General features: G+C 48.8%; 2 protein-coding genes across 2 annotated transcripts; both read right to left on the bottom strand.

Annotated features, from left to right (window-relative positions):
- Positions 1-111,571: 111,571 nt before the first annotated feature.
- Positions 111,572-371,057, bottom strand: MYO18B (myosin XVIIIB). The gene is given in 45 exon segments (XM_030336763.1): positions 111,572-111,813; positions 114,270-115,518; positions 138,798-138,935; positions 140,310-140,354; positions 149,718-149,848; positions 184,072-184,257; positions 187,017-187,154; positions 188,236-188,319; positions 191,095-191,211; positions 192,496-192,609; positions 212,433-212,585; positions 219,654-219,758; positions 224,421-224,531; positions 228,990-229,190; positions 229,995-230,118; positions 234,283-234,437; positions 239,354-239,478; positions 243,770-243,878; positions 244,195-244,314; positions 258,964-259,053; positions 260,019-260,162; positions 262,147-262,275; positions 267,187-267,252; positions 277,776-277,885; positions 282,247-282,469; positions 283,304-283,487; positions 286,434-286,593; positions 293,778-293,925; positions 295,922-296,002; positions 299,397-299,589; positions 300,732-300,822; positions 303,789-303,962; positions 326,965-327,109; positions 337,195-337,258; positions 337,589-337,689; positions 338,486-338,577; positions 338,580-338,627; positions 340,636-340,834; positions 345,141-345,317; positions 346,628-346,740; positions 347,027-347,093; positions 347,600-348,850; positions 354,338-354,496; positions 355,909-356,054; positions 370,890-371,057. Coding segments are annotated over 43 exon segments (7,641 nt in total). The 5' UTR covers positions 355,948-356,054; positions 370,890-371,057; the 3' UTR covers positions 111,572-111,813; positions 114,270-114,281.
- A 14,166-nt stretch (positions 371,058-385,223) lies between these two features.
- On the bottom strand, positions 385,224-513,185 carry GRK3 (G protein-coupled receptor kinase 3). The gene is made up of 21 exons (XM_030335772.1): positions 513,073-513,185; positions 486,847-486,923; positions 451,059-451,132; positions 440,251-440,352; positions 437,992-438,066; positions 436,824-436,885; positions 432,329-432,380; positions 430,222-430,313; positions 425,838-425,937; positions 418,293-418,371; positions 416,565-416,695; positions 414,295-414,389; positions 409,706-409,813; positions 401,539-401,605; positions 400,623-400,723; positions 395,744-395,810; positions 394,618-394,713; positions 392,788-392,950; positions 389,950-390,086; positions 387,418-387,531; positions 385,224-386,199 (listed from the first exon to the last, which is right to left on the bottom strand). Exons 1-21 carry the CDS (start codon positions 513,183-513,185, stop codon positions 386,038-386,040), a joined length of 2,067 nt encoding a protein of 688 aa, XP_030191632.1. The 3' UTR covers positions 385,224-386,037.
- Between the last annotated feature and the right edge of the window lie 50,454 nt (positions 513,186-563,639).

Below are 563,639 nucleotides of genomic sequence, written 5' to 3'. Positions count from 1 at the left end.
ATGCTTGATCTGTCTATACAACCTGCCCTGGCTCTTGAGGAATGCTTGTGCACAGCAGAGATCCGACAGGGAGACAATGCCTTTATTTCAGACTGAAAGTTTACAGAATACAAAGCGAGCCTGCAAACTGGATTTGCATTCTCTAGCGGCTTGTCTGGCCAGATGAGAAGGAAAGCCAGTGTACTTTGGAGACGTGAAGGAGGCTAACAGGGAAGGACAAACATAGAGGATCTGATAAGACCCCACAGTCAAGTTCCCTCGAACCTAGCCTGAAGACTTCCCTGGGTTTATGCTTTTGGGCTTCAAAAGCGAGGGGAAAAATCAATTAAAGATACTGCGCTATATTTATACACTCTGCTGGCATTATAAACTGTTAATGCGTACATTTTTCAGACCATGAAGAGCAACCTCCCTCTGCAAAGAGGCACACACCTATGGACCATCCTAAGACTTTTGTGTTCGGTGACCCCAAGAGCACCTGTGTCCTGTGGAATCAGCAGGTTTAATTGGGGTCCGACATGCCTGAATTTCCTCCTCCAAGTGTGACCTTCAAACCTCAGTTTTCCTGTCCGTATGAAGTGAGAGATAGCAGTGATGACTTCCTAGGGTTTTTGCAAAGGTAAGAGAGAGGATACAGGTTCAGTGCGGAACTAAGCTGCTCATCCTGAAAAGGGAGTAGTTTTACTGTATCACATAGACTTTAGGAAGCAACATGGGGCCAATGCCACAGAAAGTTCTTCTCCAGCAGGGTTTAGTACGTCTATTTATTATGAGCAGAAGAAAGCCAGCTGGGGTTAAGGGCACAGAAGAAATAAAACTCCTGAGCCCATCAGGGATTCAGCTTCTTCCGGCTTCTTGGCCAAAGCCCAGCCTTTGTCCCCAGGAAGACAGAGGAGGGTGCGGGGAGAAGAGGAGAGCCTCACAGGGTCTGAGTTTTCCATCACCCCACACTGTTCTCCAGAAGAAATCAACCCCCAGCATTGGCAGGAATGGAGGCCAAGAAGTTTTCCATTGGAGATCACGGATGGACTTGAGTTCAGGAGCCCAAGGAACAGTGGGTGTGAAGTGTAGCGCCTGGAGGCCTCCCTGCTGCCTCCTGTGTGAGGTCTGTAAGTCTCTTTTCTTCTCTGATCCTTACTTCACCCATATGCAAAAGGAAAATAATTAGGAAAAGTGATCTCTCAAACTTTCCCAGTTCAGAAATTCATCCATCCTGTGGTGTTAAAACAAGGTTTAACTGAGTACCTTTGAAGATTTAACTGGCTCCAGTAAGCATTTTCTGAATCAGACAGCATCCCATCATCCAAGTAGAAAAGAGCTCGGAGGAGGAGTTGTACAGAATAGGTTTCTATAGGAAGGAGGGTGGGGGTGGGGAAGTTATTGGCAAAAGAAGCGAAAGGATTGTTGCAGCCAAGGTCACTGTCTCTTAGGGGGAATCTGCAGGGACTCGTCCTGCAGATGACCTCACCTTCCTTTGGGTGATGGAGGCTCAGGGGCAGATTACCTTGAGGTACTGCCTAGAAAGTTCCTGACTACATTCTAGGGGAGTGGCCAACTGAAATTAGCCTATTAAGCCCATGGACAAGGCCTGAGTGACTCCCATTTCTTTTTTAACAATGGTGTCAGCTTCCACACTCAAGAGATGATGGGTTCTACGGCAGCCCTCCCTGCGAGAGTAAAAGCTGATGTTTTACAGCTGCTGCTGGGGCGCCTGCGTGGCTCAGCTGCTTGAGCGCCTGACTCTGGCTCGGGTCACAATCTCATGGTCCATGGGTCCGAGCCCCGCGTCGGGCCCTGTGCTGACAGCTCGGCGCCTGGAGCCTGCTTCAGAATCTGTGTCTCCCTCTCTCTGCCCCTCCCCTGCTCACGCTCTGTCTGTCTGTTTGTGTCTCTCTCTCAAAATAAATAAATGTTTAAAGCAGCTGCTTCGAGTTGACCATTTGATATCTCATTTAATCCCTAAAGCCACCTGTAGGAGGCGATCTTATTATAAGTCAAACTCCTACCCTAGCCTATAGGGCCCCCCAGATCTGGCCCCTCCTCCCCTCTCTGGCCTGGTGGTTGCTGTAGGAAGCTGCATCTCTAAACATTCCTAACCCAGATGTGCCTCTCAGGCTTTTGCCCTGGCTGTCCACCTGCCCGGAAGGCTTTTCCTCCTGATAGATACACAGCTGGCTCTTTGTCATTTTTCTGTGGTCAGCTAGAATGGCACCTCTTCAGAAAGCACTTCCTCGGTTTTAAATTCTCCTTAACAAGTATCACTATCTAAAACCATCTTTCTGATTTACTGATGTGCTTACAGGTGTGTTCTCCCACCAGATTCTAACTCCATGAACGCAAGAACCTTTTTCAACACAAGTAGGGAGATTTTCGATGAAATCTTAATATTGAACGAGTGAATGAATGAATCTCCACTTTGCAGCTGAGTGAAGAGAGGCTCAGAGGGGTGCTGAAATTTGCCCATCAGCCACCAGGCAGGAAGCGCGGGCTCGAACTTAGGACGGCCCTGACCTCCAGTTCAAGTTTATAACCGTGAGCCACACTGCCTTTCGGATCCGGGAACAGGTGATGCTTCCCAGCAGCGAGACTCTAAACCAGCGGGAGTTCCCAGCCGGAGACATGATCTAAGTGCCAATGTCTGAATGTCTGTGAGCATTTCGAGTCGTTTGGAGAAAGGCAGCGTTAACGGCACCATACAGCCTGCTGTCTCCATCCCATCACTGCCATCCCCGCCTATTAAAATAATGGTATGAAAAATAAACAGCCTTATGGACAATTTTATACAATGCATGCATTGTTTGTTTCTCTTACTGTTACCATGGCAGTGATGTTCTCTTGATAACTTCTGAGTTCCTACATGATGGAAGGGAATGAAATAAAGTTGCTTGGGAGAGAATTGCCAAACAAAGGCTTTTCCTTCTCTGGATGTCGCACCGCCCCCCCCCCCCCAAACCCCCACCAGCGCTCAATCGCAGCTGTACCCTGAATGCTTATGCACAGAATAAAGGCTGCCTTGTAACCTACAGCCTCCCATGGCTCCCCAGTGCCTGTAATGTGAAGGATTCTGCTATCTGGCTTACCTCTGTCATATAGACCTGGCTGGGGGTAATCTCCCTCCTTGTATTGTACCCCCCCAACACACTCCTTGATTTTTCACACCTCCACATGTTTTCGTTCATGCTGCTCCGGTTTACCTGGGCTACATTTTCTTCCTCCCAATCTCTACCAGGCCATTGCTACTCATTTTTTCAAGGTGAAGTTTGTTGTGACACGGCAACCCCCTCCCTTCCACCCATTCCCCCAATCTGGGTAAGATTCCGTTCCTCCCTGCTTTCAGAGTCGCCTTCAAGCCCGGCATTTCTCCATGGTACCGTCATCCAGACACCAAGCTACCTGAGGGCAGGCACGGTACTTTACTCAATGTCTAACACTGTGCCAGGAACATGGTTGATGCTCTACAAATTCTTGACCCCAATTAGAAAAATAAAAATCAGATGATCTGAGAAGCTGCCTAAGGGCCTGGTGTCTAAGTATATCCCATACTTTGGGAATAAGTGTAGGGGGCTTACATCAAAGCCCTGGGCCAAAGCAGTGCTTCTCAACCTTGGCTACACCTTGGAATTACCTGGAAGCTTATAGAAATTCCTACACCCAGGATACGATCCAAGTTAATTGTATCACACTCTCTGGGAGTGAGCCCGGGCATATGTTTTCTTTAAAGTTCCCCAGGTGACCCTAATGTGGAGCTGGGGCCAAGAGCCCTTGGGCTCAACGTCTCCATGCAGAGCCCTAACCACACAGTGGGTGGGACCAGGGTGTCCTATAGAGGCTGAGTCCAAGGATTTGGAGCCAGGAGTGAATCAAGATCCATTCACAACATGTTTGGCACACGGCTAGGTGATTTCTGTGTATCACATCTAACCCTAACCTTGACCTAGGAAGTTGACATTATGAAACTGAGGTTCATAGGGTGGGGAGATTGCCTGTACTCATATGGTCCAGGCAGGATTTGAAGCCAGATCCACCTCTATCCAGAGCCCATGCCCTGGAGCATTTGTCAGATGTAGGGAAGTGGGGCAGCAGGGAGGAATGGGAGATGTTAGAAGCACCTTGCCCATGGGGACAAAAGCCATCTGCCTCAGGCTGGGCTTGTGCATTTATTTTCCCCCCTCTCTGTGCCCTGTTTCCTCCCTGCACCCCCAAGCTCTTCCAGAGCAGTGACTGACAGGTGCAGCAGGACCAGCCAGCAGCTGAGGGATGGGGGTCCGGTGGTTGCAAACATCCTAAGGAGCCAAAGCTTCAGTAGTTTCAGGGCCTGAAGGAGGAGGGGCTTTGTCAGCAGCCCCAGGGTGATGGTCCAGGTTGGGATGCTCAAGGTGATGGTTCAGGATGGGAGGGTGAGTGTCGGTGCTCCCCACACCCTCAGAGCTGACCTGGCATCCAAATGCTTCTTTGTACTTGTTTCCAGCTGGCATTTATATCTACTTTTTAAGTGGTCAGGTCCTGTCCCCACAACAGCCCTATAAACCAAGTCACCTGCAAAATGGAATTTGGGAACAAGAACAAGAGCACACGCAATTCTATTTTCCAGGATTTGCACAAACCTCAGTGAAGTCTTCCCTGACTAATGGGTTTAGAATTGCAACCCCTCTTTATCCTGCCTCCCCCCACCTACCACCATGCACTCCCGCCCGCCTGTCCTGTTTTCATTTCTCTCCACAGCACCTCTGAGCATCCGAGTACTTTGTGTTTTCATTTATGTGTTATTTTCCTCTGATTCCTCCAACTGAAATGTCAGAGGGTGGGGATTTGGGTCTGTTTTGTTCACTCCTGTATCCCTAGCACCTAGATATGTGTTTGCCCATAATCAACACAGTACCTTTGTTGAATGAATAAGTCCACATTTTGCTTACTGTCTGGGTTATGTTTTCTTAATAGGTCAAACATAAAATGAGTCCCAAACTTTGAATGACAGGGCAATAGGGTCCAGTATGATACCCAACACATGACAGGGTCTTTGTCAATATTGGGTGGAATTCATTACTATGTATTACTCAGGACTCTTTGGTGAAAAGGGGCTGATGCTGGCTACCTTCAGCAGGAAAAGGTGGGAAGGCTTTGTTAGAAGGACAGGAATATCTCACAGGCAACAAAGAGCTGGACCGTTGGAGCGCTGAGGATCTAGGAAGCAGGGACCATCCCCAGTCCCTTCAAGGGGCTGCACCTGGTATGAGTCACTAGGTAGGCTGGGTCATGTGCTTACCACTCGGGTAGAGGAGGGAAAAGCCTTTTGGTTGACAAGCTCACCAGGCTGCATCCAGTGAATGGTTCTCAAATCAAAACTGGAGTTCTGATACCAAAATAAAGATGGATGTGGATTCTGATGGGGGGGAAAACGATAGATGCCGTGATAGTTGACATATCAATTCCATGGGGCACCCCAGTATGTACAGGGGGCTACGTGGCTGTGAGCGAGCCATGCGAGGGCCCTCATGTTTTGGGTTTTCTGTGTTTTTCCTCCAGCCACCTACACCATCTGAACAGTGAGGGACCGGATGCACATCGCATAGAGGGGCATGAGCACCTTGGCAAATCTTTGAACTCAGAAGTTCCGATTCCCCTCCAGTCTACACCCAAATGTGCTCTGGAAGAAAGTTCATCAGTTTGGGAATGGCCGACAGCCAACAGGCCATTCGTGTATTTGGAGCAAGAGGCACACACCAAAAAGAGACTTGATTGTAGAGACCAATTACCGTACTAATTGGCACAGGTTACACTACACCTGCTGTAACAAAAAACCTTCAAAACCTCGGCGGCTTTGTGCAACAGCTGTTTATTCTTCGCTTATACAAGCCCTGTGCAGATGCAGTTGCTCTCCAGGACCACATATCCTCCCTGTAGTGGCTTGACGATCTAGGCCACTTCCGTCTTCAGGCTTTGCTATCTCTGTGTGGTTTCCTGGCAAGTGGAAGTGACGTATTTCCACTCACAGTCTATTGGCCAGAAGAAGTCATGTGCATTAACTGCAAAGGAGGCTTGGAAATGCAGGTAAACACATTGGATAGTTGATAAGCTCTACGGTGTCTTCCATACATATAGATGGCAGAAACACTTCCCAGCAGCTAAGGTCATGACAGTGGAACATGGCCTTTTTAAGGAGGCAGCACAAAATATCCTCTAAGTGAAGGCTGAAGGCTGGTGACTAGAAACATGGAGATCCTTCATTTTATGTTCTCTACATGCCTGAGATATACTATCCCCAAAGCAGTCTGTCCAAGAGACAGGACTGGATATTAGAGATGGAGAATTAACATTGCTCAATGACTAGCTCTGTGCCCTTATCCCATCCCCACTATCCCCTTGGGAATTGTATTCATTTTACAAATAAGGAAACAAACTGAGAAGGATATAATGGCTTGTCTGAGGTTGTATATCTTATGAGTGGCATGGTTGGAGGGCTACCAGAATCCAAAGTTGTGGTGTTTCCACTATACCAGAAAGCTTGCCGGGGCCATAGAATGCATTACAAGTCTTGGATGCTAACGATGACTATGGTGTTAATGTCAATAAAGACAATGGTGATGATGATGGTGATGGTGATGATGGTGATGGTGGTGGTGGTGATGATGGTGGTGATGATGATGATGATGCTGATGGTGGTGATGATGGTGATTGATGATGGTGGTGGTGGTGATGCTGATGTGGTGATGATGGTGATGGTGATGGGGATGGTGGTGATGATGATGAAGATGATGGGTGATGATGGTGGTGGTGGTGGTGATGATGATGGTGGTGATGATGATGATGGTGATGATGATGAAGATAATGGCGGTGGTGATGACGGTGATGATGGGTGATGATGGTGGTGGTGATGTTGATGATGATCACAAACTCACACTTATTGAAAATTACTTCATGTTGGAAAATGTGTAATCTCTTTAATCCTCCCACTCACCCTATGAGATAGGCCTCTACCATTATCACCATTTCACAGATGAGGAAACTGAGGTTCAGAGAGGCAAAACAAAATTTGTTCGAGATCACACAGATAGTAATCAGCAGAATTAAGATGTGAGCTCAAGGTTGCCTAATTTCAAAATCACTCCACCATACAGAAAAGATGGTGATTCAATTCAATTGGTGGTTTTAGCTGTATGCCTCACACCACCAAGTTTGACTAGTTTTTCATTAAACCAACCACTTCTTGTTAGGCATTTCATAGATGTCTTCACTATTTGCACTTTTTTTTTTTCTGAAACAGTCCTTAAGAAGGAATGAGAATTATGTGGCTGCCCCCACCTAGGATCCAGAAAAGAAACATGAGTGCCCTGATTACGTTTCCCATAAAAATATACATCTCCACCTCACTGTCCTTAACAAAAGACAGATGCTAATTAGAATTTTCACTAGCACTCACAGGCTCAGTTTAATTATACCAGATCTATCTGAATTTACTGTAGCTCTCTGATTAACAGGGGAGGAAAATCAATAAGCATACCGAAAAATTTGGATGTGTAATACGGCTAATTCCAATTTTATGTTATAATCATGTTTTAATGTGGGTTCTAATTACCATAATTAAGCTGCCTGTGACAGTGCTGGCTGGGACAGAAGCTGTTACTATTCTAAGATGGCTTGTCCAAGGCTTTCCTCAGATTTTGGGTACATTTTACCATTTGGTTAGTGTGGGGTGCTACGGGGGTGGGAACAGTGTGTGTGTGTGGGGGTGATAGTTCCTGGAACCCTGACTGCCCAGAGAAACGTTAGTTCTAAGGTTTGAGTTGGGCCAGGTGCCATGCCTGTGTCATTCAGCCTGTATTTATTGAGCACTTACTATGTGCCAGGGCCTGTGATGGACCCTGGGCATATGGACGAGAAGGATCCGTTCTGCTGAGATGCGTTAGCCATCCAGTAATTAATGACATAAGGGGGAAATGATGCCAAGTGACATGACAGCTATATAGTTATATATACATGTAATGTGATGGAAATGTCTGTGAGGCTTCCCCGAGGAAGCAAATTCTTAGCTGAGATGTAAGAGTCTCAGGAGTTCAGTAGGCAGGGTCATTAATAAGAGATCCTTCCCAGCTAAGAAAACAGCTTTTGCAGAGAGTGGAGCTGAAAGGTGGCTGATGTGGAGGTGTGATGCAAAAGGGAGTGACTGGTAGAGGGTGTCACTGCAACCCCAACAGGCACCAGAGCACATGGGGTCTCATAGGCCCCTTCACAATGTTCACTTCTGGCTCTAAGCCTCTGAAACTCCTCCCTCCCTCCTTCCTTTCTATTCTTCCTTCCTTCCTCTTTCTCTTTCCTGTCTTCCTTTTCCCTCCCACCCACGTGAAAAGGATTTATTCAACAATATGTACCAAGACATAGACCTCTAACTCTTGATTCCATTCGATGATCATTCATGCATCATCCCTTCACCCTTACAAGATGCATTCTTCTTATTTACTTATTTACTTTTATTCATTTTGAGAAAGAGAGAGTTCAAAAGCAAGCACAAGCGGGGGAGGGGCAGAGAGCGAGCGTGAGAGAGAGATCCCACGCAGGCTCCACATGGTCAGCACAGAGCCTGATGTGGGGCTCGAACTCATGAACCATGAAATCATGACCAGAGCCGAAATCAAGAGTAGGATGCTAACCAACTGAGCCACCCAGGCACCCCTCAAGATGCACTTATCTACCAGAAATTTGAGTGCAAAATTGTAAGGGTCTACCTCGAACACTATCATTTATCGAATGCTATTCATTCAGCAACCTCCTGCAAAGACTTACTATGCTTTAAGTGTATAGAATCCATCCCTCTGGTTTGATCTATTAGATATTTAATCATTCATCCATTCAACAACAATCCTGACCATGGTGTCTCTCAGAAGCTGATCCTGAAGTGGAGATTTGAGTGCAAGTGGTTGATTTTGGAATGATCTGCAGAACATCAGTAGTGGAGTGGAGAAAAGATAGAGGCAAGGGGAAGGAGCCCCACACACACTCAAAAGCAAATGTATGTTATCAAGCAAATGACCACCATGGGCAATTGGGGCTCTATCTCACTGGGGACCTCCAGAAGATCCACATCTCGGGCTAGCCTACTGAAAGGGTGAGGGAGCTGGGGTATTTATACACTCATGTCAATCAGTTACTGTTTCCAGGACTGCTGGAGGTCATGAGCTAACTCTGTAGGATTTCTGGCCTCTTCTGCTTACAGGCAGAGGGGGAAGCACAGGGATATAGATTCTAACACTTGGGGGCTGGCACAATGAAAGGTGAAGGGCTGAAGGGAAATGGGGAAGGGGATGCTACCAAGCGCATCTGTCATAACAGCATTTAAAATGCCATACTATGTGCCAGGTATCTGATTTCATTTAAGGACACACTTTTGCCCCACAAGTATATAATGTCCTCAACCATCTGCCTTGTGCATAAGATCCCACCTCATACTCCTTACATTACCCTCTCCTTCATGACTCTATTCATTTACCAGACTTGTACTGGGCTCCTGGCACAGGCTGGGTGCTTAGAATTTCAGCCTTAATATCAGGCTCTAGGAAGCAAGATGGGTTCCTCATAGGGACTTCAAGAGGAGCCTGGACAGACAGCAGTCTACTTTATGCAGATTGGAGACCCAGCTAGGGTGAGAGTGGCTTCCTGTGGTCTGAGCTGTTACTGGGCAGGCCAGCCATGACCACTCTGGCTTCAAGAGCTAAGCAGGTAGACAGGTGTCAGTGAGCTCCATCCCTAGAGCCTGGCGTAGCTCCTGCAGGAGCAGGTGAGGACCACACTGGCTAGCCGGGATTAACTCCTTGCTGCCCAAGAAAGAGCAAAGGGGAATTTGTAGGTCAGCTGCAGGGCACGTCTAACCACAGACCTGAGGTTCCTAAGCTTTAATGTTCCATGAGATATACCTGGGAGACCTGTTGAAGATGCAGATTCCTGGGCCTCACTCCACTTGTGGTTCAATAGGCCGCTGCACTCTAACTGTTGTGCAGGTGATTCTGAAGCAGGTGGCCCACACGACGTACTAGGAGAGATGCTGCTTTGGCTTTATACAGATGGGACATCCAAAGTCCAGAGACAGCTCAGTTTCAGTAAGCTGTAGGATCAGGACCCACACTCTCCACCCCACAGGCCAGAGCTGCCCTCCACTAGAAGAGATGAGTCTTCCCAAGCTCACAGGTACTTGTACATTTCAGGCACACTCTCCCTTATTGACAGGCGCTAATGGTGGTAATGAACTAAGGAGACCTGAGCTCACCCAATAATTGCAGGTGAGGCTAAAAGAGTAAATATGATCCTCATTAATGTAAGCAACCTTCTTCACTATGGAGATCTGATGTGAAGCTGTAAGCGTAGGCATAGCCTAACTGCATCCTTTCAAGTTTTGTTTTATTACTCACTTAGCTTTCAGAAAAAAACAAACAAAACATTTCACAATGCTGTAAGACACATAGAGTAAGACAAACCAAAGATTTATCAAGCTTCAAAAATTCGATGCATAAAACTATATATTAAATAAGATGGTTTGGGGGTGCCTGGGTGGCTCAGTCGGTTAAGTGTGCGACTTGGGCTCAGGTCATGATCTCATGGTTTGTGAGTTTCAGCCCCGCATCGGGCTTCGCTGTGGTCTGCACAGAGCCTGCTTGGCATTCTCTGTACCCCCGTCTCTCTCTGCCTCTGCCCTACGCGTGCTCTCTCTCTTTCTCTCTCTCTCAAAAATAATAATAAACATTTTTTAAAAAATAAGATGGTCCGGGTGTGGACACAGGCACATACCTATCTAGCCACATTAGATGGTTCCCTAGACAGAGAAACAAGGGGTTGAGGAAGAGCAGGTGTGAGAAAAACAATGCAGCAAGATGACATAACACATGGAGTACCATGTTAATTGGATGCAGGCTGCAAATTCTGCATATTTATTACTGCAGAGGTGTAAGAATTAAAAAATGCATCTACACAAGTCCTGACGAGGACAAAATGAAAAAAATCCCAGGTAATTAAGGTTTTGGGTTTCCTTTAAAGCATTATTCTCCTTCCCTCCACACACACAAAAAGTAAAGCAATTGAGAAGAAAGAAGTGTAAGTATATAATATATAGAAATATAAGTATATAATAGCAAGACATGGGGGGAAAGAGTTTATACTCTGATATGCGTGCCATAGGCAAGGATTCTAAAACTTTCTTGCAAATGACAGTTGTCTGAAGGGCTTGTTAAAATGCATTTTCTTAGGCCCACCTTTTAGAGACGCTGATTTTAACGAACTTCGCATGTAGTTCTGACGTCTGTTGTGATTGGGACGTAATTTGGCCCTGGACAACCTTGCCCTGGCCCCTCTTTTCCCCAGCCCCATTTGATCATGCCTGAAATCCCAGTTAGAATCTACATCCTATAACAAGACCGTGTTAAAATACAATCTTCCATCTGGGAGATCATCTATTGAAACTGGTTGGTATAAGGCAGTGTGATAAGGTGAATCTGACCTTTTGACTCTAGAAGCAGCAAATATTTATTGCCCACTTAACGTGAGCCCAATGTTAAGAGCATTGCATGTCTCAGTAGGTCAAGGAAGTTGTACCATGGTTATTGACGTTTCCCAAGAGAGAAAACTGAGGCGCTGAGAGACTAAGTAACCTACCTAAGGTCACACAGCTAGTAAGCAGAAGGGCCAGGTTTAACCTCCATTATCTTACAGTATACTAATATGCTACCTGCCTCCAGTAGAGACAGAAAGAGGAGGTAACACCATGACTCTGGAAATCCAAAAGGAGGGAAAAGAAGACACCAAGAGAAAGAAGGTAAGGTAGGAATCCAAACCAAGCCTGAGAACCACGTTTCCCAAGCCAAAATTCTAATGTGTGCTTAGACAACGAACACTGTTTTTTCTTTTCCGTTTGCAAATGTCTGAAGATGTAATCATGCTTACGTTTTTAAGGAGTAGGACGTACTGAAACAGATCAAACCACATGATTGTATGGACATGGGCCTGGATCCCTCAATCAGAATGGAGATATGGGCTCTGGGTGTGGACGGTACAAAGGCCTGGGATGAGTGTGTAAAGATAGCTGGATACACTCTCAGAGCAGCTTATTTTACCACTGGTATTTTAGGGGCACCTGGGTGGCTCAATTAATTAAGTGTCTGACCCTTGATTTCAGCGCAGGTCATTATCTCACGGTTTGTAAGTTTGAGCCTTGCGTCGGGCTCTCCTCTGACAGTGTAGATCCTATTTGGGATTGTCTTTCTCTCTCTCTCCCCCACCTCTCCCCCACTCTAAAAATAAATAAATAAACTTTAAACCAATGATATTTTAAAACTGTGAAATCAGGCAGACTTCCCCTAGAATCTGATCCTGTATAGGCAAATGCTCAAATATACTAGATGGATCAGAAATATCAAGACCCCAGTGGCGATCCACTGTATGGATATATCTCATTTTGTCTTCCCACTCACCTACTGATGGACATTCAGGTTATTTACTTTTTGGCTCTTACAAATAAAGCTGCTGGAAGGTCTTGGCAAGGGCATATGTTTCATTTCTCTTAGGTAAATACCTAGGAGTGGAATGGCTATATCATATTACGTTTAACTCTTTAAGGAACTACCAAATGGCTTTCCAAAGTGGTTGTACCATTTCACATCTTGCCTGGTACTGTGTAAGAGTCTCAGTCACTAAACATTCCTGTCAACACTTGGTATAATCCAATTTTCTAATTTAAGCCATTCTCGTGGATGTGTAGTGACATCTCTTTTACGGTTCTGATTTTCACTTCCTTAATGACTGATAATGGTGAGCATCTTTTTATATGTTTACTGGCCATCCAAATGTCTTCTTTGGTGAAGTTCATGTTAGATTCTCTCACCCATTTAAAATTTCTTAAAATTTCTTTTTGTATTTTTAAATTCTTGAGTTGTAAGGGTTCTTTAGATATTCTAGAGACAAAACTTGTTGGATACGCGTTCCATAAGTATTTTCTCCCAGTTTGTGGTTTGTCTTTTTATTTCCCCAAATGTATCTTTTTTTTTTAATGTTCTTTTTTAATTTATTTTTGAGACAGAGAGAGACAGAGCATGAGCAGGGGAGGGGAAGAGAGAGAGGGAGACACAGAATCCGAAGCAGGCTCCAGGCTCTGAGCTGTTAGCACAGAGCCCAACGCAGGGCTCGAACTCACAGACCGCGAGATCATGACCTGAGCCGAAGTCGGATGCTCAACCGACTGAGCCACCCAGGCGCCCCTCCCCAAATGTATCTTACAGGGCAAAATGTTGAAACTTTGATCTCATCCAACGAATGGATATTATTCTTTATAGTTGGTTCTTTTGTGTTGTATTTTAAAAATCATTCCTCAATGAGTTTCTTGTTTGTTTTCTCCTGGAAGTCTTGTAATTTCAGCTCTTATACTGAGGTCTATGATCTGTTTTGAGTAACTTTTGTATGTGGCTTGAGGTAAGAGTCAAGATTATTATTTTTTTTGCATATGGCTGATTTTTTACAACGTTTATTTATTTTTGGGACAGAGAGAGACAGAGCATGAACGGGGAGGGGCAGAGAGAGAGGGAGACACAGAATCGGAAACAGGCTCCAGGCTCTGAGCCATGAGCCCAGAGCCTGACGCGGGGCTCGAACTCACGGACCGCGAGATCGCGACCTGGCTGAAGTCGGACGCTTAACCGACTGCGCCACCCAGGCGCCCCATGATTTTTTTAAACACATTTAATGAAAAGGTTGTCCTTTCCTTCATTGAATTGCCTTCGCAACTTTATTAAAAACCTATTGGCTGTATGTGTGTGGGTCTATTTCTCAACTCTGTTCTCTTCCACTATCTATCTAAATTCTGCCAACACCACAGTGATCTTGTCTCAGTTACTGTAGCCTGACAATACATCCTAAAAGCAAACAATTCAGGTCCTCCAACCTTGTTTTACTTGTTCAAAATTATTTTTGCTCTTCCATATTCTTTGTCTTTACATACCAATTTTATAATCTTCTTGTAAATTTCTGCACAGAGTCTTCCTGAGGTTTTGATTGCATTGTCCCTGTGGATCAATGTGTACAGCATTGACATCTTAATAATATTAAATGTTCTGGCCCATAAACACAGTCTATTTCCTATTTATTTATGCCTTCTTTAATTTCTCTCAGCAACATTTTATAGTTCTCAGGACAGGTCTTGAATATCTTTTGTCAAGTTTATCACTATGTACTTCGTATTTTTCATGATAGAGTGGCAGTATTATTTAACTTGAACTTCCAGAGGGCTGTTACTAGTTTATAGAAATACAATTCATTTTGTGTATATTGACCTTGCGAAACTCACGATTTCTAGCAACTTCTTTGTACATTCCTTAGGATTCCTTCCTTGCAAATTCCTTAGGATTTTCTACGGAAATGATCATGGCTTCTGCAAGTGATGTTAGTTTTATTTCCTCCTTCCCAATCTATATGACTTTAATCTTCTTTTTTTTTCTCTCTTCATTGCCTGGACTAAAGCTTCAAATAAAATGTTGAATGGAAAGGAGGAACGTGGACATTTTTGTTTTATTCTCCATCTAGGAGGGAAAGCATTCAGTCTGTCACCATTAAGGATGATGTTAGCTGTAGGTTTTTTTGTAGATGTCCTTTATCAGGTTAAAGACATTCCTTTCTGTTCCCAGTCTGCTGAGAGTTTTTATCAGAAACGCATGTTGAATTTTGTCAAATGTTTTTTCTGCATCTATTGAGAAGATCACTTAATTTTCCTAAAAAGTCTCCTAAAAATCATGAATTCCATTTATTGAGTTGCAAATTTTAAATCAGTCTTGCATTTCTGTGTACACCACACTTAGGATGGTTTTTTTTTTTTAAAGAATCTCGTAAAACTTGAACTTTGTTAAAAACGTGTCTATATTCATCTGAAGTTTTCTTATCTTTCAATCCCTTTGCCTGATTTTGGCATCAGGGTAATGCTGGCTTCATTGACTGAATTGACAAGTTCCCTTTTCTCACGTTTTCTGAAATATTTGTATTTAATTGTTTTCATTTTCCTTAAATGTTGGTAGATTTCACCAGTGAAGTCATCTGGGCCCGGAGCTTCCTTTTGTGGGAAGGTTTTTAACTCCAAGTTCAAGTTCTTTAATATACACAGAGCTATTCAGGTAATCTAAGGTTCTTTTGAGCGAGCCTTGGTACTTTGCATTTTCCAAGGAATTTGTCCATTTTACCCAAGTTGTGGATTTATTGGCACAACGTTGTGCATAAAAATTCTGAATTAGTTTTTTTTTTTATTTTTTTTTTCAACGTTTTTTATTTATTTTTGGGACAGAGAGAGACAGAGCATGAACGGGGGAGGGGCAGAGAGAGAGGGAGACACAGAATTGGAAACAGGATCCAGGCTCTGAGCCATCAGCCCAGAGCCCGACGCGGGGCTCGAACCCACGGACCGCGAGATCGTGACCTGGCTGAAGTCGGACGCTTAACCGACTGCGCCACCCAGGCGCCCCCTGAATTAGTTTTTCAATGCCTATAGCATCAATAGCCATGATACCTCTCCCATTCCTGATATTAGTAGTTTGTGTCTTTTTTCCTGATCATTGTTTCAAGAGGTTCATTACTTTTATTGATTTTTTTTTTTTTTTTTTTTTTACAAAGAACCAGCATGACTTTCTGTGTTTCTTTTTTGTTCTATTTTATCGATTTCTGCTCTGATCTTTATTACTTTCTTCTGCTTCCTTTGGGTTTAATTTGGTCTTCTTTGTCTAGTTTTTGAAGGTGGAAACTTGGGTCACTCATTTCTCCTTTTCTCGATTAAGTATCTGAGACTATGTATTTCCCTCACAGTACCGCTCCAGCTGCATCCAAGTTTTGATAAGTTGCACTTTGCAAAAATTTAATTCAAATGCATGTTAATTTCTCTTTTGATTTCTTTTTTTAAAGTGCTTTTTCAATTTATATTTGAGACAGAGAGAGACAGAATTTTGAGCAGGGGACGGCCAGAGAGAGATGGAGACAGAATCCAAAGCAGGCTCCAGGCTCTGAGCTGTCAGCCCAGAGCCCGACACGGGGCTCGAACCCACGAACAGTGAGATCATGACCTGAGCCAAAGTCAGACGCTCAACTGACTGAGCCACCCGGGCGCCCAAATTTCTCTTTTGGTTTCTGTGTTGCCCCATCAGTGAGTTACAAGTGCGCTTTTAGCTTCCAAATATTTGGGAATTTTCTAGATAACTGTCATGGATATCTAATTAATCCCATTGTGGTAGGAGAACACACTTACATGATTTGAATAATTTTACATTTATTGAGATTTGTTTTATGGCTATAGTATGGTCCATACTGGTAAACATTCCACATGCACTTGAAAAGATCATGTATGTATGTAGCCTGCTGTTGTTAGGCCGAATGTTCCAAAAATGCCAATTAGATCAAGTTGGTCGATTGTGTTCTTCAGGTATCTACATTTCTTTTAGATTTTATGTCTTCTGGTCCATCCATAGTTGAGACAGGGATGTTAAAATCTCTGACTGTAATGGTGGATTTGTCTATTTTTTGCTTTCAGTTCTGTCAGTTTTTGGTTCATATATTTCGAAGCCAATATTTGGCTTTTAAAAGCGGCTTTATTGAGGTATAATTTACATGCCATCAAATTCATCCATTTTAAGTGTACAACTCAATGATTTTTTAGTAAATTTATAAACGTGGGCAACCATCACCACCATCCAGTTTTAGAACATTTTTTAGCTCCTCTGCAAAGAAACTACCCTCGGCTCAGGGCAATGCAAATCTGCTTTCTGACTATGGATCGACTTTTCACATAAACAGAATCATAAGCCATGCATTTTTTTGCATTCTTTCACTTAGCACAATGCTTTTTGAGCTTCACCCACGTTGCAGGTGGATCAGTATGTCTTTCCTTTTTATGGCTATGTGGCATTCCCATTGATGGATAGACCTCGTTTTGTTTATCCGTTTGCCAGTTGATGGACATTTACATTGTTCTCACTTTTTGCCAATTACAAGCAATGTTGCTAGTAAGATGGGCGTACCAGTCTTTGCGGTGTACCTATGCTTCTGCTTTTCTTGGATAGATTTCCTAGGAGTAGAACTGTTAGGTCAGATGGTACACTTGTGTTTAAATTTGTAAGGAGCTGCCAAACTGATTTCTGAAGTGGTATTCCCACCAGCAGTGTAGGAGGGTTCCAATTTCTTTACATACTCACCAACCCTTGGTGTTGTCCTTTTGATTATGGACTGCTTTTTGACTTGTTAAAATGGGTCTTTTTTTTAAATGTTTTGTTTTATTTTATTTTATTTTAATTTATTTTATCCCCGCAAGGCTTTGACTTTTTTTTTTTTAATTTAGGGATGTATTTTTATTTTTGTTTTTATAATTTATTGTCAAATTGGCTAACATACAGTGTGTGACGTGCGCTCTTGGTTTTTGGCACATATACGCCAATGTTTCTAGCAGCACTTTCAACAAAAATGGGTCATCTTAACAGCACCACCCATTTTACAGATGTGAACACTGAGACCCAGGATTCAAATTCTCATTGGTCGGTCGTGCAGACCCAAGCTTTGTGAGCCGTGTGTGGCTGCCTGCCCTTCTCATCAGAAGCTCAGGCCCTGGCTTTTCTTCACAGCTGCCAGAGAGCCAGGCTCCAATCTCAGGCCCCTCTAGTCTGCTCTCTCGATTCCCCTAGAAGCTGGCCTGGCCTGTGGGTTTGCTGCCCTGCGCCTCCACAGGACTGATGCAGAAGGAAGTCAGTGTTGCTTAGGTGTGCCTAAGTCCTGTGGGCTTATTCCCAGATTGGTATTCATACCAGGAGTTTCTCAGCTTCTACTTAATGCATCCCCTATAAATTGTGAAATAAGCTTGTCTGAGTCTGTTCCTACATTATTGCTACAAGAAATACTCTTTTAGGTTTGCTGAATTTGTGCTGTTACCTGAGGAAGAAAAGTGTGTGTGTGGTGTGTGTTGTGTGTGTAATCAGCCGATGATTTATTTTATCAGCTGACACTTTTCTGAAAACACACTATTTTAGAAAACCCCCAAGCCTCTGTGCAACGCCCCCGCAAAGGCTTGGTGGGGAGCAGGGCAGTCAGAGCATTCAGAATACTGGTCCGGAGCCCTGGACTGGGCTCTGACAAGGTTCCCACTGCTCTGTGGGGAAATAAAGAGAATAACGTTGAGAGAGCTCAGAGAGCCACATTTATTTAATTTAAAGGGCTCTCCTCTGTCCTGAATTTTTTTTTGCCTACCTTTTACGTGCTAAAACGTCCTTGCTTTATGAAATAATGGTGGTGGAAGAGGGTAGTCATTTTTATAAAATGTCTTATTTGGTGCAGTAGATGTTGAAAGAACACTCTGTCAATCCATATATATTTATTTTAGTTCTTATTAGTATTCCGTTCAACTTTTTTTGACTGACAAGTGATGTCCAAATGTCCGGGAGCTACTGACCAGGGAGCAAGGAAGGACACAGGGACCACAGAAGAAATACACAGACCTGGCTTTACACATAACTTTGTAGCAATATGATCTTGGGTAAGAACAAGATAATATTGGCAACAGAAACAAGAATAATAATGGCAGAAATAAATGTTCACAAGAGGTCTTCTTTTCTGCCAAGCACTGTTTTAAGTACTTGATATTCATAAATTCATTTGTCTTTACTGACACTCTTGGGAAGAAAGTAGATGAAAATTGTGGGGGCCGAAGGGGGTAAATTAACACGACAAGGGTCTATGGTATCCTTAAGAGGTATTTGGTCTTTGTGTCCAGTTTCTGGTGCAGAGTTTCTAAAACCCTTGGAATTTCCTGAGTGATAAGGATTACAGGAGCCTCTTTTGTTCCAGTGAGGTGACACTTCCATGGGTCCCTTCAGGATGGGGGTTGGGTCCAGTGGGGGAGTTCAGTCCCACCCCACCCCCACCTCCTGGGAGGGTGATGGGGCTGGAGAATCCCAAGTGTCCAGTGATGCAATCAGTCACGCCCATGTACTGAAACCTCCCTAAACCCCCCACGTGACGGGTTCTGGGCTGGTGAACACTTTGGGGGTGCTGGGAGGGCCTGGAGGCTCTGTACGCACCCCCCCCATACCTTGCCATACACGTCTCTTCCATTTGGCTGTTCCTGAGTTATATCCTTTCTAGTAAACCAGTAATGGTAAGTAAAACACTTTCCTGAGTTCTGTGAATTGTCCTAACGATTCTCCAACATCGGTGGTGGGAGGGGGGAGGTGTGGGAACTCCCAAATTTGTAGCTAAGTCTGGGAGGTGAAGTGTGGGTAGCACGGGGACCTAAGGGAGTATAGTCTTGTGACGCTGAGCCCTTAATGTGTGTGGTCTGTGCTAACTCCAGGTACTTAGAGTCAGAATTGAATTGAACTGTAGGACCCCCCAGTTGGTTTTGGGGAATCAGAGAATTGGCTGGTGTCAGGAGGGGAGAAAAAAAAATCCACAACCTTTCAGGGGCCAATACATTGCCTGATCCACAGTATGTGCCCAATTAATATTAAATTTCTCTCCCTTCTTTTCCTCTGGGCAAACCCTCTAAATTTCTCACAGAGGGCAGGCTAGCTGGCTAACAGCTTGGGTTTGGCCACCTAATAGACCTGGATTTGAGGCCGGGCTCCTCCCTCTCTTGGCTGGGAGACCCTGGACAGGTAGCTCCCCCCGCTCTGTGCCTCTGTAGCTGAGGGCTGGACAACAGCTGAGCTCAGTTCTCGCTTTGTGTTATATTCATCCTCTGACGGTGGAGACCAGACACGAGAGACCGGGAAGCAGCATCTGGGTTCTGCTTCTCTGGGTTTCTCCTCCTGGACTCGATCCACCGCCGACTGCAGTGATGTGTGGCTGAGTCTCCCGCCTGCCCTCTGCCTGGCAGAGCCAGCTTCCCTCCAGGCCAGGGGCCCTGCCAAGCTCAGCCGTGTCGCCGGCACTGACTCCAGCGGAGGGAGGCCTGGCCAGCTGCAGCAGAGGAGCGTTAACCAAAGCCTGAGTCAAACTTCAAACTTCATTTCCTCTTGCCCAGGGAGCTTGGCCCGCCACGGGCTCGGTGCCAGGCCAGAGAGCTGTTGGCAAATGAGCCGCTGCTGAGTGAAAGGACAGCGCACAGTGCCTATAGAGCGGGTGCTCACCCACCCACCCTCTCCCCTGCCACCACAGAGCCCCCAGGAGGGGCTGTCCCTATGCCCATTGCCCATGGCGCAAACAAGAAAGACCAAAGCTTGGACAGGCCGGGTCACCTGCAGAACATCTCAGCCCTTCCTTTCTTGCCCCTCTTTTTGCTCTTGGTGCAAATGCCTCATTAACAAAGCTCAAAATATGAATGACAGCAGCTGGAGGGGAGGATTTTGTGGCACAAGCATTGTCCTGCAGGGGCTCCAGTGGTACCAACTACCACTATGTGAGCACCTGGGGTTGGGCTTTCCCCGAATCTCTCGTTTAACCCTCACAGCAACCCAACGAGCTAAAGAATAACAATGCCCATTGTACAGATGCAGAAACTGAGGCTTAGTGAAGAAAAGTAGCAGGCCCCAAATCACACAGCCTGGATATGCAGGGGCTAGGATTTGCACTCTGGGCTGTGGCTTTGGAGCCAGCTTCCTGTTGTCCCCGAACGTCAAGCTGCGTGGCAGCTACCTGTCCCTCCTGTGGCTGGCCCAGGTGGGCGAATCTTTGACATCCCCTCTCCTGCATACACAGGGCATGATGCCTTGTCACAAAGGAGCTGTACGTACAGCAAAACAGAACCCTGTGGGTCCAGTGGAAGGTGCTCAGTTTGGAAGCAGGAGTCCCTGATGCTGTTCTTGGAACTGTCACTCGCTTTGAGTGTGAATTCAGATTCACTCCAGGAGGGCAATTTATTTGAAACTGCATGTCAATTCCCATCAGGGGATAGCTGCTGTCTGGAGTGCTCTGCTGGAAAGAATGTGAGGCTCGGCAAACGACTTGTGATGTCTGTCACTACAGCGAACGTGTGGGGGGCTGGTGGGTTCAGGGGTTGCTTCCCTACTATGCATGTGCAAATCCCAAAACAGAGGCTAGTTAAGATTCCTAAAAAGAACCCCAACCCCCATTTCAAAAAGCAGGTTGTTTCCACTTGAGCACTAGGCAAAGAGGGCCAAGAATTTTGGATTGCCAGATAAAATATGGGCCTCCTGTATTTTTATTTGCTAAATCTGTCTACACCACAGAAACTGCAAATTCAAGACACTTCAAGAGTATCTTTCAAGCAGCTTGATTTAATCTCAGAGTGAGCCCGGTTGATATACAGCCACGACTGGCCACAGTCTTCTGTGCACTCTCTTCTTCTCTATAATAAATTCAGCGTTGTTCATGAACCTCTTTGCAGGTGGAGGTATTAACTTTGCTAAGTCAAGGCAACTGAGTCACTTTTTTTGGGTGTGTGTGTGTCGGGGGGGGAGATTTAAACTCAGTCTGTTTTGGGGTAATTATGGGATCAATTCAAGATTCTCTTTCTTCCCCACCCCTTTCCTTATCCTTGGGTGCTGAGTCCAGAGAAGTGTTCTGTCTTTGCTGGCCTCTGCTGGCTTCTGGCTGGTTCTCAGAGGCCAGCCTTCACCCTGCTAATGCCCAAAGTGCACCATGGCCTGGAGCGGTCATTCTTCCTGTTCCAACTGGGAGGCTTCATCAGGAAGTGATTTTCCTGCACCAGGAGAGCTCTGAGTGGCTGCCTCAGGTCTGGACCACTGTCTTAGTTACTGTATCTTGCTGGTCCCAGCGCCATATTGAACTTGAGGCTTATGTGGGAAACCAACAGCTCCAGGATGCATTTCAACTTATGGGAATTTCCGTGGCCCCTGTGTCTTCTGTCTCAAGATCAAGACCCCAAGGCTCTTCTCAGGGACCCCTGCTGATTCTCTTTCCACCCCACTGCTGTGGAAAAATGGGTATTATACCTTCACACATTCTTGGGCACTCTGGTTTATGGGGTTCTTGATATTTGAAGCCAGCTTCTAGACTTTAGAAAAAAAGAGGGCATTTTTTTTCCTGTTCAAACATTTGACATTTCCGGTTGAAATCCATGACTTTCGATACCATGGTTTCTGTTACAGATTCACGAATGTCTACCTAAGAACTCCAAGCCAATACTTTGATTCTTCTGTCTTTTTCTGCCTCCATCCCCTGAGGGTGATCTGATAGGATTCCTCCCAGCTGCTAGAAAAGTGGGCAGAAGAAAGGGGTACAAGGACTTGAATATGAATATAGTTTTTAATATTAATCTATTACATCACTATGGATACATTCAGAATAAGTTATAAAATCCTCATACCAAAAGGATTCTATCTCCCATACCAAAAAAATTATAATGTAAACACAAGCTGTGCATCTCATCTGACTTATTTCCAGGGATGTTCACATATCTGTGGCTCTGATCCTACTATCCAACGGTATTTCCATCTATCCATCATCCATTATTACTGCCGTGTGAAAAGACTCCCCCAGACTTTATTTCTAGATTCCTGCTGCCAACTTTTCATTCATTGTCTCATCGTTGATTTATCTGTTCATTGGTAGTATTTCCCATACCTTCATTCTGAGTTAGGGACCCAAAGATGAATAAGCCAGAGAAGGCCTCTGCCCCCATGGAGCGCATACTCAAGTACCTAGCAAAGTCTTGGGAAATGCGTGGTAAGTCACTGTGCAAATTCTGATTGAATACTCCTTGATTATTGTATCAGTTTGCTAGGGCTGTCGTGAAGAGGGAGCATAGGTGGGGAGGCTTAAATAAGAGAAATTTATTGCTCCACAATTTTGGAGGCTGGAAGTCCAAGGTCAAGGTCTCAACAGGTGTGGATCCTTCTGAGATATGTGAAGGAGAACATGTTCCATGCATCTCACCCAACCCCTGGTGGTTTGCTGGTAATCTTCGGCATCTTTTGGCTTGTACAAGCATCATCCTGATCCCTGCCTTCATCTCCACATGGTGTTCTTTTTGTGTGTCTGTGTCCAAATTTCCCCTTTTTATAAGGACACTGGTCATATTGTATCAGGATCCACCCTAAAGACGTATCATAAGTAATAACATCTCCAACAGCCCTATTTCCAAAGAAGGTCACATTCTGAAGTACTGGGAGTTAAGACTTTATTTTTTTTAATGTTTATTTATTTTTGAGAGAGAGACAGAGCATGAGCAGGGGAGGGACAGAGAGAGAGAGAAAGAGAGAGAGAAAGAGAGAGAGAGAGAATGAGAATCTGAAGCAGGCTCCAGGCTCTGAACTTCAGCATAGAGCCTGATGTGGGGCTCTAACTCACAAACCGTGAGGTCATGACCTGAGCCAAAGTCGGATGCTTAACTGATTGAGCCACCTCAATCAGTTGATTGAACCCCCCTTGGGGGTTAAGACTTAAGCATATGGATTTTGGGGGACTCAACCCATGACAGTTCTACAGGTGAGTATGCAGTTCTCACGTCAGGCTCGAGGTCTCTGAAGCCAGGCTGTACCTCATGCTTGGATAATTCTAGGAACTAGCAGAGACATGGGCCATAAAAAATGCTCCATAAATATTCTTTGAACCTGGGAATAAGCCAGAAATTCATAGAAGGAAAAATGGATACCGTGAAGTTAGCGACTTGTCCATGGTCAAGACTGCAGCTAGTATGAGTATATGAGAGTATATGAGTGTGTGAGGATGAGTGTGTGAGTGTGTGTTGGAGTAGGCATGAATCTGTGAGTGTGACACGGTGTGAGTATGGAGGGTATATGAGTGAGCATATAATTGTGCATATGTATGTGCGTCAGCTTGTGAGTATGTGTGAGTTTGTGAGCAAATGTGAGGGTGTGAGGGTGTGGGTATAAGTAAACACACACACACACACACACACACACACACACACACACACACATACAGTTGACCCTTGGACAACATAGCTTTGAACGGCACGGGACCACTTATACATGCGTTGTTTTTGGTAAATACGGTATAGTACTGTAAATGCATTTTCTCTTATGATTTTCTTAGTAACGTTTTCTTTTCTCTAGCTAACTTTATTGTAAGAATATAGTATATGGTATACATGTAAATCAGGTGTTTTATATAATCAAATATTTATGTTATCAATAAGGCTTGCAGTCAGTACTAGGCTATTGATCATGTTTTGGGGGGAGTCAAAAATTACATGCTAATTTCCAACCAAGTGGTCAATGTCCTTAACCCCTGTGTTGTTAAGGGCCAACTGTATATATTTATAGAGATATACACGTATACAGCTAGACAGGCAGAGACAGAGAGGGACAGAGAGAGAGGGAGTGGGAGTTAGGGAGAGATTCAGAACGACTAGTTAATCCTTTCTGAAATGGGTGTGGTTGATCTCAAAGACGTATGGGTTAGTGGTCGAACAAAAGTAATTATTGAATGTTTTTTAACCTCAATATTTTGCACTAGCAATTGTTTTATGGCCTTTAATACCCAAGTTAGGAAGTTAAAAAAGTAACAAACATGCATTTCTATGGCGAAGGTCCACTTCCGGCTGGTGCCAGAATCAATTCATCATTAACAAACATTCATGGAGCACCTGTTCTTTGCCAGGCCCTGGGGTAGGTACTGGAGAAACCAGTAGTGAACATGAAGGGAGACATTCATTCATTCATTCATTCACTCGTTTGTTCATTTATCAAATTTCTGACTACCTTCCTCTGGTTCTCTACTAGATATGGAGGTCACCATAAGGAATTCATGTCCATTCATTCAACAAATGCTCATTGACCTCCCACTCTGTGTCCCCTCAGAGTGACTCATTCATTTGTTCACACATTCATTCATCAGATTTGTCACTCCTACCCTTGGTTCTATGCCAGACACCAAGCTCACCATAACACATCACACAGGGGTATGTCCATTCATCTGATGTATGCTCATTGAACATCTACTATGTGCCAGATAGAGTGACTCATTCATTCATTCATTCATCCATTCATTCATTCATTCAACAATTATTTATTGGGAGCCTATTCCCTGCTGGGCCTCCAGTGGTGAATGAGACAAACATGGTCCTTTCCCCTGGGGCGTCTTGCACAGTCACTCCCATATTAGGGGTTTTAGGGGACTGGGGGTCTAAGGGAGACAGACCATTCCACGTGACAAGGCAGACAGACTCCAGGGGTCACGCGAGGAGCTGCTGGGGGGCGGGGGTGGACAAGGGTGGGACTGCATCCTCTAGAAACTTGTCTTCAACTCTATTCCTCACATGCAGCATCCACAGAAACCCTCTGCTCACTCACCAAGGACGGGGCCACACCAGGTAGCACCTCCCACCCCCAGCAGGTCTGCCTTCCGTCTAATGAATGGTTATTCTCACTTAAAAGCAGTGTCATGACATATCTGACTCATTCCTCCCTTCCTGGCCTTGTGGGGATGGCCCTCCGAGGCTGGCCAAGGGGGCCGCACATCTCATGACAAGGCTTGTCATTGCAGTTGAGATTCATGCCGAGCCCCCATTCCCAGCATGCAAATCAAACACCATGCTGGTTTCCCTGCCCAGCCAGCCACTTCCGGGTCCTGGCTCTCCTGCTGAAACTCTGGCTCCCGGCAACTTCCCAGGGATTCCATGGTTTATTTTTGCCTGCCCAACCTGATTCTGTTCTCTCTAATTCTTCCAGGGTTTTGTTCCTGGCACAGTTGGTGGAGATGCTCCGGCTTTGCAGCGAACAGAAATGTTATTCACTGCAGGGGAACAAAAAAACCCCAGCAAAGGAGAGGCCACAGATTCCCATAAAATAGGATTTTAGTCATCGGGAAAAAGCTGCGAAGAGGAATGAAAGTCACCACTTGTCACTCTTCAGGCAACTTCCTTTCCACTTGCTTCCAGGGGGCTACTTGGGTTCTAGGCGCCAGGAGTCTCGTGAAAGACAGAGGCCAAGAAGGACGCGAGATGGAGAGGCAGCCCGGCAGAGGGGTCTCCAAACAGTAGCTGATTGAATCATCCATTCAGAAAATGTTGATCGAGCATCTTTTCTGTCGCAGGCACCGTGCTAGGTGTTTGCAATATACTGATGAGCAGAGAGGACGTGCTCCCTGCCCTTATGAATCTGACGGTCATGGGTACACACACATCAATGGTTACCCGGCAGCTTATGGAATCGGAGAACAATATTTGCCAATTATGTATCTGAGAAGCAATTACTATCCAGACTGTAGAAGGAGCTCCCAAGACTCCACTACAAGAAAACAAACAGCCCCATTCAAAAATGGGCAGGGGACGGGCGCCTGGGTGGCTCAGTCAGTCAGTTAAGCGTCCAACTCTTGATTTCGGCTCAGGTCATGATCTCACGGTTCGTGAGTCTGAGCCCTGCTGACGACATGGAACCTGTTGGGGATTCTCTGTCTCCCTCTCTGTCTACCCCTTCTCTCTCTCTCAAAACAAATAAATAAACTTAAAAAAAATGTTTTTAAATGAGCAGAGGACTTGAACAAACATTTCTACAAAGAAGAAATGCACACTGCCAATTGGCATACAATGTCATCACAATTTTTAAAAATTCCCCAAAGGCATGGTTTTAAAGTTTAGCAAGTGCTATGTGGGGGAAGCACGGGGAGCTGTGACCAGGTCCAACAGGGGTTCCAGACGATGTTTGAGGAGTGGTCAGGGAAGGCTTCCCCGAAGAGGCGATGTTTAAGCCGAGACCCGGGGTGGGGTGAAAGCAAAGAGGGAGCAAGGGCAGTGAAGGCACAAGGAACTGCATGGAGAAGCCCGTCTGGGAGGCAGGATGTGCCTTGGGCTGGGCAGATTGAAGAAAGACAGGATAGGGGCGCCTGGGTGGCTCGCTTGGCTGAGCGTCCAACTTCTGCTTGAGTCATGATCTCGCACTTCATGAGTTCAGGCCCCGCAGCAGGCTTTGGGCTGAGCCTGCTTTGGATTCTCTGTCTCCCTCTGTCTCTGCCCCTCCCCTGCTAGCTTGCTCTCTCTCTCTCTCTCTCTCTCTCAAAAATAAATAAATGAACATTAAAAAGAGAGAGAGAGAGAAGACAGGATATTATAGCAGGAAACAAGGTGGAAGAGGCAGAAAGACCAGAGTACGGGTCTGTATCCCAAGTCCGATGGGAAATTACTGGAAGGTTATAACCAGATTTGTCACGACTAGATTTTTATTTGCAGGCGCTGACTACAACCTTGTTAAAAAGAGAACTCTCCTGCACAGCGGAGGAAGGCACCAGCTGGGGCGTTATCACCCTAGTGCAGGCGAGAGGTGATGGTAGGTTGGTGTGCCGGGGCGGCAGTGAGGACAGAAAGACTGTGGATTCAAGCCATGAGTATGAGAGGAGACAGGCCAGCGGCTGGTGACCAGTTAGTGTCCCTCGTGAGCAAGGAACGGGGAGCCAGGTCTCCGACGGGGCGCTGGTGCCAGGCTGTGATCTGAGGTGGGTAAGACTGTCAACTGGGAACAAGTCATGAGAATTGGAAGCAAAGTAGGGACCAGGGGTCGGGGCAAGGGCTCCGGAAGTGAGCCCACCTACAGCCCCGCAATGCTGGAGGTCTGCTTGCGTAAACTCCACGTACCAAGGTGAGCCTGATGTCCCGGAGAGCAGTGACCGCAGGCAAGTATGCAAGGGAATAATAGAACGTTCTAGTGGGCCAGCCGGCATGCGGCTATTGTGGAGAAATTCTAAAGACTGGCTCTGTTTAGGTGGGTGCCCTAAGTGTTCTATTTTTGTCTCCCAGGGCTGAGCTCAGGAGAGCTAATGATCACCTTCAGTTTTCTGTGCTGCTATAGTAACCTTCGCAGGGAGACCCCGTGCCATCGGCACAGACTGAAATGTCAGTACGTATCTGAAAGAAAGATGGATGGCATGACCTTGAGGGAGAAATCTCTATTTGGGTTCATTAAAAACACGCACTGCTGTTGGACGACGAACGTGTTGTACTCATGTGAAAAAACAAAATAAAGGGGAAAAATACACTGTCGCGCTCGTTCATTGCCAGAGGCCACTTGTATCGATGAGAACTCCTGCAGAAGGCAGTGGGAGCCATCGGATACTGAGAGTCTTTAAATCGTTTATGACTTTTGTTGTAGTGACTGTACTTCTGAGATTCTTTCTTCATGCAATAATCCTAAATAGGAAACAAAAGCTTTATAGACAGAAGCATGTTAACTGCAATGGAACTTGTAACAGGTGAAAAAGGAAAATAGCCCAGCTGTCCAAAACAAGGGATCGTAAGTTCGGGGCGATTGACTCCCTGGAATATTATTTAGCCACTAAAGACGATGATTACAAAGTATCTAATGCCAAGCTGGGTAACACTGGAGTGCCTGCGTGTTTGATCTCCACCACAGAAAAATAAATCTGAAACAGCAGAGATAAAGTTCTGAGCAAAGCCAGAAGCACATGTATCAAATATTAACCACCCTGTGTTGCTTATGTCTTGGTGGTGGAGCTGTTGATACTTTTTTTTTTTTTTTTTCATTCTGCTTTAATTTGTGCAACAATCGTTTGCATCATGTGTGTGTGTGTGTGTGTGTGTGTGTGTGTTTAATAATGGGAAAAGTTACCTTCAGTGAGAAAAAGTTTGACCTGGCTAACTTAACTACTGGAGAAATGACCTGAGCCCTTCAAAAGCCAGGTCTTCAAATGTCAATGCTGAGTTCAAGGGGAGGAAAGAGATGAAAAATGGTACAGGGAGGCATGGTTCATGGTGATCATGAACTTGACCTTGGGCTTGCTGTTAGACGGGGTTTGAGTCTTGGCGAGGCAATTTACTGACTGCATGACCTTGTATAAATGACTCAGCCTCTCTGTGAGAGGTCCCTCCCTCTCATCTGCAACATGGACATAATAATATGACCTGCTTCGTAGGGCTTATCAAGATTATTTGAAATGATATGGGTAACCGCTTAACAATACATTTGGCGTGTGGACTGTCCCTCGTAAACATTAGCTATCATTGATACTATTATTGCCAGAGGACTAGCCGATGGAGATATTTGTAGAAACTGTTGACAGCCACAGAATCCAGATTTCGTTGGTCTGTGAGAAGTAGGCTGCATAGACACTTTGTTCTGAAAGAAGACTGATGTCACGAAGTCTCCACGGAGCTCTGTAAAGGGAGTTAATGGTCCATGGGTGAGGCAGCGACCCAGGTGAAGGGCCACCTGCTTCTCCCAGGAGCTGCCAAGGGTACCTATAAGAGCATTTGGATCATACGGGCTCATGCAGTTACTCTCATGCTGTGGACAAGTGCCTGATGGGGACCACCTTCGTGTCACCCTGGCTGAAAAGCACAGCTCCTGGAGGTGCATTGCCCCCAGGTGACCGAAGTGCAGGCCAAGCTCGTCGGCGTAAACTCCTCAACGTAAGGACTTGCTTGCCTCAGTTGCTGATTCTGGGATCATGGCCTGTGCTCGGGAATCTTCAACGCCTTGTAATTCCTGGGAGAAAGTGGGCTCCCGAAGTTCACTTTGGGGGTCCAGATTCTCCCCCTCCTTTTGGGGGGCATGATTTTGCACTTTTGCAGCACTGCTCAAGCTGTTTCCTTCCCTTTGAACGTTCTTCCCTTTGCTTCCACCCACTGTGAACTCCTACTTTGCCTTCAAGACTCAGCTCAAATGTCACCTCCTCTGGAAAGCCCTCCCTGAGTACATCACCCTAGAATTAATCACCTCTTAAACAGACAATGACTTTGGACACTGTTCACCCCTAGAGGTACACATACTTCTCTTACGAGCCACGCCTCGCTTCTCCTTTGTAGCTCTTCTCCTAACATACAACTATATGTACCTTTGTCAGAATGATTTATTACGGCACTGTGTAATGTCTCGCTGATGGCAGGAATGTGCCTCTCCTGTCGCATGGCTATTAGCATGCCGGGCACATAGCAGTTGTTTGATCAATATTGAAGAGATGAATGAACGAATGAACGAACCAATGAATGAATGAATGAATGCCTTTCGCCTCCATGTTTGCACAATCTTACCAGTTCCACAGAATGGATTTTCTCAGGCAGAGGGATAGCTCTGTCAGGACTGGGTTCATGTTTTTCTAGCTGATCGCTCCCTCTTCTATGATAGACATGGGGAGGGCACTGTCCAGATCCTTCTCCCAGTGCAGTTGGCAGGCAGCCCTCCGTGCTCAGCCCCTTCAGGGATACCTCAGCTGCAGAAAGCCGCCTTGCCCAGGGACATGTCTTTCTCTGTGGCCCACACCCAGTGATTGACTGATATGGAGAATAAAGGCATGGTCATCTGGCCCCAAATTGGGCCAAGGCTGGAAGGCTCCCTCTGGCTCCAGGGTCCCTCATGGGGTCGGCCAAAGCTGGTGTTGGTCTGCACTTGGCTTCTCTTTTCTCTGCATCCTTCTCCATCCACCCCTTCCATAGGTGGTCCTCTCATGGGCTCTCCGTCTCAGGGTCTGCTTCCGGAACTTGACCTGCAGCATCTTCCGTCCCAGCATTTGGGACTGAAGCGACTTTGGGGAGCTTGGAGGAGTTACTCCCTGAATATTTTCTGAGTGAATAAATGGATGAATGAATCCCCCTCTGAATGAACGGTTGCTCTGTCTCGCTCTCTACCTTCTGCTCTAGCCGTGGGAGCGACTGTGTCTTTTTCATCTTCATAACCTAGGCATCTAGTGCCCTGCCAGGTATACAGCAGGTGCTCCGTAAGTGTCGGAGGAATGATGGACACATGAGCCCAGATTTGGATGAGACAGCGTGGCTGAGTCAGCATAAACCTGTCTCCATTTTCAGACCTTAAATTAACTAATTAATTAATTAATTTTTAAAGTTTATTTCACTGTCAGCCCAGGGTCCCATGTGGGGCTTGAACTCATAAACCTTGAGATCATGACCTGAGCTGAAGCCGGATGCTTAACCAGGTGCACCCAGACCTTAAGTGTAAAGAAATTCTCCCCACCCTCACCCCTCCCTCCCGGCCTTCTCCCCCCTTTTTCTCCCCTCCCTCCTCCTCCTCCACCTTCTCTCTCTCTCTCTCTCTCTCTCTCTCTCTCAGCAGGTGCCTTGCAAAGGTGGGTCAGGAGCACCATTTCCAGAGTGATCAGATGGAACTGTGGGTTCTCGCCTCCGCTTGCCTTCTCAAAGCCCCTTTCAACACTTATTTGAGGAGTTGATGCTGGCTCGGGAATACAGCCAAAGGTTGGCAACAATAAAGGCCTCTTTAAAAACGACTCCCATTACCTGTGGTCAGTTTGAGGCTTACAGGCCACAGAAACAGGTCTCAGCAGGCTCCTGGTTGTGGGGGATCCACACAAATTGATTCTGGCAATTAACACGGCAGTTCTCCAAAGCACAGACTGATGAGAGGGTACGCCTCCCACCGCAGCCTGGGCCCGGCTGGTCCAGCGGCATCCAGGGCTATAGAGGGCACCGGGCTTCGGGGACAAACCATGGGCCGCCTCCTACTTGGGTGAACTCGGGCAAAGGACTATACCCCGCAAAGCCTCAGCTGTCTTCCCTGTGAAATGGGGCCTCTCCAAGCCAGAGAAGAACAGTAGCCACCATGAGCTAATTCGGAATTAGACACCTGGGGTCTGAATTTCAACTTTGCCACCTGTGGCTTTCAGCAAGACCCTTGCCCTCTCTGAGCATGAGCTATTTCATCTGTAAAATGGGAGTAATAACGCCTTTTCTTAGATGTCGTGGAGAGAATTAAGACGCTGCAAGTAGCACATTTAGTGCCCTGCCTGGCTCTGAGCTGCAAGTTTAATACACATTCGCTACTGTAATAATTTAGGTTACGGATGCGGTTCTATCACCGAGGTAATTATCGTGGAGCCTCCGTGGAGTCCACAAAGTGGCTGACAGAGGCTATGCTGTGTCCCCATTGCTGGCTGGCCCACTTATTTCTTACCAACCTGCATCATTTCAATCTTTTTTTTATATTATACTTCAATTTTTTTTTCTGATTACATAAGTAACACATGTTCATTGTAGTATATTTGGAAACCACAGAAAAGCACAAAGAGGCAAACAAATATAACCCAGAGACAAACATTGCTAATACTTTGGCTAATTTTCTTACTGTCTATATTCTCTGCCACATTCAACCTATGCATATGTACGTAAATATTGGTGTCTCCTGCCTTTGGCTGGGTCACATGAGATCACAAATCAGGTTGTGACCTGCCGTTTTCACTGAATAGATTATGGACATTTTCCTGTGCAATAAAATATGCTTCAAAAACATAAGTTTGAGTCATTTCACATATTCTATTTTATGGAGGTCTCCTACTTATAACCATTTTCCCTATGAAGGTTTTTCCTCCCTCCAAATGTCACTGTTGTAAACAATCCGGTGACGAACATCTTTGGGTCTAAATCTTAGCCCCTTTACATTATTTCCTTAGTATAAATTCTTCAAGGGAATTCCAAGGTGGGAAGACACACATATGTTTGGGCAGAATTTATGCATCTAGGGTTCCTGCATAATACTATCAAATTGTACAGAAAATATCAACAAGACGGGCATCTGGCTGGCTTAGTTGGAAGAGTGGGGAATGTTTAATCTTGGGGTCATGAGTTCTAACCCCACGCTGGGTGTAGAGATCACGAAAATAAATAAATAAATAAATAAATAAATAAATAAATAATAAATATCAACAAAATCTCTATTCTGTTGCCCAAATGGCCCTCTCCCAGAAAGGTTTACTAATTTGTATACTTTCTGGTTAGTGTATGAGCATACTATTTCCCCACACCTTGCCAACATCAGCTACTGGCATTTTAAAAAGTTTTGTGCAATATGTGCTGTTAAAACGGAAAAATCCATCCATGCTGAATTCCAGCCCAAGCTTGCTGAGTGACCGTGGGCAAACCATGACCTTCTTCTGGCTTCAAACCCTTATCTATCAAGTGAGGAGGTAAACTTTGGTAGGATTCTCTTGGCTGCAAGTGGAAGAGAGGCCAAACTCCACTGGCTTAAGGCAATAACAATCATTCATTGGTTCATGTAACTGTAAAGTGTGGGAAGCAGGACTTCAGGCACAGCTGCATACTCAAATGCTATCATCCAGAGTGGGTTTCCTCTGTTGTCCAGAAGTTCCGCGTTGGTTTGCTTCCTGGGCGGATTCTCCCCGGGGTAGTCGCCTCCGAGAGCCCGGCCAAACTGACATCTTCCCAGCTTACCAGCGCCTCTTTTGTGATCGAGTATCAAGGTTCTTTCTGATTGGGTCAGCTTGAGTCATGTGCCCATTAGAGGCCAATCACTGGGGAAGCGGGCGGGACTATGCTGATTGACCAGATCTGGAGCTGGGACTTCCCAGCAGGTGGGGAGGGATGGCTCTTCAGGGACAGTCGGAGGTGGGGACCACGGGGTGTAACCAGAGCAGGTGGAATTGATGCTGGGCGAGCAAATCAGCCTCTGAGGACCCTCTCTGACACTGTGGGAGTTTGGGAGACTCTGGTTTCCCCCTGCATGTTTCCTGCAGAGGTTTTGCCCACCTGGTTTCTCCATGGCCAATGTATCCCGCCCATTAAACTCATGGGCGCCTTGTTTCAGTTACCTTTGCTTCTAGGGGCACCGGAACAGAGAGGAGGATAATTACCGTATAGATTTATGGACCTCTGCTCAACAAACAGGCCCTTTCCCTGCAACGGCACAAAGCCAGCCTCATAAATATTAATCAGAAGGAAACTGCAATCAACCCGAGTGGGAGAGGAAATGGCAAATTGCTTTTTCCTCTGTAGGACATAAAGGCAACGTTCACTGCTGCACAACAAGAGGCTATCTGGTGGGTTGCCGGTGTCTCCCAGCTTTCAATAATACAATAACAGTAACAATAATAATGATGATAGCAACTGCTACACATGAGGTCCCTACTACATGCTACACTTCACGTACATACATTTTAAGTCTTATTTTACAGATGATGAAACTGGAAGTCAAGTCACTTGCCCAGGAAGACAGCCAGCATGAAGTTGAATCAGGATTCAAACCCAGTCTGCCTGACCGGAATGCCTGAGTCCTCTCCATTGGATGGATTGTCAAGGGCTTCTCCAGGAGGAGGAACTGGATTGGCCTTTGAGTTTGGGGGACACCATCAATTAAATTTCTCTGTCAGGGACACCTGGGTGGCTCTGTTGGCCAACTGTTGGACTCTTGATTTTGGCTTGGGTCATGATCTCATAGTTGGTGAGTTTGAGCTCTGCATGGGGCTCTGTGCTGACAGTGCGGAGCCTACTTGGGATTCTCTCACTCCCCCTCTCTCTCTCTGCTTCTCCCCTGCTCGCTCCCTATGGCATGCTCTCTGTCTTTCAAAATAAATAAACACTTTAAAAAAAATCAGATTTCTCTGTTATGTCTTTGGAGCACCAGGGAGAGATCCTGGTTGCTTTTGTACAAAGTTGTCAACACACAGACACGCAGCCTGCAGGTTCTGGAAAGATCTGCTGCAGCTCCGGTGTTGGGCAGGAGACAGGTGCCGGGTTTCTACACTTTGTCCTCATTTCTTGAGTAGCACGTGGTCGTCACTTAACTAGCCTCAGGCCCATTTTACAGGCAAGAACATGGAGGCCAGTGACTTAGACTAGGTCCTGACTTTCATTCATTCACTCACTCACTCATTCATTCATTCAATGAATATTGAACTAAATGTCTAAGTAAATACTTAATGGAATGTCTGCCAACTTCCTCTTAACCAACATGCCTTGTTTATAAACTCCCATTCATTCTGTAGAAGATGATGGCAAATGCCGGTCACCCCCTGATGGCTAGTAGAACTCCCCCCACTGCCGCTCGCTTGAGCACTTAGCACCCCCAGGGGGGCTGCACATTTACTCCAAGTCTAATAGTGTCTGTTCCCCAACCTGCTCATGCTCGTAGTGCTTGTTTTACAATCATACAATTTAATTAAGCAAACTGATTACATGAAATGTAGTGTGAAAAGAAAGGGGGAATGTTTCTATGAACAGGAAACTGAATGCTATACAAAGACTCACTGAAAGAAAAGTTCCTGAAAGAAAAAAAAAAGGCACCCTCCCCCGGAACCTGCGATTAAGTTTGGTGTGGGAGGTGAACTGTGAAGGTTCAGAGTCAGTGCACCTCACACCAGCAGCGGCTTTGCAAAAAAAATAAATAAAAACCATGTGAAACTCCAGGAGCAAAAACACACCGAGGGAAAAAGCCTCCCCTTCCATCGTGAGCGTGGTGAATCTGTAGCTGAACTCAACGGGTTCGCTGTTGGGCGTGCGTGAAATTGAACACAACCCGAGGAAGTGCTGAAAGCAAAGGCGTTCTTATTAGTTGTTACAAGTAAGGAGACAGGGAGCTGGCTCCCAAATCACGACTCCCCGCGGGGTTAGTGCAGGAAGCTTTCATCCAGTGCGCTCGGGGCGGGGGTGGGAGCTTGCACGCACATTAAGGAACTTACACACATTCCATTACTTAAGCACGGTGATGGTTCAATTGCTCGTGCCTCGCTTGTCAACATGCTGGTGCACACATCACGTGTTCAAAAACACGGCAGAAAACCCCATCTGTAGGAGGGGATCTCGTGCTATAATGAGCCAAAGGTAACTTCCAGACAACTCAGGGAGGCTTCTGCAAGGGTCCTGAGCTCCAAACCCGGTGAAACTGGGGCACATGAGGGGCTATCAGGGGAACGACCCAACTGGGTGTCTCTGTGGCCGGAACTGTTGGTTCTTTAGAACAAAACACATTTCTCTCCTGCTTTTTTCCCTTCCCCCTCCTCCCTTCTGCTGAGAGTTTCCAGCCCTCTTATTTGACTAACTTCCCCTTGCATCCTAGCTAACAATCTGTGCACGCATCCTTGACTTAAAAAAAAAAAAGTGTTAAGGGATCGATCATTTTCATTTTCAGTTTTAAAACATCTTCCTTTTGCTTGGCGGGCTAGTCACTAGTCCTGTGTGGACTCCTCTGTATCCCTAAGATAACCGGTGACAGAAAGACACAGGGAGGCAGAGAGGTGAAAGAAATCAATACGTTGGAAACGAACTTTTACTTGTCCTCTTTCCCGGGTCACAAACACCTTCCTTCCTCCGGAGGGACAGCCGGCACCTGCATCTGCCAGGATGCCTAACCCCAAATCCGCTGTCATCATAGACCCCTCCTCTTCCCACCACCCACAGCCAAAGTCCTGTTGCTGTCACCTCCTTGGCATCCCACAAACCCATCCCTCCTTCCCACCAATCCCCTGTTTTCCTTCCTCTCTCCTTTCCGTCTTCTCACCCTTCTTCCTTTCCCTGCGCTTGAAAATATTCAGGGAGTCTCTACTATGTACCAGCTACTCAGTTGACTCTGGGGGAGTGCTAGTAAGCAGGGCTAATGTGGTCCCTGCCCTTAAGAGAGGTATGGTATAGCAGAGCAGACTAAAGAAATAAATAAGTAAACCAGGAAACACATTAATCATTATAAATTTCTTTAGGTGCTATGAAAAAAAGCAAAGGGGATGGTGAGCAAGAACTGTGGGGAGGGTTGCTTTGGGGGAAATCAAGGAAGCCTTCCATGAGGAGGTGGCGTTTAAGTTAAAACCCAAATGATGAAAAGGAGCTGGCTGAGAGAAAAATGGGGTGGGGGGGGAATTCCGTGGAGGGAAACACCATAAAGGGAGGCTTGAAATCAGATGAGAAATAAAATGAAAGCTGCCCGGGTGGCTAGAGTCTGGATAGTGGGGCGTCATGGGATAACTTGGGAGGTCAGCAGGGCCTGTAGGTCAAGATGAGAGTCTGGGGGGCACCTGGGTGGCTCAGTTGGTTAAGCATCTGACTCTGATTTCAGCTCAGGTCATGATCTCACGGTTCGTGAATTTGAATTCACTGTGCTGTTAGTGAAGAAATTGCTTGGGATTCTCTCGCTCTCTCTCTCTCTCTGTTCCTCCCCCACGCATGCTCTCTTTCGAAGTAAATAAATAAACTTAAAAAAAAAGATGTGAGTTTGGATTTTGTTACAAAGTCAATGGGAAGCTTTAGATGGTGTTAAATAAGGGACCAGTGTTCTTTTCTAAAAAAAAATTATTATTATTATTATTATTACTGTTATTATTATTACTTTGGAGAACTGTATGTTCACATGCAGGTATAAGAAATAAAACAGAGAGGGGCGCCTGGGTGGCGCAGTCGGTTAAGCGTCCGACTTCAGCCAGGTCACGATCTCGCGGTCCGTGAGTTCGAGCCCCGCGTCGGGCTCTGGGCTGATGGCTCATAGCCTGGAGCCTGTTTCCAATTCTGTGTCTCCCTCTCTCTCTGCCCCTCCCCCGTTCATGCTCTGTCTCTCTCTGTCCCCCAAAAAATAAATAAACGTTGAAAAAAAAATTAAAAAAAAAAGAAATAAAACAGAGAGATCCCTTGGACCCTTTGTCCAATTTCCCCCAATAGTAACATGTTGCAAAATTGTTGTGCAATATAACAACCCAGATAATGACATTGACACAATCAAGATACAGAACATTTCTAACTTCACAAAGACCCCTCTTATTGCCCTTTTTAGGCTACATCTACCTCCCTCCTGCCCTCACTCCCTCCTTAATCCGTGGCAACCCACTCATCTGTGCTCTGTTTCTCTAATTTTGTCATTTCAAGGATGTTACGTACATGGGATCAGATGGTAACCTCTTGGTATTAGCTCTCCTCCCCACCCCCGCTGAGCGTAATTTCCTGTAGACTCATCCAGGTGGTCGGGACCACTGATAAGTTCTTCCTTTTTATTACTGAGAACTATTCCATAGGTGGATGGGCTGCAGTTCGTTCAACCCTTCACCCACTGAGGGACATCTGGATTGTTTCCAGTTTGGGGTTCTTACAAATAAAACTGCTATAAACACCTACAGGTTTTCAGGTGGGCATAAGTTTTTATTTCTCTGGGACAAAGCCCCAAGGGTGCAATTGCGGGGTCTTATGGCGTTTGCATATTTAGTTTTAGAAGGAACTGCAAAACTCTTATCCAGAGCAGCTGTCCCATTTTTCATTCCCACCAGCAATGTATGAGGGATCTAATTTCTCCGCATCTTTGCCAGCGTTTGGGGGTGTCGCCATTTTTTATCTCAGCCATTCTGATGGGTGTATAGTGATATCTCACTGTGGTCTTAACTTGCATTTCCCTGAAGGCGAATGATGTAGAAGATCTTTTCATGTGCTGATTTGCCATCTGTATATCCTCTTTGATGAACCAACGTGCTTTTACAAATTTATCGCTCCGTCTACTGACAAGCCCCTTTCCCCTAATAAGACCCAAGAGCAGGGCTTGATCCATGGATGATGTGAATAAATGCTCCTTGGATGAACAAATTCAGGACGAGGGGCATCACTGAAGCCTGGACATGGCCCATCCTGGGTCAGTGCCCCTCCTGCAGCACCGACCCTGCCACTCACAGCACAGAGCTCACCTGCTCACCAGCACGCAACTAACCATGTCAGTAAATTCCATCTAGAAAGGATTCGATGCCCAGAGACTTGTACTTGCTGTATAATTAGGTCTAGCAAAGCTTATGAATGTAGTCCCAGATTATAATCACTTTTTAATTATATTTACCTTTGTCTGCAGAGAGGTGAGATGTATTATTGGCTCTGGGAGGTAACAATTCAAATCTTCATCCAAAGAAGCAGGTGCCCTGAGGAGGATGTACAGGCAGAACCAAAATTAAAATAGATCCGCAGACACAAAGCTCTGGTGTCCCTACTGAGTCTAGGATTCTGAGGCCAGACAGTCTAGGGGCTTCACGTGTACCAGTAGGGTGGGGAGCTAATAACAGAGTTCAGCTCTTGAGTGCTGACTATGTGCTGGGTACTATGCTAAGTACTTTCTGTAAGAATCCGCAAAATTACCCGGGGAGGTAGATACGGTTGGTATCATTCTTTTTTTTTTTTTTTTTTTTTCTCAACGTTTATTTATTTTTGGGACAGAGAGAGACAGAGCATGAACAGGGGAGGGGCAGAGAGAGAGGGAGACACAGAATCGGAAGCAGGCTCCAGGCTCTGGGCCATCATCAGCCCAGAGCCCGACGCGGGGCTCGAACCCACGGACCGCGAGATCGTGACCTGGCTGAAGTCGGACGCTCAACCGACTGCGCCACCCAGGCGCCCCTCGGTTGGTATCATTCTTATTTTGTAGAGGAAACTAAGGAACAGAGAGGCAGTGGCTTACCCAGGGTCCCACAGCCAGGAAGAAGCAGGGCCAGGATTCAAACTCAGCTCCGCCAGATGCCAGAGCCCTTGCTGGGAGCTCTGATGCTATAAACGACCGTGACCCTGCTTTTCTACAGCTGGATCCTCTGATTAACAGCCTTGGAGGTCCCAGCCCTATCTGCTCAGCCTCATTGGCTCAGGAGGTGTCACTCGGGACAGGTTTTCTGGCACCCTCTTCCTTCCTGCCCTACGCAGGGACCACAACAGGGAACATAGCAGGAGACAGAAAGTCATACACTCCCACAATGGCCTTCTGGGTTCTCACCACCTTGGCTGCCAGAAAGTTCCAGGCCCTTGCCAGAAAAATTCTCAGGTGACAGGATCATGCAATGGTGATGGTGATGATGGTGATGCTATGATAAAGCTGACAGTAACAGTCAGGCACTTCTCTGGCACTTGCTATGTGCAGGGGGCTACACCAACTGCTTCCTAGGAATGAACTTAGTGGTTCTGGAATGCAGTCCCTGGACCAGCGGCACCATCACTGGGAGCTTATTAGAGATGCACACTCTTGGGCTCCACACCAGCCCCACAGACTCAGAAACTTGAGGGGAGGGGCCCCGGGGGGTGCCCAGCCACCTGTGTTGTAACCATCCCTCCAGAAGGTTATGATGCACTCAAATTTGAGAACTGATACATGAACTCATACAAGCCTCACTACCATCCGTGAGGTAGGTATTTTCTTTCCCATTTTATAGATGAGGAAACTGACGCTCAGAGAGGTGAAGCTACATGCCTAGGGTCACACAGCTGATAGGAAGTGGAGCTTCTCTCTCCTTTGTCAGGCCCAGAACATTACCTATGGCTCCCACCCATCCATCTGTCTGTCCATATCTCCATCCATCCAGTTATCCATCTATCTTTTCATTCACCTGTCTATCCTCCTAGTCATCCATCCATTCAACTACCCATCCCTACATCTAAATATCTATCCACCCTTCCACCCACCCATCCATCCACCCATCCATCCGTTTACTCACTTGCTTGTCTATGAATTTTTAAATGTATTCACTCAATCATTCATTCATAAAGGATTTATTTGTTTTTATTCTATGTGATGGTTAATTTTATGTGTCAACTTGACTAAGCCACAGTACCCAGATATTGGTCAAACACCAGTCTAAATGTCACCATGAAGGTATATATTTTTTTAGAAGAGATTAACATTCAATCGGTAGATTTTGGAAACCTTCAGCATGTGACTGAAGGTTGAAGCCACTGGCTTGGGTGGGACCTTTTAAAGAGTTTTGGGTAGTGATGAAAGGGCCAGACACAGAGAATCCCTGTAAAGCATTGATATTTGATGGTAAAATAGCAGAAAAGACACTTCGGTAGGAAGATACGTATGAAGAAAGAACCAAAGAGGTACGAGGGAAAACAGAATGGCTTTAGAGGCTGATGGAAAAGAAGTTTCATGGAAAGGTGTTATCAAGGGTATAAAGTAGCACAAAGAGGTCAACTCATAGCTTCGAAATCCCAGTTCAGCTGACCGACCTCACTTAGAGCCCTTCTTTTGTGTGCTTTGGTTTAAATCTCCAGAAATGACAATACAATACTACCTTAGGGCTACCACAAAAATTCAGACAATGCGAATGGTCTAGAAGTGCCTGACACAGAGTGGGTGCTGAATAAGTGATATTGCCTGTTCGTGTCCCCATGATAGTCTCATTTATAAATGCTTTCAAGCAACAGAGAACCAGAGAATCCTCTTACATGAACATCTTGTTTTTTTATTCTCCAGTCGGTGTTGTGGGAGAGGTGGTGTGCATGGTCCGGGCTGTTGAGGACTGACTCCTGCCGGTTCCAGCTCTGTGGGACTGCCATCTGATACCACTGAAAGCCAGCTCAGAGTGAACTCCCAGAGCAACGAGAGTGGTACCGTGCCCTTGGGGTGCACCCCTGTCTGCAGCTGACCCTAGGGCTGGGATTGTCAGAGGTGTCAGCCCCACTTACTCAAGCAATGGGTTCCCAACAAACGGGCCATGTGTATATAATTATCAGAGAGGTCGATCCTGACATTAAAACAGACTGTCTTGAACCCCCATCATTTCTAAGGATGGCATGCAGGAGGAAGGTGGGGGGAGGGCTGACATGTCAGCAATGATTAGGGAAGGCATCCAACTTGCCACGCGGGGAAACACGTGGTGGCAGAAAAATAGAGAAGGAATTTAATAGCCCAGATTATGTTTTTAATTACTTTAGCAAATGAACTGTTCTCCTGCTTGGGTGGAAGTTGTTGGAGACGCCTCCCCCGGTGTTCCCAGGCTGCCTCTGAGTCACCACCAGGACCGGGCTGGTCTTGGGGAGCCAGAGAGCTTTCAAAGCAGCACAAAAGAACTTTCAGGTGATGGCTTTCTTCCCAGGGAATTTTTTGCCGCACCCATCTATGGGACCTGTGGATGGGATATTCTTATCAGCGGCACAGATGTCAGAGTAGGTCTAACTGGACTTGAAGCCTGGCTCCGCTATTAGCCGTGTGATCTTGGATAAGACAGCTGTTAAGGGTTGAACTGTGTCCCCTGCCAAGTTCATATGTGGTAGTCCTGACCCTCAGTATCTCGGAATGTGACTTGATTTGGAAATAGGGTCATTGCATTTGTAATGAATTAAGATGAGGTCATGCTGGAGTGGGATGGGCTCCTAATTCAATGTGACTTGTGTCTATATCGAAAGAGGGAATTTGGACACACACACGCATGCAGGCAGAGCCCCCTATGAAGGTGAAGGGTAATCAGAGTGATGCTTCTACAAGCAAAGGGTTGCCAGAGATCGCCAGCAACCCCTTCCCCACCCCCCACCCAAAAACTAGGGAAGAAGTGCGAACACATCCTTTACAGCCTTCCGAAGGAACTAGGCTTATTGGCACCATGGTCTCAGAGTTTCAGCCCCCAGAACCGTCAGACAATATTTCTGCTGACCTGCACTATTGTCGTACTTGGTTACGACAGCCCTAGGGCATTAACACAAAAATTTTCCTCTCTGTGCCTCTGTTTTCTCATCTGTGAAGATAATGATGGTATCCAGACCTCGTGGTGGTGTTGTGCCATTTATGTGACATACTTTAAACTATGCCTGTGGCATGACAAGCTTTCACTCACTCTAAACTCTCAGGGCTTGAAAACTCTTTTGGAATGAGGTGCTTTGAAGAGGAATTAGGAGAAGAGGCCCACCCTGGATGGGGTACCTACTGTTTAATGTGACAGCCTTTCTGGGCGCCTAATATACCTTGCTTCATTTGCTATTTACAGCAAGAGGGCATTTTGATCCCATTTTACTGACAAGAAAGTTGAGGCTCAAAGAGGTGAGGTGACATCTTACCCCAATCGCACAGGTTGTTAAGTAGTGGATGAAAAGATTTGAACCATGGGCATATAACTTGGAGGGCAATAGACACACCATCTATCAGCGTAGTAGAGGGTATTAGCCATGGACATTTACACTGAAAACATTACTTGTGTTCTTGAGACGGGAGAAAACGGGTTCTGGACTCAGGGCCATCACCTCCTGCCTATCTGATGACAGAAAAATCACTTATCTTTTCCTTAAGCCTTAATTTTATTATCTGTGAAATGGGAACAATAACAAAGGAGGCTTTCACCATGTAGATGAAGCCCCCAAAACATGATAGATACCTGATAAATCCTTACATTATATGTATCATATGCTAGATGTTTTACCTACTTAGATGTGGGTCTCTGCTTGATCATTTCATGGGCAGTCTCTCTGGGACTCAGTGTCCTCATCTAGAAGATGGGGTGACTGATTAACCATCGTAATCCTCAGAGGTGGTCACTTTTGATATTCCCACGTAGCTGAGGAGTTCTGACTTTGAAGCCCTTGCTTATAAAGAAATTGGAGGTCGGTGGTCCATGACCAAGTCCTGCAATCTCTTTGAGCCTCTGTGTATTTTTGTGCTTCAGTCTTGTTCCCGTTGTTGTCGCTGCAGGGCACATTCTCCCAGAGCTCAGCGACGTAAAACGACCACACGTGTGTGCACGGATTCTGGAGGGGGAGCTGGGCTGGGGATCTGGACCAGGGCACAGCAGGGCCGGCTTGTTTCTGCTTCACGGTGCCTGGGGGCTCCCTGGGGGCTCCCTGGGGGCTGGAACCATCCCCAGTCTCATCTACCCGCTACTCAGCAATTGGTTGGTGCAGACTATTGGTTGCAGCCTCTGTTCTTGCCCGCAATGCTTCTCTCTATGTGGTCTCTCTCTGCATTGGCTGGTCTGGGCTTCCTCAGAGCATGATGGCTGGATTCCATGGTGGAGAGAGAAGAGAGGAAGAGAGAAAGAAGAAAAAGAAAAGAGGGGAGGAGAGGAGTAGGGCGATCCCGGAAGAAACGATATCCTTTTCATGATTTCACCTTGGGGGTCCTGTAGCATTGCTTCCACTATCCTCTGCTGGTTGAGGAAGCCACCTGCCCCTGCTGAGGTTCAAGGGAGGGGAAATTGACTCCTCCCCATGATGTGCAAGGAGTGCCATGTCAGTCACATTATAAGAAGAGTACATGGGAATATATATATATATATATATATATATATATATATATCCATCTTTGGAAAAACACAAGTTGCCCATCTCTTTCATGACTCTTGGGTTTAAAAAAAAAATTTATCATCAAAGGTCCCTACAAAAGGCAATGTTTGGATGACAATGGGTAGAAACGATGTATGTTTGTACAACAGAACATTATCCTCTTAGGACCCAAACCCCCATGGTCTATGACTGCAGGTGCCCCAAAGGAGTTTATAAGAGACAAACCATAGTAGGACGGCCTTCCAGTGGCCCTAGCAGAGAGAATACTGTGGGTCCTGTTTTCCTGGGTACACCCAGCCCAGGGGAGGAAAGAACCCAGAAATCCCTTTCATGTTTAGAGGAAAACACTTCTACACCTGGAAAGGGAAGGGTAATAGCTCATGGGTCCCCTTTGGACCTGCACCCTGTCCCTGCCCAAGCCCATCAAGGATCCACCCATGGAGTCAGCAGGCAGCTCTGGGCCATGTGAGCTGTGGCTAAGCATGCAAGGGCTAAGATTAGCAACTGAGCAGGGGCTCAGCATGTAACTGGATTCTCAAGACACATCCTCCATCACTGAGGTGGGGATCTGCACACCATGAGCCAGGAAACTCCGAGCTGGACAGCAGCCTAGTGTGGCTGCCTCCGGGACAGGTGATGGATTGGGAAGGCTTTCTGGAAAATCACCCAGGATCATGCAGTCATATTTCACTGGGGGAAGAGAGCATTCTTTTTGCCATTCCTTTAAACAGCAACAACACACTTTGAGGGGGGCTCCTATGTGCAAGGTCATGGAAATAAGGGGGTGAACAAGCACAGCTTCATGAAGTCACCATCAGGCAGTTATGATTTGGATTGAGTGCTCTAACGGAAGAAACAGAGTCCAGAGGAGATACCTAATTCAGTCTGGGGATCAGAGAAGGCTTCCTGGAGGTGGTGATGTCGAGGAAGGGTCTTGAAGTTGGAGGAGGAGTTAGAAAAGCAAAAAGGAGGCGGAGGGGTGACAGCTCGAAGCAAAGGCCCCCACACGCGCAAGGTGCAGAACCCCAGGGGAGGGGAGCCTTCAGCCCTCAGCAGGGGACAGAGTGAAGCTTCTGCCGTCACCCCCGCTGACAACATCATGCCAGTGGGAGATGGTGGGGCTACCGGGTGACAGTTCTCTCCGCCTGGCTGGAGGCGGCAACATCTCCCCTCAATTACAGAAGACTGGGGCCTCCAAAAGTCCCTGGCACTGGGCTGGGGACGGTGGGTGGCTCAGAAATGGATGGGAAGGCAACCGTCAGCGGGAAATGTGGCGGTGGGTGTGGAAAGGATGCGAGATCTTCTCGAGGCAACTGGCATGAGTTGGAACAGAGCTGCGAGGCAGAGAGGATAGAGGAGAGGCGCAGCTGTGAAGGTGAAGAACCGAATGCACCCAGGCAGTGTGCGCGCGTGTGCGCACGCGTGCACGCTGAGTGTGTGCACGCGGCAAACAGGTGTTCGCCAGATGGCGTTCAGGTGCGCATGCGCGCGCATGGGTCTCCTCGGTCATTTCAAACGCCCTGGGGGACCCTTCGCCTCAGCAAGCTGTCCTTTTTGTAGTTAGGGAGATGCCCCCCCAGGTCTCAACCCAACAAGACCATGGGGAGATGCCTCAAGCAGGAGACAAAGAACAGGGATGTCCTGTTCCCGTGATTAAAAACAGGTACCATTTGTAAAGCACTTATTCTGTCCCAGGTGCTGTGTCAGTGAGGCTCACAGGTGTCTTGCGACCCCTCGGCAGACTCCCCAGTGGGGCATGTATTGGCTGGAGAAGATCCCAGCCCAGCCCCTAATCTGTGTCTAATCTGTGAGATTAGACCTCCCAGGTCCCTGAGGAGCTTGTGTCTGTGGCCCTTCGACCCTGTTTCCTTGGGGCTTGTGTTTCCTTTCAGATAAAACCTGTACCCTCTGTGCCTTTGCCAGAAAATTCTTTTTTTTTTAATTTTTTTTACATTTATTTATTTTTGAGACAGAGAGAGACAGAGCATGAACGGGGGAGGGTCAGAGAGAGGGAGACACAGAATCTGAAACAGGCTCCAGGTTCTGAGCTGTCAGCACAGGGCCCGACGCGGGGCTCGAACTCACGGACCGCGAGATCATGACTTGAGCCGAAGTCGGCCGCTTAACTGACTGAGCCACCGGGGCGCCCCGCCAGAAAATTCTTACAGACACCGGGGCTCCTTCTAGCTCTCAAGCAAATGCAGCAGTGGCCTTAGATCTGTGGCCGCACCTGGGGGGAGAAGGGGAGCCGTGTGGGTCGAGGCACCCTCTCTCCTCTCCTCTCTAGTAACCCAGAAAGCCCATCTCCGTGCACCCCTGGGATAGCCCTGTGAGAGCAGGGAGCCCTGTCATCAGAGCCACTCCGCAAGTGGGGAGGCCAAAGCTCAAAAGGGCGAATCCCCTGCGTGTGGTCGCTCACCGCCAGTAGTCGTGGAGGCTGGATGTTGACTCAGAGGTTCTGAGTCCTCTGTCCCTGCTCCTCTCCAGTGCGCTCAACAACACAACGTGACAAGGTTAAATCCAAGTAGGGATAGCGTACCTGGACAGTGCCCAGGGGAGGGAGCAAAAAAACCCCACCCGTGGCTTCAGGATGGACAGGACTGGGGGACGGGGTCTTCAAGGCTGCTTTAGCAATGCGACTGGAGAGGAAGGCGTGGCGGTCAGGGGAGGAACATCGCTGCGATGAGGTGTACCGGGGAGTTTGGTGTGGCTGGCGTGTGGGGTGCATGGGGAGGCAGAGTCCAGGTGATGAGTCGGGAACCGATTTTGAAGGATTTGGAAGCCACGTTGAAATGTTTGTGACACTTGTAGGTAGGAGTCCAGGGAGGGCAGCAGCTGATCAGGCTGGCTTTCTGATGGGACGCAGGTTGCTCAATGGTTCAGAAGCTAGGGAATCAGCCTGTTGCATTCAAACCCCGTATCTGTGTCTCTGAGATGTGGTTTCTTGGGCATATTATGCAGCTCCTCTAAGCTTCACTGTCTTCGTCTGTAAAATGGGGAAGATGGTAATAAAAATATACAACCCAGAGTTATGGAGAAGAGCGAAGGATGTAATCCAGGCCTGGCATTCAGGGGGTGTCTGGCACACGGTAAGTGCTCAGTTAACATTAACTGCCATTATTATTCATGAAGGTGATCTCTGGAGGCTGTGTTCAGGTGGCGTGGACAGGTGGGTAGACAGGGGAAAGGGGTTTGAGGGACTGCGGCAAAAGTGTAGACCAGCGGTGATGAAGCCTGGTTCAGGGATGCAGCTGCGGGGGCAAGACGTGGAGGACAGAGGGAGGATTGGTGAGCACCATTTTAATAGAGGATTAAATAAGCTAACATATATGGATGGGCTTTGTAAACTGTACCTATTTGAGTGTGATTACAATTAGGGCTATTTTCATCAACTTTATTTCTGGGCTCATCAGCTTCAGTTCTCTAGAGAGAAGATGCCATTTAATTCCCCCAAATCAAATATTTAACAAGCACAACACTGAATAAACCCAGCCTTGCCTAGTTAGCACGCACTCAGTATTTTTAGTTGCTAAGCGCAACTCCAGAGGTTTACCACCTTGGCTGACGTGATTCCCTGCCTCAGACTATCTGTACCAGGGACCGTACAGATGTCGTCATGGCCAAGAACACAGTATCTAGAGCTCAACTGCCTGGGGTTGAACCCAGGCTCTGCCCTCGGGTGAGCTCAACTTCTCGGCGTCCCCAGTGGCAACATGAAGAGAACAGTAGAATGACCTCACAGAGCTATTGTGAAACTTCGATGTGATGGTAAGACAGGTCTGGATTGTGAAAGTGTCTGTCACCATCATCATCATCATCATCAATGGCAATCCTCTCAGAATTTCTTTTTGTTGTGCAAAAATCAGTTATTTTTCAGTAGAATATGTTACATGTATTCACTTGTAATGGGTTTATTACTGTTATTTGTAAATTAATAACCGTTTAAAAACATTTCTTTTTAATTCCTAATATAATTTTTATTGCTATAACCCAGATAGACAAAGATTTGGGGTGGGGCGGGGCTTTCAATAATTGTTAAGAGCGTAAACAGTCCTGAGACCAGTTTGAGAAGCAAGAACCAGTTACAGCCCAACAGGCATGGAAACCCTTGGGATTCCTCTTGGGTACCTGGGGTCAGACTGCCGTGAGGTTTCCAGACCCGGACTTCCAATCCTGGCCAGACGAGGCTCCTGCGATCACAGCTGAGTGGGCTGGATATTGGGGGACAGGCCTGACCCCGCCCCCCCCCCATCAGTGACTCCAAAACCGTGGGTTGACTGCCCTCCAGAAGCCACAGGCGAAGCCTAATAGTTGCTGCACCACTTTATGGGCCATCCATCTCCCCGGTGTCAGGACAAGGTGCCTGGCTTGAGTCCATGTGCTTGTCTGCTCTGGGAGTTGCTTTACTGTTTCTTTACTTTGGCCCCATAGAGCACCATTCTACTAATTAAAGTAGCCTTTGTTCTAGACGCCTCTGGAGAGGGCACACAGAGTTATGCCACAGACGGGGGCTGATCCCTCTTCCTCATGGCGTCCTTTCTGGGACAAGAGTGGGAACAAAAACTTTCTGAGCACGTCCTAGGGCCAGGGCTCCATCGTGACGTTTTCACGCATGGTTAAGAACACAGGCATCAGAATCGGTTCTGGATGCTGCATGTGAATGGGGTGACCTTGGGCAAGTCACTGCATCTCTCTGGTCCTCAGTGTCTGAAGCTGTACAACAGAATAATTGTCACCACCGCTGTTATAGGACCGTAGTGACGGTGGAAAGAGAATCCCCTCTGACGGTGCTTAGCATGCACTGGCTGGGGCATAGGAAGCCCCAGTGCCTGGCACTGTTACTGGTAATGGACAATGATCACTGGCTTCATAACCCTTCCCAACAACCCCAAGGGTATAGGAAGAGGAACCCAAGGCTTAGAGAGAGGCAGTTGGGGTCCCAGCTCACCCAGCTACTAAGTGGCAGTACTGGGATTTGAACCCAGACTGTTTGAGTCCTAAGGAGAGCCCCATTGGTGGCTCTGGCCAGGATGGGGTGCACTGAATCCGGGAGCTAATATAACAATCTGCTTGGTGACCTCCTGCTGTTTCCAGCTAAGATCTCATTTTCCTTCTCTTTCACCTTGAGGCGAGTTGCTAATATTTGATGGGAAACCTGAGGAACAAAGCCGTGAAATGCAGGATTTGTGTAATAATTCCATCTCCATTTCTTATTTCTCTGTCCCCCCAAACGGTGAGGAGGGGGTTTGCAGACAGTCTTTTTTGAGTAGAGCAGCAGTCCTGTTGCAAACAGCTTTAGGAAGACTAAAGTTATTTCAAACCATTAAAAATTTTTTCCTGAAGGATATCAATTGTCAGGATAGGGGTTTTAAAAAAAAAATCCCTATTTTGATTTGCACTGAAGGAAGGGATGATATTACAGGAACCAGGTGCAGCATGAATGAAGGGGGAGAAGTGAGGGAAATGAGGCCTGGGAGGGACAATGCAATGAACATTTCTAAAATCGAGCTGCTGAATTAAGGAATCAGGAAAATGCCCCAATTATGGTATCAAACGGAGGGAAGACAGACATGAAACTTATACCTTGACAATGAACAAGGTGGTGGAAAATTTAACACCTTCCAGATCAAGGGCTTCCACCTGTTTGGAGAGAAAGAGCTGCCTTTATCTCCCCGATATCACTCGGGGAAGAGGAGAAAAACTGTCAGGTAAGGTGTGTGTGTGTGTGTGTGTGTGTGCGTGCGTGGGTGCGTGTGCGAGCGAGCGAGAGAGCAACATACAAAGACAGAAATGCAGAAACAGGGAGAGGACCATGGACAGAGACAGAGCAACAGAGAGAAAGAGCAAGAGTGAGTGACCTCGTGAGTGAACTGGGTCCAGTCTGGACAGGTGTCAGTGGGTCTCTAAGCTCTGCCTGTCTGTCCTTCTTTCCCTGCCCAGCCAAGCCCTCCAGGTAACAGAGCCTAGTGGCCATCATCAATGTGGAGGCCCATAATCCTCATTTGCTGGTCGGGACACTCCATCTGGGGGTCCAGTCTGTATCTATGGGCTGGACTCCCACCTAAGAAATAAGCAGACTCCCACCTGCCACCCGAATGAGGGATCAGCTGGTCCAAGTCCAGACCGAGCTCTGCTGGCATTGCTGTGTGATCTTGGGCAAATTTACTCAACCACTCTGGGCCTTGGTCTTCCCATCTGTAAAATGGGAAGGGTCATTCCTGTCCTTCCTCCACCCAAGGGCTGGTGTGGGATTTCAGTGAGATCACGGTTCTGAGCAGGCTGTGCAAAGTTTAAGAAGAAAAGGATCCCAAAGTGAGAAACCCTTGAATTTAATTTCGGGGGTGAAGGCCCACTTTGTTATTACTTCCTGGACGATTGTCCAAATCTCTTCACTGTGAGGAGTCAATCTGGCCAGAAAGGGGATCATTGGGTTTGCCAGGCTGCGGGAGGAAAATGTTCAGAGAATCTATGTCTTGGTCCGTTCCGGAGGAAAACCCCTTATAACACACATGAGACTCAATAGGGAGAAGAATGGCAATCGTCATATAACAATAATGATCACAAAAAAGGCACACAAAGCCATTCAGATCAAGTAGGAGAAGGTACCGGTGAGGGAAGGGCTGTGTGGTTGATTTTCTCCCCCACAAACTCCCTGGTTTCATCCCCAACATCTTCTTCTGAGTGGGCCCACGGCTGCAAGGTAGTTCCTTTTGAGAGTGGTTCATAGATGCAACCTTCCATTTCTATCACGCCCGGGGCCCTCCTTCCTCTTTGTCTTGCGATGGATTCTGCAGCTCATCAGGACCCCCATTATCTTGCTTCAATCCCCGGGCTGTTCAGAAACGAGCCCAGGGAACCGACCGCTTGGAAGGAAACATCACCACCAACAGTCACTGCAGCCAGGAACCAGTCACCCCTCCCTGTCAGGCGTGTGGGCAGCCCGTGGGCAGCAGCTCGGTAAAAGATTACAAAATCAAGGGGGTTGGCAGGAAGAAGATTCCTCTGGCCACCTCCTCCTCACTACCTGGGATTCCCCAGAAGCAGGAAATGGAATTGCTTCAGGAGCAGGAACCTTCTAGATTAAACAGCTAAGTTGTGATCAGCCGGGATCCAGGACACCCTGTGACCCTGCGGGGGCACCGAGCAGTGGTTTCTCGACCAGGCGGTCCCTCTCAAGTGATCCTCACATCTGCCATGGCAGGTGTGCCTCAACACCCCAGCTTGACAGGTGCAGCCTGGAAGCATCACGGCGACACGGAAGGTGTGTGGGCTCTGGACGTAGAGCGATGAGGCTGGAACCCTGCCCCGGGCTCCCTGTGTGACTTCGTATAATCCATGGGTCTACTGAGCCTCAGTTTTCCCATCTACAAAATGGTGAAAGCAATTTCTCCCTGGTTTTGTAGAGAGAAAGCCTGCGCAGAAAGGTCTTGCCTTGTATAAGGAAGTAAAAAAACAAAAAACAAAAACCACAAAGAATGACGAACATTGACCCTTTTATGAGGGGCCCGTGAGAGGCTTAGTAACTCGTCCAGGTTGACAGGGTTGGAATTTGATTTGAAGCCTGGTGTTTCAACAAGAACCCAGGGTTCTCTCAGTTACGTGCACATCCGGCGTCAAAGCAAGGGCACTAACATTTCATTGGAGAAGTGACGCTGCCTGTCCCCTCAATACCTTATGTTTGTTACTACTCCCCACGTCCCCCAGAAAACACTTCATGAAAACAGATGCCCTGTCTTCTCCTTTGTCAACACTGACCTGACCAGAGCCCCGCCCTCTTCCAGTCTGCTCTCATTACATCAAAATCCAGGGCACTCTTTATAATTCAGTATTAACATCAAATAACTACAGAGGCCGGGCAGGTGTAACAAAAGTGAGAGGCGGGTAGATACAAGACATCATAGAACACTGGGGCCTGGGGCAAATCCTAGCTATGTAAATTAATTATCCCAATTAAAAGTCAAAAATTCCATTACCCCCAAATCAAGAATTATTTTAAAATTCAAACTGATTATTTAAAGAAGCGATGGCATTTCAGTAATATTAAACATTTATGTAAATTAATGGTTGGATTTATTGTTATTTTAAAATTGTTAAAAGTAAATTATCCCAATTAAAAGTTAAAGAAGATATTTAATGGCGATAAAATATGTCTTGGGGCTCCAAGGGGGTTCACTTACAACTCCTCTGGTTCAGCTTCTACATCGGGCAGAGAAAGATATAATTTGCCTACGGCTACAGAGTTGGGAAAGTGGCCGAAACCACAGTGGTTTCAAAGCTTTCCATTTCTCTATTCCCCTTCCATTACTTTTTTTTTCTGCTCGAGGACTAATTCATACTATTGTGTTAACGACTGACTGAGACTTTCTGTTACTCTTAGAATGGTAACAGTGATGGTAGAAGTCTATACACTGGGACGCTATGTTGAGGGACACTTGAGAGAAGAGGAGTTACGAGGCCCACGCCATGTCAAGTGTCATGTCCACAGCGTGGATGCAATTATCTCCAGGGAGGAAGGAGCGTTCTTGCTGCTTACAGGAAGTAGCAGCGCCCATCACTTCCTGTTTGTATTCAGGCAAGAGAGGATTCTTGAAACCTATGACTCAGTCCCGGGGTAACAGCTCAGCAATTCCCTGCCACCCACCCTTCTCCAGGTCATGGGCTTTCCCCCAGCATGGGACGTGGCTCGATAATGGACGCAAAACGATGCTTTCTGCGGGAGAGAAGGAAGCCCTGTGCGTTTTATTCCAATTCCGCGACCTTTGCAAACCCATGCCTGCTTATTTGGTCCTGTTGCAGAGGAAAATGTGAAGACCCGTGTGATGCCGGAGGAAAATTGAGAGATGCCCAAAAGCTTCCCTGGGTTCTGTCTCAGTGGGGTGTGTGCAAGGAGGCCATACGGTGTCTTCAGACAGGGTGCCCGTTTGTGCAATCCGCAGGTGTTTAGGAACATCTGCCTTTCCGTCTCAAACAAGGGGAGAATAAGATGATTCCCAAGAACCGACGCAAAGATGAAACCAGGAAATGCAGCCCAAGTGCCCAGCACCGACCCTCCACATAACAAGCTCCCTATAATGAAGGGTAATGCTGTGAACATGAAGTGTCATTGGAATACAGCCATGCCTGTTCATTTAGCTTCTAGAAGAGGCTGCTTCTGTGCAACGGTGATAGAGTTAACGAGTCGCTGAAAAAATGTATTATCTGGCCCTTTGCAGAAAGAGCTTAATGACCTCGACCTAGTGGAATCACACAGAGCTGGGCTCATCGTTAGGGAACAGGTTGCTTTGCTTCTCTGGGCCTCAGTTTTCCCATCTCTAAGATGGGGGTGGTGACTGAACCTTCTCATAAGGACGTCGTGAGGAGTGCGGTAGACAGTTCAGGGCCTTAACTGGTGTTTCCCTCGCTCCTCACCGTCCATAGCCTTGTGGCCTCAGAACGAGGCTCTCTTGAGACCTCGGTCTCTCTGCAGGGTTCTGGAGCAGAGGCCAGGCTGAGACCAGTTGTCCCGATAACAGTACAAGATCCGCCATTTGCAGGGTGGGGGCTATGAGCCTGGTCCTCTGCTAAACCTTGACCTGCATGAGCACCGCCCTTCTGCGTGGGAGGCACGGTCAAGCCAGCACGTGAACCTGGGCCGCTCTGACCCCAGAGGCGACACTCCGAAAGGCGTTTGCCGTGTGGGTGGGAAATGGGGTGAAGGCTGTTCTGAAGCCAGAATGGGAAATTCACTAGAGAATGTCCGAGCAGGATGGGAGCTTGCAGATTCCAGAGGGTCCCAGCCACCCATTGACAGATGTGGAGACTGAGGTCTTAAGGGGCAAAGGCACCTGTCTGAGGAGAGGTAGACAGATGGCAGCAACTACCACCAGCCGGGACTACGGGCTGCTCCCTGGAGAGCGCGGTGGTGAGCCGACAAGAGCTCATGAAATGAGGACGGTGGCCTGGTTGCTACCCTACCCTGTCTACCGTCCCCCTCCACGCCTCCCTCCTCCCTCCGTGGAAGGGAAGGTCAGGGGACCTGCCTCCACGTGTTGGTCCTGCCGCTGACCTTCACAGAAGCTCGCCGGGGCCCATGCTCTCCTGGGGTCAGGTGTCCTCACTGATGAACCCCAGTGAAGGTCAGCCTCCGATTTGCTGAGGCCCCCTTAGCAGGGGGACTTGAGAATCAGTCACACGCTTCATCCCTGGATTTCATCCTTCAGAAAACCACCGAGTTCTGGCCCCTCCTCTCTTGCTCTCCAACCAGGGCCCTGAGGAACCAGAGCAATGGCCCAGAGGCGGTTTCCCAGGATTCCCTGCAACACGATGGGAGGTAAACATACCTCCCGGCTTACGATCAGCACCGTGCTACACGCTTAGCCAAAACACTGGCACCAGGGAGGAGTGACGGCTCAGCCAGCTCATCGGCCCTGATGTCCTCACACTGAAGGCTGAGGCCTGTGGCCTGGACGGGCTGAGCTGGGGAAAAGGTTCCATGGGGAATGTTTGCCACTTACTTACTGCGTGACCTCAGGCAAGTTCCGTGCCTTCTCCGTGACCCAGGTCCCTTCTCTGTAAAACAGGCATGAGCATTCGGTGGATTACTCTCTGGAAAATTCTCAGAGCACTGCCTGAAATACAACAAGCACATCCCCCCCCCCCAAGAGATTTTTCAGTGAATTAGATCAGTTTTCCAATGTGGGTATGAATAGTTTGCTTCTGTGTGAGAACTAGAACATAAAGACCAAGGGAGTAGGGGCTCTGTCTGTTTGTTCACTCTGCTTGGGTCAGTGTTTGCACTTGGTCGTAGTGCTGCTTCGTGGTAGTGCTTAGTACCGGCTGTGCTTAGTGGCAGCAGTAGTGCTGCTTCATGGTAGTGCTTAGTACCGGCCGTGCTTAGTGGCAGCAGTGGTGGTGCTTCGTGGTAGTGCTTAGTACCAGTCGTGCTTAGTGGCAGCAGTAGTGCTGCTTAGTGATAGTGCTTAGTACCAGTCGTGCTTAGTGGCAGCAGTAGTGCTGCTTCATGGTAGTGCTTAGTACCGGCCGTGCTTAGTGGCAGCAGTGGTGCTGCTTCGTGGTAGTGCTTAGTACTGGCCGTGCTTAGTGGCGGCAGTAGTGCTTAGTAGTAGCAACAGTACTATTTAATAGTAGTGCTTAGTAGGAGTAGTGCTTGGTAGCAGTCATGCTTAGTGGCAGCAGTAGTGCTTATACCAGTGCTTAGTACTAGTAGAATGTAGTACTGCTTGCACTTAGTAGGGCTATGAATATGTGTTGGATTAAATGAATGATTGTAACCAATGTTGGTAAAGGACTCCATATAAGCTCTAAAAAATTCAAGGAGGTTTTCCAAGCCAACATGTTGGGCAATATAATTCTTTTTTTTCCTAAATAAAAAAAAATTTGTTTCGAAAGAGAGATGGCATGTGTGCAGGGGGAGAGGGGGAGAGAGAGAGAGAGAGAGAGAGAGAGAGAGAGAGAGAATCTCAAGTGGGACTCCATCTCACGACTATGAGATCATGACCCGAGCTGAAATCAAGAGTCAGACGCTTAACCAACTGGGCCATCCAGGCACCCCAGAGCAAAGTGAGTCTCAAAGGCGGATGTACGAGGAGGAATGATGGTCTTTGTGGGCCAGGTAGCCAGCACATTCATATCGCTTACTAGATTCTCAGCATTTACACAAATCGACCTATTTAATCTGCACAATAATCTATGGTTGCTCATTTTACAGATGCAGAGACTACGTCACAGAGAGGTTGAGTAACTTGTCCTGGGCCACACAGCGGGGAAGTTGGTGGCGCCAGGATTTGGACTCAAGTCATCAGCCCACAGAGGCTGTGTTTTTAACCACTGCCCTAAATACTGCCTCTTTCAAGGCATGGCTGAGGAAATTGTGGCTACAAACAAAACAACAAAGAACCACCAAATAAAAAGAAACCATCTCCCACAAAAACATCTAAAGGGAGATGCTGAAAAAGAAATACAGTCCCTCTGGTCTCGGGGCACATAGTTGGAGAATGCTGGGAAGGTCTCCTGCCTTCTCTGCTCCTCAGTTCCCCCTTTTGGACCATGGGGAGGAGACGTCCTCCACCGTCCCTTTCCTTCTGGGGTCCTGGGTTTCTGCGCAGACCCTCAGGTGCCTGCTATGAAGCCAGAAGCCTGGAGCTCCCATGAAATTTAGGTCACATGGGCTGAAACGCGCGGCTTGCTTTTCAGCAGGACCTGCCTCCCCACAGGCTTCCAACGTGCCCAGCAAAACGGAAACCAGAGAGACTGAACCCTTTTATCAAAGGAGCAACTCTGGAGAAGCTGGGAGGCTGTGAAGCCTTGGGAAGGCAAAATCAAAGCCGAACTTTGAGGAAACACTTTGTGAAGCAAAAGAAAATTCCATCATGCTTGCAAGAGTGCTATCGACTCCACGGAAGGTAATTGACTTGGAACAGAGCGCGGCTGCGTCTCTTCATGTCTCTATGCCGAAAACGCAGACCCAGAAGGGAAGTCAGACAAATACCCAATCTGTTTGTTGGATAATTGGCATAAAGATGTTGCATTTCCCTCACCTCCTGAATTATTTGGGTGCATCAAAAAAAATCCTCCACCCTAAGATTTTATGTGGAAATGCAATTGTAAAGAAAGGTTCTCTCTCTCTTTCTCTCTCTTTCCTTCCTTCCTTCCTTCCTTCCTTCCTTCCTTCCTTCCTTCCTTCCTTCCTTCCTTCCTTCCCTCCTTTCCATCCATCATCTATTTTCTATCATCTATCTTTCTATCCATCCATCCATCTTGCTATCTAGCTATGTATCTGAATATATATTAGATCTACTTATTGATCTATCCATCCACCTACCCATCTACCTAGCAGTCTATCTTGCTATCTAGCTGTCTATCTGAATGCATGTTAGATATATATATTCAATCCTTCCTTCCTTCCTTCCTTCCTTCCTTCCTTCCTTCCTTCTTCTCTTCCTCCCTATCATTCTGAATATATATATTCCTATCTTTTTTCTTTTCATCCATTATCTACCTATAGCATCTAATATGTATATACAATATAACAAAAGGGAATCTAACATACATCAGGGAGAGGGAATGAGAGACAGTACAAGAGGGAATCTATGTATCTGACCCTGTGGCAGGCTCTGGGGATGTAGTGAGGTATAAGACAGACATGATGAGGGGCGCGCCTGGGTGGCTTAGTCGGTTAAGCGTCCAACTTTAGTCCAGGTAGTGATCTCACGGTTCATATGTTCGAGCCCCGCATGGGGCTCTGTGCTGACAGCTCAGAGCCTGGAGCCTGCTTCAGATTCTGTGTCTCCCTCTCTCTCTGCCCCTCCCCCGCTCATGCTCTGCCTCTCTTGAAAAAAATAAACATTAAAATCTTAAAAAAAAAAAAGACCCCACAGATCCTCACAGAGCCCATCATGTAGGGGATTACCACCCGGCTGATATACGCTCAGTTGGAGGATACATGGAGGAAGAGAAGGTGTGGGAGCAGAAAGGAGGACCTAAATCAGCCTGAAGGGTCAGGAGAAAAGGCAGTGGTCAGGGAAGGACCATTGGAGAACATGGGACTAAAATTCAGGATCTACATCTATACTTTCTGTCACTATGTGCTAATGAACATGTCACTCTCCCTAGTGACTTGAGCGTCCTCATGCATAAAATCAACTCAACATCCTTCAAAGGATGTACCACAGAGCCCTTGTTTTGTGTGTGTGTGTGTGTGTGTGTGTGTGTGTGTGTGTGACATTCTGTGAAAGAATGGATCCCTGGTCAGCCAGGTATGAGATACTTGCATGGGATCTTCATCCGTTGAGAATGAAAACTGCAGTTTACGGCATGATAAAGGCTCTGAGAAGTCCTGCAGTAAAAAAAAAAATTGAATTTAACTCTATTCCCAAAATTTCTTTGATAAGACATGTTTTTAAAGTAGAATACCAGTACTCTATGATTCAACAGTACGGTTTTTGCAAAATGCAGAAACACAAGCATGCCATTAAAAACATCTTACGTGCACATGTTACCTTAAATTTTACAAGCATTTTCTTCACAATGCCCTGCTTGACTCTCACAACAAAGTCTGGCAAGGTGATACAGCAGCTCCTCCCTCTCACCTTTTCTCCCTCCCTTCCTTCTTTCCTTCCTCTCTTCTCACCTCTTTCCCTCAAAAATTTTTTTTTCCAATGCCTACCTGTACCAGAACTCGACAGTTATAAAACACAAGGAAATTGTGTTTTATAACAGGACAAGTGATCACCAAAGCGAGAGCTGGAATTAGAGCCCTGGCCATGTAGCCCGGGGGAAAATCTGAGAAGCAGCAAGTCAAGGCCAGTGGCCCCAGAGCAGCCATGTTCCCAGGCACCCCTACATCCTGAAGCCACTCCTGACCCTCTTCCATGTACAAGTAGCTACTGACTTCTTTGTACGTTCATCTTACCTTCCTATGAAGGGTCACAAGTCGAAATCCTTCCAAGGCCAGGGAGGCAGTATACATGAGCCTGACAGGTGTTCACCGGGCACAGGGCGGTAGGGAGGGGTGGGAACGAGGGCCAAGCGGAAAGCCGAGTCCTTCCAGGCGGGGGTGGTCCTGACTCAGCTCCAGCTGATGGTTTTTGTATGGAAATCCAAGCCTGGTATTGCCAGGTCTTTCGATGTTTCACAGGGAGCTCCAAATCTAGATTTTTATGTAAAACCTTCTGATAACTGGCCACCAAAATGGGCTGGATGTGACTCAGAATCCGCCTGCTAGAAATCCCTCCCCCCAACGAATATGCTTCCTTCATAGCTTTTGACACCTCTTATTATGCTTATTTCTGTATCCATTTCCTCCCCCTCCCAACTGGGTTGTGCTCTCCTTGAGGGGAGGGATTATGGCTTAATCATCTTTCATGTTTCAGTGCCCATCACGGGGCTGGCACGCAGAAGGGGCATCAAATGTTTATTGAATGAATGCTTACATCCGCTCCCTCTACAGCAGCTGAAAAATAAATATATAATCGTTTTTAATTAAAAAGAAATAGGACGAAATATGCATGAGAATCCTATTCTTTGGCAAGAGCCAGCTTGTTAAGGGGAAAGATTTGCAAACTATGTTTGCCAGTGATGATCCCGAAAGACTAAAAAAGTTTTCTGGGCATGCGGTCTCGGCTGGCAAAATCTTGTTCTCGAGTTCGGCACTGCGACTAAGGCTCCCTGTGTTTGCATAGTTCCCGGCGCGCAAGAAGGTTGCTAGTTAAACCAGCTTACCACCGTGTGGGCCCTAGAGGTTCCCCTGGGGAAGAATCAAAACACCCCTCGGCTCACCCCTCACCCTCGGACGTCGCTGCCTGGGAGTGCCTTTCCTCAGAATAGAGACAAAATAATACTATCTACAAAGTGCCTCCCATAAGAAATGGGGTGCAGCGGCCTGAAGTTTTCACCACGGCTTCAAATTCAGAGCCGCACTGGAATCTCGGATTTGGCACAACTACTGAGGTGATCTTGAGCCAGAGACTGGCCCTCCCTGAACCCCCGTTTCCTTTTTTGAAGAACGTGGCTATTAATGCTTACCTTGTCGTGTTGTAGCTGAGGGGTGGAAATGCCACGTGTGAAAGTCTGGGTGTGTGATTGATCCTGAATAAATGACAGCCACCATCATCTAAAAAGATGGGTTTCAAACTTCCTTGAAGTAGCTGGACTCCTTTTCACAGGAAATCCTACCTGGAACCCTGATATGGAAAATAGGGCCAATGAGAGATGCTCAGGTTTGGGAGGGTGGAGGAAGCCACATCTCCCCAGCTCCCGGGGCTGGCTTCCTTCATCCTTTGGGGGGAAACTCTGCAGGTCTCTGGGGCTCCAGGGAACACAGTCTACCAGCCACAGGGGTGTTCTAACTACCGCTTTCCAAGACGTGAAGAATTGAGTTTCGGGAGGGCGTGTGACTTCCTTAGCACACAAGTGGGTCTTCAAAGGAACTGGGACGTGGACCCAGGAAGCCGGTAGTATGAAAAGATCAACAGAGTGGGGATGAAAAGCAAGGGTTTTGAGGTCTCTCCAGCCCGGTTCCTGGCCTGGATCCATCCCGTCTGTCTTGGCGATAATGGATATGTCACGTCCCCTCTGTGAAACTGCCTTTCCCCTCCATAAAGTGGAGACGATGATGAGTGCCCAATCTGCAGAGCCATTGCCAGAAATAAATAAGATAACAGGGGCTCCTGGGTGGCTCTGTAAGTTAAGCGTCAGACTCGATTTTGGCTCAGGTCACAATCTCACTCACGGTTTGTGACATCGATCCCCACATTGGGCTCCCTGCTGTCAGTGTGGAGCCATTAACGATGGCTTGACCCTATATAGAAATCCACAGCTCACAAAGGACCTTCTTAGTCCCTTCATCCTTAAAACCACCAACGAGGGAGTGGTTATTCCTCTCATTGGACACACACCGCCCTCCTCCCCCCAAGAAAAGAAGAACCTGTAAGCATGTTATTTGCTCAAGGTCACCTGGTACGGGCGAATGGTGGAGCTGGATTTAGATTAATCTTCTGGCAAAGGGTCTAGTGACCTGACACTCTGCCCCATTGCCTTAGAGCCACACCCTCATCTAGCTGGAAGGATATGCTTCCCACAAAAGCATCCTGGACCACAGATGTGGCTGGTACACGCCATCTGTACCCCACTTCCGTGCTCATGGCAGACATTACTAATCCACCCCTACAATCTTTCCCGCTGAGCCTCGAAATCCTTCCTGGCACAGGGCTGTTGTAAACAGGCAGCCATTTCCAACACATCGGTGTTGGGCTCAGAAACAGCAACTCTTTGGCCACCCCGGGGCCCCTGCCCTGGGCAGTCGTGAGCCTGGAACCCGGCCGCCATGCCCCGCAGAACACACAGGGCCCTGGGATGGTTGGGTCACTGGAACATCCTTCTTTGTCCTCTGGCTCTCTGCCCAGGGACACCTGAGAAAAAGAACAGCTATTACAGGAAGAGCTATTTGTGCTTAAAAAATCCTTTATCTCGGTGTTGGATCACATAATTAGGAGCCCTTCCCAATAACACGTAACACCCCCACCTGGATCGGTGGCCATTGTCCAACACTCTCCCCGCTTCCCAGCTGAATTCAGCTCCCTGCCCACCGCCTGTCCCCAGCAATTTCCTGTACTTGAATTAGACGCTGATGGGAGTCTGTGTGTCCCAAATGGGTCCCCTCGAGATGGATGCTTCTTCGGGGCAGGAGGAGAAAGCGAATCATGCGTGACCCCTCAAGGACCAGGAGTTTTGTGCCAAAGACAGTATGGGGTTAGGGGAATGAAGAGAAGCATCTCAGACACACACTTCTGGGTCGGTGGTTGTTGTTCCCGCTTCCTCCCTCCCCGATGCCGACAGTCTTTCTTCGTGTTTATTGTCTGGTTTGATGGGAGAAAATATGATGCAGAGCAAACAAAAGCGACTGCCACTTTAGGATCAAAATGCTCGCAGCTCACTTTCCAGTTACGGAGCTGTCACGCAGCTGACGGTTCTATCATGTTTCTGGGAGTTACCGGCAGCTTCCCCCCAGCCCCCGCAAGGTGCCTAGGTGTGTAAATGTGTGTGTGTGGGCGCGTGCATGTCAGAGAAAGACAGAGAGGGAGAGGGAGTGCCCACTGTTATGATCGCCCCTTTGCATGCAACGTGACCATTCTCCACCTTCTACCTGTGTCACGCTCCCCAGGCAAAACCTCAGCCCAGGTTAAATCCAAGCGCCGGCCTTTTCCGCATCTGTGGCTACCTAGGTCTGCATGGCTGGAGAGCAAGTCCAGCCATCTTTCCCCTTCATTCATGCTCACTAACCTCGCAATCCTATTGCCTTTCCATGATCCCAGATGCTCGAGGACATTCCCAGCACCTCTTCATCCCCTCCAACACTTACTCCTCTGTCCTGGTTAACAGCCTTGCTTCCTTTCCCCTGAGAAAACAGGAAGGGATTTTCCCCTCACAGTTCGCCTGCCATCACTGCACCTGCCAACTTTCCCCAGGTGAACCTGCGTGCCTACCCCTCCGCTCCCCGTGGATGCCTCCTCCTGGACCCTGGTTCCCCCCCTCGCACCCTCGCACCTAGTGAAGCACATCACCCCAGCCGTCCATCCCTGTGTCTCTTGAATCTTCAGTTTTTCTCCTTCCACTGGGTCATTCGCATCAGCAAGCAAACTTGCTACAATGGCTCGTAAAACAGAACAAAACAAACAAAAAATAACAACCACAGAAAAACTTCCCTTGAGCCCACATCCCACTTCAGCCACCATCTGTTTCTTTAAGGGGGAAAAAAAAAACTACTCAAAAGAGTTGCCCAGATTCCTCTAATTCTCTCTCTCCCATTCTGCCTTGAGCCCACCCCGGTCAAGCAGCCCCCGGAAACTCCTTCTGGCAAGGGCACGATGATCTCCATTTTGCTACATCCAGTGGCTAGCTCCCGGGTTCCTCCTGGTTGAACTGTCTGAGGTCTTTGCTGCAATCAGTCGTTGCAATCAGTTTTTGTCGTAAGAAGTTGCAATCGTTTTAACAAGCCCTCTTCTGCTTGGCTTCCGGAACAAACCCACAGCTGGTTTTCTGCCTCCCTACCTGGCTGTGCCATCCACATCTCTCCCCCGGTTCCTCCTCATTGTCTGCATCTCAGGACTCGGAGCTCTTCCCTCCTGTGCTCTCTTCACCTACAAGCTCCGCTCTGACAATTCCCCCATGTGCAGGTCTCCAGCCCCAGTCTCTCCAAACCTGTAGAGTCCTGCTCAGCATCTTTACTTGGATGCCCAGTAGGCGCCCAGCCTAAGGTGTCCACCTTTCCCGCAGCTGCACCTCCCACGTCTTGTCAATGGCAACCCCATCCTTCTAGCTGCTCTGAGTCAATCTCATTGTTTGTTTTTCTCACTGTTCACAAGCCTGTCAGGAAATCCTGACCTTCCAAAGAATCCAGAAAATGATGACTTCTTAAAACGTCCACTGCGATTATTCTAGATAATTTTTCCCAGTTTTATTGACATATAACATTGTATAAGTTTAAGGTATACAGCATAATTATTTTACATCTATATTAAAATCAATTCTTTCAGCAACTTGCAAATATATATGTATTTTTATATGCTGTAATTATATACATAAATGACATATAACATTGTACAGGTTGAAGGCGGACAGCATAATGATTATAAATATAAAAGTAGATACATATACACATTTAAGATCTACTCTCTTCGCAGCATTTAAATATGCAATACAGTTAATGCTAACATCTCTGATTGATTGATTAGGCTCCACACCCAACATGGTCTGGAACTCGTGATCCTGCGATCAAGAGTTACACACTCTATCGGTTAAGCCAACCAGGCACCCCACAGTTAGTGCTAACTATAGTCGTAACGTTGTACATTATATCCCCAGAATTTATTTATCTTATAACTAAAAGAACTAATTATTACTATTTTTTTGCCTAGTGACAACTTTCACCTGATCCCTCTACCATGCCCCTGGCAACAACAAATCTGATCTTTGTTTCTGTGTGTTTGGTTTTTATAGATTCCACATATAAATGAGATCAGACAGTATTTGTCTTTGTATATCTGACTTATCTCACTTAGAAGAATGCCCTCAAGGTCCATCCATGTTGTTGCCAATGGCAGGGTTTCATTCTTTTTATGGCCCAATAGTATTCATATATATATATACACACACACATACACACACACATATACATACACACATATAGGTGTGTGTGTGTGTGTGTATATATATACATATACATATATAATTTCATTATATATGCAATATTATATATATATATATATATATGTATAAAATCGCAGTTTCTTTATCCATTCAACTATCACTTAGGGATAGTGATTTCATTTCTTTTGGATAAATACCCACAAATGGAATCATTGGATCATACAGCAGTTCTATTTTTTCATTTTTTTGAACAACCTCCACGCTGTTCTCCATAATGGCTGCACCAGCCTGTATTCCCACCAACAATGTATTCTGTACATCCTCACCAACATTTGTTATCTCTTGTCTGTGGCCTTTCCAACAGGTGTGAGGTGACATCTCATTAGGGCTTTGAGTTCCGTTTCCCTAATGATGAGTGATGTTGGGCATCTTTTCGTGTGTCTGTTGGCCATTTGAATATTTTTTGTCTATTCAGGTTCTTTGCCTATTTTTTAGTTAGATTATTTGGGCTTTCACTCGTTTGTTTTCTGTTGAGTTGTATGAGTTCCTTACATATTTTGGATATTAACCCCTTATCAGATATGTGGTTTTCGAGTACTTTCTCCCTTAACCTGGATTACTGTAGTAACCTCCCTATGGTCCTCCTTGCCTCTGTCCCTGTCCCCACATCTGTGCACCCAGCAACCAGAAGGATCCTTTTAAAATAAGGTTCGAATCATGCCATCTCTTGGCTCAATATTCTCCAGTGGTTTCCTATCTCCTATGGCTGTCGAGGTGCTGTATCTGTTACAAGATTTCTTGTATACGTGGTTTCCTCTTCCATTCCATTACCTCTACCTTTTAGCCAAGTCCCTACTGCACACATTTTTTTGCAGGGACGCCTGTGTCTTTTCTCACTTCCCTAGATGCAAATTCTGCAGGCTCACCACCCTTTCTGACTCAGTTCCACACCTTCCACACCTTTTTCCTCCCCATTGTGGCTCTGATGCCATCCCCCTTCTGGTCTGGGGGCTTCAAGGTATTTCTGCCCAAACCCTAAATTCCAGGTAGTAATTTTTCCCCACGGATTCTTCTGAATGGAGCATAGACTGTCATGCCTGCTCACAGGAAATTCGTCTTTCCATCTTTGTAGGTAACGGGAAAAGGAAGGCAGGGTGAAGAATGGCCGAGCCCTTCCGTTCAGGAGTCAGATGGGGCTCAGAGTGAGTCCTGACACTTCCTAGTTGCATCACCTTGGGCTGGCAACTTCATCTCTCTGGGACTCGGTTTACTCACCTGTCAAACGGGGATGGGGACACTCTTCCTCTCCCAGAATTGTGGAGGAATCAAGTGAGATTATGAGCATAAAAGAGACAGGTTTTTATTCAAATCCTGGCTCTGCCCTCCCCACCCCTCATTCACTGTGTGACCTTGGGCAAGTGTCTTTACATTTCTGACCCTCCGTTTAGTTATAAGTTGGGGGTAAGCATGAAGCAGTTGTTGAGGAGTACAGGAAATCATGTATATAGAATGCTAGGCTAAGAGTCTGGTGCATAGCAAGCACTTAATCACGTATTACCATTATTATTTAAAAAAAATTTTTTTTTCAATGTTTTTATTTATTTTTGGGACAGAGAGAGACAGAGCACGAACGGGGGAGGTGCAGAGAGAGAGGGAGACACAGAATCGGAAACAGGCTCCAGGCTCCGAGCCATCAGTCCCGAGCCCGACGCGGGGCTCGAACTCACGGACCGCGAGATCGTGACCTGGCTGAAGTCGGACGCTTAACCGACTGCGCCACCCAGGCGCCCCTTATTACCATTATTATTTTTTATAAAGCTTTTGGGCTCAAAAATCATGATGGAATAGCAGTCACCAAGAATACGGGGCCAATTCCTGGAACGTCAGAGTGCTCAAATGAAATACAATGGTATCGGTGATAAAATCTTCACCTGGAGATGTTGCATTTCTGGGGCTTAGAATCTTCTATTTTTCTTTGGACATTTTGCTTCTTGAATAGCACTTCAGAAGCAAGCCAAACTTCTTCAGTTCTGAGGAAGGCACCTGCCAGAGAGCCCAGGGTAAAATATGAAACCCTTCTTCTTCATGCTTACCCTGCCAGCGGTCTTAAAGGGGGCAACGCACCGCCCTTTTATCTTCATCTGCAGATGAATGTAAAACACACTGCTTGGGGCATGATGGATGGGGCAGGCTGCTGAACACATCAGCTCCTCTCCAGAAGGTTGAGGCCCCCTTTGTGAAGGCCCATACATCACCGACAGGCTTGCAGAAAAGGCTAGATTTCATCCTGGAGGGGGAGGAGAGAGAGGCTGAGTCTTTTCAATAATTAATTCCATTTAATCTTTTAAAAATTTTATTGTTCAACATATCGTACATACAAAGCAGTGAAAATCTATACAGACAGTTAAAGAATAGTAATAGCATGAATATTGGTGCACTTGCGACTTGGCTCGTGGAATAGAACATTATCAATAATTTAGAAGCTCCTTAAAGAAACCCCTGCTCTAAATTTTGTTTTAATCATTTCTTTGCTTTGCTTTATAGTTTTGGCATCACGTGCACGTTCCTAAATAATGACAATAATGGCGGTGGTTATAACAACAACAAAGGCAAAAATAACAGTAAGAGCTAACATTTACAGAGTGTTTGCTCCGTGCCAGAAACTCTTTTCAGCGTTTAGATATATTCATATTCATTTCTGTAATCTTTATAAGAACTCTTTGAGTGAGGAGCTGTCGCCATCTTCAACATTCTGCAGATGAAGAAACAGGCACAGAGAGATTAGGTAACTCACAGAGGTCACACAGCGAGGCGAAAGAGGTGCCCACTGCTGAACCCACTGTTGGCCCCAGAGGCCACGACTATGCCATTCGGTCTCTCAACAGAACATTTAGTTTTGCTTGTTTTTGAACTTTATATACATAGTCTCATAGACTATGGATTTGTAAGGGATTTATTTTTTTTTGGTGTAATATTAACTTTCTGAAATTCGTTGACATGAACTCATGTAACTCGATGTGTTCATTTTTTAAATGTTTAATGTTTATTTATGTTTATTTAATATTTATTTATTTAGAGGGGGAGAGAGAGAGAGAGAGAGAGAGAGAGAGAGAGAGAATCCCAAGCAGGCTCCATGCTGTAGAATCCCATGGTGGGCTCCATCCCACCAACCGTGAGATCATGACCTGAGCCAAAATCAAGAGTCAGACATTTAACCAACTGAGCTGCCCAGGTGCCCCTACATGTAATCATTTTTACAGCTGTGTAGTATTGAGTTACATCCGTTCTGTTGATGGAAACTTGTGTGGTTTCCAGTTTCTCATTTGATCTCTATATAAATCCAACCATGTAGAATATGATCCATTTGGTTTTGTAGATGAGGTAACTGAGGCTTAAAAAAGAAAAGAGGCTTTCCCTGGGTAGAGCTGGCAAGTACAGAGAAAGGCTTCAAACTTGGAACCTCCTGCCTTCCAGCCTCTAGCCCTTCCTGTCCTGAGCTTAGACTTCCATTGCTGAGCACAGATTGTTAAATTTGAATCTGTGGTGTTATTTTAACCACCCCCTGACCCCAGTTGAATTAGATCTGAAGTCTCCATTGTCTTCCTTCTGGGAGCAGCCATATTCGTCGTTTATGCACAGTGTGTGTAAATGTGTGTAATGGAAGTCCTGAGGTGAGTTTTGTGGATAGAAAGATGAATAAGGCACACAGTTAGCTTCGGGATTGCTCTGATTTCAGGGAGAGAAGACAGACATTCTTAACAATAGTTAACATGTACGCTAGGCCTTATAGGAGAGGGAAATACAAAGGGATCTGGAAGCACAAAGGTGAAAGTGAAATCAGGGAGGACTTCCTGAGAAGGAAACATTTCAGATGGGGCCTTGAGGACTGAATAGGAGTTTTCTGTTAGGTGAAGCAGGGCACTTCTAATGGGGGAGTAGCACCAGTCAAGACTTTGACAAGGTAGGAAAGTCATGGAATATTCAGAGAGCAGAGAGAAGTTTGGGGTGGCCTGAGGGTCAGCTCTGGGAGAGAAGGGGACATGAAAGCTACATGGTGAGTGGTCTTGGATGCCAAGCTGAGGTGTTTAGACATAGTCCTAAAAGCAATGGGGGTGGTTGTCACTGAGATTTCAAAGCACAAGCATAGCACAATAGGACTTCTGTTTCAGAACCATCTCCTTGGGCCCAGTGTGGAAGTCGCTCTTGGGAGATAGTCACAAGGCTTCCCTTTTGAGAGAATTCAAGTCACGGCCCCCATTCTGACAAGTGTGAAGGGCCTAGAAGGGAATTCATAATTCAGATTCATACCTTATTCTCTCCTTCCCAGTAATACTTACCTTCCATGTGTTTAGTTCCTACTCCATTATCTGTATGAGTTGGGAAAAGTGATATCAACTCTCTGTGTTGTGGGCTACCTCACCTATAAAATGAGCATAATAAAACCTGCTAATAACATAAGGGGGGGGGGTTAGGACAATTAAAGGAATTCATACATGTAAAACAGAACAATGCCAGGTACACAGTCTTCAGTTTTATTGAAAGTTTAATGTGATTATCCCTTTCCTCCTCCTTGTCCTCCTCCTCCTGCTCACATTTTCAGGGGACAAAACTAGACTTTGAAGTACATTTAATGATACCGAATCTTTTAAATAGCTCTGTGGAGTAGGTAGTGTATTTTTCTCCACATATTAGAGATCTAACAGGTTGGGAGAGTTGACCCCTACCACCAGAATCAATAATGGGCTTACAATTGCAGGCTGTGCCTTTTTATGGATTTCCAGCTATGACCTCTCACACCCACTCTCAGACTAGGACATTGCCCCATGCCCTACCTAAAACGTGGAAATCCTTGGAAATGGCCAACTATTTGTACTCAACAACTCACTCAGCACCTTGGACAGTGACATAAATTCTTAAAGAATTGAGCCCTTCAGCCACAGAGGAGCATCCCCCTCCTCTGTGCCCCCCCACCCCCACCCCACCGCCCGGCCCTCGTGTTCATTCCAGCATGACCACCATCAGCCTTGCAATGAATTAAATAGCGCCTTCGAGGGAGCCTGGATGCTTCCTTACTCACTTTATAATTCCATAAGTCACTCCCACCCCCTACACTCTCACTTATCTTCCGGGCTAATTCTTTGCTCTGATCACAGTGGGGAGCCCATGCCCAGTTCCTGAACAGTTAATTAAGGTCAAAACTCATTTCTACAAAAATAGCAGTGAGACTGAGGCTTCAGAGTGTACTGTATATCCTCCATTATTCACAAAACGAGTATGTGTGGGAGGGGAACCATGGGAAGATAAGAGGGAGGGCAATGGAAATGATAAAACATGTTAGCAAGCCCACAGGTTAGACCATCAGGATTATAACTGCAAAAATTCTTTGTTGGGATTTCTGGGCCAAGAAATGAGGACCAAGGAAAAGCTTAATTGGTGAGGAGATCAGAGGACCAAGTAAGGTCTGCCAGCAACTTCACAACTGCCTCTACTGAATCTGGACACTTTTCCTTAGATGCCTTTCTCTGTGGGACTAAGGAAGGGTTCATAACTGAATAGTATCAATGGAGTGATTTCTCTCTGCTTCAGCTTTTACTAATCTTCAGGATTTGGACTGATTATGGCCACCACATTCTTGTTTGGATGGTCCTGGGTGTCTTGTAGAAAAAGAATCTGATATGGAGGCTGGAGACGTGGGCATGACATCAATGTGGCCTGTTGCTTGACTAGTTCTTCCTCCTTTCTGGGCTTCAGCATCCACATCTATGGAAGGCAGATAACACCTGTGTTGGCTTCTTTGGTGGACTGTGTGGGTCCAAGTGCAATCACAGATGGAACGATACAAGCACTTTGCAAGGGTGAATCAACACAAGGGGCCCCAGCTCCCATGCTTGGTTCTGATCACTAATAATTTAGCAATGATCTGGGTGTGTCTTTCTTTCCTAAATGAAGGTGAGATCCTTGAGGACAGGAGCTGTATCTCATTCATTCTGGACTCTTTAGCACCCAACATGGTGCGTTGTATAGACTGGTCCTCAACTTAATGTTTGTGGAACAAGAGGCAGGATAGACTAATAGGTAAGTGCATGAGCTCCACGGTCAGACACACAGGGTCATGTCCTGGCTCTGCCACATACTAGCGGTGGAAGTTTGGGCAAGTCTCTTAGTCTGTCATTTCCAGTTTGCCCATCTGTAAAAAGATGATGGCTCCTCATTGGGAATGGTGGATAAGGCCATGAATATGAAACATTTGGGAAAATTTCTGGTATCTGCTCAGAGCTTAACAAACCTCAGCTAACATATTTATCTTCTGTGTTCCAATTCTTTTGCTGTGGACCTCCAACGGGTTTTATGAGGAAGCCTACAATTGCTAAGAGGGAACTCTGCTGGTTTTGTGTGGCTATTCCAAATCTATTGCAGTATGACTGTTTCATCAGCCAGTGGATATCCAGAAATAGCAAGTGAGAGTCTCCAGACATGGCAGAAAGGTAGACAGATCTCCATTGGCTCAGCCACTCACCTGCTTTGTGGCCGCATGCCAATTGCTTCTCATTTCTGGGCTTGGTTTCCCAACGGGTAAAGAGGTGGCCAGGATTGACTTCTAAGACCACTCTGCTGTTCTAAGCACCACGGATCATCTCTGTGCTGAAAGGAGGTTATCCTTTCAGAGACCCAAGCAGCTGTTTCCGGGGAGTGGAATCTAGTAGAACAAGGGACACTTGCTTTGGACAGAGCCAAGATGATCTTATGTGCATCGGTGCTGATGAGCCGCCAGAAAGACACAATTCAAAACAGAAACCAGAGAGGAGTGCCCCACATCTCATTTGGGGAAATCTGAGCCAGAGAGCTCTCTTAGATCCTGCCCCCATTCCCCCAAGGATTCATTTCACTCAGGTAACACATTTCCCAAGCTGATCACTCGCTTTCAAAGAAGTCATCAGTGACTGGATTTCACAAGGAGACCATTGCTGCTATACTGAAAAGCACATGGAACACATTTTCATTCAGGAAATGGAATCCTTGCTTAGGGAATTGATAAAAAAAAAAGTGGCTTATCCCCTTTGAAAATTAGAGAAGGTAGGCCAATCTTGGGGTTTCAGCTGTAGAGGGAACTGGGCTGCCTTTGTGGGACCTCAGTATGAAAGGAGAATACCCCAGACAGGACTCAAGAGACTTGGGTCAATTGTGCCTTTATCGTTGACAAGTGATGTGACTTTGGGCCATGGCTTTCCCCTCCCTGAGCCTGGTACTCCATGCCTGCTTTGACACTGGCTCTCTCTGTCTGAACACAAAAATAATAGAAGTGGTCCGGGATGGGTCAAACGTACCTACCCCGAGTCCAGCGCTGCTCTGGGTGCTGGATATGCAGCAAGATAGAGTTCCTTTTTGCCCAGAGCTGATGAATGACGAAAGCAGAGGCATAGAGAAGTAGTAGATAGTTGCTTTACCATGAGATAATGCTGGGAGCACAGTTGGAGAATGTACAGGTGCTGGGGTAGGTCTGGGAAGGTGTGTGTGTGTGTGTGTGTGTGTGTGTGTGTGTGTTGGAGAGAGTCAGAAAAGCAATCCCAGAAGATGAGCATCAACACTGAAACTTTAAGAAGAATCATCACCAGCCTTTTTGAGCACTTCCTATTCATTCGAGGCCGGTAGTATTATCATGGTCCTCATCTTAGGGACAAGGATACTGAGACTCAGAGGTTAAGTCATTTACCCAAAGCTGCACAGCTGAGAAGTGACAAGGTTGGGTTTGAGCCCAGGCCCACAGGGTTCTGAGCCCATGCATGAAGCAGCCACCACCCCACCCCTCGTAATGTCAGCTGGCCAAGGCCCCGGAGCTCTTGGTGGGGCAAGACAGTGCATGAAAAGGTCTGCAGGTGAGCGGCAGAGCGGTGGGTTGAGAACGCTGCCTACAGTAGCTGGAATGTAATGTGGCAGTGGGGAGGGTTAGGAGGCAATTGGTGGCACCCGATGCGGCCAATGAGAAAGGTAAAATATGGCAAGAAGTGGAGACTTTGTCCTGAGGCACAGAGGAGCCACTGAGGGGCTTCCAGCATTCCAGCTGTTGTCAAATTTGCTGTTTTAGTGAAACCCATTTTGGCTATCCTGCTGAGAACGGAGCTCCCAGTGCCGCCTGGGGCCGATGGCCGGGAGACTTTGCCCGAGAGACAGCGAGCTGAGGCCACGGAGGACAGCGGTGCTCACCCACCTTCTCGGTCCCCTCACTCGCTGTCATCTTCTCTGCATGCCTGACCCAGCGGGCTTCTGCTTCATCAACACCTCATCAGACCCGTCAGTTAGAAGGCCAGTGCTCCGTGGCAGCCACAGCCAGAGGCCGTGGGTGTGCAGTGGGAAGGATCCCCTGCTACTTCCTGTCCAGTCCCAGTCGTGATTTGTGGGAGGTGCCCACCGCAAAAGAATTGGTGACAATGCAAAGAGCAGAAGGCAGCAAACAGGCACTCGATGGATGCAAGTTCCACCGTTGTTTCCCTGATAGATTGCTTGCTGTTAGTGGCTCTGGAGCCTCAGTTTTCCCATCTGTAAAATGAACCGATCACTGTTTTCCAAAGTATATTCCAAAAAAAAAAAATAAAAAGAAAAGAAAAGGGATTTAGAAGATGCTCCCTGGGAAAAGGATCTCATGACCAAATACTTTTGGGAGAGGCCGCCTGCCATCACCTTATTTAGCAGACGCACATCACACATCAGCACACTAAAGCTCTGACAAGTCCTGTAGGAAAGGCATTTTCTTTCTTCCTTTTTTTTTTTTGACAGTCTACAACTATTTATTTTTTAAATTTTAATTCCAATATAGTGAACATGTAGTGTTAGACTACTTTCAGGTGTACAATATAATGATTCAACAAGCAAAGCATTTCTTAATTCATAGGCCTTACATCGGCAATGGACTTTTCTCCTCTCCTATAACACCTCTGAGTGTTGTATCGAACTGGTGTTCCTGTGGCACTTACAACAAGGATATTTCTTGTTCCTGGGGTCTCTAGTTCAAGATTAAGAGCTCCTAGAGATCAGAGGTGATGCCTCCCATAATTGATGCTGGCCGATAAGGTATTGGATGAGAGGAAGAAGTTCATATTTTTTTCGCCCCTATGCAGAACCTAAGGGTAGTCCCTAACTTTTATCTATATTTTACCAGGTACTGTGTGATGTACCCGCTAATTCTTAAAACCACTGATTGATCCGCTACTGCGTGTCAGATTTGGGGGCTGCAGCTATGACTGTTCCCAGTCTCTGAGGGACCAGGAGTTAGACAGTGGGTGCTCTAATAGAGGTCTACACAGAGGATGGGGGAGAATGGGCACCTTTCGCCTGCCTTTCTACCCTTCTCCACCTGCTCTGGCCTCCAGATATGGACTGCATCAGCAGACGCCCTTGGATTTTTACTCCCAGCGTGCCTGCCACTGAAAAGCACCAACAAGATCCTGAGAGTAAAAAGTAAGTGAGTTTGGGGTTTATTTTCCTGGCTCCCTCCCTGACAGGTTCCTGTGAGGTGAGGCTGTCAGGGAACCCTCTCTCTGGTCCTATCCTTTTTTTAAATGTTTATTTATTTTTAAGAGAGAGACAGAGAGAGAGGGAGACAGAGGATCCAAAGTGGGCTCCAGGCTGTCAGCACAGAGCCCGATGTGGGGCTCAAACTCACAAACCAAGAGATCATGACCTGAGCCGAAGTCTGATGCTTAGCCAGCTGAGCCACCAGGCGGCCCTACAGTTCTATCCTTCTTGAGTTTTACTGTTTCACTGCTCCTCCCTTTGCTGCTTTAGGCCTCGGGGTAACTAGCCCCAGGGTCACTAGCCCCAGATGCTGCATGATATCCAGTCGGTTTCCTGAAACCCCTCCCTTAAGCCCTATACATTATAATTTATCCCCGCATTGTAAATAACCCCTCATTATTAAAGTCTCCTGATATTGTTCAGTTTGAGGGGGTACTTGTTCTCAGCTGAGACCCTGACTCATACACAACGTGAGCCCAGACAATGGAGCGAGGGGGACACGGCTGGGGCAGGGAATTCACCCTCGGGAGAGGAGAGCGAAGGTCAGCAGAGACTCTATGGAGGCGGGAACATTTGAGCTGGGTTTTGAAGGCTGCATAGGAGCTGTCCAGGTAGCGGTTCTCGTGAGGAGGGACTTGCCCAAACAAAAGCAAAAGGGTAGGAAGAGCCACAGTATCTGGGGGACCGGCTAAAACTTAAATGATACTCTCTTCTTTAAGATCACCCTCCCGCGCCTCTGAAACTGACATCTTAGAAGCTGCGGAGGCCAGCTGCGGTCAGAAATGCTTCAGGATTTCCGCTCAGAGATTTTGCAAACAGTCTGTGCATCAGATCAGCCACTTGACGATCCATCATACCCACAAGGGTCTTTAGGAGAACTCGAGCCCAACACTTAAAGATTGAGATGCTTTACTTCAAAATTCTGGGTTTTTTTTTTTTTAATTAAAAAACAAAACAAAACAAAAAGGAGACAATCTGGCAGCCGGGGCAGGAATGTTTTACTTCTGTCCATCCAGCTCTGTGAGAATCAGCCCCAGAATTTAGTCTGACAACCCGGGCTACAGAGAGTCCAACGCCACCTATAAATAAATCCTCTGACCTCCCTTCTCCCTCTGCCCACGCCATAGTTCTACAAGGACTTTCAACACTCTGACCCGCCTTTCTCCAGGTTCAGTGTCTGGGAGATGTTGGAGCACGTTTTTGTCTCGTCGTCTTTGTGCAACACGCACACAGCCTTATTTGTAAGTGGGTAGAGGGTGGGTTTGGCCTGCCTCTTATGATCAGAGCTGGCGGGATTTTAAGAGACGGCTCCAGAGAAAAGCGCCTTCTTTGATAAATGATGCCATCCCCGGAAGTACTCAGACCTTCAAAGGGGCCCCCTCATTTTGCCGATGGCGAACCAGACCCAGAGTGTGGTAGGAGTCACATGGGGGCGTGTACAGAGTAAGAGGGGGGCTGGGGAAGAGAAAGGACCAGAATTTGGTGGCTCCCTACTAGGTGCTTTGGAGGGGATGTTTGTGTTCTTTTCATAGTTAGGTAGTTGATTGTTAATTCCCTTTTACAAATGGAGTGATACATAATTGCAGCCATGGGTTGAGATGTCAGAGGCCACATGGCTAAAATATCATGATGGTTCTGAACTTGGGGGCCCCAGAGTCGAAAAGGCACAGGTGCAAATATTAGCTCCACTGTTTACAAAAGGAACAGAGTTACCCACTGACTCGAGTGACCCATGGACTCGAATAATCCCCCTTTCTCAGCTCACAGAATGAAGCAGTCCCAGATGCTAGAGGCTTATCTTGATGGGGACAGCTTCCCCTCCCTATAAGAGAGGCTGCTCTCACGTGACAGATACTATCAGACAAATATAACCATCCTTCTATCTCTGAGCCTGGCATCCTTGGTTAAGCCACCTCTCTGAGACTTCCCGTCCTCATCTCTGAAACGAAAACATTGTTTCCTGCACAGAATTAGTGCAATGATATCGTAAAGTGCCTCACAAATTGTAGACCCTCCCTGAAAGTTTCCGTCTGGTTTTGAGGGTTTCCCAAGACCCTCCACACCTTCCACGATTCACTAGGAGCATTTATGGGGCTCAGCACGTCGTCATGGTCACGGCTAAAGTGGATCACAGAGACACAGTCAGGATGCATAGGCAGCTCAGGAAGGGAAGGAGCTTGGTCTGGAGGAATCCACACATAGGATCCTATACTCCCTTCCTCCAGGAGTAAAAAGGCAGCAATGCAGACATAATATTTGTAGTGCCCAGGGTAGCCTGTTTGAGACTCAGAGTTTGGGTAGTTTCCTGGGGGCTGGTTGCATAGATGTCTCTATGCAGCAGCTACAAAATTCCAGACTTCCAGAAAAAAAAGCATGTGTTCACCATACATTACATTGTACACATGGTCCAGGCCCAGAGAATCTACTTTATCAGCTAGGGAACAGAGGAAGCACTGCGAAAGCCAAGTCCCCAGGTACCAGCTAAGGACCAATCTCGCAAGCAGGTCTTTCTAAAGATCACATCCCCAGACTGGCGATGTTAAGTCTTTTCCACAAAGGCCCCCTTTCAGAACACTGACACGCATTCTCTGAGTCTTTATGGAGCTCTCACTAAGTTTCTGAGATGAGAGGCTGTGTTTGTGTTGGGGCAACGAGAGATCCCGATCTCGAGGAATTGGCAGTCTAGGTAGTGAGAGAGAGACGAGGGGAAAATACCCAACAATGACAAGAGAAGCCTGCCCAGGACACCTGTTGGTTTGGAGACCTGAGCCCCTTCACTGTCTCCCTCTTTGTGGCGAGCTTCCTCCCCAACTCCCCCCACCCCGGCACTTCTCTGGTAAGGTTGCCAATCACAGATGCCCACGGGGACTTGCCCACATTGAGCCGATCACGTTCGGTCCGCCATGAATTTAAATTTTGACCAGAGATGCTCAGAGGCAGAAAGTGGGACTGTGTCCCTCATGGCAACATCTTAGAGAGACCTCCAACTCCTGCTTTTATAATCTCTGAGGCCTGCCTGGTGCATAGCCCTCTGGAAGCCTGGGCGTGTCTTCCAGTAATGCCTTGCCCTGGTTCCAATGAGCCAGGGTGGGTTTCTGACACTTAGGCCCTCAAGGGAACATGCAAAAGTGTGTCTGGACTGGGAAAGAAGAGCGATGTGGGACACGTAGCAGAGAGCTACCCCTGACAGAGTGTGGGGTAAAGAGAGGCGGCATTCAAGCGGGGACCACGGGGAGGGGCAGGCAGCATGTTCTGGGCCCGGGGTTATATTGGGTTCAAAGGCTCAGGGGTGCGAGGGGGCAGGCTGTGTTTGAAGAACTGGGAAGGTCAGTGTCTGGGGCACCGAGTAGAAGGTAGGAGGGAAGATGGGTCAGCCAAACCACCGAGCCTGGCATGCCGCAGGATGGAATGTGGATTTCATCTTGCAGGCGTCCCCGGCAGGATGTATGTTTCAGAAAGATCATTCTCCCTGAGGGCGGAGGGCTCACGGTCCAGCGAAGGCCATGACCAGGGCCACTTCAGGGTGTTTTCATGCTCACGCTTTCTGCCCATCTTTATCACATTCCAGAGTGAGGTAGGGCGGGACCTACCTCCATTTTACAGATGGGAAAAGAAAGGCCCAGGGAGAGGGAGAATGGCATGCCCCGCGGTCAAGCTGCCCCTGTAACCAGTGACTGCAGGTTCTTGATCTGGAGGGTTTGGCACGGCGGGGAGTGAACCGGAGTCTGTCCCTGTGTCCCCTTAGGCAAGCCAGTGGGTCTCAAACTCAACCAATGGAAGGGCCAGGCAAACGACAATGAAAGAGCAAGTTAGGCCCAGGTGGGCAAGTAGGGGTGACGGTTATGGTGAACTGGTGGCAAAGGGGGTGAGTGACCAGATCTCCGACTTCTCAAGAGAAGGTGGAAGTCTGGATTGCATGTGAAATTTTCTTATTTTTGAAGCATTTGCTGGCCAAGCCAAAACATTCTAGCCTACAGGCCACAAGTCTTCGGCCCCTATATTAAATATCTACCAGCCCCGCCCCTCCCAAACCAGAGTTGCCAGGATTCACGAATAAAATATAAGACGCTTGGTCAATTTGAATTTCAGAGAAACAATAAATAATGTTTCATGTAAGTATATCCCAAGTATTGCATGGGACAGACTTATGCTAAAAGTCATTATCGTTATTGTTTGGTAATATTCATTTTTGGGAGAGTGCAGCGGGGGAGGGGCAGAGAGAGGAGAACAGAGGATCCAAAGCGGGCTCTGCGCTGACAGGCTGGCAGTAACGAGCCCCATGTGGGGCTCGAACTCATGAACAGCCAGATCATGACCTGACCCGAAGTCAAATGCTCAACCGACTGAGCCACCCAGGTGCCCCCATTAGTGTTATGTTCTAATCTGAAACTCAAATTTTGCTGGGGTTAGGGTTAGGGTTCAGGTTCGGAACTCTGTGCCCTGCCGGTCCATTTGGCTCACCCCACGGAAGAAACGGACCGGACTGGCTCCATTCGTCTCTACCTCCCGGCTCATCCGGGGCTCGTGCTAATTCTGCGCCTTCAGCAAGAAACCCTTAGTGCTCAGCCCACCATTCCACTTGAGACCCATCCTGTCACCTTCTCTTACTGCCGTTGATGGATGGGGATCCCAGAGGCTCATCAGAGGCATCCAGGACAGCCCTGCCGTGCAGTCGCCGCTCCCAGCCCCTGCAACACAATGCCAGGGCACCAAGCATCATCTGTCTTTTGATCCTATGAGAAGGAAGGAAACACTCCTGTGCCTCACTCACAAAGCCCGGGGGCTCCAGTTCTCTGGCGCCAATTTGAGATTCTGGAACAGGCTGTTTGCAACCCAGCTTCCCCAGGTCACAGATAAGACGATAATATGCCACCTTACTTGGATGCAATTGCTTGGGAGTGTCCAAACTGCCGAATGCAAGGTTTTCTTTCTCTGCCCAACACATATACAAAGCCCCCGGTTGCAAAAAGTGTTTTGGGGACAGCTGGGTGGTTGGGGTGTCCTATTTCTCATTCTTTCTTCTAAATGTCGTCCCTGGATGCCTCTGAATGCACTGCCAATGAATGGTCCCACTGTCAGGTGGAGATGAGCAGACAGCAGGCAGATTTCCCCTGCTCAGTTCGCTTCCTTTGCTACCCACACATCCGTCCTTCCCCTGACTCCAGCGAGAAACCCAAATGCCCCTCTGCAAGCGATCAAGACTTCCCAAACTTGTTTTTCTACTGGGCATCTCTTTGCCTCCTCTTCTCCTGTCTGCATATCTGGCTCCATGAATCTACTCCTCCCCCCAGCCCCCAGTCCCAGATGGTTTCAAGTGTCCCTCGTGGGCCTCCCTGACTCTGGCCTCTTCTGCCTTCCACCCAGACTCAGCCATGGCTGAGCCTCTGCACCTCCCCTAAGGTGGGAAGAAGTAAATTGCCCCTAATCTGTTTATAATAAGCCGTGGAACCAGGTTCAAGCTCAGGCCCAAGTGACCCCAGAGCCTTACTCTCTCTAAAACTCCCTGTCTCTCCTCCGGCTGAGTCCTGCAGGACCCGGAGCCAAAAACAGTTGGATTATCCACATGCCAGCTTCCAGAACCGTGATTTAATTACAGCATCGATGCCAAGGGCTTTGAGAGTCCCAGCCTAGGTGTTGAAAGCACAGGAAGTAAGAAGGGCTTTGCTGTGCCTCTGTCTACCTTCGAGAATTGCTCCCGGGGACACATCAAATCTCCAACCCCCTTTCATCTTGCTTTTGCTTCTCCAGCTCTGTAGCTGAGAAGTGTGTGCGTGTGTTTTTTTCCCTTCCAGATAATTATTTACACAGAAGGAGAATAATTAGCAGCCCAGGAAATCCTTCTTTGTTCTCAGCTCCCTGCCCCTGCCTGCCTCTCTTGTCTAAAGCAGTGCCGCTTGGAAGAAGGACATCAAAGCCTGCTGAGGAGGCTTTCCATGGAGAGGGATTTTCTTTGTCTGTTTGAAAAGCAAAGAAAGACAATCTCAGCTTGTTTGTCTCTACCCCCTGACTGCTGCCATTTCTCTGGGCCTGCGGCCCCCCCTTCGCGACCCCAGAGAGGTTAGAATAACAGATTGCTTCTTCCCAAGTACCATGAGTGTTTTCCTGCTTGGGTTCAATCTGTTTCCCTGGACCCTAAAGGGTCTGTCTTGCCTTCCCAGAAACCGGTAAGGCTGTAAGGGAATGGTTGGTCTGGAGGACACATGCTCAAACATCCCTTGGGACCAGCAGGTGAGGAGCTGAGTGAAGCAGGCTCGTATAAGGTGATGGGGTCTAGGGGTGACCCAGAGCACACATGCCCCTCCTAAAGCTCGTCTGTCATTGCTACCTGACAGTGGGGACCCAAGGCGGGCTGCCGCCCCATTGTTCTAAAGGAGCTGGGTACTTGACCTTTCAGATGGAGATCTGTGAATTGTAAAACACCATGCAGGCTAAATGAAGTACCAACAGAAAGGCTGGATTTCGCCCACGGTCACCCAGTTTGCAATGCCTGCTCTCCTTATAGATGAGGGAAACTGAAGCCCAAACTGTAGCCGTACCTTATCCAGTAGTGGTGGTGTAGATTTCCATGTAGATTTCCAGCACTTGTAACTTAACCTGCTTGGCACATAGTAGATACCCAAATAGCTGTCAACGAGATAATTGGTAACAATATGTACTTAACACGGATCGCCTATTGTGTTTTAGCAGTATGCTAGATGTCACATGTCTTAGATATATTCCACAATACTCTTTTGGGTGCAAAGAACAGAAACCCAACTCAAAATAGTTTAAACAAAGAAACAAAGATACACGAGCCTCCACATATAAAGGTGCAGGATCTTTAGATGTGGCTGTATGGAGATGTTCACCGCAGCTGTCAGTGTGTTTTCTCTCCTCCGTGTTCTCTTTGTCTCACTTCCATTTTCCTGAAGGCAGCGTGTTGATTCCATTGCCACATAGGGGCAAGATGATGAAATCGGCCACAGACAGCTCCAGATTTGCGCCTTTCCGGGTAAAACCCCTATGAGGCAAAAGAGCTCCCTGTCCCAAGAGTTGAGCAAAAGTCCCAGGGCTGACTGTCACTCGACCCAACTGAGTATTGCTTCATCTTTAAACCAATCCTTGTGGCCATGAGGATGAAATGCTCTGATTGGCTACCTCTGGGTCACGTGACGGCATGTAGCGCGCGCGCGTGTGCGTGTGCGTGTGGGGGGGCAGGAGATGAAAAGGAGGTGCACCAACCCCATCCACATCCATGACCTGAGGGTGGGGGGTGGGGCCCCCCAAAGGAACATCAGCGTGCTTTATGGGGAACGAAGCCTGGACAGACAGAAGCCGCCGATACCCATTCTATCACTGTTAATCCTTACAGCAGCCTTGTAAAATTGGTACTGTCCCCAGGGATCCATGTCCCTGTCCATCCATCCTCACTTTGAACTGAGACCTGGGACCAGCAGTATGTCTCTTTTCGGGGGACACCATGCGAATTTTCTCAGGCAGAGGATCTCAACTGTGGGCAACTTTTGGCAACGGTGGGAACAGTTTCAGACTGGGATGGGGATTCTATGGGTATCTCACCGGTACAGGCCAGGGATACTATTAGACATCAAACAGTGCACAGAACAGCCCCCACCTCAAAGAGTCGTCCATTCAAAATGTCAATAGTGCTGCAGTGGAGAAAATCTGTCCTAAGAGTTAACCACTAAAGAAAGTGCAGGCATGTTTTTCAAAGCAAATCCACAGGAAGAAGCCATGACTCCCCTGGGTCTTTGTCCATTTCCTTACAATAGGGTAGAGCACACAGGGGGGCAGAGCTAATTCCTCCTCCTCCTGGAGGGGGCATCCCATATGTTGGTGCCCAATCATGTTCAAGCTGGTAGGAAAAGGTTGTCATTCATGGGGTCAACTCAAGTTCTAGCAAACATGATCTTTGAGACTCCAAAGTGACCCACTGGCAAGGCACTGGGAAGACCAGAGAAATGAGCATCAGGAAAATCCATTGCAGGGATCAACCTCTGTGCTGGGGTTCAGGACCCTACAGGGATTGGACAGATTGAAACAAGACTAAGGCATCTCAGAGATAGAGATTCAGGCCAAAGTTTTTGAGAAGGAGCAGGACCCTGGGCAGAGGGCACCATGGTTTGCTTATCCATTTATCCATCAATGGACATTTGGGTCACTTCTAGATTTTAGCTATTGCAAATAATGTTGCTATGAACACAGGTGTACAAATATCTCTTTGAGATCCGGCTTTCAATCCTTTTGAATATATACCCAGCAATGGAATTTCTGGAGTAGGTGGTAATTCTATTTTTAACTTTTTTGAGGAATGACCATACTGTTTTTTGTATTGGCTGCATCATCGTAAATGCCCTCCAGCAGTGCATAGGGTTGCAATTTCTCCATATCCTCACCAACACTTACTTCTGTGTGTGTGTGCGTTTATAGTAGCCATACTAATGCATGTGAGGTGACATCTCATCGTGGGTTTTATTTGCTTTTCCCTAGTGATTAGTGATGTTGACTATTTTTTCATGTGCTCATCAGCCATTTGTAGATCTTCTTGGAAGAAATGTCTGTTCAAGTCCTTTGCCCATTTCTGAGTTGGGTTTTAGTTGGTTTTTTTGTTTTTGTTTTTGTTTTTTTTTTTGGCGTTGAGTTTTGGGAGTTCTCTACATAGTCTAGGTATTAATCTCATATATATATGACTTGCAACTATATTCCCCACTCTCTGGGTCACCATCTTACTCCATCAGAGAGTAAAAATCGATGCACGCCATTTTAAATTTTCACAAAGTCCAAATGTCTGGTTTTCTTTTGTTGCCTGTGCCTTTGGTGTTATGTCCAAGAAATCATGATCAAATCTAATGTCCTGAAAGATTTGCTTTGTGTTTTCTTCTAAGAGTTGTATAGTTTTAAGGTCTTATTTTTAGGTCTTTGATTCATTTTGAATTAATTTTTGTATGCGATATTAGGTGAGGGTCCAGCTTTTGCATGTAGCTTTCCAGATTTCCCAGCACCATTTTTAAAAAAGACTATACTTTCCCCATTGAATGGTCTTAGCACACTTATTGAAAATAATTGGACCATAAATGCAAGGATTTATTTCTGGACTTTCTATTCCATTCCTTTCCTGGATATGTCTGGCACTATGCCAATACCACACTGTTTTGATTACTTCAGCTTTGTAGTATGTTTTGGAAAAAAGGAAGTGTAAGTTCTTGAGTTTTTTCTTCTTTTTTAGGATTGTCTTGGCTACTTGGGGTTTTTTAAGATTTTATGTGAATTTTAGGCATTTTTTTTCTACTTCTGCTAAAAAAAATTGGGATTTTGAAAGGCATTAAAACTGTAGATCACTTAGGGCAGTATTAAAATAGGAACAAAATTAATACTTGAAAAATATGTCTTATGTGAATATATATACCTATATGTATGTGATGTGTGTTTATGTCTCTGTGTGTATGTGTAGTATGTTTGTGTGTGTACATTTTTTGCATATCTGCATGTCTGTGTGTTTGTATATTGATTCAGTCCAACAAGATTATGAAGTGGTTCTCGATCTAAGGCATCCCTGGAACACAGAAGGAAATAATAACTAATTTGCTGAATTACACTAAATGAGCAGAGAGCTCATACAGTTCAGAGGCTAATGTTTTATCTAGGGTCAGTCAATGAGTAAGTTATATTTGTGCTGATTTGATTATGTCATCTTAATGGTTTACTTATTCATCCAATTAATATATTAGTTCCTCATTTAGGCGTTTAGCATGTCCTCAGTGCTGTACTGTTGCTAAGGATATAGGGTGATCTACAAGACAGGCACAATTTCTTCCAGCATTTATTGATTTGGGAAGAAAGATATTAATGAAATGGCAGCTAACAATCTAACTGATGGCTGCTGTCCTTATTAGGTACTGTTAATTCGTCTTAATGAAGTTGGCTGTGTCTGTTACGAGTCATAAAATTTACTTATATCCACAATGCTTTCAAGGATTATCTTTGGAATACTTTACCTTCTTCCCAAATTTTTTTTCTTTGATTTGTTAAAATGCTATAATAGGCCTTAAACCCTCAAATCAAGAAATGAATGATTGAGGGGCGCCTGGGTGGCGCAGTCGGTTAAGCGTCCGACTTCAGCCAGGTCACGATCTCGCGGTCCGTGAGTTCGAGCCCCGCGTCAGGCTCTGGGCGGATGGCTCGGAGCCTGGAGCCTGTTTCCGATTCTGTGTCTCCCTCTCTCTCTGCCCCTCCCCCGTTCATGCTCTGTCTCTCTCTGTCCCAAAAATAAATAAACGTTGAAAAAAAAATTAAAAAAAAAAAAAGAAATGAATGATTGAGAAAAAGAAAAGTCTAAGTTGCCATCACATTATACTCAGATTCTGACCCTTTATGGCTGAGTTGAGCTCTCATAGTCCCTGTTTTCACAGATGGCAACCAGAAAGGCTGGAAGGAAAACACAGATATTCAAGCAAAATGGTGTTTATGGTTGAGGATAAACTTTAGATCTCAGGGTGGAGGCTAAGGACAGACGTTATCTATCTGCTGGCTTGAAAAATGGGAAACAGAGTCCCACGTTGACCACAGTTAGGAATTGCCAACACAGCCTTGTGGGATACTGTGCAGAAAACTCTATCTGTACCAGGTATCCCGCTTTCAAGTCCTGACTTACCCCCTCTTACCAATGTGACCTTGGGCATGTAACTTCATGTTTTTGGCCACCTCCATGATTTCCTCTGCAAAATGGGGCTCATCATCTTTGCCTGTTCAGAGGGCGGTTTGAATGTCAACAATATTGTCTGTGGAAGCTCTTTTCCAACGATGAGTGGCGGTGAACATGGCAGGTGATGTTTTCATTGTTCTGTTCACGCACTGGATTCTTCTCATTTTACCACTTGTTTGCACCTGCGTTCTTGGTGCTCCTGCCAGTCCACATGAGTAATTGCTGAATTAAAACTGCCACTCAGCTGGAAGGCCTTGGCGTCTCTTGTTTATTAATCTGAATATCTTTCAAGTCAACATATGTTGTTTTCTAGTTGCACCAAGTAAATTATTCCAGGGCTAGAATCAATGATCTTTAGTGTTAAAAGAGTGTCACAGCAGAGAATGCAGAAGTTTGGAGGAAACAGAATCATGGCCTAATCCAAGGGGAGGCACAGGGCTGGGTGACGATGTCCTAGAAGCCTGCCCAGTGGGTGTGCATATGACCAATGCCTACCAAGTTGACAACTGTGACCTGTCATTAGAAAGATAAATTTCAGATGGAGGCTATGCTGTGTTTTTGCCATCTGTCTACTCCATATTCAACCCCTTGCTTCTATACAGCCCTCTCTCTTTGGGGAACCTGGAATAGGTAGAGCAGAATGCCAGCCACGGAGCTTAACCTTGGGGACTACATCCCAAGGATTCAGGGACAGCAGGTGCATTCTGACCCAGTGTGGCATGGCACATACATTGAACCAGAGGAGGCTGTGTTTTCTCCATCAGCTATGTTTCATTTCTGAGAGATAAAAAGGGAGCTCAAGATAGCTTAAGCAAAAGTACAATTCAAAATGGGGTGGTGGGGCACCTGCTGGGATGAGCGCTGGGTGCTGTATGGAAACGAATTTGACAATAACTTTCATATTAAAAAAAAACAAAATGGGGTGGTGGCATCTATTAGCTTACATTGTTAGGGAGTCAAAGGAATGGAACCAGCTTCAGGCTTGACCGGGGGCAGCACTTGGGAGATATTGTCAGGGTTCTGCTCTCTCTCTCCATCTGTCAGTGCTTTCTTGGCTTGCGTTTCCACTGCAAAGAGTTCTCTATATCTGATGGCCATTTGACCTCCTGGCCTCCTAATCACCTAGCAACCCAACATTCCCCATCGAAACCAGAACAAGTCTTTCTTGAAACCCTTGCCAGAAAAATCCCAGGAAGAATGGTGGTTTGTCCAGTTTAGACCACATTCTCAACCTCAGCCAAGCCCTGTGGCCAGGACTGGGCCACACTGATCCTGTGGCTAGAGATGGTGGTCCAGGGTGTCACCTACACGGAATGGGAAAGGTCTCTGACCACAGAGAGGTATCCCATCACCAGAAGAAGGGGTATAGGGGAAGGATGGAAGGTGGACAAAAATAGTAAACACTCGTTATATCAAATAATGCTTCATGGATCCCAGGTCCCATGAGATGATCCACACAGAGAGAGAAGAAGAAAAGAAAAGGGCCCATGCTCAGATAGCTTTGAAAACATTGCTGCTGTCTCAGTTGTCTCGAGAAGTCAGAGAAGAGACTTCTTTACATGTGTTTAACCCAGCATCTCCTAAGATGGTTTGACCACAGATTCTTCCTGTTTTTTCAGAATCAATGAAAACATTTTTAAATGTTTATTCATTTTTTTTAGAGAGACAGAGAACGAGCAGGGGATGGGCAGAGAGAGAAAGAGACACAGAATCTGAAGCAGGCTCCAGGCTCTGAGCTGTTAGCACAGAGCCCAACGCAGAGCTCGAACTCCCAAACCACAAGATCATGACCTGAGCCAAAGTCAGAGGCTTAACTGACTGAGCCACCCAGGCACCCCAGAATCAATTTTAAAAACACCAACTGGATGGGCTAGGGAGGGCCAAGATTCAAATGCTAAAAGGGCCAAGGCCAAACCGTCTAAGGCAGGAGTGAGTGTGGCGTTACAGGACCAAGAGGTTGGAGCTGGGCAGAGGCACACTGAGGGTGTCAGCAGTTCAGAGACGAGCCAAGGACATCAGACGGATGACCTTCCTTGGATGGTAAGGACATAGGGCATGGGTGTGCTAGAGTGGCCCGAAAAGCCAGAAGCTAGCAAGTCTAACAGTGTCCCCTATTTGGGGACCTACCTCACTGTGGGCAGGAGAATGGAGGTGCGTGGTCATCTGGCGAAGGGTAAGAAAGCCATGGTTCTAGCAACGACTCCTTAGCTGATGGAGCTGTCTGCCCCCAACACATGGCAGAACCGTCACTGAGAATTCAAAGCAAAATTCTAACAGCTTAATCAAAGCCAATTCTTTTTTTTCTTAATGTTTATTCTTGAGACACAGAGAGAGAGAGAGAGAGAGAGAGAGAGAGAGAGAGAGACAGAGCATGAGCAGAGGAGGGGCAGAGAGAGAGGGAGACACAGCAGGCGCCAGGCACAGAATCTGACACGGGGCTCGAGTTCACGAGCCGTGAGATCATGACCCGAGCCGAAGTCGGACGCTTTACCGACCGGGCCACCCAGGCGCCCCCATCAAAGCCAATTCTAGCAGGATTGGCTAATCCTGTGAAAGGGATGTGAGAGACGGAATTTGGCACAGGGAACTGGTTACACGGGCAGTGGAACAGCCGAGAGGCTGGAGAGACCCTGAGAGAAACACGGCAGGAAGCCCCTGCCTTTCTTGGCTGTGTGTCCAAACTGGGGAGAGCCCCGCAGAACCTGGTATCACAGTGGGCGAGTTTGACAGAATGTGGAGCCACGCAAAGGGACACGGTTGCTACTGGAGATGCTGACTAGAGTGTGTGTAAAAATGCTCCTTCTTTCCTCTCTCTAACCTCCTGTCAGTGCCAGCCATTGGTGGATCCAGACAGAAGACAGCTGACCCAGAAGCCTCAAAGGCACCGAGAGTAAGCCCCTTTGCAATTTCCTGCTTTGCTGAGCAGACCAGAAAAAGAGGGGAGAGAGGGCGTGGACCAGCACAGAACCCGGGCTCCAAAATCCAAGATGCTTCCCAGATGTTCACCTAGAGCAAGGAATCAGCAAAGTTTTCCTACCAAAGGTGCAGGTAGTAAATCTTTTAGGTTCCGCAGCCCATTCAGTCTCTGTTGCAACAACTCAACTTGGCCCTTACAGTACAAGGCAGCCACAGACCACATGTAAACAAATTGCTGTGTTCTAATAAAGCTTTATTGACATAAACAGCCTTAGGCTGGATCTGGCCTCTGCCGGGATGTATAAACCCGGGAATATATGAGAGACAATGATCATTTTTGAACTTGACACCCACAAGTTGAAGGCTTTGCTCCTCCCAGTAGGAATAGAATCCTGGGCAGTCCAGATCACGTGGGTAATAAAAAAAAATTAAGAATATCCTTATGCTTGGGGCACCTGGGTGTCTCAGTCCAACTCTTGATCTCCACTCAGGTCATGATCTCACGGTTTGTGAGATCAACCCCTGCGTTGGGCTCTGGGCTGACAGCACAGAGCCTGCTTGGGATTCTGTCTCTCTCTTTCTCTCTCTCTGCCCCTCCCCAGCTTGTGCTAGCTCACTGTCTCTCTCTCTTAAAATAACTCTATAAATTTAAAAATATATATTCTTATGCTTAACACTGTTTCTCCCAGGATTTTGATTTGCAAAATCTTTCCTAGGCTGTCACAACAATCTACTACATTGTTACCACGAGTGTCTTTACCATGCGCCAATCTGTTGCAACCTGGATCTCCACACCATCTTCAGCCTTCTCTAGGACAACATGTAATTTCCCCTCTGAGAGCCCCGGGCACAAAGGATGCTGGGGAAGCAGGAGGTTGATTTCCAATTGAACATAATGAACCGCCAGTCAAGAGCTGCTCTCTCATTGGCTTGAAGAGGCTAATTCTGTCTCTGGAATTGTGAGAATAATTTTCTAAAATGCCCCCTCTTGGGGTTTGTAGATGGATTTAGGCAGGCAGTGGCAATGTATTCAAGTTGGAACTGGTCCAAAGTGGTGCAGACTCAGGGAGACTGTTCCCTTTCCTAAGCTCAGAGCACAGCCAATGCCTGGCCTGACGTTCCCCTGCCTGGGGAAAAGAGGCTCAGTATTACACTCTGATGCATCAACGAAACAGAATTCCTCCCTTGAAGACAAGCTTCTCTAGAAAGCCTTTGTTTCTTGGCATTCCCCATGTAAATAGAGGTACTCATTTTGGCATTTGTGGATTCCCTCTCTTCCCAGCCTGGGCTGTTTTAGACTGGGTGCCACATCATCTGCCTTGACCTCACATATCACGGCCTTTATCCCTCTGTTCTTTTGATGTCCTTAGTTAATGCCCCCAAGATTCATCATCCCAGTAGCCATGGTGCTTAGGGGGGCGTGTAACAACAAGCAAGACACAGACTTGCTTGGTTGGAGGAGTCTTGATGGAATTTGCTGGCCACGTGACATCAACCACCCCCGGACATCAGTATCCTTGTCCGGGCCAACTTCAGAGAGGGAAACACAGTTGTCAGCACAGAACCTGATACGGGGCTCGAGCCCATCACTGCAAGATCATGACCTGAGCTAAGAGCAGGAGTCAGACGCTTAACTGACTGGGCCACCCAGGAGCCCCAGGGCCGCTATTGTATTACTCTTTCCTCTTAATTCTATTACACTCCCTTTGACCATGGTCAGCTGTATCAAAAAGGGGAGGAGCAAAGAGAAGAGCTGTCTTGTCTAGAAGTCTTGAATATGGACAGCCATTCATATTTCTTACCTGTTCCATCAACCATCAAATTCTAGCACTGTCCCTGGGTTTCAAGCCTGCTTGGGATTCTCTCTCTCCCACTCTCTCTCTCTCTCTCTCTGTCCCTCCTCCACTTACTCTCTCAAAAAAAACCTTAAAAAATAAATATAGTTTATTTATTTTTGAGAGAGAGAGAGAGAGCAAGCAGGGAAGGGGCAGAAAGAGGGAGAGACAGAACCCCAATCAGGCTTTGTGCTGTTAGTTCAGAGCCCAATGTGCAGGGCTCGAGCCCACTTTCCCTCTCAGTCTCAGCTTTCCTCTTGGTCAGGTCGTATTTCCCTGCTCCTTGGTTTCATGTACTCACAGATTGCTCTCATATTGTGTTCTCATATTGACTGGCTCCAGCTACTCACTTCCCCTCACCTGCAGTCCCCTAAAGGTGGTCCCCATCCCTATTCCCAATCTGGTTTTTCTTGACCTTGAAGCAGGGTGTGGGCATCGACTTATACCCTTGCGTATCTGTCTCCAACAATCACCAGCATTGAAATGGATCTTTCCAGGGCACATGAGTGGCTCAGTCAGTTGAGCGTCTGACTCTTGATTTCAGCTCAGGTCATGATCCCAAGGTCTTGGGATTGAGCCCTGTGTGGGCTCTGCACTGAGTGTGCTGAAGATTCTCTCTCTCCCTCTGTTCCTCTCCCCGACTTGTGTACCCTGTCTGAGAAATGGATCTTTCCTCATACTTTGGAAGAAGTTATTTGGGGCTGAAATAATTTTCTGAAAGCAATGAAGTCTTCCATAGCAGATACAGTTGATTGGGAGTGTTTGCCTGTAGCCACATCCAGGCTCTGTGGCAAAGAGTTCCATGACTGATTAATAATGTCTGCAGTAGGCATAGGCTGGGAGAGTGGGGACATACGTGCTGCTTGTCTACTGTCCCTATGGTAGGTGTTCAACTATTATTTCTGAAGCCTAGAGGGAGTATAAAGAGCTCAGGACCCAATGTTAGAAATGCTAGGATTTAAAATTACCATTGCTAGGGTACCTGGGTGGCTCAGTCCAGGTGACCCTTGATCTTGGCTCAAATCATGGATCTTGTAGTTCGTGAGTTCGAGCCCTGCGCATTGGTCTCTGAATTAACAGAACAAAGCCTGATTGGGATTCTGTCTCTCCCTCTTTCTGCCCCTTCTCTGCTTGTACTCTCTCTCTCTTTCTCAAAAATAAACTATATTTATTTTTAAGGTTTTTTTTTTTTTGAGAGAGTGAGTGGAGGAGGGACAGAGAGAAAGAGAGAGAGGGAGAGAGAGAATCTCAAGCAGGTTCTGCACTGTCAGCACGGAGCCCGGTGTGGGGCTTGAACCCATGAACTGTGAGATCATGACCTGAGCTGAAATTAAGAGTCGGAAGCTTAACCAGCTGAGCCACCCAGATGCTCCTAATATAAATAAACTTTAAAATATTAAAAACAGATTCTAAACCTCTCTAGACCTCTATTGCCTTAATATTAAGGGAAAAGTTGGGACCATAACAAAACATTTAACCTGGAGCCTCCGGTCTTGCGGAAGCTGGTGAAGAAATTGCTGGACAGTCCTTATGTTTGAAAAAGACGAATGAAAAGACAGTAGCATGTAATGGTTAAGAGTGACGTTGTGGCCAGAGCAAGCCAAATTTGGAGCCTGGTTGGGCAAGTTTCAGAACTCCTCTGTGCTTCAGTTCCCTAGACCGTGACATAGGACAAGCTCATGATGGTCTAGTAAGGGTTAAGCAAGATAAGATTTGTCAAAAAAAAAAAAAAAAAAAAAAAAGAATCCCTTAGCTGGGACCCAGGCAGGATCCAATAAATCCTACTATTGATATTATTATTATGTGAGATGGAATGGGCCACGTATCTCTTAGAGGCATCCCATGAACTGAGTCATCACTAATTCTATAGATCTATGGTTATTCTCTGGGAAAACACATCCTTTTTCAGATAATTAGGGCAGTTTGTTTTGCTGGCTACATCCTTTAGACCATGAGACCCATGGGAAGGGGGAACATATCAAAGAGCCCTCTGATGTGGAAAAGGCTGGGGACCCCAGGGATGGTTGCCCTCCAAAGCCCTTTCTTATTCCAAACGTCCGCTGTCCTCCAGATGCCAGACATGTGTCTCTACAGGGCTCGGCACACAGGAGCCCTCTTGGCAGGGGGGCGAAGCCATTCTGAGATTTTTCTGTGCTGTTCCGACTTTGTGTACAATTCGTGTCCCCTGTTGGGCCAATTACTGACTTAAAGTGTTGTTAGGAAAAGGTAAGCATGTTCATTATGTAGCGGTGAGCCTGCGGGTCCCGTGGATTTCTATTGATGCTGTTTGAAAAAGCCATTTTTGCCTAGTCTCTTTGTGTGCATGTCACCAAAGGGTCTCCAGAGCACAGATTCTCCCTGGTAGCTGTCCACCTTCCCTCCCCATGCCTGTCTGTCATCCTGTCCCCCTCCACAGGGAGCCGCCAGGACAGGAGCGGCAGGGTATGGATTGCGGAGTAGGAGGGTACAGTTATTGGTGGTGGAGATGCTAAGTACTGTAAGACGACAGGATGGCAAGAACAGGGAGGCAGCAATTGATTTATTGAACCTGCATTCTTATGGCTCAAACGGAGGGGAGATCTCGTGATACCATAACGGTGGGTAAATTCAAGGAAGACACTCGAAACCATCAAATAAAGCAAGAGCTCTCCTTTTGTAAAAGGCGGACGAGAATAGGCACTAGCATTTCTGGGTTCTGGTGATGGCCTGTTTGACCTTGAGCAAGTAATCGAACCTTTCTGGCTCCCAGATTTTTCTTCCAGAAATTGAAATTGTTTGGTAAGATCATTGTGTTTCCATCCAGCACCTACAATCTATGGGGTTATGATGCCATGAACCGGAGCTGGTGGAGAAACTGAGTTCTTCGGTGGGTTCCTATTTTAGCTTCATAGAGACCAATCTCGATACGTAAAACAGAACCTCAACTGACCGCAGCTGAGGTCCCAGATTTGCAAACACCTTAGGTAAATCCAGATCTGTTAGAGTACGGGATGCAAATCGCCAACCCCTTGGGATACTATTTACTCATCTGACCAATCAATCTTTTTTACCAATGTGATAAATATTTTATTGCAAGAAATGCATACCTAGGTGCTTTTTATTAATCCAAGTCTGCTATCAATCAGGGGATAGATTAATGCCTTCACTTTACTTTTCTGAAGCCTGCAGAATGAGCTCATCTCAGGGGTAGGATTAGCTCCTCCAGGAGTGTGGATGGCTTTCTGAATCGTCCAGCCTACCTGACATCTGAGCCCTCACCTCAATAGGAGCCTGCTTCTCCAACCCAGAGACAAAGAGGCATGTGTGAATCCTCTCCTAAATTTCCTCTCCTGATTTTGAATTTATTTTCTCTTACCTTAAAAAAAAATCACTTGTTCTAGGGGCGCTTGGGTGGCTCAGTCGGTTGGACATCTGACTTCAGCTTAGGTCATGATCTCAGGTTCATGGGTTTGGGCCCTGCGTTGGGCTCTGTGCTGACAGCTCAGAGCCTGGAGCCTGCTTTGGATTGTGTCTCCCTCTGCCCCTGCCCCACTCATGCTCTGTTCATGCTCTCTCTCTCTTTCTCTCTCTCTCTCCACTCCTCCCGCCCTCCCCCCTCCCTCTCTCTCTCTCTCAAAAAATATTTTTTTAAAAAAATCCTTCTCTTCTTCTAAAATCATGGCTCCCAAGCTGTGTGCTGAGGCATCTTGGGGGTACCACAGTAAATTCACAGGGGCACTACAGGGACTGTTTAAGTTTTTGAGGGAAACACAGCAAAAACTGACCTACGTGGACCACACAAACAACTATCTGAGGTCATTCGTAAGTTCAACATTAGCTTAAAAAACATCCTTTTCAGTGATATGTAAGACACAGGGGTTTTAGCAAGTCGCTATGACAAAAAGTATCCTGTAAAAACCAATGTCCAACAGGAAACAGGTGGAATATCTAATCTGATTACAAGGTTTGAGAATTTGTTTGGTACCTAACAGGCACACATATTAAAATGTTTTCTTTCGGGGCACCTGGGTGGCTCAGTCGGTTAAGCGTCTGACTTCAGCCAGGTCACGATCTCGCGGTCCATGAGTTCGAGCCCCGCGTCGGGCTCTGTGCTGACAGCTCAGAGCCTGGAGCCTGCTTCAGATTCTGTGTCTCCCACTCTCTCTACACCCCCGTCTGCTTGTGCTCTCTCTCTCTCTCTCTCAAAAATAAATAAATAAGCATTGAAAAAAATCACTTGTTTTAAAGTATGAGGGCACAGGTTTCCAGAGGTAACCTGTGGGCTCCATAGAGCCCAGATTTCTCGATTAACTAGAAGATTACTGTGGGGTTTCTCCATCTCCCCTGCCTCCTTTCTAGACTCATGGTAAACAAACAAAGAGTGGCAAAGTGCTTTGATCCTCTTGGCAAAATGATGGCAACAATCTCCATGATGGCTTTCCCCCTTCCCCAATCTCTAAAGGGAGAGGTTTTCCTTTCTCAAAACAGCGAGGCCCTCTCTCCTCCCTAGAATCACGAGCATCTCAGTGTTTACTGAGTTAATATGACAATGGTCTCCTTAGCAACCTCACTGCCACAGGATTAGAGGAGAGGAGCCCTTCTTCAGTGCTCTGGATTACAAAAAAACAAAAAACCCAGCCTAGATCAGGACATGGCTCTTTCCAACATCAGTAAACAGAATAAAAGGAGGTTGCAAAAAAAGTAGGGATATAAGATAGTTCCTCCCCTCTGTAGCAAGGGAGGGTTGTTATGTTATACCGTGGTTCTCCGTAACTAAGGGCCCAGCACACGGAGGACGGTTGGCCCCATCCCTAAATGAACTTGGTGTTCCGAAGAGACAAAATGTTGGCTTTTAGAGAATGTGTGTCTCTCAGCTTTTGATTGAGGCTCAGCGATAATAAATGCAAACTCCTAGCGTGGAGTCTGGCACACCCCAGGTGGTCACTAAGGATGCCTGATGGGTGCAAAGAGCTTCTGGTTTACTAGATTATCTGGTGTAGGAAGACAGGGGATCAGTCTGCCTCTTTCAGCAGTCGATGCTTAGCATGGAGCCTGGCACATGACTGATGCTCAGAAGTCAGGGTTGCTCGAGTGCCCTTTGTATGTGCCATTACATCATCGAATCCTTGATACACCAGAGGAGGCGGATAACACCATCACCTTACGTTTTGCGCAAGAGGAAAACGAGACTCTGAAGCCAAGTCTCCGGACGCGGGTCCCGTGCGAAGCGGAAGAGCCGAGCTCTGTCCCCACGTCCAGCTGGTATGGTGCCGTAAGCTCTCACCTCGGTGATGCTGTCTCAACAAACAGTTGCTCTTTCTCTGGGCTCCGTGAAGAACAGAACAAGGCTCGGTTTCTCTCCGGTGCCCCCAGCCCTGTTGGCCGGCCAAGCTGGAAGGAGCAAGCGTGATGTGGGGCTTCCCCTCAAGGAGCTTTCTGCATCCTTGCGTCTTTGCAGTCCTGCAACTCTGTCCGCCCGCTCTCTCCGCCATCCTGAGCCCCGTGAAAGCCGTCTCCAGACTTGATGCTCGAGCGATCCGCTTGCCACACGGCTCATTCGAATTCATCCAGGAGAGCTCTCACTCTCTGTTGCTTTTCCAACATATGTTTATCCAAATTAATCACAGTAACAGGGGATCGCACGTCCCTGGCATGGGGCTCTGCTGCCTGGGCAGATTTTCCTGGCAAGGAACCCGAGCACACAGAACTCGGGGAGCGGGGGTGGGCACGCAGCTAATTTTATTGAGCCCTGGCAAGGTGCTGACAGCCTCCTTCCACAGGCGAGGATAATGGAATAAGGAGGCAAAAATGCAGCTGTGAACATCTGGGTGAGGCAATGTAGTTCAGGACACAGGTTGTTCAGTGGGAGCCCCTGAGGGGAGGTCGTGCCACAGAACTGTTCCCTGGGGCGACAGAACTTCTGTATGATCCTGGGACTCCCTGCTCTGGGCTGATGTTAATCTGTGACCTGAGGAAGTAGCAGTCACCCAGACTAAAACCCCAAGAGACAGCCGGGGATTCTCCCCTTTTCCCAACCCCCAAGTCCAGTTAGTTTCTGGAACCTTTTGTACCACCTCCTCTCTGTCCAAGTTCATGCACTACCATCTCTCCTGTGGACTTTTGCAATAACGTCCCTAGTGTCCCCCAGCCCCTCCTCACGGCCCTCTCCAGTGTATCATCTCCTTTACAGCTGGAGCGCTTTTCTTAGTAGAAAACATGCCATTTCTATGACCTGGGATTGCATTTTAGCCCTCTACGCAATTCCTACGAGTTGGCACGTTGACACGCGGCTTTCCCCCAAGGGACATGCTCCAGCTCCCCGGGAAAAATTTAAGTAGCCATGATTTTTTTTTTTTAATTTTTTTTTTCAACGTTTATTTATTTTCGGGACAGAGAGAGACAGAGCATGAACAGGGGAGGGGCAGAGAGAGAGGGAGACACAGAATCGGAAACAGGCTCCAGGCTCCGAGCCATCAGCCCAGAGCCCGACGCGGGGCTCGAACTCGCGGACCGCGAGATCGTGACCTGGCTGAAGTCGGACGCTTAACCGACTGCGCCACCCAGGCACCCCATAAGTAGCCATGATTTTGAGGTCCACTCCCAAGAGGGTGAAAGGTGCGTGGTCCATGTTACGCACAGCCCCGCGTTAACGCAGATCACACAAGCAAGGTGTTAACCAGGATGACAGGGAATTAGAGCGCGGACTTTCGACACGGACACACACGGGTGTGAACTCCAGTGCTGGCACCAGCCACGAGGCCACAGGCAAAGTGCTGAACCACATTTCGCTTGGGTCCCTTCCTCTGCAAGAAAGGGATAGGAATATGACCCACCTTCGCGGCTCTTAAAAATCGTGCAAAGCATCTCATGCCGTGTCTTGTGCACAGATGTGTTTGGTAAACAGCAGCATGGATGGTGAGGGCAGTTGATGATATGGGTGGCAGCTGCCACAGCATAACCCACGAACATTCGGGGGGCACCGCGTGGTCCAGTTTGGGGTAGCGCGATGTTCCAAGAAACACAGTCCAGAAGCCAAAAGGCACGAGAAAGCAATTCCAGCATTTACTCGCCCGTCTCAAAGAGACACCCAATTCATAAATCACAGTGCCATGTCTAAGACTCCTTTTCCCAAGTTCTCTTACTCTCCCATTTGATAGCTGCCCCCAAAGGCTCCCCTCCTTAACCTGCCTGCCGTGCTCAGCTCCTAACCAAAACTTGTCCTCTTCTCCTTTCTTTCTTTGTCTGCTCACTTTTTCCCTCCGTGAGAAATCCCTCCAACCCCATCTTTGGCCTCGCCCAGCTGAGTTCTCATTCTTTCCGCCTATAATGAATGTTTGGGAGGCCAGAGGAGGGAGGGTGTGAGGGGAGGCCAAGCAAACAGTGGCAAAATTTTCCGTATTTGGTGAGGGGAGGGGGGGGAGCTGATCATATATACCTATTATCCCCATGTTTCACCTTAAAACGGCAACCTTGGTAACCAACTCTGGAAATCGAGATGACCTTTTTTAGTCTATAAAAAGATAATGTGTGAAATTATCAAAACCATTTCAAAGCATACTGCAGCCAAGTTGGAAGGATTCCTAACACCCCAAACTATGCCTTTCACCCTAACAAGCCAACATCGAGCACAGCCAACAGTGGAGAAGTGTGGGGGGAGGTGTCTAGGATAGTGGAAAAAAATGCCAGCTTTAGATTTTACCAATACCTACTAAACACACACACACACACACACACACACACACACACTTAATCTTTTTGTTTAACTTTAAAAATTCATCCTACAGGGGCACCCAGCTGGCTCTGTTGGTAGAACATGTGACTCTTGATCTCGGGGTCGTGAGTTCGAGCCCCACACTGGGCGTGGAGCCTACTTTAAAAAAAGTTTAGGGGCGCCTGGGTGTCTCAGTTGGTTGAGAGACTGACTTCGGCTCAGTTCATGATCTCATGGTTTGTGAGTACGAGCCCCGCGTTGGGCTCTGTGCTGACAGCTCAGAGCCTGGAGCCTGCTTCTGATTCTGTGTCCACCCCCCCTCTGCCCCTCCCTCACTCATGCTCTGTCTCTCTCTGTCTCAGAAATAAATAAACATTAAGAAAATTTTTTTTAAAAAGTTTATCCTAGAAATGACCTCAATCATGTATCACACGGTATATTCCAGGATATTCATCACAACATTGCAGAAGCAATGGCTGGAAAGAACCTAAATGTCTGCTGAGGAGGAATGGTTAAGGAATTCTAGATGATTCACGTGGTGACGTATTCTGATGGCCCTCTTTGGGCCGATACAAGTCAACTTCCACAGTGCATTTTTAAGTACAAAAAGTAAAGTACAAAAAAAAAGGAGTAAAGCACAGAAACACTTATTTAATATGCTCTAGTTTATATTTTTTAAATTGTATTTTACCTTTAAAATTCGTGTCTTTTGCATTTATGTTTGCTTAGGCTTAAAAAAATTTTTTTTGGGAAAGATTAACAAGAAATCAGTGGGAGTAGTTTACCTCCGGCAAAAGGACCAGGGGTGGAAGTGAAAAGGAAACCTTTCTCATCGCATATCTTTTGGTACTTATTTTTTCCACAGGCGGATCTTACTTTATAATGAAACCTTTTCTTTTTAGGAAGAAAACTGCACTCACTTGTGGACGGACCTGGATTCAAATCTCATCTCTTTACTGCTTAGCTACATGACTTCAGCAAAGCAGTTCACCCGTCAGACCTCCATGTTCCTACTGTAAAATGGGAACAATTATCTATCTATATCTTGCCTCGTTCTGAGAATAGTGATGCCATGTATTCAAAATACCCAGCATGCATCTGGAAGGTAGAAAATGTTCGATACACGGCAGTCTTTCTGCTTTTGTCTGTCTCCAGCCCTTGTTAATCATACAAGTCCCAGGCCATCTCTGTTCCCAGGTCTCCTGTCTTCACCTCCTCCTCCCTCAGAGCTATACCTGCCCTTGAGTTTAATAGCTATCCAGATTTACCTTCACGGACTCTCTCCTCAACATAGTTTGTAACCTTTCCCAGAAGCTTTTCTAGCCAACCTTATCCAACCTCAGACCCTGCAATGAAACCATTATCTGCTGGCCCCCTTATTATGGCTCATGAGCAAAACAATAATATCTAATATTTATTGGGCATGTTCTATGTGCCTAATACTGTTCTGACACTCGATTCATGCAAACATCCAGAGAGGGTAAAGATCATTATTGTTCTCATTGTGTAGACCGGGAAACTCAGGGTGAGGCCTCGTGAGGTTAAGAAACTTGCCAAGAACTGGAAAGTGGTGGTATCGTATTGTCTTCTGAATTCCTACTGTACCCTATCCAGAAAGTTCAGATATGGTAAGACCTGGAGATCTCCACCTTGTCACTACCATTTAGTAACGCTTACCCATTCAAACAGATTTGTTCTTCTCTTCCTCGTTGTCTTTCCAACCAACGCCCACAGAATAAGTAACTGCAGAAGGGAACCTTAAATAGCTTCTCCAGACGGGTGAGGCATGTTGAGGTCTGAGAACACTTCTGGCCCACCGTCTACATGTCAAAACTTCCGAGGAAGCCACCCTTCCCCCGTTATGCCAGGGTTCCGATTGGACTCTGGAACCTGTGCTGCATACTTGTGGTATATAATTGTGCTCACATAGGCGCGTCTGTGAACCCATTTCCAGCCACCAACAAATGGCTCATACCACCCACATGGCCAACCCATGTGTATCCTGCGATTCTGCAGGAAGGATTATGCATTGAACGAGGGCCCATCAATTTCCGTGTACCCACTGAGGCGGCCTGATGGGTGGGGTTCACCCTTGTTTATTTATTTCATAACCTAATTTCCCACCGGAGGTACTTGGAGCTGTTTTTCTGAAGCCGTGTTTTGTAAGAATTGAAATCCACTCAAGCATCGATTCAGAATCGCTTTGTAGAGATATCCGCACTTTAAATACAGAGGCGCCCCAGTATTTGATCTTGGCTTTGGAATGACGAAGAGTGTCCGCCACTATTTTGCCCTTGCTGTCTACCAGCCACTGTGCCTACTATTTAACATGCATTTTCACATTGAATCCTCAGGGCAGTTTTGTGAGGCAGGTACTGTGGTCACAGGTGAGGAAACAGAGGTTCCGAGAAGTGAAGTGACATGCCTGAGACCACTCGGACCTGTGGTCAGAACACAAACTCAGGCCTCTGGCTTCCCAGCCTTGAGATTATCTGTGTTTTCGTTTTGTCACTCATTTATCCAACAAGGACGTGTTGGTGTCTCCCCGTGCTGGGTGCTGGAAATTCAGCCTTTGAAACAAGACAGTCACAACTCTGCATCATGGAAGCTTTATTACATTTTGTCAGGAGCGCATTATGCTTGCAAAAGAACCATCGCCTTTTATTTGCCAAGCACTTTAAAGTTTACAAAATACATTCGCACCCATTATCTCATTTTGAATAAATTTACTGTACTCCCTGATGCTTAAATAAATGGTAAATGAGACCCGTGACTTTGGAGTAGCCTGTTATTAAGAGTGCACTCTCTTCTACTCAATCTTTCCCAGACTGGAGGCTTTTGTTTACTATATGGAGGCAATTGCATTGAAATTAAATTACTATCCCTCCTTCATTCACGTCCCTCTCTGCTTTCGACTGCTCATAAAATCCTCCTTGGGTCTCCAGATTGGTGACTTTTGCTTTCTCTTGCCATTGGATTTGGATGAACATGTAGGTCTCCCAGTACTGGGGACTGGGCGTCACCTTGGAGACTTACAGTGTTCCATCTGACGGCTCAGAACAGCCCCCGAGCTGTCAATTCCCCTGTTAGAAGTTTGTTAGTCCCCTGACATGTATCCATCCATTTTTTTTTCAGGTTTCTTTTCTTTATAGTGGGGGACATAACAAGCAAATACTCTGTCAAACAGTTGCACATCAATGATGTGTCTATAGCCCTGCCGATCATGATACAGAACTGAGATTTCTTTTTTTAGCCAGGGTAATAGGGAGCCATGGAATGGTGGATCCAGGTTATGAGAGTCTATCCATTTCTGCACTGCTTTCCTCTCTGCTGATGAAGGACCCTGAAGACAGACAACAGGAGCCCTGCTCTGCCCTTCACTCTGTCCCTGAGAATTCCCTCCAAGTCTTCTACCCCCAGCTAATGATAATAATTAATAATAATACATGTAAATCTAAGCCTTGATTTTACAACCTGGGGGTTCACTACACATTTATCTCATTAGTCTTGAGTTTGGGGGTTCTTCTAGCCCGTGCCCCTGTAAGTCTCTGTAGGGCATTCATTTAGCAATTATATTTTGAGTGCCTGCTCTACACCAGGAGAGCATTCCTGTCCTTGTGGATTTTACTGTAATGGTGAAACAGACGACACATCAGTAGACCAATAACTAAAGCACAGTCTGTGATTCAGGCCATAAAGAAAATAAACAGGGAGTGAGGTATAAAACGACCATGCAGAGTCTGCTTAGACTCTGGAAGGAGGGGGCATTTAAGCAGGGGTCCAAGGGATGAGAAGGAACCAGATGCTCAGGCTTCAAGGGAAGAACGTTCCAGGCACAAGCAAGAGCCTGGGAAAAGGATCAGACATAAGCAAGGAACTGACAGGAAGCCAGTGCTGTAGGAGTTGGCGAATGCAAAAGTTGGATCAGGTGTCAGAGAGGCAGGTAGGGGCTGAAGAAGCACTACTCAGTAGAAAGGCATTATTACCATCTCTGGATAATCAAATTATTACCATCTCTGGATGGTCAAATTATGAGTAGAAAGAAGCAGGTGACATTAATTTTAATAATGTATGTGATTTGACCCAATACAACCACAAGATTTCTCATTTCAACTTGTAATGCACCTACAAAATGATTAGTGATACTTTTTATATTTTTTGGAACTATATCATTGTAACCTGGGATGTATTGTATGCTTACAACACGTCTCAATTTGGACTATGGTGGCTACCATATTGGACAGAGCATGGCCAGATCATGAAGGGTCTTGGTACTCAGTGGCACTAGTGACATCCCCTTCCCCACCCGCAATAGACCACACTTCTCAACAGTTCTGCCCCTCCTGTAGTTTTCTCCCACAGTAAAATGGACTAGAGGGTATTATGCTAAGTGAAATTAATCAGAGAAAGACAAAAATCATATGACTTCAGTCATATGAGGACTTGAAGAGACAAAACAGATGGACACAAGGCAAAGGAAACAAAAATTATATAAAAACAGGGAGGGGACAAAACATAAGAGACTCTTAAATATGGAGAACAAACAGAGGGTTACTGGAGGGGTTGTGGGAGGGGGGATGGGCTAAATGGGTAAGGGGAATCAAGGAATCCACTCCTGAAACCATTGCTGCACCATATGCTAACTAACTGGGATGTAAATTTTAAAAAATAAATTTAAAAAAATGGGCCAACTAATAGACAACAGCAGAAGTGATGCGGGCCTTAGGAGTTCAGCAGTCTCCACCTTCACCTCTTACAATGTTTGCTCTTGGACTTGGCCACCATGCTGGGAGGAAGCCCAAGCAGCTATGTGAGTAAGATCGCATACAGGAGGACATGGGCACCCAGCTAATGGCCCCAGTTGACCTCCCAGACAGCAGTCACCTCTAACTACTCGCAAGGCGAGGGAGCTCATTTTGGACCTTCCAGCTGTCCCGGGGCCCCAGCCCATCCCATGTGAAGCAAAAGTGTGTAGTTAACCCACGGAATTGTGAGAAACAATATATGGTTATCTTAAGCTGCTCAGCGTTAGGGTGGTTTGTGTCGTAGCAGGAGAGAAGAAAACACTGGGGTAATGGTGTTGTTTTCTCATGGGTGTGGGATGAGGAATCGAGGAAGTATCTTGACCAGAGGTGTGATTTGATCTGACTTTATGTATGTATGTATGTATTTATTTATTATTTTAGTTTTTCAGTTTTTAGAGAGAAAGAGAGCAGGGGAGGGGGCAGAGGGAGGGAGGGAGAAAGAGAGGGAGAGAGAGAGAGAGAGAGAGAGAGAGAGAGAGAGAATCCCAAGTGGGTTCCATGCTCAGTGTGGAGCCTGACATAGGGCTGGATCCCACGACCCTGGGCTCACGACCTGAGCTGAAATCAAGAGTCGGACACTCAACTGACTGAGCCCCCCCAGGCGCCCGATTTATTTATTTATTTCTTTGGCGGGGGCGGGGCCCCATCTTTCCCCAGTGAGAAGTGAGGTCTACACCTGTTGAGAGCCGAGCTAACTCATCTTATCAGTTGCCTGTTGCCACTGCAACACTATAACAAGCCTCCACAAGAGCCCAGGGGTCTACAAAGGTGAGTGCTTCTTGCTTGGTGCCTGGGTGTTGGCTCTGCTCTGCAGGTCATGGCTGGACTCTCTCGCCTGTCTGTGTGTGGCGGTCATGGGGGTGCACTGCTTGCATCTGTCCTCTAAAAGAATTATCTGTCCGGCTGCAAGGTGCGCCATTACGTGACAGCCTCCAGCTGCTGGTACCTTCGGGATCTCCCTCAGCTTTCAAGCCAAGACCACATCCTTCCAGGACACCTTCAGATAATGACTGAACACAGTAGGGTTCTAGAGCCTGGCTATTTCTGCCCAGTGCTAGACTCCTGTAAAGGGAAGTCTTTGCTCCAGAGCTCCCTTTGGGATTGGTTGGGACCTCATCAGAGGTGTATCATGACCTGAGGCTCTCTGCCCAATCCTGCTTCCTTCCCATTACTGCTTTTCACAGGTGATACCCTCAAGAAACACCTTGCACTCCAAGCTTCATTTATACCTCTGCTTGCCACACGACTCAGGTGACATGCTGGCCAGCTGGGTGCAGGCTGGTGTTGGATGGCCTCGTCTAGGATGGCTGGGGTGAGCTGGTGCTGTGCCACGTACTTCTCCTTCACTAGAAGCTCAGTCTGGGCGTGTCCCCATGACAACGACAGAGGCACAGGAGAGCAAGCGGATACACGCAAGACCGCTTGCTATGGACACAATGTTTGTGTTCCCTCAAAATTCTTATGTTGAAGCCTTAATCCCCCATGTGACTGTATTTGGAGATGAGACCTTTATGGAGGTAATAAGGTCAAGTGAGGTCATGAGCGTAGAGTCCTGATCTGATAGGATTTGTGTCCTTCTAAGAAGAAACACCAGAGAGGTCTTCTCTCTCTCTCTCTCTCTCTGTCTCTCTCTGCACAAGGAGAGATGGTGGCCATCTTCAGGCCAAGGGAAGAAATTCTAGAAAGAAACCTACATCACTGCCACCTTGACATTGGACTTCAGCCTGCAGAACCATGAGAAATAAATCTCTATTGTCTAAGGCACCCAGTCTGTGATATTTTATAATGGTAGCACTAGCTGATTAAGACACTTCTTGAGACCTAGGCTTGGAACCGACACGCTGTAGCTTCTGCCTCATTTAATCACCCAAGAAACTGTCACAAGGGGAAGGAAGGACTTCATGTGGAGGGAAGGAACTCCAAGGTCAATGATGAAGCAAGGGGATGGGGACAGATGAAGACCTGGAGCCATCCTTACAATGCACCATACTCGTTACCATTGGACAAACCATTCCAGTGAGAGGGATGCCAGCCTTGAGGCTTTGCCCACCTACTTCCTCTCTCTTGATGTCTTTTCTTCGTGTACTTGAACATTGCATTTTACCCAACTTCCAAAGGCTATCCCAAACCCTCTTCTGTGAGGTCCTTCCCAGTCACAGTCGCTGTGTCCTGTGTTCCCTGGATTCTCTCTGGAGAGGAATTGAGACTCTTCAACGTGCAAGTCAAATGCAAATTCAAGGCAGGTCTGCTCAGCTCCCATATGAACCTCTGATAAGTGTTTGTGGAACAAACAACTGAAGGAATGAGAAAAACGCAACAAGAAATCTACATAAGAGTCCTCCTATGTAAAAATTAATATTCATACCTATTGCATGGAATTTCTAAGAAGAATTAAATAAGACACTCCATGTGAGGCATTTGACACATCTCTGGTATTATTATGAGTAATCCCAGTCCTAAATATAAGAGCTAAAACAAAGACCTGCTGGTAGGAAAAAAAAATAGGAGAATATCTTCATGACCTTTTCGGCAGGCAAAGGTTTCTTTGAAATGGTTTAGAAAGTACGAATCACAAGAGGAAAAAAAAAAAGAACGGAGCTTTACCAAAATTAAAATTCCTGTTATCAAAATTCACCTTTAAGAATATAAATAAGCAAGCCACAGACTGGAAGGAAATGCTGCAAAACATACATCTGACGAAGGATTTGCACCCAGAATATATTAAGAGTTTGTACAACTTGGTAATACGGAGAAAAGAAATTCAATAATTAAAAAACACAAATGTGAGCAGAAGCTTCCTACAGGAATATATGCAAATGGCCAATCTGCACATGAAAAAGTGCTCAATGTTATTAGTCATGAGCAAACTATGAATTGAAATTTTTTTAAATTTTTTTCTTTATTTTGAGACAGAAAGAGACAGAGACAGACACAGAGCATACGAGTAGGGGAGGGGCAGAGAATGAGGAAGGGAGAGAATCTCAAGCAGGCTCTGCACTTCAGAGCTTGAACCCACAAACCGTGAGATCACGACCTGAGCCGAAGTCAAGAGCCGGGCGCTCAACTGAGCCACCCAGGCTCCCCCCAGTTGAAATCTTGATAAGATACTACCACACACACACCAGCGTGGCTAAAACCAAAGGACCCACACCACCGAATGTGGGTAAGAGTGTGGGGGAGCTGGGACCCTATCGTGGCTGGTGGGGCCACGACATGGCACAATCACTTTGGAAAACACTTTGGCGATTTCTCAAGAAGTTGAACATACACTAGCCCCGTGAGTCACCAATCCTTTCTGAGGTGTCGATCTCCAAGAAATGAAAACAAGAATGTCCATGAAAAGCTTTGAGGACCAATCTTCTCAGCAGCTCTTTTCTTAAGAGCTCCCTAGGGGTGCCTGGGTGGCTCAGTCGGTTAAGCATGGACTCTTGATCTCTGCTCAGGTCACGATCTCACAGTTCACGAGTTCGAGCCCTGCATTCGAGTCAGGCTCTGCTGACTGTGGAGCCTGCTTGGAGCTCTCTCTCCCTCTCTCTCTGCCACTACTCCACTCATGTGTGCATGTTCTCTCTCAAAATAAATAAACTTAAAAAATATTTAAAAAAATAAGAGTTCCTTAAAGGAAACAGCCTAAATATTCACCTATGGGAAAATATGTTAAAAAAAGATTATAGTATATTTAGATAATTAAATATTACTCAGGGGAAAAAAAACCCATAAATGACTGATTCATCCTATGACATAGACGCATCCTCGAAATGGTTTGCTGAGGGAAAGAAATCCAAGCACACAGGAAAGGTATATTTTACGTGATCTCATTTACACGAAACTCTGGGATAGGGAAAACTAACCTGTGATGATGTAGATCAGGACAGTGGTTGCTTGGGGTTGGGGAGGGAGATTTGACCAGGAAGGAGCATGGGGGAACTTTCTGGGTTGTCTAGACGTCTCCTTTTGATAGGAATTCTTCAAAACAGACTGAACAGGGCACTTCAGAACCGAGCATTTCACTGTACGAAACGTCAGTCTCAATCGGGTAAGAACCGTGAGCTATTGTTAATATCATTGCCATTATTGTTTTTCTGCACTGATCCCCTCGCCTGACGCTTCGATGTGTTGTCTTGCACTCAGAGGACTACGAATGCCATGGCGGGGCAGGACCCTGTCCTGCTTACCCCTGCTTGGTTCTCCAGGGCCCGGCACAGCACCTGGCACAAAATAGTTGCTCAGCGAATATCTGCTCAATAAAGCCATGAATGAACAAAGGCGCGCGTTGGAAGAGGGGGAGAGCAGTAGCGAAAGGCATGGCTGGCTTTCGACAGCGGAGCTGGGAGAAGTGCAGTTGCCGATATTTACAGCCCTCAAGCCTCTCCGTTCTGGTTTGCTGGACAAATGGGGGCTCCGTTAACACTCGTCTCTGTGTAGTTACAAGACAGCCCGGAGGCTGCCTGGGAACTAATTCAGCATCTCGAGGAAATCATTTGCCTTTAGAGAAGAAGATGTAAATATTCCCCACTCGGCTGAGCAGAATGGCTCCACTGGGCTCCCAAAAACAGTCCTTAAGAACATCCTCTAACTCACTCTGGAGGGTGGGAGAAGGATCCCGGGAAAGAAAGAGCAGCTGGCAGCATTGAGGGCTTACTACGCTTCCCCATGCCTTGTCTTCTTTACTCCTTGTGTTGACGAAGCCACCAAGGGTCACTGCCTCCGTTTCACAGATGAGAAAATGGAGGCTCAGAAGTGTCCCAGGCGAGTTGCACTCTGCAGGGGTTGGGATTAGCGGTCCCCACACTGGTCTCCCTGATCCCACTCTTGTCCTTTGGAGTCTCCTCTCTACTCAGCAACAGGGTGACTGCCATAAACCCCAGGTCAGCTCGTGTCACAGCTCCAAACACTGGAGTGGTTCTACAGTGACCGCCTTGACCTGGTTTGCCTGGGACTTTCTTGGTTTGAGCACTGAAAGTCCTGTGTCCTGGGAGCCCTCTCAGTCCTGGGCCAGGTGGGATGGTTGGCCACCCTAATGGCTTCCAAAGCTTTCTGAGTTGGAGCCAACATGTTCACAAAGTCCCATATCACCTGGCCCCCGTCACCTCTCTGACCGTTTCCACTGCTCCTTGCCCCCTCACTCACCCCTCTCCAGCCATGCTGGCTTCCTTGCATTCATGCTGCCACCTCAGGGCCTTTGCACTGATTGTTCCTTCTGCCTAGAATGCTCTTCCCCATTTATGGTTGGCTCTCTCAGTCCTATCAAGCCTTTGCTTAAATCTTTCTCTCTCAATGAGCCTTGCTCTACTCATTCCGTCTAAAATATTCCCCCACACCCCTCTCAATGCCCCCTAGACCCCTTCCCTGCTTCATTTTTCTTCTCCCCCGCCCTTTTCATTAACTGATGCATTGCGTGTGTTACTTTCTTCTCTTGTCTACCATTTGTCCCTACCCCCAGCTAGAATGTAAATTCCACGAGGGCATGCATGTCTTTCTACCTGAGTCACTGTTGTATCTCGGGGGCCAGAGCAGTGCTTTATAAATCAACACACAGCAGCGCTTTATGAATCCTGGTTGTGCGAATGAACTGCCTTGGCATCACCCTAGTTGGGTCCTGAGCTCCCGGTTAGGTGGGAGGGAGCAGCGAGCGCACAGAGGCTAGAAGCCGGACTGTAAATGCGACGGCAGAGGGACACGCAGGCATGTGGACACTGTGGCAGAGCCCCCACGAGCCCACCTGAGAAGTCAGGGAAGGCTGAGAATGGAAGGAAGATGGGCCACAGAGAAGGTCCCTGCAAACCCCTCCCTGCTCACTCTGCTCTTCAAACTCCCCTTGGGGACTTCCGTGGCCAGCTCTAGCGGGCAGTGGTTCACCGTCTGTGGTCCACGGTCTGTGAGCCGTGGCACCCACCTGGCTCCCACTGAGACACTTGATGGACCACCAGCAGCAAGAATGATTTAGATCCGTCCAGCGGCTTCTCATGCTATGGCAGTTTGGGATAAGCCACTCTACCCACTAGGCATGGAAATGGGTTCCTTCGACGTCAGGAGAGCCGCTGGGCACTCATGGAGCCATCTCCCCATCACACCCCTTCCTTCAGGGATGCTGCTTGAGATCAGAACTGACAATAGCGGTGAATGGTTGGGTAGGGGGTAGGGGGGTCACTCACGCTGGGTAGGGGGGTCTCTGCCTGTGTCAGAGCCAGAACACCCTGTCAGCCTCTCCCCACCCTGGCCAGGCAACCAGGTCGTGAGGTCTGGAGGTCAGCCAGAGAGCACTGAACCAGGGAGCTTGGAACTCTGATCGCAGCCCGTTCGTTGCTAGCACGGTCGTCAGTTTTGTCACCCATAAAATGGGCTCAGTAGTCCTTGGGCGGATGCTTCTGTGGGCCAGACTAATTCCCAAACTGGGTCTCCTCTCCCACTGCTTATTATCCAAGGCCTAGAGAGATTTGGTAAAGTGCTTGAGGTCACAGCTTTAAAAATGGCAAAGGCAGGCGTAAACCCAAACCTGTTCCCAGTGACTGGGCCCCATGACCTCCAGAGGGAGCATGCCCCCAGGGTCTTTCCACCTCCCGCCCGCAGACCCTCGCAAGGACAATGAGGGGCAAGGTGAGTCCAAGGGCTTTTTTTGTTGTTGTCTACTTATTTTGAGAGGGGGAGAGACAGAATCCCAAGCAGGCTCTGCGCAGTCAGCACAGAGTTCGCGCAGAGCCCGACGTGGGGCTTGAACTCACAAACCGTGACATCGTGACGGGAGCCGAGATCAAGGGTCAGATGCTCAACCAACTGAGCCAAGAGTTTTTGGCAAACATAGCCACATCTCCTGCTACCCTTTGCGGCCAGCCCAAGCAGGAGGATTACAAGCTTTCAATTATGGGAGATGGGAGATGGGGACTGTTTACGTAAGCCACCCCACCGAGCCCTGCAAGCTGAAGGCGTGTGGTATGAGCGCGATTTTACCAGAGCCCAGAAAGGGGCTACCGGGCCTTCATGCAGCTAGTGATAAAGCAGCATCTGAGTCACTTGTATATTCTTTCATGTATAGAAAGCGTGGGGGTGATTGACAGGGCAACAGACCCCCCAACACCTGCCTCCTAGAAGTGATGCTGAAATTTGACCAAGCACAGCACCCAGCTCCCTGCAGACCTATGAGGAGTGGGGAGCTATCGGCGGTTCTTAACAAACGGTGACACTGCCTCACCTTGTCACCAGGGCTGCTGCTTTGCATCTGTCACCATGCTCTGAAGGCAGCTGCCCACCCTGACAGGTAAATAAGCAACTGGGACTTGGTGGCAGGGGGAGGGTGGGAACAGAGCTCGGCTGCCCATCACCTCCCAAAGACAGCAGCGGGAGCTTGGCTAAGCCATTAATCACATCTAGAGCCTTCCATGCTATATCCGACATCCTTTGGCATCTGCGTCCCCCGGCTGCAATTTCTACCTTTTCTTGTTTTTCCCACTTAACGATCCTTGGCATTAGGAGAAGAATGCAAACCTTCAATTGCTCAGCCCTAAACTGTGCAGATGGCCAGGAGCCTTGGGACAGAGCTGGGTCCCTGGTGGCCTGCGGAAGGCTCCGGGCAGGGCTGAGGTGGTGCAGATACAGGGAGATGTGACCTGTAGCAGGCAGATGACTGATGGGGGATCAGGTGATGGAGGCATGGCCGATGTGTAACTCCAAGTTCATTATCAGTCTTCCGAAAACCGAGAGTCTCATGAAGGCAGCCCTCTGCCCACCCCAGCCTCAGCTTTATCCTCTCACCTACAACAGGGCCCGGGGCGTGGGGTGGCAGGGAGGTCCATAAATATTTATTGAATGAAAAGAATGTTAACTGGGTCTTAAGCTCAGATCTGCCGTTGAGTGTCTTTGGACTCATCTTTTCCTTCTTGGAGTCTCATTTTCCTTTCCTGTAGAATTATCTCAAGTCCTTCTTCTCGTCCCGAGACTGGAGGGTTGTTTTAAGACCCAAGCACGCTGTTGAACATGGCCTCAGGGCATGGAAACCAGAGGAGAAGTTGGGGCTGGCCACTTAACCCACTTGGATCCATGCCTCCCAACACCCTCACCTTTGAAATAGCTCTGGTTATGTTGGCGGGGAAGCCACAGAAGGGTGTGGCTGTGCACACGGAGCCTCCAACTCGGGCACCAGTGCTTTGAGTTCCAGACCCTTTACATGGATGAGTGAAGGGAGGGCCCGGAAAGAAGGGAAGTGGCTGAGGGCACACAGGGAGGGGATGGCAGAGCCCAGGACGTGAGCCATTTTGATACAGAAGTGGTGGCTTGGGTGGTGTTTATTGTGCTGGGTCCTGGGCTGAGTGAGCAAGGAGAAATGTGACACCAGGGTCCGCTTGGGAACTTCTGCAGTTGGCTTGCATGCAGGAAGGCCACATTGGGCCAGTACCTTCTGTGTCAGGCTGTGTCGAGTTGGGGGATTTGCGGGGCAGGGGGACGGCTGACTTCTAACAAGCATCTTTGGGATTTCTGTTTCCTGCTGAACAGTGAGGAAAGCTTTGTGGTTATGACTTGAGCTTAACATTTTTGGGTGCACTGCGCACACACCATTGAAGAATAACGACTCGTCTCTCCCTTACCAAAATGTCCTTCATAAAATAAACGCCCAGGGGTGTCTGGGTGGCTCAGTCAGTTAAGCATCGGACTCTTGGTTTCGGCTCAGGTCATGATCTCACGGTTCGGGAGTTCGAGCCCCGCGTCTGGCTCTGTGCTGACAGTGTGGAGCCTGCTTGGGATTCTCTCTCTCCCTCTCTGCCCCTCCCCTGTTTATGCCCTCTCTCTCTCAAATAAATACATAAACTTAAAAAGAGTCTAAAAATGAAATGAAATAAAAATTAAATTAAAGTCCAGTAAATTTTTAACAGGGAACTCAGCAAGATAATTTCATCTTTATTTTCCCTTATCACACTTCGCATTCTCTGACAACAAATTTATTTTCTTGCTTACTGTCTTTCCAGCTAGGATTTTGCCTCTAGAAAAGGAAGAGGGGTTCCTGCTTGCCATGGATCCCCCCTGTAGGGGACAGCGCCTGGCACTTAGCAGGTGCTCAACAAATATCCGCTGAATGAGGAATCCTGCGGGCACAGGAAGAGAGGCTCACGGAAATGCCCAGCTTCCAGGCCCTAAAAATCTCTGCAAAACCCCAATGCCAGGAAGGCAGTGCAAATCTTTTCTCCAATTCCATAATTGCTTTCACTGGGGGACCCAGCCGGGAGCTTGGGACATATTTTTCTGATCACTACGTGAATAACGCTTGCTCTTAACAAATGAAATTGCCACCTACTTTTGCACAGCACGTGTTTACAGGCTGAATTATGATCCTTACAAAATGCGTTTGGGGAAGGAAGCCCCAATGCCCAGTACCTTAGAATGTGACCATATTTGCAGATAGGGCGTTTAAAGGGGTGAGTTAAAGTGAGTTGAGTTAAAGTGAGTTAAGTTAAAGTGAGTCCTTTGGGTTGCTCCAATCCAATCTGGTGTCCTTATAAGAGGAGGAATTTTGGACACACAGAGATAGCAAGGATATGTGCTGAGACAAAAGGCTGTGTGAGGACACAGGGAGAAGGTGGTCATTTACAAGCCAAGGAGAGACCTCAGAAGAAACCAGACCCACTGACACCTTGATCTTGGACGTCTAGCCCACAGAACTATAAGGCAGTCTATGTGTTGTGTAAGTCATCCAGTTCGTGGTACTTTTTTTTTTTTTTTTTTACAGTAGCCCTTGCAAACTAACACACAGAGGGAGCTCCAATTGGCTATCCCAGAGGAGCCCTAGGAATAGAGGTGCATTTGGGGCAGGACATAGTCTATGCTGGTGGGACTTTAAATAGGGGCAGCATTGGCATCCCAAAAGTGGGCGTAAGCTAGCAACTGCCTTTGCAAGCAAGGAATAAGAAGTGTATTTATCTCTCAGGACTTTTTATAAAGTTGCAGTGAGATGTACATATAAAATGCTTAGCCCAGTGTCCAACACAGTATATGAATAATAAGCAATAAATAGCCTATAGTTTTAGTATTATTAAGACTTCAAGGATATTTGAAGAAGTGGGTGCCCAAACTATAGACATGCCTGGGGGAGTGTGGTCTGTGGTACATGTGGATATTTGTGTTTGGATGGTAGGGCTGTATATGCGAGGAGCTGTATGGGGGCCTGTGAGCACATGTTCACGGGGATCTACAATGTTGATATGGGCGCACATTTGTGGGGATATATTCATGTCAGTGTGTCACATGCATTCGAAGTGTGTAGGTTCATTAACTTTTTTAGTGGCTCATTCATTCATTCATTCAAAATTTCTTGAATGCTTGGGGCACCTGGGTGGCTCAGTCAGTTGAGCGTCCAACTTCGGCTCAGGTCATGATCTCGCGGTTCATGAGCTCAAGCCTTTCATCAGGCCTGCTGCTGTCAGCACAGAGCCCACTTTGGATCTTCTGTCCCCTCCACGTCTCTCTGCTCCTCCCCTGCTCATGCTTGCACTCTCTCTCTCTCTTAAAAATAAACAGTTAAAAAATTATCTTGAACGCTTGCCTCCCCATATATACACAATGTAGACAGTAGACAGACAAGGGGGCTATGATGGGAGGATTGAGGGAGAATGGAGACAGAGCATTTGTTTCAGTTTGATGTATCAGTGAAGACTTCCTGGAGGGGGTGACACTTGAGTTTGACTTGGGCAGGTGAGGAGGAGCAAGGCCATTGCCTGGAGTCATGTAGGGGGGAGAGAAGTGTGCACTCGAAAATACGGTTTGGGTTGATTCCATTCCTTGGAAACTTTCTACCCGGATTGCCCCCAGTCGAACAACCAGAGTCCCCGGGGACAGGATCACAGAACGGAGAGGAAGCACAGATGCCAAGCAGCTATCACTTTATTTTGTACAGACCAAGCAAGCTGGGATCCCCATGCCTGAGGGATATGCCTCCTGCTGGGGTCTTCTTGCCTCTTGAGTGCAGCCATGCTGGCCGGCTCTGGATTCAGGGCCCCTGGGGAGGTCTGGCTGGTCTCTCTCTCTGTCTCTCTCTTCTCTCTCTCTGTCTCTCTCCAGACAGTTGTGGAGTCAGGAAGTCTTCGAGGGCAGTCTATCTCAGGAAGCTGGAAACAAACGCAGGTCAGAGCTGATCGATGGGATATAGGAAGGCTGTTCTGGGGATGGAGGTCCTGCGATCCCATGTCCCCAGGGGGACATTCCTGCAGAGACACCACCCAGAGGGATGAAGGAGTGCAGGCAGCAGAAGGGAAATGAGTGGAAAGAAACTTGGGACAGAGCTGCTGAAGGGCCAAAATGTCCAAGCACAGCACAACCTGACCCTTACTGCCTCCGGCAGGTGCTGGGCCCTAGGCTAGGGGTCTCTGACATTCACACCGGACACATGGTGTTACTTCGGGTGACTATTAGTAGCCCCATTTTCGAGCTGCGGACACAGGTGCTTGGCAAGGTCACATCACGTGCCCAGGGTCGCGGCCAGCTACAAGGAAGAAGTGAGCGTTGAGGGGCTTGCTTGGGTTCTGAATCCCACAATACATTTGCTCAGGGGGGACAGGGCTGTATTGTTCAGTTCATGCCTCCAGCGTGGATGTCAGGGTGGAGGATATTTTTTGGCAAATGCTCCTTTACCACGGTGAGCGCTGCTGGGAGGGGGAAGGACTTGAGTTTAAAAAAAAAAATGGCAGAGACAAGATGTTCTGTGATGACTTCGGCTAAGAACTGTTCCCCTCATGGACGTGTGCCCTTTACTTGGCCTTTGAAACTGCTTTCCGTGTCCCCGAGAGCATAATAATGTAAATGAATATCACATCTCTTCCCGGTAATTGAGAGCAGAGAGAAGGCCATGTTAAGTCAAATTAATTTGCTCTGATACAGTCCAAGCCCATCTCCAAGGAAGGGGCAATGGCTTTTTGATGGGCTGAGGGTGCCTCTCGAAGTAGCAGATCTATGAACGTGGAGGCCAGGTGGCTCGTTTGGGTCCAGGAGGCCTCTGGAAGGAGGGCTGGGGACTGAGGCGAGGCACCGGCGAAGCACCTGCATGTGACCGCTCCGTTATACTGGAGCCTTGAGCTGTTTCAAGTTCAGTGACTAAGAGATTTATGGAGGCCGCGGGTTATTACTAGGGAGGGGGTTTGCCTGGTGTCTGAATCCAGAGGGAGGTTCTTACACCTTCTCCTCTGATGCCAAGTTTCCCCTAACTGGCTTTGCACTTCAACCAGGATCCATGAGGTGCCCTAAGGCTTGAGACGTGCCCAGGGTCAGGGGCTAGACTGCCTTGGGCAGAGAGCACTGAAATGGGAGTGAAGGTGGCTGGGTTGGAGGCAGACTCACTGGGCGGGGGGGCTCGATCTGGGGTTTTCCCTCATTTGTTCACCAGTGAGGGTCGGGGCCTGGGGGTCCCCACATCCCTTTACGTTTAGATGGTCCTGATGTCTGCCTCAGCTTGGGGGGTCAGTGGACCTCTTTAATAAAATCCAGCTCCTTCAAGGAGGCTCTGAGCTTATTCATGTGCATGCTTGGAATAGGCACCCGAGGAGACGTATTGCAGATACAAGTGGGGTCTCCGGAGTTACGGGTGCCAGTTCTGTCTGGGTGATTTCGTACAAGGGCCTTAACTTTTTTGATTCTGTTTGCCAACCTGTAAAATGGGAATAAATCATACTAACCACCTTTTGGGGTTACTGTGGATACTAAGTGACTTGCTTGATATACCCAGCCAATGAATTGTAAGCCATTATGAGAAGTGGACCCCTCTTCTTAACCTTTACTCTGGAGAAGTGGCAGGATTAGCACTGGGGGAGGAGAGGAGGCAGAGGGAAGCCTTGTTTCTCCCACTGCTTCTCTGGGCAACTTTGTACTTGCCCCTCCCCCCAACCTGGGGCCTCAGTTTCTCTCTGGCTACTTAATGCAAGAGTCAGACTCCAGGGGCCCCTGGGTGGCTCAGTCGGTTAAGCGTCTGATTCTTGATTTTGGTTCACGTCATGCTCTCAGGGTCATGAGATCGAGCCCTGCGTCGGACTCTGCACTGGGCCTAGAGCCTGCTTGAGGTTCTCTCTCTCCCTCACTCTCTCTGCCCCTCCCCTGCTCTCTCTCTTGCATGCTCTCTGTCTCTTTAAAAAAAAAAAAAAAAAGAGCTCCGCTCCACTATTCTCAAAGCCCCTTCTACCCTGGCCTGACCCTCCCCCACAGATCTGCCGTCGTCAGGTGGACAGAATGCCATCTCGGCTCGTCCAGCTCCAGGTAGATGGAGCCCTGGAAAGACTACCAGGCAAGGGTGGGGAAACCCGAAGCCCAGAACCTTCTTTAGTGTTGCCCCACAGGACCCCCCGGCTTTCCGATGGGTCCGCATCTTAAAGTGCTAAGGGATCAGTGGCACCTAGCAGACAGCTTTGCAAACGGCAACTCATTATTTCCGCAAAAACCTCTAAAACCCGTGGTCTCTAGAGAAATCACTCACAGCGTGGAAGGCAGTGACAGCAACAGGTTTGTCTCCAGGCCGCCAGACCCGCGTGGGCTATTTGGTTTTCATTCCCCAAGAACAGTCCCCGCCTGCCTCTTTTACCTGCACTGGCTCCTACTTCTGCAGATATTTCTTCATTATGCTCTCAACATCCTCGTCTTTTCTCCCTGCCCCCGGCTCTCTGCTCTCGGGGGATGTTCGTTCGCCACCGTCACCGTCCAGCCGCGGGATTCTTGGTCGGCTCTTGATGCTGTCGGCGCTTTTGAAGGACACGATGGAGCTGGAGGAGGAGGACGAGTCAGAGAGGTGAGCGGGGTCCTCCTTGGACTCCGGACTCTTTTTCAAAATGGTCTGGATCCCTGAGAGGAAGGTCCGGTCGGCCTCCTCTGTCTCAAAGTGGATGCGCGGATGCCGCGGACTGTCCTGACCCTCTTTGGCCGCTCTGGCCAAGGACACAGGAGTCTCGGGCTTCCGGATGGCTGGGAGGAAGTCATCGAAATCCACTTTGGTCTTGCGTTTGTAGTTGAGGCTTGGGACCTTCCAGGTGAACGGATCACTGTCCAGAGGTTCCCCCATGAGGTGGGCGAATTGGCGGTTCTGGAAGACGAGAGGCTCCTTCCCGAGGTCTGGACAGCCCGCCTCGTCCAGTGAGGACTCCAGACAGCGCCTCCGCGGGCGCAGCGTGGGTGACAAGACCAGGTCCCTGGATGTGCTTGGGGAGCTCAGTGTTCTCCCCGAGCTCTGCCCTGATTCAAAGAGGGAATCGCAGGAGCTGAACCTGGTCTTCGGCTTCTTGGGCAGCAGCGTGGTACCCTCTGTGCTGGGGGAAGAGATGCATTTCAGGCTGGTGGACCGCAGGAGCCCGGCCGACGTCCCGGAAGCGCCCTCCTTTTCCAGGGCCGATTGTGCCCCAAACCCCAGCGAGAGGTCTCCCTCGTCACTGCCCGCCCTGGACCTCCTCAGCGTGGATGCCCCGGTGGTCTGGTAAATGGGTAGAGTGGGCCAGTCCTCCAGGCTCAGCGTGGAGCCCTGTCCCTTCTGAGCTCTCTTCCTCCGGAGACCTTCCACGAACTCCGACAGGGCCGCCGAGGGGCTGGGCAGCTTTTCCCTGGACCCTGGGGACGAGTCTGGACTCCGAGAAGCCGGGGAGGAAGACCGTGCTCCCAGTCTCTCCGTGGGCTGCTTCTGCCCGCCACACTCATCACTGTCCCCCAAGTGGTAGTACTTCTGTCGCCGGAGGGAGAGGGGTGAAACAGACTTGTCCCCCGAGGTCTGGCTCCGCATGGTCCGGGGTCTGCTCAGGGCCGACGCCGGCTGGGACCTGTCTGCATCCCCGGTCTCCTCGTTGATCCTGTGCCAAGAAGACAAGTGCGGTCAGTAGAAACCACGCAATTCATACAGTCTGTGTGGTTGGTACGAGGGCCACTATGCACAGGCACTAATATGAGTTTTCTTTGGACGTGCCGTCCCTAACCGCGCTCTCAAATGAACCAAATGACTTCAAGCGTAAACTGAAGCCACGCAAATGATTTCTTGCTGCTTTCTGAGATGTAGTTTCTGCCTCTAATTAAACCCAGCTAACTACGTGTGAGTAGATTAAAATGGCAGCGAGGACAGTGGCTTAGATTTATGAGGCATCCTGTCTGACATGATAGGACCCACCACCCCAGGGCCCGCTGTGACATAAGTCGTTTGCTCCTTGGAGACTTCGAGGGGGTCCTGTGGTGGTTGGGGGGGGTATTTATTTATTGACTTAGGGCCAAGCCCAGAGGAAGGTCCCACCAAGCAGGGCTTTTGAGAATCAATGACCCAAATATGTCTCAGTGGGATGTTCCATGACACCCCTCAATTGTTTTACGGGGTGGAGGTAAGAAAAACACCCCCCCCGCCCCCCTCCCCCAGAAGAGAAAGGCTTTCATAAAAGAGACATGAAACTGAGTCTATACACGAGAGGACAGACGGTTTCTATTCCAGGACTACACCAGGCTTGGCTTTGATGCAGAGGCATTTTCACAACAGGCGGAGCCAAAAACACTCCCCCTCTGAAAAATGGGAACCTCGCAGCGAGACGAAATTATAGACTATAAAATAAAGGGCATCTTTACAGGAGAGAGACCAGAGTCCCCTCAGCCATTCCTGTAATAAATAAAATCTATTTGCCCTCTCCCTAAGAGAAACGACCCCCTTCCCACCCACGGCAAAGTCAACATTTATGAAAAAGCGAAAGGGGTAGGGATGTCAGAGCTTTGGCACAGCAGACAGGGCCGGGGGCTGGGGCCTGAGGGCGGCCACGGGCCACGTATATGCAGGTCTCTAGTCATTATTCTGCTTCTCTATAGACGGCTGCTCCGGTTGTGACAATAGGATCCAGCCCCCTGCACACTGGGGCGGGGGTGGGGAGGGTTGGGATTCGGGTACAAGATGCTGAAGAGGGTTTCTTGCTCACTGCTGTGTGGTATCACCATTTCCGCTCCCAATCACACAGGATGGTTTAGAAGGAAATGAGCTGACCACAATGTCCCAAAGGGCTCTTGGATCTGGGAGGGAAGCGAAACCGAAGGTCCCCCTGAGGAGATACCCAGAGGGCGGAGGAGGGTACAGACAGGGCAAGGGGATCAAGATCTTTTCTAGGGAATTATATTCTGCCTTCCTGAGCTCCTGAGGCCAAAGCTTTAACCATCCTATCTGTCTCTCTCTCTTGGGGTTGGCAAGAGCCTCCCGAGACCGCAGGTCTGTGGTTGGTCTCCATGGCAATGATTCCATGAGTGATGGGCACAGGGCTGGCTGTGTTCATCTCCTTATTCCCTTGGTCAGCTGGGTGGAGGGTCAAGGTCATGGTTGGGGGGGTGTGGTGGGGAGGCCACGGGGTTGAGGTGGTGTGGGTAAGCTATCTCCATCACCAACTCTCCCCCCACCCTCAGTCCTTCTCTTGCGGGATCAGGCTCCCTACTCCCTTCCCAGCCTCCTGCCTTGAGTCCCCCTCTTGTGGTCCAGCCACACCAGTCTCCTGGTGCCAAGCCCTTCCCAGCATCCGGTCTGAAAGGGAGGCACCCCGTCATGATATGACACGTGGGGAAGTCACAGGAAGGAACACAGAGCTGGCCCTGGCTCCTCAAATAAGAGCAGCAAGATGCACAATTAATAACCAGGAACTAGAGACTGCGCATCATTAACAAGTAACAGTTAATGGTGATCACAATTTCTCCCAGAATCTCTGAGTTTCAAGCCTAACCCACCGCTAGACTCAATGAAAGCCTCAGTTCAAGCTCCAGGAGGGATGAGCGGATGAATGAATGAACAGGTGACCTTGTGGCTCATGGTGCCCGAGAAAGCTTGGTTCCCGCCCCCACCCCCCCCCAATCCCACTGTGCTAAGACAGAAGCCACACAATTTCCCTGGAGCAGCTGCCTCCTTTCCCATTTCTTGGCTGTCACCTTCCATCTGTGTCACCGCTGGACACGGGCTGGAGGGCCCCTGTTGTGGGGACCTGAAGGTGTGCTGTCAGTATCATCGGGGTGGAGTCCCCTCCCTGAGCAAGCCGCAGGACGGCATTCTCACTATTCTCTTTATCTTTGCTTTTTTAAAATAAACAGCTCTGGGAGCTGCCGGGGGCAGTGGGCTGCTGCGAGAGCCCGACAAAAGTCATTTCCGTCCTGCCTTGGCCCTGAAGGGAGGTGGGCGTGATGAATGTGTCTGGGGAGCTCAGCCTCAACCGTCGTCTGCCATGTGGGGATGGCAGCGTCGGGAGCACCTGCTGCTGAGTCTCCCGGGATGTTGCTATCCTGCTCATCCCAGCTCCCACCCGGAGGGCTGGCTGTGGATGCCGGGACAGGGCATGGGGGCAGGGAGGGGACAGAAGTTAGAAGGAGGGGAAGAGGAGGAGGAAGGAGGCAGGAGAAAGGGGGAGGAGGAGGGAGAAGAGGAGGAGAAGGAAAGGGAGGAGGGGGAGAGGAGGAGGAAGGAGGCAGGAGAAAGGGGGAGGAGGAGGGAGAAGAGGAGGAGAAGGAAAGGGAGGAGGGGGAGAGGAGGAGGAAGGAGGCAGGAGAAAGGGGGAGGAGGAGGGGAAGAGAAGGAGGAAAAAGGCAGGAGAAAGGGGGAGGAGGAGGGAGAAGAGGAGGAGGAACGGGAGGAGGGGGGAGGGAGAGGAAGGAGGGAAAGGCAGACGGAGAGGTGGCGGGGAAGCCCCACTGCCCCCAGCCCTGCTGTCTGGACCGCACAGGCTGTCACCCCTGCACACTCTGACTTGGCACTGAGCCCAGCACAGAGCAGCTGCTCAGTAAATGTAGTTGAACTGAATCAAGTCTACCTTGGAAACAGAGTCTACGAGGAAGAGGTCCTAGAAGAATGGGAGACGGGGAGGAGGGGCAGAGGGAAGCGGGAAGAAGAAGAAGCCGACGAGCTAGCACCTGCAGTCAGGAGAGATGGGGGTCCGGAGAGGAGGGGGAAAGAGCTCGACTGATGGAGAGGGGAAGGAAGAGGGTGTCTGAGGGCAAAGACAGGGGAGGGGGGACGTGGGAGGGGCGCAGGCTGGCAGTGGAAGATCTGCCCTTTTCTTCTTTGACCAAGTGGGATGGGCTGGGGGCATGGCAAGCCGTCAGCGGCCTAGGGCTGGGGGTCTGGAGGCCCCAGGCTGTGAGAGCTGGTGCCCGGGACACAGGGTACAGGCTCACTGGGCCCAAGTCCCGGGGACCCCAGCTCCACCAGACTGGCCAGATCGGACCGCCTTCCCCAAGACCCACCAGGTGCAGTGCCTTCCATAAGGGGTGCAAACCAAAACGTCCCAGCGCAGTGGCTCAGGCCCCAGCCGGGCGGTCCCTGGGCTCGGCCCCAAGGGCCTGGTGTTCTGGGGGTGGGGTGGGCTGGGTCCCGCCTTCTTGGAGTTGCCTGGTGCATTCAGAGCCTCAGCTGGTAGGCTTGAAGCAGGAACACAAGCCAAGCTGTGCAGACTCCTGGGGCGCTGAATGGATGAGGAGGAGGAGGAGGAAGAGGGGGATGTAGGCAGGTGACATGGGGAAGGGATGGGAGGGACAGCAGGAGAGAAAGAAGTGGTGGCTGGGTCTACCGTTCAGAAATCCACCCACATCTCTGCGACGCCGGCCTCTAGTTCCCATCTGCATTACCAAAGTACAAAGCCCCTTGCATCCACTCCTTTCCGGGTGGAGACTGCAGAATTGAACGTGAATGCAGACGCCCTCTCACAGGCTTCAGGGAGAGGGTCCCCGTTCTGCCTTTTGAGGCAGGACGATCCTCTCCATGTCTGACCCGGCTTGGGGCGTTTTGAACCAGCCTGCTGTCGTCATCCAGGGGCCCGGGAAGACTCATTTTTTGCCCGTAGAGGACAGCTGGGCACAGATGAAACCCTCTTCCATCAGCATCACATGATGGATGGATGGCAGATAATCAAGACGTCGCTGTGCCTGCCTCCCACAACCTTGGCCAGGGCGAGGGATAACGGATGGGATGCTCTGCAAGTGGCTGGGACACAGGTGTGGACAAGTGCTAGGCGGGGATACCGTGCTTCTCTAAGGAGAGACTCCAGGAGCATCTTGGGAACTTCTGCTGTCCAGCCTTTAGTCTATCCAAAAAAGACTAGATTTCAAGCATCCCTGCCGTCAGGAGCCAGCGGGCCTCCCTGCGCATCTAGCCACGACAGTGCTGGGTGGGTCCCCTAACTGGGTAGTCAAGCGTCACTGGCACAGCTACCTCTGGTTGGGCACCCCCTGTGTGCCAGGTCCTGTGCTGGGTGCCATGCACACAAGGGAGACCAAGCTGATGGATGGGCCACCTGCCCTCATGGAGCTGACGGTCACGTTCATTCACAGTCTTTACCTGTAACATAGGTATTTACCTGGACATAGGAATCATGACCTCCAAGCATGGCAGGGTGGGGTGACCTCCACAAGCATACAGAGGTTACAGTGACAGAGGTGGGGTTGCAATCCCAGGATAGCTGACCCCACTGCCCGCAGCACCGTCCTCTTAAACTTCCTCTGAGCCCTGCAATGTCCACATAGCATTTGTCACCGGCAGCTTACTCTGCTTCTGCCACTCACCAGCCACATGGCTTTGGGGACAGTCCCCTAACTGAGCCTCAGTGTCCCCAGCTGTGAAACGGGGGACACCAGGTCAACTTGGCAACGTTGTGGAGACAAGAGCACCGAACAGCCGCTCCACAAACATGTGCCGAATGAATGAATGAAGTGTCAATGCCGCAGCACCTAGTAGGTACTCAACGAGTGTGTGCCGATGAATGCATGAAGCGGCAATGACTGGCGCGTCGCAGGTTTATTAAGTGAACCGAGGAAGAAGAAAATATCCATGAAAGTGCTCTAAGTACTGGTGGCTTAACCTCATGAAGGTCTATTAGGGATATCAAGATAGGAAATACAGAAGATCCAGAAGTACTGGAATTTCTACTTTCTAACCTCCAAGGCTAAGAAAATGGGCTTCAGAGGAAGACAGACACGTCCAGGTTCAAATCCTGGCTGTCTTCTGTCCCAGCCAGGTTTCTTGTAGAACCGGAGATGACTCAACTGTAGGACTGGGAACCACAGCGCCCTATCTCACAGGGATCTGTGCGGAATCAGAGAGGACATAGGCCATAGGGATAGTCAGTTCCCAGAAGTGTTGCCCGGGGCCACCTCCACCTGCCCCCAGCACTCCATGAAGGCAAAGGGCGGTGCCCTTCAATGTGCACGTATTACTTATTCATTTCAAAACGTCACTACTAGTAAATGTATGTTTGGAAATCTTGGGGCGCCTGGGTGGCTCAGTCAGTTAAGTGTATGACTTCGGCTCAGGTCATGATCTTATGGTTCGTGAGTTCGAGCCCTGCGTCGGGCTCTGCGCTGACAGCTCAGAGCCCGGAGCCTACTTGGGATTCTGTCTCCCTCTCTCTCTGCCCCTCCCCTCCTTGCACCCTGTCTCTCTCTCTTTCTCTCAAAAATAAATAAAAAATTTTTTTAAATTAAAAAAAAATTCTTAATGCTTGTTCATTTTCCTTTAATGGCCCTTTCCATCAGGATTAGAGAAGGCCCCAGACTGAGGGCAGATGTTCAAGAATAAGCAGTTGCTCTATATGATCCTGTTCTGAGTAGAAAAGGACAAGGATATTGAAGTGGTCTGTTGGGCCACATTATTATGAGCCAGCTGCTGAGACCCGTGTCTCCAGCGCGAACCACGCCTCTTCCCCTGCCAGGATGTCCGTGAACGTGGCTCCACTGTTTCACCACATGAATAGATGCTTCATGGATGTCAGGCGAAGAATGAAAAATGCACCTGTATGTGCCCGCAATTTGAACGCGTGATCTCGTCAGGATCAGAATTATCGCCCCATCTTGCAGATAAGGAACCTGAGTCTCACTGATGAGAAGCCATTCGCCCAAGGTTGCGCGGCAAAGTGGCTGGGCCTGATTGTGAACCCCGGTTGGCCAGATCTGAAACTCATCCCTTTTTTCCTTCTGTGACATCACATGCCCTCCAGGCAGAAAGCCGAGTGGAAAACTCAACCGGTAGAGCCCATAGCTGCATGTATATATTTTTCCAATTCCACTGGCACAAAATGAACCAAAAAAGTGAGGCCCGAGACAAGGAGAGACATGGGATTCACCGGCATCAGACGCAATCACGCGGCAAAAATAATTCCTGGGTCTGAGTCTGGGCAGAGCCAGGACCAACAGGAGCCACAGGAAACTCAAGGCAGACTTAATGACACCATGAATCATCCCCCAAGATATGCTGTCGCCCCCATTCTTCATCCACACCCTGAAATTAAAGAGGAAATTAAAAATGTATAGATGTTCTAATACTGGCGAGGCCTGGGACGGGAAACCAGATGTCTTTTTTAGATGACCTGTAGGTTTTGTGACCACGTCCAACACGACAATGGATAACCTGTAATAAAAGCTGACGCGGTGCCCACCAACTGTGCGTGATGGGAGAGGAACGTGAGACATTTATTAAGCCCCTACAGTGTGCCGCTGAATTCTGCATAATAATGGCTGCTGTATCTTGTGTTTTTAGGCTTCACGGGTGTTACTTGATTTCATCTTCACGACGGCCCTCTGTTATAATCCACTGCCGTCACCTTCCTGTGTCACAAAGGAAGGATGAGTAATTTGTCACGTAATAAATCAGAGAACACGGAGGCAAGCCAACTCCGGGACCCATGCCTCCTAACTGCTCTGCTCTCCTTTATCGTCCTATTGTACAGACAAGGAAACCGAGGCTCAGAGAGGCGCATGGGCTTGCTGAGGAAATAGCAGGTTCTCGTCTTTGTCTGACTGTATACAATGCTAGGCGGAGCTCATGGCAGCTGATGGCGTGCTGTCTTCCCCTCCTGCAGAGCACACGGCAGAGTGGAGGCTGGATAAGCCCATGAGAAGGGCCAGCAGGGCAAAAGTTCCAGGTAAATTGAGCCTCGGACTAAGAGCAGCAAGAGGTTGGCAAAGGAGAGAGGTGCTGGAGCCTGCATGCATGGCCTTTCTGGAGGATGTGGGTGGGGTTGAGTGAGGCTTCTGGAAGCGGGGTAGGGTTTGGGTGGTGATGGTAAGAAAGAGACGCCATGCAGCAGGAGGAGATTCCCGTCCCCCCACCCCCCAACTGCCACTTGTGAGCTTATTCAATCTGCAAAACCCTTGACAAGTGAGGGCTCCTCATCTAAATCTCAAGGCAAGGAAACCAACCAAGGCTTAGAAAGGCCATCCATCTAAGGCAAGGAAACCAACCAAGGCTTAGAAGGGCCATCCATCTGCAAGGCTCAAAGCAAGGAGGGAGCCATGGGAGGGGAGAACCAAAGAGGCGTGTTCAGCTGCAGTGAGCTTCGTTCTTCCTGGCCTGATGGTACCATGACTCAAGTCAGATTAAAGACTCTGTTAATATCTTATATTTCTTATAATATAATGGATGCTAGGAGGCCAAGATAACTCTCAAGGCTTCCTTGCTGTTCCCTCCGATCTTAAGTGGGTGCTGAGTCCTTGAGGCTTTGCCAAAACCAATCCAGCGACCCACCCTCAGCAGATACCTGTCTGCATACCTTCGGAGCATCTGCAGATTTTGCCTTGGCCTCACCCATACATTCTAGTGGTTACTACGTACAAGGACTACAATTAACAGTTTTTGAACACAGTTGCCCATCAGAATCATCCCTGGAACTCTATACAAAAAAAAAAAAAAAAAAAAGAAGAAAGAAAATTATTTCAGCACAATGGGGGAGTAGTGAGGGGACCATTCTAGTTTCAAAGGGGATAAAGGCTAAAAACCAAGATGTGAATAAGAGGGGAAACTGTGTGTGGGCAGAGGAGATATTTGGGTACTGTCTGTACCTCCTGCTTAATTTTTCTATATCCTTCTGAAACTTCCCCCTCAAATAAATTCTACCAATTTTTTTTGTTTTAAAGAGAGATTAGGGGCGCCTGGGTGGCTCAGTTGGTTGAACATCCAACTTCAGCTCAGGTCATGATCTCACAGTTCGTGGGTTCGAACCCTGCGTTGGGCTGTGTGCCGACAGCTTAGAGCCTGGAGCCTGCTTCGGATTCTGTGTCTCCCTCTCTCTCTGTCCCTCCCCCGCTCATGCTCTGTCTCTCTCTGTCTCTCAAAACCGAGTAAATGTTAAAAAATTAAAAAAAAATAGAGAGATTAAAGAAACAAAACCACCAAATACAATGAACAGCGATACAGACAATTTTAGGATATTGGGGGTAATATGGAAGTTTGGATCTTGGATGACCTTATGGGTTTGTTAATTTTCCTAGGTACAAGAGTGCTGTAATAGTTGGGAAATGTCCTTCCTCTGAGGAGGAAGATGGGAAACTATTTTAAGGAGAACCATCCTGATGTTTTCCACTTACTTGCACATTGTTCAGCATCAAAACAAAATGTGTTTAGATACAGACAGAGGTAGCAAAGGAGGTGAAGGCAGAAATGAAGCTGATATACAAAACTCCAGTCATTGTCAAATTAAGGCTACTAGAGTGGATGGTGCCTAGGTGCTTCTGCAGTAGAAAAGTATTAAGAAGACGAAAGAAGGTGATTTGGAAGAACCATTGCTCTATATTACCAAAAAAAAAAAAAAACAAAAATAAAAACAAAACAAAAAAACCCAGCAAACATTTTTACTCATCCTTCAATGTTGAGCCCAAGGTTAGCCTCCTCCAGAAAGCCTTCCCCCACCTCCCAGGCTGGGAGAGGTGCCTCTTTGGGCTCTCATAACCCTTGTGCACCCTGCCTCCATCACTCCGTACTGCAATTGCTTGTTGACTTACTTATAACTCCCAACAAGACTGCTATGAACTAGATCGAATTTTTCTTCTATGAATCCTGGGTATCTCAAGAGCGTCTGAAGGCAAGTTCACGGAATGGAAAGAATGAAGAAACGGAGGAGCAGAGGGAAAGAGGGGAACGTGGAAACGTAGATAGAATGAACAAAAGGGCTCCTCTCGTTGATGAATTCAGACCCCGGCAGTGCTGCTTCTCAGCCAGCCAATCCCACTGCTCTGAGCTTAAGGAGAATAGATTCAAAGCCAATATCTGGTACACAGGCTGGAGGGCATGCTTCAGGTCTAATCCCAAGCCAAAAGCCTGGTTTCACTGCTACGGAGTTTCGTCAACTTCTGGAATATCAGAATAGAAAGAGCTTGAGCACCTCATCCTACACCTGGAACACCAGAGAAGGGAAGAGAACATCTCAGCTCATAGTCTGACGGGACAGTGGAAGATCTGGGTCTATACTTCTTGATCTTCTGATACAATTTCCACAGTGTTTTGAAAGGACAAACTGGATATGTAAAGGCATTAAAATCTCTAATTGGATTGGAGATTCACCTTGGGTCCAACACACTTTAATACATGTTCAGTGCCTTCCTTCACTTTTCGTAGACATTGCCGCAGCGAAACATGGTGCAAAGGCAATAGCCACAAAAAAAAAAAAAAAATCTTAGACGTATTCATAAAAGTACCCAGTTCCTCATGAAAACACAGTTTTAAGTGAGTGGAAATTATTCAACCAGCCAGCCAGCCAGCCAGCCCTCCTTACATCCATCCAGTAATAATACATCCTTTACTGAATCCATGATCCCTCGCAGTACAGAATCTTAAAGTCTAAAAGGGAAAGTCGATTCACCGCGTTATGACTGGAAGGAAATACGAGTGAACCTTCACATCGTCTTAGGCATGGAAACTAAAGAAGAAATGTTTACTGAGCAAAGGGAGTAGAAAAGCTAGCTCAGCATTCAATTTCCAGATATGATAGATGAGCTTGTATCAGAGAAGATCTGCGCTTAGAAAAACTAGAAAAGCTAAGTTTAAATTTACAGGCATCGGAGGGCACCGAAGCCACCAAGACTTAAAGGATTAAGTTCTGGAAAGAGGAAAGAATGTTGATGTGAGCCCAGCTCTGTGGCACTTTTCCCCTAGAAAATTGCTGATCTTGAGGAAGAAGAACTAATCTCAGGAACACACATTCAGATATCAAGACATACATATAAAGCTACATTAATTAAGGCAATGATAAATCAGCTCAAAGATAGACAAGTAGAAACATGGAATAGAATGGGGTCTAGAATATATATAAAATCAGTTGCTTTAATAGAAGATGATACAGTTTTAAAATGTGGAAAATATGATTTCTTTTCAAACACACACGCAAGACTAATTGCATATTTACATGGCTATGAATCTTAACCCTTACCTCACAACATAAATATCAATTCCTGATGAATTGCATATCTAGATATAAAAGTTATATCAATACAGCATTTACCGGAAAACACAGAGAGATATTTTCATAAATTGGGAATAGGCAAATAACTCCTCGATGGGATATATAAAGCACCAACCATAAAGGGAAAATATTCTGAATTCAGTTATATTAAAATGAATAACTTCTGTTTGTCAAAATAAACTACAGGAGAGTGAAAAAGGCATCCTACCAAATGGAGTAGATCCTCTTACTCAAGAAAGGACTTACATGTAGGGGCGCCTGGGTGGTTCAGTCGGTTAAGCCTCCGACTTCGGCTCCGGTCAGGATCTCACGGTTTGTGAGTTTGAGCCCCACGTGGGGCTCTGTGCTGACAGCTCAGAGCCTGGAGGCTGCTTTGGATTCTGTGTCTCCCTCTCTCTATTCCCCTCCCCTGCTCACTCGCCTGTGTGCTCTCTCTCTCTCTTTCAAAACTAAATAAACTTTAAAAACATAAGGAAAAAAGAAAGGACTTACATGTAGAATATAGTTAAGACTCCTACAAATCAATAATGAAGAAACAACCCAAAAGAAAAACCATAATGAGCAAAAGACTTCATCAGACATTTCACCAAAGAGGATATCCCAGAGAACAGATGAGCACATGAAGAGGCTCATTTATCAGGAATGTACAAGTTAAAACCAAAAAACATGGCCCTAACTCATATCCACCAGGATAGCTAACATTAAAAAAATGACAGGACCAAGTGTTAGCAACAATGCAGAGCAAATGGAACCCCCGTTTCCTGCTGATGGGAAGGTAAATTGTTACCCCTGTCTTGACAACAATTACTAAAGTTGAAAATACACCTCTCAGCAATTTTACTCCTGGGTATACACCCAACAGAAATCTCAATCCATGCAACAAAAGATCTGTACAAGATTGCTCACAGTAGTGCTATTCATAACAGTGTTAAACGAGAAACAACCTGAATGTCTATTATCAGAATGAATAAATCATTATTACATATTTCTACAATGGAATATTATAGACTAGGGTTTCTCAGTGGTGGCATAATTGACGTTTTAGACCAGATAGTTCTTCGTGGCCAGTCCTGTGCATCATAGGATGTTCAGAGGCATCCTGGGCTCTACAGTAACACCCCTCTCTGCTAGGACGACCAAAAATGTCTCCAGACATGATCAACTATCTCTTGGCAGAGAGGGGGGGTGCATAACTGCCCCCAGTTGAGAACCGCAGTTCTGGACTAGAGAGCAAAGAAAACAAAACAGAACAACATGTTGTTACGTAACAACAGTATGAAGGAAACTCAAAAACGTAATATTAAAAGAAAGAAGCCAGAGGCCAAAGAGCACTTACTACTGGATGCTTTCTTTCATATTGAGTTCAAAACCTATCTAATTTATAGTGTTAGAAGTCAGGGTGGTAGTTACCTGTGAGGAAGGAGGAGGTCATGACTGGAACAGACCCAAGAAGGGTTGTAGGGGCACCTGGGACGATCTGGTTTTGATTTGGGTTGTCATGACACAGGTAGGACCAATTCTGGAAAATTTCATACAGATGCACTTTCCTGGTTGTATATATCGACAATGGGTCTACTTCACGGACATAGAGCTCAACGGGAGAGCCACAGATTCCAAAAGAATGTTCTGAACCATCACCGATGAATCCCAGTGTTTTTACACAAACCTGCAGCTAAATTAGATGAGCCTCAAAATTCCCGAAAGGTCCATAGATCCACCATTCAAGACCTGGAGTTTTAGATAGAAAATAGCCGCCCCCCCACCCCCGCCTTCTCATGGAAACCTGTCCAAGAATCCTGTTGGCTCCAAGGATGAATCCTGGGCAGAGCCGGACTTCTGGTTCTGCTTGCTCAGACCTTGGGTCCATGGTAAATGTGGTAAAATGTTTCAGTTTCCACTAAACTTCCTAATAGTGGTAAAATGGAATAGAACCTGTTTGTCCCAGGAAGACATAAAACCGTATTCATGGGAGGCCTCTTCATGAAGTATATTCAGGATGGATTAAAATGATTCTGAGCTCCGGTTCTGAGAATGCAGAGACCAGTAAATAAATGTACTATTGAAATAAGATTAGCGGTGGATGCTTAACCTACTTTGGGAACAAGCTGTTTTTAATGCTAAGTACCATCCATTCACATTTACATAATTAATGAACTAATTACAAACGAATCTTATCTAATCATTTAAGCAGGCCTCCTGTGACCCATCCTTGCCTTCCTTTCTGTAGTAGAGTAATTGCACTTCCCTGAAAGGCATACGACTTTATTTTAAAAACAATACCCTGTAATTTAGACCTTTTTACTAATTCAAGCCAGCCTCATCCCACGTAAAAATCAACGGGGCGAAAGGAAGTTGGTGTCTCAATCTTGTTCTTTTTTAAACCGAGAGCTGCAAGCCGCGAGTATAGGGCTGCAAATGTTTACAGAAAGCAAATTTTCCCCAGAAAAAGGAAAAGTTGTCATGCCATCGTTTAGCCAAACGAACAGCGGTTGTGTTAAATCGGCACCAAAGCAAATGATACATACAACAGTAATTAGCGAAGATTACACAGTAATTAAAATCACGATGATTATGTGAGTGAGAATAATTTATACAATAATCTCCATGCTCACATTGCAATATGGTACAAGTCCAATAGCAACAGTGGAGAGCCATGTTTGGTAATAAATTCCAAGCACGGCGTCACTAATTATGTGGTGATAGATGGGTCACTGAAATTTAGGGATAAAGAAAGTCTCTGACCAGGGTACACACAATTTTATGTGGACTTCCCAAGGCTACCAAATTGGACCTCAAACACTTGAATATGTCTTCTCTGTTCTCACTCTCCTCTCCTACCCCTTCTCGTCCCTTCTCCAACCCCCGTCCCCCCGCTCTGTCTGCATAATTTTGTCCACTCACATAATGCAACCTTCCCCTTGGTGGAGAACATTTGCTTTGCTTATTTTAAAGTTTTTTTAATGTTTTTATTTATTTTTGAGACAGAGAGAGACAGAGCATGAGCAGGGGAGGGGCAGAGAGAGAGGGAGACACAGAATCCAAAGCAGGCTCCAGGCTCTGAGCTGTCAGCACAGAGCCCGACGCGGGGCTTGAACTCACGGACTGTGAGATCATGACCTGAGCTGAAGTCGGACGCTCAACCGGCTGAGCCACCCAGGTGCCCCTGCTTTGTTTATTTTTTTAAAAAAATTTATCCACCCCCTATTAGTTTTCTGCTCCAGGTAAGGCATTCTGTTGTCCTTTGGGGAAACCCTTCCTCCCCCCAGTGTTTCTATGGTTTGAGTGGGAATAAAACCCATATTCCAGAACCAGGTGAGAACACCAACTTGAGCCTAAGGTAAAAGGCTCCTTCATTCCCCTTATCTGTCTGACTGGTTTGGAACAGACATGTGATTCCCTTTGGGCCAATGAAAGCCAAGCTCAGGATTTTTGTGGAACTGTTTAGAAGAGAGGTTACTTCTCTTTACTTTTGGACTCTGAGTGGTACAGGCATGAGCTTGAAGATCTCGGCTGCCATCTTGCTACCTCAGAAAAAAGCCAATGCAGAGAGGAGTGGAGCAGAGAGGTTGCTGAAGGATCCAATCCCCATGATCACTTTTGAATCCCTGGATCCCCTAATGCCTGAAACTAGACCTACCTTTGGTTTCTAAGCTGCATGAGATAATAGTATTTTTCATTTTGTATAAGCCAGTTTGAGTCGGGCTTTTTTCTGAGGTAGTGACTCAGACACTATAACAAGCTCATGGTCAAGTGGCTGATAAGTTTGGATTAGAAACCAGGTCTACCACACTGCAAAGCCTGTTATCTCCTCTTACCTCTTTTGAAGCATGTCTTCAAGACCTCTGCCACATCTAGTTTAACACAGTGCCCGCCACTGACCTCTGCCCCCGGTCTGCATTCTGGGGTTGCTGAGGCCCAGACCTTGAGTATTCCCCTCTACATTCCATCAACACTGGAGACAGTCAACCAGCCTGGGAAGTCCACCCTTGGTATTGATTACCAGCATTAGCCATCAAATCACTCTTATGTGGGGCCAGCCTACTTCTCTATCCACTGTCACTCATTTGTTCCATGCATATTTATTGAGTGTCTACTATGTGTCAGCCACTGTGCTAGGTGTTGAGGTACAAGAGGAAAAAGGTGAAGTTTGTTTCCTTAAAAGGCTCACTGCCCCATGAGGGAGAAAGACACCCAAACAGATAAGCTCAACATAATATGGTAAGTGCTATGGGAGAGGGCTGTGTGGGGCCTGTAGGACTGTGGTGGTCATGCACCTGACCCAGCCGGGGCATCAGGAAGCCTCCAAAGGCAGGTAACCCACGAGCTGAGTCTTGGAGAATGAGTAAGAGTCTGCTCAGCACAGAAACAAGAGAAGGGTGTCTAGTCAGAGAGAATATCATGGACAAAAGATCAAAGAGGGGGGCCAAGAACATAATGTATGGGGGAGAGCTCTAGTCCATATGGGGCACAAAATATGAAGAAGACAGAGAGGGTAATGAGACCAGAAAGGCAGGCAAAAGCCAGATCATGAAGGGCGCCGTAAGCCTGCTAAGGCGTCTGAATTCCATCCTGTTCATTCCGGGAGGGCAGAGATCACCAAAGTTTTCTGTCAAGGGCAGATGGCAATTATTTTTAGCTTAAAAGCCATCTGATTTCCATTACAAGTACTCAATTCTGCCATCACGGTGCAAAGATAGTCATAAACAATATGTAAAATCAAAAACAAAAACGTGAACAAGGCTGTGTTCCAATAAAACTTTGTAAAATCAGGTCGAGGGCCAAGTTTGGCCTGCAAGCAGGAGTTTGCTGACTCTTGCAGTAAGAGACGGGAAGCCACTGCAACTAGACTTTCATCTTACTTTGTTTTAATTTTTTTTATTACATTTCTTTATTTTGGAGAGGCAGAGAGACAGAGCATGAGCAGGGGAGGGGCAGAGAGAGAGAGGGAGACACAGAATCCGAAGCAGGCTCCAGGCTCCGAGCTGTCGGCCCAGAGCCTGACACGGGGCTCGAACCCACGGACTGTGAGCATGACCTGAGCCGAAGTCGGACGCTCAACCGACTGAGCCACCCAGGCGCCCCAACTAGACTTTCATTTTAAAAGCGTCACCCTGGCTGAAGTATAGAGAATGGACGAAGGAAGGACAATATTGGAAGTTCTTTGCCAGCACCTAGGACAGAAATGACGGTAGCCTGACTTACAGGTGTTGGTGGTGAGGATGGAAAGAAGCAGAGAGAGCCAAGAACGTTGAGACGGGGCAGAATAAACAAGATTTGGGGATCCGATGAATATGAGGACGAAAGAGAAGGCATGAGAGTCTGAGACGACCCAGCTTGGGAGGCTTTATGAATGAGAGAACCACCAAATTCGACACTGATAACACAGAGTAGGCGGGAAGGCAGGAGTTTCCTCCCAGATATGCTGAGTGAAGACATCTGGTTAGCGGTGGTTGGCGATCTTCTCGGTACAGGCAGTGAGATGTGATGTCTACATTTAAAACCCGGGAGAATGTGGGGCGCCTGGGTGGCGCAGTCGGTTACGCGTCCGACTTCAGCCAGGTCACGATCTCGCGGTCCGTTAGTTCGAGCCCCGCGTCGGGCTCTGGGCTGATGGCTCAGAGCCTGGAGCCTGTTTCCGATTCTGTGTCTCCCTCTCTCTCTGCCCCTCCCCCGTTCATGCTCTGTCTCTCTCTGTCCCAAAAATAAATAAAAAACGTTGAAAAAAAAATTAAAAAAAAAAACAAAAACCCGGGAGAATGTAAGAGTTGGAGGTCTAGACTGGGGGTTTTCCCACTTACTATAGGGGTGTTAAAAATCACGAGACGATGGTCTGGGATCAGGTGGAAAGCAAAGCAGCCAGATGAGGGTGGCGCCCCGTGAAACCCCCCACCCACACACATTTGGGGATGGGGGGTGGGAAGGAAAAGACCAGGGGTTTGAGGAGCTCCAAGGAGCAGAAATGTCTAAGAGGTCAAGTAAACAGAGAAGTGTTCGGCAGTTGCTAAGGGCAAGGGTAAGTCTAGAAAAAAGATCAAGACTGGAGAACATCCCCCCCTTTTGTCCCTTGGGAATCTACTGGCGTGGTAAGGCAGGTTTCAGGGAGCGGTGGGGGCCGGGCTCCGGGTTGTAGGCAACGAACGAGGCACAAACGTGAGGCGTATGAGTGCAGATGGCACGTGCGGACCCCCACTCTGAAGAAGCCTGGCTCCAAAGAGGAGAAAAAGGTGGACTTCGGTGGGACTCCGGGGTGACGGGGGGGAACACACCATTAGGATGGGGAGGACCTCAAGGTGTTTCTCACTCGTGAAGAAGGACGACCGGAATGGGCAGTTGAGCAGACAGGAGAGAGAGGGGACACTAAGTGGATCGGAGGGCTGCAGGGGAGGGGGGTGCGTGGGGTGCAAAATGGGTGTCGGCAGGGCCGGATCTCGTCTTCTGAGACCAGAGGGAAGATGGGGAGAGGTCCCCTGCTTTAACACTCTTCCAGCAGGGCAGTGGCCGGAGAGGCCAGGCACACGGCAGGGGCCGAGCTGACCATCCCTGGATGGCCCTGGCACTACCTGCAGCCAGGTGTTAAGAGAGATTCCTGAGCCAAGTGTTCCTGCCACCACCAAACCCATAAACTTCCTCTCTGGGGGCCACGAAGGTAATTTAGTGTCTCCATCTCCAGAAGCGCTTGCATTTATCAGCAGCAGCTGCACGGTTCCTGGTCTGTAAATCATAAGGCTCTAGGTGTATTTCTCTGGGGCTGACGTCCCTTATAAATAATGCAGTGAATGCTTTTATTTTTCTGGCAGAAGACTGCTTTCTCTCTCTCCTCTGTTTTTAAAGTGACCTTCTTTCTCAGTCAAATTCGAAACGTCCAAGAGTCTCCTCTATTGAGCCCTACGACGTGCCAGGTAACACGGGGCTGGGGACACGGGCGTCTCAGGCTCTACTACCTACCGTCTCCTGGCAGAAAGGACACTGGGACGATTTAGTACCCATATCTGGTAGTAGTATCTAATCAAGTTTAAAATGCAAATGCCCTTGGACCCTGAGAAGAGTCTGCCCATGTGGATGAGAATGCGTGTGTTTTTATTTTTTTTTAATTTAAAGTTTTATTTATTTATTTTGAGAGACGGGGGGGGCGGGGAGAGAGAGAGAGAGAGAGAGAGAGAGAGAGCATGCATGAGCAGGGGAGGGGTAGAGAGAGAGAGTTCCAAGCAGCCTCCACACTCAGCACACGAGCCCGACGTGGGGCTCGATCTCACGGCCGCGAGATCACCACCTGAGCCCATGTCGGACGCTTCACTGACTAAGCCACCCAGGCGCCCTGAATGTGTGTGTGTTTTAAAGGCTTACAAGCTCAGAGAAAATACCTTGAAAACAGCTAAAAGCGGAACAAGAAGACTTTAATTAAAGAATCCGTGGCTTAGCTTGCACATCTTTTGCAGGAATTAAAAGAATGGTAACAGACCTAGGCATACTGATAAGGAATGATCGCCAAAATATATTGTTGAGGGATGTCGAAGGAGAGAAAGACATTGTAAGAATTTATGTACCCCATCATGTACATAACAAAGCATCCTATCATTGATGGTGGATACCTTTGGGAAGGGAGCTGAGATGGGGGTCACCGTGGTTAAGAGGGTTTTAGCTTTATCTGTTCTATTTTGAGTTCCTGAACAGGGCGGGGAGCGGGGGCAGGGAGTATTTGTAGATTACTTGTGCAATTAGGAAGAGCTGGAGGGCACTTGAGCTCTAAGCCAGGCGGTCACTATACGCTTGGGTAAGGTATTTCCCTCTCCAGACCTCTATGTCCCCCGTCTGTGTAATGAACAAATCACATCAGATAATTCTAGGGCTTCTTTCCAACTCAGAAGTTCTTGCAGCTTTAAATTGGAAACGTATTCCAAGGACAGTGCTCAAAATGTTCAGGGCTTGATCTGGGGGATCTCGCACTCAGTAGGTATCTTTCGGATGGCTGCTGAATGTTGAGTAATAATCCTTATGCAGTTTTAATAGTAAGAACAGCTATATGCCAGTAAATGCTACAGGTGAGTAATCTGCATCCCCAACCTTGGATAAATGTCAGAGAGCCCATGGCAGGGAAGCAGATACAAATACAGGCTTTGGAGGGATTCAAACCTGGGTTCCAATACCCGCCCTTCCACTTGGCTGCTATGGGATACTGATCAATTACCGACTCTCTGTGACTCGCAGTCAGGGCTGAGCTGTGACCAAGTATGGTTACTATTTCTGTTCCAGCCTGGATGTTATGGTCAGTTACTCACTCGACAAACATTCATTGAGCACCAACTGTGTACCAGCCCCAGGGATACAGATATAAGGAAAATAGACAAGAAGTTTATGGTCCCTCCTTGCCTCCTGCCCTTTCACTGTCCCTGGAGCACCACTGCTCTGAGCTGTCCTGGGACAAGCCTGAGGACTCGGAAGGGGAGAGGGGAAGAAAAAGGGGGGTGAGGCCCTGGCGATAGCTGCCTGAGCATGTGGAGGCAGGCTCTGCCTCAGGCAGAGCTCTAGAAGCCGGGTAAGACCATCTGTGCCTGAATCGGTTGTCTCCTCTCTGTCTCTGGGCCTCAGATTCCTCTGCTGCCACATGGGGGGAATGTCTGCCTCCTGGGCTTCCTCTGGGCATCCAGCAGATACTGACACGAATAAAGCTAATTTTCTTGAGCTCTCTCTAGGTGCCAGGCTCCGAATGAAGACAAATGTGTGCATCATCTCATTAACCTGACAACAACCCAGATTTATTCACAGAGAAACACGGACAGAGAAGTTGAAAGATCTTGCCCCAGATCTCGCTGCCGCAAAGGAGCAAATAGAGGGTTGGAATCCACGTGCTGCAACTTCCGTCCGTGCACCCAAACCACGGCAGCCTCCCACCTCCCACTCACACGGGTGTTCGGCCACTTAGGATGTAACCGAAGGGCTAAGGATCCTTATCACGCACGTCACTACAGGCATGCCTCGGAGATATTGTGGGTCCCGTTCCAGACCACCGCAGTAAAGTGAGGATTTCAATAAAGCGAGTCAAGTAAATTTTTTAGTTTTCCAGGGCACATTAAAGTTATGTTTGCACTACACTATTACATCATAGTCCATTAGGTGTGCAACAGCATTATGTTTTTTAAAAGCATACTTAAGGGGCGCCCGGGCGGTTTAGTCTGTCAGGCTTCCGACTTCGGCTCAGGTCATGATCTCGCGGTCTATGAGTTCGAGCCCCGCGTCGAGCTCTGTGCTGACTGCTCGGAGCCTGGAGCCTGCTTCCGATTCTGTGTCTCCCTCTCTCTCTGCCCCTCCCCTGCTCATACTCTGTCTCTCTCAAAAATAAACATTAAAAAAAAGCCTGATCAAGTCCATACCTTAATTAAACCTTTATTGTTAAAAATGTGAACCATCATCTGAGTTTTTGGTGAGCCATCATCGTTTTGCTGGTGGAGGGTCTGGCCTCAGTGGTGATGGCTGCTGACTGATCAGGGTGAAGGTCGCTGAAGGCTGGGGTGGCTGTGGCAGTTTCTTAAAATAAGCCCGCATATTGTGCGCCCCATCAATTGACTCTCCCTTTCACGAATGATTCCTCGGCAGCAGGCGATGGTGTTTCATAGCATTTTAGCCACAGTGGAAACTCTTTCAGAATTGGAGACCGTCCTTGCAAACCCCACCACTGCTTTCTCAGCTACGTGTGTAGAACCTTCTGAATGCCTTCTTGTCACGTCAACAGTCTTCGCGGCATCCTCACAAGGAGCACAGTTCATCTCCAGGAACCACTCTCTTTGCTCATCCGTGAGAAGAAGCAACTCCTCCTCTGTTCACGCTTACCACGGGTTTCTAGCAATTCTGTTCCCCCTTCAGGCTCCACCTCCAGTCCCTGCTCTCCTGCTGTCTCCACCCCATCTGCAGCTACCTCCCCAACTCAAGTCTAGACTCCTCCACCCTTCCATGCGGGATGGAATCCACTTCGTCCGCACTCCTGTTAACGTCGCTGTCTTGACCTCTCCTGTGAATCAAGAACGTTCCTAATGTTCTTCAGAATGGTGAGTGCTTTCCAGAAGCTTCCCAATTTGCCCGGATCCATCAGAGGACTCCCTGTCTATGGCGGCTCTCTAGGCTTTTGGATGCATTTCTTCCATCATAAGACCTGAAAGTTGAAATTACTCCTTGGTCCATGGGCTGCAGAATGGATGTTGTGTTAGCAGGCCTGAAAACAGCATTAATCTCATCGTACACCCCCACGCCATCGGAGCTCTTGGGTGACCGGGTGTGCTACCGATGGACAGGAATATTTGGAAAGGAGTCTTTGCATTCCGAGCAGCAGGTCTCAACAGCAGGCTTGAAGTCTTCAGGAAACCACGCTGTGAGCAGATGTGCTGCCCTCCAGGCTTTGTTGTTCACCTTACAGAGCACAGGCAGAGCAGACTTAGCACAATGCTTGAGCACCCCAGATTTTCAGACTGGTCAGTGGACCCTGGCTTCCACTCAAAGACATCAGCTGCACCAGCCCCTAACACGTGAGTCAGCCTGTCCTGGGAAGCTTTGAGGCCGGGCCTTGGCTTCTCCTCTCTAGCTGCGAAAGTCCTCCGACAGTGGGAGCTTCCGTCTGCACTGAGCCTCTGCTGTCTTCACGAATGACCTTAGCCAGATCTTCTGGATAACTTGCTGCAGCTTCTACACGAGTGCTCGCTGCTCCACACCCTGCACTCTTGGGTTCCGGGGGCGGCGTCTTTCCTTAAACCTCGTGACCCAATCTCTGCTAGCTTCGAACGTTTCTTCTGCGGCTTCCGCACCTCTCTCAGCCCTCACGGAATGGAAGAGAGTTCGGGCCTTGCTCTGGATTGGGCTTTGGCTTAAGGGAGTGTGGTGCCGGGTTTGATCCTCATCCAGACCACTGAAACTTTCTCCAGATCAGCAGGAAGCCTGTTTCTTTCCTTATCATTCGTGAACTCACTGGAGTAGCACTTGTCATTTCCCTCCAGAACTTTTCCTTCGTGTCCGCCGGTCGGCTAAGCGTTTGGCACAAGAGGCCCAGCTTTCGGCCTCTCTGAGCTTTCGAGGTGCCTTCCTCACTAAGCTGAATCGTGTCTAACTTTTGATCTAAAGGGAGAGATGTGCGACTTTTCCTTTCACATGCACACTTAGAGGCCACTGTAGGGTTATTCGTTGGCCTAATTTTAATATCGCTGTGTCGTAGGAAATAGGGAGGCCCAAGGAGAGGGAGAGGGGCTGGGACACGGCGGATCAGTAGGGTTGTCAGAACATACACAACACTTACTGACTAAGTTCACCATCTTACATGGATGTGTTTCGTGGCGCTCCAGGATAATTACAATGGCAACATCAGAGATCACGGATCACAGATGGCCATGGCAAATAAAATAATGAGGGGAAAGTTGGAAATGTTGCAAGGATCACCAAAATATGACACAGAGAGACAGACCAAATGCTGTTGGAAAAATGGCACCCGTAGGCTTGCTTGACAAACCTCCAGTTTGTAAGTAACACAATATCCGACAGTGCGACAGAGCGAACACGACAAAATCGTATGCCGGTGCGATTATAATTACAAAGCTCGGATATTATGTTAACGCGCATTCACATGCTGTTATGGCTGCCTCCAGTTCTGCTTCACTGCCTTATACACTGGCCGATGGGGAGAAACGGGGGCGTTTACTTATCAGGAGAGAACAAGTCCTCAACCTTTGGGGTTCACGGAGGAGGTGGCTTTTTCTCCATATAGGCCTTTGTTTTTAATTAAGAGCAGTAATCAGATGATCTTGCTTTAATTAACTCCCCTGATGCATCCACACTCTAGGAGCCTCTCTCTGATATTTTCGATGTCAAGTTTTTCAGCCTAAGATTATCTGCAGGCATGCGTCAGACATTTGCCATTTGCTGAATATGCCTGAAAGGTTAGCGTGAACTTCCACCCCCTTCTTTTTGTAGAGACAGCCCCCTCCTTCAGAGCAAACACATTTCAAGTCAGGAAGGGATTGTCTGTATTTGCTCCTTGAGTCTCTGACTTTTCTTTCCGTCTTTTCACGTTGGGTCTTCTGTTACCACAAAAGGAGTATGCATTTCATCTTAATTACGCATCTGCTTAATCCATAATTTCTGATTTATGGCTGTTAGCTCCTAATTATAAGAGGGCCGCCCTTGAAAAGGAAAACCAAATGAGCTGAGAGAAACGAGGCTGAAAAACTAGGGTGATGATGGATTTAAGCCCTAAACTAAGGGTGCATCCTGAGGCCCGTTTATTGAAGGAACCTATTGTTGGCAATCCTACAGATTTGCGAGAGTTTCGTCTCAGGCTGTAACTGAATCCATCACCCTCTGTGGTGGGGAAAATATAAAACCTTGACATTCAGAACAAAGCTAAAATCTCTGAGGGAGAAATTATCCAGCCTAACTGTCAATGATACTGATTTGCCATTTAAAAAAAAAAAAACACACACACACAAACTCAAATACAGAAACACTTAAGTGAATGTGTTTACAAAAGAAAAATTTAAATCCAGAACCATCCATACATGGAAAACAAGGAGGGCTTGCTTTAGATAGAAGGAAACTATAATAAATCCACAGTTATTTAAAAAATGTTCACCACATGCTTTTTAAAAAATCATCATGAAAATGGTGCTTTAGTGAGGGCTGCGTTAGATCTTCATCATTTTAACTGTTTGGAGCAGTAAACACAATTATATTTCCTGTTGCACAGATGAGGAAGTGAAGGCTCAGAGAAGATAATCGACCTGCCTAAAGTCCTTCAGGTAAGAAGTGGCAGGGTCATAGCTCAAACTGTCCAAGACCATGCCTATGCTGGAGAAAGTGGAAGACATGAACAACAGCCTTTGAAGGATGAGATTTTTCAAGCTATTGGCCATCCAGAGACAGCAGGGAGATACTCTTACCTGGGACTGAGCGTGTGGCTGCTGATGACTGACTGTCGAGAGGGGGTCCTCACGGTATCTGTGGCCAGGGACAGAGTACAACTCAGCCAGGACTGCAGACTGCCTTCTGGCTGGGAGCTGAGGATGGAGACATTATCTCTAGAACCAGAAGACAGGATGCTGTCAGCACAATGACAACCACGGTAACAGCAATAACTAGATATTAACCCCTAAGCATAAGCCAGGCATGTGCTACATGCTGTACTCCCATAACGTCAATCAGTGCTCACAACACCATCCCTGAGACGTGAGAGCCAGTGCTGTCCCCATTATATAGATGAGAGTAAACGGAATTTGAGGAGGCCAATTTGGGTCTTGCCAAGGTCATCCGTCTAGTTAGTGAAAAAGTTGAGATGCCAACCCTGGTTTCTCCGATTCTAATGCCCTTGCTACTAACTACTACTCTTCCTTGGGGAGATAAGCACTCTAATATAGATATTGAGGCAATTCTGATTTTAAAGTAAAATTTGGCATTGAATTTTATACCAAGTGATAAGCCCATGGAATATGTCAAGTGTGAAGGTCTTAACTTCTTGCCTGCCTTAACCAGAATGTCTTTGTAGACAGAGCCTTTGCTTTTATGTCCCCTAATTCTGAAAGCAGCACAGGGTGAGGCTATGTGGGCCTGTCACTGATTTGGGTACTCAATGATTATTCTGTTTTCTAGTTGATATACTCACTCAACTATTATCTGTCAATATTTATATCAATCTTTATATCTATAACTATATATCTATTTTGATATCTGTATCTGTATTTATATATGCCTATATTTGTATCTGTCTATAAATTCATTTGTTTGTTTATAGCATGCTCCATGCCGGGCACCATGGGAAGGACGTATAAACATGAACCCAACATTGAACTTGTCCTCAAGACTCCATCTTACCAGAGTAGACATCTATAGAGATAACCACAAAATAAAGGAGAAAATTATTAAGGCCATAGAGAGGGATAGAAAGTAGGAGAATTAGGAGGGAGCCTTGATTTGCTTCTTGGAGGCATAAGGGAAGGCATCAAGTAGGGATAGCTGAGCCACAACTTGTTTGAAGGCTGGGGGTTGGCCACGCAGGGCCTGGGGAAAGGACTTTGAGCTGGAGGGAACAGCATACACATAGGCATGGACGTTGGAAAAGGGCAGGGCATGGGTGATATGCAAAATAGGAGTCCCAGGTACAGAGGGAAATAGGGTCAGGTATGTGTGTCATTCTGAGGTAATAGGGAGCCACTGAAAGTATTTGGTGGGGACAGTGGTATGGTAAGTCATGGGCTTCTCTGTCTAAAAGAAGTTGGGCTGTTCAATAATGTGTCCCCAGTGCTATATGTTGTGACCATGGAGTCAGAGCTATCGTGGCATTGCCAGTAATTCTCCAAGCGGGCGTGCATGTTCCCTCTGCGGACTGGACCCGGAGAGCCAAGGGCTTGCCCTTGGCTTCAATGTCAACTGCTCAATTCCACTCAGGGTTCACTTACATCTCTTTTCCGCCATGGCTGGTGCAGTCCACTGCCATCTGGACACTAGAAAGAGACACAAGAATGAGTCTGTCCCCCTTGTGCTTCCAGGGGAAGAACATGGTCTTCGATGTCAGACAAACTTCCAGCCTTTGCCCCTGTGTGATCTCAGGCAAGTCACCCTCCTTCTCTGACCCTCCTGGGCTCCTTTGTAAAATGCGGTGACGAATGGGGTTTGGTTGTGGGGCAGACTAAGCGAGATAACCCTTGTAAACGTCACGGCCTGGTTCCTGACAAATAAATAGTGTTGATTAAAAGGCAACAACCATTATCCCTGCTCTTGTTTGAGTACAACCAGTACTGCTGTTATTAACAGCATCATTATTGTCAACAAGCAACGCGTTTGCTTTATGTTCTTTGTGAGTGCGAGTGAATCAGACAAGAGGGCAGGTGGCCAGCTTTCCAGGGCGTTCTGGGAAACTCCGAGACTAATTACAGTGGTAGCTGTTCCTTAGGGAGCATCCCTTCATTCAGCAAAGATGCTCTACCTGTGATCTCATCTAACCATCCCGCCTATCTCCATTTAGTGAATGAGGAAAGGGACACCCTTGTAAGGTCACATAGCTTTGAATCCATCCCAGGTCTGTAAGAGCTATTAACCTCATGCTCTTTACCAGTTGTCCCGCATGGGGGTGTGGACAACCAGACCACACCCTCGGACACCAGAGACCTCATCTGAATCCTGGCTTCACAAACCAGGGCCTCCCGCTTTGTTCTTCGCATGGAATCTGGGGAATTCCTTCCTTAGAAAACCCGGTTGTTCTCCAAGGGATGTACCTGTGGTTCCTTGGTCCCTATCCTCGAGGATCCGTCAGTCTTGGGGCTCCTATTCATATCTATCTGTCCCCACCAGACTGCAAGAGCCCCTCATGATCCAAGAACGTGTTTTATTCATATCTTTAGCCCCAGGGCTCAGGCCAGACCAGAAGTTCTTTCAGACAATGTTTTGTGAATCCAATGAGCTCCAGCCATGGGCTAAGTCCAACCTACAAACGTTTTTTATAAATAAAGTTTTATTAAAACACAGCCACACTAACTCATTTCCATGTTGCGCATCACTGCTTTTGCTCTACCGTAGCAGAGTAGTTGCAAGAAAGATCATGTGGCCCCCACAGCCTAACATATTTACTATCTAGCCCTTTATTTTTTATCGTTTTTTAAAAATGTTTATTTATTTTTGAAAGAGAAAGACAGAGCATGAGCAGGGGAGGGGTAGAGAGAGAGGGAGACACAGAATCCAAAGCAGGTTCCAGGCTCTGAGCTGTCAGCACAGAGCCCGACGTGGGGCTCGAACTCATGGACCCCGAGGTCATGACCCGAGCCGAAGTCAGACACTTAACCGACTGAGCCACCCAGGAGCCCCACTGTCGAGCCTTTTAAAGAAAGGTTTGCTGTGACCTCTCCACCATAACAAAAGCAACCTTTGTGAATGACCCTGGGAGAAGAAGAAGAACAACCCCCAGAGATGCCCATGTCCTAATCCTTAATCCCAAGAACCTGGAGCTACATTTCCTGACACGGTAGAAGGGACTCTGCAGATGTGGTTAAGGTTAAGCATCCTGAGATGGGGAGGTTATCCTGGATTATCTGGGTGGGCCCAACCTAGGCCCTCACATCCTTCAAAGCAGGGAACTTTCCCCAGATATGGTCAGAGGGAGATGTGGCTATGGAAGATTGGCCGAGAGGCAATATTGCTGGCTCTAGAGATATAAGTGTCACAAGGTGTTTTGGTATCTTCTACAACCTGGAAAAGGTAAGGAAATGCATTCTCCCCTAGAGTCTCCAGAAGGAACACAGCTCCTTTGATACCTTTATTAGGCCAGGGAGATCCTTGCTGGGCTTTTTAAAAAAATGTTTATTTATTTTTGAGAGAGAGAGAGAGTGAGTGAGAGCGAGCATGAGGAGGGCAGGGGCAGACAGAGGGTAGCAGAGGATCTGAGGGGGGCTCTGTGCTGACAGCAGGGAGCCCGATGAGGGGCTCAAGCTCACGAACCCTGAGATCATGACCCGAGCTGAAGTTGGATGCTCAACCGACTGGGCCACCCACATGCCCCAATCCTCGTTTGGCTTCTAAACAACAGAACTGTAAGATAATAAATCTCGTGTTGGTTTAAGCCACTAAATTTGTGTTAATTTGCTACGGCACCAAAAAAAAAAAAAAAAACCAAAAAAAAAAAAACAACAACCTTGCAGTAGAACAAAACTGTCTTTGCTGGGTGACCCTGAATCTTCTTGAGGATCTATAGACAAAGTTTTGATGGAGCTTTTCTTTAAATGCTTACTGATTTATTTTGAGAGAGAGGAGCAGAGGATCCTAAGCAGGCTTTGCAATGACAGTGCAGAACCCAACTCAGGGCTCCAATTCACAACAGAAATCATGCCCTGAGCTGAAATCCATAGCCAGATGCTTAACCGACAGAGCCACCCACGTGCCCCTTGATGTAACTTTTTAACAAACTATTGAAAATACTTAAAAAAAAACCCACTTTGCGGGGAGTGCCTGGATGATTCAGCGGGTTAAGTGTGTGAATGGTTGGACAGCACAGAACCTGCTTGGGATTCCCTGCCCCCCTCTCTCTCCACCCTGAAGTGGTCAATGTGAGTAGATCCGACTCTGATCCTGCTGCTGCTCTGGGTCTTTCCATGCCTCTGCTGGGTTAGGGTTGTAGAAAGAATAAGACACTGAGAGAAAAGGCGACCAAAGCCTAGGGGTCTCGCTGTGTGGCCCGGGTCTACTCTCTTCCCTGTTTGCCATCTCAATTTCCCTCGTTTGGGGTAAGCCTCTGGCTCCTGCCAGACTCTGGCTATCACAAGAGCTAATCCCAGGGCCCGCTTCTGCCTTAACAGAAAGAACCGGGCTTTCTAAGCCAATATTCTCGATGAGAAATCAGCAGGCAGCAGGCGCGACCCATCACTGCTGTATCAATGACTGTTGCACCCTGTATCACCACGCAGGGAAAAAAAATGGTGAAGAATCTTAAGAAGCAATCTCGTAAGAGCGTTAAGATTATCAGTGGTCACTATTAGTGCCTTCGAAACCCTGTGGCTCTGGAAAAGAACCAGCCGCGAGAAATAAAAAGACACAGGTATGGATGCTTACGGAAAATAATCTTACGTTTTTATAGAAATTTTCGTCTGTGCACTGGTTGCTTTTGCCTGTGAACTCATGTCACTGCACTTTCACAGAACTCCTGAGGTTAAAGTCAAGGTCTGCCGGCCATTCTGCCTGTCGACTTCCTGATGAATTACCATCCAGGCCAAGCGTGGTGTCCAGGCTGGACCCCACGCTACCCGCCATTTTTGAAGGTCTCGACAAAATGGAGTATGTCTGAAATAAAGAGGCGGGGTGGAGACGGGCTTCTGGAAGCCACCTCACGCCTTATGGTCTGAGAAATTGCGGAAGGCACTTAACAGCTTCGTTCTGAGGTGGTCTGCAGCTTGGAAGGAGGGGGAGGGGAAAGGCTTTCAGGCTGAAGCAGGCTATTTTGTTCTGCGTGATCCGGAGACTCATTGAACCAGATGGGTAGAAATCGCCACCAGGTTGACTTTTTATAAGCTGTGGATTATTGGTCCCGGTAGATACTGGAGTTTGTACACCACAGTCTACAGAGCCTTTGCATTCTTGGAGACCTCATAGGGGCGTCTAAGGGGTCAGGGAGAGAGACCAAGTAGGGAGGCTTGACCCCGAACCTTCATTTCTTTCTGCACTCCATCCTAAGTTAGAATTTTCTCCAGGACTTTGTGTTGGTATACAAAATAAAAGAGTATGAAGAAAGAGTCTCTGTGCTTCAAGTTCCAAAATGGAACTGTATTTTTTACTGCACCCCCTGTCTTTTTTTTTTTTTAATGTTTATTTGTTTTGAGAGAGCGAGAGTAAGCATGAGTGGGGAGGGGCAGAAAGAGAGGGAGAGAGGGAGAATCCCAAGCAAGCTTCCCCTACTGTCAGCGCAGAACCCACTGCAGGGCTCGAACCCACAAACTCTGAGATCATGACCCGAGCCCAAACCGAGAGTCAGACGCCCAGCAGACGGAGCCACCCAGGCATCCCAACGTACCTCCTAGCTTAACGTAGAAGGTGAATATTGCTGGTGGTGGTGATGATGATGATTTTAACGTGTTGGCTAGGCAAGCAGAGGCCCAGGAAGGGCAGGAGACCTGGTCCGCATCTATTTGGCGGTGCAGCCCGGACAGAACCCTGTCTCCTGACTTATCGGTGGCTCTTTCTCTCACGTTGGCGCACGTGGCTTTTAAAGAACTTGTGCCAAGCGTTTGTGGACAGGGGCTTGCTGCTAAGCAAGATAATTAATTAGATGTCTTCTGTTGTGGTCCTTCAGCGAGAGTCTCCGTCAGACAACTCCAGTCTAAACGCACACACTGCCTGGGAAGTAACGCGTGAATGCGTTGGCCCCAGGTCCCAGTGACACAGACACGCATCCACCAGAGTGACAGGCCAGTTACTGGGTGGAGAACCAGGACCGTGACAAGAGAAAGGGGGAAGAAGGGGTCTGTTGAACACGACAGCAGAGTTTGCTTATTGGGAGTGTGGGGGGTGGGGTCTGCCTGGAAATCATCGTGGCCCCTGCACTTGCTGCCTGAGCCCAAGCTGGCTCCTCGACTTCTCAAACGCCAGTGTCCTCATCCACAAACTGGGTACCAGCTTCAAAAGTTGGGAGACAGTGTCTACAAAACAAGTAGGTTGTGCAGCCTGACACAAAGCGGGTCCTCAGCAAAGAGTACCCGTCTGGCTGGGGGATCCAGTCCTCCCAAGCTAGAAGGATGCTCGGAAAGCCAGATGGCCTCCGTGGCATCATTTAAACGTGTGCTATCCTGCAGTAGGGAGCCACGCTGTGCTTGGGAATGGGGCATCAACCTTCTCAGAATAATGGAGACAGGCTCTGAGTCTGCATCTTTTTAACAGTCTGGCCGGAGCCCGGGACCCCTAATAAATAAATTAACTCAAAATTGTGCCCGTGGCAGGAGCTGCAATCTTTGGTGCGACCCACATCTTCCCACTTTTCCCACTGCGGCCTAATTTTACCCAGGCTGAGAAACATACAAGTCACACACAACACAGCAATGGAAGGCACCTTTCTAGAGCACTGGTCTCCAACTGGGCCAACTGGAATTGACACACTCTCAGCTGACCTAGGAGTCAGAGGTCATCCATCGACCTCGCCACACTTTCCCCCCTCCCCCTCCCCCCTGAGGCCCCAGAAAGGTGAGTAGCTACAGACCCTGGGATAGCCCCAGGAATAGATGGGGCCATCAGCTGACACATCTCTCCCTCCAGGAGTAATCAGCTTGCCCCAGGCCGCGGGGGGAACAGCTTAAAGCATTTCCCCCATTCATCCGAGAAGGCTGACGCCACCACTGAAGTCGCAAGGCAGAGCCTGAGTGCAGGAAGGCACAGGAGTCAACACTGCCATACGGGCCGCCTGGCTTTCCGAGCACGTAACCACGTTTCCAGCCTGGAAGGCCTGTTACGCTCGGATTGAATTCCCAACACGGGGAAATGTGACTTTTCATAATTTGAACAAGTCTCTTAAAGAACCTTACCTCCAGCGGAAGCACCACACACACACACACACACACACACACACACACACACACACGCTGTTTCTCTCTCTCTGCCCGGTGGGTGTGAATCCTAATTGAGAGCTCAGTTTGGAGAGGTACTTCGACGAATCCCTCGGGCTCCCATCCAAACCTCCGTACCCCGGGAGATGAGACAATTAAGAAGGAAGTACACCGTGGAGCCGTCAGGATGGGGGAAGAGGAGGAGAGGCTGGCACCCGGGTAGGAGCTGGGGCTCTACTCCGGATGTTGGCTCTGCAGCCTGGCAAGGCACGGACTGCCGTTCACTGCCGATAATCATTTTAATGGCAGTGTGACCAGAGAACAAGGTTTGTGCCATATTAATTCTTCGAAATGTGTTGAGACTTCTTTGTGGGCAATTTCCCTCCAGTGTCCCCCCCCCCCCATTCTTGTGCCACTGGTCAGATCTCTGCTCTGTGTCTAGTTCAATTCCAAGTTAATGGGGCAGAAAGTCAGGATGGAGTCTCGCTGAGACCCAAGGCCGTGAAAATGCAGACAGGAAGCTGGGGTTCAGATGGGATTCCCGGGGACCTCAGAAAAGTAGGATTGGGACCGAAGGTGAGCATGAGGCTTTTCACCTGGAACAGAAAGAGATAAGCATGCTCCCTATCAAGATGAGGGTGAGGGCAGGGTCCCTTTAAGGCTCCGAAGGATCCCCTCTAAGCTGAGACTGGAGTGATGTCTGTGACCCTCTATGACCTTGCCACCAGGATCTCGCTTCCCAGGCTCCTTGCTTCCTGTCATACCTCTGCCCAGCCTATACCCACACCTGCAAGCGCCCACACCCTGTGCCTCTTTCCAATTTGGTTATTTTTATAACTTTCATTTGTTCTGCTGATAGCTTTTATTTATTAGAAAAGCTACCTTAACACCCCAAACCCAACTAATCCAATTAAAAGTGGGCAGAAGATGTTCGCAGACATTTCTCTAAAGAAGACCTACAGGGGCACCTGGGTGTCTCAGTCGGTTGAGCGTCCGACTTCAGCTCAGGTCATGATCTCACACTCCGTGAGTTTGAGCCCCGTGTCAGGCTCTGTGCTGACAGCTCAGAGCCTGAGGCCTGCTTCGGATTCTGTGTCTCCCCCTCTCTCTGCCCCTTCCCTGCTCATGCTCTGTCTCTCCCTGTCTCAAAAATAAATAAAAACATTTTAAAAAATTAAAAAAAAAAGAAGACCTACAGATGGCCAACAGCCACATGAAAAGATGCTTAACATCACTGATCATCGGGGCAATGCAAATCAAAACCACGGCGAGGGATCACCTCACCCCTGTCAGAATGGCCAAAATCACAGACACAAACAAAGGTTGGCGAGGATGTGGAGAAAAAGGACCCCTCTTGCACTGTGGGCGGGAATGCAAACTGGTGCGGCCACCTTGGAAAACGGAAACTTAAAAATCCTCAGAAACTTAAAAATCAACTACCCTACGATCCAGGAATCGCACTACTGGGTATTTACCCAAAGAATACGAAAACGTTAATTTGAAAGGATACATGTATTCATAGCAGCATTATCTGTAACCGCCAAATTATCGAAGCGGCCCGAGTGTCCATCGATTGATAAATGGGTAAAGAAGAAGTGGCATATATACACAGTGGACTATTCATCAGCCATAAAAAAAGAATGAAATCTTGCCATTTGCAACGACACGGATGGTGCTAGAGAGTATCATGCAAAGCGAAGTCAGTCCGGCAGATTTCACTCATCTGTGGAACTGAAAAACCAAAACAAATGAGCAAAGTGGGGGGGGGGGGGGAGAGACGCACACAAACCAAAAGACAGATGCTGAAATATGGGGAACAAACTGGCGACTGCCGGAGGGCAGGGTGTTGCGGGGGGATGGGGGAAACAGGTGATGGGGATCAAGAGCACACTTGCCATGACGAACACGGAGTAATGTATGGAATTGTGGAATCACTATATGGTACACCTGAAACTAACCTACCACCGTATGCTAACTATCCTGAAATTAAAACAAAAACTTGTGGGGTGACTGGGTGGCTCAGTCGGCTAAGCGGCCGACTTCGGCTCAGGTCATGATCTCACGGTCTGTGGGTTCGAGCCCTGCGTTGGGCTCTGTGCTGACTGCTGGGAGCCTGGAGCCTGCTTGGGCTTCCGTGTCTCCCTCTCTCTCTGCCCCTCCCCTGTTCATGCTCGCTCTCTCTCTCTCTCTCTCTCTCTCGGCCTCTCAAAAATAAATAAACGTTAAAAATAATAATAAACAAACAAATAAATAGGCGTATCAAGTCTGTAACTTATAGGAGCAAAATCTCCTCAAAGAGGAACCTACCTAGTACAGCGAGGACTGGGTATGTTCACTGCAGAAACTTTAGAATATGTAAATACGCTTGAAGCAAACCAAAATTTAGGTCACCTGCAATGTCTTCCACCAGAATGTTGGTGTGTTTCCTTCTGGGCTTTCTTCTCCCCCTTAATGAGGCATGGTCAGCTCTACGGGCTCTCCCCACTGGCTAGACCGCAGCTGACTCACGTCACTGCTTCCTTCCCTCACTGCCCAGCTCATGCCCACACCTCCTGCCGGTCAGCAGCTGGCTCCCGCTTCACCCTATTAAGAGGGGTGTGACAGGCAAAGGTCTAGGGTGGGAAACTCAGCAGCCCCGGGTTTTGCAGCACCTAATTTGCTGTGCGACCCCGACCTTCCCCAGGGTCCTCGCGAGAGTGGAGAGGGTTGCACTCCATGGTCTGATCGTTGATTGTTGTGGCTGCAACGCATGCCATACCCCACAGAGACAAAGCCCAAGAGGGACCAGGGGCCGATGCAGCCCACACAGGGGTGTGTAAGGAGGGCACCGCCTCTGAAGGTTAGGTTAAGGCATCCTGTTTCTTCCCAAAGCAATCGCAAAGAAGATGTCTCTCCCTGCTGCCCAGGCTTTGCGACAGAGGCTGGGATGGGGACAGAGAGGCTGCAGCCAGACAGGCAGCTGTGGGTTCCAGAGAGGTGACAATGCCAAGGTTGCAAAGGCAGCTTTGGGGGACAGGATGCTATGGACCTCCTGCAGGGGCTCAACAGCCCGGGCCCATGTGGCCACCCGGGGCACCCCTGGCCTGCGGCAGCTCGAGACTTGAGTGGAGATGGTAGGAAGCAACCTGTCTTCCGAGAAAGGAGAGAAGCCCCGACACTGAACTTGAAAGGCCTTGCCTATCACCTGCTGGCTAATTTTGCATCCTTGAATCAGTCATTGCCTTTGTGAAGTGATGCCCATTTCTGGGCACAAACACAATGCACACCCTTACAGCCTGCGTGCCTGGTTCTAAGCAATGTCCATCTGGTACCTCATTTGACTCTGACAATCCTATCAGGTAGGCAGAAGGTTGAGTCCACGGAATGCCAATCTGCAGATCAAGAGTGGTCAACACCTGGCCATTTCACGTGGTCAGTTCAAAGTATTACGTCCACTTGACGCGTGAGGGGACTGGGCCCAGCTTGGATGCGTCACTGGCCACGATGACAAACTGGAGCCCACTCTGCAGACATGTCCCAGGGTCACCTCCCCTAAGTCTTGGAGAGCTGGGCCAGGCAGTTTCGGTGGCAACAAGGAGATGCTGACACTGGAGAGGAAGCAAGCATCCTGCCCCTCCTCACGGGAGCCAGCCGGTCGTCCCTCCCACCATGAGATGCATCTGGGTGTCCCCGCAGATGCGGCCCCCGGAGGACCTGAGACAAGGAGTTCCGTCTACCGAAGGCTGCAGGGCACCCCAGGGCCCCAGGCCACCTGCTGCACCCCGCTGCGCCTGCCCCCCCCCCGTAGGTTACCTCTCCGTGTCACTGTCGCTGGATGCCAGCTCCTCCAAGGCTGCCTGCAGGTCGGCAATCCGCCGGATGGACGTCTCCAGGTCTGTCTGGAGGGTCTGTCTCACTGCCGAGAGGTCCTCCACGTGCTTCTCCTGGAGGCAGAGACCACAAGCGCATGTTGGCCTTGGGCAAGAACCCACACACCTGCCAGAGCTTCTGGGAAGGAGACACACGCTGGGCTGAGTCAAGTGTTCACTGAGCACCTAGTACATGGTGGGCACCCCTTGAGGCACGCTCTCTGCACAGATGGGCTTGTGGACCCTCAGAGAGATGCTTTGAATTTTATAGAGGGCAGGGGCGTTTGGGGGGCCACCAGGGCGTGGCCCATGGACAGCGCTCACTCATCCACGCTGGGGTTCTGAGCCCCGCGTGTCCAACCCCAGAGCCACGCTCGGAACCTGCACCACCCACTTTGCACCAGGCACTACACCCTGGATGGATGAGCAAATGTATGAGCCAATTAATGTTTCCCAGACCAGTCACCGAAGCTGGTTCAGGAAGCTGAGTCTGCCTCAGGGTTGGATCTGGAGTGGGAGATGGGGGTCGGCTGGGGAGCAGACAAGAATGGTTCGCGGGGCACCTGGGTGGCTCAGGTGGTTAAGCGTCCAACTCTTGATCTCGGCTCAGGTCATGATCTCACGGTTCGTGAGGTCCAGCCCCAGGTCAGGCTCTGTGCTGCCAGGGCAGAGCCTGCTTGGGGTTCTCTCACTCTCTCTGCCCCTACCCCACTCGAGTGTGCTCTCTCTCTCTCTCAAAATAAATACACTTTTTAAAAAAGAACGGTTCCCTTTCCACTCTGCTGTGCCGTCCTCAGAGGGTGCAAAGACAAAAACTGGCAAGCCAACAGGTCTCGTCCCAGAGCACCCCACTGCCGTTTACTAAGATCCTTCTGTGCCTGGCACTGTGCTGAGCGTCTTACCCTCAGGACCTCCCTCCCTGCTCAGAAGCCTGGCGGATGGCTATCATTGCTCCCATTTCGCAGATGAGAAACTGAGGCCCAGGGAAGCAAAGGCTTAATGGCAGTGCTGGAACTCCAGCTCCGCGCATCTGCCTCTCCTCTGTGGGCTCATCTCTTCCCCCTCCGACCCTGCCCTAATCAGATTCTGTCCAGACTCGGGAAAACCTCTGACTTCCATTGGCAACAGGTTTCACCCACAGATTTCACCCACCCCTACCCTTTAATTGCAGTGATTAGCAACTGAGGGTGATTTTGCGCTCCCCCCAGGGGACACTCAGTGAGCAATGCCTAGAGACATTTTTGGCTGTCACACCTTGGTGTGTGTGTGTGTGTGTGTGTGTGTGTCACTGGCACCTTGCAGGGATAATGCCCAACATCCTATAATGCACAGGACAGCTCCCTCCGCAGAGCATTACCTCGCCCGAATGTCCACAGTGTCCCTGAGAAACCTCGGGTTAAACCCAGAATCTCACCTGTCAGCAGGTAAGCCCAGGGGGAATCAATCAAAGGCAGAGGGAGGTCTGTAGGGGAGGATGCTTCGAGCGGTGGTGTTGAGGATGGGGAGAAGCTGAAAGCAGCCTCATCAGCCAACAACTGGGGATCGGTAGGGGGGTCACGGTGTACCACTTTGGCGCTCCTAGACATTCCCGTTGGAAATAAGGGCTGTGGCAGCATGGAATGCTTCTGCAGAATGAAGGCACGCAAACGGGATAGAATGGAGGAATACTGTGTCCCTAGCAGTCTGCAAATAACGCACGCGCAGTTGGAAAAACACTTAGGAAGTTGGTAGCATTTATAAGATGAGGATGAAGGGAGTGGGTATTATAGATAAAATGTTTCTTTTAAGCTGTTCTAATATTATTTAAGGATTATTTGCCGACTTTAAGAAATTTTTTCACATTAACGTTTGTTTATTTTTGAGACATTAAGAGTGTGAGCAGGGGAGGGGCAGAGAGGGGGAGACAGCGAATCCGAAGCAGGCTCCAGGCTCCGAGCTGTCAGCACAGAGCCCGACGCAGAGCTCGAACTCGTGGACCCTGGGATCATGACCTGAGACGAAGTCAGACACCTAACTGACTGAGCCACCCAGGTGTCCCTTGTCAACTGTTGTTTTAAGAAACACATCTATACCAACCGCTGAGGGCGTGGAAGGGGGCAAAATATAAAGACTTAGGGTCAGACCTAAGCACAGTCCCCGGCTGCCCATTTAACTCACTAGCTGTGCAACCTCAAACAGTTTACAGCCCCTCTCTGAGCCTGGGATTGTTGCCTTTGTTTCGTAGATGAAGAAATGGAGGCCAGTGAAGGCATCCAGGGCAGTAAGGTACATGGCCTGGATTTAAAGACTGCTCTTGCCCCCGCTCCCAGGCCAATGATCTTTCTGGGGCTACCTGTGCACACCCCCGGCGAAAGTCAGGGAGGAGCAGGGGCTGCTCCCCAATTATGGGGACATGCACAGCTCTCCTTTGCAGAGCGGCTCAGCCATTTCTGCTTATTGTGAGTCTGTGCCTTTCATCCGATTCTGAGGTTTTCCAATTTTAACGAGAGAGAGAGACAGACAGACAGACAGAGAGAGAAAAGGCAAAAACTGAGAAGCCCAAGGGCTGAGCAGAGGAGAAGCGGCGTGGAGAGAGGCGGTCGGGGGGGTGACAAGGAGCTGGAAATGCATTGCAGTTGATGGAAGCCGCCAGCTGTGAAATCCCCATCTTGGTGCTGACAAGGTGAGAGACGGTCCGAGGCAGGGCACCCCCCTCCCCCACCGGGCAGGAGGCCAGTGGGCTGTCAGAGGAAATAACACACAGCGTGGGATGGCTGAGAAGGTACCTGCCTCTGGACGCCCACACGTCAGCTCCTAACGGCACCCAGAGAACTGGCTGGGCGCGAAGTCCCTGTGGCTTCCGAGCTCAGCCCCTTCCTGGGGGCGACAGAATCGACCACCTTCTCCCAGGCGACGGGGCACCCGTGTCTTTGTAAGACACGGAGAGGCTGCGCAAGGGCCGCGGCTGGGCCGTTTTAGGCATGTGGTGAATGTTTATTTGGGAGATTGGGAAAGTGAGGCGGGAGCAGTGGAATGGCCATGCAGCCGGGAGAGGACAAAGCCAAGATGGGCGGCCAGGTCTTGGGTTTCTCAGTAACAGCTCTTTATGCCTCATGAGCCTCAGGGATGAGAAGGGAGCCCAGAGGTCCCCTCCCAGCTGTGCCTGGGTCAGCTGTGCCCACGCAATGTCACACGGAACCCTCCCGGAGCCTCCTGGCGGGCAGAGGACGGGGCCACCAGGGACAGGCACGGTCATCTCAGGGGTGGGTGACTCTGGGCTGGGACTAAGCAGGGGGGCGGAGGAGAGGAGGCGCTGAGACGAAGCAAATCTGTAGTATCGTGAAAGACAAAGTGGCCTCTGGACCCAGGGTGCCGGGGTTCAAATCCCAGCTCTGCCATCACTGGCTGTGTGACCTGGAGCTAGTGGATCAGACTCAACCTCTCTGATCTCCAGAGAGGAAAGGCTTGGCCAACGCTGGCACTGCTACCATTTAATTCTTAGAGGAGAACGAGGAGTGACCGGAGTGGGGGGGAGCATTGCTGAGGTTTGCCAAGGTCACGGGCGAGCAAGGACTCTGGCTCCAAGGCATTTTCAGTGCCCTGCAGAGGAAGGATGTGGGTGAAAAGCAAGGGCAGCGGAGGGGATGATGTAACCGGACAGAGCGAGGAGAGCTGTGAGCAAAACCACCCATAGGGATGCCTGGGGTGGCTCAGTCCCTTAAGTGTCCGACTTCCTGCTCAGGTCATGACCTCACGGTTTCATGGGTTCGGGGCCCGCGTCGGGCTCTGCACCAGCAGCGTGGATCCTGCTTGGGGTTCTCTCTCCCTCTCTCCCTGCCCCTCCCCTGCTTGTGCCGCCTCTGTCTCTCTCCAATAATAAAACAACAACAACGAAAGAAAACCCTCCGTAGATAAGGGTATCTGTGGACCAAGGACGGGGCCCGGGGGAGTCACATCAGACTCAGCGGGAACACCCCAAGGAGACGGTTTGGGGAAGTCTAGAGTAGGTGCCATCAGTAATCAGCAAACCTTTCCTGCTTCAACTTGGAAGACAAATAGCGTCTGCTGATCGCGGAGACCAACTCATTAAGAGAATGGATGCGGTGCCCCAAACAGCGTCCCTGGGGCAGACAAAACAATGCCCCCGCAGGAGACCCCTCGGGAGACACACAGGGGACACGCAAGAAGGGGGCACAGGGGAGGCACCCTCTCTCGCTTCTGGGAGCCTGGGACCTTCTTCCATTCTCCACAACATCTGACTAACAGTGCTTGGGATTGGACTGGGACCGCCACGTGCACATGGGGTTGCGTTTGGAGGCCAAGCGTGAAGCCGGTCTTCTCTGTTTTCATCTCTCTTTGGAGGCTTGAAGCGTGAAGAAGTTGGGGGAGGAATTAGGATATGGAACTATTCAGATACTTAGACGTATACGGCAGAAACCCACTAGCAAATATGCCCACGTTCATCTATGGCTGCAATCGAGCCATATACACACTGTAATAACACACAACATAGATATTATATACATGTATGATATATTCATTACATGTATGTATATGTATGTTTATATACCTTTCATTCATTCAATAAACATTTATCGAGTACCTACGGTGTGCCAGCCCTGATCTACGCACAAGCGATGCAGGCTAAGTCCTGACTTCTACGGAGTTCAACATTCTCGCAGGGACCTCATCTATCTGTATTGCTGGTGTTCAGAACATAGCAGGCGCTCAGTGTATGTTTGGGAATCGCATGAATGGTGTTATAGCATGACTCTAAGTGGTGAATGAAGGGGGGGGGGCCTGGGAATTCATTATGCATACGTACTTCCACGCACACAGAGATAAATACAGTACTGTGTGTATGTGCTGACCTCCCCAGCATCGCTTAAGAGAATCATTAACCCTTGTTATACTTCCAGGCTACTCCCCCTGGAACATGCCACACAGAGCTGCCCGTGTGGGAGGTCGTTCATACGATAATTAGTAGCTGCAATTAAAATCATCTCCTCCTGTGACATTCCATTGGAGGCTAATATTTAAAACCGTTGTTTGTTTTCTCTGCCCAGGGCATCTTTAGCAGACGGCCTCCTGTCTGCAAATGCGCAGGACTCACGCATCAGTTTCTGCGGCTCGAGAGGTTGCCTCTACATCCTTTCAAGGTATCCCACTGCAAAGTTCATTTCTCCTAGTTTATAGTGTAGATCAGGCCATCTCAAAACACCTCCTGAACATAATGAAAACTCACTTTGTTTTCTTCTGATGTGCTAAAGACAAATAGAAATGTTATGTTACAGAGCCTGCCTCCTCCCCCCCAAAAAAATTACACACAAATATATATGCTATTACAAATACATATAAATACGCATGAACACACGTGTACGTGCGTATATTCAGATGCACCTGCGTGAACATTTCCAGTCTGACACATAGCACATACTTAATAAATATTTCTTTAATTCATTACTATGTGAGTATATTTATTTCTATTTTCTCACATGGGCAGGTCCCCTGCTAAATGTATGAAATGCCTCATCTCCCATAATTTTTATGAGAACCCTCAAAGTCAAGTGCGACACAAGCACATAAGAAGTAACTTGAGGCCATGACGACAAAGTAATGGCAGAGTTATTATCTCAAGTGGTGAGAGGTCAGGTGACTTTTGTTTTCCTTTCTATACTTCTCCAGACTTTCTGCAAAGAATATGGATGAGTGTTCTTATCAGAAAGTTAAAAACTATATAAGATTTTATTTCTGTCTATGCTGTGAGGAACAATCCGCCGGACCACCCGCTCAGTGCCTCCCACGCTGGCCTCATTATCCCCATTTGACAGATGAGCAGACTGAGCCTCAGAAAGGTGAAATCATCCACCCAAGGTCGTGCACCCAAGACACAGTGATCTACAGCTGGACCCCGGTGTCCTGACCCCAGCCCATGGCTTTTGTCCCCTTTGCTCCTGCTTTACCCAAGGATATTTGTGTCTCCAGAGGTGGGGGGAGTCTTCTCTGAAAGAAGTGATGAGATGATGGGGAATTTCCATTGTTTCATTCAAATTGTCCCAGGGTCCCTTGCCTGGGAGAAATGAGGCTGCGAGGCAAAATAAAAGCCCTGTCAACGGTGTCCTGGCTAGAGTTCCAGGGTCATATTGGCAATGGAACAAGCATTAGCATGGAGCTTTGAGTCTCATTGTGGGAAAGGAAAGTCTTGGGGTACCCAGTAGAAACCCCCAAAGGAAGCACCAGATTCTCTTACTTAGCGCCCAACCTCCAGCAACAAGAGGGGTTAAGGATAAGGTGGTCATCACTACGCAAAGTCCCTTTCTTCACAATCTTCCTGCAAATTAATTATTTGATTCTGTGTTTATCATGTGGTAATAGACACAGAGAGACTCATCAAAGACCCCGAAGTCACACAGCTAGAAAGTGACACACAGATTCAAGCTCAGGGCTGCCTGTTTCCAAAGGGTCAGTAAATACCTAACAACTCCTCCCACCCTTTTCTGCACCTGCAGCAGGCATGTCCAATCGATCCCTGCATACACCCAGGCAATCTAGGGCCAGAGTCCCCTCTATGAACCACCAAGCTAAGCACTTCAGCCAGTGGCCCATCTACGAGCGTCAGCCGGAACTCCCAATCGTGCCACACCCTAAAAGACCTCCATCTTCCTGGAAATGCATCCTGAATCCTCAAAGAAGATACTGATATTAGTTGGTTGGTTGGCAGGCGAGAGGGCCAGGTCTCCTTGAAAACTGGCAAGTGCTCTGTGGAATTGGGAGACCCCGGTGGGGGCAGTGGGGGGCTAACAACAACATGGGAACAGCAGGAGAAATGAAACGCTTATGTGAATTTTGAAGAATTCTTAATCCTTCCTTCCTTCCAGTCCCTCATCTGGCAAAATGCAAGTATGATTTCCAGACAAAAGATCATGGCAAGAAACAAACGAAATAATGTATGGTGGTATACATCTGGTCTACCTAATATGTGGGCACACACTTGATACGTAACAAAATGTCGTTCTTTCTATGAAAAGACTCAGAAAGTATGAAGCCTGCAGATATCACATAGCAAGGACAGCCTCATTTTTCAGAAAATGTAGTTTGTTTGTTTTTTTTTAATTTTTTTTTCAACGTTTATTTATTTTTGACAGAGAGAGACAGAGCATGAACGGGGGAGGGGCAGAGAGAGAGGGAGACACAGAATCGGAAACAGGCTCCAGGCTCCGAGCCATCAGCCCAGAGCCCGACGCGGGGCTCGAACTCCTGGACCGCGAGATCGTGACCTGGCTGAAGTCGGACGCTTAACCGACTGCACCACCCAGGCGCCCCAGAAAATGTAGTTTTATAAGCCTGTTGCTTTTTTGTTGTTGTTGAAACTGGAAGGATTTAATACAGTGCCTCAAAGGAGCCTTTATCAGTTGAGAAAATAGAAATAGCTCTAGATCATTCAAACAAAAGAATTTAATACAGGGAATTGGTTATTCAGATGACAGAAAAAGGTGAGAAGCCAGGATAGATTAGCAATGGCAGGAAGGCACTGCCGACCTAGAGCTCAAAGGACAAATCAGAATGTTGAGCCATCCAATGGGAGGCTGCCTGGTGGATGGGAGGCCATCCAATGGGAGGCTGCCTCAGCTGCTGCCGGGGATGCACCCCCAAGGTAGTGCAAGAGAGGGAGAAATATCCTGGCTTCTCTCCCTCTCCTGCTCGTTGTCCATTGCTGCCTTTCATTGGTTGACCAATGAAAGGCAAGGAAATGAGAAAATAGAGTTTCCTACAATTTATTTTTATTTTTTTAATGTTTATTTTTGAGAGAGACAGAGACAGAAACAGAGAGACAGAGCATGAGCAGGGGAGGGGCAGAGAGAGGGGGAGAGACAGAATCCGGAGCAGGCTCCAGGCTCTGAGCCATCAGCACAAAGCCCACCACGGGGTTTGAACTCATGGACCTCGAGATCATGACCTGAGCCGAAGTCGGACGCTTAACCGACTGAGCCCCCCAGGTGCCCCTAGTTTCCTACAACGTAAAGTCGAGAAGAGAAGGAGCGGGAATGTATCTGAGAGGAAAAGAGGAGAATCACGGGCACAGAGCACAGACATATCCAGGCTCAACCCAGGCTTCATTATGAAAGACAGGGTGTTCTCAGTTTGTAGAAAGTCATCCAACTGTATGTTTGCAAGATCTGCACACTTTCCTCTCTTTCTCTCTCTCTCTCTCTCTCTCCATCCATACCTATATTTATAAATATTTATATTTTATATAGATGTAAATATATAGTAGATAGATAAGTAGACGCGTGTGTATATATATGTAAATATATATATATATATATATATATATATATATATATATTTCAAGGAAAAAGTCCTAAGAAATCCAGAATTCCAATTTTCAAGTGTTACAGAACCAAATGTTGGATTACAACCCCCTAATCTGTATTAGTTATTTATTGTTACATTAACAGGTTGCCTCAATACCTAGTGTTTTGAAATATGAAAGATCATTCACTATCTCTCAGTGTCTCCTGTGGGTCAGGAATTCAGGAGTGGCTTATCTGACTCAGAGTCTATAGCAGAATGAATAACAGCCTCCAAAGACGTCCACATCCTAATCCCTGCTACATGTGACTATGTTAACTTAGATGGCAAGAGGAATTTTGCAGGTGTGATTAAATTAAGGATCTTGAGATGGGGAGGTTATCCTGGAGTATCCGGGTGATCCCTGGATGTCATCAGAAGGGTCCTCATAAGAAGAAGGCGGGAGGGTCAGTGGGGAAGAAGGCAATAATAAAGTGATGGTGGCATCGTACCGGAATGAGGCAGCCAGGAGCCAAGAATTCCTGGCTGCTTCCACAAGCTGAGAGAGGCAAGGCATGAGTTGTTCTGGGGGCCTCCAGAAGGAACCAGTCCTATTTGCACCTTGATTTTAACCCCTTAAGACTTATTTTAAACGTCTGACCTCCAAGTCAGTAAGAGGATAAATTGCATTATCCTAAGCTGCTAAATTCGGGGTAATTTATGGCAGCCGCAAAAGAAAACTAATCCAGAATCCGTATTCGTGAAGATGTCAGCCAGGGCATGGTTGTCCAAAGGCTTGACTGAAGCTGGAGGGTCCCTTCCAAGAAGGGCTCACTGACATGGCTGTTGGCTGGAGCCTTCGGTTCTCTGCCACAAGGGACTTCACTGAGCTGCTTGAGTGTCCTCAGGACGTGGTGGTTGGGGGTCCCAGGGCACATGATCCAAGACAGAGGAAGGCAAATGCCAAATGCCTTGGATAACCTAACCTCGGGAGTGACAAGGTGTCATCACTACTGACCATCTCTTGATCACACAGACCAACTCTGGCACAATATGGGAGGAGGCTACGTGGGGGTGTGAATGCCAGAGGTTGGGATCATGGGGCACCATCTTGGAAGTTGACCAACACGGTAACACTAGACATTCTTCACATATAAGCTCGATCTCAATGGACTCCACCACCCACAAAGGAAAACACCATAGCCATCCTGCACTTCTTCTCATTTCTAGAAACATATCTGTTTATAGGTTGAACTATGCCCCCCTGACCCCAAAATAGGTTGAAATCCTAATCCCCGGTACCTCAGAATACAGCTGTGTTTGGAGACAGGGTCTGTACAGAGGTAATCAAGTTAACATGAGCTGACCCACATCCAGTATGACCAGTGTCCTTATAAGAAGAGAGACATTTGGAAAGGGACAGACACACACAGAGGGGAGATGATGTGAAGACACACAGGGAGGGCTCCATGTGTCAACAGGAGATCCCAAGGATGCATCTGCAAGCCAAGGAACATAAAAGACGGCCAGCAAACCACCAGAAGCTAGGAGAGAAGCACGGAGCACTTCCCTCTCTAGCCCCTATAGGGGGAGCACAGCTCTGCCGACACCATGATTTCAGGCTTCTGGCCTCCAGACCTTGAGACATTTCTGTTTGTCCAAGCCACTCAGTCTGTAGCACTTTGCTACAGCAGCCCTAGCATACTTGTATAATGCCCTGTGATCCTTTATTTGTCTTTTATTTTATTTATTTTTTTTTCTCAACGTTTATTTATTTTTGGGACAGAGAGAGACAGAGCATGAACGGGGGAGGGGCAGAGAGAGAGGGAGACACAGAATCGGAAACAGGCTCCAGGCTCCGAGCCATCAGCCCAGAGCCCGACGCGGGGCTCGAACTCACGGACCGCGAGATCGTGACCTGGCTGAAGTCGGACGCTTAACCGACTGCGCCACCCAGGCGCCCCCTTTTATTTGTCTTTTAAACACCATTTCTTCTCTTTTCTGGTTCCCACAGGGCTCCCTATAGAGAATTTAGAAAATAAAGTGGCAAAAAAAACCTTTAAAAATGTCTGTTACTTGGGGACAACCCCTCTTAAGGACTAAGACAGTGTCTTTCCATCCTGTGTTCATTTCTGCACGTGTGTATAGATACTTGGGTAAAATGGTTTTATGTGAAAGGCAGAATGGAGTTAGCCATGCAGACAAGCAGGGAGCCTTGGAACCCCCACCCCGCCCCTCCAGCTTGCCCCACCAGGATTCCCCGTCACCTTGAGACAGAAGGGCTTGGGATTCCAGGCACCTGCTTGCAGCCCTCCTTCTCCCTGCTCATTTTCCTAACTGGTTGTTTCAAAATGCCCCCAGCTACTGCCTGAAGGCCTTTATAGAATTCCGGAAAATGACAGCTTGGGCTGTTAAACATCTAGATGATGAGGACCTGGCCTGCAAAAGGTCTAAGCTGTGTGTGCGATATGCATGCACACGTCACAGATGCATCTGTGGACACACACAGCATCTGCCAGGCCCCAAAGCTGAGGCTCTGAGCAGGAGGACACCTGGCCAAGGTTGCTGAACCACCCCCTGGGTGGCCGAGGTAGAGCTAGAACCTAGGTCCTCTCTCTGTTAGACAGTGAGCTCCCCCCGGGGCGTTGGGATGGGTTAAGCGTCTGACTTCGGCTCAGGTCATGATTTTATGGTTCGTGGGTTCGAGCCCCACGTCGGGCTCTGTGCTGACGTCTCAGAGCCTGGAGCCTGCTTCAGATTCTGTGTCTCCCTCTCTCTCTGCCCCTCCCCCACTCACGCTCTGTCTCTCTCTCTCTCAAAAATAAATGACCATTGGGGCACCTGGGTGGCTCAGTCGGTTGAGCATCTGACTTCAGCTCAGGTCACGACCTCATGGTTCGTGAGTTCAAGCCCCACATCGGGCTCACTGCTGTCAGTGCAGAACCCTCTTCCAGTCGGATCCTCTCTGCCCCTCCCCCACCTGTGGTCTCTCAAAAATAAATAAGACATTTTAAATAAATAAATAAATAAACTTTTTTTTTCAACGTTTATTTATTTTTGGGACAGAGAGAGACAGAGCATGAACGGGGGAGGGGCAGAGAGAGAGGGAGACACAGAATCGGAAACAGGCTCCAGGCTCTGAGCCACCAGCCCAGAGCCTGACGCGGGGCTCGAACTTACGGACCGCGAGATCGTGACCTGGCTGAAGTTGGACGCTTAACCGACTGCGGCACCCAGGCGCCCCTAAACATTTTTAAAAAAAGGAAGTTAGCTCCTCCCTCTACATTTTCTGTTTCCCCCACTTTGGACTATGAGCCATTTTTGCCTAAACACTGGGCCCCACCCCTGGGTGATAATGGTGCCACGGACTGGGGTTCCAATGGTGAGGAGGGGGCTTTGTACTGGATTCTGGAGGGTCCCAAGTTTCTCTGGATGGGTGGGGGGTGGTGGAGGGCATAGACTCCTTTCCCCGGCACCAGACCCTCACAAAAGACCAGTGGGGAGGGGACAGCCAGGAGGGAGGTGATCAGGCTTCGTGAGTCTTTGAATCACAAGCTTTGAGAATTAAATTAAATTAAATTAAATTAATTATTAATTTAATTAATTAATTAAATTTAATTTAATATAGAACAGAGTAGTATAAAATAAAATAAAATAAAATAAACCCAACTCTCTAAAAATTCCTTACAGCTCTAGCTACTCAGAGCTCACAACCTTCTCAGCCCTAACACTGGCCCCAGGCTGTGACTTCTGATGCAGCATCTTCAGAAAGGGGCAAAGAAGGACTGTGGGTGGAGTCCAGCCCTCCCAAGGGGACACCTGCAGGCTGTCACAAAGCCCCGCCAGCCACAGACAGCCATCCTGACTGGGAGTGAACTTCCAAACACCCCATTCCTGACTCCCCAGAGTCGCCCACCCAGTTGCTTCCTGCAAAAAAAAAAAAAAAAAAAAAGAAGAAGAAGAAGAAGGAAGGCATTTCATTTTTCTACCCAGATGCAAATATGACGTATCTGTGCCACCCAATTTCTCCTGACAGAGGAATAATTATATCAACATAATTAAGTCTCAAATGCAAAAATTATCTGTACCACATATACTGACACTACACTTCCCGCATCAGAGGGCCATTGTTCCAGGCAGTAATTATTGAGTCACCTTTGACATGTCTTATTTCAATTTAAATGGAAATGAAGCTCGTATGTCTTCTCAGCCCACTAGTTCATGTGATTGCAGAAATAGGGAAGCTGGACTTTGAAACTTCTCAAGTGTCCCCTGGGTCCTGCACCCAAAGAAGGTAACGCGAACACCATTTATTCCACACCCCTCTACCCCCCCCCCCCGTCCCTACTCTGGACTTCAAGTGTCTCCTCAGTACAATGGGGCTGGTCTCTTGCATTTTTCTCCTGCCCTCTGTTCATGATCATAGAGGGTCCATCATCATCCCCTAAGGGTGCTCTTGCCGTCTTCAGCTGCTGTCCCTCTCTTCCGCCTAGCCCCCTTTCCGTGCTGCATCTCATAAATCGCCCAACGGAGAATCTCTGTAATGTGATCACGTCCTCTCCCGCTTAAGAGGCCCTAGTTCCCCCTCATTTCTCACAGTCCAAACTGTGTGGCTAAGCCTGGCGAGGCTTCACGGTCCCCCGCCCACCTTCTGACATTCTTCTCCTTCCAGTGCCCACCCTCTGCACCCCACTCATTGGTAATTCCCATGGTCTTCACCAGCTCCCAAACAGGCTGCGCTCCTTCCTGCCCCTGTGCCTTTGCGCCTACTGTTCCTCTACCTGGAATGCTCTTCCCTGCTGAGTGAACTCCTACTCATCCTTCAAGACCCATTTCATAGTCATTTTCTCCATGATGCCTTCTTCCACGATGATGCCTTCTCCATTGCGTCCAGTCTGACGCCAGTCCAGTCTTGTCACCCACCTACCTGACCCTCAGTTTCCCTAAACTGTAAAGTGGGAATGACCTCAGCATGGCCGTGCTGTGGGATTGTACAAGAGCCCACAGATGTGGGCTCCTGGGTGGAAGGTGCTTGATATACCGCATACAACACAGCAGGTGCTCCATAAACAGCCCTCTTTCCTGTTCCCGGAGCAACCGGGTGACAGCTTGCAAAGTGTGGCAAGTTGACGGGGGGTCCTCTATTGTGACATTTTCTCACGTTCCCCCCATGTCCCCTGGCCCTCTCATGCTCCTCATTTAGGCAGCTGGGCCACTCAACCCTGCACCCGCCCTGGCTGTACTATTTCAATGCCCCAGATCCTTCCTGTCCCCTCTCCACCAAAACACACTCCCATCTCTCCCAACTTCCTCACTTCCCAGTCACAAGTCATGCAAAAATGTCCAAGAATCGGAGAAAATCATTATTGCCAATGTGCTAACCCCCACTGTGCCCATGGTCAGGTGAGATCTCGTCCTTGTTAGCATCCTTCTGTGTTCAGAGAGTTCCAGGAGAGGCGTGGTGCAGGACCACAGATACTCCCTAGGAGTCGAGGAATATCACAGCCAGGGAGAGACAGCGCAGCAGTGAGATTGAGAAAAGGCACCAGACCCAAGCCCCGGATACGGGGCCCGCCCCTGCCCCGACTCCCCAGCACCAGGGACACATGCGAGAGTCTGCCCTCTCAACTCCACGTTAGCCATCCATTCTCTCCCTGTCTGCAAAGCCCAGGTCACGTCCACGTGCTTTGTAAACTGTGAAGAGCTGAATGCGTACAAGACCATTGTCATATGGCTGCGTCCCTCTCCAGAGATCCACTTTGCTTCGGGCACACACAGTCGTCTTATCATGACTGAAGCCCCAGCTGGCGGTCCCAACAAGCCAAAGAACCATCAGGAATGAGCTTGAGTGAACGGAAACAAACCCTCCCAGGTCCATCAACCTTCATTAATAGTCTTGTGTTACTAGATACGTCCCCCCGCCGGAAGTGATCAGCCAGGACGTGGACCGGAGCTGTGGGTCCTGGCAATCAATGCCGGATCCCAGCTTTTCTTGTGCTTGGACCGCGGTCAATGCCGTCTGGCTGAGAAATGGGTGGAAATAGGAGCTGTTGTCAGAGAAAACAGTGCGTGCGACATTAACAGCTAAAGACGCCGATAAACAGCGTGCAGCCAGGCGTGATAATGACCGGAGATTAAGACAATGATTTCTGGACTTGATTGACTTCCATCTGCTGAGGCGAGAGGATGTTCCAGAGACACAAACACCCTGGCTTCATCTCGAAGCAGTGGAAAGTTCCACTTATTGACTGGGAAATGGGCTTTTGTCAGTAGTTATGACTGTCATTTTTATTCATGCTACTTTTTTTGTGGGAGCATAGTTTCAAATGCTCACTAACTCCTCTAATTCAAGAGCACTATGTGGCCTCCAGACAGGGGTTCTGGGTAGATTTTTATTTTCTGGATGGAAGGAGACTCTGTTAGAAAGGAGGATTTCTCAATTTCAGTGTTACTGACATTATCGACACTATTGATGTATTGACATCGATTGACATTGACAGGGGAGGGAGATCATTTTTTTAAGTTTATTTATTTTGAGAGAGAGAGAGACAGAGACACTGAATGGGAAAGGAGAGAGAGGGAGAGAGAGAATCCCAAGCAGGCTCTGTGCTGACAGCCTGCCAACAGCACAGAGCCTGACACAGGGCTCGAACTCAGGAACCGTGAGATCATGACCTGATCAGCCAAAATCAAGAGTCGGACAGTTCACTGACTAAGCCACCCAGGTGTCCTGGGGAGGGAGATTATTCTTTGCTGGGGGTGCCGGGAAGCTGGCTGTTCTATGCATTTCAGGATCATTAGCAGTGTCCTTGACCTCGACCCAGTAGATAACCAGCAGCACGCCTGCCCCCACATTGTGCCCATCAGTGATGTCTCCAGATGTTGCAAAATATTCCCTGAGTGGCAAAATCCAATGCGGTCGAAAGCCAAGCTAAAGGCAGAAGGGGGGGCAGTAGACACAGACTCTGGATCAGACAGATGCGAATTTGAATCCTGAACTGGTAAACCACTTCCTGCTGTGTGACCTCATCTTAAAAGAAGTCAGCTTTCCCCTTCCATGGCTTCAGGGGGTCTGGAATAAGGAGAGAGCATGGTACAGTGCCAGCCACTCCCAGGGAGGCCCCTGGGCCAGCGGCATCACCTGGTTCCTGGTTAGGAATGCAGATTCTCAGGCCCTGCCCCAGATGTGCTGACGTAGGCTCTGCATCTTAAAAATACCCCGAGGTGATCCACATGCATCGTGATGTTCCTTCACGAAATAGCAACATCTTGATTGGGCGCGAAGGTTTCGAAGTCCAGGAGACCAATTCCATGTCCCGGCGCTAATCTTTCCTACTTATTTAGCCTTGGGCAAGTCACTTCGTCTTTTTAAACGCTTTTTTAAAAAAAATTGTGTAAAATAGAGGGGAAAAAAAAATATTACCTGGCTCATGAGGTTGGAAGTGCCGATTTCATGAGACAAATTGTGGGAAGTGTGGAAAGCATTTTGCACTGTGTCAGCCACGTAGCAGACAGGCAGTAAATGTCCCCAGATTGCCCTGTCCTCCTTTGAGATGCCTCCCAGACTGTAACATTAGGAAGCCCAGGCTCCCCGCGGGGGGACACAGAGACGTGGAAGCTTCCTCCATACACTTTTGTGATCTTCCTTTTGATGGAGTCTAAAATTATATCAGCCACTTGGCCACTCGTGGTCCATTTATTCTTTTATTGACTCAGCGGGAAAGAAACGATCGTTAAGCAGTGTGCGATCTCTCTTTTCTCCTCCACATATCAAGGTTGTGGCCCATGCCACCTGGACGAACAGCCTCATCAAATCCACCTCGCTGCTGCCCTCCATCCCACCCTCCCCCCACCCCTGGCTCTTGCCAGCTCTATCCATCCTGCCCTCTCCAGCACGCAGGGTCATCTGGACCTTCTCATTGAGGGGCTTGGCTCAGAGGGGCTGCTGGCCTCAGAGGGGCTGGGGCTGCTGGAAGGCAGGCCTCGTTCATTCCCCTCAGGGTAGACACATGGCTTTGACTCCCTCCCAGGGCCGGGGAACATGTTAGCAACAGGCTCCAGAGGTTCCTCCTTCTCCTCACTCCCTCTCTGGAGGCCACATGCTGCCCCGGGAGAGACAGTGGTCTGAACTAAGCAACAATTCCTTAAAACGTCTCCACGTTTGGGGCTGCCTGGGGGGCTCAGTTGGTTGAGTGTCCGACTGTGGCTCAGGTCATGATCTCACGGTTCATGGGTTTGAGCCCCACATCAGACTCTGCTGTTCTCACAGAGCCTGCTTGGGATCCTCTGTCTCCCTCTCTCTCTGCCCATCCCCTGCTCACTCTCTCTCTCAAAGATAAAATAAACATTAAAAAAAATGTCTCCACATTTGAATGAGGCCCTTCAGGACCTCTGAAAGTAGGTCTGGGAGTTTCCTGTGCAGATCCAAGTGCTTGATGGAACCCTTTCAGCTTTTATGTTCCAAAACAGGGGCAGCAAACTATGGCCTGCAGTTCCAATCTGGCCTGTGCCTGCCTTTGTAAATAAAGTTTTATTGGAACACAACCACACATTCATTTATGTATTGTCTGTGTGGATGCTTTCAGGATTCAGAGGTTGAGAGAGAGTTTGTGGTGCACAAAGCTGAAAATATTTACCCTCTGGACCTTGGGGGAAAAATTTACTGGTCCCTGCTCTAAAATCTTAGGGTTCTAAAATTCAGTAGCTTTTGGGAGTGAATAATTCTAAGAATGTATGACTTTCAATAGTCCATACTTTTATTAGGCTGAACCGTGTGAAATCAACTATAGTCAACCATTTTATATACAAATGGAAATTTTGTATGGTTCAACCTAATAGGATTTTACTATTATGTATGTCTAATGATTCAAGCTTCTATGAGTCCTAAGATTTTCTACCTTGAAGATTCTAAGGTCTTAGATACCATAGTATCTCTAGGATGCTATCATTCCAAATGCTAAGATTCCACAGGTCTAAATGTTGAGCAACCATGTTGTTAGGAAGTCATATCAGAGGAGAGGAAGGTTTGAAAGTTAACTTACAGGCATAAAAGAGTTTAGCTGTAAAACTTATTTTTCAAAAAATGCAGGGCGGTGACGCCCTGTGGAAAAATGGATGAAATACAGAGACCAGATGACAATGTCGGTGTCCTTGCAATCCCAAGACCAGGGTGGCCCAAGGCACAAGTGGGGTTTAACCTAAAGGAGTTGATGGCTCAGTGAGGCTATCTTGAGCATAGCCTTGTACTTCTTGCTCCAAAACCAAGTCCCCCTCCTTCTGGCCATGAGAAGAGCCATAAGTGGCCCAAAGAGGGAATTGGAAAGGAAGTGCATGTGGCCTGGCTGGCTTCACCCCGGGAAGAGGTCGGGGAGGAACCGCGAATAAGACTGGAACAAAGGGGAAGAATTCAGATTACATGCCGAAAGGTTATGTTGGTGCCAGATTATGCCTGCTGGCCACAGGTGGCTACTGAGTGTTTGATATGTGGCCTGTGCAAGTCAACAGCTGTGTCCTAATCGTATTTAATTTTAATTAACGTAAATTTAAATAGCTCCATGAGGCTCCTGGCTGACATATTTGGACACCACCTCTCTAGGGGATTCGCATACGTTCTAGTGAGATAGAAAAGAACCTAGGGGAGCCTTGCTGGCTCAGTTGATGGAGCATGGGACTCTTAATCTCAGGGCCATGAGTTCAAAGCCCCACACTGGGCATAGAGATTACTTAAAAATAAAAACTAAAATAGAATAATCTAAACACTGGGGAAATCACTGTGCCTCACCTGTCCTGATTGCTGAAGTTATCACTCCAGAAGACAAAACTAGAGAAACCTGAAGCTTCTTAGAGCCCTTGGGGTCAAGGTATTTATGCTTCTAACCCTCCAAGAGAGGTTATTATTCTATATTCTAAAGACTCAGCACTGAAAGGCACATGTGTCCAGGAAACCCTACTGATTACAACTGGCAGCCCCCAACCCCATTTTTTTTTTAAATAGCAGGCTTTCAGTTTTGCATATGCAAATGTTTGATGGAGTCACTCAACCAGACAGCAGATATTTAAGCACCTACTGGGTGTGCGGTTAACTTTTGGACCGCCACAATGGAAGAGTCAAGAAGAAAGGGATGCCTAACAACAGGAAGTACATGGTTAGCTGGGCGGAAAGGTTAGAGAAGCAAAATAACCATATCACTAATACAGAGGCAGGAACCATAAGCTAAATAGGGTAGTCGACTGTGTGGTCAGGGTCTGGAGTGGGGGAAGCTCTGTCTGTCACCTCTCTCAGCCTCTGTCTCCCGATCTGTAATATAACCATGATGCAGTGTCTGTTAGGATTCTTTGTGTCTACGTGCACCACTGAGGGTCTTGTTAAAATGCTCATCTTGACTCAAAGATGTGGCGTGGGGCCTGGGATTCTGCATTTCTGTAGCCATGACCGCTCATCTGTGAGCCACACTTTGAAAAGCAGGCAGTAGGTCCCAGGGGATTTGGGAGAAATAAATAATATAAGGCATAAAACATGCCTGGCATAAATGGCAAGCTGTTATATAAATAACAGCAGTTAAAAAAAAAACCAAGTAGGGGCGCCTGGGTGGCGCAGTCGGTTAAGCGTCCGACTTCAGCCAGGTCACGATCTCGCGGTCTGTGAGTTCGAGCCCCGCGTCAGGCTCTGGGCTGATGGCTCAGAGCCTGGAGCCTGTTTCCGATTCTGTGTCTCCCTCTCTCTCTGCCCCTCGCCCGTTCGTGCTCTGTCTCTCTCTGTCCAAAAAAAAAAAAAACGTGAAAAAAAAAAAAATTTTAAAAAAAAAAAAAAAAAAAAAAAAAAAAAAACCAAGTAAATATAAACTATATACAACTCAACTTAAAATCAACCTCCAGCTAAAATCCATAATGGAAACCAACTGACCAACCAACCATGGGATCACAAATCAAGGTTCTTTTTATACTTTTTCTATGAAAAGGAGTCCCTTCCCCCACTCTGGTTAAGTATGTCTTAACTATTAGCATCATCTCAAAAAAGTCAGAATTCTCCCAAAGATCCCTTCTGAAAGCCATTCCAGTTAAAATGCAAACATAATTGTTAGGCTTGGAACAGTGCAGTGTCCTTGACTCTCAGTGTCTCATGATGGCCTGACATTAACCCACAACCTACTGTTCACTCTCACAACAGAAGTGTGTATACAGACTGCTGATTTGTGTCCTTGGGGTTTTCCAGCTGAGGCAGTGCTCTATAATGAACATGGGGTAGGTAGGGACACTTATTATTTTTTGACCTTTAAAATGTGCCAAACACTTTTAAATCACCTGACTATGTTATAACACATTTTAAAGATGAGGAAACTGAGGCTCAGAAAAGACAGGTGGATTTGCCCTGGACACACAGTCTGGAAAGGCTGGAACCAGGATTTAAATCTAGCTCTGTGGTCTGTCTCCTATTCTATTTTTCCTTCCACTAGAGCTTAGAACAGGAGTCAACAAGGCACAGCCTGTGGTTTTGTTGGTTTGTTTTGTAAATAAAGTTTTATTGGAAGACACATGCCCATTCATTTGTGTATTGTTTATGGCTTCTTTCGCACAACAATGTGCAGCGTTTTGTGACAAATGGTATAGGCTGCAAAGTCTAAAATATTTACGCCCTGACCCTTTACAGAAAACATTTGCTGATTCCTGGTGAAAAGCATCCAATTGCTACCTGGGCACAACTCAGGACGTTTGGCCAGGCTCTTGGGAAGAAGTGAAAGCCATCTTATTTCCTGAGTTCCTTCCCTTTTGTTTGCTGAGAAGTGACATTAAGGCTTCTTTTTTTTCTCCCCACCCACCAGCAATGAGCTCACAAAGGCTGGAGCCTAAAGGATTCCCCTTGAGTATTTGTTTATAAGCCTCTCTCCAGCAGGACGCTTTGTCTCCAAATCGCTGCCAAACTTAATAACAGCACTGACCACATCATCTCCCACCTAGCTCTGCTCCGCCACAAAGCTGGGTGGATGTCAGCTGTGGAGAGCTGCAAATTGCCCAAACAAGGACAGTTGTAGCTTGTTTTTGCCTTTCTTTTTCTTGAAAGTTTCTTGAAAACTTTTCGGGGAGGAAGATGAGAATGCCATTAGGGAAATGGATGTGTTGATTCTAATTATCTGAGCGGGTGGCAGAGGTGACTAGAGGCAGGATGGGCTCCACGTCATTTACCTGGCATGCAGCCAAGGCAAGGCTGGGGAAAGGGCAGAATTCCAATGAAGCCAGTGCCCGGGACACTGAGCACAAATAAGGAGGCATCCATGAACCCACCCGTTACGAGGGAGGACAGCACACGGGGGACAAGATTCCCAGAATTGTCAAACTGGAAAAGATCCAACCACTTCTTCTATCTCTGCTCTGAAGCTCAGAGTTTGCCTGCTCTCAAAGGGGCTCTGAGGTGCTCTCTGCTCTGGGTCTGACTCTTGTGTTGATGATAATAGTGATGATGATGGTGGTGGTGGTGATGGTCATGCTAATAGTCATAGTGGTGGTGATGGTGATGATGGTGGTGTAATGATAGTGCTGGTGGTGGTGGTGGTGGTAGTGGTAGTGGTCATGGTGGTCGTCATGATGGTGGTGATGATAATAATGGTGGTGGTGGTGGTAGTGTTCATGGTGGTGGTGTTGGTGGTGATGGTGGTGATGATGATGGTGGTGATGATGGGGGTGGTGGTGGTGGTTATGGTAGTGGTCATGATGGTGATGATGATGATAATGGTGGTGGTCGTCATGATGGTGGTGATGATAATGGTGGTGGTGGTGGTAGTGTTCATGGTGGTGGTGTTGGTGGTGATGGTGGTGATGATGACGGTGGTGATGATGGGGTGGTGGTTATGGTGGTGGTGATGATGATGATGATGGTGGTGGTCATCACGATGGTGGTGATGATAATGGAGGTATTGGTGGTGATGGTGGTGATGATGATGGCGGTGATGATGGGGGTGGTGGTGGTGGTTATGGTAGTGGTCGTGATGGTGATGATGATGATGATGATGGTGGTGAGCATGATGATGACGGTGGTGGTGGAGGTGATGAGAATCATGATGGTAATTAATGGTAATGATGGTGGCAGTGGTGATGTTGATGACAATGGGGGGATGGTATTAGTGGTAATGATGATGAGGTGATGGTGGGACGGAAAATGACAGTGAAGACGATGATGATTATGATGAAAATGATGGTGATGATGGTAACAGTGATAACGATTGCTATGGTCTGAATGTTTGTGTCCCCCCACCCCAAATTTTTATGATGAAATCCTAACTCCCCAAGGTGAAGGTATTAGCAGGTGGGGCTTCAGGAGGTGATTAGGTCATGAGGGTGGAACCCTCATGAATGGAGTTAGTGCGTTAATGAAAGAGGCTCCAGGGGGCTCTCTAGCCCCTTCCACCGTGTGAGGACACAACAAGAAGGTGCCAGCTACAAACTAGGAAGAGGGCCATTACTAAAACATGACCATGCTGATGCCTTGGTCTTGAACTTCCCAGCCTCCAGCACCGTCATCAGTAAATTTCTGTTGGTGAAACATCACCTAGTCTGTACTATTTTGTGATAGTAGGCCAAACGGACTAAGACAATGTTCATGATGATGATAGGTAAGTTTGCTTTGCACCAGCTACCACGACGTGTTCTCATTAAATCTTCCCCACAATGTTGTGAGGGAATTGCAGCGATTATCCCCATTTTATAAGATGACAGAGACACAGAGAAGGTGAGTGTCGTGGCCAAAGTCACACAGGAGGGAAGTGAGGGAACAAAGATTTGCACCAAGGTCTCCTTACTTCCCTATCTTGCCCTTCTGTTAAGCTCTTTCTTCACTCAACGTGCATTTTTTTTTCATGCCTTGTATGCACCCAGCAATGTTCTAGGGCAAAGGTAAGCACATTTTTTTTCCTGTAAAGGTCCAGATAATAAATATTTTAGATATCATGGACTAAGTGGTCCCTGTCACAGTCACCTCTGCCATTGCAGTTTGAAAGCAGCCATAGAATATACATAAATAGTTGTGACTATGTTCTAATAAAACTTTATTTACAAAAACAAACAAAAACACACAGAGGACAGGGCAGATTTGGCCCACGGACTGCAGTTTGCTGACCTCAGGTCTAGGTGATGGGATATCAAGCTGTGTTTTGTGGGTTTTGCCTCAGGGGCCAGGGGAAAAATGGGTGAAGCCTGATGGAGGGCTCTGCTTTGATTTCCCATAAATGTGCATTAACTATGGATTTAAAAGTGGGGGGTGGCTGCTTAAAAAAGACAACACGGTCCTCTCTGGATAACTCCTGGCTCTCTCTCAGGTGAGAGAAGCAAGAAGGTACCTCCCATCTCCCCAGAGATAAGGTGACACATCTGGAATCCACATCTGGAATCTGGGGTCAGTATAGAATCCACCTGGAATGCAGTGGAGAAAGGCAGGTAACTACAGGGGTTTTGTCGCCTGCAAAGGTAGGGATTTCTCCAGCACTGCAGCTGCTTAACCAGAGGTGGGCTTTCCACCGGTCTGAGGCTGGAGGAGGCATCAGATGGGATGGAGGAGCCTACACAGCTTCAGGTTTGAGATTCTGTGACTCTGCACAGAGGTCTTGGGGTGTAGGGACGGGCTCCTTCCAGGAGGAGGCTGCCACCACGACCTGTGGGCTGTTTGAGACACACTCAAAGCCCACAGCTCCATGATGGCCCAATTCTAGCCTCGCATACCATCCCAGCAACAAGGGCCTTAGAGGTGATCCAATCCATTTTACAGAGAGGGAGAAAATGAGTCCCACTCAGGGAGAGGCATGCCCCAGGTCCAACAGCCAGCACGAGGCAGAAGCGGGGCTCCAATCCAGGCGCCCTGGCTTCCAGGCAGGCTCCTCCCATTACAGGAGCCACTCCCTCGAGAAGATGTGAAGGAGAATCAGGCTACCCGCTTCTGGCCTCCCCTCCCCTTTCTTTGATCCGTCCTACTTACGGGACCTCCCAGCTCCAGGAGTAACAGAAAAGAAGTAAAACAGGAGGGAAGTCAAGTGAAAGACAAGAGAATAAGTAGAGAAGAGAAAACATAAAAGGAACCCAGGCAGAGCAGAGGAAAGCCAGCCAGGGTCAAGATACACAGACACAGCCTCTGCAGTGGACATCTGAGGGCGTCTCCTCTCTGGAATCCATTCCCAGGCCTTCTGGGTTTGCTTGGGGGAGGACTTCTTCCCTTACTCTCCATCTACGTGGTTAGGATAGGGCTGACTCCACCCCTGGATTCGGGCCTGGGCACGTCTCCCAGAACTATCCGGCCAGAGACTGTGCCCTTTTGGCACTGGTGCTCGCTTTAGGGACGTGCATGAAATTCAAACCAGGCCAGTCAGAGTCAGTGAGATTCCATTTTTGGTCCTCCATCTAAGTTGTTGGGTGCAAGGCACCATGTCTTATCACAGAGGTTGATTTGCTGATCATTTTTTCAGCCTGACTGTTTGTTGCCCCTTGGGAAGGAAAAGCCTACCTGAGAAAGGGGATGGAAGGAAGGGTTCAGCCCCTGGTATCCTGGTGAATATTTAAAAGCTGGCTCAATGGGGTTGGGAGAAGCCGAGGTTTGGAGCATTTGCCTATTTCCATGGTATAAATTCTCCTTCAACGGCTAACGTCAACCTACCAACCTGATACCCTTGAACACACGGTTAGGAAAGGATGTTCACAATTTGCTCTGGTCCCAACACAGTGCCTTCAGCCTGTTAGTATCTTTTGTGTCCCTGCATCCCACTGGACCTGAAATCAGAGGTCACTAGACTTTTCCATTAGATGAACCAACGCATTCCCTTTTGCTTACGCCAATTTGAATTTTGTCTGCCACTTACAACCAAAAGGGCCGTAATTTAGACCAGTTCGCTCACCCTTTTCTGTTACATTACACTGGCAGTTCCAAACCAGCCAATTCTCCCAGTAAAAACCATTTTCTTTCCCACTTCTTGGTCTGAGGTCTCCTGACTTCTCATTGTTTAAGCTCAGCCAAAATAAAAATGGGCACCAGAAAGAGATGAATTACCCTTCCAACTAAGTCACAGTTTGGGAACGGATTCAGAACATCGAGTCTGATTTGGGGCCCCCTAGACTTCCCTGGGACCACTATCTTCTGGAGATGTCTAATCGTGCCAATGACGGTGCTTTCGGTCGTGAAGATTAACCTTCCTGAGCCTCTCTGACATGCAATTAAAGGAAGCATAATCGCATCTAAACAATTTGAATTGGATCTATTTGAATAATTTAATGTACACCTGCAACATTCAATCAATATCTGCTCCCCCCTTGCCTTTTTAAAATAATTAACTTTGTAGAGTTAAGTTACTCTAATTTCCAGCAAGTCTGAAGTGACAAAAGTTCAATTGGTGAAGTCTCGGGGGACAAGATTAGTATCTGCTCTTCTGTTCACCATCTCAAGACTCCATGCATTATTTGTAATTGGTATTAGCGACTTTAAATTCTGATTAATTACAGGAGAGCCTGTTCTCAATGCAGAAACAAAGCCACAAGTCGGGGAATAATAGACCCAATTATTCCCAGGTTGGCTCTCCGTAATAGATTTTATTATCAAGATAGCTCATCTCAGAAGCAGACGCAAAGAAACCCATTTCATCGGACGATACCACCTCTTGAATGGAGACAAACACATTCACGGTTTGGGATAAAGGCAGATTGGAAGAATTCCGTCCCAGAAACGAGTCTGGGGCTGTGGGCATGGGGTCCCCTGTTCCCTTTAGGACCAAGTTTCTTTTGTAGAGAAACCTTTGTGGGGAGACAGACAGGAGCCTGCGGTGCCCGGAAGGGGGTAGTGATATAAATATCCACATTTTCCCCTGTCAGCTCACTGAGAATGCAGGAGGCCAGAATGGGTGGGGAGTGAAGCAGTGTGAACAGTGAGTTTATAAACGTGCTGGGTCATTTTGGATCACACTGAGATAACGGGGCTGTAATTAGGAGAGCTCTCTCCCCATCAGGAGAACCATAAAAGGTATTATTTATACCCTGCTCATGGCCCCAAATGCCCTCCATATGGAATGCCTTTTTAAATACTTCAGTTCCCAGCCAAAATAATTCATCTTTATGCTCTGAAGTTCATAGCCATTTGCGGGAGGAAAACATAGAGAGGTGTGTGTGTGTGTGTGTGTGTGCGTGCGTGTGTGTGTGTTTCTTAAACGAAACCCTTAACTCTGGGGGTGGTGAATGCCTCCGGGCTGCATTCTCAACACAGGTTGGAAACATGGGTCCTTGGGTGACCAAGAAAAAAAAAGACGAGAAAAAACGAGAACAAATGTGAAAACCAAGGCCCTCACCAGGTGTGGCCAGGTTCTCAGAAGACAGGAGGAAGTGGACAAGAGGGAGAGTAGGAGGGGCGGACGTGACAGGCAGAGTTAGGACATGGCGTGAACTGCTTGCTCTAGTCTTTCTGAGCAGATGGGATCGATCGTACCCATTTGACACACGAGGCCAAAGAAGTCCTTCTTCTGATGGTGAAGTCCTACTTCTGATGGTGAAGTAGTTCCACTTTAAAAACAAAAAAAGTGAATGTGGGGCACCTGGGTGGCTCAGTTGGTTAAGCATCCAATTCTTGATTTTGGCTCAGGTCATGATCTCATGGTTCAATGGATCAAGCCCTGCATTAGGCTCCGCACTGATAATGCGGAACCTGCTTGGGATTCTCTGTCTCCCTCTCTCTCTCTCTCTCTCTCTGCCCCTCCCCTGCTCTCTCTCTCTCTCAAAATAAATACATAAAAATTTTTAAAAATTGTCAGCGAATGATGAGATTTGATTTAAGAGCCTAGGACCCCAAACCTACAAATCCTCCTAACCCTGGCAACCCCACCCCAAGGAGACTCCAAGCCCCTGGCAACGGCTCCTATCAGCTTGCACAGCTTATTGCTAAATGTTCAAGCACTTTGCAGGCCAGTTGTCAAACACAACTGCCATTAAACCACAATGAGTGTAAATTTACAATCAAATAAATCATGAAGAACAAAAAAAAGGAACAGAGCCTCAAAATGCATTGCTTCCTAATAATTGCAGCAACATTTTACTCTTGGCCAATGATTCTGAAGTGTCTCATCTCTAGCCTGTGTGTAGGGCGGCTCCCCATTTCCGCGTTCAGTGATGTCATATTGATGGCTTGAAGTCAGCTCTAGGGGGAGATTTGAAAACACTACCAGGATTCACCTGCTCTGGAGAGTTGGTTGTTAACACGCTTACTAGCACATGACGGCTCCAAGCTTTTCTCCTGCCACTGCCTTCCCAGATCCACATTCATCGCAACCTGCCGCTCACATCAGTGGGAACTCTTCTCCTAACAGGGGGTAGGGAAACCCCGCAGTTCAGAAGGGAGACAAGACCCTCATGGCTAGCCCATAATCTGTCTTAGGCCTCACATTCTTTCCCTCCCGCCACCCCAAAGGTGGAAAATATACCCCCAAGTCACACCAAATAAATAATTCATGGGCCATATATAATTGATGCTGGATTTAACAAAAGGAGAGCCATAAGTGGTTGCCCATTAACTATTAATGATTTTGCCCGGGCGGCTGACAAGCCAGGCTCAGTGAGGAGATCACACCCATGCTCCCATGTTTTATTTAAACATTATTAAAAGTACACAGTCTACAGCAATATCTTTCATTCCACCCAGAATTGGGTTGTGCTGTGAAGTTGCCACTGGGGCCAGGAAAAGTTGGGATTGGGTTTTCCTGGACTCCCTCCTGTCTTTTTCCTCCGAGGGTAGGGAGTTAAGCTGCTTCCTCCTCCTGCCCTGAATTCCTCTCTTTCTCCAGTATGTTTGTGACCTTGGGTACATCACATCACACCCCTAAACCTGTTTGATCAGTGGGATCAATGAGTGGGAACTTCATGAGCATTGCCTTCAGAGTTATTGTAAGGGTGATGTGAGGGCAGTGATCTTAGTTGGGGGCGCTTCTGTTCCCAAGGGCACATTTGGCAATGTCTGGAGATATTTCTGATTGTGACGACTTGGGGTGGGGGGATGCCACTGGCCTCTAGTGGATAGAGGCTGGGGAAGCACCTAAATATCCTACAAGGCACAAGAAAGTGCCCCCAAGAGACAGTTATGCAATCCCAAAAGTCAATGAAGCCTAGATGACAGAATCAAAACCAATATGACTTTTTATACCTCAGGGTTTTTTTTAAATTTTTTTAACATTTATTTATTATTGAGAGACAGAGAGAGACAGAGCATGAGCATGGGAGAGGCAGAGAGAGAAGGAGACACAGAATCTGGAGGAGGCTCCAGGGTCTGAGCTGTCAGCACAGAGCCCGATGCATGGCCTGAACTCACAAATCCAGCCAGATCATGACCTGAGCTGAAGTCAGACACTCAACTGACTGAGCCACCCAGGCACCCCTCAGGTTTTTGTTTTTGTTTTTGTTTTTAACAAATGTACTCGAATGAGTAAATACAATGTGTCTAAAAATTTATTGAGTAGGAGAACGGGTTTGAGTTGGTCAGACCTGGGTTCAAATTCTGATTCTGTCATTGCTGGGAAGGTGACTTTGGACAAGGTGCTTCAGCTCTTTGGCTCTTGTTCCTTTACTAGTAAAATAGGGATATTTTGCTCAAAAGGGAGGTTTAAATGAGAGAACTCGTGTAAGTGCTTAGCCCTGTGCCCAGCATGCAGTGAGTGATGAACAATCAATAGCTCCCACCAACATCACGACCATCAACCATCATGGGCATGGGATGGGAGGGAGAGTCAGCAGATTTATGATAAAGTTTAAGTAGATGGAGAATCAGAGTCAGGGGAGGGGTAGGAGAAGAAAGGAGAAAGAAAACAGTGTGACATCTGCTAAGACCGTACCGTGTGCTATCATTGGGCCCTTTTACATAAATCATCTCATTTAAGCCTCACTGCCACCCAATGAGATTGGCTGCATCATATCTCCCTTCCCCATTTTACAGATGGGGAAACTGAGGTCCTGTAATGTTAACCTAGCTGCCCAAGCTCTCTGACTCCAATCCGGTTCTCTTTCCCACCTTGCAGCAAGCTGAAGGGTGTCTCCCCAAAACTCATATCCACTGGGAACCTCAGAGTGTGACCTCTTTGGAAACACATCTTTACAGATGTAATTAGTCAAGACGAGGTCATATGGGATTAGGGTGGGTCTTAAATCCAATGACTAGTGTTCTTTTTTTTTGGAGTGTATTTAATTATTTGGAGAGGAAGAGAGAGAGAGAGAGAGAGAGAGAGAGAGAGAGAGAATATGAGCAGGGGAGGAGCAGAGGGAGAGGGAAAGAGACAGAATCTCAGGCAGGCTTTGTGATGTCAGTACACAGAGCTTGGTGCAGGGTTTGATCCCACGACGGTATGATCATGACTTGAGCTGAAATCAAGTGTTGGCTGCTTAACTGACCGAGCCACCCAGGTGCCCCCCAATGGACTAGTGTTCTTATAAGAAGAGGAGAGGTCATGGAGGGAGAGAGGAGAAGAAGGTCATGTGAACACAGAGGCAGAGGTTAATGTCATGTTGCCACGGCCAAAGAACACCCAGAGCTGCCAGAAATTGTAAGAGGAAGAAAGGATTCTCCCCTAACGCCTTCAGGGGGACTGCGGCCCTGCCAACACCTTGATTTTAGACTCTGGCCTCCAGAATGGTGACATCATACATTTCCACTGTTTTGAGACAACGGGTTTTGGGTAATTCGTTACAGAAGCTCTAAGAAGCTAATACGCATTCACACGAGTTAAAGCAATTATTTGAGGGAATGAGAAAGAGAGAGAGACGTAATGTGTCTGCCCTATGCAGGTGGCCGACAGGTAGGAGCTGAAGAAGAGTGAGGGCAGCTGTAGAGGAGAGCAGGTTCAGGGTGGGAGGAAGGGATTTTGTGGCTGGCACTCAGGTCAAGAAACAACACAACGTTGGGTCCTGTCATGCCGGAGTTGAACGCTCGAGGTGCTAAGAGGCAGATGACCAAAGGCAGAAGGATCTACAGAGGCTCTGGGAAGGAGCTGGGATTTGGTCCTGAAGCCAGTGGAGAGCCGTGGAAGATTTCTCAGCAACAAGAGTAACTCAGTAAGACGTGTCCCTTCTGGAAAGATCTTCTGCAGGGATGAGTGAGGGTGGAGGGAAAGTGGGGAGACAAGTTGGAAGGTAACTGTGGAGCCCCAGACCAGAGGGAATGGGGCTTAAATAAAGACAGAGGAAGCAAGGACAGGACTGGAAGGGATGGATGTTTTTGTAAATAGCCAAGTAAATTAAAACAGCAGGTCTGGCCGCTAAACTGTGTGAGCCAGAGAGAGAGACAGGCCACTGGGATTTCTAGCGTGGGTCACTGGGGAAAGTAAGCAGAAGTCCAACCTATGTTTTTCCAGACCTGGGGAACTTTTGAAAAAGACCGTTGACTCAGGGGAAAGTTCAGGGTAGGAGTCAGGCCAAGGTGCTAGGGGGTAAGCCCAACAGGTGCGGCCTCCAAAACAGAAGCACGTGCTGCAAAGCAGGCAGAGAGCAGGGCTCCCTGTCACCAGGAGCCTTTTCCAGCTGCCCTTGACCTCCCTTGGTAACCCTGTCCTGGGGCTGAGGTGGTTTCCCCTGGGCTCTGTAACTATTGAAAAACAGCAGGACATAAATCCGCGGATGAGCTGTCTCATCGCTCCCATGACAAAGGGACTTGAATGATTTGGAGCCAGAATATTCTTTTTCTCCATAATGGCTCCTGGAGTCGCCAGGAATAGTACATTTACTAAAATTAATGGCAAAACCTCATTTTTCTTTTTTCCGGGAAGAGAAGTTCCATCGGCGGGGTAATTGATCCTGATCTGGACGTGCCGGTGTGCCAGCCAGGGGTGTAAATCATTCACGCGAAACAACTCACAGCCCTTTAAACCAACACCAACAGTGACAAATGGAGCAGGCTGGGACAGGCGGAAGGGAACACGAACGGGAGATCCATCAACATCCTTCCCACTTCTCCCCAGGGCCCAGAAGGTGGGATCTTTTGGGGGGTGTCCCCCAGCAGAGCAGGATTTTTCAGCAAGATTGGGCTGAAAGGGCAGGGTTGTGTCATGGTGACAGCTTTAGAGCTGGACACACGGGGACACCCATCCTACCTCTGTCACTCCCAACTCTGCAGCCCTGGACAAAGCCCCTCACGTGTGCCCCTCCACCTCTCCACCTGCTGGACTTGACATGTACATGAAAAAAAACCATGTCTGCAAAGGGTCTAAGCACGGAATGTCCAGTGAATGAATGAATGCACGCATGCTTGGTCTGGGAAGTTAGAAAAATTCATCCTAGGGGCGCCAGGGTGGCTCAGTCGATTGAGTGTCTGACTTCAGCTCAGGTCACGATCTCATGGTTCGTGAGTTTGAGACCCCCCCCCCCCCCATCGGGCTCTGCGCTGACAGCTCGGAGCCTGGAGCCTGTTTCAGACTCCGTGTCTCCCTCTCTCTCTGCCCCTCCCCCGCTCTCTCTCTCTCCCTCTCTCAAAAATAAAAATAAACATTAAAATTTTTTTTCAAAAAGTTAAAAAAATAAAAAAGAAAATTCATTCTATCTCTCCCAGGGAGATTTGAACTTAAAACATGGAAAGCGAAAGGAGCAATGCTTTACTCAAAGAAATGGCTGCAGTGACAGTGGCCATGGTGTCAGCTGGCCTTCTAAGAATCCCCCCAAACCCCAGTGCACAGACACCTTGCTTTGCCTGTAAAAGCTCTGAGGGCCCATCACAGAGGGATACATGAAATACATGAATAACGGCCTTTGCGATCTCTCTCTAGTCCGTGTGAGCTCCTTACGGGCAAAACTGTGCCTTGTTCCCTACAGCCCATGCGAAAAACTAAGCGTACCTCTTGCATGAAGGAAAGAACCGGAACCGTGACTGCCTTGCAAGCTTTTGGTGAAGTTGGTTAGGCAACACACGACGTGGAGCAGCCGTCCCTTCGTCTCACAGGGAGGGGACGGAGGAAGGCACGCGCATGAACCTGGAGAGGTGAGGTCACAGCCAAGAAGCCTGGGGACGCACCAGGACACCACACTGATGGGGCGGGGGGGATTGGGGTGCTTAGCATCAGGGCGCCCCCACCCCCGAGATGCATTTGGTCGGCACTGTGAGCGTCTACAATGCAGAGGCTTTCCGATTCTCCCAGCTCCCCACCGAGGCCCACCCCCCGTGCCACGCCCACAGTTGGTGCCACGCCCACAGTTGGTGCTGGATAGACAGATGTTGGTGAATAAATGGTAACAAGAAATTACGACATCCTCTCCTCGCCCAGTGGAAATATCCCAGGGCCCACAGGCAAGGAGTGTATTTGAAGGCAAGTAGGTTAGTGAGTTTGGGACATCCACTGTTAGGAAGCGTCTGCCAGCCTGACACTGTCCTTTGAGCCTTGCTAATCCACAGAGTCACGGAAGAAACAAGCTGTGTGGGGTCACGGTAAGAACACACCGGCTAAGCAGGAACACGCCCTCCTTTCCCGGGGTGGGTTGAAGGGTGGCCCCCGAAACCCGGAAAGCCTCCTAGAACCCGGCAGTGTGACCTTATTTGGAAAAAGTCTCTTCATAGACATAATTAAGGTAAGGATCTCAAGATAAAATCCACCTAGATTTAGGGATGAGCCCTAAAGCCAATTAAAGGTGTCCTTAGAAGAAAAAAGGCAGAAGAATATTTGAGACACACATCCACGGAGAAGGCAAATACTGGAGAGATGTGGCCACAAGCCCAGGAATGCCTGGAGCCACGAGAATTTGGAAGGACAGAGAAGGATTCTCCTGCACAACCTTCAGTGGGAGTGTTGGTGCTGCTAATACTTTCATTTCAGGCCTTTGACTTTCGGGATGGTGCTAGAATAAACTCCTGTTGTTTGAAGCCACTGAGTTTTTGGTACTTTGCTAAGGCAGCCCCAGAAAATACACTGCCCAACCACAGACACACCAAAACAAAGAGCAGAATTCAGTCTTGGTAAATTTATGTAGCATCTTGCAATCGGAAAGCGGAGAACCATACAGGTCTCATTTTGGCAAACACACAAGCTTTGTGTTTTACAGTTTTTTGTTTGTTTGTTTTCATTTTGGTTCCTATATGGGGGGGGGGGGGGGGGGAGTGCACTATAATCTTTTCAGCATTTCAGGGCCTTTAAAGATCTTAAGCTGGGGTGCCTGGGTGGTTCAGCCGGTTAAGCATCCAAATTCGGCTCAGGTCATGATCTCACGGTTCGTGGGCTCGAGCCCCACATCAGGCTCATTGCTGTCAGCATGTTAGCGCAGAGCCTGGAGCCTGCTTCGGATTCTGTGTCTCCCTCTGTCTCTGCCCCTTCCCTGCTCTCACTCTCTCTGTGTCTCCTGTTCTCCCTCTCACTCCTTTCCCTCCTTCTCTTCTCACTTTCCTGTCTCTATCTTGTCCCTGGAAATGGGGATAGAGACAGGAAAGTGAGAAGAGAAGGAGGGAAAGGAGTGAGAGGGAGAACAGGAGAGCAGAGAGAAGGGGAAGACAGCCACTATCTGATCTGGCCGGCACGCCTGGGGGTCTGGCCGGTTAAAGAAGACATCAGAGAAGATGGGCTGGGATGTTCTCTCGCTTCCAGCCAGACATGGCAGGTGGGGAACTCAGCTGCATGAGAAACAGGGCTGGTGAATGAGGAAGTCATTCTGTCAACTGGAGGAAAGAGCCTTTCTCTCTCCCTGGCCATGGGAGGCGGGGAAACTGCGAGTTATGGGGCTTGGGGTTTGTCTGGGAACCTGGGTCTCTGTGCGGAGCCTTACCTCCCCCCACACAACAGCCTGCCTGATGGCTTGTCAAGGGCAAAGCTTATGAGAGTGACACCAGCCGTGGCAGGCAGTGGCCCGAGAAATATACTCGCTGCAGGCGGACAAGTGGGCGAGACCTGTCACAAAACCAGAATGGACGGGGCGGGAAGAGATAAAGACCATGATTTAGGGACCTTCTGGCCAAGCCTTGGCAGGTGGTGGGTTGTCTCAGTGAAGGCTCTATGGTGGCAGGCAAAGGGGGTGCCAGATGTCTCCCGGGTCACAGAAGCAGAAACCTGGAGTTCTAGGGACATCAGACCTCGTGGGGAAAAGGAGAAGCCAGCTCTCTGAGATGCTCTGTGATCCATGCAGGGAGCCATTCTTAGAAAAATACAGTGCATGATGGGAGAAACCTTCCCATGGGGCAAGATACAAATTCTTACTTTTTTTCCCCTTTTATCTCCCTATGAAATTTAGTAAAATGCCAAACTCTACATTTTATTTATTTTTATTTTTTTATTATTTTACTTTCTTCCTTTTTTTTTTTTTTTTTTTTTTTTCAGGATAGGAGACAAATTTTTAAATCACACCAGGGAGCAGAGCACGGTTTAGTCAATAAGAACACAGACTACAGAGTTGGACAAGCTTGGGTTTGAATTCTTACTAGCGTGTGTGTAGCCTTGGGCAAGTGTATGTACCACTCTGAGCCTCCATTTGGCGTGCTGCTGTCCCCTTGCCTCAGTTTCCCCAGCTGCTAAGTGGAGATAAGAATAGTACCTACCTGGAAGTACTTTTATCTTTGCTGTTGCTGTTATTAGCCCAGAAACAGCTCTGACAGTTCTTAGATGTGACATTAGACTAGTTATCTCACCCCTTTGGAGCCTCAGTTTCCTCATCTGTAAAATGGGGATAATAATTCTGACTTCACAGGGCTGTTATGAGGATTTTACGATATGGGTGTTAAGACGCGATGCAAGCTGGGCATTTAGTCAATGTTGATTCCTTCCTCTTCCCACGAGGCTTTCCTGCATTTGGAGTGGAACGCACGAGGCAGGAAAAGAAAGACTGGAATCTGACGTGTACACGTGCTGGGCGGCCCATCCAGCAGCAGTGAATGCCATTGGCCCACTTGGGGCCGCCCCCAGGCTCTGCAGCCAATAGCAGCGTGGATCCTCCGCCCGGCCCCTTCCCTTCCGGTGTCTCCCTGCTTCCCAAAGGCCCAGACCTGCCCCAGGGGGCTCCGATTCAGCAGGCAGAGGGCACGCCTGCGCCCGAAACCCTCCATCGCAGGAGAGCCAGCGTTGGGCACTCACCAGCTCCATGCACCTGCGGCTGGCCTCCGCCTCCCGCCGCACCAGCTCTTCCATGTCCGCCTTCAGCTCCTCCAGGCGCCGCTGGTAATACTGGCTGCTCTCCCGCTGCTGAGACTCAGACTTGGCCGCCTGCGTGAGCTCCTCGCCCATCTTGATCAGGCTGTCCCGAAGCCGGATCACCAGGACCTGGAGGCAGGCGGTGTGGAGAGCACACATGCACCGTGGAGTTAGAGGCCAGGCGCCCGAGACAGGAGGCTCCGGCAAGAGAAATCCTTTGCTGAGTCTCCCTGCCCTTGTATAAGGTAATCAGGACGACAATCCCGAGTTCTGATACCGAAACAAAGAATTTATTTTAAAAACCTAGCAAACGAGGGGCGCCTGGGTGGCTCAGCTGGTTGAGTGACGGACTCTTGATTTTCGGCTCGGGTCATGGGATTCTCTTTCTCCCTCTCCTGCTTGTGCTCTCTCTCTCTCAAAATAAATAAATAAACTTAAAAAAAACCTAGCAAATGATAATTGCTATTCAGAGAGGCAGCCTAGCATACAGCTGAGCACCCTGGCTTTGAATATGCCCTGGGTTCAATCCCCCAACTGCCTCTTCCTGGCTGTGTGACCTTAGGCAGGTTATTTAACCTCTCTAAGAGACAGAGATGATGACAGTATTTATGTCCTAGGGATCATGTCAGACTTGAAAACGTTAAGTTCTGCAGAAGGCTTAGTTCAGTGCCTGGCACATAGAGAACATTCTAGATAAGAGTTGGGGATTATTTAAAAATTTTCTTAATGTTTATTTATTTTTGAAGGAGAGAGAGACAGAGTGTGAGTGGGGGAGGGGCAGAAAGAGAGGGAGACACAGAATCCAAAGCGGGTTCCAGGCTCCCAGCTGTCAGCACAGAGCCCGACACGGGGCTCGAACTCACGGACCGCGAGACAATGACCTGAGCCGAAGTCGGAAGCTCAACCGACTGAGCCACCCAGGCGCCCCAAAAGTTGGGAATTATTACTATTTACAGCAGCCCCCATCATTTTACGAAGATGTGCAGTGGGGAGAACACTACGCTGGGAAATCAAAACCCCTTCCCCAGTATGGATTTTGGTCTCCCAATTTGTAAAGTGAGGAGGTTTTGGTCAGATAAGGTCCTTTGAGCCTCAGCTCTAATGTTTTATGGCATTTTTCCCTTTCCAGGGGGAAAAGCCAAGAGGACACAATGAAAAAATAGAGAGAAGAGAGCTGTGGGCATCACCAGTGCTACAGAAAACAAACCCAAGTGCTGTTTTGCAGAATTCATTAGTTGGCCAACATGCCTGCAGCCAATCGATTCTGATGGGCAAATACTCTAGTGTTGACCTAAAAGGGAGCCCACATGAATATTTCAGGTCCTTGAGCAAGACGCTGAGCCCCTCTCCAGATCTGAGACTGAATCATGGTTTAGAAGAAAAGCGTTACAATTCAATTGCCCTTCGCCTTTCAAATGGAGTTTGGTAACAATTTCAAAGGGTGGGGTGGGGGGTGTTAAAAGGAAGAAGAATAGTTCTCAAAAGGTGTCCCTGAGGCCTGGAATTCTACTAAATTCAAGTCACAACAGCAGAGGGGAAAGGGAATTTGGATATGGAATCTGCCACATAAAGGGTTTTTTAAAATCATAGTTTTATTTTATTTTCTGCTATCGCTTGACTATGCTAGATTCAAGCAAACGGATATAGCCTGACATTATATAAACTTAAAGTGTAGTAGATCAAAGTTCCATGGTGATCTGCAGAGACAGTTATGCCTCGAGGGATCCCTTGAGCAGCTCTGAGAAGCTCTGAGGGTCAAGGCAAAGAAGGATCTTTCTCCATTCTTCATATATCGCACACAGCCTTCTTAGAGACAAAGTGCCCAACGGGGTATTGGAAGAATGGCTCAAAGTGAGGAACGCAGCCTCAGCCTCGCATTTCTAGATGGACCATCGTGCGGTGGCTAAGCCGGCTGACTGCGGAGAAATTACAGCCTGGGACCAGGGGAGAGTGATGATCCCCGGTCCATCTACTCCTGTCACTGACACTAAACGGCTTTATCTTGAACAGGTCCCTCGACCTCTCTGCCCACACCTTGTAGTTCATTTGGTGAGGCCTATCCTACCTTCCCTACGGGGCTGCGGCGAACATCCAGGGGAGTGGCTAATGACAAACAACTTTGACAGTGGTGACGTCCATGTCACTGGCCTGCAGAGCTAAATGTGAATGTTGTCACTGAATCTCACCCCAGCCCATCCACGTCTTACCTGCCCTGCTCAAGATCCAGCATCAATGTCACCTCCTCCTGGAGGCCTCCCTGATTCCTCAGCTTGAAAAGACCTCCTTGCCCCCCAAACCTCACAGCCCTCTGTCCGTATTATGGGTATTTATGTACCTATTTTACTCACATCTCCTACAAAACTCCATGTTTCTGAAAAGCAGAATCTGCTTTGTACATCTGTCTTTCATGTGCCTAAAACAGAGCCTGGTACACACTAGGTGCAAAATAAATTTCTGCTCAAAGTGAGTGTTGGGTGCATAAGTGCATGAGTGGTCAGATGGGGACAGGCAGAACGGGATCGATGGATAAAAACACGGACAGAGGGGTCAAGGTCTGAAGAAAGGGAAAGAACAGAGGGAGAGAAGAAAGCATGGAGAAAGGAAGGAAGAAAAGACATAAGGAGGGTGATGGATGGAATGATGGCATATGGACGTGGATGGAGATACATAGAGGTGGGTAGGCTGGATGGATAGTTATCTGTGGGACCGTGTGGTTGAAGGAAGGCAGAAAGGAGGGAATGGGGGAAGCAACACGGATGAGAGACGGGTGAGGAATGTGTATCCAGAGAAAGGCATGAGTGGATGGAGGGACGGTCAGAGGACGGATGGAGCTTACACGAAAGACCCACGGCTCTAGGCACGAGCAATATTTACATGTCCACGCATACCTCAAATCTCTTAATCTGCACTTTCTGGAACTCCGTCTTGTTCTCCAGGTCACAGATGACTGCCTCCTGCCTGCTGACAATGGCTCGATCCACGGTGGACTGTTCCAGGTACTCGATGCGCATCTGGGCCACCTGCAGCTGGGAACGAGCCCAAAAGATCCATTGGCCACCTGCTGGCCCTGAGTCCCAGAATGGAGACATATGCCGGACTCAGCCCCAGGCCCATCGCCACGGCCTCCTTCTTGGCTCTGGTGATACATGTTAAAGACACAAGTGCCAACTGCCGATCCCCTCATGCCAGACCCTGCCCCTGCGTCTCAGATGTTGGAGGTGATGTTTCCTGTGTCTTCCATGTCCAACACAAGACTCAGTCAGTGCTTTGCTTACCTCCTTTCCCTGCTCTGCTAAGGGGGCAAAGCCAGCATGTGAGCCGCAAGCTTCGGCACCCAAGGACGCAACCAAAAGTGGGCTTGGGAGCCAAGCATTTATACCAGACTTCAAAGCCAGGCTCTGCCACTCTCCAGCCGGATGCACCTGGGCAGGCTGGGTCCCTTCCATGAGCTCATTCTTTCTTTCTTTTTCTTTTTCTTTTTTTCCTTTCTTTCTTTCTTTCCTTTTTTTTGTCTGAGGATTGAAGGCGATTAGCGCCTGGTATATGATTAATACCCAACAGATGCCTACTGCTGCTATTATTTTTGTGGTATTTGGTATTACTCATCCCCATGGACATTTGCTTGAGGTTCTGTCATTTTGACAGAAACTCTAAGCAGGCACAGGCGACAGACCTTAGAAGCGCTTTGAGAATCCCATGGATGACAGCAGCCCTAGCTAATGAGTGAAATTCAGGGGCGTTTGGAGGAAATATGGCTTCAAAGGAAGATTTCACAAAGGACAATGGTCCTGTCTTGCAGAGACCATCCCTTTCCCCTTGGAACCATTTCTCAGAGGGGGAAACTCTTGCACTGAATGGCTGATGAGTTTCACTGCACAGGGCATCTTTGGATGCCACACTGGCATGAGCAAAAGTCAGCGTGTGTGTGTGTGTGTGTGTGTGTGTGTGTGTGTCTGCTGGGATCATTCTCAACTCCTTTGGTGCACAACCGAAGTTGAGTGAATGGATGAATGAATGAGTGAGTGACAGTTTCCGGGATCCAAACTGAGAGGTCCCAGAGGGAACCCTTCCTTTCATCTCCGCACTGTGGAGGCTCTGAGCACATACTTGTTCTTGAAGTTTCTGTTTCTCCTTCTTGGCTTCCTCCAGCTGCAGCTGTAGTTCTTGGATCTGCCCAATGTCAGTAGCAGACTGGTGAGACAAAAAAAAAAAAAAAAAAAAATGTCACCTTGAGGCTTTGCGGGGAAACTACTGCTGGAAATCCCTTCTCCCCACCCCCAGATGTCTAAGACTCTCAGAACCTGTGACACAATGGCTCGTTCCAGAAAGTTACTGCTCACATCCTTCCGACATTGTTCGTCTCAATGTCCGCTGAGTCACTCCCGTTATATAAGCCGATGGCTTTGGTCAACTGCCGGCATGCTGTTCTATACCCTTGAGAGCCCAGACAGAAATGGGCTGGCCACAGCGGTAGGGCCAGATACTGAGGGAAGAGAACTCTTGCATGTCAAGTGACTGGGATTCTAGACTTGGCCTTGCCCTCTCTGCACCTCAGTATCCCCATCTATAAAATGGGCTGATAGTCTCTGCTTAGCTCCTCCACGTAGGGTTTGTTCAGAGATTAAATGCGGTGGAGACTATAAAGATCCTTTAAAAAAAAAAAGTAGAACCAAACTGTTAAGCATGATTATCTCCGAAGAGAGGGATTCCAGGGGGAAGGCAGACCCCTCACTTTCTATTTCCCGCATGTTATGTATTATGTAAATTATTTATAATGCGCATAGGAGTACACTGCTTTTGTAACTGATCAAATGAAGAAATTTCCCTTCTGACCCCAAATAGGTGTGATTCACAAAGGTAGAAGATGGCATAGGCTATTTTGGTGATGGCTGTTTTAATGTTGATGAAGTATATCAGTGGTTATTTTTGTTACCGTTATTCCTTGTTTAGCAGAAATTCCCACGGATCCCATCTTGGTAGGATGCACCTGAAGCCTGGTAGGCACTGCACCACGGGTCCCCTCTGGGGTACAATGTGGGGATGGTGCTCATTACTCCTGGAGGGGCTATCTTCCCCGTTACGCAGATCAGAAATCTGCCAGGGATGCCCTCACTCATCTGTCAGCTCCACCCCCAAGCCTCTGCCGTGCCCCAGCCTGCCACTATGCCTCCTGATTGCCTCCTGGGTCCATCCCTCGCCCATGTCCACTCTGCGTCCCCAGCACAAGCCAGCCACAGTCTTCATTCATTCACCAGCTGTTTACTGGGTGCCCTATTCCACACCAGGCACTCTTTCTAGACTCTGGGATCCAGCATAGGACAAGACAAGTGCGTCCAGGGGTGGCATCCTGGCTGATCCTCTCTCTCCTGCTCGTGCCCCTGAAAAAACTTGCCAATGATTCCCATCACACAGAGAGTAAAATCCAAACTCATCTCGGCCCCCAAGCCCCTGCTCTGCTGGCCTTGCCAAACTCATCTTGCACCACACTCCCCTCGCTGGCCTCCTGCCGGGCTCTCAAATGCACCATCCCAGCCCTTTGCGTGTGCTGTTCCTTCTGCCTGGAACATTTCCCACACCCCTCACTATCCCATTCAGGCTCACTGACTCCTGTTCCTCATTTGAATCTCCATCTGAGGGCCACCTCCTCAGGGAAGGCTTCCCTGACCTCTAACCTCAGTCAGGAGTCCCAGGACCATGTCCATTTCCTTTCTGGACTGTCAGCTCAGTTTGCAAACATTCCCTCTGTTCTGGGTGATTATGTGAGAACGTCTGCCCAGCTCATGAAACTGGGAGCCACGTGCACGCAGGAATGGGATGTGCTTTTGCCCAACATGGCATCCTTGGCATTTGACATGGTACCTAACACATGATGGGGGCACAGTAAATATTAGATAAATGAACAGATATCTCAATAGATGTATGGAGTGGTAGATGAATATAGATGGAAGGGTGAATGGATAGGTAGATGGGTGATGAATGGGTAAGTGGGTGGAGGGAGGGATGGATGGTTGGATAGAGGGACAGGTGAGTGGCTGGGTGGGTGCGTGGACAGATGGGCGGGTAGATGGGTGGATGGGTAGATGGGTGGATAAAATGAGGATAGGTGGATGGGTGATGAATGGGTAAGTGGGTGGAGAGATGGATGGATGGATGGATGGACGGATGGATGGATGGGTGGATGATGGATGGATGGATGGATGGATGGATGGATAGATGGATGGATGAATGGATGGATGGAGGGATGGATAGGTGAGTGGCTGGATGGATGGGTGGATGGATGGATGGATAGATGGATGGATGGAGGGATGGATAGGTGAGTGGCTGGATGGATGGGTGGATGGATGCATCAATGAGTGGGTAAATGGGTGGGTGGGTGGATGGATGGATGGATGGATTTTTAGATGGATGGATGGATGGATTGATGGCTGGATGGCTGGATGGATGGATGCATGGATGGCTGAGTGACTGGATGGATGGGTGGATGATGGATGGATTGATGGATGGATGGGTGGATGGATGGATGGAGGGAGGGAGGGGGGGAGGGATGGAGGGATGGATAGGTGAGTAGCTGGATGGATGGGTAAATAGGTGGGTGGATGGTAGATGGGTGGATAAAAATTGGGGATAAGTGGATGAGTGGACCAATGAGCAGAAGAATGGTGGATGGATGAATATTTTGATGGATATATAAAAAGGGCATGCGGGTGGGTGAATGTGTAGATAGGTGTATAAATAAATCAAAACTTTTCTTGGTGGAGATGTCTTCCAATAATGCATGCCCATCTGAGGGTGACATCCTCCTCTATCAGGACCCCACAAAATTTCACAATCCCTAATTATCCTTGTGGCATTTACCCCTCCAAGGTCCTCAGACCAGAGAGGAGGGGCCCAACCACATCCCCCTGGCAATATCTCCCGCCTCCCCGGCCCAAGGCCACCAAGCCTCCTTCCACTTTCCGTCGCTACCTGAGCAATGAGGTCCTTGTGCTTCTGCATGAGGTCGTTCAGGTCGTCCTGGTCCTCATCGAGGCGCTTCAGCAGGTCAGCCCTCTCAAACTGCAGCCGGCATAGCTGCTCATCCACCTGGCGGGAGGCAGGACAGTGGTGGGGTGGAGGTAGAAGGGTGGGTGGGAGGGCGACAGCAGGGGCCCGATGAGGAGCAAAGTGCGGGGGCTCGCCTGTGCGTGCATCAGAGGAGTGACCGTCTACCTGAGAGGCTGGCCGTGGGGGTGTCAGTGACAGCTCTGGGTGTGTGCGCGTGCATGTGCATGTGTAACAGGGCAGCGTGTGTCTATGTGGACGGACGTGTGTCCATGTAAGCCCACACGGGATTACATGTTATGTCCATTTTAGATGCGCCTGGGACACACTGTGAGTGTAAACCCTTGTAATCTCCGCGAGAAGCAGGACTTTGTTCTGTTCACAGAGACATCCCCAGCACTCGGCCTACATACACCAGGTGCTCTGTAAATAGATAATTGGGCGGATGGATAAAATTAGATGCATGTTTTACCTATGAGGGCATTTATTTTGTGTGTGTGTCTGGTGATTTTGTAGGTGAGTGTGTACATTCGTGTGTGTGTGTGTGTGTGTGTGTGTGCATGTGAATGTTTGTGGTAAGTTCCCCTTAAAGGGTCCAACAGGGATCTGGAGACAAGCTTTTGCCTATGAATCTGTGGCTATACCTAAACTTCGGGATTTTAGATGCGGAGTAAAAATTTAAGTCAACTTTGTACACCCAGACAGGGCACTTAGAAATGCACACCCAATTTTCACCCATATATTAGATTCATAATATATGTTCATTTCCCCCATTCAGTGGTGAGCACATAGTAGGTTCCTAATAGATGGCTGGGTACCTTAGAGGAGTGAGCCTAAGAGGGCCCATGAGGGATGCCCTTGTCTCCACGTGTAAGAATGAATATGTAGTAACCCAAATGTAATGCCCAAGTCCCCTGTTATGATGGTGAGCACACAGTAGGGCTACAACAGGTGCCTGGGACCACTCACGTGGTGAGCACACTATGGGCACACCACAGACAGTTTTGTTCCCAGCCAGGGTACTGAGCAAACAGTAGGCTCACAATGAATGCATCCCCACAGTGCTGAGTACACAGTCGGTCTACAACAAGTTTCCTTGACTACCTTTGGGGAGAGGAACACAGAGTTGATCCTCACATATGCCCTTATAGCTTTATAGTGCCCAGCTCATAATAGGATGCCTGCTCTCTCAGAGTGTTGACCCGGCAAGTCTGCAGTAAGTGCCCTCGGCCCCTCTGGTAGTGCTGAGTACACAGTGGTCCCATGCTAGTTCCCAGAGCCCTATGCTGGCCCCAGGTCCCCGCAACTCTAGGAAGGGGCAGGTACCAGGCTCTTATTCCGGGTCATGTTCTCCAGCTCGCTGTGCATACTCTCCAGGTCCGCAGTCAGCGCCTTCTGGGTCTTCAAAGCATCCTCACACTTGGCTTCACTCTGCTCCAGCTGCACCAGGCAGGGGAATGAGAAGAGAGGGAGGGGAGGGGAGGGGAGGGGAGAGGAGGAGAAGGGAGGGGAGGGGAGGGGAGGGGAGGGGAGGGGAGGGGAGGAGAGGGGAGGGGAGGGGAGGGGAGGGGAGGGGAGGGGAGGGGAGGGGAGGAAGGGAAGGGAAGGGAAGGGAAGGGAAGAGAATGGGAGGGAAGGGAAGCGAAAAGCCTCATGATGCCGCCTCCTTGAATGTCCTTCCCCTCCAGCCCAGCCCAGCCCCTCCCAAGTGGCAGAATAATTTACAGACGATCTTCTCCTCCCGTCTGTCTTCACAGCTATTCATCAACCCACAATGAGGGGAGGAGAACGTGTTTGCATCTGAGATGGCCAGGCTCTGAGATACTCAAAATTGAACGGGCACTGTCCCATGAAATCAGGCTAGCCCGCTTCAGTGCCAGTAGCTGGTCCCCACCTCTGCTCAACAAATATTTGCTGACACCCACTTAGTGCAGGCAGAGAGCAGTCAGCCTGGGCCCTTCCCACCCGCTGTGGGGAAGACAGGCAGGGACAGCCTCCCTGAGGAGCACAGGAAGAAAGCCATGGAGACACTGGGAACACAGGATGAAACCAGGGAAGGCCTTCTGGAGGAGGTGCTCAAAAGTCAGTGGGAACTTGCCAAGTAGATGTTTCTTAACCAGGTTTCAGAATTGTAAACCCCCTCTAAATGGTATGCAACATATTTGCCATGTAAGCATTTTTCCTGGGTTCTTGAAGGTTAAGAGCCACTGACCTAAACAAAGTTTCTCTTTCTCACCCTTTTCTGTTTCATCTGATGTTCACCCACCCGCACACAGTAGGCCTCTTATCTTAGCAAAGTGGGGCCATCAAAATAGGTACAACTATCTTCCATGGCCCCAGAAGACAGACTTTCCCTGTTGGAGAAAACCACATCTGGGCACAAACCCTAAGTCCATTCTGCACCTGTCAGTTTCCCCTTGATTTCCAAACCCTAGAATCTCTGAGCAGAAAACATCCTTAGAGATCACCCGAGGAAAACACTCAGGGCTCAGAGAGGGACAGTGCCTTGCCTGAGGTCACACAGCTGCAAGGAGTGAAGACGCCACTCGTTATTGTCCAGACTCGCAGATTTTCTCACTGCCAAGCCACGGTCCCTCCAAAACAGTTAATAATATTAAGGTGCGTGCTCACGAGACAGAACAAAAAAGCAAGCTGGAGTCCTGGTGAAATGACATGCATAAGATCTCTGATCCCCAAGGCCACTGAGTAAGTGAAGGGGCCCCATTGATCTGTAAAAGGAAAACAGCTGAGCCAAGGTGGAGGCCACCTCAGGACAACTGGCCAAGAGCCCGTCTGGGATCATTTTTATCTCCTTCCCAACTGGGCAGAGAATATCTTCCTCAGGATATCCGGAGCTCAGCCCAGATGTTAGAATGATGCTAATGGCAACGGAAGGCGGGGACAATGGAGGTCACCAGTGATTCGCACATCTCCGGTCAAGTGCTCCGGGAAAGGTGCTACTCTCATTTTCGCTCGTAATCCTCATCTGTGAGGTGTGCACGGCTATTATCCCATTATACATGTGGGGAAATCGAGGCCCTGAGCTTTCTCACACTGGCATCTCTAGTTCTAGCCCCACCCCACTGCCGGCAGCCACCATCCACAAAACTCCCATTTTCCAAGACCCCAAGAACAATGTATTCCTGCAGTGGGCTCGGTGGGGGACAGCCCGTTTCCCTGGGTGGGACAGCTGAGGCGCATGGAGTGTGATGTGGAGGCATTGTTAGAGCATCATCGACAGAGGAGGTGACACATCAGGCACTGTCTTATCTTCCCGCAGGAGGCTCCAGGGGCCTCTGGGCAAGGCACGGAGGTGGCAGGGCAAGGCCAGGCCCTGGTTCTCGCAGAAGTCGGAGGCCTCACTAAGGAGAAGCATTTAAGCTAAGACCTGAAAGATGCAGCCATGTACATATCTAAGAAGAAGAGTGCCCTGAGTGGAGGAAGTAGCTGGTGCAAAGGTCCTGAGGCAGGAACAAGAACAAAAGCGGAAGCGGTGCTGAGGGACAGAAAGGGAGCCAGTGTGGCTGGACAGCTGTACGGGGAGGAGGGGGACGGGGTGCTGAAGTAGCAGATGGGGCAAGGGCACATTGGTGAAGCTAGTGAACTGACCTCAGTCGGTAGGGAAACCGCTGGTGGAGCAGGAGGAGGAGGGTGGCATGATCTACCCCTGGCTGCTGTGGGCAGGATGGGCTTTAGCGGACACGACTGGAAGGAGGGCAGCCGATGAGGACACACCGTGGTATGTGCAAAGAAGAAAAGGTCTGGGCGGGCAGGAGCTGGTGGGCCGTCCTGGGAGATGACGTCAGATAACTAACAGTGGAAGGGAGGGAGGAATCACACAGGGCCCTGTTGCCAGGCCAAGTTGCGTGGCCCGGGGCCAAGAGGCGAGCGACAGCCACTGTCAGGAACGGAACAGTGTGGTTCCAAAGACAAGGACAGCAGTTCCCGACCTGGGCTGAGGGTTTGGGCAGCATGGTGCCCTGGCCCTCAGAGCCTCCCCGGACAGAGATGGGCATGGCTATTGGGGTTATTCTTAGCTCCTGCTGGGTTTGGGATAGGATCATCTTGGCCCCGATGGGTTTTGGCATGAACAGCTGCACCTGCTACCGTTGTCTGGGGACCATTTCCAGGGCACTGTGCTTTCTCTGTCTTGCTTCAGAAAAGCCCCGTAAGAGCTCTTGGGAGCAGGGTACCTCCATTAGGACTGGCTGATATATGAGGACACCGACGCTCACAGAGCGGAGAGGCCTTGCCCAGCGGTCACGCAGCTGGTCAGCGGAGAAGCCTGGTGCGTCCGACTCCAGAGTCCAAGCTCTTCATTGCTGGGCTCCACCGCCCCTCATGAAAAGACACTCTCTGGAAAGTCTGGACCGCGCGGGGAGGGCGGATTAAGAGGAAGAGAAAGCTCGGTTGCAGAGTGAATGGTTGACCCAGTGGCTTGGTGTTCCAATGGGAGCCCCCCGGGCAGTGTCACGACGGCCTGCACCAGGCCGGGGGCTGGATCAGTCAGAGACAATGGAACAGAACCCGGGGGTTGAATCCCTGCGGTCGGTGGGACCGAGGAAACACGCATCATCCCCAGAGCCTCCCGGAGATAAACATGTTCATCCCCGAGGGACGAGGAGCGAAACCAACACTTACGGGCGCTTGTGAAGTGCCAGCTCCCACCACGTGTGGGGGTCAGAGCTTGGGCATAGAGCCAGGTCGGGAGGATCAGCCTCTCTCACTTGGTCACGTGACCTCGTGCCTCAGTTTCCTCACCTGTAAACTGGGCAGAGCCGTATCACTACGGAGTCCTGCGTAGTGAGTGAGTGAGACCCTGGGCGTGCTTAGCACCGTGTCTGGCAGCGAGAAACCCCTAAAATAGTAATGGCAGTTGTCACTCCTGTTTGCCCCTTTCATTCCCTTTAACGGCCTAAGAAAGGTTGTTTTTTTTTTTTTAATTTATTTATTTTGAGAGAGAGTGCGTGCGTGCACAAGCAGGGGAGGGGCAGAGAGAGAGAGAGGGAGAGAGAGAACCCCAAGCAGGCACTGTCAGCGCAGAGCCTGAAACGGAGCTCGATCCCACAAACCGTGAGATCATGACCTGAGCCGAAATCAAGGGTTGGACGCGTAACTGACTGAGCCAGCCGGGTGCCCCAAAATGGGTGTTTTTAACCCCGTTTTGGAGGCAAGGAGAATGACAGAAAGAATGTCAGGTTCCTGCCACCAGGGTGAGGCAGGGCCTCGGCTCCCACCATCGCAGGGAGGAACTTCAGGCTTCCTGGCAGACCAGGGAGGGAGGAGGCAGGGGGCCCACCAGAGGCACACAAGCCAGTAGGATCTGGAGGGGCAAAACCAGAAGCCGCCCGCCAGCCCGAGGCCCCCACCGGGCAGGCTCCGGGCTGCCGCTGACAAGCCATCTAAATGCCGAGCTTTAAAAATGTCAATTTATTACACTTTAGGGAGCGGGAAGAAATACAGGGCCATCTCGGGCTGATTTTCCATTATGGATGACCCGGCGTAAGAATAACTCACCGCACGTTATTTCCATATGGGGGCTGTTTGAGTGACGTTTTTATGAAGTCGGGTGGCAAGTCATGCTGGGGCTGAGATCAGACCTTTCGGGGGAGTGACACAGCCCAACGCTGCTTGGAAAACGCCCTCCCTTCCCGGGAGGCACTCCAGGAGGAGCAGTCAGAGAGCAGAAGGGAGTTGGGCAGCCAGGACCCCCCTCAGGAAGGGTTATGGGGGTCCACTCTCCTGTCCTCGTAGCCAGTGTAAGCACTGAGGATCCCAGGGGGCAGGGGACACTTCACACTTTTCGGCTCTGCGTCACCATCTTCTGCGTGGACGAGCCCTCTGGGGCGGTTCCCTGCCAGACCTCCAAGATGCAGGGCGGAGAGGGTTCGGGGGACAATCATCTCTCTCCAGACCTGTCTTGGGGCTGGGTCCCCAACACGCTCCCAGCGAGACAACTGACTTGATTTTCGTACACGTTCATGTCTTCTTTTCTCCTCCAAATCTAGTTTTTCGTAAAACCAACACGACAGTACTGAAGGTATATGGAACAAAGCACCCAACGCCTTCCATTACTGGAAGCTTCTCTTCCTCCTGCACACAGTGTCATTCAATCGGGCACCCTTCCCCGGAATCTGCTCGAATTCAGAAAGGCGGGCGTCCAGGCGGGGTGTCATTTCCGCCCCGGCCCCTTGACCTAGGAGTCTTCTCTACGCTATAGCTACAGGTGGGAACGTGCTTCCTGACCTTGTGCATGAACTAAGGGCTTTCCTAGCTTTGTTCTGGTGAGGTCCTGACTCTCCAGGGATTGTGGGAGAGCCCTGAAGGTCCTTGAAGCCTGGTGCTCTCCCGGGCAAGAGGAAATGACAGATCAAAGCACTGCATGAATCTGGACAAGGGATGTCATGGACGTTGGTTATGACCAACTCTTACTCTGTGCCAGGCACTGCTCTGAGCACTTTTCACCAAAAGACGGGGCTGGCAGTGCGTTCTCCCAATATGGCCTCTCATCCACCATGAGGTGGGACATTCATCGTTACCACAGCATTGCCTGGTGGTTAAGAGCATACCCAACGGTCAGGCAGAATCGGGGTCCAATCCGAAATTTCTATCTATGAGCCTACGACCTTCAGCAAGTGACTTAGCCTCTCTGAGCTTTCATTTTCCCATTCACAAAATGGGGGAAATAATGGTATGTATTTTCATTGAGCAGGACTGCTGAGTACAGTTGTATTCGTTGTGCACTGCACAAGCCTAGGGGCTGCCATGCACATGGATTATGAAGATGAGCTCTTACCCTGTGCCAGGCACTGCTCTGAGCACTTTTAATGTATGAACTCATTTATTCTTCACAATGGCACTCTGAAGTAGGGTCAATAACCATTCTTGTTGTTACAGTCGAGGAAACTTAGGATAGAGAGGTCAAGGACTTACTGAAGGTCTCTCAAGTGCTAAGTGGCAGACCTAGAATATGACACCCAGTCTGAGCCATTGCACTGCATTCCTCCAGTAACAGTGGTGCCCATGACGGATGTTTTACAGGGGAAATTCTGCGATGCGTCTGCACAGCATTTAATCTGCCTTCTTTTTTAAAAAAAAAAATTCTTAATGTTTATTTATTTTTGAGACCGAGACAGAGCATGAGCGGGGGAGGGGCAGAGAGAGAGGAGACACAGAATCGGAAACAGGCTCCAGGCTCTGAGCCATCAGCACAGAGCCTGACGCGGGGGCTCGAACTCACGGACCGCAAGATCGTGACCTGAGCTCAAGTCGGACGCTCAACCGACCGAGCCACCCAGGTGCCCCAATCTCCCTTCTTTTGATAGCGGCACCCCATCTCCCCTGCAAAAAAAAAAAAAAAAAAATGCCCATCCCCCAGATGTCCAAGTGTATCTGATAGAGCTGACCCTCCCCTAGCAAGCTCTGAGAAGGGCATGTGACTCCGCCCAGCCAATCAGAACACCACTTCCCGTTCGCCAGCGTGCTTAGCTGTGGGGTAAGAGCCTAGAAGACACCGGGATTTGGGGGAGACTATAGGAACGAAGTTGGTTCTTTGTGATGCAGGATGTGAGGTCGGAGTGTCTGGCAGTCCTTCCCAGCAGGAAAGAAGAGACGGCCTGAGAATATAAAATGACATCAAAGGTGCTGAGGCAGGAAACACATTCGCAATGACGTGGTTGGAGAATCTACATCCGGCCAAGCCCGGAAGGCGCTGTCAGCCACAGAGTCAACACTCAAAGCCACTGGTGGCAGGGGCGCCTGGGTGACTCCTCCGTTAAGCGTCGGACTTTTGATTTTGGCTCAGGTCATGATCTCACGGTTTGCGAGTTCGAGCCCCACATCGGGCTCTGCGCTGTTAGCTCAGAGCCCGCTTGGGATCCTCTCTCTTCCTCTCTCTCTCTCTCTCTCTCTCTCTCACACACACACACACACACAAAATAAATAAAATAAACATAAAAAAAAAAAACAACAAACCTTTGGTGATAGTGTTTGCTGACTGATCTGCTAAAAGTGTTGGACCAAAGTAGCTCGATCCAAACCTTGGGGTAGGATAACAATCATTCGTTGTCTGCCTATTCTGTGTACAGATCCCTCCTCACAGGGGGATAAATATCCCCCCTTCCTGATTGTTCAGTGGGAAAAAGACGAGGGAATGAGATTTCTCCAACACCGACTCTATTAGGCACCTTGGGGGTCCTCGCTGCTCATTTTACCACTACAGCCCACAGCTGCCCTGCGAGGCAGGCCTCAGCCCACAAATGGGGAAACGGTAACCCCAGGCAGGGGAAGTGACTTGTCCGGGATCAGATCCGAGCCAATGGGACTCCAAGCCCCTGCTCTTCCTGGGCCACCACACAGCCCACGCCGCAACGAGCCTTTCCCTACTGCTGACTTCATCTGCAGCGTGCTGTCTGCAACATCTCCCTCCTCCCCTCCCTGCACTCCCTGGGAGGGCGATTGAGATTCCCATCACATATACATCAACTACAACCCGATGAATAGCATATTACTTGCCTATGCAAAGCCATCTGCCGGCTTTAAATACCTGGCGAAAATGTTTGCTTTGGACTTATTAAGCCACGAGATGAGTGGGCCAGACATATGGAATGAGGCGGGGAGAGGGGAAAATGCTGATGTTTTGGAAGAGCTGTTAGAACTTGGATTTCTGGGTCTGGCCGAGCAACTCGGAGGATTTAAGAATCCTGCATCGCAAATGCCACGGGCAAGTGTTCTAAGAAACGGTGTCTCTGGCGGGCTGATCTCGACACATCCCAGGCCTTGACATCCCGTCAGGGCGCTTGGAAGAATTAACCTTCGGTAGGAAGGCTTTCCCCCGAAGGGAATTAGCGGCATCTCAAACTATAGACAGCCCTGATATCGAACAAATTTATTAAATGCAAACATATTAAAAATGTCAGGGCAGGTCCACCAATGGTCTATCCGGCTCAGAAGTCTGATGACTGTGGCCCCAAGGGGAAACTTCCTAAGAGCATCTGGTGGTTACTCTCTGTGTCCTTGGTCAAACGACTTGAGCACATATTAAACATTCCATCGTCTTGCTTACCCTGTGCATCATTATTTATTGATGCATCGAAATGCTTTCTGGTTTCCATCCTCCTCAGAGTAAAAATAATCATTGTTAGTAGTGGACTAATCATAACCAGTCTCTGAATGCTTACCATGAATATGCTATTTGCAACACGTAACAACTCTTTGAAGTAGGGACTTTCACCACCATTGTATAGATGAAGAAACTGAGGCTCAGAGAGGTTAGTTAACTTGTCAAGATCACACGGCTTGTAAGTGGTGAATGGGGCCAGGACCGGACCTGAATTTTAAACCCACAGCCTTTTCTTGTAAGCCCTGTGGCCTGGGCTTCCCCCCTGCTGAGTAAAACAGACCTCCTTTCACTTGTTTGGAGTCTATTTCTTTGAGGGTTTGAGAGTCCTTCCTCGGTAACAGAAGGTAACGACACTTACGGCAGTGAGCATCTCATAACGCACATAATGGTCGGATCACTAGGTTGTACACCTGAAGCTAATATAATATTGTACTCCAACTATCCTTCAGTAAAAATTAAAATGAAAAAAAAAAGAGTCCTTCCTAATTTTGCATTATAGGATCTAAGGACCGCTCAGGTACTATATGATTAAACAGACTTTACGAATTTCCTTCTTGCCTTCACCTCTGGTTGCAGTGGCTTTCGCATACCCTGATGTTCTCCAAAAAAAAGAAAACCTTGGAAAAGCAGGATAAGGTACACATAAAACGCCTCCCCTGCCCCCATCCTATCATGCCCTTATTTTTATTATATTTTCAGCACCCCATTGTCCCAGCACCCCATTGCTCCCCTAAATAGTGTTATTGTCTGAGTACCTCCCCGTGTTCCCACTAGATAATGGGCTCCTGGAGGCCACCTGGGGCTCGCTCCCCTCTGGGTCCCCACACGGTAGGGGCTGCACCCACATGCGCTGAGGGAGCAAGGAAAGAGGTCAGCTCAGTGCATCACTAACCTGTCCCGGTCCAGGGAGGGGCGGGGCCGCCTGCGTCTGCAGCCCGAGCTGCCCACTGCCCCTGCTGCCTGAGCCAGCCCTGAACACCCCCTCGGGAAGCCACCTGCTGCCTGGCCGCTCCCAGCTCCTCCCGAGCACAGGTCTCTGACCCAGACACCGGCCGGAGTCCAGACAGCCAGCTCCACACAAAGGACGAGGGGCAGGCTGTGTGGGCAGGACCCTCCCCTGCAGGAGGAAATGTCCTGCATAGAGAGTGACCACAGACGTGTCCAGCAAACCTCCAGGGCTGGATCCTGAGTCCAGGCTAGAGGCCCGGGTAGAGGGTGGTGGGCTTCCGGCCATCTTGCACCACCGCGCTCACTTAGCCAGAACATTCGGCTAACCAGAACACCCTCTGCTGGACCAAGTTGTTTTAAATTTGGATTCCAAGATACCTAAGGTTGACCAGTTGGGTTACCTGGCAATGAAGAGCTTCTGTTCGTAAAACGGCAAAGCTAGGAGAATGCAGCAGTATGCCCCGAGTTTGTCTGCAAAGTCGGAGACACTATTCGCAATATACATTACGAGCGAAGAGTTTTACATCCAGCATATCTCACAAATCACTAAGAAAAAGAGCCAGTAGTTTGAAAGAGGCAGGTACGGCTTGAACAGGGCAGAAGTAGCCATCCAAATGGTCCATCTACTTCGACAAGGGGATCCACCTCGTTACTCGTCGGGGAAATGCAAAACAGACCCACGGAACACCTCCTCCCTCAGAACGGCTAGGATGTGAATAACTAACAAAAGCAGGTGTTGACCACATGGGACACCGGTGGGACTGTCATATCCGGCTGGCCGGAGTAAACGTGTCTACGGACACTCGGGAGAACCATTTGGCTACATCGAGCGCAGTTAAAGAAACAGGTGTACTGTGACCCAGAGATTCTACACTTTTAGGTCTACGCCCTACAGAGATGCACACACACACCCGCCTGCCTCCCGAATAAAATAACACGGGGAAGAAATGCCCACAGAGGCTGTATTCTTAATCACCCAAATCTGGATGCAACCTGCATGCCCATCAACAACACAATGGCTAGATTGTGATATAGTCTCAGAAATAGCAAGGAGAATGAACCAACTGCGACATACGATAATACCCGTAAATCTCGCACGCATAAATGGAGCAAAAATAACCAAGACACCGGCCAACACATGTGGACGGTAGGAATCCATCCAAAGAGCAACAACGAGCAGATAATCGAGAAAAGGCACTCAAGAGGGCATCTGGATCATCCCCCCCCCTCCCCGAAACCCACGGGTACCTTCCTTTATCTTCCTCACAATTCCTCGGTGCTGGAGATGCCGGCCCTAGGATGGGCGACTCCCCCCTGTTTGCCGGGGACGTTTCTGGTTTTAAAATCAGAAGTCGCATACCCCAGGAACACCCTCAAACCTGCACAGAACCCAAAGGCTCTGACATTACAAAGACAGGGGCTCGAATTCCAGTTCACCCGAATGGAAGGGCGAACACGGCTGGCGTGAACCCCTCCCAAAGTGCCAGCATCAGGAAAGACAGAGACGGAAAGACTGAGGGGCCATAACATCATGAAAACGAAGCACAAACACTTCTGCATCCTGTGTTGGATCCTGAACACAGAGAAAACTTGTTATGAAGAACACTGACGAGGGCAATGGACAAAATCTGAATCGTATAGATATAGATATAGATATAGATAGATATCTGTATGTAGGTACCATACTTACCTAACTGCTTTTCTTTTAAAATTTTTCTTAGGGTTTATTTATTTTTGAGAGACAGAAACCAAGCACAAGCCAGAGAGGGGCAGAGAGAGAGGGGGACACAGAATCTGAAGCAGGCTCCAGGCTCTGAGCTGTCAGCACTGAGCCCGATGCGGGGCTTGAACTCATGAGCCGTGAGATCATAACCTGAGCTGGACACTCACCTGACTGAGCCACCCAGGCGCCCCACTTATCTAACTACTTTAATGTAGCCATTGAAAAACATGAAAACCAGGGGCACCTGGGTGGCTCAGTCGGTTGAGCACCCAACTTCAGTTCAGGTCACGATCTCACGGTTCGTGACTCCGAGCCCCACATTGGGCTCTGTGCTGACAGTGCATAGCCTGCTTGGGATTCTCTCTCTCTCCCCCACTCTCTCTGTCCCTTCTCCACTTGTGCTCTCTCTCGCTCTCTTTCTCTCCTTCTCAAAGTAAATAAATAATTAAACACACACACACATGAAAACCATTCTCAGCTCTCAGGCTGTGGCAAAAAGAAAAATCAAAAACCAACCAACCAACCAAACAAACAAACCAGACACAACAACAAGAAATAGGCATTTGGATTTGAGCTGGATTTGGCCTGTGGGTCATAGTTCGTTGACCCTCTGGATTAGAAAACAGTATTTTATCAACGTGAAATTTTCCGTTTTGAATGGAACAAAGGGGCATTGTGTTTGTAACTAGTTTTTCGATGATTCAGAACGAGAAAAAATGAGAAAGCAAACATGGTAGAATGTTACAAACCGATGAATCTTTTTTAAAGTTTATTTATTTACCTAGAGACACAGAGAGCAGGGGAGGGTCAGAGAGAGAGGGGGGGAGAGAATCCCAAGCAGGCTTTTCCCAGAGCCTGATGCGGGGCTTGGACTCTCGAACCGTGAGATCATGACCTGAGCGGAAACCAAGACTTGGACGCTTAACCAGCTGAGCCACCCAGGTGCCCCACAAATTGATGAATCTAAATGAAGGATAAACAGGCATCCTCTTAACTATTCTTGCCACTTTAAGCTTGAAATTCTTTCAAAATACGTTATTTAAAAAAGAAATCCCACTTCCCCCCAAACTCTGTGGCTTTGGGCAAGTCTCCTATATGCTGGGCTCCCTCCTACCTGAAATGAGGGGGCTGCTTCCCACCGAGACTCACGGCCCATCCTGGGAGTCCCCACTGATCCACAGAGCACCTGCGGTGTGCAGACGCACTCCTACACTCTGGTCCCTAACAGAAGAGGTCCTGCTCACGTGGCGTTCACTACACTCAAGTGGGTTGGGGGGGGGGTGCAAATTAAGTCATGGCATCTAAGCGCTTGGTCCCACGCTTGGTCCCGAACCAGCCGCATGCCTGCCACCAATATCATGACTGTGAAGACGTCTGTGATGACGCTGGGGGATGGCCGGCTGCTCCGGGGGCCTGGCCCTCCACAGCTCTCAACCGTCACGGGTCCTTTTGGGGAGATGCGTAGACAGCACCCCCGGCCTATCATAAAACCAGCTTTTCTCCATTTGTAACAGCATTGGAAGTGTCAATATTTGTGGGGCGAACGGGCCGCGATAACCATGTTTTCACCCAATTACAATTTGGTTTTTATCTCCTCTGACAGGAGGTTATATTAATATTGAGTCAATTCACTCCAACATCATCTTTAAAAAGGAAAAAAAAAATTTTTTTTTGTCTCTTTGAATAAAATACCCAGGCCACCTGTCTTGTGGTTCCTGGCTGGGGAGGAAGGTGCTCGCTCACACGAAAGATTCCCATCAGACTCATCTTCCCAGAGCTTATTAATTATTTTCAATGTCTCGTGGAAGCATGGGTGACACATGGTGACAAACGTCCTGCCTAAGGGCACTGGGGATGAATCAAGGGTTATTGGTCTTCTGCGCACTAGTGGTGGGGGTCGGGGGGGGTTGCTCAGGATGTTGCCTAGCCGTGGCTGGGAGTTCACGTAGAAGATACACCAGGCTCAAGGGGCCCCCCCGAAGGGACAGAAACTGAGCTGAACTCCCCCAGTGGAAGGGCCTGTAGGAGCACCCCGGGATTCCCGCAGGGACGTGAGGACCCGGAGGTGGCAGAGGGCCGACAGGAGATACATTCATGGGGGGAGGGGGGTAGTAGCAGCTTTAAACTCCCTTTTGTTGATGTCCGTGGGTTCAAATCCCAGCTTCATCTCTTACTACCTTTGTGACTTTGGACCAGTCTCTTGGTATGTTTACTTATTCGCCCAGTGTCTCCCTTGAAGGAGCTGGATGGTAAAGGGGGGACACAAGCAAGCAAAGGTGGTGACCATGAGAGAATGTCACCAAGTCTCAGTCATTGTACCCCCAAAAGGCCCTTCAATCCTTCCCCCTTCACTGCCCTACTTATCACCCACCCCCTGTATTTCTCATGCGGGGTTCTCATGTCTGCTGGCCCCTGGCCTGGTCCAAGCAATCCTCCTGCCACCTGATCTTCAGAGAGAGAATTTTAAAATTTATATACAGTCTTGGCTTTTTGTGTCCAAGATCTATCAGTGGCTTCCATTGTCCTCGGAATACACTGCGAGAGAATGTGCCACCCCAGAGGTAAACCCAGAAGACAGAGAGAGCCCAGAGGGGTGGGCCCTCAGCCAGCTCATGGGGGTCAGAGATGGCTCCCAGAAATGATGCCCACACCCAAGCTCAGAAGAGAACTAGACGGGAGCATCTGGCTGGCTCACTGGGTTAAGCGTCTGACTTCAGCTCAGGTCATGATCTCACAGTCCGTGAGTTCGAGCCCCAGGTCGGGCTCTGTGCCTGGAGCCTGCTTTGGATTCTCTCTCTCTCTCTCTCTCTCTCTCTCTCTCTCTCTCTCACTCTGCCCCTCCTCCATTCGCACTCTGTCTCTCTCTCCCCCTCTGTCTTTCAAAAATAAATAAACATTAAAAAAACACAAAAACAAAAGGAAGAGAACTAGATGGTCACCAGGCAAACAGGCTTCAGAAGAGAGAAGCAGGAGTCTGGCCAAAGGCACAGCCTGGGCAAAGGTGGGAAGGTGATGTGACAGGTGTGAGCGACCCCAAGCTGTCCCTAAGCTGCTGGTCAGACATGTCAGGAGCACGGGAGCCAGACTTGGCACCCGTAAAGGTCACGTTGGAGAACCTGCATTGTATTCTGAGGACGATGGAAGCCAGTGACGGATCTTGAACACAAAAAGCCAAGACTGTATGTAAATTTTAAAATTCTTTCTCCGAAGATAGGGTGGCAGAAAGATTGCTTGGACCAGGCCAGGGGCCAGCATGAGAAATACTGATGATGGGTGATCATTGGGGGGGGGGGTGTCAAGGGGGAAGGATTGAAGGGCCATTTGGGGGTACAATGACTGAGACTTGGTGACAGCTTTGTACTCAGCACGAAGAGGGGGAACACGGTCCCCAGTATGAATGAAGTAAAGGAAGGAGCTTGGGGGTCTCCATTTCACAAAAAGCAAATACCGTATTCCCTTTGGGGGAAGAGACGAAGGTCAAAGGCGTGAATTGAATGGGAAAAAAAATGAAAGCAACCAGTGTCCTGGAGAAAACGTCCTCTTCCAGGGTCTTGTGGGAGCCAGGTGCCAGCATCTGCTTCTCACAGATGTTATTTACACACGGCGATGATCTCAATTACGTATCTTGGTTGTTGGGATTGCTTCTGTCTCCAGATTAGTTTGTTTCCAGTGGAAACATTCCATGGGAATTAATTAGTAATTGCTCCTAAAGAACAGGTGTCTTTAGATCATCCCCACACATCGCCCTGCCTAGTCTGTGCTACGAGGTCTTATAAAATCGTTTACCCAGAAACCAAAGTCTTCCGGCAGTCAACCCCTGTGACTCGGACGAGGGAGCCGGCGGGGAGCTCTACGTTTTAAAAATCACGGTCTTCAAGTTTTTATTTTAGAGAATTCTTGCAAATGCACAGTCATAGCGTTCTTTAAACCAGCCCCGGGCCTGGGAATATCATGCCCCTTTTTATTTAAAAAGACTTTTTTTAATGTTTTGAGAGAGAGGTAGAGAGAGAGAGACAAGGTGAGAGCGGGGGAGGGGCAGAGAGCGAGGGAGACAGAATCCGAAGCAGGTTCCAGGCTCTGAGCTGTCAGCACAGAGCCCGACACGGGGTTCAAAGCCACAAACCAGGAGATTGTGACCTGAGCTGAAGTCTTATGCCTAAGTGACTGAGGCAGCCAGGTGTCCCTCATGTCCCTTTGTACATGAGGAAAAGGAGGCTGCAACACAGGATGTCTCACCCCAAATCATACAGCTAATTAGGCAGCAGAGGCAGGATTTGAACGCCAAAAGTTCTAGGACTCTTCCATGATTTATCACAAGGGTCTTAAACCACGGTATTATCAGAGATATATCCAAGGCTCCCAGTGGAAGGAAACTGGGTGAAAAGAGCCAAATAATTCTCTCGGGGTCCTAGACACCGGGGCAATGGGCCGAGGGGATGCCTGTCCGCTAAGGGCAGAATCCAGAGATTCTGGAAGATGCTCGAAGGGAACTCTCCCATGCTGCTGGTTAGGCCTGGCACGCCGCACATCAGAGCTTCAGCTGGGGCCTGGAATCCGCACGCCCATCTGACCACGCCCATCTCTACTCTGTAACTCTCTATGGCTCCCCATCACCTTTGGGATAAAACCCAAACCCCTTAGCCACGCTCACTAAACCCAACTATCAACATACCCCCCCCATACTGTCTCCTCCTTATCCCTGCAGCCTGGCCTCCCATGGGTCCCAGAGTTCAGACCACATTAATATTTGCTGAATGCATGAGGTTTTTAATAGGTGCATTCAAGCAATTCCCTTGTCCGTGCCCTGAGAGAGTAAACCTTTCTCTGGGCTCTTCCACACCACAGTTACTGAGCTAGAAGGGCAGCAGGGCGTGGTCATGTTTCTGAGAACCTTGCTGCTTGGACCTCATCAGCCCCCCGAGAACCTTGCGGCTTTGACCTCATCAGCCCCCCACAAGCACTGGGCCATCAAGCGACGCGAACTCTCCACTCTGGGAAAAAGTCTCTGGGAGGTCACGCTGCAGCTGCCAGATCCAGTCCTCTTGACTCAAATTTAATTAATGTTGAGACGGCCGAATGAAGGTCTGTCACACTAAGGTAACCTCGCCATCAGTTTTCTCGTCTGCGAAATGGACGTGTCGCCACGGAATTGTAAAGGGTGTTTTGAGAGATAAATGAGGCCCGCGATTCCCAGATGCCAGTCCTAAAAAATGTAGATACTGGGTGCCAACCCAGACTTAATGAAGAAAGACAAAGAAAAAACTACCTGGGGGTGGGATCCAGAACCTGTGATTTTTAAACAGTGCTTAAGTTCTCTGATGTGCGGCCAAGTTTGGGGACCCCAAGACACCACAGAAAAGCCTAGTACATAGTAGGTGCTCAATGTTAATAGGACCCATACTATACCAGCCATGTTGCACGGACACAGAACTGCTGGCATTCACAGCTTTCGGACATATATTGCTGTGTGCCCTTGGGTAAGTTACTCAACCTCTCAGAGATTGTATCTTTATTAAACAGGTCAATAATAGAAGTACCCTCCTCCTGTGGTTATGGTAAGGATTATCTAAATAGCACATTTACTGCTGCCACCAGAAAGTCTACGAGCCCCCTAACTTTCCAACGTTTATTTATTTTTGGGACAGAGAGAGACAGAGCATGAACGGGGGAGGGGCAGAGAGAGAGGGAGACACAGAATCGGAAACAGGCTCCAGGCCATCAGCCCAGAGCCCGACGCGGGGCTCGAACTCACAGACTGCGAGATCGTGACCTGGCTGAAGTCGGACGCTTAACCGACTGCGCCACCCAGGCGCCCCGCCCCCTAACTTTCAAACCAGCCCCAGGTTTGTCCCTTCTAGCCAGCTCTGTCACCACTTAGCCCAGATGACCATCTCCTCCGGCCTGGAAGGGTATTCTAGCCTCCTAACGGCATTGCCATCCTCTTCACGTCTAGTCTCCGCACAGAAGAGCGAGCCTCTCAACCGCGAATCGGATTATGTCACTCTCTGCTCAAAACCTCCCAATGGCTTCGCACGACCCTTCGTGTAAAACCCAAGCCTTCCAGGTCCTGCGTGGTCAGGTCTCTGTCTGCTCCTCCTTCTCCCAGGGTAGTTGAGCTGACCACCCAGGCTCAACCAGACCCCTTGCAATTGCCTATTCCAGAACTCCATTTATTGCCTTTATTCCCCATATCAAGGTGTGAGATGTTTCTACTTATTTCTATCATTGTTTGCTTGCCTCCTTTTCCATCAGATGTGAGTTTCACGACGGAGGGTACCTGCCTTACTAACCATTATACGCCTAGATGGAGCATATCACCTGACTCACAGCAGGTGCTGCATAGATCATGAAGGAAGGAAGGAAGGAAGGAAGGAAGGAAGGAAGGAAGGAAGGAAAGAAGGAAGGAAGGAAGGAAGGAAGGAAGGAAGGAAGGAAGGAAGGAGTTCAGTGCCATACCCAGCACTTACGGCACAGTCAGTAGCAAAGTTAGCTCCCTCTCTCTTCCCCCTCCTCTCTGCTCTCTCTGCCTCGGTCCCTGGAGCCTTCAGGTAAAGGACAAATACCTTCCCTCGGAGAGGAAACGCAGTGATGCCCAATGTCATCACTGCTTTATTTGATTAGCTCTGACTCCGGCATCCGGGACACGTGTGCTGGGAACCAAAGCAACTGTACCCTGACCTCTGGTCCACGCGAAACCATCCTTATAACGATTTCCATGACAACAGCAACAGAAAGCCAAGGCTGTGAATTCCCTTTGATAGGAGCCGGATGCAGAGATGGGGAAGAAGGACTTTCAGAAGAATGAAGCTCTTTGATTCAGCTCGAGGCGCCTTCATTAAATACCACCATTTGTCAAGAACACACATTTTAACCCTGCCGAGGAAGGTTGCTCATGAATACTTTAAAAAGGAAGGAAAAGAACGAACAAAACCATCATGGTTCCTTTTTGAGAACAATCACCTGTGGGGACGGGGACATTTGGATGCTGTGGCATCAGGAATATTTTGGTGGGAGGCAGGAAGAGCCTGGATCCTGACCAAGTGCTCAGACATCTCTGCCCACTTGAGGCAAGTCAAAAGGCTAAGCGTCTTCCACCCACGTGGCCAGCCAAAGAGAAAGGTCAAGGAACCCCTAGATTCTGCAGTTAGAATCACGAGACCTGGATATGAATCCCAGCTCTGCCACTTAGCTGCCGGACACGTCACTTCCCATCTCTGGACAGGACTTCCCCACCTGTAAAATGGGCGCAAGGTCACTTCCCTTCCCCAGGGAGTAAGAAGGGTAATGAGATTGAGTACAAGGGTGCACTTAAGCCCAGGGGATTCTAGTTTTCTGACACGGCCACGCGGAGAATAGGGTTTGCCTTAAAAGCAGGACAGTCCGGGACAAGCCAGGATGGTTGGTCACCCTGAAAGAGCATTAGCAGATACAACAGAGCATTAATTAATAGGATTATTAAGAGAGGAGGCCCTTCGGCGTCTTCAGGTTTCACAGCACTGCACCTCCGGGGAGGTCTCTCCCCAAACCTACCAACCTGGTCCAATCATGACAAAAGCATCACACAAAGCCAGACTGGGGGGGACACTTTACAGAATACCTGGCCAGTCCTCCTCAAAACTGTCAAGGTCATGAAAAGCAAGGCAAGACTGGGAACCTGTCCCAGACCAGAGGACACTGGGCAGGCCAGACCACCCAACACAGTGTCGTGCCCTGGGTTGGTTGGATCCTGGAACGGGAATGCACGGAATCCAAGAATGAACGGGGAAACTCGTGAAATCTGAATCGAGGCTGGAATTTTGTTTAAAAGGAAACCAAGGTTTTCTCCCTTAGCTAACCAACTGCTACCCGAAACCTTTCATTTTACAGACAGGAAACTGACACCGGAGACAGGAAGAAGAGAAAGCTCTGGATCCGGTTTCTACGACCTGGAGCTAGACTCTGCTGCCTCCCGCTGCCTTCCTGGGGACCTGCTGACCTTCTTGAGCTCCTCCAGAAGGAAGAGAGAAGAGCAGTCAGAGGTTTCGGAGTCAGGGAAAGCGGGTTCAAGGCCCAGCTTTGCCTTTGACTGGCTGTGTGACCTCAGGCAAATCCCTCACCCTCTCTGTTCCCTAGTTTCCTCACTTGTCAAATGAGGCAGAGGACCCCACTGAATTCAACAGGCAGGCATTTATTCAGTATTTATTATGGGCAATGGACTGGACAGGTACCACCAGACATGGTTAAAGCAGAGCCTTGCCCTCCGGAAGTGTATCGTTTTGCCTGAGGGTCCGAAAAGTACAGATAACCCATCTAAGTTTCTGGGGATATTCTGTGGAGATAGAGAAGCCCGCAGCCATGTGGCAGCACTGAGGCTACGTGATAGAAGGCCAGAGAAGGAGAAAGAACAGAGGGCAACACTCTGAGAAGGTGAGGTGGTGAGGGCAGCAGGAAACGCCTTCCGTCTCTCCACACCTGGATTCAGCACATGTCGTTTATTAGCAGGAAACGAGGGACTTAGAAGTGACACCAAATGCAAGGGCACCACACCCCCAGTGGGGCTCTCAGCTCCCCTGTGTTGTTTTTCAGCTCACTCCCCCGCTCCCTGTCCCTGCATGGGTCAGGTAGCAAGTCCCGTGTCCCTGCTGTGATATTCCGCCTTGGGACCTCTCTCCCCAAGTCCGCCAACCTCCCCCCACCCCACCCCGCGGAATCTGAACACCTCACGCCTCTCGACTCCTGCCTCCGTGGGCTGCGCTGTCTGCACTGGGCAGCGCCCAAGCCCGTCGTCCCATCTCCCCAGGTCCTTGGCTCCTGCCTGGTCTCACCTCCCATCTGCCTCCACTCCTCCCCAGGGGCAGCCAGGAAGGGTGGAGTCCTGAGTTCAAATCCTGGCTCTGACACTTTCTAGCTGCCTTGGGGTGGGTCTCCTGCCCTCCTTGTCTCCCAGTCCCCTCCCTTGGAAAATGGAGATGAAAATCCTGGAGACCTTGGTACAGAACTCGGTGCCCCATCCCATACAGAGTAAGCGCTACATGGTGGGAGCTCCAGAAGGTGAGACGGCCAGAGATCCGCATCATTACAATTCTAACTGGCAAACGGCTATTGGTGGTGGTGGTGGCGGTTTAGGCTTTGCTTTATCAGCACGACTACCCGTTGTTTCATACCCAGCCTTGGTGGGCACCACCTGGCCACCACACATGCGCACGCGCGCTGCCCTTGGCCATTCTGCCACGGGCCCCCGATCTGCCCGTGCCCTCGGGCTGCCTTCTGCCTCCACCCTGAAGAAGGGAACTGGACTTCTCGGTCACTTATAAACCCCTCCCTCTCACTTATAAACCACCTCCATATGACATGCTCAGCCCCTCGGTGTCCCCCTTCTTCATGCAGGTCTGTGAAGGTCGGACGTCCGTGCAGTGGCCACCCCCATCCCCATGCCCTGGCTGGCTGCAGCACCCTCCCCAGCCTGGTCCTGAGGGGACCCACGACACCCACCTGGCTGTGCACTTTCTCCAGCTCCTCCTTGCTGACCGACGTCTTGCTATCCTCCATGCTCCCCAGAAGGAGCTGCACGTCGGACAGTAGCGCGTGAGTCCTTTTGAGGTCCCTCCGGAGACGCTTCTCCACGTCAAAGTCCCGATGGCCGATCTGGAAGCCAAGGGAAGGCTCTCATGAGCTAAGATGGCAAAGCAGTGGCCAGGGTCCAAGTTCTCTGAAACCAGTCTCCCTGGGTTTAAATCTTGCCTCCGCCTCTCCCACTGTGGGACCTTGGACAAGACCCTTCTCCTCCCCGAACCTCAGTTTCCACATCTGCAAAATGGGAATGACATCAACCGCACGGGGCTGTCGTGGGAATTAGAAAGGTGTTTAGCCGAATGCCTAATAAGCTGTGCCCAAAGCTGCCCTCACAGCCTGTAAGGATCCAAAGTCACTATGTCTCGTGGTTGGCACCAAAGCCATCAATATGGCCTCTCCCCACCTTGTGAGAGCCTACAGGTCAGGGGAGGCCCTCTGGTGACAGAAGTGAGGACAGCAGTTTCCCTGCGGGGGCAGGGACTAGATAGGGCAGAACTCGGGAGCCCCTTAATGCTATTCATGTGGGTGGTACTTCTCTGAGTTTATGAAAATGCATTGAGCTGTACGGGAGGGGTCCGGTATGCTTCTCTGCCTATATGTTATGCTTCAGTAAATGGTGCTTAATATAGCTGTGCTGTTTTTGGAGATCTAAGTCAAGTTTTGCTGTCCCTCGAGCTGGTCCCCTCTGCCAGGTTGAGGCATGAGGTCATTTTCTGCAAAAAGTTGTTACCCAAGAAGTGAGCACGTTCCTTCCCCCAAATCCCTGAACTTGTAGGCCCTCTGAGCGGGCAGCTGTCCAGTGGCCCCTGCAGAAGCCACGTTCCTGGACTCGGCACCAGGAGGGTGACAACTCCCAGCGGCCAACAAACGGAGAGAGGCACAGGGTTCCCCAGAGGACCGGCATGAAACAGCGACAGTCCACAGTCTCACCTACAAACAGCGCCTACTGGAAAAACACTAGGGGAGCACCTCTGAAACTCTGGAAGAAACTAACAGCCCCTTGGGGTGCCTGGGTGGCTCCGTCGGTTAAGCCTCTGACTCTTGGTTTCGGCTCACAGTTCATGAGTTCAAGCCCCACGCTGAGCTCTGCACTGCCTGTGCAAAGCCTGCTTGGGATTCTTTCTTTCTCCCTCTCTCTCTCTGCCCCTCCCCTGCTAGTGCGCTCTCTCTCTCTCTCTCTTTCTCAAAATAAATAATAATAAAAAAAAAGAAACTAATAGCTCCCTTCTCGGACTCTCCAGAGACCAGCAGAAAGAACACAGCACCATCTATCAGGTGGGGAGTTTTCAAGAAAACGGGGTGTAGCTGTGTTTCAGCCGTGGGACCCAATTTCTACCCACCTGGATACCTGTGCCTCTCAACAACCATTTCCTGGGATGCTCAGAATGCCCCAGAATATTCTAGAAAGAAGGTGGGGTTGAGAATAGGGTGGCCCCGGTTTTAAACCCTGGCTCACCATTTGCTGACATTGGGAAGGATGGCTGAATCATACGACCTCTCTGAACCCGAATCTCCTTGTCTGTAAAAATTAGGTGAAAAAAATAATCTCTACCCTCCATGTTGAGATAAGACAAGGATCAGGCATGATAATGGATCAGAAAGCACTTTGCATGCTGTCAAGTGCTTTACAAATATAAAGAATTATGAGTATTGTCTGATGACCTAGAATGCACTCCTCTAGATTACGCATTACTATTTCTCGGCAACTAGCTTTGAATTCTTTGAAAAATGAGTTGGTTCTTCGAATATAGCCTCTTCGTTCTCAGACGTATTGCTTTGTTAAGTTTTAAATGCTAATGTGTGTGTGTGTGTGTGTGTGTGTGTGTGTGTGTGTGTATGTTATATAATCTCACCTGCTGAGCTGAGATCAGCACGGGGCATTGTGCCAGGCCCTTTGTCACATGTTACTGCATCTAACTCCTGTGACAATCTCTTAAAAATAGACGTTATTATTATTGCCTTTATAAAATGCAGTAATAGCTTACGTTTAAAGGGAGCTTTCTAAGTGTCAGACCCGGTTCGAAACCCTTTAGGGAAATTAACACATTTGGTCTTCATGAAGCATCTATGAGGTATGTAGTATTAGGAGTCCCATTTGACAGATGATGAAGCTGATGCCTACAGAGGGGGAAGTAACCAGCCCAAGGTCACACAGCTATGAAATGGAAGTTTGGATAGAAATCCAGCTGTCCTGGCCAGAAAGGGGTAATTGTAGGGAAATGTACTATACAAGAGATGTGTTCTGCTTTTTAATTTAAGGGAAAGCGTGCTTGGGAGGAGCATCGCCCAGCTCAGGCTGGGAGGGGATCCGCAAGAGTCTTAGGTAAGTGGGAGCCAGGTGAGCTGTGGGAAGGGCATTTCAGGAAGAAGCCATGCCATGAGCAAAGACAGAGGGCTGAGAAAGTCTTGTATATCTGGTTCTGTGTGATTAGCATGAGGGTGTAAAACACGGAGGTGGGGTAGGGAGCCAGGGGCCAGCTCATGTCTTGTGAGCGGTGGGGACTCTTTAAGTATGTACCGTCTCCGGAAAATGGAGGTACAGCGGATGAAACTGACATAGAGAGAGTAAGTGCTCTCCCCAAGGTCACGGAGTGGCTGTGCAGGACCCTGGGCAGCTCACTATTAGAATGCAAGTCTCTAACCACTGCATGGCAGAGCCTAGGGGAACCTGAGTCCTGAATCACTAACTCGAGCCCAGGTTCATTACCATGATTGCATTCAAGCAGCATATTAGCATCTTTCTTATCTTTATGTCTGTTCTTGATCTTTATACATCCCAAGAGTATAAAGAGCATTCATTGGCCTGTGGAGCAGGTTGGCGTCAGGGACACTCCCTAATGTTGGCGCTGACCACGGCTCAGAGTCTATCAACTTACTGAAGACCCTGAAAATGCGACCACCCCATCTCCTTTGCAGAGGGGTCTTTGCAAACAAAACTCACAACAAAATCTCAGACCAAGTCACCCTCCTCTTCATAATGAATCGTTACAAGAGAGGAGGGCAAGAGAGAGAGAGAGAGAGAGAGAGAGAGAGAGAGAGAGAGAGAGAAAGCTCATTAGGTTAATGGGAAATAAATGTCATTCGGCAAGTTTGCATTCTGTAGCACAAAGATTCAAATTTGGATAAAGCTGGTGAATAATTAACCAATAAATCTAAATGATGTTTAGTGTTGTTTTGGGAAACTATATTCAAACCTCAACTGTTTCAACATTTATCATAACGCCAAATTGTCTGGGGCTGTTGTTAAATGTCTGTTGTTGGGACACCTGGGTGGCTCAGTCAGTTAAGCATTCGACTTCGGCTCAGGTCATGGTCTCACAGTTCGTGAGTTCGAGCCCCGCATTGGGCTCTCTGCTGTCAGTGCAGAGCCCAATTCAGATCCTCTGTCCCCCTCTCTCTCTACCCCTCCCCTGCTCACTCTTTCTCTCTCTCAAAAATAAATAAACATTTGAAAAGAATGTCTGTGGACAAAGATCCCTGAGTCCTTTAAAAATGCAATCTGTAAATGCCATTGGGGATAATGAAGCCACTTTACAGAAGGGGAAATTGAGATTAGGAGAGAGAATGAATAACATTCTAAAAAAAAATCAATATGGTCAACAAAAGTATGATTCTAATTAACTGGATATTTATCATTTTTTTTGGACCTTCATCATTTTTAACTTTTTTAATGTTAATGTATTTTTGAGAGAGAGAGAGAGAGAGAGAGAGAGAGAGAGAGCATGAGCGGGGGAGGGGCAGAGAAAGAGGGGGACACAGAATCTGAAGCAGGCTCCAGGCTCTGAGCTGTCAGCACAGAGCCTGATGCAGGGCTCGAACTCATAAGCTCTGAGATCATGACCTGAGCTGAAGTTGGACTCTTGACTGACTGAGCCACCCAGGCACCCCTGGACCTTAATCATTTTTAAGCAGCATAGCACTAGGTTTCAAAAATACAGGGCTTTCAAATAATATGGATCCCATTTCAAACCCACTTAGGCCACTAACAAGCTATATGATCTTGGGAAATTTCCTTTAGCTTTTAAGCCTCACTTCTATCATTTATAAGAAGGAACTAATAATACTTATCCCACAGCATTGTTGTAAAAATCAAATACCGTATGTTAGAAAAAATTATGACTAGTTATCACAAGAATAGAAATATGGTTTGTAGCTTTAGAACAAACATTAGAACAAAAGGGATCATAGAAAACATTACCAATGTATCCAAGAGCAGGAAAAGAATATAAGAAGAAGCAAAGAGGGGCACCTGGGTGGCTCAGTCGGTTAAGCATCCGACTTCAGCTCAGGTCATGATCTCATGGTTCAGGAGTTAAAACACCACATCAGGCTCTGTGCTGACAGCTCAGAGCCTGGACCATGCTTTGGATTCTGTGTCTCTCTCTCTCTGCCCTCCCCCATTCTGCCCTGTCTCTCTCTCTCTCTCTCTCTCTCTCTCTCTCTCTCTCAAAAATAAACAGACATTTAAAATTTTTTTTCAAAAAGGAAGAAGCAATGAAGGGGACAAAAAGGCAACAAATGTTAAACACAAAATAGGAGAATAGAAGTAACTTCATATATATTAGTTATTCCAATAGATGTAAATGAATTAGATTCTCGTATAAAAAGTTCGAGACTAAAAACACTGAAAACAAAACACATTCACATACACATTTGGAAAGGGTGAACCTGAAGGGATGAAAAAAAAAAAGGTCTTGCAGGCTAACTAAAAGAAATCAAGCAAAATAACATAAGGCAAAACCCATTCATTGAGGAAAGAGGGACCATTTAATAATCAAAACCATCTGCTAAGGAAAGAAAACAATAATAAGCTGAGATGCACCTAAAAACGTAATCTCAAAATATATGCATACCCTGGAGAAACTCTTGCCCACGTGCACAGCAAGACAGACATAAGACTAGGCACTGAAGTTTTGTGTCTTTGTATGAAAACAACTACATATCCACCAGCAGAAGAATAGAATTAAAAATAAAAAGAATATGGGGTAGCACTTAAGATAAATGAATTAGAGCTACATGGATCATCATAGACTGATCTCATAAAAGAAGGCAACAAAGTAAAATGCAAAATCATATGTACTGTGTGTGGTTAACTTTTTTAAAAAAATTTAATGTCTATTTATTAGTGAGAGAGACAGAGAGAGAGAGAGAGAGAGAGAGAGAGAGAGAGAGAGAATGAGTGGGGGAGGGGCAGAGAAAGAGGGAGACACAGATTCTGAAGCAGGCTCCAGGCTCTGAGCTGACAGCACAGAGCCTGACGTGGGGCTCAAACCCACGAATCACAAGATCATGACCTGAGCCAACTGAGCCACCCAGGCGCCCCTGTGGTTAAGTTTAAATTCACATACAGCGGAATTCTACATTCCAGCCTCAGGATGATGGTTTCCTCTGGGAGGCAAGGAAGAAGGAAGGTGGGAGGGGCGGGACTTTGGGAATGGAAACCAAGGGGCCACCAGCTGTTTTTGGCGTGGGTTTCCTGTCCTTAAAAATATCTGAATGTAATACAGCAAAATTTTAATTTATGTGAACCGTGGGTGCTTGGTGCATGAGCATGAATTCTATTATTCATTCTACTTTTTTCCATGTGTTTGGCAAGTGTCTTAATAAAACATTAAAGATTACCAAATGTGATCATTTATTTAGAGGTCCCAGCGTGGTGACTCACACAAAATTAGCATTTTATTCATCTCAAATCACCTTCCCTTTGCACAGAAAATGTTTCATTTCAGCAATATCTATAAAAATCTTTCCTTCCTGGTTTACCTACTTTGTCAGCTCCAGTGGACCCTGCTGAATAGAACGCCACCTTCTCCCGGCGATGTCCCACTCTCGTTCTAGAATCAAATACTGGGCTGGGCACTCTGGCACTAATGCTAACGAAAGAGTAACCCCGATGGCTCTGCACTCAATGGCCCCAGTTTGCTCGGCTGAGAAACTAGAAAATGCAGAGAAGGACGATGATGAAGCTTTCCTGTTGCCTCCTTCAGCTCCCCACCCGGATGCTCAAGCTATGGTGATCTTGCGCTAGGATTCACTCATTTAATCAATTTTTTAAAAATACCCAACGAGCTCCTATTTGTCTAAGGCCTGGATGCCCTAGTGGGCCATTTGGAGACCGGCCCGCATTCCTTCATGAACAGAAAGGGAAACTCTGGTGATTGACGGCGAGAGCATCGCTAATTAAAAGGCAATGAATGCGTATTAAGCAAATCCATTAAAACCCACTCCTGTGATACTTTCAAAGACATCATAGAAGCCACAGGCATCCCCCTCCAATGCTGAGGTTTCACGCAGCAGCGGTACAGACAGGAAGATGCTTCCCAGCTGGGAAATCAGGGAGCTGGTGCAGGGCCCTGCCTGCTTTGTTTACAGCTGTGGTTTTCCGACTTGGTGCTCAAGGGACGTTTGGTAAGGTGTATAGACATTTCCGGTTGTCACAAAGGAGGGGGGATGGGAGGCTGCCGTCGTTCAGCAGGTGGAGGCCAAGGGATGCTGTTCCACATCCTACGACGCTCGAGACAGCCTCACCTGCGACAAAGGCTGATGTGGCTTGAAACGTCCACAGCGCTACAGCCGAGAACCTTGATGTCCAACTGTGGCAACATGCGCACAAGGCTCTGCCTTCCAGTAGCGGTTAATCAGCTCACCCAAAGCCAGGCAGACAGAAGTGGCCCAGCTAGGGTTTAAAGCTACATTTGCCCGACTCGGAGCCTGCCGCCTCTGGCAAAAGTCTCGTCCTCACGAGGCCGGCTGTGAACACAGTGACCGTTCTCGTTCACCCCACTGAAGCAAGGGCTGCCTCCCCCGCCTCCCCGACAGCCTGCTGAAGGCAAGGCGACCTCGTCTGTCACTTCTGGCCGGGCCCACTCCATGTATTCTCATGGTTCTTCCAAGAACTCTGCTGCGTGTGGACCCCAGAAGCTGTCCTTTGAAGAGCCGGTGAGTGTGGACAGGGCCTGAACTGATGGGCAAGAGGGCGCTTGGGAGGATCGGGGGAGGCTGGCTGAAATGACTAGGGTCTGGCTTTTCCTGAAGACTACTGAGCTGTCCCTGCCCCTGAATCCACCTCTCTAATAGGGCCCGGAGGGCAGGGCATGCGTTGCCTCAAACACGTTTTGTTTGCGGGTGTTTCCCCCTTACCTGATCGCAGAGGGTTCCAATCAAGCCTTCCAAATCCTGCTTCTCATGAAGGGCTACCTGCTTCTCCTCGTATTCTTGTTCCAGCTGCATTTCCAGCTGGCGGAGCTGTGGACACGAAGGGCGGATACACACATGGGATAAATGAGCTCCATCCAGACCAAGCTCACGAGGCAGGGACCCCCACCCGGAGGAGGGGAGGAATGTCAAGTGCACGGCCGCTGTCTGGCTCCACAAAGGCTGCCCTGGCCATCAGGAGGGCGCGTTCCCATCAGAGAACCCAGGAGCCTAGAAGCTTGGGAGCCTGACAGTTATGGGGCGAGCTGGCCGCTTATGGGAAACCCCCTGCCACTTGATGTGAAGCCCCTACCCCCAATTCCCTGCCCACTCCTTAACAGGTGCTTCCTCCTATGCCATGACCTTGCTCGAATGTTCGCAGATCTCGGCATTCGGATTTTAAGGCCTCTGTACAACATTATGTCTGATGTATTGAAACGTATCCACCCTCTTTATCAAATAGGCTGGGAATCTGTTCTTGTAAAAAGAAGTTTGGACTACAAGTTCGTGTCTCTCCAAACTTCCTATGTTGAAATCCTAACGCCCTGGTGCAGTGCTCGTTGAAGATGTGGCCTTTGGGAGATAATTAGGTTTAGACCAAGGTCATGAAGGCGGAGCCCCCATGCTGGGATTAGTGCCCTTTATAAGGAAAGACAGCAGAGGAGTGCCTGGCTGGCTCAGTCGGTTAAGCATCTGACTTCGGCTCAGGTCATGATCTCACAGCTCTCGAGTTCGAGCCCCGTGTCGGCTCTCTGCTGTCAGCCCAGGATCCTCTGTCCCCCTCTCACTGTCCCTCCCCCACTAGCACATGCGTGCTCTCTCTCAAAAATAAATAAATAAACATTAAAAAAATAAGAAGAGACAGCAGAGAGCCTGCTTCCTCTCCCTCCACTGCGTGAGAACACGGCAAGAAGACTGTTGTCCCATTGTCCGTAAACCCGGAAGAGGGTCCTCCCCCGACGCCCAATCTGCTGGCACCTTGATCTTGGACTTCCCAACCTCCAGAACCGTGACAAGTAAATCTTGTTGTCAGCCCGAGGTCTATGGTATTCTGTTATACTAGTCCAAATGGACTAAGACATCTGGCTGCAAGCAACTCATTCAATTTACGGTTGGCTCTGACTTCCCTAATCCCCCCGCAAAGGCAGGTGCTCCCCGCCGAAGTGAATACCCCACGGCAACCGCTTTGCACACCTTCTTCCCTACCAGCCTCTGTCCTACATGTTGTCTCACCCTTCCCTTCGTCCTTCCTTTCCATGCTGTCAGTGACCCCACTTCACAGCTGGGTAAACTGAGTCAGAGAGAAGCTGTGAGGCGCGTGCTCCTAAGTCAGTTGCTGCTGAGAGCAGTTAGTGTTCTATCTTCTGGCCCCAGCTTTTCTGCCACCCCAGACAGCCATCAGCTTTCCCACGTGGGTCGCTAAAACGATTGATTTCCTGCCACGGTGAGAGAGACAGAGCAGGCCCTACACGTGAAGTCCACGTGAGTGCCTGTCATAAGGATAAAAACACCTTTCTCTGACCTCACCCTCTCCCTTTATAAATCTATCCACGGAAAAGCCTCAGGAGGGTCTGGGTCACATCTCCGCCTCACTGGGGCCCTGGGTCAGGGCACCCGTGATGCTTTGCGACACTTTTAGAATGCACCAGAAATTGTGCAACCTTCACCTGAGGGCGCATGGGAAGGGACTGAGGGTTTCCATCTCCTGACCCACGGAGGGGAAAAAGCACTGATTGATGGTCACTTACGTAGAAAGCAAGTTCATTTCAGAACTTTCTTTTAACAGTGAGAGAAACAAGGCACTCTGTTTGTATCTGCTTGTAGAGGGAAGACAGGCAAAGCTAAAACTCATTTTGAAAAATTCATATTTGAAAAATACACAAAAGAGGGGCGCCAGGGTGGCTCAGTCGGTTGGGCCTCCAACTTTGGCTCAGGTCATGATCTCGCAATCTGTAGGTTCGAGCCCCTGCATCAGGCCGTGTGCTGACAGCTCAGAGCCTGGAACCTGCTTCTGATTCTGTGTCTCTCTCTGCCCCTCCCCTACCTGTGCTCTGTATCTCTCTATCTCAAGAATAAATAAGCATTAAATTGTTTTAAATTTTAATAAAAAATAAAGAAAAAAGAAAAATACACGATATAATACGAACTATATATCAAGCAAGGCCAAGTTTCCTGGAGTGTGCTCTGTAGGATGTTTCCCCTTGGCGTTCACAAGTGTGATGGGTATGTAGGTGGAGGACGGAGGAAAGTCCACGCCAGAATCACTGAGTGTATCATTTCTTCAGTGCAAGACTTATCAGAGCCTTTGGCAAGTTCGTGTGCAGGAAGCTCTAATGGAGGCAGCAGCATTGCCCAAGGCTACCTTCTATCAATGCTTCCTAAAATGGCCTTCCACGGTCCAAATGTTTGCAAAAGAAAAAAAAAATTCAAATCTAGCATTTTGGTTAAGAGACTGGGCTTTGGCAGGAGACAGGTCCGAGCTGGGCTACTTCCCATCTGGGTAACTTTGGGCAACGCACTCCACCTTCGTGAACTCTGGTTTCCTCATCTGCAAAGCAGGACAATCGATGTTACAGAGCCCTTCAGAGGGGCAAAGAAGTGGGGCATAAAGAACCCAGCCTGGCGTGTGACACCCACTGGGTGTTCAAAGACTCCTATCCGTTTCTCCCAGATATGTGGATCATGGAAAAGGAGGAAAAACTGGTCCCTCAATGCGAACCCCCAGCACTTTCCAGTTTGCAGGGTACTTCTCATTCTTTTCTCTCTTCTTCACAATAGCACAGGAAGGTAGAACATTTTCTATCGTTGCTCCGATTTTACAGATGAGAAAACTGAGTCTCAGGGAGGTTATGGGACATCGAGGTCCGGAGGAGTCCAAAATCATTGGACTCTTTCCAGCCCTGGGGAGTTCGGGAAGGAATGCACTTGGTTCCTCTAGATGTGAACCCCCAGAGGGACTGAGCTTTCACGAGACCCACAAAAAGCATATTTGGAGACAAAGACAGGCAGCAGATACAGTAACATCACCCACTGGGGGTGAAGAATGGGCTCAGTTCTCAAACACCCCCCTGGAGTAAGGTCAGGGCACCACGGCGGTCAGATCCGCCCAAGGATGTGCTCAGCTAGCCTCCCGTCTCCTGCCAAAGCTCTGCCAATCACCGAGGCGCCCTTCAGCCCTGCCCCGGGCGATGCTCTTAGCTGTGAGCTCTATGGGATGCCAAGTCCCCACCCCCTGCTTCTCTTGGATGGATTAATCACACCCAGGAGCAAGTCAACCACCTGGCTGGTTCACGGGCTCCTCCAAAGGGCCACTGCCTAGAAATCCACACTCACCAGTATTGCTTGTTAAGAGTCCATTACAAGGATTACATTACCAAATCATGCAACACTTCCCCATCTGAGATCTCCCTGAGCCTTCACGGTGACCCTACAAGCAGCCATAGTCTCCTGTTTTACAGATGAGGACAGTGACGCTTCCTAGCAAGGTTACAGGGTTTCTCCAATGCCCCACACTCGGTAGTTGATGACGTTGGGACTTGACCCAAGCCTCCATGACTCCAAGGAAAGCAGCGACATTGGCTTTCTTGTGCGTCTTATAAACTGGCCTTGAGTGACCAGCGCTGGATACAGAGCAAGGAGTCAGGGAATAGCGTGGATTTCAGTAATAGTTGAAGCTTTTAAATCACTTTCCTAAGATGGCACAGTTGTTAAGGTGGAAAAGCAAAGATCCAGACAAAGAGTCTGCAAATTCCAACACCCACACCCTCAAGCCCTACAGTCTGGAGGTCTCCGTAGACAGACCGCCCTGGGAGCTAATAGCAGGAGTCAGTTTTAGGAAATGCTCCTCAGCCCTTTCTTGGAGAGTCAAATGTACACAAAGCCATGAAAGATCTGCAAGGGTCCCGCAGTGAGAAAACCTATTAACTGAGCCATACCCCACAGCTTTCCAGCCACTCCACTGAAAGGACTCCTCTTACATTCACGTCAGTCAATGCATCTGTAAGGGTGTGTATCTCAGCACTGGTTATAATAACAGAAGATCTGAAAATCCTGAATGCCCAGCCACAGGAGGCTTGTTGAACAAATTACAGCACGTGCCTAACGTGGACTGCTTTGAAGCTCTTAACTATGTACATCAGACTGGTATTTACTGACATGGAAAGAGGAAAGAGGCCAAGGACAAAACGCTTGTGAAAGGCTTCAAGAAAGCACGGCCCCATTCGGGTGAAACGGTACCTCAACAAATATGTTATGTGTGTGTGTCCCATGACAGAGAGATACGAATTGGCTTGTAAAATAGTGGTAATGATGGTTTCTGGATGGTAAGATTTCAAGGGTTTATTGCTTTCTTATCCACTGTTTGAAAGGTCTGCAGGAGCTCGGATGACGCGTCAGGAAATTGTCTGCAAAGGAGACAGCCAGAAAGGACTGGTCCCCTTCTTGAAACATGGAAGGCCTTCCCCAAGGCCTAAGTCACATGGAACTGTGGGCTTTGGGCAGAAATCTGGGGGTGATTATGCTTGACAGTTCCAGAGGCTTCTGGAAGCTCCAGAACCATATTTAAGAGAGGTACTTCTGCTCTAGCAGCCTTGACAGCTAAGGTCTTAGGTGGATACAAAAAGTCGGTCCCCAGGCTCTGGAGTGCACCCCCCCCCCCACTCTAAGGAAAATGGCACCCAGGACTGGACCTGCCAGGGCCCAAGGGGCACTGACCCGCTTCTGGCAGGACTGGCGGACATCTTCCAGCTCCTCCTCCTGGTCCTCACGGTCCTTCTGGTGCATCTGTTTCATCCGCTCGATCTCCAGCTCAAACCGCTGGCGGAGCTGGGGACAGCAAGGACAGCACATGAGGGTGACCCACACCAACCATGTCATCTGTGGTACTCCAGCTGCATTTTTCCTTTCTGGGATGCAGGGGTGAGAGTCCAGTAGCCCCCCACAGGTCCCCAGGGAGGCCAGAAACGGTAGATAAATAGCCCACATGCCGCCTCTACCCCCTCCTGTGGTCACTACAAACATCATTAATCTGTCATTAAACTTCTGCCAAGTTTAGATGGAAGAATGCTTTGAATCCTTCTCGACAATTGTTTAAGTTTATTTACTTATTTTGAGAGAAAGAGAGAGAAAGCACAAGCAGGGGAAGGGCAGAGAGAGACAGAGAGAGAGAATCTGGAGCAGATTCTGCACCGTCGGCCCAGAGCCTTGCGTGGGGCTCGATCCCACACACCGTGAGGTCACGATCTGAGCCGAAATCAAGCGTCAGATGCTTAACTGACTGAGCCACCTAAGAACCCGCTTCTCAACACTTTTAAGATGAGGCAGATATCATAAAAAAATTTTAAACGGGGGGGGGGGGGGGGGGCACCTGGGTGGCTCAGTCGGTTAGGTGTCTGACTTCGGCTCAAGTCATGATCTCAGGGTTCGGGAGTTTGAGCCCCCCGCCCGGCTCTGTGCTGACGGCTCGGAGCCTGGAAGCTGCTTCGGATTCTGTGCCTCGCCCTCTTTCTGGCCCTCCCCCACTCATGCTCTGTCTCTCTCTCTCTCAAAAATAAAATAACATAAAAAAGTAAAAAAAAAAAAAAAATGAAGCATATGTGTCCTCCCTGGAGTAAAGATCCGTGATGGTGTTTTGAATGAGTGGGTAGGTGGGCGGCTGGATGGTAAAACGAGTTTATGTATGAAGGTATGAAAGCCTCCAGGGGGAGATCACTTGCCCAGAATGTCACCTTGGACAATTCACTTTGCCTCTGATCACTCTTCTCTGCGGAAAACAATCACCTTAAAATGCGTTATGAGAATTCAGTGAGATGGCCCGCGTAAAGCACCTAGCACATCGCCTGGTGCACGAATCTGACTTTCTCTTTTGAAAACAGAGAGGACTGCCCCCCTCCCTCCTGGAAGACGTAACGAACAGTTGTGTCCCGTGAAGGAGGTGAGTCTTTTCAATAAGAGCCTCCAAAACTTGCTCGCAGCCGACAAAGAGCTGCGGTGCATGATGTCTAAGCTGTATGGTGCTGTCTAGAAGGTTCTAGAATTGGAAGCAGCCGTCACGGTTTCCTGTTGCAGTTCGAGATTTTCCTTTTTTGATCTTTGATCCATGAGGGATTGACCCAAGCCCCTGCTTCTCAAATTCTGTGGTGTGTTAGAATTGAACAATGGAATTTGTAAAAAAAATTTGCATTTTTAGGGCTTCCCCCTTGACCTACCGCATCAGAATCTCCAGGGTCCAGGCTCCAAGAATCTATACTTTCCAGCTTTCTCTACTGTGGTGGTGAGGCAAAAGGATAGTGTACCACAGAGCCCTTATTACAGCTCCTGGCATAAAGTAAGCTCACATTAAATGTCAACCTCCTTCCTCGCCTCCTTTTAAAATGACAGGTTATGGGGAGATAATCCAAAACGAGGAGCTTAAGCAAGTAAATATAATATTTCCTTTTCTTTTTTTTCCCCTAGCCTCTTGGACACTCCTGACATCTGCAATACCATTTATGTCAAGCCTATATGAGTGAACATAAAATTCCCCGGGGAAAGTGCTATATCGTAATCCATAAATATCTCCCGGATGTCTGCAAGGGCACAACGCCGCGTAGGGTTCTGGGCGAAGCTAAAGACGGATGGAAGTGTTGAGTCAGCCTTGCCTCCTGTGTAGGTTGAGGGTGGCGAATTAGGAAAGTTGCATTAACTTTCGGGTCCCTGCGGTCACAGGAGCACATTTCCGCTGCTGAGCGCCGAGGGGTGCCGGTGACATCTTAAAGAACCGACACAATTTTCCAAAGTGCCCACTTTATTCCTGACGCTGGGTGGCTATGGGAGCTGCGCGATCTTCCATATCCCTTAACCATCTACACAGACATCCCACCTCCTTCATGCACCTCCATGGATTCCTCGCTGGAGCTGGGGAAAGCCAGGGGGTTGAAAAGCCTCCCGTTTCGGGGTACAGATGAGGAGACTGAAGTCTAGAGAAAACAGGGGGCTTGCCTAAGGTCACATCGACTGAGCTGCCTTGAGGACCCCATGTGGATGCGACCATACCTCAGCCACAGGCCTTTCCTCGCTCTAGGCTTTTGTACTGGCTGTTCTTCCTGCCCGGAACTCTCTCCGTGCCAACTTGCACTCACCCTTCCAGAAATGTCACTTCCTCCGGTAAATGCCACTTCCTCCAGGAAGTCTTCCCTGATTGTTCCTCCCCCACCCCAACCCCGCTCCCAAAACCAGATCGGCAAGTTAAACTTCCTCTTAACACTCAGCATGACTCCAAACTTCCAGAAGGCAGAGACCACATCTGTCTTGTTTACAGCTACATCGCATGATGCAAAGTAGGCGCTTGATAAATTCCTGCCGGCTGAGTGAGTGAAGGGACTCTGCTTCCTGAATTGCTTCGGACTCTGTCCCTCCATGCCCACCACAAGCCTGGGCTCCACGCCAAGGGAGTGAGGGTAAGTGAGAAGCAAGGGTAGGCGCCCCGGTGCTCCCTCTCCTCCTTGCCCCCCGAACCACCACTCCTGTTCCTCACTTACCCAGAGCTGCTCAGGGTTCATCTGCTTTACATATTCATGCTATACCTGGGGCCCCTGGGCAGCTCAGCAGCTAAGTGTCCAACTCTTGATTTCAGCTCGGGTCATGATCTCATAGTTCGTGAGTTCAAGCCCCGCATCGGGTTCTGTGCTGACAGCATGGAGCCTGCTTGGGATTCTCTCTCTCTCTCCCTCTCTCTCTGCCCCTCCCTCGCTCTCTCCCCCCCACCCCCCCGCATCAAAAATAAGTAAATAAACATTTCAAAAAAGTATATATTCATGCAACCTAGTCACACTTTCTTGAAAAGGGGGTCCCCAACTTATAACCACTTTGAAATCACGGCAGCCTGAGAAATGCCCCAGGAGACATCGCTTCCCAGAGAAGCATCAGGAAACAGCTTTGCTTCCCCCTTGAAAAGCTGGTTTGTTTCTGCCTTGGGATAATAAAGAGCAGGCAGCTCACATTTCCTTTTTCTCTCTGGCCACCAGGAGTTTTAGAGCAGGAACCATGAAGGCTGTAAGATCGTATGCTTTGTGGTTCTGTTTATGCATTCGCCGTCCCCCAAACTCCTTAGTGTCTGCTTTAGTGTGTGTTTCTCTGGCTTGGATTGCTTTATTTATAATGTTTCTGTTTTAGGAGTACCCGGGTGGCTCAGTCGGTTGAGCATCCGACTTCGGCTCAGGCCATGATCTTGGGGTTCCTGGGTTCCAGCCCCGCCCCGGGCTCTGTGCTGACAGCTCAGAGCCTGGAGCCTGATTCGGATTCTGTGTCTCCCCCTCTCTCTCTCCCTTCCCCCTGCTCATGCTCTGTCTCTCTCTCTCTCTCAAAAATAAATAAACATGAAAAATGTATATAATGTTTCTGTTTTATTATGCAGACATTCTATATGCTGCTTGAATCAATTCCTTTGTGGAATGGGGTGGGCATATCAACAGACAAGCCAACAAATAAAATCCTCATCTGATACCTCACAAAGGGTGCTGGAACTAGATAGAGTATTTGATATTTCTGCCGACTTCCCCTTAGTTGTTTTGTGGTTCCCAAAGAGCTAGTGCTCCAATCTTCCTCGAGGCTGTGCACGTAACAGGTGTTCTGGGTGCGACGGAGTCATAGGGCACAGGCCCCAGTTCCCTGGCACCTTCTCTCTCTGTCTCTGAGCCTCAGCTTCCACATCTGTGAAGTGGGGATATACTGACATCTGACCATCTAAGGTTCTGGGGGAGATTCCTGAGATATGAGCCAAGGGCTGAGTCTGGTATGCAGACGGCACTCAGTAAGCCTCAGATACCAGGCCAACCGCTATTTCTTGAGCACCAGCTAAGTACCTGGGCTCATTCTAGGCTCTGGGGAAGCCTGATCAGTAGCATCAACAAAGCACCCTACCTTCCGGAAACATTCTAATGGGGGAGAGCAGCATGGAGGAATTTTTTTTTTTAATACTATGGAAGAAGATGACAGATACTGTAAAGGAGAAGACAGCAGCTAAGGGCATGGGAAGTGGACGTGGGGTGGGGGTGGGGCTGCTTTCAAGAAGGTGATCAGGGCAAGCTTCTCTGAGGTGACCTTGACGCTTTGCAGGATGGGAGGAGTGGGCTACATCATGGAGGACCCGAATGCTGAACCTGGAGGTCTCAGGGGTAATCGGGAGCCATAGAAGAATGAGGAACAGCTGAGTGAGGTGAGGCGTTGGTGTTGCCTTCCAACAACCCCCTACCGCACAGGAGCCAGCATGGGACAGGGCATCGGCCTGGGACAGGGCTTTCCTACCTGCTCCAGCTGCTTGATGGTGTTTTCTTGCTGACTCTGGATTTTCTCATGCTCCAGGGCGCTGGATTCCAGATTCCAGAGCCTCTCCTTCAAGCCAGCGACACAGTTTTCTCCCAGAGAGGACAACCCCAAGAGCTCCCGCTTATGGGCCTGCAACGTCTCCACTTCCTGCTTCAGCTGCGAGGTTTCCTGCTCTTTTTGCTGGAGACCAAGGGGGCAGAGATATAGAGTCATGTGACCACATGCTCCATCCACCAGGGAACTGCCTGACATCCCTACCTTGGCCTGGCAGCCCCAGGAGCCCCCCCCCCCCACCTCGCCGTGGGACACCAAGGGCTGCTCCCTGGGACAGCTCACACAGCACGGGTGGAGGCCTTTTGGGGGAGCAGTTACCACCCCCCCAGAGTTGGGCCTCAAAGCACATAAAGGGAGTGTTTGTCCATTTGTAAGCTGGGTATCTGCCGAGGCTGGGATGCAGACATTGGGGCAGAGAGGCAAGGTGTCCAGAAATGACTCGTTCAGGTTAGAAAGTCAGCTCCGAGGCCAAAGAACTTTGGGCTAGATCAAGAGGGAGCTGAATTCCAGGCTGAGAGCTCTTTTAGGGGTAGCAGGGAGCCACAGAAGGGTGAGGAACAAATGAGTAAGGTGCCTGTGTTGTACTTTAATAAAACCCCTCTGTGCTGGAGCCTGCATCGTGCCCCTGGGTGGGGCGACAACGACCTCCTTCTTTGCCCAGCCTCTCCCGCCTGCCAGGTGGGCACCTTGAGAGTGCTAGGGAGATCTCATTATCAATATCCCAACTACTTTTTGTTGTGTTAGGGCACCCTGGGATCCATGACCCCAGCTGGCGGGCAGACCGGCATACCCCCCCAGAGTTCTCTCCCCATCACTATTTACTGCAGGTGCATGGCAGGGAATGGCGGGGGCAGGGGAGGTTCCCGGAAGCCAGCAACTAAGAGCCAAGATGGCTTCATGTGCCCCCCCCAACTCCACCCCATCCCTTACCTTCAACCGCTGCTGAAGCTGGCCCAGTTCCCACCGGACACTGGTGTTCTCCTGGGTCACTTTCTCTCGAAGACCCTTCTCAAACACAGACTCACCCAGGGCCTGGGCCAGCTGCATGTCAAACCTGTTCAAGCAGAGCAGGTGTCATGGCACTGGGGCGGAGGACGAGGAGGGCTGGAGAGAGGCGGTTAGCTTGCTGAGAACCGTGAGGCAGAGAGAGGGGGCCCCAGACGACGGGAGGTTTTGCTCCGTGCTTTTGCGTAAGGTTGCAGACGTGCGGTTGAAATTTGCAACGCCAGAGAGCAACTTTTAGGGTTCACGTGGAGTTTCGGCAAAAGTAGTGGAGACTTACATAAAACACAACATGCATAAGTAAAAATAATAAAATAAAAGTATATACAGATACGGGAAAAGAATTAAAAAAAAAAAAACTTACAGAGCGATAGAAAAATTGCACCTATCTGGTTTGCCCATATATGCCAGGAAATAGTTAAATCTACAAGACCTAGGTTGGGGGGGGGTGGGTCTCGCACTCATTGACCCGTGAAGGAGTGAATGCATATATCTGCACAAACAAGAGATATTTTACATTTCATCCCCTCTATATCATCTGGTTTGGGCACGCATACGTTGCATTAGAGCACCGTAATTACTGATAAAAGGTTGGACATTAATACATTTGGTGTGGTCCTCATTTGTCATCTCAGAAAAAAAAAAAACACACAAAGACTAGCCTGTCCTCTTGGGGGCTGGCCAGGGAATTAGGAAATGCCTCATTTGGGGGCTCCCTGCCCCTCCAGGATGGTGACCACTGGGTGAGAAGAACTTCCTGGATTCGATATCATTCCATGCAGTTTCCTTGGTCCTATATCCCTATCACAGATGAGGAGATCAGTACAGGAGGCTTTGGCAATCTTCAGTAAGATGTGATCTTGGTCACCTGCCCTTGGCCCACACAGAAAGTGCCACTGCTCCAGGGACCTTGGTATGGCCAGAAGGGTTAAACTGGGCATGGGGTTGGGGTCTTAGTGAGAAGAAAGTCCCCCTTGTTACAAGATTATCCAATGTATCTTAAAGCTAGATGGTCATTCAAAGCCTCAGACTCCTGAGAAAGCCGATCATGGGTCACAGGAGGGGGTCCTCCTGTTGGAAGAGCCCAGGAGTTTTCTGATTGGCCGTTGGTGACATCATTCAAGAGGCGCCCCCGGCCGCCCCTGTGAATGGAAAGGCTGTGATGGTGATAATGACCCAGCAGTCCCAAGGTGCCGGGCTCTGGGCTGGGGTCCATGTAGTCTTTATAACAATTCAGCAAGAAACATGTAATGATATCCATTTTATAGAAGAGGAAACTGAAGTTCAGAGAGGCAGAGTGATTCGCCCCTAAATTCCAAAGTGGCCGAGGTGGGCTTGAGCCCAGCTTCTCTACTGTCTCAGCTAGTCCCCCATCTAACTGGGGCAGGTGGGATAAGGCAGTGGGGGCCAGACAGTGACCGATGTTTCAGAGGAGACCTTGACTTAACAGGCCACCCGATGCCAAAGAATGGCTCCTATGGACTCCAGCTTCTGGAACACACCGAACGACCACCTGCCTGAGGCCAGAGGGATTCACACACATGCCTCACCCCGCTAGAAGCAGGCCTGGGGTCTAACTTCCAGTACGTGTGCGAGTTGGTGAGCCCAGCGCAGGCCCCACCCCAAGGAGACAGGCTCGGAGCTCCATCAGCACTCGGAACCGAGCTCTGTGACCCATGGGGTAACCCTGGCAACGATTAGCCAAGCCCAGATGGAGCCACTTTGGGCCACTCTGAACTTGGAAACTGCGTTGGGGACAGGGAACTCCCCTGCATGGAGACATCAGTCCATCCAGGGCTCAGCAAACTAAGGAGGCGGCTACCTCTACGATTCGATTAAAGTTGGAGAGATTATGAAGAAGTATTGCTGACTTCTAGATCTTTCCCTCCCTATGGTTATTTTGCCCGGATTCCCACTTAGGCCTTTAGCCTCCCTGCTATATTGCTGGACCACCTAGAAGGAAAATGGCTGCCATTTGCAACGAGCGTCAAAACATGAATTAACTTCTGCCAGGGGATGGTAGAGGGGTAGGGAAGCATCACAGGACAGGTAAGTCTTGGAAGGAAGAAATGGGATCTTTCCTAGGAGGGCGCCATGGGGAGGTTCTTGAGAGCCTGGAATGAAAGATTCTGACCAAGGGGGTCGGGAACGACCAGAGAGACGGAATTTTCTGGCTGCATAACCTCCACAGAGAGCCCCCGGGCCCCTCAGAGAGCGGAAACCCTACCTAGAGCCTCTCAGAACAGGAACAGAAGTCACAGATGAAAGCCAACGTTGTCACAGCTGGCAGAAACTCCGGGGATGTTAGAGTCCCCACCTCTCAGTTTGCAGATAGGGTCTGTCGGAGCTATTATTCAGCAACAGGTGGCCTGCTTAAGTCAAGGACTCCTCTGAAACATCAGTCTCTCTGGCCCAGAGAGGTGGTATCATTTGACAAGGTCACACAGGAACTGGCCAAGGAAAGACAAAGCCATTTTCCCCACTGCAAGGACAAGGTTCAGCCAGAATACCCCGGCAGGTAGAAAAGGAAACAGACTCAGATTATCAATAAAAGATTAAATAACCTCTCTCATTTGAGGGGGGCATGCTAACAACCCCCCAAAGACTTTTTGTTTTCACATGAAGAAGTCAGCTCAGAAAAGATCAAAGTGATAGGGCACCTGGGTGGCTCAGTCAGTTAAGCATCTGACTGTCAGTTTTGGTTCAGGTCATGATCTTGTAGTTTGTGGGTCTTAGCCCCGTGCCTGGGTCAGCACTGAGAGTGCGGAGCCTGCTTGGGATTCTCTCTCCCTCTCTCTGTCCTCCCCTGCTCATGCTCTCTCTCTCTCAAAATAAATGAACTTTAAAAAAGAAAAGAAAAAAGAAAAGCTCAGAGTGAGAGAAAGAATATTTAAAAAAATTTTTTTAATGTTTATTTATTTTTGAAGGAGAGAGAGAGACAGAGCGTGAGCGGGGGAGGGGCAGAGAGAGAGGGAGACACAGAAGCAGAAGCAGGCTCCCAGCTGTCAGCACAGAGCCCGACGCGGGGCTCGAACTCCCAGACCTCGAGATCATGACCCAAGCCGAAGTCGGACGCTCAACCGGCTGAGCCACCCAGGCGCCCCATACAGGAAGAATATTTAATTATGCAGACCCAAGTTCAAAATCCGCGCCCCTCCCATGAAAATATAATTCAGCTTGCCACCTCTTGGAAAAGAAGTGCCTTGAGCAAAACCACATCCTAGTCACATTTTCCAGTATTTTTAGTCCAGACTGTCTGAAAGAGACTGTGTCTCGTCTATCATTAGAGGTGGTCTGACTCCAGACGGGACCCCTCCCTGCACACCATCACCCTCACCAGCAAAGCTGCAGAACTCAGGCACAGCCAGGGTGTCCAGGGATTAGATGAGCACAGGCACTGAGGTTTCGCATGTGCAAACTCATGGGTGCCAGTCTAGGCTCTACCATTTGCTGAGCTATGACCACATCCCAACGGGAAAGCAAGCGTGGGAACCAGAGTGCAGGGTGCAGCTTCCAGGCTGGCATCTCGTTCATGCACAGGGCCCTGTCTACGCCAGAAGTGCTCATGTGATCGGAGAGCCTAAGTGCCGACTGAAAAGGGAAGTGAGTCGATTTGGGGCCTCCCCCATTCTCTGGCCCCATTTTCCGCAACGGGGCTAGGAGCCGGGATTCAGTCTGTCGAGCCTACCAACCCCATCACTTAGTCCTCGCTACAATGGGGTATTCCCATCCCCCACCTAAGGGTAAGGAACTGAGGCTGAGGGGGTTGGATGACTTCTCCAAGGTCATACAACTAGAGAGAGGCACAGCTCGGACTTGAACTGGGGTGGCCTGACATCAGCCCTTGCTCTCCCGCCCACCGTGCTCGGGTGTCCTCGCCCTCCACGGCCATCTCTTCACTTGACAAAGCGGGGTGCTGAGGCCCAGAGAGGCCAAGAAAGCTCCCCAAGGTCACACGGTTGATTGGTTGTAGAGCGAGACTGGGGAACAGAAAAGAATGGCTTTTTGCTGCATGCTTGGGAGAAGCCTACAGGAGTAAGTGTGAGGGGTGGAGAGGAAAATGGGAGCAGAACGAGGGGTGAGGGGTTCCACCTTGTGGATGAGGAGCCCCGACAGGAGTGAGGGGGCTGAGGAGGAGAATCTGGAGACCCCCAGGAGGCCCCAGCATTGACACAGCCCACCCTGGAGCCCAGCGACAGCGTGAAACACAACTCACTTCTTCTGCTTCTTCTCGAGCTCGTGACTTCGGCTTTGCTGGTCCTCCAGCTGGAGGCGGGTGTCCTCCAGGTCACAGGTCAGATGGTGGCACTTCCTCTTTAGCTGGTGAGCCATTTTCTTGGCCCCCTCATAAGCGCTCTGCAGCTCCCCGAGCTGTGGGAGTGAGTCACAGAATGAGCTACCCCTCTCCGCCCGCACTGGACGGGCTTTCCTCTTCTTCTTCTTCTTTTCTTTAATCACAACAGCGTTTTTATTTATTTATGTTTAATTTCATTTTTTATTTTTTAAAATTTACATCCAAATTAGTTAGCATCTAGTGCCACAATGATTTCAGGAGTAGATTCCTTAGTGCCCCTTGCCCGTTTAGCCCATCCCCCCTCCCACTACCCCTCCAGCAACCCCCAGTTTGTTCTCCATATGTGTGAGCCTCTTCTGTTTTGTCCCCCTCCCTGTTTTTATATTATTTTTGTTTCCCTTCCCTTGTCTACTTCTTATTTCAAGCAGTTGCCATTTCTGAGGTGAGCACAGTGGGAAAGAGAACAGGTACTGGGGTCGGAGAGACCCTGTCTTGACCACTTTCTGCCTGTTTCCCAGGGAGGAAGCTACTTCTCTGACCCCGTCTGCTCAAGAGGTGAGAAGGGGGGGGGGGATGATTCCATCAGTCTCTCAAGGTTGTTTTTAATTTTACTCAATAATCTTCCTGCCAAGGTGCCCCATAGAGTCTTTACAAGCCCTGCCTCCACAAGAAGACTGAGGACTGTCTACCTAATAACCCCATCAGCCGGCATCATCCCAGAGCCCATGTGGGGATTAGCCATGGAGCAGCCAAAATGGCGGCCGTAGAAGATCTGGCCAGGAGATCTGAGAGATGGGCTCTGAAGGTTAGAGCAGTAAATGGCCCTTCCGACGGGCTGAATTACACGGGGATACACATGACCGTGAACAAACAGAAAAGCAAAGCCTCTTGCATCTTTCTCGAGGAACCCCCCCCCCCAAATGTCCTCGTTTGAATCTGGGAGAGAGGACAACTCAGCACACTCGCTTTGAAGAAATGGCCTCATTAAAGAATTTCTTTAAATAAGCAAAACTCTGAGTTAATGAAGCCTGTAATTCTAAATTCAGTATTTGATGGCAAATGGGATGTTTTCTTATATTCTGCTGCTCAGGAAAGGTTGCAGCTTTATTACTTTTTAATGCAGCATGAATAGCCCGCCCCCCCCCCCATTCCTTGGGGAACCTGACCCGCCTTTATAATTTGTTATTAAAAAACTGTGCTATTTTCCTGCAGTTGGGTTTAGCCACAGCTCAGGATGTTCTTGGGGAGTAGACATAATGCCGTTCTGGGAAGTGACCACTAAAACCATCAACACCATGGAGGATCCTGAGTTTCACTGCCATTATTTATCAAATCCCATGTGATCTCACCCTGGCCCACCTCTGCAGGTGATTACACAATGCTTTTCTCTCACACTGAGGAGATAGATATAGATTAGATATAGATATAGATATAGATATAGATGTAAATATAGATATAGATAATGGCAAGACAGGCAAATATGGCCTCCATTTTCAAGGCGCTTACGACTAAAGGTGGGGAGGGACCAAGAAGTAAGCAGATAATTACAATACACCATGATGAGGTTTATACTTGGAGACCCAATTCAGAGGCACCCAAACAATCTGTATCAGGGGAGACTTTCTGGGGGGAAGGACATGTAAGCTCAGATCTTAAAGATAGTTGAAAGTATCCAGGTAGGGGGGAGAGAGTATTCTAGGAAAAGGAAACAGCATGTGCAAAGGCCCAGAGGTGAGGAAGAACAAGGCAGTGCAATGGAACAGGATAGACAGCCCAGAAATAGACTCAGAGAAATCTAGACAAGTGGTCTTTCACAAAGGGGTGAAGCTGATACAATGAGCCAAACAGTCTTTTCAACAAACGATACTGGGACAACTTGGTCATCCACATGCAAAAAAAAAGAGAATCTTAACACAGATCTCACACCCTTCACAAAAATTAACTCAAAATGGATCATAGACCTAAATGTAAAATGCAAAACCTTGAAGTTCCCAGAAGATAATGTAGAAGAAAACCTTTATGACCTTAGGTTTGGCAATGACTTAAAAAACATTCTTAATGTTTATTTTTGAGTGACAGACACAGAGCATGAGCAGTGGAAGGGCAGAGAGAGAGAGAGAGAGAGAGAGAGAGAGAGAATCTGAAGCAGTCTCCAGGCTCTGAGCTGTCAGCACAGAGCCTGACACAGGGCTTGAACTCACGGAGTTCGAGATCATGACCTGAGTCGAAGTTGGATGCTTAACCGACTGAGCCACCCAGGCGCCCCTGGCAGTGACTTTTTAGAAATGCACAAAAGCCATGACCCATGAAAGAAAGTTTATAAGCTGGACTTCATTAAAATTTAAAAAAAATTCCACGCTGCAAAAGACACAATCAAGAAAATGAAAAGACAAGCCACAGACTTGGAGAAAATATTTGCAAAAAAGCCTGTCAGATAGAAGATTGTTATCAAAATTATACAAAGAACACTTAAATCCAACAAGAAAACAACTCAATTTTAAAAATGGGACAAAGATCTTAGCGGTAGAAAGAAATGAGCTATTGGGGTGCCTAGATGGCTCCGTTGGTTGAGCATCCAACTCAATTTAGGCTCAGCTCATGATCTCGTGGTCCTGGGATCGAGCCCCGCATGGGGCTCTGCACTGAGCATGGAACCTGCTTGGGATTCTCTCTCTCTCTCTCTCTCTCTCTCTCTCTCTCTCTCTCTCTGCCCTTCTCCCCTGCTCTCACTCTCTCTCTCAAAAAAAAATTTTTTTAAAAAATGAGCCATCAAGCCACGGAAGGACGTGGAGCTAACTTAAATGCACATTACTAAGTGAAAGGAGCCAGTCTCGGGGCGCCTGGGTGGCGCAGTCGGTTAAGCGTCCGACTTCAGCCAGGTCACGATCTCGCGGTCCGTGAGTTCGAGCCCCGCGTCGGGCTCTGGGCTGATGGCTCAGAGCCTGGAGCCTGTTTCCGATTCTGTGTCTCCCTCTCTCTCTGCCCCTCCCCCGTTCATGCTCTGTCTCTCTCTGTCCCAAAAATAAATAAACGTTGAAAAAAAAAAAAAGGAGCCAGTCTAAAAAGTTTACATGCTGTAGGATTCCAACTATAGGACGTTCTGGAAAAGGCAAAAGTATGGAGGGATGAATTAGTAGAGGGGTGTACTGATAAAGTGGAGAGGATTTTTATGGTAGTGCAAATACTCTATAAAGCTACGATGGTGGATACATGCCATTATACATTTGTCTAAACCCACAGAACGTACAACGACAGGAGGGAACCCAACGTAAACTATGGACTTTGGGTGATGATGATGTGTTAATGCAGGTTCATCCATTGTATCAAGTGGACCACTCTGGTGGGGGATGTTGATCATGCAGGAGGCTATAAAGGGGAATCATAAGAAAGTACCTTCTGCTCTATTTGGCTATGAGCTTTAAACACGTGAGTGTGGTTGGACCCGGTGTGCTAGGGCTGGTATACCCACTTAGGAGAGCGGATTCTCCTCCCAGTTCCACACCCAGTGATATCACAATGGTAGGTGGGAACTGTCCCCTGTGGGAATATTTATGCCATGGACATTGGAAATTGGCAAATGCTACCCTTCGGGGTGTTTATTTTCAGAGGGCCAGTTGCCAGCACACCGCTAGTTGAAGGGTAGACTGGTCAGAATGTACAAATAGGGGTAGTTGGAGACAATGCAACACAGGCAAAGAGGTCAAACTATCCCTCCATTCACCTAGAGAACACGAGGGACAAATACATTCTATTTGTAACATCCAGCTGCACATTCAAGAAAGAAAGGAAAATTTGGGGATATCCAAAATGCAAAGGACACAAAACCAAACTCTGGCAGACAGGGTGGAGGAGAAGACGAGCAGCGGAAAGATCCAGAAATAACACTGAAGATAATGGCTGTGTTTGAATGGCCAGACAGGGACGAGAGACAAAGCCTCGGGGGCACAGAAGATGAAAAGTTGGAATGAATACCCCTGCATTCATTCAGGACCCTCAAAGACCTGGACCTTGGGGCAAGGGGACAGGAAATTATCCACCCACTGGCCTGGAAGGTGGTCAGAAAACCTGGTGCACTCTGGCTCTGGGTAGGGGAGAAAGTATTCCCCTAAGAAATCCAAACCCCGGGTCTGTGCCTCAGGGGGGTTTAAAGCTCCAAGTGGCACCTGGCACAAGTTGCAACAGTCTGAAATGGAGAGAATGCCACATAGTCTCAGGGGCTGCTGTAGAAGACAAGGCAAAAGTGTCCCATCTCGAGAGAGACACTCACAACCCTGTAAACAGAACTGCCATGAAAAGCAGTAAAAAGTTTTTAAAAATTTCAAAGTAAGACCAACTGACAATACAAAATAATGAAACACACACACACACACACACACACGCACAATTCACCATAAGACAGGAAGCAAAAGGAACATTCCACCATGCGGACCACCTGGGGTTCCCGTGGCAGGAGTAGAGGGGCATGTTGAAGATGAGCTCACAATCAAAACTGACAAAACACTCAAGAAAACGATCCACCCTGAGAGTCAGCGTAATTTGCAAAGACAGAACAGTCTGAAAGAGACTCTGAAAGATCTCTTGGCCGCAGTGTGGCAGGTGGTTGAGGGGAGAGGCTGGAGGAAAGGAGACCAAGCAGGAGGCTGTTGCTCTGGTCTAGATGAGAGATGGAGGTGGCAGATTGAGGCAAAGGGAATGGATAAGATTTGACTATTCTAAGGGCTTATTAAAATCATTTTATAGAAGAGATCTGAGGCCCAAGATCTGAGGTTCTTTATTCCAGAGTATTCTTCCCCATGCAGAACACGCACACATAGACAAAGTATTTCCCACCTCCCACAGCAACTCGCATTTGTAACAACAGTGGAGGTGCCAAAACATGAAATGGGGGTGCTCTCTTTCTCCCTCCCCAGGTTCGGCCAATACCTTGAACGGTGGAGGTAGGAACCTGCCCAATCTGACATTCTTGGGACCCAGACTACCTACAACCTCTTACCTTCTGCTCCAGCTCTTTCCTGGATGTCAACTCAGAGTCCAGCCTCTCTTCAAATTGCTGTAGACGCTTCCGCAGGAAGTTGTTCTCCATCTGAGCACAGTCGAACCGCATCATCCATTCATCCGCTATTTGACAAAGTCAGGGAGGCCAGGATGGGAGGCTAGGTGAATCAGGGTGGTTCTCTCACACTCTCTTAGCTCTTTGATCATAATTTCACAGTATAGACTTCCTGAGGCTTGATCTTGGACTTTAGGTTAAGAAATTCTGCTTTAAGTCCAAGTTTTTTTTTTAAAAAGAAACACTTCTTCCAGGAAGCCTGTCCTGACCACTTCTGGTTGTCTAAAGTCATACCGTTCAATTCCTCTACAAGCATACATATACTTTCCTTCTTCCAAGGAAATCCCATGACCTTCAAGGACCGGAGAGATGTTTTAGTCATGTATAGATCCTCAACACCCTCTAGGAGTGTCCCCTACCCACACAGAATATTTCCCCATATGTGATGATACAAGTTCACCAACTGGAATCACCTTACTGGCCAACCACCTTGGATGGGATAGTACATACGCAGTGACTTTTGGTTAAATTATTTAATAAATAAACATTGAATAATAATTAAGGAATCTACTGAATACACAGCAACAGAGGCGTTGGTCCCAAGTTGTCTCTATGAGAGAACAATCTCTTGATTTAGTTAAAAAAAAAAATCACTTGCTGACGTGATGAAAACTGTTTGCATGAATAGAATGGGCTAGACCAGGTTAGGATGTCTTTGGATTTTCTGAGTAATAGAGTAATGCCCCTTAAGGTAATGGAGCTGTGGGAGACATTCCATATGTGGACAGCTGAAGATAGAGACCACTTCATTCATCTTTCCATCCGTCCATCCATCCATCTCTCCATCCATCCATACCATCTTCCATCCATCCATCCACCCATTCCTCTCACCTTCCATCCATCATCCATCCATCCATCCATCCATCCATCCATCTCTCCATTCATCCATCCCATCCATCCCATCCATTCATCCATCCATCCATCCCATCCATCCATCCATCCCATCTCTCCATCCATCCATCTCTTCATTCATCCATCTATCCACCCATCTCTTCATCCATCCATCCATCCATCCATCCATCCATCCACCTGTCCATCCACCCATTCCTCTCACCATCCATCCATCCATCCATCCATCCATCCATCCATCTCTCCATCCATCCACCTGTCCATCCATCCATCTCTTCATCCATCCATACCATCTTCCATCCATCCATCCACCCATTCCTCTCACCATCCATCCATTCATCCATCCATCCATCATCCATCCATCCATCCATCCATCTCTCCATTCATCCATCCATCCATCATCCATCCATCCACCCATTCATCCATCCATCTCTCCATTCATCCATCCCATCCATCCCATCCATCCATCCATCCATCCATCCATCCCATCTCTCCATCCATCCATCCATCCATCCATCTCTTCATCCATTCATCCATCCATCCATTCATCCATCCATCCATCCATCCACCTGTCCATCATCCATCCATCATACATTATTCAATTTACCATGCACTGAAATGCCCACAGCAAATGTACACAGCAACAGAGGCGTTGGTCCCAAGTTGTCTCTATGAGAGAACAATCCCTTGATTTAGTTAAAAAAAAAAATCACTTGCTGACGTGATGAAAACTGTTTGCATGAATAGAATGGGCTAGAATAGAATGTTGCTAGAATGAGCAACACTACTTCATACCAGGCACAAAGGATAATGAAACAAACAAGAAACCACTGTATCTTCCAGCAGAAATCTAGTGGGGGAGACAACATACAAAAAGACAGCTGCAATCTAGAATGATCAGAGCTCTCGTAAGGCAAGCTTAGGGAACTCCAGAAGAGAATTCAAACTTATTAAAGCAGCAAATGTTTTTGTTCATCATTGTGTCCACAGGACTTACTACAATGCCTAGCATATCATAAATGCCTCATAACTTTCACTGGATAGGTGATGGATATTAGGGTGGATGGATAGGTCAGTACTGGGATGGACAGATGGAAGGAAGGAAGGAAGGAAGGAAGGAAGGAAGGAAGGAAGGACTCTTGGATAGATGGTGGGACTGAGGTCTTAGAAGAGGTGACCCCAATAGGGACTCCCACATAAGTAACCCAACCAGGATGATATAGTTGTAAGGAGTTAGAGCTTGTTCGAGTTTCCACTAAGGTAAATAATATCATGGTGGAAAAGTACCCTGTCTCCCGACCAGGATTAAAAAAAAACTGAAACAGCAGAAAGCTGCAAAAGGAGGAGAAAGCAGAAAGCATTTCCGCACCTGTGCATGTGTTCTGCGCTAAGATGTGCTACAGAGCAGGTGGTAGGAGTTGTCAACATGAGCAGAGGGGAAAACCATTCTCCATTCTTCAACGCTGCTTTCTCCTGCCAACGCCCCTTCCTGGGGGCGGGGGGGGTGCATTCTTTTCTTTAAAATAATTTTTTAATGTTTATTTATTTATTTTGAGAGCAAGAGAGCACATGAGCAGGGGAAGAAGGGCAGAGAAAGAGGGAGAGAGAATCCCAAGCAGGCCCCTCGCAGTCAGTGTAGGGTCCCCGGTGGGACTTCGAGCCCACGGACCATGAGATCACGACCTGAGCCGACATCAAGAGTCGGAGACACCATAAAAGGGCCTCTTCAGATACCCCACCATGCATGGTGGCAAAACAGCTACGTTTTTCATAATTGATACTCCGGCTCCATCCATTGAGGAGCTGTGGTGGCATTGCTCGGGTGTGATTAAAGTGTTTTATTGCGCCTTTTGACTTTCCTATATTTAACATTTTTTCCTGTAATGAGCATGTATTGCTTTCCTAATGGAAAACAAAATATTTGTGGATTGGCTTCCTGGAATGAGCCTCCAGGGCTGAGAGCCTCTATAGCATCGTGACGAATGTGCTCGCGAGCTAAGCACGCCTCCCCCTCCCATCCAGTTCCCAGATCCTCCTAGAAAAAAACGAACTGGGGACTAGCATGGGGGGTCTCAGTCCCAGTCGGGACGGAACTGGGGCCATGCTCTTCTGGGGGAAACTTTGCTGCCCTACCTCCTGGTTCTGTAAAAACCCATTTCCTCTCTCCCTGCTTGTACTGAGTGTCGTGTGCCAGAGAACCCCCAAACTCCTCTGTAGACGCCTGTCCTGGGGGTGGGGGTGGAGGGCAGGAAGACAGGAAGCAAGAGGGGAGTGAAAAGCAAACGCACTTTGCCTCTTCACCGCCTCCTGACCTCCGTTCCTCTGAGCGTCCCTGACGTTTCTAGGGCATACATCCTCTGGGGGCATGGAAGAAAGAATGTCAACGTTTTATAAAAGCTGACAGACACACCGGGCATCCTTGTCCCCTGACTCATTTAGGCTGGGGAGAGGAGTTGACGGAGATGTCACCATGCCCGTTGAACCATGAGATGTGAGCCCCCAGGCAACTCCAGAAGCCCGGCTCCACCAGAAAACCCCGGCTCTGCTGAGCACACCTAACCGCTGGGTAATTCAGGGGCCTCGCCTTCTCTCCATCCAGTAACTGCTGAGCGCCTGGCACCGCTCTCAAATGGGGATGGTATGGGGCACGTGGGTGGCTCAGTCTTGATTTTGGCCCAGGTCATGATCTCACGGTTCCTGAGTTCGAGCCCCGCGTTGGGCTCTGCGCTAACGGTGAGGAGCCTGCTTGAGATTCTCTCTCTCTTTCTGTCTCTGCCCCTCCCCTGCTCTCTCTCTCTCTCTCAAAAATAAATAAACATTTTTCAAAATGGGGAGGGTAGTAGTTTCTGTGCCACAGCCTACGAACATGGATGGATGATGACCCCACTACAGCATTAGCAGTAAATGAAGTCGCCATGCACGTGGCGTTAACCGCTTTCCATCAACCGCCTTTCCTATCAATCCATCCATCTGAAAGATGAGGGAGCCAAAGCACACATTTCTCTGCCCAAAAGCCACCCACCTCAAAGAGATTCAAGTCCAGATTCAAATCCAGAAATGCCATTTCACAGATGCTGCGTGTAACCACCGAAATGCCTTAACCTAAAATCCATGTCGTCTATATCAAAACTATTCATGTAATTGTAAAGGGGCCTTGCCATAGAGTCACTGTTGTTTGGGTCGTTCTTTGCGTTATTACTGACCTGTACCTGTCACGCTGATAAAGGACTATCTGGGATATTGTTGGGTCCTCTGTTTAATGTCTGCACCAGACCGGAAGCTCCAGGAGGGCAGGGCTGTGGCCGTTTGCTCTGACAAAATGACAAAATGCAGCCTCTGGGGCATACTAAGTGCTCAGGGCGAACGACTGCATGAACGAACGAATGAATGGAACAAAAGGACGGCATGTTTCTCACCCCTGTCTAATCCCGAGAGTCCCGGTTTGCTTACCTCCTCCTGTGTGGCTCCTTTCCAAGTCACCCAACTGAATTTTCTGCTGCGCTTCTCCCAACTGCTTCTGCACTTCTCCCAAATTCTTCTGGACTTGCTCATACTTGCTCTGGAAGAAAGGCCCCAGGGTGTCAAACTGGAGCCCAGTGCAGCCTGGGCCTGGCCATCCCCTCCACCCGCCCATGGTGGCTTGGTAACCAAGGACTGTCTACCCTTTACATAGTCTTCATCCAAGGCACCTCCAAGGTCAAGGCTTAGGAAGACACAAATGTCCTCCAGGACCTTGAACATGAGAGTCAGCAAGCCACCGCCTCTTGCTTATAGGCTTCCGGCTCCCACATGTGAGCAGACAAGGAGGCGGGTAGACCCAAAGGCTCCCAGCCACCCTGCTCAGCCACACCCACCACCACCCCTGGGCCACCCACCTTCAGCTCCTGGACCTCCCGGAAGGCCCGCAGCCGCTCTGCCCGCTCACTCTCTAGCACCTGGCAGGCCACGTCCCCCCTGAAGTGCTCATCAGCCAGCTCCGCGGTCAGTTCAGCAACCTGGAATGGGAGGGTTACAGCAGAGTCCCTCGTGGTGAGGGGACGTCAACTCTTCTCCCCCCGGGCACCCTCCACAGGACCAGCCCGGACAAATCACGGGCTCTTGTGGCAAAAGGGCATCTCTGTGTAATGAGGCGGTTCGGGGTGTGATGGTCAGAATGTTATTGGTCCCGATGTGTTAGAATTCTTGGCCCAGTGCTCACTAGCTGTGTGACTGCCCCACGCAGGATGCCTGTCTGATTCTCGGTTTCCTCAGCTTTAAGGGGTGGGGCATGACTTAGAGAATTGTCTTGACAAGTAAATGAGATAATCCACATAAAGTTAGCGCAGTGCTGGCACGTAGTAAATGTTCAATTAAAGGAAGTTATCCTGGGTGGCTCAGTTGGCTGGGCGTCCAACCCTTGATTTCAGCTCAGGTCATGATCCCAGGGTGGTGGGATTGAGCCCCACACGGGGCTCCACGCTGAGTGGGGAGCCTGCTTAATATTCTCTTTCTCCCTCTGTCCCTCCCCCTGCTTGCTCTCTCTCTTAAGAAAAATAGAAATTAGGGGCGCCTGGGTGGCGCAGTCGGTTAAGCGTCCGACTTCAGCCGGGTCACGATCTCGCGGTCCGTGAGTTCGAGCCCCGCGTCGGGCTCTGGGCTGATGGCTCAGAGCCTGGAGCCTGTTTCCGATTCTGTGTCTCCCTCTCTCTCTGCCCCTCCCCCGTTCATGCTCTGTATCTCTCTGTCCCAAAAATAAATAAACGTTGAAAAAAAAAAATTAAAAAAAAAAAAAAAAAGAAAAATAGAAATTATAAAAAAAAAAGTTATTCTAGCAGAAGCTCTCCTTACCCATCCTTCAGTAAGCCATTTTGCTGGACGGATCAATGGGCTCCCCTTGGTAAGACACGCAGGTGCTCACCACACAAGAACGCCCTCAGCTAGGAAACCTCTCTGTGGCTCCCCGTGATCTACCTGCCTCCACCAGGGGACAGCCATGCACACCCAGTACTGGTTGTGTGTGTTCCCCACCCATTTATGCCTGTCACATTTCTGCTGTAATTACCGATTCAATTAGCTCTTGTATATACCTATAAAACACGACCAGGCCAGGAGTTTCCACGAAAACTAAATGGAACGCGTTGGAAGAAATAATACGAGTTGTTTCTCAAAACTCTTAAAATCTGTGGGGCACCTGGGTGGCTCAGTCGGTTAAGCTTTCAACTTCAGCTCCGGTCATGCTCTCACGGTTCATGAGTTCGAGCTCCGCATCCGGATCTCTGCTATCAGCACAGAACCCGCTTCGGATCCTGTCTCCCTCTCTCTCTCTCCCTCCTCCTCCTCCTCCTCTCTCTGTCTCAAAAAAAAAAAAACATTAAAAAAAACTCTTAAAATTTGTTTTTTTAATGTTTATTTTTTCTTGAGAGAATGGAGACAGAGTGCAAGTGGAAGAGGGGCAGAGAGAGAGAGGGAGAGAGAGAATCCCAAGCAAGTTCCACGCTCAGCACAGACCCCAACACAGGGCTCAATCTCAAGACCACAAGATCACGACCGGAACAGATATCAAGAGTCGAACACTCAACTGACATGAGCCACCCAGGTGCCCCCAAACTCATAAAATTCTAATTTTTAAAATGCATGTGTCTCGTCAAACAGTTTCAGGTGCCAAACTTATTTTTAAAAAAGGAAATTAAAAAATTCGGCTTATGCATTCAAACTACTTTTCCATTTGCTCTGCTTTAATGATATCAAAGCTGGAAATCACACGGTCACGTGTTAGGGGCATGGTTTAAGAAAGGAAGAATGTCTCAAGTCAGGTGCTCATACTCTGAAGGCTGTGGTCCAGAAATAGCGTGAGTTGTAGTCATGTTCAGGGGCAAAAATAAAAATGTTTATATCTTAATGAAATCCAACTTGCGCTGACTTTTCCCCCCATCAGTGACCAACTACAGATGCCAAATGGGTCAAGGCTTCTGTGTTATTACTGTCCCAAAGTGCAGCCTTCCGGGTTCAAGGCTTTGCCAAAGGAAATGAGGCGAGAACCCGGGAAGTGGACTGTTTATGACCAAGAGGCTTAGAAATGACCTTACGCAGCAGGGTCGCTCGGGAAACGGAGACTCCCTCCATGGGGGCAGTGGTCAAAGTCAAGACAGGGAAGGAAAAGAAAACAATAGAAGGCATGGGGTTCAAGTCCAGACACACTGCGTGACCTTGGACAAATCCCTTCTTCTCTTGAGCTGTGAAATGCACTGCATTAAGGAATATCCATTGTCCTGCTGGCATTCCCATCCGATGCCACAACTGATGTGACTGAAGATGTCTACACGCTTCACTCTCCCATGAGACCCTGTGTGTGGCACCAAGGAGCGGCTGTGGGGTGTTGTCACAGACACCAAGTGGCCCTTCCGGCGTGGAATCCACCTGTCCCGCCCCCCAAGCTAGTTCCCATCAATACCATCAGCTCATAGGTGGTCTCAAAACTCATTCCTCCGCCCCATGAAGAAGGCAGATGAAGATCTGTATGTTTCGACATCAAAAACAAAAACAAGATATATGGCCAACGGTGGGGGAGAAAAGCAAAGTGGCAGAATAGGACGTTTGGCCCGTGCTCGTTTTTGTTTTCTTTCTACTTGTACAGAAAAAGTACTCTCAAACTGTTAATAGGGATTTTTTTTTTCTTGTTTTCCTAGAAGGGTGTGGGCTCACAGGGGACTCCGGTTTCTTTACGGTGCATCTCTGCGCTGCTGGTAATCAGAAGAGCACAAAACAAATATCTTAAAAAAAATAGTCCCCCAAATTGAGCTGCAAACAAATAAACCAGAGCTGCTGCTCTGCACGTTCTATGCTGCCCCCCTTTTTCTCCCCTCCACCTGCCCATTGGCTTCCCATCTTGGTGACCACACCAGTAGCTGCTCAGACCTACATGTGCCTTTTATAGAAATGGGGCGGGGGGAGAGGCTTAGGGGGAGCATTCTGAAGTCACACAGTAAGTGAGTGGCAGAGCTGGGACGGGAGCCCAGATCCCTCTGGTCCAAGTAACCGCCACTTAACAAGCCAGGGGCTCTCCCAGGGTGCACCGGGCTGTCTCTGGGGTGGGGATTCCGTTTGCTGTTCCTCCCACTGTCATCTTTAAAGTGTTCTGGGGGAAACATTTGCCCTGCAGTCCCCTGGGATGGCTGTTAAAATATTCCCAGTATATTCCTCAGTATTCCCAGAATCCCCACACCGTAACCTCTGTGGTGGGACCCGGGGATCTGAAGTTCAACACACTCCATGGCTGTCCTTAAGCACAACCAAGCTTAAGAATTACTGCCATAGAGGCCCTGGGTGGCTCAGTCGATTAAGTGGCCAACTCTTGGTTTCGGCTCAGGTCTTGATCTTGAGGTTCGTGGGTTCGAGCCCCGCATTGGGCTCCGTGCTGAGAGCTGGAGCCTGCTTGGGATTCTCTCTCTCCCTCTCTCTCTCTCTCTCTCTCTTCTCTTTCTATGCCCCTCCCTTGCTTGTGCTCTCTCTCTCTCTCTCAAAAAAAATTTAATAAATAAGTAAACTTTAAAAAAAGAACTGCTGGCATAGAAATTGTCAGAATCTCTTCCTAATCTTGGCCTCACACCTGGCTTTAGATGGGTTAGATTTCCTTACGGGCACACAACAGCACCGGCACTGGGGGAGCGATCATTTGCACTTGGCTCTGAACACAGGCTGGTACGATCCAGGAACGCCCAGATCATGCCCCTGATCCCCGCCTTCCCATCCCCACCACCAGCATCGATCCTAAACACCAGGATCGTGTTCTCTCCGCCTTAGACAATTAGTACGAAATTTCATTTGTGCTAATCAGCCTGAGCAAAGGGAGCACAACATTAATTTAATGCATTAATTTTGAGTTCTACACAATCCAAGTCTGGAGTCCAAAGGACAATTAGTCCTCTCAGATTAGGGAAATGACAGACGCTTTTCCCAGAGACGAGTAGCCCCCGGCCCTCCCCTAGCCCCACAAATCCCTCTCCCTTCCCACATTTCAGGGCCCAAGGGCTTTATTCACAGAGGTGAGAGGTGGGCACCATGCCCAGAGTTATTAGGTGAGTGCAAAATGAAAACCGGTTTAATGAGGGAAGAGCCTGGTTTGCAAACCCAGAAGGGTCCTTGCCGATTACTCAGGCACCAATTAACTAGAAATTATTCTGAAAACCTCCCTGGATCCACCACTTAAGCCAAATCATCAGAAACTCTCTTTCTACTCAGGGACCGTGAGTCCAAAAGTCTGCCGGAGAGAAGGGGACAGAAACGGATAAATGTGCTGTACATGTGGCATAGAGTCAAATAGAAATACTCCATATCCCGTGCCCTGGCATCACGGCAGCCTGAGGGAGACAGCAACAAAACATTTGATGGGCATTAAATGCTGAGCACACGTGCGACCCTTTGGGCTGTCAATGTCACTGCCGCTTATCATTCATTATATGAGCACGACTGTGTGCCAGGCCCTGCCTTCAGGGATCTTTCCGTTGAGCTGGGGAGATAAACCCACACGTCTGAGCCCAACCCTGTCCTGGGCTCTTATATTCAAGAGTTCTCAAAGCTCCCCAAATTGTCTGGTCTACAGAGAGCAAGCAGTGACCTTTCACTGTGCACTTTTCAATGTAAGGAAAAGCATTGGTTCCTTAGAAGCCCTTGCAGGAGAAATAGCTCATACTCATCGGATGCTGGGGAGAGACATGTGCTAATCTCTTGCTGTGGGCCTGTCAAGTGCCTTATGAGGAGAGGATTTTTATTTCCTTTCCACAGAACGGAAAACTGAGGCATTGAGCGGTGAAATGATTTGTTCAACGTCATGGCTGATAAGTCACACAGGGGAGTCCAGCTGGGCAGCCTGAATCCCAGGTCCTGACTCGTAATTTCAGGGCCGTCCTGTCCCACATCTGCCACCTGACTCAACGCTGGGGGTCAGCAGTACAGGAGCCTTGGTGTACCTGGGGCAGACCGGGAGGTAGTGGGTGGGGGAAAGGAGGCGAAACAGACAGCTGGGTGTGGTTCAAAGGCAAGGCCACCCACCCCCGAGGGGCCATGACCAAAGGGAGCTTTATGGAGCCCCCGTGGAAGGGAAGCCCCACCCCTGTCAACCTGAGCGATTAAGAGAAAAGATGGAAAATGAAAGCAGAAAAAGAGGGGATGGGGAGAAAATAAATCAATAGGCAGAGGGTCTGTCCAGCTGCAGAGCCAGCTGGCCGCTTTGGGCTCCAATCGCACGGTATCTGCTCTCGAAGCTGCCTGGGTCATGAGGGGAAATTCAGAACACATCTCTAGCTTACTGGCGGGCTCCAGGGCTCCAGAGACTCACTCTGGGCACCCGTTCGGGGACCGCCCTGTGTACTTCTCTTCCCAGCTGCTACTAAGTGATGGTAATAGTTCCCTTAATAATAATCACGACCACAGGAGCGTCTGGGTGGCTCAGTCGGTTGAGGCTCCGACTCTTGACTTCAGCTCAGGTCAGGATCTCACGGTCTGTGGGATCGAGCCCCAAGTCAGGCTCTTTGCTGACAGCATGGAGCCTGCTTGGGATTCCCGCTCTCCCTTTCTCTCTGCCTCTTTCCTGCTCTCTCTCTCTCTCTCACACACACACACAAAATACATAAATAAATTTAATAAAAAATAATAATCACTATCACAGAGGGTGCTTACCATGGGTCCGGCACAGGGTAACCCACAGAACCTTCACAGAGACACTGAGAGCTGGGGACTGATACCTCTGCGTTGCAGATGGGGACCTGAGGCACTGGGGTGTGGACATTCACCCAAGGACACACAGCCGGCCAGTGGCGGAGCTGGATGCAAATCAAGGCAGCCTGGTTCCAGAGCCTTTACTCGTAGCCATACCTTCAAACTGCCTCTTGGGGGCTCCAAGAATATATGCCAAGTGAATTAATAATGTATCCGGGAGCCAAGGAGGGAGGGAGGGATCCACAGCTTCCGGCAGGTCGGCAGGAATGGGGACCACGCTTGCAGGTGTGCTGGGACATATGTCATGCATCAGAGAGGGACACACAGGACAACACATCACCGACTGGCCTTGGGTGGGAGAAGCAGAAGCTATGGACTTTCATGAGCTTTAGAAGGGGTCTTCAAGGTCCCATAGCACCCCCCTAAAGAGGAAATAACCCCTCTGATGCTGTCACCCACATATCCCACCTTGAAAATGGTTTTTAGGGGCACGCGGGTGGCTCAGTGGGTAAAGCGTCTGACTCTTGATCTCGACTCAGGTCGTGGGAGTTTGAGCCCACGTTGGGAGTCTGCACGGGATTCTCTCTGTCTCTCTCTCCCTCTCTGCCCCTCCCCTGGCTCACTTGAGCTCATGGGCACACTTTCTCTCTCTCTCTCTCTCTGGCCCCCACCTTCAGGACGGAGTTCAAACCTCTCACGTGGTTCTCACAGCCCCTGGGATCTGGCCCAGCCTCGGCGACTGACCCTACCCCAAAATCTCCCCACACGCATGAGACCTTCCAACGGCGAGGACTGTGGGTGCCAGCCCAGGTCCCCGGTCTCTCTCTCTGTTCTTGCTGTGCCCTCTACCTGGAACGCACAGCCTCCCCACCTTGTCACCTGGCTAGCTCCGGGTCGTCTTAAAGGATGAGCCGCTCCAGCCTCCTCTTTCACAGCCTGTTTGGAGTCAGCCAGACGCCGGGTCAAAGCCCAGCTCTGCTACTCGCCGGCTGTGTGATATTGCACAAATCGCTCCACCTCTCTGGTCTTCGCTGTCTTCATCTAGAACTTGGGGTATGAACGACACCGTCCTCACAGTTTGATTTGAAGGTAAAACGAGATAAAGCAGGCGAAGGATGTGTCACAGCAGCCGGCACAGACACGTCGCTCGTTAAATATTACTTGAATTACTAAATTCAACATTATCTCCTTTACTCATGCAGTTGGCACTGAATGCTCTGAGGGGTGTAGGAATAGCTAAGATGTAATCACATATATGTTAGCAACAGCGGAGATGTGGAAAGACTCTGTAAGAACCAGTGTAATAATTACTTTCCTTTTTTAAAAAATGTTCATTTGTTTCTGAGAGAGAGGGAGCATGAGCTGGGGAGGGGCAGGGGGGGAGGGGGACAGAGGATCCGAAATGGGCTCTGCACTGACAGCAGAGAGCCTGACGCGGGGCTCGAACCCACGAGCCATGAGATCATGACCTGAGCCGAAGTCGGACGCTCGACCGACTGAGCCACCCAGGCACCCCTGTGATAATTACTGTACAGGCACCTCGTCACACCACCCTGTAGAGAGGAATGTGAAACCACCACTGTCACCATTCTGCCAACAACCACACAAAGGCTCAGAGCCTGGAAGGAGTTGCCCACGTCCTGACTCACCCTCTCTGCTCCTGGACCAGACATCCCGGGTCGGGCTGTCATACCCATCCCTTGCACAGTCCCCAGATTCCTCATCTGCGTTACAAAGTAGGTAGAGAAGGCATTATGGCCTGGATTTTCATACGGGGAAACTGAGGCATGCAGAACATTCCAGCTGTGCACTCCTCTGGGGGGCCTTAGCTGTGGTCCTCTGTGAGCACGCCCACACGACGGCCATAGAACCTCTGCGGTCAGCTTTCTGCCGGAGGGGCACTCTCCCCAGCATGTCCCAGCAGTTGAAACCCAAGAGACCCTGACACCCTGAGTTAGTTGGGCAATCAGTCTGTCTTACTCTCTTGGGGATGGATCACGGACATACCACATCCAGTCTCCAGAGGCACGGTGCCGTGGTACCGTGGTAGCAGTCAGGAGGCCCGGTATATGTTCCAGACTCAGTCACCACTAGGCCACAGAGCCCTTGGAAAGTCGCTTCCCTTCCCTCCAGAGATCAGCGGCCGGCCACACATCATAACCTCCCGGGCCAAACACCCCAGCACTTTGCAAACGGACTTCCTGACCTGAATCTCCGGTTCCCGCCCCAGGCTGGTGGGTTCTGTCTTCTCGGCCGTCCCTTACCAAAAAGTGAAAACTTGTCATGCCGACGAGGCCAGACATCCAGAGTGCCCGGGGCCCGCAATGACTAAATTCTTGGGAAAAACCTAGATGACATGCCAGGGAGGGAAGAAAACACCCCCTTGTCATTTTTACCCCCCGTGTGCTCCTGCAGCCATATAGGAAGTCCCTATAAGAGGACAAGCCCTGCCTTCTCGTGAAAATAAAAAACCCCACTTTGCATCAAGGCAGATTTTGCACGCTTGAGGAATATTTATAGCCAGCTTCCTGGAGGCGTCTCATCTCCTCTTCTGCTCCTTCGCAAATGAAGCACTTAAATCATTTTGCAATAATGTTGTCTTTTTAATAAGCCTAGTCAAATGGAGTTTTCACTGATGAGGCACAACATGTTTTAGCAACATTTCTATCCGTTGTTTCCCCACCAACCGAGACAAGCGGGCGGGGTGCAGAGGCCACGAACCGGGGCCAGGAGTGTCTGCGTGATGCATGGCCCGTGGGAGTGTCTGCTTCCCAACTGTTAGCAGAAACTCTTCTAAGAAAAGAGAACTGCATAGAAGGGGGTCCCTTCTATCTGTTCCTCAAAGCGTGGACCCCAGACCAGCGGGTTCGGCATCACCTGACACAGCTCGTGGGGAATGCAGATTCTCCAGGGCTGCCCCAAGCCTCCTGACTCAGAATCTCTAGGGCTGGGGACCAGCCCGCTATATTCTAACACATCCTCCGGGGGATTTTGACACGCTTTTGAGCACGAGAACCACGGGTCTCACATGGCACGATGCTGCGTTCAGGTTCACCTCGGGGCTTGTTAAAAGAAGCAGGGAAGAGGTCCCCTCCCTGAGATTCCCTCCTGGGTCGAATCCTCGGGAGATGGGATGGGGAAGCTACAGGGGACACAGCTCCCCCAGGTGATCCTGATGTTCCGTGAAGTATAAAAGCAACCAGAAAAAAAAAAAAATCAAAGTGGCTTTTTGGTGGAGGGGAAAGAATTAAAGACCTTTCTTCAAATAAAATCTTACTTGGGCCCCAGGATACTACGTTTCACCAAATCTGAGCTGCCTCTGATTATAAGCTGCACCATTATGGAACAAAAGGAAAGAAAATGCAGTCATTTTTTAGTGTAAGACGCGTGATTGTGGAACGCAGTGCAATTCCAGAGACGCAGAAAGGTGGAAAATAATGGGAGTCCAAAAAAATCAATCAAATACAGAATGAAACTAAAGAAGGGCATCTATGGCCACTGATACAGGTTGGGGGATTCTGGAGCCCTTTGACCTCTTCCTAGCCCCTGAGCAGGTCTGAAGAGACTCGGGGCTTCAGAAAATACTTCCAATTACTGCATCGAAAAGGGCAAGCCACAGATTGGAGGAAGAGATCGGTGCCACATATATCCAACAACTGAACTTAAATCCACGGCATATAAAGAGTTGCTACAAACCAATAAGTAAAGCAGTAGTAAGTGGCCCAGGGACTTGAAAGACTGCTTTGCCAAAGAGAATAACGGCCAAAAACACGAGAAAAGGCACAAATTAAAATCACGGTGTGGGATCATAGGGCGCCCAAAACAATCAATAAATGGAAAGGACATTATCAAGCGCTGGTAAGGGTGTGGACTGCTGTAGGAGGGTAAACTGATTCAATCACTTGGAGCAAGCTGTTTGTATCCATTAAAACCCAACACAGAGAGAACTTGGAACCCAGCAATTCCATTCCCAGTGCATTCCTAATGGAAATGTATGATACCTGTGCCAAAAGACATGTGGAAGGATGTTCACAGCAGACTTATTCATCACAGGTTAAAGCTGGAAACAACCAAATTCTCATGTAGAGTAGAATGAATAGAGTGCTCTGTACCCATGATGGAATACTACACAGCAATGACAACGGATGGGCCACAGCCGCCCCCAACACGGAGGAATGTCACAATGTCATATGAAAGGCATTTGATTGCATTTTGGTAAAGTTAAAAAATGGGGGGGGGGAACCCAATCTATAGTGCTAGAGGTCAGTTTATGGTTACCCTTGGAAGGTCGTGGCTGAAAGAGCCATGAGGGGGACTTGGGGGGAATCTGGGGATGTTCTGTGTCTCCATATGAGTGTCCATGCCTTGGTGCGTTCGGTTTGTGAAAATTCATGGAGACGTATATACTTAACAACCTGTGCACTTTTTTGTATGTTGGACCTTACTATAAAGTTTAAAAAGGAGGAAGTGGAGGAAGGGGGGGGGAGGGCGAGGGGAAAGAAATCATAGCACGCAGTCACCTGAACGTGCTTCCTGGATAAAACTCTGCTTTGCCTCCTAACTGAGGTTTTAGGGAATTGATGTCATGCCCTTGTCTTGCAGTTCAGGACGAGGCCCGCCAAAGCCCTCCTAGAGGTCGCCTCTTCTACTTCCTGGACGAATATTACTGAGGTTGTCCTTTGCCACGTTACTTGGTGCCCCTTTTCACGAGGACTCATAGAAGAAACTTCTCTGATAGCTCAATACTTGGAAGAATGAGTATTATCTCAAGCAACAGGTGTGCGTGTGTGTTTAAGCTGGAGACAAGTCCATGTAATCTCTTGCCTCCCTCTTTGCTTTGGTTTCTAGGAAGCTCAGTGTCAACATTTCAGTTGACCTTTCATGGCGTCATTGGTCCATTGGATGTCTATTCTGTACCAGGGGCTCGGCCAACGTGATGGGCAAGACATCCCCCCTGCCCTTGGGGCCTCACCAAGCCAGGGCACAGGCGTGCCAGAGGGGGTGAGAACACCTCCATCAACACAGTAACAGGAAGCTCAGGGCCCAGGATCGCCGACTGTAGGGGCCCAACCCATCCCTAAAAGGTTAACAAAGGCTTCTTGGAAGAAGTACCACCAGAACTGGGTGACGAGGGATGACCAGGCATTAACCAGCTGAGGAGGGTGGAGGGAAATATTCCAGGCAGAGGCAACAGCAGATGCAAAGTCTGAAGTGAGAGCGAGTCCGAGGCTCACGGTAAATCTCTATTTCTAATTCTCACCCTCCCCCCTTTGGTACATTCTTCAACCTCTTATTTCCCATTGTTCTGCCTTTCTTAGCTTTGAAATTTTGTCTTATTTTTTTTGCAGGCCCCGGACGTCTTTTCAGAGCCACGGAGGACACAGAGACGCCAAGAGCCTACGTAGAATATGGAGCAGGTGCGGACGCTTGAACGCTTGGTCCAGGTCTCAGCAGCCTGGCCCCTTCCCTTCCTTCTCCCAGTGCGGTGTGAGCTGTATAGCCAGATGCTAATGATGTTCCCCTCCTCACTGTCTCCCCGTCTCCCCCCGGCCGCGGAGGCACCCCAAGCGCCCACGTCCTACTTGACAGTGTGTGATGAATTACTGTATCAAATGTCAGCTCAGCGGGAAAGAGTTTCTGCAGGGGAGTCACCGATATTCCCAGCCCACGCACGGCTCTCTGCTCCCTTCTGCTGCTCTGTCATTGCTACTTCCTGCGGGAGAGGTCAGGCTGGGTGCTCTCTAGAGCCTTGAATGACACTTGGGTGTCATTTCTTCTCCTCCCTACAGTATTTTCTATAAGAGGGCAGAGGCCCATGGTGGAGCCTTTTCCACCCTGACTCTCCTAACTCTATGTGACGTGACTGTCCCCTTCCAGGAGCCTCTGAGTCTTCCTTGTCTGTGGGAGTGAGACAGAGAACCCTTGGTGGAGAGAGTGGACACGATGACAAGGAGAATGAGAAGAGGTGGAAAAGAGATAGCCCCTACCCCAAACTTCATTCCATGTCCCCACGGGAGCCAGCCAGGCTCAACTTGGGCTGTCAATACAGGAAGCAGAATGTGTTCCGTTGGCTTGATCATGAACCCAATTATAGCCCCCACTGTCCGTCTAGCAAACCAAGCAATATTATCCGTCACGATAGCACCACGGGTTCACAGGTGTGGAAAGCTCTAGTTTTGCTCCAAACTGACAAATATTATCCCATGCCGCCTCAGGACCTTTGCACTTGCCATTTCGACTCAACTCCCCAGATCTGCACATAGATGACTGTGCCAGATGGCTCAGACCTAGTCTCAGACATCTCAATCCGTGGAAGCTTTCTCAGACCGCTCAGGCAAAAATAGCCCCCTCACTGTCACCTCCCTCTGCTTATTATCTGCAGCAGTTGGCCATCAAAAAGTAGCTTGCTTTTTTATTAACTGTGGTCTGTCTCCCTCGATTGGCCTGGAGACCTCATGAGGGCAGGGACTTTGCCTTCTGCCTAGCTGCATCTGAGGTGGCCAGCTGAATGCCTGCTGCCTGGGAGATGCTCACACTCATTTGCTGAATGGGCGAATAAAACTGGACCACAGTTGAGCTTCAGCAGGACCCTGTGAGGTGCCCAGGGCTTCAAAAGTCAGCTGAGACTAAGGATGAGAAGGGCAAAGCCCTCACCCAGGGTGTGGAACTTCAGGGAGTGCCAAGAAACCCAGAAACCGAGATTAAATAGCATTCTAATGCAATATTTAAGAAAGTCAAAATTCATGCCAAAAATCCACGATGAATAAAACATCAAAAATTTAAATGAAGACAGGATCCCACTGTGCATACTCTCTCACTTACCCCTCACCTTAATCCCAGCCCACCAGTCCTTCCTTTATTTGAAATTTTGGTATTTGGCTCATCGTGCATTTTTTTTTTTTGCATTCATTTACATTTTAAAAGACACTGCATTGAAATACGATTTCTCTTGCTGAGTTTCTGGCTCCCCTTTAAATTTCATGCCCCAGGCGAGTGACTTACTAGAGTCCTGGCCCTGAAAAACTAAGTGGAACAGCAAGTTACCGTGCACAGCTCTTCCGTGATCTACCCACAGCTCCCCGACCACATCTCACATTACACTGCATGAATTTGCTTAGGAATCTGAAATTGGCAGTAGTCCCCTGGGGGCAGGGACTCTCTGGCTCCCGTCCTCATCCCCAGTCTGTGAACTCAACACCCAACTAAAGACAATAAGACCTCAGCACGGTGATCACACCCCCATCCCCACCAATGTAATCTCCAATCACATGTTCCTCTCCACCCACGAGCGGCGACCACTACTCCAAAGCTGGTGTTATTATTCCCATGGAAATATCTTTACACCACAATCATACGGTATATGCCCCACGCAATATACAGTATCAGCCTGCACTTTTAAAAAATTATTATGTTCGATATCGTGTTTCAAGTATTCTTTCGTGACTTAAATAATCTTTCTCCAGCGTTATGTTTTTGAGGGCAATCCAGGTAGAGTCACCTATCTCTAGTTGAGGGGTCAGGAAACTTTTTCCATAAAGAGTTCGATACTTTTGGGCTTTGTACATCACAGAGCCTCTGTCACAGCTACTCAGCTCTGCCACCGTAGCATGAAAGCTGCCGGAGACTGCACACGAATGGGTGGGCGTGGCCGTATGCCAATAAAACTTTATTTACAAAGAAAAAGGTGGAAAACTGGGTCTGCCTCCTGGGCCATTGTTTTCCTGCCTCTTTATTCGTGTTTATTTGGCAGCTCAATCTTTAATACAACAACATGGGTTCATTCATTCTCTTATTGATAGACTCCCATTTGGGGGTTCAGATTTCTTCAACACGACAATGCTGTTCTTGTATACTTCTTGGCTTTTCTTACATATGTGAGAATATATTCCACACAGAATTGCTGGAGCACACAGTATGGACAGGGTCAGCTTTCAGGGACAAGCCTAAGTTGTTCAAGGGTGAAGAGATCAAATATCAAATTACACTCCCACGGCAGCATATGGTTTCCTGCTGCTACACGTCCTTGCCGATACGTGGCTACATCAGACTTCGATTTTGCCAATCCAAGGTGCAAAATCGTACCTAGGGTGGTGTTAATTTGCATTTCCTGATTGGTAATTAGGTTGAGCATCTGCTCATGAGTCTATTGCCCATTTGGATTCCTGAACATTTGAACTCTTTTTTTTTAATGTTTACTTATTTTTGATAGAGAGAGGGAGAGTGTGGGCAGAGAGAGAGGGAGACACAGAATCCGAAGCAGGCTCCAGGCTCTGAGCTGTCTACACAGAGCCGATGCAGGGGTTGAATCCACAAACTGTGAAATCATGACCTGAGCTGAAGTCAGATGCTCAACAGACTGAGCCACCCAGGTGCCCAGAACATTTGAACTCTTGAAACAAGAGTTTTCCCCTTGGGAGTTGCCAATACCTCTTTTTGCCCATTTTTTTTTTTTCCTACTGGAGTGTTTCTCTTTTTCCAGTTGATTTAAGAAAGCTCTTTGTATGTCCAAATACCCTTTGCCGGTTATACATGTTGTAAATTTCCCTGCCCAGTATGTAGTGTGTCTTCCCTGTATGCTTGGATAAACAGAAGTTGATTACTTTAATATAGTCAAATGTATCATTTTTTTTCCTCACAATTTGTGCTTTTGTGACTTATGCCCGAAATTCTTCCCTTTGGAGTCAGATGATACGGGTTTGAATCTCAGTACTATGCATGCTAGTTGTGTGGTCTTGGGGAGATACTTAATATCCCAGAGCCTCAGTCTCCTCCTCTGTAAAATGGGGACAAGGACAGTATGCCCCCACAGGGTTATTTTGAGGGGTTATTTGTAAACCCTTTATTTGAGGCTATTTTGTAAAGCACTTAGCACAGTGTCAGGCACATCATAATCTGCCCCATCAACACACGTCATCCCACACAGGGGACCCCACACAGAAGGGACAGGGTACCTTGCTCTCTAGCAGGTCTGCATTCTGCCGGAGTTCATTCCGTGACTTCTCCGATTTTTCTAGCTTCTGTCTCAGCATTGTGAGTTCCTCCTATAAAAGCAAACACCTTAACAGAAGCCATCCTGGATCAGAGGCAGGGCTTCCGCATGTGTTAAGAGTCCCGGGGGAACAGAGCGAGGGATTCTGCCAGCCTCTCTGTGACGATGCCCAGATGCTAAGTTCCCACAAGGGACTTTTTCTTTCCCCATTTCAGAATATCAGCGTCTCTGCTCGTGCAAGTCTGGGGCCACCGGGCTTGCATGAGCATCCCAGTCAAGGGGTGGAACGCAGATCCTCAGAATGAGTCCATTACTCGACCCAAGACTGCGTATGCCTGAGCGGCATGGGGAGCTTGGCTCTTCCTCCTCCCCAAGACCACCACTCTGCCAGTGGCTCTGCGTTACGCTTTCGGTACTGTCGTTAGGCGCAGCCTAAATGCCCCCCCTCCCCCACAGCAGACCCCTGGGATGAACTATGGAATGCGCACAAAAAAAAAAAAGAGTAGGAGGCTGTCACGGAAAGAGAATCAGGAAGACCTCTGTGCAAAGCCATTGTGCGCATGTGTGTGAAGTGGCTAATTTTGCAAGAATAGACAACAGCCAGGATAAACCAGAAACCGATCAAAACGGTTTCCCTGCAGAAGGCGGGCACCACCGGGGTGGAAGGGACAGTCAGCACCTCTCGGAGAGGTAAGAAGTTGAAAGGCTCAAAGATGCCACCACCACGTCTCCCTGGGACGACCAGCATCACGGTCAGTGCTCCTGTGCCCCTGGGTGGTGATGGGGTATCTGACCAGCACCCACAAGCCCGGTGTAGAGCTGGACGTGGGATGGAGGGTGGTCTGTGTCTGTGTGAATGACAGCAGAGTGGTATCTGGAAGACGGCAGCAAGGCTGCTGAGCAGAGCGTTTCTGGATCACGAATCCGCAGAGTGGAGGCACTGAGTCTGGAAGCAAGCGTTACTATGGGGGTGTGAGGATGGGGCCACCCCGCGTCTTGCCTGCCACATGGACCGACCTCCTTGGCGTGGAGCTGCTCATCCCCAATGGTGGCACTCAGCAGGGGCCGGAGGGAACCGAGGAGCCGCCACCAGGACCAGTCCTTGACCGCCAGGAACACAGCCACGTTCTTCTGGATGCACCGCACAGCCAGGCGGCGAATCTGCGGGGAAGGGAAACCAGAAACTTGAGGGGTCCTTCCCAACCCGGTAAAGGCGAAGGAAAGAGAGCAAAGGGGGTGGGAAAGGGGTTGGAAAAAGCGAGTTCCGTATCTTAACGGAAGAGGTTGGGTAACTCACACATTTAAAAAGCTTCTTTGCTGGGGGGTGGGGGGAGGGGAAAGTGGGCGATGGGCAGGGAGGAGGGCACCTGTTGGGACGAGCACTGGGTGTTGTATGGAAACCAATTCGACTGTAAATTATATTTAATATAAAAGATAAAAAATAAAAGCTTCTTTGCAATGGTATTGTAATAGTATTGTCTGGTGACAGCCAGTAGCTGCCCATGTGAGCACAGCGTCACGTGTAGACTTGTCCAATCACTAGGCTGTGCCCCTGAAACTGTCACATTGTGTCAACTGTACTCAAAAAACAAGTAAATGCACACTTTTTTTTTTAATTAAAAATATTTTTTGAGAGCTTTTCATGGAATCGGGCTCTGGGCCTCAGACGTTATACCACAACGTAATCTTGCGTGACCTAAGAAGAAGGAGAAGCGGAGGAGGAGGGAATAGGGTCACCTCTCGTAAGGGCATCAGACGCAAAATCACCGTGAAAGACAAAAAATAAATAAATAAACGATCCTTGAAAATCCCTGAAATTGCCCGCAAGATCCAAAGGCCATGATTATGTTGCCGGTTGATATTTAGGGGACAGGCATCACTTTAAGTGTTATTTAAATACGAACCCCGTGCTGCTCAAGCCTGAGTGAGAGCTTAATAAAGCACCAGTGCTGGGCCCCACCCCCCAGACGGTCTGATTCAGGAAGCCGGGGTGGGGCCGGAGAATTTGCACGGCTAACAAGTGCCCAGTTGGCGTGGAGGCTGTTGGTCTGGGGACCATACTTTGAGAACCACCGGTACAGATGGGGAAACTGAGCCACAGAGACGCCCCCTCCCCCCAGCCCCGGTCACCTGCTCAATATCACACAGCTTCCCGGTGGTGGGGTTGGGATTTGAAACCCCGCAAGTCTGGATGCAGACAGAATTCCAGGGCGTTAATGAACCTGTCTTCTAAATCATTCTGAGGCATAAGCTACTGGAAGGCAGTGGGCCAGTGGGGTTGCCCACAATATTTTAATTATTAACGTTCTCGCCTTTTTCTGCTTTTGCCAAGCGCGTGTACTTGAATTTACGAATTCGCATCAACTGGGGGCACATGTGATGAGACCCCATGCTAGTGGTAGTACTTAATAATGAGGACCTGGAGGTAACGGGAGCTGGCATTTGTTGAACAATGTGCCAGTCTGGGGCACGGACTAGACTCGGCACGCATGACCTCATTTCACCTTGACCCTGCTCCTAAGGGGTGGGTCTCCACTGTTCGTCTCCAGAGCTGTGCTCTATAATGTGATGCTCAGGGGAACCATGCACACATTTCTCTACTGCACAAGCTACAGGGAGGAAGGAAATGCAGTCTCCAGGGTGGCTCAGGACTGCGGACTCTGAGCTGCCCCTTCAGTCCCGAAAGCCTCAATGGCCAGGTCATGTCATGTCCTGTCTGCTGGCCCATGAGAGCCAAGTTCTCCAGAGATGGGACAGGTTGAAACCATAATGGACCCGGGAGGGCTTGGACACCCCCATGATACCTAGATCAAGTCTGACATCATTGGTCATTTGATGTCAACGTCCTAGAAACAATCATCACATCTTGCAAAACGTCACTTTAAAGTCCTCCCATTCGGGGTGAGCCTATGGACCGACAGCACTGGCACCATCGTGGGAGACCTGCAGGCCACCACCCCTCCCCCGCCCCATGCTCACCCCAGACCCACTAGATCTGGAACTGCATGCTGAAATATCCCACAGGGTTTCACGCCCAAGCGTGAGTGTGCGAAGCGCGAGGTTACCGCGCCCAGATCAGCTCGGATGCTGCTTTTCTGGGATCTCACACCTCTGCAGGGGTGACGAGGCTCACTGGGTGCCGTACCTTCAGCTTCTTGAATTCCTGCCGGGACAGAAAGCCCTTACAAGCCGCCTGGAATAAGATGATGCTGTGAGACGCCAGCTTCTCCCGCTGCTTCTCAAGCCTGGAGACCACGCCTGCCTTGAGGAAAACCTGGAGGGACAAAAGGTGACCGGTGACTCCTGTGCGGCTGAATCAGATGGTCTGAAGAGAGAGGGGGTTGCCACTCAACCCAGTTTTCTTGCGCCCCTCCCCCACCGAGATATTTGTTAGCAGCTGCCCGCGACTGAGAGTCCAAATTGTCAAAACAGGGGTCCCCGGGTGGCTCAGTCGGTCGGGCGTCCTTTCGGCTCAGGTCATGATCTCGCACTCTGTGAGTTCGAGCCCCACGTCGGGCCTGCACTGACAGCTCGGAGCCTGGAGCCTGCTTCAGATTCTGCGTCTCCCTCTCTCTCTGCCCCTCCCCCGTTCATGCTCTGTCTCTCTCAAAAATAAAACAAAAACATAAATTGTCAAAACATCTTATCTCCTCACGAGTCCTCTTTTCCTTCTTCTAGCCCTTGGGTGCTCAGAGCACGGTCCCCAGGAGTGGCATTGTCACCACCGGGGAGCTTGTTAGAAATGCTGAATCTGGGACCCCACCTGCTGAATCAGAGCGACACTGTAATGTGACCCTCAGGGGAACCATGCACACCTTCATTTCAAAACCACTGTCAGGAGGGACCTGCCTAAACGTCTCTGCACCAGAATTGCTTTGCAGACAGTGGAAGATGCAGATTCCCAGGCTTCACCCCAGGAAAGGCTGAATCCGTGGATTTAGTGGCAGGCCTGCGATTGTACGTTCTTTCCGATAAGTGTCGCTGGCCCCCTGAGAGAAGCAGTGCCCTGGAAATATTCGGTCCTGCCTTATAAGGAGGGGCGGAGAATGTGGAGGAAGTGAGGGTGGCCCTCCTCGGCCAGGGGAGGAGGGGGTCAGGCTGGTGCCCCCCACAGAAGGTGGTCAGGCATCCTAACAGAAAACAGCTTGCGGTCCACGATTTCCAGACCTCTGCTCATCCATAATGGATGGAGGCCTTCCGCAGCAAAGTGATCAATGCCTCCTTGACACCCCGCAGGGCCGCCTTCAATATACTGTGGGGCACACAGAAGGATTTTCTGAGAACCTGACGCTTTGGGGCCAGGCCTGCTCTGCCCACCTGGTAGGGTGGTTACTGTCAGTCTTACCTCCCCGGAGTCAAAGGAAAGATGCCCTAGCAGCTTGGAACTTGAGTCGGTGACGGGGGCAGGGGACGCTTTTCAGATGCCCTCGTCACGCTAATGTCTATGACCAGCCTGCCGTGTTTCTCTGCCAAACATGGCCTCTCACCCCAAAGATGTGCAATTTTCTAGGGGCACTGGATGGCTGCATCTTAGTGATATTATCAAGTAATTGGGGATGTTATCCATCAGTGTTGCAGATCGGAACCAACCACTTTACCTGATACATGCAGGTAAAGTACTGAATGTACATCATCCTGTAGGGTAGTTATTGCGATCCCCCCATTTTATGGAAGGAAAGACTAAGGCTGACAATGGCATTTCCCCCATGACCCTCCCCTAGCAAGCGGAAACAGCAGAAATGTTTCCCTCCGTCTGACTCCAGACCAGACTATAGTTATCACTGAATACAATTAACATTTGCATGGCATCTAGATTTTTCAAAGCTCTTTCTCCTCTGTCCCATTATAATAAAAACAACCTTATGAGGAATGTATTGGCCCAGGGAGATTATGTAACTGACTCAAGTTCACCCAGCAGGCGATCAACAAAGCCAAGTTCACCTCCAGCACCCATTCTCAACGTCAACACGAGGCTTCGTTTCTTCACTGGCTATCGTACAAACGCCTGAAGTTTGGGGTTGAATTGCAATTTGATTCCAGGTGCACAAAGGGTCTCAATCGATTGTCCATTCCCTTAAACCTATTTGCTGTAATGGCAGCCACCCCGCCCGTCCCACAGAGAGCCCTTCCTCAAGGCGAGGATGAGAATCTGCACGCCCAGTCGGTGCCAACTCTGTTTTGCAACCTTCCCTGGCTTTACAGGACACTTCCTATCAGCCAGAGCCACCGAGACAATTAGCCTCACTGAAATAAAGACACAACTGACTCATTACCTATCAGATTGTCTCAATAATGACTGTATTAATTTCACAAGCTAGTGAGTCCCAAAAGCTGCTATAAAAAAAATCAATGATCAAAATGATGACAGCCCTAGTTCGTATATTACAAAAGGCGGCGAGTGCTTCCAAAACCACTATTGATTAAGTATGAAGCTTTCATTAAAAAGATAATTGGAAGCGACCATACACACAATGGGAATAAGTCATCGGCTCTGCAGAATCTTATCTTGATTTTTTTTTCCCTTTAAAGAGCATATTGCCAACCAGAAGGCCAACTGCACGTGGGATTCCACCTTTTTCATAAATGTCATGGCCCTCAGCACAGGCCTCGATAAGGCACCAGGGGCTGAGAATCACAGAGAAAAATCTAAATTATTCGCCTTTCGTGGGTCCAGCGGCTTATCAGACGCAAGCAGAGTGTAACATCTCAACATCCTCACATTTAAGGAAATCTACGGGGGTCACCGCGATGCAAACTGTTTTTCCTCTAAAAACGCTGAAGACCAAGTTTCAAGATTCTGATATGGCAGAAGCTCCCATATCTGGGACTGCTGAGGAATCAGCTCTTGTCCTAGTAATTTTCCGGATTAGAGGGGTTTCCTTCTTGAAACATTCAAATCTTATCCTATTTGATAAGCGTCTTGTCCCAGTGACAAACGCATTCAACACGTAGATGACAACTGACTGCTTTCCCACAGCCAATCTGGGGGGTGGGGAGCCGTGGCTCCATTTTACAGATGAGGGAACAGAGGCTCAGAGAGGCTAAATCAGTCCCTAGAGATTCATAATTAGAAAGCGGGGGAGCAGAGGGGCAGGTGGGTGGCCCAGGCAGTTAAGTGTCCGACTCTCGGTTTCAGCTCAGGTCATGATCTCATGGTTCGGGAGTTTAAGCCCAGCATCAGGCTCTGTGCTTGGGATTCTCTGTCAGCCCATTCCCCACCGGTGCTCTCCCTTCTCTCTCAAAATAAATACATATTTGAAAAGAAAAAAGAAGTGCCCAGTCCTGCCGTGCCTCCTCTGCCCTGAAAGATTGCAGGATAGCCTAGCTTCCAAAGGATACGCTGACTTTAATTTGCTCTCGACTGCTATTTTAACGAACACCAAGCATTACTTGAGAACAACAGTGTTGGTTTTGTTTGTAATTGGGATGTTCCGGCTTCTAAATTTCTTGCCCTCACTCTGTGAAAGTATGTACAAAGACTTCTCTTGCCTCTGTTTTCTTCCTTGCTCTACAATAGCGGCCGGGCTTATAGAGACTGATTTTTGTATTCATGAAATAACGGAGTCGTTATCTAGACCAGTGGTTGTCAAACTTGAACATGTGCGGGAGTCCCGGGGAGGGTTTGCTGCAACCCAGACTTCTGGGTCCTACCCCCAGAGTTTCAGACTCACTAGGTCTGCGCTGGGGGTAGCTGAATGTTTATGCTTCTAGCAAGCTCTCAGGGGATCCTGCTGGTCTAGAGACTGTATTTTGAGAACGGCTGGTCTACGTGGATAAAGTTCTTGGAGCTGAAGGACAAGGCCTCTGAATCTGGACCATACCGACGTGTGTGTAAAGAGTGTTTGTTCGACTTCCACCGATCGGCGGCAGAACACACAGCGTATGGAGAAGAGGGTGGGATCCAGGGCCATACAGGCTTTCACGGGAGCTGTAACTGGTCTTCTAGATAAGCGTAAGGCCTTGAAAGGGGGCTTACTTCCCAGAGGTGCACCTTCCCCGCCTGGAAAGAAGGGCTTTACTAATTATCTCCCAGGAGTTTTTGAGGTAAAGGAGGAACAATGTGTGAAGAGGAAGCCCAGGAACTGACAGGTTCCTTCCTTCTACTGGAAAGGTCTGCGAAGTCCCAGTCGCTGCCAACTCCGGGTGGAATAAATCAGGTTGAGACGCCAGTAGACTAAGAGGCTTGCGTGTCTATGGGGCAATGACTATATGAAAACCCGTGAGCTCGCCAAGGCAGGTGCAATGGGACACGCTACTCAGGGGCCCCAGAATGACTAATGGCCAATGATGCCACCATGGTGAGTTTCTGGAGAACCGGGGCCCTTCCCCAGCACCTCGCGCCTGGAGGTGGCAGGAGATCGACAAAGGTTTATTGGTTGATGTTAGTCAATCAGGGGATGAGGGTGGGAGGGCAATTTTCCCTTCGGTCAGTTTTCTCCCCAGTTTCTGTTTCTATACTTTGCCATTCTCCCTGCCTGCCGCATGGTCCTTGAGTTTACTTCCCAAAGCAGAGCCCATGGGACACTAGCTCCAGGAGATGGTAAGGGATCTCCCACAAACGCAAAAGGATGGGACTCCCCTTGGGAAGCCCTAACTACAATATTTTCCCGCTTGAAAACTTGGAGGCTATACAGGCACATCCGGACTCTGTGAACCTCTTCTCTAAATGTTGAAGCGTTATTGGAAAAGCCTTGGGCTCAACACCAGTTTGAAGAAAGTTATTTCCCTCAACGTTAATGTCATGTGCCTTCTCGCGGAGCCCTAACTTTTCACTTACTGCTGCTAATCAGCCGGGACTATTCACCGGGGTACTGTCGGTTGCCAAGTAAAAGTTAACCAGGCTCCGGGTGAAGGTGAGTGCTTCTTCTCGGCTTTTACAGCAGCTCTTTCTAAGGCTCGGAAATCCCTGCTGAGGTCCAGGACGTGAACTCTTCCAGACTGCTGAGGTCCCTGGGAGTGTAACCTCTAACAAATGGTATTCCCCAATGTTGTTGCCTCCCACGTAATACCACTTTATCTTCCTGGCCTTTTAAGATGGGCAGGGCAGAAAGTCGCTAGCCCTGTCTTCAGTTGGGTGAAAAGGAGGCCCACACAGGTAGTGGATGATGCAGTAGAACCAGAATCGGGGTTCACCTGGGTCCCTGATGGGATGAGCAGAGTGACATAAAAAGGAAGCTCTACTCACCTGGCTGTGCCCAACAACCACCGCCTTCTTCTCCAGATCCAGGGTCTGTAGGAGCTCGTCCACAGCCTGGGGAGAAAAGTTAGACGGACAGAATGAGGCAGGCTCCCAAAGCGGGAGTCAGGTTGGCTGGATGGCTGGTGCCTTGGGAAAGAGGACGGCTCCACGTGTCTTTGAGTCTGACCACCTGAGCCCCACCTCACCCGGGCAAGGACAAAAGATGAGCATGTATTGAGTGCCTACTGTATGCCATCCACTCCCATGCTGGGACACCATGGATACCATCTCCTGGCATCTCCCTAGCAACCCGAGGTGGGTCCTCATACTACTGTTCCCACGTACAGAGGAAAAAAACCAAAGACACAAGAATAAATGAAGGATGTGTCTGCTACGGAAGATAGTATGGCAGTTCCTCTAAAAACTAAACCTCGAGGGGCACCTGGGGGGGCTCAGCTGGTTAAGCGTCTGACTTCGGCTCAGGTCATGATCTCGTGGCTCGTGAGTTCGATCCCCGCATTGGGTTCTGTGCTGACAGCTCAGAGCCTGGAGCCTGCTTCAGATTCTGTGTGTCCCTCTCTCTCTATCTCTCTATCCCTCCCCTTCTCGTGCTCTCTCTCTCAAAAATAAATAATACACATTAAAAACTTTTTTTAATTACACCTAGAATTATAGTGGGATCCAACAATTCCCCTTCTGAGTATATACCCAAGAAGAGTGAAAACAGGGACTTGAACAGATACACCCGCGTTCATGGCAGAATTATGCACAACAGCCAGAATGTGAAAGTAACCCAGTGTCCATCCACAGGCGAATGGATTCACACAATGTGGGATATACACCCAATGGGGTGTTAATCAGCTTTAAATGGGAAGGAGATTCTGTCACCTGCTGCAACATGGATGAACCCTGAGGGCAGGATGCTAACTGAAATAAGCCAGTCAAACAAAGACAGATGATCCCATTCACACGAGGTGCCTAGCTAATCAAACTCATGGAGACAGAAAGTAGAACGCTGGTGCCACGGGCTGGGGAGGGGGAGTGGGGAGTTAGTGTTTACTGGGGACAGAGTTCCAGTCTTGCGAGATGAGGTGTCACTGGAGATGGACCGTAGTGCTGGGTGCACAACACTGTGAATGTACCTGATACCCCCGAACTGCACATTTCAAAATAGTTAAAACGACACATTTCACGTTATGTAAATTTTACCACAATTTTTAAAACATGAAGGCAGGGGCGCCTGGGTGGCTCGGTCGGTTAAGCATCCGATTTCGGCTCAGGTCATGATCTCGCGGTTTGTGGGTTCGAGCCCCACGTTGGGCTCTGTGCTGACAGCTCAGAGTCTGCTCGGGATTCTCTCTCCCTCTCTCTCTGCCCGCCCCCACTTGCTCACGCGCACGGTCTCTCTCTCTCTCAAAATAAATGAATAAATTTTTTAAAATGATGGGGCACCAGATGGCTCAGTCGGGTGAGTGTCCGACTCTTGGTTTCAGCTCAGGGCGTGATCTCGCAGTTTTGTGAGTTCAAGTCCCGCGTCGGGCTCTGCGCTGACGGCACGGAGAGCGCCTGGCATTCTCTCTCTCCTTCTCTCCCTGCGCCTCCCCCACTCACGCTGTCTCCATCTCTCTCAAAATAAATAAATAAGTAAACTTAAAAAATTAAAAAAAAAAAAAAACACGAAGGCATTTCCCCAAGGTTATAAGTCACATGCGGGCAGAGCCAGATTGGAATCAAGGTCAGTACAGCCACATGGCAACCTCAATGACATCATCCCTTCACACGCCCAGGGTGGCTCCAGAGGGACCCCAGGAACTTCAGAGGGACACTAGGAACTTCACGCGCTGTGTCACTGAGGTTGGCTGCAGCAGCCTCCCCAGCACTCTGTCCCTTCCTCGCTGTTCTTGCCCAAGACTCTGCCTCACGTTCACAGATATCAGCTGAATAAATGACATGGCTGTTAACCTCGCATGCCTGACCTCGAGTGTGGGGGGAAGCCTGCACTTCATCCCTTATTTCCCTCTGCTACACCTGGTACCGGTCTATGCATACAGCAGGAGCTCAATGAATACGATGGCTGAGTGAGCAAACAAACGAGGGATCCCGCAGAGGTGGAAGGGGTGCGGGATGGAGGGGGAAGGGCAGACCCACACAGGAGAAACAAATTCATGGGGGGAGATTTCCTGAATGTGGCATCGGCCACAGCACAGCCACTTAATGGGATTTTCCTTTGTCATCAAGGTCTGCAGGGTCTGAAACAACGCTGGGGGGAGATTTGTGCCCTCAGAAAAATGCGGGTCACACCTGGTTCCTTTGGGCCTCCGATTCCCCTCCTAGTCCACCACCCCTCATGGACCTTCCACTCGCTGAAAATCAGTCTATTTTCAGAACAAACTGTCAGGAAAGTAATTGCCACACTCAGGAAACAAAAGGTATTATGGGCCTGGTGTAATTTAGTAGATGAGTTTCAATTCCGTGGGTCGTCAGCATCACAGAAAATTTCCTAAGATGCTTTAAAAAAAAGCATATTAAAAGTCTGGTCCAAGACTATAATCTAGGAGCAATTTTCCTCCTCTGACCTCCTGGAAGAACATTCCATAATGCTCCTTCCAAAATTCAGTGGTTTCACTTATGACATGTTAGCCAAAAAGTGTTCCAAGGGAGCTATAGGCAGCAAAATGCATAAAAACCAATATATCCAAAACACAGCATCTTTCCTCTCTGCACAAGAGCAAAACAAAATAAAAATTGACTGAAAACAAGACAGATGGAGGAAAACTAAATGAAAGCTACCGCCAGTGAAATTCTGAAATTTTTCTAAGTTGACCTTGGACGTAGCATCCTGAGTAGATGTTTGGGGAGGGGGAACATTCAGGACCTGTAGGGAGATCCACCTTGGCTGAGATCCTGGTTTTACCACTCATGAACTGTGCGACCTTGGACAAGCACTTTACTTGGAGCTCTGGGTTTCTCTTCAGAACGATGGGGAAGAAATGATCACATCTGCTTCAGAAGATTCTGTGGGTGCTCCTGCAGCGAGCTCCATACCGTATAGTAAGTGCTCAATAAACATGATGAGCTAGTCCTAATGACCTTGAGCTAGTCCCACTGGCTCTGTCTTGGTCAAAACTTGGTAGAGGTGCTATGGAACATAAACCAAGCTTCTATTTCTCGGGCACACCCAAACACTGCCAAAACACACACCCAGCCATCCAATATCCGAGGATTCTTGCCTGTACCCTCTCTTTCTTAGAGCCCTGTAGATGACAAAGCCAAGAAGATCAGGCCTAACAAAGACATTCTGTTCCACTGATCTCATTTTACAGGTAAGAAAGCTTACGTCCCAAGTGATAGAGCCCCCGGGTGGCTGCAGTCATTGGACAATGCTTCTGACCCTCATTTTCCTGCAATATGGCAATAAGGTTCCCTGCCTAGACCTTATGGTGTTGGGACAATTCATTGAGAATATGCGTAAAGGTCTTTGTAAGCGATGTTGCACTTAATTGCTGTTATTGTTATCCTAATGAGTATTACTCTCAGATGGAACTTTATGAAATGGGCACATATGTAGGTCAATTATCAGCGATTGCATTTGTTTCTACATAATGTAAATCATTGTCCAACAGCCAGTTGGTGGAAGACAGGGCAAGAATTCGGATTACTGTGACAAACCTCTTCCTGGTCCCACATCTTTCTGGAATCAGCTATCCCACCCTAATTGTTCAGATATTTGAGGTCTGCCCCTCCCCGTATGGAATGCTGCGTACAATGTTGGCCATCCTGTTCCGAGGAAACAGTTAAATGGTTTTCTCTTGTGCTTTTGAGTCTGAGCGTGGCTCTCGGTGCTTTACACACACCTCATTTTATTTTCAAACGTCTGCGACAGGTACGACTTCATGCTCGTTTTACAGACAAGGAGAGCGAGGTCCAGTTGAATGAAATGACCCGCCAAAAATTACGTGCTAGGAAATGGTGGAGGGAGATACAACTCCAGGGAATCAGATTCTTGAGTTTGTTCTCGGCCCTCTGATGCTAGGATCCTGTCCAGCTCCACTACTCAGTGGCTGTGTGGCCTTGAGCAAGCCACACCTGCTCTCTGCTCCTCCGTACCCTCTTCTAGGATATGGGGTAATCATGCCTATCCTTATCCTCCAAGGATGGAGTGGAGATTTAACGTCACAAAGGTAGCATGTAGGCGTAAGATTTACAGAATGGTGAAGGAAGGAACTTGATAACTTCTCTGCCCCCCGCCCCACCAAGAAAAAATAGTGATAAAAATGGATACAATCTTCAAAAACAACAAGTTGCATACTCTGGAAGTTGAGCAAGGGCATACAACAGAGAAGCATTTGTGCAAGAGAAACTATCGAATCTCCGGTAAGAGCGGTCGGAGACTGTGACAATCTTGACCTGGGCTGCTCCGGTCCCCATCAAACTCTGGCAGTGTGGTAATCCCACCAGGAGGAGGCAAGCTGTGCAAACCAGTGATTTTGCTCCCAGAAGGGGCCCACTTACATGGAGGGACGTACGGGCAAGTCCCACACCTGTTAGAAACAGTGGTGATCTTGGCAGGAAGGAAACGGAGAAGGTCAGTGGCACAGCTAGCCTGATATTATCATCAGGATTGGGGCCGGAAATGGGCATTGACCAGCCAGAAACTTGACAAGGAGATACAGAGAATGGACAGTCATGTGGGCCTTGATAAGCCCCCACATACTCTTGGGCAATCTGGAGGGAAGCACACGTGCTCAGGGCTCCACGCAGGACAGGAGACACTGACCGAGCCCTTAGCTATCTAGACGTCTCTATTCAAACATAAGGCCCAGGCGCCTGGGTGGCTCAATTGGTTAAGCGTCTGACTTTGGCTCAGGCCATGATTTCACAGCTCGGGGGTTCGAGCCCCGTGTAGGGCTCTGTGCTGGCAGCTCAGAGCCTGGAGCCTGCTTCGGACTCTGGGTCTCCCTCTCTCTCTGCCCCTCCTCTGCTGGTACTCTTTCTCTTTCTCTCAAACATAAATTTAAAAAAAACTAAAAAATTAATAAATAAATAAAGGTAAGGCCACATACATGGGCGGAACATCTATGAGAAGCCAAACAAAGAGTAAAATCTGGGGCACAAGTGTAAGTGTCCGATCAGATGACATTTCCCAACCCGCATGTAGCTCCATTTGAATTAGGTAAAGGCTCGAAAATTCAAGGTGCTGTGCTGACCGCTAAGCCATGCTAACAAAGGGGAAACCCTTGAGAATCCAGGATTTATAATAAAGACAGGAATGAAAAACCCAAGTGGAGACATCAGTAATCTCTTACTGTGGGGGAGACAGACTATACATCTAGTCCAGATAAGTGGCTAAATAATTGGGGGAAAGATTAGAATCTGGAGATTCTATGATATATTATCTATAGTGTCCAGTTTTCAGCAATACACACACACACACACACACACACACACACACACACACAGAGGCATACAAAGAAACTGGAAAGTGTGACGTACCCTCAAGGAAACGAACAAGCAAATCAGTCACTAGAAACCCTTTGTGGGCTTACGTGTGGACTTGACACAGATAGTCAAGCAGCTATCACATTGCACGCACAATGCTCACTGTCATGCCCGGCGCCTGCTACGTTTCAGTACGTACTAATAAGTGGTGGGGGGTCTGAGGTTATGAGGCCCCCTTGGGCACTGCAGTGATAACGCACCCCTCGCCTCCACCCCTCTAGGCTCCTTGACTGCATGTGGGAGAAGCCCAGCTCATGCCCCCACTGACAGAGCCCCTCTGGGTCCTAGAATTTTGCAAAGAGCTCCCTCTTCAATGTTCAACAAGGATGTGGTCTCACATCTCAAACAGTCAGTGAGAGACTCCAGGAATAATGGAGACCCGTGGCTGGGAATTCTTCTCCAACTCGCTAGATGAGTGGTGTGGGGAAAAGCATCCGTGTGTGTGGAACCGAATACTTACCCAGAGGACCACGTGGCTGCTGTGAGCATGGCACCTCCTCCCTGAAACCCATACCATGACCCAAAGGCCACCACGGCTCAATGGCTGCCATTTGTCGCATACCTGCCATGTGCCAAGCGCTTTGTTATGCCCTGTTACAAGTTGCCTGTGGTCACGTAGCTATTGAATATCAAGGGGTGTGGGTGAGTGGAAAGAGAGATGGCAGAAAGGAGGATTGGAATATAAGTCTGTCTGACTCGAACCCACATGCTTTCAGCCACTGAAGCTCTCCCTTAAGGGTGGGACTATGTCAGTGAGGTTTAACTCCATATGCTCAGAACTGTAAATAGAATGCACACACACACACACACACACACACACACACACACAATTGGGTTGGTCAACACTGAATGTAAAACATGTACAATTATTAGAGCAGTAAACCTGAACTGGAGGAAGACACTGAAGGGAGGAAGAAAAGGATGGTAAATACATTGCGGAGGCTAAGGCCACGGGAACCCCTGAATCATGAGTCAGCACGCTGCGAGTGGACAGCTCCCCCTCCCAGCCGTGGCTCCTAGGGGCCCCTCCCCGGAGGAAAGGGGCTCGGACAGATTCACGGGCGACGGGGGGTATCCACAAGGGTCTGAGATGGAACAAGAGGGGCCTTCAAGAAGATAGATTGACATCCCTTGATTGTGTTCTTCAGATCGAGTCCCCAGGGACAGAGATTTTGTTGGCTCAAATCAATCAGTGCTATAGGCACTCTGCGAAGAGGGCAGGCCCTAGGGTTTCCTCGCATCGATCGGGGAGACTTGGCAAGTCCTGCCTGAGCAGCAGAGAGATTGAAGAGACCAGAATCTGAGACATGGCCAAGGTGAGCGGACCTGCCTGAAATTCCACCATCATAGTCACTCTGGGTGGGCTTCCGTGCAGGTGCATGCACAGTCTTAGCCAGACGGGATAAGCGGGGACAGAAGAACGGGACCCAGTGATCAGAGCTGGGGACGGGGTTATTCTGGAGACCGGAGCACATGTCTGGGTGTCTAGAAGGGACAGGAGCGTCTTGAACAGCTGGCGATGGGGGTGAGGATACTGCGCCCTGGAGAGGACCACGGAAGGACAAAGCAGACTGGACTTCCTTCGTGATCTTGCTTAAGCCAGTTCAAGTAATGAAGGTCGGCTTTCCATGCCACACCCCTGCCAATGACTTCTCAGTTGACCGTCACCGACCACGTGTTAAAGCCCAGACTCTCTTGTTCTGCCAACAGTGACCCGTGGCCTGGCCTCTGCCAACATCCTCAGCCCCTGTTCATGACGCTCGGCATCTTTTGTGCTCCAGCCACGCTAAACTACCCATGCAACCTCGTCACTGATCTCTGCACGTGCTGTACCCAGCACGGGTTGCCCTTTGCTCTTTCTCTCACCTAATTCCTCCAAATTGTCCCATAGGGTTCAATTCAATCATCACCTCCTCTGAGGTGTCTTCCATGAATGCTACACTCTCACCCCAAATGTTTTAGTGAGGTGTTCCCTGGGGTGTCCCAAAGCCATCCCTCTGTATGGAAATTGCCTGTTGTAGCCTTTCCCTCACCCAGCTTGGCTGTCTTCTGTCCATCCCTGTATCTCTGGCACCCAGCACAGAGCCTGGTGCAAAGCAGCCACTTGGTCAAAGCTAGGTGGAATCAAGGATAACGACTTTAAGTTAACATCACGCAAGGCACATTCGGTACAGAAATTCACCAGATACCTTTCCTATCCTCGCAACGCTCCCGTTCAATGAGGGATCAATCATGCTACTCCATGCCGCTGAACTCTGTGCTTAAGAACGGTTGATAAATGTTAGGCTGGGTATATTCCACCACAACGAATAGCGCAAAAGCCCTGCGTGCAGAATCCAAGAGCCTGAGTTCGAATCCCAGCTCCACCAGAACCTGGCTGGGCGGCGACGGCCTCAGTCGCCTCCGCTATAAAATGGGGCTAATTCCCAGAGTGGGAAGGCTTTATCTTTTGAGGTCCGTTCCAGGTGAAGGATCTGGAACTTTTTCACATCGTGCCTGCTCTGTGATCAGAGTTGGCACATAAAAGGCACAAAGTATCCAGCGGGTGCCCACCTAATGAGTGTACCTCATTAGGAAAGACGGCACCCTTGGGTCAACGAGAGGCACGTATTAGGCACACAGGGGACTTCATCAAGGCCCGGCTTACACCCTGACAATCAATTCTCTCTGCTGCCATCTAGTGTCTCATGACCATATTGACCTTCTCTGGCTGTCAAACTCGTCTTCTTAAATCCTGAGGTCTTAACTGCTTTGCACACAGAGGCTGACAGTTGGGCCACCCAAGCACGTGTTCATGTATAATTCATGGTGTATCACGTTGCCTGGCAAATGAATATTTATCAGCTTTTTCATAAGAGGCAGGATGGTGTTTCCTTTTGTTGCTACCAAAATTCTATGCTGTAGCAAATGAAATTTGTGAGCAAATAAAAAGAGAATAAGAAGAAGCGAAAACTCCCAGCCAAGTCCATTCCACTTGTAATTTTCCATTTTCCAAGGCCCTCCAGCATGTGTATGGAGGTGGTTTCAGTTTGGCTACAGGAGAGAACTGCTGAGTCGTCCAGAATAGAATCGTCCCATATGCTGTACCTATTGCCCCCGCAGAAAACTCCCCCACACCCCACTTCTGTGCTGTTTTCGACGGCAGATGAGCCCCAGACCCTATCCGTGGCTCCCCTCCAGATGCTCTGAACAGAGATCAAGTTTGGGGTGAGCCAGGATAAGGAACCCCGAATGAAGACTGGTCCAGACTGGACGGTGGCATCGAGCCAGGCAGTCTCATGACTTCCAGACTGGGCTGCCACCAAGGGAGAGGATGCCCCTGCAGCAGCATACGAGCTGGGTCTGATGCCCCCCCCACCCATGGTGGGTGAGGAGGGCTATGTAGAAGGTACTGCCCTGTCTGCAGGAGGTGACCCGTGCCCTGGTCCTCACTGCAGAGAAGAGCCAAGAAGGGGCCTAAGAACTGTGACTTTGTTTACCCTTCTTTCCTCATGTCTCCCTGATGGAAGATCCCCGTGCTGATGATCTCGGACACGCACGGGCACACTCGCCTGGAGGCGGAGTCTCAACGCGGTTGTGAACATGGAGTCTGGGTGGCTTGGCTACCATCACTCTGGCCTTAAGAGGATGCTGATACGCAAACTGATGCTAACGTTGATGACAGTAGTTTACACACACGGAGCCCTCACTCTGAAGCCGGCCCTGTGTCAAGCACGTGAACTCCACTATTGCGTGTGATCCTCAAACACCTTCTGCAGGTGGCCACTGATGTCGTGCCCACCTCACAGATGCCATAACCGAGGCAGAAAGATGATGTCGCTTGCTTACACGCACACGGCCCCAGCTAGGAGTCACCTGCAGGTCTGTTTGACTCTGGAGCCGTGCTTTCTCGACTGCCCTCCCTGGAAGCCAGAAACTCAGGTTCAAGGACAAAACCCACAACAACACTTGGCTGTGTGGCCTCAGGGGAATCCATTCATCTCTCTGAGAAAATCACTTTCTCATCTGCAAAAAAGGATACAATAGCGCTCACTTTGCAGGGCTACTGGGAGGACACGGGGCTTTGCAGATTCTAAAGGGCTCTGTAACCGTTGATAGGCCAGTGGCCGTTCTCAGTGGAAATATTTATTGATGGTTTGACACTGGGGTAAAGACAAGGTCCCAGCCACAGGGGTATAGGAGTTTATGGTGGAAGTGCAGACAGGAGACACACAGGAGCAGAAATACAAGGTTAGGCATTTGTTTTCATTCATTCATTCATTCATTCATGCATTCATCCAACAATGGACTGAGCCCTTGCTAAGACCCAGAAAACGCATAGGACATGTAAATAATTTCAGACAAGGGAAGTGCTACACACACATTAGAACAGGATGATATCACGAGGCTAAGCTCTGAGCCGGCATCTGAAAAGCAAGATGACACTAGCCACACAAAACACTGAGGGAAGTGTGCTCCAGGCAGCGGGAACAGCCAGTGCAAAGGCCCTGAGGTGGTGTTCACGGCGATTCCCTAAGAAGTATGGGCTCTGCTATGAAACACGTCCTGAATATTGGGGACCATGAAGCTCTCCTTTCATGGACTACTCCGGGAACAGTGCCAATGCTGAGTTGGAACTCCTTTTGAAAATGATGGCTTCGCACCTTCCTAGGGGCCCTCCTAGTGGCACATGCCCTCATTCTTTTCCTGCAGTCCGTCATGCGGGGCTTCAGGAGGGCCATTCCTAAGTGACAGGGCAGGGGGGCAGTCGGGAGCAGAGGTCTGAGACAAACCTCACACCGCCCTCGGGGTGCCTGGGTGGCTCAGTCGGTTAAGTGCTCGACTCTTGGTTTTGGCTCAGGCCATGATCTCACGGTTCGTGGGCTCGAGCCCCACTTCAGGCTCTGTGCTAACCGTGTGGAGCCTGCTTGAGATTCTCTCTCTCTCCCTCTCTCTCTCTCTGCCCCTCCCCTGTGCGTGCTCTCTCTCTCAAAATAAATAAATAAACTTAAAAAAAAAAAAAGCTCACTCGGCCCTCATCTTTGCCCCCAGGGCCTGGGCCTCAGATGCTCACGGGTCCAGATGCCCCTCCCCGCCTCCCCCACTGCCCCACATACCTTCCTCTCGTCTATGCCCTCGGAGGCCGATGTGAGCTTCTTCATGAGGACAGGGTCCAGCACCTGGAATCTCCGGCGGAATTGAGCGAGCCCCACATGGTCAGCATAGCCTGGGGGTGGGGTAGGAAGCAAGCAGAACATGGAGTCCAGGTGAGAAGGGCAGCCCGGGGCCTGGATTCACAGGCAGCCCCCGCCCTGCTCCCAGCCTTGCGGCTCTTTTGCTGGGCAAACTCCCTTCTGGGGCCTCAGTTTCCCCATTTGTTAAGAGATCGAATTCAGTCAGCATTTCTCAAATACGTTCCCTAGAACACCAACCCTATAAAGTGCTCCACTGAAGGGCACCTGGGGGCTTGGTTCTGTTGGTTAAGTGTCTGAATCTTGTTTTCATGCTCAGGACTTGATCGCACGGTTTGCGGGTTTGAGACCCGTGTCTGCCTCTGCTCTGACAGCACGGATCCTGCTTGAGATTCTCTCTCTCCCTCTCTCTTCTGCCCCTTCCCCACTCATGCGCTCTCTCTCTCTCTCTCTCTCTCCCTCTCTCTCAAAGTAAATAAATAAACTTTTTTTTTTAAGTGTTCCACTGAATCCTCCCAGGGCGCCTGGGTGGCTTAGTCGGTTGAGCGTCCGACTTCAGCCTCAGGTCACGATCTCACAGGTCATGAGTTCGAGCCCCGTGTCGGGCTCTGTGCTGACAGCTCAAAAGCCTGGAGCCTGCTTCAGATTCTGTGTCTCCCTCTCTCTCTGCCCCTCCCCTGTTCACATTCTGTCTGCCTGTCTCTCAAAAATATATAAACATTGGGGCGCCTGGGTGGCTTAGTTGGTTAAGCGTCTGACTTCATCTCACGGTTTGTGGGTTCAAGCCCCGCATCAGGCTCTGTGCTGACAGCTCAGAGCCTGGAGCCTGCTTTGGATTCTGTGTCTCCCTCTCTCTCTGCCCCTCCCCCATTCACACTCTGTCTCTCTTTCTTTGAAAAATAAATAAACATTAAAAAAATTAAAAATATAGATATACATAAAACATTAAAAAATTTTAAAAAGTGTTCCACTGAACATATGGAAAAGCAGCACTGTGATCTGCCCTCTGGGTCACGTTGTGGGCCAGGATCAATGCCCAAGGCTCTGTGGACCACCACAGGAAGATGTGGGATCGGTTTCGCTTAGAACCTATTTGACCACAGGGGGAAAAAATGTTTTTTGTCCAATACTTATGCCCACCCCACTTGTGGGAAGTGCTGCATTGAGTATTTTCTAAGGGTTTTTTTTTTTAAAAATCTAACATGCAGGATGGACACAGGAGTACCCCTCTGTGTGGAAACTCCCGAGAGTTTGCTGGAAAGTTCTCTGGAAAGCTCCCGAGAGAAGGTGACATTACAGGCGGCCTCTGCAGGAGCCGTAAGAGTTTGTCACAGGATTGGGTGTGGAAGGGGTGTCTGGGCAGAGGGAGCCAGAGAGGGGTGACCCAAGGCTGGCTCCTCGGTCATAGCAGAAACCAGCACTTGCTGAGCACAAGACACTAGATTAACAACTTCCTTGTGTTATAGGCAGTCAGGGGCCTCTATCATTATACCCATTTTATAGATGTGGAGAATGAGGCTCAAAGAGTTCAAGTCGCCTAGCCCAAAGCAGCATGGATAGTAACTCTCCCATCTGGGATTCAGACCCGGACAGAGACTATAACTAATCCAGGGGGCAGTAGCCAATAGTGAGGTCAAAGATGAGCGGGGACCAGATCCCAGAGGGACTTGAAGTCAAATTGCAGGCCTCAAGGTTTGGACTTTGTCCTGAAGACAAGGGGCATGGTGGACCCTTGGTTGCCTCAAAAAGACCCCTTCACTGGCCAGATGAGTGAAGGTCTGGTGAAATCTGACCCCACTCTGAGACTCCACAAATGCACGAACCACGAAGAAGGGTGGTGGTGGTAGGTACATGTGATGAATCCAGGGTGCCTTCCTGGGGGAAGAGGATGTGTCAGGCCAGGTTCCCAGGATGCTGACTGCGCAGAGATACGAGGTTACACGCGTGCCCTTTCGAGACAGAATGATCTGGGTTCACATCCCATTTCTGCCCTTATCAAGTGACCCCATCTCTTTGAGATTCAAGTTCTTCATTTGTCAGGTGAGGATAACAAGTTCTGGGCAAGGGGTCACTCTAAGGATTGAAACAGATGACTGACAGAGTAACAGAGACTAACACGGATTGATGCTGTTCCATATCCAGGCAACTCTTCTAGGTGCTAGCCTCTTATTAACTCACACACTGCTCATCAGCTCTCTGACACCTGAGCTATTAAGGCAGAGGAAAGAGGGACATGATCTAGGGACTTGCCTGCTGTTGGCCACAGTCAAGGGCAGGCCAGCCGCCTCCAGGGCCTGAGCCACGCCCACCAAGCTGTACAATATGTAAGGTTTAATGAGCATTTACTATATGCCAGGCGCTGTGCTAAGAGCTTGGTAAGAATGATGTCAGTTAGTGGGGCGCCTGGGTGGCTCAGTCGGTTGGGCGGCCGACTTCAGCTCAGGTCCTGATCTCGCGGTCTGTGGGTTCGAGCCCCGCATCGGGCTTTGTGCTGACAGCTCAGAGCCTGCAGCCTGCTTCCGATTCTGTGTCTCCCTCTCTCTCTGCCCCTCCCCTGCTTGTTCTCTGTCTCTTTCTCAAATAATAAACATTAAGAAAAAAAAAAAAGAATGACGTCAGTTGGTATGTATAATGACACAATGCCAGCACGTCATAAGTACTCAATATCCTGCATACATTTGTGTGTTTTATGTGTGCACACTGGCGTATGCATGCATGAATTATATGTGCATGAATTCGAAATCATAAATATTTGACATGTGTATGCATCCATGTGTGCACGCAAATATTTCTTCTATGGTGTAAGAGAGACAGAAGCCAGTTTGAGCAGAAAAAAAAAAAAAAAAAAGAGGAAATGACCAAGCCTGGGAGGCAGAAACTGAACGGTTTTATCACGAGACCTCAAATCTTTACTTAGTTGGAAAATTCGTCCTGCCCCAGGCAGGCCACACCAAGAATGAAGAGGGCAGAAGCCCACCACAGTGAGACCCAAGGTCGAGGATGGGGACGGCTGAGCTAAGCAGGCACACAGGGGTTCAAATGGGCGGACCAGGGTGCCTTCAAAGGCCCAGAACCCCCTGCCAGCCAGCCAGCCAGAATCGATCCGCCACCACTGTGACCATTTTGCGCTTCCCCTGTGACATTATCTGTCACCCCTCGACTGTGGTTGCGCGGGCAGGAGGAAAAATCAATGAGGCGCTCAGAGAAGTGAGGGTCTCGTCTTTGCTTCCAGCTGCTTCCAGCCATTCTGTCAAATGTCTGGTGCCCGGGGTGGGGTTACTAACACGGCGGGAGGAGATGGGGCCGTGGCCACAAGCCAGGTGTCAGCGACCACAGAGATGTTTAACGAGCAGGGGCCCGCCAAGCCAGCCTCCCCACTGGCCCATCACCCCATCCTCTGCAGAGACAATGACCATGCGTGAGCCGTTTCAAATGTCAGGGACGGGGATCCATGCAGCGGCCGCTGGGGTCCGAGAGGGCGAAAAGAATCAGAAGGATTCAGAGAGAACTCGACCCCTAAGATGAGCTATGTGGAGACCTTGGGCGCAGGGTTGCCTTCTGTAATATAGACCTAAAGAGTTCATTCCTCTGACTGAACCCTCGTCTTCTCCTTGCCACCTCCTTATCTCTTCAGCTCGATCCAGGGAAAGCCAGACGTCTAAAAGTGGACAACCTGCCTCAACGGCCACGACCGCCCCACTCATTTTGAACCCCAGTCCCTGAAAATCCAGGCTCTTCCCTGCCTCAGGACCTTTGCATATGCTGATCTGTCTGCCTAGCTTTCCACTCCAGACATGAGCTGCTTGCTTTCCATCGAGACCCAAGTAAGATGTTACCTCTTCCAGAGGTTTACCCAGTCTCTCCAATGAGAGCACAGGGCTCCCTCTTCTATACATCTGGTACCTCCTGCATCCCCATGTGACAATGCAGGCCCCCGTCACATGTCCCCACTCTGACCTCCCAAACCACGCTGAGCATCTTGAAGACCAAGGTATTGCTCGTTGTGGGAATTTCATTTTCTATTCCTAGACAGAAGCTCCCTGGACGTTTGCTCTAGAAAGGAAGATGAGCAGGTCACAGCCCCAGCCTTCCAGGGGTGCACACGCCATTCAGGAAATAAGACAGGCTTCGGACTCAAGATCTAGGTCCGATCGAGGCTCTGCCTTGACCCAACTGTGTGACCCTGAGCAAGTCCCCCACCTCTCGGAGCTTCTGTTTTTCCATCTGAAATCATAGCTCCCCTTTCACAGGCTTATTGTTTCACAGAATAAACGGGATGCTGTATGGAAAGTTCTGGCACATCGTTGGTGCTCCTGGGAGTTCCTTGGCTGCCACCAGTTAGCGGGCACGTCCGAGGAGTTAGACATAAGGTGCTTGCTCCCTGGCCGTCTCTTACCTGCCCTGTGCAGACGCAGCGCCTCCAGGACGCAGGACCCCGCAAGCTGCACCCTCAGCGCAGGGATGTCCAAGGGCAGAGGTCCGCCTGTTCCGGGCTTATCTCCACCAGGCTGCGGTGGGGTCAGAGATCCCTGCCCGCCTCTGCTCTCCCCCGCGGGGCCCGGCACAAGGCAGTGGATGAAGTGTATCTGAGACCGTCTGATCATGCTGGTCAGTGCATCCTAGGAACAAGAGGATAGGGGGTTAAAGGCCTGCTGTCTCAGGGTAAGATGGACAGGGACGCTCCCCCAACATACATTCAGCCTAGCCTGGGCACCTTTGGGGGTCCCTGTGTCCTATACCAAGGACCTCCTATTTATGGCCTGATTCACTCATGAGAAATAGGGGAACTTTATCACAGCCCCTATAACCGATGGGGAAACTGAGGCATACAGAAGGCAAACACAAGACGGCCCCGGGTCACACAGACCACTAGCAGAAGAGGCAGGCTAGAACCCAGGACCTACTCCTACAGGCTTTTCCTGTATAATCTGCCACGAGGAATTTTCCAGAACTTGTCCTGCCACGTCCCACTTTCTGGACTCAGTCTGGCCACTGACCAATCGAAGTGCTCTCATCTGCTGTCGGATTCGTGTATCTAGGTCCCGTATTTCCAGCCAGTGCGAGATCCTGCAGCCCTCCCCCAGGGAGAGCCGCGTGGTGAAAACATAAGCATTTGGGAGGCAGGGCTGGTCTGGCTATAATATTTGTCACTCTGGTCAAGAGGGTATTCCTGGTCCCTGGGAACTTCCCAGAGCTGCTCAAGGCAACCCCAAGTAGGCCAGGCTTCGGCCTCAGACTTGGACAGATCACCCCCGGCCCCAGGGATGTGACGGCAGACGTTCCTTCGCTGCTCTGAGCCTCAGCTTCCCCCTCTGTGGAGCGCAGGGGGACGCCTGCCCCTCCAGGTTTGCAGAGGAGGCTAGAGGTGATTCGGGTTGACAACTCATCCCGGAGGAGGGCAGGGAACGTGGCAGTGGAGGCCCCGGCTCCGTGGGGACAGGGCTGCCGCTCACCATCTGCAGCTTGATCTGGGAGCACGGCGCTTTCCTCTTGACCGCGGCGAAGCTGCTGGCAAACGCCTTCCTCACCGTGCAGCTCCTCTGCAGGGCCTGCTGGGAGGTGCCCTCCAGGCCGGCCACGGCCCGGCACACGGGGGGCAGCTTGGCCCGGGCCTGGAACAGACTCCTCAGATCCTCCCTGGCGGGCAAGAGGCAAAAGAGAGAGGGACTTCAGGGGCTCGTGGGGGACGGGCCCACCTTGCTTCTTGCTAATCTGCTTCCCGAACCATCCCCTTGAATCACACAACCTAGCTGCTACGCTTTCATCCACGGGGCCTCCTGCCAGGCGAGCCTTCGCTTCGTGGCAAACGCCAGCTTCTTTCTCCATAGCAACAGGAAGATCTAACGGACGGTCTTGTCACTGATACACCTGCAGGGATCCCACTGAGCCTGCACTTTCAGAGGGACAGAGAGAGAATCCCAAGCAGGCTCCACACCGTCAGCCCGGTGCCCGACGCGGGGCTCGAACCCACGAACCGCGAGATCATGACCCGAGCCGAAATCCAGACTGAGCCACCCAGGCACCCTGCCTGTGCTTTTCTTAGCGAAGTCATCTTGGTTCTCCCTAGAACAGGCCCAGCTCATAGCGGGTGCTGAGGATACAGTTCATGCCAGAATGAGTAACTGACGGGCTCAGCAGGCAGTTTCTGGACCTGCGAGGTCCCGTGGGCGAAATGTCCCACCCGATGGCCAGCAGAGGACAGTGCCCTCCCTCGGCACTCCTGTAACGCGCAGGTGCAGGCCCAGGACTCCTTAAGCGTCTGCTCTGATAAACCTGAACGGCCCTGCCTTCTTGTCGGGGCCAATAAGGACTAAGAAGGCTGGGCACACCCTGCTGTGCCCTCGGAGGAGGCTGGGACCCAGAGGGAGCCTCTGGCCTCCCACGTCCCCTCTGCCCCATCCCTTCCAGTCAAAGGACGCAGGCAATTTCTGTCGCTCTCTGCAAGTCCAGGCTGCATGCCAGCCCCAGCCCTGAAGCCACATTACCTCCCTCCCTCCGTGCTTCACCGAACTATCCAAACTATTAAGGAACCGTCTTGTCCAAACGATCCAAAGGTATTTCAAGTGGTTAAGTGCCTGGAAGAGCACAAAGATTAACACTGGCTTCACTATTCTGGTGTTGAAATAAAAATCTGGGGGAGGAGGCTGTATGAGCCCCTCCTACTGGAAGCAGGAGCCCCTCGAGGAGAGGTCAGGGCCCTGGGGCATGTGGGCACCACCCCCCCACCCCGGTACAGGGAGAGGAGGCTGTGCCCATGACCCTGCCCCCCCGTATGTGGATTGCCCCATCTCTGGGGCTGGTAGATCTGACTTCTGGTGTTCAACGGGAGGTGTGCCCTTGGGCAGGTCACGTCTGCTTTGGGCCACAGCTGGAGATCAATATATATATGGAACAAAACGCTTTGACCGCAGCAGTGAATCTTGAGTGTGCTTGTCAGCAAAACAAGTCCCCAGAGAGATCAAGTGGGGCCCAGGAATCGGAATGTTAGACCAGCAGTGAATCCGGTGAATCTGACACTCTTGGGGGCGGAAGCACACTCTAAAAAAAGCACTGTTTGCTCTCAAAAACCACCAATGCTTGGCTCTCAAACACACAAGACACCCTAACGGCACTTACCCTCGAAGTTGCCGTCTTTCTCCGCCCCCAAGGGCCACGGCCTTATACACACTGTTCCTTCTTCCCACAGTGTCCCTCCCTCGCCAGGCCATCGGGCCAACAAAATCTGGCTTCCCTCTTTCTAGGGGACCAGAGCCACGGGATGTTAGAGCAAGAAGTGACACAGGGGCCACAGATGCGTATTGAGGGCCTGCTACGAACCAGGCTCCTTAATGAGCCATCCGTGACGCTGTGCCACCCAAGTGTCACATCAAACACGTAAGCCTGGCCCTATCGCTCCCACTTCTTGGAGTATGGAACTGAGGCCCACGTCATGCAGCCTAAACAAGGCGAAAGCAGAATTTGAACATTTGCCTGACCTCAAATCTGTGCAATATCCACAGATCTTGCAGCCTCGTCCAATAAACACTTACTTTGTGGAAGAGGAAACGAAACAAACAAACAAACAGATAAATAGACCCAAGGGAGAGAAAGTGACTGCCTACGGTCACCCCGGTGGGGAGGGCAGGGCTAGGACCTGACCCTGGCCCCCTGGTCCTCCATGCTGTCCTCTGTGTGCTCACCGACCTTCCTTGTGCCCCTGCTCCCTGACTTGATCTCCTTTCAGGACCTGTGTGCCCTTGAACCTGCCAGCACACTGGGCTTTCCAATCAACTGGGACCATGATGTGCATAGAACTTCTACAGGGACAATCTAGACCCCAAGCGTGTCCCAGCTCTGCCACTCTTTTGCTGTGTGATCACAGGAGGGCCATTCACTGACTGGGGCCTTGGTTTTCTCATCTGTGAAATGGGGCTAAGGAGGCAGTGTGGTTGCCAGGAGTAACCAGAGGCTTACCAACCGTTTATCCTGATGCGGGGTGCACAGCGGGTGGTCCCTAAGTGTCTCCTCCCCATCCCCACGCCCCCAGCACCCCTCTGGTTCCCTCAGCTTCTCTTCTGTGTCCGAGCCCTGCCCCCGCAGGGCGGGAGCGGTGGGGCGGGGAGGATCGGGATGCGTATTTGCGTGCGTGCGCGCACAGGCACAGGGCAGCATTTTCCAGTAACTGCGGGCTGCAAGCAGCCGTGGCTGTCAGCCCTCCTGAGCAGAGCCGTCAGGGATTGCAATGGGCCGCTTTCCTTTTCTAACACCACAAAACGTTATCACTTCAGTTTTATGACCCCCGAGTCCTAGGATGTTCATAAAATCGTTCCAGTCACAGCATCTCCCAGATACTTAATGAGAGGCACAAGGCCAAAATAAGAAGTCTCTGCCTCTTTTTTTTTTTTTTTTTTTGGCTTTTGTGCCACCTGCCCCAGAAGCTAGCTTTTCTCTTCGGCTAGACTCACGCTGGCCCCAGGGACACACTGCCCCGGAGGGATGGGGTTCCCTCACTCACTGGGTTGCGGCGACTGCACGGCCCCGGGGGAGGAGGGAACCGCAGGGCACCGAATGCCCCTGGCTGGCTCTGATGCCCGCCGGGCTCACCTCTTTGACTGCTGCAGCACCGAAGGGGCGTCCAGGGCCGAGAGGTTGGGCTTGCCTCTATGCAGCCAGCCCGTGAGGTCATAGCGCACGGGGTCCTGTCCCAGCTGGTGGAAAATCTCGAACTGGAGGGGCTGCTCACAGGCCCGAAGGGCAGAGGTCCCTGAAAGAAGACAGAGCACGTGAGCGTTGGGGGCTCAGGCAGGGAAGACACTCGGGAGGTGCTTGACATCCCCCAGAACACACTTTCTCCACGTAACTACGTTTCCAGACAGCTAAACCTACCGGTGCTGGGCACCAACATCTCGCCTGCTATACGTAGGTACGGATGTACGTCTGCGCGTTATTGCCTTTCTAAAAACAATTTTTTAATGTTTATTTATTTTTGAGAGAGAGACAGAAGGTGAGCAGGGGAGGGGCAGAGAGAGAGAGGGAGACACAGAATCCGAAGCAGGCTCCGGGCTCCGAGCTGTTGGCACAGAGCCCAACGCGGGGCTGGAACTCACGGACCACGAGATCGTGACCTGAGCCGAAACCAAGAGTCAAGACGCTCAACCGACTGAGCCACCCAGCACCCCATGCTATATTTTCTAATACTCGTGGAAATAGATACATAATTATTAAGTATTTTGAAAATCACTTTGAAATGGCATCAACCAAATAAGTGCACAGCCTACACTTGGGAGACGCTGACTGGCACTTGGTCACAAGGGGCAGCGCGGGGGAGCCCGAGGCGGTTGGAGCTTCGAGAGAAGGTCTGCGTTCAAATCCTGACTCTTCCTGCTACTACCGTGTGTCAGGGGCCAAACCTCTTAAGTCTCTGACCCTCTGTCTCTTCCTCGGTGAAATGCAAATTATACATACCTCCCGGGGTGACCTATATCTTAAAAGAGATAACGTGCGTAAAGCATGTTGGCAGTGTGCCTGGCACACAGTAGTTGCTCAGTAAGCCGTAGTGGGCGTCCCAGCCACTTCCTGCAGTTGACCTTGTGCGGATGTTCTGGAGCCACAAAGCATTTATCTCCGTATTCCCAATATTCGGCGTCTCGTGCCTGGTAGACGCGAATGGAGCCCGGAAGTGCTTGTGGAAGGAATGAATGAGCGAATCCTAGTCATGAGTCAATCACGTCACTCTGACTGCGGTGAGCTCTCAGGTTGAGAAATGGACCGGACCCGGACCAATTACCATCAAGAGCGGTAGTATTGTTTTGGTTCTTCCACGTATTCCGAATTTCTGTGAGTTCCTTTCCTCCTACTGTCCCAGGGTCCTGAGTCCTTTCCTCAAAGGCTGATTTTCCACCGCTTGGCTGCCGTGAGCTAGGAAACAGGAAACCTGCGTTTCCCGGAATTCTGTACGCAGTCAACAGACTCTGAGGGTCTGCAGATGAGGAGGGGACGTGGCTTCTGCATTCGTGTGTGGCTTCTGAGAGGCCCTTTGTGTTCAATACCCCAGGGCTGACCGAGGTCACCAGCAAGGGGCACTTGTGATGAAGTCAAGTCTTTCTTCCTCAAGTGCTTCCTGTGAGGCCTCCAGGGCCATGCAGTCCCTGCCCTCAAGGGGTCACCTTCCAATGAAAGCAATGACAAAGCGTCCGCCTGGCTCTGGTGCACATATCCACACTGCCTGTACGATGTCACGGGTACCTGTTCGCGTGGCCGCGTCCCTGCACCGGACTGCAAGCAGCTTGAGGGCAGGGACCACGTTCATCCACAGTTATGTCTAGCAGCCAGCACAGAGCTGGGCTCTGAATGAGGACCCCAAGAGCACTGGGGGAGGAGGAGGAAGCAAAGGCAAGAGAGAAGAAAGGACGTTCGTGTTTGCTAAGCCCCAGCCAGCTTCTGCTGCACATACTATGTGCATGATGTCCCTCGATCCCGCTCAGGTCTGTCAAGTGAACATCACTGGGCTGGTTTTCTAGAAGGTGACAGGGAGGTCCAGAGATGAGACAGCTCGGCTGAAGTTGCATAGCGCGTGTGGGCAGAGCCGGGGGGAGGATACGGGTCTGCTGGCCCAAAGCCTGTGTTCATCCAGGTGGTGGATGGGTACGTGGAGGTATCACAGCCCCGGGAAGCCAGTCCCAGGCTCCCAGGGGGCCCGCTGGTTCCTCTCGCCTTCCCCCTTCTTCAGAGGTGATTTCAACCACAGTGTTGCCCATCCAAGCACTGCGGGGGCAGCTCTCGCTTTCAGGAGCCCCAAGGAAACGGCTGTAAGACAGAACCTGACTCGGTGCACCTCCCTCGTGTCTCTCCCAGAAGCCCGAGCCCCCAGACTGGGGTAGGGGACTCTCGGGCCCCTGCGATCCCAGCAGCCACCCTCTATGTCTACACTACGAACGCCTGTCGCCTGTCTGCTGGCCTGGGCTCCGTGGGGCTGCCTGTTGGCACGGCAAAGACACCTTCGTTGAGAAGTAACAGCAAAAGCACCGTGTTAGCCAGAAAGCCCCACGTGTTTTGCCTGATTGAACATTCTCATTAACTCTGAGCTCCCCAGAAAGACCTAGAGACAAAAGACCTTTTTATTTGTCACCAAAATATCTGAATTAATGGGTCTATCTCGGTGGGGCCAGGACTGGAACATTGTCTCCCTTGGAAACTGACAAGCCTCAGGACAGCCTGCTTGGGGTGTCTGGGATCGGCACATCAGACCTCATGGGAGAAGGAGCAGGTGCCACAGATCTCCCTGAATCCCCTCCTGCCCTAGCCATACCCTACATGACACCTTCTCCCTCCGACCCGACTCGGGTGTCATTTGCCTAAAAATCAGGATCCAGAAAACATTCCATTCGAGGAATCCATTTCATTCGACTCCGGATCATTGGGTTTTCACATATACATCCATTCTGTATCAAGGATTCATTGTAGTCTTTGGGCCGGCATCATCCTGGCTGACGCAGGCAGAGGTGACCACCCAGCCCCTGTCCTCTCGAGCCTGACATTCCCATGAGGACAGATGCGTGATGTCCAGTGGGAGGGCTGCAAGGGAGAAGGGAAAAACAGAGAACGGGAAGCATTCTAGGCAGAGGGAACTGCCAGTGCAAAGGCCCTGAGGCGGGAGTGTGCTTGGGGTGTTTCAGAAGCAGCCGAGAGCGTGGTGTGACTGGAACAGTGACTGGAACAGAGCGATGGAGGAGAGGGGAAGGGAAAATGGCAGATGTCCACGGAGGGCTTGCTGGGTCCCAGGCATAAGAGAGATAGCCGAGAACAAGACAGAGGGGCGCCCTGCACTCTCATCGATCGTACAGGATAGTTGGGGGACGGAGGAGAAGCCAGGGAAGAAGCAAACATTCCAGAGCCTAGAGAGGCCCCTGAAGGAAATAACCAGGAGGTCAGGGTGGGTCAGAGGGGCTGCAGAGGGGACAGCTTCAGACAGGGGTCCAGAAGGTCTCTGAGGAGGACAAGGCACAAAGGCGAGGGAGGAAGATGTAGAAATCTCTTGCACACCTCAGCTCATCCGTCCTCACACGAGCCCCCTGAGGTGGTGTTACCATTATTACCCTTTTACAGACGGGGGAAGTGACTTTGCACAAGTCACACACGTTGCAGTTTAGCGGTGGAGCCAGGATCCAGCCCAAATCTCTGGGGTCCAAAGCCTGGGTGAGCTTTTAAGAGCTCTGCGTCCCGTTTTCCTGTGGATCTGAGAGAGGGTCTCCCTCCACCCCACAAAACCACTCCCAAGCCCTGGGGCCGTTCCCTGAACACAGGGGCCACCTTTGGAGCCCAGACAAGGGATGGGGGTCTGCCTGGCCTCTGGGGAGAGGACTCCCAGGCTCAGCCCTGTCTCTGCTCTCAGGTGCCTACAGGGCCCCGGAAGCCACCTGGCCTCTCTGAGGCCTCACTGACCCTGCCATAGGTGGGAGGTAGGAGAACCCACAGTCCCAGGCTCCACAAATAACCGTTCCCTCTGCCCCTCCGTCCTTGTCCACCAGCTGGCCAAGGGGCAGAAGTATTTTAGAGAACACAGATGACCCTGGGACCACAGAGGTAATCACTGCCAGGAGTCAGGCAAGCACTAGGACCCTGCAGGGCGAGGGCAGTCCAGGGTTGCATCCTGCCCGTCCTGGGCCCTCACTCGGCACTTTTGTTTTCACAGACCCCTTCTGCTATTATATATATTTACATGATTGTATTCATGGCTATGTTGGTACAAGGGCAAATAGTATTAATAATATATAAGCACACTGTATCAGTTTTCTGTGGCTACCATAACAAAGTACCATAGCTGGGGGGTTTAAACAACGGACATGTGTTTTTCTCAAAGTCCTGGAGCTGGAAGTCCAAGGTCAAGGTGTGGGCAGGGCTGTTTCCCCTGAGGCCTCTCTCCTGGGCTTGTAGCCGGCCATCTTTGCTCTGTGCACATCTGAGTCCTAATCTCTTCTTGTCGGGCCACCAGCCATATGAAATTAGGACCCACAGCAATGACCCCAGTTAACCCTAATGACCGTTTTAAAAACCTTCTCCCTAAATACAGCAAATACAGCACATTCGGAACTCCTGGAAGCTAGGACTTCAACACGTGAATGTGCGGTGGGATACAAGTCAGCTCATAACTTACAGGCATACAGGGCCTCCTGGGAGGCTCAGTTGGTTGGGCATCCAACTTTAGCTCAGGTCATGATCTCATGGTTTGTGAGTTCGAGCCCTGCGTCAGGCTCTGTGCTGACAGCTCAGAGCCTGGAGCCTGCTTGAGATTCTGTGTCTCTCTCTCTGTCCTTCCTCCACTCATGCTCTCTGTCTCTGTCTCTCTCTCTCTCTCAAAAATAAATAAACGGTAAAAAAAAAAAATGTTTAAACATACATACAAATATATGTATAACCTATTTTGAAATGTTTATTTTTGAGAGAGAGAGCGGGGGAGGGGTAGAGAGAGAAGGAGACATAGGATTTGAAGCAGGCTGTGCGCTGAAGGCTGAGAACCCGACGCGGGGCCCAAACTCACGAACTGTGAGATCATGACCTGAGCCGAAGTTGGACGCTTAACTGACTAAGCCACACAGGCGTCCCCACATATATCATATAGTTCATTTTTTTTCTTCTGCCTTTAACAGAAATTAAAACATCTGCATGGGCCCCTAAAAGCACCGTGTCTGGGGAAGCTGACCGGGCTGGTCACTGAGGAGCTAAATCCTCTGGGACTAATTTGGGTCCTGATGCTCCGAGCTTGGGCCAGGGAGGGCTGCCGGAGCCATCACATGCCGCTGCTGCTTCTGCTCAGAAAATCTTGTCCCAATGGTGAGTACAGGAACGTTCCGTGAATGTCCGGGACAGAGGCCTCAGCTGGTCCCCGTGGGGCAGGCTTCTGCCATCGCCAGCCCAGCGGATGACAGCGATGAGAGCTGTCATAATGTCTTTCTCCAAATGTCCTCCCAATTTCCTGTAAACTACTCCAGGTGGGCGTCCACCCCAAACATTCCATCGAAATGGCACGGGTCTCCGTTGCCAGGGACCTCCATGTGGCCACATCGATGGCCACTCCTCAGCCACACCTCACCTGACCTCTCAGATGAGGTCAGCACCCTCCCTCCTGCGGTGGCGTCCAGAGTGCCACATTCTCCCGGCTTCCTTCCTACCTCCCTGGCCACCCCTCCCGTTGCATTTGCCGGTGACTGGCCTTGACCCTGGGCCTTGACATTGGCATGTCCCGGGGTTGAATCCTCTGCCATCTTCTCTGCCAGCCTGGATTCCCTTGGCGATCGGACCCAGAAGCGTGGTCCTCAGTCTTCTTACACATTTACTCGCTTCTTCATCCTCTGCTAGAATGTCAGCCCCATGGCGGCGGAGACATTTGTCTTGTTCAGGGATGGGTCTCCCAGCCTAGGACATGGCTGCCACGTAGGAGGTGCTCCATAAATGTTGTTGAAGGAATGAGCCCCGGTCCCTCCCGCCATGCCAGCGGGAACTGTAAGATCTCAAAGCGGATCTGCCTTTGTAAAAGCCTGAGGGCATCCAGGTGGAGGGGGGCGTGTCGCAAGAGATTTTGATCCGGACAGAGAGCATTTGCCATCTGCCTTCTGACACTCACGCTCTGGGCGATCTTAGACACCTCTACCAGCATCTATCTGGAGCTGAGAGTCCTCAGCTTGGAGGGTAAGAATACCAACCACCAGATACGTGACAGATTTCTCCAACCCCTTAGAAGACGGGAGTCCCATTCTTCATCGCCATCAACAGCCCTGTCCTTGTTGATCAGTACTTGTGACCCTCGGCTGCCCGTAACAAAGCTGCTACGTCTCTGACCCAATCACTGTAGCAGAAATTCTGGTGAGAGAGAGGCAGGGGTGGCCCCTATTCTTACTGTGTGAACACCCCACCCGGGGCTATTTGAGGTCTGCTCAGAGCCGCCCTGCCGAAGCACGGACAGCCGGACTGGAACCTGGGGCTGAATGAAGCCAAGGCCCATGACCTCCGACCTCATGGTTCCTTCTGGATGTCTCCATCTCTCCTCTTGATTCTCTCTCCCCCACCAACCCAGCCCATCACCAAACGCTGTGTGTTCTGCCTGCTGAATACCTCCATAGCCTGCCCACCTTCTCTCTCACCTCCCTGGCCGCCTTCCACGAACTTTCCAGAACTTGAATCTGACCTTACCTCCTGCTGCCTAGAATCCTTCATTGGCTTCTCATAGTTCTGGGGTTGAGACTAATGTTTTGTGGGGGGGGGGGGCACAAGAGCCTCTGGCAGTCTGAGCCCAGATGACATCTCCAACCTTGTCCTGACTCCCTGGATCGCGGAAGAATTAGGTCCGCCTGACGCACACCATCAAGCGGGTCTGTCCTCCTAGGTTCACCAGATGATGTGCTTATCTGTTAGCTTGTCCACAGTCTCTACCCACGTCCTCCCTACGAGGACACAGGCCACACCAGGCTGGTGCATCGTTGCATAGCATGGTTCTCAGAACAAGGTAGCCACTCAAAGGGGCGCCTGGGTGGCTCAGTCGGTTGAGCGTCTGACTTCGGCTTGGGTCACGATCTCACGGTCTGTGAGTTCAAGGCCCGGGTCGGGCTCTGTGCCGACAGCTCAGAGCCTGGAACCTGCTTCCGATTCTGTGTCTCCCTCTCTCTCTGCCCCACTCCCCTTTGCACTCTGTCTCTCAAAATGAATAAACGTTAAAAATATTTTTAAAAAAGGTAGCCACTCAATGTATTTGTTGACTACACGGATGAATGAACACGTAAATGAATCAAAGCACACGCAGGCATGTGCACAGACATCTGTGCGCTCCGACCCCCACCCCCACCCCGCCTCATGCAGGCCTTGTCAGGGCTTTTCCTGCAGCAGACAAGGACAGATTCCAAGTCCCAGGCTGGACTCAGCACCCTTCTCCCTTCATCTTTCACCTTACTCCCTTACCTTCGGCCTCAGCCCCTTTCTTCTCAAAGGCTGCACAGAGACGCTCAAGCACCATGCTGTCACTGGAGCCCTCCACCCGGAATTCCTCATCCAAGAGCCAGAAAAGGCCCCTGGAGTCCTCAGCACCTCCAACAGCTGGTAAGCGGACCTGGCGGAAAACCCAGGATCACCGAGGAGCCCTGATCCCTGACAGAGGCCAGTCCTAGGCTTCTCTTCCTACCTACAGGAGTCGGGGGATCTGAGTCCCAGGCATCATGGCTCAGACGTGCTGGCCCGGAGCCATGATCCCTCCCACCCCCAGATGCTCAGTGTGGGAACCTCAAACCTTAACAAGCTCTCAGTTTCAGGAGGTACATTCCGGCCTCTGTCCTCACTTCCTGTGTGACCTTGGGTAACTTACTGCACCACTCTGAGCCTCATTTCCTTTTATGGAAACTAGAGACTGGCAATACCTTCCTCAGAGGGCTGCAGTGAGGAATTAACAGGGGAGAGCACTCTGTAAATTACACATTCCAGAGGCAAACAGGCAGCTGGGTGTATTTGTGCACAGCCACACATCAAAGGATTAATCCCATCCATATCGCTTTCTCTTAGAAGTCTGCGTTTTTTTAAACTAAACTCTTAAGAGGGGGAGGGGAGCGCCCAGAGAATGTTCTAGAGGAGAAGGTGAACTTGGTTTCATAGCACAGCACGGAATTTTAAATCGAGCCACGAGCTTCAGAAGCCGTCTAGGTAACTCTGAAGTTTTGTTCACAGTGACAGAGAGAGACCTGGAGAGTCTAAGCTGCTTATCTGAGGGCCCACAGTGAGTGGACACCACCGAAATGGCCCCAAGTGCTTATGGTGGAAATGTGACACGTGCGGTGACCAGATGTCCTCTGGTGACTGGGACTGCGGCACCTCCCAGGACATGAGCATTTCAGCGCTGAAGCAGAAAACCAGGATGGTTGGGTGCCCCACCCTCCCCGCTCGGAGGGCCAGAGAGGAGAAGGGACACACACCCAGGGTCACACGGAGAGGCACCGGGGCAGAACCAGAGCTGGATCCCAGCTATCCCAAGCCTTCACCTCGCCTTTCTTTATGGGGGTTGAAAGTGACAGCCAGCCCATCCTCAGCTGGGAAGGTAGCTATTCCCAGCCGCTGTACAGGTGTCCAGGGGACCCCACCACCCCTCCCTCCTCACCCTGCCTGGGTCGTCCCTCCAGGCCAGGAAGCATGAAAGCGAAGGGGGATCAGCCCAAGAGGGGCCAACAGGAAGCATAAACAGGCAATGGCCGGTAGGGCTCACGGACAAGGCAGCTTTGCGGGGACAGGTGCAGGCCACTATGAGCCAAGAAAAGGCTTGGAACCCACCCAGGGCCGGCAGGAGACAAAGAATGAGAAAAGTGGCCGCCTGTGGTATCACCCGGCAGGAGAAACATGTGACCTGCAGGCCACCTCGCATGCACCCAGCAGCCTGCCAGCCACTTTAGATGCCGGATCTCATCAACATTCACAGCCGCCCCAGGGGAGACCACCGTTCCCATTTTGGAGATGAGAAAACTGAGCCCAGAGAGGCGATGGGACATGATCAAGGTCACCGGGATCGGCCCCGAATCTGGCAAGTTGAGTGAAATGGCCCAGGGCAGTTCTGAGAGGGGGTTGAGCAGAGGTATGCGGGTCTGGGGCCAGCCACGCGGGCTCTTGGGATAGGAGAGAAAAGTGAAGACTCAGGTATCCCCCAAACTGAAGGCCATTGATGCCTGGACCCACCATTGCCCCCACTCTCATCCCCCAGTGACCCCTATTCTTCCTGTGTCTGCTGGACTTTGCACTTGAGTCTGAGCTCCTGACCTTTCCAGACGAGCATCCATCCACTGGGCACTGGACCTGAGCCCCGCTCAGCTTAGCACCGAGCACAGACTCAGACATCAAGTAGAGGGGTGGTCCTCAACCTGAGGGGATTTGAAGATTCGTTGCCCCGGGGCCACACCCTCGGATCAGTCTGGGAGTGGGTCACCAGCTTCAGTGTCTTTAACAACCCCTGGGCCATTCCAGGGACAGACAGCATTGAGAACCAGTGGCTTCAAGACTCGAATCATCTGGTATTTCAATTAAAACCTCCGTGGCATCTCAGAGCCTCAGTCAGCTGGGCCCCGCGTTACCTGGGAAAGATTCTGGTCCACGACAGCCACCGTGGTCCCTGGGGAAGGCTCCGGGAGGTCAAAGGGCACGGGAATACCTTCCTGCAAAGTCACAAAAGTTCAACATTAGTTCCTTCCGTGAGCTGACCGGGGTGGAAAACTTCTAGAGGAGAAAAGAGAAGTGAAGGCTTTTGCCTTTCCTTAACTTTTTTCTTATTATCATTTTTAAAATAGTTTTTCAAAGTAATCTCTACACCCAACATGGGGCTTGAACTCACAACCCCGAGATCAAGAGTCACATGCTCCACTGACCAGGCAAGCCAGGCTCCTTCCTATTATCGTTTTTTTAATTGTGGTAAAATACACACGGCATAAAAATCTACCTTTTTAAGTGCAGAGCTAGAGGCATTAAGTAGACTCACGTGTTGTGCAACCGTCACGACCCCCCACCTCCTGAACTTTGTCATCTTGCAAGACAGAAACTCTGTCCCCAATAAACACAGGCTCCCTGTCCCCCCTCCTCCGCCGCCAGCCCCTGGCAACCACTGTTCCACTTTCTGTCTCTAGGAATTTGACTTCTCGTGAGCATCTCACATGAGTGGAGTCATACGGGATCTGTCCCTTGGTGACTGGCTTATTTTGCACTCAGTATAATGTCCTCAGGGTTCATCCACGTTGCAATGGATCAGAACTTCCTTCCTTTCTATGGTTGAATAACGGCCTATTGTGTGGACACTTATTTACACAGGAATTCACCATCCACTGACGGACACGTGGGTTGCTTCTAACTTTTAGCCATTACGAATAATGCTGCTGTGCACATGGGTGCAAATATCTCTTCGAGACCTTGCTTTCAATTCTTTGGGGGTAGATACCCAGAGGGAGAATCGCTGGGTCACATGGTAATTCTATTTTTTTTTTTTTTAATTTTTTCCAAAACCAGCGTCCTGTTTTTCACAACAGCTGCACCGTTTTAGATTCTCACCAGCAACACACAGTTTCCCATTTCTCCACATCTTCACCGACATTTGCTGTGTTCTGTTTTTGGTTTCGTTTATGTTTTGATAGTAACCACACTACTGGGTATTAAGTGATATCTCAATGTTTTGCTTTGCACTTCCCTAAATTTCATGGGCTTATTGGCCATTTGTATATCTTTTTTGGAAAAGTATCCATTCAAATCCTTTGCCCTTTTTTCAAGCAGGTCGTCCGTATGTGCCTCTCAACACCCCATAGCCTTTGTATGAGAAGAAGGGTTGGAAACCGACATTCCAATAACATCCTGACCTTGTTCATCCTGGCGGGCTGTCAGCAATCGTGGTGACAGCTTTATCAGGAGCCGGTCATTCAATCCAAACTTTTCTAGGATTTACCGAGTAGCTAATGAGCGCTGGGCTGAACACTGGGTGCCCGAGGGAGCAAGCCTAAACTACGGCTAATGACAGTCGCCATACAAAAGTCACCAGAAATGTGCGGGCACGGCTATGCACCACGATGTTCATCGCAGTGCTGTTTACAATAGCTTAATCATGGAAAACAGCCAGACGTGCAAAGGAGGGTGGAGACAGAATTGGACGTAACCACTGAAATGCATGATTACTAAAAGCTGCACGTGGAAGGAAGACACGTGAATAGCATGATGGTGGGCGGAAACCACCCTATACATCCTGTATAGGGAAGGATCAGAAATCTGCAGAGAAGACGATAAATGGAAAATAAGCGGTATAAAATACAGACAGCAGTCACAATGGTCGCCTGTGGCCGGTGGGGCTAAAGGAGATTAGGTTTTCTGCTTATGGACACTTCTATGCGCTTTCCAGTTTTTGAATAAAGAACACGTATTGCTTTGATCATCAGAAATAACTTGAGATATTGTGGGAGCCGCTGTCATGTACTGAATACCTAATACAGCCTGGACGTTTTCTATCCTACTTCATAAGATACTCAAAGCAGCCCTTTCAGGCGGTGTGGTAAAAATCATTTTAAAAATAGCCCCTGTTGTCTCCCCTTCTGTGCCTCTCTCTCTTGCAATTTCTGCCATCAAGAAGGGGAACCTATTTCCCCACCCCTTGAGTCAGGGCTTAGCCTCGGACCCGCCGTGACCAACTGAATACATAAGGGACATTGCCAGGTCCAAGTTGAGGACTCAAGGGGCCCAGCACATGCCTGCTCATCTCTTGGAACCCTGCCCAGTGCCATGAGAGCAGCCTGGGCTAGCCTGCCGGAGGATAGGACATTCCATTCCTGGCTCACAGAGGAGTGATCCCAGCCAAGGCCTGCCCGGATCAGCTCACGGCCATCTGACCCCCAGACACAGGAAAGCACCGGCCAGGACCATCAGAGCCACCCACCCACCCTGCATCTGCCCACAGACACAGGAGCTGGCTCAGCCAAGACCAGAGAACTGCCCAGGCAATCCAGAGACTTGTAGGCAATAACAAGAGGTAATTTCTTAAAGCCACTAGATTCTGGGGGCACTTTATTACGTAGCATTATTGTGGCAGTTGATAACTGATACAGGAATCATTTCTATTTTACATGTGACAGAACCAAGGATCAGAGAGGGCACGTGCCTCTCCTAAGGCCACACAGCCAATAAGTGACAGAGTTAGAGTCAGATGCCAGGGCTTATCATCAGCGTCACATATTTGAGATTTATCCATGCTGATGCTTTCATGTTCATTGCTGTCCAGGCTCCAGCCAAAAACAACAAAAAACAAAAATCAACCAAAAGCAAAACAACAAAAAACAAACCATAATTTCAACACCCATTATCCTACTGATACGCAAGATGATCATTTCTAACATTTTGCCACTAGCACTTGCTGGAGTCAACGCGGTCCCCTTCAGGGAGGAAGGAGGGGGTGGATAGGCCGGGGGCATCCTGGGTGTTGGCAGTGTTCCTCTTTTGCCTTGGGCGGCACATGCATGACTATGTTCATTGGGATAAATTCACTGAGCTGGACTCCCCTGCTTTATGCATTTTCTGTGTGAATGTTATATTTCAATTTAAGCTGCTTTTTTTAAAAAAAAAATCAAGAAGAGAAGGGCTGGCAAGGAAAGTACCTGTACATGTTTCCTGGTTCATGCCCCTAGAGAAGTGCACCTTGGGCTTTGTTAGCTATTACCACGCTGGGATCCAAAGGGCTGTGTGTCTCCTTACGTCCAGTGTTTTCACCCACCCACTGAACACAAAGGGCTTTCCACCGGGAAGATGCAAGAGGAACAGGTCATGGCAATGAAGGGACAGCCAGGGGAGCAAGGCCTGGGGAGCCCCGAGTTCCCTGGTGTCTGTGGACGGGAGGGCATGGGGGGCCGTGCATGGAGATGGGGAGGCAGCAGAGGCCCCGGGGAGCCGGGGTCCAGAGTTAGGGCTTTGTTCGGTGGCGGGCCAAACAGGATGAAACCGGGGGTTACCGAAGGACCAGACCATTCCCCCGCCCAGCCCCGGCTGGCCTCATACCCGCCGCTAAGCCCCGCGGAAGGCCTGTCACACCTGTCGGTATCGCTCCAGCGCAGAGACGAAGGTCCGCTGGTGGAAAAGCAGCTGTAATCGCTCATGGGCGTAATTGCGGCACAGCTCCTCGAAGGTGGCCGCCCGGTCCTTGCACTGGTGCCGCGGGTTCTGAAAGCCCGGGGGGTCCACCACCATGATGGAGGCCATGGAGAGGTGGCAGGAAGAGAAGGACCTGGGGAGAGAGGGGCGAGGCCCCGAGGCCACATGGAACCTTCCGGCCCTGCTGGTCCAAGTCTCTCCCACTCCCCCCATCACAAACGTGGAGAAACTGAGGCAGCATGCTGGGTGGATATGGGCATCCAGCCGATCTAGCGCCAAAACGAGTCTCACTACCGATTCCAGGGTGTGTGACCTGAGGCAGGTTAATTAACCTCTCTGAGCTAAGGTTTCCCCAACTCTTAAATGACAGTAGGATGAATAAGATGATCCCAGGGGATACAGTAAGGATCAAGGGAGTCAGGAGCACCTGGGTGGCTCAGTCGGGTGAGCGTCCAACTTCAGCTCAGGTCATGATCTTGCAGTTGGTGAGTTCGAGCCCCGTGTCGGGCTCTGTGCCGACAGCTCAGAGCCTGGAGCCTGCTTCGGATTCTGTGTCTCCCCCTCTCTCCGCCCCTCCCCCACTCATGCTCTGTCTCCGTCTCTCAAAAATGAATAAACATTTTTTAAAAATTTTAAAAACAAGCCCTTTCAAAGGGGTGCCTGGGTGCTCGCTCATTCGGTTGAGTGGCCGACCGGCTCAGGTCATGATCTCACGGTTTGTGAGTTCGATTCCCTCATCATGCTCACTGCTGTCATCACAGAGCCTGCTTCCGATCCTCTGTCTGTCTGTCTCTGTCTCTCTCTCTCTGTCCCTCCCCTGCTTGCTCTGTCTCTCTCTCTCAAAATAAATGAATTTTAAAAGCTTAAAAAATATATTTTAAATGTCACAAGGCAAGGGAACCAATTAGCGCAGGCCCTTGTCCTGACTTAGCAGGTCCCCCCAAATTGTTGATTTTTATTGCTGGTATCTTACGATCACCATTAGTAAGAATTGCTTAAATACATTCTTTCTTTTAATCCTCGCAATGACCCTGGGGGACAGAGCTATTTCGCAGGTGCAGAGGGGAGGTCTGAGAGATGAACAGCTATGCCTTGGGTGGCCAAGGTGGAATTTAAACCCAGCACTGCCCGGCTCAAAAACTCACTCTTCTCTTGCTAAGAAACAAACAAAACAAACAAAAAACAAACAAAACAAACAAAAAACAAACAAACAAAAACTGCTAAAGCGCCCCCTGCTTGGGCTCATCTGTGTGCCTGCAAAGAGGCCGCTGTTACCTGTTGATGAGTGAGACCACAGCCGCAAAGAGCTCTTGGTACAGGCCTGAGGCCATCCCCTCCACACACTCCACGCCCGTCATCTTGAGCCCTGGAGTGGAAAAGAGGGAAAGGCAGACATCCGTGGTCAGGACCTTGCCTGGGGCCAAGCACCACCCTCCACAGGCATCACTGCTGGCCTTCGAGAACCCCTACTCCACTCACATACCTCCCTCCACTGCCGAAATTGTGTACCCACACTCTTAGGACTAAGTCCAAGTGTCTTATCGGGACTTACGGGGTTCTGAGTAACCTGCCCTACGTCTTCTCCAACGAGCGCTCCTTCTCATTGCTTGGGGTCAACCCAGTGTCACCTCCCAGGGCAGCCTACCTTGACCACCACTGTGTTAAGCCAATTCTCAGGCAATCTACCCCCTCAAAAGAACTGTTAGTATTCAAGACAGTATTGGTAGCCACAGGTTCTTAGGCTGCACAGTGGACATATCTGTCTGCTGGTCATCGTGTCCATCCATTTATTTGTCTGGGCTCTAGGCTTTTCTCATCTTGCACGAATGAAACTGTATACCCTTCACTCATTCTCTCCCATTTCCCCTCCCCCCAGCCCCCGGGTAACCCCCACCCTATTCTCTGCTTCTATGAGTGTGACTGTGTTAGATTCCACCTATAATTGGGAACGTGAAGTGTATCATTCAGTTGTAAAAAAAGGAAATCCAGTCACTCACTACAACACGGATGAACCCAGAGGACATTATGCTATGTGAAATAGGCCAGACACAGAAGGACAAAGGTACCCTGCTCTTAGAGCACTGAGCTCAGTATATCTTTACTGTGTAGTTATTTTATTAACAACCTCCCCCCATGTCCATGCCCGGCAGCAGGCCGGGAGTGACCCGAGGAAGGGGACCGTCTCTGGGTGTCTTGGCTCCCAGATCCACAGTGCCTGACACATAGTAGGCACTCAGTAAATTTTTGTTGTTCCCTCTTTCTGGAGGGAACTTTGGCAATCCTGTGGCAGAGGCCATAAAATGTTCGTACACTTGGACTTAATAATTTCACTCCTGGGCTTTTAATCCTAATGAAATATTCAGAGGAACAAAGATCTCTGGGTACATATGTTCTCCTGATTGTTGATTACATTGGATGAAAATCGCTTTTTTGAAGCAACTTGGATATCCAACAATAGCAAATGGGGTTAGATAATTTGTAGTCTGTGCAAAGGAGTGCTTGAAGTCAGGCAGAGATGAATTTGGAGAGAGATGGAAAAGTGCCTACTTGTGATGTTAGGAGGAATGAAAAGGCTTAGCAAACTATTAATACAGTCACTGTCTCAATTTTGTTTAAACACACACACACACACACACACACACACACACACACCATACACACGTCCCATTAAAATAGCTAGCCCTGATTAGGGTGCCTTGAACGAAGCAGAGTGAGAATTTGCGACGGGAGGGTCAGATTGTAAATCCTGACCCTCAGGTTTCGGGTCCATCCGCAGAATCGGAAACACGATTTTCAAATCTGCACTGTGCCTGGAGATACAATTCTGTTTGTACATTCCAGGCAGCCCCAGTGCAGCCCCAAGGCACTTCCCAACCCTCCTGCAGCTCCACTCCCAACCTGGGCTGTTGCTAGGCAACCCACAGCCTCTCCACATCTCTCCAAAGCTTGCTGGTCTCCTGTCTGCTTCACATCTACCCTTGATACCTTGGCCTGAGATGTAATTAGCGCTGATGTCGGAATGTGTGTGCACATATGCTTATGTGTCTGTGCACACTGGTGTGCTTCCTGCGTGCCTGTGCGTGTGTGTGGTGAATGTCTGTGCACCTGTGCATGTGCATGTGTAGTGTGAGTCTGTGGACCTTTGGTGTGTGTGTGCACGTGCATGTGTGTGACTGTGGGGCGCGCGTGTGTGTTTCAGAGAGGAGGAGTGACCACAAGCAGACTACAGCTCACACCTGGACCCAGAAGCAGACAAAAGGCTAGTGGCATCCAGGTGACATTAGTCATCAAGCGGAAGTCCTTAGAGGTGCGGCAGCTCCGAGGATCTGAGGGGCCTCGAAGAGATGGGTCCCCATACCACAATTCGAAACAGTGCTACCCACTGATGCCGGACTCTGCAGTCTCTGAGACAACCACTCTTAGTTCTCAGAGACTCCTGGGGTTCCAGGAGGTCCCTCTGTCCTCACACTCTGCAGCCAAAGCATCTGGCTGGTGGAGGCTGCAGATCTGGGACCCAGCCGATCACACTCCAGCAGGTGCCATACAAAGCCCTTCTGCTTCCCCCCACCCCCCACATCAGTCCGAGGCACCTCTGCTCCTCCAACCACTCAGGCCAAAATCCTAGAAGCCACCCCAATCCCTTGCTTCACTAGGGCCCATGTTATCATCTCTATTTGTACAAGAGTAGACCTTGAACATATCTACCGCTGCCTCCCTTGTGCAACCACCATCATCTCACTAAGTGACTGTGTAAGTTCCTGTGTGTCCTCCCTTCTCCCACCCATTCCCCTGTCTCCCCCCCACCACCGGCTGAGCCATTTGAAGGACAAGTCACATCATGGCATTCCCTGCCTGTGCCCCTGCAAGGCTTCTCATGGGCCTGAGCGTAAAAACAAAAAACAAAAAATAGAGTCTTAATATGAGCTGACCACCTCCCACCCCAGCTCTTCAGCCTCATCTACTATTCTCCCAGTCCCTTTTGCCATCCCGGCCTTATTTTGGTTCCTCACACTGGAAGGCCAGGCTTCCCCCGACAGGTAGGGGCTCAACAAATGTAATAGCCAATGGAAAAGTGTTGGTCCCTTGGCAGAGCTCATAGCATCCCCCCTCCATAGCCCAGGGCGTCCTGCTGGGTTGCAGCAGAGACTTCAGGACCCTGGACAGCGCTACTTGGCCTGAAGCACCTTGCAGGTGGGACCCATGTCCACTTCCGCCCACAAGGGCTTCCCTTGCACCTGGAAGATCTGCATATAGTGTGTCCTGATGAGCAGGTGAACGTGTGTTGTAGTGTCCCCAGGGGCTGGCCCACCCAGAGAGGCAGCAGTGCGGCACCTGAGCTGGTCTCCTCGCCCTCAGGTCTCCGTCGGCCCGGCCCAGATGTCACTTGCTCGATGATCTGTCGCAAGTGGTGCTTGAAGGTGGCCGTGTTCAGCTCCTCATACTCGCAGCCCAGGGCCTCCGCTGCGTGGTTTGCCCACTCAAACCGCATGAACTGCTTCCGGCCGACTGCAAGAGGGACAAAGCAGAAGGACAGTGGTGAACTCCTGGGCATGGAGTGTGTGGGCTCCCAAGAGGACCTCGGGGATCTTGCCACCTCCCACCCTCTGGGCCACCCGCCCTCAGCGGGGAACCCCAACAACCGCCCCAGGCAGGGGTCAGGTTTCCCAAGACATATGCTTTTCCTGCTTCCTTGCATTTGCATTGTTCACTTTTTCAAAGCAATTACAATGATCATGTAGACATTCTAAATGTGGAATTGGGGAATTGATAGTAAAAAAAAGTATGAGTTGTCCACCCATGTATCCACTTACCTATCCATCCACCCACCCACTGCCCCCTGCCACCCACCTACCCATCCATTCAACTACCCACCCAGCCACACATCCGACCACCTGACTACCCACCCATTTATTCAAAACACACGTATTGAGCTCCTACTACGTGACAGGCACTGTGTCTGCCACAGAGAAATCAATGATGGGCAAGACAGACAAGGTGCCTGTCCTCATGGAGCCTACAATCTATTGGAATTAGAAAATAAACAAGAAAACAAATACATGAACAAGATAACTTCAGGTGATAGAATTATAAAGTGACTCCCCTTTAAGGAGAAAATAAAGCCAAGAGATGAGATCAAGAGAAACTAAGAGCATCCCTGTGGATCCATAGTGGTCAGAGAGGGCTCTGTCTGAGGATGTGATGTCTGAGCTGGGTTATAAAAGGTGAGAAGGAGGTGGCTTCCTAAAGAAGTAGGAAAGAGCTTTAGAGAGGGGAGGAGGCGACTGTGCAAAGGTCCTGAGGCAGAAATAAGCATAGTGTATTAGAGAAATGCCAAGAAGGCCAGGTGGCTGGAAGGTAAGGGGGGGGGGAGGGGGATGAGGAGAAGCCAAAAAAGGTTGAAGGAGCAATGGGGAACCACACTATGACCTATTATAAGGCCATTTAGGATCAACAAAGACGGTACAACACAAACAATGTTTACAGCCAAACATTAAGTAAAAAGCAAATTAGAGAACTATACCAGAGTATGATGTCAACTGTGTAAATCATTCTAAAGTGCTGTAAAAAAAACAACAATAGTAAAAAGCAGGGCGCCTGGGTGGCTCAGTCAGTGAGCGTCCGACTTCGGCTCAGGTCACGATCTCGCAGTTTGCGAGTTCGAGCCCCACGTCGGACTCTGTGCTGACAACGCGGAGTCTGCTTCTGATTCTATGTCTCCCTCTCTCTCTCTCTCTCTGCCCCTCCCCCGCTTGTGTCCTGTCTCTCTCTCTCAAAAAATAAATAAAAACATTTTAAAAATAGTAAAAAGGAAATATGTCCAAATATTAACAGTCATAGCTGGGTAAGGGGATTTTGTATTTTCTAAATTTTCTATGGTGCTTGTGTACTAATTTTATAATCCGAATAAAAAATTAATGGCTGATGAAAACAAATACGAGTGCCATCCTTAAATAATTTCTTCCATTACTTATCTTCCCATAAATGTTTCCTTCTTTGAAATAAAAAACACAGCTGCCTTAGGTTTCTCAATCCATCAGAAAGAGATCACAGGGCTTCAAGAAGACGTCTTGAAGAATCAGTCTGGTGGAAATTCGGAAAAAGATTTTATGTGATACTTGGGTGCCACCCAAGGGAAGGAGCCCTGCCCCCAGGTCACCGAGGGGCCACAATAGCCCCTGCTCATTGGCATCCTCCTCCATGCCAGTTACTCAGCACTGATCATCACAAGAGAATATTCCCATTTTACAGATGAAAAAGCTGATTCAGAGAAGCCACCAGAAATCAGATGGACACTAAATACAAGAACTACCATTTCACCAAAATCAGTCCCTCAGATATCCACTTTTAAGAAATTTGCCGTATCCTTGGGACCCTAGGTGAGACTTTCCTTAACACGGACTCATTTATCTTTTTCACTTAACTAAATTTGTTGTGAGGAGAAATATTACAGCCTCGTCTTAAATGAAAACCCACTTGTTGGAGGAGGCCATCGAGAGGACGTGACCGCCCATTGACCCTGGAGCTGGCCCTGGGCTCCTCACCCCCCTCCCCTCTCTGTGAAACGTACATTCTGCCCACGTTCCCATAGCGGGCGGGGGAGCTGTCTTCAAGGACTTAGCCTTGAGTGAGTAAGGTGTTGTTTAGACCATCTGGATTGAATATGCTGTATACACTTTTAAGATTCGGGTGGGTGGGTGCAGGGATGTACAGGGCTGGCCAGCAGAGACAAGGCTCCTATGTAAATTCCCTTGCTTATTACACCTGCTGGCTACCAATCTGGAGTGATCTGTTTCTGTCTTTGGTCTCCCTGTGCCCTGGGTGAGCTGGGGCCAGTTTGCAAACCAACACCATTATCACTTGTCACAAACAGATAGCAGAAATAAATACAATATGAGCACAAAAGTATCAATAGATGCTAATTAGACACAGTTACCTGGGAGCCGGAGGTCTGCTCCGTGTCAAAATGGAAGATTAGTGACGGTTAGAGATTTTAAAGGCTGTTAGCCCCGAGTGAGTCTTCTTTCCCCCTGTGTTGGGGGTTGAAAGGCAATTAAATAGGAGATAATGTTCTAGGTAGGCGATGTCCTGTCTCTCTCCTGCCCTGTCAACCCTCCTCTGCCACTCTCCAAAATATTCCCCTACCTTCTGCCTGCAGTGACCTTCGGTACCTCGCTGAGTCAGGAGGGGAATCAGCCATGGCTCTTTCTGAAAAGAGGAGCAGTGAACAGGCTCGATCTGACTCTAAATCCTGCCTGACAAGGGGGATATTTCCCAGGGCCCAGTGCAGCATCTTGATGGTGGCAGCATCCAGGGGGTGGGGGTGGGGGTGGGGGGGGACACACAGGGAGCTTCGCCAGGAAAATGCGTGTTTTGCTTCCAGTTCCCTAAAGACTGGTTGGTGCACAAGATCCAACCCCATGGGTTCCCCTATATTTGTTCAGGCATGGGTGGAAGACAGAGAACTGGGGGGCACCTGAGGCAGAGACAGGAACATGGACACTGGACCAGACAGGATCTGGGTCCTTATCCCCGCTTCTGCCATTCTCAGCTGCCAGTCTTTGGGTGAGGTGCACAGCCTTTTTGAGCCTCAGTTTCCTCATCTGCAACATGGAGTCATAAAACCCCAAGCACTTCGTCACAGGGCTGCAAGGACTGGGTGAGATGGTTACACTTACGCGGGAGATACCCAACAGAGCGTCTGGCCCTGAGAAGGTGTTCAATAAATGTCTATTCCCTTCTCCCCCTGTGAAATCAAAGAGGGCACCACTCACCCGACCGGGATTGTTCCGTCCTGGTGGCTGCAGGGACTCCTCCTGCAGATCTGTCTCTGGCTTCAGGAGAGGATTTGGGGGATGGATAATGAATCGGCGCCCTTCAGATTTGGGCCACGCCCCAGAGATTCTGAGCCAACTGAGGTCATTTCTCTTCCACGGAAAGGCAGACACACATGGGCTCAGCACCTCCTACCAACCGACCCCAAAGCCAAGCACAAAGCTGTCCTCGGAATGCCACCGGGGCTGGAGATTCCCACCCAAGTGATGTTCATTTATGCGATGTTTCCTTCTCCTGAAAAGCCATCACTTACTGAACAAGGACAGCCATCAAGCATCGGCATGTGCCGGGCACTGTGCGATGTGTTTCCTCACCCTCTTCTTTGCGCTCATAAAAAGCCTCTGAGGTAATTCAAAGATGTGGAACAGACCCGGCAAGGTCTAGTTTCTGGTGCAGGGAGTGAGTGGCAGAGCGGGATTCCCGCCCTTGTGTGCGGATCGCAGAGGGCGCAGAAGCCACCTGCTGGTGTGCTCGGGCAGAGTCTGTATGGCCGCTGCTCTATCTCGATCAGAGCTGGCACCAGGAAGTGCTCAACAAACATTTGTACAGTGGGTAATTACATGGTGGAAGGAGTGGAGAGTGGAATGCACGCTTCTCGATGACGGCCAGCCCCACCTGCTTTCCCTCGCCTCTTCTCCAAGACCGGGGAGGGAGAATCTCTGTGTTCTCCTCTCCCCCACGGAACCCGCCATCTGAACCTTAGAGGCCGCCTTTTCTAACAGGGAAGATCAAATAAAAGACAACACAGAAGTGAGACGGACAGACAGGATGGAGCCAGCTCCTCGGAGGGGACTCTTTGTGGGGCGGGTTTGTGGATTTCTCCCTGCCTGTAGCCCCCTCCAAAGGGGGTCATGCGACTCAACCCAGGTGCTTTCTCCCCACCCACCAGGAAGCAAGGAGCCTGTGCCCAGAATAACGCCAAAGCCACACGCAGAGATCATCTCAGGCCTGTGCACTTGGCTGTCAGCCCTTCTGCCGGTCCCTGGGGGGACACAGGGCCCTGTGGCAGGTAGGACCGCAGTCTGGCTTCTGCACACACCATGCAGGGATCTGCTCCCTCTTCTGCAAGCGTCGCACAGGACACGTGATGCTGAGCTGTAAGCAGGAAATGCTCCCTGGTGGCCCACCTGTCACTCCTCCTCTGTCTCGCTCACCCAAGAAAAAGAAACCAGAAGACCAATGTTTGACGATATCACAAAGGCCACCTGAATATCCTAACTTCAGCCAGCAGCACGTGCCATGTACCTTCCCACGCCAGGCGCTGGACTCAGCACCAAACACCGCTGCTGCCTCACTGAATCCTCCCTGCGGCCCCAGGGGCCAACAGTAACATCACCGCTTGGCTTAGGAAAACACCGGACCTCAGAGTGGCCTTCCAAGGCCACGCGGCTGGGAAGGGGCAGAGGTAGGATTTGAATTCAGGCCTCCTGACTCCAGCACTCAATATCCTAACCATGGCGCTGGTGCAGAGGGGCCTCGCCTCACAGTGAGTCTCAGTCTGAAGTCAAGTGCCCTTAAGATTGCCCTGGAGAATCTCAAATGGCCCGTAAATGGCTTCTCCTCTTTACAAGTCCAACACAGAAGGCTTTGCCTCCAACAGAACACACACACGCGCACACACACACACACACAATGGATGGCTTGCCTCTAGCGGCCAGGACTTTTGAAAAGACGCGCACCTGTAACCCCTAGCTTTGTGTTTGCCTTGCATGTATGGCGGGATTTGCATAAATACAACGCACGTGTCATAGGAACCACCCACCCGTGGATCTGTTCTAAAGATTATTTGCAAGGACCAATTCTTCTCTTAGTCTTAGTGACAAAGGGTCCGTGCGCCTCGCCATGGCCTGAAAGGATGAACACTGAGTGTGTCTACACTGAGGGAGAGGACAGTTGTGTGACCTTGGCCGAGCTCCCAACTGCCTTGCAGGGCCTGCAGGCTGAGTGTTGTTTAAGCCTGATTTTACGGTACAAGCTGCTGAGACACAGGAGGGGATATTGCCCTGCCCTAAGTCACCCAGCATGTAAGTGGCCAAGCTAGAACTTGAGTCCAGGTCCCTGACCCCTGATTAGCGGCGGTTCTGGTACCTCCCTGCATCCCGTTTGAACATACACGTGGGCTGTATGTAGGTCAAGTCAAAAGGAAACAGGGACAGACTTCTCCTGGCAACATGGGGGTGGGGGGGACCTGCAAGGGCGCCGTCAGAGCTCCACCCCCACCCCCCGGGGGGCTTGCTGTGCTCCCTCCTGCTGAGGGCGGTCTCTCCCAGTAGCACTTGCTCAAGCCAGGGGAGCTGGAAGTGCCATGGAATTGAAATCCTCAACCCTCAACCAATGACCGAAGGTGATGCCCTCTGAGTGGGTTAACTCCGTGTGTGTGCTCTATGCTGCCCCCCAGAGGTCTCTAGCGGGATTGAGCCCCAGTTGCGCACAGAGGTAGCTGGCTTGCTAACACACCCTTCAAGGCTGCCTTCCTTCCCCACCGTACATCCTGGGATCACCTCCCACGTGAACCATCTTGCGCTTGAACGCCTGCATCAGCAGCTGTACCCACGTCAGGTGCTAAGACTCCAAGAGGGCCTTCGAGGCTGGTCACACTTAGCAAGGTTTGGTTTGCATTCCCCTTCAATTATTGAGGCCAAGAATTGGGTCTGAAAGAGACCCAAGGTTTGGTGGGCTGCTATTTCTTTGTGTCTTTGTTCCTCTGAAGCCATTTGCAACTTCCGGGGTGAGGCCCAGCTCCAGCCAGTGTGCCACCAAGGGCAGGGCTGAGTCAGAAACTCCCCATGTGGCAGAGTGGTATGGAACAGGGCAGAGCGGCCAGACAGCTGGGGGCTCAGTTCCCCCAAAGGCGTTCCTCATAGCTGTCATTCCATGTCGTTCATCAGTGTCACTGGGAAGAAATGAATCCTGTATTATATCAAGCTGATCATTGCTTGGTGAAACAAGTTTCTTAAACTGCGGGACTTCTCAGAGCCTTTAAAGTATATCTTATGAATCTCCAAGAAGAGGACATTCTGTTAGACATATTAGGCCTGAGAATACTTTTAGGAGCACCTTGCATGTCTGATGTCCCATGAGACACTAGTTTAGGAAACACTGATTTAGCAGAAAGACCCTTCAATTAACCAGGTGACCCTGGACAAATTGCCTTACCTGAATCACCTACCAAGGTCACTATGCTAGTAAGAGGCAGGTTGGGATTTGAATAGAAAGGACGAAAATGAGAGCCAGAAAAAAAGGAAGGAGCAAGGAAATGTAAACGGACTACAGTTTCTGAGAGGCTCAAATCCACCTGCAAAAGCAGGTTTTTCCCTTTATGTTGGATCCAAAAAAAGACAGAGAGAGAGAGATGAAATAATAACACAACAGCTTTCCCCTGTGCACCAGGAGTTCAATTGCTATCAATTACTGAGGCCTCCTGCATTTATTAGTAACCAAGTTACTTCTCCTTCCAACAACTTCCAACAATAGCCGTGCTGTCGCTGAATTACCAAGCATTATGTGACTTATTTATAACGCTAGTGCATCTGGGTCACATCTCCTCACACAGCGGTTCACAATCCGGAGCCCTGCGAGGAAGGATGTGACCTGCAGGGAAGAGATAAGCCTGAAAGTCTAGAGATCCTAGAAGATGAGGCAGTGTCACTCCACAGACAGGCTGCCTGGGTTCGAATCCCACCTCTCCCGCCTAAAGCCCCGTGGTGTGGGGAAGGTCTTGTCACCTCCTAGAGCCTCCATTTCCTCTTCTGTAAAGTGGGAATCTACCCCCATGAAGCGCTTGGGGAGCCTCAGTGAGGTTATCTGTGCAGATCGTTTAGTACAGGGTCCGTTCTGTGAATGTCAGCTCCTACGATTATGATCGCGCTCTGAGATTTCTGCCCTTCCAGGGGACGGATGGGTCAGAAAGAGAAACCCCGGGAACCAACTCAATTCAGGCAGCTGTGGCTTTCTGCACAGGGGTGACCAGCAAGGTTCTAGTGTTGGGACCATGGAAAAGGCAACCCTCTTACGAGCTAGAACTTCAAAGCCCTGCCTGCTTCTTATCGCTGCTACTGTATGTCCCTACTGTCCCACCTGTCCGGCTTCGGACAAAGTTGCCGTCTGCCCCAGCACCTTTCTGCGTATGCACGGTCAGTGCTCCCTGTAAGGCCTGGTCAATAAGCCATCTATAACCCAACTGGATCACAGCTCACATTGCCTAGAAGGCAATGTACAGACCACTCCCAGGGCTCTGGGGAGTATGAGCAGGTGTTTGGGGGAAAAAAAGAAGTCTCACTAGACAAATCAGTTGGGGCAGCATCAGAGTAAACCAAGGAAAATGCCCGCTTTCATGCAGGACTTCTCAGAGCCTCGAGTATACCAACGGGCATCAGGAATTTACAAGAGAAGGGGAGCCGGAGGAGGAGTCTCCCGAGCTAACTCGATCACGAGGCTGGAGGGAAAAGGCAGACATGGCATCTTTGGGGCGGTGGCAACTAGGGAAAGAAAGCGGAGGCTGGACATCCAAAGGCAGACTCGGCCTGGTGGCGAGATCTCCAGCAGGAGATGTCCCCTCTCTGAGCATCAGTTTCCAAATCCGTGAGGTGGGTGGCTCTTCTCCCAGAGGGTTGTTTGAAGGAAGGATGAGATGAGACATTGGATGTGAAGCCCGCAGAGCTGGTGATCTTTGCTGAGGAGCGGGTGGAAGGGGAGACTTGCCACATTATTCTGCTCCCTCCAGGGGACTCCAGGAGCAAGGGCTCGGGGGCAGGGCCAGCAGCAGGTGCGAGACTTGCCTGAGGCCGCACAGCTAGTGAGGCAGAAGCCAGGACTGGAGCAGCCCTGGCTGGCTCCCGGTCCGGTGCTTTTCCTACCTTCCGGCGTCCCTCAGCCTCTCACGCTGTTCCCTTTGGAGCTGCTTCCTGGGTCCCGAGGAAAGCCCAGCCAGCAGGCGGTGTCTCCTGAATGCTCACCACGCGCCTGACCCTGTGCTAAATCCACACCTGGTCTCCCCACGTGAAAAGGTCTCATTACTGTTGCCATTACTGTAGCCATGTGAAAAGGTCTCATTACTGCTTGCATTTAATGATGGCGCCCCGGACCCTACGACATAACGTGGCATAAAGAATAGGACGGAAGGCTTTAGGGGCGCCTGGGGGGGCTCAGTGGGTTGAGGGTCCAACTCCTGGGCTTAGCTCAGGTCATCATCTCACAGTTCGTGGGATCAAGCCCCGAGTCTGGCTCTGTGCCGAGAGTGCAGAGCCTGCTTGGGATTCTCTCTCTCCCTCTGTCTCTCCTCTCTCTCTCTCTCTCTCTCTCTCTCTCAAAACAAATAAACTTTAAAAAAATGAATAGGAGGGAAATCTTTAAGGATGGAACTCTACAACCCAAAACTGGGCTCCTCCCCTTCCCACGTCCATGACCTTACATAACTTACCTTACCTCTTACATCTCCCCACCTCCAGCTATAGGTTAGTAGGGGCTCTGGTGATCAAGGCTTATAGAGAGCCACGAGGGCATCTGGTCCACCCCCATTAGGTAAGCCCTTTCTGCTCTCTGAGCCTCAGTTTCCTCATCTGTAAAATGGGATAAGAAGTGGCCAAAGCTCTTAGAATAGTGCCTGGTACATAGTAAGAACTGGATAGATATCAGCTCCTGTTATCATTTATGGGAAACTGAGGCTACGAAGCTGGAAGGGGCCTTGACAGGCTACCCAGCAAGGGAGTAGCTCACCCTATGTGAAACCTGCTGGCCCGGGTTGGGGGGGGTCTCAGCCTCCCCACCCCGCCCTCCCACGGCGTGGGGCTGCCCGCGAGCGATGCCTTCTAGCGTCGGCCACTTCAGGGTTTTGTGGGCTTTTTAAAAATATAATTGTTTACATCCCAGAGCAGCCATTTCGGCTTAATGAATGAATTCAATATGCTCAGAAAACGCAGAATAAATCCTTGCCTGTGGCCCAGAATAGGCCCGGCTGCACCAGCTGTCGGGCAAGGAGCCAAGCCACCAGCTGGGGCAGGGCTGAAGATGCGGGGTCTGGGTCTACACAAAGGCAGGCGGGTGGGACGGGTCCCAGGAGGGGGACGGGCCTCGGGGATGCTGGGTCCAAGGACACTTCAGCGCAATCTCTAGGTTGTAGGGCCACGTGGCAATCTCTTCGTCAGAGCCCCGTTTCGACCCAGCATCACCTTGCAGATGGGAACACGGAGGCTTTGCTGAAACCACCATACCGTTGCTCGGGGAGGCTCCTCTCCCTGAAGCACCCTTTCCAATTTCTTCTCAGCTTTGGAGATTCAGCTCAAGGGTCCCCTAGGATGGTAGGCCCCTTGGATGGGGCTGACCACTTTGAATTCAGAGTGTCTCCTGCCTACAGTATTCTCCGGGCTTCCTCCATGCCCTGATCTGGGTCTATCTCCCTTGATCGGACTGAAACTTTGTCTTGGAAAGTAAGGATGGTGTCCCTGGGCAACCAAGGCACAGTGGAGAAGACAGGAAAGGAGGAGAGAAGGAGGAAGAGGAGGAGGGAGGGAAGAGGAAAGGAAGGGCTGAGCAAAATGAACACAGAAATGGCCCAGGAGCCCAGACACTCGGGTCTAGTCCCACCTACCCCACAGCCTTGCTGTGTGACCCTGCGCAAGGCCCTTCCCCTCTCTGATCCTCTGCCCCCACCCGGTACAAATAGGGGCTTGGGCCTGGCGCGATCTTAGTCCCTTCGAGGCAGGTGGTTCTCTGTCCTCCCCAGCCCAGGGTGTTCACAGAGCCAGGCAGGTGGGTCCAGGCTGTGAGAGACTGAACTTGCCATCTGAGGCAAGGAGAAACCATGCAGGCCCAGACTCTAGCGGGCCCGACTCGGTGACTCGTGATGTCCCCTCGTCCAGAGCCCGGAGGAGTGAACGACCCTGGCCCCCGCCAGCTGGGGCCCGGATGCCAACCCTAATCAGCACTTTGGGGGGAAATACAAAGGAGGTGCGGGTACGCTGGGCTCTAAACACCTTGCTGCAAATGTGTAGCTTGTGTCCTCGGGGGCAGGGAGACGCGCAGGTAGGAGCCCCTCTCGGGGCAGGGGAGCGAGGCACCTGGGGGCCTGCATGCTTCCCCTATGGAAACAGAAGTGAGCGCGGACAAGTGAGGAGAGGACAGGAGTGGCGGACAGAGGGGGCGTCCCCAAAGTGGAGACAGTGGATCCATTCTGAAACTCCAGGCCTCCCTCTGCCCCCGACGGACAGAGTGCCCAGCAGACAGGAGGTCCAGCTTTGTGCCACTTAGAGCTGTGTGACCCTGAGCTCTCGTGACTTCACCCCTCAGAGCCTAGGCTTCCCACCTCCAAGTGGAAACAACAACATCAGTACCTGCCCCACAGTCTAGTGAGGGTTCAGTGAGCCAACCCGTGTAACACCCCGGGGATGCGAACCAGGCCGGGTGCATCGAGACGTCAGGCCTAGAACACACTCTTTGAGCCAGCAGATCTGTGTTCAGGAAACCATGCCTCCAAAATGCTCATTCCTACACGGGTGTTCAGGGCGGTGTTGTCTAGGCCCCCCAAAATCCGAAAACAACCCGAATGGCCTGCAGGAATGCGGCTACAGATACAGAGCCCCTTCCCTCCCCCCATAATGGGCAGGTCCCTGCGGTCAACAGAGAAAATTAGGGTCGCCCCTATGACTCAGCGTGCAAAGAGATCAAGGGCAGGGTCACTGGGTGGTTCAGTCGGTCGAGCGTCCGACTTCGGCTCAGGTCACGATCTCACAGTTCGTGGGTTTGAGCCCCACGTCGGGCTCTGTGCTGACAGCTCGGAGCCTGGAGCCTGTTTCGGATTCGGTGTCTCCCTCTCTCTGCCCCTCCCCCACTCACACTCTGTCTCTCTCTCTCAAAAATAAATAAACAGTAAAAAAAAATTAAAATAAAAAAAGAGGTCAAGGACACGAGCCGGCTCCTTACAGGCGCAGACAGAGTTGCGGTGATATTCAAACAACATCCAAGCAAACCGCCCGCCTGTATATTTGTTACACGCAGAGATGCTGCTAAATGCGCGGTGTGTAAGGGCCTGACCCTACGGCCCGTGGTTTAGGTGACAGTAATACACCCACGTCAGTCACCGCTGCTGCGGACCGAGCCGCGCTTGGAGAGGGTTCATGGGGCTGCGTAGGCGCTCCGACCTCCTATGAGTCTACAATGACTTCAAACCGAAAAGTTTAAGAGAGGAAAAAAAAAAAAACAACAACAACCCAGGCTGTTAGGGCAGTGACCTATCCTGTACGACGCGGTCACAGTGGAATGTGACAGTGCGCATTTGTCAAAACCCACGGGATGGACAACTCCAAGGGTGAGCCCAAATGGAGACGGCGGACTTTAGTTCATCGCAGCGTGTCCGCGTGGGCTCATCGCTTGCAATCACTGCTCCTTTACGCCCTTAACAACGATCCCCTTGGAGGGCCGAGGGGTCTGACGGGGCAGGGAGGGACCCTTTGCTACTCCACCGTCTTCTGTTATGGTTTCCGCTTTCGACAGGAAGACGACTCTACGGTATTATGTGTGCAGAGTGGTTTTCAAACAGAAAGAGTAAAGCACTTCACAAGGTGCTTTGTGCTGGTGGGGTCACCGGCCTTCTGCGCGCAGGGTCTCGCCCTGGCCCCGTCTGGTCACCTCCTCCTGTCCTTGGATCTGGCCACTGGAAGTCAGGGAGTCGCAGGAGAAGGCGGGGCCATGGGGGGTGGGGGTGGGGGTGCTGGGCCTCTCTCCTTCCCGCAGGCCCCGCCCCCCCACCCCCGGGCTTCCCGAGTTACGACCTCATCCATTCAGGGACTGACATCTTTATTATAGTGTCTGGGGAGTCAGCAGCTGATTGGCAACCTCCCTTCATCACCCCATTATGAGACCCCCCCTTGGGTTATATATGGGCCTGGTAGTGTCATCTATTAGGCCATGGGGTCAGCAGCAAGCAGACTGGCAAATTTAGTGAAAGAATAGTAAATTAACCCTCCCATTGGCCTTCAGAGAAAAAGGAAAACGAAGCAATGTGGCCATCCAGACAGGCATCGCTCGTCCTGTGGCTATTTTGGATTCTGGACATTATTGTCATCGCTCTGAAATAACGAGAGAGAGCAGGCAGACTGACAGTCTCGGGCTTTCTCTTGTAGCGACAGGACCACAGGGGTCGGAGAGGCTGAAAGACCAGCCCGCATCAGCCTCGGGAACTCCACCTTTGCAGGGGAACGCTCCCTGGAGGTGGACAGACTTCCCGTTAATAATAATACAGCGATAGGGGCGCCTGGGTGGCGCAGTCGGTTAAGCGTCCGACTTCAGCCAGGTCACGATCTCGCACTCCGTGAGTTCGAGCCCCGCGTCAGGCTCTGGGCTGATGGTTCGGAGCCTGTTTCTGATTCTGTGTCTCCCCCTCTCTCTCTGCCCCTCCCCCGTTCATGCTCTGTCTCTCTCTGTCCCAAAAATAAATAAACGTTGAAAAAAAAAATTTAAAAAAAAAAATAATAATACAGCGATAAAATAACCAGAATGACGAAGTTTCACATACTCAGATTAAATGACATGAGCCTCGCGAGAACCCTAGGAGGCAGGCACTATTGTTATTCCCATTTTACAGATGAGGACACCGAGTCTCAAGAGGTCAAAGGAGTCGCCGAGATCACGCAGGAGAACAGGGACCGAACGCGGATCAGCCTGGTCCCAGAACCCATGCCTTTCGTGAGCTCTCCAACCTTAATTCTGCTTAACGGCATAACCTTCCAGATGGGGGAATCGGGATTGGAGATTGGACACAGCCACGGATGGAGATTAGACGGAGCGGAGAAGCTCTTAGGGGAGAGGCGACCATCCGGGCGCCCAGAATGCACACGAGGATTAGGCCAGCTGGGTGGCAGAGAAAATAGCGAAGGGCAGGGATCCGGGAGGCAGGCAGGCAATGACTCTAATCTTGGACCCACCACGTGATGCTGTGTGACTTTGGCAAGGTCACATAACCTCTCTGAGCCTCGGCGTTCCTCAACTACAAAATGGGAATTCCTTCCCTATCTGTTAAGGGTGCTGGGAGGATTCAAAGCGAGAGCGCGGGTGAAGGGGTCCCCCGGTCCTGGGCTGAGGTGGAGAACAGGGGACTCTGAGAGGGTTTTGTGCATGGAGATCATTCCCGGGCAGACCGTTGCGTCTGGTTCTACTGTCCCACAGACAGGGGGACCCAAGACACAGAAATGGTTTCTCGCCGCAAAGAGGGCACTGAGTTCATCCTTCATTTACTCTCCTGTGGGAAGGGAGTCCTTAAGGGACATCACAGGACAGTGGCGGGGAACAGGGAAAGCCCTGGTAATAAAAGCAGGGAGCAGAAGTGTGTTCTTGCCACGTCAGCAGGGAGCAGGGAAGCCTTGGCTGTGGAATTTGACAAGCTTTATGCCATCGTACCTTCCAAAAGCCAGAACTTACCATGTGCCTGACTGTGTGCTCGGCCCCTGACATACGGCTTCTCGGTTCATCTGTACGGTGGACATGTGAAGTCACTGCCCTTCTCGGTCCCATTGTACAGGCCAGAACACTAAGCCTCAGAAAGCTTAAGTGACTTGCTCAAAGCCACTGTGGCTACACATGGCCAACCCAGTTATCTCTCAGCCCCCGTGTTCTAGAACCTTCTCGCTGCTCCCTCCGGGGATGGAGTCTGGTTCCCCTGGCCCTCGAAGCTGTCAAAGGCTCATCACCAGTAGAAGATGGCAGGAGGGACGCTGCGTGATATCCGAAGCCAGCTCAGAAAAGGGGACAGAGCTTGCAGGTTGCACTTGAAGCCGCCACGCCGAGAAGCCGCCCAAAGGAGCTCACGCGGGGAGACCACAGACCGCATGGGACAGAAAGATGCCCAGCCAGCCCCAGCCTCCTCCACCTGCTTCCACCATGTGACTGCGACCGTAGGACAAGCCTCCAACCCGAACCGCCAGCTGAGCCCTTTCAAGGGGACAGGGAAGGGAGCCCTTCCAGGAGATAATGAAACGATTGTCGTGCAAGGCACGGGGGGTTGGGGTTGACGTGTTACGCAGCACGGTCACCTGACCAGTCCCAAAGCTGGCAAGTTGTTCGAGTCCTCGCGTTGACGTGAGCCCAGGTCTGTGTCACTCCTGGCTGCTCTCAGTACTGCCCTGCACTGTCCTTGGCCCTGGGGACCTTCTGCTAGGCTGTGGACAGAGCACTGGACAGTGAGTCCAGAACTGGATTCTGGTTCGGAACCGGCCATTCGTTAGTACAGAAGTCTCACAGTGCGCCCTTCGGAGAGGAGCGTCTCCATTTAGAGGCCTGGGTTCTTCACCCACCCACCCAACGGGCTTTCAGCCTACCACTCAGCCCCCCTCATGGGCTGGCTTTAACACAGACAGAAACCACCAGCAACAAAAGTACTTTGCACAGAGCAGGAAGTCACGGCTTGCTGAATACCTCCTATGTGCCAGGTGTCACGCATCCAGTCTCTCTGACTATCAAATGCTCAGAGAAGGTAGGCAGATTTATTGCCATTTCACAGACACCGAAGCTGAGTCCAGAGAGGGGAAATCACTGTGCACAAGTTAAATCACACAGTCAGGAGGTGGGGGGGGGGGGGGGAACCTGGGTTCAAATACCAGAGCCCCTGCTATTTCCTTCTCCCCCTCTCTCGCCTTATCAAGTGAGTTCCAGAGAGCATCTATTTGCTGCCTTTGAAACACACAGGAGGGCGCCTGAGTGGCTCAGTCGGTTAAGCGTCCGACTTCAGCTCAGGTCACGGTCTTGCAGTTCGTGAGTTCGAGCCCCGCGTCGGGCTCTGTGCTGACAGCTCGGAGCCTGGAGCCTGCTTCGGATTCTGTGTCTCCCTCTCTCTCTCTGCCCCTCCCCTCCTCATGCTCTGTCTCTCTGTACCTCTTTCTCAAAATTAAACAAACATCAAAATAAATAAATAAAAGGGAAAAAAACATACACACAGGCACCAGCTAATTGTTCCCAGGGCCACCTTTGCCAAAGGAAAGAACCACAAGGTTGGATGAATGGTTCCCTGATGGCTCCTGAGGGATGGCCCGTGCCACGAGCCTTGGTCAACAGCAAACCAACCGCGATGTCAAATCACCCAGGGTTTTCTGCCTGCCAAGTGGAGCCAGCCCCCAGAGCGTCCTCCCCCCGGCTTCCCAAGGGACCAGTCTGGGACAGCAAGTCTGAGAGACAGAAGGGAGGCAGAACCACGGTGCGAAGGAGGGAAAGTTCTGGACCCTCCTGCCACTATTAGAACACATTCCCTAAGACCCAACAGCCAGTTGTGGCTGACCTCTTCAAACAAGTCACTTTAAAAAAATTTTTTTTAAACGTTTATTCATTTTTTTAAAGAGAGAGAGAGACAGAGAGTGAACGGGGGAGGGGCAGAGAGAGAGAGGGAGACACAGAATCCAAAGCAGGCTCCAGGCTCTGAGCTGTCAGCACAGAGCCCAACTTGGGGCTGAAACCCACGAACCGCGAGATCATTACCTGAGCCGAAGTCGGAGGCTTAACTGACTGAGCCACCCACGCGCCCCAGAACAAGTCACTATCTAATGAACCAACCGAGCCAGGAGTCACCTTGCCTGTGCATGGGAAGCGGCCCAGAGTCAGAGCGTTATTAGCATTGCAACCTTGGGGGAGTCTCCAGATAGCTCTAAGACATCCTTTGTCCCCCCTCCATCCCTCCTCCCCCACCTGAGGCTCAGGCAGCTTCCATAACTTGGCCAAGGTCACAGCCCGCTGATAAAAGGCCAGGCTGAAATCTGAACCGGCTGACTGCAAAACTTCCTCGTCCTTTCCCCTCCACGTCCTGGCATGCCTCTGACTTTGCGACTGATGGGGGGGAGGGGGGGAGGGGGGGGAGGGGGGCGGGCAGAGCTCATGACAGGGCAGCCCGCCCCCCTCCTCCCCACAGGCAGCCAGCCTCCCGGGATAAAGGCCACCATGTCACAGGGGCCAATGGGATTGAGAAGGGTGTGGGGAGGAGGCATGTTTCCCTGCAGGAACTCAGGGGTCAGCGGGGACCTGCATAGGATATGAGCCCCCCAAAGGAGGCGGCTCAGAGCAGCCCCAAGGAGTTATGCTGCGGCCGTGTATGATGTAGGCGCAGAAGGCTCAAACGAAGCAGGGGCCATGAGCACGCTGGGACCCCATAGTGAGCTGAGAACCTGGAGTGCCATCCGCCTGGAACCACCCACATGCGCCCAGTGGGCTTCCTGCTCAAAGCTTGGCACCTGTGATAAGCACACATTTGGTCTTTGTCCCCGGTCCCTGGTCCACGACTCCCAAAACCCTTGGCATCTCTGAAGTGAGGAGGGTCTTTTGTTCACTAATGAATGACCGGCTTCCTGCGGGGGGCGGGGGGGGGGCGGTGGTGCTCTATAGCTTCAGGACAGGGGCTGATGGCCAGAAAGACCAAGGCATGATTAGAAGCTTAGAACTTTCAGCCTCACCCCCTGACCTCCGGGGAGGGGAGAGGGGCTGGAGGTTGATTAATCACCCGCTGCCTTAAAAGCCCTGAACTACAGAACACGGAGAGCTTCCGGGTCAGTAAACACATCAAGGTGCTGGGACGGTCGGACCAGAGAGGGCAGGGAAGTCCCTTCCCCATGCCTTGCACTACACGTCTCTTCCATTTGGCTGTTCCTGAGCTGTATCCTTTATTCTTATTTTTTTAATGCTTATTGTCTTTGACACACACACACACATACACACACACACACGCACACATAGCATGAGCAGGGGCGAGGCAGAGAGAGAGGGAGACACAGAATCCGAGCTGTCAGCACAGAGCCTGATCTGAGGCTCAAATTCCGGGAACCCAGACATCATGACCTGAGCTGAAGTCAAACACTTAACCGACTGAGCCACCCAGGCGCCCCTGGGATAATAGTAACTAAAGTGCCTTTCTGGGTCCCGTGAGCTTTTCTGGAAAATTACCAACTTTGCAACCGGTCGGTCAGAAGTACAGGTGGCCCAAATGGATGGCTGGTATCTGAGGTCGGACAGTCTTGTGGGACCGAGCCCTTAACCCATGGGGTCTGTTTGAACTCCAGTGTCTGAATCGAGCTGAACTGAATTGGACCCCCCATTGGTGCCTGGAGAATCAGAAAACTGGTTGGTGTCAGGAAAACCCACGCATTTGGTATTGGAAAGTGCACTGACGAGAAAGTGACTTTGCTAGCCCTCCGGGAGCCTGTGAGGACAGAAGTGGGAGCTCGCGGAGCAAGAGAGGCGGGACGTGTGGCCCCCAAGTTTGGGCTCGGAGCTTGGGAGGCCCTGGGTCCAAATCCCACCTCTGACTTTAGTTATGCGCCATGAGGGAGATGGATGAAGTTCTCCGGCGAGCCTCAGTTTCCGCATCTGTAAAATGGGCATCGTAATAGACCTCACTCCTCCCAGGCTGGCCTAAGGCTGCAATGACATCACTGTATCCACAACCACTCAGCCCAGGGCCCAGAAAAACAAGCCGATTCCCCATCAGGAGATGGCAACAGCCTGTTGCCAAGGCAAGGACAGCGGAGGGGTATTTGTAGGGAGACCAACTGAGCTTCCAAATCTCATTCCGGAACATACTAGCTGTGTGACGTCGGGTACATCACATACTTAATCTGAGTCTCTGTTTTTTCATGTATCAGACGGTGATGAACGAAAGCAAATACTTCTGAACCGACACTTTATGAGCGAAGTCCTGTGCTCCACACTCTTGGGCACTGACTCAGTGGATCCTCACAATGAGTCTGCGAGCTGGGTGCCATTAGCCGCTCCATTTTATAGAGGAGAAAACCGAGGCTCAACGTGGCCAAGCCAAAGCTCGCACCCAGCAGGCCGACTCTTGAGTCCTCACCAGATGACCGCCTGAATCGAATCAGATCAAGAGGCATGACCGCAGCACAAGTTGCTTTTGAAACTGTCAAACCCGAAGCCAATCCAGTGGTGGTGGTTGTTATCACCGTAAAGGTTTAGACACCCTGAGTCCGGTTATAAGGCCCAAAATGTTCCTTTAGGGACTGATCTTGGTCTTTAAAATACGATCAGGGCAGGGGCGCCTGGGTGGCTCAGTCGGTTAAGCGTCCGACTTCGGCTCAGGTCATGATCTCACAGTTTGTGGGGTCGAGCCCCGCGTCGAGCTCTGTGCTGACAGCTAGCTCAGAGTCTGGAGCCTGTCTTTGGATTCTGTGTCTCCCTCTCTCTCTCTGTCCCTCCTGTGCTTGTTCTCCCTCTCTCTCTCTCTCTCTCCCTCTCTCTCTCAAAAATAAATACAACATAAAAAAAACTAAAAAAAAAAAAAGATCAGGACCCTCAGAATAAATTACGGAAGCCAGGCGTGCTGGGAGGAGATCATCATTTTAATAAAAAAAAAACCTGATTAATGGAAATGATTCTTAATATATTTCAAAATGATCTGTTATGACACAAAGCAAAGACATTTATATATGACTTTGAAATTCTTAATAGCTGATTTTAGAGCAACCTATTATGAAATCTTCTAAAGCAGAATATATAGTAAGTAAATCATCGGGCAGGGCCTCCCGGGCTGACTGACGGCAGCTCCTCTTAAAATAATTTATAAGGTGTGGGTGGGGGGGGGGGGGGGGGGGAGGAAGGCTGGGAGAAATTATTGCCATAATCATGTATTAATAAAATATTTATAAATGTGACTTTTCCTTTTATCATTACAGGCAGCGACAGGTGTGGGTCAGGTCCCCGGGGCCCACATCAGAGGGGGGATCCCACATGCCCCCAGAAGAGAAATTCCACCACCAAACTCCTCTGGTGACAGGTCAACAGATCAGAGGGCTCTGTCAGCCTCTGTTTTGTCACACTGGAGGCAGAGAGGGCTGACGTTGACTGTGGAAATCGGGAGGCAGGTCCCACCTGTCTGCAGGGCTTATAGAGTGCCTTGGTGGGAGCGATCCTGTGTCAGCTAAGTGCAGCCAAGAGGCAACCGGCTGGGCCACCTTGGGAGGGTCACCTAGGCTGGGATCAACAACAAAATCCTAGACTTGCCTTTTACTGAAGGATTGCCTCGAGCTGGCTGCTACTGAGGACCTGTGCACCAGCCCTTGCCCCGGCCATCCCATACCTCCTATCCCATACGTGTCCCTGGTCTGTCCCTGCGGCATCTGACTGTGCCTCTCTGCTGTCGCCGGCTGCAGGCACATGCTTCGCTCAAGCCCAGCACAGGCTGGAAGGGCAGGTGTTCATGCAACCTCCAACCACGGAGAAGCAGGAGGTAGTGGGTAAATATTCCAGCTCCTTTGTCTCCAGGCAATACCACTGGGAGCCATGGTCCTCAGAGTCGCCCAGAGGTTCCCAGTGAAACTGGTTCCAGTTGCCCACAGGTGACGTGCTCGTTAAAGCACGTAGTATCACTATCACCCATCTTCCCTTCCCTGTCTCCCTCCCCTACGGGCGATCCCCTCCCAGAAGAGCCACGTGCACCCAAATCTTTGTCTCAGCGTCTGCTTTGTGGAACCCAGCCCCGTTCAGCTTCCTCTTCCAAATCGCGTTTAATCCACGCATCAACCCCATGTTCTGCCCATCAAAGAGGAGACCACCAAAGCTCAGACAAGTCTGGTTCTCGATCCTGGTTAATTGCACCAAGAGCCTCGGTTTTCCGTTCTGTACAATAGGCTTGCTTCCTTCGGCTCTTCCCCAACCACAGGCGCCCCGACTCTGAACCTTCAGGGCTTTCCTGGTCTGACCTCTGCAATCCCTCCCTCAGCCCAACCTGTTCACAAAGCTGGTCCCAGTTTGGAAGTCTCGTGTCTCCTAATAAGATGATAAATTCTCAAGACGGGACGGTAGTCTCACAGCCCCCCGCATCCCTCCCCCTGCCAGGCCCGGGCACAGGGTAGACGTTGGCTCATCTCAGGGACTGGGATGTATTATGGGCTGAATTACGTCCTCCCCAAATTCGTATGTTAAAGTACTAATGCCCGGTACTTTAAATTGTGACTGTATTTGTTGACTGAGGCTTTAACGAGATAATTAAGGTAACATGAGGTCGTCTGGGTAGGCCCTGATCCAGTGTGATTGGTGTCCTACAAGAAGAGGAGATCAGGACACAGACAGACCCATGAATGGAGGGCAGGCCATGTGAGGACGCGGCAGGAAGGCAGCCGTCTCCTAGCACAGGAGAGAGGCCTCAGGAGAAACCAACCCTGCCAGGCACCTCGACCTTGAACCTGAGCTTCTAGCCTCCAGAACCGTCAGGAAACAAGCTCCCAAGATTAAGAACCTGTAATCTGGCCCGACCGCAGAATTTCACATCTGACAAAACGGTGACAAGAGAGAGACAGGGGAACTTGTTCAAGGTCACACGTCCGGTTGAGGGCAGAGCCAGATTCCTAACATCCTCTCTCTGGCTTGGCTTGGGTCTAAAGAGGACCGAGGAGTTTTCTCACAGCATAAACAGGCCCTGCAGAGGCACGAAGATCCCCCCTTGCTATGACGTTCCGTGACGAGGGGCCAGCTTTTTCTGTAAAGGGCTGTATAACAATTAGTTGGAGCTTTGCAGGCCACACAATCTTTGCCTCAACTACTCAACTCTGCCACTGTGGCAGGAACGCAGAGGGGCATGTGGATGAAGGGGCGCGACCATGTTCCAATAAAACTTTAATTACGGATACTATCATTTTAACGCCATACAATTCGCACACATCCTGGGGCCCCTGGGTGGCTCAGTCGGTTAAACAGCTGACTCTTGGCTTCAGCTCAGGTCATGACCTCACAGTTTGTGAGTTCAAGCCCCACATCGGGCTCCACACTGACTGTGTGAAGCCTGCTTCGGATTCTCTGACTCCCTCTCTCTCTGTCCCCTCCCCTGCTTGCTCTCTCTCTCTCTCTCTCTCTCAAAATAAATAGTAAACATTAAAAAAACAAATGTTCATACATCCCAAAATATTACAAATAGATAGATCTTCATCTAATTGAAGTATAAAAACCATTTTTAGCCTGCTGTTATCCAGAAACACAGCCGACTGGATTTAGCCCACAAGCTATGCTTTGCTGACCCTCGGGATGACAGAGTCAGATGCAGAGGTGGGGATTTTACCAGATGATTAGAGCTTTGCAGGAAAAGAAATGCAGCCCAGGTCAGAGATGGGGCCACGTTCTCACACCATGGTGTGCGTGACTCAGGCTGGTCTCAGTGGCGAGGAGGCTGGGACACATTACAGGCCCGTGGGCAAAAGGATGGTGGTGCCCCAATGGTCAAGGGGTGAAGCATGGCCCACGACTGAGTTTTGGAAAGGCGAGTGGCATTTGATTTTTCACCATGTCTGTCCTTGGTTTGGACTAACTGTGGAGTCCCCACCTTACTTATTTCTGACTCAGCATAACTCCTAGAAACTTCCAAAATCAAATCAGTGGGCCAAATATATGCAGCTTACGTGTATGAGAATCAACAGAATGAGCCCCAAGGCCCAGGAGTGTGGGGATGGCAGGAATGACATGCCAGAATATTCCAGAAGTCTGCTGCCCACAGACAAATGACCCAGAATGTCAGCCAGAGTCAGTACATAGCCCTCAGAGGAAAGCCTTCAATTCACATGTATTCATTCAAGTAAATCCCAGCTCTATGTCCTGGGCCCCAAGGAAGTCACTCCCTACTAGAAAGAGCTAGACAAGGACACAATCACAATACAAGACACCATAATCCTCAAGAATGCAGGAACCACACTGATCTTGATCCCTACTCTCCCCAGGACCTTTTACAGTGTCAAAAGAAATCAAAGAAATTGGTTAGGGAAGGGAGGAGCCTTGAATGCCAAGTCAACGAAGTTTACTTGATTTAGCAGGCAAGGGAGAAACTTGGGAGGATTCTAAGCAGGGGAATGGCACACAATAGGCTTGTGGTTTTTTTTGTAGAAAAGATCCCAAAGGTCACAATGAGGATGGACAGAGGGAGGAAGGTAGTCATTAGCAATGAGACTACTGCAATCGTCCGAGCAACAATTAAAAAAAAAAAGGAAAAGAAAAGAAAAAGACTGGCAAACAGCAGGAATAGAGAAACACAGACAGAAATGCTGTCACAGAGATCATCTACAGGGCAAGGTGAATAAAGATTGGCTAGGGAGGGGCAAGGGCCAGAGAGAAGACCAGAACCACCTTGGGGAAACAAGGTGAAGTAAGGATGATCAGTAAACAGACCATTAAGAGCAGGGACAGACTCAGAAGGACAAGGATGGCTGGGTGAGCTTCACCACATATGGTGGGGAGCATCTCCAAGATGTCGAGATCGAAACACAGACCTTTATTGCTTGGACCCAACTCTGTCTCAAATGTCCGAGACCTTCTGCGCTCAGGACACTGGCTGCTCGTCACATATAGCTATTTAAATTTATGTTAATTAAAATGTAATGCAATTAAAACTTTAATTCCTCAGGTGCACTAGCTGCATGTCAAGTCCTCAACGGCCACCCGCAGCGAGGGGCTGGGTCTGGACCGCACGGATGGAGAACATCTCCATCATCACGGAGAGCTCCGGGGGACACCGCCGCCGGTCTACGAGGTTTGCTTAAAAAACCCAGACCTGTTTCCATCTCACGGCGCCTGGTCCGGCGGCCTCCCAGACACCGGTCCCGGAGACACAGAGGATGACAGATTGATCCTGTCCCGCCTCATGGAGAGAAGGGGCTCGTCAGGCACCTGCCAAGGCAGACAGCTGGCAGTGCAGGTGAGCTCGGCAGGAAGGACTCACCTTTGCAGGCTCCCGCTGCGCCGAGGTGGTAGATGGCTGCCAGCACCCGCCAAATGGCTCGCTGCTCGCCCTCCGAGATGCCCAGTGTCTCCATGGCGCTCTGAAGATGGGCAAAGGCGGCTGCCGCCTTCTGCTTGTCTTCGGGCTGCGAGCAAAGGGAGAGAGGAAGAGGCCGTCAGGGTGGTGAGAATGCAAAGCTTAGACTCGGGGGCGGGGGGGGGGGGGGAACAATGCGGTCGCTTTGTAACCACAGTAAATTACCCACAATTAGGCTGTGGAGTGTTGACGCCCAGAGCTCAGACTGCAGGGAAAGTAAGTCGTTCCTATCTGTCTTTGGAATGCACTGTGATTCTCATTCACCCGTGGGTTCCCTGGGTAGAGTTTTTGAGGCTCTGCTGTGTACGGGGCCCAGAGCACGCAAAGCCGAGGGAACCCCAGAACTTGACTTTGGAGGGCCTCTCGAGGTTAGCCGTGGAAAGAGACATAAAACTTAGTGTGACGCAGGCTAAGTGGCGGGGTCCGGGCAGAGGCAGGAAGGCGTCAATGAATCCCCCTCAAAATTGTCATAGAGGTTGTCCTAGAAGGCGAGACAACACTGAGGTTGAAGTTTGGAAGAGGCATAGGCGTCACTGACCGATTTAATGCAGTAAGTCCCTGCAAGCAGAGGGAACAACGTGACCAAAGGAGATCTCGGGGGACAACAGGTGGTCAACTGAATGCGGGCACAGAAGCAGGTATTTTTGGAGGTGGGGCCGACAGAGAAGCGAGAAAGCTTGAGAAGCTGGCAGGTGCCACTTGGGATGGCCTCACGTATGATGTTAGAGGCACGGGCTCTGGATTCCAGCCAGGCCTGGCAAATACACACGCCTGTCTATACTCCCGGACCTGTGGCAGACATCGTTAATCGATCGAGATGCCACAGGAAGCCAGCGAGTCCCCACTGTTTCCAGGACCCCACCCCCTGCAGCCGCCACCAACTGGTCTGCCTTAACAACGAAGTGCAATCTGTATGCTCTCGCCAGGGCAAGGGATGGGAAACTGCCCAAGGATTTTAAGCAGGAGGAAAGAGAAAGTGACATGATCAGATGTTTATGGGTTGTAGGGTGTTGTTTTTTTCTTTTTCAGATTTATGATCCCAATTATGTTTGATTGAATATTAAAATTAGCCTGAAACTCCTGCGTGCACACACACACCATCTGGCCGAGGAGACTCAGCCCAGAAACCTGCTGGGTTGAGAGAAAGTGAGCTAGGGACAAGAATTCTTTTGTCACTAATCCACCGGCAGATAATGAGGAACTGATTTGCACTTGGCCCCCTTACAGAGCGTGGGTGATGAACTGTAGGCTGGTAAAGCTGGCAGGTTCTTAAATTTTGTGGAATCCAACGCCCAGAGAGGGGATGACACTTGCCCAAGGTCACACAGCAAATTGGCATCCGATACAGAACTAGGATCAGGCTTTTCTGACTCCCTGTCCAGGCCGCTTGTCCCCTCCCCTCCAGCTACGTCTAACTAGCAAAGAAGGCTGCGAGAATCAGCAACCCACCGGGCCGACGTCAAAGCATGCGGTGACACTGAGAGATTCGCTGTGAAAATATTTCAATTAATAGCAAAAGCATGTTCCACTGATCCATCATGTTTCTGGGCCACCACAGGACCACAAAATCCCTAGCAACCAGGAGCTCAACCTAGCAACCGCAGCTGCTCCACTGGAGCACACGGAGGGAAGGAAGGCATCTTACCAACATGTTCTCGGTTATTTATGAGATTTCAAAGCGGCACAGAAAGGACACCGAGAGGACAGTGGCAACACATTTATTATGGCTCCCGCTGTCAGCTCTGAGCATTTGAATTTAAATTACAGGCGGACTCCATCATCCGCCACTTAGCTCATGCGAAAAGAAGGAGAAACTTTCCCCAAAGCTTAATCTGTTTCTCTTCCCCTCCCTCTCCACCGCCTCCCCCTCCACCGCCCACGTCTCTGTTGCAACAGAAAATAGAGAGAGGCAGATGTATATGTTTCTGATCCAAACAATTAGGATCAGGAAGATGTTTATAGTTGCTTAAATTTCCAGGGAGCCAAACACCTCTGCCTAATGCTGTCACGAAAGCCACCCCTTCCAGCAAGATCGTGAATGTGGAGATCAGCCCGCAGCCCAAATGTCTATCAACAGGAGACTGAATACACAAAGGGCAGTGTCGCAGGGAACAGCGGTGGAGTGCTACGAGGGAATGAAAAAGAACGAGCCACAGATCCGTGCATCCACGGGCACGAATCCCACAGACCACGTGAGCCAGAGAACCAAAGACTCTGCACTGTATGACTCCCTCTCCGTGAGGTTCAAGCATGAGCCGAGCCAACCTACAGTAAGAAAAGTCATTTTGGTAATGCTGGGACAGGAGGGACGCCCCTGATCGGAAAGAGACTCAAGGGAGCCTTCGTCAGAAATGTTCCAGGTGTTGATCTGGGGTGTGGCTACGGGTGCATTTGAGAATATAGTCATCACTGGGGGGAGCCTGCGTGGCTCAGTCGGTTAAGTGTCTGACTTCGGCTCAGGTTATGATCTCGCAGTGCGTGAGTTAGAGCCCCGCGTCACTGTAGAGCCTGCTTCGGATCCTCTGTCTCCCTCTCTCTCTCTGCTCCTCCCCTGCTCATTCTCTCTCTCTTTCTCTCTCTCTCTCAAATAAATAAACGACAAAAAAATAAAGAATATATTCATCACTGAGTTGGGGGCTTAAAATTAGTTGTCTCGCCACAATAAAAAAAAAATTAATGGGAAAAAAAATCAACTCACAAGATGCCCAGGGTTTATCTGATGCAAAGACTCAAGGTCAACCAAAGACTGCAGGTAATTTAGTGGGGGAAAAAAAATCCAAAATGTTCTCTCCACATTAGACTGGGCTGTGCTTAGAGCATCCAGGAGATCCCTACAGTGCAGAGAGAGAGAGGCCAGGTTTGGATTTGGAGTCAGACAGAACTGGACGTTTCCATGACTCAATGCTCCCCAGCAGGGTGACTTTGTACAGATCTCCTGCCCTTGCACTGGGGCTCAGTTTCTGCTTCTGTAGAACGGAAATCGTAGCCTACCTTCCTCCGAGGGCCATTGTGAGGAATGAATGAGTCGTGTATGGAGCACCCAGCCCTGCACGCACTGGTGCCAAATAAATGCTGGTTCCCACACACCACTGCGTCTCTCTGGCCATGCCTTTGCCCAGACTGTTCCGCTTTCCGGGACACCTTTCCCCGCCGCTGCCCAAGTGCATGCCCAACGCTCCACGGAAAGTGAACCAGGCGTGGCGCTGTCCTGGAGACAGGGGTGAGGGGGAGCGGGCTGGGAGACTCTGGGGAGGGTCAGAGGCTTCCAGAAAGTAGTGGTGCGTGAAGCAAACAGAATGAGTGAGGTGATGTGAGTACTGGGGTGGGGCAGGAGGAATTCCAAGCCTCCAGTCCTAGGAGCAGACCAAGAAGCTGGGTATGGCTCTGCCCATTCCACAGTTGCAAAACCCGAGGCTGAGAGGACATAAATGACCCAGGAGGGCACAGCGGGTCAGAACCCAGGGCACAGGATCTTCAGCCACGACACAGGGTTGACATTTACAAGCTGTGTGCTCTTAGGCAAGTAACCTCACCTCTCTGAGCCTGGTTACTACTCCTGAAATCAGATGTGATAATAATCCCTCACCTCAAAGGACCATTAGGAGGATTAAGGAAGCGGAGGCTCTGGGCAGAGCCCCCGGCAAGAGCGCACGATCCCCCATTTCTGTTTGGAGACCATTCCTCCACAGTTGACAACCGGGTCATAAAAAAATAAATGTGCCTCAGGCCAAAGCCCGGAAGGTAACAGCCAGAAGCCAACTGCTGGGAGGCAAAGATTATTATTATTATCACTGCTGCTGGGCACTTTAAAAAAAAAAAAATCAGGCTACGTTGCAAAAAAATAAATTACAAAGAAGAAGAGAATAATATGAAAGCTTTGTGATTTCAAATGGGTCCTGGTGCCCTGGCTGATCTCAAATAAGTTCCATTTAAAAGCTGAAAGTGGCAGGCAGCAAGGGCACAGTGCAGGGACCAGGGGGTGGACACTGACAGCGAGCGGAGGCGCCACCGAGGGCCGGCACCACCCGCGGGTCTCGGCGCTTTCCCCCCTGAGCACCTGCTCCAGCCGACTGCCCCCCTTCCCCCTGCACCTCATCCTGTACTCTTCACCTGCACTGTTTGAGGTCTCTCCACCTTCACCTTTGCATCAGGTGCTCCCTGGAGCAGGAACGCTGGCCTCAGTGCACCTGCCCGACTTCCCTCTCACCTCCTCTCGGCAGCCTTCCTTGATATGCCTCTACCCCTGCAGCCTGGTCTCAGCCCACACACACCTCTATTCAAGCACCTATCATCCTGGCTTCGAATGATCTGCAATATGGCTGTGGCAGCCCCCACCTGCCTCCTAACATATGGGCCCCTTGTGCCTGAGACCCAGCTGAGTTATCTCTCTGTGCCGGTGCCTGGGATGTAACGAGATCAGTAAATATCCATTGAGGAGTGAATGTCAATAAGCTGCCGGTTACTGTCCCTGAATGAGAGCCATTGATGCCGAGGTTGAGTTTGTCCACCTACTGAGCCAGGCCCACGGCGCTGCTAATCCCATATTCAAGGACCCCAGAGGCCAGGCTGGCTGAGGAAGGAGAGCCTCAAACTCACGAATTCCCTTCTCTGGGGTACTCTGTGCCTCCCAGCAAACGACCCCAGCTCCCAGGATCCAGGCAATGGAGCCGAGGAAACATACAAGGTCTCCACAGCCCATGCCTTTAAAGACACGGCGGGCTAAATTCAAGTGTAATTAATGCAGTTCTGCTACCGCGGCAGGAAAATTGAGAAAAGTTTAGCCAAGTTGCAGTGAGTGGGGTCCACTCGTTCATTTATTCACTCAGCAAACATTTGTGGAGCACTTGCTGTGCCTGGCTCAGTGCTAGGCCTTGTGAAACATATGAGCAGTGAACAGGACACAGAAGACCCTCATCTTCTTGGACCTTAGGGTGGTAGGCAGATCGATAATAAGCAAACAAAGAGTGTCAAAGACAATGAGAGATTGTTATCGAGACCACACACACACACACACACACCCATTAAAAGGGGGTCTCTCCCTGGACAGAGGACTGGGAAGCTGGGGACACTCACGCTGGCACGAAAGCCCAGGATAGATGCACAGAGGTGTTTATCATCTCCTTATTGAGAGCTACCAAAAGAGTTGAGAACCTTTTCCGTAAATGGACAACATTCGGGAAACAGTTCGGGGAATCATGACTCCACTCTGAACGTCTGGTCATGAAAAGCATTGTTCATGAAAGTGTTAATGACCTCCAGTTTGTTACGAACCGTACAAAATATTCATAGAAGACAGACTGAGCCAGGCAGGTGCCCCTAAAAATAATGTCGTATTAAAAATGTAGACCAAGGGGGCGCCTGGGTGGCTCAGTCGGTTAACCATCTGACTTCAGCTCAGGCCATGATCTCACAGTTCATGAGTTCAAGCCCCGAGTCAGGCTCTCTGCTGTCAGCATAGAGCCCAGTTGGGATTATCTCTCCCTCTCTCTCTGCCCATCCCCCACTTTTCTCTCTCTGTCTCTCAAAAATAAATAAACATTAAAAAAATTTAATACGCACACACACACACACACACACACACATACACCAGGGAATAGACATAAGGCCAATGAGACAAAAAAAACGTGGGGTGTACTGCTAAGAAGCATGGATTGGGGGTCTCGCGGGCCACTGAGGCCTTGCCCCCCCCAACTGGTCCAGTGTGCCATACAAGGTAACAGTGAAGAATGCCAATAAATCATAATAATAAAAGCTAAGAGTCCGAGCACTTGGTAGGCTGTATCTCATTTAACCCGGGAGCCAGGGGGAGTATCAGCATCCCGGTTTTACCAGTGAGGAAACTGAGGCCCACGGAAATGGAGTCACCTTCCATAAGGCCACCCGACGGCTGCTGGGGTTCGCACCTGGATTTGTCAGACTCCAGAACCCATTTCTTAACTGTTGTCGTCAATGAATTCTCAGGGGACAACGAAAGCGACGGTTACAGATAAAGACGAAGCATGACTGATCAGAGTCAGCAGGACTGGCGAGGAGGAGGAGGAAGAAGGCTCGGCCAGGGATGAATTGGGCTGTAGAACTGCCAGGTGAAAGGCAGGACATATAGTTCAACTGGAATCTCTGATGAACGATGGGTACTGTTCTAGTATAAGTACATTTCCCTACAACGTCTGGCGGAGCAGGGATGCGGGACTCACTACCCCTGTCCATCCTCACTGGGCACTCTCTGGGCTCACCTCCTCCAGGCAGCCCTCTCTGATACGACCCCAACCCTCCAGGCCTGCCCACGCAGTATTTGGGGCAGAATTATACTAAACAAATTATTCCACTTTTATCTGAAATTCAGACTTCACTGGACAACCTGTGGGTTGTTGTTTTTTTTTTTTTTTTTTTTTTTTTAAGTTTCACTGAGTTCTAATGACAGATAAAAATGACATCTTGTTAGGTGTGCAATGTGATGATCTGATAGAAGCACTTTCTGAAATGATGGCCGCAATGAAGTTAATGCATCCATCACTCCACGTAGTTACCGTTTTTTGCGTGTGGTGAGAACACGTAAGATCCACTCTCCTAAGAGATCTGACGTACAGAACAAACACTGTCTTTAACTACAGTCACCTTGCTGTACATTGGGTCCGTTTTGAGATACAGAAGTTCTAGGCATCCTGCATTTCTATTAGCTCTATCTGGCAACTTTGGGAGCTTGTATGTAGCAACTCCCATGCTTGGGGGGACTTCCCGACCACCAAGTTCCCTTACGGAGGCAGTCCCGGGACCACCCAACCCCAGAGAACTCGGACCGGTGACTTTTCAGACTTTATTTTTGCTCTTAGCACACTGAGAAAACCTTCCCTGGATACCTGCCAGGTAGTGGGGAGAGAACAAAGGCTGCCCCCACCCGTTCCCACAAATCAACTGGACTGAAAAAAAAAAAAACAAAAACACCCCCCAGAAACACACAAAAGAAGAAAACTACTTCAAAAGCCTCCCTGACACGGATTCCCCGCTGTGACCCATTCTCGTGTGCGGACTGTTAACAAAAATTCAGGCTGGGGAGAGCTCACAGGGACCCCGCTGGGGCCCTCCCATGGATCCACTTGGCCAGATGAGACTCTCATCCTGCGCTGTCACGGTCAAGGGCTGGGATCCTAATAGTCCCCAGTCACGGGGGATGAAAGAAAGCCATACCGCGGGTGCCCGCCAGTGACACGGGGTGTCAGAGGAAGAGCGGATTAGCCCCCAGAACGTAAGGATGGAATCGCTGTGCTGCTCCTGAGTGGTTCACCGAGCTACACATCCAGCTCTTGATCTCGGCTCAGGTCGCGATCTCATGGTTCGTGAGTTCTGGCCCCGCATCGGTCTCTGCGCTGACAGCACAAAGCCTGCTTGGGATTCTCTCTCTCCCTCTCTGTCTCTGCCCCTCCCCTCATCTCTCTCTCTCTCAAAATAAATAAATCAACTTAAAATAAAAAACCAAAGAGGGAATAGCCATATCATCTTACTCCTACTGCAGAAATAAACTCTATGTCAGTGGTTCTTAGAGCGGGGGCGCGGTCCCTGGACCGTCAACATCACCTGGGAGCTTCTGAGGAACGCAGACTCCCAGGCCCTGCCCCAGACCTGCTGAATCAGCAGCTCTGTGGAGGGTCCCTAGCAGTGTGTGTGTGTGTGTGTGTGTGTGTGTGTGTGTGTGAACAGCTTTATCAAGGTATAATTGACACAGAATAAACTATTCCTCTTTAAAAGGTACAGAGGCACCTTGGGGGCGCCCTGGTGGCTCAGTCATTTGAGCGACCGACTTCGGCTCAGGTCATGATCTCGCGGTTCAGGGGTTCAAGCCCCGCATCAGGTTCTGTGCCAACAGCTCAGAACCTGGAGCCTGCTTCGGATTCTGTCTGTCTGTCTGTCTGTCTCTCTCTCTCTCTCTCTGCCCCTCCCCCTCCCATTCTCTGTCCGTCTGTCTCTCAAAAATAAGTAAACGTTAAAACTTTTTAAAATAAAAATTAAAAAATAAATAAACTTGATAAGCTTTGATGTGTACACATATGAAACTATTGCCACAATGAAGACAACATCCATACCACGGCCCAGAAGTTTCCTTTTATAAATCCTCTCTCCCCTCCTCCTGCCCACACCCAATGCCCAGGCAACCATGGCCCTGTTTTCTGCCACTGTGGGTTAGTTTGCAATTCCTTGAGCGTCACATACGTGGGCTCATACAGTTAGTCTCTCTTTCATCTGAGAGCTTTCACTCAGCGTAACGATTTTGAGAGCCATCGCCCCCTTGGATACGCCAGCCTCTCGTTCACTTTCACGGCTATTACGCCACCTTTATGGGTACTCCACACCCGTGCCCCTGTTATTACAAATGAAACTACGAACTGTCACGTAAATACCTTTGTCTGTACATGCACCTTTATTTTCCTGCATCAAAAGCCCAGAGTAGACTAGCGTATTATAGAGAAGGTGAACATGTACCTTTTGCAAGAAACTGTTTTCCCAAACGGGTGTGCTGTCTCACATCCCCACCAGCCGGGTGTGAGAGCTCCAGCGGCCCCAGTTCTCACCAGCACTTGGTGTGACCAATCTTTTCAACTGCAGATAATTCGGTGATTGTGTAGTGGCAGGGTGCTGTGGTTTTACTTGGAATTTCTTTAATGATGTGGAGCATGTTTTCGTGTGCGTTATCGACCATGCACATGTCTTCTTTGGCAAAGTGTATGTTGGAATCTTTTGCCCGCCTTCTTTGTCAGGTTGCATTTATGAGTTTAGAGAGTCGTCTATATAGTCTGGATTCAAAACTTCATCAGATAGATGATTTGAAAATATTTTTTCCCCAGTCTGTGGCTTGTATTTTCATATTAACGGTGCCTTTCAAAGAGCGGAAGTTCTTGGGGCACCTGGGTGGCTCAGTCGATTAAGCGTCCAAATCTTGATTTTGGCTCAGGTCATGATCTCACGGTTCCTGGGTTCGAGCCCCACATCGGGCTCTATGCTGACAGTAAGGAGCCTGCTTGGGATTCTCTCTCCTTCTGTCTCTGCCCCTCCCCTGCTCACTCTCTCTCTCTCTCTCTCAAAATAAATAAATAAACCTTTTTTTAAAAAAAAAGCAGAAGTTTTTAATTTTGATGAAATGCAATTTCTCTATTTGTCTTCTTATAACCTGTGCATTTGGTGTCACATCTGAAAAACCTTCACCTAAAACAAAGTTGGAGAAATTTTCCCCTTGTTTTCTTGTAGAAATTTCATGGTTTTAGGTTTTACATTTGGGCCTATACTCCATTCTCTGTTAATTTCTATCTGGTGCGAGGTTGTCGATTGCAATTCATTCTGGACCTGAAGATACCCCATAATTCCAGTACTCTTTCTTTCCCGGATCATATCTTTGTTGAAAGGCTTGGATGTGGAAATCATCGCCCCTCCCTTACATGGTGAACTCCTATTCATTCCTCAAAACCCAGTCAAATGTCACCCTAGCTAGGAAGCCTTCTCTGTCTGAGACCAAGTAGCTTTTTCAACTGTCCTTTGTGCCCACGGCATCTTGTGCAACCCCTGCCACATTTATATCCCACATGACTGCGTTAATGCCCATATCGTCTCTCCTGATGGAGTAAAACCCCATGGATGGAGGCCATAACCCCAGCACTTGGCACAGGCCTGGCACGGGAGCTGGTGGTGGGTGTAGTGGGGTGGGGAGTGACTCAGAAAACAATTGTTGAGGTATAAACAAAAGAATAAAAGAGTAAACAAACAAGCAAACACCTGGCCTTTTTGAAGTGGACTCCATCTCTCAAAGTCTGCTCACAGACCACGTCTTCCGGGAAAGCCACCCCTGACCGCACCTACCCACGTGAATCACCAATAATACGGCCTGGGATCACGTGTCTAGTAAATATCAGGGCCAGGATTTGAGGCAAGAGCCCACACTCTTACCTCTCTGCGTCCCACCTCCTGCTTCCCTTTATGTGTGCGAGTCTCAGACACCCTACAAACCCAGGCCCGCCCCCATGGCCAGTCCTTGCCAGCCAGCAACCCCACTGGTAAAGGAGAAGAGTTGCACAGGGAACCCTGCATCACCCTCGCATCCTCTGTCCCCTGGTCACATCCACACACACCCCAGAAGGACCTTCTCCTTACCTTAGGCCACACGCCCATGCCGAAGGAGCTGCTGTCTGCCATCTGGTGTAGGTATAGCTCTGTCCTGGAAGCAGAGAAGGGACAGAAGTAAGGGAAGGACCGCCCACATCAGCGACCTGGCGGAGCGAGGGGACATCGTGACACAGGGCTCCACCCCGTGGCCCGGACGGTCCCATTGCCGGCCCCACGCCGTTTCTGGAATATCCCTCACTCACTGCCCATCCGTGGCTCTTCCCTAAGTGTTTTCTGGCACAAAGAATCACAAACTAAACCCAGGGGAGTGGGTCTGCCTCCAGGTTTTCTGCTAATCGGCTGTGTGAACTCGCTCCTGGGTAATATTAGAACAGTCAGTCTGAATGAGTCCTTGCCGTCTGCTGAGGTCTCCGTCACTCACCTGAGATCCAGGTCTAACCCAGCTAGCATCTGGGAGAAAACCTCAAAGTTGCCTTCCCCTTCTGGCTGTCGGGCCACGTGGCTCTTCTCCAAGAGCATCGTCTGCAATGGGAGTGGACGGGACACAGTCAGCCGGGTGGCCAGCTACCCAGAGGGCCTGTTGGGGTGTCCCCCGCCCCGATGCACTCTTTGGGGCCACGGCTCAGGTCCACGCTCTGCCAGACACGTCCGCATCGAAACTGCTCATTTATCTCACTGATCCAGAGCCCATCCAGGGACTCAACTGACACAACAGACTCATTCCGATGAAAGCATCCGAAGGTAATCACAATCAACCAGAGCCACTCTCCAACATATTCCTATTTAACAGAAGCTTACTAAGCTGCCCCAAGTGGTGACTGATGGTAGAATTGCAGGGCCGGGACAGAAGAGGGACTTCTGGGCACCGAGGAGCTTTCCTGGAGCCTGGACGTCATCCCGGCTCGATGTACAAACGACCCTTCTAACAACCTAATCCTATTTTCTGCCTAAACAGCCTGTTTGAGGTTCAGGGAATCGGCACGGGTGATTGTGGAGATAGGAACAAACAAGCCATGTGTTGGTTACCGCGGGACGTTCGCGGAAGGCCGGCGAGCGTCTGTTTGATTTCAGCTTATGCTTTTAACACCCAGCTAATGAGCGGCTGAGGTATGTATTTACTCATGAATAGTTCATCCCCGTGACATTCTGAGGCGCAGACAGGCTGGCGATGGTCCGGGGCGCTGAGTGCGTCGGGGAGGAGGTGGCCACCGCCGGGGGAGCCACAACCACTTAGACACGTTCCAGGGTCCCAGGGGGATATGTGGCCTCTGCTGAGTGGGCCTGGGGACGCTGCAGCACGTCCTCCCAGAGCACTCACCTGGAGCTGAGCGGCCGTGACTTTCCCCGTGGCATTGAAATCGAGCGACATCACCATGGCAAACCGGGTGGCATTGCAGCTATGGCCGGTGGCACAGAGCCAAAAGCCCGGAGGACGGTGAAGGTAGCTCGGATCTTCTCCACTGTTGGGGGGCACGGGGCAGCGAGTCACCCATGGCCCTGGAGCTGCCACCCCCACCTCTCACAGGACCGCCTTCCCCACTGGCACCTGCACTGGTCCAAGCCCATCTGTTCCCAACACCCCCAGCAGGCTCCCCGCCACCCCCACCCCCAGCTCAGCACTAGACCACACACATTTCACTGCTGCCCTGGCTGTGTACTGCAAGCAGAGTGCAGGGGGGAAGAAGACTGAGTCAAGAAGACTGAGTCGAGACACAGGGTCAGGATACCTACAGTCCAGTGACAGGGGCCTCCAGGGCCTGATGAAGGAAGGCAGGGCCTTAACATTCTCAGACCTGCTCTGAGGGAGCTCACAGAGTAGCCACAGCCTTGAAAAGCCCTGCATTCTCGCCACAGTTATTTCTTAGGCACCTACTAGGCGCCAGGCACTGTGCTAGGTGCTGGATACAGCCTTTCCTGACTCCCACCCTCAAGTACACGCACTCACGGCAGAGGTACATTTGGGGAGAGCCAAGACTGGTGCCTCTCCCCGCTGTATCCCCAGGCCCTCCCGGGGGTTAGGTGGAGAGTAGGTGATCAATAAAGCTCTAGAATAACCCCAGCAAAGCAGCAGCACACACGGTGGTTAAGGGAATTTGAACATGGGCTCTGCCTTTGCTAGTTAGCTCATTTGGGGCAAATCAGTTAACCTCTCATAGCCTAGGCTATGTATTGCCCCCAAGAGGGCAAAAATGGATTCTTGTGGGTAGGGGGGATTTTGTTTTCTTATATATAAAGCACAGATGTGCATAAACTGCATGAAGAGATCATGGTATATCTATGGCAGTAAAATTTCACAGTAGGGGATGATTGGGGGGTGGGGGGGTGTCTGAGAAAGCTCCTTAGGGGTGCAAAAGTGAAAGAAGCATTAAGAACACTGGCCCAGGGGTTATAGCTCCAAAGCCAGACTGTCTGGGTTGGACTCTCAGCTCTAGGATGTTTTAGTTGTGTGGCCTAGGGCAAGCGAGTTAACCTGAGTCTTAATGTCCTCATCTATAACGTTTGAATAATAATATCTACCTTATAGAACTGTTTTAAATAATAAATGAGTTAATATGCTTGGAATAGGGCTCAGCATGTAAGTCCTCAGCAAATGTTTACTATGGTTATTATTATTATTAATTGGCATTTTTTAAAGCCTAGTTCAAACATCATTTCCTGTTTTTTAAAGTTTTTTAAGTCTTATTTATTTATCTTGGGGGCGGTGGGGAAGAGCATGAGCAGGAGAGGGGCAGGGAGAAAGAGGAAGGGAGAGAATCCCAAGCCTGCTCTGCTCCGTAAGCATGGACGGAGCCCGAGGCAGGGCTTGAACTCATGAGTGGCGAGATCATGACCTGAGCTGAAATCAAGAGTCGGACGTTTAACCGACTGAGCCACCCAGGCAGACATCACATCTTCGAGGAAGCCCCCGAACTCCTCTCCTCCGACCTCCCCGTGACTCTCTCCTAACCAGCTCTGCCAGCCCTTTGTGCAGAGCACTGGAGTTTGGCACATATGTGAAGTTCAGTTTCCCTTCTGGCTGTCGACTCCTCATGAGCATAGGCCCTGCCCTTCTGTCTTTACCTACTGGGTCCTCTGTACGGTGCAGCAGGTTGTGCACTGCACAAGGACACCATGTCGAAGGGACACGCTGTTTACATCATACAAGTACAGGTTTGTATATCTGTCAGGACGATTTCCCAGAACATGGCGGTCAAGGGTATAGTTCTGACAATGTCAGTGCATGATGATTGCTCTGCAGACAGCTGTGGATGTCTTGAGGAAGGAGTACCTTTTTCTAACTTGCACAGAGGCATGCAATGAACTATGGGTGGCCCTGCCTAGAAAGAAGCAAGCACAGAGTCTGCACATGGGTGCTCAGTGACTGCTAGCTGAATGGGTACAAGGAGGAGCAACCCAGCGTCCCCTCCAACTCTCCCCACCCTCCCCCCCAGCCCGCCCCCAACACATGCCACCTGGAGACCACTGTACCTGAGACCCTGCCATCCACACTGCCTGCCATCGCCACCAGGTGTTCCAGGACCTGCTCGCAACAGGTGGTCTTCCCAGCACCACTGCGCCCCAGGGCCACGATGCTCTGGTCCCTCCGCTGGCTCAGCAGCGCCCAGTATGCCCGCTGGGCCAGGGAGCCAACGTGAGCTGGCAGGCCATCCCGGCGGCGCCTGGGCACCTGCAGGAAGACGATCCTCGACATCGGTCTTCCCACCCCAGCCGGGGCCCAGGGAGCACCCCAAGGCGGTGTCCCACCCCAGCCTCGAGCCCAGCCCACCCCTGCCTGTCATCCTACCCCAACCTTATCAGACAAGTTGAATTTTACTGGGAAAAGCCCAGCCTTGGGGTCTACTCCTGCCCCCCGGCTCACCGTGAGCCCTTGGACAGCCTCTGAGTCTACTCTGAACCTGGGTCTCCTCTTTAACCCCTAGGAGGTTTGTGTTAGCTCATTATTGGATAGTACTTGCCCGGAATGAGGCAGCTGGATAGACTGGCAAGATTGATTAGTGATGTCTGCCATGGAAACAGAACGAAGCACGGGGTAGATGGTGGTACATATGCCATGCATTGGCCATGACAGTTTTAGGTAATACCTGAGGCCTTCCACTCCATTCATCCATTCATTTATTCTTCATTCAATACACAAAAATATTATTGCGGGCACAGCGCTACACAAAACGGATAAAGGGAATCCCTACCAACCGTGAGGAGATACCATTGTATACATATTAGATGGCTAAAAACAGGTTTTAAATTTTTGTAACACTCACTACCAAGGTCTGTGAAGGCACAAGAGTTGACTGGAATGCCCATGCAATGCTGGTAAGAAGGACAAAATGACACAGGTCACTCTGGGAAACAGTGAGAGGTACGTTCATCATACAACCTGGCCAATCCCATTCTTAGGTTATTTACCCAAGAGAAATGAGCCGTTATGTCCACACACACACACACACACACACACACAAAACAACCTTCAATGTCACTGTTCCTATTAAATATATATTCAAAGTCATCGAAAACTAGAAACAACACAAATGCCTTGTAACTAGTGAACGAAGGTAACCAAACACCGTGGTTTTAGCACTGAAGGTCCCATATCCCGGGAAACCCCCCTAACTGGGAAAACTGGGACAACTGGTCACCTTATTGAATGGATAAACCAGGGCATGCATACAATAAATGGCCAATCGCTGCTGTAATAGGGGTGAGTGTCGAACGAACGCATCGTGGCAAGTGGAAGAAGCCCATTCAAAGGTTACCTGCCGTATGATTCCAATTACGTGACTTTTTCAGAAAAGGCCAAAGTATAGGGACAAAAAGAACAGATCAGTGGCTGCCAAGGGCAGGACCCGGGAGGCGGGCGGGGTGACAACCAAGGTTCCAGAGAACTTCTACGGGGCAATGGCATGGGAACAGTCCTGTAATTGACGGTGGAGGGTGTTGCATAACGGTACGCGTTTGTCAGAAACTTACAGGACTGTCCGCTAAAAGGGGTGAATCGAACCGACTGCAAATCATACCTTAATAACTCTGCCTTAAAACAGCCCTGCCTACGGAGTCCAGCCTGCTTTCTGTTGCAAAGACACAGATGAGAAACAAACGAAAGAATGAAACTATTGGGAGACATTTTAAAGCCTGAATGAGATCACCAAGGAAGGGGGTATTTAAAGAGGAGGGAAGAGGTATGGGGGGGGGGGCAGGGCAACCGCCTTGGAGAGGTCAGGGAGACCCGCAAAGGAGGCTGAGGAGGAGAGGCCAGTGGGACAGACGGACAAGCAGGACAGGGAGTCCTGGGAGCAGTTGCAGGAGGAGCTTGGCCACACCAAACGCTATACTGAGGGTCAAGTCAGGGGAAATCAGAGACTTGAACATTTGGCAAATGAGTTTGGCAGCGTGGAAACCACCGGTGACCTTGACGAAAGTCTGCTTAGCGTGGCCTTGGGGTAGAAGGGAGGAGGGCACCTGGAGACAGAGTGGTCAGTGGAGGGGCACCAAGGTGGGCAGGGCAGCCGGCCCGGCCGGACGAGGACATCCAAATGTCCTGGAATGATAAGCAGGCAACGACTGGGCCCAGAAAGGCCCCACCTGCCCTCTTCCGTGCCTTAGCAGGGCCAGGGGCACAAACCTCAGAATGGCGGCTTTTCCCCCAGCCTGCACCTCCTGCCTGGGGCTCAGGGCCTCCCTTCCTGCCCGAGACGTCCCGCAACAATAATGAATCCCTGTCCTGACACAAAACACAAGGTTCCAGGGCTTGGGAGGACCCCAAAGCTGGTCAAAGTGGGACCAGCCCCCACGCTGGCTGGACACAGCCTTAGGGCATGCAGCAGAGGCAGAGGGTCCTGGGGTCTAAGCCCTGGAGCCACCTCCCACTCTGGGAACACTGAGGTCCAGGGGACAGGCCGTCCCATCTGTCAATCTCCCCAGCGGGCCGGAAGGGAAAAGGGGAATCCTTCAAACCCAGGCCCCTGTGCACACATACAGGTGCATGCGTGCACATGTGCCTTGCTTGTACGCACACACGCGTGCTCACGGGCACGCATCCAAGAGTCGCAGAGGCCCCAGCGACTCAGAGCTGTACCTGTCTATACCCCACACATTCACACCTGTGCTCACAGCCACTCAGACCTGCACCCCCAGGCGCACACCCAGCTCCCAGCCGCCGCCAGGTGGGCCAGACTCCCAGTGAGAGAGGCCCCCAGCCCGGCCCCAGGTCCCACCAAGTCCGGCTTCAAGATGCCATCGCAGGTCTATGCTCCCACCTGGTGGCCATTTGAGGAGCCAGACGTGACTCAGCCAAAGCGTATAGAAGGTGGTTTTGGGTTTGGGTGTGGGAAGCTGGATGCTTTGAGGGGTTACAGGGGGCTTGGGGGATCACCTCACTCAAATTCTTTGTTACAGGGCATATTCCAGCTCCTGGACATCCCAGGCTCTGCAACGGATGCCTCGATCCAGGATGGCCGGTGAGAAGCCGACCTTACCGTGGGAGTCTGTGCTAAATCTCCCTCCCCGGGGGCTTTGAAGGAGCAAGACAAGTGACCCGGCATCTTGGAAGGCTCAGCGGCCTTGGGCTGCAGTAGCCCGAACGTAGCCCTCACAGCAAGGGAGGGGCGAGTGCAGGTGCCCTTATGGACAGCCAGGTCGGGCAGGAAGCAACGGGGGAGGGGGGTGTCCTGGAGAAGAGAAGTCTTAGAGGCAGACTCAGAGCCACTGTCCCTTTCTAAATGGACCTTAGCCTCATTTGGGGGCTACGGATGGGTTTGCCCCATGGTACTCCAGAGGGCGAGATGCAGCTTTTCATCCCCAATTGGCGGATGAGAACGCTGAGGCCAGAGAGGTGTCGTGGTCTTTCCAAGGCACTCGAGGGGCATCGGCAGCGGCTCCAAAGGCCTGCGACTTCCCCAGTCCTCCCAGCAGCACCTCCGTCAGGCCTCCCTGCCTCCTCTTTTGCCCGCTTTCCCCTATCCACCCAGGAGCCCAGGGGAGCCCTTTCCAGCACACGTCAGACCATCTCACCCCTCTGCCGAAGATCCCCCGGAGCTGGCATCATGCTCAGAGCAACAGCCGGGAACATCATGACCACATAGAAGACCTGCTGCGACCCAGACCCCACTTGTCCTGGCCTCCGCACTGTCTCCTCCTCCACACCAGCTGCTCTCCCCACTGTTATCTTTATTACTGGGGGCCTGTCTTCCCCCTCGAGAACGGAACGCCCACCGGGGCAGGCTTATCGGTCTTCCTCCCTGCTCTTTCCTCCATGTGGGGCATAGAGGAGACCCTCTTGTCAGTATCTCAATCAATGGGACCAATGAATGGGATCAAAGAGAGAATCCGGCTCAAACGGCTCAGTCGTGGCTGCAGGCCCCGCCACCAGGTGGCGCTGAGAGATCTCCTTTGCTTTGTCTTGACACCAACTGGCCATTTCCACACTTGGCAGGGAAAAAAAATTAAACAAACAACAGAAGGGAGGCTTCTGTTTCCCGAGGTATGTGGGTGTCTGGGACTCTCGAGTAGGCAGTATGGGGTTCAGAGCACAGAAAGGCTGGTGGCCTGGGTTTTACCCCCGCTGTCCCCCTTGCTGAACGCAAGGGCTGGCCCCAGAACATCTCATCTGTAAAACGGGGCTAGGAGAGGGCCCGATCTTTCCAGGTGGGTGTGAGCATTAGTTGAGATGATATGTAAGGTGCTAGAAGCAGTGGCTGGTGCAGAAATGATATTTGCTCAATATCTTCTCATTATTATTGTGTGTAACGCCCCTGTTATTTCTATCCATGACTCAAGGTCCCCCTCGATGGAGGGGGGAATCACGTGGTCCTCGATGCCCCCGCGATGCCCACAATACCCCAGACCTTTTTATCTGGTAGGATGCTACTCACAGACAGGTTTGCAGGGGGCTTTGGCTGCCCTGCTCTCCCCTGAGAGGCACAGGGGACGCCCCCCCCCCCCCCGCCACGGCGAGCACGTGTTCCCACGGTCCCCCTCACCTTGCCTGCAGAGGGCGCCGGGGGCCTCCGGGGCTGGAGGGCGATCAGGTCCGGCCCGGTGAAGGTGTGGGGCAGCTGAGCCCGGTAGCGGTGCAGAAGCGTGTTCAGGACACTTGATTCGTTGACACTGACCAGGGAGGCCAGGTCCTCAGCCTGGTCCAGCTCGGGGGGGTTGGCCTGTGAAGCATCACACAAAGTGTCCTCTGGCCTCCTGGGCCTCCATACCAGCACCACCACCCGTATACACGTGTGCGCGCGCGCGCGCACACACACACACACACACACACACACACACAGCCCCGGTGACCCTTTTCTGGGAGAGCTATTTGCCACAGACCAGGACAGAACACAAAGGCTCTGGAGAGAGAGAAACAAATCCGTATAAAACTCGTTTGCCCTTTGCATAGCCTGAGAACCACCTCTCTCTCTCTCTCTCTCTCTCTCTCTCTCTCTTTAGTTAATTTATTTGGAGAGAGAGAGAGAGAGAGAAGAGGGGAGGAGCAGAAAGAGAGGGAGGGAGAAATCCCAAGCAGGCTCCATGACGTCAGCACAGAGCCCTACGTAGGGCTCGATCTCACGAACCGTGAGATCATGACCTGAAACCAAACCAAGAGTCTGTTGCTTCACCGACTGAGCCACCCAGGCGCCCCCGCCACCTGTCTCTTCACACTGGTCCTCCCTCCTGAACTCACTGCCCCAGGAGGGGACAGATTCCTGAGACGGACACAGCAAGATTCAGAGAGCCTTCTCAAACACTATGAGAAGGATGGTGTTCAAGAGTGGCTGTTGCCTCCTCTCTGGGTCTTGCCAGGGAGCTCTACACGTGTTCTGTGACCCTCGAGGGTGAAGGCCAATGGCCAAACAGCCCCATTTCTCTGACAGCCCATCGTGCACTGATCCCTTGGAAATATGCCCAAACTCTTCCAGAAGCGAGGAATGATTGCAGCTTCTCCTTGGGACGTCCCTTCTAAAAACCTTCCTACCATTCTTTCCAGCCTCAAGGAGTTTTTAGGGCCTACTGCTCTGGGGTTTGGGCCAAGCCTGAGCTCTCTTGTGGGTCAGCCTTTTTGTCAAGGACACAAGCCCACCGCAATAAAACCCCAAACAATAGTCCATCGAAACCTCGGCTACAGTTGATGACAAGCTGCAAATTTGGCTCTGAATTCCCTGGCAGCCAGGGTGAAAAGGAAAACCCGCCCTGTGGCATGATCTGCAATGTCCGTAAAATGAAAAGCGGTCACGTTCCTGGATCGGGCAGAACGACAAACATGTTTGTGAATGTGCCTGTGTCAAGAGAACCCCGAGAGAGAGAAATGACCTCCTGACGATACGCCTCCAGCAGAGCAGTGAGTTCCAAGATGGCCTTCCTTACAACTCCCTCCAGGGCATCAAGCCAAAGCAGCCTGTGCAGTCAAGTGCAAGGAAATCTCTTGCAGGGGTGGGGAAAGACGGTGCGGGGCAGGCGGGGAGAGAGACGGAGGGCTCACCCTATGAACACACTCCTCGTCCACCTCAGTCACGGTTTTGTCAGCATCGATGCAAACTCGCACCCTTCCTGCCGGCAGGTCGGCTGTTCCCTCATCCGGCTTCAGGACAGTTGCTGATGACAGCCCCGAGAGAAAAAGAGAGAGAGAGAGAGAGACCCAGAATCCGAAGCTGAGCTGTCAGAACAGAGTCCAACGTGGGGCTCGAACCCATGCACCGTGAGATCGTGATTTGAGCCAAAGTCAGACATTTAACCAAATGAGCCACCCACGTGCCCCATGGACGCGGCATGCCCCTCACCCTTCCCCCCAGACTCTGATCTGGCAAATACGGCCAGCAACAGAGGGGGCGCAGGAAGAAAAGACTTAGACCCTCCCAGATGGGCTAACACCCCTAATTACCAAGAGTAAATCCATCCTTCTGAACCAGCCACACTTTCTCTGCCTCGTACCATCTGTCCTCAGGAGCCTGAGAGCAAAGATCACATGAATCAGGTGACCAAGGGGACGCTGCCGTCCCTCCGCCCCCACCACCCCCACCCCATCCCCTTGTCCGAGGTGAACCCTTCACATGGGAGTTTCTCACAGTGTGATCTGGGCCCACTGAAGTCAGAATCTCCCCCAAGGGAGGGCAAGTGGGGTGGCAATTATTTACAGGCAGATGCCTCGGCCCCACCCCTGGCCCCTGGAGTGGAACCCCTAAGGCGGGGCCCGGGAATCTGCATTCTGAGCAATCTGCTATTTACGCAGCCCCGAGTTTGAGAACTCTGTGAGTAAGCTCAGCCATGACAGGACATCTCCGTCTTGGGACCTCTGTCATGCCGTGGAGACTCTTACCCCGGAATAGGTGCAGTGGGGGCCCCAAGATCCCTACGCATCAAGGAGGATGCCCCCAGGGGCAACTCTTGCCCATCCTCCCCACCTCGGAAGGCTCCCTCCTGCCCCTCCCCCACTCCGGGGGCTGGAGCCCCTCACCTGATCCAAGTCTCTGCTCTGTCCTCCTTTGCTCCCCTCCGGCAGGGCCGGCCCCTCTTCACCCTCCTTCCGATCCTGAGGACTGTCTGCATGGCCCTCCAGAGCAGGTGGTCCAGCCCTTTCCAGCTCCGCCTCCAGGGTCTCTGTCGCGTCATCCACTCCCACACGGGGCTCCCGGGCATTCTGTCCTCTGCTCTCTGGCCGGCCCTCCTTCCCAGCCGCCGCTGGGTTCTCCCTGCATGCACCCACCTCCTTGGGGGTTTCACAGCCCTTCTCTCTCTCCCCCCCGGCTCTACCTGCCTCCCCGGGCTCACTCTGAGGCCGCCCTTCCTCTCCTACCTTGCCCTGGGGCTCCCCTGCCTTCTCTGTCCTTCTCAGAGGCTGGCCTGCTTTCTCCACCCCTCCGGGAGCTCCCCCCACCTTCCCGGGCTTCCCCTGAACCTTGCTCATCTTCTCTGCCTTGACCTGAGGCTCCTCTGTCTTCTCTGCCTTACTCAGCAGCGAACCTTCTTTATCCTTCCTACTCCGGGGACCATCCCATTTGCTCCTGCTGCCCAGGGAGACTCCCCACTTTCTCACCTGGATCTGGGCCCCAGCGGGCTTGCCGTTGCCCCCCGAATCCTTGGAGAGGTTCCCCTTTGCCATCTTGTTTGGGGGGTCCCCTGCCCCCTTCTCTGCTGTAGCTGACCGTCCCCCTTCGCCTGGCCCCTCTCTGCCCTGGAGTTCACCCCCTTTCAGCCCTTTGGTCTGGGGGTCCCTGCCCCCTTTCCCCACCACGCCTTGCGTTCCTGGGTCCACAACGCCCTCGGTCTGGGTCTTCTCAGCCTTCGGGGCTGTGTCCTTAGTGCCATGAGTCCCTGGAGTCCCCCCCTTCTGTTCCCCTCCAGGGTCTGTGGCTGGGGGTGGGGTCTTACAGGTGGGGGCGTCATGGGGCTGGGTCCTCTGCTCCGGCTTGGCTGAGTCCGGGTCCAGCTTGGCCACCATCAGCAGCACGTCGCCCCTCCTCACACCTCTCTTGAAGGGCAGGGGTTTTCTGGCTGGGGTCCCACTGGGGCCCGGCTCCTGGGGCTTCTCACCATTGATGCTGGTCATCAGCACGGGGTCTGTGGGGCCGGCCTCCTGGCTCTCCTTGCCCGGAATGTTTGAGTTCTGCGGAGAGCCTGACTGGCTGCCTTGGGGGATTTGCTGGTTTCCAGATTTGGTGCCACTGTTGGACTTGCCCTTGGGTTGGCCAGCAGAAGTTTCTGGGGTCTAGGAGAGAGGCCACAGCCACACTTAGCTGCTCGCTGACCAGACAGCCTTGTCACTCAGTCACTCACTCACTCATGCACCCGGCCATTCACCCATCCAGAGACCCCCAGGCACCGACGGGACACAGGACTGGACAGGCCCTGTGCCAGGCAGTGAACTGAACCCCAACACCCTGGACCTTGGCCCAGCACCTCAAAACCAAGCGAAGGAGTGGAAAGAGAGTCGACTTTGGAGCCCGACAGACCCAAGTTCAGCTTCTCACTCTGCCATTCGCCAGCTGTGTGGCCTTGGGTAAATGGCTTCCCCTCTCTGAGCCTATTTCCTTAACAATAAAATGAGTTTCGGGGCGCCTGGGTGGCTCAGTCAGTTAAGCGTCCGACTTCAGCTCAGGTCACGATCTCGCGGTATGTGAGTTCGAGCCCCGCGTCGGGCTCTGTGCTGACAGCTCGGAACCTGGAGCCTGTTTCAGATTCTGTGTCTCCCTCTCTCTCTGACCCTCCCCCGTTCCAGCTCTGTCTCTCTCTGTCTCAAAAATAAATAAATGTTAGAAAAATGTTTAAGAAAAAAAACAATAAAATGAGTTTCATAATGGCCTACGTCAAAGGGCGAGCGTTAGGGTTCGTGATAATGCACAGAAACTGAGCCCAGTGCAGAATTCGTCCTTGGTAACAGTGGCTCCCTCTGCTGTCATTGGTACTTTTGCTGTGTCACTGCTATTATTACTATTATTTCTGCCTTGAGTCTTCCTGCTGGGCCAAGGAGAGGGAAGGGGGCTTGGGGACTAGAGCAGAGGACCCGTTCTAGTCTTGGCTGGGACGCTTTCTAGCTGGGTGACGGTGAACGACACCACCTAACCTCTCTGAGCCTCGGTTTTCCCTCCATGCGAGGCCAGGGTCACCTGATCATCCAGAGTTTTGGTGGAGTGAGATGTGGAAAAGCGCTTTGGAAGTGGCAGAGAGCTGAACGGGGTTGTTGCGACTTTTGCCGTCCGGATGCACTCCCCATGCCAGGTGAGAGCCCTGGCATGTCCCCCACGGTCCTCCCCGGACCCTGCCCCCCTCGGCGGTCCTCCCCCCACCCCTACTCCCGGCCGAAGTCCTCCCAGCCCACCTACCCCCCACCCCACCCCCTCGCCTGGCCTGGACATCTGATCTCCGACGCCCCCTGCAGGCTCCTCTCCCAGGCTCTTCTGCTGCCTTGTGGCGTCAGCCCCACCCCGAGTCTTGTCCTCAAACCAGCCTGGCTGTGGCCTGAACTGCTCACAGGGCCACCTGGGCCGCTGCCTCTACAGAAAGGGAGCTGGAGGGTGCAGGTGGGAGGTCCATCCTGATGCCTGGCTTCACCACCTGCCCAGGTCTGGGTTCTGCGTCTGGGACCATGTTGGCCTCCTCCCCACACACCTGGGCCCAGGACTCAGTTTCTCACCTTCCTCTTGCACCCAAACCAGCCCCCAGATCATGTCGATTCCACCTGCCCGGCGTCACACTTTTGTCTCCCTTCCCAAGCCCGGGTCTGCGTTCATCTGGGCCACGGTCACAGTCCCCGAACTGGTGACCTTTGAATCTGCTGCCACAGTCATTTGAAACCTGATCAAAAGGTTTTGGCAGTGGCCCCCAGCCTATGGGAAAGTCATTCCCTGCCATCACCTGCCATTCAAGGCCCTCGATGAGGAGTCACCGCCCTCCATTCTGGCCTTATAGTCCCCGTGCGTCCCCATGCCTGAGCCACGCAGGGGCATCTCTTACCACATCTGATGCTTCTCTGCTTCCATGCTTCTGTTCACATCAGCTCGCTGCCCGGAATGTTCTTTCCCCCTCTTCACTTGTCGATGTTGTACTCATCTTTCTACACCCAGCTCAAATGCCACCCCTCTGCAAATCTGTGCCTGCAGACCTCGCTCAGAACCTGTCTCACGCACCCCTGAGGTCCCAGGGCACCGTGCAGGTGCACCGTCAGCAGCAACGACCACATTCTGCACCCCAGTCTGGCTTTGACTTGTGTCTCTGCCCTGTTTCAGGTGGTGGAGGCCTCAAGGGCACGGTCTCCACGGCTTTGTCACGATGATGCTGCTGATGGTAATGATAACAACCATCATGCACAGATCACTTTGCAGTGGGTCCTACAGGGCCATCACACCCTACTTAACCCTCGTAAGAACCCACCGAAGTAGGTTCTGAACTCCGCCCCCATTCTACGGGTAAAGAAGTGAACACAAGGCTATCAGGTGTCCCGAGAGACAAAGCTGGAATGGAAAGTCATACAGGCCTCTGGGAGTCTAAAGTCAGTGCCCTTAATTGAAGCATAGTCACAGCCTTACTTGTCCCCAGGACTCACTAGAATCTCCTGGGAGCTTTTTTCTTTTTCTTTTTTTTTTTTACATTTATTTATTTTTGAGAGGCAGGGAGAGACAGAGTGCAAGCAGGGGAGGGGCAGAGAGAGAAGGAGACACAGAATCCAGAGCAGGGTCCAGGCTCTGAGCTGTCAGCACAGAGCCCGATGCGGGGCTTGAACTCATAGACCGCGAGATCATGACCTGAGCCAAAGTCAGACGTTTCACCAACTGAGCCACCCAGGCGCCCCTAGACTCTCCTGGGAGCTTTAAGAAAACAGTGATTCTGGGGTGCCTAGGTGGCTTAGTCAGTTGAGCATCTGACTCTCGATTTCGGCTCACGTCATGACCCCCAGGGTTGTGGAGTCAGGCTCTGCACTGAGATTCTCTCTGCTTATGATTTTTTCTCTCTCCCTCTGTCTCCTTCTCCCACTCCTCAGGTTCTATCAGAAGAAGAAGAAGAAGAAGAAGAAGAAGAAGAAGAACGATGCTTTGGCCCCAATCGCAGACAGTCAGATGGAGTTGGCCTGGGCTGTGGCTGCCCCAGTGATTCCAGAGTGTAGCTAGGACTGAGAAAACCTGCTCCGGTGCCCATGGCCTAGTGGCTCAGTCTGACCTTCTCGGGGCCAGGCAGGACACAGCCTTGGAAAGAGGATTGGCTGCACTTAGCACATCTCTCCACTGTCTATACCATTTTAAAAAGTGAGTCAGTGCCTTATTTTCTAACCAAACCACCATAGCAGAAACAGTGACATGAATTTGAGCCAAACGAGGTAACCGGCCCTACCCTCCCTCACCCAAATCCTTTGGATTTTCTCAGTCACCAAAGCCCTCAGTCCGCTCTGAAGCCTTCTCAGTATACGGGGAGGAGGTGCCTGTAGAATCACTGGGGCCAAGAGGAAACTCACAGCGCATCCATTTTACAGATGGGCAAGCTGAGGCCAAAAGAGGGGAAGGGCTTTGGCCTGGACCACACAGAGGGGTGGGGCCAGAGCGAGAACCCAGCTCTCCCGACATTTGACGTGGGTCTCTTTCTGCCCCGTGTGATTCCAGCCTCTTCCTGTCTCTCACTGGTTCAGGGGCCTTTGGAAATCCAAGCCGCCTCTCTGAGCCTCGTTTTACATCCCTGCAAACTGGTGGCGGAGTCTAACGGCTCCGTGCAAGGATTAGATGGGGGCCAAATAAAGCAGTTGTGCTGGGGTAAGGAGAAAGAGTCTGGTTATTTACCGATCGGGACAAGAAAATCAAATTGGCAAGAACCAGCCAGGGCTTGCTGTGTCGCAGAAACATGTCCCGGGGCTGCCGTGCTCCAGCCCCAGGAACATCTTGGCCCAAGGTCCAGACACCTGTTGTGCTCTGAGGCCTGTCCATCCTGCATCTTGGCTCTGAGGCTCTGCCTAGGCCCTGGGGCGACAGTTTGTCCCCATCCTATGCTCGGCTCTGCTTCTTAACTTGTGCGCGGTGATGCCAGCACGGCCTGCGGCCTCATGGAACATTTTCCTTCCCAGGCTTCTGTGGCCACATCGGCCACCTTGCTCCCCAGACTAGCCCTTCCCCAGGCAGCTCGCCAGCGCAGTGAGCACACAGACTCTTGCCCTCGCTCCGCCGCTATCTGGTCTCATGACCTTGAGCAAGTTGCTCGACCCCTCTGAACCTCAGTCTCCACCTCTGCTAAGTGGGTATCATCTGATCCACCCCATTGCCGTGGGGTGGGGGGGGGAGGGCGGGGATCAACGGAGCCCACGAGCCGCAGAGTGAACCTTGTCTAGTGATGAACGGCCTCCAGTCACTTTGCATCGTGATCCAACAGCAGCCTACGGAGGTTGACTTTGGCCCTCACTTATGCCTGGGTCAGGGAGGGGTGGGGGCCGAGCCCGTCCTCCCTGTCATCCTCCCCCACAAAGACGTGGCGGGGATGTGCTCAACAGCTGCTGCCGTTCAGCTGCCAGAGAACTTCTCTGAGGCAGCAAAGTCATTGTAGTTGGACAGGTGCGGGCACGTGGGGGACCGGACAGGCAAACAACAGCTGAAGGGGGGTGGGAGGTGGAGCTGAGGTTGTCACTGGACTGGAGTGAACTCCCGGCCGGGAGGCGACCAGATCTCTCAGCCCAACCCCTGCGGTATTCGCCCCACCTCAAGGGGGCGCCAGAGAGACCCGAGGCCATGGCCTGTCTGCCTGACAGCGATCCGCCCACGGCGCACTCCAAGCCCACCTGCCTGGCGTCCAGCCTCGTCCATCCTGCCCGGGGTCCCTGGCTGAGCGGCTGGGGACAAGGAGGGAGGCAGCGCTGGCCGCCATCGGGGATAACTCTGCAAGGTCTTAAAGCACAGGGACTGCATCGTGTCCAATGACTGCTTCAACCCAGCAGAGCTATTCAGAATAATGAAGGGATTTAGTGGACACCAACCAATCAGAAAGAATGTCAGCTGGACCGAGGGACTGAGGTCCCTTCTTGGGCCAAGCACTAACCCTTTGATTATTGGCATGTGGCCATTCCAAGGCACTCAGGGGAGGGGAAGCTGGAGGGCACCGGAGCAGGGGTTGGCCGGGGCCGGGGCCGTTTGCCACACGGTGTGGAGAGGTTTCAGGATTTTAACAACCGGTACACCTATAGCCAGTAACTGGATATCTTTCCCGCTTAAAGTAAGCCGACCACACATCCTTAGGTAACATCTAGGTTTCCCTTTCTGCAAAAAGAGGGGTAAAACAATCCCCACCATCGTACATCAGCCGATATCCTTCATTCGTTCATTAAACAAACATTTGCTGAGGACTCGCTATGGGCCAAGTTCTACGAGAGGTGCTCAATACAGAGTGGATGGAGAGAGAGAACTATTGCGCTTAAGGAACTGCTAGTCTAAGCCCCACGATCAAGTATTTAACTATGCCGACCACAGTGAAGACAAACACAGAGGGTGCTGGGGGATCGGAGGAAAGAGGGCAACGGGAGAGCTTTCCGGGGATGTTCCAGAGAGGTCCCATTTGAGCTGGGTTTTGAAGGATGCGTAAGAGTTCCATCGATCAACGGAAGAAAGGACGTTCCTCAAAGCGGGGAGAACAGGAATAAAGGCAGGATGACAAGTGGCTGGGGAGTCTCATAGGACAGGACAATGGGTATCGACAGGCACCTCGTCCCCCTTCCCGTGGGACAACTTACCTCTTGTTCAGGAGAGCCAAGCGCTGCCTGTTTCCTCAGTCTTGCTTCCTTGGACTCTTTCTCAGTCTCCCGCACCAGTTGCCTAATGAAGCCTCCTGGGATGACAGAGAACAGGGGAGGGGGCGAGGAAGGTGGAGGGCTCTTGTCCTCCTCCCGAATCTGTTTTGCAGAAGCAAAGAAGGAGACAGCTCCGTGAGTGAACCAGTGGAAGCAAGTGGCCCTTTAAGATGCTCGCAGTGGAACCCGGGGGAGGGGACCCCAGGGAGGACATACATGACTCAAGCGCATGCGTGAGCGGCCATGGCAAAGCGGATGAGGTTCGGCGGGGCTCTGGGGGGTTTCTGTAAAAATCCAACCCTCTGGCTACAGCCCACTCCACTGACCCAGGGCTGTGGCTTCCTGATGGCCCTTAAACCAGGACCCGGGCCGCCAGGGGCTGGATGCTGGCATTCTACACCAGAAGCAGAGCCTAGACCCGAGCCGGCTGGGGTCAGGGGGCAGCGGAGACTCCTCTGTGGACCGCAGCGACCTTGGGGACTGACGCAAGGCCACCCGCTCTGGCCGACCGGGGTGTACATCTTTAACCGGCATCACCGTGACTGCTCACGGAGGGGAGTGAACACGTATAGCGCTTTCTGTGGCAGAGCTATACCCTGGTTTAAATAAGCTCCTTATCAAGGTCCTCGGCGGGTGGCTGGCAAGGACCTGATCACCCCAGCCCGGCTGAGTAAAGGGGAATCCAAAGGAGGTAGGAAAGACGAGGAGACAAAGCGGAGGCCAGGGGATAAGGTAAGTTGGTGCAGACCTCCGTCCGGAGAGAGAGAAGCAGGGAAGTTGAGGGGCTGGTTGACCCCACGCCTCTCTCTCTCGATGGAGGCTGAAGCCATGTCATGAGAGAGAGGGGAGTCTTAAGGCCCGCTCAGCAGATGCCGTCCTCGTGCGATAAACCAGATCAGTGTGGGAGGGGCAAAGGCAACCAGGAGGCAGCCGGGGAGAAGCTTCTCGACCACCCCACCCCTCAGCCTTCCAATTCATCAAATCATGCACGATTTGATGAATGGGGGATGGGGGGGTAAAGGGGATGAATGGTGGGATGCGGGGTAAAGGAGATGGCAGGCATCAGAGAAAGAGACAGCCCTTCGCGGTATCTCGTGGGAAACAACAAAAGGGAAATGAATAACTCGGAAGAAGGGCCTGATTCCAGTTCTCCATGGTGACAGGAGGCAGGGACCCCAGAAGGCCATCCCCACGGCACAAGTCTGGCAGCCAAGAGCTCTGCCTCTGTCCCAGCACTCATCGGAACTGCCGTGACGATCCAGACGGGACAGCTGGTCTACCCTCATTCCCCCCGCGGCCTACTGAGGAACAGGAAAAGACCCGGCAGTCATGGGAGGAGTTCAAGGAGTTCATGGACTGGGTTAGGGGGGCCGCGGCTAACCGAGCCAGCTCAGGGGAAATGGAAGGTGGGACTGGATACACCACAGGGAGCAGCCTGGGCCACCCACGTTGACTTGCCCTCCGAGGGTCAAGTCGGCCCTGAGGATCCAGCCTGGGCCCTGAGTGTTACTTTCCTTCTGCTCCCACAGGGCGAGGCGTGATGAGATGGCCATGCTGAGACAGTGTCAAGGCTGAGATGAGATGATGCGGGGCTCTCTGCAGACAGCACGAAATGTGGCTTTATGGACGCACAGGGCACGTGAGGTGAACAGACACAAGACTGACACACGGAGACACGGGGAGGGGTGGAGAGAAGAGAGATACAGGTTAGCTCTTGGACACAGCCCTGCTCCCGCCCCCGCCGACGCCAAGAACCAAGGTCACGTGGCTGGGCACGGCCCACTGGAAGGACCACGACCAGCATGGAGGCCCCTGGCCATGGGGTGGACAGCGCCCCCCAGATCCTTTACCCTTAACCCCGCACTTTAACTTGTCATTGGGACATAACATATATCAGAAGAGGACCTAAGCAATACAGCTAAGTGGCTATTCTCCCCTAAAGAATAGACCTGTTTAACCAGCACCCTGATGAAGATTAAAACATCTTATTTTATTTGTTACAAGTTCGAGGACAAGCACATCTAATCTATAGCGATGAAGGTCGGAGGACCTGTTAGCTTTTGGCTGGAAAGGGGCACGAGGGAACTTCCTGGGGTGATGGAACTGTTCTGTATCTTGACCCGGGAGGGGGCCACACGAGTGCGTCGTATGAAAGAATTCACCCAGCTGTACAATTCACTCGCTGGATGTCAATCCTGTCTCAATTCAAAAATAAACAAAACAGGGACACCCGAGCGGCTCAGTCGGCCCAACGCCCAACTCTTGATTTCGGCTCAGGTCACGATCCCAGGGTTGCAGGATGGAGACCCGCGTCAGGCTCTGTGCTGAACACCGAGAGCGGAGGCTGCTTAAGATTCCCTCTGCTCCCTCCTCTCGGCTCATACACACTCCCTCCCTCTCTCTCTCTCCCTCAAATAAAAAAAAAATCAAAATAAATAAATAAACTTAAAAAAAAAAAAAAAGAATGAAAGGCGAGCCTGGGGGGCTCAGCCAGTCGAGCGTCTGACTCTTGAGTTGGGCTCAGGTCATGACCTACGTTAGTGAGATCGAGACCCGCGTTGGGCTCTGTACTGGAAAACATTACAGCCCCCTGACCCTCCCTCACACCCCCGTCTAAAGTTACTCTCCCCCCCCCTCCGCCCCCCTCAGGGCAACCACTCTCCTGACTTGTAACACCATAGAATAGTGTGTTTTTCTTTTGTGAGGGCACCGCGGGATCCATAATTGGATCACGCGTGTTAGGAAAGGACAGGGAACCAAAAGTATTCATTGGGCTGGTGCTTTGGGGGAGACGATTTAGTATATTCAGCATCTGATTGAGAGGCTTGCCAAATGTTCACGACTTTTGACCTAGCAAGGCCCCTTCTGGATAACAAGCTCGAGCAAGTGATTCTAAAGCAGAGAAGTTCATCACTGGGGGGCTGGTAGCCCCCAACCCCAGAGACACAGCCCGTGTGGCCAGGAACTAGAGGAGGTCAAATAAACTAGAGCCCGTCTGACTTGAAGGAATATGCCATGAATCCATTGAGAAGGGTACGTAGGAAGCATTTTAGAAACTGCTTCACTGAGGCATCACTTCTATGCTAGACGGAAGACTCGCCCATTTGTAAACATGCAGTGATGATCTCTGAAAAGTTTTAGAGTTTTGCCACCAGAACCTCAGTCCCATCACCCCCAAAAAACCCTTCCAAGACCCGCTGCAGGGTGCCTGGGTGGCTCAGTCGGCGTCCGACTCTTGGTTTCCGCTCAGGTCGTGATCTCACGGTTCGTGAGTTCAAGCCCCATGCCAGGCTCTGTCCTGACCATGCAGAGCCTGCTTGGGATTCTCTCTCTCTGTCTCCCTCTCTCTCTATCCCTCCCCTGCTCACTCTCTCTGTCTCTCTCTCAAAATAAGTAAACTTTAAAAAGAAGAAAAAGGCCATTTGCAGCCACTAGCTGTGTGCACCCTCAGCCCCGGGCCACCACTACGTCTCTGTCTATGGCTAAATAGATCGCCTTTTCTGGACATTCTCTATAAATGGAACCCTAGCACATGCGGTCCTTTGTGCTTCTTTCGCTCTGCACAATGTCTTCGAGGTTCGTCCGCACTGTTGTGCAGACGAGCTAACTGGCGCTTTCTTGTACCCATGGATCACATCTCGTTTATGGGGTCGGGATGAATGGCGCTGCTCTGAACAGCCACGTAAATCATCGCGCGCCTACGTTTCCATTTCTCTTGGGTAGATCCCTGAGGGTCGCAGTGCTAAGCCTACAGGGTGACGCTTTGTTTGACTGTTTAAGCCCCGGTCAGGCTGTCTTCCCAAGTGGCTGCACCGTCCCCCGTGGGCCACCTGCAGTGTGTGAGGCTCGATCGGGATGCGTGCTCCATAACACGGTGATACTGGAAGGTGTCTGTGTTCCCTCGTAGAGATTAGAAGGCAGAGCTCAGCATTGCACGCACTAAACTCTCCCAAAGGGGCAAAACCCAAAACGCTCCACAGAAAGCCAAGAGTGGAAGGAAGTACACCAAGGTCTTAAAGGAAGTGGTCAGGAGTGAAGGAGTGGGCGTCTTCTCCTCCCTCCGACTTTCGGCACGTCTGTGCCGGGCGTTGCCCTCGGAGCAGTGTCCCCCCCCCCCCCCCCCCCCTCCCTCCCAGTCCCTTCTGGAAGATGCCCCCCTTCCCAGCTGTCAGAACCGCCATCACCATTGAAAGCCAGAGTGTTCATGGTCGGTCTGTGGGAAGCCTCTTTCAGTGACTTGTCCATAAGAAGATGGTTCGCACAGAGTTCAAGGTGACCCCGCGTGTCACACAGACAGCTGTCTGTCAAGATGCTGTACGTCCTGGAAGCCAGTGAGGCGGACCGGGCTGGGCTGAAACTGGCTCCCATCATCTCACAGGGGCCCCCCGTGGCCACCTCTTTCCAGCTCTGTGTTCCATGACGTCACCTGAAGGGCTTGAAATTGGCTATGGGAGTATTTACACCCCAGAAATGGGCAAATGCGTCAGATCAGGGCTTTTGTTCCGGGAGCTGGCCATTAAACGTTTACCAGCACATCCCTGGATGAGACCCCAGGGCCCCTGTGGGGCCTGGCTAAAAGGAAATCTCGAGATCCAAAGATCCAAGAAGGGACCTTGCAGCTCTGATGAGGTCATGAGCCCACAGGGAGACCCCGGAAACATGTCCCAGTGCAGACAGCCAAGTCTTTGCCTTGAGAAGAAAGTTCCTCACAGCGTGGCCTCTCCAGCTTGCAAAGGCGCATGAGAGACCGATGGGGTGGAGAATGGGCATAAGATAAGATCTCTGGGGAGAGGGGCAGGGGACAGGGAGGGGAGACCCTGGGGAGGCCCCCGAGTGACTCATAGCCAGACTCCGCTCTTCTATGTGCCTGGGAAGCAGAGCCCAGGTTATGAATAGGCCTGACGTGAGGTAGCCTGGCCACCAACCCCCCCCCCCACAACCGCCGGCTACCCATCCAGCCGAGGCCTGGCCAGGCCAGTGGCGGCTTCCCAAGGATCACCCTCGGCTTCAAGGCTCCAGGGAGAATCCTGGCTGTCAGTATGGGCTGTCCTCAGCCGGGGCTGCTGGCCTGCCCAGAGGCCCACAGCATAGGGGGACAGTGAGAAAGCCATCACTCTCCACGTCCTGCCCCTCGGAGGCATCAGGCCAGTCCCAGTGACCCAGGGCCAGGAGCCAGTGCTCCTGGGAAGGCTTTGTCAAGCCTTAATTTAAGTAAGTGTTCTTATCACCACGTTCCCTTCCAGGTCTAAAACTCACACCTGCCTCATCAGCTTCTGTTTTAAGCCCATGAGGAGGCCCCGGATGCTCAGAATTCATGGTATTAACATCTTGAGTCTCCCCCTTAGGGGTGGGAGAGGCTGGTGAAGGGAAAGGTGATCCCCAAAGCCAGGGACAGCTTGAAACAGTTTTTCCTGAACACATGTTGGATCTGAGTGGCCCCACAGGGCCCTCAAGGCTTTCCCTCTCACCTCCCCAAATGTCCAGCCCTGACACAGCGGCCAGGACTCCGGTGACTTCCCCTGTCTCAAAACACAAGTTCCCAAGTCTTTAGAGACGCCTACGTGGCCCTCACAACCATCTGCCCTAAAGCCTTTCCTGCTCGCTCCTCCTTTCCAGGCACACTGACTTTCTGGAGGCACCTTCTGCGCAGATTCCCGCCTCAGGGCCTTTGCACATTCTGTTCCCTCTGCTTCAAATGCTTGTCCCTCTGCATGGCTCACACCATCACCTCCTTCAAGCCGTTGCTCAGCATCACCTCATCAATGAGCCTCCCTTCCCTATTTAAATGGAGGCATAGCCACCCCCCACCCCCGCATCCTGGCACCACCTATCATTTTATCGCGTTCTTTCTTTCCCACAGCATTTACTGCTATCACTGTCCATCATGCTGTGTATTTTTTGTTTAGCTTCTGACTCACCCTGCAGAACATGGTCCTATGAGGGCCTGAAGCTCCGTGTGTTCTGTCCCCTTATGTAGCCCCAGTGCCTAGAACAGTGCCTGGCACGCGCTTAGCTCTCCGTGAATGTGTGTTGAATGAGTGACTGAATGCAGGGGTGGGTAACGATCAGGAGTAAAGCGCACGAGGGACGGAGCGGGCCCTCGGCAAGCAAGCCTGTGGCAGGGACTCCTGACATCCCCCCTGTGCTGTCGGCATCCACGGGGCAGGGGAGGGGAGGGGAGGGCGGGCGGCATGATAGCATGGCTCTGCCACCACCATCACACGGCGGGACCCCAGGAAATTCTCTGAGCCTGTTTTCTCAGCGGTAAAATAAGCCACGCCCACACCACGCACATGCCCGATCCCCAGTAACTGCTGTTGATCATATTTTCATTTTTATTTGACTCCACGGGTCAAAGCCGGCCTGAGGAACCCAGCATCCACTGCCCCCCAGCCCCCCCTTAAATTCCTGCCGGACCTGGAATTTCTTTATCTTAAGAGCTGTTATCGCATTCACCCCCACAGCAGCACAAGGCGGTTGGCATCTCTCCCATAGAGCAGACAGTGACTCAGAGAGGTTGAGGCACTTGCCCAGGGTCACCCAGCTAAAACGTCAAGCTGAGACCTGCTCCCCAGGATGTGTCCCTCTCCTCCTACCCGTGCCCCGCTCTCATCTCAGCCTCACACTGGCCGTGACAAGTGGGGGCCAACCTGGGGCCGCCAGGTTGTGGCTCAGAGGCACCCTATGTCCTGGCGGCACGTTGTGGAACCCCAGGAAGTTGGCTCAAGTAGGTACATCCGGGGGTAGCACTGTGTGTGCTCTGTTATTTGGTTGGCACCTGTTGGGTGTTAGTCCCGGCACCAGGTCTGTCGTAGCTTGAGAATCAAGGGGGTTAACAAATTCGCTCGAGGCCACACGGGAAGGAGTGGGGATGACCCAGTTTCCTAAATCCCTCCTCCTTCCTTCCACCCTGAGGTCTCTGCCCCCCGACCCCGGAAGGGAGGCAACGCAAGCAAGACCGTTGATGACAGTGCCACTAAGATCTGGGAGCTGCTCGGTGCTGAGAACTCGAGCGCTCACGTCGCTTACGGTCATGAGCCACTGGATTATAAGGTAGATTCTGTGAGTGACCCCGTGTCGGAGGGAGGGGACGTGCCTTGCTCCCAGACAGGAAGCGGCGAAGCTGCCTGATGGACCCAGACGGTCTGACTTCAGAGCCCACGGTCGCTATAGCACCCGGGGGGGTCCAGGTTCTCCATCCCTGTGTCTGGCCCACAGCAGCTTCTTGTTCCTTTCTCCTAGCCTCCGTCTTTCACTAGCGCATTGGGCCACCTCCTCCAGGCTGCCTTCCTGACCGTGCCAGCCCATGCCACCCTCCCAGCGGTCACAGCCTCCTGCCCGCTCCACCCAATCACCCCCATTACCCTGCCCTTCGCTCCACTGGCCACACACCTTATGTCACCACAGGGTCCTTCTTCGTTTCGACTTCCATTTGGAATCGGTCTTGCCCACAGTGTGACTGGTGAGTGTATTTACGCCCCAGCTAGCTCACCAGGCGCCTGGAGGCAGGCAGAGGTGTTGGCCGCTGTGAGAGCCAGGACGAGGCTAGGGTGCTCGACATCTGGTCTGACGGTCACACGGGAGGCCGGGCATGCCGGGATCAGAAGACCGTGGGGAGAGGAAGATGCCCCTGAGGTGGGTGCCTTCCATTTGCCCCTTAGACACATCTTCCACAACCTTCCAGCTTCCAAGTGGGTTCAAGGTCACGGCAATCCCCCCGCTGGCAGAGATCAGAGGGCACCCGCGCCCTCCCTGCTTGGGGGCCACGGGTTGGCTGCCTCCCTCCAGCGGAAGGCACCCTCCCCTCGGGCCACCCCTTCCTCTGGCTACCCTCTCCTGCTCTGGTGGCGGGTCCCTCCCCTGCCTCCTTGGTCCTGGAGGAAATAGCAGCTCCTCCTGCGGCTGGTCCCGGCATGCTGCACCCAGGAGAGGTCAGCAAATTTTCCTGCAAAGGACGGGATAGTAAGCCCTTCAAGCACTGAGGGCACAGGGTCTCCCTCCACTACTCAGCTCTGCCTTTGCATTGCTGAGGAAGCCCTGGGTGATATGTAAATGAACGGGCATGGCTGTGTCGGTGCAACTTTATTCTTTAAAGAGGGCCAAGAGCTGGATGTGGCCCTGGCCAAATCTGGAAGGACAAGGTCAAGGCTACCAACATCCATGCTGCTTGCTGAGTTTGACGACCTCTTCAGGCTCTGCTTGCCAGGCAGCCAGGTCTGGGGCCATTTCCCAAAGGGAAGGGCCTCAAGTCTACGGAAGCTGTTGGGGGAGGGAAGAGTGGACGCTTGGTTCATCTTTCTGTGTCTCATACACCCCTCTCCCATCTTTAGACCGCTCTGTCCTCTGGGGTGCTGACCACTAGGGTTGCAGCCACCAGGGTTCCCTGGCTTTCTGGCCTCCTGTTGAGTTTGGTCAGTGGAAGGCTCTGGAATGAGACCTGCATATGGGAACCACAAACGGTAGAGTATTTATCCCCCTGCTGGCCCTGCTTCCCTGGCCCCTAGGTTGGGGAAAGGCTGTGTTTCTCTATCTGCGGCCACAAGCCCCTTGGAGAGGTCCCTCTCCATGGACAGACTGCAGTTACCCCCCAGGCTCCTCTATTAACCTTCCCGTGCCTTGCATCAAGCCCAAGGCTAATAGCCCACCACTGTCCTCTCTGGATGCTTCAGCACGCTTTGTTGGTTTCCTTAACGCTGCACCCACTCTCGGAAGAGTTCCTTCATTCAAAAGGCTCTCCAATTGACCAGCTGGGTATGCGGTCTCCTGGTAAGACCCTGGCCAATACGGCCAGGGGGGCAAGTAGGTTTCAACTCACTATCACCTCTGACAGATGGTTAGTTTCTGCCTGGAGTGATATATGGGAAGGACTCTGAACTTTTATCTGGGCTCAGTGGAAAAGAATGCTCTGATTGATTATTAATGTCTGCCCTGGGCATGGAAGGTGGAATGGTGCACCTTTGCTATCTACTTTTAAATTTTTTTTTCATTTTTCAATGTTTAGTTATTTATTTTTGAGAGAGAGAGAGAGAGAGGGAGAAAGAGAGAGAGCAGGGGAGGAGAGAGAGAGGGAGACAGAGGATCCAAAGCAGGCTGTGCTGTCCGTGCAGAGCCTGACTCGGGGCTCGAACTCATGAAACTTCGAGATCATGACCCGAGCCGAAACCAAGAGTCAGACACTTAACCGACTGAGCCACCCAGGTGTCCCTTGTCAAATGCAGGCCTAATGGACAAAGGGACTCTCATGATTCATACATGATTCAGCCAAGCTCACCCCGACCTGGAGCTTGATGGCCAAAGCGTCATGTAGTATTGAAAAGAGACTTTGCCCAACGCAGGGACACCATCCCCTCATCTGGGCAAGGGAAGCCCACAGCTAACAAGTAGCTGAGGATTTAGGCCACAGTCGCAAAACCCACATTATCCTAGAAGATGAGAAGAGGGGTGGCTAATGAGAATAAAGGGCAGGGATGTTAGCAGTAGGAAAGAGTGTAAAGGGAGGGAGAGAGGAAAAAGGGAGGCATCGAGATGGAGAAGAATGGAGAAAATAGGGTGGCAGGGGTGGAGAATGCAATGTGTACCCTCCATCAGAGATTCCCAGAGGACCAGCCCTTCTCACAAGGAGTCTCCTAGACAGAAAGTCAAGGAGTCCTTTCTTGGTCATTTCCAGTGATGGGGAGCTCACTACTAAGTAAAACATTCAGGGTCGGCTCTAATTTTACTCTTCTTTGGGACCAGAACTACAAAGCCCTCAGAGGCCACAGACCCCACCTTCTGGCATCCTGGAACAGTCTAGGGTCTTCAACTCCCTGTTCCCTGGGGTCTGCCACGTTTTCTTCCCACCCACAGAGCTGCCTTGCCAGGACAGCCACCTGCTGGCCCCAGTTCTGTCCTCTGGAGAGACAGACAAGGTTTTCCATGTGACACAAGTGGGGGTCTGCCCCCAATCTTCTCATCTGAAGGCTTCAGCCATTTCTCAGGTGATCCTTCAGATCACCGGCCACCGTCCCCTGGGAGTTTTCTAGATGGTTCTCTGCTACAGAAGTAGACACTTTTCAGTTCACAAGAGGCTGGCCAGGGTGAACACAGCAGACGCCGTCCTTCAGGGGGCTGACCTCAGCCTTAGAGGTCTCACAGCCAAGCTCGGGCCCCACCTGCCTTTTGTCAAACCTCTTAAGGTGTCAGCTCCCCTTCTGTCCAGTGGGGGAGGTGGCTTTTCTTCACCGGGACTGTGGGAGTACTGGGTGCTCTGTACACTGTGAGCCGTGACATTCACAGCAACCCTGTCCCCTATTGTCCCCATTTAAGTTCTAGTCTTTCAGGTTCCTGGACCCGTTTCCAATGGGGGGAGGGGGAGGTGGCTCCCCACACACCACCAGGCTGTTTTCAGACACCTGCAGGGCGACCAGGAGTCAACTCAATTCAACTCAATTCTGACACTATCTACCTGGAGACAACATCACATTCTGCAGGTAAAGGGCTCAGTCCCCCAAGACCACCCTCCACTTCAGACACCAATCACAAACCCGAGCCGTCACCTGTGCGTCTGACCAACTCTGGCTATAAATCAGAGGTTCCCACGACCCCCGTCCTTGAGTCTGGATTAATTTGCTAGAACAGCTCAGAACTCAGCGAAACATTTCGCTCCCCAGCTCACTCGTTTATTATGAAGGGCTAGAACTCAGGAAGAGATGCGCGGGGCAGGGTCTGGGGAAAGGGTGTGGGGCTCCCGTGCCTGCCCCAGGGGCGCAACTTTCCCCAAATTTCCACACGGTCACCAACCCAGAAGCTCTCCAAACACTGTCCTCTTGGGGTTTTATGGAGACTTTATTACATGGTCATGATTGATTAAGTCCTCGGCCACTGGTGATTGAGCTCAATCTCCAGTGCGTCTCCAGTCCCTGTCCCAAGTCCCCAGTCCCCAGAGAGGTCAGGGGTGGGACTGAAAGTTCCAAGTGGTTGGCTCCTTGGCCAACCAACCCCCATCCTTAGGTGCTTTACAAAAGCCAGAGCATTAGCATAACAAAGGACACGTTCATCACTGTCAAGGTTTAGGGAGTTACCAGCCCTGATTTGTAGATGAAGACCGGATATATATGGGAAATATATTTTGGTCATATGAATATCACACCCCTTCAATTAAAACCCGCCCATGCTTTGCACATCAGTGGCCAACAGGCCGGCACCCACCTCCACCCCCTACCCCTTGCCTCTATCCCTAAATCGTGCAGTGAGTGTTTCTTCGAGAAATGATTAGTGAAAAGTCTTGGCTCCTCCAGCACATCACTCTCCTCTCCCTATCTGTGGTTGTCACACTGACGTAGTTGGCCACATGCCTCTACCAGTCACCGTGTAGCTTGAGGAGATGCTAACCTCGCGGATGGGCCTCCTGGCCTCATGCAGGGGTGGCCCACGAGGTTTCTCCCTCATGCCAGTGTCAGCTGATCCGCAGTTGGGAACTGCCCAGAGTGTGGCATTGAGAATGATCCCCACTAGCGCAAGGGCGTGTGGTGATTGACTAGTAATGCCTGCTGTGGGCACAGCAATGGTTACAGGGGGTGCCTCTGCCAAGTATTTACCATTTGCAGGCCGGTGTTCCTCCGGCCACCTGTGAAGCAAGGAGCTGGGCATACGTCTGCTGGGGGGGTGCTCTCCTGACTGCTTTTGGGGTTTGAGTGCTCCATCAGAGGGCTGTCTTCCTACCCGTGCTGTGTTGCTACCTTGAGCTGTGCCGTAGAATACAGCAGCCAGCAGCCGCAGGGTGGCTAGTTAAATTTTAATTATTTAAAATTAAGTTAAACCAAAACATCACCTTCTCAGTCACGCTAGACAGACTTCAAATGCACAATGGCCCCGTTTGGCCAACAGCTACCATGCTGGACCACACAGGTACAGAACATTTCTATCATTGCAGAAGTTCTATCGGATCACATTGGGTCAGGTCAGAGGTTTTCGCTGGGTATCATTGTGCCCATCAATGGACTTTTGGCATTGCCTGAAGACATTTTTGGTTGTCACAACCAGAGGGGACCAGTGTTAGTGGCATCTGGTGGGTAGAGGCCAGGCACGCTGGTAAACATCCCACAGTACACAGGACGTCCCTCCCCGCCCCCCCCCCCCCCGCCTCCCCGCCCCAGACACAGCAAAGAATTATCCAGATCCAAGTGTCAATAGGGAGGAGGTTGAGACACCTTGATCTAAAAAATCCATGTTAAGTGGAGAAGGGTATTAATGGGGAGACAAAGGGCAAAATCATCTTTCTTTGTAATCAATAGCAAAAAACAATAATAGAAAAAAAAAAAAAGAGAAAACAAGGTGACCCACTGTTGACAAAAGAAGAGAAGAGATTCCCGGACCTATCACCACTTAGTAGCTGTGTGCCCTTGGACAGTCACTAAACCTCTCTGATTCTCAATTTCACCCCCCTTCCCACTGGATTGCCAATGGATTAAGTGAGGCAAGGAGTGTGAATGGGCTGTGTCATCTGTCCGTCTGAAGCAGTGTGGTATAATTTATTAGCTCCTGTTGTTTAGTACGCCAGACTAAATACACAGTCTCCGGCAGAAAAGAAAAGTCCCAGTTTAATTTCATTCTGCGTGACCTTGGGGCACGTAAGCGTCTATATCTCACTTCGTGATCTGTAAAATGGGGCTAAGTCCAGCCCAAGCTCCCAGGAATATCCAGCACCAATGAGACATTTAATCCCATTGAGCAACCGTCTCGCTCTCTCAACTCAACAGCTAATCCGGTTGCCCTCCGTGAAATCGAAACTCAAACCCCAGCTGGGACCCAAGAAACAGCTGAAAAGGCATTCGGTCTTTGATGGGAGGAGGTAAATTCCCTTGGGACCCAAGAGACAGATAAATTCCTCTTTCTCCGAGCGTGAGGGTTGGCCCGGTGTTTGGTGAACCCACCTTGCGGATTCTCAAGGATCTTTCCTCCGTGGCCAGAAACTGTAGTTCTTAAAGGTCATGAAGCGTTAGGGAGAGGTTCAGTGCGAAGCAGAGCAGGAAAGGAAAGTCACAGAGTTGGGTGAGTCATGCCCGGGGCGGGGGGTGATTCAGATGAAGCTGATGGTGCTTCTGGATCCTTCAGACTGAATGGGGGCGGCGGTGGTGGTGTGTGTGACACAGAAAGTCACACATCTGCCTCGAGAGTTACGCGATATGCCCCCTGCCTACCCCGCTGTGAGCTCTCTTCCCAAAGACCTTGTTTGGTTAATAACGTTCGTATTTGTTGCCTCTGTTGACACGAGACCTAAGCTTTAATCCTTTCCTTTGAGGCTTGGAGGAGGAGGAGGATGGACAGGGCTTTGGGGGTGGGGCTAACAGGGAAAATTAGGTTACGATCCCCAAAATGAGGCACCCCAGGCTGCTCCCCAAGTGTCAGCCTTGGGGATAGGGGCTGTTTTTAAATTTCTTTTTTATTTATTTTTGAGAGAGAGTGACAGAGACAGAATAGGAGCGGGGAGGGGCAACGGCAAAGGTGACACAGAATCCGAAGCAGGCTCCAGCCTCCGAGCTGTCAGCAACAGAGCCTGATGCGGGGCTCGAACCCACACACCGCGAGATCGTGACCTGAGCCAAAGTTGGACGCTTAACAGACTGAGCCACCCAGGTGCTCCGAGGGCAGGGGCTGTTTTGAGCCCACCACCTGTACTGCAAAACTGTGTGACCTTGAGCAAGTTGCTTCCCTTCTCTGTGCTACAGGTGGGCCTGGGTCTGACAGCCTCCGGCGGCCCTCCACTTGTCTCAAACCCACGTTCTCCATTTTTTCAAATAATTCAATTTCACACAGCTTCTTGTGGTGGAAGGGTACCGTGAAATGACACGGAGGAAATTTAAATGCATGTCGTTCAGTGAAAGAAGTCGATCTGAAAAAGCGACATTCTGTATGATTCCAACTATAGGACATTCTGGAAAAAGCAAAACTATGTAGAGAGTAAACGGATCAGTGGTCGCCAGGGTTGGGGAGGAGTGAAGGGTGAACAGGAGGAGCACGCAGGAAGTGAAAATCCCCCGCATGATACCATGTCATTATACTTTTGCTTAAACCCGTAGAAGGTCCGACAGCAAGAATGAGCCCTAATGTGGGCCACCTGGCTGGTCCAGTCAGCTAAGCATCTGACTCTTGCCTTCAGCTCAGGACGTGATCTCACGGTTCGTGGGTTCGAGCCCCATACGCGGACAGCGTGGAGCCTGCTTGGGATTCTCTCTCTCTCTCCCTCTCTCTCTCTCTCTCCACCTCCCCTGCTTGCTCACTCTCTCAAAATAAATAAATATTAAAAAAAAAATGAGCCCTAATGTAAACTATGGGCTTGAGGTGATAATGACGTGTCCATGTAGGCTCATCATTGTACCAAATGTCCCATGCTGGTGGCGGATGTTGATGATGGGGGAGGCTATGCGTGTGTGGGGACACGGGGTCCATGGGAAATCTCTGTGCCTTCCCCTGAATTCTGCTGCAAACCTAAAACAGCTCTAAAATATAAAGTTTATGAGTTAAAAAGATTAGCCGAAATTAATAGAACACCGTATGTTAACGAACCGGAATTAAAGTAAAAACTTAAAAAAAAAAAAAGAAGGATGTGCCGTATCCCACAGCAGCTTAGCACCTGCTTAAAACGGACGGTTGGGACAGTGTTTTCCTCCACCAGGTCAGTAAGCCAGGACCCACCGAAGGGCTGGCTCATCACGGCCCAGGAGAAACACAGCTAGAGTTCCGGGCCTTCTGTTCTCTTCTCGAAATGCCACCAGAAGGGCTTGATCTTTCCCCCAGCTGACACCGGCCTTGGGATATTTTGCAATAATCAGGCCCGAATAGAGGTCCGTGTGTGTGTGTGTGTGTGTGTGTGTGTGTTTCTTGTTTGTGTGACTGTATGTTGACCTCTGACACTGGTCGGGGTTGGGGGTGGGGGGTCCCGGGCAGCCCCTCTCTGTGGTTTCATTAGCTCATGCCACAGAAAAGGCAGCTCTCCAACTCACGGGCACCGAGCCACCTGTGAGGTTTGAAATCTGCGGATTCCTGGGCTCCTTCCCCCAAGACGGTTGGGCAGGTCTCACACAGCACCTCGGGAATCTGCATTTTGAAAGACCCCCAGGTGAGGCTGAGGAAGGGAGAGAGACTTGGAGAAATCCTGCCCCATGTCGGGTCCTGGAAGAAAGCTCCGGGATAGTCCCACCCAACCCCCCTCAGGTCTGGAAGAGGAAACTGAAGCTTAACTGGGGAGGGACTCGTCCGAGGTCACAGAGTCGGCAGAGCCCAAGCTAGGCGACTCAAGGTGACCAGGCCTGCGTGCAGGTGGCACCGGCTATTTACTAAATGGTGACAGGGCGCTCCCTCATAGGTCAGGGGGCTGAGAGACCCTGTTCGTCCTCTTCCTCGCTCTCTCCCCAGCCCGCCTTCTCCTTCTGTTATTTTCTAGAGCTCACTCATAGCCTCGGCGACACAGGCCCTCCCCGAGCCCCGCGGACATATTGCTCCGTGAACACAGCTAGGATCAGAAGAAAAACAACACCCAAGGAAGCCACCACCGTGCTGGACGCTAGACGCTCCAGAGGGACCCTCAGCCGCCGCGAGCCGGTGCACTGAACAGGGCGGGCATCTTCCTGGCCCGGCCACAAAGAGAAAGTCACAGCCCAGTTTTCCGGGCCCTGTGGGACGGAAGCCCAGGCCCCGGCCGGGTCAAGGCCAGACTGGGCGGCTTGGAACCAGCTGGGCTTTTTCCTCCCAGCTGCCTCTACAAGAAAGCAGCACAGAGGCCATGTCCCTGCCGTCCGCAGCAGCTGCTGACGTCTTCCGGACCCCCAGGGAGGGAGGTCTGGTTAGCCTAAGGCCCCCTCTCTGTCCCCCCCACCCCCCTCGCCCCTGCCACTGAGGTCTGTGCAACTTCTCCATTCAAACAGATGCCTGATACAAGGCGTCCCCGATAAAGCGCCTCCTGGGACAGAGGGTCAAGTCAGCGCCGCATGAAATTCAAGCTTTTGTCCGGGAACCACCATTCCCCTCCCCCACCACGCACATGCTTATTTAAAATCAAAAGCCACTACCATTAAGGCTTGTCCTCCACAGGGTTGGGGACGGGAAGAGTCACTCCCTGACCGTTAACTGACGACCCCTTACGCAGAAATCAGTGGTAGCGGAGGAGAAATAGGAACCCAGCAGACATGCGTCGGCTAAGATTCCAAAGTGGAGGGTATCCTATGACTCCGAACACATTTTTAAAAATGGCTAGCCGACGGGTGGGTCCCGACAGACAAGGAGGAATCCCTGAAAGAGTCCGCTCGCCCTGGTATTTTCTAAAATGACTTCCACGAAATGCTCTTGCTTTCCAAGCGGGCGATTCGGGCTGTCGGACGCGACCTGGCCGGAGAGGCCCTCAGTAGACCCACCGCGGGGCCAGACACCCACCGCCCCAGCCCCCAAAGGCACATTCTGGAAAAGTATGCCCATCAGCTTGCACGCAAGCTGCCCATCGTAACACCCGGCCCCACGGTACCTTTTCTGCACGAGGCCACAGGTCACAGGCACCACACCGGCCCGAGAGGTCTCCCCAGCTGGCAGTGCAGAGACCCCAACAAGCCCGGACAGCAGGGGCGAAGGAGAATTGCTAGGAACACCCCCACCCGCACCCTCACACACATCCTCTTCCCTGACTGCTCCTCCCCGTCCTCCCCACACCCTCCCTCTGCGCCAATGTGATGGCAGCAGCTGAGCAGACAAGTCATTTCTAAAATTAGCCGGTGAGCCCCAGGTCTGGCCGGGAGACGGCAGCCCGGGGTGGCCGTTGACCAGGCATCGGACAGCATGGACATATTTGGTGGCGCGGAGCAGGGGAGGGGACAGCTCCCCACGCAAGCACATTCTCAGCCGTCATCCCTGTCCCCGGGCAGGCCGCACACTCCGGCCTCGGCCCCACACAGATAACCACCGGAGGCCGCGGGGATTGGGCGAGGAGGAGAGCCGGGCCCCGAACGCCAGCGGGACTCTGGAAAAAAATAACCGGAGCGAGTTCTGCCGCCTCGTGGTGAAGAATCGATGCAGGAAAACACGCGTCACACTCCAGATGCCATCCCGGGGGCTTTCCTGAGCTCATTTACTATTCCCGACAACCCCGCACCAGGTAGGGTTTTCCCCACTCTCGTCTGACAGAGGGGGAAACTGAGGCACAGAAAGGTCGACCAACTGGCCCAAAGCAGTGGAAAGCCGGGATTGGAACCCAGGCGGTGCTGGCCCCAGAGGGCCCAGTCTTAAATGCTGCATCCAACAGGATGCTATAAAAAGTGCTTTGTCCAGGGCACCTGGGTGGCTGACGGTTAAGCCTCCGACTTCGGGCTCAGGTCATGATTTCACGGTTTGTGAGTTTGATCCCCGTATCTGGCTCTGGGCTGACGGCTCAGAGCCTGGAGCCTGCTTTGGATTCTGTGTCTCCCTCTCTCTCTCTGCCCCTTCCCTGGTCACGCTCTGTCTGTCTCTCTCTCTCTCAAAAATAAATAAATCTTTAAAAAAATTTTTTTAAAAAGTGCTTTGTCCGCTGCCCAGAAGGCGCAAAATAAGAACGCCGGTAGTTTAAGTACATCACGCAAGATCGCGCAGCTCGCGAGGGACTCAAATCTAGGTCTCTCTGATTCCGAAGCCCACGGTCATTCCATTCAAACATGACATGCTGCTTCTCTTAAGAAACACTTCAGGGGCGCCTGGGTGGCTCAGTAGGTTAAGTGGCCAACTTCGGCTCAGGTCATGATCTCACGGTCAGTGAGTTCAAGCCCCGCATCGGGCTCTGTGCTGACAGCTCAGAGTCTGGAGCCTGTCTCAGATTCTGTGTCTCCCTCTCTCTGACCCTCCCCTGTTCATGCTCTGTCTCTCTCTGCCTCAAAAATAAATAAACGTTAAAAAAATTAAAAAAAAAAAAAAAAAAAAAAGAAACACTTCAGCCGCGGCGCCTGGGAGTTTCAGTTAGGTTAAGTGTCCGACTCCTAATATCGCGATGCTCAGGTCACGATTTCACAGTCCGTGAGTTTGAGCCCCGAGTCTGGCTCTGCACTGACAGTGAGGAGGCTGCTTGGAATCTTCTCTCTCCCTATTTCTCTACCCCGGCCCCCACACTCTCTTTCTCTCAAAAATAAATGAGTGAATTTAAAAAAAAAAAAAAAAAGAAACACTTCAACCAGTAGTACGTGTTACTTTTCTACCCCTGTGGCTGATAGAGCAATCTATTCTCAGAGTATTTACTTCCTTCTCGGTGCTGACAATTAGTAAAATGTTTACTGGCCCACCTGGGTGGCTCAGTCGAATCCTGCTTCGGATTCTGTGTCTCCCTCTCTCTCTGCCCCTTCCCCGCTCGTGCTCTCTCTCAACAATAAATAAACCTTAAAACATTTATTTATTTATTTTTTAAACGTTTACTCATTTTTGAAAGACAGAGAGAGACAGAGCACAAGCAGGGGTGGGGCGGACAGACAGGGGGACACCGAATCCAAAGCAGGCTCCAGGCTCTGAGCTGTCAGCGCAGAGCCCGACGCGGGGCTGGAACCCACAGACCGCGAGATCGTGACCTCAGCTGAAGCTGGATGCTTAACTGACCGAGTCCCCCAGGCGCCCCTGAACATTAAAAAATTAAAATAAAATGAAATAATAAAATATAATAAAATGTTGATTTATTGTTGAGAGAGAGAGCGTGCATGTGCCAGAGTAAGGGAGGGGCAGAGAGAGAGAGAGAGAGAACACATGCTTCAGAGTGGGGGAGTGGGGGAGGGGCGGAGAGAGAGGGGGACAGAGATTCCAACGTGGGCTCTGAGCTGACAGCAGAGAGCCGGATGTGGGGCTTGAACTCACGAACCACGAGATCAAGACCTGAGCCAAAGTCCGAGGCCTAACCAACTGAGCCACCCGGGTGCCCTGAGAATTAACGTTTTATTGGAAGTTCATGGAAACACTTTTCTCTTGACGTTGAAACTTGACCCGACCCCCACCCCCACCCCCACCCCCGCGCTCCCGCCAGCTCCTGAAGCATCTTGGTGCTTTTCTGTCCCGTTGATCTTTTCTATCTTCTCGTGGCCGTCGGTCTTACACGGTGGGGTGGACACGCAGAAATAGCTCTCTAAGGCTGGGCCGGGGGTCTCCGTCAGCCTCAACCTGCAGTGATGGTTAGGTTGACCTGAAGGCAACTGAGTCCCGAGGGCACCTGGCACGTCAGCATTATCCCCCTGGTACCTAACTGTGTTGCTGGAAAATCCATCAGGACAACTAAGTATTGCCTTGACCGCGCCATTATGTAGGGCAGCCCCCGTCAGCACTAGTTTGTCACCCGGCTGAGCATTTGTCTCCGGTCTCCAGGCTTCCATCCCAAGGGGGGCAGGACAGCACGAGAACGTGAAGGCACTGTCACCAAGGGCCCCAGAAACTTGGCCCCTTCTGGTATTTCTGGAGCACAGACCGTCCCAAGTGGCTGTAGGTCCTTTGCAGCACAGACCACAGACCAGGAAGCCGTGAGTGTGCACCCGTGCCCTGGGGGTGCCAGGTTATCCCCCCGGAGACCTGGCCCTGTCTTCGGTTGGTCAGTTCTGGGTCCACAGAATGGCCTAGGGATGGATTGTGCCATTTTACTAGGGCAACTGACTTCAGCCTCCCGATCCTCCTTCTTTTTTTGAGCAGGACCCTTGGGGGGGGCCCATCTCTTTTGCCTCTGGGGATGCCACATTCTATTCATCGTCTCCATACGGCCTGTGACTCGGGGACCCCCAGTGTGCCCCACCTCACCGCACGCTAGGGTGATTGCTTCCACCTGGCTTGTGATGGCTGAGTGCTATCCCCCAGCCTGTGTCGTGTGGGGCTCCCACCATACTCAGTGTTCTTAGAGAACTGTGTGTGTGTGTGTGTGTGTGTGTGTGCTGGTAACTGGAGAACAGTCCCGTGCATCTGAGCGTCATGGTCCCCACAGGGATGCAGGGAACGGTCTGCGTCTGTGTCTGTAAGTGGCTGATACATAGCAAGTGCTCCATAAGTGCATATGGAATACATCGCCAAACGTAAGGAAACTGGACCGGAGCAGGTGTCCCGGGATCTGGTCCCGCATCGTGCATTCTCTGGATGCCCGTCTGTCTGTCTGTCCATCTCCCACTAGTCTGTAGTCCCCTGTTCATCCTGGCCACCCAGCACCAGGCCAGGCACTAAGCAGGTGCTCATGAAATCTTTGGTGGCTGAAGTAAAACCGGTGAACAGAAGACTATATAGCCCGGAGTGTGGAGGGGAGAGAGATCCCTGTAGAAGGACCCCGCCCTGGCCAGGGTCTGGAGGTGGTATGTCTGCCCAGAGCTCTGGGTGTCAGGGAAGGGCACAGGCTTTGGAGCTGGGCCCAATCCTGATCTCAAAGCGGTGTGTTCATCTCACTGGGCCTCAGGATTCCCTTCTACAACATCGGGATCCTTGGGCCACTGACCGTTCTAGTCCTTCGTGGCCCATGGTAGGTGCTCAGGGAATGTTTGTTGAGTGACCGAATGACCGCATGTAGATCTGTAAAGGCTCCTCCTGACTCTGCACTGCCTGCAGAAGCAAGTCAGCACCCACTTCTTAGTGGTTCTGGTGGCCTCCGGGCCGCCCCCGGTGGGTTTTCCGGCCTTACTTGGTACGTCCCTTCAAGCGTGTCCACTTCTCTGTATTCCTAATCCCTTCTTCCTCGGTCTACCATAGGAATTCTGGCCAGCCTCCCCTAGCATTTTCTGTGCTCAAAGGAGCCAGGCTGCTGGGGTCCTTGTCAGGGTAACAACCCTGCAGCCCCGGAGAGTGGCCCTGAATGCATATACCCTCCCATATCCGGCCTTGCGGCCCCACTCCCCTTGCTCTAACACCCTCGGTATCCAGTCCCTGGAAAATGTCTCCCTGCCCCTGCCCATCCATGTTCGCTCCGTCTTGCAGCTGCATTGGCGTAGAACTCCCTTCCTCCCTCATCAAGCACTTCCCCAGCGGGGGGGGGGGGTGATGGGGCATCACCCTAGCCAAAGGCCTAGTGGCGAGGAGGTAAGGGAGGGGGAGATCCTGGGGGTGCTATTTCTCCATAGGAAGGAGTAGAACACGTCTGCAGCCTTGGAGAGGTCAGAGGAATCTGGAGGTCCAAGAGTTCCAAGGGCATCAGCTCGGATGTCCCCATCCCGTGTGACAAGGTCTCATTCTTCCCCAAGCTGAGCGTGCCTTGGCCAAGCGGACAGACCTGCCTTGGGAGTTTAACCACCTTTGGAACTCATCTGATCTCATTCCTGAGTCCTAGGTCTGGTCCTCATTTTCCTTCCCGCCCACCGTGGATGTGGCCCTCTCAGTGTTTCCTACTAGCAGCTGGTTTCTCTCGGCTGTTTCTTATCTTTCCCTAAAGCATCCATTAAGCTTAGACAGCCGCCCATCGCATCGTCCCCCTGTCCAGTAGTTACTGTCCCTCCCACTTCTCACAAACTCTTTGTTGCCCTAAATAAAGAGGTCGACGGAAGCAAGCTCGAAACTGGCAAGTTCATTTAGGGGTTGCGGACGGATTGCAGTTCTGGACAAGCAAAAACAGTAGCGAGCTGCAGGCGACCTGGCTGGGGGTTTGGGATAAGTTACGTATGTATTTTAAATGTTTATTTATTTTGAGAGGGAGAGCACAAGCAGGGAAGAGGGAGAGAGAGAGGGAGAGAGAGAGAATCCCAAGCAGGCTCTGCGTGGTCCGGGTATTAGAACAAGGCGTAAGAGACCTAGGATATCTTTGATTGTGCAATACGGGTGGAATGGGGTTTTGTCCGAGTCGGATGCACTTCCGGAGGGGTTATGAGATCCTGTCTCCCGTGAGAACAGAAGACGAACTGCTGTTGGTGCTGAGATGATAAAGGAGGGGAAAAACACAGACGCTCCACTGGCATGTGTATATCGAATAATGCAGCCACAGTTAACGTCGTGGCAAAGGTGGGTTACGGGTGAGAAGGCAGGTGCTGTGTCTGTGTCAGCGTCTAGCGAGGAACAGGCCTGTTAGGATTTGTAGACTCAGGCAGCCTCCTAACGAGTAGCCAAAGTTTCATCATGCTGAGATGTTGGGCGGAGTGGGGAAGTCGATAACGGATTCATTAATAATTTTAAGGAGTGGGTGAGATTTTCGGAGGTGGGTCATTAAATTCTTATAGTTGAAAGACGATGACGTTTTTTTCATATCATTGGTCACGGTTAGATTCCATGTAGGAGTGATGATAACATGCACTGCATTAAGTTTAGGTACCCTATTTGTGATTAGCTTTTGTAAGTGTTTCGTCAAAGCCTTCTCCAGTTTATGGTGGCTTGGGTTAGGCATGGGTTAAGCGTCAAGCCCGGCGTGGGGCTTGAACTCACCAACTGTGAGATCCTGACCTGAGCTGAAAGCAAGACTCAAGACGCTTAACCCACTGAGCCACCCAGGTGGCCCTGGGATGATAGGTTGTATTTGTGGGCAGGGAATGAATGTAACAAGGGGGCAGTTCAGTAAAAATGCTCCCCACCCCCCACTAAAGTGAACGGAACCGGTGGAGCCACACAAAGCTGCATTCAGCCCGCTTTGTGAGACCAACCTGGCCCTGAGTCATCCCCCCGCCCCCACCTCTGGCAAAATCCGCCAAGGTAGATATGGGACAAGCTTGGACCGATGCCTCAACATCCAAGAAGATTCCCACACTATCAGTCTTCTGTAAATCAGTGTTATCCTCCTGGGGGCACATGCTCGAGGTTCCTTTCCAAGGTTGCAGTTCTTTTTTTTTAAGTTTATTGATTTATTTTGAGTGAGACAGAGACAGCCCAAAGCAGGGGAGGGACAAGGAGAGAGGACAGAGAATCCCAAGCAGGCTCTGAGCTGCCAGCACAGAGACTGACGCAGGGCTCGAACCCACGAACTGTGAGATCATGATCTGAGCCAAGACCAAGAGCCGGACATTTAACTGGCGCCCGCAGTTCTTTTCGAGACCGCGACCTCTTCGCAGCTTGGTAGGACATAGCGGCCAGTGTATTCCCTCCACTGGCACACCGTCCCAACTCACCTCTGTTGCAAATTTGCACTCTCGGAGCCCCCTCTCGTTGAACTAGGGGCTTTCTATGTTCCATCTACGACCACCGATTCCCATCTCTGACCACGGCCAGCCGGGGAGTGGGTGATCCAGCCCCCACGCCCCACTTCAGCCCCTGCTTTCTCCCACCGCACCCGGGACTGACCTTGCAGACTGTTGTCTTGGGGGGAAGCTGCCTCTGAGACAGAATTCAAGGAACAGAAGTTTATTGATGAGTTCTCTGGTACCTATACCAATGGAAGGATGGAGAAGAAATGAGGATGGGGGGGGATGTCTAGCTGTGACAAAGGTCCCCCAAACGGCTTCAGGCAGCCAGATGAGAAGTTCTTCCGTGAAGGACGATCTGGACAGCACATGACGCTACCCACTACAGACCCTTGGCCAAGGTCATCCATGACATATTTGGCAAGGTAGAGCGACTCATGACCACAGTCAGCACCATTGCTGCTACGCCTGGACACAATGCGTCCACACTCACCCCTGCAGTCACTGGCCAAAGCCATGGGCAAATTCCACCCTGAAATGACCAGGAAGCTCACTGGCATGCTGTTTCGTGTCCCCGCCCCCACTGCATCTCATGGATCAGATCTGCGGTCTAGAAAAATCTGTCCAAGGCATTGATATCAAGAAGGAAATGCAGCAGGTGTCAGAGGGCGCTCTGGGCCCCGGGAAGCACCAGCCCCCACTGCCGCAATCTTAACAGTAACGCCCGCTCCTCCTCCTTTGGGGATGGCATTACCTCCAACACCACTTTGTCCAGCTCATTTCCTGGCACGACAATGAATTTGGCCACAACCACCGCATGGCAGACCTCACGGTCCTCAGGAGCTCCCAGGAGTTAAGAGTCCTGGCCGGTATCCTTGGCAACAACCTTTCCCCTTGGTGGAGTCCCTGCCCCAACTCTGTCCCCAACACAGAGAACTTCCCATCGTCTATACCAGGGGTTCTCAACTGGGGGGTGGCTTCGCCCCCACAAGGGACATTTGGCAACGTCTGGGGTTGTCCAGACTGGCTTGGGAGGGGTGTGGGCACTGGCATCCAGCGAGTAGAGGCTGAGTGGTGCTCAACACCCTACAGTGCCCAGGACGTGCTGCTGTCCCCGCCAGAGACTGACCCAGACCCAAACTTGCTGGGTCCGAGAAACGCTCTTCTGGTGCCTCTGGTGCCCACCTCTGGTGCCTGAGGAAGGGGAGGGCCCGGGGCTCCTGTCCTCTTCTGTCCTTGCCCATTGCGCTGCCATGGGGTCCACACCCCGCACATCGGGGCAGGACTGGGAAGGGGAGGGGATGGGGGGTGCTGGGAATGCATGCTTTAGAAGGGAGAGCAGCAATTATCCGTGAGACAACGTGGAACAAGCCGGCGGACGTGGCAGGTGCTCCCTGTTTGCTTGCAAACGGTCCCTCACATTCACCCTTAGTCGAAACTTGGATGTTTTTGGTTGGGATGGTCCCTTGGGCGCATCTAATCGAACGCTTGTAATTCAGGAATGAGAAAATCGCAGAGCAAACAGGTGGCCCAGAGCGGCCGGCTGGGAGTCGGGGGCCCAGCACTCACCCCGTCCTGCCGGGCCAGCAGCTCTCGGGAGCGGCCCTCGTTACAGGGCGCATCCGACCGAGGCCTCGGCTGCATGCCACCCTCTGCCCACGGAGCGGACCACCCACTCCACAGCCGGGCCTCCGCACAACTCCTCTGACAAATGGTTTCGAATCGGCAAACACGAGCACATTCCGGGGAAACCAGATGGCTACACGAGTCCATCGTACTTTCCTTCTTTCCTGAACCGGCAAGACACAGAACGTGCTTCCAGTTCAAGGACAGGAAACAGCCAGCCTACCCTCCACCTGTGGGCCCCCAGGCGGGCAGATGTGCCACGCCACCTCCTTGGATTTTTGGTTTAAACTGACGTGCACCCTGGGGTCTCTCAGCTCGTCTCCGTGGGAGCAGGGATGGAGAGTAAGGGGTCTGTACTTCCGGGAGGGACTCACCCTGAGAGTAAGCGGCGGGGGGGGGGGGTGGCAGGGGGAGTGCTGGGGTAGCCTAGACTAAGTGGGGAGGAGACAGTGCTCCAACACTCCAGATAACCACAGAAATGCAGTCCTCTTCCTCTTTATAAAATCGGCTCCTGTGTGGATCGTTCTCAAAACCAGGATTCGTTAAAAGGAGTCACTTCCTGACGCCTTAGCAGCTTGATAAAAAAAAAAAAAAAAAACAACGCAGTTTTGAATCAGGGGCGGGGGAGAGGGGTTGGGGTGGGAGGACAGCACACCAGAGTAGAAATCTTTGTACAGATGCTTTTTATTGAGATTTTAGGTAAGCAGTTTATCAACATGGAAAACCAGCCTAGCTGCTCCAAAGTAACCGTGAAAGCCGGTGATCATTAAATGGACTGCACGTGCCTTGCACAGGGCGGGTGGCCGCAGGCGTGGAACAGCATCTCACGTGGGAGAGGACTTGAAACGTGCACTAGTTAGGTGTCTACTGGGGGCGGGCTATAGACTTCCACTGGCACGATCAACGGGAAGAGAGATCACACGGGAATTACATGGTGATTTTATAGGTAACGGTATCTAGATTTACAATAAGGCTGTAGAGCAACGCACAACAGGAAGCGAATTTCTTTCTTTCGGGATGTGACACTTTGCCAAGAATACAGTAAATACGTTACCGTGTTGGTGGCTGCCCAGCGAGGAAGACAGGCAGAGAGAAATGTCAGCATGTGAGGAGGGACCCCTTCTCCCAGGGACCGGTCATTCCAGCTCATGTCAACCGGTCTGTCCGCTCGAAAATAAGACCCCTTGCAAATACAACCTCTCGCAAAGTTTTAATCCTAGATGAGGGCGTTCGCCTTTATGATCCCGTTTTCCAAACCATTTGGAAGCAGTGAGGGGGCAGGGGAAAGTCACGTTCAAATGTGCAACTCCTCGGAAGTGGTGTTTTCAAACACAGCTGGCCATTCGTAACGAGTGCCGAGGGCGGACCTTTCCTTCGGTACTTGGTAAGTCAGGTGCAACAGTCGCATCTCGGGGCGACGGCGAGACGGGTGGCGGGGATTCGGCACAATCGGACCAGGAAATGATGATCTAGGCTGAAGGATGATGGACCAGAAGGGACGTCTCCCTGCCCCGCTCGCTAGGACGAGGCCGTGGCTTTAGAACTGACATCAAAAGGGAATCCCGCCAAACCGTGTTACTGAGACTCGTTTACGATGCAGCCAGTCTAGAAGAAAGCGTGTGGGGTACCTGTCAACGAGCAGGACGGCTTCTGAAGAGGTAGATGAAAGCAGTATTTCATGGCAAGTTTGCTGTCAGATGTTGTCGAGAAAGCGCAGGCGCTACTCAGCCCAGAGCAGCCGATAAGCTTTTGTTGAAAACAGTCCATGGCAGTGGGGACGGCTGTTGGCCCCATGTGGCTGCGCGCGTTATTTCCGCTTTAGCTTATGAGAAACAGAAAGGACTGCCTTTTCTTTAAATAACAAACTATACAAATAAAAAGGAGCAGAAATAAGGAATGCTTCGATGGAAAACAAACGTAAGGATTCAATAAATAATATAAAATGCTTTTGTGCTAAAATAGAACTCTGTTTATATATATATATATATATATTTGTATATGTAGTTTAGCAATCTTTATGTTACCCAGAAAAAGCCAAATCTATCATAATCATTTAAAACATAGAAAAATACAATTTAACAACAGAACTTAAAAAATGGCCAGTGTTTAGCTTACAAACCACATACAATATATACAGCATGGAATGTTAATCAACTGAGACACAAGAAAGAAATTAAATTTCAAGTCCTTTGTAATTACAAGTGCACGGTTAGAAATATTTCTCCATTCCCTACCCTTACATGAAAGACATTTTATAGTAGGACAAAATAAAATATGGGAGCAGAGTTAACAGTATTCAGAGATGATTTTGAGATGGTGGTATAAGAGAGTTTTCCCTAAGAATGCTGAGTTATTGAAACCTTAAAAGGCAGTTTTTATTCCTGTAGGTTTTTGATGAAATGCATATACTGTTAATCCATTTTCTGGTGTGTGTGTGTGTGTGTGTGTGTGTGTGTGTTTAAATAAAGGTAATTTAACATTTGGGGTGCCGCATTTATTGGTCAGTGCTCCCCGGCCACGTCAGTGAGTGTCTGGGTATTGGGCACTTCCAGGGTTGGGGGGGCATCCCTGTCCCTCAGCTGTAAAACAGCAGGTCTATTAGTTTTTGAGAGTGAAAGAAATCTAAAGTCCATTATGACCTGAGGAAATCGTATTATTTTAGAGTTCAACTTTCATTAATTCGACAGGAAAAAACTTATTTGAATGTAGCCTGGGTAAAAAGAAAAAATTCATATTCGTATGAATTCAAGTAATTAATTCAAATCTCTCGGGGCAACTTTTCACGGGAGGGAAAATCAGGTTAGATCTTTCGGAAAAAACGTTTTCAAATTCAAACTATTAAAAGCTCACTCTACGGATCGTTATTAAGTAATCTCTAACCCAACGTGGGGCTCGAACTTGCAACCCCGAGATCAAGAGTCGCGTGCTCTGCCGACGGAGCCAGCCAGGCACCCAGTCTCCAAGCTCCTCGAGGAGTGAGCATGGCTTAAACAGCAAGTCCGGTGCTGTTATTCTGGGAGGCTTCCTGTGGCTTCAATGGATGTACGACAATGTCTGCAGCTGGCCACGTGGCCCTGGGGACAGCCACCCAGACCCTGCGTCTGGCCCTCTGGGGAGCAGCAAGGCATGGCCAAATAGGGTGTTAGCTCTGGGTGCTGTGCAGAGTCCTGACGGAAAGCCAATGGCCTATTTATAAGTTCAGAGGCTCCATAACTGAAAATAAAGTGGCCGTGTCTCACCATAATTACTATTCAACTCCTGTTTCAAAGAGGGAAAGAAATCAGCCAGCTTTAACTCGGGCGTTTGTATGGTGCTTGGTGCAAAGGTTGTGAGTTTTGACCTGCAAGGTAACGTCTTCCTTCCTTTGCCCCATTCCTACCACTGCCCTTGTCTGGGGGGGGCGGCGCCCAATCCACTCACCCCTCCAGCCCACAGCCCCCCCAGCCACCACCTGCCAGACTCCAGTGAAGCCCCACCTCCTCTCGGGGCACAAACGTGTCAGTCCTTAGGGGTGGAGAGGAGGTCACTCATCAGGCGTCTCTGGATGACCCAGAAACACTTCCCTGAACACGACTGAGAAAAAAACCCACGTGTGATGAAGTCTTACAAGATAAGTCTTAACGCCAGCGCATTCGAAAGTATGTTTTCTAGATTTACATCGTGTGAAAGAGGTCCAACTTTGAGAACCTGGTTTTCTTCCTGACATGAAGTTGATTCCGTCGAGAAGGCAAATGCTGTGATTGAACTGGTGCAACTACAAATGCCAAATGAAATTTTTTAAATCATCAGAGAAAAACCACTCTTCGATCTTTTCTCGTGTAGTTAAAGCTGTCAATTGGTAAAGGCTATTTTTTAATGGTCAGTGAGGGCCTTAAAACGATGGTTTCTGATGTCCGTGTGGCGCACTTCAAATCACAAATCGAGCTCAGTCTTGCTTCAAACAGATGGTTGCGTGTTGTCGCTGTGGTCTTTCTGGAGCTGGAAGGCTGCTGTCCTCCACGGCTGGCCCTTCTTCCCCACGGATCCTGAAATCGTAATGTCAGTGAACTGGCCGATCATTTCCATTAGCACGGAACCAGCGAATTGCTGTAAGTTTTGCTGAAAACTCCTACTTCCACATGAGACAGAAGGAAAAACCACGACCCCCCAAGGCCATGAAGGAGCGACTGCACCAGTGAGAGTATTTTGGCTTAAAAAAATAACCTTGGACTCACTCAAGTTTTTCATGGATTCCATACATGTTGTATAGCAGCTAGAGGTAAGATCATCTTTGTTTTTAGACTTTGCCCTTTTCATTCCCTTGATTTATGAAATCAAGACATTGTAACTTTATAAAAATATTACCAACTTTATCTTCCTTGGATAATGAGAAAATGTGTGAATTTTGTCCTTTTGAATGGTCCAAACGTAGGAAGGGTCAAACGTCTAGGAATGATGTGACACTCTTAAAACCTTCGGAAATAGCCAAGTATGCCAAGACTTCTAAACCAGCAGCTTGGGGCGCCTGGGTGGCTCAGTCGGTTGGGCATCTGACTTCGGCTCAGGTCACGATCTCACGGTTCGTGAGTTCGAGCCCTGCGTTGGGCTCTGTGCTGACAGCTGGGAGCCTGGAGCCTGCTTCCGATTCTCTGTCTCCTTCTCTCTCTGCCCCTCCCCTGCTTGTGCCGTCTCTTTCGTGTGCAAAAATAAACAAACATTAAAAAAAAATAATAATGAAATACACCAGCGGCTTTCTTTGGCCACGCAAGGCCATGCAGGCACAAGGCGCTGGCACAGAAGGGTCCCGGAGGTGTCTTCTGTCTGGCAGCAGAGAAACTGGCCCCGTCAGGACGCCTGTTGGGGCAAGTGCAGGTAGGAGACAGGCCAGACAAGACCCCAGCACTGGGAATTAAGGTTGAGGCAAAAGGGCTCTCAGGCGATTTCCCAATTCACGTTTTCCTTCTAAAAGGCAGATGAACCTTCTGTTCTACTCTGGAGCGAAAAAGGTATCTTTCAAACAGCCGCACACTGGCGTGGCTGACGCACTCGGATCTGAAAGGGGAGACGCTAAGCCCAGCCCCTCGAGGAGTCTGTGCCCGAGGGCCTTGACTGTCGAGCGGGGACTCGGGGCGCAGCAAACTGTACGTGCTGAGCGCATGGGAGCCTGCAACGGGGCTGGTGACAGCAGGGACAGCTGTCATTAACCACAGTCAGGAAGGCGCTCACCCTTTGCGAGGAACAACTACTTTTCTGTTGCTAGCGGTTTTTTGGGTTTTTTTGTTTTTGTTTTGAAAACAGAATGTGAACGTCAGTCTTCCCTTTTAAACCAGGGGAAGGCATGTAACTAGGGCACCCCTCCTCCTCTACTGGCAAGAGCGGAGTAGAACGGATATGCTCATGTAGACCCCAACTGGTAGCTGAGATGGGTAAGGAACCTCCAGATTTCTTTTCCAAAGCAACTCCTATGAAATGAAACACGTTCTGTAATTATCTTCCAAACTCTCCAAACAGAATTGCATTAAAAAGTACTGCCTTTCCCAATGAGCACAGGACCCAGAGATTTGGACCCACTGAAAATATCGAGGGCAGGATGCAGACAGCTGTGATCGGTTGTTGGTATTGTTAGTAAACTTAGAAACACACAACGAGACTGTACTAAGAAGATAGATATGTGGACTTCAAAAAAAATTATTGTTATTATTTTTAGTCTGATGACAGAGAGGACTGCACTGGGAAAATCACCACTTCTTACAGCCCAGCATTTATTTGGGGCGTGAAAAGGGCGGAGGGCACGTGGCGGGAGAGCAAGCCGGGGGTGGGGGGAGATGACAAGATGCCTCCGGGATCAGGGGAAGGGCCTTTCCGCTCCCCTGCTGTGTCGGGCGTGGGGCGACCCACGAGGGGGGGGCAAAGTACTACTCACTAACGACAGGCCAAGGTCGACAGGAAAGTCAACAGATGCGGTTAGCCCACCTGGACACATTCATTCATTCTTCAGCATCCTTTAGTCAATGAAATTCACTGTAAGTTATGCTACGACGTGAAACGGAGCGATTCTTCCCTTCCTGTACACACCCATTATGGATACGTGTCCTGAGGGCAGGCAGAAGGAACCGGAACGAGCGGGTCCTGGAACCGCTTACTGTCGGAACCCTAGACAGACTCGCCCCCCAGCAGCCGTGTGCACCCAGACATGTGAAAGTGCTATGTGTTTATTTGAAGATGTCTGAGAAACCGCTGTTGCCCCGGAAGCCAAAACCCCATGGCCTTGCCTTCACAGCCCGCCAGGCCTTCCCACGATCCGCTGTGGAACGCCCTCAGTGACGAGCGACGGCCACGTCCTCTGAGGGCACACTCCCTCTGTTCCCTGTCGGAGGCAGGCTGGTACCCGTGGTTCCGCACACACGGTGGGGGCCCAAGTGCAGCCTTCTCGGCAAGTATCTTCAGCTTTCAGCCCCGGGCAACGAGAGGTGGGTGTGCCCACGTCCTGCCCTGCGGTCACGTGGACCAGGCACTGGGGAAAGTGGCACGTGGGAACGAGGCAGCGCCCGGGCCATCCGTGCCCAACGCGGCAGAGGGCTGCGCTCCGTCCTGGCAAGCGCAAGATGTGTCTGACGGTCAGACGTACAGATCGAAGGGATGGGCAGGAATCATTCCAAGTTCTAAGTTCATAGATACCCAAACCGGGACGCGACGAAGGAAAAGAACTTTCGCTTGTTTCTTCAGTAGTTTCGAGCGTGGACAGATGTGATGCAGAGGGAGGCACTCGGGGGGAGGGGGGCGTGGCGGGGGGGGGGGGGTGGCCGGCCCCATGCCGACAGCGGTCAGAGCTCTTACTGGGAGCACTTCAGCGTCCTGGGTCCTCCCGGCCGTGGAGGGGCCCTAGGGACACGGGGACCGAACCTCCGACCCCCGGACTTCTCCAAAAGGCTCCATCTCAAGGGCTGAAAACCCTCGGCACGGGCTTCCTTGCGGCCCTGTCTCCCCAGGACCTTCCTGCCCTGGGTGTCAGAGGCCATTGCTGTTCCTGTGACAGAGGGGAGGCTTGGACAGCTCAACCACGCTGGAGCGGGACTTGTTGAGGAACTTGGGGGCGCGTCTCAACAGCCGCTGGGCCTCCATAAACGTCTCGGTCAGCTCCTTCTTCCACTGCACAAACTCGGGGTCGCTCTGCACGGAGACACAAAGGGAGAAGTTGCCACGGGCTGGCCCGTCCTGCCGACAGCCGGGGTGCCTCTGGCAACGACAGTGACGTGCTGCTCTCCGGCCCGCGGCGGCCTGCATCACTGCGGGCCACATGGGCGGCCTCCTCCGGGGCCTCCCGCGGGAAGCAGGGCCAGGCCGGCGAAGCCCCTCGGGCGCCCCTCCCGATCCCCATCCCGAAGCACCGCCGGTGATCTGCTCAGACGTGACCTCCGATTTCTGATTTCTAAACTCAAGTCTGTAAAATAATACCTGAGGGGGAGCTCTGACAGATTAACCAGCACCTTCACGCGGGCCCTGTGGCGGTGAAGTTACTCAACACACGGCCTGGGCATCTACTGCCGGTTTCTCTCTCTAAACATGCTCTCGCGCACACCACCCCCCCACACCCCACCGCCCTCCACACCCGAGACACCCCCCCCATGCCTACACACATACTGTACACCCCCACCTCCCACCCGCACCTACGCGTGCACACACACATGCACACACACACACCAGCACCTCAGAGGAATTAAATTTGGGCTACGGTAGAACTCTGGAGCGAGAAAGACGGCACTCCCCCTTAGAGGAGTCACTTTGGTATCTTGCGTTTGATTAAACATCCAAGCCTCAGCCTCAAACATGCTGAAAGATGAGAACCTGGAGACCAGGGGTGCCTGGGTGGCTCAGTCAGTTGAGTGTCTGACTTGGGCTCCGGTCAGGAACTCATGGTTTGTGAGTTCGAGCCCCACACGGGGCTCTGCACTGACAAGGCTGGGCCTGCTTGGGATTCTCTCTCTCTCTCTCTCTCTCTCTCTCTTTCTCTCCCTCTCTTTCTCCTTCTCTCTCTGCCTTTCCCCTGCTCATCCTCTTTCAAAATAAATAAATAAACTTAAAAAAAAAAGAACTGGGAGACTCGATGACAAATAGACCCCTAGTAAACAGTGACAGTTTCCAGATAGGGCAATCCAATTACTCCACGGTCTTCCCCTCCTGCCATTTTCTGACTTTCACATGTTTGACGGTAACTGTTAATTTGCTGAGCTCCTGGTACCGCGGGGCTTCCCTGCTAAGTAAGTGATAAAGCATGGATTTAAGCAGAGGTTTCATACCCAGGCAGCCATCTTCGCTGGACATATGTATAGCTGCCCAAACTTGCACCTAAGGGACACGTTTTTAAAAAAAACAAAAAAAACAACTCACCTCACATTGCAAGACAAATTGCTTCCCTCCTTTTATCCTCAACAAAATGCATTTCTTGTCTTTAATCTGAGTTTCTTCCACAGACAGAATCTGTTCCATCGTCAGTAAATTTTGCTAGCCATAAAAAAAAAAAAAATGACAAATTACTTCACACTATTTCCCAACTTCTTCCATTCAATTGATAAATAATACGGAAAACTATCAGCTCAGAAGAAAAAGTAAAAAAAAAAAAAAATCAGTCTTTTTCTTTCTTTGAGGATATTCTAGAAGCGAGGGGGAATGGCTACAAAGAAACACGCACAAAATTTAAACTACGGGATCTCGCAGGAAACGGCAAAGAAAGGAACGTCTCGATAACTCTCACACAGAATTGATTTCTGAGCGGCCATGACTCACACGTACCCTCGCTGTGTCGCACGCCCATCTGAATTCTACCGACCAGGCTGTCAGCAGACAATGAAGCACCGTGTGACTTACGTGAGCAAATGGGGCGAGGCTGTTTTTGACACGGCAGCCCAGGGAAGGTCTAGCAATGTTGGCTTGTAAGCTAATGATTTTTTGCAAATATCAAAATGATGTAATAAATCCAGGTGACATCCTTAAAAGATGGTCACGCCGGGTCTATAAGAGGATGGCCTAAGGTGACTGCTATAGTGACATGAGTACCTGACTGTTTTATGTTTTTTTGGATAAATACTCCAGGAATCCTAAATGAAAAGCACCATCGTGGAGGCTCACGTTTCATATTACCTGATTTATACCTACGAACCTATCCATCCATATACACCTAGACAGCTCTCAAACAGCACACTACACATTGACTCTCCTGAAAGCAAGCTAACTTACTGAATCCCATGTGTTTAAAAAAAGGAAGATTTTTTTTCTTAAAGTTTTCAAATATCCTGAAAAGTGAGACAATTTCCTTTCAGTGTGCACCACAGAGACTGCCCGGTAGACAGCAGAATTCAGTTGACCCTGGGACAACACGGGTTTGAACCGTGTGGGTCCACTTCCGCGCGGATATGGTTTCTTTTTTTTTTTTTTTTTCCCCAGGAAATACAGGACAGGTCTGTAAATGCATTTTCTCTCATGGTTTTCTTAATAACGTTTTGTTTCTTCTCGCTGTCTCTGTTTTAAGAATACAGTATATAAGACACATAACAGGCAAATTTTGTGTTAATCAGCTGTTTACGTTATCGGTAAGCCTTCTGGTCAACAGCAGGCTATTAGTAGTTAGGTCTTTGGGGGGAGTGAAAAGTTATACGTGGGTTGTTGACTGTATGATGGGCCAACAGCCCTGACCCCAACCCCCCATCGTTTAAGGGTTAACTGTAAATACGTCATATGCCCAGGGCCGCTCATTATCTGGAAAGATTATGTAGTACTAATATACGTGAATTATAGCTTGGGTGCTGAATTTATAGATTTGTGAAATACATATACTATATGTAACACATATCTATAGTATAATATTATATAACATAATACATATTATGTAATACCAGCACCTGAGTTATAATTCAGGACCCCCAGAGACTTAGTACTTCATGGCCCAGATGTATTAGCTTTGGAAGACAGCCCCCTGGCACTGGTAATGGTGAGAAGGTCTTGTGCATTTGAACGGGATGTGATGTTCGACAGCAATCACTCATAATTCAGCAGCCACTTTACCCACAGGGATTTAAAAAAGTCCAACAAACAAGATTAGAGGTCACTCTTTTCTGTACTTCTCACCACTGGACAACTGATGGGCAGTGTTCGGACACATTTACAACACATCGACTATACGTGGGACCCCCGTCCTGCTTCCTTGGCCCCAGAAGCTGAGCCACTCCGTCCCTGAGAGCAGAAGTGTCCCTTACGCCTGGGCTGCCAGCTCCGGACAAGCCCTCCGCTCCTCACACAGTAGGCGCTTAATAAATGCTGCCTGCCTTGCTTAAAGGGACAGTGGGGATCAGAAATTTCTTTCTACCTTGTTCACAAACATGAGCCCTCGAAACGACCCGAGGGTATCTTCCTGCTTACGGAATGGAAGTCACTTAGAATTTTCCAACAAAACGGACACCGGAGGAAGTGTGGCTGGGCGACCTCACCTCTGCGCCCAGCATCCCGGCTCGCTGCATTTGGGCCTGACGAGGGGAGGCCCCGTGAAGGGGAGACTGGGTACAGGCAGACCCACAACTGTTGGGCTGTGTCATGGGCGCTGGACCTTCTTCTCTGAGCTCTGGATTTAAGTGCCTCCGTCTGACTCCAAGGTCCGAGATTCTTTCTTCCCCCCTTTTTTTTGACCTACCTGACTGCTCTCTAGCCCTTCTTCAAACCTGGCTGTTTTGACCTCTCATGTTCTATTTTCAGATGTTACAAAATCCTCCCTTGACTCGAGGGTTAAAAGCTAAAGTCTGAACACCAAAATCTCACGTGGGCAGGTTAAAACAGTTACGCGGAGCTTCGCGGCGTATTCCCTGCGACACGAGAGCCATGTGGCACTCGGAACGCTGGAAGCACGTGCTGGTGACGTTACTTCAGACTCACCCGGGACTCTCCCTCTCCTCTCCATTCAAGTCTGTTTGGAAAGAGGTAAAAATAGCGACGCTGCCACTGAGTCAGGAACGGGTTCCCCAGTTTTAGCATGTAGCCATGCATGATGCAGTCTTTTCCCAGAGCGTAATCTGAGGAATATAAAATAGCCACAAATTAAATGGGCTCCGAAACAGATCGTCCGTGTTATTCTCAGAAACAACAACAACAGAAGAATGACACACTCTTTGGAAAAGTCAAGTTTCTATGAGTGGAAACATGTCCCGTAACCATTATCTCGGGATCGCAAGGACGGGTCTCTTTGGCTCTCTGCTGACGTCGTAAGTGGCTGTTCCTCAATATTCGGATTCGTCTGTGATGTTCCCTGACTGCTCAGAGAGGACAGAGGTTTGTTCCCAAACTATTCTTTCGTTACGCGTGATAGCAAGAATGGGAGAGTAGAGAGGAGTTCGATTCGAGCACTGCCCAAAGTACCTCTGCCTTTACGTGGGCCTGGGGTTCTCCCTTCAATCCTGTGAATAATAATAAGGAACTTACCAAGCAGCCGAGGTAACATGAGGATCAAAACTGCTTACTCCTTAAGGTTGTATTTATGCCCCAAGTACATGGTTATGCAGACAGACCAACTCACACTCATGCTGAGTCCTGATTGCACTGTTAGAATGAAGTACTGTCTTTCGCTCTTTGTTTAAAGGTTCATTTTAAGTGGCTGGCTTTGACTCTTTAAAGGCTTTCGTGACTGGGCTAAAGTTCACTCTCTCTTTTTCCTATTCCTTCCACAGCTATGAAGGGAACGCCTGTTCTGGGCACGCTGGGTGCCACAGGAGACAGAACTCCTGGCCTCAGGGAGCTATGGTCCTCACAGGAGACCCCGAGGATGAACAGGTAAGTAATACCCAAATAGCGCCGCACGCAGGAGGGAAAAGAACCAAGGAGGGAGGGGACGAGGGGATCGGGTGGGCTCCCTGGAGTTGTCATTTTAATGGAAAATTGTTTGTACAGCGAAAGTATATTGATGGTGGAAGCCTCACGGGTCGACTTCAGAGACCTAAGCCTAGACTGTACTGCTCTGTACAGTGACTCTGGAGATCTTCAGCCAAGATCCAGTGATGCCCACATCAATCACTTGTATATGAGGGTAAATTCGCTAATCTGCTAGATGCTCTGATTGCAGCTCTTGCTACAACGAGACACTTGGGCAAGGTCATTTAGGTCCGCTTTGTCTGGGTCCACTCTGTCAAGATCCTAGTGACATCATGGCCCTCCCAGGAGCAAATCACCATGGATGTGACCTGCCGTGTAAAATTTGCTACAGCAGGGGCGCCTGGGTGGCTCAGTCGGTTAAGCGTCCGACTTCAGCTCAGGTCAGGATCTCACGGCTGGTGGGTTCGAGCCCCGCATCGGGCTCTGTGCTGACAGCTCGGAGCCTGGAACCTGTTTCGGATTCTGTATCTCCCTCTCTCTCTCTGGCCCTTCCCCACTCACACTCTGTCTCTCCGTCTCTTAAAATCTATATAAACGTTAAAAAAAATTTTTTTTTAATTTGCTACAGCAAAGAGTCCAGAGTGATGTCAATGGACGCACGTGCTAAGGAGCAGCTTAGAGATGAAGCCTGCCTCCCTGGAGGACGGAGGGGAGCACAGTTACGGGGCTCTACTGCTCCCGTGGTGTGTACTCAGGTGGCTTTTACGTAAGGAGGGATTCATCCAGGCTCGGGCATGCTTTTCTGAGCAGGTGGTGGATGCTACTGGCAAACTCTCAACGGGACGAATGAGCCTGGATCAAGATGCCCCCCTTCAAGCAACTTAGAACAGAATGAAATTGGTTCTGGTCGTTCCTGTCATATAACGTCAGCCTCAGAGACAGTCTTTGCCCGGAGCTAAAGCGAAATGATGTCATCCCCATCAACCACAACAGATTCAGACATCCAAAATTCATAAAGTCCGCGGAAAAGCAAGAGCGCCCACGTTCGCTGAATTAAGAACGGCTGATTGGTTTGATACTTGGTGTCTTGCATGCAACTCTGGACATCCCCCATCGGGCACTCAAATATTATAAATAAAAAGGCGCTTTGGTGGGGCGCTGGGGTGGCTCAGTTAAGCGTCCGACTTCGGCTCAGGTCATGATCTCACAGTTCGTGGGTTCAGGCCCCGCGTCGGGCTCTGTGCCGACAGCTCAGAGCCTGGAGCCCGCTTCGGAGTCTGTGTCTCCCTCTCTCTCTCTCTGCCCCTCCCCTGTTCATGCTCTGTCTCTGTCTCAAAAATAAAAAATAAACAGTAAAAAAAAAAAATTAAAAAAAAAGGCGGTTTGGTAACTTTATTGCTGTTTGTCAAATAACTGTAATTATATCCATTGATATCTCTTGACAAGTGATATGTGTGCCAAGTTCCCCACCCGAACCCACATACTTTGAGAAACGGAAACGTAGGCCCTTTGCTCAAAAATTATTAAAGACGCCAAGACGGTGGCCGCAGAGTGTTCAGCCCAGTGGGGTGCCCTCTGAGGTGGCCCAGGTCACACACCCATGAAGCCGGGCCTGCTCCTGACACCGGACGAGTTTTCAAGGAAGACACTTGTCAGCTCGCCCTCAAGGCTCCAAGATCAGAGGACTCACTGACACAATGATGCTGACCGTCTTTATTTATACGTTGACTAAAGGCTTTGAAATATTATACTGCACTTTTCCAAGCCACATAGAACTATTTATGGCACCCACCCCCCCCCCGCCACCCCTGGAAAGTACTTTATGACCCAAATACTTTTTCAGCTTTACAAGAAATTTTAAGAAATTCATCGCATTGGAAATACTTTGAGACACGCTGGCTATTTTACCTTCTTCGTGTCCAAGCTGCTTATTTTTAGCTCTCTTCCTGGCCTCGATTTTATCCGTGTCTGCATTTACTGCTTCATAAACGGTTTCTGCTACTTCCAGCTGCCAGCGCTCGGAGATCACCAAGGGGAAGTTCTTGTAGAGATCTTGGTCGCAATCAAGAAGCTTATTATTTTAAGAAATCAAGACAGGTACGATTTAACATCCTTAGCAAGGCAACAGATTCAGAAGTATCCTATCTGTGCGTGGGAAGTCAACTGGCCACACGCCCCTGCTCATCCCGAGCGACATCATCCTCAGCTCTTGGCCACGAAGCACGAAAACCACACTGATCGGAGCTCCTAATTTAGACACGGACTACCTGTCGGGAGGCCTGGAGAGGCTACCTCAGGGAAACCCGGGCGTCCAAACCAGTCACAGGGGACAAAACCGAGGCGCGGGAAGTTGCCTGAATGGCCCAAAGTCACTCAGCTGGTAAGGGCAGATGTGAGCCCGGTCTGTGGGACTCCAGAGCCTCGATTATGGTTTACAAAACGTAAAGTATGAGGATCCCTTTTTAACCCCAAAAATGTCTCTGGGCTGCCACATCATAGCCGTCTTATTTTTGGCACTCTTTCGCGGACGGTAGTACACGTGATGGTGACAAAACTCTATTGTGACGGCAGTAATCCTTTTAAAGGACCCTGTTGCCCCAAGCCTGGCTGTGAAGCGGTACTTAAGCCTCTGACTCGAACGTCCGTCCAGGCTGCAGACGCCGCCTGGTGGGGCACGCGTCTGGGCACTGGTTGCACCGCGGTCCCCCAGGGCGGCCACCGCACCAGACCACAGAAGTGGCCTGGGCCCTCTCGGCTTCCCCTTCGCCCAAGCTCCCCTTCCCGGGAGGCTGGTCCTGACCGCCCCTCCTTCCCGACACAGCCAGTTCCAACCGGCTGCCACTCCTTGGTCCCGGTGCCCTCGGTCTCCGTTTCCCTCCTCTCCCCAGCAATCTTCCCATCATCCTCCAGCCACTTATCTGCCACTTCTGTCCCCGTGCCCCACTGGCTCCAGTTCTGCGTGTCCCTAGCTACAGCTCCTCACAGGTGCGTGTGCTTGCAGGGCTGAGGCCTGCTACGGGGGGTGAGGAGGGGGGAGCTGCTTGGTAGGAAAAGTGAGGGGGGAGCTTACACAACCAGGGTATAATGAGGCAGCTGAGCTGAGATGGGGAGGTCCTGGGGGAAGCTGGGGAGGTGGGGGCAGACATGAGCCGACATGTGGTGATATGCTCTGACTTAGCACCCTGAAAAGGATGATTTTCTCCCATGACTCACCATCTGTAATTATGCCTTGTCTACTGAGAGGCATAATGATATGAACAAAAGTTTGAAAAATGCAGAGGATTATGTAAAAAAAAAAAAAACCACCACAGTGATTATTCCACTTTTGATTGACAAATGCAAAACGGCTCAGGCTGTTTGCTCTTTTCAGCCTGACGCGGGGAGATCTGAATACTTAAGAGGATTAAGATGGCTGGCTCTCCAGCGCCAGGCAAAGTGTCTTTGCTATCACACAGTTGTTTTTCTCTGCTTCAGGTACGTGCGAGTTCTAGTTCAATTGCAAGTATCTCCAAATCTGTAAGAGACTGACCATCGTGCAGCTTATCGAACAAAACGATTAGCCAGGGGAGAGCTTTCATAGTTTCTAATTTAGCTCCTTGAAGGCTACATCCTTCAAATGTGTGGATGTTCACTGGTAACAACCCAGAGCCAGCCGATACGAAGACAGCCACCCGTCTGACTGCCGACGAAAACCTCCGCACCCTTCAAAGCACCTGCAGGCGAACGTCACAAGTGTACCTTGATGCCTTTGGTGTCGTCTTCATCAAATGAGCCAATGTCAAAGGCGTCGGCAGCGTTGACTTCTCCCCGGGGAGGAATCAAGGGTGGAGGGTACTAGAAGATCCAAACAGGAAGGTTTCAGTTATCAGATCACCTGACGGCCTGTTCGACCCACGTTATCGTTCTATAGCGAGAACGTGGTGCAGGATACCAATAGGCTGAATTCTGTGGACACTCCAGCCGAGCTCATTCCCGTCACAACACACATGTCACAGAGGAGCTTTGCGTGGAACAGCCCTAAGAGAAGACCCCAGGTTTTAGAGAAACTGAAGGGGGGGTGGGGGCGGGGGGAGATTCATGTCCAAGGTCTTAAAGCATCGCTGAATACAATGAATCTCAAGACTGCACATGCCGCCAGCTGAACTTTGGGAAAACATGATCTCTCAGACAACGTGGCACCACATTCCGCTCACTGGGGGCCAGGAGCAGGGCTCCACACCCACAGACGTCCGGAGGCCAATGCCAGCTACGCCAGAGCTCACTCCTTCACTCACATCAGGCGGGCCTAACAGAGCGTCAGCCCTCTACGGTTGGACTGTTTGAGATCATGCAAAAACGAATCCGAAGCTGATAAACATTTAAAAAAAAAAAACACCTTAATTTGGGGGTGGTTTCCCGAACCAATGGGAATATAAAAATATCTCCAAATTAAGGGGAGGGAGTTATGCTGACATCCAGTCACACTGATCCTTAAAAGTTGAGTGGTGCTGGGCTAGAAAGCAGGCGTAAATTTGTGACCAACTTTTCTCGTCGTCCCTCGATAGGTGCTATGTGAAGACACAGTCACGGATCGAGACAGGAAGTCAAAAAGACGAGCGAAAGCTGAAAGCGTCTCAGTTATTTGGACATTTGAATTCATCAGATAACAACTGCAGTTCAGCATCTGTGAATTTATACTGCAGATATTTTCACAACGTTGAAACTAGGGAAACCAGGGGAGAAGTAGGCCCCGAGGGAGTCGGCTGGATGGCAGCGAGAATGACCCGGCGGCCGTGGGAGGCTGGGGCAGGACCCTGGGGGATGGACCCAGGAAGTGGGGAGCATGGGGGTGGCGGTGCCCAGCGTGGGGTCCCAGACAGAGTACCTTCTGTAAGTAGACATGCTGCCAGTCGATGCCTTTGAAAAAGCCGTGTTCCTTTACTTCCTGTGCCCTGTGGAAGAAACACATCAGTGGTGAGCGTGCCTTTGCAAACCTAAGGAATATTTTGCAAAAAGCTGTCTCCTAGTGCGAGAACACGGGGGAATGACTATTTCAGTTCTTTAAGTAAGCAAGGAAAATAGGCTTCTTTCAAAGCAACACAGGAAACACGGGATGTTTAGAAATACTGGATGCGGAGGCCAGGCAGCTTATCCCGTATGGTAATTGACTGAGGATGTGCATTTCAGTTTAAGAGAACCTAGGAGTTGTCACGGATGTACAAATACATGGGATTCTGTCATCATGAGAACCGATTCAAGTAAGAATTAACATTAGAGATCTTCACACTGAGGAGGTTTACAGCAAATGTCTATGAGGCATCTTAGATCAAATGGCAGGCATATGAGGCACCAGATACTAATTTAGAAGCAAACTAGAAATCTAGGAACATAGTGCACGCCAAACCTCCTCATAAACTGAAGAAACAGGCTTGCCCAGAGATCACCGTTAAAGCTCAGTCTATGCAGAAGAAAAGGGGCGGTATCCCATGAGGAAAGCCTATGTGGGGGAAACATACACATGGCCCCTGTGCCCCACTGGGGGCTCTCGCCTCAGCTCTGCCCGGGTGCCCCTCAGCCCTGTTCCTTGGCAGAGTCCCCAGGGCTGGCTCTCGGTCCCCTTCCTCTGCTCTCACTCCTTGAGTGACCTCACCCTGCTGGGGCCTTCAAGCGCCCCGAACCTGCAGACAGCTCTCCAATCTGTGTCCTCAGCTCTGACCTCGTCCTGCACACCGGGACGCCCACCCACCCGGTGCCTACTTGGCTACTTGGCATGACCACTCGATGGGGCGAAAGGTCGGTAGAACCGACTTCCTCTCACAACTTGTTGTCTCAGGCCAATGAGCCGGATCACCCCCGACGCCCCACCTCCCCCCGACTCCATGGCCCAGCCCTCGCCAAGTCCTGGGCGAGGTACTTCTTACTGCCCCCGATCCTCAAGACAATCGATTCCCAGTGGGGGCGGTGGGGTCTTTGATCATGGAGGGGATGCTAAATGCCCCGAATGCCACCATCCGGCCCCTGCCCTGCTCCCTGAATGGCTCTAACTGTCCCCTGCCCCAGCCGGCACTCAGGCCATGCAGCCTGCAACCCCAACTCTACCCCACAGCCCCCAAATCACCTTTTCATTCAAACAATCTCCCCACGCCCCTGCCCGAGACTCTCCGGAGGCTTTCTTGTTGTACTCACAGCAAAAGTTCAGGGATGTGGTGTGCAGGACCTGCCTGAGCCCCCCGCCTCTCTGACTGGCTCTTGACCTCCCTCTCCTGGCTCCCCAGCCTCCTTGCTTTTGTGCATCAGGGAAGCTTGATTCCATGGGACTCTCAGTGGCGGACATAATGAATGATAACGGAGCTCCATGACCAGCCTTATTGTGCACAATAAGGCAATTCGTCCAAAGTTCCGGTGGGGATCCTTCCTCCCCGCCCTCCTCCCAAGGCTGAGGTCTCAGCGACAGCACTGCCTTATTGATCTCACTCATGCTCTTCTCGCAGTCTGGGATCATCCTATTTATTCGATCGTTTCCACAGTGCCCTTCACCCCCACCCAATATAAGCCCCAGGAACGCTGGGCTGTGTCTACCTTGTGCACGGCCTGAGCCCCAGCGCTTAGGACAGTGGCTGGCACTCAGGGGAGCGTTCAGGAAGTGTTCACTGAATGAATGACATCCAAGTCAAAGGGCGTCCCTTTGCATTTTGCTTTGTTCCTTCCCAATAACCGCTAAAATGATGGAAGAGGAACACGGAGACATACATGCACCACAAAGAGCATCGGGGAACCGCCAGCAGACAGGACGGGCGTGGACATAGGAGCCGGGACTGTTGGCAAGAAATGGCAAAGCTATCGCCTGGGAGGCAGAGGTACTGAGCTCCAGGCTCAACACAGTGTGTATGGAGCGGGGTGTGGAGGGGGTGGGGAAGGGGGGATGGTGAGCCACAAGCTGGAGACACAGGCTGAACTCTGTATATGGAACACTTAGCACACGCGTGCATGCACACACAGACACACACACACACACACACACACACACACACACACACACACCATACTTTCTTTCTCCGTATCTAATCCCAAAACACCTACAGCTAGGTGTTTAATTCTATTACAGTGGGGGAAATCTCTGAAAGGTTCTATCTGAAAGAAATTAAGCCTGCTAAAGATTTTAAGAGCAATCAGAAGAGGGATTGGAAATTTAAGCCATCAGAAAATAGAACAGAATTGGGGCGCCTGGGTGGCACAGTCGGTTAAGCGTCCGACTTCAGCCAGGTCACGATCTCGCGGTCCGTGAGTTCGAGCCCCGCGTCAGGCTCTGGGCTGATGGCTCGGAGCCTGGAGCCTGTTTCCGATTCTGTGTCTCCCTCTCTCTCTGCCCCTCCCCCGTTCATGCTCTGTCTCTCTCTGTCCCAAAAATAAATAAAAAAACGTTGAAAAAAAAATTTTTAAAAAAGAAAATAGAACAGAATCAAAGCAAAGATACAGGTAATACACAGGGTCAGCGGCATTGATGACCCTTCTAGAAACTCCCACAGCCACCTAGAAGGAATTCTGCGAGCTAACCAAGGAAATGGAAGAGCGCAAATGTCAAATAAATAAAATAACAGTATTCCCCAAGCAGAAGAACACCAGCCTGCACGGTCCACGGGAGTCTCGGTGCTGGACGTGATGAGTGATAATGGAGTTCCATGACCAGCTTTATTGTACACAATAAAGCAGTATCTCCAAAGATCTGGGGGGAAATTAGTATCGATCTAGAATTCTACAGCCGGCCAAAATACCAGTCAAGTTGGAGGACAGCAGGAAGGCATTCTGGATGTGTAGGAACACGGAGAGTTTACCTCTCGCACCCCCTCTCTGAAGGAGTTCCTTGAGAACACTCTCTAGCTAATCGGGGGGAGGGTGGGGATGGGGGCCCCCCAGAAGGCATGGGATCAAGTAAACAGCAGATTCAAACCAGGAGGGCAACAAGAGAGAAGGTCAGAACAGAGGGTGCCGAGTTGCAGAAACCGAGCAGTCGGCTGTCACTGAAGCTAGTGGCTTTGAGTCCTTCCCGAAAAAAATTCAGTCGGAAATGAAAGCCCACACATACACATGGAGATCTCATATAGAGTGCAAAGGAAAGTGAGGGCCACTCCAGGCTAGGCTTGGGCAAACTGGATCAGCCTGACCGGGTGAAAATAAAAGTGAACGGAGACAGAAAGCAGTCAGTGGGACAGAAGACTGGGATGCAAGACCCTCATTTTCTAAAGTAGGGACTCAAGACCCTGTTTGTAGTTGGTGGAACAAGGCACAAGTGGGTAAGCATAGCATTTAAAACCGCATGGGTTGGGGCGCCTGGGTGGCTCAGTCGGTTAAGCGTCCGACTTCGGCTCAGGTCACGATCTCGCAGTCCGTGAATTCGAGCCCCACGTCGGGCTCTGTGCTGACGGCTCAGAGCCTGGAGCCCGTTTCCGATTCTGTGTCTCCCTCTCTCTCTGCCCCTCCCCCGTTCATGCTCTGTCTCTCTCTGTCTCAAAAATAAATAAACGTTAAAAAAAAATTAAGAAAAAAACCGCATGGGTTAAACAAACATAGAGTTTCAGTTCTTCTGAGGGGTGGTGGACAGGGAAGGCTATAGAGATAGTACTGACGGAGCTAAATCTTCATCTGTATCAGCAGGCATGGATAATCTCTCAAATTAATAAAGACGGAAGTGTGCAGGGGCGCCTGGGTGGCTCAGCTGGTCAAGCTGATCTGACTGTAGATCTCGGCTCAGGTCACGATCTTCCGGTTTTCGGGCTCTGCGCTGATAGCGTGGAGCCTGCTCTGAATGCTCTCTCTCTCCCTCTCTCTGTCCTTTCCCCGCTCATGCGCGCACTCTCTCAGAATAAATAAACTTGAAAAAAAAAAAGTACGCACATGAGCACGTTACACAGCTACCTACACGATGTACGTGTAATATACGGTATAAAATGTATACACACATACAAGCTACTCTAAAATACACGTATGCGTATGTATGGGACATACACTCATACCACGTATGGTTAAAAGTTGTTTCTTTTTTGTTCCAAACTTTTTTTAAGTTGAAGTACAGCCGACTCACGGTGTTACATTAGTTTAGGTGCACACGGAATGATACAAGTCTACTCGCTATGCTGTAGCTACCACCTGTCACCAGACTGTCACTATTACCGTCCCATCGACTGTATTCTGTGCTGTGCCTTCCACCCCCGTGACTTACTCATGTACCTCTCACTACCCTTGTTGCTCATTCTAGAAGCTGCTTCCTATGAAATGGGAAGAAGAGCCAGCCCGGGGGTGAGGAGAGACTGGATTGTTGGAAGTCGGCATTTCCTTCTCTGTCAGCTTTCCAGGTATTACTGTCCTTTTCACCCAGTGGAGGGACAGCAGCTGGAAAGCGAGTTCAAGACAGCAGCCGGCCAGCTACGTGTGAGCAAAAACGGGCGGCGGCCAGATCGGGGTCCTGAGCTGCCGTCGTTGCAAACGTAATTACGAAAACGTCACCAGATGAACTGCGAGACATCAGGATTCATTTCCACCACCTACATGATCTAGTTTTAAAGTTCAAAAGTTAGTGACTCCTTCAATTCGTTAATTATAAAACACTAAAGACAGCATGTGTATTTCTCCTGTGGTTTTCCCCCCCCCCGCTTAGATCGAAATGGGACACTTTTAGGGGCTAGGAATGATCTATGACATACTGAAAATCGCCGTTAGGTATTCTGTGTGATGATACTGACACTGAAGAGTGAAAAAAAAGGGCCTACCCGCCTCCACGGCAGCCAAGCCGCTTACTAGCGTCTCTCTGGAGCAGGCCTTCTAGGAGGGCCCGAAGTTCAGGGGAGAAGGCCTCCGGGAGCTCGACGTTCTGGGGGAGAGAAAAGAACACGATTTGGAAGACGCTCTCCTGGAACCAGGGCCCCGACACCCAACCAGACCTAAAGGCCATTTCTTGGATGAAGAGTGTTAAAAGCTGAAGAGTCATCACGAATTAACATTTACTCCAAAGAAATGGGAAACTTACTAATCATTTTCTTCCCCCCCCCCCCCAAGTAATCTCTATGCCCAACATGGGGCTTGAACTCACGATTCCAAGATCACGAGTCGCAGGCTCCACCGACTGGGCCAGCCAGGCGCCCCCCGATTACTAATCATTTTCAATGACAATCAACAGGCCGGGGGACCAGGTCAGGAGACAAGAAGGTCTCCTCGCTCTTCTACACTCAGCAATTTTTCCTTTTCTTTGATCTCTTCACTTTACTTCTTGATTTCCTGTATCTTTCTCTTACTGATGGGGGGCAAACCTTGATTTCTGCCTTGGCATCTATTTCCACTAAATCTCCAATCAGGAATTCCTCTATGAATTGTGTCTCTGCTCATTTGTTTTAAGAAGGCAAGTTTCTACACCAGTTCCAACGAACTGAAACGTGAACACTGTCATGTGACTAAGGATGAAGTCTTTAGGGGCTCTTGGGTGGCTCAGTCAGTTAGGCGTCTGACTCTGGATTTCATGATCTCATGGTTTTTGACTTTGAGCCCCTCATCATGCTCCACAATGCCAGCGTGGAGCCTGCTTGGGATTCTCTCTCCCCCTGCCCGCCCCTCCCCTGCTCACACGCGTACTCTCTCTCAAAATAAACAGACACTAAAAAAAAAAAAAAATGGAGTTTTCAGTCTCCTTACCACGGTGAGAGTCATCCGGTCTATCTCGTGTTTATCTTTGGTTTTGTGTTGTCTAAAAGGGCTGTGCCTGTGGAAATGAACAACACTCTGTGATGATGTGGTACCGGGATTCTCAGCACACACACGTCCCCGGCTCCCACCTGCAGAGAGGACTGCGTTCTGTCACCGTTCATCCGAAACTACAGAAACACCAAAGCCATACACATTTACCGTTTCCAGAGAAACACTGGTGTTGGGGTGCGTTAGGTTCTGAAAGGGGGGGGGGCTGATCAGCAAACATATTCCCCGAGATATTTTAAAATATCGTTAGAGGGGCGCCTGGGTGGCTCAGTCGGTTAAATGTCTGACTTCGGCTCAGGTCATGATCTCACAGTTCATGAGTTCGAGCCCCACATCGGGCTGTGTGCTGACAGCTCGGAGCCTGGAGCCTGCTTCAGATCCTGTGTCTCCTTCTCTCTCTGCCCCTCCCCTGCTCACAATCTGTCTCTTTCTCTCAAAAATGAATAAACTTAAAAAAAATTTAAAAAAAAACACAAAACAAAAAAACCCCACAGAGAACTGTAGTGGAAACAAAACACACCAAGGGGAACAGCCCCGTAACTTTAAGCAATACCTTCCTTTGATGATAACAGACAGAAACTAACCCAGTGCCCCCAGGCCATCCATGGCTCTGAGAGCTGCTCACTCATGTTTTACTTTGGGAGAGCCCCAAATCTAGGAGTCGGCAGACCTGGATTCAAGGTCGTGACTGGGGTGTTTACTGGCTGTGAGCCAGTCATGGAAACCATCAGCAACGGTTTCTTCATCTGCAAATGGGCCTAAGGTCGCATCTCCGAAACAGCGAAGGGGACAACAAAGCAATGGAGATGCCGGTAGTAGGCGGCAGTATGCAGGAGGGGGCTGATCCAGCAGTCATTCGTGAACTTCATGAAGATGAATCTTACTTTATCCAACAAATGCCTGCTGGATAAACTGTGTAAAAACAAATCATTCTTCCTCTTTACCCTGTTGTGAAAACCCCAGAGAAGCTGGCTTTTAAAGGAAATCTTATCAAAAGAGACCAGTAAGCATGCAAATTACAAAATCCTGGCCTTCTTTATTTATTTGAAAATTAAAGAAGATACACACACACACACACAAATGAGTTTTCTTATATAGCAAGACAGGCCCATAAAATTACGAATCCTACAGATTTATTTCTAAGGCATATATAACATAATCAGAGGCAAGATACTCTATAAAATATCTGGAAGTGTCTTCAGGGGGCTAGAATACTGAGCACATAAATGAATGTGATTTAGGAAAGGAACTAATCCTTGTATTTGTCCACTCACTACTTATTACTACCGCTCTGACCATCCTGCTGAATTGGAGAAGTCTGCACTAAATCATCTCTTGGAAAAGATTATTACATTTCAGAGCCTTTATTATTTTAAGGATTTTAATGTTCATTTTGTACAAGAGAGGGCACTCTAATGCTTTGTTTTCCTCCTTATCATGCAACAGAATAGAAAGTAATTTCCATCTCTTGAAAGTAATAAAATATAAAACAAGGTGAGTTAGGGTTAAGCAAACATACGCTAATCTTTAAACTAGATTTTGGCTGGAAATGTCCTTTTCAACCTCTTCATGTCCAAAAATAAAAATGCAAAATTACTGCATTGAAAAAGCAAATAATGGGGGCACCTGGGTGGCTCAGCCGGTTAAGTGTCTGACTTTGGCTCAGGTCATGATCTCACGGTTTGTGGGTTCCAGCCCCGTGTCAGGCTCTGTGCTGACAGCTCGGAGCCTGGAGCCTGCTTCGGATTCTGTGTCTCCCTCTCTCTGTGCCCCTCCCCTGTTCATGCTCATGCTTGCTCTCTCTCTCTCTCTCAAAAGTAAACATTAAAAAAAAGTAAATAGGGGGGCGCCTGGGTGGCGCAGTCGGTTAAGCGTCCGACTTCAGCCAGGTCACGATCTCGCGGTGCGTGAGTTCGAGCCCCGCGTCAGGCTCTGGGCTGATGGCTCAGAGCCTGGAGCCTGTTTCCGATTCTGTGTCTCCCTCTCTCTCTGCCCCTCCCCCGTTCATGCTCTGTCTCTCTCTGTCCCAAAAATAAATAAACGTTGAAAAAAAAATTTGGAAAAAAAAAAAAAGTAAATAGGATATAACAACAAATGTCATTTGTCAAATGGTATCTGTTATTTATAAGATAGTAACATCTAAAAAAACCCATTACTTGTATCGCTCTCCTCTGCAAAAGACACAGAGATATTAACACGTCCATGGTTCAAGAGAAAAAGAATAAACGCTTATTAAATCTTACTAAAACGTTAGCCTCTCTGCTGGACATGGCTGTTTCCACCCCACAAAGCCCCTGAACCCATGAAAAGGGACTGTGTGCGGATCTCCTGGCACTGTGGCAGCTCCTGCCGGTCTGGCTCCTGTGTGCGGTGCCGGGGGACCCCACTCCCGCTCCCGACCCCCATGCACTTGCCTGCGTCTGCCGCCGGAAGGAAAGGGCTGTGCCCTGACCCTTGCAGAGAAGCCCTGCTGTGTTCTGACAGAAATGCTCTGTGCTAAATTTAAAACGTCTTTCATGAGACCAGAGGGAGGCTGGCAGGGGGGAGCGGAGTTAAAGTCAGTGGGGCCAAACCCATTTCCAGCGCATGAACCCTGTCCCGGTCCCGTGCTAGAAACATAGCTAGTCCGTGCCCACTGCATACAAAATGGTCGGAAATGCTTTTCAGCGATTCGGTTCTGGGCTTGCGGCGCTGAGAAAGTTTGTTCTTTCAAGTTCAAAATCGCGCTGCACATCTGTTTCCAATGTAGTCTTGATTATTCTTTGTGCACAAAGCCAAAGAGCTGTGTCTATTTTGGAAAACGTTAAAGAGACCCTACGACAGTAACGATCTCCGCTCTGAGGGAGGCACGTGGTACCCACAGATCCTGTGTGCCTTGCAGCTGCTCAGCTCCCTGATGCAGCCGCTTTAAATAGGAGAGGGTATCCGGCCCGCCGGCAGCTAGCAGGGCGGCCGCTTCTCCCTGCAGGGCGTGCAACACGCTGGCTGCAGCCGGGAAGTGCCGCGGGAATGAAATTCACATGTGTGGTGGTCAGATGTGGCTTGTGAATTACAGACCGAGTGGGAGCGCTGCAAATTTCCCCCAAAGAGTTGGGAAATTGCTCAAGATGTCGGAAATGCTGGGAAAACACACACACACACACACACACACACACACACACACACACACACCACACTCAGTGAAACAATGAGCTCAAAAGCAGTACATTTCTAAGTACGAGTGATTCAAAACTCTTAAGCCAAAAATCAATTTTAGAATACGAAAAAGATCATACGTTACGTCAAATAGGAGTTTTGAACCTAAGCCAGTAGCTGCCAAAATATTTATAAACATTCCCTGTTTCTTCCGTACAGGAACAATCTCAGTAACCTCGGGCAGAGCTCAGCTGTCCCCAGAGCACCGTCCAGGCTCTTTCCCTGCATCTGACAGCTTCGGGGACAGACCATCAGTGGTGACAAGTTTAGGATCAAAGCCACTGTCACATCAATTCTTTTCCTTAACAGACATCTGAAATCTAGTTGGAGGATCATGACAGCAATCCCACACGTTTGCAACAAGGACACATGTTCAATACCAGACAAAGTCATCTGAGGGGGAAACAGTGACACCTCCCGGACACATGGCTTCTGAACGGCTCGGTCCATCACTGTGAGTCCAAGGGTGCAGAACGCGAGCTCAAGCTGGGACAGCTTGCTCCTTTCCCTCAGGCCCTGCGGTGTTCTTCTAGGGTGTCGAGGCAAAGTGGGGGGTGCAGACCAGTGTTTCAGCAGAGACAGTGGGGACACACGGGTCCATGTAAGGAAGCATTCCACCACAGAATGTTGGTGACCACCTGTTCAACCTCACTGCACGGGCATGGGAAGGAAGAGACAGGCTAAGAGCAGACTTGCTCATCCTCAGCGCCATTGACCTTTTGGGCTGGGCAACGCTTTGCTGGGGCAGCGAGGCCCGTCCTGACTACTGTGAGATGTTTAGCAGCATCCCTGGCCCCCACCTGCCAGATGTCAGAAGTAGCCCTTTCCAAAGCTGTGACAACCAAAAACGTCTCCAGGCATTGCCAAGCGCCCCTGGGGTGATGGCCGAGTGCTGGGCAGCGGCTGGCAAGGCATCGGGTCCATTCTGCAAGGACCTGAACCGTGGCTGTCCTGTGAGCACACCAGGAAGCAGGGGGGCAGGGCCTGTGGGCCGGTGCTCTCCCCCTCGTCCCCCTGCCCTGCTGCCTTGCTTCCTCAGCCCCTTGTGTCAGAAAAAAACCCAGCTAGCTGCTCAGGGCTCCCTTCTAGGCGGCCAGTGAAAACTGAATAGGTCACTTCCAGACATACTTTCCGTGTCTTCCCCACACACGACCTTGCGAAGTGGAACAGGTGACACTGTCCCCTCATCTGCAGCTGAAGGGGATGAAGCCTCCTGGGCACAGCCCCTTCCCCTGCTGACCCCAGTACGGTGTTTTGCTCCTGAAGGTCCCTCAATAAACATCAGTTTAATAGGAACCACCGACATTTTACAACCACGGATTCTGGTAATGACGTCACTCTCGCCCCAGCTACCTCGAATCTGACCCCTTAGCTTCCGTATCTGAGCACCCATCCGGAAAAACAGCAACTGCCACCCCCACCCCTCAGCCTAGCAAGATAGGTCCACCACTTGCCCCCTTCCTGGTCCCGGGGCTGCAGGGCTAGCTTGAGTGCTCCTGGCTTTTCGCCTGGGTCCCAGCACCTGTCCCAGTCTCCCTCTGTCCAGTCACCTTCTTCTGACAGACACCCCAGCTGTGTCCCTCCTTTGCATAAAAGCCTCCAGGTTCCGGGGCCTCGAGAGTAAAGCCCCAACTCCCCGGCACAGTGTTCTAGGCTCTCCGATCTCCACCCAATCTCCTCAACCTTCTCCCCGAGCACACTCTCCAGCCTCTTGTCAGTGACCCGCCCCGCCCAGGTCACAGCTGGGGAAAGGCAAACTGCCCAGCGTTGTCTGCTCCCCGAAGAAAACGTGTCTACTCTGTCCCAGTCTTGGAATCGCCATTCTCTTTCAAGCTCGCTTCACAGAGCATCTCCTGCGTGGAGTTGGCCCCGCTCTCCCAAGTTAGCCCTGGGACCCATCTTCGTGCCCCCGGACACTGCGGCTGGCCTTGCTCCTGGGTGTAGACATCTCTACTCTCCCGCCAGCTCCTTACGGACCCGACGTGGCTTCCTCCTTCCCTCCCTTCCTCTCCCCAGAGCACCAAGCACAGCCTCTTGCATATTGCAGGTATTCGATAAATGTTTACCAAATTTACTCGAAATCACATCAATCAAACAACATCTCCCTGCCCTTCGGTTTCAGTGCTCTGTCCTTCCCGTGAATGGCTTCCAAACAAGGAATGCAAAGGATGGCGTAGGATCATAAACCCCAGGGCGCCTGGGTGGCTCAGTCGGTTGAGCATCCAATTTCGGCTCAGGCCACGTTCTCATGGTTTGTGGATTCAAACCCTGCATTGGGCTTTGTAAAGCTGGAGGTGTGGAGCCTGCTTTGGATTCTCTGTCTCCCACTCTCTCTGTGCTCCTCCCCTGCTCACACACTCTCTCTCAAAGATAAACAAATAAACATTAAAAAAAAAAGATCATAAATCTTAGTGGGGAAGACTCATCTGGTCCTATCTATTATACACTGGAAGGATTCTTTCCGTGCCGGACTCAAGGGATGGTCCCCCAACAGTGACGGGGACCTCACTACCTGTGAGGTACAACACTCCTTCAAATGCTCCAGTGGGCATTCTTGTGTCCAAGTGAAATCTTTCCCCTCCTTAAATGCCTGCTCCTGGGAGCAGTGCAGCATGCACATAGCCCCTCCCTGACGACGGACCCTCCACCAGCCAGAAGCCATTAGGGCCCCCCTAAGCCTTGTACTTAGCTCTTCCTACCTTTCCATAGGAGCCATGGTTTCGAGGTCTGTCACCGTTGTCCCCTCGTCTCATCCATCCCCTCCTTGGGGAACCCCTCTGGATGTCTTCCCGCCAGCCAGGACTCCTCTGGGCAGGAAGCCACACTTCCCCATCAGGCCCGATCACAGACTTCACGAAGAATGAAACCTCCCAATTCGGTACTCCCAATCTGAATTGGGGCTAAATACAGCTGGATTCACTTTTTTTTTTTTAATTTTTTAATGTTGTTTTTTTTTTTTGAGAGAGACAGAATGTGAGCAGGAGAGGGGCAAAGAGGGGGGAGACACAGAATCGGAAGCAGGCTCCAGGCTCCGAGCTGTCAGCACAGAGCCCAACGTGGGGCTCGAACTCATGCACCAGGAAATCATGACCTCAGCCGAAGTTGGACGCTTAACCAACCGCGCCACCCAGGCGCCCCCAGATTCACCTTATTAGCCCCAAATCACAGTGCTGGCATATTGTTAGTAATTAAATTTTCTGATCTTTTTAAAAGCGGTGTCACACCAGATCATCCCCAATCTACATGCATGGACGTTATTATAAACAGACCAAAGAAGTGAACAAAGCCCTGAATGCCTGGCTTTGCAGATTTTATTTCCCCTGTGACATGTTACTGTTGATTTTTGAATCTGGACTTGGCGTATGCAATGGTTTCGCCGATGCACAGAATTTCATCATCTCACAATTTTGTGAGTGTGGATTCCGCACCTCCAACCCCATCTCCAGAGGATGTCCAGAGACCCGGGCGCATCTCCACACACTCACCACGCGTGCGGAGGCTTTCCCACTCCCCACATCTCGCGTGGGAAGTGGTTTTCTCTGGTCTGTCTTGCAGAAACTCTCTAATTAGGTCAGCGAGTCTGATGACGTGAATTAGGCCCATCCAGGCTCCACAAATACAGTAATTCAATTAAGGCCCAACAGGGCTTGACTCTCTGAGAAATAACACAATTTAAGTTCCCCAGTGAAAACCGGGAGCAGAAAACAACTCGATTACCAGGGTCCTGGGGAAGCAGCCAGGACACTTGGAACCTAATCTGGGGGGAAACATGGAGTCCGGCCGCCCTGTGGCATGTGCTAAACACCATGAGAAGATGTGGCTGTGCTCCACGAGGCTTCCCGGTGGAAATGTGAAAAGCCCAGCAAACGACCAGACCCGTTTCACAGCAGAACCATGAGAGGGGGAACCCTGACCAGGAAATTTTAACATGAAGTGAGTGCTTTCTGTATCTTTGTGAATGAGGAATAACCAAAACCATATTTGCAAAACTTCAAGAGTCCCACTCCAGTTGGCTGCAAATTCTTAAACATTAATGGAAGTGTTAACATAATCGTTGTGTTCAAAGGGAGAACATATTTTGACAGTGCTTTCATTTCATAATCCTTCCGCTCTATTTCACCATCTTTGGTGGCTGAGAACTAACACCGATTAATTAAAAACACAGAATTACGCAGTTTCATTTTTGTGTTCGAGAAAAAAAAAAAAGGCACAAATTAACTTCAGCATGCTTACAAATAAATGCATGCTTTTAAAATCAGTTTGCTTTAGGGGCGCCTGGGTGGCGCAGTCGGTTAAGCGTCCGACTTCAGCCAGGTCACGATCTCGCGGTCCGTGAGTTCGAGCCCCGCATCGGGCTCTGGGCTGATGGCTCAGAGCCTGGAGCCTGTTTCCGATTCTGTGTCTCCCTCTCTCTCTGCCCCTCCCCTGTTCATGCTCTGTCTCTCTCTGTCCCAAAAATAAATAAACGTTCAAAAAAAAAGAAATTTGCTTTGGATCTTGGGTCCTTTCTTGTGACCCTCAAAATGCATTACGTGGGTGAGACAATCATGAGTAACTGATTCCTAGCGGAAGAAAAAGTATCCTACCTTCTTCAGTGATTCACATTTTAAAATAACACTTGTGCTCCCAAATCAGGGTCCTCGATGGGGCTATTTCAAAGCAGTCTTTTTTTTTTTTTTTTCCTTAGGTTTGAATGTGTTGGCATGGAACAAAAATATGAACCTGTTAGCTTCTGCCTAAAAGTTTCCAGGCACAAAGCTCTCCCTTCTACGAGGCAGGAAGAGCCAGGGTCACCATCCAGGTTACCATGTGTGATCCAAGAGGATGTGAGGCCCAGCGATGTCTAACCAGTCTGGATTCTGGTCCCAGGACACGCCATGGCAGCAGTTTGAAAAGGACGCGGTTCACTCACCCTCTGAGAAGTTTGAAAAGCATGCAGCCCAGGGAGAACCAGTCAGCACTGCTGTCATACGCCGTCCCCTTCTGCAGCACCTCGGGAGCCATGTACCCATGGGTGCCACTAGGGAGAAGAAAGTGTACACGCAGTTAGGAAGGCATGCCCACCTTAGGAAATGTCAACAGCTCGACAAGGGGTTCAGACGCCATTTGTTAAAGGGCAGCGGCCATAAAGGAGGCGGAGGGGACGATGGGGATCCCGCCCAATGTGAGCCATGCGGCACCCAATGGGAAATCGACCGTTTCCGTCTTCGTCAGTGTAGGAGTGAATATAAACAAATGACAGTATGAGGTAAACGTGAGAGAACGCAAGGTCCGGTCTGGGAGGGGAAATCTGAACCATGTTGGTCTTCCTGCACTACCGCGATGGAGAGCTAGAGGGTCTCCTGCCCGGTCCAGAGCTCCAGTGAGGATGCACAAGGGGCAGAGGTGAAGTGGGGGAGGGGACGATAAGCGGGCACCTACAGGTGGTGCCACGGACCAGAAGGGATGGGGACATCCCTCCTGTGTGGTGCCACCCTCTGTGCTGAGGACCTGGGCGGACACATGGTAAGCGTGGGGGCTACTTAGTCACAGAGACAGCGACAGACCCTGAGGGAGTGGGGAAGAAGAGGGGCACAAGCCGGCAGGTACAAAAGACAGAGAAATCCAGAGCACCCAGGTGGCTCAGTAGGTTATGAATCCGACTTTTTTTTTTTTTAACATTTATTCATTTTTTGAGAGAGAGAGAGAGAGAGAGAGAGAGAGAGACAATGTGAGCAGGGGAGGGACAGAGAAAGGGAGACACAGAATCTGGAGCAGGCTCCAGGCTCCGAGCTGTCAGCACAGAGGCCGATGCGGGGCTCAAATGCACGAACCAGGAGATCATGACCAGAGCCGAAGTTGGATGCTTAACTGACTAAACCACTCAGGCACCCCTAAGTGGTTGACTCTTGATCTCAGCTCAGATCAAAATCTCACAGTTTGTGAGATCAAGCCCTGCGTTGGGCTCTGCACTGACAGCATACAGCCTGTTTGGACTCTCTCTCTTTCTGTCCCACGCCCTGCCCCCCACTCTCTCTCTCTTAAAATAAACTTAAAAAAATTTTTAAAAAGCAAAAAAGATAGAGAAACCCTGTGTCAGGTTTTAAGGGCTACCGACAGGTCAGAGGACCCGGCTAAGCAAATGTGAGGATGCTTTTCAGAAGCTGAAAGATTTGGGAGGACAACCGTTTTATCTGCAATTTGCACTCTTCTGCAACTTCGAATCCCCTCCCATTGGTTGATTCTGGGCTCCTCCTTAAGGATCCGAGTGTGCACTGTTCCATCTAGGAGAGCAAGAGGGGGCTCATGGGGGCTTGCAAAGACGCAGCCCGAAAGGGTGCCTGCAAAAGCCACACCCTCCAACCTGTCCACCCCTCACTGATCTTCTTCCCAGACAAGATGGGTGATAAGACAACACTTCATTGCGCAAGGTTGCTGTGTGGATTACATATACGTGATGGGTTAAGAACAGTCCTGGCACAGAAGAACTCAATCCACGTCAGGGCCTTTAATCTCTACCCTTATTATAATCACTTTTAAGTTATGCTCACTGAGAATCTGCTCAGAAAGTGCTCCTGGATCACTCATGATCATTACTGACCCAGGATCAGCACTGTGCCCAGAGCTCTCTGTCTAACGAGTTCTATTTGGAAGGCTGCTCTCAGACGGTGAACAGGGGCGCTGGTCCTTCACAGGCGGGTCCAGCACCAGCAGTAGCCCCACCATCCGGAATCCAAAGTCTGATGGCATAAGGTCACCTAGCCACGCTGTGAGGGTACTGGAGATTTCTATGAGGGGTCTCCAAACCAGTCTCTGGGAAGGGTTAATTTCAGTGTTGCCCGGACAGACCTTTGTCGTGAATTGTGAGCCTATGATTCTTGGGATCAGAACCCAATTCTGGAAAGGGAAAGTACAGCGAGGGTAAACACAATAGGTTAATGCAGATCAGCTCTCTAAGATGATGACACTGGCCACAATAGGAGCCAAATACCGGTCCACCTGCCCCCATGGCTTTCTGACTCTGCCCGCATGGCAGCTACTGATGCTTCCTGACAACATTGTCGTCCCCTGACGATCTGAACTACTACAAATACTGAAAGAACACGTGAAGGTTTTGAGAACACTGTGACATGAGATGCAACTTTGTGTTCTTACAGCAAAAAGGCTGGAACTCAAATCGGGCACTGGTAATCTGTTCAATTACAGAAGTTTTTGACTTTTCGGGGCCACTGCACAGTTAACTTTCCATTTACAATAATTCTTGATCCCGTCATTAAATGGACTAAACCTAAGCCCAAACTGGGGACCTCAACCACAACACTTCTTGTAGGTGGACCAGCTAGATGGAGTCCAGGGACCACATCTACAGTTTTGAAAAGACTCGAGAAACCAAGTCCAGGGTGAAATTCTGGCCCTAAATTACTCATCGAGCCTCCGGGAGGTCGCCCGAGTATAAGCTCTGGAGACCGAACTGGACTGTAATTCTAGCCCCACAATGTGCCAGGGCTGTGACCTTGATTTCTCTGGACTTCAGGGACTGTACCATAAAGTAGATAATTCTACCTATAACGTCTGGTGCTTCTATGAAGATCGTAGCGTATTCACAGCAGCTGAGCACGCCTGGGACAGCGGATGTTCAACCAATGACACGGCGAGCACTGTGGCTCCTGGCACGCCACCACCCACTCAAAGGCCACCTCCCGCACAGCCGGCTCCAAGGGGTCCCCACAGCACTGCCTGCCCCTAGCACCCGGCCAATGTCACATAAAAACTTGCCGTATTAGTCGGTTGACTTGACCTTCACAACAATCAGACGAAATAAACTTTGTTGTTATGTCCTTTTTAGAGAGGGGAGAAGGGAAGCACGGCTTAGAAGAGGATTCGAACCCAGATCTGCTGACTCAGAAGCCTGTTCCTATCCTAGTCATGCCCCCTCTACTTAAAAAAAAAAAGGATCTGGTTGCGCCTTTATCTTTTTTTTATAGTGGCCTCACTATGATCATGTAAGTGTAGAAACCAACCTTCCCAAGCCTACCCCTTTTTGTAGCTGCTGCTGGAATCTTGAGAACAGCCCGCCCCCTGGGGCCGACAGGTGAATTACAGTAAGAAGCGGGTGCAGCTCTGTAAGGAAATAAATAACGCCATCCCATCGCTGCAAGTTAATTCCTTTGCAAGATTAACTTTTCTGAGCTCTCGGATTCGTATTCAGTGGCGGCCACACTAAATTGAAGAAATTAGCATACCAAATGGCTGCAGCATTAAAAATTCAAACAACCCTCTTAAAAACGTCTGATGAACTTGCCGAGAGAAGCTTATACGGCCACAGGTTCTGGCCTCGTAACTGTAAAGTGCCGGCAAAATGCGAACGCTGTTATCACAGCACCCGGCTTCTGAGGGAAGGGGGAAACGTGTTTACAGAATCGGTGCTATCCTCCGTTCACATCTGATCGGGGCCTCACAAGGCGCTTCTGATTTACCGCAGGCCCTCCTCCAACACTGCCATGCAGGGCCACCTCTAGACCCACAAAAAGAAGGGTCTGGGCTTTAGTTTCTGTACGGATGCGTGACAGGAGACCCCGGGGAGTTTCATCAGGCCCATTCACCACAGAGATGAATGTTAGCTCAAGGTGGACAATGAAAATGTAATTTTCCAAGATTTCAGTGCTGAGAGTGATCCATTTACAAAGAGAAAGGATAAAAGCAACACGCATCTGCTCTTCCACAGACCGCACACATGTCTACACTTTCCACTCAGATAAACTGATAGCCGAAGAAACAGAAATGACGTGTCATTCTGCTTCTGCGGAGCCCTGGTGTGGTAGCTTTACGCCCCTGTGTTCGAGCTTCCGGGGGAGGGGGGGGGGCATGCGGAGGGGTCGGGTGCTGGCTGGGGGCTGCGGGGCACGGGGTTCCCTCCACATGGTCTGCTGGAGGACTGATGTAATAAATGCTCCAGTCTACCATGACCTGCGAGCAGATGATTTGTGTTTTTAATTAAAAAAAAAAAGAAAAAAGATTCCTAATTTCCTAATTTCCCTTCGGGGGGAAAAAAAAGAGCCATTTTGCAAATGAAGGAGAAAAGTAGCTGGAGAGAGACACTCGACCTCTGGGCCTCCCTTGGAGCGTTCCACACAGATGCCTCTGCACCTCCCCAGGCACACAGACTTCCCTTATCCGTAGGACAGACAACTTACAGGCATTTGCTACTGCCTCTACTTTACGGAGAAGACTGCGGTCAAGCAGGTAAACTGACTGACGAGGGTCACCCTGCCATCGTGGGCTCAGGTGTGCTGCAGAGATACCCCGGCCCCTGACATCGCTCTCTGGGTCCATCCACGCTCCCCGCTTATCTCGTCTCCCATCGCCAGGGATTTGGGACCTGCCCCCCTCCCAGCATTATCACATATTAAGAATCACCTCTAGCAAGAAAAAGCAGGGGGAGCAAGTGACCAGATCAGGGCCTGAGCGAATCAACACGTCGTGGAGAGAAACAGGAGTGAAGAGAGTTGATGTGGTACTCACACACTCGCATGTGGCTTCTTTTTGGAAAAGTCACAGGCAAGACCGAGATCGGATATCCTGACGTGTCCGTGTTCATCCAAGAGGATATTTGCAGGCTAAAGAGAAAGACAAAGATGATCTTCAAGAGTCCCCAGACTGTCACCGGGCTTTGAGAATTTCTGAAACTATACGCACTTGGTAACTTACCGTTTCATCTAAACACAAGTTCTATACTATCACATCCAAATGGGGTATAACACGGAAAGTAACCCTTTTCACGTTTAAGTCCAGCAGGAAAATGGCAATGACAGACACAAAGGAGCCTACTCATGAGATAAGGAGACACAGGGCAGGGAGCTTTGGGCGGGGGGGTGGGGGGGGGCGGTGGTTATGACCACAGTTCATCAGATAGAAAGTAGTTCCTTTCCCCCGTGGGGACTGTGGCCCAGCCAGAGCAGCGCGCCTCTCCACAAAGGGAGTGAGCTCACCAGCTTCTTGGCTTCTGTGACCCACAAAGGGCTCTGGGAATGAGGCCACGAGGCACGGAACAGAAAGGAACCTCACGAGAATGTACAAACGCTGACCTAAGAAACCAGAACACTCCACAGTGCCACACCGATCTCGAACGGCACGCCTTTGAGTGCGTAATCAGAACACAGGACCCTACCGAATGACCCACTGTGGTTCTCAGCACAACTCCGATGACATATATCCACTGACATTGGATTTAGCCGGCATGAGCAAGGAAAACAAAGCTCCTCTCCCTAATACACGCTGAATTACAGTCATCTTAATATTTTTCTGCTGGAGATCAACTATTGTTTTGCTTGAAATAAAAAGAATGGCATGCTATTATAAAACTAAAGCATGAATAATCATGAGTGACTAGAATTCAGTTTGAATAGAAATTAAATAATACCACTGCCTACTAAATAGCTTCGAAAACAAAAACAAGATACAGCATAGAGATGATTAGAGACCGGTTATAGATTTAAATTAAAATGTATTACCATAGGGCTTCAACGGCCTTCAGCATGTATTGTATTCTCCTGCAAAACTCACGGAGCAGGGGAACAAACTGTCAGGTGCCAACCACTACCTAATTATTTCTAATTCAATGAAAATATATTTTTGTCTCCTTCATGCTCAGACGAAAACTAAGGGAGTAATTCTGTAACCTTGCAGAAAGCCTTAACTTGTACAAAGCATTTTGTGAAGAAAAAAAAAAGCCAAGAGGCTCAAAAAGAAAATACCATCTTTTAGATTCTTAGAAGGTAACTTTAAAAAGCTAAGGCGGCCGATCAAAACATAGCTACTTAGAGAAAAGGAGCATAAGCTGTACATTTCAGTCGGCCCTGGGTCTGTTCCAGAAGGAATCTGAAAGAGGAGGCAAACACGTCCTCCCGGACTGCTTTCTCTGTTTGGGAGACTGTCTCTCCTCTCGTTTTTCTTCGCGTCATCATGTGCCCATTTATGTATCTGCCTGATCATTTCTATCATTTGTCAAGGTCTCTTTTGTCTCTATCCCGGTCTTCTCACCACAAGTGTTCCTATGGACATACTGAGCAAAACCCCAGCTCCCTCATAAACGCAGAACCCAGGACGGAGCATCGTGGTTCAGAAGGGGGAGACTCGGAATGCACTCACTGCCTTTTCTTCCCAGTCCAGGGAGAGTGAGAGTGGAGAAGCCCAGGCACCAACAGTCTAGGGCTCTGCAGTTCAAGGATCTACAAATCTGTTGGTGATTTTGAACACAGTCTTAAAACAATGTGAAACTCTCAGAGTGGCCTGCGGGGGGAAAGTTCTGCAGGCTGATTGGCCCTGCCTCGGAGGAGTTGTGGCTCGGCCGTTCTACGCCTCAGTTTACTGGTGTATGAACCCCAGAAGATGCATGTTCTTTGCTTGTTCAGTTTTGAACATCACGAGTTCTAACACAGAGCCATGGCCGAATCGGCTGCTTAGTGAATATTAAGTGCGTTACAATTAATTGTAAAATCAGCAACACCGAGTAACTCCTGGCTTGCTTTTCATTCATTAACCAATGAAAAACTTTTGAGTTAGTATGTGTGTTGCACCAGGCAGGGTAGGACACACGGGGTGGACAGTGACAACTAGGAAGGAAGGGAGTTCCTGGAACAGGGTTTAGGGTCTGGACAGATGGATACCACACAGAGGTGACTTCCCCGGGGCTCAGATGAGGAAAACGGCAGGTCCTATGAAAGAGAAGCGACCGTCTGGACACCCGTGACCGCCATACCTACCGCACAGGTCCCGAAACCAGACTGCCTTACCTTCAAATCTCTGTAAACAACAAACCGATTGTGCATGTGTTCCAGCCCCAGGATGATTTCGGTGGCATAAAACCGCATCTCCTTCTCAGAAAATACCCCATGCTGGGAAAGGTGATAGTGCAAATCGCCCCCTGGAATCAGAGAAGGACAGGTCAAGGCAAAGCATGTTAATTTGCAAGAAACCAAAAACGTCATCCTAAATCGTTAGGACCCAGTACAAAAAGGCAAACTTGGCTCCTGCTTCGTATATATCTGTCTTTGACTTGCCTAGTCTGACAAAACACTTTCCAGAGTACAGAGGAAGCTTATACATTGTTAACACTTAAATGCAGGGGTGGGTGGCCACGGCAATAGACAACGAAGCCATCATTCGCAGACTGGGAATCCAGCTCCCACATGTACCCTCGAAGCTAACCTGCTTGGATCACTAACTTCCTGTCTAATGAACAGGTCATGACATGGTTGGCCCAGTAGCCGGCTTGGCAACTGGCTCTGGGGACAATAAATGAATGAGCAAACAAACAAAACGATCATACCGAGAGAAAGATGATAAAGTGGATGCAACCATAAAATTATAACTGGTGAAATCCAGGTAGGTGGGGATTTGGGTGTTTCCCGTACAATTTCTTCAGTTTTGCCCTGTGTTTGTAGTTTTCCATAATAAAACGTTTGGAAAAAAATCAATTACCGTATGGGCTCAAGTTACACAGTGAGAGAATGCCACCAACAGGATAAGGGAATGTTCTCATAAGCTGTCAAGGAATAGCTTCTACTGATCTAGAAAAGTTCACGTGTGCCCACTGTATGGCCCCTGCTTTTGTAAGCACCTTCCCTTCCACACACACGTGTTCCTGTAGAACCACTGGCAGGTCAAGATGTAAGATGTGCAGGATCCCAGAGGCCCCGTGCCCTTCCCTGTCAATGCCTCAGCCCCTGGCCCCTCGGTTAGGCCAAGGGGACTTCAATCTGACCTTCCACCATCCGTTCATCTTAACCGTTCTGAGAGTGCTAACCGTGGAATCACGCAGGATATGTGCTATGGTGTCTGGCTTCTTGGCCCACTATTAACGTCTGTGAAATTCCTCCACGCTGTTGAATAGGTCTGGCTTTGGGTCAAACCCTCCAAATGTAACCGAACTTCAAATGAACTTCCAAAAAAGGAAGCTGTGCATTTGTTGTCCCGGATGCCTTTTACGTCAGCTCTTGTTACGGAAAACGCTTTGAGTACATGCCGTGTCACTCTCTAGCATTAGAAAGCTACTTTTTTAGCTAGAACTTTGTCGGCACTCATAGCTTACAAGACCAATGGACGGCTGGTCCGTCCAGCCAGAAGCCGGGCTGGCCCACAGCCAGTCCTTCAAAGTCGGCTTCCTAATATATCTTTGGCCTACGTTCTTATGAGGCATTTCATTCCTAAAAGTTGAGGGTTAGGAAACAAGCTAATTAAAGATCTAGGCCAGCTGCGTTCCAGAAGATGAAGTTTACGTCGTTTGTGAAAATCTCTTCTGGAAAGTGCAAACTTCCTGGTGAGAAACTGGGAGGGCGCAGAGGGGAATTTAAAACGAATTTCAATGGAAACTTGAAGAGCAGAAGGTTTCCTTAAATTTCGGGGGGAAACCCAATTATCCCAGAGACCCAAACTGCCGGCGTGTGCAGATCACGGTGTGCTGAGGTCTCACATCACGGCCAAGTCTCTCCCTGCACTCAGACTTCCTGCGTGTTGCTCACCGTTCATCAGATCCAAGATGAAGCATAGTTTATCTGGAGTATGGAAGGCATAGGTCATACAGACAATGAAAGGGCAGTCCTAGGGAGGAAAAAAAAAGCCACAGTTTGTCAGAAAAACAAAAGCTGTCCCAGGTAGCACATCTTCTACCAGAGAGCATCCACAGGTCTCGTCCATGCCGCTGCCCTGTGCGTTGAGCAGAGACCCCTCCTTAGGAACCTTAACTGTCCCACCAAAACGGATCTGGTTACGTGACAAAATGCATACGGACAGAGTGGAGATGAATTCAAAGGTCTTGTCTCTCGCCAACTCAACCATGACCCTTCTATCTGCAGCTTCTTCAAAGGACCCAGACTCTACAGAAAGATATCACTGCCCTGCCAGGCTCTCTGTTGCTCTACATTTTGGTTCTGGCTAGTCAAATATCCGTTTCTCTCTCTGATTCTGAGGTTGGAAGAACCATACCCCAGTGGGAGGAAATATCTATACTACCGTCTTGAGACGCTGAGCATAAAAAGGGAACGCAGCTAGCTTTCAAAGTAGAAAAATACATCAGAGTCAGGGACTGAATAATTCAATTGTAAAGATGTCAGTTTTCCCCCAAAGTAATCTAGAAATTCTATGCAAGTTAAAAAAAAAAAATTTAATGTTTTATTTATTCTCGAGAGAGAGAGAGAGAGAGAGTGCAAGCGGGAGTGGGGGAGGGATGAAGAGAGAGGCGGGAACAGAAGATCTGAAGCGGGCTCTGCGCTGACAGCAGCAAGCCCGATGTGGGCCTCGAATTCACAAAGTTTGATCATGACCTGAGCCAATATCGGATGCTCAACCAACTGAGCCACCCAGTCGCCCGGCTACAATTTTAATTAAAGTGAAAATCGAGCTGATTCCAAAATGTATATGGAGATGTGCACAGCCAGGAAAAATTCACTCTAGAAGAAAAAGTCAGAAAAGTCATAGTGCTAGATATTAAGACTTATTGTGTGTGTGTGTGTGTGTGTGTGTGTATATATATATATATATATATGAATTATTTTATATATATTATACATATATATTTTTATATTTATATTTATGTTTTATATATTATATATAAATATATACTTATATGTTTTATATAAATATTTATATATATTTATATATTTACATATATTTATTTATGTATATTATATATAAATATACATAATATATACAAATATATATGTTTTTAATGTTTAATTTTGAGAGAGAAAGAGAGAGAGAGAGAGAGATAGAGTGTGAGCAAGGGTGGGGCAGAGAGCGAGGGGGACACAGAATCCGAAGCAGGTTCCAGGCTCTGAGCTGTCAGCGCAGAGCTGGATGCGGGGCTCGAACCCATGAACTGTGAGATCGTGGCCTCAGCCAGAGTCTGAAACTTAACTGACTGAGCCACTCACGTGCCCCAAAAGTTATTATAAAGCAACAGTAAATCAGACAGTGTGGTAGTAGCCCAAGAACAGACAGACCAACAGAACAGAAGAGAGAATCCTGACATAGACTCACACACAAATGGTCAACTGATTTGTGATAAAGTGACACAACAGGGTGGGGGGAAAGGGTGGCCCTTCCATGATATGCTGGAACAAATGGATATTTGTACAACAGAATATGAACGCCCACCCCTACCTCACACCACATACTGAAGTCAACTTCAGGAAGACAAAGATCTGAAGGGAAAACAATAAATCTTCTAGAGGAAAGCAAAAGAGAGTATCTTTGTGACCCTAGGGTAAGTAAAGATTTCTCAGGACACCCAAAAGCACTAATGGTGGAAGTACTGCTAAACTGGACAAAAATAAAATCAAGAACTTCTGGCCTTCAGAAAACACTATCAAGAGAGTAAAAAGGCAAGTCACAGAATAGGAAAAGATATCTGCAATCCATACACGCAGAAAGGACTCATACTTAGAATATATAAAGAGCTCTCATAAATCAATAAAGGAAAAGGCAAACGACCCAACAGAGCAGTGGCAAAAAAAAGGCAATAGTAGGAGTAATAATAACAATATAAATGAATAAACCAGCCAACAAATCAATAAAGGCACTAAACATAGGAGGGTCATCGAACGGCTCTCAAGCCGATGAACAGGTGCTGGGCATCAGTGGTCACCAAGGAGATGTGTCCTCACAATGTGTTATCGCTAAACCCCAAGAGAATGGGCAAAATCAAAAAGACCACCAAGGCCAAGTGGCTGGAAAGACAGGGTGTAAACGGAACCCCTACATACGGCACCCAGGAGCGCACGGTGCCAACAACCGCTCTGGCAGCTGGTCGGGGCCATCTGCCGAAACCGGGCCCCCTCTGCAAGCCCCAGGCGTCAGCATTTCCACCGCCAACTGCACACCTCACAGCAGCCCGTACCCAACGTGCACTAAGAGAACTGCAAGAGAATGCTCCTCGCAGCACTGTTCAAAGGAGCCCCAAGCGGAAAGTAACCCGGATGTCTACCGGTATTAGAACGGATGCGTGAACCGCGGTCACTTTACGCGGGGGAATGCTACACAGCAAGGGTCAGCAAGTTTGTGTACAAGGGGCTAGACACGAATTATTTTCGGTTTTGCAGGCTCCAGGCCACCTCTGTCACGTATCCTTTGTTTATTTTCCGTACAATGCCTCAGGAATGGAAAACCCATTGCCAGTCCATGGGCTCTACAGAAAAAAAGGCCACAAGCCAGATCTGGTCCGTCGGCCATACGCAACTTGCAGACCTCTGCTACGTAGCCGCAGAATGTACCATGGCCACGTGCGATGATGCAGGTGAATCTCACAAGCCACGCTGAGAGAAGCCAGACGCGAGAGGGCACATGTATACCAAGTTCAAACACAGGCAAAGCCAAATTAAATGACAGTGTTAGATATCTGGGTAGTAGTTAACCTGGGCGCGGGGTAGGTGACTGGAAGAGGCACAAGACTTCGGGAATATAAGTAACTTTATTTTATTTATTTATTTATTTATTTATTTATTTATTTATTTATTATTTTTAATGTTTATTTTTGAGAGAGAGCATAAGCAGGGGAGGGGCAGAGAGAGAGAGAGAGAGAGAGAGAGAGAGATTAGGGACAGAGGATCTGAAGGCAGGCTCTGTACCGACAGCAGTGAGCCCGACGCAGGGCTCAAACTCACAAACGGCAAGATCACGACCGGAGCCGAAGGTGGATGCTCATCCGACTGAGCCACCCAGGTGCCCCAAGGAATACGACTAACTTTCTATCCCTTGATCTGAGTGCTGGATACATGCTTGTGTTCCCTTGTGAAAACTCCTCAGTGCTAAGCCAGATCTATAACTGGGTCCATTTAGATTCTTTATGTACAGTGTATACTCGCCACTCAACTGATTAAAATAGAAACTGGCCAAAAAAACACCCCACATCTATATCCACTTTCTTAACAGAAACAAAAAAATCATTAAATTCCACAGAAAATAGTCAGGTTTCAACAGAATAATCTATACACTGAATCTGCATCGTCCAAACCTCTGTATTAAGGGCATACTGATACATCTGACTCCTTTCTATACCAGAGGTTCATGAACTTGAATACAATTTCCATGTATCTTCCGGAATGAACTACAAATTTCATTTTGTGATTACCTAGTTTGCCTTAAAACATCGTTGAGATGGTATTAGTGATTACTGATTTCAAGGCTGATTTTGCTTTAAACAGGCAAAATGAAAGTGCTTTCCTTTTTCTGTTAAAAGCCATGTGGCCTTCCTGGAGGTGGGGGACACCCTCCCACTTGGAAGCCCTTAGGGAACCACCTTTTTAATAGCCTGCTGAAGATGGCTCATTCTGCTCCTTCCTGAATGGGGTTCCCCACACACTCTGGTTCCTGATCCGATGAGCAATTCATCTGTAGAGCAGAGAGGCGGGTGGACCCAGAACTTAGCGAGGCCAGAGTCTTTCCCAGCTCCAGAGGGCATCTGTACTCACTCCACCAAGGAGACGGTGGACCCTGCGAAGGGGTATTTCTGAACACAATGGGATATGATCCTTCTAATGGTAGCCCCGAGGAAATGGCAAAAGGCAAACAAAATAGGTTCACTTAAGATCATATGTTATTAAGAAGGGACATGAACTGTAGATTTAGCATCAGAGGCTTTCTGAACAGGAAGGCTCTTTAAAAAAAAAAAAAAACACCTGGTCCTGCGTGTTTATTTTTAAAATAAAGAAACTAAGGCCCTAAAAAGGGGAAATGACTTGCCTGAGGTCACAAAGAAATGTGGTAGCCAGCCAGGATTTCAACCCCCAGTCTCCTGACCCTCTCCAGGGTTCTATGTTACTTATGCTGCTCACAAAGGCTGGGCTTCTGTGGCAAAGTCAAGTAAGAGCTCAGTTAAAGGGATGCAATTCAGTTATCTGTATGCTGACTGCAATCCGTCACCTCTCAGGTGCTGGGCAGATACCACACCAGGTCTCGTGGGAAGCTCGAGACGCAAAGAACCAAATACCGACCAGTGTGAAAAAATGGCAGTTCGGCGATGGGGCTGATACAGTTGTGAACATCATTATGGTTAAGATGTTCTGCCTTGATTACAAATTAAAGGCAGTAAGAACTAAAGGGCCTCGTAGAGGTAGACCCTCAGCAAGGAACTGTCTTCTTTGATTTCCTACCAGTACCGAGCAAAACAGCTTGTATTTTTGCAGGAACTCTGCAAAACTGTGATAAAATACAGCACGAAGTATTTCTTCAAGAAAATTCTCCACCTTGCAGTCAGGAGGAGGCTTCTGTTAACTTCCTGCTTAAAACACTTTGTCTCCAATTGCTAAAAGATTTTTTTTCCTTTTTTAAATCCTCAGTATTGGCCTAGAAAGCTCTTTACAGGCTGGCCTGGCCTGTCGGTCTCCCTCTCCACTCCAACTTCATCTGGGACTATGCACGCACCACTCGAGACCCCAGCTCAGCTGACCTTCTCCAAAGTCTGCAAAGCCTCCTGAAGCGCCCAGGACCCAGACAAGCACTGACACCTCCTGTGACCTCTGAGGACTATCCCTTGTCACCTCCTCCCTGCTAAGTGCCTCCTGAGCACCGGGCACCTTCTAGAGGTGTCCTGATTATTTATACATTTCTGAGATCATGCGAACACTACCACCTTCCCTCATTCTGTGTAGCTCTAAAAGAGCAGGGACCAAAGTCACAGTTTGGGACCCTTCATCCTGCAGGAGAATGCCTGGCATGATCTAGGCACGGAAACGTGTTTCAAGGAATGAATGACACTTCGGAGGACACTATGTGACTGTTTAATGAAGGTGCTGACTGTTCTTTCTCAGCTATGGACACTCTCACCTGTGGACATACTTATCCCAGTTCTTAATCCTGAAGATTACCCTTTTACTATTCTAGAATCAAACTGGGAATGGTACTGCCACTGTCTCTTTGAAAGGTTGGGGGAAGAAACACTCAACTTGAAATTGGAAGGAAAAACAAGCAAACAAACAAAAAAACCCTCCCAATAAAAGGAAAACTGTAATGAGGGACGGCAGTCCAGTCCACGCCAACAGGCTGATCTTAAGTGTAGCCTGGTGAGGTGATTTTAACTTAAAGATGATTAAAGAACCAGAAAAAGTGGCCTTTGATTAGCAAAAAAGGAAAAAATTCCAAATAGTGTTGTTACAGCACTTTTGGTTAAATTATGTATTTGATAAGTAAAAAACATCAACCTCTAATTCCCAAAAAATGAAACCAAACAAAAAGGCTTGATACTTGAATTAAAAATATAAATAATTCTTTTAAATTAGCTCAAAGTAGTAGACCAATTTTTTATTTATTCCCGTAGAGGGTTAAGATGGGTGAAGAATGACCGATACATCTACATAACCATATTCCCCCTCGCCTGAAAAAAGTAACTATAAAAATGCTATGTGAAAACTGTATGTATATTTCTTCAACACTCCCAACATTTTCCCCACAGGCCTTCTTGAGAATAAACATGCAAGGTGTGGAGATGGCTCATGAAAAATTAATATTTTAATTACCACTTAAAATCTGCAGTAAGGGCACACCCATGTTTGAAATTTAAGGCAATGACATTTCCAATAGAAACTAGAAACCAATGCCATTCTTACTGATTCCAACAGTGTGTGAGCTGCTTAGCTTCGGTTCCAAGTAGGTGCAAACGCGGTCACGCACCCAACACAACTCTTACTTGAAATGCTCAATGTCCAGATGTTAGGAGGCAGAGGCACATAGTTAGAGATTATTTATAGCTACAGTGTTCTTTTTTTATTATGGTTGAGCCAAATTATGAGAATCCTTTACTTCGGTAGCATATAACCTTTCTGAAACTGCTTCAAACGAACCCCAGGAAAACATAAACCACAATACATTAAATATAGGTGCTAACCAAAAAACACAGAGCTTAGAAGGTGATCGTAAGACAGGAACACTAGTCAGAGGGTCCATAGACTCTGGATAAGGAAATTAACCCCTCCGGGTGTCGGGTTCCTTGCTTACTAGTCGAAAAGGGTTCTTTGATTCACCATTAAAGTCTGATTCCTTTATCCTTTGGGTGAGAATGAGCCTGTTTAGAAACCAGCTAGGCTACTGGGAGGCCACACCCTCCCCAATATATCTCACTGCATATAAACCTTCTTGGCTTGGTGATTAGCTTTAAATTCACAGGGGGAGGCACTCAGCATGGGTCTGGCCACTCCACCCTCATTTCCTGCCTTCCCTTGGAGACCCTGAGTCCCTGACCCCCTCGGCATGCTGGATGGCAGGCCCTCTGGCACACGCAGGACTGCCCAGGTTTCTGGGACACTGAGTTTTTCTGGGTGTCTTCATACCCATCTGTTCAAATACAGAAACGCCAAGGTTCATACCGTTCACTGCAAAAACGGCCAGAATGGGATCCTGTTTTGCAAGAAGTCACGGGGCAGAAGTTTTTGACACAGGCTGAGCTAAAAATGCTAGGCTGATGGACAAATAAACTGTCCAACAGGTGGAAACACCGTTTTGGAAATGGAAATGACCGAAGTCCACGGCAGCAGGTGAAAAGCAGCAAGGGCCCCGAAGACAGAGCCACCTTCTCCTGATGGCGCACAGCCCCAAGTGCAATTCGGACTTGAGTAATCCAAGATGCTTCCTCTCTATCTGTTTACAAAGGACAAGAGCGACTTTCCTTGTACTCCAGCTTCTCTGGGTCAGTCCTCCGTCATGCACTCAGTTCTTAACTAGACTCAAGTGATTTCGTTGCCGTTGCCGCGATTATTTCCTGCCATCTCGGCAACCACGTTCCGCAGAGAGGAAAGTCATAAAACAGCCACTAAAGGGAGACGTCGTGGGTGTGCATAATGATGGTTGCTAGCACTTTTCCAACTCCCAAATTAAACAGAGATAATATGCGGATTCTACACTATTTATATTAACTTAGTGCTGCTTTTCCCTGCTATAAACGCTCACTCACCCGAAAACTGGCTGGCTGCATAATTTGCCGGGAAAGAATGCCTGCATTTTAAATAAATTGTCTCGATCTGGAAAACCGAGCAACCAGCAAAGACCAGAGCAAGCAGTGCTCCAAACAGAATACTCACCCCTGTGCTCACAAGAGACAACATAATCCTCTCATTTAAGGCTAATGTTTCTCCTTGTTTCATCTTGATCCTCTTCTTATCCAGGCATTTCATTGCGTACCTGGAAACATAAATGTTATTGAAAGAGCTGCGCTGGAAAGAATCCAAGCTGCTTTAAACGATCCATGTCGTACTGGGGAAAGTTTCTAAAGACTCGGGAAGTGTTTGAAAGAAGCAAAATGGTACTTGCTGACTGTCATGCAAAAAAAAAGAAAAAAATTATAAAAAAGAAATATTTGTAAAAAAAAATGTATTTTTTAAATTTTGCACGCATTAAGAAAACATTTCAACGTGGAGCGTCCCTCCTCACTCCTTGGGTGGGGACGGCACACAGTAAGCTCCTTTCCAAGAGGACAGTGTGGAAGAGAGGGGACAGTGAAGTTATGGTGGAGAAGCCTGACAAACGTGACCTCAAGTAGGCGGTCAAGGTCAGCATCAACAGTGAGGAGTCATGTTGACGATGGGCCCCCATGATAGGACGCGATGAGAATGGTGTTCTGCCACTGGGGTCTTCCTTCCAAAAGCCCACAGCCCCAGTATAACCAGGAGGAAAGCATGTCTAAACTGGAAGACATCATACAATACACCTGGCCACGGGTCCTCAAAGCAGCACAGCCCCTCAGAAACAAGGAGAGTCCAAGAAACTACACAGTCTAAAGGAGCCTAAGGGGACGAGAGGACTTAAATGTAACACAGGATCTGGTTAACACAAAAGGCCATTGGGTAAAGAGTAAAAAAGTAAAGGGGCGCCTGGGTGGCTCAGACGGTTAAGCGTCCGACTTATGCTCACAGTTCGTGGGTTCGAGCCCCGCATCGGGCTCTGTGCTGACAGCTCGGAGCCTGTTTCAGATTCTGGGTCTCCCTCTCTCTCTGCCCCTCCCCTGCTCATGCTCTCTGTCTCTCACAGATAAATGAACATTAAAAAAAAATTTTTCTTAAGTAAAGTAAAAAAACCCCAAAAAAGTAGAAACTTCAGTGAATAATAATGTATATTAGTTCATTTGTTAGGACAAATGTTCCATAGTAACATAAGACAGAGATACTGGGTGTGTTTTTGAACCCTTTCTGTAAACCTAAAATTAGGTGTCAAAAATAAAATTTGAAATAAAAAGGTGTCAGGGGCGCCAGGGTGGCTCAGTCAGTTAAGCATCCATCGGCCTCTTGATTTTGGCTCAGGTCATGATCTTATGGTTTGTGAGATCAAGCCCTGCTTTGGGCTCCATGCTGGGTGCAGGGCCTGCTTGGGATTCTCGATCTCCCTCCCTCTCTGCTTCTCCCTCATGCACTTACTCTCTCTCAAAAATAAATAAAATAAAATAATAAAATAAAATAAAATAAAATAAAATAAAATGTTTCTTTAAAAAATTTTAAATCAAAATAAAGCTTAAAAAATTAAGCAATAATTAAGATATTAATACCATTACACAAATAGAAGTTCCAGTTAAATGAGAACCTGAAGTAGAGGGATGTGAATAAATTTGGTGAAAATAAAACTTTGGACATATTGTTGCTATTTAGTTGCTACTGTGTGTTGCAGTAGTGTGTGTAATATTTAGCTTTTAGGAACTGTGATTTCAGCAGTGGTCAAGATTTTGCAAGAGTGCAGGGGGCAAGACTCAAACACTGGCAACCAACAAAATGAAAAGGGACGGCCCATGCTCAAAAAGGCACGTTCTAAAATGCTGTTTGATTGGTTTGTTTTTAGTTTTTTTAAGTAATCTCTGCACCCAGTGTGGGGCTCGAATGGACGACCTGGAGATCAAGAGTCACATGCTCCACTCACTGAGCCCGCCCTGATTTGTTTTTAATCTGGATATTGAAGTTATCGTATTTTCAAATAATAAAAAGAATCCGTAAGACTTTCATATAAAAGTTGGTGGAGAAGAAAGAGCTGACAACTCAAGCTTTCTGAAGCCTTGGAACAAACTTCTATTAAGGTAATGCAGACATGCTATTTGGCATTCTCTATAATCGCAGGTTAAAGAAAGAAGGATGATTTGTCAGCAGCACAGCAGAAAGCTGAAAGGACATTTTCACAGGGGCCTCAGGGGCTTCAGAACTCTGTGTGTGACTGTAAGTCCCACTTTACAAGGCCCCGGCACACAATGTGGATGTTTGTCTGGCTGTGACGGGACACAGAAAATCCACTTGTTTCTAACTGATCATAACTCACAATGTTATGACTTAGCAAAAGAGAGAGGGATGTTCAAATTTGATATTTGCTTTTCTTTTTAGAGAGAGAGAGAGAGTGCGTGCACAGGAGCAGCATAGAGCGGGTGGTGGGGAAAGAGAGAAAGTGGTTGAGAATGTCAAGCAGGTTTCACGTCCCGCCCGGAGCCCGACATGGAGCTCGATCCCACAACTCTGGGATCGTGACCTGAGCCGAAATCAAGAGGCAATGCTCCACCGACCCAGCTACCCAGCCGCCCCCAAATTTGGTAATTTTATCGACTCTCCCAGGAGCTCTTTATAACAAATCCACTGATGGAGACGTTAATTTGCTTAGTTAAGGGATTACACATGAGAACATATGAAGTAACGTGTTCTTCATTCAAGTTCTATGATGAATTTTCAAACTGTGTCCTACTGCTTCTATCACTAGCCCCTACCAGGCTGGCGTTTGGAAGAACGTTCAAACTGCAGACCGGAGAACCTGGCACACACGGGCCTTGAGCCCCTGGGTTAAGCCAGTTGGCTGCGACTGGCTTCTGAGCGAGGTGGGTGGCAGTTCACGGATGGGCTCCAGGATCCACAGGGACTGAGCCTGGCCGCTTCCTAGCCGTGGGACTCCCCGGTAAGTGTCTACCCTTGTTCTAGAAAGTGGAAGACAGTCTTCCACACACAGAGAATCGCGTGAAATAACCAACGTAAAGCAGGGACACACGGTGACATTATTGACTTGCACATCATGTGGCAGATTAGCAGATCTCCTAAACACCTGGGCCGTGAGGAAGGCAAGCGAACACATTTGGTGAAACGGAATAAGCGCCAAAGGAAGAGCGACACTTAGCGTCAAAGTCCACCGCGGGAGTACAGAATCGGGACGAGACACGGGGCCGCAGAGGATTGTTCGCTAATACGGACTATGGAACAGGCAGTTATCTGCAGGCTTTACGATGTATCATCCCGTTCAATTCTCACAACCGGGAAGTATCTTCCCCACCCTACAGACTTGGGTGCAGAGGCCGAGAGAAGGCACAAACCTCGTGCCGGCCGGAAAGCGGAAGCCGGGTCTGACCCGGCCATGGGACGCCAGGGCCCCCACTCTGGATCACCAGGCCATCCTGTCTCAGCAGGGCACCAGACTTCAGAGGCCCGAGTGCCAGACACTGGGTTCACCCCACGCAGGGCCCCAAAACAGGAAGACCAGTGGCTGTAAGTTAGTGAAGGTGAATTCCAGCCCCCACCTACTAAAGATCGTGCCAGTTACTGGACCTGTCTGAAAACTAAGAGGGCCACCTGGCAAGGCCGTCAGTGCCCGATCACGGGGAGGACCCGAGCAGAGGCTGAGTGATGACCCGGTGGTGGGGGGAGAAGGACACTGAATTCGCTGACCCCAACTACTCCTCTTACACCGACTCAGACCAAGCCGCATAGACTATTTCACTTTGCTGTTATTCTAAAAGGCCTGTCACTCTATCAAACTGGTGGTTCTGGGCCTATCAAACTGTATTTTCCCATTGTCTTTTGCTTTTGGATATATGCTCACATAAACAAACTGCTTCTAAAAACTAGCCCCCCCCCCCCCCGGACACCCACACCACTTAAGAACTCCACCATTCACTTTCCAGAAGAGCCTCACACCTGGCACACGTGCATGTTAACTGCCTCACATCAACCACCTGTACGATCAGCGGCCGATGCAGTCATGGAGACCCATGATCATGACCCTCCTAGGAGGGCATCCTGTTCGCCAGGGCTCGAGCTACCCAACTACGGGAACTGACGTCTCCTGGGATGTTACACCACCGAAAAGCGTTTGTGCTAAATCACGGGTGGTCACTCTCTAGAAGAAAAGTTCTCTCCTCTGCGAAGCAGAGAATTCTTTGCAACCGGATTGGCCCGGGAGGCGGCACAGAATGCCCCTTCTTGGTCACTTCTAGGTCCCAGACTGCTTCACCCACGGCCTGAGTGATAGGGGCTCATGACACATAGTCACTGGCTAACTTCCCATTTCACCCTACGTGATGGAAGTTCCAGCCAACTGTTCTCATTTCTGATGCCTCACAAAAAACAGCCCTTTTCTTTCTGAGGTTAAGTTACTTCAGGAGTGAGATCGGGGGCTTCCACAAATCTATGCAGGTGTTTTCTTTTGATGCAAGCACAGAACCCATAGAAAGCTTACATTTTTCCAGTGTCTGCTTTCCTGCAACCATACACTTCACCAAATCCTCCTCGTCCAATGATTCTATGTACGCTGAAATCATTCATGGTCAACTGTGAATTCAAAACACGATACGAAAACACAGAATTGCATTAAAATCATGCTGTTGTTTTCATGCAACACACAGTTACTAAAAGAGCAATTCTGACAGAGGGATCTGCTCTTTCTGCGACTGATTCCCCGGACTGCAAGACGAGATGGGCAAGGCTGCAAGACGTTCTAGAACCTCCATGTGCTCCACCCTCAAAGCGCACAAAAGGGAGGCGAGTGGGACGAGGACAGAGTGGGAGCCGAGTCAGATTGTTTTTCCGCTCTCCTGCATTTTAGGTCGTAAGCCGTATGCCCCGAAGACAGGGGAGTGTGAAATTTCTAGTCCAAATGAAAACCCACCTCAGCTACTCTGAAGCCGGAAGTGTGGGAACAGCTCAGCAATTCCAGGAACTGTCATGGTAAAAAAAATAAGTCTACATCGAGGGCATCTATGTTTTCCTAACAGTGGGCCATATGATGAGAAAACTCGGCGGGTGCCGGCCATGTGAATTTTTTATCGATAACGTCAGGGAATCGCTAGGACTCATGCTGGGCATGTGAGCATGAAACAAGACCCGAAGTAGGAGGAAAGTGTATAAAGAGGCTTCATTCATAAGCCCTTTCCTTGTGTCAGGATCTCAGCAATGCCCCACCTCCCAAGTAGCTTTAACAGTCTTCGATGGTACAAAGGCAGACAGTGAGCCCGATGTCTAAAGGGGCAGTCGGAAAAGAGCAAACACCTTAGTAGCTTATGCATGCTGGCAAGTTAAGGGTCAGGTTCCTGAAGGGTTCCCCCCACACAGCCCTTGAAACACGTTTGCAGCCACAGCTAACTGGGCCCACAGGCCTCACATCTGATGCTCAGGGGACAGACAGCAGGACATGAGCACCCGGGGTCTGCTGAAGGAGCAGAAGCGTGAGAAAGCTCTATGGCAAATACAGAGGATATTTTTGAAAAATGTGTGATTTCCCTCTTGTTTCTACAATCCTGCCAGGAACTGTGAAAGAAAGGGGAAGTTTAAAAAAAAAAAAAAGAAGAATTAAAAAAAAAAAAAACCACACACACACACACACACACACACACACACACAACTGCTTCTCCCAATGGTATCCTCAAGTTAAAAAAAAAAAAATCCAGTTGATGATTTCTTTTTCTTACAAATGGACGTGAAGGGGAAGGTAAAAGATGCTGTATCAAGAAAGGAGGGTATGGGGCACCTGGGTGGCTCAGCTGATTTAGCGTCTGACTATGGCTCAGGTCACGATCTTCGGGTTTGTGAGTTCAAGCCCCGTGTCAGGCTCTGTGCTGACGGCTCGGAGTCTGAAGCCTGCTTCGGATTCTGTGTCTGCCTTTCTCTCTGTCCCTCCCCCGCTCGCGCTCTCTTTCTCAAAACAAAAAAATAAATAAATAAACATTAAAAAAATTAAAAAAAAAAAAAAAAAAAGGAGGGTTCTAAAAGTGAAGCAGGGGGCATGCCCCAGAACTTGAGGTTGAAAGCTGGAAGCAGGTGAGCCTTTCGGGAAATGTGTGTTAGAAAGTAGCCGGTTTCTGAGGACTGCTTTTCTCACTCTCAAAAATATTTAAAAAAAAAATAAATTAAAAAAAAGGAGATGAAACCTTGGGCTAATAAGAGATGCCATCATTCTTATGACAAGATTAGACCTAATAATAAGAAAGAGAAGAGACTCTTTACTAGGATGCCAAAAGACAAGAGCATGTGGGAAGCACATTCTGTAGGAGACTTGTATTTTTTACTACTATTTCTGTGGGTCAGTCACTGCTTAAAATACCCTTTCTTAACTAAATAAACACATCCTTATATGAATGGGAAAAAAGAGAATTAAACCTCGAACTGTTTATGAAACCGGGTACGGGGGGATGAATTCTTCTTACGTTAAAGCTGTAAGGGAGACATCTGTTAGTGGCGCATTACCCGTGGGAGTGTGCTCCGGGATAAAGTATTTTCTCACGAAGTTAAGCCAGAGGAAGTTTTTATTTAAAAAAAAGGGGGGGGGGAAGAATTAAGAGGATACTCACATGGATGTTTAATTCTACGTTTTTCCACTGGCAAAATCGGGTGAACTTGTCACTAAAAAAAGAATATAATAATGGTCACTGAAGAGTCACGTGTCACAGGAGTCGGGTTGACTGGGCAATGTTAACAGACAACCTCGGATGGAACACCTGTGTTGCTTCTTGACCAGAGGCATGTTTTCTTCAACGTGTTTTTCGCAAAGCATTCCCCAGGATTCGCGGCTTTATTTTACGATTCAGGTGAAAGACAGCGCGTTCCCCTTAAACTGTGGTTACTGCGTCTTTATCTGAATCGGCACCGTCCAAGAGAAGGCCTAACGTGAGCCACGCTGGTAGTTTAATCTGAATACCGTTACTTTCCTGAACCCCAGTACAGCAAAAAAACTATCATTTCAACACGTAATCGGTATAAAATTAGTAGCGAGGCATTCTACAACCTAGTTCCTACATTTGGTTTTGAAACTTAAGTGTGTATTTTGCACTTGGAGCCCATCTTCATTCACACTCGTCACACCGGTCATTTCAAGTGCTCAGGAGTCACACGTGGCTAGTGGCTACCATACCGGACCATGCCGCTCTAAGCGACAAGAAAATTAGTATTTGTAAAGAATTCTAAGAACACCAGACACCCCATGGGGCTTTTCATGTGCAAGGCCCTGGTCGATGAAGATGCCCATTCCGCAGCAGAGGAGACCCAGGCGTGGCCAAGGTCACACAGTGAGAGGAGTGGTGGGGTCAGACCTGAACCCAGACCCAGCACTGTTGCTCTAAGACACAAATGCTGTAGGAGAAAAAGCCCCTGAGGCTACAATCGCAAGATGCGCCAAGTCCTACTGAGCCGATTTGCTCCCACAATTTACTCAACTGCGTGAATAGATTTTTCTTCTAGGAAGTAAGAAAAATACCTATCCCCACACCTATTTTAATACAGACATGATTTTCATTAATTAATGAGCAACGCCGTCTAAGGGGTGTGTTTTAAAACATTTTTTCAAAAGAATTGCGTTCTTGATTGAAAGCTCCTCAAAGGCAAAGAATATTCTTGGTGACTGCTGGATTTCACGTAGCCCCTGGCACAATTCCTTACACAGGCACAGTATCCAGCATTCTTTGAATGCATGAATGACATATGAATGAATGAATGAGAGAGAGAGAGAGAGAAAGGGAGAGGTGGGGGGAGGGAGAGAGTACTTATGAAATGCACGGTACAGGAATTATCAGCACTGTAACAGAATGCCTTAAGGCATCTAAATATCCCAGTTTCTTGGGGGTTTCATTTAATATGCCTTCTTAGGATCTTTTAAAAATATTGCTGAGGCTAATATAATCACGTTGAAAATCAAAAGCAGAAGAACTCTTTACAATTCTGAGGCATCTTTTGTCAATGAATCTAAAATGAAGCTTACAGAGTGTTTCACTGATCTCCCTATCATCTCTGTGGGGTTAGTCAAATTATATTTGGAGAGTTTCTGAAAGTTATTTCAAACGTTTTGGTTTTTTTAAAGCATGATGAGTCCAACCAGCAAACACACACTGGGGTGCTCTCTGTGCTTACACCATGGCCGTGCCTTTGAAATTCACTTGGTGTGTTGGCCCAGCTCCTACTCCCTTCCCTCACGGATTCTCGAGCTCAGAGCTGGCAACAGGGGCTGGTGGTCTGGAGATTTACAAAATTTACAAGATTTACAAACTTGCGAACTAGCTGGGGAAGATTAACAACCTGGGAGAGGACCATCCTGCTGACCAAGAGAAGAGGGAACCAAATCCCAACACATACCCTGCCCTAAAAGAACACACCCCCCCCCCAAAAAAGGAACACCCTCAAACTCACATTTTGCCCTTGAGGTATGGGTTTGCTGTAACAAGCTCTTCTTTAGGAAGTGCAGATAGCCCCCAGGGTGTCCGGGGTCAGTCATGTGTCCATGGAGGTTCTCTGAGTGCTATTTTTGGTCAATACCTAAAGCTGGAATTGGGCACTTCCTGACAGAAGAGGAACTAGGGCTGAGGACAGAGCAGGGCCTGGGCAACAGAGGGCTCCTGACAGCCAGCGCCCTTGCAGATGACATATGGCCACCCCAGAGGGAAGAGCAGAGGTTAAAGATACAAAAACAACCGGGGTGCAGTGCGGGCAGGGTGTAGGGTAAGCATTTTTAACCCCAATCTGTGACTCGCGCTTAAGACTGCCGGGCAATTGAAGTTCACTGCCTGACGGAAGCTCACATCCCAGATTCAGCCCCGCCTGGAACTTAGCCCCGGGACCCTGCCTGCTTCAAGTGAAGGCACAGACCGGCCAAGGCACTGCTGAAGATTTCCTCATTATTACCAGGCTGCAGTGCAGGCCCTTGAGAGACCGCCTTCACCATGAGACCCTCGGGGAGTGTGGCCAGTCCCGCCGAGGCCGAAGGCTACAACGTTCTATTTATGGAGTGCCCACGCTTTTCAAAACCCAAACACGAAACTCTAGGTCTGACAACGGAGTTTTTAAATTCTCATTTGAGACTGTGGTCGCAGAAAAAGAACCCAGGACGGTGTAAAAATGAAGAAATTCGCTTTTAAAAAGCATTTACAGGGGCGCCTGGGTGGCGCAGTCGGTTAAGCGTCCGACTTCAGCCAGGTCACGATCTCGCGGTCCGTGAGTTCGAGCCCCGCGTCAGGCTCTGGGCTGATGGCTCGGAGCCTGGAGCCTGCCTTGGATTCTGTGTCTCCCTCTCTCTCTGCCCCTCCCCCGTTCATGCTCTGTCTCTCTCTGTCCCAAAAATAAGTAAAAAAAAAAAAAAAAAAAAAAAAAAAAAAGCATTTACATGATACGGTGAATAGTTTCAGAAAAGATGATTTCAGAAAATCCAGTACATGTGCTGGCCTAAAGCGCAAACAGCTGGTGTGTGTGTGTGTGTGTGTGTGTGTGTGTGTGTGTGTCAATGCAAACAGCTGGTGTGTGTGTGGGGGGGGGGGGGCACTAAGAGCCAAAGGCTCGACCAGCAGGGAGAAAAGTGACAGGCAGGCTGGCCTGGTGGCTCATGAAAGAACCTAAGAGCAAAGAGCTACAGGACGCCCCCCCCCCCGAGTTTTATGCCCATCCCTGTTTTTCCCCTCTGGCCCAACGATCACGTAAAAGCTCTCAGCTGACCCAAGAGTTGGAAAGGTCAGATTTTCGAACCAACGGAGATGGAGACAGCGCGGGCAGGCCTCCCGCTGAAACCCAGCCAGCCTAGCCCCTCGGAGTAAACTATTGCTTTCTGGCAAAGTCTCTGCTCCTGCTCAGAGAAGTGTAATAATCATTTGTATGCATATTCGCTTCCCCCAAGTACTGACTCTACTCCAGGATAAAATTGTCTCTTGAACTCTAGTGGGATCACACCACCACGTTTTTTGTTTTGTTTTGTTTTGTTTAATTACTTTAGTTCAGAGACTATGGGGAGGGGGGGAGCAAAAAACCGCCGTGAAGAAGCATTTGTTTTTAAAGGGCAATTATGGAACAGCTGCGGGGCTGCTCCAGCACCGAGACACAATCATCATGTCGCTTGTCGAGAAATTAGCCGAGTCTGTGGAGAGGAGCACGGTCTGTGCGAACGCAGATTCGGTTTCAGAAAAGCCCCAATTCCAGCGGTGCCTGTTCACAGAGGAATACTCGAAATCCTCATGTTTGCCCGACTGCTGGGTGCCTGAAAGGGCACTTTTGCAGGCAGCACCGAATGCGTTCAGGGTTTTGTAGGACAAGCACACACGTATAGTCTGAGTCACTCAAAGGGAACGTATTTAGCAGGGATCGCAATAACGTATATGAGCACAGACGTCTGCCTGGACCCTTCAGTTCCATTACATGAGGAATCAAGTGCAGGCCTGATCCACTTTCGGGGGCAGGATCTCAAAGTGCAAACCAAGGAATGAGGTTAACAGAACAGGGCTTGCATTAGCAAAGGTGTCCCAATAAGCTACTTTTAATGTTGTGGTTCCATAGTCTATTTAAACTTTAGACCATTTTGAAGCTAAAGAGATTCAAAATGAAGAGCCATTAAGATATGTGAATCCTAGGGGCGCCTGGGTGGCGCAGTCGGTTAAGCGTCCGACTTCAGCCAGGTCACGATCTCGCGGTCTGTGAGTTCGAGCCCCGCGTCGGGCTCTGGGCTGATGGCTCAGAGCCTGGAGCCTGTTTCCGATTCTGTGTCTCCCTCTCTCTCTGCCCCTCCCCTGTTCATGCTCTGTCTCTCTCTGTCCCAAAAATAAATAAACGTTGAAAAAAAAAAATTAAGATATGTGAATCCTAAATAATACTTTAAACTACTGAGGTAACAGTCTAAGGCTAAGCCTGGTGCATAGTACGTGCTCAGTTAAGTACTTGTCAAATGAACAAATCAGCACACATTTTAATAAGGACAGAGCTCACTGGGTAAAAGGAGATACACCTGTACAAGATTTTACATATATATTAATGTGTTAAAATAATGTTCTAGCAAGTATCCCCCCCAGAAATGTCAGGCATATACGTGAAGTTTCATACCTTTCCATAAATTTTTGGAAAATGTTGCCTCGGAGACTTTCACAAATTTCTTCTATGTAGGGCTGGAAAGGATGGAAAAGAAATTCCACACTGCGTAAATAGGAACCCATAACACAAACTGATGAGGCTCGGACTGGTGGGAGTTCCCACTCTTCCACTTGCCCTTGTCGGTGCTTGCCCCGTTTTCAATAACAGATTCATCACCGTGATTGTTTACTTAACAGTTATCTGCACTATTCAACTGCGAGTTCCAGGAAGGTAAGGACAGGTCTGTCCTGTTTGCCACCGAATCCTTACGGCCTGGCATGGTTCCTGGAAAGTCACAGAGGCTTCCCGGGTGACCAGAGTTGGTTTTCCGGGTGTGTGACCCATGCAGCCCCATAGGGCTGGCACCCAAAAGGGCCCACTGCTTGGTTTGGGGCCCTGCTATCGCCATCTTGAAATTCTTAATTTCTGACCAAGGGGCCCATGTCTTTCATGCTGCACTGGTCTCTGGAAGTTACACAGCACATTTTGTTAATTAATAAGTGTTGCTACTCAGCATCGATACTGAGTTTTAAAGACTAAAAGCTAATGGATCCATGGAGTAAATGGGTTTTTTGTAATTAGCTATTTTACTTATTGACTTTCTACCTCACATAATCATAGAGATAAGGACAACCATGGGGAAGAGTTAATCCCTCTCCTCATTTTGCACATACGGAGGCTGGGGCACTGCGGGCAGGTGCTATCCCATGGTCTCTGAGCAAATTCATGGCTAGACCAAGATTAAGGGCTCCTGGCTCATTTGTGCAGTGCATGTCCCTTTACAGAGAACAATCTGCAGGGGACCCTTGTATAACAGGAGTCTGAACCACACAAGTCCACTTATACCTTGATTTCTTACAGTACAATATTGTAAATGCATTTCCTTATAATTTTCTTAATGTTTTCTTTTCTCTAGCTTATTATAAAAATACAGAATAGAATATATATAACATACAAAGTAGGTGTTAATCAACTGTTTATGTGACCAGTAAGACTCCTGGTCAATAACAGGCCATCAGTAAAGTTTGGGGGTGGGAATCAAACGTTATAAGTGGATTTTCGACTACAGGGGGGTCAGCGCCCCTATTCCCTATGTAGTTCAAGGGTCAGCTGTATGTATTTTGAAGTACTTTTGCCTTACCTGGAAAAGAGTGGATGTCACTTGTTTCTTGGATAGGTGACTTTGTACATGTTCTACAGCTTGCTTTGAGAACGGCTTTTTTATTAAGAAAAAAAATCAGAAAACAGTTTTTTTTTTCCACAAGTATAAAACATAAACCTATGTTACACAATACCACAACATATAATTTAACACAATTACTAGGCAGGAACCTATGGTAGTTATGTTGACATGCATTCTTTAGAAATCAGTTGGATATTTATGGGCAATCCAAACAGATGCTTGTCCCTCTGAGCTTCTAGAATTCTTAGACGCCGTGTCGAGAAGGATGATGAGCATGGGGCACCTGACCGACATATCTAGTCCCACAAGAATTTAAGATTAACTGTGATGTAAAAAAAAAAAAAGTGTAAAGAAGCTTACTATCACTTTATTAAATGCATATATCCCTTAATTAGCTAATAATAAGGGTCCTGAGAACATACAAATTCTACTAGATAAGACCAAACAAATGTGTGAAAATACACTTAAGAGTTAAATGTCAGGACTACAAAGCTAATCCAGGGTGGTAGAAGGCTGGAGGTTAAGGGAAGTCTTGCCGTGACCATGGCAGAGGGGAACTGGCTCTGGAAGAATAAAGCCTACACCAACAAGAAGTACACATTCTATTCTCCCCCCAAACTTCCAATTACATCTTCTTTAATAATGCACCCTAAGAAGGAAAGCTTCACATGCACCTGATACTGCCGAAAAACCTGCTGAATTGCTGAGCTACATGACAACTAATTTCCGAGGCATCCCCACAGAACATCCAGCATTTTCCAAGGTTCAGCCATTCTCTGGCAAGGTAGCAAGGCACAGAGCATCGACCGTTTAGCTCCAGCTCAGGATTCCTGTCTACTACGGGGCGCCTGGGTGGCTCAGTTGGTTAAGCCCACTGGCTCTTGATTTGGGCTCGGGTCATGATGCCGTGGTTTGTGAGTTCGAGCCCCATACCAGGCTTTGTGCTGACAGCACAGAGGCTGCTCGGGATTCTCTCTCTCTCTCCCTCTCTCTGCCCCTCCCCTGTTCGTGCATGCTCTCTCTCTCTCAAAATAAATAAACATTAAAAAACAAAAAGAAATGCATGCCACAAGAGATGCCACCTTTAGCCACAGTTATTCACGTGTCAGTTAAGACGGTGAATGGCACAATAAATACAGAGGCACCAAAATAAACCATGATCCTGGCCAGTGCCGTCCGCTGGAACTTTCTGTAATGGCGGCAATGGTGTGAACCTGTGCTGTCCAATACTGGAGCCACCAGCCACGTGTGGCTATTGAGCACTTGAAATGTGGCTTGTGAGGAACTGAGAAGTTAACTTTTTAACTCCATTGGATTTTAATGGAGTTTACACAGCCACCTGTGGCTCCTGTACTGGACACAGCAGGCCAGAACCATGGGGCCACTCCTTTAGAAAACTCTCTCAGAGACATTACATGTTAAAAAAAAAAATTAACATTTATTCATTTTTTGAGAGACAGAGAGACAGTATGAGCAGGGGAGGGACAGAGAGAGAGGGAACACAGAATCCGAAGCAGGCTCCCGGCTCTGAGCCATCAGCACAGAGCCTGACACCGGGCTCGAACTCACCAACAGCGGGATCGTGACCTGAGCCGAAGTCAGACGCTTAACCGACTGAACCACTCAGGCGGCCCATGTGATAAATTTTTATTACTAATTATTCCACTCACTCCTGGTGGAATAGTTTCCTAGGAACCTAGTTTATCGCAATGACCGAATGGATTATTTATCTGATTTACACTGAGGGGGGGGGATATTTCCACTGTCTATTTAGCTATTAATAAAATTAATGTAATAATTATGCTCTTCCTCATGAATCCACAGAAACCATTTAAAATTTATGTTGATCAATATTTGATTAGCCTAATTATTTAAAGGAGAGCCACACTAACAACAACAAAGCTTAATTTCCTTTAGAAAGTCTAGAACTGAGACCAGCCCTTTCTTCCGCTGATCTGAAGGAGCTGTCAATGTTATTTGCCTCGTTCTTCTTCGCCGTGAAAGATCTGCTTTCGGAAATACACTCGGAGGAGACAAAGCAACAGCTCTGTATCAGGGTTACCAGGAGACAAATGACAGAAGAGAAGAGACAGGTCCCGTCCCCGGGGACTCCTGTTCGATTTTTAAACTTCTTCCTCCCAATTGGGTTTCTCTCTGGGAACTCTGCAAGCTGTCTCCTACCCATCCTGGAGGAACAGGACACAAAGAAAGACTTACATGCGAACAAGACAGCAGCTCCTTCATGATGTACTTGTCATAAATTTGCCGGCTCCTGCAAAGGCGGTCTTCTTCATTCTCAAGCTTCTCGTATTCTTTTATCTAGATTTTTCAAAGTTAGCATGGTTAGGTACGTCTTCCCAGAAAACTCGCTTTATTAAAAGATATTACTTGCCCGGGAAAAACCACTTCCACAGGAGATTAAGGCAAACTGCTGAACCCGATACTCCACCGGAAACAACCACTTCTAACGTTAGAAGAATGAAGTTGGGATCATTTAAATGCAACTTGAAACATACAAATGAGTTTTTTCCTATGATGAACCTCATCACTTAAATTTAGAAGCACAATATCAGGAAACAAATATTTCCATGGCTACAATTATCTTACAATATACCAGCCCGGGACCATTCATCCTTACCAATTCTCCTTTCCAGAGCAAAACCCATTTAAATCTGGCTGTAATTCAGTTCTAAGACTTATGACGGGGGTCGTTCTCACTCAGCTACGGCATTACAAAAGAAAAGAAAAAATATATATATGTATTGTCACGATTCCTGCAAAGAGATTTTTTTTAAAAAACCAACTGAATGTTTTAGAAAGGCATTGACCCATAGAAGCAAGCACTGGTTTTTCAGGTTTGAGCTTCAGCCGCACAATAAAGTGTTAACAGACAGGTGCCTTCGAACAGTCTACATAGGGAAGCTAATCGGAATGGTAAGGATAAGCCAAATAATAAAAATATGCTTTAGAAACACTTGCTTATGTCGAAAATGGCCCCAATCACTCCAATCTGATAACAGAAGCTCCTGCATCAGAGGAGTTGCTTTTATTTATTTACAGAAATACTTCTAATCCAAAAGACAGGAGAACGAGAGCACAAATGAAATATGGAGTTAGCAGGAAGACTGCAGCAAAGATCTTCAATATAATCATTAATTGCTACGTATGACTTACTTTTGGGAACAAAGCGTTTTCAACAGACAGACAGTTGTTTACATGGACTTTTCACAGTATCTGAGAGTTCTTTATTCCGGGATGACAGAACAGAAATGAAAGTTACCTTTTTACAGGATAGGCTGGGTTAGATCATTTTGAAATCAAAACCAGTAAACGCTAGGAGAATTTCTGATAAAGACGGGGCACAGCTGGCAGGGAGTGGGTGTGTGTGTGAAATACTGAGGTCCCGGATGAGGGCCAGCTGGTTGACACCCGGAGAAATGACTGGGGTCATCTTATTATCCTGAAATACCACCAGTGTTACAACGAGGTGGCTGGGATTCACAAGGCTGTGACTGCCAGGGCTTAGAATGGAGTCTTGTTGGAACAGACAATAAAGTCTCCCTTGAAGGCAGGCGGACTGGGGTAGGCTATACCCCACCCAACCAGAAAAGACTGCTCGAATGAAGCAGCAACCCAGCAATGTTGGCGTAGCCAAAGAATCCGGGCTTAACGACTGTGAGTCAATTCAGAAAAACAAGTCTAAGGAGTTCAAATACCATGCTGGATGCAAATATGGCAGCTGTGAGGCAACAGAAACCAGACACCAAAATCCGAAGTAGAGTCAGAAAACAAACAGAGGATCTGGCTTGGTTGATTACTTTTGTTGTTTTAATATTAGGTAGGTCCATAGGTCAGTGCAGAATTCTGGGATAGAAGAGGTTCACGGAAACGTTTCTGCCTAAACAAGTAAATGAACTCAAGAAATTATAAGCCTTCATGGAATTATTATCCTAGATAACAAATGTAATGAAATATAAGTCTATGTTCCTGGGGGCCTCAAAAGCAAGTTGACACCTGTTTAAACAAATGCTGATGCTATGGGAAGTTTTCCATGAACTGTAGCAATCCGACCACATGGAACATTCTTGTTTCTTGGGCAAATGATATGCTGAACCACAATACTAGCTTTATTAAGAGCCTTGTAGCTCATGAACTCCCAACCTGAACAACAGAAAAGGTAACTCTCAGTAGGCAAAGTAAGAGCCTCAAGTGTCTGTGGCTGTAATTCAAAATTCACTTTCTATTATCAGGAGGACCACTAACTAGAGAACATGCAGTCAACTATCTGTCAATCTAGCCAGGATGATCTTATTGTAGCCTATGCATGGAAAATGCCACACCTCTAACTGGGGCAGTTAGGTTGACCAGGTAACCTGAGCAGGCAGAGGCCTGAGTTCAAGGTGAAAAGCCTCCCCTTGCGCAGGCAAGAAGTGTGGTGGTCATCGATGACGAACGTTCACTGATCGTGTGGTCCCGTTCTGCCTGGGTGCTTACAAAGTTCACAGCTGAACACGCAGCCTCAATAACCAGAACCCTAAGGGCAAGCAACTTCTGGTCCCCAGCTCCAGTTTCTTACTGCCATTCCGTTGAGATGGCCTTGTAAAGCCACTGATGGCTTCCGCAACAACTATACATTCTATACTATACTATACGCTCACCTTCGTGAGGGATCAGAAGTACAAACATAACCGGGAAGGAGCACCAAACAGAAGCTGGCAAGTAAGAGAGGATATTCTCGAAAATAAACAGCAAGAGAGAGGGAGCTCCAAAATTCTGTGTGTGAAAACTCTGCCAAGATCTCTGTTGGACCCTATAATGACCTGCGAGCATAGCAGATCCAAAGCAGTCCAGATAAGGCTACAAGAATTGGACAAGATTCGGCTGTTACTCATAAGACAGAGCTTTTGAAAACTGAGTTCAAGTTAATTGCTAAAACAAAAAATCACTACCCTTTCAAGAAGCATACAGAATTTAGAGTACATATCTATAATATATTAATCCCAATGTACAAAACACAATCCAAAACTATCCTACACATCGGGGCACCTGGGTGGCTCAGTCAGTTGAGTGACTATTGATTTTAGCTCAGGTCATGATCCGAGGGTTGGGGGATCGAGCCCCATGGTGGGCTCCACGCTGAGTGTGGAGTCTGCTTAGGATTCTCTCTCTCTTTCCCTCTGCCCCTCTCCCCAACTCAATGCTCTCTCTCTCTCTCTCTCTCTCTCTCTCTCTCGAAAATAAAGAAAGTAAAATAAAAATAAGAAAACAAACTATTCTACATACCAAGAAACAGGAAAATGTGGCCCACACACTCTAAGAGAACAGACCACAAATGAAGACCATTCTGAGATTACTCTGGTGTCGGAATTATCAGACAAGGATTTGATGCAGCTTTATAACTATACTTCAAAGACGTAACAGAAAATATACATAAAATGAATAAAAAGACAGGAAATAGCAGAAGAAACACATTAACTATGGGAAAAACCAAATGGCAATTTTAAGACTAAAAAACACATTTGAAATAAAACCTTCAATGGATGGACATAACAGAGATGCCAAAAGAGTCGATGAATTTGAAGAAAGATCCATAGAAATTACCCCCACAGAAAGAAAAAATATTTGGGGAAAAACACTGAATAGGGCAGCAGTGATCTTCAGTATAACATCCAAAAATCAAATACACATATAGTTGGAATCTCAGAAAGAGGGGAAAGAGAGATTGAGGTAGAAAAATGCTTTAAGGGGTGCCAGGGTAGCACAGTCAGTTAAGCATCCAACTTCTTTTGTTAATGTTTATTTTTGAGAGAGAGAGAGAGACAGAGACAGAGACAGAGAGACAGAGAGAGACAGAGTGCAAGCAGGGGAGGGGCAGAGAGAGAGGGAGACACAGAATCCGAAGCAGGCTCCAGGCTCCGAGCTGTCGGCACAGAGCCCGACAAGGGGCTCGAACTCACAGACTGTGAGATCGTGACCTAAGCCGAAGTCGGACGCTCAACCAGTTGAGCCACCCAAGCACCCCAAGCATCCGGCTCTTGAGCTCAGCTCAGGTCTTGATCTTAGGGTTGTGAGTTCAAACCCCATGTTCGGCTCTGCCCTGGGCGTGGAGACTACGTAAAAAAAATGCTTTAAGAGTAATGGTCCAAATTTTACCAGATTTGATGAAAGATAGTAAATTTACAGATTTCAAGAAAGTCAGCAAACTCTACAAAGGATAAACAAAATATCTAAAATTACTCCATTAAAATACAGATTGTCAGAAATGGGGGAGGGGGTGCTGAGCAAGATATTTTTATATTTGTCTCAATGAAACACACTTAATATATAAAAACACTGGTTGGAAGTAGAAGGGGAAAGATGTATCATGAAAACAGGAAGCATAAAGAGACCGAATGGCTACATTGATATCCAGTGAAGTCGTCTATAAGACCAAGACTATGACCGGCAATGAGGAGGAACATTTCATAGGAAAACACATAACATCATAAACACATATGCACCTAATAACAGAGCTTCAAAATACATTTTAAAAATGACGAGAAGGGGCGCCTGGGTGGCGCAGTCGGTTAAGCGTCCGACTTCAGCCAGGTCACGATCTCGCGGTCCGTGAGTTCGAGCCCCGCATCAGGCTCTGGGCTGATGGCTCGGAGCCTGGAGCCTGTTTCCGATTCTGTGTCTCCCTCTCTCTCTGCCCCTCCCCCGTTCATGCTCTGTCTCTCTCTGTCCCAAAAATAAATAAAAACGTTGAAAAAAAAAAATTAAAAAAAAATGACGAGAAAAAGAATAGACAATTCTACAGAGTTGGGAGATTTTTATCACCCTTCTCTCAGCAACTGATAGAACAACTAGATCTAAAATCAGTAAAGAGGGGCACTGGGGTGGCTCACTCAGTTAAGTGTCCGACTCCATTTCAGCTCAGGTCATGATCTCATGGGTACATGAGTTCAAGCCCTGAGTCTGGCTCTGTGCTGATAGCTTGGGATTCTCTCTCTCTGCCTCTCCCCTGCTCGTGCTCTCTCTCCCTCTCAAAATAAATAAATAAACTTAAAAAAAATAATTTAAAAACTCAGTAAAGATGCAGAAGGTCTGTCCTATCAACCCCCTTAATGTTAATTGATATTTAGAGAATATTCAGTTAACACTCCCATCTTAAATTTTCCATGGGCTTTAGAATAAAATCTGAATTTGTTACTCTGGCCCCCAACCCCATCTCCCTCCTCAACCTCATCTTATCTCACACTACCCCACTCCTCTAATCCACTATGAACATACCATGGTGGTCTAATTTCAGTTCCTCAAACATGCCAAGTTCTTTCCCACCACATGAGGGGCTATGTCTTAGCCCCGTTCAGCCTAAAATGCTTTCTCTCCTCCCCCTGCTCCCATCTCCAAAAGACTAGCCTCCTTGTCAATCAAATCTCAGTTTACATGCCCACTTTTCAAAGAGTCAGTCTTTCACCCATCAGTGTAAAGTGGCCCCCAAGTCACAGTACATCACATTCAGTTCTGAGTCTGTTTTGAGTCACTGCATAGCAGTTATTACTTCCTGATACATTTCCTGTTATTTATTGCTTGTTTATTGTCTGTTTCTCTCGACCAGAATAGAAGCTCAAGGGGGAGCAAGGGCTTTGTCTTGCTCATCCAAGCAATGCCTGGCACTGGCGGCTGACGTATACTGGTTGAATGAAGAAAAGTCTACGGATTAACTTTGCCTCGGATCTTATATTTATTCTCTGTTCTCCATAATTTATTTCTAAATCTAGGTATATTTACATATTTTAATAAGCTGCCTCCAAACCTCACTGGAACAAGGAAGCAGAACCAACACACTGAGCAGTAACTATGCGTCAGGGAATGTTCTAGTGTCCTGCAGTCACACACACAGCCTTAAGAGACAGGCACTGCCACCACCCTAAGTCTTAGCTGAGGACACCCAGGTAGGTAAGCTAGAAATCGACTGCCCAGGTTTATATAGTCAGAAACTGGTGGAGTCTAAAGCCAAACTTAGGTGGGCTGAATTTAGAGCTGGTGCTCTTAACCACTAAGTTACAGCCTCCCGTAAACAGCATGTTACAGATACGGTTTAGAAAGCAACTGTCCATCCAGCAACTTATCTGAGCCTCACAATCAGCCTGTGAAGCAGCAGGTGATGATCGGTAACCTCGTTTCACAGATGAGGTAACTGAAGCTCAAATATGAAGCATCCATACTGTGTGCTCCTCAAGTACAGGAACAGTGTACCCTTCACATTTATAAGCTCCAGGTCTGAAACGCAGATGCTTCAGAGATGGCTCAACGACTGGCCCCACATCCCACGGCAAGTGAGAGGCGCAGCTATACCTAGAGCCTCGCTAGGCCTTCTATGAGTCAGATACAGATGACGATGAATGCCAATTACACACGCAGAACAAGCAGGCATAGATTAAGTATCACAGAGCATTACAGACAACAAATGACGTGGGAATCGAAGATGTAAGCAATCATGGAAGACTGGGCTAGCTGTCCAGAGAGACTTGTTAGCAAATACGTAAAGTGAGTTAGACCTCAACAGAAGCTAGGGAAGGCAAGCAGCATTCTAGGCTGGAGGAAGGACATAAGTAAAGAAAAAAAAGAATGTGCTCCACGGTTAGTGGAAGTTCTACGTAAGAAGGTAGCGAAAGATAAAGACAGAGAGGTAGGAAGGTAAGTAATAACTAATATAGAGATATGTGAATGTCAGGATAAGTTATGAGGCCTTAAACATGCTGGAAATGGGACCCGAGAAAATGGAAGTACAACATATAAAATATACATTGCAAGATATCTGACAAAAAAGAGTCTTCTAGGGATTGGGGTCATACAACGGCCTCCAGAAATCATCAGACTGATAAAACCAAGGGCACAGAGAGGAATTATTGATAACCTCAGTGCTTAAAGGCTGTACTAATTTAGAAACCTGTATTTGAAGCCCCAAGACTGGATGGTATCTTCAATAAAAGAATATAGAGCAAGCTCCTGAGGAGCTTAGAAGAGTTATCCTCCAAAGCGATCATCTGGTAAGTTAGATCCATTGTGCACCAAACAAGAAGACAGGAGTGAAGAGCTGGAAGCACACCAACCAAGAGAAATTCCAATGTTTAAAAGCTCAAGTTGAAACACATCTGCAGTACTCACCGCCATACTGGCAAGAAGTGCTCAAGAAGTAACCCAAGTAGACTGCCCACGTTTCAACCTCGCAAAAGTTAAGTGTTAAAGATTTCCCTGTATTTGACAAGGTGATTTAGTACTTGCTGAAACTGGAGAGGTGAGGCTTTTAAGAACAGAAAAAGAAATCTCTGACAGATGATGCTGTGATACTCATCCAGATTAGAATTCAGATTAAAATAACAGAAGTTACAGCATAGTGAGTAATACCCTTCTGATTTGCCTTATTTTTTTATATGATGCTAAATGTACATCATCATTTGACCATTCTCCCTGGAAATACATTAATATAATTTTTAAAATATCAAGTTATCAAGTATATATATAAAAAAATTTCAAGCTTTATATATGATCCAGGAAGAAAAGAATATCCCTCCAATTTTCAAACTTGTACAAAGATTACAAAGGAGTCCTAAAATGCTTGAGGATAGGATACATATGTCCTTTTTAATATATATTTTAATTTAAAATATTTCCTATTACTGTTCTAATTTCTTCTTTGACTCATAAATTACTTACAAATGTATTCACTTCCAAGAAGTCAAGGATTTCTTAGCAAACTTTGTTATTAAATTTGAGTTTAATTCCACTGCGGTCAGAAAACACTCAGAACAATTTTGATCTGGAAATCTGCAGGAGTTTTCTTTAGGGCCCAGCAAATAATTTCTTTTGATAAATCTTCCATGTGTACTTTAAAGAAGGCAAATTCTATTTCCGCTGGGTGCATCATCCTATATACGTCACTTAGGTCAAGTTTATTCATTCCTTTATTAAGATCTTCTATATCCTTACTAATTTTTTGTCTGTCTGTTCTATAAACTCTTGAGGAGTGTATGCTAACATCTCTCACTAAGAATGTAGACTTGTCTTATTTTAGGTCTGTCAATTTTGGCTTTATATATTTTGAAGTTAGCATTATTTGTACCCAAGAAGTTTAAGATCGTAATCTTGACCCCTTTATCGTTATGAAATAATCTCTAGCTCCAAGTAGCGTTTACCATCCAGCTTTGCTTTGGTTGGTATTTGTATCTGTGCGTCCCCTTCCATCCTTCTGTTTCTAGTACACTTGTAAGCAGTATATAATAAAGTTCCGGTTATTTATCCAGGAAGGCAAACTTAGACTTTTACTTGGGAGTATTTAGTCCATTTACATTAAATGTAATTACTTATGCAGACGGATTTATGGCTACCATCTTATTCTTTGTTTTCAATTTGACCTATCTAGTTTATGTCCTTCTTTGATTCCTCTTTCCCTTTTTTATGAATCCACTATTGTCTTATTCCATTTTCTCTCTTTCAACTTGTTAGATATATACTTTTTATTCTTATAAGAGCTGTCTTAGAGATTACAATATGTATTCTGAACTGATTACCAGTCAATGCAAATTATTACTTTTACTATCCACCCACTTTCCGATAATCCTAGGATCTTAAAACACTTTAACTTCTTTAACCCCTCTCTTGCTTTTTGTGCTATCATATATTTTAGTTTTATATATATTTTAAAATCTAAAAGCTCTATTATTTTGCATGGTTAACATTCATTTATATTTTACATAGATGTCACCCTTCATGATGACCTCATTCCTTCCTGAATTTCCATCTGGGATTATTTTCCTTCTGCCTGAAGTATCTCTTTTTAGTATTTGTTGCAATGCAGGTCCAGGGCTGACAAAATTCCCTTAGTTTTTCTCTGAAAATATCTTTATTTCACCCTCATTTTGAAGGAAATTTTTGCTGGGAATAGAATTCTAGGTTTTCTTTTTTTTTTCTTTCATTACTTAGATGGGCACTTCACTGCCTGGTTTTTTGTTGTGCTGTTTTAATCATTTGTTTTAAGATGTCACAGTCTATTATTTATTGCTCTTTTAAAAATAATGTGTCTTTTTCCACCCTCTGGTTGCTTCTAAGAGTTTCTCCTTGTCACAGGTTTCCATGGTGTTACATTGATGTGCAAAGATAGGTTTTCCTTTGTAGCCCTTCTGCTCAGGGTTCTAAGTACCTTGAATCTGTAAGTAGCTGCCTTTCATCATTTTGTAAACCTCTCAGTATTATCTCTTCAAATATTGTTTCTGCCCCATCCCCTCTCTCTTCTCCTTCTGGGATTCCAATTCTACATATGTTAGACCTTTTAACCATGTCCCATATGTCTTTAATGTCCTTATCTTTTTCTTTTCTATATTCTTTCTTTTCTGTGTTTTAGTGTGAGATTATCTACAGACCTGCCTCCCTATGTATTAACCCTGCCTTACATTGTAACCAACCTGCTATTGATTCTAGTCATTAGGTTCTAATTTCAAATATTCTAGAATATTATATCCTACATATTATGTATTCTACATAATATTCTAGAATATGGATTCTACACAATATTTTAGAATATTCTACATATTATATATTCTACATAACATTCTAGAATATGTATTCTACATAATATTCTAGAATATTCTACATATTATGTATTCTACATAACACTCTAGAATATTTGAAATTAGATGTTCTAGAATATCCATTTGGTTCTTCATAATAAACTGAGCTGAGATTCACTATTCCTCCATTTTTTCTTCTTTTCCTCTATTGTCTTAAACATGTTATTTAGTTATTTTTCAAGTACTTGTTAGCTCAGTATATGAGAAGACTCAATATCTGAGTCTCCTATCAGTCTGCTTCTATTACTTTCTGGGTCATATGATCTTGTATCTTAGAGGTTCAATAATTTTTTACTGTGCGCTGAATACTGTAGGGTCTCTCTATATTATCTTCCACCTGCAAAAACAGGACACAGAGGGTTCCACTTGTACTCTGCTACACAGGTGGGGAGAGGGCTCATCACCCAATATGGGATGGGGCTGGGCTGGGTCTCCATTTTTGTAGGACCCCGTCACCTCTGGTTTGCCCCTATTCCCAAGGCATGGCTCTCCATGGAGTTCAGTGAGAAGTCTTTGTCAGCACTAGATTCAGTCCTGCCCATACAAAGTTTTCAGATAGGTCTTTGGCCTCCTGTCCCACCCGGCCTCAAACCTTGACATAAATCTCGACAGGGAGAGTAATCACATGTTTGGGGCTCCTCCAGTCTCATTTGTTTGTTATTCTAGCCCCAGAAACCTCTTCTGGCTTCTCTGTCTCCCAGAAGCAGCCTTCTACCTGGGGCCAAACCTGGACCATCAGACGAGAGTCTGGAAATCAGCGGCTGCCCCACGTGATAAGTAGCTACAGATCTTTAGTGTAAGTCGACCGCTCCCTATAGGGTTTTCATCTCTTGCCGGTTCTGTTTTCAGACTCCTGCTACTGCAGGTCCATATTTCAATACAGCGCCATAAGGCTGTGGGAGATTTCAGTGAGGCTTCCAGAAGCTCCTGGCCTATCTCTTCAGCGACCTTCCCAATGTCTTACTGGGAAAACCGGCTGTGTGTCCGAGGCTCCCCTTTCCCACCACATCTCCCAATTTGTCACTCCAGCCATGTGTGACCGGAAGATGTTGCTACTTTCTCTTTCACTCAGTGGCAGCCCTCTGCCTCAGCTTACGTTTCCAGAGTCACTAAGTTTCTGCAGAAAATCAAATCACTGCTGATCCTCAGCGTCCCTCTCAACAGTAATCCCTCCTCTAGAATTTTAGTCCAACTGTTCCTAAGTGCTCCCAGAGCACTCCAGCGCCCTTAAAAATAGGATGTTCATAGATGTCGTCAGTATCTATAATCAACTACATATTATACCTTGTACTACTAATTATGGTCAATGAACTTCTTCATATTTGTAAGATACTTAGTAGTCTCAATATTTTCCAAAGTACAGTCTAAATATGCTTTTAAAATAAAAGCATCAGTAAAACAGTTACTTCTTACCTCTTCATAAAACTTCACCTGAGGTACAGCTTCATTAATTTCATTCAAACAAAAATCTTTAAATAGCAAGAAACCTAAAGGAAAAGAATAAAAAATTTCAGGGTGGGCAATATGTTGAATTTTTACCCCACAGGGTGTTTTCAAAGTAATATGTTTATACCTCAACCTCTTTCTCCCCTACCTTAAAAAATAATAATAAAGACTTCAAAGGGCTAATTATCCCCTAGAAGGAAATACTCTGGGTAAGGTAAGAGTACCACACCCCTGGCTCCTTGCTTTGGGGTTCCTTCTCTACTGGCAACCCCCCTCCCACTTTTAAAAACTGCATGATAAACAGAGCCAGTGATCAATGCTCCTCAGGGCTACTGGTCTCTACAGCAAACAGAAGAATCACCCAAGAAATAAGAGCTATGGGTATGGTGTAAGTGTTGGTAAGAGTCTTCATAAAGCTAATAAATACTACACCCACGGAAATAGGACCGAACTCTCCTAAAAGGCTTTCAAGACCTTCCCACCAGCCTTTCCTCTTACACTTACTACCTCAAAGTCCTTCAAAATCCCCAAATACCTTGTGCCAAAGCAGACTACCCACTCCCAGATCGTGCTCTGCTCCTTCATAGCTCCAAGCCTCACCTTTAAGCAATCAGCCCCTTAAGAATGGAATACCACCTCTATTACACAGTGCCCAGTACACAGCAGGAGGCCCCTAGATGTTTGTTGAACAAATGCTTATTTACGTAACCCTTCCCACATGAGTCTGTCAAAGTGCTTAGCATACTCCAACCGATTATCTAACTTATAAGTCATACCCGCCCCGGCCCCAGCATTTGCAAACCCAATGCCTAGGTTAATGCCTGGCACACAGTCAAGCCTAAATGACTGAACGAAGTTGACTAGGACAGGGTGATACCAGGCCGAGGGTGGAGAGACTAAAAGTCAAAAACAACTAAAAAGTCAAAAAAAAAAAAGTCAGAAGGAAGAAGGGACGCCTGGAGGAAACAGAAGTCACAGATGGGAACTGAAGGAAAGACTCAACGAAGAGTCTAAGACGTAGGGAGAAGGTAGACCAGAATTCCCCAGGTAGGACAGAGAGAGGCGGAAGAAGCAGATTTGACAGCTTTCATCTGAGGTTACCTAAGGAAATCACGTCACTTGAACCTGTCTGTTACTGTTCCATACATTCCCCTCCACAGTTCCAGGAAGATGACCTCTGAAAATGGTAGATGCTCACTGACTGGAACTAGGAGAAAGTATTAGGACCAGGCCAAACCAACTAGGGTTGGCTAAAGACTGGCATCAGGGACATGGTCAAGCTCACCTCATCTCCAGGCACTGAGGACACCCTGACACATGAAGCCAAGAGGAAATTCAGGAAGCAGACAAAGAGGAAGAGCTGACGAGGCAAATCTCGTCATTAACATTTTTATTTTAAACACGAGCAACGGTTATCTTTTCATACTCATGGCATTTCAAAGTAGGTAATTTCAAATTTCCCTTGGCATTTCTTCTTTGACTCATGGGTCACTCAGAAAAATGTGCAGTTTGAGTTCCAGGTATTTTGGGGCTTTCGGGTATTTCTATGATACTGTTTTCTGTTTAATTCTGCTGTGGCCAGAGAACATGTTCGGTAGGATTTCAATGCTTTCAAATTTACCGAAGCTTGGCTTTGGCCCCAAATTTGGTCCACGCAAGTGAATGCTTCATGGGCGCTCGGGGGAAAAAAAGGGTATAGGGTAGAGTGTTTCGTTAAACAAAATAAAAAGGCAATGAGGCCAAGTTGGTTGACAAGGACTGTTCAAATCCCTCCTCAAAATCCTTACTGAAAGTCTCCTTATTCTATCCATTATCAACAGAGGACTGTTGATATCCTCATCTATACTTGTGGATTTGCTCATCTTTTTTTAGTTGTGTCAGGTTTTGGTTCATGTATTTTTCTATTTTGGGGAGAGAAAACTAAAATGAGAACTGACGCTATTTTTGATCACATGAGAGATGTTTTTGCGACGCCTAGACGACAGCACGAACTAATATGCATCTACACTGGCCACCGGCTTTGGGCTGAACTTGGAATCAAGGGGAGACTGTTCACCATGGCCCATCATGCCCTCTGGAATCGAGGCTTTACTTTCTCCTCCAGCTTGGACTGTTCTCTCCCAAGCTCACTGCGCTGAGGCCGTGGGCCTGCGTCCCATGCGCTCTTTAACACTAAACTTGATACGCTCCCCGGGTTACCAACTTGCTGTCTGCCCTGACCTTGTAGAGCTGCAGAGATCAGCTCAAACACCGCCCCCCCCAAGGCCTGGTAGGATTCTCATTAATTTTCATTCTCTTTCTCTCTCACACACATGCACACGTAGACACACATGTGCACATACACACATGTGCATACCACACACTCTCTACGGCACTTGTGGCTAGCACAAATGATCATATGCATATATTAGTTTACTTCTTTATTACCTACCTCCCCCACAAACACTGGAAGCTGCTTATGGAAAGACCATATAGGCCCTATTCTGTACCTACATACGCAGGAGCAAGACCATCGTGACACGGACGGAGTGAGGGAGAAAGAACCAAGGAAGGAAGGAAGACTGGGGGCGGGGGGAGGGGGCGGGGGGACAACGGGAGATGAGGGGCAAGTAAGGAAAAGGGAGGAGGGAAAAGAAGGAGAACAAGGGAGAGAGGGAGATGAATGAATGCACACCCAACTACAAATGTTTCTACCTGCTTCTTTAACGCAATTTCCATTGTCAATGTGTGGGATGAGCCAAAGAATGACTGTAACACTCTACAGGGAAAAGCCCCATGATTTTCCTTATGTCTGCACACAAACTGAAGCCCTACTTTCTGTCACAGCAGCTGTTAAAATGGAACAGCAAGAAGAAAGGTATTTTGCCTTCTGGATAAATTCTAGATCACTGTGTTATAGGCTGAAAGCAATTTTCTTCACTGGGCTTAAATTACACACACACACGCACACACACACACCACAAATGTAGCATTTTACAGATTAGAATCAAAGCTAAAGGGCAAAAATAAGGAAAAGTTTGCCTAACAGATTCACTTCATCAGTGTGCTTTCTCCAGATTTTAAAGAATAAAAAATAGTGACCTGATACCTGCTTTTACTAGATAACTGTGGAACGTGTTTACCCCTATTTTTATATTTGGACCACTGCAAACTGCCTGAATACTGATTAACTTTGGGGTGTATATGACATCCAGAAAAGGTAAACCACCCCAATTTGTCACAATAGTTTGCAAAAATTAGGAGAAAGAACTGTATTGCTTTTTATGAAATACCAATGAGAACTTTTTATAATATACAAATATAACTTTTATATTGCTTTTTATAAAATACCAATTAAGAACTTTTTTAAAGTATCAAATATAAATGTCTATTAGAAATTCTGAAATGTTACCTCCTCAAAATTTTTCAAAGGAGAAAGAAAAATGTGAAAAACGTCTTACAAGAAATAATGTCCGTGCCACGTTTTGCCAAGGAGATTCTAACACTGGGAAGGACAGACTGTGTAACTGTAAAAGCGTCTACCAATATTGACTGATTTGACAAAGCACTTCCTGAGTATCTACTAAGAGCCACAGTGGCTCTACACTGGGGATGCAATGGTGAAGATAAATAGAACTTGTCCCATAGGCGCTTATGGGTTGGCATAAGGGGCAGAAAACAAAGAAGTACACAAAATAAGTGCAATTTATGGTAAATGAGATAAAGGAATTTTAAAAAGTGCTGAGACAGATGATAAAAAGAAGGAGATGAATGTCCATACAGAACGCCAATAAGACCCCTCTGGGCTGTGACATGAACAGAGTACAGTGTTTCAGATTAGAAAAGGCTAAAATGTTTAATCTCTCTCCTATTCAATAATGTATTACAGGTCTTAGCCGGTGCAATAAGGCAAGAAAAGGAAATAAGTTACTCAAGATGGAAAGAAAGGAAGAATTAAAACCGATTCTATTCATAGACAAGCTGGTTATCTATACAGAAAATCCCATCTACAACATAACTACCAGGATATATGAGTGAATTTAGCAAGGCTTGAAGGTACAAGGCCATTAGATAAGCATTAATGACGTTCTGATATGCTCACATCACAATTTTACATTTTTATTTATTTTTGAGAGACAGAGCACCAGCAGGGGAGGGGCAGAGAGAGAGGGAGACACAGAATCCGAAGCAGGCTCCAGGCTCCGAGCTGTCAGCACAGAACTCGATGCAGGGCTTGAACTCACAAACCATGTGATCATGACCTGAGCTGAAGCCGGACGCTCAACTGACTGAGCCACCCAGGCGCCCCATCACATCACAATTTTAAAACAAGTCCATCTACAATAACATCAAAGAATAATCAATACTTAGGAATACATAAAGAAGAGATATATAAAACTACTCTGCTGAAAACTACAGAATATTACTAATAGAAATTAAAGACCTGACTAAATAGAAAGATATACTCAGTTTATTGGTTGGAAGCCTCAGTCTTGCTTGGATGTGTGGTCTCCCAAAATTGATCTTTAGATTCAACACAAACCCAGTCATAATCCCTGGAGGCTTTTTAAAGAAACTGACAAGCTTTCATTTTAGAATGTCTAGGGAAATGCAAGAAACCTAGAATACCCAAAACATGTTGAAACAGAAGAAAAAGTCCAAGGACTTACACTACCCAATTCAAGACTCATTACACAGACATGGTAATCAGTGTGGTACTGGCATAAAACTAAATCAGTGGGGCAGAACAGAAGATCCAGAAAAACTCCCTCCCTTCGATGGGCAACCTATTTTCAACAAAGGCACTAAAGCAATTATTGGGAAAAGAAGGTCTGTTCAACAAGTGGTGCTGGAAAAACATCCAAATGCGGAGGGAAAAAGAAAAAAAAGGAACCCTTGCCTCACGCCTTATAAATAATTAAACTAAGATTGATGACAGAATTAAATGTAAAAGGTAAAACTCTAACACTTCTAGAAAATGTATAGAATACCTTCACAGAAAATATTTACGCAGAAGATTTCCGAGGCAGAACACAGAAAAAAAATAGTAAATTAGACTTGATCAAAATTTAGCACTATGTTCATCAAAAGACAATTAAGAAAACAGACCGGCCACCGACTGGGGATAAAATATTACAAAAACTTAAGTCTGAAAAAGGCCTTATGTCCAACTTATATATAGTTTTTTAAAAAGCCTCTTACACATCAATTTTTAAAAGAAAACCACCATAAAAGAGTGCATAGAAGTTTGAACACTTCACAATGGAAGCGATACAAACGAGCACTAAGCACATGAAATGGACTCCACATCGTTGATCATCATGCCAGCGTAAATTAAGTCACTTTGAGAAACCACTGCACAACGACTTGAACGGCAGAGCTAAGAAGACTGACCATACTGTATGTTGGCAACCAGAACTCTCGTTCGCTGAGGAGCATATACGCTGCTTTGGATTCCCCATGCCTCTGAATCCACAGGCCAAGAAGGGAGTCGCTGTGTGGGCTGGGGTGACTGATCCAGGGGACATTGAACTGCTCCTCCAGAGTAGAGGGAAGGAAGAGTATGTCTGGAAAACAGGAAGGAGACCCCCTCTCTCCCAGTGTGGCCCTGCTCTGTTGTTAACATCAATGGAAAACCACAAGAACCCAATTCAGGCAGGTTTGCTAATGGCCCAGACCCTTCAGGAATGAAGGTTTGGGTCACCCCACCAGGTAAACAACCATGACCAGCTGAGGTGCTTGCAGAAGGTAAAGGGAATACAGAATGGGCGGTGGGAGGGGGTAGTTAGGAACACCAGACTGTGAGTAAGCAGATTGCTCTCCATAATGGGGTTGGGAGCCACATCATTCAGGGAGTTGAAGTCCTGACTAGAAGAAAAGACCAGTCTCCCGTGAGCAAGAAGAAATTCTGCCAGCAGCCAGCCTTCGGACTCCACTTGCACATCAGCTCTCTTGGGGCTTTTGAGCCTGCCAGCCCACCCTGCAGATTTGGAATTGCCAGTCTCCATAAACACAGGAACCAATTCCTTATAATTAACTTCCCTCTCTGTGTCTGTCTCTGTGTCTGTGTCTATGTCTCTCTCTTTCCTTCCCTCTCTCTCTCTCTCTCTCTCTATATATATATATATATATATATATATACACACACACATACATACACACACATACACACACACCCTATTGGTTCTGTTTCTCTGGAGAACACCAGACTAATACAGATGTTGAGCACGCTGCAGAATGTATATTCACTTGGGAAAACAGTCTGAAAGCCTCTTATAAAGTCAAACACACACTTAACACACAACTCAGCACCTCTGCTATTAGGTATTTACCCAGTGATAATATACGGCTCCAAAAAGACATACATGAATCTTCATAGCAGGGGGGTCCACAATTTATTTGAAATAACCCAAAGTCCGTCGACTGAGGGATAAATAGTCATATTTTCACGCAAAGGAAGGCTAGTCAGAAATAAAACAAAACGCTAATACATACAGCAACATAAGTAAATGTCATTTTGCTTGTCCGAAGATGCAGACATAAAGGAGTATATACTATAGAATTCTCTATATATGAAGTTCTAGAACAGGCAAAACTAGTCTGTAATTTAAATAAAACAAGAAAAGGGGACATGAAATTGACCGGGAAGGGCATGAGGGAACTTTCTGGGGACGGAAATGTTCTGTGGCTTGATAGAGGTGTGGGTTATGCGGGTTTATGCATTTATCAGAATGAAACTGTATACAGTACTGCACGTAAAATTTACTCTAAGCAAATATTAACTCTAGCTAGTAGGTTTGCTTTTCACAGTAGCATGAGTTGGCAGTTCTAAAACTATTCATGATGTGTTCTAGGCTTCTACAAATGAGTAAATACACTGAGGGTGACAGGAGCCTTCTTGGAAAAGGGATAAAACAAGGAAAGAAAAGAGAATGTATACTGTACTAAAGGATTGGAACAGGGTATCCATTTGAGATCCATTTAAAACAATTTTTTTAATGTTTATTTACTTTTGAAAGAGAGAGAGAGTGAGAGTCGGGGAGGAGCAGAGAGAGAGGGAGGCACAGAATCTGAAGCAGGCTCCAGACTCTGAGCTGTCAGCACAGAGCCCGATGTGGGGCTCAAACTCGTGAACCGTGAGATCATGACCTGAGCTGAAGTCGGACGCTTAACCGACTGAGCCACCCAGGCGCCGCTTGAGCTCACTTTTTTAACCAGCTAGACAAACAGATATACACAAACAGACATACATACTCCTTGCTTTTTAGTTAAGAAGACCTAGAAGCAGTGAACACGTCTAGCGTACAAGTTTGGAGGCTCTAAACACCATGCTCTATTAAAAGGAACTACGATCCCTTGAAGAAAAGACTGGTTGATTCTACAGCAGGGACAGTGAATACCAAGCTAAGCTCTAGACATCTTACTACCCCAGACAGTAGGACAGTGCTCAAAGGATGATGGGGACATATCAACAGGGCACAGGAACCAGCTCGAAGAGGCTCCCACTAGCCAAAACTAGGGCAACTAGGACATCAAAATAAATAATATTGTAATGGATTATTACCACTGGCTAAACTAAGGATCCATGAGTCCATACTGATAGATGGATTGGGAGAGGGGCAGGAAAGAAAAAAAGAAGAAAGAAAGAAAGAAAGAAAGAAAGAAAGAAAGAAAGAAAGAAAGAAAGAAAGAAAAAGGAAGGATGGAGGGAGGGAGGGAGGAAAGAAAGGAGGAAGGAAAGGAAAACAGGGGAAGGGAGGGAATGAGGAAGGAAAAAAGGGAAGGAAAAGGTAGGGAAAGGAGGAAGAGGGCAAAGGAAGATAGAGGGAAGGACAGAGGGAAAGCTCTTCCTTAGAGACAAATGCCAATTAGCAGAAGGAATAATGGAGTATACAAGTCAAGGCGTGCTAAAACAGAGGGTAAAAATTTGATAATATTTATATAGTCTCAAAAGCCAATTTCCCATAAATTACTTATTACTTACAAAGGAAAACCCACACGCTTTAAGCAAGGGATCAAAATTAACATCACCAGCAGCGGGACCAAGCAGCATCATGACGGGCTGGGAACAGCACATCTCGTCTGCGGTCTTCCTGGCAAAATGCATACTCTGAACCTAACTGCTCGGGAAGAGTAGACAACCCAAAAGAAAGGGACATTTTACAAAACTGGCCTGTACCCCTCAAATGTGTTGAAGTCCAGAAACCCAAAAAAGGCTAAGGGACCTGGCCCGATTAAAGGAGAACGAAGACGTGGTGACAAATAAAAGCAAGCTTGACCCACGACTGGATCCCAGGCTAGGAAAGATTACAGCCAAGATGGACATTTGGGGACAACTGTTAGAATCTGGACATAGTCTGTGGATTAGACAACAATACTGCACTGGGGTCAAGTCTCCTGATTTTGAATGTTACAGTGCCGTTATCTAAGGGAATGACCTTGTTCTTAACACACACGAACTGAAACAGATAATGGTCAAGAGGTGTGAGGTCTCCAAACCGCTCCCATGTGGTTCAGAAACAAATCACATTGAAAGACAGAATGATAAAGCAAAAGCGGCCGGATACGTGCGATGGTGCGGCCATCTAAGGGGAACGTAGGAGTTCCCTGAACTGTTCTTATCGCTTTGCTTTAAGTTTGAAATTAGAGCAAACTATAATGCTTAAATGTATGTAAAAACAAAAAGTTACAAGAAAAAAGGCAAAGTCATAAAAAATAACACGACTGAAGGGCGCCTGGGTGGCTCAGTCGGTTCAGCCTCTGACTCTTGATTTTGGCTCAGGTCATGATGTCACGATTCATGAGATCAGGATCAAGCCTCACATCAGGCTCTGTGCTGACAGGGCGGACCCTGCTTGGGATTCTCTCTTCCTCTCTCTCTGCCTCTCTGCCCCTCCCCCACTTGTGTGCACCCACGCATGCACGCTCTCTCTCTCTCTCTCAAAAAAAAAAAAAAGACTGAAATTCTATACCATTTATTGGAAAAGAAAGGGAAGTTATACTAAAGAAAACTGAAATTTGGCTTTTAATAATTAAAAATTTTAATGTGGATTTTTCGAACAGAAATTATTGCTATAAACCTAGCTTTTCAAATATTTATTCCCTTTATAATTAGTAATTTTCCGTCCACCTAAAAGCTACAGAGTTCTTGAATAAACACAATATAATGGGAAAGCTAATATAATTTAAACAGAGCCATGCTTATAAGCTCCACTATAATTAAACTTAATTCTAAGAGAGAGGGGAGAAAGTGACTTAATGTAGAAAATTAGAGCTACATGTTCCAAGAGTTCTCTAAAATATTTTTTTCTAACAATGTGAAGATTATCATTTCATGCACTGCATTTCCATATGGCCTTCAGAATGAACCACACTGTGCAGCCATTCCAAATCCCATATTTCTAGAAATGTTCTTCAACTCCTTCCAGCACCCCTTAAAATAATTCCTTGTAACTTGTCACCCACTAGCACAACACAAACCAACACATGGTTCCATCAACCGCACTAGACTGTCTCTAAACCAGGATTAGAAGTGTTACACATTAGACCTCCTAGCTTAACCTTCCATGTAAACAACTTAACAAAACAGGTGTTGGGAGGTCTCTGATATTAGCACTTTTTTTTCAAGTTTAAAAGGAAAGGCCTCGGGGGAGCCTGGGTGGCTCAGTCGGTTAAGCATCTGACTCTTGATTTGGGCTCTGGTCATGATCTTGCAATTCGTGAGCTCAAGCCTTATACTGGGCTCTGTGCTGACAGTGTGGGGCCTGCTTGGGATCCTCTCTCTCCCTCTCTCTCTGCCCCTCCCCCACTTGCGCTCTCTCTCTCTCTCTCTCTCTCTCTCTCAAAAGAAATAAACTTTAAAAAAAATAAAATGGGGGTCGCCTGGGTGGCTCACTTGGTTAAGCGTCTGACTTCAGCTCAGGTCATGATTTCAGTTTGTGGGTTCAGGCCCTGTGTCAGGCTCTGTGCTGACAGCTCAGAGCCTGAAGCCTGCTTTGGATCCTTCTCCCTCTCTCTCTGCCCTCCCCCCACTCATGCTCACACTCTCTCTCTCTCTCTCTCTCTCTCTCTAAGAAAGAAACAAACATTAAATAAATAAATAAATAAATAAATAAATAAATAAACAAACAAACAAATAAATGGAAAAGGCCTTGGATTATCCAATCTCTATATTTCTTCAATTCTAAGATTCTATTACTCTAAATAAAATAAAACTAATCAAATTATAAAGGCATGGAATGAATGGTGAAGAACACATAAACATAACTAACAGTCATGAGGTCACAGAGAAGAAAATCAGACACAGCAAGCTGGCGAGTTGGAAAAGCCCATGAAGGCACCCAGACAGGAAAAGAAATCAGTACCATGATGGTCCAAAAATCTAAATAAAATCAACCAAAGACAGTGAACACTTGCCAGAATTCTGCTGTGCAAAATAACAAAAAGCTTTTAATAATCAAATTATTTTTTAATGAAGTATAAAGTTTCCTAGTTAGTGAAGAGGCATTCAAATAGAACACAAAAAATAAACTATTTAAATTACCACCTTGAAATATTAGAATTCATCTTTTTTACTGAGATAATGGAACCAAGAGATCCTTAAATTTTAATTTGAGAATTCAACTAATTAGATTTATTCAGAAATTTGTTGCACACCCACTATTGATAGAATATTTCTATATAATAGCAATAAATAATGGGAAATTTATATTTAAACACAGTATCATTTGTACTGACACTAAAACACAGAATGCCTGAGAAAAAATCTAAGCCAATACGTACATGATTTGTATGCTGAAAATTACAAAATACTAATGAACAAAACCAAAGAGGATCCAAATAAAGGGGAAGAGATACCATGTTCACAGAACAGAGGACTCAATATTGTTGAAATGTCATTTTTCCCCAAATTGATCTATAGATTCAACACAATCCCAGTCAAAAACCCAGTTGGAATTTTTGTAGAAGTCAATAAGCTGATTTAAAATTTTGGGGCGCCTGGGTGGCTCAGTTGGTGGAGTGTCCAACTCTTGATTTCAGCTCAGGTCATGATCCCAGGGTCGTGGAATTGAGCCCCATGTCAGGCTCTGCACTGACCATGAAGCTTGCGCAAGATTCTCCCTCTCTCTGCCTGTCTGTCTGTCTGTCTCTCTCTCTGTCTCTCTCTGTCTCTCTCTCCCCATCTGCCTCCTCCCCTGCTCATGTGTGCTTGTACTCTAAATAAATAAATACACAAACAGACAGTCTTTTGCCATTCAACCCAACAATCCTCTCCTAGGTGTTTACCCTAGAGGAATGAAAAGATGAATGCTCTTATATTCACAAAAAAATCTGCCACAGATATTTCTGGTAGCCTTATAGACTAACACCCCCAAACTGGAAATAACCCCCAGGTTCTTCAACTGGCAAAAGGCCTGTAACATATCCGTAAGATGGAACCCTGCCCAACGATACAAAAGAATCGGCTACTGATACTGCACTATGAGTGAATCCCAGGTGCATTACTCAAAGTGAAAGAATCAGACTCAAAAGGCTACATACTCAGTGACTGCACAGAAAACAGAGTGAGGGGGGCGCCTGGATGGCTCAGTCGGTTAAGCTTCCGACTTCGGCTTAGGTCATGATCTCGCGGTTCGTGAGTTCGAGCCCCGCGTCGGGCTCTGTGCTGACAGCTCAGAGCCTGGAGCCTGCTTTGGATTCTGTGTCTCCCTCTCTCTGCTCCTCCCCCACTCACGCTCGCTCACTCTCTCAGAAATAAGGAAACATTAAAAAAAATTTTTTTAAAAAGAAAACAGAGCAGAGGTTGGCAGGGAGTGGGGAGTGGGATAGGGGCTGACCATGAGGGGACACTAGAAAATCTGGGGAGGTGATGAACTGCTCTATATCTTGATTTCAGTAGTAGTTATATAACTTCACGCATCTGCCAAAACTCAGAGAACTGTATCCTCTAAATGGTGACTTTTCCTTCACTTCAAGAAACCTGACCCTCTCCCCCGATGAAAAAAGTAATGTGAAAGAAGAAAGAAAAATAAGATTGAGTACATACAACAGGAACAAGGCTCCAAAGATGTTCCTGAACAGCGGCTGTAAGTGGGCCACAAACTGGGATCAAAAATTTCTAGAAGCCAACGCCCAATCACTTATATGGTCATCGATGTCTATAGGATATTTTCCAGAAAGCACACATTTGTACAGTAGATAAAATCATTCACACCCAGAGGCATGGGAGCCAAGAAGGAAATTATAAAGGTTTTTGATAACACAGAGGTCGGCAACAACTACTCTCACACATCCAGGATACACAATATTCTTGTAAAAATGAAATTGTAAATAATAAATAGATAAGCAAAGTCACAAGAAAAAAAAGCATACAGATAGTGAAAACTCTCAAAGGGTGTTGTATCCCTCAAGGCTGAATATTACTAACCTAAATTCCCAAAGAATAATTCTTCCTTTCATTTGTTCCAAGTTCCAACAGGAATAAGTAAATATAAAGTGAAATAAATATTTAGCTAATTACACTTAGCTATTTCACCTAAACCTTAACTACACTTATTTTTATTTGACTCTACCAGATTAGAACTCTCACTTCTTGATTTAAAACTTTACAGGAGAAAATTATACATGAAATGTAAGTTAGGAATACTGTCCAGAGTTAGGTCTTCTAAAATCCAAGTTATCCATTCTGCCCCTGATTTAAATTCATGACATACATGTTCAATGAAATACTCTTAGATTAATTAATGGGTTCATTTATTTAGATAATGGGGAGATGTGGGGCCCTGAATATTAAGAATCCAGTAGACAAAAAGCACAAATGGTAATGGACGTGGTCAGAAAAAAATTCATGAATGTTCCCAGAAATTAGCTCTTGACTCAAAAGGGAACAAAGAAGTCAGGATGGAGAAGAAAATGTGGAAATACAGTGGCAAGAAAACTCTATCTAGAGTCTCCTAACAGCTGCCTTACTTTCAGCCTTTTAAAAACATTTTATTATAAAATGGTAGGGGGTGCCTGGGTCGCTCAGTCGGTTAAGCATCCGACTTCAGTTCAGGTCATGATCTCGCAGTTCGTGAGTCTGAGCCCCGCGTCGGGCTCTGGGCTTACAGCTCGGCGCCTGGAGCCTGCTTTGGATTCTGTGTCTCCCTCTTTGACCCTCCCCACTGTGCTCTGTCTCTGTCTCTCTCTCTCTCTCTCAAAAATAAATAAACATTAAAAACATTTTTTTAATGATAGAAGAGAAAGGTCACCACGCTAATACTCTTTCTAGACTGCGGTCGATGTTTTCGTCTGTCACGGGTCTGTGCACATCCAACAGTAAACAAACTGACAAAGTGAGATGCAAAATCACTTAAAATGAAACAGAAATATTATTCTAGTAAGCCACCCAATGCATGTTTCCCAAAGACTTCTGCGGGAGCACCTGTTAAAACTGACATTATAGGGGCGCCTGGGTGGCGCAGTCGGTTAAGCGTCCGACTTCAGCCAGGTCACGATCTCGCGGTCTGTGAGTTCGAGCCCCGCGTCGGGCTCTGGGCTGATGGCTCAGAGCCTGGAGCCTGTTTCCGATTCTGTGTCTCCCTCTCTCTCTGCCCCTCCCCTGTTCATGCTCTGTCTCTCTCTGTCCCAAAAATAAATAAACGTTGAAAAAAAAAATTAAAAAAAAAAAAAAAACTGACATTATGGAAACTGGGGTGTGAGTGTGCATGCCACAGAGGAAGACACGGCCAGGACAAAAGGGGTGGGCGTGTGTGAGGCGTGTGTGGCCGTGCACCTGATGAGTCTAACCGTGATCTTAACAAGGAAGAAACAGAGCAAGAGTCAACCAACGGATACACGCGAGCCTACTTTGTCGTCACTCCTGAGGCTATGCACTTAGGATCTGAGCACTTTTCTAGCGTGCGGAAACATAAACGTCTCACTTAAAAGAGAATCAAGCCCAATGTATTTACAGCATGACACTCTAAGTGTGAAACGAAGGGCTTCTCAAGGCAATTGCAATCTCACCGGAGGTATGGACAGACAGACTTACTGCGCTACATCAGCTGAGGCCCAGCCGGCTTTGTAGGGGAGAGAGGCACCCCTTAGACCGCCCACTGCAACCTCGCCTGGCTCCCCGCCAGGTCTCCAGGTCCCTTTCCAGTCCCTCCCCATGCTGCTGCCCTGGCTCTTAGCACGCAGCTCCCCTGCTGTTGAACTTCTTGTCGGGGCTGCACAGAATGCTGGGCCTCCTTCCAGGGCACGTGCTGCCCCACCGCCGGCCCGGCCAAAGTGCAGTGCGCACCCCAGCCGCCCAGCCCGCCACATCGAGGGAGAGCCTGCAGGCGCTGCACACTTTCAGATGCACTCGCTCCCCAACCGAGCCCAGCTCCTCTTTTCCCAGAGCCCACCCCAGGCTAGGGCCACCCCAGGGGGAGCCGTCCCTCTTCTCTGCCCCCACGGCCCGGGGTTCTTAGCTCTTTCAAGGCATGAGTCCGCTACGCTGCAACTATCCATTCTTATTTTATGAACAGACAAAACAGTTCAAAGTGTGAAAAGTATACTGAAAGGCATGAAGTGAAAAGTTCCCTTCCCGGCCTGTGTCTCATCTTCCTAGCCATGCGCCTTCACCATCGCCCCCAAAGAGTCACGGCTGTTGGTGTCCTGGTATCTCTTCTGGAAGGCGGCGTGTGTCACTTCTGGGCCACGGCTGTTAAGAAATCCGTGTGATTTCCTAACCCTCTTTCACCCAGCTCCGTGCAGGGGCCGCCAGTCCTGAGGGACACCAGTGCCACATCACAGAACAAACTTAGCACGTGGAAGGAAGCCTCCCACTAACCTCAAACACCTGCCCTGCACTGTTACCAGAAAGAAAGTTTTTTTTAAGTTACTTATTTATTTATTTTGAGAGAGACAGAGACGGACAGCGTGAGCAAGAGAGGGGTAGAGAGGGAGGGAGAGAAAGACACAATCCCAATCAGGCTCCAAACTGTTAGCACAGAGCCCGAGGCGGGGTTTGAAATCATGAAACCATGAGTTCATGACCTGAGCTGAAACCCAGAGTTGGAGGCCTATACAGCTGAGCCACCCAGGCACCCCAAAATTCTTTTTTTTAAGTTTTTATTTATTTGTTTTGAGAGAGAGAGCATGAGCGGGGGGGGGGGGGGGCAGAGAAAGATGGGGAGAGAGAATCCCAAGCAGGCTCAGCGCTGTCAGCACAAAGCCTGATGTGGGGCTTGAACTCATAAACTGTGAGGTCATGACTGAGCCAAAACCAAGAGTTAGATGCTTAACCGACTGAGCCACCCAGGTGCCCTAAGAAAGAGACTTCTATGGGTACAGCCCATGACATTTCGGGTCTGTTACAGGCACTTTACCTTCTAACACAACATAAAGGGAGGCACAGAATGAACTCTTATTTTCCACCATACTTTATGCACTGCCCGCGTCAGCCGTTTTTCCCCAACACTATACCTCGGAGAGCCCGCTCTCCCGGTCTTGAAGAGCCCCTTGGTCCCTCCTTGCAGCTGCACAGTACTCCATCCTATGGAATGCCATAATCTGTGTAACTTTTTCCCTGATGATGAACGTTTGGGTTGTTGCAAATACTCGGCTCTTGGAAAACCGCTGCACTGAATAACTCTCCCCATACGTCATTTCTCGTGCATTCAAGCATATTTGTAGAATATGTTCCTTAGCGTGAGACTTCTGAGCCAAAGGGCTTTATCGGGGTTCTGTCAGTTTCACAGACCTGGCGGAACCGGCCCCGTGGGCGAAGCAACTGCCTGTCCTCCCCGCAGCAACGGGGCCCAGCACCTGCCCTGAAACCCACAGCCACACCAAAACAGTGTCACCACACTGCAGGCTCCGGCACCAGTTTGAAAGATAAAACAGTTAAGATTTCAGAGTCCCCTCACTTTGCACTGCTCTTACGTTTTCATACAGTTGAAAATCTTTTCGTACGGTCAGGTTCCTTTTATTTCTTTTGCAGTGATCTGTCTTTCTACCACCTTCGCCCATTTTCACCCTGGGTTATGGGTCTTTTGCTCACAGTGTGGAGGGCCTTTCTGAACTGGGGTTCGCTAGTCAGCGCTGCTGTCCGAGGAATCCTTCTGGCTCTCCACCTGTCGGGTCCCTGGCCCCGTCTGGGTGACCTGTGCGCCCATGTCTGGTTCGTCGTCACACTCCTGGAGTTAACAGAAATACCTCTAGCATTTCCCCGTAAACCGGGCCTTTGGAACAGGCAGCTGGCGTCATGTCAGGGAAGGACGCACCTCTTCCGGTGTCAGTGCATGGCAGCTGTCTACCCGGGGGCCCCTCGAGACAGCCTGACCTTGGGGACTCGTCTCTCTAATCCCAGCACAATGGCCAGGGCTTAATCGGCTCAATAAACTTTTCATTAATTGACTAAGGGGAAAGGGGAGTGTGGCTTGTGGCACAGTCACACATGCTTTTGGGAAGAAGGGAGGCACAAGCCAGGCGTGGAGACATGAATGGGCCAGAGAGAGGCGGGAGGAAGAGCGGCCAGGGGCTCGGAGGCGGGAATTTCAGGCCAGAAGGAGAGGGTGAGACTTCAAACCTGGGCACAGGAAGGCAGCGGAAGGGATGCCGGACGACCCCGGGGAGGCTAGAGCGTGCAGAGGAGGGGTCTTCAGCCCGTGGGCCCAGGGCCCACTGACAAGAATACCGGCACCGCGTCCTGGTCACTGGCACAATAGCTGGTGTTCGCAGAAAGCTTCCAGATGCCCGAAGGCCTGCTGGGGGACGGTCTTTCCTGGAAGTCGGTGATGGTTTTATACAAAAGTGCAACTCTGCTCTCAAATCCAGGTCTGAGGATTTGAGAGTCAGGGCACTCTCCTCAACACGGCAGGCCCTGAACACTGTCACTTACCCTGCCACTGTCACTTCTTACCTCGTGGCTCTCTGCAATGTGACACCCAGCTGCCACCACACTGTCCCAGGTGGACCTCCGTGTCCTTGTCCCATTCCCCGAGCCGACCTCAAAGAGGCACTCGGTGGTGACCCCTAGTTACTAATAGCGCCTCCCTACCTCCACCCCTGAACATCTGTGTGAGGAGGAGAAGACGTTCTCAAAAGGCTTCAAGGCGCCAAAGGACAGAACCGTGACAGTGAACGCCAGGTGGTCAGGCTGCCGCGGCCGACCCGCCGGGGCGAGAAGGCCCACAGCCCGCTGGGGCGGAACCCCAAGCAAGAGCGGCCGGAGCTGCTTTTCGTATGTAATGTGCAATTCAGTGAACGTGAAAGGACTACTCAGGAGAGCAAGGACACCATCTCTGTGATTACCGTGCCCAAATGCACTTTAGCTTTTAACCGGCTGACTACAGTAGTTTGACCACGAAATGACACAGGTGTTTTATAAAGCTATAGACGAAGTTTAAGTGTTTGAAGGCGGTTACACCATCTCCCGGAAGCAGGGATGCGGCCGTGGGAAGCAATGCTGGCCTCCCCCCACCCTCTGTGCAAGGAGGCGATGGAGGGGACAGCTACCACAGCGGCTGCTCCGTGACCCGTCTGCTCCCAACAGCTGTCCGCCTGAGCCCTCCACTTCCGGGGGGGCCATGCACACACCCGGCCCAACGGTGCACAGACGCCCACGGGGGACACAGCGGAGGGGACGGAGGGGACACGGGGTGCATGATCGGCGGGCCATTACTTCCCCCCCCCAGAATACCGTCTCCACACTGAGAGGCAACCACATAATATGTAAACATACTCTTTACACAAGAGGCTGCAAGGAAGAGTTTTCTAGAAATGGCAGTTGAAAGGATTTTGCGCTGAAACAGAGTCAACCAAAGGAAAGAAAAAAAAAAAAAAAAGCCAGGGCCTCAGCTGTGTAAAATACTGAACTAGATGCCGGAGAGTCACAAAGAAGGAAAAGTGTCAGACGTTATCTTTGGTCCCGAGGAATTTAAACTCCAGTGAGGGAACCAGCAGGAAAGAGGAACCTGGTATGACTACATTTTCCACAGTAAGTGCCCAAAACGTGCCACACACAAAAACAGTCAGAAAACAGACTGTTTGTAGTCAGAAATCAGGCGGGGGGGTTAAGCTCACCCTCCCACGGGTGGCCCTGGGAGGACAGCCCAGATGCACGTGGAAGACAAAGGCGTTCCACGGAGGGGGACAGAATGCAAAGGAAGGTGAACAGGGACAGCGCGTAACGCTGGTCACTGAAGGTGGCACCAGAGGAAAAAGATGAAGGGAGAAGACAGAGGCCGGTTCTGGTCATTCGAGCGACAGCAGCACGTAGAACCTCATTCATCGTGGGGGATGCGGGAGGGCGTAGAACACGGGCAGGACAGGAGGAAACGGTGTTTCCAGAATACCTCCTAACAGTTAGAAAAGGGACTGCAGAATGAACATAAGAATAGGAGAGCCAGGGGTGCCCTTGGGGGGGCTCAGTCGATTAAGCGTCCGACTCTTGATCTCGGCTCAGATCATGATCTCATGGTTTGTGGGCTCGAGCCCCAAGGGAGGCTCTGCACTGACAGCATGGAGCCTACTTGGGATGTTCTCTCTCCCTCTCTCTCTCTGCCCCTGCCCCTACTCTCTTTCAAAAATAAATAAATAAATAAAGTTAAAAAAAAAAGAAAGAAAAGAAACTAGAATAGCCATCCTGAAAAATATGGGTCAGGGCGTTATCTTAGCTATAAACCAAGGTGGCGGTGGAAATGGGAAAGGAAGGGGGCATGTGTGACAAAGGCAGAGAGGTGTCAAACTGGCGTCACAACTGGGGACCCTGGGTGGCTGGAGAACATCGGTGGTGTTGTTACCATCAATACAAAGGGAGAAGAGGGGTCAGTTTGGAGTGCATGAAGGGGACGGTGAGGGTGTTCATGGACCAGTGTTCTTGTGGGAAATTAATCATACTGCCTCGTCCTGGCAACAAGGAGCCACTCGGGGTAGAAACTCCCCACTTCATGCACAGCTGAGCTGGTCGCGTTTCCCCTGAATTCTACCGCTGCCTCATGAGACGTGTCACCTGCATCGTTGGGGAAAACCTCTTAATTAGACTACCCAGCACAGCACAGTCATTGACAGCTTGAGCTACGGAGGGGGCCGATGCCAACCCCGTGAGGTCAAGTCCCGCCCAGCCCATCTTTGTTTGCAAGACTCGTGGCGAGTCATTTCACCTCTGAGTGTCTTCTGTCCTGTAAAATGAGGCCAACGACAGCTTCCACAGGAAGTTATTCTGAAGACTGAGATCGAGATGCAGAGCACTGAGCACCAGAGGGCTGGATAACGGCGGCCATCGCCACCCGGAAGTCCGGACACAAACTCTTTCAGTGCCTCTACCTCTTCTGCCTCTTCGGCTTCTGCTGGAAACCGACCACCCCCTTTGCAATCAGAGCAGTGATATTTCACACCCAGGGTCTCACAGGTTGCTCCAGTTCCATATAGTTAGCCCATTTTCCCCCCAAGAGCCAAATATTTTAGTTCAGAAATAAAATTACACTGCAGGGCATAATACAGTAACAAGGGGTGGACTTAACCTCCCACCATAACAACTGGAAAACGGCACAAAATGCATGCAGCCGCTGTTTTCAGGCCTAAAGGGGGCTATGGTCTGTGGGAGAAGGGGAATAAAGAGAAGGGCCCCAGGACGGGCCAGCTCTTGGCCTGGAGGTGCTTTCTGAACCGTGATGTTGGGAGTGCGACCCAAGCAGACCAGGGTGGCCTTGCTGAGGCGAGGGCCCTGGAAGTTCAGGGGATCGAAGATGCCTGGAAACAGCAAACACATTTAAAAAAGTGAACAGGAATAGCTAACAGACCAGGAGTGGCAACATAACAGACTAGAACATACTCAGTCCGAAAGAAGAAAAAAGCAGAAGAACAACTAGGAAGATGTGAGACGTAAACCCAACTATATTGGTAATTATTTTCCTGTAAATGTTCTAAATATTCTAATTAAAAGGCAGAGATTAGAGGCCAGCTCTACCATGCACACATGAAAGGAGGTGTGGTTATATCCACAGTAGGGAATGCAGACATCAGAACAATCTATCAGGGTGAAAAAGGACGTCTCACCAAGATAAGGAGGGAACATGCGTTAACTGACATTAACAATCACAATGTGCATGCACCTCTCAAGGGGGAGGGGGTCCAGCAATTCCACTCCAGCCACTTACCAAAAAGGAAGGACAGTATCCGTGCAGCAAGATGTGTTCACAACAAGGGGCACCTGGGTGGCACAGTAGGTTAATTGTCCGACTCTTGATCTCGGCTCAGGTCACGATCTCACAGTTTGGGAGTTCAAGCCCCACACTGGGCTATGTGCTGACCGCACAAGAGCCTGCCTGGGATTCAGTCTCTCCTTCTCTCTGCCCCTTCCCCGCTTGTGCATGCTCTCTCTCTCAAAATAAATAAATAAACTTAAAAAAAAAAAAACTTTAAAAAGATGTGTTCACAACAAGGATAAAACAAGTAAAAATGTCAATAGTGGTTTCACTCATAATTGCCCCAAACTGGAAGCAATCCCAATGTCCATTGTACACTGAATTGTGTTAAGTCCACACGATGGAATACTATTCAGCAAGAAAATAAACCAAGCCCTAAACAATCCACAATATGGATGGCTCTCCAGGAAGGACACTGTGCTTGGGCCAATAAGTCAGATACCAAAGAGTGCATGTTGTTGGACTCTGTTTAAACGTACTTCCAGAAAAGACAACTGTAATCCATTGTGACGAGAGCAGATCAGGGGTTGCCTGGGGCTGGGGTGGGGTGGGGGGGGCAGCTGAATACAATGGGGCCAGGATGGTCTCTTTAAAGTGATAGAGGGGCTGGCTGGCTCAGTCCCTTAAGCTGCTGACTCTCGATTAAGGCTCAGGTCATGATCTCATAGTTTGTGAATTTCAGCCCCTGCATTGGGCTCTGAACCCTGCTTCAGATCCTGTCTCCCTCTTTCTGCCGCTGCTGCACTCACGCTTTTTCTCTCTCTCAAAAATAAATAAATGTTTAAAAAATTGAAAAAAAAAAAGCGATGGAATTGGTCTATACGTATGGACTGTGGTAATAGTTATACCAGTGTACATTTAGGTCAAAAGTCAAACTTGGGGGAAAAAAGGGGGAGGCACCTGGGTGGCTCAGTCCGTTAAGCGTCCGACTTTGGCTCGGGTCATGATCTCCCAGTTTGTGAGTTCGAGCCCTGCATTGGGCTCTGTGCTGATAGCTCAGAGCCTGGAGCCTGCTTCCGATTCTGTGTCTCCCTCTCTGTCCCTCCCCTGCTCGTGCTCTGTCTCTCTCCTCTCTCAAAAAAAATAAACATTAAAAAAAAAAGTCAAACTCATTACTTAAAATGGATGCATTTTATTGTACGTATATGCTTCTGTAAATTTTTTTTTTAGGGGCACCTTGGTGGCTAAGTCGGCTAAGCGTCCGACTTCAGCTCAGGTCATGATCTCATGGTTCGTGAGTTCAAGCCGCACATCAGTCTCTGTGCTGACAGAGCCTGGAACCCGCTTTGGATTCTGTGTCTCCCCCTCTCTGCCCCTTCCCTGCTCATGCTCTCTCTCTCTCTCTCTCAAGAATAAACATTAAAAAAAATGTTTTTAATTAAAAAAAAAAAAGAACACAAGCATATAGCACAGTTAGCACGAAAGCAAGAAAAAAATCGGTGACAACTGGATCCTTACAGATGTGGTATCTCATGAGGAGGAAGTCAGGTATATTCTGAAAACCATAAATGAGAAGAAACAATGAGAGAAAAAGAAGGGCCCCAAAATCAGTGTTCCCAGTAAAGCTGTTCTGTTTCGGGTTCTTTTCCACCACCACTTCTGAGCCCACTTGCTGGTGTGAGAGTAGGAGCCACAAAACAAAACGAATTCCAATTGTCTTAAATAGTCACAAATTGTATGGCAAGCAAATTGGATTCCTGAGAACAAACTCCAAAAGCCAATAATGATTTTTTTTTTTAAGTGATACTTGCATCCACATTCGAAGCAATGAAAATTTCCACTGGGAAAAACAAAAACAAAAACAAAAAAAAAAACACCAATTTCTGTGGAGAATAAGTGCATCTTTCCAAGGTAAGAATGTTTGCTTCTTTTAAAAGTAGCCCTCTTTTCTTTGTGCTCCAGTTATAAATAGTCTCTTTGAGAGACTAGCACAAGTCAGTCTGCCCCACCTCGGCTGGGATTTATTTCTCTTCTGAGCCAGACCTGAAGAATGTTCTCTGCTCCTCAGCGAGCAGAAAGTGATTCAGAGTTGGAACAAAGCTCTAAGCTTACACGGATGACCTCAAAGCATCAGGAAGAATGCAGAGGACGTGTGACAAGAGCCTTCGGCAAGTGACCCTGTGCAGACCAAGTTCCCTTAATTCCTGAGGGGCAGGAACGGACCCGCTGCCCTCTGACCTGAGCCTTTTCTTCCCCTTCTGGCCCTACCTGAACCGTTGGGACACTGTCTCTCCCCCACCCCCCCCCCCCCTCTCCCCCTACCCCTTCCCCCTCTCCCCCCAAGCCCCTCTCTCTCTCTCTCACTCTCCCACCGGCTTCACACCATGATTCCTTACAAATCCAGTCGTCAAGGCTGTAACTCCGTGACTCCTCCCGCTGCCTCCAACGCTACCCCACTCACCCAAAGGCCAGAATCACCTCCCGCTTCCACCCTGCCCTCCCAGGCCCGTTTCCATGGCAGCTCGTCTGCTCTGTGAAGGCCTGAGAGAGTGCCAGCCCAGTGGTCGGCCTCTCCTACGTCCCTGCTCACTCTGAGTAAAAGCCGACACCCTCCCTCGCGATGGCCTGCAAAGCCTGTCCGACCTCCCCCACCTGGCACTCCCACTCCCCACCTTGGCCGCAGCCTCTGGGCCTCCAGGCTGTCTGCCCACCATCGTGGCTCCTGAGTGAGGGTGTCTGCTGAACCCTCAGCCCGGACCTGCTCTCCCCAGATAAATGCACAGGGGCTCGGCTCCCTCACCTCCCCCAGGGATTTGTCCAACTGACCCCTTATAAGCAGTGCCTTCTCGAAACACTCTATCAGAAACGGCCACCAGCACACCCTTCCTCTCTGTGGCTCTGCGAATCTCCATGACCTGTACCAGCATGGGGACAGTATGACTTTGTCAGCCCATCTCCCCGGGGTAGGATAGTAGCTCCACGAAGACACAGGCTTCAGAACTGTTCACAGATGCATTCTCACGGTACTTACAAGAATGTGTGTGGCACATGATAAATTTTACTGAACGAATGACTGAGTTTTTAGCAACAGATTTCAAACAAACTCTAATAACCACCCCATAGCACATCTCTGCAATTCCTGGTTTTGACTTTGACTAGAAGTAGAAATACTGACAAAAATCAAGGATGAGGTATAAAAATCCTCAGAAAAAAAAGGATTTCCAAAACAGCTAAAACCAGGGGCTATCCTCAGCACACCACCACATGACATTTCGTGATGCGTTTGGGGCTTTTAAAATCCTACAAGGGTCCCGTCATCCCCTTAACTGTCGGTTCTGAAAGCTGATGGACAGTTTTTCCAATAGAGGTGATGCTTCCTGGATCCCTGGCATTCTCTAGCAATACATATGAAGACCCCACATTTGCTAATATTGCTAGAGCACACACACGCTTCCCCGAACGTACGTGGACCCTGCCAGGGAGAAAGCTATAAGGTTGAGTCAGCTACAGAGGCCTGCTGGGTGGCTAGGCTTCCCTCTTGGCTAAGAGAGTAGCCTGTCCACACTCACCTTGGGATTTAAACACGTGCCTCCTAGACATCACCGGGAGTCCCTTCCATGAATCGCTGGGACTCCCTGGGAGTAGTGACCACACTTCACTGGCACTTTCGATATTGACAGGCCAGAAGTCTGTGCGCGTCATATACGTTCTTTCGAAGGGTGAGCTGGCCGGGGGTGGGAAGCCTGATGTGGTCTTTATCTTCCCCCGTGTGCCTTTTTTGTTTAAAGAGATCTTTCTAGTACAGCACTTGATCAAAACATATTCGACTGTGAATGTCTCATTTCGCAAAGCATATAAGTACATCTGCTACAGAAAGATCTTTGTGCACTGTCCCCAAATTCTGGATTTTAGCATCATTATATATTAAACAGGAATTGTAGGGTTGATATGTTATTTTAAAAAAAAAAAAAAAAAGAGGCACTTCATCTCCATGCGAATTTCCACACTAACTTTTCCTGGTGACAGACAGACAGAACTTCCAATCCAGGCTTTGCCTCTTGGGGGGTGCGCGAACTTGGTCACATTCCTTTACCCAGCATGTGAAATGCTCAGGGCAGTGTTTTGCACACAGGGAGCCATTGCCGTCTCAAACTAAAAGGGATTCCTACAAAGCAGGCTCAGAAGAAATCAGGGAGAATTAAATAGCAATTTAAGAGATCACAGATTGGGGCACCTGGGTGGCTCAGTCCGTTAAGTGACTGACTTGGGTTCAGGTCATGATCTCGCGGTTCCAACCCCGTGCTGGGCTCTGCGCTGACAGCTCAGAGCCTGGAGCCTGCTTTGGATTCTGCGTTTCCCTCTCTCTCTGCCCCTCCCCCTCTGATGTTCTGTCTCTCTCCCTCTCTCTCTCTCTCTCTCAAAAATAAACATTAAAAAAAAAACTTTTAAAAATCACGGATTGCCAGGCGGCAGATCAGGGGTCTAGCCATCCTACCGCGGCGTTCCTATCGTTCTAGTGATTAGCAGATGCCAAAGTACTGTGTTATTCCAGTAAAACGTAGCTGTTCTCAATTTTTCTTGGAAGTGATCATTCTGGCTGATCTTCAAACCTGAAGATCTTTAAAGCTTTAAAAAGGAAAGCTTTAAGAGCTTTAAAAAGGAAAACCAGGGGTGTTTGAGTGGCTCAGTTGGTTAAGCGTCCAACTTCAATTCAGGTCATGATCTCGTGGTTCATGAGTTTGAGCCTCGAGTCGGGCTCAGGGCTGACAGCTCGGAGCCTAGAGCCTGCTTCAGATTCTGTCTCCCTCTCTCTCTGCTCCTCCTCTAGTTGTACTCTCTCTCAAAAATGAATATTAAAAAAAAAAAAAAAAGGAAAACCAGCCTTAATAAACTTAAAAAAAAAAAAAAGGTATTTTCAGGCTCTTTGAAAGCTGCCTCAAATATCGCGGACGTCCCAAATACTTAGAGTGGCAGAGTGTGCCTGCAGGGCAGGTGGTAGTCCCCAGCTCAGGCAGGGTCCTATGGGAGGAGCCGGGTAGATACCCAGCCTGCATGAGGCCAGCACAGGTAAGAAGTCAGCTGGAAAGACAGCCTGCCAGTAACAGGCAAGATGAAAATGTGCAGAATCGGTGCCCCTAACTTTCCCGAGTTGCCTGTTGCTGCCTCGCCTTTTCAATTGAAAATCCAATTAGCTGTGCTTAGTCAAGTGTTTATCTCTGCTTTTTGAAAGTTTAAGTGGATCTTTAACTCTTTCACTGGCTAAAAGTCTCCACAAAGGCATGTATAATTGATGCAGCACTGAATGGGGCCCTAGGTTTTTCTTCTCCGTGGTGGTTGGTTGCTCTCCTCTAGAGAAAGATATGATGGGGTGGGAGCCCAACTCTGTGACCCTCAATCAGGGCTGTTTGTAGGGGGAAGGGCCCTCGCAGGGGCAGAAACACCCACTTCCAAACAAAGCTGGGCACAAAAACGGGGAGACAGAGATTGAAGCTGGTTCCCAGGTTCAGATTCCCCTCATTATAACCAAATGCAAAAAGATTCAATTTGCTATCATTTAACCCTGGCCTTTGAGTAAGGGGTTGCAGGGCTACAAGGTTTTTGGCAGATTTTAACCATCTATTTTGTTTTGAAGCACAGAACACTTCAAGCAATACTTTTATAAATTTAAAAAAAAAAATTGATTGGAATCCCTGGTCTTTGAAATTAACAAAAGAATAATACTAAAATGTTTTATTCTGTGTTGTTTGTGGGTTTTTAACTATTTCAGTGGTCTTATATAATATCGATTTTTTAATAGGTACCCATGACATATCTGTGTCCATCTTTGTTTTTATAGAAACTGCTCAAAAATCTATTTGAAAGGCAGTAGTTTTTATTTTTCTAATGTACTCTTTCTATAATGAAACATATACTTTTGTCTCCAAAGCCCATAACAAGTATATTTCTTATGCCTTAACCCCAAGGTGCCAAATACAGTATATGCATTCTTGCTACATAAATGTTCTTTGAAATCATGCTAAATGTATTTGAGACCAACATAAGAAATATTTAAGAAATCAAAGTGAAAAGTAAAAACTGAAAAGGAAAGGCACCAGAATGGAAAGAAAGAAAGAAGTAAAATTGTTTTTATTCAGAGACAAGATTCTCTATGGGGAAAATCCTAAGGAATTCACACGCACGCATGTGCACACGTGCATGCACACGCACCTATGCACAAATCTCTAGAATTAATAAACTAGTTCATCAAGATGGCAGGATCCAAGGTCACCGTACAAAAACCCATTCTATTTCCACGTGTTAGTGATGAAGAGCCAAAAATGAAATTAAGGAAACAAGTCCGTTCAAAATAGCACCAAAAAACATGAAAATACTTGGGAATAAATGTAATGTGACGCAAGAGACTGAAAGCCACAAAGCATGCCTAAGAGAAATTAGAGATGACCTAAATAAATGCAGAGACATTTCATTTTCATGGATCGGCATACTTCATGCTGTTAAAATGGCCATTCTCTCCACGTTGATCTGTAGATATAACATAATCCCTATGGAAATCCCAGCAGAATTTTTTTTTTTTTTGCAGAAATTGAAAATCTGATGTTAAGATTCGTATCAAAATGTAAAGGATTCAGGATAGCCAAAAACAATTCTGAAAAAAAAAAAAAATGTAGAAAGAAAGAAAAAAGAATAAAGTGGGAGGATTTTTATTTCCTGATTTCAAAACTTACCCCAAAGCTACAGTAATGAGGACAGTGTGGCATTGGCCTAAGGCAGAGATCAATGGAACAAAATTGAGAGTCCAGAATAAATCCATTTTATGGTCAATTAATTTTCAACAAAGGTGCCAGGACAATTCAATGTGGAAAAGAAATGTTTTTTCAACAAATGCATCCAGACAATTGGATATCTACATGCAAAAAAAAAAAAAAAAAAAAAAAAAAAAATGAACTTAAACCCTTATCTCACATCATACGCAAAAACTAACTCAAAAATCTACCAAAGACCTAAATGTGAGAGCTAACATGATAGAACATCTAGAAGAAAACTAGAAGAAAATCTTCATGGCATTCAGGTAGGCAGAAAAGTTCCTAGATATGACCCAAAAGTACAATTTTTAAATAACATACCCTTAAGATACCCTTATCTCACAAATATGCAAAAACTAACTCAAAAATCAACCAAAGACCTAAATGTGAGAGCTAAAATGATAGAACATCTAGAAGAAGAATAGAAGAAAACCTTCATGGCATTCAGGTAGGCAGAAAGTTCCTAGATATGACACAAAAGTACAATTTTTAAAAATGTATGAATTGGGTTTCATCAGAATTAAAACGTTCGGTGCTTCAGAAGTCACCATTAAGAAATGAGAAAATCAATTTCTTAAATGGACCGAAAGATTTCAATAGGCGCTTCACCAAAGATATAAGAAGGCTAATTAGCCCAATCACGTTCAGGGCCACTAATGGTTAGGGAAATACAAATCAAGACCACAATGAAACATCACTTCACACCCACAAGAATGGCTTTGACCAGAAAGACAACAGCAAGCCTGGATGAGGTTATGGCAAGCCTGGTCCTCCAGAACCTGACGGTGAGAATGTCAAGTAGTGCAGTCTCTTTGCAAAACAACAGCGATTTCTGAAAAGGTTAACCCTGAATTTGTCAGATATCCCAGCAGTTCCGAAGCTCCTAGTTAGACACCTAAGAGAGATGGAAACAGGTGTCCACACTGGCACATGACCACTCACAGCAGCATCGTTTGTAACAAACAGTGGGAGTAATCTGAGTGTCCATCAACCAACTGGCGAGTGGATAACAAATTCTGTGGTCTATCCATAGGATGGAATATTAATTCAGCCACAGAAGGGTTGGTGAAGGATGGGTACGCGCAGTGTGGTTGAGCCTCCAAAATCTTATGCTAAATGAAAGAAGCCAGAACCAAAAGACTACGGTCTACATATGGCAGGCTTCCGCTGGCACAAATGGGAGTCAGTGTGATAAACGGAGATGATCCGGTGGCAATAGGTGACGTAATGTTACATAAGCCAGGTTGTTCTTCCTACACGAGGGTAACATTTGCATACTTCATGAATTAAGTACCTATTTTGGAGTCTCCTTATAATCAGACACACTGCCCTCTAATGAGACTGGCTAGGCAGACAGGAGTTAAGTAGATTGTCGACAGACAGATGGAATTTATCAAAAGCCATGCGCCTCACTTGCATATGATGAGATTATTTCAGTGTATCTTACTGAAGAAAATGGTAACAAAATCTTAACCCCAATTGGTAAAGTGGTCTGTCTTTCAATAATCGGTATCTCTTTAAAACCATTCTTCAGATAAGCCAAACCAAGAACACTGTGTCCCTACTGAAATGAGTGTAGGTTTTACTGATAGCAAATTAGGAATCAGCATAACTGATGTCTGTTAAGACTTACAATTTCTGTTTAAGAAGGAGAAAAGGAGGATAAAAGCAGCCTGTCACTTAATCTTTTTTATTCTGAAAACTGGCAATTAAAAACAAAGACTTGGCGGGGACGCCTGGGGGGCTCAGTTGGTTAGGCTTCGGACTTCAGCTCAGGTCATGATCTCACGGCTTCTGAGTTCAAGCCCCACTTCAAGCTCTGTGCTGACAGCTCAGAGTCTGGAGCCTGCTTCGGATTCTGTGTCTCCGTCTCTCTGCCCTTCCCCCACTCGTTCTCTCTCTCATTCTCTCTCTCTCAAAACTAAATAAACATTAAAAAAAAAAAATAAAAACAAAACAAAAACAAAGACAGGGCGCCTGGGTGGCTCGGTCGGTTAAGCCAAGTCATGATCTCAGCTCAAGTCACGATCTCACGGTTTGTGAGTTTGAGCCCCACATCAGGCTCTGCGCTGACAACGGGGAGCCTGCTTGGAATTCTCTCTCCCTCTCTCTCTCTGCCCCTCCCCACTCATGCTCTCTCTCTCTCAAAATAAATAAACTTAAAAAATAATAAAATGAAAACAAAGACTTAAGCATCTACCCTGTTTTCTAGTGCTGTGTAACAAACCACCACAAACTCGGTGACTTGAAAGCACCACTCCTTCCTGACTCACAATTTTTGAGGACACAAGTCCTGGCAGGCTCCTGGGTTTCCCGTTTAGGGGCTCACAAGGCCCAAATCAAAGTTTTGGCAGGTTGGGGACTTATCTAGAGGCTCCCAGGGTCAGGCGCATTCAACCTCATGCAGGTTGCTGGCAGAATTCAGTTCCTATGGTCGTAGGACTCAGGTCCTGGCTTCCTGGTCGGCTCCTAGCCGACACCCACCGTCTTCTCACGTGGTCCCCTCCACCTGCAGAGTTGGGAAAGCCATGTCCAATCATTCTTGTGCTTTGCTCTCTCTGACTTCCTCTTCTGCCAGCCTGAGGAAATTCTCTGCTTTTTAAAGGGCTGGTGTGAGTAGATTAAGCCCACCCGGAACACAGTCCTGGTTTCCTCTGTAAAATCTCTTTCGCTGGGTTACTTGCGGGAGTGACGTCATGAGGCCAAAGTCACGGGCCTCGCCTTCAAGTTCGGCCAACTGCACCTGCCTTTTCCTGAACTATATTTAAAGGCAACCAAATAGCCTTCGTGGATGAGCAGCGATAATAAATATGGAAAGAATGGCATAATCAGAACCCCCCCTCCCCCCGCCAATCTGGCAACTTCCTAAAAAAAAATAACTGATTTAGGCAACCAGTGTCAATGAAAATGAAACGCATGGCAGACGACAGCATAATGAGGAGCTGACAACTGACCACATCTGAACTCACTTTAGAGACAGCACTGCAGAGCGACAGCTCCGTGTCATGTGCTTCCTGCCACAAAGTGCACAGCGCCACCTGCAAAGCACTCTTGCCACAAAAGTCGAACCAATCTAATAAGCTGTTAGAGCTAACTTCCAATTTACAGGAAATACAGAAAACGGAAGTGTAATTTAAATAATCCATGAAGGGGCGCCTGGGTGGCGCAGTCGGTTAAGCGTCCGACTTCAGCCAGGTCACGATCTCGCGGTCCGTGAGTTCGAGCCCCGCGTCGGGCTCTGGGCTGATGGCTCGGAGCCTGGAGCCTGTTTCCGATTCTGTGTCTCCCTCTCTCTCTGCCCCTCCCCCGTTCATGCTCTGTCTCTCTCTGTCCCAAAAATAAATAAAGGTTGAAAAAAAAATTTTTTTTAAATAAATAAATAAATAAATAATCCCATGAAGAAGCAAAGAGAAAAATTCAGAATGTGGAACATTCTACAATACAGCGGGCCCAGTTTCTTCAAGAAGTCCGTTACCTGTGTGTGGGAAGGGGAGGGGAGGAGGGGGAAACACCTGTTCTAGATTAAAAGAGACATTATTACCAACTACAATATAAGAACATTATTTGGACCCTGAATCAAACAAACCAAGAGTAGAAGGGCATTTTTAAGTTACTCAGAAAAAATGTGGGGGTGCCCGAGTGGCTCAGTGGGTTGAGCGTCTGACTTGAATTTGGCTCAGGTCATGGTCCCGGGGATCATAGGATCAAGCCCTGCATCAGGCTCCAAGTTAAGCATGGTGCCTGCTTGGGATTCTCTCTCTCTCTCTCTCTCTCTCTCTCTCTCTCTGTGCCCCCCTGCCCCCACTACTCAAATTCTCTCTCTCTAAAAGAAAAAAAAAAAACTAAAGAAAAAATATAAATATAGACTTGGAATTACAGTAAGAACCATAATCAGATATTAAACTAAGAATCATCATTTTCTTTTCTCTTTTTTTTCTAAATATTTATTCTGGGGAGAGCACAAGTGGGGGAAGGGCAGAGAGAAGGGGACAGAGAATCTGAAGTGGGCTCTGTGCTGACAGCAGTGAGCCCAATGGGGGGCGCAAACTCATGAACCGCGAGATCATGACCTGAGCTGAAGTCAGATGCCCAATCAACTGAGCCACCCAAGTGCCCCAAGAATCACTGTTTTCATTGGTTGGGGTAGAGACTAAAGTTGTATAAGAAAACATTCATAGTCTTTACAGATGGATATAGGGCTGAAACTCTAAAAAGAGTTTGCTAATTGCTTAAAATATTTTGGCAGGGGTGCCTGGGTGGCTCAGTTGGTTAAGCATCAGACTCTAGACTTCAGTCAGGTCATGATCTCACGGTTCGTGAGTTCAAGCCCCACATCGGGCTCTGTGCTGACACTGCAGAGCCTGCTTGGGATTCTCTCTCTCTCTCCCTCTCTTTCTTTCTCTGTCTCTCCCCTGTTTGCACAATCTCTCTCTCTCTCTCTCTCTCTCTCTCTCAAAATAAATAAACTTAAAAAATATATATTTTGGTAGCCATGCAAAGAGAGGATGAACAAGGAAAATGTTGTAAAATAAAAAAATCTGGCTGGCAAACATATATGGGGGGTTATTAGTCTAGTTTTGGGCATAACTAGATATTTTTATTTTAATTTTTATTTATTTATTTATTTAGAGAGACAGCATGCATGCAAGTGGGGGAGGAGCAGAGAGAGAGGGATAGAGAATCCAACGCAGGATCCATACCAGCACAGAGCCCAACGTGGGGCTCGATCTCAGGACCCCGAGATTATGACCTGAGCCAAAATCGAAAGTCGGACGCTTAAACCCGGGCACCCCCACATTTTTTGAGTAACTTAAAAATGCCCTTCTACTCTTGGTTTGTTTGATTCAGGGTCCAAATAATGTTCTTATATTGTAGTTGGTAATAATGTCTTTTTTAATCTAGAACAGGTGTTTCCCCCTCCTCCCCTCCCCTTCCCACACACAGGTAACGGACTTCTTGAAGAAACTGGGCCCGCTGTATTGTAGAATGTTCCACATTCTGAATTTTTCTCTTTGCTTCTTCATGGGATTATTTAAATTACACTTCCGTTTTCTGTATTTCCTGTAATTATAATTTATAATTATAAAAAATTATAAATTTTTATAATAAACAATTTCATTTCAGGGCTTTCATTCACAGAGCATCTGCTGAGAACCAATCCCTGTGTTAAGGGCTTTGCAGACATTTCTTGCTGCATCCTCACAACTGCCTTATGCAGCAGATAATATTTTCACCCCCCCCTTCATAGCTCAGAAAACTTAACGAAACATCAACCAGTTTGGGGTATAGCCAACAGGCCGGCGCATCGCCCGTCATCTCAACAAAGCTTCGGAGACTGAGTATACGACTGAGACTGAGTAAACTTTTCCATTTCACAAAGCGTTTCTGCACGCGGGCTGCAGCACAGGTTGGCAGGCAGCTCCCCCAAACCAGGCGCTAACCTCAGCACAGGGGAGGGCGGGAGGTGCCGGACGAGAGAAAAGGGGCTGATTGATAGGCAGGGGATACACGGTGAAAGGGAAACAACAGAACGACAGAAAATCAACAAGTTGGTGACACATGGAGGCAGTCATGGAAAGGGGCGGATGGAACAGATGGGAGAAACAAAGGCAAAAGGCAGTGGGCGGGGCGGGGGGGGGGTGAGGGGGAGCGAAATGGGAAGAAAAGAAGACCTAGAAAGCAGGACAGATTCACTCCAACCACAGGCCACCTTCCGTCCTGCCCCCATCCCTCACACCAGCTGAAAAGGAGAACCCTACAGGGCAGGAGGAAGGACCAGACGGACACTGAATGTACAGCGATGTCCGGACGTAACTACAGACGTGTGTTTGGCGACGTTACCACGCACTCTTGTCTCCCCATCCCGCCCCCCCCCCGCCCCGCCCCCCGTCCCATGATTGCTGCTCTTTCCTGTGACCTTCCAAGTTCAGACCTAGCTTCCTCTGCCCAGCTCCAAGCTCACGAAGGGGAAGGAAGGTAAGAGGAAGGAATCATTTATTCATTTAAGCAACTTTTAAATTCTTCAAAATAGCTTCACCGAGAGAATTCACAGGCCATCAGTGCCCAAGGAAGCTGCTCGCGGGGCAGAACCTGTGTGACTGAGGCCAGGACGCAAGGCCACCTTAATGCCAGTAAGGGCCTCCGATCAAGGGCCCCTGGGGTCATCTTCGGGTAAGGGTTGGATCAAAACAATGGGAAGGAAAGACATGTCTGGGGGCCTGCATGTGTGTTGCGGGGACGGCGGACAGGAGCGGGGTGAGGATCAGAAAACACAACGGGAGAAATAACCTTCAGTGCATTTCACAGACTGGCACGAGAGCACAGGCGACAGCGGGTTCGTCACAATCTTCCAGTGTGCCTTAGTAACAGGGAACCACCCGCTCGCATCACAGGTTGAGAAACACCTTCCTCTCGTAGCAGCATTATGTATAATAGGCAAAAAGCGGAAATAACCCAAACATCCGCCGACGGATGAATGGATGAACAACACGCGCACAGCCACATCTTATGGAATATCACCGAGCACAAAAAGGAATGAAGTACCCGCACATGCCACCACAGGGAGGAACCTTTAAAATATGAGAGAAGCCCCATGCAAAGGCCACGCATCGTCTGATTCCATCCGGGAGGAATGTCCACGCTGGGCGAATCCACAGGGGCAGGAATCAGATCAGTGGTATCTCGGGGTGGGGGTGGGGGTGTTGATGGGTATGGAGCCTCTTCTGGGGGTGTTGGAAACGTTCTAAGATGAGGCTGGGTTCAGGGCTGCACGACTCTGTGAACACGCTAAAAACTGCTGAACTGCACACGTGAAACGAGAGAGACGCCGTGGCAAGTAGCTCTCAACAGAGCTATAGACCTATTTTTAAATTTCAACTAATAAATAAGGCATTTCTTTCTTCCCTTGTCTCCCAAAGACATGAATTTCTCTCTCGTTACCGTGAGAGTTTTGTTTTCCGTTCTTTCGTACAAAAGCAGAAGCAAAGCGGGGGGGGGGGGGGGGAGGGCGTTTATTTATATAGATGACAGTTAACCCAACGCCGTGAACGCAAGGAGAAGCAGCAACGAAGCATGAGATGAAAGTCAAACTCTTTCGACCGCTCCGTTCCGTAGCCAAATCGCGACGCTCGACGCTCAGGATGTAAGATTTCTAGGTAGCTACGGGCCGCTAGCTTTCCACACATTGTGCTCTGAGCACAGACGGGGCAGTACTCCACCTGCTTCTCCGGAGAACGGCATCCAGCTTTTCACCACTGAACGTCAGGGGCTGTGAAAGCAGCTCTGTCGCCTGCATAGATGGCCAAGTTTTGGAGGCTAGCTAAAAAGTCTGCCAAAACCCGAAGGCTTTTCTGCACCGGTTTCTACTTTAGTTGAACACAAGACAGCATCATGCCGCTTTCTTAAAAAAAACAAAACACAAAAAACTATCCAGTTCTCACAGGGTGACCCTCAGCAGTACATTTTATATCCATGGTTTCCTTTCCAAGAGCCTTTACAGAATGGCTGGACAAGGAGAACTACAAATCAGAATCAGTCACTTCACCGACCCGAGTCTATGACTCCTTACTTATAAGGAGGAGGGCTGCCCACAATTACTTCCAAGGATATTCAGTCTCAAGGGGATCGGTCATTGTGGGTCTGTGAATCATGGAGACAGGACTAAATGCAGAAAGGGAGTTCCAGGAAACTTTTGTATAACCAGTTTCTTGCAATTTTAATAAAGTCATTTCCTCGAGTATTAAAGTCATTTAAAAATGATGCCACAGTTCCTCGGCAAATCTTATCTGAGTAATTGTGGGAGGCAAGTAAAGGGAAGGAAAGAAGGTTCCAATTCTCTCGTATTCAGCTAAGGTGATTTCATGTGAAATCCTGGAATTATCTGTTTATCACATTACTATGGGCAGATTAACAAAATACCCAGCTGGCAGGCCAAACGATGAATCCTATCTGAGTTGAGAATAAAAATATAGTGTAGGAAACTTCTGGACAGCAGGAACGGATTTGGGGGGATGAAAAAAAGAAAGTATGTGGACTCCAGCTCTTATCTAACCTCTAAACAAACTGCCAGCCCTTCGGAAGCATAATACTCCAATGCTCCCCAAGCCTTGGAACCTCACACTAGAGCTATTCCTGTCCAGTCCTAACTTCTCCAAGCACTAGCTGCTGGTAATCGGAGAACACGCCTATACATCCACACACTTGCTCCGGCCAAGCCCAGCACTGCCCAGAACTGGGTACCAGCTAGAGAGAAATGGATCCTTGACCTCTATGCACACAACAGGAGAGTCCTGGTGACCTGCTAAGTAAGGCTCAGGGATAAGCTTTACTTACTGAATGGAGCCTCAGGGATAAGAGTAATTGATGGGGAACTGACAATAAGGAGCAGTGTGTAAAGCCTGTCAGCCAGCGAAAACCGATGAGATCAAGTGCGCCAGCCCCACACTTTGCAAGGAGCCGGCCAAACACAGGAGTGCAATATGTTTATGAAGACACGGGACACCTCCTTGCGATCACGGAGAGTACAACAGCAGTGAGGAAAGGTGGGGACCTCAGAAGCGGGTCCGAAACCCAGAGCACTTCTTTCTGGTTACCAACTACCCAATCCTTTGATTTGGCAACCCCCAAACTGCCTTAAACCCTCGAATCGAGCTAGTCTGTCTCCCAAGAGCTTATTCACGAGGTCTGTTAGTAGGGATGGAAGTAACCATTACGTATCTTATTGCTACATGAAATGTCCTTCATTCCCAGCCAGAGCTATAAAAGCATAGAAAGCACGAAAGGCTGCATTTACACATAACTGTGATGCCACCTGAAACCACTATTAGACTGTATGCCAAATGAGTAAGTGGGACTTACCAATTTTCTGGTTAAAAATCTTGTCAAAGGTTATTTCATTTCTCTCCTGGAGGTACTTCTGCATCACACTCCGGATACTAAAAGAGAAGAGGGACACGGTTTTAACGGTGACAGCCTGCATCATGAGAAACCATCCCTAGTGTGGACAATACGTGAATGTCTTAACTCAAGGATGCTGGCTGGAGAGAGCCCTCTTACTGACAGCCGTGATCGCACGGTCGGCTGACTACACTTAAAGCTGGGAGCATCATGGCTCCAGCTGGTATCCTGTCCTGTGACTCAGGGCCAACCTGACGTGTAGACACTGGACCAAAAATAACCCCAGGGCTGTGGGAACGCTCACCCTCAACACCACCGTTCTCAAAATACATACAAGTGTGCGCGCACATGTGACACATTCCGCTAATGGATTAATGAGCTCTTTCTGAAACAAAAGCAAATGTTCCCTGGATGCATGACTGCAATTTTTAAAAACCACATTTCTATACATCAACAATAAACAGTGAGAAAACATAATTAGAAGAAGACTTCACTTAACGATAAAATAAGAAACACCAAATGCCTTGAAATAAACCCTTCAAAACATGGGCAAGGACTTTATGGGGAAAATTACAAAATGTACTGAGAGACATCACCGAAAATCTTAATAAATGGAAAAGAACACCATAGTTATGAACAGAAAGATTTAGTATTGCAAAAATTCAACATCTATCCAAGTTTATCTGTGAAATCAATTCAAACCCCATCAATATTCCACAGAGTTTTTCACAGAACATAGAAACTATTAGTCTTTATAAACTGTATCCAGAACAACACGGGATCAAGGAGAGCAAAAACATTTATGAAGAAAGAGAATAATAAGAACAGGGCTTATTATGAAATTAAAATAATTAAGACAGGATAAACAAATTGATCAATGAAATGGAATAGAGAGCACATAAATATGGAACTTTAATATATAAGCAGCAAGGTAGAGAAATGGAGAAGCTAAGGATTATTCTGTAAGTGAACGAAAAGTGAATATCCAAATGGAAAAAGTAGAGACTGAGTCTCTATCATCCACTGGTGGGGGAAAAAATTGGCATTAGCAGCCCCCTCTTGAAAACAAACTGATTAAGGGGTGCCTGGGTGGCTCAGTCGGTTGAGTGTCCGACTTTGGCTCAGGTCATGATCTCACAGTTCATGAGTTTGAGCCCCGCGTCGGGCTCTGTGCTGACAGTTCAGAGCCTGCAGTCTGCTTCGGATTCTGTGTCTCCCTCCCTCTCTGCCCCTCCCCCCATGCACGCTCTGTCTCTCTCTGTCTCTCAAAAATGAATACATGTTAAAAAAAATTTTAAACAAACTGAGGTATAATTTATATATGGTTAAATGCATATTTAAGTGTACCAACAGATGAGTTTTTCACATACAACTACTACCCTAATCAAGATGCAGAATATTTCTATCACCCCAAAAGATGCCCCTTTGCAATCAGTCTCCCCATACTCTAAGATCCAAGCAAATACTGATCTCCTTCCTTTTAGTATGGTTTACCTCCTCCAGTTTGAGAATTTTACATAAATAAAACTACACAATATGTTGTCGTGTGTCTGACTTCTTTCACTTGACATAAGCAAGCTTCATCCATAGTGTTGTGCACTAAGTATTTAGTCCCTTCTCATCGCCAAGTAGTATGTCATTGCATGAACACTCCACCATTTATCCATTCATCTGTTGATAGACAATTGGGTTGTCTCCAGTCTGGGGCTATTGCAAATAAAGCCGCCTTAAATATCTGTGTGTAAGTCTTTTTACGGGCACGTGTTTTCATTTCTCATGGGTAAATATCCAGGAGTAAAACTGTTGGTCACGTGGTTAATTATACTTAACATTATGAAAAACCTGCTGAATGATATTCCAAACTGACTATATGACGTTACATCCCCACCAGCAACACATGAAGTCCCAGTTGCTCCGTATTCCTTGCCAACACTTTGGTTGTCAGTCTTTTCAGTTTTAGCCACTGTTAGGCAGTGTAGTGGTAGCTTATTTTAATTAGGATCTCGCTAATGAGTAAGGATGTTGAGTACGTTTGGACACGATTATTGGAGTACTTCTATCTCCTGTGAGGCATGGGGTGAAGTCTTTTGCCTACCTTTAATTGAGTTACTTGTCTTATGACTCAATTGTAAAATTTCTGACTATGTCCTGGAATCGAGTCTAGTGTCCGATTTACATGATCATAATATTTTCACCCAGTCCATACCCTGTCTTCACTTTCTTTATGAAATCCTTCCAAGAGCACAAGTGTCTAGTCTATGAGTTCCGATTTATTATTTCTTTGATGGACCACGCTAAGAGATCTTATGCATCTGAAGGTAATAAAGATTTTTAACCTGGTATTTCCCTTTAGACATTTTAAAGTTCTAGCTTCAATGTATACGTCTAAGATCCATTTCAGGTTAATTTTTGTGTATGATACAAAGTAAAACCTCAAGGTTCTTTTTTTCTTCCTAATACCTCGCTATTCCGATATCATTTGCTGGGGTAAAAAAAAAAAAAAAAAAAAAAAAAAAAAAAGCATCCTTACTCCATTGAATTATCCTGGCACCTTTTGTTGATACAACACTAAATTTGGGAAGGTCTTTCATTAGGCTATCCTGTATCATTGATTTGTATGTCTACTCTTACATCGATACTATATTTTCTTGACTTTAGAGGTTTAGAGTATGTCTTGAAATCAGGTACCTCAATTTGGTTTTACTGCCTTTGTGGAGTTTTTGGTTGGTTCGTTTGTTCGTCTTTTGGCTATCCTAGGTTTGTTACATTTCCATGTAAGTTTTTCCCCAGAAATCTCTGCCCAGAAAAAGCCTGATGGGGCTTGGATTGGGATTGTGCTGAATCTATAGATCAGTTTGTGGGTATTGACCTCTTAGTAATAATAAGTGTAGAATCCGTAAGTATGATATGTTTCTTCACTAATCTAGGTCTTTAATTTCTCACATCACTACTTTATAGCTTTCAGTATAGAAGTCTGGTCTTTTTTTTTGCAATAGCTTTCTCTGGTTTTGATATCCAGATGCTATGATTCATAAGAGGAGATGGGAATAATTCCTTTCTCCTCTATTCTCTGGATGAGTTGGTGCCCAACAATGTTAATTATTCCTTAAATGTTTGGTAGAACTCATCAGTGAAGCCACGTGAGCCTAGAATTTTCTTTGTGGGAAGGTTTTGAAATTACACACTCCATTTCTTTCCTAGATATAGGGCTATTTATATTTTCTGTTTCTTCTTGTATTAGCTTTGGTAACTTGTGTCTTTGAAGGAATTTTTCTATTTCATTTAACCTGTCTAATGGAACTCAAAATAATGATTCTGAGTAAGAGAAGCCAGATTAAAAAAGAGAGACAAACATACAGACAGAGACAGAGAAAACACAGTGTCTGATTACAAAGAGGCAGAAGCAAACTTTTGCGTGATGGAGCACAGAGCAAAATAATATATACACACACATATATATTTGGTTTTTGTCCCAGTACTTGGCACAGAACTCCTAAAAATACCCTTGGAATTTTCTTATGGTAGAAGCATCTAATTCATAATAATCCCTTTTCAACCCTACATGAGTTTATGCTAATGAGGTGACTCTTGGAGGCCCATAGACAGCTTCAGGGCGGAGCTAGTTGCCAGAGAAACCCACCATGTGATTAGAGCGGTAGAACTATTGGCCCATCACTTGACATCTGGGAGAGTGGAGACTGAGTTCAATTACCAACGACCAATGATTTAATCACGCCTACATAATGAAACTTTGATAAAAACTCTAGAAAGATGAGGTCTGAAGAGCTCCCAGGCTGGTGACCCCATGGATATGCTGGGACACTGGTGCTTCCGGACAGGGCAGGGACGCTCTGTGCCCCACCCCTTCCCACAAGACCCAGCCCTATATAACAGTCCCTTTGAAGTCCCTGAGTTGTATCCTTTACAATAAAATGAACCGTAAGTATCGCACCTTCTTGAGTTCTGTGAGTTGTTCGAGTGAAATCTCAAACATAAGGGGAGGATCATGGGAACCTCCAAACTTGTAGTCAGCCAGGCAGTAATGCAAAGAGACTACAGGACCCCATTTGCAGCTGGCATCTGAAGTGGGGCAGTCTTGTGGGGCTGAGCCCTTAACTTGGAGGCTGTGTCAACTCTGGGTAGTTAGCATCAGGATTGAGTTGAACTGTAGGACACTCAGTTGGTGTCAGAGAATTGACAATTGTTGGAAGATGACAAAATGTATATGTGCGTTCTCTTAATTTTGGTAATGGCTTCACAGGTGTAGATAAAACTTGCCAAACTGGACCCTCAAAATGTGTGCAATGTGTTTCATGTTAATTATACCCCAAAAAAGCTGGGTTGGTTTTTGTTGTTGTCGTTTTTCTTTGAATTGTATCACTGGGATATGATCAGCAAAATCATGAGTGTTAGAAATTCTCTACCACCCCGACCCTATTTCTTTAGGAAAATCAATTGCAAGAGGGAAAAATGATGGCAGGGCACCTAAAAAAACAAACAACAACAACAAAAAAACTCCAATCTTATAAAAAATTGAAGAGGGGTGCCTGGGTGGCTTCTGTCCAGCTCTTGATTTCAGCTCAGGTCATGATCTCACAGTGCAGGGATCAGGCCCTGCATCAGGTTCTGCACTGACAGCATGGAATTTGTTGGGGATTCTCTCCCCCTCTCTCTGCTCCCCTCCCTGCTCGTGTGCACATGCTCTCTCTCTTACTCTCTCTCTCTCAAAATAAATAAATCAACTGGGGGCACCTGGGTGGCTCAGTCAGTTGAGCATCCGACTTCGGCTCAGGTCACGAACTTGCAGCTCGTGAATTCGAGCCCCGCGTCGGGCTCTGTGCTGACAGCTCGGAGCCTGGAGCCTGCTTTGGATTCTGTGTCTCCTCTCTCTGACCCTCCCCCACTCATGCTCTGTCTCTCAAAAATAAACGTTAAAAATAAATAAATACGCTTAAACATTTTAAAATAAAAAACTGGGAAAATGAATACAGACCAAATATCTGCCAAATACTTCCTTAGAAGTATTACAATTTAGCAGCAGCAATGTGTTACATCATGTTTATGCTTTTATATTTTAAAAGGGTTCTTATCTTTTAGGGATTGATACAGATATTTTACAGATGCAATGACAGATTATGTCTAGCTCTGCTTCGAAATAATCTAAAGGGAATTAGGAAGTACGGATGAAACACGATTGGCTGTGTGTTGATAACACATAAAGCCGAGTGATGGCTACATCAATTTCATTATACTATTCTCTCTGTACATGGTTAAAATTTTCATCAAAGAAAGTTTTTTTAAAAATCAAACCCTCCAGACTCCTGAACCATTTCTTTACATACCTCCTCATCAAGATAAGGCATAATATGGGGCGCCTGGGTGGTGCAGTCGGTTAAGCGTCCGACTTCAGCCAGGTCACGATCTCGCGGTCTGTGAGTTCGAGCCCCGCGTCGGGCTCTGGGCTCTGGGCTCCACCACTGACAGCAGAGAGACCAATGTGCGGCTCGAACTCGTGAGCTGCGAGATCACGACCTGAGCCAAGGTCAGATGCTTCACCAACTGAGCCATCCAGGTGCCCAGAGGAAAAAAGATTTTTAAGTTAGTAGGTTTTATGTTTCCTCCATAAACATATTATAACAAATTGCACTTGCTATAAAAATGGATCTTTTATAAAATGTTTATAAATGGATTATATTTAGTAAATATTGTTACCTAGTGATTTGTCTCATTAAAAAATTAACCAGCCAGGGGCGCCTGGGTGGCGCAGTCGGTTAAGCGTCCGACTTCAGCCAGGTCACGATCTCGCGGTCTGTGAGTTCGAGCCCTGCCTCAGGCTCTGGGCTGATGGCTCAGAGCCTGGAGCCTGTTTCCGATTCTGTGTCTCCCTCTCTCTCTGCCCCTTCCCCGTTCATGCTCTGTCTCTCTCTGTCCCAAAAAAATAAATAAAAACCGTTGAAAAAAAAAAAAAAGATAAGGCATAATATACTATATATAATACCATATATATTGATGGGAGGCCTAATGGATTTTTTTTAATATAACACCAACTAGCTGGAGACACAGCAACCCTGCCTATTGGGGTCCTGCCATATAAATACAAGGTAAGTATAATAAATATTGTATTGTAATTTAACATTTTCTTCTACTACTAAAGTGGTTGAAAGATCTGCTCTCTACCGGCCAAGGACTAGGTAGGCTTAAGTTGTACTTGAACACCTCACTAGCAGAAAACTACGATATTTATGACACAGCGAGCCAACTCCCATTTTAAAAGCCTCTATAGGGGGGCCTGGGTGGCTTAGTCAGTTAAGTGTCCCAACTCTTGACCTCGGCTCAGGTCATGATCTCACAGTTTCTGAGTTTGAGTCCCGCATTAGGGTTCTGTGCTGATGGCTCCGAGCCTGCTTGGGATTCTGCCTCACCTTCTCTCTGTCCCTCCCCTGTGTGTGTGTGGGGGGGGGGGGGGGAGGAGGGAAGGGGGAGGTCTGCACGCGCATGTGCACAAGCTCTCTCTCTCTCTCAAAATAAATAAATAAACTTTAAAAAAGGCCTCTATATTCTCTTGAGGTTTAATTCTGTTTTATTCTAGTGTCCAAAACAAAATGAGTTTAAACAATTATCTCTGTGACATATCACCCCCAAAAGATGAGGATGCAAAAGGTAGTTGTGAAGATAAAGCAAAATTATGGGAAGAGACTGCTTTGTTAGAAGCACCACATAAATGAGTGGTTACCATTACTGACCACCAAGAAACCCAGAAGGCAGAGTTTTTTTTAAGATGAGATGACTAAGCAGTCATACAAAGATTCAATTCCCCCAAAAGGAAATTGCTTTCTTTTATATGTAGTTACTAAATATTTTCCACTAACTGCTCATTAAACACCCAAAATAGAGCTACATTATCCAAAGTCACAATAAAAACTCCGCCACTAGATTTAAAACCACCGAATCCTGCCAGATAGACTCTGAAGAGGTCTGTAAGAGTAGCTGGGACGGTTTAATGTCAACTCTTGTCAAGGTTCCTCGGTTCACCAGATCTTTGGCAGGAAAGGCTTGCATATAATTTGCATACCATTAAACATTTCAGCAGGAGACAGTCTACATTTAGACAATCACAACCCAATTACGCTAGATGTGAATTTAAGCTCCTTTGTGTTTTTTTCTACAATATTTTGACAATCCAGATCAGCTCTCTTCATGCCTTTTTCTTTGCAACAGATTACCTGATATTAAAGTGACACTAACATAACCCGAATTCCACTGGTCAGTAAAAATCCATCATCTTAACGAAAGTCGTCCCTGGACAGAGAGAATTGGCGAGATGAACACATTTATGGGGTCATCAGTTCTTCTAATAAAAGCCACTAAAACCTCATGACCCAAATCATCCCTTCAAATTAGTTACAATGATCATTCTACACTTGATCTTAGCCAAAAGGCTGAGAAGCGATACAATGATCATTCTAGAACCCATTCACCTTTATTTTTCAGAATACTTTTGAATCAGCAACAACATACGAGCAGATTCATTTTACAGCGAAGCATCAGAGGAGGGAGGGACGGAGGCCAGGAGAGTCTATAGCAGGGCTTAGAGCATCCTCCTCGTTTCCAAGGGTAATTTTCCATGCAGTTATCTCATTTACAAGACTCCAAGGGCCTCCCATTTTGCCCAACGTCCTAACTCCTTAGCACGTTACCGGGAGCATTTCCAATGGGGCCCCAACCCACCTTGTCAACCACATCGTGTCATGGTTTTTCTCCCAGAGCGGCCACGCTTGATTTTCTCACTGCTCCGTGACTCTAAATGCCACTCCTTCGAATACCTCTTTTTACATGAAAACCTCCTTGTCTTTCAGGATCCACGTCGGGATCACTGACACTATGATGCTGTCCCCAGCTCTGGCAGAGGTAAGTCACTTCGGTTTCCACTGCACGTCACATGGCACTGCTGTATCATGTCCCCAGTGGACCCCTGTCCTCCTCAGGAGGAAAAGACAGTGTAGTCATCGGTTCACACAATCGTTCATTCGTTCGAAATAGGTACTGCATCCTTTCTAGGAGACAGCCAGCCACTGCGTGTGATGCCAGAAACGCACAGTGCCTCCGACCCGGTCTCTGCCCTAAAAGAGCCCTTGTCCATAGGGGTGACAGAGGAGTGAACAGGAAGCCCCAATCCAACGTGGCAGTCAGCAGGGACTGCACGGCCAGCTCAACAGGACTAAACTATAGAATCTGAGGGGCCACTGGCAAAGGGGAAATGAGAGAAAGCAAGGGGACCACTCGAGAAGGATCTCATAGTCATGTCACCTCAGCCTGTACCAAATAATTGAACCAAATGGACAAAGGACAACAGCAATTAAAACACACACACACAGAGACACACACACCACACACGCCAGACCACAAACAGCTCCCACTTTTAGATTCATTTATTTTTCTAACTATGTGAAAAGCGTATCTAAATTACCCCCCATGAGATTAATGTCAGCCTTTCATGGCTTTTTTTGTCTTTAATGTTTATTTATTTTTGAGAGAGAGAGAGAGAGAGAGAGAGAGCGTGCGAGCAGGGGAGGGGCACAGACAGAATGAGACAGAGAATCCAAGAAGGCTCTGGGCTGTCAGCACAGAGCCCAATGTGGGGCTTGAACCCACGAACCATGAGATCATGACCTGAGCCAAACCGACTGAGCCACCCAGGCACCCTTTCGTGGCTTTTTTAAAGCAAACACTTCCTTTCCATGGACTGACAGATGACATTTTGTTTCTACCACCGGTAAGAATGCTGACTCATTGGACATAAGTCACTGTACTTCCTCGTCCCCCAAACGCCACCGTGACCTACTGTCCCCCACTCTTCCCTGAGGCAGCGTAAACCGGTCACTGTCTGGGCAAACAGATTCACACACTAAAATAGGCTCCACAGAAAATCAGCCAAGGTAAATTTTCTTTGACTTGACTCTCAATTTGGTATAAGATACCCACTGTCCCACAAGAAGTCCACATGATCATAGCCGCTGATCTCCTTTACAGGCTGGGGGGCGGGGCAGTTTGCTTACGAGAACCCTTTATCATACTCCAGGGCAATGAAAATACATTCTCTCATATTTCTCTGTTTTTAATAGTTTTGTGATGATCTCATCGAACACTCTGGAATTTCTTTTTTCGTACAATGTGGAGGGATTGTAACTTTGCCAGATCACACACCAGCCTTTCCCCACCAGACTCAAAATGTCACCTTTATTCATAAACCAAACTCACATATAATACGTGTGCTCGTAGGGGCGCCTGGGTGGCTCAGTCGGCTCAGATCATGATCTCATGATTCCTGAGTTCGAGCCCCGCGTCAGGCTCTCAGCTGACAGCTCAGAGTCTGGAGCCTGCTTCGGATTCTGTGTCTCCCTCTCTCTCTGCTCCTCCCCTGCTCACATTCTGTCTCTCCGTCTCTCTGAAAAATGAATAAACTTAAAAAAAATTTTTTAAATATGTGTGTTTGTATACATTATGTATATATACACACATACACATACACACAAGGCTTGTTGTGCCCTGGATGTGTGTCTATGTCTGCACCACAACCACACTTGTAACTGCTATAGCAATGTTTTCTTTTAGACAGAGCAGATCCCCACTGTTTCATTTTTTTCAAAATGTCACTGGTTATTTTTGTCCATTCTTCTCTTCCAGATGAACGTGAATCACCTTTCAAGTCCTTTGAAATTCTCGTTTGGGTTTTGACTGGGATTGCCTTGGATTCAGATTCTTTTGAAGAGAACTGACATCTTCCCAAACTGAGTCTTCCTATCTGCAAAGATCCTGTGGCACTCCATTTATCCAGGCTTTCTTGGCCTTTAAATAAAGTTTTGTGTTTCTCACATACAGGTCTTGTTGGTAATTACGGTAGTTAGTGAGGTCAGGTTTAGAGCAACACATTAGAAAAGACCAATTTTAAAGTAATTATTTTGAAATGTTTTGACAAATTAATATTCAAATGACTTAAAAACAGAAAGCTGTAGGAGCGCCTGGGTGGCTCAGTCGGTTGGGCGACCGACTTTGGTTCAGGTCACGATCTCGTGGTCCATGAGTTCAAGCCCCGCGTCGGGCTCTGGGCTGATGGCTCGGAGCCTGGAGCCTGCTTCCGATTCTGTGTCTCCCTCTCTCTGTCTCTCTGCCCCTCCCCCACTCATGCTCTGTCTGTCTCAGACATAAATAAACATTAAAAAAAAAAAACAAAGCAGAAAGCTGTTCAAGTCATTTCAGTAACAGAGACTGGATCGTAGAGTTTCATTAGGCTTTAGAAAGATGCTTACAGGGTAGATCATCTTAAATAGCAAGGGTTATATTTTTTTCCTGCTAAGTTTAAACATCAGAGCTATGATTTGAATGATATTCACAAAGTTCAGGGAAGTCTTTTGTGTTCAGGGGGTAAATGGACATAGTTTTCTAAAGTTTCATTTCTTACCCTGCTTTGCCTCTTGGAAATCCTTCTTCATGGCTTCTGCTCCCCCTTCATCGTCCCCCAAGAAGTCTGCAGGTCAACAGGTTGTAAATCTGTCCACACCACTTGGGATTGGTCAGGACTCTGGCTACGAGTGAGTTGACTAAACCTCTGCCCACATCTTTGCGATCGGTGTCACGGGGTTTCTTTTTGAGTCGCCCTACCGTGGTTTCCAAAAAGCACGCCACCCTCCCGCAGACTAACTTACTGGAGACGCAGCACATCTTGCATGTGCCATCACGGGAGTTTAGGTCCTAAGTCACCGGTGCTCCTACCCATGACATCGGGCCAACCGAAGTTTCCATCAGCCCTGCAAGCCTCTAACAGCGATCCTCAGGCCTAGCCATCTACTCTGTTGTTTTGAAAGATCATAATGAAAATGTTCAAACATGCAGAAGAGCATAGTAGAGTGAGCCCCGGTAACCGTCCTCCCACGCCTCCTGAGTAGCTACCAAGGTTTTCGTCTGCTACTTTTATCCTCGCCCCAACTTCTCCTCCGAGCTTTAAAGCATCTTAAGGCTTGGAATCTCGGACTGCGTGTCATTCTACCCTTACTCCCTCAGTTTGCAATCTAAAAATTAGGGACATTTTCCTTACGTAAACACAATCTGTTATTACTCCCACCCCCTTCCCTATAGAAACAACACTGACCCTCCCCTGAATGCCCCCCCCCCCCAGAAATAATGATAACTCCTGCACATCTACTACCTAGTTCCCCTGTCCATGATGTCCATAAATGTCCATCATTCTCTTAGGGTCCTCTTTTGAGCCAGGATCTAATATAATCAGGATCGCGCACTCATTAGACCACTGTCTCTCTCCAATCTGCTTTAACCAAGAGCTCCTCCTTCTCCCCGACACCTGCTTTTTATATTCGCAACCAGTGACTTACTGAGGGCACCAAGACCAGCTGTACAGAGGCTAGCTCCTATTCCGGATTTATCTGTTTGCTTCCTCTAAGGTCATTCGACCTGCTCCTCTAGCTCTGTATTTCCTAGACGCTGAAAGTTTCCCTCTGAAGACCGGATGATATTTGAGTCCAACCTCCGGGGGCAGGAATACTCACGAGATGGTCTTCGTATGTCAAATTGCCCCCCCCCCCACGGAGGTACAGTTATTTCTTCTTAGTGATGTGAAAATTACTTAACAACTGAGCTGGTGATCATCGGATTTCTCCTTTTCAAATTCCCCACGACACCGCATTTAGCGGGTTCATGCTCTGATGACCTTTGCCTACCTCAACACTTCCATTAAGAGTTGCAAGATGGTGACTCTCCCAATTCCATCATCCTTGCCACGTTCACTTGCTGTAAATCTTCTTTTTTCTTTTTTTTAACCAATCAATGAGTTTTTATTTTTTATTATTTTAATTTTATCTTTTTAAGTTCACATCCAAATTAGTTAGCATCTAGGGCAACAATGATTTCAGGAGTAGATTCCTTAGTGCCCCTGACCCATTTAGCCCATCCCCCTCCCCCAACCCCTCCAGCAACCCTCAGTTTGTTCTCCATATTTAAGAGTCTCTTATGTTTTGTCCCCCTCCCTGTTTTTATACTATTTTTGTTTCCCTTCCCTTATGTTCATCTGTTTTGTCTCTTAAAGTCCTCATATGAGTGAAGTCATATGATATTTGTCTTTCTCTGACTAATTTCACTTAGCATAATACCTTCTAGTTCCATCCACGTAGTTGCAAATGGCAAGATTTCATTCTTTTTGATTGCCGAGTAATACGCCGTTGTGTGTATGTGTGTGTATATATATGTATATATATATATATATATATATATATATATATATATACCACATTTTCTTTATCCATTCATCCATCGGTGGACAGTTGGGCTCTTTCCATACTTTGGCTATTGTCGATAGTGCTGCTATAAACATGGGGGTGCATGTGTCCCTTCGAAACAGCAACCTGTATCCCTTGGATAAATGCCTAGTAGTGCCATTGCTGGGTTGTAGGATAGTTCTATTTTTAGTTTTTTGAGGAACCTCCATACTGTTTTCCAGAGTGGCTGCACCAGCTTGCATTCCCATTCTGTAAATCTTCTTAAGGAAGAATTATGTCCCATCAAGTAAAAATTGTGATCGCCCTCTGTAGCTTACAGGAAAGGCAAGAAAAGCGCTAAATGCTTCACCTTTTTGACTGCCTCTTTTCAGGGACAGAGTTGGTACCGTATTTTGACTGCCAGTGGTGACCAATAGGTGTCTTGTTTTTTTTTGTTTTTTTTTGTTTTTTTTTTTTTCAACGTTTTATTTTATTTTTGGGACAGAGAGAGACAGAGCATGAACGGGGGAGGGGCAGAGAGAGAGGGAGACACAGAATCGGAAACAGGCTCCAGGCTCCGAGCCATCAGCCCAGAGCCCGACGCGGGGCTCGAACTCACGGACTGCGAGATCGTGACCTGGCTGAAGTCGGACGCTTAACCGACTGCGCCACCCAGGCGCCCCTAGGTGTCTTGTTTTTATCTGTTTTGTTTGGGGATCTCCCTTTTGGATATCATGGATATATTAGCTTCCTACTGCTAATATAACAAATTACCTCGAACTTGGTAGCTCCAAACCACAGAAAAGTATTATCTTATAGATCTGTAGGTCAGAAGTCTGGAATGGGTCCCACTAAGCTAAGATCAAAATGCCAGCAGAGCTTTGTTCCTAGTGGAGGCTCTATGGGAGCACCCGTCTCCTTATCTTTGCAGGCTTCTAGAAGCCGCCACGTTCCTTGGCCCATGACCCCATTCTACCATCAAAGCCAGCAAATGTCAGATATTCCTTCTCAAGCTACCTCACTCTGACTCTGACCCGCCTCCCTTCCTCGCTATTGTTCTGGGCCCAGCCAGATAACTCAGGATAATAATCTCTTATCTTAAAGTCTGCAACATCAGCTGCCTGAATTACATCTGCAATCTTCTTGCCAAGTAATGTTCACATAGTCGCAGGTTCTGAGGATTAGGTCATGGACATTTGGTGGGGGAAGGGGCTAGTGTTCTGCCCAGCGCAAGGGCTGGAATATATTCAGAATATTTTAATCAACCGCAGCCATATTCCTTTGATAGCCAGTGGGGACCCCTTCTTCCGGCCTCTGCATTTGTTAGATATCGTGCCCACCCCACCCCTCGGATGGCTCCTTTTTCTGATACAACAGATACCAGAAGTTCCCGGTTCTTCTTGCCGAGACCCTGCCCACCCCTCAGGGCAGGTGTGTTTGCACTGGGTACCTACAAGGATGGGACAGCAGTTGTTTCTTGGGCTTTTCCATGAATACACATATGTGGTAAGACAGGAAAGGAGAGGAGAGGAGAGGGGAGGGGAGGGGAGGGGAGCGGAGGGGAGGGGAGGGGAGGAAAGGAAAGGAAAGGAAAAAGGAAAGGGAAGGGAAGGGAAGGGAAGGGAAGGGAAGGGAAGGGAAGGGAAGGGAAGGGAAAGGGAAAGGGAAAGGGAAAGGGAAAGGGAAAGGGAAAGGGAAAGGGAAAGGGAAAGGGAAAGGGAACGGGAAAGGGAAAGGAAAGGAAAGGAAAGAAAAAACCATGAATTTAAAATGACTTTCTGGGGCACCTGGGTGGCTTGGCTGGTTAAACATCCAACTCTTGGTTTCAGCTCAGGTCATGATCCCACAGTTGGTGAGATCAAGTCCTGAGTCGGGCTCCACACTGACAGCACGGATTCTCTGTCTCTCCCTCTCTCTCTGTCCTTCCCCCTCATGCCTTCTCTCTCTCAGAATAAATAAACTTAAAAGAAACTGTTTCAAAGAACAAAAAAATAAAATGACTTTCCAATTCGAATTTAACCTTATAGGGTTTTTACTTAGCTCTTGTCTCACACTCCTGTATCTCTTCATTTACATTTAAAATCTCACTTCTAGAGGCACCAGGGTGGCTCAGTTGGTTAAGCCTCCAACTTCGGCTCAGGTCATGATCTCACAGTTGGTGAGTTTGAGCCCCGCATCGGGCTCTGTGCTGACAGCTCGGAGCCTGGAGCCTGCTTCAGATTCTGTATCTCCCTCTCTCTCTACCCCTCCCCTGCTCACGCTCTGTGTCTGTCTCTCAATAATAAATAAAAACGTCAAAAAAAATTTTTTTAATAAAATCTCAGTTCTTATTACCCAGCTGTATTTAGATAGTCTATATGAAATGATTTTAAATGAACAATAACATTAACACTTCTGAACGCAGCCCTATTTATCCTTAAAACATACAGGACAATTTGGCATCGTCTTGCGAAACTGAGAATGCCCCTCTCTTACTTCCAGGGGTCTATCCTACGACCCCAAAGAGGCACAGGTCAGCATACCCACTGCGCCGGCGCTTGTGATTACGAACACAGGGTTAGGTAAACAGCGGTCTTACGATGTGTCATGCAGCAATTCAGAGCACTGAGAAGCATCTCTTCACTACTACCAAGGACAAGCCGAACATGTCTCAGCAGGAGCAGAGGGCAAGTTGTAAAGGGACTCACTAATGTGTTCCTGACAAACACAACTCTGTCCCAGTATGATGCCCACAGCCTTTCTGTGTGAAGGTTAAATGTGCAACCTGTTTCATTAGTTTTCCATCACAATGTAGAATGTACTGCTAACAAGTTTAATGCGAAAAATCCTTTATGTATCTAGAGTAAACAGACAAGTGTGCTCGAGCCAAGGGTATCCATGTACCTGCTGATGGAGAGAGAGAATTTCAGTTTTTGTTTTTTAAAGATAAGGGCATATGTGAGATTACAAAAAGATGCTTGGGGTAAGAAAACATTAAGATCAAAAATACTGACGTGTAGCTTTTCTCAATTTGTAACACGGTCATCATTAATGATAACTAATCCTATTACCGAACATGACATTTATGACATCTTATCTTTTAAAGAATTATTCACATATTTATTATTCAATCAACATCACCAGTGAAATGATATGTAAGCCCCTTATCAGATGCCTGTAGTGGATAACCCTTACGGTGAGGACAATTCATTTTCAAACTGTGTTGGTAATATCTGAAATTGACACCCCTCCTCTACCCACATCTAGGAATTTTCTTTGCTTAGGTGATTCATATGGCAAAAGATAGTCTGTAGGTGTCTATTAAAATGCACAGAGCTTTGAGCCCTTGGCTATCAATGTGATCTTGAGCAATTAGTTTCTCTCTGGACCTGAATTGCCTCCTTCTAAAATGGAGATGATGAAATACTGGAGAGCCGTTTCCAAGAATCTGAAAATAAAGAAGCAAGCTTGCCCTCTGAGAGTAAAAACTTTAAATCAATACATCACACAAAGGGCAGAGAAATGCCAAAGTTTCCTGGGCTGGCTGGCAGGCACTAGCTGTAACTGTGTTCTCCAACCCAGAGGAGGTCTGCCCCCCAGTGAGAACAGGAAACACGGCAACAAGGAAGGACACCCAGATGCCATCACTGCTGGGGAATTCATGCACGTCACATCCAGCGTAAAGCCATCCCATGGAGAAATGACTAGGTCCCAGCTCCTAAAACTGACGAACCTGAGGCTAGACCCTTCCGACCCATCGGGCTATAGCCTGTGATGGCTCTGCTACCTTCGGAGGGCCACTTCACCTCTACAAGGGCAACACACAGGAGAGAATGCTCTGGTCACACAGCCTTCCAGCATCTGGGCTCCCGGGAGATTCGTGTTGACTATATAGTGGCAATCCGCCATCATCGACCCTACCCTAGATCCCTGGATGGTCAGGAGATGATTAATCATAAGCCACGACACTTACCCTAAAACTCTAATCTCACATGAAGGAGTGTGAGTTTCCACGATCTACCTCATTAAGCTTTCCCGGTATGAAATAATCAGAAAAAATAAGCTTTTCTTATAGCATAACTTGACTTTTTTTTTTAGAATAATTTGAATGCCAGTTCCCCACTAAACAGGGCACGTTATTTGAACAACAGAAACACAGAAAAACTGGCTGGTTTTCCTTGTGGAATAAAAAACCAATCAAATGATTAAACCCTAAGAAACCCCGGACCACAAAAACCGTCACACTTCTTTGGGGGCAGGGGGGTAGGTCATGAACCTAAGTATCCCCTCTCGCTCAAGGTTTAGAAACTGCTAATGTGCAGGGGCGCCTGGGTGGCTCAGTCGGGGAAGCGGCTGACCCTTGATCACAGCTCAGGTCAGGATCTCACTGTTTGTGAGTTCAAGCCCCGCATCGGGCTCTGCTCTGACAGCACAGAATCTGCACAGAACTGCTAAGGTGAAGAAAACACCTCCCCCTTCTAGGCCAATTCTAGTTGCGATATTTTGCATAAATAATAAGCCTTCCTCTACTGCCAGTGGAGACCAAATGGAAGGAAGCAGGTCCTAAATGGAACAGAGAGGATAGCACAAACTTTTACACTCTACTCTATACTTACTGTGATTCCAAGAGCCACTGCATAATTAGCGTGTCATTATACTATAAGAAAAGAAATAGTAAACATAGTTGAAAAAAGAATGGCCCATTAAAGATGAATATTAAAATCCCTTGACCTTACCGGTTAGGGTTAGTTGTTTCTAAATGGAATACAGACACCTCCCTTACCACCCCCACCCCTAACCAAGTAGCAAAAGCCTCATATGTTGAAAAGAAGACACATCTGAAAATGTCATCTCAGCTTTAGACATTCACGTTGCAAAATGAAAGTCTGCGGTATTTAACAGCTGTGTAAATGCCTTCCCATGTAACTTCTAGTTCATTTTTAACTTAAACCCTCATCAAAAGCAATGCAGACATAGAAAATTGACAGTACCCTGAAAATATAACCACAGTGATCTTTCTAGATCGAGAATAAAGAACAATGGACTGACTTAATTACAAAAGCACAAATACCAAGAGCTCGTTCCCCAGTCAAGTTCTATTGCTGAAAATGAAGATATGCTTGCTGCCTTCCCCAGAAGACTCCTAATGGAACTGTAGGTGTAAGTTTTTGAATATACGAAACATTAGCCCTAAAATCCTCAGAAAAAGGCTTTTTTTGGCATAATTAAAGCTCGTTTTCTTCCTAAAAATATTTTAGCCCACAATTTTCTAAGAATGTACACAGGGCCTCGAAGTTAGCACTCAGCAAGTGGCAGACAATGTCAAAAGCCACCTGGTACCCATCGTAGCTTCTAAATTCTGACTAATGGAAATGTTAATCCCCTAATCAAGCTGGTGTGATGAATCTCAAATCATCAGAGGAACCAAAAATTTTCTCCCCATAACGGAACTTGAGAGAGATTCAACCACACACTTGGAATAAGATTTTTCACTGGTTTTGCCACCACTGAATTAAGTAGAGGAATTCTACAGGTATCTTTTCAGTCTTCTTAAACCTTAATATTCTGACTCAGCCAGGTCATAGTCAGACTGATGGGCACAGATTACAGAGAGCAGCGTGCAGACTTCAGCTTGATTTGGGGAGTGACTAAAAGGACTGGGGACAGCTTCCTGTGAAAGCCACTGTGGGATAGGGTAGCTGCCTTCAGATATCGGAAAATCTGTCACTTTTTCAGGGACTAAACTTGTTTGTACAACCATGAAAGGACAGCAAAACATCAGTTCACAGAATTAATTGCAAGAGAGCTTTCCAACATCACAGAGCTTCCAAAGATGTTCCTCGGAGATGACCCTGCCTGGACGTCAGACAGAGAAGTCACCCATCCAATGCATGACTAAATTGGATGCCCTCCAAGATCTTTTCAAACATGAGATACTACAATGCTATGTTATTAACATGCAATCTGTTAATGTCTAAGGAATACTGAAATGAATCACCTTATGCTCAATACACTGAAGCCAGCTGCTTTTAGGCTGTGATTTTGGTTCATTTTACTGAAGCAAAGTCCTCTAAAGGATGAGCTAATTCTCCTAATTGTTTAGTTATCTGTATTTAAGAATAGCAATGCTCATGAACTCTTACGTATTGAAGCCAACATAGCCCAGAGCCGGATGGATGGATGGATGGATGGATGGATGGATGGATGGATGGGTGGATGGATGAAAAGAAGGAGAATGAAAAGAAGAAAGAATGGATGGATGGATGGAAGGAAGGAAACATGGAAAGATGGATGGATGGGTGGGAGGAAAGAACAGATGCAAGGATGGATGGGTGGGTGGGAGGATGGATGGAAAGAAGAAAAAGAGGGAGGGTAGAGTAAAGGTGGGGAGGAAGAAAAGAAAGAAAAAGAACCGAGTGAAGGGAGCCTGGGTGGCTCACTCAGTTAAGTGTCTGACTTCAGCTCAGGTCATGATCTCGCGGTTCCTGAGTTCGAGCCCCACGTCGGGCTCTGTGCTGACAGCTCGGAGCCTGGAGCCTGCTTCCGATTCTGTGTCTCCTTCTCTCTCTGGCCCTCCCTGCTCGTGCTCTTTGTCTCTCTCAAAAATAAATAAACATTAAAAAAAATTAAAAAGAACTCAGTGAGGTAGCATGTATGCAAGGTTCTAGACACATAGTGCCACCAATGCTAGAAGAAAACAGAAGAAATCTGGGAAATTCACTTACTTATGTGTCTAAAGGTCAACATCTGCTCTTTGCTGCCTGGGTCAACATATCAACTTTTCAGAAATCCTGTCTCCCAACCTGCTTCTGCAGGGCACGTGGCACAGGGGCTCCATGCAATGCTGCCTTTTATCGGCTACTACTTGGTACTTTCTTAAGGTGTTACATTTTGTGCTGCATCTAATCCCTACAACGACCACCCATGGTATAAATTAAAGAAAAATCACCTTTTAATATTTCGTCCAATCTTTTTCTGAGTTGTGACTGTGTGAGATTAATGTCCTCTCTTGTTTACAAACACATTGTATGGGGTGGCTGGTGGCTCAGTCGGTTGAGCGTCCAACTCTTGGTTTCGGCTCAGGTCACGATCTCATGGTTCGTGGGATGGAGCCCCACGTTGGTCTCCATGCTGACAGCACAGTGCGAAGCCTGCCTGGGATTATCTCTCTCCCTCTCTCTCCCTCTCTCTGCCCCTCCCTCGACCTCTCTCTCTCTCTCTCAAAATAAATGACTAAATTTTAAAAATATATATATATATATTGGGGCACCTGGGTGGCTCAGTCGGTTAAGCGTCCGACTTGGGCTCAGGTCACGATCTCGCGGTCCATGAGTTCAAGCCCCGCGTCGGGCTCTGTGCTGATGGCTTGGAGCCTGGAGACTGTTTCCGATTCTGTGTCTCCCTCTCTCTCTGCCCCTCCCCCGTTCATGCTCTGTCTCTCTCTGTCCCAGAAATAAATAAAAACGTTGAAAAAAAATAATAATAATAAAACATTAATATATATATGTATATATACACACACACCCAGAGAATATGCCCAGAGATGGGGGGGGGGAGGGGACATTTTATGATCACAAATGAATAGATATCATATTATACAGCTAGGAAAAACTAAATACAGTGAATTTAAGTGACTTATCAAGGGCCTGTGGCAAGTTGCCAATGGAATCTGGTCCATATTTCCTGGTTCCTGATCTAGAACTGTATCATAGTGTGGCAGGTGATAAGGAGGGCACAGGAAAACGAGCCCAGAAATGAAACAGCTGACCTACAAGTTCACTAGGGATGAAAACTGGGCCTAGGTACTTTCATATCATCACCTTTTCCTAGAATCCTGAGACCCTGGAAGAAGGAAACGGCAGCCAGCAAGAATACAGGTCTATGTGGAGGCTGACTGTCACAAAACACCAATGACAGAGTCAACGAACTGTCCTCTCTGTCATGCCCCACATAGAAAGTTCTATGGCCTGCAGATGCTCCGCGCTGAGGCTGAAGCATAGATGACCTAGGAGAAGACTTCCAAAATTAGAAGAAACATTTACAGGGTATGGGGAGCCAAGGTATTACTTCTCCACCACCCCCCCCCCGCCACCCCACAGTTTATTGTAGACCTACAGGGCAATCACGAATGGCCCAGGGGGTGGGAGTGCTGATCGATGACAAAAATAAAGAACAAAGACTCCGGAACCAGGAGAAGCAGAAGCAGGTCAGGGCCTCATTAGTGTGCAAGTTTCTAAACATGCAAATGAGTTCACAACACTCAAGTGGAAGTCACCCCTCCAAGGTCTCCATTGCCCCACTGCCAAAGTCCAGAGGAGGACAAGGACAGAGAAGACCACCACGCATACACATCTTCATCAAAATATCAGCATTCCTCGGACACATGGTTCACCAGCAAAGGAAAACTGTTTGCGGGAGAAAGTGATTTTTATCGCGAAGAAAGCCAAAAATATCGTTGTGTCCCTTTTCCCCTTTCCCCAGAATGGAACAATTCGGCGGGGGTGGGGGACGGGGGCCACTCTCTTTTCCGAATAATAACCCCCACAGAAATCCTGTTTGGGGACCGGGCTGGGGAGAGGAGGGGAGAGGCGGTCTATTACACCGATTTCTTGGCGGCAAGGTTGCAAGGTTGCGCTTCTTGCGTTGAACAGAACGGGCATTTAACCCTCGAGCTCCTCATGGGAAATAAGGAAAAAACTGCTTATCCACTTAGTGATAATTACCGCTTTGCCACATCCCAGAGGAAGAGCTGTTCTCCATCAGTCTCTGAGGACGGTCCTGACTTTTCAAACGCTGCACCAGCAGCCGATAGACATGGCCCGCAAAGTGATTTTTCCCCAACGGAAAAATTGCAGAAGGGGTGAGGGTGTTCCTTATTCGTGTTGGCACAATGGCAGAGCAAGGACGAAAGGACCCCATTCTGGACTACGCTTCGGCTGTCACCCGGGGCAGAGGTCCCTAACTGTCTGGATGAGGCTACGTCACTCACCAGGCTGCACTGTCACGGGGAACAAATGCACTCATGATGCAAAGTGCCCGGGAGAAAGGAAATCTCAATAAATGGTAGTTGTTACGTTGCTGGCTCGTGGAAGTAATAAACCTTCTCTTTCCCTCCTCAGGGCTACGGAGACCCCAAGCATCCTGTTCTCCCCCACTCTGCATTTCCTACTGTGCTTTGCCGCCCACTGTCAGATAAAGACCTACACGTCCCTGCTTCGAGCCTTAGCCAACAGTTCCTGTCTTGTCCAAACACATGTTTGGCAAAGCCAAGTTCAGCATACTGAAAAGCACTTTTGAGACGCGTGTAAAAACCGGGATTGTCTGAACCCAAAGAGATCTACTGGGCTCTCCGTTCAAAACATTTCACAATGCCGGATTTGGGGCAGCTTCTAGGTCCCAAATTGATTGCACTGGAACATCTATTTCTAAGAACTGACAACCACGCACAGCTCTTGAATCACCAAGTCACTGGCACAAATTGCCTCTGCCCAAGAATGGAATAATAACCGAAAGGTCAGAACAAATTACATTTTGAATGTGCACCTTAGTGGAAAAGAGGCAAGAACACCGCCACCGTTCTATACATAGAAAGACTCCTACCGGCGATACAGAGCACTCTTTCCCTGAAGGCCGTTCATTCTTTCAACATTGACTCTTCAGTTCCGAGTTGGGGAGGGGTGTGCACGGGCACAGAATCCCCTACAACCAAAACAGAGGAATAGTTCAAGTCTACCCCCAACGGCTCACACACTGGAGTCGGGGAAATCACTGAAGAAACTCCATTCCCACAGAAGAAGAAAACTGAGCTACTTCTCAACATGGATCCCATCTGATCTGGTTATAAACAGGAAGACGCAGCATTACCACATTACTATGTATACTCTGGCCGGATAGGTCTTCGGAGGGAATAACTAACCAATTATTGTAAAACGCTCAGCAAACATAATGCGTTCGATGATTGCAGAATAAAAAAGCCATACAAATTGCTACTTGTCTGTGGTTAAATAGAATCTTCAAGATACTGCACTTTATAAACATCTTTCTTGGATCAACCGTGTATTTCCCACTAGACTAAAAAAAAAAAAAAAAAAAAGAAAAAAAAAAAGCCCCTTGAAAGATGGGGCTGTGGTCAGGCTCATCATAGTCTCTCCATGCCTGGCTTGGAGACCCAGCTTCTACAACCCCCTACTGAAGTCATGTAATAAAGGGTGTCACAGATGTCCTGAGGAAATATTCTAAATGATCTAGGAAAGTTACAAAGAATCTTGCAAATGTTATTTTTCAGAAGTTCCTATCATATTGTAGGAATACCTTAAAAGGACAAGCATTGCTGGGGTGCCTGGGTGACTCAGTCGGTTAAGCGTCCGACTTTGGCTTAAGTCACGATATCACAGTTTGTGAGTTCAAGCCCCACATCGGGCTCACTGATGTCAGCGTGGAGCCCACTTCAGATCCTCTGTCCCCCACTCTCTTCTCTGCCCTTCCTCTGCTTGCACTCTCTCTAAAAAAATAAATATAACATAAAAATTTTTTTTAATTATCAGTGAATTGAGGCGCCTGGGTGCCTCAGTTGGTTAAGCATCCAACTTCAGCTCAGGGCATCATCTGGTGGTCTGTGGGTTCAAGCCCCATATCAGGCTCTGTGCTGACAGCTCAGAGCCTGGAGCCTGCTTTGGATCCTGTGTCTCCCTGTCTCTCTGCCCCTCCCCCTGCTCGTGTTCTCTGTCTGTCTCTCTCTCTCTCAGAAACAAACATTAAAAAAAAAAGCTTTAATAAAAAATAAATAATAAATAAATAACAATAAAAACAAAATAAAAAGACAGGCTTTGCAAATAATGATCCAATACTGTCAATGTCTCCTAAATGGACATGGGATGCAGGGAAAGGGTCAAGTTCATGTTACCCAACCAAGCCAATGGGACTTCACTCTGTTTGGAAAAGGTTAAAAAGTAATGAGCCTAAAGTAAAGTTGTCTTGATGATCCAGGGCTTTAAGACGCTGACCCTTCTGTAAGTCTTAGCTTATGAATTAGACCCTATCAAATAAAGGTACTTCTTCTCTAACACGGTGTAATGCTCGAGTTTCTGTCTGGGCCTGCACAGTGGGCTCGTGGGTCACAGTTCAGTCTTCCCAACAGATCCCATCATCAGCTACATTAACTCAACAAATGTTTCAGTAAACTGAAGCAGCTATGTAATCTCAACGAACAGTCAGCTATTCCGGGATTTACACTCATGGGTTCGTTAATTAAATAATGTGTCAACATAACAAAACAGTTGCCTCTCGCTATCTCAGAGAAGCAAGATCTCCCCAGGGGGCAGGACGCTCCATCTTCTGAGACTCTCCTGTAATAGGCAGGGGACCGCAGACCCAACCTTTCATTTAAACTAGCTAGATATCACGCAGTCCCGTAGCTTTTCTGGTTAAAACTGCGGAAGAAGCAAAGCAGCTAAAACGAGGAAGCATGCAGAAAATACTACAGTGATTTCAAATAATCGGCTGGAAATAAAAGGTCACTGGTGACAGACCCATGGCAAGTGTTATACTCGTCACTGAGATACTAAAAAGACGAATCTAAGCACCTTTTTCAAGAACACCAAAGACTGGTGATCACACAGTTCATGCCACAGTGAAGCTGAAATAGAAACTCTTATCAGAAAACATTTGACCACCGTCCTTTACCGACAGAGTGAAATCACACTAGTCTTTTGAACCATTGTGCTGAGGCATTTTAAAATGAAAATTAACTTCCTTACCAGATGGAGAAACCCCGCAGCCTCCCACCCCTACCCCAAAGTCCAGCAGGCAGCTACCACTACCTGCCATCCAGTGGTAGATAAAAATCTGCACGATGTTTTACTTGAAATGTCATGAGAAATACGCTCACCACCTCCCAGTTCTGCCTTAAAAGAAAGTGTTACCAAAGAACACCACCGAAAACAAAGGCATTCATACAAGGAAGTGAATACCCGAAACATGTAAGTATGTTCTCGAGAAGGACACTAAAAAAGCAGAAGTCACATTAAGTTCAAAACAACACACACACACACACACACACACACACACACACACGAGCAGAAGTTCCTAATTTTAATATTATATTTTGCCCCCCCCCCAAAACTAACCATGAACTAAGATTCGTCAATTTTATGTTTAGAGACTCTATATATTTAGGATTCCCTGCCCTTCAGGAAAAGTAGAAAAGGCAAAAGAAAAAGGAATTAAGCACTGTATACCATATTTATAAAAATGCAGTTTTTTAAAAACTGAAATCCAGGCTTGGTTTGGGGGTTCTTGTTTTACTTAGCTTCCCGTTTGCCAAAAAAATTTAAACAGCACTGATTTTCAATGAGCAACGGGTATGTTAGACTCCGGAAGAGGAGTGTTAATTTCACACTACTCCAAAAGGTCTATGCTCCCCCCTGCTTTTCCCTACTTGGCAAAGAGCACACCCTGCAAAACCAAGGGGGTGCATAGGCTAATGAAAAGGGCAAGCGAGCCAAAAATATCTACCACGTATTCATTTACACAGTTGGTCTTTTCACAACAAGTAGCTCAAACGGACTGATAATTTTCTCTGTTCATAGGGCTCAGGCTCATGAACGGACTTGGAAAAATCATCTGGTGATCACTTCGCATTAAAAGAAGGATTGTTTTCTTACGTCAAGGTAACAACTTAAGCAAGCTTGGGTAAGTGTAATGCTTGAAACACTGATGCTGGCCAGTGGAGAATAGTTTTGGTTGAGTTTCTAGTATTTTACCAAACTGCCTGGTTTCAAATTCACCACAAAGAAGATGCCTCTCTTTATCATCAATTCTACCAAGAGCTACTTAGCACATTCACTATACAACTCATGATGGTGTTAATCAGAAAAGAAGCTGGGGGGGGGGGGGGGGGGAATCAAACCCTAATCTTTTGATACACTATTTGAAACTCTATTAATCTGATGAACGATCTTTTCTGGGGTAGTGCTAATGACACGAACCAGTAAAGTCTTTAACTGGTTCCATTGATAAGAAACCATTCTCGAGATAAAATTAGAACTTGGTATGGCCCTCACTAAAACCCCTGGCCAATTCAATCGGGCCCTTCTTTGGTAATTTAAACAACAAATTCCTGTCTGGAATCAACCTTTCCATGTGCGTGTAAAGTGAATCCCATTTCAACCTTTTAATAAAGTACCACCAGTGGATCTGCAAGTTGAGGAAAGCTGCTTGGGCGATAGGCTTGGCACCAAAAAGAAAACTGTGTGGGTCACAAGCCACTCATCACTGCCCGGGGGGCACGAAAGAGGAAAAGATAGGAGGATAGGAAGCGGAATAGACTGGACCCCAAGGGGAGAAAGCACAGAAAACTGCACTTAAGTACCTGGGACAAAGGCAAGAAGCCTGCACTCCCCAGCTAAGGAGCACACAGGGAGCTGAGGAGAGGACGCAGTTGGCAACAGGGGCAGCAGGAACCAGAGAAGGAACGACCAGGATGCAGCACGGGGGAGCCACAGGCTCGGGGCAGAAGGGGCCCATGAGGATGGGGCTGGACGGGTGACAGAGAAGGGACAGAAGGGAGAGGGATGGGGCTGGAAGGGCAGGCTTGGGCAGGAGGGAGCCATGGCAGAGGAGCGCTGAGGACCACAGAGATGGGACACGAGGGGGCGACAGGGCTGGAGCTGGTCCAGCCAAGTCACAACCACCTCCCGGCAGCCCGTTGCCCGGGCGCTTCTGCGCGCGGAGCGCCACGCTGGGCACTTTGGGGCGCTCTCTCCCGGGGACCCCCCTCCCAGCAGCCCTCTGATGCCCATTTCAGAGACGGGAACGGTGAGGCTGAGGGTGGGGGAAGGATAACAGCAGCGGCCGAGCGCCCGACCCTCCCGGACGCAGGGGGTCGCTGGCGGCCGCCGAGGGCGGCGGCGCGGGGGGCGGCGCGGACCCGGGCGGCCGGTACCTGGGCTCGGGCAGCACGATCTTCTTGCTGGCGCGGGCGGCCGGGGTCGCCTTGCTCTTCTCCATCGCCATCAGGTAGCTGACATCGGCCAGCACGGCCTCCAGGTCCGCCATGTTGGCGAGCGGCGGCGGCGGCGGCGGCGGCGGCGGTGGCGGCGACTCCTCGGGACCCGGACGGGACGCGCTCCCGCCGCCGCCGCCCGCCGCGCCCCGACGTGGGGGGGCCGCCCCGGGGCAGCCCCCCCCCCGCGCGCGCTCCCGCCCGCGCGCCCCCGCGCCCCGCTCGGCGCGCCGCAGCCTCGCGCCCGCTGGGGTCGCCGCGCGCCGCCCCGCCCCCCGCGCGCGCCCCCGCCCGCCGCCCCGCGCACGCGCCGCCGCCCCCGCCCCTCTAGCCGGGGGTCGGCGGGGAGCGCGCGCCCGGCGGTCGTAGTCCCTCGGTTGGCCGGCGTAGCTGCCCTGCCGGCCCAGCCCTCGTCTCCTGACCGAGTGCCCGCGGGCACCGTCCCGCCCTCCCTTCGGGGTGGCCACGGGGGACTTCCTCTCCTCCTCCTCCCCCTCCTTTTTTCCCTCCTCCTCCTCCCCACTTCCCGCCTCCCGCTCCAGGCGCGCTCACGCCCCCTCTCCTCCGGACCCCTGCCAGCCGGGGATGCCCTGGACCCGACGCCCACCACCCAAGAAGCGGTGGGGAGCTCTCCCGGGCCGTAGACACGCTACTTCTCAAACCGGACAGTGCCAGTCAGCATTCCTGCGGGAGGCCTGGGGTGGCCCCAGAAAAGCGCGTGCCCCACCTGTCCCCGCAGGGGCTGCCGAAGCCTTGGTTCCGGGCTACCCTCGAACAGCACCCAGCCGGCCGGCACCCCCCGCCCCCGCAAGCCTCGCCCCTGACTCCAAACAGCCTCGCTTGTGAACTCAGCCAGGAAAACCCTAAAAGCTGGAGAAAGTTGCTTGTCTCATGCTAAGCCGGGGCGAAGTGGGGTGAGTGCTCCCACGGGAGCTGCCCTTAGGGAGGGGAGCCCCCTGATGGAGGAGCACTCTCTCTGGTCAATGTGGTCACAGCTCCCTTGCACTCAGGTGAGAGGTTGGAGCTTGGATGTTAACCTGATCGCTGAGACCGAGAACTAAGAAGTCCGGCTCTTGTGGTTTTGCCATCAGTTAAAGAGAGAATCAGGGGGCACCCACTGTGCGCAGGGGCCCACCGCAGGGTGATTTAGGGAAGTGGAAAAGCGAGAACCCAGACACCAAGGCGGGAGGGACTTTCCAGCTTCCTGATCCTCGGTCTTGGTCTCAGCGTCTGTTCACCACCACCCAACCCCTGCCTGAGGTTTTCATTTGCTTCTTCCCCCCCCCCCCCCCCCCCCCGGCGGTACACACAAGTCCCCTTTAGAACCCACGTGGTACTCTGGCTGGAGTGGTGGTAAGGGACACCCAGGAAGTCCCAAGATGACCTGAGCTGGGAATTTTTTTTTTAAGGTTATTTGTTTATTTTGAGAGAGAGAGAGAGAGAACGAGGGACAGAGAGAAAGGGAGAAAGAGAATCCCAAGCAGGCTCTGTGCTGTCAGTGCGGAGCCCAATGAACGGCTCCGACCCAAGAACCGGGAGACGGTGACCTGAGCCGAAATCAAGAGTTGGTGCTCAACAGACTGAGCCACCCAGGCGTCCCTGGGAATTAATTTTTTTCAATCCCCCTGAATTCATGCCCATTGGTCACACTGCACCAGGAGCCCGGACTCAGTACAAAGTGAGTAAGCGTCCTGCCAATAGCTTACAGGGTTTAACAGAGTTCACCAGAAATGGCTCGGGTCAAGTTTTCGGCATTAAATGTAATGTCACAGCAGAGGCAGCCTCTGGGTGTCTTGAGAACGACTGCCCTCTTTTGTTCTCTCCCTCCCTTTCTTACCACACCCCCCCCCCATCTGTTTCCCAGTTATGCCTGCCATCCCAATTGGCCAGTTTTACCAGATATTTCTCAAGATCTAAGGCACGATATTGGTAAAGTTGTCCAGAAAAGGATAAGAAGGACGTAAGGAGTCGGAACATGAGTCAAAGGAACTTGGTCGGACAGCAGAAAGCCAGCACAAGCAAAATACACGAATGAGACAAAGATTTGCGTGATCCAAATACCAAACTTTCATCTTCTACCCACTTTTTTTCTTTTCCCTAAAAACGGGAACACAGAATGTCTTGTCAAAGGTCACCCCAGGAGGAGGGGGTAAGTTCCCCCAAAAAAGCGTAACACACTTTCATGACTTAATTAACACGATTTCTTTCAATATGACTTTTGATCATTCAAGCTTTCACAGGATCAGATCCTGAAATACATACTTCTTGCCTACTTTTTCATGATCTTGCAAGAGGGGAGATTTTTAACCTCGCCTCTGACGTCAGTTTAGAATTTTGGTGGTTGTGCTTGTTTTGTTTGGCGGGGGAGGGGGTTGGTTTATGTGTGTGTGTGTGTGTGTGTGTGTGTGTGTGTGTGTGTGTGTGTGTGTTTGACGTAATGTAATAAACTTGGAACAAGAGACACCTGAATTCAAATCCCTGCTTGGCTCTCACTGGCCGGGTGATTTCAGCGGCAACCTTTTACCTCTCTGTCCTTTATGGATCTCATCAAGCCACAGCCCCCAGGGTTATTGAGAAGACACAGGAGACGATACACGTAAAATGCCACCTTGCCTGACATCCAGTAGGTCCCCAACAAAGGTCACTGCACTTCCTCTATTTATTTTGTTTCATTTTACCCTGGCATGCGAGAGGAGATACTGAAACTAGTTATTCAGTCACTACACTTGAAGCAGGAAGACCCTTTACCAAAAATAACATCCCCCTGGGGCTTTTCTAGGAACGAACATTGGCATAAATGATTAGCCTCCATAAACATAAGCAATTACTCTTCTAGGAGAAAGAGCAGGGAGTCCAAAATTGGGTCCCCTACCCGAGGCCGCTTCACCATTGAAGTCAGCTGACTGGAGCACCCAGGGGTATTTTTCCTTGGTATTAATAGTGTGCGAACCTTGCTTCCCTGGCTCTCTCCTTGGCTTTTTCCACCCCCTCCTCTCTTTCTTTCCCTTGACTCTCTTCACGTTGAACAGCTTTTTGTGTTCACTGCAAGCAAGAGGCGCTAATGACAGTGATAAAGTTGTCCTAAGTGACCCGCTAGATCCTGTTGCTAAACACCATGGCCAGCCTGTAATCATTACTATGCACAGAGAAAAATGACAGTCCGTTTGCACTAGGCCAATCATGCCCCTTGCGAATAATTACGGTCCCACCCTGCCCTTCCCCCAGATGATTTAAATAGCTTTGGGCTCCCACTGCCTGTGATAATAGATGAAACTGCTGAGTTCCTACAAGGTTCGTAATGTTCTCTTTTCTATGAGTTTCCAGGATTCTGGGAAAACGTAGCTGAGATGGATACATTAAAGTTCATACTCTCCAGGGTTACTTATGATAGCCACTTGAAAGGAAGAAGTTAACTAGAGAGCTAACTCGTCTTTTTTGTTTTAGATTCTGGGCTTAGCTGGGACTGCCTACCCACAGTGAAAATCTCCAGACTATAGAGGACCGGGCAGGGAGGGCGGGGCAGTGAAGTGAGGGATATTCCAGGAAATTAATCAAGCCCACAGGAAAAAAGTCAAGTCTAAGATTCAGATGAGCTGATGTCGGAGACCAGCAGAACATGCCTGGCCTTAATTTATTAATATCATCATCTTTCATTCAATCACTGCTAAGAGTGACACGATTGTTTTGCAAGCACGTGTTTTGTAAGTGACATGATCGTTTTTTTGCAACAGCAAGATAATTTTGCTACCCCAAAAGCAATACACACGATTGGCATTTGAGTGGGTTCATTTCCAAACTTCTCACTCTGTGAAGTCTGCAGACATCTCTAGCAGGATGGTGTAACACACTTTCATGACTTAATTAACACGACTTCTTTCAATCGTGTTAGGATGGTGACCCCATTTCACCTGTAACCTTCATCACAATCCCACTTCTTTCCATGTGCGCGTCATACGACCTGCGTTTATTCTATCAGCAAAGCTTTACAAACTTGAACGGCGGCCCTATGCCTAACCACCCAGTACTTTAAAAGATCTGTCCGGAGACCTGATATCAAGCTTTGGTTTGCGTGGCACTGAAATTATGTTCACTACAGAAGTACCTTCCTCTAAATATGTCGATGGAGGGGCGCCTGGGTGGCTCAGTCAGTTAAACCTCCAACTTCGGTTCAGGTCACGATCTCACGGTTCGCGAGTTTGGTCCCCGCATCAGGCTCTGTGCTGACAGCTCAGAGCCCGGAGCCTGCTTTGGATTCTGTGTCTCCCTTTCTCTCTGCGCCTCCCCTGCTCTCTCTCAAAAATAAGCATTAAAATAAATAAATAAATAAATAAATAGGTGGAAACTCATCTCTCTGCCAGGGCTCCGGGTCAGGGAGTCTAAAGAGAAGCCTTAGAGTGTTGTGGTTCAGCACGTGGGCTCAGGAGCCAGGCAGCCTGGATTGGAACCCCCGTGCCAGTACTTCTGAGCTGTGCGACCTTAGACGAATCGCTTAATCTCTCTCTACCTCAGCACTCTCTCAGTGGTATTCGTGGCATTGCTGGGAGACCAATGTTATAGCCCATGAAAAGCACTTCGGACACCATCTGACACATAGAAAGCACTCGAAAAAATATTATCACCGATTTTATCCTCCTCACTGTTGGGAGTTTCTCTATATCATGCAAGGCCTGGTGGGAAGAGCCCAGTCCTGGGACACAAGAAGTCATGCTGAATGTGACGACACCCCCGCCCCCACCGCCCCTGACTCTGGCATTGCTGAGTAGCTGGAAGCAAGCCTCTTACACGGTTTAAATCTCACCGCCCACCCCTGCCTAGTAAAGGGATTGAATGAGCTGGTGCCCAAGGTCCCATCAAATTCTAAAGTTCTCTGGATCTGTGTAATCCTACAGCGAATCCCTTTGCACGGTGAAGAATACGGACGCCCCTCAATAACATAGCATCTTGTGGGGTTCGGTTTTACCGTTATCAGACGATACGCAGACAGTACGCAGTTAATCCTTACGGTCGCCAGAGATAAATCCCTTTGCCTAACAGAAAGATTTGCAGAAGAAGAGAGTAAGGCAGAGAAAGCAATGAAATGGCCTGAGACCAGGCTCTCCAGTGAAAATCCCCTGGGGGGGAGGGGGACAGTTGGGTAGGGGAGGTGGTCCAGGGAACATTCAGGAATAGGAAGTCTGTTCCTCTGTCGTCTGTGATGTTTTGAGTTTGCTGTTCAGCAGAGCAAGGCCGTGCCTTTCGGGTGACCCTTACAACCTCATGGCTTGTATTTGTGGGCACTTCGCTGGTGGCTTGCAGGGGATATGGGGAGCCAGGGGCCACCCGGGCCCAACACCCGTGATAAAGGAACAGCCAAAAGACGGAGAGATTGAGAGCTGAGCAGAGGCAGGAATGCAGGGCCAGCAATGACATTTGGAAAGCGAGCCCCTCGGAACCCTCAGACACCCAGGACAGGTCTTGGCTTTTCTGTGGGACCAGAAAGCCCATCTTGTCTCCCTCTCTGGCAGTGAGAAGATGACCTCTGGGTATGTAAGTCACAAGGCCTGAACTTGGCTGCATTGGCAAGTTACCTCTGGCCCTTAACCCGATGACCTTCCCTCCGCGGTTCTGCCTAAAAGGACATGGGCCACTCAGCTGGGAAATTATATCGAGACCCATCCGAGAAAGGCCACCATAGACCCCAGTCTGCTAAGAAAAATCCTATTGGCCTGCCCTGTCACACCCTTCAAACACAAGTCATGTGGGGCATACCACATGGGCCAGTGGCTGCAGGGGACCAATGAATCTATTCCCCACCTCTCAGCTAGCATCTCGTTCTCATGCAGCCGGTTCTGTTTCTTCCCTCCCAGCCAGAGGTGAGAGCATCCCAACTGGTCTCATTGTGTCAGAGCTCATGGGTGTAGACTCAGAAACAAAATCATGGTCACTGGGCCAGCCCTGGCATAACCCCGGTCTAAGAGGACGCCCCCAAGAGCCACCAGAAAGGTGCTGGCCTAGAGCCCTCCCCCCCCCACCCCCGGCAAGACACCCAGGTGCTGAAATTGCGAATGTGCAGATTCAGACTCAGAAAGCCAGAGGGGGTCCCTGAGAGACTGCACTTCTCACAAGCCCGGACCCCCTGGGCCTCAAGGAGGAGGCCCCACCCCATGCCTACCCAAGGGGGAATCTGCACCATAACCAGACCGCCAAGGGATTCCCGTGGTTAAAGGCTGAGAAGGTCGCCCTTGAACCTTTAGTTCAGGCACACACCACATGGGAGAAATCCAGATTAGGGAAAGATCAGATCAGCTGAGTCCAGATGAGCAGCCCCTAGAGAGAGGAGGAGGAACAGGAGAGACGTGTCAGGGAGGTCAGCAGGGTGGGATTAGGTAGGGCCTGGGAGCCGCAGAGGGGAACTGAAGCTATTTTAGGGAAGCCAGTGGAAGGTTTCAACACTTATCAGATATGCTTTGGACTCTTCTGGCTGGAGATACGACACAGGTGAACGAGAGGGACCCCGGCCCGGCATAGGGTAGCATCCAAGGCCCCCGCACACACCTTGGCGTGTGCCAGGACAGAGGGGAGTCATGCAGGGTGATTTGCAGTTCTCCATGCCAGCAGGAAACACGAAAAGGAAAGCCCTCCTTCCCTCCTCCCTGGAACCTTCAGAACAAATCTGTCATGTTCCTCATCCAGGAGATGCCCCCAGCTTGCCAGTTGTTCACCTTGCCTCCAACCCAGCCCTCCTCCAATCCTGACACCTCCCTGCCCCTGCTCCAGAGCCTTCAATAACTCCCCATTGCTTACCAAGTTATCTTCAAACTCCTCTGCCCACGCGTTTTTATGCTCTGCCTTCTATTTCCGCCTGATCTGTGCCACCTTTGTTCACGCTTGCATTCATTCAACAAACATTTCGCTGAGCACCATCAGTGTGGCAGGCACTAAAAAGAAATCACTCATCCGCCAGGACACAGAACCAGTCTTAGGAGGTAGATGGCCACGCTGGCATCCTCTTCCAAATAGGGCACTCTGGCTGTATGAAATAGAAATAATAATAGCAGGCAGCACTTATTAAGTGCTTATGGTATACCAACTATCACATGGAATAGTTTGCGTGACTATCTCATTAACTCTTCCCCAAACGCCAGGATGGAGACGGTTGGCTTCATTTTCAACATGAGAAAGATGCCAAGTCCCTTGCGAAGCAAGTACCATAACTAAATTAATAGCAGTTGAACCCGGCAGGTTGAAAGAGCTTTTTCTCCCCTAATTCCTGTCTTCTAAATAGCCCCCCTGCACTCTAAGTCATGGGGGCTCCTGGGTCAGACAAGATAACGTAGTACACATTCAGTTGTGCGCTAAGCTGGAAAATCCCAAGAAAATGCTCTAACTCGGTTTCTGCTACTGCAAATCCATTCGCCAAGCCTGGGTCACACTGGCCAACCCGAGTCTAACTTCGGGGGCTTTTTCCTCCTGGTTTCTTTACCTGGAATGCTCTCCTTCCAGATCTTTTCTTGGCCTCTCACCATTCGAGTTTCTGCTCAAAAGCCACCCCTACGCAGTAATGCAAAGCTGTCAAGAATTCTCTTCTGAGGCTCTTTTCATTTCCTAAGTCCATTTCTCCTTTTCCTTCCCCTTTCTCTCTTCTTGTCCCTTTAGCCCTTCGGGCACTATTGTCTCTTCCAAATGCCCTCTTCCTTCATTGAGAACTGCTTTCATGAAAAATATCTCCTATCAGCCATTTACACTGTAGTGTGAATTTGTTGGTCAACTTTCATAGAAATGTCTGAGTGTTTTTTTTTTTTAATGTTTATTTTATTTATTTTGAGAGAGAGAAAGAGAGAGAGAGTCAGAGTAGGGGAGGGGCAGAGAGAGAGGATCCCAAGCAGGCTCCATTCTGTCAGCGTAGAGCCCGATGCGAGGCCCAAACCCACGAACTGTGAGATCATGACCTGAGCCAAAATCAAGAGTCTGACGCTTAACTGACTGAGCCACACAGGTACCGCAAGAAATGTCTGAGTTTTAAACCATATTCCTGAGCATAAATTAGAAGGCTTTGCCTTTCATTTGCCTGGATTATCTGTGCATATATGTGCGATCATGAGTGTATGTATAATGTGTTTGGGGCAGCCCCAAGAACCACTCAGCTGACCCTATTGACCTAGAGCCATTTCGGGGTGTGGCATGTTTGAAAATAAAGAGAATGGATCGTTGATGTAAGCCCCGGTCTGAGTCTCATTTCTGTCGTTACCTGTATGATCTTAGCCAAAGCGGCTTCCCCTCTCTGAATCTCCCTTGTCTCCTCTGTAATTGAGGATAATTAATATTGCAAAGATTAGGGGCGCCTGACTGGCTCAGTCGGTTAAGTGTCCGACTTGAGCTCAGGTCATGATCTCGTGGTTCGTGAGTTCGAGCCCTGCATCAGGCTCTCTGCTGTCTGCAGAGGCCCACTTTGGATCCTCTGTCCCCTTCTCTCTCTGCCCCTCCCCAGTTCGTTCTCTCCTCCCCCCCCAAAATAAATAAATTAACTTTAAAATATATATCTGGCAAAGATTGTTGTAGGGATTAAATGAGATGGTAAGGCACACGGCTGGGCCCAACAGGACTTGAATGAGTGAAGTCCCCATGGTGGAGTCAGGCCCGATCGCCTCTGTGCCTAGACTTGCCAACACCCACACACTCTCCCAGGGCCCCCACGGCACGTAATTGTTTCCGGTAAGAGCCAAGCGTGGAATTTGGCAGACCACAAAAAGTCCTGGAATTCTGGCCAGTCTCAAGTCTAGAATGCTCTCCCTCCGAGAATCGCCTTCTCCAGGCCAGTTCTGAAGTATCTCAGGCTTATGTGGGGATTGGAACCACTCCAGCCCTGAAGCTCCCCTTCCTGTCACCGTGACCAGCCCAGTGTCACCCCCTGCCATCCCAGCCGGCAGACCTTCACGGAGTCCGTCCGTGTCACCAAACCCGGCCCCTCCAAAGGCAAACATCCATCCCCTGGAGGGAATCAGAGTCCAGCCACCATGAACCCCAAACCTAAAGTGATCGTTTTTGAAAGATGAGTCTCTCCAAGGAGCCAAGGAAGGTCTCAGATCTAAAAAATGACACTGCGGCACGCCTGGGTGGCTCAGTCGGTTGGGCGTCAGACTTCGGCTCAGGTCATGATCTCGCAGTTTGTGGGTTCGAGCCCTGCGTCCGGCTCTGTGCTGACAGCTCAGAGCCTGGAGCCTGCTTTGGATTCTGTGTCTCCCTCTTTCTCTTTGCTCCTCCTCACTTGCACTCTGTCTCTCACTTAAAATTAAATAAACGTGGGGCACCTGGTTGGCTCAGTCGGTTGAGTGACCGACTTCGGCTCAGGTCATGATCTCACAGTTTGTGAGTTCGAGCCCCGCGTCGGGCTCTGTGCTGACAGCTCGGAGCCTGGAGCCTGCTTCCGATTCTGGGTCTCCCTCTCTCTCTGCCCCTCCCCGTCTCATGCTCTGTCTCTCTCTGTCTCAGAAATAAATAAACATAAAAAAATTTTTTTAATAAATAATAAATGTTAAAAAATATTTTAAGATAAATACATAAATAATGACACTGCTCCCCATTCATTCATGTATTCCCAGATTCCTTTACTGTATCAGTGCTTTATTTAGCAAGTATTTGTTGGGGCCTACTGTGTGCAAGGCCCTGGACGACAGTAGGGGCCAGGTGGACACCCCTACCTCCACAGGATAACATTCTAGCAAGTATACTTCATTAGCACGTAACTGACTCTTGAATTAAGATCGCGCTATGTGCTGCGTGATCGTGCCTGTGATGGGGGACCTCGCAAGTAGGTGTGGATCCAGGAGGCCCTCTCTGAGGAGGTGACACTGAAGCCGAGAACTGAAGGGGGGCAGAAAGAGGAGGGGAGAGGACTTCCGGGCAGCAGTGGAAGCTTGGGCAAAAGCCCTGAGTAGGAGAAGCTTCGTGGAAAGCCCGGGGATGAGGGGTGAGGTGAAGCCTGCGACCGAGACGGGGCAGAAGTCACACCCTTGCAGGGCCATGAAGTCCACTCCAAAGAGCGGGGCCTGTGCCTTGAGAGCAATGGGGAGCCATGGATGGCATCAAGCAGAGACGTGACATGGTCCGGTTGGCCTTGCGCACGGGACCTCTGGCAGCTCTCTGGATGATGACCTTCCCCTGCCTTTGACATAAGCCCAGAAAAAGACATGAGCCAGGCGGGGGGGCTGGGGAGAGGGAGAGGGTGAGGCCGAATTTTTCTGGAGGACTTTCCTTACAAACTGCTTTATATAGGACTGCGAGGGAGCAAACAAATGGTAGTTCTGTCCATGGAGGCCTTCATTTTTCTAAACAAACAAGAGTGACGAACAGCATGGGGGCAAAACGCTCCCACCCCAGAGGCCTTGAAAAGAAACGTCTGTTTTGCCTCCTCCTAGCAAGTGCCAGGGACCAGTGTGTGCTATGCAAATAGATGCCACATGCAAATGGTGACTCCGTGGGGTCAGTCTGCTGCGGGGGAGGGGGTGGCGGGAGGGAGTGAGATGCAGAGTCAAGGGCAGGATCCGGGTGCCGGGGCTTATCTGACAGCACCCGACCTCTCCCCTGTGCTCACCCACCTTTGCTGCCCCATCAATCCAGCTCCCATCCGTATGGACACCCAGCACATATTGGGAAACTCTGAACCCTTGCTCAAGAAATGTTCCTCCAGCCAACAGCCCCCTCGGGAGTCTTTAGGACTGCTCCAATCACACTTGGAACCCAACAGATGTGCGAGAGAGAAAGTGATTTCCCAAGACTGTGGGATCACGGTCCAGACATCACGGGGATGTTGGGCTCCAAAACCTTCATCTGCTGGTCACGAGGTGCAGGACTTTAGCATCTCCACGGGGAGTTTCCCCCCATCTAGAAACGCTGTGGTTGTTTCCTACCAACACTTAACCTGGGCGAGATCTGTTGGCTGATCAGATCGGGTGTTTTGATTGCGTTCGCCATCTCCGTGCAGCGACGAGGCTTTTGCGTTAGTGATCGCTGGGGAGTCACGTGCCCACAAACTTTGCAGCTGAAGGTGACACTTAGCACCTCAAAGCCCCTGTGCATCGGGGGTTGGGTAGGGATGAGCAGGGGTCTGGGTAGGGGTGAGCCCCCTCCGTTCAGGGGCTCACGAGGCTGCGATCAAGAACATGCTGGGGCCACCGTCACATCTGAGCCTTGGCTGGAGAAGGATCTGCTTCCAAGTTTATGTGGGTCCCGCTGACAGGTAGTTCCTTGGGGCCTGTCGGATTTAGGGCCTCAGGTTCTTGCTGACTGTGGGCCGGAGGTTGCCCTCAGCTCCTAGAAGTGACAGCCAGCTTCTTGTGACTTAGACCTCCTGAGCATGGCCACGTGCCTCAACGATGCATCACAAGAGGGGCATTATAATCTTATACACTCGTTCCCCTTGCGTGGTGTTCTAGCTCAAAGCCAGCCACTGATCCTGCCCACACCCCATGAGAGGTAACTGCACAAAGGGTGTGAACACCAAGAGACGGGATCACAGGGGGGCACCCTAGAAACTGTCCCCGCAGCCTTGGAAATCTCTCCTCCCCTCAAGAGAATGAACTCCTTGGTCACTGGTTCAAGTAAACTGCTATTTGTTAGGGGGCAAAAGGGTATGGTTTCGCTGAAATTTATGCTCTGAGTAATGGAAAAGAACTACTTCCAGCAATATAGGACCCTGGGGGGGTCAAGAATGGAGTGAGGGTACAAGCCCAGACACAGAGGTGTTGCTTAACGGAATAATACGATTACCCATGGGGATGAGGTCCATGGGATCGCGCCCCTAAACACTGGTTTGGTAGGTGACAGAGTGAGAATTGGTCGTGGCTCAGCATATGCACCGGGAACCAGGGTGTTACCTGCACTGTTGGATTCTCAACTTTAATTCACTCTGGTTGGGAGAACCTTAGGCAAATGCCCTGACTTCCCAAGGTTCTTTATTCAGAAAGTGGGACCAGGGGGTGCCCGGATGGCTCAGTCGGTCAAGCGTCCGACTTCGGCTCAGGTCATGATCTCATGGTTTGTGGGTTCGAGCCCCGCATCGGGCTCTGTGCTGACAGCTCAGAGCCTGGAGCCTGCTTTGGATTCTGTCTCCTTCTCTCTCTGCCCCTCCCCACTTGTGCTCTCTCTGTGTCTCAAAAATAAATAAATGCATTAAAAAAAAAAAAAAAGAAAAGAAAGTGGGACCAGTAACAGGCTTGTCAGGAAGATTCAAGATAACCCGTACAACGTAGAATGATGCCTATAACAGTGTTTTATGTTAGAATGGCTAAAATTAAAAAGTACAAACAAAACCCAAATGTTGACAAGGACACAGAACAGATGGAGCTCTTATACACTGCTCTTGTGAGTGTAAATTGGTTTGACCGTTTTGGAAAATTGGCAGAATCCGCTAAAGCTAAATATGCATTTACCATATGACCAAGGAATTTTACTCCAAGATATGCATATTTCCTACAGAAATGCATACTTAGGTATGCCCCCCTCCCCACCCCCCAAAAAATCTGTACTCAGATGTTCACAGCAGCTTTATTCACAGCCAAAACAGAAAGAGTCCAGACATCCATCAACTGTGGAATGGACAAATCATAGCATGGCCATACGATGGAAATACGACGCAGCAATGAAAAAGCACGAACCACTGGCGCGTGCAGCCACATGCATAAATCGAACGTAATTGTGAGTCAAAGGAGTCAGACACAAAAGAATGCATATGTTATGGAGCCATTTACACGCAACTGAAAAACAAGCAAAAACTAATTGCTGCTATCGGTCCGAAGAATGGGTTACCTTAGGTGGGGACTGACTGGGAGGGCAGGAGGGAGCCTCCTGGGGGGCTGCCAGTGTTTTAGATCTCGATCTAGTTGTTATTTACAACTTGGTCTAGTTATTTACGATCTAAGTAGATGAAAATTTGGTGTCGACCCTCGGCTCCCATTCCCAGCCCTTCTTGCCTTGATTGCTTCGCGCAGGGCATCAGAAGAGAGGGCATCTGTCTTTTGTGAGCCCAGCGTTCTCCCACACACTGATACTGACCGGTTAAATAACTGAATATGCAGCCATGAGATTCGCTATCTACATGAACTTGATCAGAAGCAGACGAAGATGTACAGCCTGCAGCCTGCCTGGAGTTCCCAAATGCAAAACAAACAAACAAGAAAGACGGCTCTTTTTCCCTAATGTCTCTTTTTCCATCAAGGAGCATCTTGTGCACAGAATTCCCACCTGGGACGCCGGGAGGACTGTGCATCTGCTTTCCCTCATCTCATGACAGGAATGCTGGGGAGATTTGCGGTCCTGAGCCCCCACCCTAGAGCCTGAGCAGCCCTTCCCACGTGAAACCCTTACTGGGGGTTTTCTCCTAAGGCTTTGCGAACTGTATCATGCTCGGTGACCCTGACAAGTCAGTGGCAGGTGCCGGCAGGTGCTAAAACAACTCGATTTCCAGGACACTTGTGTCTGGGTGGGAACTTTGACAGAAGGCTTCTTTCTCTTGCTTGTGTCTATCCACTTCTTTCTACCTTATTATCAGACCTCTTTCTTCCTCTTTGACTCTCCATCACGTAGCGCACTCTAAACCCTCAATAAACGGGAGCGATGATCACTGCTTGGCAACGTGAGCCAGTGTGGTCGCTGAGCAGAAGTAACCCAGGCGGACCGACGGCAGCCTCTCTGAACTTGCCCTCCAAACCCTCAGACACCCTTGACTCTGATTCAAGGCAGAATGAGCACTTTGGTGATTAATTCCACTTCTGAGATTCCTTGATTGAAAGAAGAGGCGCCCTAGATCAGCGATTTTGAAGCCGTGACTCAAGACTGATGGGTGGTAGGTCACGAAATACATCTAGACAGATGCAAGCAGCATTTTAAAATGAAGTAAAATAGAATGGAGTAAAAATCATTAGAGTGAGTCACAGAGTTAGTTTTGAGCACTGTTTTGTGAGACGTTTGTTTCAGAGGTACAGATGTGTGCTGGTGTGTGTGTGTGTGTGCTGCTTCATAAAATGTACTTCTTGGGGCGCCTGGGTGGCTCAGTCGGTAAGCATCCGACTTCATCTCAGGTCATGGTCTTGCAGTTCGTGAGTTCGAGCCCCGCGTCGGGCTCTGTGCTGACAGCTCGGAGCCTGGAGCCTGCTTCGGATTCTGCATCTCCCTCTCTCTCTGCCCCTCCCCCACACACTCTGTCTCTCTTTCAAAAATAAATAAACATTAAAAAAAATTTTAATGTATTTCTTACGGTGGGCCAGGATCAACGACTTTGAAAGCCCCTGAGCCAGATCATGTGTCCACAAGCATTCTGGTCACTGCAAATATAAATTCGTAATTCATTGACTTGGCTCAAGTAAACTATAAAATTGAGTCCCCAAGACCGAGGCCAGCCCCTCATCCGTGGTTGCTCCGGTCGGTACAACCACCCCATAAGAACCACCCTACAGCAGCCTGACAATCACTCTCAGTCTGCCCAATTTCATGTCAAAGTGGAAATTGCAACCACAGTGATCAATGCAAATTTTGTTAAGTGAAGACACTCTCGGACCTCTTGGGTGGATGACGATGCACTTTGGAGAACGGGCTTTGAGAGCGTAGCCTTTTAAGAGATAGATCACTCATAAGAGCCTCCTTCATTAAGCCAAAATGATAAGGCTGTGTAATGAGGGGCGAGACACTTAACCTCTTTGGGCTTCTGCTGGTTTGATGATAAAACAAAGAGTGAGTGGGGCTGGCAGGGAGACATAACGTTTAGTTTTTTTCCTTTTCAGACTTCTGTGTCACTTGATTCCCAATAAGGAGGTGCTGTTTTTTTAAACTTTTTAATAAATTTTTTTTAATGTTTTTATTTATTTTTGAGAGCGAGAGAGAGAGAGAGCACGGCACGAGCAGGGGACGGGCAGAGAGAGGGAGACACAGAATCCGAAGCAGGCTCCAGGCTCTGAGCTGTCAGCACAGAGCCCAACATGGGGTTTAACTCATGAACTGTGAGATCGTGAGCTGAACTAAAGTTGGACCCTCAACCGACTGAGCCACCCAGGCGCCCCCAGCAAGCAAGCGACTCTTGATCTTGGCTCAGGTCATGATCTCCCAGTTGTGGGTTTGAGCCCCACACCGGGCTCTGTGCTTACAGTGCGGAGCCTCCTTGGGATTCTCTCTCTCCTTCTCTCTCTCTCTCTCTCTCTCTCTCTGCCCCTCCCCCCTTCTCTCTCTCAAAATTAAATAAATAAACTTAAGAAAAGGGGATAGTTGAGCTGGATTGTGGTTTCGCAACGTTGGAAACATATGTCCCTTTTATTTATTTATTTTTAAAGTTGTATTTATTCATTTTGAGAGAGGCAGAGAGCGCAAGTGGGGGAGAGGCAGAGAGAGAGAGAGGGAGAGAGAGAATCCCAAGCAGGCTCCTCCCTGTCAGCATGGAGCCTGGACTCACGAACTGTGACATCCTGACCTGAGCAGAAACCAAGGGTCGGACGCTTAGCCAACTGAGCCACCCAGACACCCCCAAACACATGTCCTTTTTAATAAAATGGAAATTGCATGTCCTTGAGCCACCTACGCAGGCTTCGTTCTTCCCCGGGCCAGCTTCGGACCAGACTCAAGATGTCTGTCGGGAGGAAGGGAGGGAGGGAGGACGGGAAGGAAGAAAGCAATGCCAACTCGAACGTGAGGCCACGGGGCGTGGACGGACAGTGTCTGCCTTCTTCCCCACCCCGTCCCACTCTGCCGGATTCTCCTGTGCCCCAGACTTTCACAAGCAGTGAGGGGCGGACACTCCTACATCAGCCCTCTTCACAGAGTTCTGCTTCAGCGGGACACGACAAGGGCCAGATGTCCCTGCGAGCTCTGGCTGTTTTACGTCACCAATTCTTGTAATGATGCTCAGTAACTCATGCTTGGTGAGCTCTCTGCAGCCACAGCTCCCCTTCACGGACCTTTGCTTCCCCAGCTTCTTCCACACACACGTGTGTGTTCTGATTCCGGTAAGGTCCTACGTATCCCGTAACACGGCGTGGTGCTGCTTCTGTGACCGACCCCTCAGTGATGCACCTATTCTGGCCCCTAGCCTCTGAGACAGCAGGGGCAAGAATAAGCTGGAGATGTCAATAAAGAGCCAGACCCTGCAGCGCCTTGAAGTTTGGGTAAGGAGCATGGACTGAATTCAGAGGGCACTAGGGAGCCATGGAGTGTGTGATACCAGCGCCTGGCATGGCTATATTTTTGCTTTTCAGATGAAGTGCTATAGAGAGTTTGGCTTAGTGGGGAGTCGGACTCTGGGGAAGCCAGTGAAAGGGCCATGACACTCGTCCCCGAGTATTTATTTTTACTGATTTGGATGGAGCAGTCGGTCAATGAAAGTTAAACTTTAGTCATGGCATGAAAGGTAATAAATCCCTTGTCGAACAAACATTTACTATTTCTGGGCCACGGGTCCTCGGTGAAATGTGGATGGTCACCTCTTTTTCCATCCAGGATCCAGAACTGGATGTCTGGATCCAGAACTGTCCCTGAAATAGTGACAACACGGATCGGGTCAACAAGATGGACCGGAAGAGGCGGGTAAGTAACACGGAGACCACAGGCGACAATAGCCACACGGCAGTGCCCGCAGCCGCATGTGCAGAGGCTGGTGCATCCGCAACGACAGGAAAATGTTCAAAACGAGGGAACATGAAAGACAAGGAAACTAATGGTCTCCTTTGCCATCTGACAACCGCCACGTCAGATCTGTTTCATATCAATTTCCAGAGCACTTTTCTGAGCTTACAGCCCAGTACGACATTATCTTTCTGAAAATTAAGCCCTAAAGGAAGCAGCTTCATCTTTCCTTATCTGCTAGGAAAAGAAAGAAAAAGGAAAGAGGAGAAAAAGAGAAGTAGGTTCAGATCGTATGTTCTGTTTCTCAGCCAAAAAGAAAAAAAAAAAAAAGGCTACAGCTGCCTTCGGTGTCCTTTTGCATTTCTGCTTTGAGATATACATTTAGGAACGGTATTTTGATTGAGAGGGGTCCCCCCGAAACCCAGAGGGGCGGGTGGATATGAGCTAGCAGCAGCGAGAGGAGGAGGGGGAAGTTACCCTCCTGCCTAAAGAAAACTCATTTTCAATTCTTCTGAAATTAGGAGAGTGACCTTTATTCCCACTTCATGACAAGGGAGTGGAAAGGAATGATAATGCCGAAATGCAATGGCCGGGAGTGTCCTTTTCTTCCCCCAGATGGATCCTCGCAGATTGTACCTGGGAGGAGAAACTCCTGGGGGTCATAAGGTGCAGAGAGAGCCCAGACCCCCAAATACCAGGCAGGAATGAAGTGACCCGTGTGGCAAAGCTTCTAATTGTTTCTTCCACTATGTTCCGGATGAAGAGGCTTCTCTTCTTTTGTCTCTGTCTGTCAATCTCTCCTCTCCCCTCTCCTTTCTCTTTCCTACCACATCGTTCCTTTGTAAAAATGCTCTCTGAATATACTGGAAAAGCAACCCCAAGCAACAACCTGCCCCTGGGCCATGTCACTCTGCCTTTGGCCCAGAAACTCCCAACCAAACCCCCAACCATATGACAACACCACGAGTCCCTTCCATTCCCCACCCCTCTCCAAAGGACACTGTTGCCTCCACTGGGCATCTAAGGCTTTATTTTTTACACAGTGGCAGCCAGTGTCAGGCACGGTGCCAGGTGCTGGAGACACGGGGACACCAGAACGGACAAGGGCTCTGCCCTCGAAGAACTCTTATTTTAAGAGTTTTACACCACTAGGTTGTAGGAAGTACAGGGGAGGAATTAAACAGTGATTTGTAGAATACCACAGAGGGAGAGCCCTGTAGATGGGTGGTCGGCGAAGGTCTCTCTGAGGAGGAATGGAGATCTGGGTAGATGCCAGAAGGAGGAGAAGCCAGGAGAAGGGCCAGTGCAAAGGTCTTGGGGCAGGAAGGAGCTCTGAGAATTAAAAGTTCAGTCAGCTGAGAGGGATGGGTGGGAGTACAGTCAATGAGGTCTGAGAGGTGGGCAGGAGCCAGGTCATATAGAGTCTTCTGGAATCCATTAAGAATGATAGAGGGTCATCGAGGGATTTTGGCCATGTGTGGGAAGGTCTATGCTTCTTTTATGGAATATTCACCATCTTTCTGCTCAAAGCTTCCTCATAATTAGACTCTTTGGTTGTCCAGATAATTAGATACTTCTATGTATAGATTACTAAGTGCTAGGAATTTGGACTGGGCCTCATAAACTCTAAATTTTACAACTAGAAGCAGTTTCTGAAGATCACCTCTTTTAATATCATTTACTCTTTTACCTTTTCTGATAAGAAATTTTTTATTTGATGATAAAGGTGATAATGCTGAATCCATTGAGACCACTTTGGGTAGGAGTAATGAGAACTCAACCAGTTGGCTTGAAACCATAAGAGCTATTTATTGACCTCTTTTGACTGAAAAGTCCAATAGTACATCGTCTTCAGACGAGGCTTGATCTGGTGGCTTGACAATGATACCGGGGAGCCTCTGTCTTCATTGTTCTGTTCTACAATCCATAGTGCCCGCTTCCTCCTAAGGCTGGCTTCCTTCAGAATTACGGGACGGCTGCCGGTATATCCCCCGGCTATCATCTTACTTGTTAATGCCTAGTGAAAGACAGCCACAGTCTATTTCAACTTGCCCAGCTAAAGTCCTGAGATTAAATTTGGACCTGCTTAGGGGATGTGTCCATCCCTGGAATAATCACTGAGCTAGGGGAATTCAATAACCTCATTGGCTTGGGCCAAGTCATGTGCCTTACCCCTCGAACCCAGCGGGGGGGTGGGGGGAGTTACCTTTTGCAGAAGCACATCAGCTAAGATTAGAGAAAGGATGATCCCCCCGCCCACCCCTGGCAAAACTCAGAGTCATATAGTCAAAAGTGGGAATGGTTGGGGGATGACTGAATTAGACCTTCAGACCATTTGTCAAGAATGAACACTCACATACAGGGCGTCTGGGCGGCTCAGACGGTTGAGCAACCGACTTCGGCTCAGGTCAGGATCTCGCAGTTGGTGAGTTCAAGCCCCACATCAGGCTTGGTGCTGTCAGATCCTCTGTCCTCCTCTCTCTCTGCTTCTCCCCCACTTATGCTCCCTCAAAAAAAAAATAAATAAGCATTAAAAAAAGGTATGAACACTCACATGCATAAATTTTATAGAAGCTATAGTTTACTGAAATTAACTCAAAGGAAATGTCTTCAACTGGTACTATTAGGGGCCATCAGGAAGGAGAATTATATTAGTTGCTATGTACTAACAGCTATAACAAATATTCCCAAGTCTCAGTGACTTAACACAATGGCACTCGTCAAAGTGGTCCAGAGTACTGTGGGTTGGAAGACACTGTGCTCATTCGGGGACCCAGCCTTCTTGCATCTGAGAGCTCCTCCACGCCCAAGGGCCTTGAAGACCCTCACTGTATTTTCTATATTCAATGAACAGAGGAGGAAAGAGCACAGAGAGAAGGGCGCATCCATGTTTAACTGCCTTGGCCCAGAGCCAGCACGTTACCCTTTCGGTCTCATTCCATTGGCTGAAAGAAGTCACATGGCCCTATCTGCATACAGGAGAGCTGGGAAATGTAGTCTTGCAGGTGTTCAGGGTAGAGGCACACGGATATTGGTGAGGAGAAGCACGTTTCCAACAGCCTGGCATTGATTACAGCTTCTAGAACCTCTGCAGTTCGTTCTTGTGCTCACTGGGGAAAGTTCAAAGACCCCAGAAACACCTTGATTTGAGATTTTTATAACTGATCCACAACAGGGGGTACATAGTGAAATGGGGTAGGTTTTTTTTAATGTTTATTTATTTACTTTGAGAGAGATGGAGGGAAGAGGGGCAGAGACAGAGGGAGAGAATGAATCCCAAGCAGGCTCCAAACTGTCAGCACAGAGCCTGAGGAGGGTCAACTCCATGAACCGTGAGGTCGTGACCTGAGCCAAAATCAAGAGTTGGACCCTCAACTGTCTGAGCCACCCAGGCACTCAGAAATGGGGTAGGTTATTGTTCAAGAAATATTCACTCCCTCTTCCCTCTCCACTGAGAGGGTGGAGCCGAGTTAGACCACATGACTTTCTTTGGCCAATAGAATGAGGCCAAGGTGACTGAATGCTAATTCTGAGTCTAGACCTCAGGGGACCTCCCTAAATCTATTCTCAAATAACGAGTTTAGGAAAAGAAAATGCTATATAATCAGAGACATCCCTTGAGGATAAAGGAGGAAGTTTAAAAATAGATTTTAGTCACATGCCTCACATTATGTGTGTGACCCTGGGGAAGTCACTTAACTCTCCAACGTTTCGACTTCCTTCTCTAAAATGTGAGCACCACGATTCCTTTCTCCCAGGATGTAAAATGTGAAAGGACGTAAAAGAGACCTCCATACCGAAGCCGCAGGGCATAGGGCAAACAGCCAATTATGGCTATGGTCATCACTGTTATTTCTTTATCAGGAGGAAAAAAAAATCAGAAAAATCCTACTTTCTTTGCCAAGGATAAATAATGGAATAATTGCCTCCAGTAGGTTGTGCCGTGCTGAGAACACAAAACAGTTTGAATGATGGTTGAGATAAAAATGTATGGCTCTTTGAGCTACTGTGACAGCACCGCTGGGTTCAAGGCTCTTCCTTCTCCCCCAATTTGGCCATAGCTTCAGTGTAGACAGAGCGGACTCCCCCACCCCACGGACTCGAGACGAGCCCCTGTGATTTGTTTTGGCCAATGCGTATAAGCAGAGGTCTTATATACACCTGTGTTCTGTTGACTTGGCTTTACTCCAGACAGCCACTGCTTCTTCATCCTGGTCCCAATGTGCTGGACACATGGAAATGCCCTGAATCCAATACCCAGACCCGGGGAGGGGGGCGGCGGGGAGAGAAGTAAGTGTGGTTTGTTACAGACCACGGAGATTTGGGAGCGGCTATGCAGCATGCGTATCGAAATAGGTGATGACAAATGAATTATTACAGAAATACTTGGGTGCCATCCATGTTCCTGGTTTTTGTTTTACATTGACTCGGTCGAGATGAAGTTACCCTTGTAGCTAAAGCAAGCGTTGCCCCTCCAAACGCACTCACCAAAGTGTTGATCTCACCTGCAAAATTTATGTCTTGGGGGGCTCGAGAATTTTCTGTCACCGTCTTTACTTTGAATACCTCCATTTCTCATTTACGATTTTTTCTTTATAGTTATTAATCCTCTAAACTGTAGTTATTTACAGAGTAGCCATCATGTGTGAAACAGAGAAGACACTTCATGAAAATAATCCCTAGATTATACGGTGCCCCTGTAAAGTTAGCTTCATTGTCCATGATTTACAGAACAAGATATAAAGTTCCAGAGGGCTTCATTGAGGCATACATCTCATAAGTAGCACTTCTCAGGCTCAAGCATTTCTTGGGTTTCCACGATCCTTTTTTTTCTTTTTTTTTTTTTATTTTTTTAAAATTTATTTTGAGAGAGAGAGACGGAGAGCGAATAGGGAAAAGGCAGAGAGAGAGGAAGAAAAATCCCAAGAAGGCTCCGCACTGTCAGCGGGGAGCTCAACACAGGGCTTGAACGCACCAACTGAGGGATCATGACCTGACCTGAAACCGAGAGTCAGATGCTTAACCGACTGAGCCACCCAGGCGCCCCTTTTATTACAACTATTATAAAAGTGAACGTGCATTTTAAAAGCAGATGCCTGGAATTAAAGGCTGGGGTCAGAAATGAGAGGCTAAGGTCGAGTTTAGAGACGCTGACAGCTTGGTGAGGGAGATAACTTTAGCTAAGAAGATTTCTCAGAGATTAAGTCACCACCTAAGTTAACAGTGGCTGTTGAGCACCTGTTCCTTGCCAGGCTTGTCAGATGCTGGATCTCCAGCAACACGTGGTAAGGAGTTTGTGTTTTGTTCTGAGGATTATCGGAATCCGCGGAACATTTTTAAGCAGTGAGAGATCAGTAAGAAGGCAATTGTAAGAGTCCAGGAAAATATATGATGGTAACCTGGATGGAGCGAAGGTGACTCAAAGGGCCTCTAGGAAGGCCCACAATCAATATGGCTGGGCCATGGGGGATTGGAGAGAACCAGGAAAGAGGAAATGGTACAGGTGACTCCCAGATTTCTGGTTTTGGCAACAGGGTAACTGTTGAGGCCATTTTCATAGACGTGGGCACTGGGGGAGGAATTGACCTCTCCTGTTCATTTGAGAGGGAGATAGGTGAACTCAGATTCAGATAGGTTGAGAAATTCAAGGAGGGATGACTAAAGGCAATTGGGAGTATAGGTTTAAAGTACAAATCTCTGTCTACCTCTGTTCTAATAAGATCAGCCCTATTCTAATTAGGTAAACGTCCAGGTCCTGATTTCTTAGGGAAAGTTCACCATTGATGAGATTGAAATAGCTGTGCCATTTTGGTTTCTGAAATTCAAAGAATCCTGATACATCTGTCCTAGGATACATCCCTAAATGAGAACTGCCATGTTGGTGTTTCTTTTTCCCAAATTTTTTTTTACGGAAAATTTCAAATATGTACAAAAGCAAAACAATAACAATAATAATAATACTCCTATAATCCATCATGAAGATTCAGTAGTCATTATTCATGAGCATTCTTGTTTCATCCCTTATCTACCAGCTCCCCTCCCCCAAACTGGATTATTTGAAGCAAATTCCAGACATTACGTCATTCCATCCATGTATATTTCAGTATGCATCTCTTTAAAAGATAGTGATTCTCTCTCTTTTTAAAAACATGGCCTTGGGGGGCACCTGGGTGGCTCAGTCGGTTAAGCGTCCGACTTTAGCTCAGGTCATGATCTCACAGTCCGTGAGTTCAAGCCCCGCATCGGGCTCTATGCTGACAGCTCAGAGCCTGGAGCCGGCTCCCTCTCTCTCTGCCCCTCCCCTACTCATGCTCTGTCTCTTTCTCTCAAAAATAAATAAATGTTAAAAAAAAATTTGAAACACAGCCTTGGGGCCCCTGGCTGGCTCAGTAGGTAGAGCACACAACTCATGATCTCAGGGGCATGAGTTCAAGACCCATGATGGGTGTGGAGTCTACCTTAAAAAAACATAGCCCTAAGTCATCATTAACAAAAACCTTAACAATAATTCATGTTAGCAAAAACCCAGTCAGGGTTCAAATTTCCCTGGTTGTTTCTCTGCCCTCCAGATTTTTTTTACGGCAGACTTGATTGAGTTAGGATTTAAACAAGGTCCACACATTTGTGCTTGGCTGATATGTCTCTTTAGTTCCCTTTATCTATAGCTTCTCTCTCTCTCTCTTTAAATTTTCCTAGCAACTTATTTATGAAAAAACTGGCTCATTAGCTCCATAGAGTTTCTCACATCTGGATTTTGTTGATTGTATCCACATGGTGTCTTTTTATGTGTTCCTCTATCCTTTGTATTTCCTATAAATTTGTCATTAGAGTTTTGACCTAATTCAGGTTTGAGTTGGGGGCAAGAATATTTTCTAGGGACTTGAGTTATTCCATCAGAAGACGTGTAATGTCTGGTGATTTCTTTTGGGGGGAATGTTAGCAGTCAGTGATGACCATTGCCTAGATCCATTATTTCCTTATTTGCAAAATGGTGCTATTCTAACTATAATACTCTTTCATTATTCCCCATGGAAGAGTTGGACTGCTCTTATGGAGAAAGCTTTTCTTCATCAACTATTTCATTACACTAATGCAATTCCTATAGGAAAGGTAAAATAACTGCTTGAGTCTTTTATTTACCAATTTTCAGAATAATGATTTGGTTCTTTAACATCGTCCAAAGGGAGCCGGGGAGTTTTAGGCTTTTTGTTTGTTTGCTTGCTTATTTCGCATTGTTTTCAGTATCATCAAGAATTCATGGACTTTACTCTCACTCTGCCCCTCCCCCGTTCATGCTCTGTCTCTCTCTGTCCCAAAAATAAATAAACATTGAAAAAAGAAATTTAAAAAAAAAAGGGGCGCCTGGGTGGCGCAGTCGGTTAAGCGTCCGACTTCAGCCAGGTCACGATCTCGCGGTCCGTGAGTTCGAGCCCCGCGTCAGGCTCCGGGCTGATGGCTCGGAGCCTGGAGCCTGTTTCAGATTCTGTGTCTCCCTCTCACTCTGCCCCTCCCCCGTTCATGCTCTGTCTCTCTCTGTCCCAAAAATAAATAAACATTGAAAAAAAAATTTTTTTAAAAAAAAAAAGAATTCATGGACTTTAAAATTTTTTTTTTCAACGTTTTTTTTATTTATTTTTGGGACAGAGAGAGACAGAGCATGAATGGGGGAGGGGCAGAGAGAGAGGGAGACACAGAATCGGAAACAGGCTCCAGGCTCCAGGCTCCGAGCCATCAGCCCAGAGCCTGACGCGGGGCTCGAACTCACGGACCGCGAGATCGTGACCTGGCTGAAGTCGGACGCCCAACCGACTGCGCCACCCAGGCGCCCCAAGAATCCATGGACTTTGAGGGGCACCTGGGTGCCTCAGTCGGTTGAGCATCCGACTTCGCTCAGGTCACGTTCTCACGGTCCGTGAGTTCGAGCCCTGCGTCAGGCTCTGTGCTGACGGCTCAGAGCCTGGAGCCTGCTTCGGATTCTGTGCCTCCCTCTCTCTCTGGCCCTCCCCCCGTTCATGCTCTGTCTCTCTCTGTCTCAAAAATAAATAAATGTTAAAAAAAAATTTTTTTTTTAATAAAAAAAAAAGAATTCATGGACTTTGATATATTTGATGTATTTTAATGCACTGCAGTTGTTATTTTTTTAGAGGATCAGGGAGTCCAGAGGGGAATGGGAGCCAGTGAGTTGTTTCCTGAGTCCTTTTGATGCAATCACAGTAGTCTTTGATGGCTTCCTCGCTTTCAGATGAAACACAATGTCCCATCACCATCTTGGTACATTTCCTGCCCAGCTCTGGAATCAGCCATTGCTCCAAGGAGTTCTGGTTCCCTTTACCAGGAAATTGTTCCCCAAGACTACAGTCTAGGTCATTACTATTGGGTTGGTCATTATTATCAGGTATTTACAGTGACGGAAGCTGGAAAGCACAAGAAATGTTCCAAGAGAAGATACTCAAGAGCTGATAGGATTTCCAATTCACTCATTTGGTTGACTTTGTATTTTTATGTCTTTTCCCTTAGGCTGAAAATTTTGGCTTCTAACAACCTTGATGTAAGAATGCATTTACTGTATAGTTTATTCACCATGCACATACCTAACAGGTTTTAATGTCTATTTATTTTTGAGAGAGAGATAGAGAGAGAGAAAATGAGCAGGGGAGTGCAGAGAGAGAAAAAGAGAGAGACGATCGAAAGCAGGATCTGCGCTGACAGCAGCAAGCCTGATACAGGGCTCGAACTCATGAATGGTGAGATCATGACTTGAGCTGAAGTCAGGCACTCAACCAACTGAGCCACCCAGGCACCTCTATACCTCACAGCTTTGAAACAACAATACCGATGGTATACTACTAATATGATTAACGAGAACGGTTTAAGTGTCTGGGCTGTTGGGTTTTTTTAGTTCCTTTGCCTTTGGGGTCTTTCTAAGAATGTACAAACAGATGAGTTTTAAACTTACTCGTGGGTGATTAAGTCACCAAGTCAACACCCAGTTGGGGCTATTTGTTGCCATTTTGTTTTTGCTCTTAAAGAGGTACTCGGCACTTTCCTTTTGACTTTGTGATGATAAAAGAAATCTACGTCATTCCCACGTCAAATCTACAAAACGAGATATTTTCGGTATTTATTTAGTATTTTTAAATGTGTCACCCACACTTCAGACTGCTTTTTATTACGTGGAACACCTTAGATTCTATCTACTAAAGGAGAGAAATAATGCTAATGTCATTCAGACTGTTAGAAATGATGGGCTATTTTTTTTCCTTATTAAAAAAAAAAGAAAAATATTCAACCCCGCAACTTGGCGCCGTTTTTGTTTCCCTTAACAAGGGCCTGTCTGTCAATTTTCCACAGTGTCAAAGCCCCACTGCACAGCCTGAATGAAAACAGTGTCATCACGATTACTGAAATCAATTAAATGTCAAGGTTTTTCCATTTGCATGCAGCTTCCTTTAGACAAGAATGCTTTTCAGAGAATCTTTATTCCCTTTGGAGTTTTTTTTTTCCCCTTAAAGCCTTTGTAATTAATGTGACAATGTTACAGCCATGTCTGTAACTTCCTTCCACAGATACACAAATAGAATGTTCTAAGCATCGACAGAGAACTCGTTCCTTGTCCTGCAGGACCCTCACAATCCTGGCTGGAAGCCTTCACCTAATCGTTGAGGGCTCTTCCCCTTTCTCTCCTCATTGCTGGTTGTCTCTGTCCTATTGAGCTGCTCAGGGTCTCAGGCACCCAACCTCTCTCCCCTTTCTACATTGTCTCCTTCCTCTGCCAGCATCATTCATGACTGATGACACCAGCAGCTTAGCCCCCCTGCCACCAGGCCCTCCCCTCCAACCACTCTCAATCCGACCACCGAAACAATCTTTCTAGAAAATTGCCAATCCCATAGACTTAAACCCTTGTTTAAAAATTATTGATGGGGGCGGGGGGGGGGGGGGAATGCCTGGGTGGCTCAGTCGGTTGATCGTCTGACTTCGGCTCAGGTCACAATCTCACTGTTTGTGGCTTCCAGCCCCACATCAGGCTCTGTGCTGACAGCTCCAAGCCTGCTTGGGATTCTCTCTCTCTCTCTGTGCCCCTCCCCTACTCTTTCACTTGCTCTCTCTCTCTCTCAAAAGAAATCAATAAATTTAAAAAAATAACAATAAAAGTAAAAATAAAAATTATTGATAACTTCTCATCAATCAAGGAACATAATCCAAAATCCTTGGCATGCTTTAAGCATTTAAGCACCTTTCATAATCTTGTGGCAAACTCATTTCTTTTTCTTTCTTTTTTTTTTCTTTTGGCTGACCGTCCATGGAACCCCCTCTGCGCTTTTCCAACCTCATGTTCTCAGCATGCCGTGTGCTTTTATTCCTCTCTGCCTTTGCTCATATTGTTTCCCTACCCAGAATCTCCTTCCCCCACATGGCCACCTAACCAACTCCTACTCATCCTACAGTGCCCAGTCAGTGGAAGGGTCACCTCTCCTGTGAACCTTTATCATCTCCCCACCTCCCACTCCAAACTAGTCCTTCTCCCCTCCGTGCTTCTATTACACTATTGTCAGACTTTTAGTGTCTGTCTTTCATAGCGGGGAAGCTTACATATACCCACCTCTTCCTCCGGATTTGAACGTGACTTAGACCCAGACAGCCTTGGTGCTCGGCCCACGCTTAAGAAGGTACGGGGGCCCCACCTTGCACTGTCTCTACCTTTGGTCAAGCAGGATAGCACAACGGTTAGGATTGCAGACTCTGAACTTGGTCTGCCTGATTTTGCACGCTGGTTCTGCCACATACTAGCTGTGGACCTTGGGTCATTTATTAACCTTTCTGGGCCTTGGTTTCCTTACCTGCAAGAGGGGGGACAATGTGAACACACACGGCTTCTAGTGGTTGTGAGGACCACATGCTATGGTGAGGTGCAATGCTTGGTTCAGTGCCGGGTACACAGTAAGTACTCCATAAATGTGGGGGTCGTCATGGTGATGACGGTAACTAATTGGTCTTGGCTCTTGATTTGTCCTTGCCAGCAAAACGGACTCTGACACCACAAAATGTGACATTTTCCACAGTTCAAGTAACAAAATCTAAGTATCGCACATCCAGCCCGTCTTCTCTGTGGCAAGAACTTACAGACCCACAAACATTTAATTTATTCTTTTAAGTAACCTCTATGCCCAATATGGGGCTCAAACTCACGACCCTGAGATCAAGAGTCGCATGCTGTATTGACTAAGCCAGTCAGGTGCCCCAGACCCACAACCATTTAAGTCCCAGGGACATGACAATCTGAAGTGGGCATTTACATTTCACTATTATACAAATACATTAAAAAATTTTTTTTTATGTTTATTTTTTAGAAAGATAGATTGTGAGCGGGGGGGGGGGGGGGCAGAGACAGAGGGAGACAAAGAATCCGAAGCAGGCTCCTGGCTCTGAGCTGTCAGCACAGAACAATGCGGGGCTTGAACTCGTGAACTGTGAGGTCATGACCTGAGCCCAAGTCGGATGCTCAACCGACTGAGCCACCCAGGCGCCCCAAAAATACATTTTAAAAAGGGAAATTGGGTGGGGCACCTGGGTGGCTCTGTAGGTTAAATGTCTGACTTCGGTTCAGGTCATGACCTCACAGTTTCTGAGTTTGAGCCTGGCTGTCAGCTCAGAGCCTGCTTTAGACCCTCTGTCTCCCTTTCTCTCTCCCCCTCCCCTGCTCATGCTTGTTCTCTCTCTCTCTCTCCCTCTCAAAAATGAATAAACATTTAAATAAGAAGGGACACCTGGGTGGCTCAGTCCGTTAAGCCTCCGACTTGGCTCAGGTCATGATCTCATGGTTTGTGAGTTCGAGCCCCGCGTCGGGCTCTGTGCTGACACCTTGGAGCCTGGAGCCTGCTTCGGATTGTGCGTCTCCCTCCCTCTCTCTGCCCCTCCCCTGCTCACACCCTGTCTCTCTCTCTCTCAAAAATAAATACACATTTAAGAAAATTTTTAAACAAAAGGGAACTCGGGGCCAAACAGTTGAACAAGTGAGTGTAGTCCTTGAGGTTTTAAAATAATGAATTATTAATGACAATAATTAATAATTTTGACGTTCAAATATCAAAGAGTTTCTTCCAGAAGAGTTCTGTTGATCTTATTTCACAAACAAGAGAACACTGAGTGGCCGCCAGACATGAAGACACCGGAATCAGAAGAGCCTCTGCTTTTCAGCGAAGCAATCCCTCTCACTGAGGTGGTAGCTCATTAAATCCATGCTCCAAATAGCACCGCTCTGTCAAATAGCGCCCTTCTGGGGCCTGGGGGGCTCAGTCCGTTGAGCGTCTGACTCTTGATTTCGGCTCAGGTCAGGAGCCCAGCGTTGTGAGATCGAGCCCCACACTGGGCACCACACTGAGCATAGAGCCTGCTTAAGATTCTCCGTCTCTGTCTCTCTCCCTCTGCCCCTCTCCCCTGCTCACACGCTCTCTCTCGAAAATAAGATTTTTAAAAAAGGCACATTGCAGAAGTGATGACAGGATATCAGAGATATCTATCCATACCTCCGTGTTCATGGCAGCGTCATTCGCAACAGCCAAGGTATGGAAACAGTCTAAGCATCCATCAATGGATGAATATACAAAGAATATTACTCACCCATGAGCAGGAGGGAAATCTTGTCATTTGCAACAGTGTGGGTGGATCTTTGAGGCATTGTGCTAAGTGCAGTAAGTCAGACAGAGATAAACACTGCATGATATCACTTATACGTGGAATCTTTTTTTTAAAGTCAAATTCCTAGGAACAGAGAGTAGAAAGGCAGTTGCCAGGAGCTCAAAGGGTTGGTGGGGGAAATGGGGAAGAGGTTAGTAAAAGGGTATACATTTTCAGCTACAAGATGAGTAAGGTCTGAGGATGTAACATAAAACGTGGGGACTATAGTTGATAACACTTTTGTATGGCTGAAGTTTGCTAAGCGAGGGGAAGTTAGACGTTCTCTCACACACAAAATGAATATAAAATAAATATAGGAGGTTTGGGGTGCCTGGGTGGCTCAGTCTGTCGAGCATCTGACTCTTGGCTTCAGCTCAGGTCGTGATCTCATGGTTGGTGAGATTGAGCCCCGTGTCAGGCTCTGTGCTGACAGTGTGGAGCCTGCTTGGGATTCTCTCTCTCCCTCTCTCTCTCTGCCCTTCCCCTGCTCACGCTCTCTCTCTAAATAAATAAACACCAAAAGAATAAATATATGAGGTGATGGATGTGTTCGCTTACTAGCTGGGAGGGATCTTTGACAGTGTGTGTGTGTGTGTGTGTGTGTGTGTGTGTGTGTATATATCAGGTCATGGTGTGCACTTTAAATATCTTACAATTTTATTTGTCAATTATACCTCAGTCAAGCTGGGGGAAAAAAAAACACAAAAAAGAAGGCTCATCCCACACCCTGTTCAGCCTTCACTATATCACACGGCTTTAGTTTTTATGGTCATTATGGGAATGTCAGCTTTTAGGACATAAATCAGGTTCCAAACATCTCTGGAGGATACAGAGGCTTACAGCTGCATTTCTCAGCATTTGGAAGCTACTAGAATCCTCTGGGCAGGCAAGTGGAGGAGAGAAGACCTGACTAAACATGCAGATTCCCAAGCCCAATCCCAGATTCCCCTAACTTGGAATGTGTGGGGCCCGAGAGCCTGCATTCTCAGGACTTCTTGGACGCCTGGCTTCTTGGGTGACCCTGAAGCTGGCCTGGAAAGCGGGACCTCCCACACTGATGAAGTGACCACAGAGGCCTCCTACATGATCCATGAGTCTTCTGGGACTCTAGTGGCACCAGCTCCCCAGCTCCCCAGAAGTCCTGATGCCTCTCTGTGCCTCGGCTTCTGCATACGTCAAACAAGTGGCTTGGATCGTTTAGGGGACCTGAATCAGTAAGCTCAAATTCTTACGGTATGTCACAGCCTGTACCAAGCATGATTGGAAGGAATGGTGGCTCAGGGACCAGAACCAGGAGCGGAGAAACTGACAGCTCGTTCCTTTTTGATAGCTTACAAAGGTGTCTCCGCCTCTCTATCCCCCACCCCCCATTACCTGGATGGGTATAACAACTTCTACTCTTGTCATCTTATTGTCCCTTGCCTTTACTATTGCCTGACTTCAATTCAACCTCCACTCTGGAGCCAGGGAGATATTTAAGATATAAGAATCTGATCATCCACCCCCACTTTGAGAACTCCCCCATGACTTTAAGGAAAGGGTTATCATTCCTTCACTTAGTACCAAAGGCATTAATTACAAAGCCTTCAAAGCCCTGAATTTCCTACTATGTCTTATCTGTTGTTAAAATACGCTCTCAATTACAAGTGCTAACAAACCCAACTCAAACTGCTGAAACAATAGGGAAAGAGTGTTGTTTTTTTAAAAGGAGGGTCAAGCAGGAGTGTGGGCTTCAGGCACAGTTTGATCCAGGGGTTCACTGTCTCACCAGAGCTCAGCTCCACTTCTCTCCCCCTTCCGTCCTGCCTTCCTCTGTCAGTTTTGTCTGTCTATCTGGCAGCAACATGGCCCCAGAGCTCCACACCTTATATCCACACCCCCCCCATCACCCAGAACAAGAGAGAACAGACTTATTCCAGGAATGAGCTCTGAGATTCACTTTGACTGGACAAGCTGAGATCCCACGCCCATCGCTGGCCATGCCCACCTATTCAGGGATCATCACAGCTATTACTATCCCAACCCTTATTGTGCTGAACTACAATCCTTATTTTCTCACTGGCTTCCAGTAGATGGTGATTACAATATTCCTCTCTGTACGATAGTACGATAGTTGGTGCTCAGTAGATGCGGGTTGGGTTTCTAAAGCACGGGGTTGGTTGTTCTCTTTCCTCAACAAACCCCTGCACAGGCCTCAGCAGTTTGTGGGGGTCAATGGAGCCCCATTAGCAGAATAAATAAATACATCCCACATTTTCCTACCTCTTTCTCTCCCATTGGTTCCATAGGACCTCAGCTTTAATAATATCCTCCACAGCCAAGTATTTCTGTCTGTCTCGGGGGCTGTCTTCGGACAGGCTGACAAATACGGCTAGTGTATTCCCTGGGGAGGGGGTGTCTATCTCTGTCCCTACCAAGTCTCATGCCTTGTGGGGTCTGCAGTCTCCATCTTTGGGTCTCCACGGAGATCCCGGATCTCTCAAAAGTGGCAGAGTCGGGGACACGTGCCTCCCTCCTTCCTCCTGGTAGGTGCTGGGTCCTGGGGCAGTGCTGCCCAGGCCCCAGTGTGTCCCAGAGTGGAGCCCCTGTCCGCTTCTACTTACCTTTCTCTCTAATGGGCCCAGACACGGGTCCGTGGACTGGGCTAAGGAAAGAGACCAGGGCTGGTCGTTACGCTCCACGGGAAGTCACTTCTGCCCTCTGGTTCTGAGATGTGGAATCAGAGCCCAGCTTGTCCTGCTGGTTTCCCGATCCTCTACACCCAGAGACCCTGTTCCTTGTGCCCGGAGACTCCTGCTGAGCCCAGAGGCCGCCTCACTGGTTATCAGACCCGCCTGGAGGTGTCTGGACTTCTACAGTGGGCATGACTTAGGTCCCCTCCATGAGACCTAGACCCGCAAGGATGCGTCAGTAGCGTCTTATCCCTTCCGGGGGGGGGGGGGGCGGCCATTGTGCCTCGACTTCTTTGCATCTGCTGTTGCTGCATCTGTAAAATGGGGCAATACTTCTGATCTCTCAGTGTCTTCCAGGGGATCAAATGAGACAAAGGACTTGGAAATGCACAGAGGAGGCCTCTTCTTTGTCAGGTTGACTCCGCCCAGCTCACTAGTCCCCAGCAGTGCTTATCAATCAATACCTCCGTGGAACACTTCAGATTATCTAACATGCCTGCTATTCCCAGGAGACGGCGTGCTCTGGGGTACCGTGTGCATCATTCATACTCACATCTTCAGCCCCCAAGCCACACCTCGTACGCAGCCAACAGCGTCAATCAAAGCTGAGACTTCTTGCCCACACACAGTGCATGAGGCTGTGCCTCAGGCACGTTCTTTCTACTCAGTGTGCCGCTGAACCTTCCCAGCAGTCTCACAAGCTAGAGACAAAGTTTCGTCCCGCATAAGGTGACAGAGGCCTGGAGACATCCAACAGCCCACCCAGGGTCATGCAGCAGGTAGGTAACGGAGCCGAGATTTGAACGTGGGTCTCTCCGACTGTTACGTACGCTTGTGTTTTCCATTCAAACGTGTTTCCTAAAGACGGGTACCATCTGTCTCTGAATGCCCAATCTGTGACATAATCCCTCCCGGGACAGCACACAAACGAACGTTTTACTGATTAAATGAAGAAATACGGAAGGATAATACTAGCTAGAAAATGAGATGAATAGATAGATAGATAGATAGATAGACACAGACAGTTGGCAGATAAGTTTCGATATAGATGGATATTCCTGGGGAAAGTTATGCTAAGGCAGGAACCATACCCTACACTCCTTCCAAGGCTCAGAAATCGATCACAGATCCGAGGGCATAGTAAGCACTCTATACACACTGAATTTGAGTAACCAGAGGTGTTAGATGTGAAAGGAAAGGATTCTTGGAAGCAGCTCCGGTAACGTCATCTGAATGGGCCAGAAAGGCCATGCAGGATCAACATTGAGGTAGGGTCCCTGTGGTTCCCTTGCTGATGTCACTGGATGTGGCTTACCCATTACAGTCCAAAGGAAGCTTCTCCACATTCAGGAACTGCAGCCTGGAGGACATCAGAATTGAGAAGCTTCATTTCCTGCTATGGTGGAGAGAAGGGGGTGTGCACAGGCTAGAAAAATGGAATGATCCCATTATCAATGCTGTCCAAGCACATGGGAGTCCTTCAGCGTGACCCTATTCAATATATAGCCAAAAACAAGGCTGACTCATTCAATCTTGGTTAAAAGGACTTGATTCGAGGGGCGCCTGGGTGGCTCAGTTGGATAAGCGTCTGACTTCAGCTCAGGTCACGATCTCAGGTTTGTGGGTTTGAGCCCCGCGTCGGGCTCTGTGCTGACAGAGCCTGCTTGGGATTCTGTGCTTCCCTCTCTCTCTGTCCCTCCGCCTCTCGTGCTCGGTCTCTCTCTGTCTCTCAAAAAGAAGTAAACATTTTAAAAAGTTTTTGAAAACAAGACTTGATCTGAACAAGAGCCCAAAAAGTTTGTCATGAGACCATCGTGCCTGAAGGGACAACCGCATGGCAAATCCCACAAGCAGCATGGGGTGGGAGGTGCTCTGGACTTGGAGTCAGGAGGCCCACATCTTAGTCCCAGTGCTGCCGTGAATTGGCTGTATAACCTTGAACCCAGGGACTCAGTTTCCAGCTATTTCACAAGAGAGTTTTAACACCAATGAGCTCCTTGCTGACTTTGTGGGTTTTTTTTTTTTTAAGATTTCTTTCTTTATTTTTGAGAGAGAGAAAGCACGAGTGGAGGAGGGGCAGAGAGAGAGGGAGAGAGAGAATCCCAGGCAGGCTCCGCACGATCAGTGAGGAGACCAACGTTGAGACTTGAACCCACAAACCGTGAGATCATGGCCTGAGCCAACTTTGGACGCTTCACCGACTGAGCCACCCAGGCACCCCGCTCCCGGCTGACTTTGAATCTAGGATTCTGTATAGGATTTTGGAGTGGGGAAGGAGAGAGGGCTGAGCAGAAAGAAGGAGCAGTGGTGTTCTAAAACCACCTGCACCGCCAGCTTAGGAGAATCATTCCTGTGTTCATCTCTTCCTACTCGCATATTCTATGACATCATATCGATAGCTTGAAATCGGCCATGATGGGAGCATTCACACCCTGGCAACTGGCAACCCCGCTAAATCACAGCTCACTCATGCTCTTTCTTTTCGTCTCTCTCTCTCTCTGTTTTTTGAGAGCCAGTTGGTAAACATTTATCAGCACACCACTAGAAGGGGGCCAACGTTTATTGAGCACCTAGTTTCTCAGGCACTTTACGTAGCCTGTCTCTTACCCCTCCTGGCCTCCACAACCATGGGACAAACTTTGCGAGGCTCCAAGAGACTCAGTAAGTTGCCCAGTGTCACCTAGCAATTAGGAGATGAGGGTGATACTCAAACCCGGGACCGAGCGGATCCAACTTCCGTGACCTTTTCCCACCGCCACACGTGCTCTCTGAATTTGGAAAAGCCAGGCGTGGTAAGGAGGCACAAATATAGTTCGCGTCACAGCCCTGGAAGTTAACCCGGGCATGACCTTCCCGTCTGATGGGAAGCTAGTTCTTGCTTGCCTGCCCATCCACACTCCTGTGATATTCTCAATTCCCCTTAAGATTTTCCAGCTCACACTGTCAACACGGACCTGGCCTGGAACGTCCATTCTACCCTCCTGGTGGCTTCACATTACGTGAACTTACAGCCCCATTATTGGAGCTGCCAAATGTCGATTTAAGTTTGGCGCCGAAGTCAACTGCATAGACGTACCGCTGTGCTAGCTGGAGGACATTTGCATGCTGTTGGATCAGAGGTGACCCCTGTGTTCCCATCACGGACATTGCTATTGATAGAAGGTTCCACGTAACCCAATCCCGAGCGCACACGTACAATCTCCTGCAAACATGCTGCCTCCTTGGTGCCTTCATGGTTGACCTCTCCAAAGACCTTCCCGTTTTCTCCTTCGCCAAGAGGAAATATCTCTCCACTGGGTCTGTGAAAGCGACTCAGCAGAAACAAATGATGAGGTCCATTATCAAAGATATTTCGATTAAAAGCAACATGGCCTTATTAAGATAAATTGACTGTTTGGGACAGTGTTTTGTTTTGTTTTGTTTTGTTTTGTTTAACGGTCCTTGTAATGTTAAGACGACTCCTGTCTCTGCCCCTTAGTTGAGATCAAATCGGTTTATTGGTTTTCCTGTGACCACAGGGATGCCCTTCTCACTCCCCCATGATTGACTTTTAATCTATGGCAGACATTCAATGACTTTCTGGCAGAAATAGTTCGGTAATAAGTCAGACTCTCTCTGGAAGGCTCTCTCCAGACCCTTCCTGGGAATGCAATTAAGCAACATGAATTTTCCTTTTAGCATGACTCCCTGCCCCTTAAATTATGTTCTGTCAAACTCTGTGAGCCCCAGTTAAGTGCATGTGGGTCGAGATGGACCTCAGCTGGATTCTCTCCCAGCCAAAGTGGCTGCAGGCCTCTTTTATACCTTTCAGCCTTTGGGTCGGAGTGGTTTTGAGAGAAGTAGTCTTGGGCTCCTTGGTAACCAGTGGAAATATTCAAGGAAGGGGGATTTCAGCTGGAACGGTGTGCGGCTTGTGGCTGAGAAGAGCTGAGTGCACCCTACAGTTAGGGAGTAAATACTACGAATCTAAATGAGTTTTGTCCTTGGGGCGCCTGGGTGGCGCAGTCGGTTAAGCGTCCGACTTCAGCCAGGTCACGATCTCGCGGTCCATGAGTTCGAGCCCCGCGTCAGGCTCTGGGCTGATGGCTCGGAGCCTGGAGCCTGTTTCCGATTCTGTGTCTCCCTCTCTCTCTGCCCCTCCCCCGTTCATGCTCTGTCTCTCTCTGTCCCAAAATAAATAAACGTTGAAAAAAAAAAATTTAAATGAGTTTTGTCCTTGATTTGTTGCGGGGATTTGGCCAACTCACTCCCGTTCGGATCCGGGCCTCAGACTTCCCGTCTATGAAATATAGGTGTTGGGCCTCAGCAGGGGCGGACAAGTCAAATGACTTCAGAAGCATGGCAGGTAAAAGAATTTAGGGAAACCAGAGTGTGTATGCCCCACAGGAAAGAAAACTGGTAACAATATCAATGATCGTGTAAATAATAGTAATAATAATACCGTTGGACACTTAGCATCCCAGGCGCTTATCCTAAACACTTTCCATATATTAGCTTCGTGTTTCTCATGGCAGTCCGGTGAAGTAGGTCCCATCTCCGTTTACAAATGAGGAAACTGAGGCACAGAGATGTTCAGTAACTTGCCCAGAGTCACACAGCTGATACAGGAAAAGAATCCTCCGTGAGTAGGATCTGGGAACACTTTTGCCAGTTTTCAACCTCTTGATTACATCTCTAAAGGCCTTCCAGCCCTAACACTCTGAATCGCTGTAAAAAGCAAAATCTGAACACGGTAGTTGCCCCGTAAAGGCTGTCTAAATCATTATCCAGGAGTCAAAATTCTAAGTGACAAGTAGCACTTATGGAGTATTTGCCAAATCTCCTGATAAGCACCCCCAGATATGCATCCATGAATCCGCCCGACCCCATTTTACAGGAGAATAAGTGAAATTCAATATGCAATGCATGGGGCCACGGTCACAGAGCTAGGAAGTGGCAGGGCAGAAGCTTCAGTACAAACCTAAATATGCTATAGACTCCAGCGGCGGGGGGGGGGGGGCAGCTGCTGTTTGGTTTTTTTTCTAACTTTATTTATTTATGTACTTATATATTATTTTGAGAGACAGAGAGAGAGCGGGGGAGGGGCAGAGAGAGAGAATCCCAAGCTGGCTTCTCACTGTCACGGCAGAACCCGATGTGGGGCTTGAACTCAGGAACCGTGAGAGCATGACCTAAGCCCAAATCAAGGTTTTGTTGGTTTGTTTTTGTTCCTCTCTTTTTTTTTTTTTTTTTTTTTTTTTTGAGAGACAGAGTGCAAGCAGGGGAGGGGCAGGGAGAGAGGGAGACACAGAATCCAAACAGCCTGGAGGCTCTGAGCTGCGCGCACAGAGCCTGACGTGGGGCTTGAACGCACAAATGCCAGATCATGACCTGAGCCGAAGTCAGATGCTTAACTGATGGAGCCACCCAGGCGCCTCCCACCTGCTGTTTTTATACACAAAGTTTTATGGGAACAGAGCCATGCGTGTTCATTTACAGCTTGTCTGCGGCTGTTCTCCTGCCACAGACCAAATGGCCCACCGAACCTGACCCTTTACAGAAGTCTGCCAGCCCCAGACTGGAAGGCAGTGGAGACAGAAAGGGACGTGCCGGCTTTTATCGAGGTCGGGGTGGGAAAGGGGACAGGGAGATTAGCAATGGCGTTTTCAACAGGTGGGGAGATAAAAAGAAAAGGAGTTCAAAATTTGGACAAAGACTCAACTCCGGCAAGAAAACTTCTGGGGGGGGGGGGAGGGCAAGCTGTGAGCATTTGTTCCGGGCTGCAGATGGCATTTCTAAAAGGCAAGAGATTGAGGGGCGCCTGGGGGGCTCAGTCGCTTAAGCATCCGACTTCAGCTCGGGTCACGATCTCACGGTCCGTGGGTTCGAGCCCCGCGTCGGGCTGTGTGCCGGCAGCTCAGAGCCTGGAGCCTGCTTTGGATTCTGTGCCTCCCTCTCTCTCCGTCCCTCCCCCGCTCATGCTCTGCGTCTCTCTCTCAAAAATAAATAATAACACATTTAAAAAAATTGTTTTCAAGGCAAGAGATGGAGATCCTGCCTCTGCTTTAGAAGGGGATGCGGTTGTGGTTCACTCAACTAATCAATATGCTCTATTCACCAGGAGATGGACCCCCCCCCCCCCCAGCCACTGACCGGGGAGGCGCTGGAAGCTCAAGGGAGGAAAACTGGATGTCGGATGGGTGGGTAGGGATGGGGAGCCTTTCCTTTCATTCACTTACTCCTTCTCTCAGACGTTCATCAAACACCCACCAGGGACCAGGCATCAGCCACAGCACTCGTGGAGGAGGGACAGGGCAGAGAATGTTAAGGAGGGCGGGGCTTCTGAAAACAGGAGAAGGGAATAGAGAAAAGAGAGTGAAAAAGAGAGAGAGAGAGAAACATAAGTGGGAGGGAAGGGAAACTGAGCAGCAAGAAATAGAAATACGGAGCCAACGACGGTAAGAGAGGAAACGGAAGAAAAAGTTTGAGCTGGGAACTGCAGTAAATCATTACCTACATTGTTTCCTTCTGCGACGTGCACGGAACCCCGTTCGGCCACTGTTCACAGATCTTAAATCGATCACTCTCAACCCGGAGGCCTTCAGAGGCTTTGGTCTGCCTGGTTCTGAAGGGGGATCTCCATCACCGACTTGGGGTCAGGAGTCCGGGACATTGCCTGATGGGGTAGATAACATTAAACGTGGACATGAATGAGGCCACCAGCGAGAGTTTCCCACCGTGGGTTTTCAGGCAAAAAATTAAAGGAGCGGGGAGGAGGAGGGGGAAGAGGAGAGGGAGGGGAGGCGAGGGAGGGGAGGGGGAGGAGGAGAGGGATGGGGAGGGGGAGGGGAGAGGGAGGGGGAGGAGCGAGGGGGAGGGGAGAGAGAGGGGGAGGAGGAGGGGAGGGGAGAGGGAGGGGAGAGAGGGAGGGGAGGGGAGGGGAGGGGAGGGGGAGGGGAGGGGGAGGGGAGGGGGAGAGGGAGAGGGAGGAGGAGAGGGAGAGGAGGAGGAGAGGGGAGGGGGAGGAGGATGACACCAGAGGATGGTGATGTAGCAGTAAACTAGCCTTTGGCACTATGCTAGTTGTTTTACCAACTTCATCTCTGAAGTCCCGCGATAGCCCTCTGAGAAGTATTACTCCATTTCTCCGAGGAGAAAACCAAGGCTCTGGAAAGCAAAACTACTCACCCAAAGCTCACAGCTAGGGCAGAACTGGACTCTGAACTCATCTCTCTGAGTCCTGAGCCCACTAAGTGGGACTGATTCTGGAAGTAAGGCCCCTAGATCAGCGTCAGCATCACAATCGCCCCAGGGAGTGACCGTTTAAACTGCAGATTCCCAGGACCCACCCAGATCCACTGAATCAGGATCTCTGGGGGAGGATAGCATCCGGTCTGCATTTTGAACCACTTTGGTGTTAAAGCATTTTTTAAAATTCGTTGTTTAACATTTATTTACCTTTGAGAGAGAGAGAGACAGACAGAGTGCGAGCAGGGGAGGGGCAGAGAGAGACACAGAATCGGAAGCAGCCCCCAGGCTCTGAGCTGTCAGCACAGAGCCCGACGCGGGGCTCGAATTCAAGAGCTGTGAGATCATGACTTGAGCCAAAGTCAGACGCTTAACTGACTGAGCCACCCAGGTGCCCCACATTTCTGCATTTTGAGCCTGATGATTTCTATGTTTGCTGAGGTTTGGGAATTAACCACACAAGACTCAGGTTCCAATCCAGTGATCCCTGGACAGCTTTCCAAGAGTCCACGACCTATTGATAATAAACTGGAGTATTGTTCAACACATGCCCACCCCCTTTCTTCTCCTCTTTGGGGAAGTGTTGGCCCCAGTGAATTTTTTAGACCTTTTGGTTTACTTCGGCCAAGGAAATGTGCACAGACGGGAGGTATAGAACCTCAAAACAAGTTTGTGTGGCATGGCTTACCTCCTAAGTGTCCACCATCACCACAAAAGATAAAAATAAAAATAAAAATAAAAATAATAAAAATAAAAATAAAAATAAAAAACCATGCTCCACAAGGCAGGTTGCCTTTCCAGCCTGGGCTCCAGAATTGGACACATGAAGTTGAGCTGAATGGTCCCAAAGTCTGGATCCAAGCACAGCCAACCCATAATCTGCAACCAAAATGCCCCAGCCAACCCATATACATGCCAATCACATGAGCAAGAAAGACCTGCTTGTTGTCAGCCATTGGGTTTAGGTATGATTTGTTATGCGGCCATAGCTGACCGATACACCTACGCTATATATCCTATATTGTGTGACCATTTTATGCTGTGTACTCACTTTTCTGGAGAGAGGGTACACACACCTTTCAACAAATTCTCAAGAGACCAGGGACCCCAGCAAGTATTAAGAGCCACAGATCTGCTTAAAGATCTTCCTCATCCTCAGTAGAACCTCAGGAGTTTCCAGGCTTGAGCTGAATGAGTTTTCACTGTCCCTCCTTACCAATTAGAATTGGAGATGGTTATCTCAGCCTTAATCTTTAAGGCGTCCGGACCGAATATGCTGCCGGAGTTTTGAGAAGGGGGCCTGGGTGATGGTTTTAGGATTCATTCTTGAATCCTTGGACTCTTAAAATACCCCAAAATACAAAAAACAAACCAAGAGGAATTATTAAACAACAGGGAGTCGTTTTATAAGATTTTCCTCCTCTAGTCTCTTATTACTTACCCATTTATCTCTCCAGTGGAAAGAAATTTCTCTCTACCTTTGTGAAGTACATAGAAACAGCTCGGTCAATGTGTTGCCAGAGATGTGAAAAATTAAAAATATTATTTCCCAGTCTGGGTTGGCTTCTATATAAATAAGTATATACAGAACCTATATCCAACACCTCAATCATGAAAATCATGTTAACATGTCACAGGACATTCATTTTTTCAAGATCACTGGACAATAGTTTTAGGAGTTTGTGAGTGCACAGTTTACTTTTTTTTTTTTTTTTTTTTTTTTTGGCCTGCAGTTTGTGAAGTCACAGCTCCAAGGACCCTCCACTAGAAGCAGCAAGGCCCCTGGGGAGGATGAAACGACCCAGCCACGTCTCCATTTATTTTACGTCCCTGCTCGTATCTTATCCGGAGTTGGAGGCCAAGCAAACCAGCCTGTTAGCAATCTATTTTCCTGTGCTGGCCTCATCCCCTTGGCTGTTATCGGCCGAGTACTTCAGCACGGATGGATGGGTTCTGGCCGGTCAGGGGACGCAAGTGAACTTGAACTGAATCCAGCCAGCAGGATTTCTGATCGCCAAGGTGACCTGCCACCTTCAAGGAAAGCAGGATTCAGATGGTGACTCAGGGGGTGCCAGGGAAGAGAGGGAGGAAGGACAGGTGCACTGCCTCCCGTAACCCAGGGCTAACTGGGGACTTTGGGATCGGGGGGTTCTTGGGTGTTGTGGGAGGAATTAGAAGCACTCTTCTTCTCCGCTGTCCTCCATTGATGGCCATACCCTCTGTCCTTTTGGGCGTTGAAGCATCTTTTGTTTGTCAAGACAGTGTGACAGGCTGAGTTTGGATTCACACATTCTTTGGAGGCAGGACCTCAAAGAGGTAATCATGGTAAGATGAGGTCCCAGGGCCACCTGATGTATTCACCAACTAGGATGTTCACCCAAGCCTCAGAGCCAGAGTTTTTCACTGGGGCTCTGTTATGTAGGCATGATTGTACCGTTGGGCTAATAGCACCTGGCTCAAAGCCTCAACCGTCTTTTCTTTTCTTTTTTTTTTAATGTTTATTTTTGAGACAGTGTGAGTAGAGGAGGGGCAGAGAGAGAGAGGGGACAGAGGATCTGAAGGGGGCTCTGCACTGACAGCAGGGAGCACGACATGGGGTTCCAACTCACGAACCATGAGATCATGACCTGAGCCGAAGTTGGACCCTCAACCCATTGAGCCGCCCAGACACCCCTCAAAGGCCCAACCTTCTAATCATGGGGTTGGTCTTTCCAGCCTGACCAGCCCCCTGCTGAAACCATCTAGGGACTGACCAGGTAAACTGAGCGTGGTCCTGAGGTCCTACCATGATTAACAAAGACAATCCTATCACCTGGGAAATTCCAAGAGTTTAGAACTCTGTCCTAGGAAGGGACAAAGGCCAACCAAATTCTTGATTACAACATGCATATACATATATGTGCATTATATGAATATATAAATGCTACACATACTTGTTCTATTTGTATAGTGTATATATTGGAAAGATACACTCCAACGTGTTAATAGTAACTACCTCCAGGTAAAGAGATTCAGAAATGTTGTTCTTCTTGTTTGTTTGTTCGTTTTGAGAGAGAGAGCGTGTGCATGTGCGTTGCAAAGGACAGGGTCAGAGGGAGAGAATCTTTTTTTTTTTTATTTTTTTTCAACGTTTTTTATTTATTTTTGGGACAGAGAGAGACAGAGCATGAACGGGGGAGGGGCAGAGAGAGAGGGAGACACAGAATCGGAAGCAGGCTCCAGGCTCCGAGCCATCAGCCCAGAGCCTGACGCGGGGCTCGAACTCACGGACCGCGAGATCGTGACCTGGCTGAAGTTGGACGCTCAACCGACAGCGCCACCCAGGCACCCCGCGAGAATCTTAAGCAGGCTCCACACTCAGTGCAGAGCCCCACATGGGGCTTGACCTAAGCCAAACTCAAGACTGGGATGTTCAGGGGCGCCTGGGTGGCTCAGCTGGTTGAGCGTCTGACTTCGGCTCAGGTCATGATCTCGTGGTTCGTGGGTTCAAACCCCGCATGGGCTCTGTGCTGACACCTCAGAGCCTGGAGCCCGCTTTGGATTCTGTGTCTCCCTCTGCCTCTACCCCTCCCCCCGCTTGCGCTCTGTCACTCTCTCAAAAATAAATAAAGATTTTAAAAAGATTGGGATATTCAACTGACTGAGCCACCCAGGTGCCCCCGCCCCCCCCCCTTTTCATGTTTAATTGCCAGTCCAAGAGGCTCAGGTCAGTTAAGAACTCGGATCACATTCCCATTTCATGGGTCGTGTGACTTCTGCGGACTTCAGTTTCTTCTTTTGCCGTATGGAATCGATTGCAATGGTTCCTACCCCAGAGCTCAGCTGCTGTTGACAGAGCCTACTACGGAAGCTGCAAATTGATAATTAGTTATTCTTGGGTCATTGCTGTGATGACCATTGTTAACGTTCTTGTAACTTACCTCATTGTCTTGTAAGTCACCTGGGAAATGATATTTATTGAGCCACCCATGGCATGAAGGGCCGTGTGTGATCCAGACCTGGGAGACCTGCACCCGTTGATGCCTCCAGAAACTTACAACCACCCTGGAGAGATCCACTGACCCTCCATAGAGTGTGGGGTGGCACCTGTCCTCTAATGTCATCGTTCGAGAAGCTTGTGGGCACTGAAAAGCAGAGGGAACTGCAGGGACCGGCAGGGCTCAGGGAGTTGGGGAGGGGCCATGTCAGATGAGAGTGGCACCTGGGCACAGAGCCAGGAGTGGTCTTGGAAAGCAGACCCTTCCCATTCCCTACCTCTTGCGGGCTCACGTCTCCCACTGCCTGGCACATCCATCCCATTAGGTGGTGTAACCTATGAGCCACACCATCAAGAACCCTATGAGCCACACCATCAAGACTCATTTTACAGATGGGGAAACTGAGGCTCACAGAGGCAGTCACACGGCCAAGTTAGTAAGTGGAGGAGTCGGGATTCAAACCCAGTTCAGGGGTGCCTGGGTGGCTCAGTTTAGGTGTCTGACTTTGGCTCAAGTCATGATCTTACAGTGTGCAAGTTCGAGCCCCATATTGGACTCCCTATTGTCCCTTTCCCTCTCTGCCCCTCCTCTGCTTGTGCTCTCTCTCGCTCTCAAAAATAAGTAAGAAACAAACAAACAAAAAGCAGTTTAGGAGCAAGTACAACAGCCCCTATGGCTGGGACCATCAGCCCCGAGCCAGGCTGGAGCCATGTGACTGGTGGATGTGAGGCATCTCCAGTCTGTTCTCTTCAGGGACCAGAATCTTTTCTCTCCCCTGGTCTCCCAGGGACTATTCAAAACTGCATCTTAGTATCTGATTGTAACAACCTAAGGAACAGTGAGAAAAAAAAAACAAAAAAACAAAAAAAAACAGGAAACACTATCTACTCAAAGATGAAACGGTTGGTGCACATTAAAGTGCCCCAGGAGCAGGGGTGGGGTGGGGTGGGGGTAGGGTGTGGGGCAGGATTTTCATCACACATGTTTGTGGGGGAAGGATACAGTTCTAGGTTTTAAAAAAAATATTATATAATTTTGGTTTTAGAATTAGATATACCTGAGTCTAAGTGACATCTCCAGGGCCATTCACTGAACCACAATGGAGTAAAATTTCCCATCGGAAATGAACAAAGGGAGGAAATTAACATGTATTTGTGTCCTGTAAATATCAGTACTATGCTAAACGATTGACATGCACTGTCCCATTAAATCTCCACAACCACTTCAAGATGAAGCTACCATTATGAGCCCATTTCAGAGGTGGGAAAACTGAGGCTCAGAAAGGTGAAATGATTTGCCCATTCTCCTAATCCCTACCTGTACTGCCTCCCTCTCACTAGAACAAACTGAGGGTGGCCGGAGGGGAGGTGGGTAGGGGCACAGACGAAATAGATGAAGGGGGGTTAAGAGGTACAGACTTCCACTTATAAAATGAAAAAGTCACAGGGATGAAAAGTCCAGCCTAGGGAATACAGTCAATAATATTGCAATAACATCATATCGTGATAGATGGTGACTGCTGATGTGTAGAATTGTATGATCACTATCCGCCGAGTCCCACAGACCCGGGGTTGAACCTTGACGTCGTTTCTTGCCTGAAACAACTTGGGACAAGCATTTTCTCAGACCTCCTTTCCCACGTCTGCAAGACCAGAGTGATAACACTTCTGTAAAGGACTGTCATGATACTCAGGGGAGGTCATACCTACGAAGCACTCAGAACAGTCCCTGGCACAGGTGGCCACCCAATAGATGTCATGGATGTGACTGTGCTCAGACCTTGAACACAAAAGAGGTGGTCAACAAACTTTAATCCTCACCACACCTTCTGGCTACAATAAGGGGAAAGTCATAAGCTGGAAAAGATGCCATTTTTGCTTTCAAAAAGCTCACGGTCTTGACCATGAGAGCAGAAAGACCATGGAAATGGAAAGCGATGAGAAGAAGCCATCTATCATTGTATGAGTCGGGATGTAGGAAAAAAAAAAATACCAGCTCTAATTAGCTTTTAAAAATACATTTATCGGTTCATGAAATGGAAGAGTCCATTTAATTTCAAACTGTCAGTATAGTGGCTAAGAGGTTGGGATGGTACACACTCAGGTCTAGTTTGATCAAGGTGTATCAACACTATTAGGTCCAACATCTTTTTATAACAAATGATCTGTCATGCTGCCTTTACAATTCTGAAATGAAATTCACAGATAATATAATCCACCCATCACAGAGTTTAATAGAAAATCAATAGAGTGTCCTGTCTGCATTACCAAGGAAAGAAAACAGAATAGTCTTATAATAAAAACACAAAGGTCCATTTCTTTGGGCAAATACCCAGTAGTGGAATTACTGAACTGCAGGGTAGTTCTGTTTTTAACTTTTTGAGGAAACTCCATACTGTTTTCCACAGTGGCTGCACCAGTTTGCATTCCCACCAACAGCACACATGAGAGTTTCTTTTTTCCACATCCTTGCCAACACTCGATATCTCTTGTGTTTTTGATACTAACCATTCTGACAGGTGTGAGGTAATATCCCATTGTGGTTTTGATTTGCATTTCCCTGATGATGAGTGATGTTGAACATCTTCGCACATGTCTGTTGGCCATCTGGATGTCTTTGGGGAAAAGGTTCTTCAGGTCCTCTGCCCTCTTTTAATTGGATTATTTGGTGTTGGGGGCATTGAGTTGTATACGTTCTTGATATATGTTGGATATTAACCCTTTATCAGATATACCATTTGCAAAAGTATCCTCCCATTCTGTAGTTTGCTTTTTCATTTTGTTGATGGTTTCTCTCACTGCGCAAAAGCTTTTTACCTTGGGGTAGTCCCAACAGTTTATTTTTGCTTTTGTTGCCCTTGCCCGAGGGGTCATAAATTTGTTGCTGAGGCTTATATCGAAGAGATCACTGCCTGTGCGGGAGTTCTATGGTTTCAAGTCTTACATTTGGGCCTTTAATCCATTTTGAATTTCATTTTGTGTACAATGTGCAAAAGCGGCCCAGTTTCATTCTTTTGCACATAGCTGTCCAGTTTTTCCAACACCATTCGTTGAAAAGACTCCCTTTTTTCCCATTGGATATTATTGCCTCCCTTGTCACAGATTCATTGATCATATAAGCATGGGTTTTATTTCTGGGCTCTCCATCCTGTTCCGTTGAGCTCTGTGTCTATTTTCGTGCCAGTACCCCACTGTTTTGACCCAGTAATTCCATTACTGGGTACCTACTCAAAGAACATGGAAACACTAATTCAAAAAGATATATGCACCCCTATGTTTACTGCAGCATTATTTACGACAGCCAATGCAAGGAAGCAGCCCAAGTGTCCGTTCATAGATGGGCGGATAAAGATGTGGTCTATACATACAGTGGAATATTACACAGCCATAAAGTAAGAATGAAATCTGGGCGTTTACAACAACATAGATGGGCCTAGCAGGCATTACATTAAGTGAAACATCAGAGAAAAACAAATACCGTATAATCTCACTTATATGGGGAATCTAAAAAACAAAATAAATGAACAAACAAAGAAGCAGACTCATAAATACAGAGAACACACTGGCGGTTGCCAGAGGGAAGAGGTGTGGTGGGATGGGCAGAATAGGCGCAGGGGATTAAGAGGTGCAAACTTCTGGAGGTAAAATAAATCACAGAGATGAGAAGGACCACAGAGGGGATATAGTCAACAATATTGTAACCATGGAGTGAGCACTGAGCAATGTATAGAGTTGTGCCGTCAATATGTCATGCACCTGAAACTAACATTGGGTGTCAGCTACACTTCAGTAACAAAACACATATAATAATAAAAAAATACACATGTCAATACTTAAACGTTCACATCCAACGCCACTCGAAGATATAATGAAGTAAATAAAAGCTTGCAGAGCCAACAGATGTGAGATGATATTGTCAACAGAGTTACTATATATTTAACATATTAGAGTCATGGCTACATAGGTATGGTCCTACCTACAAGCATGTCCCACAGAAAGTTCCTAAGTATCACTTCCCGGTCTTGGCTTTTCATACCCAAATGCCATGAAATGTAAGCATCTCTCGATGTACGTTGATGTGTTTATACAGAAAAAAAAATTGTATTTCTGTCTCCAAAGTTCAACGTGACATTTTAAACAAAATGCTGGATAGAGCGTTTTTCTTTGAGAGGGGCAGGGCATACAGAGAGAGAGGGAGAGAGAGAATCTTAAGCAGGCTTCACGTGGAGACTGACGTGGGGCTCTGTCTCATGACTGTCAGATGATGACCTGATTCAAAATCGAGAGTCGGACCTTGAACCGACGGAGCCACCCAGGCGCCCCATAACTTTCTTATTTTAAAATAATGGAAATGAAGACTTCTGCTTCTGGGAAGATGCGATATATGTCCTTTTTCCTAGTCCTCCCATCAAGTACAACTAGAAACCCTGGATGTTATATATAAAACAAACATAAGAAGGCTTTGAAAGGCAGAGGGAAGAAGACAGACAAGCAAAGGACCTTAAGACTTGGGGAGGGATGCATCAGTGAGCAGTTGGAGACTTCTCCCGGCTTCAAATATCCGAGAGTTGGAGCTGAAGAAGAAGGCGACTCAGGAACCAACCAACAGATGCAGACAAAAAAAAAAAAAAAAACAACAACAACAACAACAAAAACAAACAAAAAAAACCAACGTTCCAACCAAAACCTGCCTCGCAGGACAAGAGACTTAAAAAAAATTTTTTTTAACATTTATTTATTTTTGAGAGACAGAGAGAGGCAGAGCATAAGCAGGGGAGGGGCAGAGAGAGAGGGACACGCAGAATCCGAAGCAGGCTCCAGGTTCCGAGCTGTTTGTTAGCACAGAACCTGACTTGGGGCTCGAACCGGGTGACATCTCTACCACACGCCCTGCCAGGGATGTGTCAGAAAAAGCCAGCTGAAACCAAAGGTTCGAATAAAATTCAGAGCCTCATAACATGTACAAAACGTCTAGGCTTCAATCAAAAATCATTTGTCGGGGCGCCTGAAAGGCTCAGTCAGTTTAAGCATCTGACTTTGGCTCAGGTCATGATCTCACGGTTTGTGGGTTCGAGCCCTGCATGGGGCTCTGTGCTAACAGCTCAGAGCCTGGAGCCTGCTTCAGATTCTGTGCCTCCCTCTCTCTCTGCCCTTCCCCCGCTCATGCTCTGTGTGTGTGTGTGTCTCTCTCTCAAAAATAAACACTAAAAAAAATTTTTTTAATTAAAAAAATAACTTGTCATAGAAAGAACCAGAAAGACCTCAAACTGAATGAAAAAAAGACAACCGCTAGGGTGTCAACACCAAGATGACGAGAGACCCGCTGGAATGACCCCACGATGATTTTATAGAGGCCGCGATGCAAATGATTCCATGCGCGATTACGGATATGCTGGAAACAAGCGAAAAAAATAGAAATCCTCAACAAAGAACTAGGGCATCTCGGCAAAGAAATGGAAGATGTAAAAAAAGAAACACATGGAAATTTTAGAACTGAAAAATAGAATAACCGAATTAAAGAACTCAGTGGGCCGGCTAATAGCAGAATGAAGGGGACAGGAGAAAAGAATATCAGTGAACTGAAATACAGCATAAAAGACGTGACCCAGTCTGAACCACAGGGAGAAAACAGACTGGGAAAAAATAAACAGAGACTTAGGACCTATGGGACGCTGACAAAATATCTCATACTTGCGGGGCTCAGTTGGTTAAGTCTCAGACTCTTGATTTCAGCTCAGGTCATGATCCCAGGGTCATGTCATTGAGCCCGTCCCATGTCAGGCTCCCCGCTGAGCATGCTGCCTGCTTAAGATTCTCTCTCCCTCTCCTTCTGCTTCTCCCCCACTCACATGCTCAGGGGTGTTCTCTCTTTCTCTTCAAAAAAAGGGGGGGGGGCGCTTAGGTGGCTCAGTCGGTTAAGAATCCAACTTCTGCTCAGGTGGTGATCTCGTGGTTGGTGAGTTCGAGCCCCGCGTTGGGCTCTGTGCTACCAGCTTGGAGCCTGGATCCTGCTTGGGATTCTGTGTCTCCCTCTCTCTCTCTGCCCCTCCCCTCCTCATGCTCTGTCTCCCAAAAAAAAAATAAAATAAAAAATAAACGTTAAAAAAAAGTTTTGAGTGAACCAAAGACACATCACAATTAAATTTCTGCAAGTCAAAGGCAAAGAAAAAAATTCGAAAGCAGCCAGAGAAAATGTTTGTGTGATTCACGTTCATTGCGGGTCAAGCAGTCATTGGTTCCTATTTATGTTTGCACGGTATTCCGTGGTATGAAAACACCGCGGTGTTATGACCCATTCTGCTCCTCGGGGGCATATGATTTGTTCCTTTTTTAAGCTACTGGAGGACAAAGCTGCCGTAAAGATACTTGCGGAGGTCTTTGGTGAACGTCCATAGGCATTTCTGTTGGGTATGTACTTTAAGAGTGAAATCGCAGGATCAGGGGGGGAGGGTGTATATGTTCAGCTTTCATAGAAAGTGCCAGAGTGTTTTCCAAAGAGTTCCAGTGGGTCCACGTCCTTGAGACAGCCAGCAACACTGGACAAGTTTCCGAACTTGCCCTAGTAGCCGCGCTGCCTTCACTGGGCATTGACTGGTCAAAGAATGCCACAAGGTCCTAACTCCCTCCCTACTTTCACCTCTCCTGGAAGCCACTGTGTGGCTTCACCTTCAGACAGGTCCCCTGTGGGATGGTCAGACAGTTGTCAGCAGCTCCAGATTTGCATTCTGTTACCCCGAGCCTGGTGGAAAAGGAAGCACTTCCCTCCCCCGTCAAGGCCCCTCCGGCCTAGGCTGAGGAATCAAGCTTTCAGTGACGTTCATCGTTCATCGTACGTCCATCCAGTAACCAATCAGTGATGGGGGAGGAGTCCTACACTCTCATTGGCCAGACCTTGGTCACATGCTCATCCCGGAATGGTGGTGTAGTCACCTCCACCTGAGGTTATTATAGGAGAAATGAGGAGGGGATTTCCAAGACCAAGGTCATGCTGCTGTTACTAGAAGTATTGCTGGGTGGCAAAAATCTCGCACATCCATTCCAAAGGCCTTACGCGAAACCTTGTGATGTAGACAGAGTTCTAGAAGGGACTGGGAATATGAACGATTTCAGAGTCAGGATCCAAACAGGAGTGAGGAGGCAAATCTTAGAAGGTGACATTTATAAGGGATAAACATAAAGCTTTATACTTAGGTCTTAAAAATTGCATGTGTACAAGTGGATTTTGCAGAAGCTCCTATGTATGAGTAAAATAGGTGGGACTTTGGTCAGACCAAACTCAATGCAAGTCAGGACCGCACTGCTATGGAGGTAAAAGCGAAAACTTCTCAAGGCCAAGTTAACAGAGGTATAGGGTCTAAATGAGGGAGGGGATG

Source organism: Lynx canadensis, chromosome D3 (genome assembly GCF_007474595.2).
Source record: "Lynx canadensis isolate LIC74 chromosome D3, mLynCan4.pri.v2, whole genome shotgun sequence".
NCBI classification, from domain to species: Eukaryota; Metazoa; Chordata; class Mammalia; order Carnivora; family Felidae; genus Lynx; species Lynx canadensis.
The sequence above is the reverse complement of the archived record's forward strand: the minus strand, read 5'-3'. Positions and strand labels throughout refer to the sequence as shown.

Coding starts and splice junctions, on each gene's coding strand:
- GRK3 (XM_030335772.1), bottom strand. CDS start 513,185: ATGGCGGACCTGGAGGCCGTGCTGGCCGATGTCAGCTACCTGATGGCG. Junction 395,811..400,622: donor CTTGGCTGCCGTGGAGGCGG/GTAGGCCCTTTT, acceptor TTTCTTCCACAG/GGCACAGGAAGTAAAGGAAC. Junction 390,087..392,787: donor GCAGCTTGGACACGAAGAAG/GTAAAATAGCCA, acceptor TATATTCCTCAG/ATTACGCTCTGGGAAAAGAC.